Source organism: Pan troglodytes, chromosome 13 (genome assembly GCF_028858775.2).
Source record: "Pan troglodytes isolate AG18354 chromosome 13, NHGRI_mPanTro3-v2.0_pri, whole genome shotgun sequence".
Lineage (NCBI taxonomy): Eukaryota > Metazoa > Chordata > Mammalia > Primates > Hominidae > Pan > Pan troglodytes.
The window spans coordinates 68,793,934-69,281,520 of record NC_072411.2 but is presented as its reverse complement, the minus strand read 5'-3'; the positions used below and the strand labels follow the sequence as shown (position 1 = coordinate 69,281,520).

The following is a 487,587-nucleotide window of genomic DNA, read 5'->3' as shown; positions in this document are numbered from 1 at the left end:
ATCCATTTTCTTGGATTTCCTACATTCATAAGCATTAACTGTACTGAGTTATTTCACTTTATGTTTTGAATGTCTCTTCCTTGTCTGAGAGCTTTACACAAAAGATACCATAATTTATCTATTGTTTTCTTAATCATTCTTCCAGTGCATTCAAATGGTCCCATAAATGCTTGTGGAATGGCTGTTGACTGGGTGATGCCATAGTATTTATTTGTCAGCCTTTCTATCCATTTTCCATCCATTTTATTTTCTATAAATCGGTACTACGTCGAGGAAAATGACCACACTGTAGATATTCTACGTTATCTTCCCTCTGCCACTTCATTTGCATACAAATATATAAAGTTTTAAAATTTCTCATAATATCTTTTGGGAAAAACATCCACAGTAAATGTCAGGTAGCTTAAATTAGACTTTTAAAGGACTCCATCATTATTGAGGTTAAATCATTTTTAGACAATATTTACCAAAAAATGTTTCATGTCTTCTATTAAAGTTAATTTCTAGAGGGTTGAGGCTTAGTACTCTTCAGCACTTCTCATATGTTCTCATGGCTCTTATTTTGAATATAAATATTGTATCTGCTGCCTATTTCTGATCTCCATTACATTTGATTTTTTTAACGTAAGATTTCGTATTATCATTAATACCTTCAGAATTCAAAACTTTTACGTTAGATTTAGAAATCACTCTCAGTTCTCAGTAACATTTCCAGGAAGAAAAAAATGTATTGCACTTCTCTTTTACTTTAACTTCTGTGATTATCTTTCTGTAAGTTCTTTTTCTTAGCAATGAAAAAATTTTCCATTTCCCAATTGGATAGTAACCAGTAGTCAGTAACTATCAAAACACAGCAGAGAAAGTATTGTTTTTCTATTTTTCAGTTTCTTGAAAAATTAATATGTCTTTAGAAATTATTCTAGAGATGTTTATAGAAAATTGTTAGCTTGGGAGAAAATATTCCCGATGCGTAAAATGGTTGTGCATTAGGGAGTGGGTGGTAAGTTTGCATTTGTCAGTTTTATTGTAATTTGAGAAAACCATTGTCCCAATCCAAAGAATGTGTTGCTGTGAGAAAACTATTGTCCCAATCCAAAGAATGTGTTGCCCAGAGCCCCAAATCTGTTGCAAGGATTGATTGTGTGGAAGCTGCAAAAAAGACAATTCAGCACAATTTTATGGGAAATAGAACATTTTTACAAGATTCATTGGAAGGTCCAGTCTTGAATAAATAATGCAAAACCCCTTACATGCTATGCTCTGCCATCACACAGCCTCCTGTGGAACAGCTTTTGGTCAATCATGGATCCATCTTCATTCCTTTATAACATAATTTTGTTTATGGAAATATTAATTTTTACAACACAAATTATATATTACATAGTTCTGTGACGTAAATCCCAAGAAAAGATTATGGGAAGTTGTTACATAACATTAATAGCCATGTATTTTTTTAAAAACCCTAAAGATTAAACATGGTTACTACCAGTTATGGGCTGAATTGTGTTCCCCGCAAATTCATATGGTGAAATCCTAAGCCACAGCATCTCAGAATTCAGCTCTTTAAGGAGATAGGGTCTTTCAAGAAGTAATTAAAGTAAAATGAGGTCATGAGGCTGGGCCCTACTCCAATATGAGTTGGAACATTATAAGAAATTGGAACATAGACACATATAGAGGAAGGCCATGGAAGACACAGAAAGAAGATGACTATCTACAAGCCAAGTAGAGAGGCCTCAGAAGAAACCAAGCTGGCCAACACCTTGATATCAGATTTTTCCGACTTGCAGAATTGTGAGAAAATAAATTTCTGTTTGGTCACTCAGTCTGTGGTACTTACTTATGACAGCTTTAGAAAAATAATACACTGACTGCAATAATAAGAAAACTTCACTGAATTTTTGATTTGTGTGTTTAGCTACATTTTAGATCCTAAAGCTTGCTATTTAACTGGAAGATTTTGTTATAATTAGAGTGAAACCATTACTAAATAAAATTGTATTTGCATATTTGAATTTGTAAACTCCTACATGTCATTCAAGAAAGGTGATGCAGCCAATAATCATAATACAATGCCTCTTTCTGATTAAAAATTTTAAAAAAATGTTTTCTTGAAAGAAAATGTGTTACATATACACAATGGAGTACTATTTAGCCATATAAAAGCATGATATCCAGTCATTTGCAACAACATGGATGGAACTGGAGGTCATTATGTTAAGTAAAATAAGCCAGGCACAGAAAGAAAAACATCACATGTTCTCACTTATTTGTGGGATCTAAAAATCAAACAATTGAACTCATTGACATAGAGAGTAGAAGATAGTTACCAGAGGCTGGGAAGGGTAGTAGCAGGAAGGGGGGATGGTTAATGGGTATGAAAAATTAGAAAAAATGAATAAGACCTACTATTTGATAGTACAACAGGGTGACTATAGTCAATAATAACTTAACTGTACATTTTAAAATAATTTAAGGAGTATAATTGGATTATTTGAAACTCAATGGATAAATACTTGAGGGGATGGATACGCCATTTTTTGTGATGTATTTATTTCGCATTGCATGCCTGTATCAAAACATTTCATGTACTGCATACATATATACATACCTACTATATACCTAAAAATTTTTTTTAAAAAAAGATGAGGGCACAAAATTGCTTGTTGATTAAATGAAAAATCAGAACAATCATTATTTTCATTGTTTTCCCTGGTGTGCACAGCAGCTACTTTTAATCTTAAATTTTACCATAATTGAAGAGGGGACTAGGCTACCAAGATTAAGTAGGAAGAGTCCAACAAGAGGACCTTTGTAAAGCAAGAGTCACATACTTTAAAAGGATCACTGACACTAAGAAACTATACAGTAATACTATGTCATGAGTTTTCACGAATTATTTCTTTCTGCATGAAAACTATTGTGTTATCTTACTATAAATGATTATAGAAATAATGCTGTGTCATTCAGAATATTTGAAGGGTAAAGTGCAGTAATTCAGTTTAAACAAAAAATTTACTTCTGTAGCTCTGGCCATTTTCTTGCTAGACTTTCATAGTATTTCATTTAATCGGGTAAAAGTATGTGTTATGAACTGAACTGTGTTCCCACAAAGCTCATATGTTGAAGCCCTAAACCCCAATATGACTATATTTGGAAATACATCCATTAAAAAGGCAAGTACGGTTAAATGAAGTCCAATGAGTGGTTCCTAGTCCAAAAGGACTGGTACTCTTATAAGAAGAGAAAGAGACACTAGGAGTGTGAGTGCACAGCGGGAAGACTATGTGTGGACCTCAACAAGGTGACTATTGGCAAGCCAAGGAGAGAGGCCTCAGGAGAAACCAAGCCTACCTTCAACTTGACCCTGTACTTCCACCTTTCTGAACTGTGAGAAAATATATTTTTGTTGTTTAAGCTACCCAGTCTGTGATATTTAATTATGGAAGCCCTAGGGAACTAATGCAATGTAGGTCTTAGATATCTATTAAGAACATACTAGCAAGAGGGAATTTGTTAGTCTTTCTGAAAAGAAATAGTTTCCAACATTGCATTTTGGTTTTATATTTATAGAATGTCAATAGTTTGTGTTTATGTAGGAGAATATGGGATAAGTCCTGTTTCATATATGTACACTACAAATTTATGCAAAGCCACTTATTTATGTTCATTTTTTTTCAGAATCATAACATTTATTTGAGGAAGAACAAAGGCAGTAGAAAATTTAGAAGCCAAATTTTAGAGGAATATGTTTTCATAACAGAAAAACTTAATATTCATCAAATATGATAAGAAGAAAACCTGACAAACTGTAGTGATATGATTGTTATACTTATCAATTACACAGAGCAAGCAATACAAATGCAATGTGAATAATTTATTTAAGTAATGTCTAAAACCTTTCTAGTTAATTTCTGAGTATGGACTTCACATTATTCTGGAGGAAAATCAACATTTTTTGTCAAATGTTTATAGACACATTCTATGATAATTTAATATAGGTAATTATTTCAAGAACAATAACCCTCATATCTTTAAAATGTAGAGTAAAAGAGAAAATGAAAATGTTACACTTTCTAATAATACTGTGCCTTCAGTTTAGTATTTTATTTTTTCCAGCATTATTTTAGTGTGGGTGGTAAATACTTGCCTCAAGACAAATACTTCCCAAGTCATAAGGAGTATATGTACTTAGAATGACAGTATATATCAAAAAAAGTTTCAGAAGTATTTTGGTTTGCACCTCAGGTGATTCAATTTTATTTCAGAGGAAATTACAGAGAAGTTATAATAATTGTGACAAGTATCAGCAGTATAAAAATCACACCCATGATGTTTTACAGGAAAACAGAACAATATGCTGAAGTGCCATTTGAATGGAAAACATATCCATAGTGTTTCATCTCTTCATTCCAGTTAAAACAAAAGTAGATGTAAATAAATTGTGAAAAAAATGACAAGGTGTAATACAAGAAATATCCCATTGAGATAGACACGAGATTTCTGAACATCATGTTTACATCAAGTTCCTCAAAAGGGTATCCAAATTCATAAAATCTTATTTCAGAACATCAATATCTCTCAGTGCCTAAGTGTGGACTGTCAGTGGCCAGAGATATTTTACTCAGTGTCACTGTAGCACCTGTTTCTTTTAATCTGCTCTTCCACCGTGAGTTGTTCTGACTGCACCTCCACTCTGGGAAACAAAGGCTTAGCTGTACATTCATGGCTCAGAGCATCAAAACCTGTGTTTTCATTATTGCGGGCAGCTTCTGTTGTTTCACCATGCCAATGTTTAACATCCTTTCCAAATTCCCTTAAATCCAAGCATGGCATATTTTTAATTTGATCTACAGAATCTATTAAATCACAATTGAAAATGTTCTCATTTTTCTTGGAAAATGCAGTGATTTTCACGGTGTTAGAAAAGAAAAAGTGTAAATTTTTGCTCTTTGAATGGCTTCCTTTAATGTTTAAGAGATTTGTATCAGGAGAGATGATTGAACTTCCCCCCTTTACCATAAGGCCTCTGCTGAGGCTTGGTTTTGGAGCAGGCTGCACAGGACTGCCAGCAGCTGCTCTGTCAGTCTGTTTCTTCAGAGCCATTGCTAGTACATTCCTCGAATAAGTCTTTTCAGATTCAAATATACCAAGTAACTCTGAGATTCTAGATGTATTTTCTAACTTCTCAATTTCATATTCATTTGCAGTGTCATTTGCTTCACTCGACAAGGGTAATAGATCAGGAAATTCTAAAATAGATGTCTTCTGCCTGCAATTATTCAGATATGAGACTGCTACATAATTGTTATTATTATTCTTATTCAAATTTTCTTTATGATTTTCTGGCATCATCTCATCATCAGTGTTAGTAACCTGTAAAACTTCTGCACCATTAGTTTGGTTAGTTTTTTCATTTTTCTCCTTTTCAGCACTCTGCACAACCACATCATTGTTGTCATTAAGATCCATAGCACTTTTCCTGTTACTCTTTGTGTCTTCAGCTTCACTCAGCCTATCTTGCACATTCTTCCTTCCTTCCTTCTTTTCATCTTTTCTTCCTTCATGCATTTTCATTTCTTTGATTCCTATAACATCCTCTTTCTGACAAACATGGGTGGACTGTAGATAAGGCTGCAAAAAAGGAAGGTGATCTTGTCTTTGTCCTTTATTTTCTGGAGTTCTAACATCTTCTAGCAGAGATTCACTTTTCAATTCAGGGGATAGCAGGGTTGTCATTTCAGGTGGCCATTTAGGTTTACTCATTTTGAGCTCTTCCTCAAAGGGTAAGGTTTTCTTAGGGATCTCCTTGGAAGGAGGCCAAATGACTTTTAATTTTCCCCTTTCCCCTAATTTTCTCAAATCATTCCTTTGCCCTTCACTGTTACCAGCATCTAAATGTTCATTATGATCTCCAGGTACAAGGGTGTTTTCTGCAGTACTTTTACACATATTTGGTTCTTCATTAGGAATAAAGTCCACTGATCTGCTTTGGTTTTTGCAGTTCCATCTATCTTTATGCTGCTTATGTCCAAAACCTTCATCATAATTTCCTTTGGATTTGAAAAGTTGTTTAAAGTGAGGTTTACAGTATATTTGTCCATGAAGTGATGCATAATTTCCCAAACTGCCAAAAAGAAAAAGAACACTTAGCAGTTCGTATTTACTGTAAGTTCATAGGGAATTGGGGATTAATTATTTCAATGAGTTACAGACTAGTAAACTTAAGTTACTAGCAATGGGAATGGCCCTATTAGTTGAACATTTCTGTTAGATAATATTACCACCAATACTTTATATGATGTATGTCTTGCAGTGTTTAGAATTTTATGATGTGTGTCAGGTATTGGCATAATAGGTATTATAGGGTAATGCACATATGGTTATAGATGGTGCAGAGTGATAGGACTGAACTTGTGCTAATTCAATGATTTATGTGAGGCGTTGTAATTTCCAATAAATCCTGAGTAGCAAACACATACAAATCAACAATATGAGCTTCTTTGTTAACTGGATTTTGAACGAGCTGGAAGGTGTGCCTAACAATTGCTTATGTGGCCTCTTTAAGGAGATTAACAAATTGAGTGATTTAAAATTAAAATGAACTCTAGTCAGAGGCAGGAGCATAGTTTTCGAAATATCTATGAATCTACACATAAAAACAGATACATCAACAAGATAGCAAAACTTAAAACCCATGGGGAACATTTACAACTAAATGAAGTGACAAGATAGCCCCCTCAACATCAAAATACAAAGAACTAAGGAGAAACCACCAACAGTCACAAGGCCAGCATGATGGTCTCATCTGTATTTGTGATAGCAGAGGGAGCAAGGAAGATGTCTGATGGACCTGAAAATACGAGACCACAAAATAACCAACTAATATTTCCTGGAAAGTATCACATGCCAATCAGAGAACAGCAGCTGAAACTTCGAGGAGATTTGTGATCTCCAATAGACAATGAGTGCAAGGTCCCTGTGGTAAGGAAGACTTGAAGAGGCTAGTGAGGTTGAACTCCTAAAACTGGGCTCCCCTTTTAAACAGAATCCCAAAGTGAGAAAAAATAGGAGAGTAGAATCAAGATTGAGCAGGATAATGATTACAGAAATGAAAGAGAAGGTTCTGAAAAATATGGAGAAGAGGAGCCAAGCCAGGGAATTCTGGAAATCAAGCTGCCTTATTTTCTTGATCAGCATATGAAAACTAAAAGAGGTAGCTCTGTGAAGTTAGAAAAACCATCCTGATTTTTATCCTTCTAAGGTTTGGGAAAACTAATTTTACATAAAAATGAGCAACAGAAATGTACCAAGGTAAATAATATATGAAGTTATTAAAAGAAAATAAAAGTGCAAAGGGCATTATAATATCCCTGTAGATAATGAAAACATGCCAGAAAAACATGCCCTAAAAATATATCAAAAATTTAACCTATGACTTCAAAATGAATTAAAAGACATTAAGAACATGATAAAAGACCTGAAAGAACATCATGAATCAGAATTTAAAATCTCATAAGTGAGGTGCCAGAAATCAGAAAAAATAGAAATAAAAGATAAAAATATCAGCAACAAAACTAAACTAAAAGAAATACAAGAGCAAATAAACACAATAAAAAGTGGCTTAAGAGAAACAGAAGAATGAAAACATAACTTTTTCAATAATCAGAAAGAAATAAATATGAAAAGAATTTGAGAGAAAGAGACAGATAATAAAAATAGGCAAAAAACATTCAAGGTATAGATAATAGGAATTCTTGAAGAAAAAAACTACATAATAAAACAGATTAAATATTAAATAGTTATAATTAAAACAAACTTTCTTGATACAAAAAAGTATGCAACAACATATAGAAAGAGCACACTGGGTAACTGACACTAGTGAAGAATGACCAATGCCAAGAACTAATCTAGTAAAATTGCTAGATTTTAAATAATAAAAAGCAAAAAAATTGTGGGTATATTTAAGAAAAAATATACATCTTATAAGGAAAATAAAATTAGTTCGTTATCAAGCTATTCCAACACTTTATGCCAGAAGAAAATAAAATAATGTATCAAAGAATACAATGAAAGTGTAAGCCAAAGATTTTAATTTCAGCAAAACTGACTTTTTGTTATAAAGGTCACAGACAAATTGTTATCAGCATGTAAGAATTCAGCGAATATTGTTTCCATGAAGAGTTTAGAAGAGTCTACTAGAAACCAAGCTTTAATATCAGAACAACTGCAGAAACATCAAGGTAAGCATTGGTGGTGGGCATTAATATCTTGCAACCTGAAAACTAAGATGAAATAAGGGCAAAGAGGGAGATAACACGGTATGTAGTGGCTATATGATCTGAAACTGAAGATGTGGTACAATAATTTATAAAATGGGGAGGGCAAATGTAATTTTTAAATGTTTTGATAATGAAATTAGTGGTGCTAATAGATGATACTTGCTATGGGAATGGAGAAAAGTATATAGCTTAAGAGGTATTTATGGGGCAGAAATTGCAGGACTTGGTGACGGCTTGAATGTAGGGAATGAAGGAAAGGAAGGAGCCAAAGATAACTCCATGCTTTGGTCACTGAGTTAATGTTAATGTCATTTACTGATACAGTAGCATAAAGACTGTACAGTTAAAGAAGGAATTTAGATAGAAGAAAATGGGGCATATTGAGTTTGCTGTACTTATGAGAAATCTAATTGGAGAAGTATATCAGTCATTGAGATATAAGCATCTGATGCACAGAGAGATTTGGCCTAGCAGTACAGACTTCAGAGTCATTACCACATAGATTATTTAAATCATGGGAGTGGATGTGATTCACTAGAAAGAAGAGAAACGTTGAGAAGAATAAATTCCCATAACATAATTGTGAGGACCTCTTACATCTTGGTAATGGACAGAGAGTCCCCTACACAGGTGCCTGAGAAGGAGCACACAAAGAGTAGGGGAAAAGCCATTATACTCTGTTGTTATGGAAACCAAGGGGAAAAAATGTTGCCATGAGGGTGTTCGACATTGTCAATTAAAGTCAGAAAAAATATAGTGTGAGAGATGCACATTAGATTTAGCCAAAAAAAAAAAAAAAACAATTTTAGCATCTCAGACTACAGTCACACCAAATGTCACATTCAGTTAAATGCATTTACTTCAAGAGTTTTGGAAAATGAATGCATTTTAACTGTGTGGATAGGGTGTTTCTGTTTGCTCCAGAGAAAAAACAGAGTTTTTCTCTTACCTGTCACTGATATTTTTCTAAATTTCAATTTCATTTTTAAAAACTTAGTCTAGCTCAAAGACAGGTAAATTCTAACCTACTCACCACTTGTTTTGGTATATGAAGTTTTATTGGAATACAGCCAAGCCCATTTATTTACAACCACACCCATTTGTTTAGTTATCTGTGGCTGCTCTTGCTCTCTAATAGAAATTGAGTAGTGACAGAAGCAGTATGGCCTGCAAAGCCAAAATTACTTATGATCTAGACCTTAACAGAAAATGTGTGCTACCTCCTGATCTGGAGTCTAGACTTTAGACTAACACACTAACTTAAAAATCTTGATTTGCAGAGTAACTCTTAATTTTACTCATCTGTGTGATTTTTGTGTTCAGACAAAAGGGATGCTTTTGGATTTGATTAGAAAAGTAAAATTCCTAAAGGAAAAAGGTCGCAGAAATACATCACAGAACATGAGCAAATCTCCCTGTGTGGTTGTGTTAACTGACGCAGCAACAAGATCTGGAAAAATGTGCATCCTCCTAGAGATATGAGGTTATACATAGAGTGCAGCTCCTGGAATATTTGTGGCAAAGACAATTAAACATTTTACCTTAGTTTACTGTTGCAATGGTGGCATCGGAAGCAGGACTTATGAAAATTCTGCTTGTCTGCCACTAGGCACTCCATTGGATAAACTGTCTTTTGACAAAGTATACATATTTCCTTGTCTTGGAGCAGCAGCTTCTAAAAATAAAAATTTACAAAGCCTTCTGTAGTGTTATCTTCAATCATATTGTAAAAACATAACAAAACAAAAACACATATTAACTGGCCATGCGGTTAAAGTAGAAAAGCTCTAAGACTACTGTCCTTATGATGTTTCTCTGGACAGAGACTAACCTATCATCAGGTTTAAGGGTTTGCTAGGATGGTCTACATTACTCTAGTGCTTCTACCATTTATAGATTGTACGAGTAGACATTTATGATTTAAAAAAACATACATGAGTAAAATATGTTCATTAGACATATAAGTACATTACAAACATATATATGTGCATATATGTGAGTATTTTTTTTATATATATATACATATAAAATACTCAGCAATGGGGAGCTCTGAGATAACTTATCATTGTAGATAATTGAGTTTTCCCTATATATAAAGGCTTGTACCTAAGCTGGTCAAAAGTTTTTACTTCTTAAAGCATTTTAGATAGATCTTTCTAAAATACATATGTTTTTTAAGCCAAGGACACTGTATTTGCTTCAATATTTTCTTGATGACTTAGAGTTGACTGTAAGATACCAACTCTTAATTGTAATGCAATGAGACTCCCGAACACAGTAAAATGCTCAGGGTCATTTGTCCTCAATCTAACTGGCTTTAGATTGTGGAGCTTTTTGGATTCTCGCATCTGCTTATATAGTTTTCCTACATCTTTTCTTGCTCCTCTAAAGCACCTATGCTCACTTCCTGTGGCTTTCCTGTAAATGTTAGCCTCTATGAATAATAGTGGTTCTATTACTAACCAGTGTTTGTATAGTGGTTTAAAACTAACACAGAACTTTCACTTCAGAATTGCTTTTTGTCCTCACAGCGATCCTGTGAGAATGACTAAGCTTTGGTATTAGTTATTTATAAGAGAAAATATGCTCAGGGTCCATTATACAAATAATTATATCTACTTTAGTGCCTAGATGGTCAATCTGGGCCACTGAGTGAACTCCTTTGCTTATTTGGTTCTAGTAGAGGACACATTTTTATGTTTATCACAAGTTTCTTTGTATGTTCTATGTGTTTTTGAGCTATCTTAACAGAAGCTGAGTATTTGAAATTAATTAGACAGCTTTGCTTAATTATGCCAGAAGCAAGCACATTAAGAACCATATTAACCTGATAAACTAGACACATATGTTGCAAATATGATGGAGGCATAATTATTAGTTTCAGCAGTTTTTATTTTTAAGCTTGCTATTTCTTTCAATCTGTCTAAAAGAATGGACTAAACTAATGATGCACATTAATTATATAAAATTCTTTTATCATGAAGCCTCATTAATTGCAAGAAATAGGGAAATGAGCTGTTCTTTGATGTTAACAATCATGTACTAAGTCCATATGATTTAAACCTCCCTCCTTCCAAATAAAATCAAAATTTTTAAATGTATTGTTTATGCTCATTTGTGAATGAGGTTGATTGAGCAGTGATTTAGTTTATTTTTTAGAAAAGTGAAAAAAATCAGTTAGAAAAAAATGTGGCATCAGAGAAAACTAACTCTATCCAACTCAGTAGCAATAGTTGAATATATAAAAGGTCTAATTCCACACCCACACTTTTGTCAGAGATACAGATCAATAAAAATACTAAAGCACACATGAAGAATGTAAATTGTGTCTCAGACTTCTATCAGTCTGTATTGAACTCAATGCAAATATCATTTAAACCTGGCAGTTAAAAATATGTCAATATTAGGCCAAGGGATATTATTTATTATTGTCTAGAATAATTGCATGAAATAAAATTATTGCTATACCTGTTGCTTTATCCAAAGCCTTATTTACCTTGACAAATATGTCCCAGTAATCTGTATAATAGTATTTGTTATTCTCACACAGTGCAGGTAAATCATACTCTATGCTTTTGTGAAAAGAATGTTGTAAAAGCAAGCATATAAAGAGTCTATAAGCATACATGAGAAGCTGTTAGTTTTAGGTTATATTGTTTGGTTGTTTCCACGCACTCTTTTTAACTGTACATCATTTTGGCTATGGAACACATGCCTTTAAATGGTTAATCTTCTTTAACACATTGCAAGCTCATTTACCACTTATAAATGCAGATTCCTCTTGGAAGGTGGTTCTCATCTCAGTTGCAGAAGCATCTGAGGTTGCATATCCCAGGCCTTTAAAAACTCTTCCACTCTCCTGCCACGTCTTTTGAAAATTTTTTCTTACTTCTTTAGGTGAATCAGAGATATCTAAAATATGTCCAGCAATGACATCCTCATAGGTTGGTGGGGCATGCTTGAAGTCACAGCCAGATTTGCCAGCTTCTGAGCTATGTGATGAAGAGGTTTTCATCTTCGACTCAACAATTTGACTCTCAAATGCATCCATGCCTGAGAAATGTTCACTTAGAGACCTGGTTTCAGAGCAGATCCTGGGCTGCTTAACAGGAATCTTTTCTTGCAGCTCTCTAGGATGTTTGCAAGAAAAGTCTGTAAAACTCGTGTTTCCTAAAGATGTTAATCCAAATTCCTCCTTACAAAATGTACGACTTTCTTGTTGTATGTTATGGTTTGTTTCTCCATTTGCATAAACTCTTCTCTTTGACTTTGCTTCAGAAACTGGGCCATGCTCAAATTCCCTGAACCATCTGTTTATTTCATTTTCATGGTCATTCACGAAATTTTCAGCCATTTGCACAGTTCGGTTGGCCGCTTCATATCTCTGTGTGTGCTCTGACAGGCGAGGAGGCCCTGCAACCTTGCGGATGATTTCAACTGCATCATAACTTTCAGTGTCGGGCACCATGTGATCAGTGGAATTTAGTCCATCTTTATGAACATAAGTAGCTCTCTTCTCCACTTTCCTGATTTCCACTTGAGCGTCCACAGATTCTCTGAAGGAACCACTAGCAGCATGATTTATATTTACTGGTATTGTGATTGTAGGTGGAGAGTCCCTACCACGAGTTTCTATCTTAATTTGACGACGAAGTGTTGCAGGAGACATGATGATTTCAGACCTCTTTTCTACAATTGGAACCGGGGTTGCTGCTGGACATGGGATGGCCCCTTTGGATAACTTTGCAGTGGTGTCTTTGAGTCTGACAAGTTGTTCAGAGCGACTCCTGGGTGGAGAAGGGGAAGTGTTTGCTCTGTGAATTTCAGATGTTTGCGACATGGGCCTTCTTGGTGGGGGTTCAACATAACTGTCCTTTTTAGGGGACTGAGAAAGCTCGTTCTTAGTAGGGTTTTCTGTTCGTCGGGCAGTAGATTCTATTGTGATAAAAGTTGGTGACGGTGGGCGTGTTTTTAAAGAGGGAGGAGGAATGTTGCTATCATCAAGTTTAATTTCCTGATGGGTTTTCACGTGACTACGAACAGTTGCTTCATGATGAGCTGCTACTTGGTGCTGTACTGTTTTCTCTTTGGCAATTTTATTTTCTTTCTGTTCACTATTTTTATTATTGCTGACATGAACATTAGATACTTTGGATGATGTTTCATCAAGACTAGTGGGTTTATTTCCCGGTTTTCCTGTTTTGGAGGACATCATGGCTGTCTGAATTATATTTTCATAGGACACAAGCATATCTTCCGCTTGAGTTTTAATATGTGTTATTTCTTCTTTTACTTTTTCTAAATTATTCTCCATGGCAATGTGAACTGCATATTCTCTCTTATCTTCACTTATCAGCCATCCTGGGATAGTATTTAATAGTGTCTGAAATGTTTTAAGGCCACTTTTATTTGGCTCTGCTTCAAACTGTTTTACTCTCGACAAAATCTGTTGCAGTTCTTCACGTTTTCTCAAGAATTCCACTATATTTAAGGCACCTTTTCCATCATCCCGCTGGGATTCTTTCACAGAGGAAAAGAAAGATTTGTTCTGTGTAATCTCTTGCTTTGAATCTTTAGTATTAGAGAAGACTGCTTTCTGTTGTATGCCCTTGACTTCGAGACATTTTTCTTCCTGCAGACTATTATATGGCTGGGGCAATTTTTTATGTTCAGCTTTACTTTCAGCGGTCTGTATTTGTGTTTGCTGAACATTCTGAGTCTGTGAATCAAGATGTGCATCGATAACCTTTTGCTTGACGACCTTTGGTGCTGATTTATTCTTCAGATGTTCGTGTTTTCTTTCAGTTATTAATCTCTCTTCTTTTCGACCAATCATTGATGGTCCCTGATTTTTTTCTTCACTTCCTGGAAGTTTCCCTCTGTCAGATCCGCTAAATTCTCTTTGCTTCCTGGGAACCATCTTGAGCTTATCTTCCTGGTTCTTCTGTATGGATTCTGTAGGCAATTGTATTGTCACTCTTTTCTCCTTCTTAGGTAACTGATAATGTCTTTCAGCCAGAGATTGCTTATGACTACATTCAGTGCTTGCTTCAGTTTTCTTGGTTTCCAGATATTGTTGTTTGGTAAAGGTTTGAACATCAATCTCAGACTGCTGTTTATGACTTTCATAGCTGTGGTCTGTTTCATTTAATGTATGATCTAGAGTTGGAAGTTTGATGGTTTTAACTTTGAAATTTGGGGAAATTGGTTTGCTTTGGGGCAAGTGCAACTGCTCCAAATACTTCTTCTGTTGTGTTTGTTGGGTACTACATTCTTGGTGACTTTGTTTAATTTCGCAAGCTGATTTGGATTGCATAATGTCCCTTGAGCTTTGTAAAACTTCCTTTTTCATCTTATCTTTGTCTTCTGAGGCTGCTAAAACATGGTGGAGCCTCTTGGCAGCGACTGTTTCTGGTGATGTTGTGGAGAGTTGGTTATCAGAACACACTCCTAGTATCCGAGCATTACTTTGAGAGCCTGGGCTGGGTTGAACCACGGTGCATTCTGAATCAATTCCAGATAGGGAAACCTCCTCATTGGTTTTTTGTAATGGCATTTCCTTTTCTACCTCTGTTATGTGTTGATTTTGGCTTTGAGTTTTAACAATGTTGTAGTAAGAACTCTCCTGTTTCTGTTTTTCAATTTCTTCTTTTTGTTGTCTATATTTTTCTTCAGCAATCATTAAAGGTGTCTTAAATTTTCTCATATAAGCTTTTGGATTTTGTTGTCCTGAACTCTCTGGAAATGAATGAGATTTTATAAGAGGCGCAATCTGTTTTTTCTTGGGTGCTGAAGTTCCTGGAACTGTGTGTGAGAGACAGTTTGCAGAGTCAATAGATAATTGTTTTCTTTCATCAAGACTCTTACTAATAACGTTCTGCTTTGTCTCCGTGTGTTCACTGCTGGTCATCACCATTACTTTTTTCTGATCCTTTGAGGTAGTAATTTTACATTCCATATCTGACAGGGAGGTTGCCAATTCAACTTTGGGGGAAAAATCGTTCTTATTATCTTTTATATGCTTGGGAAGTTTGGGTTTGGGCAATGTGGGAGGTGGCAACACACCCCTTTTTCCTGTTATGATTTTAGCCTGAGAATTCTGAGAGTTCGAGGCTTCTTTTTGGGAATATTGTTGCATGAAGTCTCCACTGTGCTTTTCCGGAGCAGAGGAGGAAAGGAGATGTGCTGGTTTTTGAGATGGAGTTGGAGGAGGAGGAGGCGGCAGAAACATCGATGAACTTTCTCTTTCAGATTTCTCATCTACTGGAGGTGGAGGAAGAGGGAGGCCTGGAAAACTTTCAAATTCAGCCTTTATCTTCTCTGTGGACAGTGAGGGAAGAAACCCATTTTTTTCAGGAAACATCGTCAAAGGAGGTGGAGGAGGAAGAGGAAATTCAATTTCAGATGATGCATTAGAAGGTGGTGGAGGAGGTGGAGATGGAGGTGGAAGGGGGCACTCACTTTCTTTTACATTATTCTCAGGGTTAAAGTTGATTGGATTCAAGGACCTTTCCATTGCCATTTTTAAGCCTGTGGAAGTATTTGTTTTCATTAGAAAGTCCTGGTTTTTCAAGTGAACATCAGTCTCCTGCTTTTTGTTGGTTGCCTTAAATGTATTGTGACTTTTTTCAGAGACTTTCATTTCTGTTACATTGGATGTGTCTTGCTCTACAGGCAAAAGCTGCCACATTGGTTGAAGGTTTATATTCTTTTTCTTTATATCCTTATTAGAATATTTTGTTTCTTGCTTTAACAAAGTTTGCTTCTGAAAGTCCCCTGAAAGGTCGTAAGTTCCTCCAACTGGCATGCTGACTGGATGCTGGGTGGGACTGGGCTTGGAGCTTTGTGTATCAGTTAATATTTTAATATTTTTGGTCTTTTTAGGACTCTTTATATGAAAACCCTCCATTTTCTGGTGGTCATTTCTCAGTTCATATGTCTGTTGCTTTCCAACGGTTTTACCAGCAGATTGGATGGAATTAAAGACATCATCCTTCTTCAGCTCTCTCACTGCCCTGTCTGATTCTTTAGTTGTTAGATTATTCTTAACTGACACAGTTGAAGTTAATTGTCTGCTCATATATTCATCTCTAAGATCCTGTTCTCCTGTGGTATCAGTCCAGACACCCGTTTTGTCTCCTGATTCCAAAACATTAGATTTATGGTGTGAATTAGATAGTCTTCTAAGGCTTTTCTCCAGAGCATCATTGTTTTGTTCACGATCTATGACAATCTTTACAGTGCCTTTGGGGGCTTTTGGAAGATTAACCTCAGTTCTTTCTTCTACTAAATTGCCATGGCAAGATTTCCCCATAGTTTGACTGAGAGTATCTGTTCCCCCTCGCCACTTGGCTGCTGGCTCAAATGGACCTGGCTTTGGCTGAAGAAGACTATTTTTGTTCCTCTGGACAGCAACCTGATGAATATCTGTTTTCTGCTCTCCCGAGGATCCTGCCATCACAGCTTTAGCATCTTTTTTAATTACACCTTCTTTATGTACCTCTTTGAAACTTCTTTGTGCTTCTTTCAAAGACCTTAGTGATGTTTCCAGGTCATCTTTGAGAAGCTCCTTTTTCAGAATTTCTGTCTTTGTATTTGTAGCTTTTTCAAGGCATTCAATAGCTTTTTCAATATCACCAGGGATGGCATCAGGCTGTTTAGATTCTTTCCATCGATGGCTTGATTCTTTAAGTGACTTGAGTGTGGCTAGCATGTTACCTTTTATAATTTCTTCTGTTTTCGTCACTGTTTTCTGATTTACAGCCTGGCTGAGGGAATTTAGGGTTGATGTCAAATCACCTTTTATAATCTCTTCTTTGGGTATCTTACCAAATGTACTCTGAGGCTCGGTCATAAAAACCTTAACTGTGTTATGCACATCTCCAGGGATGATGTCAGTTTCACTAACAGTACGTTCAACCAGAGACTGCCTTTTCTTCAGTAACAGTTTTGTACCTTCAACATCACCACCAATGATTTCTTTCTCTCCTTCTTGTTTCTTAGCTGTCAGTGTTTCATTTGACTCTGTGTGGAGTTGTCTCAGATAATCCAAAGCTCCAGCTTCTATGCAGGTTGTGAAAAACTGAACATTTCCTCTCTCAGAGGCATCAATTTTAGCCCTTTCAGATATTTTATTGTTTGATGTGGAAGACAATAAATTATGAATGGTACGTCTGACATCACCCCCTATTACTTCTTCACGCTCAATTGTGTCACCATCATTTTCATGAAGAAGACAATAGATAGTCATGTTAATATCTCCTTTTTCATCTTCCTGAATTAAGATGCCTTTCTTTACAGATCTTTCCTCAGAGAACAGGTTTTTTATTGCTTGTTGTACATCACCTTTCACTATCTCTTCTTTTTCAGCATGAAATTCAGTTGATCTGTTTAATAATTGAGTTTTAGTCAAATTAACGTTTCCCTTCTCTTCTTCACTAATCAAAATCTCTCTTTCAGTACAGTCCCTTTTGGAAAGTAGGTTCACCATTATATTTCTGAGATCAGCCCTGATAATTTCTTCTTTCTGTATCTCAGGAGATGCTTGGTTCATTAGCTTGTATTTTGCCATTCGAACATCCCCTACTTCATCAGCTTCAATGATGATTCCAGGAGCCTGGATAACTTTTTGAGAGTAGAGATCTTCTAAGGTTTCTTTAATGCTCTTGCCAATAATTTCTATCTTTTCTATTCTAGTTTCATTAAATTCATGAAGTGGTGTTGTTTCAAAGAGCCATGTAGTTGTTTTGACATCAGAAGGAGGGATTTCTTCCTTGGTCATTTTTGTGATACCTTTATGTGCTTCCATAATAGAATCGAAAGTTCGATTTTCAAAAAGCCACACAGCCTGCTTAACATCACCTTTCTGCACATCTTCCTGAGTGACTGTCTTGATATTTTCATATTCTAACCCTTCTCCTCTCAGTTCATCCATAGTGTGGGTTTCAAATAGCCAAGTAGATGTTTTAACATTGCCCTTTTGTATTTCATTGACACTTACTGTTCGTATATAGTTATTCTTATCAAAATTTTCAGACTCAAAGAATTGTCTACTTGTCTTTACATTGCCACCTTGTATATGGTCAATACTGGGCATAATATTATGTGATTCTTCAGAAATCTGATCCAGTGGCTGAGTTTCAAATCTGTATCTGACAGAACTAACATCTCCCTTCTGAATGTCTTCTTGTGTGACAGATTTAATAACATACACAGTTTCTGATTTATTAATAGAATCTAATGGCTTTGTTTCAAAAAGCCACCTTGTTCCTCGCACATCTCCATGAATTACCTCTTCTTTTTTAACTGTGGTCACTTCATGATAGGACCCTTCTCGGTCTTGAATTGCATAGAGTGGCTGGGTTTCAAAGAGCATTCTGTAGCTTTTTACATCACCCTGTATTGCTTCTTCAGTAATTGTTTTCTTGGTGCTGATATAGTCAGATTCTTCTTTAATCTCATCTAAAGAAAAAGTCTCAAAAATAAAGCACCCCTTTCTTACATCCCCACCTTGTATGTCTGTCACCGTCTTAACACATTCGTCACCTTCTTGGCTTTCTTTTATCTTATCAATTGGTTGGTTTTCAAAAAGCCACCTACAATTTAAAACATTGCCTTTCTGAATATCTTCAGTTTTTAAGGTTTTGATCTTTTTCAAAACTTCCTCTGAACTAGAACTTATAGAATCTAAGGACTGATTTTCAAATTTATACCTCATGCTGGAAACATCTCCAGCTTGTATATCCATTTCAACAGGCTTGATTTCCTTCACTTCTTCTCCTTGTATGCTGTCCAAATTTTCTGTCTCAAAGAGAAAACATGCTGTACGAACATCCCCACCTTGGATCTCCTCCTGTTTTACAGTTTGCAATTTGACTGCTGTTTCAGAGTCATCTTTTATGGTATCAAGTGGCTGAGTTTCAAAGAGCCAAGTACAAGTTTTGACATCTCCCTTATGAATTTCTTCACTGCTGGTCATTAACGAAACTTTTTCATAAAGAGACTCCATTGGCTGGGTCTCAAAAAGCCATTTACAGGTTTTGACATCCCCTTTAACAATATCTCTAGTTTGTTCAGTTTTACTTTCTGTTTCTTCCACATCACTAAAATATTTAATTGAATCAAGAGGTTGGGTTTCAAACAACCATTTGGCAGATTTCACATTTCCAGTCTGTATTTCTTGAGCAGATATTCCTCTAATTATTTGAAATTTATGAATGCTTTCATCAAACTGGTCAATGGGCCTTGTTTCAAAAAGCCACCTACAGCTTCTTACATCACCTCTTACGATTTCTTCTTGCTGGACTGTCTTTACTTGATGGTATTTTCCAAGGGGATCTTGAATGGCATACAGTGGTGTTGTCTCGAAGAGAGATTTATTTAACTCTACAGCACCTCTTGTAACTCCTTCCACCTCTATTTTATGTGATGCATCAAATTTAATTAAATTGTTTGATTCAAAGATATGTGTGTAATTCTTCACATCTCCTCTGTCAACTTCTTCAAGTTTCACTGTTCGTGTGTACTCCTTTTTATCTTTTCTAATGTCTTCCAGAGGTTGGGTTTCAAAAATCCATTTTTGATGCCTAACATCCCCTTTTTCTTCTTCAGAGGCAGTGATTTTTTGAAGCTTTCCTATATCAGGACTGTCTTTTAATGCTTCAATTGGAAGTGTTTCAAATAGATGCTTAGTAGTTTGTACATCACCACCTATTATCTCCTCACGTTGTAGAGGATCTGCATCAGGAACTTCTTTTAGAATGTCTAATGGCTGTGTTTCAAACATCCAACACTTTCTGGAGACATCTGTACCTATTATTTTTTCCTTTTCGATGATGACCTCTTCTGACTCTTTGATTTTCTCCAAAGGTTGGGTTTCAAATAACCACTTTGCCTTACTCACCCCACCTTTGACATTTTCTTCCATGGATATTCCTCGGACAACTTTAATTTCTGTGATATCTTTGTTAATTGTGTCCAACGGCTGTGTTTCAAACATCCACCGTGCTGTTCTTACATCTCCCTTTTCAACGTCTTCTCTGTGAACAGTTTTAATTTCCAGCATTTGGCCCGAACCATCTCTAATAACATATAATGGTTGAGTTTCGAAACATTTTATACTTCTTTTAACATTTCCCTTAATTTCTTTGAGCTCAGACCTAAGCTGCAGTAAATGAACCTCATCCACTGAATGAAGCTGTCCAAGTTGATCTAGATGTTGAGTTTCAAACATGTATCTCACAGTCTTGACATCCCCCCCAGTTATGTCCTTACTGATAGTTACCGCTGATTCTTCTTGACTTTGATGCATTTTATTCATTGAGTCCAATGGCCTTGTTTCAAACATCCACCGAGCTGTGCAGACATCTCCTCTGGCTAGCTCAGGAATTTTCTCTGCATTTTCTACAGTGTCAGAAGAATGAGCCCCGAGTGTGTCGATGGGTTGGGTTTCAAACATCCATGTGGTATATTTCACATCGCCACCAGCAATGATTTCTTGATCAGCAATGCCCCTGGAAATATCACCTTCATCAGGAGAGCCATTGTTGATGGAATCCAATGGTTGATTCTCAAAGATCCATCTAATGGACTGCACCTCTCCCTTCAGAATTTCATCCCATTCCAAGTATTCTCTTTCTGAGTTCAGATCTTTTTGAGAACTGTCATTTGTGTTTTCAAAAACATACCGGGCTTGTTGCACATCTGCTGAGACTGAACTCCCTGAGTTCATTTGACTAGAAACAATCTCAGAAACTTCACTGATATAATCTTTTTCTAAGTTTTTTCTTAACTCAGGATGGATGTGTTTATATAAACGATTTAATTCATACAAATTTCTTTGCTTGGAATATACATCTTTGGGGACTGGCAGTCTTCTAGGAGGACTGGGCAGTTCAGGGGACTGGGAAAATGCTGTCACATCTACTGAAGTTTGAAGTACGTCAGGTGGGGGAGGAGGAAATTCTTCTGTCATTCCTGAAGAAGTAGCATTAATTTGTGCCAGAGTTGAGGAAGTGACACTGTGATCACTATGTCTTGTAGTTGATGTTTCCTTCCTCTGGCTGGTTGAAACGCAAGAAGTGGAAGAGGTACTCACAACTGATGATGGCTTGAAAGTCTCTTCATATTCACTTTCAGTCTTTAGGGGAGAGAAAATCAAATCTTATAAAGGTGAGTGTAGTGGCAGAGGCTTCCTAGGCACTGCCCTTCATTGGTCTGTAACCTGGACCCTCCTATGATATCTCCATTGGGAACAATATGTGATATACTCATTTAAAGACCAACTTAGGAATAATAGTCAATATTTGTCACTATCTCTCCTATAATCCATTTTTACTTGTAAAGTTATATTTGCTATTCAATGCAACAAGGACTCAATATTTTAAAATTTACACATAATCGTGATTCTTTTTCCCTTAATGTGGTATGCAGAGTAATCTAGAGGGAAACAGTAAAAGTCTTAAAGTACTTTTGAGGGTTGTTTCATTTTCCTTGGAATTTAAAACAGAACAGAGTAAGCATCTGGCATTTAAAATTGATTTAATTACTTTAATGTTAATTATTAGACTTTAGAACATATATAATTTTTTCTTCCCTTATTTTCTGCTAGTGAGAAAAGTTTTTACTCTACCTCCTTTTGCATGCAGGTCAATATTCTCCTTATAGAACTGAATAAATGCCAGTTCAGAATTTTTTTTGTTGAAAAGCCACCTCAAGTATTCAATAATTTGAAAATGTTACATATTTAAGCTTGGTCTTACACTTAATATGTTTCTGTGTAAAGAAATGACTTTACCTTAATCTGCTTGGCTGGGGTTGTCATCTCTTTGTCAGAATAAAGGATCTTTTCCTGGGCAGACTTTTCAAACTGCTCTTTTAACAACTTAGTCGAAACCTTTGGAATCTCTTCATCCTCAGGTGTATCAATGACTACAAACAGAAAAACACACCAGGGATACTATGTAATTACTAAAAATTCTGTTTAAGAAGAAATTATGGCTGGGCATGGTGGCTCATGCCTGTAATCCCAATACTTTGGGAGACTGAGGTGCGAAGATTACTTGAGCCCAAGGGTGTGAGACCAGCCTGGGCAACATAGCCAGACCCTGTCTCTACAGAAATTAAAAAAGATAAAATTATAATGCTATGGGAAACTTCTCACAGTGTACATTAAGTAAAAAGATTCAAGGTACAAGCATGCATATGGCATTATTTCATTATGTAATTTAGGAATATAGGAAGAACTATAGTAAGACAATACAGGAAGAAAAATGTTGGTTATCTCTGGATTTTCCAAATTTTCTACAAGTATGTTCTACTTTTATGCTCAGGAAAAAATAATAAAATGTATAAAACAAGAAAAGGAAGAAAAATGTTGGTTATCTCTGGATTTTCCAAATTTTCTGTGAGTATGTTCTACTTTTATGCTCAGGAAAAAATAATAAAATGTATAAAACAAGAAAAGGAATTTCAGAAGACCTACTTCCTTAAGCAACAAAACCAAAATAAAGGTATAGTCATGTAATCAAGTAAAGTTTTGGTCACAGTTGGCTTAAATGTTTTTTTTTAGCTCTTCAGGGTAGCAAAACCCATTCCATTTTTATAGACAAGACAAACTATGTCCAGTCTTGTGCAAACTTGCAGAAATTTGGCTGTAGTCTAATCTTATATCCACAGGTTGGAGAGCTAGACTTAATAGTACTTAAATCTGTTATTAAAATTAATTCAGTCTAGATAACAACTCTATTCTCAGGGAGCTTGATAAACGTCAAGTTTTAATGCAGGTCCCTGAGGCAAGAAGGAATTCAGAGGTGGTTAGCTTTAGGGTTTAGAATGGATATATCATAGGACTGATGGCCAATAAACTATTTTAGAAACTTATTGCACCTATGACCACAGGCAAAATCTAATTATTTGTAGAAATACTACTCAGCTCTCCCTGGAACCATGAGTCATAGTCACTAAAGTTACTCAGAGGGGAAGACTGTGCTTTGGAAGTCATCCATTCAAAATCAAACACATCAATAGGAGAAAGGAGTATTGGAACCAATAATATCAGACTGTTACCTGTTTCTTGAACATATTGATGAAATTGAGATGCTTGGTTTACTTCCTCGGTGTGCTTTTCAAGATGAGAGACCTGTATTTAAAGATAATTTGAAAATAAATTGTTTTTAAGAAGTCAATTATTTTAGTACTACAAATAATACTCTTCATTTTACAGTGATTTTCACCCAAGACTTTAGTGTACATTGAGAGATGCTAATTAAGCTGCTATCATTTATTTTAATACATAGATTCGCTTATAAAAGAATATATTTGAATTGACGTCCGAAGAGGAATCATACTTTTATAGGGTGCCTATTTTACATTCATTTATTTATTTATTGAGAAGGAGTCTTGCACTGTCACCCGGGCTGGAGTGCAATGGCGTGAACTCGGCTCACTGCAACCTCCGCCTCCCGGGTTCACGTGATTCTCCTGCCTCAGCCTCCCGAGTAGCTGGGATTACAGGCACATACCAGCACACCTGGCTAAGTTTTTTTGTATTTTTAGTAGAGACAGGGTTTCACTATGTTGGCCACACTGCTCTCGAACACCTGACCTCATGATCTGCCTGCCACGGCCTCCCAAAGTGTTGGGATTACAGGTGTAAGCCACCGCGCCTGGCCCTATTTTACTTTTGAAAGAATTCCAACTTGAAAGTGGAGAAAGAAACACTGATAGGTATTGATACTAGATACATGAGTGACAATAAATGCAAACGCTTACAATGAAGTCATAATTTCCATACAGTCCTGGAAACTGTTTGAAAGTACTGCCTTTCTAAATAGTTACCATTTCTGTTCCATGAATATCAATTTTCTGTACTTTGGACCCTTCTTGTTCATTTCTTGCCATTTCCCGGCTGATTCTTGAAGTGCCAACCTGGCTGCTATGAATTGCCTCCTGAAAGCAAACAGACAGACAGACAATGCCTTCAGAAAAGTAAAAATTTTAACTTTTTTTATTTGTGCAATTTCAGTGACAATTTCTGGAAAAAAAAATGAGATTCTTTAGTATATTAGTTTTCTTGGCTGCTATAACAAATTACCACAAGTTTAGTGGCTTAAAATGGCATAATCTTAGGATCTTATACTTCTATAGGTCAGAAGCCCTGAATGAGTCTTCCTGGGTGGTGGCAGGTATCAGATAGTATGCATTCTGTTCTGCAGGCTGGAGGGGACAATCCATTCCCTTGCCTTTTGCAGCTTCTAGAGGCTGCCCACTTTCCTGGGCTAACAGCCCTTGCCTCTATCAGACTGAGAACTTCTCACACTGCCATCTAACTGACACTGTCTTCCACTTTTAAGGACCCTTATGATTACATTGGACGAACCCAGATAAGCAAATATTATCTCATTGTCATAAAATCATCTAATTAGCAGCCTTAATTCCATCTGCAACTTAATTCTCCTTTGCCATGTAATTTAATGTATTCACAAATTCTGGGGATTGGGACATAGTTATATCTGGAGACCGTTATTCTGCCTGCTACCCTTAGCAAGCAAAAATGTTAATGATGTATTACCCAGTATGAGAAAGATGAGCCTGAAAAAATATATATGTATTTTTTGTTGTTTACAAGCCACATTTTTATGTTACAAAAAGACATACTAGTCTTCAAATTGGCCATCCAGTACGATGACATATCCAGAGTTCAGTTGAAGAATATAACCATTAAATGTAACCAATATAAATTATTATGCTAGTTTATTTCTCCCTATCTTCACATGTGGAACTACTCTTAATTTTGGTTAAGTTAGAACAGTTGAACCTGAATGAATTGCAGACTTGGAGCTCCTATTAATTTCGATGATCCAGTCCTGCTTTTACTACAGAATATGATTCTGACACAAGTATATGATTGATTGATTGGTTGATTGATATGATGAAGCAGTTAGCATACTGCTAAAAATCTTAACATCCAAAAATAAGGATACAGACAGATGACTCTTTACAATAACATGTTTTTGAATGTGCCTGAAGGTGGGACTTCACTTTTATCTTGATATCCAAATGAATAATAAATACTATTTTTGAGATTTGACTTTTAAAAATTTGTCTTAGTATAGAATAGTCAAGTGAGCATGGGTATATTATCATTATTAATTAAAATAATATACTAAAACGTTTTTTGCAGTAAGTTAAAAAACTTTATACTATCAAATCCCAATATCTTAAACTAATAATTAGTATAAAATTAATGCCAGTAGATGTATGAGACTTTTTCCCTCAAGGGTATTTGGTGTACGGGGTTTAAAATCTCATCAACCAAGGAGCAGTTAGTCATGTAGTTAGAGATGTTATAGTAAAATCTGATCTTATGCTTTTCTAGGAAGGAGAATTAAGAAAAAAAAGTTGAGGCCTTCCTAGAAGTCCTACAAAAGACCAAAGACAAAATATGGACTTACGCTTTTAAATGTAGATTGTACCTCATTAAATTGAAGACCACTGTAATTTTTTTTCCAAGCAGAATGCTTCCTAGGCATAGTTAATAATCCACATATTTCAAGTGATATTTGATAACATGTTTAACACACAGTTTGTGCTAAGGAAAAGTTCACATAATGAATAAGTGAGGAATGCATACATGAATAAGATAGCAAACTTTCATTTATACATTAATTCTATTCAAACACCTACTTGCGAGGAATGTTCTCAAAACTAAGGATAGAACAATGAAAAAAGTGCTTTAGTTTCTTGAGAAGGAGCATAGAAAATAAATAATCCATATTCATTCCTTCAAGTTCAAAGAATCAGAATTCCATATAACAAGGTGCCTTGCATAATCAAGTTTTATTTGAGGCTACCAATAGCATTATGCTACAGAGAGCAATAACAATCATTGACAACTGCAGATATAAAAAAAAATGCATGGGCACTAATGACAGCTCTTTACATCTGTGACAAGTCTCTCCATCTATTAGGCATATAGTGGGAATATTCTATGGCTTTCTTATGCACACACTGAGAAATAGGAAGTACCAATTAAACAGTGAAGTAGCAAAGGAGAATGTGCACCTGATCAGAACCAAGGTCCCTATGAGGGGCACCGTGATCATTTCTATAGAATCATGTCTCCGCCTAGAGGCCTACATGCCCGCTGAGGCCTGGGGATGTGCTTTATTTGGCCCACACAGTGATTTTAAAGTTTCAAATTAGGTAACATCTACAAAAATAAAAAATTCTTTCTGCTTTTAAAAACTCTGAAGACATGGTAACACTGTGTTCATATTCTAACATGGCAGAGTCTGGCTTTTAGTTGGGAGTATACCTTTTAGTTGGCCACCATCACTATCACTTGCTAATATTGAAGAGCAAGATGACATTTAAAAAAAAAACAACAAAACTCGTCTGGTACCCATGGAAATTTGAGTTTCAGATACCTGCCACCAATCTGAAAGAGTAGAGTTAGTGACATAAATCTCTGTGTTGAGAAAAATGCAAAATATTTGGAATAGAAAAACTGTAAATAAATGTAATTTTGACACATATTTTAAAAGTTATTTTCTGGGACAAACACTTTGTAGTTAATGTGTATCTACTTGAGTAAAAACAATCTATGCCTATCATCTGTAAATATGTTTTCTTGTAGGAGATGACACAAAATAAACAGTACAAATGTACATAAATTTTGTTTAAAGTCGTAAGTTTCTACTTCAGCATTTATGTGCTATTTCCAAATAGAACTGTAATTGCCATACTAGTTTGGTATGTTAGCATCAATGCATCAATTTTACTGCCCTCTAGTTACTGTAACTTACATAAAATATTCCTTAAAATATCCCAAGCTTTTGTTTCTACCATTTACTGTTTCATATTTTGCAACTAGTTTAGTTTGGATTTAAAATCTGACTTTCTAATTGTTGGTGTCTATAGAGTCTAGGGTTAGGTAGAAAGCTGGAACATCGTAATGCTCAGGCAGAAATCAAATTAAATAAAATGTTATAAACAACTCTGGTCGGGTCACCATGCATAAATTCACACCAATAATTCATAAAATTGGTTGCTGAAAATTAAATTTAAATATAGACCAGTCTGCAAGAGACAAATGTTATTTTGTTCACAGGTCAATTAACCAGTAGTCAGGAATGGGAGATTAGTCCTAACTCTTTCCTTTACTAGGTATGTTATAATCTTGGGAAAAATCATGAAGTCACACTTAAACTCATGTCTTTCATCTCATGAGGCATTAAAGGAAAGAAAAAGAGATGATGTATATGCTCTAACTTTGAAATCTAAAAAAGAAAATGCAGTACAACAGCAAGACAATATTATGGTGTTTGCATAGCTCACATCAGTCTGATGTCAGCTTATATATTAACCAACTATATCATAAAAATCTATTGTTGATATGCACATCTTCTAAGGAGATTTCTCCTGCACAGGAAGCAGTTCGTATCCTGCCTATTCAACTTTTCATTCTTATATCATTATAGGGAAAGACATTGTAAATTTCCCAATAAAATTGCAAACTCATTCTAGTGCAATGAGTAAGGAAAAAGGACAGGCTTTAAAGAAACTTTTTTTTTTATGGCGACTCACTATTATTGTGACTCTTGGAAGTATATCCAATAGAAAAACCTATGGGGAAAGACTGGCAGAATAGTAGAGGGTAACTGTCTCACTAGAGTGGAAAAAACAGAAGTTCATGTTCAATGCCAGTAATACAGCATTTTTACTAATCTCATTTTTAATAAAACTAGAAAAAGTTATGATATATTAATGTTATTTACATCTTTTTCAAACAGACATAAACAATACCAAAAACAGGCTGTTCATGTGAGCAAAAATGTCAGTGGATTCAAGCTTTGAAAGAATAATCAGTTCATTTTTTCGTTTAAGTGATGAGCATAACAATTTGTGGGTGACCATTGTGATTGTCTGGATTTAGATATATTAAAATTCAAACATTGAATTTTTTCCTTTTGCCCTGAGGTTTCTCTTTTTACTTTTATTAATTTTCTCTTAAAAATTACAATATGCAACTTGACATCTCTAAGGTGTGAGCTTTATGTAAAGGCTTTTCCACATTCATTATACCCTCTTAAAGACTTAGCTCAAAAATTACTTTCTTTTTGAAACCTTTCCTGACTTCTACACAGGGTGCACTATTCTTGCCTTTTCTATTCCTGTGATATTAGCACACATCTGTATTATCTACCTATCACATTTCATAGTCATCATTTGCTAATACGATCCTCTCCTTTAACTGAACTCTGTCTATCACATGCATCCTCAAATCCCAATGATTAGCTTCCAGGCACACAGTAGATAGCCAATAAAATGTCAAGGAGTAAAATACATGGGTAAATACAGTAGTCACTTTTTTTTAGTAGTGTGAACATTTTATAATTTTTAATCTGCTTTCAAAATTGAGATTCCAAATTCTTCCACATAAACCTATGATTTTTTTTGTTGTTGTCATTTTGGTTGGTCATCCCTTTCACACTAGCAATAATATATCAATCACTTTACAAAGTGCACTCAGAAAGAGGAGTCTCTTCACAGACGTTCATAGATGTGATCAGAACATCTATGGAAAAATATGTGCAGTTCTGTGATGCTGTAAAGGGTAGCTGACACCATCAGAGCAAGGAGAAGTCTGTACTAAGAAAGCAATAAATACACTAGAAGCCCAGATCCCACCATTATGCAATATATCCATGTAACAAACATGCACATGTACCCTCCTGAATCTAAAATAAAAAATCTGTGTACAAAGAGAGCAAACACATACACAGAGGTAAGGATTCTTTCAACATAGGAAAAGAAAAAGATATTCATGATGCTAAACAAACTCGTTTCTATGTTGTTTTGTGAATTGTTATTCACTGAGTTAATGGATTTGACATGTTGTCAAGGATCATATAGAAACTGTAGTGGGATGCATTGGGCAGAATTACTATGACATTGAATAACTATGTTGAGATATTTATGATGACACTGAAAGACAATTATTTATCCTCATTTTTATTTATAAAAATGGGAAAATAACATTAAGGGAAAAGAAGAGTTAAGGCAACTCCAAGTCCTAATTCTTTGTGTGACTCAATATACTCAGAAGTAAAGGCTCCAGTTTTACTTAATTCAATAGTAACTCTGCCTAAAGTTATGGGAGTATGCTAGTTGGATTATTAGCTCTTAAACTGATAATGTTAAAACATTCAAAACATTTTAATGTAGTGAGTTTTTTCTTTGAAAGCACTAAATTTTTAAACAAGAGTGACCTTGTAGAGCTTCACTCATGCATTTATTTATTCAAACAACAGTTATTGAACATTGGTTATCTCAACGGCATTGGGCTAGGCATTGTCAGTATTGTTTAATACATTTCTGTGATCATATCTCTATCTATGCAATATATGTAAATATATATATATAATTAATGATATAAAAAGGCTCAGTTAGCTTGAAATTCCCTTGAAACAAGAATGCCAAATATATACCAAAGCATGAATTATGCAGATTTATTGCATAAATTTCTGAGAGAAGTGTTATCATTCCATTAATTTTAACTCTTCTTTGACTCAAAACGATTATTCTTTGGTAATATTTAGCTAGAAAGAGCAAAGAATCATTTTTAATAAAGAAAATAATTGGCTTAAAAGTACAAAATTTTGCTGTCAAAAAAGGGAGGATTCTGAATAAGCAATGCTAGTTTTAGCTGCTAGAACTCTGACTGTCTCCTCCTGCTCTAAAAGTATTATTTATAGAGCTATATTCCAGAGGCCCAAAATGCTGAAGATTCATAAAAAGAACATATAAAAGATGCACTCTCAACTGAGTCGTCAAACATATTAGTCATATAAATAACAATATTTATTTGACAAACTAAAAATGCAGCTTACATAAAGACATTCAATTCACAATAAAGTGCATTTCAGAAGTTTTATGTAGATGTATATTAAAGATATATATGTATATAATATTTCAATCCAACATAGACACAAATAATCTTAAAACCAGAGACACTAGGATATAAATAAACATAAATGTCCAACAAAAGGCTGAAACTTAGAGTCTTACAGGAAAATGAAATTACAGACAAAAAGTTTACAAAAAAAAAATATTCTAAAGAAAAAGAAAAACAGAGGTAACATGTGTCCTATGCTAACTAATACCAACCAAAATCGAGAAACAGAACTCTACCTCTTGATTACCATCCCTTCCTCACCAATATCCAACTGATTTCTATGTCCTACCAATGCTATCTATTGCTATTTAAATGACCCTTGAGTCTGTGCCCTCTTTACCCTAGAACTTCAGGCCCATTTAAGTTCTCATATATTTAATCTGGACTAGTTCAGTAGTCTCCTAATTTATCTTCTTCCATCTCATCTTAACCTGCTTTGTATCAATCTTATACAGCCAGAATAATCTGTGTTAAAGACATACCTATTCATCTTACTCTCCTGTTTAAATTGCTTCAATGGCTCTTGATTGCCTTAGAAGAAAGTAGAAATTCTTTAACATGACATAAAATTTTGTTTATTATCTGGCCTTTGCCAAAATCTCCAGCTTTATGCCTCAATTATTCCTCACTACACTCACAAATATATCATGCTGTTTTACCTTTTACACAAATTGTCCCTTTGCCTAGAATGCATTCTATAGGCATGAAAAATTATTTCAAGTTTCAGCTGAAGCATTCTCCCTCATCAGATGTCTTTCTTGACCATCTTTCACCTGAACTAAATTTTATCACAACTTCCTGGGGTTCCAATGAGCCTCATTTATATTTTCTATCATAGAATTGGACACATTGCACTTGTAATATTTGTTCTCGATCTGTCTCTCTAATAGAGTGAGCTCCTTGAGTGCAAAATAATGTCATACACATAATTGAATCTTTCGTGCCTGACATATGGTGGGTGCCTAATGATTATCAGCTGCTTAGAAAAGTAAATAAATCTAAGGCCCAGCCTCTAGAGTCAGGCTTCCTGGGTTAGTATCACATTTGCTCACTTTTCTTGGAAAAGTTACTTAGATCTCTCATGCATCCATTTCTTGTTCAAAAAACCAAATAATAATACTGCCTATCTCAGAAGGTTGTTGTGAAGAAGAAATAAGTTAGTATATTTTTAAAAACCTGGCTCACAAGTGCTACAAATACCAAAGTGTTTGGTATCTTTACTTAACAAATATTTATTGCACACTTGTGTCAGACATTTTCCTAGTAATTCAGGATTTGGTAGTAAGCAAGGCCCTCCAAAAGACTGAGTAAAACTAGAGTTCAGCTACATCAGTGAATTTTACCAGAGAATTTCATTGTAGAATTAAGTCCAGAAACTAAAGAAGAAGCAAATCTCCCAATACGTACATCTTTTTTTCTCCACCAGAGAAGGTGTAGATTTAGGGGGTTACTCAAAGAGAGAAGGAAAAAGGAGCCTGTATGTATTGTGACACTTCCAAACCATTCTGGCTCCTGACACGTGGAAATATTCTGTAGAGATATAGCCAGAGAGCAGGTTTGTGATCACCTATCCAATTTATTTACACTTCATCTTTCATGAACTCATACCTAGTGAACAGTCAGTTTATAATGATTTAATCTATTACACAATTCTTTCCATGATTCTCCTTTGCCTAAAAGATACTGTTGTACGATTCCCATTTTGACAGTAAAAAACATTAAGATTTGTAGATAATTTATCTTTATATCAGTCACAGCTCCCAGTTTCAAGCATTGGAGTCTGATTGATTTAAACAGAAAAGGGAATTTATTGAAGAGGCATTGGGTGGCAGGGGTGGAGAGTGTATCTCAAGAAATCTCCAGGAAACTGGAGAATAAGACTAGGAGGGTTTGTATCCAGTAACAGTACAGAATATAGTTGCAGAGACATCTGGTAAACTTACTCTGGTTGCTGCCACCGGCCCCAGACACATTCACTGACAATGCTATCAATAGTGTGTACTGGATGTTGCTTCTGAAATACTTATAAATTTTTTGAAATTGGAGTAATCTCCTGCCACCAGCCATTACCAAAATTGATTATCTATGGTCCCTGCTTCTCATGTCACTAACCTCTTATGCAAAGCCTGAGATGGAGGTGATCAGTATAGTCTTCTTTGCACACCTGGATCCTAGACGTTAGGAAAGCTAGGAGAGTGAGTGTATGGTATTTGCAGTTTCTGTTAGTGGTGGCTGGTTCGGCCTCATTGAGTGGTAGAATAGAAAATGGTTTTGATGTAAAAAAAAAAGAAAACTGTCCATTAGCCTTCCTAAGAAATATTATTTATGAACACTGAGATCTTCTTAACCAAATGGAAACCAGTTAAAAGCACAAGAAAAGGGGTGCCACTCATTTTTGACAATACATAACATAGTAGAAAGCACTATCCAAATCTTACTAAAAAAACTGATTTGGGCTTATTTTTTGGTAACGTATGTTCCACGAGACGTTACAAGGACATGTAGGAAGACTTTGAGACAGTGCAGTTTTCCTGTTAAGGGTATCATAAAGAGTTGCTGTTATACTGAATTATACAGACCTCCCTCCCTCTTTCAGTGTCCCTCTGAGTTTTTATGGCCATCAGTCCTTTTCACCGGGAGAGATGACATTTTAAATCCTTATATAAAATCCAAATAAGAAGGAAGAAAATTAATAAAACAGATCTGGCTTGGATCTAAGCATTGCAAGGTTATCTGCACAAACATGGCATCACAGGGCAATTATTAATTATGACAAAAAATGATAACTTGTGTTTTCTTTAAAATAAGGAAAATGAGGAAAACTGAAAAGGTAATAATTTGTAATTGCACTAATGAATGTATCTACGAGCAACTAGGGGAGTTGGTTGTAAGAGATTGGCATGGTAGGACTGTTGGGTTATGGCCAAAATTCATTACTGGTTCAAGTAAGAAATCACGTAAATAAGTCTTAACTAAATTCAGTCTCAGTATCTTCGCTGGTAAACTGCTGGGACAGAGGCTGAGGGAGCACTGAAGGAGACAGGAAGGGCTACCTTTGATCAAGTGTTGTTAAGTCTCAGGAAAAGTAAAGTACAAGGCCCTTTACAGTTGAATAATGTCAAATTTCTTTAAGGCTCTTCCGTGCTAGCATTCTACATGTTGATTTCAAATGAATTTAACCAGTAAAAGTGGTTTAGGGAAGAATGCTATGCAAGTTTTTAAAATATCAAAGATATATCATGAATATAGTATACTAGCTAGAATCCCATCAACAAGATATTTTGAATTAATATTTTTAACACCTAAAGTCAATAAGTGATGCATTCAACATGCATTTGTGAGGTACTTAGCATATAGACTTGATGGTACTATTTCTTATTATCATAATCCCTTATGTAGAAATGAAAGGCCCACATTTTGAGGAAAGGAAGGAAAAGGAATTCAGGGAAGAAATGAAAACTTCTTTCTTGATCTCAAAAACAACAACAAAAAAGAAACTATGATGGTGGGGGTTATTTGTTTACAGTGTTAGAATGATGATACAAAGTGTTTATGGTAAAAGATTCACAAAATGAACCCCAGCCTAAAGTACTGACTTCACTGAAGTTCCAACAATCTCTCCCAATGTTTTTAAACACTGCTATACGTTGAATTGCTATTAGATTATTGTAATTTGTACTCTGAGGAAAAAGAATAAATTTCAAATGCTACAGAATGTTGTACCAATATCCCTAGAGGGCACTGATATTCACCCAAGGGTAAGCAAGTTTGACTGAGCTCTTGGCTCCCCATCTGGTATCCATCTAGTGGTACGTACATAAGGTGTACTGTCCTTCTCAAAGAGTGAGAAACGAAGTGGCCTCCACTCATTCCTGAAGAGGTGAACAGTTTCCTCCTTTCCATGCCTAAGTAGATACCCAGGAGCAAAGGAAAAAGAACAAGTCCAAGAAAAAGCTCCTAGCAGAAGATGTAATCTTATTCCTTATTCTGTGTTGTTAAGATCTGTGAAGAAGCTAGGCAAAAATGAAGTTACCGTAACATATGTCTACAACAGCATGGCTCTAGGAACAGAACTTCTTAATGTCTCTTACTTTTCTCAAGCCTTGTGTTCTTCCAGTTTTTTTAGCATGATAATTTGTTTGTAATTATGCAAATTAATAACTAAATGAACATCAAAAAGAATAGAGAAGCTTGACTCAATCCAATCATTTTCAAAGACTCACGAAGATGGGTTTATTTTGAGAAATACAGACCCAGAAGAAGCAGAAAGAGCTAATTATATCTTCTGTCAAGTATTAACAAAAAGCATCCATTTTCATAAAAGTAACTATGTGGAAAAAGCATTTTGCAGATTTCACTAAGTTCTACAAGCATAATGAGTCTATAACATTAATGATTTCTTTTGTTGTTCTATCTTTCCTTGATACTGACAAACTAGCAAAATCTAAGAAGTTAAAATTTTGGGGCTTGCCATTTCATTATAGCAATTTGAAAATAGAGTAAATTTAATTAGCATATTAGAATATATTGTCTAAACACTTGAGAATTCTATTTTATATAATTATACAAAAAGATCTGTTTTTATATTGTTAAGCTAATATGAGCCTTCAGATAGAAGGGGCAATAGCAAAATGTCTCTTCTATTTCAACTAGATGTACACTCCCTCTGATCAAAGAAAATATAAAATTCCATTATGTGAAAAGATCTGTATTTTACATCTTTATTAACATCAAATACTTTTTGAGATCACCTAATTAAATATGGAGGAAACTGTTGCTGTGACCTTTTGTCTTTGGGGGAAAGGGTCTAGGTGCTACTTCCTCAACAACTCAGGGCCTTGTGATGAGAACAGCAGCACTCCTTTTTCCCCAAAGCAACCCCAATTTATTTTACTTTAAAGGAGTGAAGGATGTATCTGTAAGCGTACATTTCTTTTCTAAATGAAATTGAAAATAGGTTCTATAGGAACAAATAGGTTTATAGAAACAGAAGGCCCATGATACTATTAAGAAGAAAAGTTGTGGTATTGTTACTTGAATAATTGGGGTAAATGCTGTTCCTACAAATCCTATTTTGGAAAATAAGTAAAATGAATCGTAGAAAGAAAAGAAACCAATGATGATTTTTTAAAAGCAATTGGATCTGTGCTTGCAACTCAGTCTTACTAATGGATATCTGCGCTGTCCACTGAGGCTCTGACTTCCTGAGAAAAACGGCCAGGGCACCCTCTACACGTTAATGTTTCTAACCACCTGCCAAGTCACCAGGAAGATTAGTGTACTTAGTTTTTTTTCAGCAAAGTAAAAGAACCCAGCTGAATGGACACACTGTACAGACTGCACCATTTCCCCAAGAAGGTGTTCTGCAAAAGACACAGGTAGAATGTCTGCCTGTGTCTTCACAGTGTGGATTGGGAATGAGTTTCCCTTTATGATGTTGTACTGGAATGGCCTACCATGTTCCCATAGGGGAGGGAGGAGTGAATCCCTCTACGCATTAGCAGTATAACTCATATACCAATAGGTTCTGCAGAAAGAAGCTGAAATGGCTTCTTACAAGTTGCAAAGGGACTGTGACTGAAACTTTATGATCATGCCTCAGCAGACAGCAACTACCAGCGGCCTCATTTGGGACTAGCAGAGGTTGAGAGTTATAGTGTGTGGCTATAATGTAATGTGATTCATGTTAGTAGAACACAGAAGACAGTCTGATTGTATTTTATGGGCACACCTTCAATCCCAGGAAAAGTCCACACAGTGGTTTAGTTATGTTAAGATCTAAAAGACTATAGGCAGTTTTACTACATTATTTAATAAGGTTTTTCACTTTATAATTAAGTAAAGCTCTGTCTTTCATGAAACAGTATTATTGGTACAGAAATATCAAAGATACAAACCCAAGACACGTTAGATGTATAGGTTGCATCACCCTATGAAAATAAATTTTTAATGAAAGATTGCAAAAAAAATTGTTAATGAAGTAAAGTTTCAGTCTTAATTATTGGTGTATCAATCTAATAAATTTAAAAAATTCCTTTATTTTTGTTCTGATTGTTTTGTTTACTTTTAATGTTTTAACATATTTTCCTTCAGTTAATTTATATCATTCTATCATTTATTTTATTAGAAATTTTTTTTTGAGACAGGGTCTCACTTTGTCTCCCAGGCTGGAGTGCAGTGGTGTGATCATGGCTTACTGTGGCTTTGAACACCTGGGCTCAAGTCATCCTTCCACCTCAGCCTCCTGAGTAGCTGGGACTACAAGCACAGCCACCATGCTTGGCTAATTAAAAAATATTTTTTCTTTTGTAGAGATGGGGTTTTGCTATGTTGCCCAGGCTGGTCTCTAACTCCTGGCCTCAAACGATCCTCCCACCTTGGCCTCCCACTTTGGCCTCCCAAAGTGCTGGGATTACAGGCTAGTTTATTTTTAATATTCTAATATGTCATATATATGCAGAAACTACTATTTCAATATAGTCTACCACCAGCAAAGGAATTACCTGGGATTAGAGTATCAGTAAATTGGTTGTTTGCCTGGCTAATATTTATTATTTTTACCATGATTTCTTTAAGCCTTTGCTTTCTCTGGATTCTTCACAGTCTCCTATTCTATTTTTTGACTGCAGTAGTTATCTCAAGAGAAATGTCAACATAAGAAGAAGGTCCCTGCTATCAGAGTGTGAACAGAATGACGTGTGCACGCAATAAGCCTCAGATCAGAAATCAAGAAGGGAGAGGTCAACCCTGGGATAGCAAATCCTGCCTTATGTTTGTACTGTCATAGTCATTGTTGTACATTAGAATCACCTAGAGAGCTATCAAATCCCCCTGCTCCTTGATCATTCTCCAGAACAATTAAATCAATTACCTGGGCTGCCCGGGGATTTCCAGTGTACAACCCAGCATAAAGAGGGCTTAAATGCTCAGAGTTCCCACTGGGATTCCATGCCCCAGCTGAACAAGGAGGATGATTTGATTCCAAATCTTTGTAGAGTCATGATAGGGGTAGGAGGTGATGTTTCGGAAGCTTGGAAAAGATGCCCTGCTTCAGGCCCAGAGAGATGTGGGAACCTACAGACAGAGGACTCATCGAAACTTGCTACCACTACATCCCTGTAGCATAACCCAGAGAAGCCTGGGTAGAGTGGGGAGTAGGGCTTTGTGAAGAGTGTGGGGTGCATTTTAGAGAGATCAGTATCATGCAGGCTTTTATGAGGGCAAGGGAAAAATGAATGGTTTGTTGGGGCTTGAAGAAAAGGCTTTTCTATCTTTCATCTTGAGAAATGCAAGTCCTCGTGTGGTTGCTTTGTGTTTTTGCTTTTGTTTTCCACACAGTTGGTCTAGGCAGTTCTAAATGCAGTTAATTTACTTCACAACTTGAGCAAGAATCTTCTTCACAGAATATAATTCTGTTGATTCAATTTCTACAAAAAAGAGCATGGGATCCTGCCACAATCTACAGAGCTATAGGGAAGGTGGATGTGGGTAGGAAGAGAAGAGACACAGATTGAGTAGTAGGAGAAAACCAGCTGCAAAATGGCAAGGAAGCAGTGCCATGGACACAGTTTTGAAAAGTGGTAATAAAATGGGCAATTATGAGCATGGCAAAGATAATTTTGAATGCAAGAGTAGTGAAAAAAAGTCAATTCCTGAAATATGTATCTCCAAACCCCCAGTGGGATCTGCGTTTGCATTTCCACTTCTTGCAGAATTGAAAGGAAAACTGAATTACTAGTATAGAGCAAAGCTGATTTGCTGTATGGCATAGTCAGGAACTGAGACGTCCCATTAATAGATAAATTCAGTCAACTGAATTCTGCATCAACCAGCTCGTGCAGATCTGGCTGTATGAATATTACTGATAATAACTGGTTGAGGGTATTTTGCTCTATTTAGCAAATTCTTGGTCTTCCAATTCTGCTTCAGCATTAAAAAGTTAATCTTATTGTGTTCTTTTCATCATCAAAGCCCACTCAGCCACAGGCACCAAGAAAGAGCTGTAGAGGATAAACAGATTAAAGGGCCTAGATTTGGAAGGAAAAATTCAGTGAAAGATTTGTTATGAGAATTTTAATTTTTACCAGAGTAAGACTGCTGAATCTAATCTGTCTATGAGCCTTATTTATATGCCTCTTGAGAACAATGTTTGTGCTGTTTTTGTTCTTTGTTTTCTTGAGATCAAGCTGAGACCCTGCTATGATCACTCAGCCTGTGGAAGGTTCATGAGTATTCGCTGGCCTATCTGCAGAAAGGTCTATGTGATTCCATTACCTGTGCCGAATAAAAAGCAACAGTTCTCTGGCAAATACGGGTCCTTATTTCTGAGCATGTTGATCAGACACTGGCTTTATTCTATTAAGACCGTTATAGAAATATACTGACCTTCATTGTTCCAACTGCACAAACCAGAAAATGTTACAAGGTAGATTTTTCCTCTACCTTTTCTTTCCCTTCCATACATCAACTAAAACGTGCTGAGAAACCACATACGCAACACTCACACTTGTAAGCATTGAAAAAAATCAACATCCCTTCAACTCTTCCTCTTTTTCTCTTCTTTTCAAACAGCATAGCTTTTCCTCTCCTACCTAATTCAATTTGTATATTAATTATATTGTTTTCCTCTCAGTAGTATCTTGCCACTATACTATAAATAAAGCAGTCTTCAAAAGCAATGCTATGCTATTTATTTGTTCCCACTTAAGAAAACAAATTTTTATTTATTGTGAGGCTCCAACGTACCTATATAGAGTGTTTGAAGCATATTTCTTTCTTGGTCCACCTTATCTTGTCATTTATTATAGTTGGGGTTAAACACTTTTTCTTCAAAAGAAGACTTGCTATTATAATTTTTAAAACACGCACTAGAGTTACTGATTACTCCACAATGACATATGCTCAAAACACGTACAGGTATGCTCATTTCAAGCTAATCTTTGGATAATGGAGCTCCTAAAACACTATTATCTCCCAGGGCTAAAGAACGGAAAAGAAAGCCAAGGTGTGAGGCACAGAACATGATAATCCTTCTTTGTCTTTTTACATATACATTTGTGAATCATACGCTATTTTGAGAATAATTGCCACTTGATTATGTCCCCTCTTGGCTTAAGGGTCAATATTTTTAATGATAATAGCTGGGGTTTATTAATCAATTAATATATGCTAGGCAATATACTAAAAGATTTATATGGACATTTTATTCGTAAAATGACCTGTTATTATTTTAGAAGAAATTAAATGGTGCTATGGTTTGAAGGTTTATCCCCTTCAAAATTCATGTTGAAATGTAATTGCCAGCCTGGGCACAGTGGCTCATGACTGCAATTCCAGCACTTTGGGAGGCCAAGTCGGTAGATCACTTGAGCTCAGGAGTTTGAGACCAGTCTGAGAAAAATGGCGAAACCCCATCTCTTAAAAACAAACAAAAACAAAAATCAGCTGGGCGTGGTGGCATATGCCTGTGGTCCCAACTACTCAGGAGGCTGAGATGCGAGTATTGCTTGAGCCTGGGAGGTGGGGGTTACAGTGAGCTGAGAGCGCACCACTGCACTACCACCTGGGCAACAGAGCAAGACCCTGTCTCAAAATATCAAAAAATGTATTTGCCTTTGTGATAGTATTGGGAGGTGAGAACTCTAAGAGGTAGTTAGTCATGAGGGCACCACCTCATGAGTGAACTAGTGTCATTATGATAGGAGTGAGAGTGAGTTCCCCCTTCTTGTTCTTGCTCCTTCAGACCCTCTCACTTTCTGCCACATTATGACATAGCAAGAAGGTCCTTAACGAGATGCCAGCACCTTGACATTGGACTGTTCATCCTCCAGGAATGAAAGCTGACAAATTTCTTTTTTATAACAAATTAACCAGTCTCTGGTATTCTGTCATAGCAGCACAAAGTGGATTAAAATAGATGGGTAACTCAGAGGATTATAACCCAGTCTCTCTGACTCTAGAGCCAGCAGCCCCAATTACTACTCCAGATTGCCTCATTTTGAGTGCTGGTACTTTAAGTTAGAAGAGTCACTTTAAAATAGTGCTCATAATTAAAAGACAATACAAGATACATTCTTGGTCACAACCTTGTATGTTGATAGAGATCTAGGTTAGGTTGGGGCTGTTAATAGCAATCTATGACCTTGAAGAATTACGTATGTGGTAGGGAGCTATAGGCAGGTTTAAAGCACTTAGATGAGAAATGCTTTGCAATGTGGACATTTAGCTGATAAAAATATATTTAGTTTGCTGGAAAATAATTATAGGTCACCTTTAAAGAGTCTAAAACACACAGTAGTCAGATTATATCTGTCACAAGCTGTCAAAAATGTTTTTTATTGACCTAACATTGTCTAGAGATTGTTCCAAATCCGCATAATCTTACAGAATCCTAGCATTTACATTTTAATTTTTGCAATAGCAGATATATGAGGAAAGATATATACTGTCACTCAGCGCATCAGAGTTAGTGGCAGGGCAAAGGTCAGGAATGCTTTTTCTTCTTGATATAGATTCAGTGCAGCAATTTCACATGAAAGCAAATACCTCAGCACTGGATTGCACTGATTACTTCCAAAATTTTTGGAGCTCCATCTGCTCTTTCCTACTTATGCTACTTAGGAAAAAAAAAGCAACTTGAGGAAAGAAGAAGCTTCTGGGGCTTCACAAAATAATACACAAAGAGCTCCTCAGTACTGCATAAATATGGAGGAAAGAAAAGGAAAAAGAAATTCACTTAAGAAGATGAAAGTCAAATCCTAAGTGTGAGAATGTGGCCACAAAGAAAGTCCTAGACTGCGAATAGGTACAATGTTTCTTTCTGGAAGGATGAGAATGTTTTAAAATTAGATTGTGGTGACCCTGCACAACTCTGTAAATATTCTAAACAATCATTGATCTGTATTCATAAAATGGGTGAAAGTTATGGTATGCAAATTATATCTTAACACAGCTGATAAATAAGGAAAAAGAAAAAAAAAGAGGAAGAAAGACCTAAAAATAACCACACAGAAACCATAGAGTGGGCAAGTGAAAATTAACTCAGGAGAGAGGCAATGGCAATTTTACATCAATAGCAAATGTATTCTAATATCTGTTCCAGCATATCTAGAGATACCCTTTTAAAGTTGAGTAGATGGATTATTTAGAATGTTTTTCCCAAATGGAGACTGTTACAGTGAGTGGATAAAAAGACACCCCTCTCAAGTTGTCCTTTTCATTCTAGCATTGAGGGCCTACTGATTTTCACTAGCATAAAACACTGAGAACTCAATCCTAAAACAAAAACAGGAGATACGCTGAGTGACTTATAATCCCTTAAAGAGGGTTGGGTTTAATTTATATCTACTGGAAGCATTAATGGTTGTTTTAAAAAACAAAATCGAAATGGGTAATGTTAAAAATGGCTAGTATTAACTGCAAAGGCAACCTAATAAATGTTCTCCAACCTATTCTTTGAAGAAGCTCAACCCTTCCCACCACCTAACTCTCTCCTTCAGAGACCCAGAGTGGCTCCTTTTCCTAATTTTCATAGGCATACTCTGCAGGCTAGCAGGAATATGGCTAACTGTTTAACAGGCAGAACTATAAAAGCATGGCAAGTCTAGAATACATACATGGGACATCATCCTAAGTTTAAAATGTCTGGCATAAATAAATGTTCTTATATTGTGCACCCCTTTTTTCTATTTCAGAACTGCCCTTCCATTAGATGTAAAACAGTCTAATCCATTAGCAAAAGAAGGGATCTTTAATCTCAGAGATAGATTAATTATCAAAATTTGTTTAGGCCAATTGCTGATCTCCCAGACAAACTGTTACCAAATAGTCAGCTAATTACCCTGAAACATCTGACTTCAATACATTAGGAAGCAAACAGACAGATTGGACTTTATTATTATACCTTATTAAGTTATTACTAATTGTGGCATTAAATATTGTCAGAAATCCAGAACAAATGTTCTTTCTTTTAACTCTAATTAAACTTGATTTCCAAATTAATATTAATTACTATATGTCAAAAAAATAAATATTTTTTGGCCAGGGGCAAATAGCAGGGAAATAAATCTCAAGGACTTTCAACAGCAAAGAGATTGAAAACACTATCAGAATTGACAACATCTTAGGTAAAGACAGAATTAACTACCTGTGTTTACCAGCAAACATCTTGTCCAAAATCCCTGCTGATAAAAGAAGTGATTTTTAGAATGCACTTAGATAGCATTAAAAGTTGGACTATCTAAGACATAGTTTTTCTACATTTTCCCTGCTATAGCCAAATTTGACATTTATCTCAATTTTCCAATAAGGATTACAAATTAAGGCCATTTAAAATAAGACACAAATAAGACACAAATGACTTTTTCCTTTTTTTTTTTTTTTTTTTTTTTTTTTGAGATGGAGTTTCGCTCTTGTTGCCCAGGCTGGAGTGCAATGGTGCCATCTCGGCTCACCGCAATCTTCACCTCCCGGGCTCAAGCTATTCTGCCTCAGCCTCCCAGTAGCTGGGATTACAGGCATACGCCACCACGCCTGGCTAATTTTATATTTTTAGTAGAGATGGGGTTTCTCCATGTTGGTCAAGCCGGTCTCGAATTCAGGTGATCTGCCCACCTCGGCCTCCCAAACTGCTGGGATTACAGGCATGAGCCACCGCACCTGGCCACAAATGACTTTTTCTTTTACTTTCCTACAGACTTCTGCATACGGTCTTCATTCAACAAATGGTGTTTACTAGTTTATTCTTACCTGTATTTCTTTTATATTGTATTTATATTGCCTTGCATTATGGCTTAGCTTTATTCAATCCTCATGGAATTATTGGATAATATTAACATTATCTAAAAGTAGATAATGAAACTGAAGTTTAGAGAAGTCACTACAGCTCCAGATACATGCAAATATTCAGAATTCTAGGGCATGATTTTTATTACTTTCATACACATTCGCAGAGCAGGGACTACATATATTATAATAATAAACTATATTTGCAAGGAGCATATAGTAGATATATATTTTTGTTTGATTTTGTTTTTACCCAGCATATATTCTTCATTGAAAACCATATGCTGAGAACTTCCATTTAGGGAAACAAGGTACAGAGGTCTAAGCCAATCAGCATCCTCTTGCTACAGCAATTAGATATGTAAGGAGCATGTATATTCCATTCAGAGCCAACAAGATGCTATAAGCCTTTTTCTTGGGACTTCTGGGAAAATGATTCTTACTTTCTCTGCACTCCTTTTGCTACAACCTGGGGGAAACTTGGATGAGAATGGGGCCAACCCAGTGGAAGTGATTCTGAGAGGTTAAGAAGAAGAAATCTGATAAAGGTGATACTTTGTTTACTGTTTGAACAGATGTTTGTGTGGAGCTTACAATGGACCAGGCAATGTGTTAAGCACTTCACAAATACTAAATCATTTATTCTTCTAAACAAATCCATGGGGTGGATACTGTCATACTATTGACTTTATAATTAGGGAAACTGAGAGACAAAGATGTTAAGAGACTTGTCTAATGTCAAACAGTTAATAAATAAAGGAGCAGGAATTTGAACCCAAATGACCTAGCTCCAAAATCTGCGATCTTAGCCACTTTGCTAGGACCATACTTTAAGCCCCTACATCAATGATAAGGTGATACATATTTGACAGTGTTATTGAAAGAAGGAAAAAAAAAGAAAGGAAGGAAGGAAGGATTTGTTGCATTTGCCAATTTTCCCGGTGTAAATATTCTCACTATGGCTGATTTCAAGCTGTTAGCAAGATGGTGTCTGGTTTCCAAAACTCCCCAAAATTTAATAATTGGAGAGTTGATACAAGCCAGCTCTGGTACTCCACTGGAGCTTACATCAAATCTCCCTTCCCCAAGACTATTTTTTGTAAACCTGTAATATTTCTTTTGGTTTAGGCCATTTTTGGGGGTTTTCTGTCTTTTGCAGTATTAAAGAGTCTTAACCAATATCAAGTTTCACAGATATGGAAATATTTTCACATAAATTGCTCTTTGTCACATTAAACCTCCATAGTAACCTAATGAGATAGGCAAATCACTCAACAGTTTTTCCATCCTACTCATCAGAAACTGAAGACTGAGGGGGTTATGAATTTGGTCTGTGCAGTACTGGTTACATAGTATGCCAGACCCAGTGTAAAATGAAAACGTAGAGTCCCTTGTTCAAAAGTTGTTGAGAATTTTAAAATGGAGACAGAAGAGTGTTAAACAAAGTGCCTGGAGTACAGGACCCTGTGCAACTGCACAGGTCACATATCCATGAAGGTGGCCCTGGGTCTGTGTAACCCTGAAAAGTAGCAGAGGTGGTGTGTAAACCCAGATCCACAAGCCCCATAGTCCATAGTCCCCACTGCTTCCCTTCAAAGTGAAGGATCTATAAATTCATTACTGATATTTCTATGTAGAATTTGTTATTTAAACTATTAATGATAGTAATATTTTGTATTGTTGACCAGTTTAAACACACACATCTACACTCAAAGACTCCTACATTGCAACAGTTATGTATTAGATCACAAGTACCTTAATCTTAATTTCTTATTTATATTAAGTTTCCTTTAGGTAATATTAAAAAGAAATCTTGCCATAAATTTATTGAGCTACCTATATTGTGCATTTTTAACTTTGCAACCAGAGCCAGAAAAAGGAAACAAATAATCTTTCACATATGAGATTTTTAATCATTGTACCTGATATGCCGCCTCACCCCCTGCCACACATAGCACGCAATTGCTTCATTTAAAAAAATTTAGGCAACTCTATACGTCCCGGGGATTAAAAAAAAATACATTGACTTCATTTCTCACTACAAAATTTAAGAAATACCTCAGTTGCCTCCTTCCTCATGGAAAACATGGGCCTAAGTACACCTGTTTACAGTGTAATTACTATTAACATTTTTCAAAGTCTGATGAGTTTTATTACTAAGATTCTCACATTCAAAAATCATTAAATCTCATGACAGTATTTTGTGATATATAATAATGAAATAATGAAATCAATGAAATGGGAAAAAATTTATATAAGATAACATTTGGAGGTCATATTATGTGGTTTTATGTAACATCTGGGCTCTACTATTCAATGAGGATTTTAAAGAAAACAGAAAGCTCCCCACCACAATAAACAGCTGAATAATGCTTCCAACTTAATCTATGCAAACAACCAGCAGCTAGTTTATTATGAATTATAACCTAGAAGCAGAGGCTCAGTATAAACATTGCTCTCAACAGTTCAATTTACCTGTTGTCTAACCTAGACTATTTAATTTTCATTTATGTCTGAAACATTAGAAGATGAGAGGTAGAATATTCCAGCACAGTCTCTAGAAATTTGGCAAAAATGCTTCAAGTAAGTAAATAAATACATATATATGCTTTAAAGATGATTTTCTAGAACATTTCAAAGCTACAGTGTTTGTTAATGAGTAATGAAAATAAATGTATCACTAAAGAAAGGAGATTTCTACATTGGCACCAAAATGAGAGCATTTCAACCATGCCTGATTTACCCATCACCTGCAGTAGTATTACCTGCTCAGATCTGTTCTGATGTTGATATTGGTATTGAGCAAAGGTATTGCGGGAAGAAGTAATTTCGTCCTCAAATTGTTTCTTCACCTTGGCCAAACCACCAGGCACTGTGCACATTTCTGATTCTTCCATCATCTAGGATGATTTAAGAAAAAGGAAAATTCAGCTTTACAGCTGTGCAGGATGGGATTCTGAAGCTATTTTAAAAATAGTTGACATTTATTGATAGACAGTATCTTAAAAAGATATTCACATACACCATTATTTCAGTATGTCTTTAACAAAAACCTTAATAAATATATTCTCTCTGGGTTGTTTTCTCATTTATCAGTCTTTTGATATAAAGTCAGAAGAATTTTCAAAGTATTGAGTTAATTCTTCTAATCTCAGATAAATTTTGATGTCTGCAGGTAAGACCTATTAGATTGCATGGTATTTCTCCTGTAATATACAGACTAGCGGGTATAAGAATAATGGACTCAATTTTAACCCTCAATAAAGTTGTCATTAAAATCCCAAACATCTATATAGGGAACACATTATTAAGAATAATTTTAAAATCATTTTTACTCCAAAAATTTAAAATTATTAAGGATGAACAAAATAGCCTCAGAATATTCCTTATGTAAAAATATTAATATGAATAATGAGACTACTTATGTGATTTTTGTAGGTATTAAATGACAGAATATGTCATTCTGTGAGAAATGGACACCTATTACCCACATTTTAAAATAAGGAAATTGAGACTTAGAGAAGTAAGACAGTTATTACGTTCTCACAGCTAGAACAGAAGTGCTGGCACTGGAATTTCAATCCACATCTGTCTGTCTTCATTACTGTCCTCAAAGAACAGGCAGAAAACCAGCAGCTACACTACTCCAGGATTAGCACACCCCAGGCATCAGCTCTGAGCACTGGCATGTCAGAATCAGGGGGCTTTAACATTAGAAGGGTTCTAGTCTATCACTGTCATTTCACAAATGAGAAAACTAATTTCGATAGGTATCATTGGAAGCAATTTGAAAAGCACCTGAGTACTCCTGTGAGACCTATGCCCCTTCGGGAAGTGCAGAAGTAGCTCAGGCGCATTGGTTTTGATGATTCAGCACACTCCAGAGCCCAGCAGGCACTCAAGCCCAGATGGGATAACTCTCAAGGAAACAGGCCCCATGCCAGCCTTCCCTCCTCCAGGAAGATTCTAGGTCTGCTCGCAACTGGAAGACTTGGCAACACTTCAAATCAGAGCAGGTCTCCTGAGGTCTGACCCAGTCCTGACATAACCCTCAAAGCCTTAAGACCTCGAAAGTAACTGGGGACCCAGGAGCTGAGAGGTTTCTATACCATGGACTGGGGACTTTGGGGGTCCTGGATCTTTAACCAAATAAGTAGTTTTTCAAATAGATATTAAAAATGTAGTGCCTATCTTGGGGTTTGGGTTTCCCATACTCCAGAATATTATAGACTAATATTAGGATTATCTAAATTACTAGCAAATACTCAAGTTGTTGCTTTACTAAGTTAATAACGTTTCCTCATTTATGTGGACTATCAAATATTTCAGAATATGTGTGGTGGCCCTTTGAGAAGAGATGACTGTGCTCTTCTATGAACTAGATATATATTGTATCAAATTCTGCAACAAACTTTAAATGCAAATCTTAATCAATTACTTCTAGTTGATGTATGTTAAGGTCAGAAAAATGTACAGCACCCCTTTTGAAATTTAAGATACAGTGAAAAAGGGGAAGGGTGAATTAAGGCCACAATATTTATTTTACCCCTTTTGCCATTTAATTTATATAAGTGGCTTTCCTGGATAAATTATATATAGATAATCTATAAGTATTAAATTATAGACATTAAGGTAATTATTAAGAAGAACCTTGCTGTTTCAAACAACTATTCTGATGTCCCAATCATGTGCAAATTAATCTGGCAAGCCTTAGTATTATGCTTATGACCGGATGCTCTCCTGGTAAATGCATTTTCACAAAAAGATCAATTCTTATACTGGACAGGTTGCCTCTCATCTATAAAATGGATTAAAAAACAGATATACCAGCCTGGTGTGGTGTCTCATGCCTGTAATCCTAGCACTTTGGGAGGTCAGGGTGGGTGGATCACAAGGTCAGGAGTTCGAGACCAGCCTGGCCAACATGGGGAAACCCCATCTCTACTAAAAAAATACAAAAATTAGCCGGGCATGGTGGCACATGCCTGTAATTCCAGCTATTTGGGAGGCTGAGGCAGGAGATTTGCCTGAACTGAGGAGGCAGAGGTTGCAGTGAGCCGAGATTGTGCCACTGCACTCCAGCCTGAGCAGCAGAGCAAGACTCCGTCTCAAAAAAAAACAAAACAAAACAGATATACCCATTACTTTCCTGCGCTTTAGAAACAGACTACATTACACATGCAAAAATTCATACAGTTGATTTTTTTTTTTTTTTTTGAGATGGAGTCTCACTCAGCCGTCCAGGCTGGAGTGCAGCAGCACGATCCCGGCTCACTGCAACCACTGTTTCCTGGGTTCAAGTGATTCTCCCGTCTCAGCCTCCTGAGTAGCTGGGATTACTGGCACCCGCCATCATGCTTGGCTATCTTCCTTCCTTCCTTCCTTCTTTCCTTCCTTCCTTCCTTCCTTCCTTCCTTCCTTCCTTCCTTCCTCCCTCCCTCCCTCCCTCCCTCTCTTTCTCTCTCTTTCCTTCCTTCCTTCTCTTCTTTCTTTCTTTCTCTCTTTCTTTCTTTCTCTTTCTTTCCTTCCTTCCTTCCTTCCTTCCTTCCTTCCTTCCTTCCTTCCTTCCTTCCTTCCTTCTTTCCTTCCTTCCTTTCTTTCTATCTTTCTTTCTTTCTCTTTCTATTTTGTATTTTAGTAGACATGGGGTTTCACCGTGTTGGCCAGACTGGTCTTGAACTGCTGACCTCAGGTGATCCACCCGCCTCAGCCTCCCAAAGTGCTAGGATTACAGGCATGAGCCACCGCGGATTATTTTTAATAGTAGTACTAATATCATTCCTGCTACCCCTGGTACTATCATTACGCTACTGCAGCTGCTCATTCACCCAAGTGAGACAAATCTTCTGAAATATGGTTCAGTGGCGGTGCTAAGGTTTCCTTGTTCCACTCACGGGTAGATGAAAGTTTACACATGTGAGATGGCAGGACCTGCCCAAGAAGCAGTCTGTGGTCATAACCGGGAGTAATGCTTCCTTGCTCAGGTGGGGACTGTTCCTGTGACTTTACCTTATTTAGTGTCATGCTCTAAATATCCCAACTAATGAATGTTATCATTGACCCCATAACTGAAATTGCTTTGTGTTGAAACTTTTTATGTTTATTATTATTCTGTGTTTCTTATTATTTGGCTCAGCAATAAGGTTTGGAATCTAATGGGTGTGCTGATAATAATATGCTAATTTGAACACCTAACAGTTAAATCTAGGTAAATATATTACACAGTCCTCAAGTTCTTTTTACAAAAAAACTGTTCTTGGTTTATAGGGCATAACAGAAATAACATAATTTTGGGAGTTGGACAGACAGTGCTTCTAATTCCAGCCCTGACAATTAAAACCTTGGGCTACAGCTCTTGAACTTGGTTTTCTTTCTTATAAACTGGGCATAGAAATATTTTTCTCACAGATTTATTGTGAGTATTAAAAAAGGTAAAGGGAATAAAATTGCACAGACTTGAAAATGAATCTGGCATTTTAATTCATTGCTCAACAAGTATTACTTCTCCCTCTCTTTTAGGGGGCTTCTATAGACCACCACTGTTTCATGGGCATAACTTTCATTTAGATACAACCAAATGCCATCTGATTGACTCTAAGACAAGGAAAATATATTGTCTTTACATGTGTAAATATGATTGAGATATAGTAGATTCAGTTTGGGTCTGATTCTGTGACTTCCAGATTTTGCACTTAAAATTTTGGGTTAATTGTGGAGATACAGATTTAGTCACAGGCAGTTTCCATGATTTTTTTGGTGTGTGTGTGTGTGTGTGTGTGCAGTGGGGGTGGGGGGGTGGCTTGAACAAGCATTTCATGCACATGATTAAATAAACAATTATTTTGCTTTGGTTTAGATATTTACCAGGATTCTGCTGAGATAATATATGTGCTCTTCTTTCTCACAATATTTGCTTAGGGCCAAACCATATACTATAATATGTATTTTGGGGGCCAAAAATACTTTCTCATTTAGGGAAGAGGAAGAAGTTGAATTCAGTTAGAAGAGCACAAGAGTCAAGAGACTAGGAATCTAGCTTGGCCTCCTCACTACCTAATTTTATAATCTATAAGTAACTTTCTCTTGCTTTTCTTGTCTATAAAATTTGCAGGGAAGAGAATATTACTAAATTCTTTATATGTAGACATTTTGAGATTAGCCCTAAAGTTTTTGATTTTGTATTAAATAATGGGATCATTTAGTTTCCTTATGTGTCCAATGTAAACATTCCCTTTTTAAACACATCATAAATATATATCATGCCTTGATACCACTTTTTTAATGTGTATTCTCTTAGTACCTGGCAAGATCAATCTTCCTAAATCAAATATTGTTTACTAAATAACCAGTCTTTAGGCATTTTCAAAATCAACTGTTTCCTCGTGAATCATTTCTCTAATTTAGAACACGAATAAGTTCCTCAATGATCCAGCAGGGGGTGCCATCGAAGAAGACTGGCAGGAGGTACTATAGTGCCACTGTTTATTTTGGAAGTGATCTAGATACTTATTTCACTTCTGCACATTTATTCCAAATCTAAGCTGTGTCTAAAATGTATTTTAATGACTATGTGAAAACCTAAATGTCATCTAGAATTGCATTTTTTAAATGAGTTTGGCACAGTCAGCCTTGTCTCTAAATAATTTGTAAAGAAGCATGTTAAGTGTAGCTATTTTAATACACAACCTTTTTTGGCTTTTCTCTCTCTCTCTTTCTCTGTCTCTCTCTCTCATACACAACTAGGCTAATTTGGAGATTATAATTATAAAAGAACATTCTTATATTCCATTAAGTTGAAGGCCACAGAATACAGAACTCCAAAATTCTTTTGAATATGACTTTATAATGCATTGGCTCTAAAAACTGGTGGTCTTACTGAATCCTGCAGTTTCCTATAATCATAATTGGTTTAGCAGAGTGTCTACATTGCTAATCTCTCTCATTTTTATGTTGATTAAACCTTTCCTAATGGATTTAGTGCATACAGAGAAACGAGAAAAGCCAAAGAAATTATACTGCCAGTGAATTTCAATGAACCATATATGAGACCAAGGAGGGTGGCGTGCAAACCCACGTTATTAAAATTTGAAATTAATTCCCGACCTTCCTGAGGAGAATATCTACAGGTTAAGTGCTAATGATGATAATAATAACACATTTATACAGCGCCTTATGGCTTACACATGAATTATCTCTTTGATTCCTCACCAAGACTCTGTGTGGTAAATGATGATCCCCATTTTTCAGTCAAGGAAACTGAAGCTCAGAGAGAAGTTAAGATAGTAGTTCAGGGCTGGGCACAGTGGCTCATGCCTGTAATCCCAGCACCTTGGGAGGCTGATGCGGGCGGATCACGAGGTCAAGAGATCGATACCATCCTGACCAACATGGTGAAACCCTGTCTCTACTAAAAATACAAAAATTAGCAGAGCATGGTGGCATGCTCTGTAATCCCAGTTACTCGGGAGGCTGAGGCAAGAGAATCACTTGAACCCAGGAGGTGGAGGGTGCCGAGATCATGCCATTGCACTCCAGCCTGGATGACAGAGCAAGACTCCGTCTCAAAAAATAAATAAATAAATAAATAAATAAAAATAGTAGTTCAGATTCACACAAGTAATAAGTAGCACAGTTGAAACTTAAATTCAGATAGTCTGGATTTATTTCACACACTATTTTTGTACTCTTTCTACTTTAGCCCCCTGTCCAGTAGTATTCTTACATTTCAAATATAAAGAGGGAATTGGGACAGAGAGTAAGCACATTGCCTAGTGCAAAACCATTAGGAGCAGCTTACATTAGCAGAGAAGCTGGGGCAGTCACCCCTGGAAACAGCTGCCTGGTACCTCGCCATCCGCTCCTTCAGGGAGACCACTTCGTGGAGGTCTGACACACCCTCGCCCCGAGCAGCACTGTCTTCTGCAAATCCACTCTCAGGCTTATTAGGGCCAGCAGTCACTGAAAGCAAACGGAGCATGCTTAGATATGTGTGTTAAGCTTTAAGAAGAAAACAGCATCACCTTATAAATGGTGAAGCATTTAAAATACTTGATCTCGTAAAATGGACTGTAGCATTTCACAATATTTTCAATGTCTCATGGTCATCTCCTTCAAGCTTTCAAGCAAAGTTACAAAATGTGTGTATAACAGCATAAACTTAGGTAAACAGCAAAAATTTATCCCCCCCTACTCTTGCAATTATTGTGATGAGAAATACTTAGTAACAGATATATAATAACAATTAACATTCCTCAAGCACTATGTTTTGAATTTATGCTAAATTCTATGCGCATTTTCAAATTTACTTTTCTAACAATCTTGTAAGGTAGGTAATATAATTTTCTAAAAATTTATATAAGAAAATGAGAGTCACGCCTATTAAAAAACTTTCCAAGGGTCACACCTTTCATAAGCGGCAGATTTGAATATGGTTTGACAAAATCTTTAACAAGTCTAAGAGTTGCTCCTTTCTTCTCTCCTCATCCCTCAACCTTTAAGGAGATATGTCCAGCTAAAATATGCAAATATTGTGAATATTATAGGCTGTGGATTTTTTTTTTCTTTTCTTCTTAGGGGCATGTATTACATAAGAAAGAAGTAATAGTATCATTAGAAACAGCTTTGTCAGGCACCCATTTCAGAGAGCCTGATATTTACCCATGAAGCCATCTAGTTGGCAAAAAGGCAGGGTAGGAAGAATTACATATCTGGAAACAGTGTGAAAGACTGATTGCACAATCACAGAATAGCAGTTGTTAGAAACAGAATGATCTTAGAGATCATCGAACCTAACCCAATCTAATCAACTCTTTTTAGGCAGAAGAAAACGTATGCCTGAATGTTTCCTTATGTGAAAGGAACATAAGGACCCTCCATTGTTATGTGATTCTCCACAGCTATTTAGCTTACGTATGCCAGAACTGATCTCAAAACTAGTTTTTCTTATTTAATCTAGTGATCTTTGTTGTCATTCCTCTGCTTGATGGTTTACTATTCACTCTTAGATGGTTTTGATTCCAAAATCATTTCAAGGGCATGATATAGGTATGTATACATGTGCTTTTGTATATGAGTTTATGTATATGCATCACTCATTCATGCATCTCCTGCCTTCCCTCTTAGGGCTGGTAGTTTCTGGGGCTTACAGGGTAGGGCTCTTTGTAGTAGTTTCTTATTTGGGTTGTTATAATTTAATCACTATCAACCAAGGCCCAAATAACCTCTAGTAAAAGACAGCCAATCTGTTCCCTCTCTGCCCTGTTCTTCCTCTCTCCTCCCTCAACTCTGAGTCCCCATGTTGAACCATCTTATTGAATTGCTTGCTTTTTCTATTAGCATCTTCAAGATTTATGTACACAACAGCAGTTGAGAACAATTTCTGTGGCCTAGAAAAAATTAAAAATCATTTTCATTTTGACACCTTCCTAGAGTATTTGGTTTTCCATAGAGACTTCTTATTCAGTAAACGCTTTCATATATTGTAATTAAAATAGTAAAAATACTTAACATACTATCAAAAAGATACAAAGTATAAAGGAATAAGACATTGTATTATATGAATGCTGATTGTACAACGTTGATTATGTTTATGACAAATGCCAGCTATCTTTGAAATTCACCTGTCATCCAAAACCTCATAGCCATACAAAAGACTCCTCCACTTGATTCTGATAAAAAGAGATTCCCGCAAATCACTGAAAGACTTTCACATGCTGAGGAAAAGCTCTTTATTTTTCCCTGTGGATCATCTATCTGCACAGATGAATTCAGTGTACATTCAACTGTGCTGTTCTTACTTTGATGTGAATGAATGTCATATAGATTTTATTGAACATAACACTCTAAAGTTTTTCTACATTAAAATATAAATTTTATTTTGTGTGTTATCCATAAAAGATGCCATTCTTTTGGTAATCCTAATAGAAGTTCAGACTTTTTTTTGGTTAAAATTTACAAATAGTATTTAGCTTTCAAATATTTGATTTTTATCATTTTTTAATGACAAAATGCCCAATATTATTTGTCAAAAAAAATCAGTGGTCTGATTTGGATTCCATTGCTCATGGCCATCATAGAAAAGACTCTCAGCCAGGCGCGGTGGCTCACACCTGTAATCCCAGCACTTTGGGAGGCCGAGACGGGCAGATCACGAGGTCAGGAGATCCAGAACATCCTGGCTAACACGGTGAAACCCCGTCTCTACTAAAAAATACAAAAAATTAGCCAGGCATGGTGGCGGGCGCCTGTAGTCCCAGCTACTTGGGAGGCTGAGGCAGGAGAATGGCGTGAACCCGGAAGGCGGAGCTTGCAGTGAAGCCAAGATCGCGCCACCGCACTCCAGCCTGGGCGACAGAGTGAGACTCCGTCTCAGTCTCAAAAAAAAGGGAATGATAAAACCATTAAGCACGCAAGTCAGACAGGAAAGGAACAAACTAAAAGGCTAAAGTACTCTGTGAAAAGGAGGAAGGGAAAAATTAAATTTTCAAATGACTATTTCTGTTAGAAAGCATTATAAATATTAATATAACAAAATCATTTTGTTGCAAGTTTTTGTCTCTGAGGCTTAGAGGTAATTTATTGTGCAGACGAGTAATCCAAAATCCGAAGAAGTTCAGTGAATTCTCCCAAATCTTGAGTTAATGGTATAGCTGGGCTTAGAATTCATTGCACACTAAACATAGAAAGCATGCATTTATTCACACATAAGAAAATAATTTATAATCTATTCAAAATATTCATTCTTTGTGTAATAAAATACATCCCACAAAGCAGAAAAAACATAGAGAGGCACTTTGAAAGAAAATAAAACACTAAAAAATACAATCTATTACCATGGCTATTAGATAAAAAGGATAAGAATGTCTTTTTTAAGGGTTTTGAGGTTCTTAGAAAAAATATTTACATTTTAATTTCAATATAATATACAAAGTCATATACTATAGATAGATCCAACTTATGCCCATTTCTACATTCTTAAATCATGAGAAATTGTGTGACTAGAGATCTTTTTTCTCAAGCCCCAAACATATGCTTTTCTTCTGCAGTTTTTAAAAACAAACTAAATCTATTAATAAAATTTGACCAGGTTACAGAAATTCATTATGCCTTCCTGAATTTTACTTTCTATGGAGAGTACATGTTTAAAACATTTAAAAAACACACATTGGTACAATATTTATAAGGCAGAACACTCTTCCTTTCTTGACCAATTATTCACAGGTCTGCATTCTGTAACAGAGAGGATTGAATAGCAACCCCTCTGTGTTTCCTTGAAGTTGGTAAGATGTCAGAGACAGAAAACAGTGAGGAATAGTCAACGTAATATACATTCTAGAATTTTCTCCTAATTTTACAATTTATATAATCAGATAAAGAATTCTTATGGATATGCACAGATTAATATATAGAAATATTTCAAAAGGATCATTGATAGATCTGTTATGAACCATCCTAAACTAGCTGTACAAGAAATTTCAAATTTGGAATTCAGTGATTTATAAAAATGATATGCTCTTACAACATTAAGAAGTGAAAAACCTATCCTCATTTCCTATTAAGCAATCATCCAAAAATCTGAAATAAGTTATAAATATGATCCTAAAATTTTCATAGAGTTACAATTTGGAAATAAAGGTCAATGGCTTGATACATAGAGCTAGGGTCAATGTGTTGCTCAAAAATACTGTCAGATCCTGAAAAAAAACTATGCAGAAGACACCTACTGTGTCTGGGTTCACAATCTTATTTTGTGATTGTCACAATCTTATTTGACACAATCTTTGTCACAATCTTATTTCTAAAGCCAGATTGCATCTCATCACATTTTCTAAATGTAAATATTTCCTATTACTTTCAAAATATGAGAGATAGATTCTTAAATTGTAGTTGTGGACAGTCTTATGGAAAGGATGACTGTGTAACAATACAATTGACAATACTGGATGAGAGATACATTAATACTAGGTGCTTTAAAAGTGGCTTAAACATTGCTTAAATTTGTGTGAGTCATCTCATTTCTTTTCCCTTCTCCCTTCCCATTGTGGACAATGCAAAAGTCTGCAGAACAAAATGGAAAGCACTTTGAACTCCTTATTTCTTTCAGAGACTACTTGATAGTGTCCAGGTTGTGAGGCTGATATGAGCCACGTCTGATTTTTAGCAGAGACTTGGCCCATATGAAATCAGAAGACAAGACATTTGTCAAAGACGAGAAAAGAACTAAAGATATTCAAGCATTTTGAAAATTAAAATACACATTGAAAGCAGTAAATAGGATAATATATGGTACAGAAAAGAAAATAAATAGCATATTAGCAGCAATATGAAATATGGTGAAGATGGAAAACAGAGGAAAATCCATACTACAGGCATTTCAGTGTGAGGATGGGGAAGTAGATAGAAGAAATAAGTTATACTAGAAGAAAAAAATTTGCCAAAAATGAAATTTGGGCATAGATTGAAAATATTTACCACAATCCAGGAATAAAGTTAATTTAAACATACCAACACATTGGCAAATCCTGGTGAACATTTTAAGTTCATGGAAAAAGAAAAATTCTGCAGTTATCCAGATACATGAAGAGTATCTGTAGTAAAGAAACAAAATTCAGATATCCTTAGATATATCCTTTACAACGCCGAACACTAAAGGGAATTAGAGAACCAATTACTGGTTACTGAAATTTTAGTATTGTGAACCAGAGTCTACATGGGTCCAAGTTGATAACCATGTGAGAGGGCAACAAAAAGTCAAACACAGACCATGTAATAACAAAGGCAGCCCAAAGGAAAATGAAGGCCCTCAAAATATAATACCTAAACAATAAGGTAGACATAAAAATGGTTGTATTTATTTATTTATAACTAAAAGTATTAGTCATAGAAATAATCAGAGGTCAAACTTCACATCGAAGGATGAAAACAAGTAATCTAATGGTGTACCATGTGCAATAAATAGATGCAAAGCAAACCCTACAATTTAAAAAATATATTGGACAATAAATTATCAGGCAAATATAAATGAAGAAAAGTCATCATTACTATGCTACTTTCATGCAAAGTATCCTTAAAAACAAATTATTCATATATTAAATGAGATAGAAGACCATTCCATAGCTAAAAGATACCATCCCACTATGAAGCTGGAATAACTGTTGACCACTACATGCTAATTAGCACAGCACAGCAACAGTAAAAGGCCATTAATAACAAGGAAAAGGAAACCTTTATGGGAAAATAACAGCTGCGGGTGACTTTAACATATCTTTCCACATCTTGCCAGATGAAAGTTCAAAAATAAATGATTTTGAATTATATAATTACTTATATAATTAATAAGGTTTGTATAATTAATCATATAATTGATAAGGTTTATTTATATTCATTCTCACTAAACAAATATTGGTTATCTACAAAAAGCATAAGATACATTCACTATCTTTCAGGGCTTTCAGTATAGGAGAGACAGGGTGTTATAGCCAATGTGTAATAGGTTTGTAGCAGTTGAGTTGGGAGCCTATAGTGGGGACATAATCCACCTGGGTATGTTAGTGAGGCAGGTGTCAGGAAAGGCATCCTGAAAATCGAACATCTGTACTGAATCCTGAAAGAGCTGGCCATGTGAATATGTGCTAGAGAGAAAGATGCAGAAAGGGGATGAAACTGAAGCACTATCAACAAATTGTGCTGGGAAAATTGGGTAAAGATTTTTAGGAAAACATTAAGAAATCCCCACCTCACAGCATATTGCAAATGAAATACCAGATGGCTAAAGAGTTAAATATTTTTAAAAATTATGAATCTTTGGAGAAATAGAAGTAGTTCATAAAATGGTTTCAACTGGACTTTATAAACATAAAAATTCAAAGTAAAAAAAATTTACGTGAGAAAATAAAAATTGGAAAATGATAATTATAATAAATACGTGTGTTTGTTTTCAATAAACACTGATGGGCCAGAAAAAAATGTTAATATTGAATAATGGATAAAGAACTTCAAAGAATGATTTACAAGTGAAAACTTCATAGCAAATATGTATAAAGTGCTTTCTATGTGTCAGAATATGAATCCATTTAATATTCTCAATCATACCAGGAGATAGAGGCTATTTTATTTTTTATATCTATTTTACAGATAAGGAAACAGAGACAGGTTCTAAAACCTGCACCAGTTCAGACCGCGGGTGAGTTTCAGAGCTGAGAAGGGAAGCTCAGCAATCTGGCCCCAGGCTCTGTGACAACTCCAATTCTGATGCTACCTATTAAGAAGGACAGTTGTTCAACAACAAACAAAATCACTACGCTCAGTAAACAAATGAAGGAAAAGTCAAACAACAAAGAGATGCCTTTTTCTGTTATGAACTGACTCATACTGCATATACAATAAAAATATCCATAATATTCCCAGATGGTTAGTCCAGTGTATTTTTGTGACACAAAATAAATTCTAAGGTTAACAACAATTTAAACTGTTGAGCAGAGAAACCAGAATTTATTATTTTTTCTTTGAAATTTGCTAAAATCAATGTAAGAAGGCTTCATTTAATGCCACCTAAGAACCAGGTGAAGTGTGCTGGTGAGTCCCATGGAAGCCTGCAAAGCTGAAGCAATCATAGATACCAGCTTCAGGAAGGCAAGCACACTTCAGGTGACACATCAATAGCCATGCTGCTTTATTCTGGATGCATTATAAAGAAGTCAACTGTTTAGTTCTTGAAAAAAAAAATTGATTTAGAACTACATTGGGAGAATGATAAACTAAATTCTGTCAAACTTAAATACATGATCTATAATCCAGCTTGGATTTGTGTGCGGGATATCATACCAATACACATATCATAGGCTCAGAGCCATTAGCATGAATAAAGTTTTCTATAATTCTCAATATTTGCAAATCCCTCAGCTAATAATAAAATTCATCTCTTTTAAGCATTCAGAATGCTACTGCCAAGTAAAATTTGTAATCAATTTGAGTTTTATATATTCTTATCCTCATTTGAATATTATAAAACCAAGAAATAGATGGAGAATAAAATGAAAGCAAGTGTACAGCACAGTCCTGCATTAATTCAGAGTTCTTAAAAAACATGGAGAAGAAGGGCGAGGGAATAAAAATGAGTGGAAGTAAGCACAAAAACCATCTTGTAGCTTTTTTTTCCAGCAAATGAACACAGAGACTCAGATTCCATTTCTCAAACTAACCTCCCTGTGATCCTATTCCCCCAAAATGCATTGTGTTATTGTATGTGTACTTGTTACCTTCCCCAAAATCCATCCATTTATCTGATTATTTGGGCTTTATACATTAACAAAAGAAGATCTCTCATGGTAATAAAAAGGATTCGTTCTTGCTTTCTTACTAAGTCTGTCCTAGCTAGTATTCTCCTGGTTCACCAGATACTGGAAGAGATTCTTTAAATCCAGTTGCCTGTTAGAGGAAGAAGACAAGATTTAGCATTGTAGTAGACAGAACATCGGTCCCCCAAAGATGTTCACATCCTAATCCCCAGGACCTATGAATATGTGACCTTACATGGCAAAAGGGATTTTGCAGATATAATAAAGTTAAGGATTTTGAGATGGGAAGATTATCCTAGGTTATCCAAGTGGGTTCAATGTAATCACAAGGGTCCTTGTAAGTGAAAGAGGGAGTCAGGAGCATTGAGACAGGAGATGCAATGACTGAAATGGGAGAGAAAAGAGATTGAATATTCTACACTGCTGGCTTTGAAGATGGGAATAAGGTCCACAAATCAAGGAATACAGGCAGCTTCTGGAACCTGGGAAGGGCAAAGAAGCAGATTCTCCCCTGGAGCTTCTGGAGGAAGCTTGGCACAGCCAACACCTTACTTTTTTCCCAGTGAAACCCACTTTGGACTTCAGACCTCCAGAACTGTAAGATAATAGATGAGTGCTATTGGAATCTGTTGCATTTTTTGGTAATTTCTTGCAGCAGCAACAGGAAACTGATACAAGCATTCACTGTACACATACATGTGTCTGTCCAAGTCACAAATTGCTACATATTGGATACTTTTAAAGGCATATTTCAGTTCCAGCTCCCTAAATTGCACAGACACGTAAATACACAAACCACTATGTGATGGAGCCATCTCTGAAATTACTCTTTATGACCCAAAAAAGAAATATCCGCCTACCTGATAAGACTCTTAAGTGTCCATTTAGATTCAAATCTCTCCGAATAATAGGACTGTTATTTCTACCTGCTGTCACTTCTTTTTCTATAGACATGTCCTGTGTCTTTTGCAGCTCCTATCATCTCATAGGAAGTACTTCTGGTACTAGAGCAGTTATGAATTAAGAAAATTTAATCAGAAGTTAGGTAATCATTAGTATAAAAATATTGCTAGTTTGGGCATATATGAAAATCTAATCATACTGCTCTTAAACATTTTTAAATTAATCGGTTAGCTTAGAGATTTGGCCAGTTAAAAAAATCAATAATTGAATAAAATGACTTAAATTTCATTGAAATAGTCTAATAAATTAGAATCATTAAAAATGCCTGTAGAGTGTGCATATTTTTACAGCATAAGTCTCTTGTTGGACATTTCTCTAGTACAATCAGACTTATATTACATTATAATAATGATAGCTATCAGTTAATGAATATAATGTGTTAATTATTTTACATGTATTATCCCATTAATTCTCATAACAACCATATATGATGGGTGGTTTATTCCCATTTTAGTGATGAGGAAGTTAATAATATCAGAAGATATTAAAACTCAGAAGATAATATCATATAGCGAGTAGCTGAACCCGGAGTTGATTTCAAGTATTTCTGCATACAACTTTCAACTCTACACAGTCTCTTACGTAAATATATTTTCATTAAAATATAACATTTTTATTTCAAGGTAATTTTTTAATTAAGGGTATGAAACTCTTTTCTGCTTCCTAAAATATATGCACATAAATCCTTTCTAGACATTGACTTCAGCATAATCTAAGGATAAATCAAAGGGAAATAAATAAGCTGAATTTCTACAGCTATCAGTGGCTGTTTTTCATTATTACAAGCTTGAGTTTAGAATTAGAAATCAAAGCAAATTCCTCAGCTATATTGCTTTGGTCACCATAGAGATCAAACTTAAGAAGGGGTTAGGGTTAGGTCCAATTGAACAGAGAAGGGAATAAACTTGACTGTAAGGAAGGGAAAATGCAAAGCAGGGGCCACTGGTCTCATTTGCAAGTGATCTACTGTGCTCCAGGGGATGGGAGGTGGTGTCGCACTTTCATCCAAATGTCCCCTTGTCTCAATCCGCATCACAGGTATATACTGAAGGTATATGGTACTGTTCCTGCCCTTCCTTCCCCTTCCTTCCTTCTTTCCTTCCTTCCTTCCTTCCTTCCTTCCTTCCTTCCTTCCTTCCTTCTTTCCTTCCTTCCTTCCTTCCTTCCCTCCCTCCCTCCTTCCTTCTTTCCTTTCTCTTTCTTTCTTTCTTTCTTTCTTTCTTTCTTTCTTTCTTTCTTTCTTTCTCTTTCTTTCTTTCTTTCTTTCTTTCTTTCTTTCTTTCTTTCTCTTTCTTTCTTTCTTTCTTTCTTTCTTTCTTTCTTTCTTTCTTTCTTTCTTTGTCTCTCTCTCTCTCTCCCTCCCTCCCTCCCTCCCTCTCTCTCTCTCTCTTTTTTGACAAAGCCTCACTCTGTCGTCTAGGTTGGAGTGCAGTGGCGTGATCTCGGCTCACTGCAGCCTCTGCAACCCGGGTTCAAGCAATTCTCCTGCCTCAGCCTCCCTAGTAGCTGGGATTATGGGCACCCGCCACCACGCCTGGCTAATTTTTGTAGTTTTAGTAGAGACAGAGTTTCACCATGTTGGCCAGGCTGGTCTCAAACTCCTGGCCTCAAGTAATCCAGCTGCCTTGGCCTCCCCATGTGCTGGGGTTGCAGGCGTGAGCCACCACACCCGGCAGGTATATGGTACATTTTCCTCTTAGGGCTTTAGTCCTGCATTCTATAAACATCTACTTCCCAGCTACTGTCGGCCAGGCATGGTTGTCAGAGCTGGAGACAAATCAATCACCATTATAGTCAGTCATGCTCCATTTGAAGAGAAAAAAAAAGAATAACACTAGAAAGATTCTCAAGAAATACAGTATCGATCTGACCTTATTTCTAAAAAGATAAATATAGCAGGTTTTATGAATGTATATGACATGTAAAGTGTTCGTTTATCTGTGGTTTTGGCACTAGGCCGTGAACCACCAATTTTTCACCAACAAGCAACATGAAAGTCCACTGGAAATGTAAAGTTCATGAAAATCACTCTAGCACGTCACACTGTAGAGACAGATCTGCTCTTTCCACCCCGCCCCCTTAATGGTTCCTCATGTTTTTTTCCTGCTCTATGTTTTTTAGGTAAAATCATGAAATCGTCATTCAAAGTTACTCACTTAAAAAATTTCCTATGGGACCTTTGAGAATTGGGCTTGGCACAGTGAACGCTGGCCGTGACCTCGACCAGCCCAGGTGATTACTAGGCCAGTCTTTAAGTCCCTGCTGCTTTGTGGCAACCTACCAAAGGTAAAGAGAAGGAAACTGTATCCTTCATTGATGATTCATTCTACCGTTACTGTGCTTAGTACCCATGTGTTGAAAAACTCTACATTGTGAGGAAAACCCCTAAATATATTGTTATGTTTGGTTAGTTTGAATACGCATCTCCTTTCTATTTAATTTCATTACTCATTCTATTTAAACTAGTTGCTATCCTATTCTTTCTAAAGTCTCTGTTTTAGAAAATCCAAAAATTTCATATCATTCTACATAATTCTGTTTCTTACAGAATTGCTACCTCTTTGACATAACTTTTCTGCTGACCCTAATTTTCTAATGTATCCCTTTTTCATTCCTACCGCTTCATTTGTGCTTTTCCTTTTCCCGAACTTCTTTGTGATTCTCAGCTTTCCAGATCCTCCTTTATGTGTGGTTTAGTTATAAGGGTCTGTGCCCTTGTGGGGAGAATGTCATCTTCTTTCTGGTTGTCTAAGCTGGAATGAAAACTTGAGAAACAGCAAGCAAATGTGCTCACCCCTCAGCCATGGAGAGACGGTAGACAGGCTCAGTCTATGATTAATAGCAAGTGTGCGTGCCTCTGAGGGACTGGTTAAAATATCCACTAGTGCCCCTAAAACAATTATGGCCTCCAGAATACACAGAAAGTGATTTAACTCTGGGTCAAAGCAGTGCATTGGTAGATGGGGATGACCTGTGCATACTAGCTTAAAATCTTTTTCCTCAAATGGTCAACCTTTTCTTTCATAGGCTTTGTAAAATTCCATATGAAGCTGGGTCATGTGTAGTGAACTGTTTTGTTTAATTCCAAGTATGCTGTTGGCATTCAACAGAGCAAAAAATACGCCAAGGTAATGTAATGGAGATTAAGCTTTAATAATTTGTGGCTTTGAAAAGTATCTTCCTGGCAGGCTTATCTTTAAGTTGTTTGAATGCACACAGAGGTAGGAATGTTAATCATTTACTGATTACTACCTTAAATCATTTTTGTGCTAAAAGCATTCTGTAGGAACTAGAGGTATCTCAGTGTGTTCTAGGAATTTCCTCTCTTCACCTTCATCCCAACTTTCATTCCTCTTTTAAGGTTAGCATCTGAAATTTATTTTGACAAAAGATATTACAAGAAAGCCCAGATCATCAAATCCAACTCTCACCAACTTATACATGACACCCTGGCAGCTTTTCTCCTACTGATCACACTTTTTGTTTGAATAATAAAATGTATTTAATTCAATCCAATCCAATTTTTGTCTTAGAAAAATCAATCCCTGAATTTACACAAACTGTTTTCAATGATCTCAAGTCTTTGTTTAAAATGCTTTCTCTGCCTAAGTCCACGAACAGCAGCATACTTCGATATTTTTTCTTTTGAACTTAATGACTGATAGAATTGATCAAAGAAAGGAAGCCACACTCATTCAACACACTTTCTTTACTGAACATTATTTGGGAAAATGAAGCAATCAAGAAGGAAAGTGAAAATGCTGAAATAATGCAGCATGGCTTGGTGAATAACCTACTCTCCTGGAAGTAAATTCACTCTTTCAGAGCAGTGATGTACTTTGAAAAATAGTATCTCAAACCTTGAAAACTTTCAGAACAATGTGGCCTTTAATTATTTCATCTTCAGTAGGAACATAACATTTCTACTTAACTGGCTAATGTTAAAAAGAAATGTTAAGAATCAATGTAGGACACCATTATTCTTACCAAAGTTTTATGTTTTTCTAATGGGCTTTAAGTGAAAAGGTAATTGGCCTCTTGTTCATATATTTGTACTTTCACAACTGCATTTTGATTCCTCTCTTTCATAATTTTAAGGGACACTGAATAATGTTGTATACATTTTAAATAGGTTTTTAAAAAATTTAGAACAGGAATGTTTACATATTAAAACTATAATAATTTTAATGTATCAAAACTCTGATGCAATCGGATGCTGGGTTACTCTCCTCTGTAACCAGTAACATGACCCAAATGCCCTTTGCCTATAAATGCAGCACGTAATTTCAAAAGAAAGAGATGATGTCAGTTTCCTAATGATATGCTGGTACTAGGAACAGTCCAAAGAGTGGAAGTAATTTAATAGTCTTCCTTGCTTATGATACACATGGAGTGTATAATTAGTCAGTATCGTCATCCCTTAATTTATTTACAGTTATTTATCTTTAAAAATTTGACATAGGCATTTGTTTCTTTTCCCTCAGATTCAAAACCTAATGCTATAAATGTACCATACATGGAAGAACGCATTTATGCTGTTTATTTTACTCCTGTTTTTAAAGGGCAAACTTATTTTTATTAAATGTTATTCAAATTGAAACCTGATTTTTCCCGTGCACATTAAGGCAGATACATCAGTGATGAATTTAACAACAAAGAATTTAACACTTGCAAACAGAAGTCTTCCTACACCAGTGGTATTTAAACTCAAGTGAAGTAGAAGATAAGGGGAGGAAATTTGGGACGGGATGTAAAAAGCAATTGGGTTTCTTTGTAAAATTCCATATGAAACTAGGCTTTCACAGTGTTAAAGAAGCTGTGAATATGGAAGGCTGGTCACCACACAGTGGCCAGAAATGCTCGTTTCAGGCTCCTTACACGCAAGGGTGGGAAAAATAGAAAATATTTTCAAAAATAATATGCTTGTATGTTCCCTAATAGTGAGTGGCAGAGACTTCCCTAATATTTTTGCAGAACTGGTTACTAAATTTCTGTTTTTATCTAGAACTAAAATTTCTAGATCACCGAGAAGTAAACTGATAGTTGAGATTAAAATAGTCAACTTCACAAGTATTTAATGTTTAACATATTGACATATAAACAGTGGGTGCCCATTAAGCATTTGTTGAATGAATTTGTCTTGAAATAATATTGCAAAAGTTAATGCCTGTCTTTTCATGGTTCTCATTGGCAGATTTTGTTACTTTCTCTCTCCTACTTTTTTTGAAGTGTAGAAAACAAGTTTTAAATTCTGCAATAGAAGTTATTAAGCAACATTGAGAAGTTATGTGAAAGTTGGAATTACAGCTTCCAGGAAGGAGAAAAAATAAATGTCTTGCATGTATACCTGTGACTCTCCCACAACGAAATTCAGCTCTTCACCCAAAAGTCTCAGCAGGGCACCACATGAGCAGGTGAAAATTAGAACTGTGCAAAAATGTTTGCTTGGAAAGTGAAACCAGTCAATTTTGGGCTTTCTGCCTAATGTAACTTCTGCCAAAATTTCTCATTATTATATAGCTGCACAAAGCAATTAGAAACGTTATGGCTAAAAAATTCCAAATACATTCATGTCTCCATCGTATTTCAGTCCAGAAGAAAATAACTAGCCTCCCAAGCCCAGTGAGCTAAGTACAGACAGGCATGAAAACACCCACCCAACTCCACACGCATACCTACGCACAACCAACCCACCCCCGGCCACATTTTTCTTTGGAGGACCATTTAATCAGAAGCAGTATCCTCCTAGTTTTGTGGGATCTGGGAAGAAGACCTCAGTAGGTTTTCAGGATGTCCCAGTGTACTCTTGAGTTGGAAGCCTGCCAAGGAAAGCAGATGTGGCACAAAGCCCTAGGTCCCATTCACCAGCAGTGCAGGGCCTCAGGAAATGTCACAAACCTCGCTAATCCTGACACTAGGTTGCCATTACAGAAAGCCTCACAGAAGGAGGAACACAAAATGCTGATGCTTTGCAGCTCTCTCTGTGTCGTTCTTTAAAGTGTCAAACCTGAGCATAGATTTGGTAAGTGACTAGACACACAAATAACACTCATCTATTTTGGCCAGTCTACACACACACACACACACACACAAAATTCTTGACACCCAACCATGTATAGACTCCAGGGCTCCATCCCCAGTCTTCCTTTTTTTGTCTTACGACACACTCCATCAGATCTCAGCTTCATCCGTATTACACTCAATGCACATCTCTAGTAACTATTTAATCTCTAATCGTATGTTGCCCAAACTTTTAAAATGTAACATGGCTTAAAAATATTACCCACAAACTTATTTCCAGTCTTAAATTTTCCAGTTGTATATTATCATAGAGAACATTTGGGATTGTCAGGAAAAATGACAAATGTATAATAATAAAGAGACAGTTAAAGGTGAATAAATGATGTTGAGTATTAGCTTATGTGCAGAACTATGAATCTCTCTCTCTTTACACACACACACACACACACACACACACACACACACACACACACACACAGCAGCCTGGGAATGGGAGCAAAAGTAGCACATTATGGGAAAATGTTGAATTGGTTTTCAGTTTGATGGATTTAGCCAGAATTGGGGGCAGAGTGATACGGGGGTCAATGGAAGCTCTGCAGGGCCCAGGCTGAGTGGGCATTAGGTCTGACGTCCTCCCATTAAGCTCTCAAACCTACTCCTGCAGCCCAGAGTCAGATGCTTTCAACACATCTGAATTGTTTCTGGCCTTTGTTTTGAAATGCATACCCTCATCCATTGCAGGCTCCAACCTTTCTTGTCCCTATACCCACTGATTTCTGATCTTGTGATTTTCCTGGTGCATTGCGCCATTTCACTGGCTTGTGATTTTTTTGCTTCCTCTTCAACTATTGGGTTCTCTTTGCCCTCTCTCCTTTAGATTCCCATGATAAACGGTCTGGTCTTCACAGACCCATCTTCCAGTGCCTCGCTCCTGAGTGAGAGTTCTTCCATCTTTTCACAGATGCTGTGAGTGGATTCAAGACATGGAGAGATTAAGTAAATAAAGTTGGAAGGGGCTGCTGTGCAGGACATGCTAAGAATGTGGAGACTATGCTGAAGATCAAGCTCAGTTTCAGTTGAAAAGGAGTGGAAGAAATGTGAGAAAGAAAACTGTGATCAGAGAGAATATATTGAGAGTCTAAGAACCAGGTCAAATTACTGACAAGGTTTAAAATGTGGCTGTGAGTAGCCTTGTCAGGAAAGAGACTGGAGTCATTAGGGTTGAGATGTTTGAAGAATTCAGTTTTTTGAAGTAATATGATGTTGACATCACCAAGGATAACAGAAAGTGTATTTGTTTCAAGTGTCAGAACAATTATAACAAGAAGGGGGTACTTAGTTGCTTTCTACAACTCCAGCAGAGGAGAGTAATTTAATTTGAGCTGAAGAGTGCATCTGTGAAAGATAAGGGTGTTTTTAACAACACAACAACCTATTAAATCACGTAGACCAGTTTCTCTCTTAAACGGTTTTTAGTGTGTTGCAGTTTTCAATGTTCAGCATATAGGGTCACATGTTATTTTACATTCTTATCTTGCTCCCTGGAATATACTGATAATAGTTATTATGTTACATTATACTCATATAGTAAATAATAATAGTAGTAATATTAATAACAAAAGCTTATACAGCACTTACTATGTGCCAGGGACTGATGCTTTAGAACTTTATAAAGATAAATTCGTTTAATCTTTGAAATGAGACTATGAGATAGATACTACTAGTATCTCTGATGTCAGATGAGGAAATGAGGCACAGAGTTGGTAATTTGCCCAAGGTCAATCAGTAGGTAAGTGTAAGAGATGGAATTCAAACTAGGCAGTCTGGTTCCAAAGTCTGCGTTCAACCAGTTAGAGTTAACCTGACAGTATTTTCTAATTTCCTGTAAAGTGTTACGTGGAGTTCATTTGGAACCTCTTCTGGCTCTAGGAGATGATATTTCTGTGATTCTGGTAAACTGAGAACACTTCATACATTTCAAGGCTGGTTATAATGCTGGGGTTACAGAAAATAGTTCAGATGTCTTTAATAGAAATGAAATAAAAAAGAAGGAAGGGGAAAGGGAGAAAGAGAAAAACAGCACATTATTTGTGAAATTTTTCTAATTTTAAGGATTGATCAAAATGTAAAGATGGGCCAGGTGTGGTGGCTCACTCCTGTAATCCCAGCACTTTGGGAGGCTGAGGCAGGTGGATAACCTGAGGTGAGGAGTTTGAGACTAGCCTGCCCGACATGGTGAAACCTCGTCTCTACTAAAAATACAAAAATTAAATGGTATTGTGGTGCATGCCTGTAATCCCAGCTACTAGGGAGGCTGAAGCAGGAGAATCACTTGAACCCAGGAGATGGAGGTTGCAGTGAGCCGAGATCATGCCATTGCACTCCAGCCTGGGCAACAGAGTGAGACTCCATCTCAAAAAAAAAAAAAAGAAAAAAAAAAAGAAAAGGGAAAGATGGTATCAACAATGAAAATTTATATATCAACCCCTGAAACTCCTTTTATATATCCACCCCTGGAAGAATAAGCCTATAGGAAACTTGTGCTATTATTATTATAATTTAGTTTGACACTTCCTCAATACGAATAATTACAAGATACTGTGTCAGTATCGCACTGAATTTTTTTTTTTTTTGAAACAGAGTCTCATACTGTGTCACCCAGGCTGGAGTGCAGTGGCATGATCTTGGCTCACTGCAACCTCCACCTCCCCAGTTCAAGTGATTCTCCTGCCTCAGCCACCCGAGTAGCTGGGATTACAGGCACGCACCACCACACCTGGCTAATTTTTGTATTTTTAGTAGAGATGGGGTTTCCCCATGTTAGCCAGGCTGGTGTTGAACTCCTAGCCTCAAGTGATTCACCTCCCTCAGCCTCCCAAAGTGCTGGGATTTCAGGTGTTAGGCACCATGCCCAGCCTCTCTACTCAAGGTTAACGAAGAGTAAAAAGAGATGTGATTATGGGTGATATTGTGGTTATTGGTTGTTATTTGAGGGCTATTCATCATTCTTTGAACATCTAAATGGACTTTGAGAATATGGAAGAAATGGAGAACAATATAAAAGCATAGGCAGTACTATGCTTTACAGGAAAGAATATATATGTATACACATACACATTCACATACATACACATTGGTGTATATATGAGGATAACTGAAAGAAATGGCAATAAGATAACATAAGGACAAAGTCAAGAAGCTGTGACTGGTTGGATTGAAATTGTGAAGTAAATGAAAGAGGTGCAAATTGAAGTTTGAGGCAACTTATTGCTTCTATTTAAAGGGTGGAGTATTAGGAACTATAACTAGTAATTTAGAGTTGACAACTGCTATAGCTGAACTAGATCTTTTGAGAAACCAAAGGGTGTGACTTAAATGCAAACTCATGCCTTCCAAATTTCATTTCCCTGAAATTTTGCAGAGTAAAAGTTGAGGCTGTTGTCCAGATCTGGATGATGAAGGGATGATGAATCTTGAAATTATTTCCATTCCAGAATGAGTCAGTGACTGAAAGCGGGCATGCACTAGTACAGTTCCATTCCTAAAAATAAATGTTTTTGAGTCCTCCAGGACTCAGAGGACTAGCATATTTTCTACTAGTGAAGTCAAGTCTCTAATGAAGTTCTGTGCTCTCTCTGAGCAAACTGAGATGCTACAGAGGAAAACTGGAGGGGATCAAGCTGTTGATTGCTGCCAGTTGCTTTTCCTCAGTGCCTCCCTTGTCCTATTTCCTGAGTTCCAGTTGGAAACTGCTGCTGGACCCCACACTGGTAGCTGACTTCTACCCTATGCAGTGCCCAGGAAAATAGCTCTGGATGCCGCAGAAGCAGAGGTGGTGGATTTTTAATCAATCTTGTCACTGGAATTGACAGAATTTTAATAACATGAACATGCTTATTTCATTCTGTCCTTTTCCAAGAATATACCAATTTGATAATATGACCCTTGAGTCCAGATTAAAAAACTCCAACTTGCAAGACACAAACCAAAGAGTAATCTTTAGCTTTACAAAAAGATAGTTCACTCTTTCCCAGGAGCACTCAGTTCTATTGTTGTTTACAAACTGCTAATTGTTTGTCACAATGGCTTACTAGTTAGATAACATAAAGGTGACTTATTAGGGCAGTGCTGACTCAAAGCAAACAAACACAAAATCAACGACAGAGATATTGATAAATTACCCATGAAGTTACAAAGCAATTAAATGGGGGGAAATGTGACTCTACTTATCAAAATTTAATGTTCATTGTTTTCAAAAACCCAGTAACTTTATAATGTGAGATCTATTTACAATTGATTTCAACGCAATTAAGTTCCTATAAATTAAAAATAATATAACATAGTATAGTATTGCTATTCAAAAATTATTTGATATTCAGTCCACATTAAACTTGAAATGGAAAACACCGAGAAAATGTTTTGAAACTATATTGCCAGACTGTGCTTTTAAAATTAATGCTAATATGTGCTTTTTAAAAAAGCTTTTCTATGTTGATAACTACCAAATTAACTCATTTACAAATATACATGCAGACATATTCAGATTTTAGGGGAAGATGCATTGGATCTTTGAATAACAGAGAAACTTCCAACAATAAACTCTTTCGGTATTACATTTATTTTAAGTGATACGTATGCCGGGAGCAATTTGGCAATTACTTACTTTTGAACAGTCAGACCTATCTAAGGCATTAGGTTCACCAGGCAACAAGGATATAATCTGCATACTATTCAAAAAATGTAAAAGACAAAGATCTACTTGAAGGCCTGCCAAAAAAAGAGTAGTGAAAAGTGATGTGTCCAGTGATGAGAGTGGGGTTTTGGGGCAGAATCTCAGCTAACGAAGATGAACAAATTTACGTGCTTTGTAAAATTTAAAAATAAGCCAGTCATCATCTTTCAAGTTTTAACAGAATATGCAGACAGGTCTCCTTTTCCACAATTTGTCCTAATTTCAAGAGAAACATGAAATGCAAAATGAAAAGCCACAAAAAGCTATTGCAAGAAAAACAAGGCCTTTCTAGATATACTTGGAAATGTATCCGGAGTCATGGGGGTGGGCTGGGGTTGGGTTGATGTCTTTTGGCACAAAGATTTGCAAAATGATATAAATGACATGAAGTACAGAAACAAATCAAGAGAGTTAGTTTCTAGTTCTCTGTGCTTAAACCTTGTATGAGTTACTAGCTAGTCTTCCCGTGCCTCAGTTTTCTTAATCTAGAATTTGAAGGCATTAAATGAACTAGTCACTGAGGTCTTTGTGTTAGCAATGTCTTTTCTTTTCTTTCTTTCTTTTTTTTTTTGAGACAGGGTCTCATGCTGTCACCCGGGCTGGAGTGCATTGGCACGATCATGGTTTATCGCAGCCTCAACCTCCTAGATTCAGGTGATCCTTCTACCTCAGCCTCCCAAGTAGCTGAGACTGCAGGCATGCATGTCACCATGCTCAGCTAATTTTTTGTATTTTTTGTCGAGATGGGGTTGGTCTTGAACTCCTGGGCTCAAGAGATCTGCCTGCCTCAGCCTTCCAAAGTGCTGGGGTTACAGGCGTGAGCCACCATGGCCAATAAATTTCTTTTATCTTTGGAACATTTGAAAAAGTAAAACTATTCTACCAAGAATGTGGATTACCTACTGTGCTGCTCACTGGCAGGTTATTTTTATGCCATTATTTATGCTACAAAGCCCCAAGAGTCACTAAATATGGCCACATCATCATTGTTGTGAAAAACTCATACACGTAATTGATTGCATTTGCTGATTCTCAACTTTTTCAAGAAACCAAAACCTGCTCTTTTCATTGCCTAATTATCATTTTTTTTTGTGCTCTTACTGATTATATTACACAAATGGAAAAATAGTTTAGTTAAATTTGTAAGAGGTGGATTCCAATGACTAGGAAAATAAATAGTAAGAAATTTTTACTCTGGAATTCACAGGTATCATGTCAAAGGAGAAGACCATATTGTGGACATAATAATATATGTTATAATAAGAAATACATATTTGGTCTTAGTCCCCAGTCCCTGGCATAGAAACCCTGGAGTCTCCCGAGAATGACTTTTTTATGCTAATGGAATGACTCTTGGCAGTCAGGAGTCGGGGGTAGGGGTGGGGAGTAGCTTCAGGATAGGGGCTGGTTGCCAGAAAAAACAATAAGTGACTAGAGGGTTAGAACACTCAACCCCATGTTTGACCTCTGAAAAGAACAGAGAGGTGGAGATTGAGTTCAATCAGCAATGGTCAATGATTTAGTCACTCATGCCTTATGTAATGAAGCTGCCATAACAACTCCTAAAGGACAGGGTTTGGTGAGCTACCAGACTGGTGAACACATCCAAGTGCTGGGGATGGCTTGTTAGAAGAAAGCAAGGAAGCTGTGTGCTTCTGCCCTTTAATGCCATACCTTGCCCTATGCATCTCTTCCATCTGTCTGTTCCTGAACAGTAGCCTCTATAATATACCAGTAATAACAAATAGAACACTTTTCTGAGTTCTGTGAGCCATTCTAGCCAATCATCTGAGGAGGGAGTTGTGGGGACCCCTTAATCATTAGTCAGGTTGGCAGAAAGATTGGTGGCCTGGGCACTCCATTAGTGGCTGTCTTCTGAAGTGGGCAGCCTCATGGGACTGAGCCTTCAACCTGTGGAGTCTTTGCCGAGTCCTGGACCTAGTGTCAGAACTGAATTGTACTGTAGGACAGCCAGTTGGTGTCAGAGAGTTGGAGAATTGGTTGGTGTTGGAAAAGACACAACACTTAATATCAGAATTAGTGTCAGAAAACAGATAATACAACATGCCACACAGTCATATAAACAACATGCACCTATATGGAATAAATCAGTGTTCTAAAAATGTCATTAATTAATTAGAAAAGGTGAAGTAACCGTTCTGTGAGGGATGAACCTGTGATGTGAATGAGCAAGTGTTTGTTTCAGAAACAGGAAGAAACACATTACAATTTAATTAAATTTCAAAGTGTAACTTCAATGCTTTCAGAAGAGGAGGTGGGAAACAAATAAAAAAGACAATATAATGTCAATTAAGTTCTGTCTTCACAGATCGTTCAATCAAAAATCTTGGAATTACACTGCTGGGCACTTATTAAGTGTCTGCCCTGTTCTATAAATTAATAAATCTAGACATGACTCCTGGCTATCAAACAAGTCTTACAAAAATGGTCTCTTTTAATACCCAGAGTTGTGTGTATGTGTGTGTGAGAGAGAGAGCACAAGAGAGAGAAAGAGAGAGACAGAAATATATCAGTTCCCAGTATTGAAGTTACCAGGAGTGTCCAACTCCACATTGCCTAATCATAAGTAGTATTTTACCAAGTAAGTAAAAAGAATACTAAGGTGGAGAAGTTTTTCAAACGTGGTAAAGGTAAAGGGAGAGGCTGGAACTGATAGAATAGTGGGACGCTATCAACTGTGAACAACAGTACATTATCAATTAACCTTGTGGGCTTTTAACCTCAAATTAAAGCTGAAGAAAGGCAACACTCTCCTCTTCCTCTGTAATCACAGAAGAAATGATGCCCGAACTGACATTTTTCCATGAACATTTTCCCAAGTAAAGCCTCTGAGATCATTAAAGAATGTCTCATTTTATTTTTCAGGTGGTTGAGGGAAGCTGTATCTTAAAGATGCCCAACACCAGATGAAAGCAAAAACATTTAGTCCAAACTCCAGACTGCATTTTTCCCAAACAGCTGGCACTTTGCCATAGTGCAGGCATCGGAAATGCGGACTGACTTTTAGAAATGGATCTAGTTGTTAGTTTACATGTTGCTAGCAAGAAGAAAAAATACTCAAAGATTAGGCAGAGGAGCAGAGAAATACTTAAGCATAGAATTCAGTTTTCTCATTTCTGACCCAATAGTTTTGCCACTCAATAATTTTATCTTCTAAAACTCAAAACAGGTGCTCTTTCATATTAAAATTCATGGCTCTGAATGTCGCCAAGGTAAATATTTTGCCTGTCCTTTGGTGCACTGCACATAAAATTTTAAAATAATTCAAACAAACTACAGCTTGTCAGTGACCAAACAGAGCACTGGTAAAAATAAAATATCTTTTGGTTCAGCACCAGCTGGCTAAATTTAAACCCTGTATTATGTAATCTTAAAGTGTCCTTGCTTTTAGTTGGTGTCTTAAGAGATTCTGTTATCACGTCTCTTCCAAATCACTTCAGTCTCTAACATCTAAACATTTAAGGCCCGACAGGACCAAATTAAGGTGTTCACAGGCAATCGAAGACAGAAGAAAAATCCATTTGAAACAGTATATAGGGCATGATATCTTTAAAGTAAAATCTCAGTCTTCTCTGTTTAAGGTTGTAGTTACTATAATTAGGACTGGCAGATCCAACTGGCAGTGCTTTTCTTAATTCTGCAAAACATGTAAGAACCTGATTCTTTAATCTTATTCCAGTAATACTCCCAGAGGAGATGAGACTCTGGCTGGAGCAAGAACTACAAAAGCAAAGTAAGGCTGAAAAAGAATAATTTTCATGCATTTCTTTGAGCAAGCTGTAACAGTTGAAAATGTTGTAAACTCTTCCTTTCCCTCAACAAATTCCAAGAAATACAATTTATAGTTTTAAATATATTCATTACATTTCTGCTCATAAATGACAAACAAATTTTTTTCTCTGCTTTCCCTCTTATTTGTAAGTTGAAGTATAATTTTAACTCATGACTGTTTATCAAATTTGGCTCATTATTCTTCAATATTAAATATGAAAAATGCTATTCTGCAAAGATACTAACATATGAAGCTCTAAATTTTATCCTATTAAATCAAGGCTAAATATTATCATAGAAGCAAAATCCAACTGGATATTTTCTTTTACAATGATTACAATTTGACCTATGGTCTTCATTGACCTTAAGTAACCAGTGAGAACATTTTACAATCCAGGAAGCAGACATATAGTCAATGACTATATTACACTTACCTTTTATGATATTTAGGTTTAACCCCAAGTTTGTGGAAATATCATATATCTTTATAGTTCTTCACAGACTAGCTTCCTCCCTTGTTTCATGTACAGCCAATTTCCCAGTCCCCTGAAAGCAATGGGTGCAGTGGAGGCCCGCTCCACTGAAGGGTCTATCAAGCAAGTAGATGGGACGGCTGAATTTATTTTAGCAGAGCGTCTAAAGGATGCAACTTGGCACCTATTTTTAGGAACTGAGCTCTGTATAGGTGGGGCCTGAGTCAACCACTCTTTTAAGAAGAGTGTCTCTGAGGCCACTCTGCCTCATAGTGCCCTCAGTAATGTATGCATGGCTCTAACACATGTGCAATCAATCAAACTCCCTTCCATAGCCACGACCACCAGCCAACTCTGAATTTCTGTATAAAGTCTACAAATGAACCAGTGCCGATGAGGAAAAGGATGGATTAAAGTTCCGGAATTACTTGCATTTGTTTTAATACTTTCAATCTTTTAAGAGTCAAGAATATGAAAATAAAGCAGGTGGAAAAAGTTTCCATTTATTCTGGTGCAATAATTAACATGAATTCTTGGGAAGAGGAGACATTGCTTTTCTTTGACAAAATGTTCTTAGATATGTAAAACATTAGTTTGTTTTTTAAGGCTTCACATATAAAGCAAAACACTACTCTAGTGTTGGCTTAAGTAAAGGCTGTGCTGGTTTAGTTAAAAAAAAAAAAAAAACAAGGAAGAATGGTGGAAAGGAATTCTAGAGAGAATAGAGAGCACCCTTGCTGTGTGAGTCCTGCTCATTAATATTGGCTTTAAATCATTCAGCATGAGGAAGAGCAAGCAGGGAAAAGGAGTCACCTCACGTGCTCCTGAAAGAATCATATTAAATGTCCTTTGCTGCCAGGACTTACCAAACACATGCTGCCAATCTGACCCAGAACCCAATGAGCATTGCCATTTAGCTCAAAAATGACAACATCTCATACATTCTCAGTAAATAGAAAATAACCAGCTTCCTTTATCTTTCCTCCCTTCTGTGATTTTCCTAATGTGGTGTGGCCTAACGACAAACTCAAATAAAGAAAGGAAATTGCCCTTTGGCTTAAAGAAACACCTGACCTATATACTCTATTTCATATAAAATGCCTATTTGTAAGCTGTTTACTATAATACTTACTAATAAAATCAGTAGGTATATTACATTTTTCCATATACAATATTGGTTTCTGTTAAAAGTAGGTCAAGGAGTGATATTCCAGCATAATAACTCTAAGAACAACTTTCTGAAATAGTGTTCTATATACTCCACAAGAGTGTTCAGGGCCAGGAGCCAGTATAGACTAATTATTTAGAGTTGTGCTTCTGAGTATGATAGCTATTAAGCACATGTAGACATTTAAATTTTAATTGATCAAAATTAGGTAAAATTAAAAATTCAGTTCTTCAGCTACATTTCAAGTAAATCAGTCTCCACATGTGGATAGTAGCTATGTATTAGTGCAGATATAAAACATTTCCAACATTGCAGAAAGGTCTATTGGACAATACTGATTTAAATCACAGGATTTCAACATAGCTTTGACAGTAATATACTCTGTGACCTGGGCAAGTCTCATAAGTTGTCTAAGCTTCACTTTATTCATCTGTGACTAAATGGGACTAAGCTGACCAACCTTCCATTGGTGTTATGAAGATGAAATGAGATAATATAGATAAATTAATTATTATACTTACATTGTTATTACTCCAACATAACATTTACATAGAAAATAATTATTACTTTAGTTTGCTATATGCAAAAGAAAATGGTACTGGATCTGAAATCACAATAGTTCAATTTAAATTATGAGGAGATAGATCCTACAATGTAAACATAGTCAATTTTATTCTTATATTTGCATATAGTTGCTAATGATGCTTATGGTGATTTTACTCTTTTTAAAGGTTGTTAATTACTCAAAGATCTGACTTCTAGCTTCCCCACCTTCTCTCCTTATTAAAAACTCACTGCTTACTCTTTCCATTTTATTGATATGTTTCTTTAAGTTTCACTCATGATAACTTTTCTTCAAACTTGCTGTGTTTGATTTTTCAGGAAAAAAGTGTATTTGATAAAAATACATATACATTAAATATTATTTTTTCACTTTTTTCTCATAATAAATTTTCTAATGTATATATTAGTACAAAAACCCAATGATTATACATTAAGATCAACAAAAAATGGTCAGGAAAAGAAACCTTGGTGGAACACTGTATAATAATTGGTAATAATTAAGAGCAATAAATGTTAAATCTACAGGAGCACACATAAATTAACTGACCTAAGTTCAAGCAAAAATGTTCAGTCATAAAATTAATTAGTGATCACGTAATTTGGTTCATTCATTTTAGTCATGAAGACAATGAAAACATCAGGACCTAGATTCTGACCATTCATTATTACAGTGGTTTTAGACACTAAATTTCATTCTTCATTTAATAACAGTTTAATCAATTATTATGAAACTACTATGAAAGCAAGATAGATGAATGATGGGTAGATGGATGGATGGGTGATAGACAGATAGACAGATATAAAGGCAGAAAGATTCATAAGGTGATCCCTTGTATCACAAAACTTAGTACATTCAAATTGAAAATTTTACTCCCTATCTAATCTGATATAGATAGTGCCTAGATACCTCTACCTATTACAACCTCTATTGTACTTGACTGAAACTTACTTAAGTTCTTCTAGTGGGATGATGCTAGTAATTAGCATCAGGCCAATGCTGTCATGGAAGACAATTAGAAAGCGACATCAATTGCAGAGATAATGTATGTAAGGCATCAGAGATAGCCAAACCAATGAGACCCAGAAGCAGTACAATTCAAGAAAGACGAGAACTTTACAAATATAAGTTGAGGATTTGAGGCTGTTCTTGGGGGTCTTTGTCAATTTTGGATGCAGGTGGAGCCTGAGAATCTGGGCTTGGTCTAAGGAGAACACTGCTGCTGGAAACAGAAAAACAGCAGAACCTTTGGCAATTCCATGGGACTGGAGCGACAAAACTGGAGAAGCGAGGGATCTCAAATTCTATTTTCTGTCTAAGATGTTTCCTAAATTCCAAAATTTCACAGGATAGCAGGATACAATCGTAAGGCCAAACAAAGCCCAAGAAAAGTGAAGTGGAATAGTCTACATTTTCATGCTACTTAACAAACAAGTATCTCTGAGGAGGGCTGGTAACAGTTGAAAGCCTTCAAATAACAGGGAGACTGACTCTAAAATAATGTGCAACAACTGCTTGTCTTTAGAAATGGCTTGATAATCTGGGTTTAGCTGGAGGCTGAGAAATCTGTCTTGGCCCTAGCAGATGGGAGACAGATGAACCAGCAAAGGTTTTGGCATTTCATCAGGCTTGGAGTGATAAAATTGGTGCCTTGAGTATATTCAAACACAGCCAATCTCCCCCTCAAAGCATTTGCCAAATTCGGAAGCTTCACATGGTGTGAGGCTAAATAGCCAAGCTGAAAAACCTCAGAAAATAGAGCAGGGATTCCTGCAGACTCCATGTTGAGGAGGAAAGGATCTCACAGATTCTCAAAATAAATAAATGAATAAATAAATTAAGGCGGTCACTCCCTCTCTGCTCTCCATTCTATCTGCTCAGCAGAGGAAAGATTTAATATCTCTGATGAAGGTCACAATCTGCAGCTTTGTTTTTGAATACACCCTGCTTACCTTTCAATTATAAAAGTACTAAGCATGCAAAGAGACAGAATATTGTCATTGATACTAAAAAAAAAACTTTTCAAGGAAGCAGGTGTTGTAGATACTTAAAATAGCAGATAAGGACTTTAAAATAATCACAATTGATATATTTAAGAAAATATAAGAAATAACACACAAAACATATGAAAAGATAGAGAATTTCATGAGAAAATTAAAATGACAAAATCACAATGAAATAGATATTCAAAATTTGAGAAATACAATACCAGAAATTAAGAAAACAATGGTAGATTTAACAGCAGATTGCAGATAGCAAAATACAAAACTTTTAATCTGGAAGACAAATGGATAAACAATAGAAAGCTTGGGTATGGATATTTTTTATTAAATATCAGTAAGTACTCACTAGATTTTCAGCAGCAGTATGATATTATTGAATCATATAACTACACTCCATTAAAACCTTTGTTGCATTTGTCCTTGACAAGCTACATCTACATTCTCTCATGTTTGTTCATTTTGTGCTAAGTGAAAGAAAACAGTGCCACCCCATTACTACAGCTTGCTTTTGCCTTCTAGTATAGTTGCTTTCTTCACAACTTGCAATCTATGTCTTATCCTAGTCTACAATGAAAGATATTTAGCAGAACAGAGCCCCTAACATAGACAAAGCCCTTCTACTGCTAAAGACTTCCCTCTTAGGTTAAGTTGATATACGACGTTAGGTCCACTTAGGAATCCATTATTTGTAGGTGTTCTTGATAACCTGAAATAAAATTGATCTGGTTAGGGTACTTCAAAATTCTACCTGCTTCTTTTCTAGGCTATGAGACATTTTGAATTCACTCTCTTTTCTATTTTTGCTGGTGCTACCATTTGTTAGGTGAAGACTATTCTCTTTGACATAAAAGACCAACATTGATTTGGCTCATGTTTATTTTCTTGTTCATTAATTAATATAAAAACTTTCCAATAAAAGTAGTAAATATTTTTTTCTTTCTTTAATTTTCCTTTAAGAGAACCATTTACATTTTATAAAGAAATTGTGCCAGCAATTTAATTAGGTGATTTACCTTTATTATTTTCTTTTATTCTGTCAGCAACCCCAAGATATTAGTGTTTTCACCATTTTATAGAAAGAAACTGAGGATGAGTGAAGTTAAATAACTTCTCCAAGGACAAAAGTTAATAATCAGCAAAAGTGGGAATTGAATTCATTTCTGCTGACTCTACATGTTTGGATTATTTGGGATATTATTTATCCTGACCTTAATCTAAAAGTTCTATCCAAGCACTATGTTGGGTGATATGTTTTGAGAGGGATCAACTCTTCCCCATAATAAATTCTTAGTGTAGGCCTGCAATAGGTAGGCCTACCTCGCAAGTAGGCAGGCCTGCAAGGCCCTGTCTGTGCATGGTAGCAAAGTGAACTATAAGGGGAGGTATGGGAACTTTAATGCTGGGACAACTGTAGTTCAGTCATCTGATATGTAATTCTGACCCAATGGGGCCCATCTAAGGTTTTTAGAATTAAAGAGCAAACATATAAATATGAAAGTTTCATATTATTAGCTAGCACACACAAAACACTAGCCCACCAATTAGGATTTGGCAATCTGCTTTGACCCTTGCAGGTAGCATGACCCATTGACCCATTCAGGTGTCATGTAAGCATAATTAGGGTATTAGTAATTGAATTGCAGTTAAATTTAATCAAGTATAATTTACACTTGTCCAAGTTTAATTCCATTAAAATTATATCATGGTATTAATAAAGTATGAATAAGGTCTTTGGGCATATGACTCATATTTAAATCATATCTCATAGTGTTAAGTAGAGTGACCATGATAAATTTATCATGCACGCCAGGGGGCTTTTGGGAGTGAAGAAAGCACCATTAATAACTATGCCAACATAATGGCATAAGCTGGGATGGTCCAGGGGAAACAGGGATGCATAAACACCTGACCAATGAGCCAAATGTGGACCATCTTGACTCACCACTGGAGCACACACTGAGTAGTATTTCTAATTATCTGGCTCCCAATATAAAAAATAAAAGTAAAAGTGTTCTTTACTAGTTACGTCAGTGTTTAAAGGATCACCTCTGTCCTATAAATATAATTTTGATTAGACATATCCCTTACAATAAAGACAGGAATGAATGAAAGAACTATAGAGAATCAATGATATTTGTTCCAGAGGAAAAAAAGGTAAGGTATAATAAAGAAGCTTCCTTGTTAAAAAAATGGTGCAGGTCTAGATGTTCTTGATAGGCTTCTTGACAACCTTCAATTAAAATAATTTAAAAAACAAAAAATAACATTAATTACTAATAATGAGAGAGAGTAAGAATTTGAAGAAAAACAAGAATTTGAAGAAGACAAAGAGGAAGAGGGGTTGGAGAAGATATGCTGAAATTCGTACAGAATTTCCAATTGTGGTTATCTTTGTGAGCAACAAACATGAATCACAATTTTGGATGACATACTGCATAGGACAAACTCTGAGTCAGAGAAGAACAAATAGTTTCCCCAGATAATAGAGAGAGGCTTGGACTCACTCCACCGTCTAATTTTGCTTTGACCAAAACTAGGTGGGCTCACCAATTCCGTGTAAACATCTTCTGGACCAGCCCAAGCCACAGCCCTGCCTCTGCTACACCCCTACCCCATCATTATATACCTATGCACACACCATGTCTCTCAAGAGAAAAGGAAAAGATAGGGATGTGTTGTTAGGTTTTTAAGGGAACAATGCTTTAGAGAAGGGATGGTGGAACTCTGTAATATTTCATGGTTTGTACCATACAAATGGAAGTTTACACATTGTATCTGAAAACACAAGTTAGGATTGTAAGGTATAGGATAGAAGTCATAATTCTATTCAGCAACTTTGCACAGTATCAGTAATTCAAGATTTTAGATATAATTCAGAAGGAAAAGAAAAATCGATGGGAGAAATTACAGGATCCAAGTATTTAGTGATGGCAAAATAAGAAAAATGTACTCATCTTATTGAAAGGAAATGGCGGACCTCAGTCAATGAAGACCCAATGCAAGTGAAGTAAGTGGACAAGGTAGAATAAAGAGGCACTGCTCAACAATGGTAAGGGACAGTGACTGGATGAGGCACAGAACTGATCAAGTTTATTAGTTTATTCCAAAATACCTGAAAAAGTCACAAAGATACAAGCTACATTCTTGATGTGCTCAAAAAGATTCAGGGAGAGAAGCTTCTATGAAAGTGGATTAGCTGTTATTAAGGAGACAATAAAATGAAATAAAATAATGAAAACAGTGAAGACTAAAATTGACTGCAAAAAATGCAAAATTCAACAGAAAAATTAAAATGGCACTTGATACAGAAAAGAGCATATATAAAAATGAAATTCAATCAATGTAATGGGGAAAATTTTGAGAAATTTTTCCATAACACAGGAGCAAAATCAAAGAGATGAAAATGAAGACCTAGATAAGGATTAATATGAAGGAAGAGGTATGATCAAAGAAACATAACTGTTTCAGAGGAGGAAAGAGCAAAATAGCACATAAATAAATATTAAATTTAAAAGGAAAGAAAAAGTTTTTGAGGTGAAGTAAGATCTGAGATGACAAAACCAAAGGCTCAAGACATCTGGATATGCCCTTATAAATTTTTGAATTTTAAAGATTAAAAAGTAATGAATAAAGAAAAAAGACAACTGATCTCAGAGTTCTTCAGTAAGATATGCACTATGAAACAGTGGAATATTAAGTGAAAGGCGTTTCAAGTTTGTTTGTTTTTGTAATGGACATAGATTTGAATAGATAACTCTATTTATAGACAACTTTCTGTTATTTATGTATGAAGAATATAGAGGCATATTTTAGAATACATAAAAAATTTCTGATGAGGTGCATTGGTCCATGCCTGTAATCCAGTACTTTGGGTGTGTGGGGCGAAAGGATGACCTGAGCCCAGGAGTTTGAGAAGAGCCTAGACAACATAGGGAGATCCTGTCTCCACAAAAACACACACACACAAAAATTTAGGCCAGTGCAGTGGCACACGCCTATAGTCCCAGCTACTTTAGAGGCTGAGGTAAGAGGATCTCTTGAGCTCTGAAGTCAAGGCTGCAGTGAGTAGTGATCATGCCACTGCACTCCAGCTTGGGCAACAGAGCAAGACCCTGTCTCAAAAAAAAAATTATCAGATAAAGAAAATGATTAGGCTGGGCGCGGTGGCTCACGCCTGTAATCCCAGCACTTTGGGAGGCCAAGGTGGGCAGACCATGAGGTCAGGAGTTCGAGAGCAGCCTGGCTAATACGGTGAAACCCTGTCACTACTAAAGGTACAAAAAATTAGCCAGGTGTGGTGGTGCACCCCTGTAATCCCAGCTACTCGGGAGGCTGAGGCAGAAGAATCGTTTGAACCCGGGAGGTGGAGGTTGCAGTGAGCCGAGATGGCGCCATTGCACCCCGTCCTGGGCGACAGGGAGAGACTTTGTCTCAAAAAAAGAAAAAAAACAAGAAAAAAAAGAAAATGATTAATGTGTCCTCACTGGGGAAGCGACTAAAATATATCTACAAGCTCACAAAAGAAGATTCCAAGTTAAGAGTAAAGAACGGGAAGCTTATTGTATAAAAAGACATTATTTGCATTAAAACCAAACAAATATGGTAATTGCAGTTATAAAATTGGATGTAAAATTAAAATATTCTTTGAAAAATATATATAAAAAGAACACAGCTTTAGTATATATAACATTATTATATTATGTTAATAATGTAATGATTCAAGGATCTAGTCTTAGATTAAAATATATCCTGTGTCATTTACTATCGAGAGTGGAGAAAAGCAGGAGAAATAAAATTTAGTTGAATATTTTGGAGATTGATGATTTATTCAGTCATTCAGTCATACATTCTTTCATTGAGAAAGTTTTCAAATGTTTATTGAACACCTCTGTGTGAAGTGCTGTGCTAGATATGATGTTTACAGATAAACAAAACATCCATGGGCCCTAGTAACACACAAATAGATATGTATAAAACAGGATAAGTTTATGAAGGAGAAGAAATCAGTAGTGTGATGAAAAAAAGTAAAAAGTTTAATTTGAGTGGTCCAGAAAAACACCTTAAGGTGATCATCAAATTTTAAATTTCATCAGGAGAATAAATACAAAAAGAAAAAAAAAAGTGAAGTAAAAAATCTTATGAACAAATATGGCTCACTAGCCTATACAAAAATTACTATTTACAAAGATGTGTTAATTAAATGCTGTGAAATTAGCAGAAAAATGAGCATTATTTTTTAGTGGAATAAAAATAACCATCCTGAATCAAACAATAGTGTTTAGTAAAGGTAACAAAATGGAAGAAATTTGTCAAACAGCCTTTGGAAACCCAACTAAGTAACTAGAAATAAATTATTTTAAAAGCTCACATTATACTTTATTTCAAAATATATTCCAAGCTAATTAAATACTTCAGTTTAAATGCAATTAGTAAGTATAAGAAACAGAAATGTGTTTTTCATAGTTATATGTTGAGTCAACATTTCATACAGCACAAGAAATTATGCATAAAACATCTTCTCTAAAAAAGCACCCAGTCCTTTTTAATATAGGTAACTGATTGCTGTTAAGTTTTTCATGTATCCTGAAATGTTCTCTGTATACAAGCACATATATGTGTTCATATTTGAATAAAACACATGTACAAATGACATGTATATATATGAAACAATACTTTTCACTTTTCTACAAATGGGAGAATTATATACCCAGTGCTCCACATTTGCTTTTTTTTTTGTTTGTTTTTACTGAATAATGTTGCAAATCAATTTGTGTTAGCATAAGAAAATCTTATTAATCTTAACGGTCATTGTATGGACATACCATATTCCATTTAGTTAGTCTCCTATTTGTGGTTGTTTAGGTTGCTTCCAGAATTCTTCTATTAGAAAAAAATGATGCAATCAATAATCTCAAACATGTGTGTGCTTGACATATTAAGGGCTACATGCCTCTAATACATATGAGAGATACTGACAAATGCCCTCTAAAGGGCTAAATTACAGTTATTGCCAATTTAATCTTCTACCACTGGTATATGAGAGTACTGTCAAACAGTTGGATATTTGCATATCTGATAGATAAGTGTAGTGTTTCATTATTTAAATTTATATGAATATATTAATTTGGAGTGAGGCAAAGCAACACATGAATATTTAACTGACTTTAAAAATATAAACTTATCTTTCTCATAAGGGCAAAAACCTAAACAATCTAAATGCCTACAAATTGAGAATTTGTTAAGCAAATTAATATACACTATAGAATGATTATAAGCAGACTTTTTTAATAAAATGTTTTTGAAGAATACTTAATAACATGGAAAAGTGTTCACATTAGACGTCAATGCAACTTCAGATTTCCCTTAGGATGCAGGAAATTGCAACAGAAAACATTCTTAAAATAACAATGAGCTGAATACTCTACATTCATACATATAAATATAGAATTATAGTATTGTTGTAAGTCCATCTGAAAACCAAGGTTATAGGAGAAACCTAATGAATTGAAATGAAAAAGAAATGATAAGCTCTATCTATGAGATTAGAGACAATTATTGTTTTCATCTTTAGCACATCACTGGGAGGAGGAAGCTACCATAGATGCAGATAAAACAAAAACAGCTGAGCTATTAATTATTCTTAAAAGTAGATTTGGGCTAGTGTGACATTTAAAAATCCTTTTAAGTCCCAGGCACAAAGAAGATCTACGCCTGCCCACCAACTGTCTCCCATAGAAGTTCACTTAGCTGCAATGAGATCTACTGGTGGAAGGATTGAAGAGAGAAACCTCACAATCAGCCTGGTCCCTTATTCTGAGTGCAAGACAGTGACCATGTACAAATGAATTAGGGACAGAGGAGCAGACAGACACATCCCTCCCCAACACAGGTGACTGGGTTCTCTGGAAGTCTGAAAGGAGTGCAGGGGAGCTAAGACAAACCATTCAGAAACTCAACTACCAGGACTTGCTAAACAATGATTCTAATTCCACTCACTAATGTAAATCCTCTGGTGAACTAAATATAACAAAGACAATCATAGAACTGATACATAGCTAATCTGTAGACTTAATTGACTTACCCCACACTAACAACCTTACAAAATAAATATGCCCTTTACTGAGAGGGCATAATATTTATTTCAGCTTGTTCTGTTCTTTACACAAGATGTCCAGTACTCAATTAAAAAATCATGAAGCCCCAAAGGAAGCAAGAACACGTGACCTACAATAAAAGAAAACACAGTCAATAGAGCTGGAGGCAAAGATGGCTTAGATGTTAAAATTATTCAATAGAAACTTTAGAATAGAGAGGGGACTGGCAAGACGGTTGAATGGGAACAGCTCCAGTCTGCAGCTCCAGCGAGATCAATGCAGAAGGTGGGTGATATCTGCATTTCCAACTGGGGTACTCATCTCATCTCATTGGGACTGGTTAGACAGTGGGTGCAGCCCACGGAGGGCGAGCAGAAGAAGGGTGGGGCATTGCCTCACGTGGGAAATGTAAGGGGTCAAGAACTCCCTCCCCTAGCCAAGAGAAGGCCCTTCGTTTCAAGCACAAAACTGGGCAGCTGTTTGGGCAGACACTGAGCTAGCTGCAGGAGTTTTATTTTCATACTCCAGTTGGCATCTGGAATGCCAACGAGACAGAACCGTTCACTCCCCTGGAAAGGGGGCTGAAGCCAGGGAGCCAAGTGGTCTAGCTCAGCAGATCCCACCCTCACGGAACCCAGCAAACTAAGATCCACTGGCTTGAAATTCTCGCTGCCAGCACAGCACTCTGAAGTCGACCTAGGGTGCTCAAACTTGGTAAGGGGAGGGACGTCCACCATTACTGAGGCTTGAGTAGGTGGTTTTTCCCTCACAGAGTAAACAAAGCCGCTGGGTACCACAGCTAGGCAAAGCTGCTGTAGCCAGACTGCCTCTCTAGATTCCTCCTCTTGGGGCAGGGCATCCCTGAAAGAAAGGCAGCAGCCCCAGTCAGGGGCTTATAGATAAAATCCCCAACTCCCTGGGACAGAGCACCTGGGGGAAGGGGCAGCTGTGGGAGCAGCTTCAGCAGACTTAAACATTCCTGACTGCTGGCTCTGAAGAGAGTAGTGCATCTCCAAGGACAGCGTTCAAGCTCTGCTAAGGGACATGACTGCCTCCTCAAGTGGTTCCCTGAACCCCCTGCCTCCTGACTGGGAGACACCTCCCAGCAGGAGTCAACAGACACCTCATACAGGATAGCTCCAGCTGGCATGTGGCAGGTGCCCCTCTGGGATGAAGCTTCCAGAGGAAGGAACAGGCAGCAATCTTTGCTGTTCTGCAGCCTCCACTGGTGATACCTAGGCAAACAGGGACTGGAGTGGACCTCCAGCAAACTCCAGCACACCTGCAGCAGAGAGGCCTGACTGTTAGAAGGAAAACTAACAAACAGAAAGGAATAGCATTAACATCAACAAAAAGGACATCCACTACATAATGGTAAAGGGATCAATTCAACAAGAAGAGCTAACTATCCTAAATATATATGCACCCAATACAGGAGCACCCAGATTCATAAAGTAAGTTCTAAAGTAAGTTCTCCCACACAATAATAGTGGGAGAATTTAGCACCCCACTGTCAATAGTAGACAGATCAACAAGACAGAAAGTTAACAAGGATATTCAGGACTTGAACTCAGCTCTGGACCAAGCAGACCTAATAGACATCTACAGAATCTCCACCCCAAATCAACAGTGTATACATTCTCAGCACCACATCATCCTTATTCTAAAATTGACCACATAATGGGAAGTAAAACACTCCTCAGCAAATACAAAAGAATGGAAATCATAATAAACAGTCAGACCACAGTGCAATCAAATTAGAACTCAAGATTAAAAAACTCACTCAAAACCACACAACTACATGGAAACTGAACAACTTGCTCCTGAATGACTACTGGGTATATAATAAAATTAAGGCAGAAATAAATAAGCTCTTTGAAACCAGTGAGAACAAAGACACAATATACCAGAATCTCTGTGACACAGATAAAACAGTGTTTAGAGGGAGGTTTATAGCACTAAAAATTGACACCCTAACATCACAATTAAAAGAACTAGAGAAGCGAGAGCAAACAAATTCAAAAGCTAGCAGAAGACAAGAAATAACTAAGATCAGAGCAGAACTGAAGGAGACAGAGACACGAAAAACCCTTCAAAAATCAATGAATCCAGCAGCTTGTTTTTTGAAAAGATTAACAAAATAGATAGATTGCTAGCCAGACTAATAAAGAAGAAAAGAGAGAAGAATCAAATAGACACAATAAAAAACGATAAAGGGGAGCTCACCACTGATCCCACAGCAATACAAGCTACCATCAGAGAATATTATAAATATCTCTCAGCAAATAAAATAAAAATCTGATGAAATGGATAAATTGCTGGACATATACACCCTCCCAAGACTAAACCAGGAAGAAGTTGAATCCCTGAATAGACCAATAACAGGCTCTGAAATTGAGGCAGTAATTAATAGCCTACCAACCAAAGCAAGCCCAGGACCAGACAGATTCACAGCCGAGTTCTACCAGAAGTACAAACAGGAGCTGGTACCATTCCTTCTGAAACTATTCCAAACAATAGAAAAAGAGGGACTCCTCCCTAACTCACTTTATGAGGCCAGAATTATCCTGATACCGAAACCTGGCAGAGAAACAACAAAAAAAGAAAACTTCAGGCCCATATCCCTGATGAACATCGACACGAAAATCCTCGATAAAATACTGGCAAACCGAATCCAGCAGCACATCAGAAAGCTTATCCACCATGATCAAGTTGGCTTCATCCCTGGGATGCAAGGCCGGTTCAACATACGGTTGACACAGCCAAACCATATCAAATGGCAAACAGGCATATGAAAAAGTGCTCACCATCACTGATCATCAGAGAAATGCAAATCAGAACTGTAATGAGATATCATGTCACCCAATCCAAAAGCCAGGCATTAATAAAGGCTGGTGAGGTTGTGGAGAAAAGAGAACCCTAGTACACTGTAAGTAAATATGTAAATTAGTATATTTACTATGGAGAACAGTTTGGGGTTCCTCAAAAAACTAAAAATAGAGCTACCATACTATCCAACAATCCCACTGCTGGGTATATTTCCTCAAAAAAGGGAAATCAATGTATTGAAGAGATATCTGCACTCTCATGTTTATTGCAGCCCTCTTCACAATAGCCAAGATTTGGAAGCAACCTAAATGTCCATCAACAGATAAATGGATAAAGAAAATGTGGTGCTTATACACAATGGAGTAGTATTCAGCCATGAAAATTAATGAGATTCTGTCATTTACAACAACATGGATGAAAATGGAGGTCACTATGTGAAGTGAAATAAGCCAGGTACAGAAAGACAAACTCTGCATGTTCTCACTTGTTTGTGGGATCTAAAAACCAAAGCACTGAACTCATGGACATAGATGGTAAAAGGATGGTTATCAGAGGCTGAGAAGCATAGTGTGGTGTTGTCGGGGAGGGAAGTGAAGATGGTTAATGGGTCCAAAAAAAGTTAGAAAGAATTAATAGGAACTATTTGATAACACAACAGGGGGACTATAGTCAATAATAATTTAATTGTACATTTAAAAATAAAATAGCATAATTGGGTTGTTTGTAACACAAAGGATAAATGCTTGAGGGAATGGATACACTGTTGAGGGAAGTCAGGGACCCAGGATGGAGGGGCTGGCTGAAGCCATGGCAGAAGAACATAAATTGTGAAGATTTCATGGACATTTATTAGTTCCCCAAATTAATACTTCTATAATTTCTTACGCCTGTCTTTACTGCAATCTCTGAACATAAATTGTGAAGATTTCATGGACATTTATCACTTCCCCAATCAATACTCTTGTGATTTCCTATACCTGTCTTTACTTTAATCTCTTAATCCCGTCATCTTCGTAAGCTGAGGATGAATGTCACCTCAGGACCCTGTGATGATTGCATTAACTGCACAAATTGTTTAAACAATATGAAATCTGGGCACCTTGAAAAAAGAACAGGATAACAGTGATGTTCAGGGAATAAGGGAAATGACCATTAGGTCTGAATGCCTGAGAGCTGGGTGGAACAGAGTGATATTTCTCTTCTTTCAAAAGCAAATAGGAGAAATATTGCTGAATTCTTTTCCTCAGCAAGGAAGAGCCCTGAGAAAGAGAATGTGTTCCTAGGGGTAGGCCTCTAAAATGGCCGTTCTGGGGACGTCTGTCTTTTATGGTTGTAGATAAGGGATGAAATAAGCCCCGGTCTCCCATAGTGCTCCCAGGCTTATTAGGACGAGGAAATTCCTGCCTAATAAATTTTGGTCAGACTGCTTGTCTGCTCTCAAACCCTGTCTCCTGATAAGAGGTTATCAATGACAATGCGTGCCTGAAACTTCATTAGCAATTTTAATTTTGCCCCAGTCCTGTGATCTTGCCCTGCCTCCATTTGCCTTGTGATATTTTATTACCTTGTGAAGCATGTGATCTCTGTGACCCACACCCTATTTGTACACTCCCTCCCCTTTTGAAAATCACTAATAAAAACGTGCTGGTTTTGAGGCTTGGGGGGCATCGTGGAAGCTGCCGACATGTGATGTCTCCCCTGGACACCCAGCTTTAAAATCTCTCTCATTTGTAATCTTTCCCTTTATTTCTCAGACCAGCCAACACTTAGGGAAAATAGAAAAGGACTCACATTGAATTATCGGGGGCAGGTTCCCCTGATCATACATAATTTTCCATGATGTGATTACTACGCATCGCATGCCTGTACCAAAATATTTCATGTACCCCGTAAATATATACACCTATTTTATGCCCACAACAATTAAAAATAAAAAGTACATTTAAAACATGTGTCATGAAGACACTAAGAATGGGAAAACTAATGTGGCTATATTGATGTCAGAAAAAGTAGACTTTGAGGTTAAGAGTGTGTAGGATATAAAATGGGGCATGCCACAGTGATTAAAAAGGACCAATTTATGAAGAAGACATAGGATTCTTAAATCCATATATACCTAATAACAAAACTCCTAAACACTTGAATTAAAAAACTCAGAACTAAGGAGGAAATAAATTCACAATCATAGTTGGGAGCTTTAACATCTCTTTCCATACTTGACAGAATAAGTAGACTAATATTGGTGAATATGTAGAAAACTTGAAAACACTATCATCTGTTTGACTTAGTTGACATGTATAAAACACCAGCCTAATAACAGAATGCATATTCTTCTCAAGTGAACATAAAATAATTATTATTAAAAAACCATCTATATATATAGCAAACTAGTAATTCCTACACAGTATGTTCCTTGAGCACAATTACATTAAATTAGAAATCAGTAACAATAAGATACCTAAAAGTGTTCTAAATATTTCTAAATAAAACAACCCATTTTAAAGTACCCCATGAGTAGAAGAATAAATCAGAAAAACAATTAAAATAAAATTTTAAGTGAATGATAATGCTAAAAACATGTTAAAATTGTAGAATGCAGTTGTAGCAGTAACTAGCCAGACATTTTTAGCACTAAATGCATTTATTAAAATGAAGAAAGAGGGCGGGTGCAGTGGCTCACGCCTGTAATCCCACCACTTTCGGAGCCTGAGGTGGACAGATCACCTGAGGTCAGAAGTTCGAGACCAGCCTGGCCAACATGGCAAAACTCCTTCTCTACTAAAAATACAAAAATTAGCTGGGTGTGGTGGTGTGCACTTTAATCCCAGCTACTCAGGAGGCTGAGGCAGGAGAATCACTTGAACCCTGGAGGCAGAGGGTGCAGTGAGCTGAGATTGGGCCACTGCACTCCAGCCTGGGCAACAGAGAAAGACTCTGTCTCAAAAAAAAAGAAAAAAAAAAAAAAGAAGAAAGGCAAAAAGAGAAGTTTTACCTTAGCAGCTGAAAAAAGAAGAGTAAAATAAAGTGAAAGCAAGTTGAAGAATGGAAATAGGAAAAATAGGATTAGAAATCCTATAATAGAAACGTACCATAAAGATAAAGCAAAACTAGTTGCTTTATTAATTAATAAAATTGCTAATATCTAGCAAGATTGCTTAAAATAGAGGAGAAAATAGAAATTATTCAGTAGTACGATTGAAATATTGAACGTCACTAGAGATATTGCAGATTTTAAAAGGAAAAATAAGAAAGCATTGATAATCAATTTTTTGTCAGTAAATAGAAAACTCAGATGATGTGAATCAATTCTTTGAAAAGATACCACTTATCACAAGCAACACAAGAAATAAAATATACAAATAGCTCTATATTCAGTAAATGAATTGTAATTTTAATTTAAATTATCTCCCCACTGAAAAATATCCAAGTATATATGACTTCATTGGCAAATTATATCAAAGACGTAATAAAGAAATAATACCAATATTTCCTAAAATTTTTTCAGAAAAATAGAGGAAAGAAACACTTCCTGACATATTTTTCTGAAGCCTACCTAACCCTTATACTAACATCAGGTAAGGGAATTAAAAGAAAGAAAAGTTAAAGACCAATATTTCTCCTGAGCATAAACTCAAAAATCTCAACATATTAGAAACTTAAATATAGCAATATAACAAAGAGATCATTTAAAAATTTTTTAAAAAGTTCTTTATCATTGCAATAACTGAAGAAACACACTCGGCAGCATTCAATACTCACTTATGATTAAAACTCTCAACAAAGACTAATATGAAACTCAACAAAGAGCAGGTACAAAATTCCTTACAGCTAATGTCACACAATAAAATGAATGCTTTTTCTATATTAAGAATGAGATGATGATGTCTACTCTCACCTCTTCCACTTAGTATCATATTAGAGTGCCTTACAAGTATAATAGGGCAAGAAAAATAAATATAAGACAAAATGATCAGCAAGGAAGAAGTACAGCTCTCATTATTCCATCATAACCATATATTCAACAATGTCCAAAAATTACTATAACTAATAAAACCACAAACACAGCTATACACCCAGTAGATATGGCAAGCTCACAAGGTATACAATATACCCAAATTAATACTGTTTCTAAATACTAGCTGCAAACAATCAGAAAATAAAATTAAAGAAACTTTACCGCTTTAAAGCATTTAAAAGGAGACTTCCAGTTTCTGGTCCAGCATGTAAGAAGCTTGGAGGTTACCCCTCACTCAGTCTTAAGAAGTCAAAAGCTGAACTAATTGAAAAATCAACTCTTCTTAGATCTATCAGAAAAGTGAGGTCACAGGGCAAACTGCTGTCAAGATTGGAGATACTAATAGATAAATACACAGAACCAAAACTTACCAGCGCAGAAACTCTAAACAGTAATGTCTACAAGAACCAGTGCTGGAGAAGGCAACAGTGAACTGTACTTGAGGAGTTATTGGAGGTTCAGTGTGGACTACTCTGAGACTTAAAAACCCCAGGGCCACCCAGTCATAGGAGAGCCCCTACATTTTTGTAAGTTTTGCCTTCAGGAGCACTACCTGGTCTTCACAACAAATAAATTAAAAAGTCACCTCACGTTTTTGGTGTCAGAGAGGGGAAAAAGAATCATTTTCAAATAAACTAGAGAATTATGTTCTGAACAGAGTTTGCCGTCAAGGAGAAACTATTTAACCAGAGCCTAATCATAGGACTATAAAAGCCTTCCTCTCCCCCAACAACTTACCACTATACTACTAAAGGTTCATTTACAGCAGTTCCTTTTACCTAGTATATCATGTCTGACTATGAATAAAAGGCAAACAATATAATTTGAAGAGACAAACTCAAAGTCAGACTCAGATATGGCAGGGACGTTAGAATTATCAGACTAGAAATTTAAAATAACTGTGATTAATATGCTAAGGGCCCTAATGGATAAAGAAGAGCACATGCAAGATCAGATGGGTAATGCACTTTGGGAGGCTGAGGCAGGCGGATCACGAGGTCAGGAGATCGAGATCATCCTGGCTAACAGGGTGAAACCCCATCTCTACTAAAAATACAAAAAATTAGCCCGGCGTGGTGGTGGGCACCTGTAGTCCCAGCCACTTGGGAGGCTGAGGCAGGAGAATGGTGTGAACCCGGGAGGCGGAGCTTGCAGTGAGCAGAGATCACGCCACTGCACTCCAGCCTGGGCGACAGAGCCAGACTCCGTCTCAAAAAACAAAAACAAAAACAAAAACAAACAAACAAAAAATAAGAAAGAACCAAAAAGGAATGCTAGAGATGCAAAACACTATAACAGAATTGAAGAATGTTTTTGATGGACTTATTAATAGACCGAATACAGCTGAGGAAAGTACCTCTCAGTTGAGAATATCTCAATAGACATGTCCCAAATTAAAAAACAAACAAAACAAAACAAAATCAAACAAAAAACCAGGACAGAATATCCCAGAACCATGAGACAACTTACAAAAAAAAATGTAATGGGACTCTCAGAAGGAGAAGATAGAGAGAAAGAAACAGAAAAAATATTTGAAACAATGACTGAGAATTTCCCGCAAAGTAATGTTAGACACCAAACCACAAACCCAGAAAGCGCAGAGAACACTGAACAAGATAAATGTCAGAAAGTCTACATGTAGTCATATTATTTTTAAACTACAGAAAATCAAGATTAAAGAAAAAATCCTGAAAGAAGCTGCAATTAAAAACAGAAACAGACAAGCTCACCTAATGAATAGCATAGATAAGAATTATATTTGACTTGTCATCAGAAACCCTGCAAGCAAGAAGAGAGTGAAGTGAAATATACAAGTGTTGAGAGGAAAATACCACCAACTAGAATTATGTATCCTGTCCTTCAAAAGTCAGGAGGAAATACTTTCTCTGATTTTAAAAAAATGAGGAAATTTGTTGCCAGTAGAATTGTGTTGGAAGAAATATTAAAGTAAGTCATTTAGAAAGAAGAAAAATGATATAGGTCAGAAAGGTGGATCTACATAAGAAAGAATAAGCATCTAAGAAGGAATGAATGAAGATTAAATAAAAATCTTTATTTTTCTTATTCTTAATTGATCTAACATAATTATTCAAAATAATAATAGCAATAATGTATTTGATTATATATGCTTATGTATGTGCTATATGTTTATGTATGTTTATATGTAAGTGAAATGAATGACAGCAATGATACAAGGGACAGGAGGGAGGAATTAGGATTATTATGTATTATAAGGTACTTGCACTACCCATACTACCCATGAAGTGGTACAGAGCTGTTAGAAAGTGGATTTGGATTAGTTGTAAGTATATATTGCAAATTTGAGAACAACAACTAAAAAAAGTTTAAAAAAAGTACAACATGCTAAGACTGGAGAGAAAATAAAATCACACTAAATGCTCAATTAATATCACAAAAAGCATAAAAAGAATGGTGGAAGACAAAAACAACAGGAGCAACTGATATAAAAAGTAACAAATATGAAAAATATTAATCTAACTATATTAGTAATCACTTTGAATGTCAGTGGTCTAAATATACCAATTAAATACAGAGATTGTCAGAGTAGATAACAAAATAAGACCTGACTATATGTTATCTACAAGAAACCCACTTTAAATACAAAGAGATATATAGAATAAAAGTAAATGGATAAAGAAAGGTATACCATGTTAACATTAATTAAAAGAAAGCAGGAATAGCTATATTATTTTCAAATGGAGCAAACTTGAGAGCAAGGAAATTTATAAGGGGTAAAAGGGGTATTGCATATTGACAAAGGATGCAGTTGTTCAATACAACAATATTTAATGTGTATATACTTAAAAATAGAGCATCAAACTATGAGAGACACAAACTGATAAAAGTGCAAGGAGAAATAGATACATGTATTTTTATGGTTGGAAACTTCAACAATCCTGTAACAAATGGACAGATCCAGCAGGCAGAAAATCAGTAAGAACATAGTTGAATCCAACAACACCATTGATATAATTTGGATGTTTGTCCCTCCCAAATCTCATGTTGAGATGTAATCCCCAGTGTTGGTGTTGAGGCCTTGTGGGAGGTGTTTGGATCATCGGGGCAGATCCCTCATGAATGGCTTAGTGACATGCCCTTGGTGATGAGTGAGTTCTTGCTGTGAGTTCACATGAGATCTGATTGTTTAAAAGAGTGCCACACCTCCCTGCTTTGCTCTCTCTTGCCACGTGACTTGCCTGATCCCTCTTTGCCTTCTGCCATGATTGTAAGTGCCCTGAGCCCTCACCAGAAGCAGGTGCAAGCCCAAATAACCACTTTTCTTTATAAATTATCCAGGGTCAGGAACTTCTTCATAGCAATGCAAAAACAGATGAACACAACCATCAATCAACTGTATATAATGGATATCTATAGAGTACTTTATGCAAAAATAGCACAATACACATTCTTTTCAAGTTCACATGGAACACTCAGTAAGACAGAACATATTCTAGGCCATAAAATACACATTTCTAAATTTAAAAGAATAGAAATTATGCAATGTCTGTCCTTAGACTACAATGGAATTAAGTTAGAAGTTAATAACAGAATGAAATGAGAAAATTCCCAAAAATATGGATATTAAACAACATACTGCAAGAAAGTGTGACATGCATCAAAGAAAAAAAACCTCAAGATATTTAAAATATTTTGAGCTAAATGAAAATAGAAATACAACTTATCAAAATTTGTAGCCAACTGATTTTAGACAAACAAGCATAGGCAATACAATGGAGAGTGACTTTTCAACAAATGGTATTGGAACAAGTGGACATCCATATACAAAAATTAAACTAGACATAAACCTAACATGTTTTATAAAAAAAATTCTAATGGATCACAGACCTAAATGTAAAGTGCAAAACTACAAAACTCCTAGAAGGTAAGATAATACAAAATCTAAATGACCTAGGGTTTGGTGACGACTTTTTAGATACAACATCAATGACATAATCCATGAAATAACAAATAAGCTGGAATTCATTAAAATTAGAAATTTCTGCTCCATGAAAGACAGCATCAAGAGAATAAAAAGGCAAGCCATGGCCTGGGAGAAAATAATTTGCAAAAGACTTATCTGATAAGGGACTGTTATCCAAAATATACAAAGAATGCCTACAACTCAACAATAAGAAAACAACCCAATTAAACAACAGGCCAAACATTTTAATGGACACCTCACCAAAAAGGACATGCAGATAGCAAATAAGCACTTGAAAAGAGGCTCCACATCATCGTCAAAGAACTTCAAGTTAAAACAACAATGAGAGACCACTATACACCTAGTAGAATCGTCCACTTCCAGCAACAGACAACATCAAATGCTGGTGGAGATGTGGATCAACAGGAACTGTCATTCATTGCTGGTGGAAATGCAAAATTGTACAGCCACTTTGGAAGGCTGCTTAGTGGTTTCTTATAAAACTAAACACACTTTTATCATATGATTGAGCCATCACGATCCTTGGTATTTACCCAAAAGAGTTAAAAACTAATGTCTACGTAAATACCTACATATAGATGTTCATAGCAGGTTTACATATCATTGCCAAAACTTGAAAGCAACCAAAATGTTCTTCAGTAGGTGAATGGACAAAAAGCTGTGGTATATCCAGACAATGAAATATTATTCAATGTAAAAGAAAATGAGCTATCAATGCATGAAAATACATGGGGGAAACCTAAATGCATATTACTAAATGAAAGAAGCTAGTCGGAAAAAGCTACCTTTTGTACGATTCCAACTATATGACATTCTAGAAAAGGCAAAGCTATGGAGACAATAAAAACATCAGTAGTTGACAGGGGTTATTGGGAGGAGGGGAGGAAGGAAGGATAAACAGGCAGGATATAAAGAATTTTTAGGGCAGTGTTGCCCTAATTGTGGATATTGTTTTATGTTTGTCCAAACACATAAAATGTTCAACACTCTAACTCTATTAGGGTTTACAAACAGTATCTATGGACTTAGGTAACAAATGTACCACTATGGTGGGAAATATTGATAACGGGGAAGCTATGAATGGGAGGGGTAAGTGGTGTATGGCAAATCTCCATACCTTCTGCTTAATTTTTCTGTGAACCTAAAATTGATTAAAAATAATGTCTATTAAAAATATAAAAGGATAATATACTGGAGATGAATATAATAAAATGTGTGCATGAACTCTACACTGAAAACTATGAAATATTCATGGAGTAAATTCGAGGTATCTCCAATAAAAGAGAAGATACACCATGTTAAAATATTGGAGGACTTAATGTTGCTATGATATCAATTCTCCTCAAATTGATCATAATATTACAATAACAACTCTGGTAAGATTTCTTGTTTTCCTAAAAAATTCACAAGTTAATTAATTCTAAAGGAATATGGAAAACAATATATTCTTTTGGCACTGTAGCCAAGAGGACTTTGGAAAAGGAGATCACATTTGGAAGACATACCCTAAATGGCTTTAATGTTTACTATAAAGCTATAGTAACCAAGACAATGTGATACTGGTGAAAGAATAAAACATAGGTCAATAAAACAGAATACAGTGTATTATGTTGAAATTATTTTGACAACAGCACCAAAGCAATTCTTTAAGAAAAAGTCCTTTCAAAAAATGGTACTGGAACAACTGGTCATCCACATGGAAATAAAAGAACCTTGACTTTAACATTACACTATACATACAAATGAATTCAACATAGATCATAGATTTACATGTAAAACCTAAAACTGTAACACTTCAAGAGGAAAGCACAGAAATATCTTTGCAATTCTAGAGTAGAAAGAGGTTCAGAGATCACAGAAAGCCTTAACCATAAAAGACAACGTGATAAATTAGATTTGATAAAAATTAACAACTTCTGCTCATTAAACAAGACTAATAAAAATAAACGGGCAAATCTTAGACTAGAAAGAAATATTTTCAATGCATAAACTGACAAAGGATTTTTATGCCTTTGATATGTAAAGAACACCTACAACAAGATAATAAAAAGACAAGCATCCAATTAAAAAATGGGCAAGTAGTTGAATAGACACTTCTTAAGAGAGATAAATATGCCCAAAAACACATGAAAAATGTTCAATATCATCAGTCATCAGGAAAATGCTAATTAAAACTACAAGGGAATACAACTCATATCCCATTGAATGGCTGAAATTAAAACAAGGATGGTCACAAATTGTGGGGAAGACACAGAAAAACTGAAATTCTCACACATTGCTGATTAGAGTGTAAAATGGTCAAAACACTATGGAAAACAGTTTGATGGTTTCTTAAAAATTTAATTAATGACTTAACACATGTCCACTCCCAGGTATTCATCCACTAAAGTGAAACTATATGTCCACAATTAGACTGTGCAAGATGGTTTACAGCAATTGTAGTCTTAATAGCCCCAAACTAGATATAGCCTAGCTGTCCATAAAGAAGATAATGAATATATCAATTGCAATTGTTCACATAATGGAAAACTAATCATCAATAAGAAAGGGGAGAAAAACCTTTGATATAAACAACATTTATCAACATGGATGAATTGCAAAAATATGCTGAGTACAAGGAGAAGAAAGCAAAAGAGTACAGATTGTATGATTGAATTTTAGAAAGTTCTAGAATAAGCAAAACTATGATATGTGGTTACAATCAGATTGTGGTTACTTCTGGACTTCTGCACTGGGAGTGACTGACTGGGATGGCAACAAGGGAGCACTCTGTGGTGATGAACGTGGTTGGATGTCAACACAGATGGGAATGTATACTTAAGAGTTGTGTATTTTATTCTGTGTAAATTATACCTCAATAAAAATATATGAAAATATCAATACATTTGAAAAGCAGAATATTAAACTGGTTGATATGGTTTGGCTGTGTCCCCACCCAAATCTCATTTTAAATTCTTATATGTTGTGGGAGGTACCCAGTGGGAGATAATTGAATCATGTGGGCAGGCCTTTCCCATGCTGTTCTTGTGATAGTGAATAAGTCTCATGAGATCTGATGGTTTCAAAAAGGGGAGTTTCCCTGCACAAGCTCTCTTCTCTTGCCTCTCACTGTGTGATATGTGTCTTCTACCTTCTGCCATGATTGTGAGGCTTCCCCAGCCATGTGGAACTGTCAGTCCATTAAACTTCTTTCTTATGTAAATTGCCCAGTCTCAGGTATGTCTTTATCAGCAACGTGAGAACAGACTAATACAGCAAATTGGTACCAGTAGAGTGGGGTGCTGTTGTAGACACCTGAAAGTGTGGAAGCAACTTTGGAACTGGGTAACAGGCAGACGTTGGAACAGTTTGGAGGGTTCAGAAGAAGACAGGAAAATGTGAGAAAGTTTGGGACTCCCTAGAGACTTGTTGAATGGCTTTGACCGAAATGCTGATAATGATACAGAGAATGAAATTCAGGCTGAGGTGGTCTCAGATGTAGATGAGAAACTTGTTGGGAACTGCAGCAAAGGTGATTCTTGTTATCTTTTAACAGAGAGACTGGAGCATTTTGCCCGGCCCTAGAGATCTGTGGAACTTTGAACTTGAGAGAGATGATTTAGGTTATCTAGTGGAAGAAATTTCTAAGCAGCAAACCATTCAAGAGGTGACTTGGGTGCTGTTACAGGCATTCCGTTTTATAAGGGAAGCAGAGCATAAGAGTTTGGAAAATTTGCATCCTGACAATGCAATAGAAAAGAAAACCCCATTTTCTGAGAAGAAATTCAAGCTGGCAGCAGAAATTTTCATAAGTAATGAGGAGCTAAATGTTAATCTGCAAACAATGGGGAAAATGTCTCCAAGACATGTCAGAGGTCTTCAAGGCAGCCCTTCCCTCTACAGGCCCAGAGGTGCAGGAGGAAAAAGTGGTTTCTTGGGGCTGGGCCAGGGTCCCCTTGCTGTGTGTGGCCTAGGGGCTTGGTGCCCTATGTCCCAGCTACTCCAGCTGTGGCTGGAAGGGGCCAACAGAGAGCCTGGGCCATGGCTTCAGAGGGTGCAAGTCCCAAGCCTTAGCAGCTTCCATGTGGTTTTGAGCCTGCCAGTGCACAGAAATCAAAAATTGGGGTTTGGGAACCTTTGCCTAGATTTCAGAGGATGTATGGAAACACCTGGATATCCAGGCAGAAGTTTGCTGCAGGGGCAGGGCTCTCATGCGGAACCTTTGCTAGGGCAGTGCAGAAGGGAAATGTGGGATCAGAGCACCCACACAGAGCCCCTACTGGGGTACCACCTAGTGGAGTTGTGAGAAGAAGGCCACCATCTTCCAGACTCGAGAATGGTATATCCACTGACAGCTTGCATTGTCTGCCTAGAAAACCCACAGACACTCAACACCAGCCTGTGAAAGCAGCTTGGAGGGAGGCTGTACCCTGCAAAGCTGCAGATGAGGAGTTGCCCAAAACCAAGGGAACCCACCTCTTGCTCCAGCATGACCTGGAGGTGAGACAGGGAGTCAAACGAGATCATTTTGGAGCTTTAAGACTTGACTGCCCTGCTGGATTTTGGACTTGCCTGGGGCCTATAGCCCCTTTGTTTTGGCCAATTTCTCTTATTTGGAATGGTGTTATTTACCCAATACCTGTACTCCCATTGTATCTAGGAAGTAACTAACTTGCTTTCGATTTTACAGGCTCACAGGCGGAAGGAACTTGCCTTGTCTCAGATGAGACTTTGGATTGTGGACTTTCGAGTTAATGCTGAAATAGTTAAGACTTTGGGGGACTGTTGGGAAGGCATTGGTTTTGAAATGTGAGGACATGAGATTTGGGTGGGGCCAGGGATGGAATGATATGGTTTGTCTGCATCCCCAACCAAATCTCATCTTGAATTCTCATGTGTTGTGGAAGGGACCCAGTGGGAGGCAATTGAATCATGGGGGCAAGTCTTTCCAATGCTGTTCTCATGATAGTGAATAAGTCTCACGAGATCTGATGGTTTTAAAAAGGGGAGGAGTTTCCCTGCACAAGCTCTCTTCTCTTGTCTGTTGCCATGTGAGATGTGCCTTTCACCCTTTGTCATGATTTTGAGGCTTCCCCCACCACGTGGGACTGTAAGTTTTACACTGTTTCTTTTGTAAATTGCCCAGTCTCGGGTATGTCTTTATTAGCAGTATGAAAGCAGACTAATAAACTGGTTAAACAGTACAATGCCAGTTTTCAACAATGTATATTTCTATATGCTTGTGTGCATGTACATCCATAGAATAAAAAATGAGGAGGAAACACCCATGTTTCTCTCTGGGTAGAATTATCAGTGCTTTAAAACTTTTCTTTAAGCTTTTCTCTATTTTCCAGTAGAAAATCACATATTAGATTTATAATGAGAACAACAAAACAAAGCTCATTAAAAAATTTTTTATGAGGAGACACATAGTTATTTCTTATCAGACAGTATCCATTTAGTAGTAGATGAACTTTTCAGGGCCAGGCATTTTCAATATCTTATTTTTTTTTTTTTTTGCCTATATATATGAATAAGAAATAGCTTGTTTGCACAATTACTTATTTTAATAATCTCCTACCAAGCCTGCACATGTAATTCTACTGTTTTCTAGCATTGCATATGTTGGAAAAGTACTCTGACTGCAGCTTAACTATTCTTGCTTTGTATATGACTGATTTTCTTCCCTGAATGCACATAGCCTTTTTTATTCTTCGGATATTTAAGATTTCTTAATGAAAGATATAACTAAATAATATATGATAATAAAACAATAACCTAGAAATGAGCATTGTGTCATATATGTACCAGTTACGTCCTAAGCATATTGAAAAGCATCATCCAATATAATCTGCATAAGAAATATAGGGGGTAATATATGAGTAAGTTCCTTTTATTGTTTTTTTATTTTAATGAAGAAATATAGATACAGGCATGTTAAATATTTTTCCCAACATATTTTGCCCAATGTCTCATGGTCAGAAAAGGGACCCAAACAGCCTGGTGCCAAATTCAGTGCTTTCAATGACCAGATTATAAGTTTTACGCCTCACAATAATGGGCAAATAATTTATTCTTAAATCATTAAAAAATTACATAAAAATATTTTAATTGACTTTATCCATGATAAAAGAATAAAAAATGTATCCTTGTAGTATAGTTGTGACAAATAAAGGATATACTGCATCTAAATGTTATTGATAAGCCAACATACCAATTATCATTCTATTCCTCTTAGCTTCAAAGCCACTCTCTGTGGCTGTATTTGTCATAATAGAATATTTCTCCCTTGCTAGCCAGCAAAATGATTAGCTTGATGGCGGAGGACTCCAGAGAGAACCTGGAGGAGAAACAGTTCTTGGTTTCTGTGTACCATCTCTCCTGACAGCCTTCTGCAGTGCACTGCGGCCAGCAGCATGTGGTATCTCTCCATGGTTCCTCCCCAGGTATACCGAGGAAGAGATTCTCAGTTTTCCAGTGCAGCCCCTCGATGAACATTTCCACCATTCGGTGGGCCATGGTGGTGCCCTCCCCACTGAGGCCTGAATCCTAGCCTTGGAGGAAGGGGCCTGTTTCCAGATTCATTTCTTTCTTGGGTACTCTTTCCCCTCCTAACCCCCGAGGTAGTGTCTGCTTCTTATATCTGCTATTTCTGTATTCCTTAGAGTTTTCTTTGTCCCTTTGTAGCCAATCGTCTATTGCTCCAATCTCCATTTATAGTTAATAATTATTTTAAATATACTTTCCCTGTTCAAATAACTGTGTGGTTCCTGTCTACAGATTGGAATCTTACTGATAAAACTATCAAGCACAATAAAATCTAAATGGTTATTTTCATGGTTAAATGTCATATGTATGTATTTGAAATTGTTATTGAACATCTCAATCTTAAAATTTACAAGTTTCAATAATTTCATTTGCTAGGAATAACAACATGCATCTCAAATAATAAGCCAGAGGCAACACCATGTTTGTAAAAATGCTTTATGTACTGTGAAAGCACAGTAGAAATGTAAGTTACATGGTAAACTCTGTGAAGATGGAGCCATTTCTATCCCACCATTCCTGGGAGGCCAGTGCCTCACACAGGAGCTTGGTTCTCTGAGGAGCTTGATAAATGTTGGTTTGATTAACTGATGCATAAACACACCTACATTACCTCTTTTGTATTTAAGTCCATGTGAATTAAATTTCAAAATATTGCATAAAAAAATCTAGTGTTTTCAAATTTGCAAAACGTAAATATTATATGATAAAAATACACTGAACATCTTTCAACTGCATCCCTAAATTTTCTAGACTCTTACCTCGAACACATTTATAGTTGTAAATGAGAAATAATAGAAAATATGTACAAAACCATATAGTCTCAGAAACTAAAACTTTGGTATGATATTCAAATTAGCTATTTTCAGTTGGATTTTGTAAGGATATGTACTCTTTGTAACCTGAGAAGACACATATAATTTACTTCAATTCTTTTGTTATCTTTAAGTGCAAAATGTAAGTTCTGATGGCAAACTCTGTTTATGTTACAGCACAACTAGAACACTGTTTTAAAGCACTTTTAAAGTGGATAAATAACTTCATATTTAATGCCTTTTATTTTCAGTGGAGAAGAGGAACAGCTGTCATAGACTTTTTTTTCACTCTTAATACTCTCTCCTATAATATTTTCTCCAAAATTTCTAGATAGTTATCCAGCTAAAATGTGTTGCTATGGCCAAGATGAAGCTATAAAATCTTTTCTTCTTGTATCAATGCATGGGCTTGTATACTCATGCACTTTTTTCCTCCTATTGCAACATTTTTCATAATGATTTCCAGCAGCATTGTCAAGGAATTTCACTGTTTTCTTTGTAAGTGCATAAAATTGATAACACCCCACAAGCTGCTTTGATTGTAGGGGGAAAGGAAGGCAAGCATTCTGGATTCCTCATACTTTTGCTAAAAGTAATGAAAAAGCACTTATTTTTAGTGAACTTCGTGTGTGTGAGTGTGGTGTGTACATCTATTTGGTGGTTCTAGAATAAATGGAGACAAAGGGTAGCCTCCAAGCTATTATACATGCATACTTATACAATGTAAATGAACACGCTTCTCCCCTTTGGTTCATATAAATAAAGAACAACATCTGTATAAAGTGGATATTAACTTTGAGATCTAGGAACATCCCTAGAACATACTAGGATCAAATGTTATCCCAAGCAAGAATAGTGAATTCTGTCAAAAGCACTTTGTTTTATGAAATATGGAATAAATAGATTGATTAGTAAATAAATAAATGAATGCTTGAATGAATGAATTCCTGAAAATTGAGAGGATGTGAGGGACAAATCAGCAGTGTAGAACTAAGAACATTGAGCTCTCTCATGACAAACACTTCTTTCAAGAACATCATTTGAATGTCATAAACTGTGTTGAGTGTCTATTGACAATGCCTGTTCCCATGATTTTAGTGCACTCAATGCATTTTGTTGTGGTAAATTTAAAAAGCATAGTAAATATTTCTAAGCAACATTTCATTACTTTGTAGTGGGAATTGGAAAAATGTATGAGGATGATTTAAGATGGGTATTTTTAGATTGAATTGAAAAAAAATTGAAAGAAACAAATCAAAGTTCAATGGGGCTTGGAAGAGGGAAACCCAGAAGAGGCAACTGAACTATCCTTGAAGTTTGACTGAGAAGTGTCTATTTCCTCATCCATTTTTTTAACTGACTAAAAAGTCATTCATATTTTGCTTCAATTATCATTTCAGGTTGATAGGTCAGCTTCTCATACTCTTCAAGCCTTGATCATTTAAAAAAAATTATTCTGTCAACAAGTCATAAAAATATGGATATGGCAAACTGTATTTGATACAATGTTTTGCAGAGCTTATCATTTAAATTTATGCCTGCGAAGCATAATCCATATCCAATCACTTTTTGTCAAAATGGGAAATCATATATTCACTCAAATGGTAATCATTGAATATCTACTAGGCACTGAGTGTGCAAGTACAATTTGTCTTGCATCTGATAATTTGAAAAACTTGGAAACATCATAGAGAAATACTTTAAAATAATTCACTTTAATTATAGATATATCTTACAGAAGTGTTCTAAGAATGCACTTTCCCTAGCTGGCAAACTAAACCTGAGTTTTAAATTGCTGTTAAAACTAGTTTCATTTTGAGTGTTATGCAGTGTGATCAGTTATTTTCATGCAGTATTGCAGGTAATGCCCACAACATGCCTAAGCAGTTGCTATCATTAACTTTACTATTTTAGCTTAGGATTGACTTGGCAATGCGGGCTCTTTTTTGGTTCCATATGAACTTTAAAGTAGTTTTTTCCAATTCTGTGAAGAAAGTCATTGGTAGCTTGATGGGGATGGCGTTGAATCTATAAATTACCTTGGGCAGTATGGCCATTTTCACGATATTGATTCTTCCTACCCATGAGCATGGAATGTTCTTCCATTTCTTTGTATCCTCTTTTATTTCATTGAGCAGTGGTTTGTAGTTCTCCTTGAAGAGGTCCTTCACGTCCCTTGTAAGTTGGATTCCTATGTATTTTATTCTCTTTGAAGCAATTGTGAATGGGAGTTCACTCATGATTTGGCTCTCTGTTTGTCTGTTATTGGTGTATAAGAATGCTTGTGATTTTTGTACATTGATTTTGTGTCCTGAGACTTTGCTGAAGTTGCTTATCAGCTTAAGGAGATTTTGGGCTGAGACAATGGGGTTTTCTAGATATACAATCATGTCATCTGCAAACAGGGACAATTTGACTTCCTCTTTTCCTAACTGAATACCCTTTATTTCCTTCTCCTGCCTAATTGCCCTGGCCAGACCTTCCAACACTATGTTGAATAGGAGTGGTAAGAGAGGGCATCCCTGTCTTGTGCCAGTTTTCAAAGGGAATGCTTCCAGTTTTTGCCCATTCAGTATGATATTGGCTGTGGGTTTGTCATAGATAGCTCTTATTATTTTGAGATACGTCCAATCAATACCTAATTTATTGAGTGTTTTTAACATGAAGGGCTGTTGAATTTTGTCAAAGGCCTTTTATGCATCTATTGAGATAATCATGTGGTTTTTGTCTTTGGTTCTGTTTATATGCTGGATTACATTTACTTATTTGCATATATTGAACCAGCCTTGCATCCCAGGGATGAAGCCCACTTGATCATGGTGGATAAGCTTTTTGATGTGCTGCTGGATTCGGTTTGCCAGTATTTTATTGAGGATTTTTGCATCAATGTTCATCAAGGATATTGGTCTAAAATTCTCCTTTTTGGTTGTGTCTCTGCCCAGCTTTGGTATCAGGATGATGCTGGCCTCATAAAATGAGTTAGGGAGGATTCTCTCTTTTTCTATTGATTGGAATAGTTTCAGAAGGAATGGTACCAGTTCCTCCTTGTACCTCTGGTAGAATTCAGCTGTGAATCCATCTGGTCCTGGACTCTTTTTGGTTGGTAAGCTATTGATTATTGCCACAATTTCAGAGCCTGTTATTGGTCTATTCAGAGATTCAACTTCTTCCTGGTTTAGTCTTGGGAGGGTGTATGTGTCGAGGAATTTATCCATTTCTTCTAGATTTTCTAGTTTATTTGTGTAGAGGTGTTTGTAGTATTCTCTGATGGTAGTTTGTATTTCTGTGGGATCGGTGGTGATATCCCCTTTATCATTTTTTCTTGCATCTATTTGATTCTTCTCTCTTTTCTTCTTTATTAGTCTTGCTAGCTGTCTATCAATTTTGTTGATCCTTTCAAAAAACCAGCTCCTGGATTCATTAATTTTTTGAAGGGTTTTTTGTGTCTCTGTTTCCTTCAGTTCTGCTCTGATTTTAGTTATTTCCTGCCTTCTGCCAGCTTTTGAATGTGTTGGCTCTTGCTTTTCTAGTTCTTTTAATTGTGATGTTAGGGTGTCAATTTAAATAGGTGCTAGGAAAACTGGCTAGCCATATGTAGAAAGCTGAAACTGGATCCCTTCCTTACACCTTATACAAAAATTAATTCAGATGGATTAAAGACTTAAATGTTAGACCTAAAACCATAAAAACCCTAGAAGAAAACCTAGGCATTACCATTCAGGACATAGGCATGGGCAAGGACTTCATGTCTAAAACACCAAAAGCAATGACAACAAAAGCCAAAATTGACAAATGGGATCTAATTAAACTAAAGAGCTTCTTCACAGCAAAAGAAACTACCTTCAGAGTGAACAGGCAACCTACAAAATGGAAGAAAATTTTCACAACCTACTCACCTGACAAAGGGCTAATATCCAGAATCTAGAATGAACTCAAACAAATTTACAAGAAAAAAACAAACAACCCCATCAAAAAGTGGGCAAAGGATATGAACAGACACTTCTCAAAAGAAGACATTTATGCAGCCAAAAAACACATGAAAAAATGCTCACCATCACTGGCCATCAGAGAAATGCAAATCAAAACCACAATGAGATACCATCTCACACCAGTTAGAATGGCAATCATTAAAAAGTCAGGAAACAACAGGTGCTGGAGAGGATGTGCATAAATAGGAACACTTTTACACTGTTGGTGGGACTGTAAACTAGTTCAACCATTGTGGAAGTCAGTGTGGCGATTCCTCAGGGATCTAGAACTAGAAATACCATTTGACCCAGTCATCCCATTACTGGGTATATACCCAAAGGACTATAAATCATGCTGCTATAAAGACACATGCACACGTATGTTTATTGCGGCACTATTCACAATAGCAAAGACTTGGAACCAACCCAAATGTCCAACAATGATAGACTGGATTAAGAAAATGTGGCACATATACACCATGGAATACTATGCAGCCATAAAAAATGATGAGTTCATGTCTTTTGTAGGGACATGAATGAAATTGGAAATCATCATTCTCAGTAAACTATCGCAAGAACAAAAAACCAAACACCGCACATTCTCACTCATAGGTGGGAATTGAACAATGAGAACACATGGACACAGGAAGGGGAACATCACACTCTGGGGACTGTTGTGGGGTGGGGGGAGGTGGGAGGGATAGCTTTAGGAGATATACCTAATGCTAAATGATGAGTTAATGGGTGCAGCACACCAGCATGGCACATGTATACATATGTAACTAACCTGCACATTGTGCACATGTACCCTAAAACTTAAAGTATAATAATAATGAAATAAAAAAATAAAAAAAATTGTAAGTTCAGAAACTTAAAAAAAAACTTTACTATTTTAAGGAGTGAAACACTGAAGCTTAAAGTGGTTAAGTAACTTTTTCAATGTTGCATAACTTGTACATGCTCAATACAGGATTTAATTTTGGGTTTGCCTATCACCACAATTCGTGCTCAACTATAGTATCATATTGAGTCTCTATATGAAAGTGCATACTCCCCTACACTCACAAATTAAAACTATGTTTAATGATTCTTAGTATTTTTCTTGGTTGTGGTAAAATTAATCAATTAATTGAATCATTCAACAAATATTTTGAAATACACTCCACAGAGGGCACATATGGGTATGTAGTTATGAATAAGGCAAACAAATAAATCATAATACAGAGTGAAACATGCCAAAATAATCATGTAGATACACGCAGAGGTTGCCTGCGAAATAGGGGGAAAGTTTGCATTTGGGGGAGCAGCCAAAGAGGAAAATGTGGGGTCATTTTATCTGTGACTTTAATACCAGTGGTACAGAACCACCCACCTTTTAAAAAAGACACCTAAGAATTTTCTATTTTGTAGAATCTTGAGCTTCTCACAGTGATTCCTTGGAGTGGTGGAGTTGGGGGGTTAAAAGTGGAGAACAATTCTCAATGGGCTTCTGTTCCCTTATTGTAATGACTGCTCACCTGTCTAGCATTGAGGTTTTTGTTATACTGTTTTTCTGGTCCTGATTAATTATTATTTGGTCTATCTTCTTGTTCTTCAAGTCTGGGTTATATTGGGTAAAAAAGCCATCAAATCTATTGTCTTGAGGAAATAAGAGGTAGTAAATATTTTTTTCTTTCTACCTATCCCAGGTTCACGCCTGGGACCCCTGCAACAAAAGACATATTAACACGAGTAAAGCATACAAGTGGATTTAATATAAGTTTTATGTGACACAGGGGACTTTATAAGGAAATGAGGACTCAAAGAATTGTTGAACATGAGTGCTTTTATGCTTGGTTTGAGGAGAATGGAAAATTGTAGAGAACTGATAGCACAAAGACATGAGTTGAGTGTAGTAAACTGGGGGCGGGGGGCAGCAAAATCTGTTCTAGATTCCTCTCTGTGTCCCTGTGTCTTTGGAGACTCCAAAGGATGCTGTTCTCCTTTTGGTATGGGGAGGATACATCTCAAGTGGAGTTTTCATGACCTACTTCAGAACAGAAGGTCAGAAAATACTTGCTGCATGTGCTGTTTCTCAAATTCCTTCAGCTTAAAATATTCAATATGCTGGGGTGTCATATGTTAGGGTAGCATGTCCTGAATCCACCTGAAACACAAGTACACAGTTGGGACATTTCTCTCACAGAGAGAACTGCCAGTCACATGTAACTTACTTCTAGAATTATTGAAGTTGAGTCACAAATTTGGCAATAGAAAAAATGAATTGATATTACTTCTGCAATCACTTGACACCCTACTAACACATAAACAGCTCAGAAAACATCTTGCCAGGCTCAAGAGCTAATTCCTTTGAAATCTAGTAGTAAATTGAATTTTTAAAAAATACTTTGAAATGGTTCCTTTGTCCCTAGTAGTCCCATAGCAACAACCATGAACCTAGTTTTTCTCCTTCAGTCCCACATTATGGTTTACCTACTTATTGTCTGCATTCTTAGCCAGAAAGTAAGCCCTATATGGGCAGAAACCACATTTTTGAAGCAAGCGTTTTCATTTCGTTTTAAACTGAAGCTTGCACTAAGAACTCTGCATTTTAACAATCATACTAAGAGGATGATTTGAGAAACTCTGGGTCAGACCATAAAAGTTGGGAATTCATAGAGGATGTTTTATGCATGGTTGCATTGTCAGTGCCAATGCCATACATATAATTGGTGTTAACATCCTCCCTTAGAGTTAAGATGACTATGCTCCTTAGAGAATGTTTTCTTATCATCTTTATTTTTTGTGTTTTTGAAAACAGATCTGGGGGTAAAAGTTCAGTTTTGTTACATGGATATGTTGTGTAGTGGTGATGTCCAGACTTTCAGTTAGCCTTTTTGTGCCTCAGAATTTATTTCCTATTATTTCTTATTCTATTCTATGGCCTGGCCTCAATAGGAATTCAGCCCATGAATTAATACTTAATAAAAGCCTTCTGTATGCCATTAACAACTTCCGACATCACTTAAGATACCTGAACTGCATCCTATAAGCCTGATGGAATGCAAACAATTCAGGCAAAATCTGTGGTAACTGGGACCCAATACAGATTGCTTAGTAGCAATATGAACAAACATTGAATTAATTCCTTTGCAAACCTGTAGAAGAATCTAGACTTTGCTCTTCAGATGGTGAAATGTGCTACATTGAGCTAAATCTCAAAACAGGATTTTTGAAGTTGTAGGATTTTATGTGAACCTTTCCGTAAATACTCTATTCACTAATATTTTTAAACTTGCAAGTCTCTTGCAAATTTCCACTAAATTAAAAAGAAATTGAGATAACAGTAATTTCTAAAATACATGGAATTAAATAGCCAACAAAAGGCTAGTTTCACTGCCCAAATCACTGTATTTTAATATGATAGTTTATATTGCAATACAAAATTTAAACCTAACTTTTTACAGCTTAACAATTCTTAAGCATATAGGTGTGCTAATCATAGTACTATAAATAATTTAATATATTTAATCAAAAAGTTGCCCAATTTCTTAGGGGTTTTCCCCTATTTTAGACAATAATACAAGTAATACACTAACAATGATTTCTTCCTATAAAATGTTAAATAAAACACAACAACATATCAATACATCTCAGACACTTCCTATGTCATACCAACCTTACTATCTCATTCTTCTCAATTTTACCTTATATTTAGGTAATGGATGAATCATGATTTATTCAATCATTCGCTTATGTAATTGGCATTTAAACTGTATCCATTTTTTTCTAATAAAACCAATACTGCCATAAATATCCTCCATCATTGATAATTGTACTCATGTATAGTATTTCTTTTGATTAAAGAGATAAATATTGATGTTGAACTGTTGGTTGACCTTTTAAATTTTAATTAACCCTGTTAAAATGTCTCCTCATGTGATCATACAATTTTTATACTACCATCAACAACATACGAGAGGGTCTCTTTCTTTATACACTCCACAACTACAAATGGTTACACAAATTTTTTGGCCATTCTGATGGGAAAAGTTATGTTTAATTATCATGTTAATTTTTATTTCCTCAATTATTAGTAGTGCTACCGATTTTTTTTTAAGAAATGAACAATTTTGTCTTATTATTTATTTCTTTATGTCATTATTTTAGATCCAGGGGGTACCGGTGCAGTTTTGTTACATGAGTATATTGTATAATGCTGAGATTGAGCTTCTGTTTAACCCATCACTCAAATAGTGAATATAGTACCCCACGTTTTCATATAATTATTATCCATTTCTAGTTTTTTTGTTGTTTGTATACTTTGCCTAATTTTAAATTTGGTTGTCTCTTTCTTGGCAGATGCCTCCTACATATCCTGGATATTAATATGTTGTTGGTTATATGCACTGTAAATATTTTATTTCTGTTTTTTTAGTAATTTAACATTAGCTAATATATTATTGCAACAGAACAAAGTTTAAATATTTTTATGATATTGAATCTTATATTTTCTTTCTCTTTTTCATTTCAAGTGTTTCTTATAAATTCCTTTCTTATTCTGAAGTCATAAATATTTCCTATATTTTTTCCAATATTTCTTGTAGTTTTGAGTTGGGGATTTTTATACTTAGCTTTTAAACCATTTGGAATAAATTGTGTATATAATGAAAGACAAGATCGAATTTTTCTTCTAATGACAGACTATTGCCTAAGTACTAATTCACCGACTAGTCTATCCATTTCCAACTGACCTGAATTGCCACATATGTCATAAACTAAATGCCCAGAGTATGCAGAGTTCACTTTCAAATTCGTCATTGATGTTTACATGGGCATAATTCTTCCTTCCTACACTTGTTGATTTTTATATAGTCTTGTTTCTTATGTTTATTGTGATTTTTGATTGTGAGCTCATTCTCACTGGAACTTTATCTATGGGACTTTTTTGAGACCCCAGTTGAAAGCATGTGCTTCCAGAAAGCATTTATATTTTGCTTCCGCTATCTGCATAGTGAATTAAGTATAAATTAAGTTACAGGTTTGAACCTTTCAGGATCTCACAAATATGTGAATTTGGGTCTCAAACTTGAATTAGGTTGGGGTGAGAGTCCCTAATTCTTGAGTTAGGAATTCATGGGAGATAAAATTATTTTCCATCCACTCAGACCAGATTGAAGTAAGCATATTTTTAGTTTAGCCTTTCACTCCTATGTGTACAGTCCATTGTGGTATTCAGCTTCCTAAGGCATCAGTGATCTAGCTTCCCATCCTAGATGAGCCCAGGGCCTAGTATCCTGAATCAATTGCATGCTTTCATCTATTTGATTTTTCAAAGTCCTACCATCCTAGATTAGTATGGGAACTAACAGTTTCTGGGCTTGCTTACCTCCCTAAAATTGTACTTTCACTTTGTTCCCAGTCTCAGTGGATTTCCTTTACTTTCTTAAAAGATTATTCTTTATTTTTATTGTTACGTGGTATTTTTTTCCATTTAAGTCTATTTCCTTTCTGAGAATAAAATAGCCATATTGACTTTCTTTTGGTTAATATTTCAATATTTTACAAGTGTCTATTTTGTGTTGTACATGCCTAACTTTTTCTAAAATTCCAACCTGACAATCTTGTCTTTCCACTGAAGAGTTGGGGCATTTACATTTATGAAGACTACCAAAATACTTAGAATTATTTCAGCTATATAACTTTGCAGTTTTTGATACTCTAATTACTCTATGCCTTTCTTTACCTCTTTCCTTCCCTCCCTCCCTTCCTTCTTTCCTCTCCCTCCCTCCTTCCATCCCTGCCTTCCTGCTTGCTTTCTTTTTTCTTTTTCTTTTTCTTTCTTTCTTTCTCTTTCTTTCTTTCTCTCTTTCTTTCTTTTTCTTTCTTTCTTTTCTTCTTTCTTTCCTTTTCCACTTTTGTCACCCACACTGGAGTACAATGGTGCGATCTCGGCTCACTGCAACCTCTGCCTCCCGAGTTCAAGCGATTCTCCTGCCTCAGCTTCCCATGTAGCTGGGATTACAGCTGCATGCCACCACACCCAGCAAATATTTGTATTTTTATTAGAGATGGGGTTTTGCCATGTTGGCTAGGCTGGTCTCGAACTCCTGACTTCAGGTGATCCACCTGCCTCGACCTCCCAAAGTGCTGAGGTTACAGTCGTGAGCCACCGTGCCCAGCCTCTTTTCCTTCTTTCTTTTGAAGTGTTCAGGGCTTCTATTTTTTGTCTAGTAGTTTAAAAATTTATCACTCTATTTGTATTTTTTAATTTTTTACTCCTAAAACTTTAATGTAAATACTTAAACTGATGAAGGTGTAAGGCTGATCCTTTAATTTTTGCTCTTGAAGAATACTTGAGAATGGTTTGATTGATCATCTGCTTTCTGCATTATGTTATTATTATTTGATATTTTAGTTCCAATTTGTTTTAAATCCGTGTGTCCAGCCTTAGGTCACTTATTCACTAGACCTCACAGAACTCAGAAGAGCTGTTATTCTCACCACTACAGTTTATTACAGCAAATGCATACAGATTAATCAGCAAATGACAAACAAGGCATAGGGCAGAGTCTGAGAGAAACAAGACACAAACTTCTAATTGTTCTCTCCCAGGAAAGTTCTATAAACGGTCCTACTTTAATTCTCTCACCAACAATGTGAGACAAAATGAATGAAGTATTACCAACCAGGGAAGCTCATTCTAGCCTTGTCGTCCACAACTTTTGCTGGAGGTTGTTCACACAAATATGGAGCATCTATGTAGCTGACCTTAGTTACTCATTCTCCATTTGCTCTCCCAGAGACCAAACTGATACAGCATGGTCCAAGGCCCCCATCATAAATCACATTGTCGGCATAAACAATCTGACCTGGGTAAGTGCCCCAGGTACACAAAGACTCTTATCAGGCCTGATATTCCAGAGCTTGGAGGTTGTTTCCCAGGAGCTGGTTCAAAGACCAGTCTTTTCTTTGGAGATACAGGGTTTGCACATCCCAAGCCTGCTAAGTTAACCCTTTCCTCCATACTGCCTACATTATTACTATTTTATATAGGCAGTTGGTTTGTTCAGATTTACCCATATACTCAGCAATTTCACTGGCCAATATTTTTTCTTCTATCTCAAATTACTTTTTCTGTGATATTGTTTATTTCTGCTTAAGCATATTTCTAACAATTTCCTTTAATGAAGGTTTATTAATAGAAACCTCTTTGTTTTGGTTTGTTTTAACATGTGTGTATTTTGTCCTCATTCTTAAATTAAAATTTAGTTGGATATAAAATTGGAAGTCAAAAATTATTTATCTCATTATATTAAAAATATAGCTTCACACTTCCAGATTTTATTTTTACTATTGAGCAGTTGGTTATCAGTTGTCAATTTTCAAACTTAAATTCTCTTCTCTCTTTTAATTCTACATTTCTCTTTTCCTGTAATTCTGTCGTATTATGTACTTTCACTATCTTTTGTCTAGAGGTATAGACCCTTTTTATTTACTATGATTCGCCTTCATTGTGCATGCTGCATCTGACAGCAGTTAGGTTTAAAGGACCTAACTGGTCCTTTAAAATTCAGTTCTATAAAGTGTTTAGTCATGTGTCTTTGAATATTTCCTTTCTTCCATTCTTTTACTTTGGGATTTCAAGTAAATATATATTAGACTGTTTATTGTGTCCTTCCTACCTTTTAATCTTTCTTTCATATTTGCATAAATTTATTACTCTGCTTTATATTCTATTCTCTATAATTTCTTTCTTTCTTTCTTTCTTTCTTTCTTTCTTTCTTTCTTTCTTTCTTTCTTTCTTTCTTTTTTGAGACAGAGTCTTGTTCTGTTGCTGAGGCTAGAGTACAGTGGCAGAATCTCAGCTCACTGCAACCTCCGCCTCTTGGATTCAAGCAATTCTCCTGCCTCAGCATTCCAAGTAGCTGGGACTACAGGCATGTGCCACCATGCCTGGCTAATTTTTGTATTTTTTAGTAGAGATGGGGTTTCACCATGTTGGCCAGGCTGGTCTTGAACTCCTGACCTCAAGTGATCCACCTGCCTCAGCCTCCCAAAATGCTGGGATTACAGGCATGAGCCACTATGCCCAGTTCTCTATAATTAAATTCTTTGAATTTATCTTCTAGATCATTAATTCTCTCTTCAGCAATATACAATTAGTTGTATAACATATCTGCTGTGTTAAAAAAAAAAACTTAATATTTTGGAAATTGTCTTCGCTTCTTTCCCAAATCTGACTGGCTCTTGGTTTTTATAATATGTTGCTTCAATCTTTTATTTTTCATGATACACTTTTAAAAAATATTTTAATCCAGCTCAATATCTTTTGAATTCATTTACTGTTTAATTCTGTGTTTGCATTTTCTATTGACTCTCTTTCATGGTGAATTATTTTCCTGTGTGTTTGCAAATTTTGGACTTTGTGTTAATGGTCCACCGTTACTGATTGTGGTCCTTCACAGTGGCAATTTGAGAGGTGTGAAAGTGATTTGACTTATTCCTGTCATGTACTCTGCAGCATAAAGAATCTACAACAGCCTTAAGTTAATTTCTCAGTTTGGGGCTCCCTGAATATTTCTGGCAGTATATTTTGTGTGTAATTCTGCATACATGCAGTCTCATGGAAGACTTTTTGCTCTGCTTCCTTCTAGCATCCTGAGTTGCCAGTAAAAAGTTTGACTCCAATTTGACATTTGACATTCATTTCTTTTTTGGAAACATGCTCTTTTCCCACATCTGGACATTTCTGGGATTTCATATTAATAAAGGATCAATGAAAAATATTATGATATAATCTCACTGCATGTGTTGCTACCTAATTCATTGGAACACTGTGGTCCATTTAATTTGAAGGCTCCTACTGTATATTCTTTCAGCTCTGAAAAGTAAATTTTTTCCCAATGACTTCTTTAATAATTCCCCTTCCTCTTTTCTTTCAATTCTGCTAATTGCACTCTTTCATGAAATCAACAATTATTTCCCCTTCCATTTGGTGGGGAAAATTTTTGGACTTCCATTTTAATTAGTGCTTAATTAGCTTACAAAAAGATGGGCATTTACAGGAGTGGGAATTGTAGATAACAAGAGTATAGAAATGAAGGGCTATAGTGGATTTAATGTTTAACACATGTAGTATATAGAATATTATTGCATATAGTGTTATTCATTATTTTTCCATTGGGAAATATAATTATTTTAAAAATTATAGATAGAATAAATCATTCTTTGGCACGGCATAAGCAAAAAACACCAGAAATGAGCAAAGACAAGGTTATCTTTTGATGCAGTACAAGGATAGCGATTCAAATATCCACAGCAAACCATCAAGAAAAATAGTTTCCAACTTCCAATGCAGCAGTTATTTAAACTCACCAGAATTCTTAACTTGCTTAATTAAAAAGTATGACCATCTGAACTTCCACTCAAAGTTTTTAATCTGAATTATTCTATGCGAAATCTAGGGACATTAAAGTTTCTTAATAGCTTCCCACGTACAATATAACTATGAAGCAATTGGCTTCATATTCTGATGCCATATCCCAAAAGGCAATATGTCATTATTAGGGATGAAGAGTGAAGATATTTAAGCAATGAGTCAGAAGTATTGTGAAGTGATGACATAAAAAGATTTGGAGGTGATATATCAAGTTCTTCCCTGAAGTGTATGGAAAGCAATGGTCTTATCACGTCACTAGAGAATGATTACATATCTCATAATAAGTCAGAAACTATCTAGAATGTTAAGTGCTGAAATATTAAACAAAACAATTAACAGAGTGAGTTTCCTATTGTGTTTGGCAAAATCTGATTTTTTTTTTAAAGATGATCTTCAAAAAATAGAACGACTGGCTGTTTGTCTTAGCCAGTACAAAGTTATGTGGTATTCTTCAAGAATTCCTGAGACCCTCTGGCTAGGACTACGTGTACTCTTATGAGTCCTCATATACTATTTCATCAGTTAGGAAGTTGTAAATAAAGAATCATAACAGTGACATGCAGAATTTATTCATAGAACATTATTTTAGCCCTATCTCCATATTTATGGCTGTAGAAAAAGAGCCAAAAATAGAAACACGTGGCTCTTTGTAAATGTAACTTCTCAAAGAGAAAAGTTTATGTGTTATTATTATCTGTGTTTTCACATGTATTAGTTAAGTTATTCTTATATTGCATTATGGATATTATATATTTTAAAGGGCATGTGAAACTACATTAAAAAGAAATAAGAAGTTAGGTTTAAAAGTTAAAAATTTATAATTAAATTTTATTTCATATAGTGAAGTATTTCTAATATTAAATGTCTATAATGAATAATGTAGAGACAATAGACATTTTAAATAAAAGTATTTGGCTTAACTCTTGAAAATAAAAATACATTAAAAACTTCAAATATTTTGAAAATTGAATTTTAAAGAGTAACATTGCTAATTAGCTAATTTATGTAGTGGCTTTTTTTGTATTCCCCATGTCTGAAATATCTAGAAATATACAGGGTTTCTCTAGAATATTGTGGTTTTTTCTTACGATGGTGAAAAATCCCCAAATATTTCACTCCTTTAATTGGCGAAAATTGTTAAAATATGTCAACAAGCATATTTCTGAAAGTAGAAAAACCAAGTTTTTCCTTTTCATGCAAACCTGTCTTCCTAACCTGGCAGCTGAGTCTAATTAACCTCAGCTGGAATTGTTTCACTCATAGCTTACAATCTAGCACCCACTCTGGCCCCAGGTCAAGGGGCTATAAAGACATTAATTGAAATGAGCTGTTAAGCATCAAACATATGGAACTGTCCCTATTTTCTTCCAAATTGCTTACTTTCTGTATCCCTTCATGGTTTTGCAGGATCTACTTGGAATTTCCACCCTTTCTCCTATCCCTCCTTCTCACACATGCGTTCTTTCTCCTCTTGGTCAACTCCCAGTCATGCTTCAAAAACACTTTAAAAAATCAGCATTTCTATGAAGCATCTGTGGGCCCACGGACATAAGTAGTTGCTTCCTGTATCTTTTACTGTAGCACTGTTCATCTCCTAGTGTTGACATCTGTTTATGAACCTGCCACCTTTCTTAAACTATAAGCTACTCAGGGGCAGGGGCTGTGTCTTCACATACCTGTAGCCCCAGTGCCAAGCACAGGGGCAGGTCCATAGTACCTGTTCAGTAAATATTTGCTGAATTTATGGATTTTACTACTGCTCCCATTCTGTGTTCGCCTCTGATACCAAAAAGAATTCATGAGTAACTGAATTCTAGCTACTTCTCAAAAGCTTCATAAAACGGCTTTATTTTTCCCACTTCTCTTCCTGCCTTTGTTCCTCCATTCCTCTCTCCATCTTTTTCTCTCTCCCTTCATCCTTCCCTCTCTCCCTTCCTCTTTCCTTTCCTTCTTTCCATTTTTTCAAAATCACTGCCCCAGAACACTGAGTTTCTTTTAGCCATGCCCTAATCCTTAGTGACTGGGCTTTTTATTCTTAAACTCAGTCTTGCTAGGATTGTATCACCAATACCTGTCATCAAACTTCTCTGGCATAGCACCGTCTGCACTTGTGAACTTCTAACGTCTTTATTTTGGAACATTCACAGTCACATGAGCCATGCCAACCTGAATAGATACATGGAGTCATGAACTCAGTTTAAGAAGTGGGATTCTTGTGTTTCAGCTTTGTACTGACATTCTAATTTCAAACCCATTAGGTAACACAAATCCCATGTACCTTTCTTTCTCTCTCTTTTTTTTTATTTTTTATTTTTTGTGATGGAGCCTTGCTCTGTCATGAGGCTGGAGTGCAGTGGCATGATCTCAGCTCTCACTGCAACCTCCACCTCCCGGGTTCAAGCCATTTTCCTGCCTCAGCCTCCCGAGTAGCTGGGGCGACAGGTGCATGCCACTACGCCCAGCTAATTTTTGTATTTTTAGTAGAGACAGGGTTTCACCATGTTGGCCAGGCTGGTCTCAAACTCCTGACTTCATGATCTGCCCACCTCGGCCTCCCAAAGTTTTGGGATTATAAGCATGAGCCATCGTGCCCGGCCTGTACCTTTCTTATAATAACTAATTCCTGGTTTGGCTCTCATGTGTGGGCTCCAAGCCTTCAGTCAGCCCTGTGGTTCTACCTGAACTTTTTGCCCTCTGCTCTCCTTTCTTGGCCTATTCCCTGTAGAACAGAATAGAACAATATCAGAAATCCACAAGGTGCAGACTGATAAACTAGGGTAGGAGTGATTCCACACACTTCCCATTGGTGACAGTGGCAAGATATGAGGATTTTACTGCGGTATGTTTCCTCTATCTTCAAGTGACTGCAGAAAATCAGCAATATAGTTGCTCCAACTAGGGGGCCTGGGATCATTCAGAGAATATTCTGCCTCAAACCTTAGGAGATACATTTGCCTTTAACAAAATATAACTATGTATATTTTCTTTTCTATATTTTATTTTTGAGACAGGGTCTTGCTCTGTCACCCAGGCTGGAGTGCAGTGGCATGATCTTAGCTAACTGTAACCTTGAACTCCAGGACTCAAGGGATCCTCCTGCTTTAGCCTCCCTGGTAGCTGGGTCTACAGTTATGTGCCGCAAGCCCAGCTAATTTTTTATTTTTTGTAGAGATGGAGTGTTGCTATGTTGCCCAAGCTGGTCTTGAACTCTTGACCTCAAGCAATCCTCCTTCCTTGGCCTCCCAAAGCACTGAGAATATTTACTTATTCAAGTCTTAGTTTAAATGTCATCTTCCCGTGTGGCTGATTCTCACCATCCTAATTAAAATTAGGAATTTCCATCATGCACCATTCCCTCTATCCTGGCCTATGTTTTCTATAGCACTTGCTGTCTTCTGATATATCATTTACTTCTTCATTATTTTTTCATCCAATGTATGATCTCCTGTTAGAAAATATGCTCCATGGGCAGGATTTTTTCTTTTTCTTTTTGTCTTTCATTCATTGATGTCTCCAAGCACCTAGAATAGTACCTGCCACAAATAGGCACTCAATACATATTTGTTTGATGAATGAACAGATGAATGGGCAAATGAAAACAGCACATCAAAAATATTTGGTAGAAATATGTACACATTTCTGACATTCTACAATCAGAATATTAAAAATAATATTTAGTTTTTTCCAATTTCAGGGTAGTAAAGTGAATGAATGATTTTTTTAAAGGTATACTTAAATTTGTTGTTATCTTTCTTCAATGGCCTCATGTTTTAAAATTAAATATGACCATGTGCAAGCTCAAAATGAGTTCCTGGGATTTTGGAAATTTTCCAGCATTCCAAGGTGCTGATTTATAGTTACCACGTGAACGACCTCATGAATAGACCTTTCATTACATATTCCTCAGAATAGCAAACTCCCAGCTGCCCCTTCTTACTGGGCCATGACTTAACTCTGGAATGTGTTTTGACTCACTGACTGTAATAGTGACTAAAAGGAACATGTGGGAGTCATCAAAAATCTGCAGGTGGACCTGACTTTAAGAAAGAGAAACACTTAATTGGGTAAGCAGATCAATTAGAGATGATCACTGATATAAAAAAATGGATTCTTTATTTTACAAAGGCCATCACCATAAAATTGTTTTAGATGGTGATCCACTGACAATATTTTTCCTAATGAAATGTCTCCTATATGAACTAAAATAACATTATTTGGGGCATGAAATAAGGTACAGTAGGTAGGGAAGCAAGTCCGGAAGCAGAAGCCAGTGCTGGGAGTCCTGGGTCCACTATCGTGTATCCAGAGACCAGTTTTAAAAGCCTGTCCTCTGAGTCTCGTTAGAGGGGACAGTGCAGGCAGAGCAAAACAAATGGTGTCGATGGTGTTAGCTGGAACTACTCTGTGACTAAATGTCTGATTTACTCAAAAGTTTCCAAAGAAGCCCTGTTTTATTGAAGAAATGGTGCTGTTAATTTTAAAGTAGCCTGTTGCACCATTTCATTTAACTTTGTTAATCTTAGGTATTTAGACAAAGGTTTGCTTCTGACCTGAGGGGATTCATATTTCCAAGACAATTAAGCTCTAGAAAAGATGTTACGGAAAAAAGAATGCAAAGCCTCACAGTAGTATTTCTGTTTCTATGATAAAACTATTGCTTTATCAGCACACTGAAAAGGGAACACAGTTGAAATTATATTTTTCTTAATTTTATCACTAGAAAATACTAAAGAGAGGAGATCATCCCTAGTTCTCGAAGACAAGTTTTTAATATGTGAATTATTGCTATTTGCCTTTTATCTATTTTGCCGACATGAATTCTCTTTCTTCTTATCCACATACATTTTAATAAAGGTAAATTGGCAGGTAGAGGATCACTTAAAATGAATAATTAGCATCTGGATCAACTCTTATGAAAACGATAGACAGCTCATTGGACGAATGTCAGCTTCCAATATCATGACGATTTACATGTACATTACTTAAAATTCAATGAAATTAGCAATTATGTTGGTCAGTTGCACTAGCTACTTTTTAATTGCATAATAGCTACATGTGGCTAGTGGTTGCCATATTGGACCGCACAGATATAGGACATTTCTATTATCATTATCACAGAAGTTTCTATTGGACGTCATTACTCTAAAATGTCTGATTTTAAACAAAAAATAAGATATGTAAATGACAATCACACAAATACATATACATACTGCAGTATTTTAGAAACATTAATGACTGGAAGGATCCCCTCACGTAAAGAGCAGTAGAAAACTGAAAGAACAGAAGTCTCAGTTTGTTTTGTAAAACCCGTCAGAGGAGATGAACGGCCATTATAAGAATAAAGAATGAATTTAGTTTTAATGGAGCACAATAAAAAGAGAAATACAGCAGGTAATTTCCAAGGTTTATTGCAAAAGCCTTGAAAAAGTGACTTTGAATATATATTTTATCTTTTGACATTTTACATGTTGATGACTTAGAAGATTAAAATTAAAATTATGAGTTAGAGAATAAAAGTGAAGGGCAGGCAATTGTCATATTAAAAAAATCCAAGTCATATAAATTTGATGAACATGACCCATTCAATTCTGATATTTGAAGCATTCCTTGATCTAGAGTTTTTCAGCAGGAAGAGTAGATTTTTCAATTCTACGTACATGTAGATCAAACACCAGTACCTAAGACTTCCAGTATTCACTTTCTAACTTACTGGTCTTAAAATATCTAAAAGAAATTCAACAAATCATATATATATGCACATATACGTACGTATACGTGCATATATATATACGTATGTATATATATGTATACATATATATTTTTTGAGACAGAGTCTCGCACTGTTGCCCAGCCTGGAGTGCAGTGGCGCCATCTCGGCTCACTGAAGCCTCCACCTTCCAGGTTCAAGCGATTCTCCTGCCTCAGCCTCCCGAGTAGCTGAGCTTACAGGCACCCACTATCATGCCCAGCTAATTTTTGTATTTTTAGTAGAGATGGGGTTTCACCATGTTGGTCGGGGCTGGTCTCAAACTCCTGACCCTAGGTGATTCGCCCGCCTTGGCCTCCCAAAATGCTGGGATTACAGGCATGAGTCACCGTGCCCAGCCCAACGAATCAGATTTTTATATTAGTATAATACAATTAATCAAATCATTTACACTGATTGATTTGTTTTCTTTCATATCCCATCTATTATCAAATTACCCAAATTTGTCAAATTATGGATTTGCTATGCTTGACATTTAATGACATATGGTCTAAGTCTTCCTAGAATCATTTTAACAACTGTTAGAGTGTATCTCCAAGAAAATGTGAATGGAATGCACCAACAGGCACACGGGAGCACTATGGTTTATTTGGCACCAATACATAAGTGAGGAAAAGGAGCAAATAAAATAGACGTGGTGAGAGCAATTGTCCACAAACTGGGAACCTGGGAGTGTATCATCAGGCATAAAAAGAGAGGCTGGGGAAAATCATAGCACCTTTCTATGCTGTTCTGGTCCTGCCATTGAGGATATTGGAGTGGAACTAAACTGACAGGCATTGCTAGTCCTCAGTCCTGGAATGGAGTTATCAATTCACACTGTTTACTAAATTTTAAATATGCAGGATATTAGGTAGCTGCACTTAAATTATCTATTATAAGTGTAATTTTAAAAATCTACTGTTTTTCTTATTACTATAAATAAATACTGCCTCAATATGAAACTCTTATGGCTAGTTAAGATGTTTAATGTATAAGGCTGTCACAGTCACTCATATAATTGTATAAACTCTGAAATCTTTCAGTTATTCACACTTTATTTAGAAACATGTGTTTATCTTTTTGGAATAAAATAAATCTTTACAGCAAAACAGCAATATCAAAATGCTCTTTGTTTGTAGGTTTTGTCCAGTTTAACTTGCATGCTGTCCAGGTTAACTAAATTAAGTATTAAAATAGTTTATTCTTGTCCCAACAGAGATAGAAATTTGGGGCCCCATGAAAGAACGAAAAGGATCCCATAATGAAAGAATTTTGTTTCTTTTAAATGTATTGCTATGTAGGAATTAGAGTTCTTGTGCAATATACAGATAAAATGAAATTAAAATTGCTATGTTCATCCACCTTGCAAATGCAATTTTCCCACCTTGTGTTTGGAGGTTTACTTCTTGTTATTGTCAATGTACCTGGAAATGTGTATTTGAGGTTACTTTTAAATTTCAGTCATATCTTGACAGTAAATAGTGGTTACACTCCAGAATACTTTTTCTAAGCTTTTAACATAAAGAAGCCTTTGAAAACCTTTGCATGGAAATCAAAGAAAACACAGATGAGGAGAAGTAAGATGTGATGAGTGGAGTTAATTATCTCATGTAACTTCGATCAGTTTGCCAAACTCATTTTTGCCTCCCTATGCTAAGCTCTCCACAGGTAAGCATCATCAGAATATAAATCATTCCTTAAAGCTTCTTTTTCCTTGGCCTCTGCTAATCTAATTCTTTTGCATTCAGCCAAGTGCACATAAAGTTTAATCACAGGCCAGAAATATGTGGAGTAAATTCCTCAAGACTGATACTAATCATATTAGGATATTAATTGGGCATACCAAAATGAATTGAAAGTGAAAAAGAGATTGAAATCTCAATTTACATGTATTTAGAAATCCATGCCCAGTCCATCATTAGCAAACTCCCCTTGACTGTTCCTACACCTGCCTCCCACTCCAAATTACATCCTTAAACCAAACGGAATCAGAATGGGCTGAACCATATGTAAATTCCCCTGAAGATCAGTCTGTTCTGTCACAGTGTACAGCTTCTCAAACTTTAATGTGCACATGAAACATTTGAGGATCCTGTTACAATGCAGATTCTGATTTAGTAGAACTGATGTGAGGCCGAAGGTTCTGCATTTCTAATAAGCCTCCAGGTGATGCTGACGTGCTGATTCGCAAACAGCACTTTCAATAACAAAGTTTTAAAGCAGAGTACCATTTGCTTTCCCAAACTGTGAACTGTAATATTCCAAAGACTTTCCACATTGCTCACATGGACTGGTGACTTGACAGTTTGCTACAAATATTCCAAACGATATCTTAAAATTTGTACTAATTATGATCTTTAACAAACACCACAAATACTACAATAGACATTATTTGGCTAAAGAGGAAAAATCCAGAATGTGCCTAATCAGAAATGATAAATAAGATCTGTATTTTCCAATAAATTATTTATATTTTTCATGTCTGTCATTGTTGAAAATAATATTAATAGTGTGATTTCTAACATACAAGCTATTAACTTTTTAATGATATTTGTGAAGCATTAATCAAATTTATGAGGTTCTGTCTAAAATGTAACACTCTTCTGTCACTTTGTATTCCAAATTCATTATGCAAGTTTAGTTTAATTGTCTGAAAAGGAGATGCTTAAGGCATCTTATTTATTTTTTTATTTTGCTACTGATAGTTACTCCTAGTTTATTCTTTTGTTACCCACAGACAGAAAGACAAGTATGTTTTCCTTTTATTTTCACAAAAGGAAAAGTCAGATTATGGTCAAGTGCATTGTTTCAAACCTCTAATACTGAAAATGCTTGTTGTACTGGTTTATAGTCAATTAAAATATATTCTATTTAGTTTTAAAAATCTAATTAAAATATAATAAGGATAGAAGCATTTATAAACACCTCTATTTTTCCTAAATAGTATTTCCTAAACTATATGCAGTCATTATTTTCCTTACTAATTTTTAAACAAACCCCTCATATATTTTATTTATTAACCACTCATGTTGTACAAGGTATGATGTCAAGAAAGCATATCAAAATGTTATGCTAACCTTCAAAGATGTGGCTGTGACCACTTTCAGGTGACATCTTGTCAAAAGATGTTTTCTCGCCTTTCTTGTCTGAATCTTTCACAGAATCCTCCAGCTGGCTCCCAGGGTGACTCTTAAAAGCTGGCGAGCACAAACTTCGCTCAATTTCCACTTCCTGTTATAAGACATTAAAGGGTTGTATGTTAAAAGCTATCAGTAGGAAACAGATGTGTTTTTTAGGGGGGTTAGAAGGCAGGAATGAAAGAGGGAAGGATTTCTGTCATGAGGGATGTTTTCAGTATGCTTCGGGTAAAATTTTGATAACTTTGCCAAGAACTGCAAACATATATCTGAACACTTAGTTTACTTTTCTGCCACTGGTTCCACTTCTGAATTAGCCTTCCTTTCATGTGTGTGTGTTTTTTTCTCTCATAAAAGAGAGAGAGTGGAAATAAGGGTCACAATACAACATAATATATGTTAATGGATGCAACTTTCTAGGCCTGAGAAATGTTGATGAGGGACTTTCAAAAAATAGCAATGTAAAAACATTATATGCTGAAGACAGAAGGAAATGAGTTTAATGTCATGTTCACCCTGTAATGATAACCTTAGCAATTATAGAGTTCCCAAATTACAAGCCCATTCAGCCAGCATACAGTGAGTACAGTTTTTCGATTCATAAAGATTATGAAATTACTTCTTCAGATAGTAATTTAAAGGTGAAGAGATAAAAGATTCCCAAAGAAAGGAAATATAAAGGATATTTCCAACATAGAAAGTCTAGCATTCCTTATTGTATAGGCCAATAAGGAATATACAGATTCCTTATTGTATAGGCCAAGTAATGTAATCAAATAAAACAAACCAGCCAAGTAGACTAAATATTTTGAACAAAAACATTGCAAAAAGTAAGTAAATGACTCAAGACAGTTCAAGAAGCAAAAGTCTAGTTTTAAATATGTCAAGTAATATGTTGAAAATGTTTTCAACAGCTACACATAAGTTAAAGATTTTCATACAGGAGGTCACACAGTAGTCTTCCCTGTAACTGTAGTTTTGGTTTCTGCAGTTTTATTTACCTGCGGTCCACAATATGAAATGAAAAATTCCAGAAATAAACCATTCATAAATTTTAAGTTGCATGCTGATCTGAGGATCACTCCATCTGCCCAGGATGTGAATCATCAGTTTGTTTGTCCATACTACCCACCGTGATTCACTTAGAAGCCATCTTGGTTATCAGATGGACTATCGTAGTATTGCAGTGCTTGTGGTCAAATCACTCTTATTTAACTTTTATTACAGCATAGTGTTTTAGTTAGTCTATTTTATTATGAGTTATTGTTATGAATCTCTTACTGTGCTGAATTTAAAAGTTAAACTTTATTATAGGTATACATATATTTAGGAAAAGACAGAGTATATGTAGGGTTCGGTACTATATGTGGTTTTAGGCATCCACTAAGGGCCTTGTAACATGACCCCCATGGATAAGAAGGCACTATTGTATTTCTCTAAGCAGCCATTCAGATGATGATGTCAGTAATTGTTTTTCACTTTTGTTACCTCTTAAGTACACAGACATGAGTGAGTCAAGTTTGAGAGACAGCTAAAAGCTTCGAAACATTCTTAGAGTAGATACATTTTCTATGTCTTTGCTATGGTTAGAAAAGAAAAGCTTTTCAATTTATATATAATATATACACACACGTAAATATATATATACATATATCACATGTACATAACAAGTATATATGAAGATATATACACACACGTAAATATATATATGCATCTATCACATGTACATAACTATATGTGAAGATATATATTCACATAAATATATAATATACATATACACATGAATATACATGAGTATATATTCATATATATGAATATATTCACTATGTATATGTGTGTACATACATTTATTACAAATGTGTGTATATACACATATATATAAAATCACTAGAAATATTGGTATCTGGTAATCATATCATCTTTGGATACTCCCAAAATATATGATGTATGCTGTCTTCATTAGAGTGAACTTTAACTGAAGCTAAAAACAATTGCAGGAGAAAAATAGAGAAAAAGAACTTGTCATTTTTTTCAGGGCATTCCCTTTAACATGTGTTTCCAACTATTACAAAAAATCCATATGTTCATAACTTGTAGTGAGGTATCGTGCTGTTGAGACACAGTGTCAGACATGCCATGACATGTGGCACGAGTATAACATCCTTATCTCAGTTCATTCTGGTGTCCTCTCCACTGTCCTGGAAGGTGACTGCTATGACATGAACGCAGTATGTTTGCTTGTTTTGTTTCAGCAATTTAATCCAACTGCTAGCATTGGCAAAAACAAGATGAGATAAATAGAAAGTGCAGATGCCTACAAAGTTGTGATTTTTGTTAGGAAAATTTATGTTTTGGTAAAAGGTGGAATACTGAACATGGTCCATGGACTCAGACTGATGATATTAAGGAATAATTTCTGTTTCATATACCTACGTGGAAATGTGATTTGATTAAATTTCAGCTGGTGATGACATTAACTTATACTATATGGGTATTCTCATTTTGGAATTCACAAGTATCAAGAGTGCATCTTGTATGGAGGCAGTAAGGAACAATCTACATGTGAATGTAGTGGACTTATTTTCAAGCCCTAGTCATCACATCAAAGTCATTCTGAGGCAAGCTCTTCAGGTCCTGGCAAGGGGTAAGGAGGCAGCTGTGTAGAGATGTAAAAGAGCTTCTTGGATGAGGCTGAATTGAGCTGTCTCCAATCAAAGCAGTGATCTGCTTTAATCTCTCGTAATCTGTTTTATACACTGTGCTTCCACAAAAGATTTACTTTGAGTAAAAATCTACAAGCTTAAACAAATGTGTACAATACCACTTTAGAAGGAACAAATGCAGCATTTCACAATAAGAAAGTTGGATTCAAGCCCTCCCTTGGCTACTAATAAGCTTTGTGGCCTTAAGTCACTTGCCATTTCTAGGACTAAGTTTTCTCAAATGTTCTTGGAAGAGATTTAGTCATTGAACACCTAATGTTCAACAACCAACTACTGGTGGTATAATTTTATTTAAAATAAAATAAAGAAATGTTTTTCACCTTTTGTGGCTTCCAGTCTAGAGAAGGAGGCAAATAGTAACGAAGCCCAGGAGTCAGTATTAAACATGCAACTCTAATGCTGAGTGTCTTAATGGGGGAATTAACTCAGTGAGAGAGAGCCCTGTATAGGGCTCTCCTGGGGAAACGACCTTCAGCTGATATTTGAAGAATGAATGGGGCTTAACTACGTGAAGAGCTTTCCAGGTGAAGACAATACGTGCAAATGTCCTGGACTGGGAGGGAGGACAGAGGATAGAGTAGGTGGGAGCAGGGAGGCTGAAAGGAAACACGTGGTGCTGGATGGCCTGCAGAGGCAGGCCGGGAGCAGATCACAAAGGCCTGCAGCACCATATTTGCTTTGTCTTAGCTCAATGGGAAGTTACTGAATGTTTTTAAGTGTGTGTGTGTGTGTGTGTGTGTGTGTGTGTATACACATGCACACATGACATAATCAGGTCTGCCATGTGAAAAGCGCAGTCTAACTCCAGAACAGGATTTCTAAATCTTGTCACTGTTAATATTTTGAACCAGATAATTATTTGTTATTAGAGCCTTATTCTGTGCAGGTAGGATGTTTGGCAGCCTTCCTGGTCTCTACCCACTAGATGCCAGGAGCATTTGTCCCTAGCTCTGGAGTCATAACTATTAAAAGTGTGTTCGCACATTGCAAAATCTCATGTGGGGAGCAAAGTCATTGCTGGTAAAAAGCCACTACTCCAGACTGGGTTAGAGTAGAAGGTTACAATACATGTGGAAAGAGCAGTTAGTATAGCAGTACTGCAGGCAATTGATGATGATCTTAAAGAAAGAATGATGATGGAGATGGCCAGAAGTGAACCAAGTTGAAAGCCATTTAGGAGATACAACTTTCAAAGCTTGGTCATGGATTGAATCGGAAGTTTGAGAAAGATAGAGAGAGGAGGGGAGAGAGAGAATGAGAGAGAGAGGGAGTGAGAATGGGAGAGAATTTAATTTTTCTCTATGGCATGCACAACAAAATGGATTGTGAAGCTATTAAATGATGTCAAAATATCAGATAAAAGCTGGTTTGAGGGAGATGATAGATCGTGAGTTGGGTAGCAAGATGTCCAAAAGGCAGTTGGATGTGTAGCCCTGGAGCTTAGAGGAGAGGTCCAAACTGAACAACTAATTTAAGTCATCTGCCTTCCGTGGTAATTGAAACAACAGGCTTGAATGAACTTGCTTAGGGGGAGAGTATATAAAGTGTGATGGAGAGTGAGTCCAGAACCAAGCCTTGAAATAATGCCAACATTAAATGGATGGCAGAGGAGAAAAATCAGAAGGAAAGAACATCTTTGACAATATTGAACTTGTATTGAAAGTATTAATTTGAAGAGGACTTAAATATATCTTTTGAGTTGAGCAACATGGATGTCAACAGTTGAGCAAAATTGCTTCCTTGGAAGTACAAAGGTTGGAAGGCAATTTGAAGTGGGTGAGAGAGTGACTGGGAGATGGTGAATGGAGCTCACTTACTGAACATTTCAATGTTAATGTGGATGGGAGGAATAGAGCAGTAACTTGAGAGAGATGTGTTTTGTTTGTTTTAAAGGAAGAGTTTTGCATATGTTGAAAAGCTAACTCAAATGATTTAATGAGATAGAGGTGCTGACTATATAGAAGAGAGCAAGAACAATCAGTGAAGGAAAATTCCTGAGAAGGGCAAGAGGATGGAACCCAAAGCATGGATAGAAATATAGCCCGAAGGTAGCATAACAGAAAGCGTTCCTGTTCTCACTGAGGGGAAGGAGGGTCAAATTAATGTAGATATAAGTGATTTGCAAGCTTGGTAGCTTGAAGATAAGAACCCAGGCAGAAGTTGTCTATTTTCTCTGTTATCATGCAAAGTCTAATGAACATAGGGGTATCTGAAGAGAATGAAGAAAGTTTACCTTAATTGATGGGGGGAATGGAGGAAGAGAGATGACTAAACATGACTGTGGCAGTGCAGCACTGGGGGCCCATTTGAAGTTGATAATATTAACTCTGCAGGGCTACCAATAGGGCCTGTTAAGTTACATAGTTACTTACTAAGTCAGAAAACTCTCCATAGTTCTAGTTTGGGCAATGAGAAAGTATGTAGCTGACTTCAGCCAGGGAGCGGTTTTGTGAGGAAAAATATAAATAAAATTTCTATTGAAGAGTGGGGTTAGGGCAGGCAGAGACCAGGTACAGGAAATTTAGGTCGCCACCAAGAGATCTAAGAGAGCGATTGAAATGATACACTGTGCAATGTAAGTTGGATTAAAAGGAAAGAAAGAAAAGAAAGGGTAAACTGGAAGACAGATAAAGGGTCAGCAGACTGGAGATCTTGGTGAAACTAAAGAACCCTTTTAGTGTGAATACTTGGCAAAGCAAATTGGAAAGAGTGGTGACTGGGGCCACTGAGATGTTTGCTTTAGTTTGTAGGGAGTAGGGTAACTTGTTAGGATCCAGCTGTGACCAAAAAATGAAAGCTAGGGTAGGGGGAAAGTTATTAAATAGGAGGAAACCTAGGAACTCAGAGGCCATGATGGTGTCCCAGGAAAATGGAAGGACTTGAAGGCAGAGAAAAGCTGTAAGTTGTGTATCAATGTCCTTGTAAACGAGGGAAACCATTGAATTTAATAAATAACAGTCATGATGGTTGGTGGTTGGTGGGGAAGGTGCAGCTGACTGAATGAGTCTCAGATGAGCAGGGTTTTTTTTAAAGAAAAAGTAGGAGAGGAGTGATTAGGAAGAATGGTCTCCAGGTACATGGAGACAATTCAGGGACACTGGTGATTTCAGGGGAGGGCCATGTTTCTGTTAAAGCAAGAAGGTGACAGAAGTATTTGGAGAAGAGGTGGAGGGTAGAGAAGTCATTGCTGATTATGGAGAGGCAGTTCCAGAGGTACTGGTGGAGTCTCTGGCTTAAATAATATGTAAATAAGTAAAATCTCTCAGTGAGGTCTATTATCTTTACTAGTTTTATGACTCTTCAAAACGAGGAAAGCAATTGAAAATAAGGGAAACAAACTTGAAAGAGAGCAAGATAATTTTTCTTTTCTTTTCTTTTCTTTTTTTTTTGAGACTGAGTTTTTCACTCTTGATCAGGCTGGAGTGCAATGGCGCGATCTCAGCTCACCACAATCTCTGCCTCCCAGGTTCAAGTGATTCTCCTGCCTCAGCTTCCTGAGTAGCTGGGATTACAGGCATGCGCCACCACGCCTGCCTAATTTTATATTTTCAGTAGAGACAGGGTTTCTCCATGTTGTTCAGGCTGTTCTCGAACTCCCAACCTCAGGTGATCCACTTGCCTCGGCCTCCCAAAGCGCTGGGATTACAGGATAATTTTTCTTTCTTACTTATATATATTTTATTGCTTTAACATATGTATAATTATAATCTTAGAAGATAAAATATTTTTTAAGATGTGAGAATGAAAAATGCCAAGTCTTTAATACAACCCAATGTCTATTTCACAAGAGACATGGAGCTGTAGAGTCCCCTAAAATAATAAGAACATCTTACCACGCATTTGAAAAGAAAGCAGGTTGCCCTACTGCTTTATATATTTTCCTCTCAGTGTGGATCCGTGAGTGAAGAGGTCCCCAGGAAAATATAAAATGATAAAAAGAAAATATTTAGATTTGTCTACATTTAAAATGCTGAGCTAGCTCGTGTACACTCCCAGACTCAGTGGGTTCTTACCTTTAGAGAAATAAAAATATTAATAGAAGCATAAAGAAGTTTTACACAGACATAAAGAGAAGAACAAAAATAAAGGAAAATTACCAAAATATAAAAGACCAGAGAAGAAACCTTGTATGAATTGTGCTGTGTTACTGTCCCATCTGGTCTTTGAACTTTTATTTTTCTTTTTTTTCAGAAGTCCTTTCCTAGAAGACTGTACCTTCTCCCACTGTGTATTAAAAATATTTCTTCCCTCATGACCTAACTCAGTGCAGTCTCCTCCAGGAAGCCCCTTCAATCATTGTATTCTATACTCATCTTTCATTCATTCAAAATATTTTTGAATAATTAATCTATCTCAAGAAATGTTTTAGGCACCATAACTACAAAAATGATTAAGATGCAAGTTGGGTCCTCAAGAAGCTCATAGTGTAATGGCAGGGAAAGATACATCAAGTGAGTATTGTAACAAAAAAGAGTGTGATAATAAAGAAATGTAGGTGTCCTGGACACACAGACGGAGGATTCTGGGGAGATGTGGTCAGAGAAAGCTTCCTGAATTTGATTCTGTAGGTAACAAGAACTCTTGCAAGTGAATTAAGTGGGGGTGGCGGGATTAGATTTGTACTTTAGATACATATATATCTGTCAGCTGTGTGAAAAACAGATCATACAGTTGCCTCTCAATATCCAAGGGGGGATTGGCTCCAGGACCGCCCCGGATACCAAAACCCATACACGTTCAAGTCTCATAGTGAGCCCTGTGGAATGTGTAGATATGAAGTCAGCTTTCCATATTCACGGGTTTCCCAGCTCGCCAACACTATATTTCCCGTGCATGTTTTGTTGCAGATACGGAACCTGTGAATATGGAGGGTTGACTACTTATTGAAAAAATCCTGCATGTAAGTGGACGCACACGGTTCAGACCTGTGTTGCGCAAGGGTCAACTGCAATGGAATAAGACGGTAACATCTTCTGTAGTAAATGTAGTAAGGAATTTATTAAAATTTCCAATTGAGAGATAGAAAAAGCCTACATTAGGATAGTGAGAAGGGGACTAGAGGGAAGAGAATCCATTACAAATATTTAGGCGTCAAAGTAGTAGTTTTAAGGATAAAAGTAGTGAGGGAGTGCAAGAATTCCAGCATAATTTCTAGATATTCTAATTGAGATGGCTTTATGAAATTGATAAAACGGGGTGAATGTCTTCCCCAAATGAATGTGTGCCTCAGAGAAGTGAAAACTGATCGTGGGCTTCCTTCCAGACTGACCACAAAGAATGAGCTGATCTAGAAGAAAACTGGGGGAATCCAGCACACGCCATGCCCTCAGTTTTGGGGCAGCACTCTTCTGGATGAACCCCCAGGGGGACCCCAACAAGTATATACGTCTCTGTACCTCCCTATGTTAATTTCATGCATAAAAGTGAAACTGAACTTTTCCATGAAAATATTGATACAGAACAACAGGGTTCTCTGGCTTTAAAAATGATGCTGGAGTTTCATTCTTGAGGGCCAGGAAGTGAATTAAGTTTTTGACATGTTGAGTTTGAGCTTCCCCTGAAGACATCCAGGTGAATATGTCCAGCAGGCAGCGAGATATCTGAAATTCAAAGAAGTCACTGCTGGAGTGAAAGATTTAGGGCTCAGCAGCAATAAGGTGTTAGTCTCAACAGTAAGACTCAATTATTATTGAATTAGAACATTCAGAATAAGTATAGATAGCTGTGAAGCAAACCTCTCAGGCATTTGGGGGACAAACAAAGATTATCTGGTGAAGGCAGTAGAGGAGAAACAGTCAGAAGTTCAGCCACCATCAGTCCACATGGAGCATTTCTGTAAGCTGGAAAAAGGTGCCTCCTCAAAACACTTTTCTCTATCTGTCAGAAGGTTGTCACAATGTACTGATTTCATTAGACCAGATCATGTTACTGCCATCTGCTGGAAAATCGTCATGATAGATGCACAACTCTACCTTATGTTTCATGTGCATCCCCTTCCCTTAGATGTGTGCCCTTGAGATGCTTTAAACCTGCACAACTATTTGTGGCTGACACAGGAAGTCAGGGAAGAGTGCAAAGTCATGAACACCAAGGAAGTAGGGCATTTCAAATGCAGCAGGGAGTTTAAGAAAAAAATGCAATAAAAATATCTCCAATATGCCCAAATTTGGGCAATTAGGAGGTAGCCTAGGTGAAAACCATTCTTATAGAAGGGAGTTGGCTTAGGAAAGACTAATAATGAAGAGAAAGAGGTGGCAATGTAAATTCCTATCCTAAAAAATTTGAATAGTAATAATAATAACAACAGCAATAATAGGTAAGAGGTATTGAACGCTCATTACATATCAGGCATGGTGTTAAGCACTTTAGTTGTATTATACTCATGGAATTTTCATTTCAACCCTATGGGAAGGTGCTATTCTCATTTTATGATGCTGACAGTGAGGCTCACAGCAGGACATGTGATCAAAGGCACAGGCACAGGAGATGAGGGTGTAGGTGTGGATATGTAGATGGATGGGAGTTGGGGGAAGATCACTGCTGTCAGCCCCCATGGTTTTTCCCATCTCCAAAGAAAGCAAATGACAAGATATTGGAGGAGAGGCAGAGGGCAGTTTTCCCAGAAGATCTAATTTGGAGCCACAGTTTAATGTGGAGCTCTTCCATTTAATAGAAGTTACTTTGGCTACCTCATAACATCCTTAGCCTTAGGCTTTTCATCAGAAAAATAAGGACAAACCATGCCTCCCCACCAATTTTTACAGTACTTTCATAGGACAGTTTCCTCATCTGTATGCTCACGTGCAATGTACCTTCCACTCCTCCATCAAGAAGTGAGGCTATTTCTCCTCCATGAATCAACATTCATCTCGTGGGAACTTTTCTGAGGGAGCACAGCAGAAATGGCACTTGACCAACCTTTCCAGTCTTGGCTTAGCCCTTCACTGGCATGGCAGGTTTTGCTTCCTGCCTCTTGGAAGCCAGCTACCATGTTAGAAGTGTGATTATATCTGAGACTACCGTGGCCTCAAAAAACAAGGAGGACAGAGAAAGAGAGAGTGAGAGTGAGAGAGAGAGAGAGCGCGCGCACAAGGAGCACAAGCTACCTAGATATGCGAGTGAAGAAAGAAGCCTTGCAGCTTCTGCCAGAGTGTCCTGTCTCTCAGGACTCTCATTTTTGGGAGGCTCCCTCTCAGAAGCCATCACCACGCACTGAGAAGCTCACATCACTTGGAGAGATCATTTGTAGGTGCTCCATTCTGTGGCCCCAACTGATGTCCCAGGCAACAGAAGCATCAACTGCCTGGAGGATATTGGATGTTCAGTCCTATCATGGATGTTCAGTCCTGTAACTTCATATAACTATAACCCTGGCCCACGTTAGATGAAAACATCTGAGATATTCCAAGTAAGGCTCTCCAGCAGAGTTAAGTCAACCCATAGAACCATGAGTGATTAAAACAAACTGCATTAAGTAACCAAATTTTGGAGGTAGTTTGTTATGCAACAATAAAGAACCAGAAAATATTTTACTCACCATATCTCCTATTGTTCAGCTTCTTTGACTCTAACTTTCCTACTCAGAAATACGAAAAATGAGGAAATGTAGTCCTTAAAGAAATCATAAAGGCCAACATTCCTTGAATATTACTTTGTGCCAAGTGCTCTGCTCTAAATACATCCTTTTTATTAAACAGATTTAACAATACTAATGAGGTAGCTACCTCTATTTTACAGTGAAGAAACTAATGTTAGAGAGCTTAAGTAACTTGCCCAAGGCCACACACTTAAGACAGTGGTGGACTATTTCAGTCTGATGCTAAGCTGATATTTTTAACTTCTGCATCATCCTGTTTCCCTACTGTAATTTATTTATCAATTCCAGAAACTGAAATAATGTAGGCTAGAATGGCATGAGAGGTAAAATACCAACTCCTTTACAGCTACGTATCCTATTCTTCTCTAAAACTCTTGTAGCATTGTGCCTTTTACATGGCAGGTACTTGATAAATGATGAGCTGACTCTTAAAAGTCTCCTGACATTTTATATTGACATAGTATCCAGGAACAGCAGCAAGAAGAATAGACAAATACAATAACTAGATAGAGAAATTATAATGATTGTCACAACATCATCACATTCTACTGCACACATCACTTTAGAAGGGTCAAGAGAAACAATGTGGCTTGCCCCCTCATTTAACAAGGCTTGATGAAGTATTGAGAAGTTAGGTTTAGCAGCTGAGTTAACTGGGCTTCCTGGTTTCCCAGTGACTTTTCAGTAACTTGGCACTTAGAACCTTTCACTTTTAGACTGGTGGCTCCTGTGGGTTCCACCAGTCTGATCTGGGCCATCCTTCTGGCTATTCCCAAAGGGACAGCAGCATTTAATGAATGCATTTTCTGCTTCTCCACCAGTGTTTACACATTTGTCTAAAGAAACCTCCTCTGAATGCCCCGCTTTGCCACCATTTTCTATAGAAATTCCAACTGCTTTCACATGGGGTCGAAGTGACACCTGGTTTAGGAAGCTTTCCCCAAATGCCCCAGCTAAGAACAATCACTCCATGTCAGAGCTCCTCTAGCATTTACACCTTTTCCATTCTGCTTCGTACTCTAGTCACTTTTGACACATCTTGTTTCCCCCACTGCACTGTCAGCTCATTAAGACCATGCTTTATCCACCTTTGTAGCCACACTGAGTCTAACATACTGCTTTCTTTGAACATTGCAGGTACTTACTAAATGTTTGTCAAATGGATTTGAATATTTTGTGAATTTTATATTCACATAAAGGATTCAGAAGAAAGCGCAACTGAGAAATGTCCAAATATGGTGAAGACACTTCTTCTAGAGTGAAAGACATAAAGAAAATAGGCTAACTCCTCTGGGGAGAGGAGGAAAAACGTAATTTATATCTCTATGTATAATGAACTAAAACTTTATTGCCAAAACTTTAAAAATGTTTGTTTAGATGGAACTCAGCATCTAAACTTTTCTAAAAACCCATGATACGTGAGAGAAACAAAATCAGTCCTAAAATTACGGTCTGTAAGCAAGGAGACTTTTTTTTCTAGAATACTATGAAACAATTTTTTTAATGGATCATCTGTTCTCATGATATTTCTATTAGTCCTTCCAGAATGGGTTTACATATTAAATAACAAAGCAGAAGCTACCATTTCCAGGGAAGAGAATGCATCAAATTATTTATGATTTTATCAATCCTGATTAACTGCACAGCCACAAAATCAACACCATCCTTTTCACTCCTATAGGCGCTTGATGCCTGAGTTCTACATTTCCTGTTTTATTCCTGTGCACTCAGCACATCTATCCACTTTAGTGAATTGATTTCATTGAATACTGTTATGGGTTGAATTGTGTATCCCTAAAATTCTAATCCCCAGTACCTGAGAATATACTTGTATTTGGAGACAGGGCCCTTAAAGAGATAATTCAGTTAAAATGAGGCCATTAGGATGGCCAGTCTGACTAGTTTCCTCATAAAAAGAAAGCAGTCTGACTGGTCTTCCTTATCAGAAGAAATTTGGACCCATAAAGAGACAGGAGGGGTGCATGTTCATAGAGGAATGAGCATGTGAAGAGGCAGCAAGAGGGAGGCCATCTGCAAGCCACGGAGAGAGGCCTGGAATAGCTTCTTCCCTTATGGCTCTCAGAGAAAACAAACCCTGCAAGCAACTTGATCTTGACTTCTAACCTCTAAAACTGCAAAACAAAACAAAACAAAACAAAACAAAGTTTTTTTCTCTTCCCTGGTTTAAGCTACTCAATCTGTGGCATTTTGTTACGGCACCCCTAGCAAACCAGTACTCTACATTTATCCTTACAGGCATAAGATTATAACTGGGCATTTATATATCTATTAAAGTAAGTTTCTTCGTAGCTTTAAAAATAGCTAGTTGTGTGTCTACAGCCAGACAAAGAACTTCTTAATAACGGTCACTGACTCTGCACCACCCCCAATGGATGAATTAAACAGAACAACTGTCAAAATAGTTGTGTACTCATAGTTTTGAATGCAGATTTGCCTCACTATGTTTACTCTCAGTGAGTGGAAAGCTCACATGTGGTACAAGGTGTGCAGACCTTAGATCCTGAGACAAGCCACAGGCAAACATTTTCACAGCTATTTTATAATCCCCAATCAAAATGAGATACATTCTTGAAATGCTGAATTTTTCAGATATGTTCCTTCCACAATTCTGCCTGCATTCCAGTCAATTTTATTAACAGCTGACAGATTTTTAGGTTCTCAGGTGAAACAAATGCAAGCCCTATCTGGCCCTTGACAAGCAAGCACAAATTAAGGCACACAGTCCCATGGAAGTCCCTGGCATGAAGACCCAAATAAAAAAACTGTAAATGCAAACTAGGAATGGAAAACACATGCAGTGAGACATGTTCTCAAAATAAAAGACAGTCACTTGAATTTCTGTAGATTGTTCAATGTGATGTACCTATTGATCCATACTGTATTATCAATTTGATAGATGTGTTATGAATTTGATAACAGAATATTTTCTCAAAAAGGGGCCTTTTGCTCACAAGTACACTAAGTAGGCAGCCATGTGCCTGCAGTCTTCAGAAATGCTCAGTTAAGGGACCTTGGGTCTTTCAGAAGGAAGATCAGCTTCCTGTGCTGATACTATCTAGAGACAGTATCCTGTCAGAGAGGCCAGATTGCCTGGACATCCAAGTGAACACTGCTACACATTTTTCATTCTGGTGCTGGAAACGACGTCACCATTCACCATGGGTAGGGCTTCAACATTTCTGATGCCTGTTATTTCTCTGCAGAATAAGCCTTTTCATCCTTGCTTCTCCTAGAATGTGCAAATGAATAGAAAACAATTTGGCATATATGCACCTTTTGGGTGAAAAATCTTGTACTGTGCTCTCATTTTATAGCTGGAAGTAAATAGGCACAGAAAAGCTACAATTCTAGTCCTGGTTCTTACCCCATTTTTGGTTGGGTCCAATATTAAAACTCGTATGTCCAACATTTTAAAGAAAGATTCTTGCCTATGTGCATGTGTACAATTATTTAATATTCTCTGAAGAAAGACTCTTCAGGGAGGGGAAGAGCTGATTCAGGGATTGTGGGCATGTTACCTAATTTCTTTAGATTAACTGATCTCATTTAGAAGCTAGGCATGTACATGATTATTTTGGTATTTGCTACCGTCCTAACAGAAAGAATGCTGTGAAATTGAAAATGGTATGTTTCATAGTTCACTGAGGTTCTCCCATGTGCAAAAATACAACATGCTGCTATTTGAGCTTTGAGAGGCAGAGTATATCATTATGTCTCTTTGCTTCTCACCTCTTTAGAGGTCATGTTCATATGACTTGCTGTGTGCCTAAGAAAACCTGTGGAATTTTACGCTGAAGGAGTACTGAACATAAATTCCCCATGAGATGCAGATTTTAATGCTGTGTAACCTTATTTTCATTCTGGCTTCACATTTAGGCAGTTAGTTTTCCATATAAAGCAGAAATACTGCCTTCTTTCCCTTCTCAGTCAAGAATAAAATTCTGCAACTTGCCGCAGTCACTCTCATTTTCTTAAATAGGGGCCTAAAGTATTTTATGATTATCTTTATTAGTTGGAGACTATATTCACTCTTAAAAGAATTCTAATGAAAAGAAAACTTCTATTAAAATATTTTAACTAGTTTCAATTGACCACATTACTGGCAATGGAAAAATCTCTAATGGCTAAACTTTTTAAAGCTAATCTGCTTTAACATATTTTAAAACTGATGTGCCATTTAAGATTTAGGTGTTAGCATGCAAAGTGTTTTCTTTCTCCGTTTTTACATCCATTTTTTATTTCATTTTCTTTGACCTTTTGAAAATGAAATAACCCTATGATATCCTCTAGAGTTGCATGAATGAGCTAAAAATGAATTACTGTATTCGAACGATCATACTAAAATGTGCAAAAGAATAAAGAGAAAAATATGTATATTTGTGTGAATAGTGATTTAATAATGCTTAGATGGAATGGCTTCTGTCTATTTCAGGAGCATAAAGTTCTGGTTAGATAGAATATCCACATAGTTATGTTGAGTTGCAATGACAAGGTGGAAAATGGTTGGAAGATATAAGACCTATGTTTATATCCCACCTTCAAACACTTCCCAGCTTAGCGAACACAACATAGTTATTTCATCTCTGTAGGCTTCCATTTCTTCATCTGTAAAATCACAATAATATTGCTCACTTTTGAGTGAATATGAAATACCACATTTTGTAGAGTAGACATTCAATACATGGTAGCTACCCCAAAGATATTTCAACATGTAATTGTAATGATCAATGAAATCATAAGACAGGAATGGTTTTCTACATTCAAAGAGAGACTTCAGAGATTTCTCGAGTAGTGTATTTGATTTCTGGTTGGGAACTCTCTTTTATATACAAAATTAAATATTTGGGCAAAATATGAACCTAATAGGGTCTGAATATTTATATTCACGAGCTAATTATGTCATGCTGAGATTTTGTTAAGATAAGAGCCTGAGATACATGATCTCATGAAGCTTCTGGCTGTCCACGCTTTATAGAAGACAGAGCCTTCTAATTATCCAAAAAAGATGAGTCTTTATCTTCTTTCATCTCTCATGAGCTATGGGAACTTGGATATAGCATATACTCCCTGTAACTCTTTTCCTTGACCACAGATAGGAGGTAATGATAATTCAGACATAATATAGTGATCATTCGAATAATTATTTAAAACAATACCCTTACAATACCTTAAATGCCTTGGAGACTGTGCTATCATTCAAAGCTAGGATTGTGAATCACAAGGTGGAAATATGGAGATTTGTGAAGACACTGCATGCTATAATACAGTTATTTGCTCTTTCTAGATGATATACCACTGAGTGCCATGGAGGAACAGATGCCAAAGAAAGCTTACTCAAGTCCTTTCCTCCTTGGCGACTATGCTGTCTGCTGGAAATAGTGCAGAGCTCTAGGAAGCCAGATACAGCCTCCAAGAGACAAAGTTCATGGAATGGCAGTAAAGAAGTGCAGAAAGGGCCTTGTATTTTCTAAAGCTTTCCCTGAGAGAATCCTCGTTTCTGCACTACTGGACTACAGCTGGTCAAAAAGCATCAATGGAAACCAGCCCCACTGTGACTGAGGTAAAATCATTTAAAGGCTTGGTGCAAAGTGGAAGTACTAGCACTGTATGATTTCTCTTTTAGAAACTCATTTTATAAATCCCCAAGAACAACACAACAGCTATTTTTAATATAGTAGCACAGAAGGGAAGCCTCTAAGTGGATTATCCATATAACATCTTTATGATGCTGAAAGGGAGAAGGAGTGCTCTTATAGGCCAATTAGATCAGCACTTTGCATGCATGACAGACTGATGTTTAACATTTGCAGCAATGAGGGAGAAAAGCAGAAACAAAATCTTCCTATAAATAAACTGCTGAACTTTAGCATGTACCATATTAAGAATTTTACAATCTTCTTAATTCTGAAACTGTGTGCTTTGAATTGTAATTATCTCTGTAGTCTTTAGAGCAATTGTGGGCATCATGCATAATCTATTTGTTTATTTAACAAACATTGGGCACCTATCAAATGCCAGAAACTTTGTCAACTACTGAAATTTGACAAAGAAGCACAATCAAGAGCTTGTCCTTCAAGCACTCAGAGTCTGGTACAATCACTTATAGGCTAGTTCAAGTGCAATGGTTCTCAGAGGCTGGTGAGCCATGAGATTGTATTTAAGTGTTGAACTTGCAAATAAGTCACATATTTGCTCTGTTTCATGGAGATCCCTATAGTATTTTACCTTTGCTCCCTCATTAATTAATGAGTTAAATAAAATCTTTGACTTTACATTTGTATTTGTCTGAGAGATACTGTATCCTTTAAAAAATTATATTTCAAATAATTTTATAATTCTTCTAAGTTTCTGGAGTCTCCTCAAAACACCTTCCAAGATGCCAATGTTTATCTAATATGAAAAAGAAGGGGAAAAAATCTAGTTTCCTTCCGTGAGCTTCCTATTTTTCTTCTTTTCATAAACTCTTGAAATAATCATCTACTACCACTGTCTCCACTTCATTACTTCTCACTTGCTCTTCAACCCATCCCAATCCACTTTTTGCCTCCACTGAATCTCTGACATTGATCTTGCCACGGGGACAATCTCACCAACACCCTCCTTGCTGCTTAAATCAATGAACATATCTCAGTTTCCAACTCATTTAACACTCTAGGCTCTTCTTCCTCTTGAATTTATCTCCTTTCCTGGGCTTCTATGACACTGCACTCTCCTGCTTTTCCTCCTGTCTCTCTGGCAATTATTTAGCTTTCTTCTTATTTCTTGGTCTTAGTCCTTTTTCAGTATGGATACATAATTTGTGGGTTATCTCACCTTAATGACTTCCATCTATACATTCATAACCTCTGTCTTTGTTTGTTTGTGGTGTCGTAATAGGCTATCTGAAACTAGGTAATTTATAAAGATCAGAAATTTATTTACCACAGTTCTGAATGCCGGGGAGTCCAAGATCAAGGTGCTAGCAGGTGCATTATCTGATGATGGTCTGGTCTCTGTCCAATATGGTGTCTTGAATGCTGCATCCTCCAGAGGGAAGGGAGGAATGCTGTGTACTTGAACGGTAAAAGGCGCAAGGGCAAAAAGGAAGTAATCTTCTTCCATCAAGCTATTTTATTTTATTTTATTTTATTTTTTCGAGACAGAGTCTTGCTGTGTCGCCCAGGCTGGAGTGCGGTGGCCCGATCTTGGCTCACTGCAACCTCCAGCTCCCTGGTTCAAGCAATTCCCCTGCCTCAGCCTCTGGAGCAGCTGGGATTACAGGCGTATGCCACCACGCCTGGCTAATTTTTTTGTATTTTTAGTAGAGATCGGGTTTCACCCTGTTGGCCAGACTGGTCTCAAACTCCTGACCTCAGGCAACCTGCCCATCACAGCCTCGCAAAGTGCAGGGATTACAGGCGTGAGCCACTGCACCCAGCCCATCAAGCCCTTTTATAATTAATTGATTCATAAAGGTGGTGGCCTTATGACCTAAACACCTCTCAAAAGGCCACACCTCTCAAGACTATTGCATTGGGGATTAAATTTCAACATTAATTTTTGGTGGGGAAAAACGTAGAAACTTCCAAATATGTATGCCAAAGCTAGACATTGATTTCTAAATTTTATGTATACATGGAATAGCATGTCAAGTGGGGTTTTTCTGTTGTCTCAGAATTTTGGTCAGATCTCAAAGCTGAGAACAAAGGGTATAAGAGACAACTTACTGGAAAGTAAAGTGCCAGGTCATTTATTGCAAAACTTAATAAAGAGTAACGCAAAAAATAATTTCCAAATGTTAGCTCATGACAAACCTAGAGTAAAATGGGAAAAAAATTCAACATCTTAATGATAAAATTTTAAAAGGCAGAAATTCCTTGGAGAGGTTTGCTGGTGTACTGTATTGCAAACCCACATTCATGAGGATGAGCTAGATGTTTCTCTCATCATCTCAAGCTGTATGAGAAAGTCTACAGTAGAATCAGCTCAGCTGGGTGTAGATTAGACTGCAGAAGTCCCCAGTCACATGTGATGTTAAGGCACCAGAACAAAGTTTAGTGAGATTTTTTGGAGAAGCTGACATTATCTCCTTCGATTTGCAAGACACAGGGAACTGGTGACTGAGGCTTGCTTGAAGAAATCTGAAAACAAGAGGTTTTACAGTCACTCCCTGATGGGAAAATGTGAATGGATGATTTTTTTTCTTGTAGACTAAACAAAGGTTGCGTTTGAGTCACCTTTAATAAGTTGATTAAGAGAAAAAAGAAGCTGATACATTGTGTGTGTGTGCACTGTATGTATATGGTGGGGAGTGGGGAGGTGGAGCAGAGGAGTCAAAAGGGACCAGCTAGAGATTTTAATGCCAATACTAGGGAATGAGGAAGTAGGACATGTCCAAGAAACAGGCAAAATTACTCCACAAAACAAAGCATTTAGTTATCTGCCATTTCCAAAGATCACTAACATCAGATTACAATTCTATTAACCAAGTAATAAATTTTATGCCTCTTACTATTGTTCAGTTCTTCTCAATTCCAACCCAAATCATATCAAGAGGCATTTTCTAACTCTACATATTTCACAGCCCAGGATGGGAACAGATAGAACTATTATTATTTTGGTAAGGTAATCATATATTTTTGTTGTATATGAAACCATATTTCTCATAAGCAAAGGACACTTATCCATTTTCTTAGATTAATACTCATAAGCCTTCTATAAAACATGCTTACTTATAGCTATGGTACAGTGAATCTTCACAGTTATTTGGCTGTTCTCTAGTACATCTAACTCTTCTGCTGACAGAAATCAAATTGTACTCCCTCTGGGAGGATAGTATTTTTTTCTAAACTATATATGTCACTTACCTTTTTAAATGTAATTACATAATTTAGTTAAACATTACATTAACTAATACAAGATGAAAGACAGAACAAACATAAAAAATAACAAAATTCAAACATAAAGTCTAACATATCAATAATCACACAAAATGTAAATGATCTAATCACACCAATGAAAAGAGTATGGGAATGTGGAAAAGTTGACAACATAACTGGATGCTATTTACTTTGACTGACTGCAAACATAATAACATAGGTAGGTTGAAAGAATAAGTCGAAAAAAGACACAGAATATAAACTTTGATCAAAAGAAAGTAGGAGTACCTATATTAATATCAGATGAAATAGACTTTAGATCATATAAATTTACCAGAGACAGAAAGGAACATTGCCAATTATAAAAATGGTTAATTGATCAAAAGGCATTTCAATCCTAATTCTGTATGTATGAATCAACAGAGCTACAAAATATGTAAAGCAACAACTGATAGAACTGAATAGAGAAATAGACAAACTCACAATTATACTTCAAGATTTTTAACACCTCTCTCTCAACATTTAATAGAATAAGTTGATTGAAATCTATTAATGATATAGAAAAAATCATCAGTACCATAAATCAACAGTACTTAATTAATATTTATAGAACATCTCACCCAAGAAAGGCAAAATAAACATTCTTTTCAAGTGTCCTTGGAATGTATACCAAGATAGACCATATTCTAGGCCATAAAACAAACCTCAACAAATTTAAAATAATTAAAATCAATCATGGTGTGTTTTTCTGACCAAAGTGGAATCAATCTAGAGATCAAAAACAGAAAGATAATGTGAAAATCATCAAACTCTTGGAAACTAAACAATACACTTCTAAACAATCCATGGATCAAAAAGGAAGTCTCAAAGAAAATTTTAAAAAGTATATTGAACATCTGCTAGAACTTCCAACCCAGTAGTTCTGCTTCTGTCTGAACTCTGTGGGCAGGCACAGCCCTGTGTTTCCCCAGAAGCACATGGAAATCAGATTAGGGCCAACCTGGCAAGGATGCAGCTTGACTGCCAACTGTGGTCCCTACCTGAGGAAACCCCATGGTCAGCAGCATCCAAAAAAAGCTATGTGAGAACAGAGACAATAATCATAAGAGGCCCCTCCAAGACCCATGAGTAGACTAGAATTGAAGCCAGTCAACTGAATTCACTTTATACTGTAATCAAACGCCCAACAGCATCAAAGAAGAAAAAAGCCAAACAATTCATCCAAAGGACGGCAACTTCAAAGATTGAAGGAATATCAGCCCACACAAATGAGAAAGAAAGCACAAGGACTCTGGCAGTTCAAAAAGCCAGAGTGCCTTCTTTCCTCTAAATGAATGCATTAGTTCCCCAGCAAGCGTTCTTAAATGGGTTGAAATGACAGAAATAGAATTCAGAATATGGATAGGAATAAAAATCATTGAGATTCAGAAGGACATTCATCAAAACCTAATCCAAGGTAGCTAAGAATCACAGCAAAATGATACAGGAGCTGATAGGCAAAATAGCAATTATACAAAAGAACCAAACGGATCTGATAGAGCTGAAAAACACACTATAAGAATTGCAAAACCACAATGAGATACCATCTCACACCAGTTATAATGGCAATCTTTAAAAAGTCAGGAAACAACAGGTGCTGGAGAGGATGTGGAGAAATAGGAACACTTGTACACTGTTGGTGGGACTGTAAACTAGTTCAACCATTGTGGAAGTCAGTGTGGCGATTCCTCAGGGATCTAGAACTAGAAATACCATTTGACCCAGCCATCCCATAACTGGGTATATACCCAAAGGACTATAAATCATGCTGCTATAAAGACACATGCACACGCATGTTTATTGTGGCACTATTCACAATAGCCAAGACTTGGAACCAACCCAAATGTCCAACAATGATAGACTGGATTAAGAAAATGTGGCACATATACACCATGGAATATTATGCAGCCATAAAAAAGGATGAGTTCATGTCCTTTGTAGGGACATGGATGAAACTGGAAATCATCATTCTCAGTAAACTATCGCAAGGACAAAAAACCAAACACTGCATGTTCTCACTCATAGATGGGAATTGAACAATGAGAACACATGGACACAGGAAGGGGAACATCCCACTCTGGGGACTGTTGTGGGGTGGGGGGAAGGGGGAGGGATAGCATTAGGAGATATACCTAATGCTAGATGACGAGTTAATGGGTGCAGCTCACCAGCATGGCACATGTATACATATGTAACTAACCTGCACATTGTGCACATGTACCCTAAAACTTAAAGCATAATAATAATAAAAAAAAGAATTGCATAATGGAACCACAAATAGTAACAGCAGAATAGACCAATCTGAGGAAAGAATCTCAGAGCTTGAAAACTGGCTTTCTGAAATAACTCAAGTCAGACAAAAATAAATAAAAAAGAATAAACAAAACCTCAGAGAAATATGAGATTATGTAAAGAGACCACATCTATGACGCATTGGCATCTCTGAAAGAGAAAGAAAGAAAACAAGCAACTTGCAAAACATATCTCAGGATATTAACAATGAAAACTTCCCCAAGCTTACTAGAGAGGTCAACATTCAAATCCAGGAAATGCAGAAACCCCCTGCAAGCTGTTGCAGAAGAAAACCATTCCCCAGGCACTTAATCATGATATTCTTCAAGATTGAAATGAAAGATAAAATGTTAAAGGCAGCTAGAAAGAAGAGGCAGATAACCTACAAAGGGAAACAAATCAGGCTAAAAGCGGAAACCTTACAAGCCAGACGAATTTGGGGGCCTATATTCAGCATTCTTAAAGAAAAAAAATTCCAATCAAGAATTCATACCCAGCCAAACGAAGCTTCATAAGTGAAGGAGAAATAAGATCCTTTTCAGATAAGCAAATGCTGTTGGGAATTTCTTAGCACCAGAACTGCCTAATAAGAGGTCCTGAAAGAATCACTAACTATGGAAAGGAAAGACTGTTACCAGACACTACAAAAACACACTTACGTACACAGATCAGTGATACTATAAAATAACCACACAAACAAGTCTGCATAATAACCAGCTAACAACATGACAGGATCAAATCACACATGTCAATACTAACCTTAAATGTAAACAGTTTAAATGCCCCAATTAGAAAGCACAGAGTGGAAAGATGGATAAAGAAGCAGGGCCAGATGGTATGCTATCTTCAAGAGACCCACTCACATGCAATGACATCCATAGGCTCAAAATAAAGGGATGGAGAAAAATCTACCAAGCAAATGGAAAACAAAAAAAGCAGGGGTTACAATCCTAATTTCAGAAAAACCAGATTGAACCAACAGAGATCAAGAAAGATAAATTAGGGCATTATATAATGGTAGAGAGTTCAATTCAACAAGAAGAACTCACTGTCTTAAATAGATGTGTATGCAACACAGGAGCACTCAGATTCATAAAGCAAGTTCTTAGAGACCTATAAGAGATTTAGATTCCCACCCAATTATAGGGAGAGACTTTAACACCCCACTGACAATATTGGACAAATCATCAAGGCGGAAAATTAACAAAGATACTCAGGACTTGAACTCAGCATTTGACCAAATGAATGTACTAGATATTTATAGAACTCTCTACATTACAGAACTCTCCACATAAAAACAACAGAATATACATTCTTCTCATCACCACATGGCACATACTCCAAAATCAACCACACAATTGGACATAAAACAATGCTCAGCAAATTAAAAAAAAGAACCAAAATCATACCAACCAAACTCTTGGACCACAGCACATTAAAAACAGAAATCAAGGGCCAGGCATGGTGGTTCATGCCTGTAACCTCATCACTTTGGGAGACTGAGGCAGGCAGATCAATTGAGGCCAGGAGTTTGAGATCAGCTTCGGCAACATGATGATGAAACCCCGTGTCTACTAAAAATACAAAAATTAGCTGGGTGTGGTGGCACACACCTGTAGTCCCAGCTACTCAGGAGGCTGAGGTACGAGAATCACTTGAACCCAGGAGGTGAAGGTTGCAGTAAGCCAAGGTTGTGCCACTGCACTCCAGCCTGGGCAACAGAGTGAAACTCTGTTTCAAATATACATATATAAAAAATCTCTCTCTCTATATATACATAAAAATATATATAGAGAGAGATTTATATAGAGATTTATATATATTATATATAAATATATCTCTATATAAATATCTAGATATAAATATCTAGTATATATATATAGAGAGAGAGACAGAGGAAGAAAAATAAATATTAATAAAATAACTCAAAACTGTAATATTACATGGAAATTAAACAAACTGCTCCTGAATGCTCCAGAATGACTTTTGGGTAAATAATAAAATTAAGGCAGAAATCAAGATATTCATTAGAAACTGACAAGAACAAAGATATAATATACCAGACTCTCTGGGACACAACTAAGAAAGTGTTAAGAGGGAAGTTTATAACATTAATGCCCACATTAAAAAGTTAGAAATATCTCAAATTAACCAAACATTACAAGGAGAAGAACTAGAGAAGCAAGCGCAAACCAAACCCAAGGCTATCAGAAGACAAGAAATAACCAAAATCAGAGCTGAAATGAATGAAACTGAGACACAAAAAACTATATCAAAGATAAATGAATCCAGAAGTTGGTTTTTTGAAAAAATTAATCAGATAGATAAAACACTAGTTGGATTAGTAAAGCAAAAAAGAGAGAAGGTCTAAATAAACACAATTAGAAATAACAAAGGCAGTGTTATCACTGACCCCACAGAAGTACAAAAAACCATCAAAGACTACTACTATGAACACCTCTGTGAACACAAACTAGAAAATCCAGGAGAAATGGATGAATTCCTGGACATATACAATTGCCCAAGGCTGAACCAGGAAGAAAGTGAGAGACCAATAATGAGTTCCAACATTGAAGTAGTAGTAAAAAGCCTACCAACCAGAAAAGCCCAGGACCAGATGGATTTATACCTGAATTCTACCAGATGTATAAAAAACAGCTGGCACCATTCCTGCTGAAATTATTCCAAAAAATTGAGGAGAGATTCCTCCCAAACTCCTTCTATGAGACGAGCAGCATCATGATACCAAAAGCTGGCAGAGAAATAAGAAAAAAAGAAAACGTTCAGCCAGTAACCTTGATGAACATAGATGTAAAAGTCAGCAAAATACTAGCAAACTGAATCCAGCAGCATATTAAAAAGCTAATCCAACATGATCAAACAGAGTTTATAACTGGTAGATAAGGTTGGTTCAACACATGCAAATCCATAAATGTGATTCAGCACACCAACAAAACTAAAAACAGAAACCATAGGATTATCTCAATAGATGCAGAAAAGACTTTTGATAAAATTCAACATCCCTTCATGTTAAAAACCCTCTATAAACTTGGCATGAAAGAATCATACTTCAAAATAATAAGAGCCATCTATGACAAACCTATGGCCCACATTACACTGAAGGGGTAAAAGCTAGAAGCATTCTCTTGAAAACCAGCATAAGGTAAGGATGCCCTCTCTTACCACTCCTATTCATAATAGTATTGGAAGGCCTGGCCATAACAATCAGGCAAGAGAAAGAAATAAAAGGCATCCAAATAGGAAGAGACAAAGTCAAATTATTCCTCTTTGCAGTGGACGTAATTCGGTATGTAAAAAACCCCATAGTCTGGATCCAAAAGCTCCTTGATCTGATAAACAAATTTAGTAAAATTTCATCAGGATACAAAATCAACGCACAAAAATCACTAGCACTCCTATACACCAACAACATCCAAGCCTAGAGCCAAATCAGGAATGCAATCCTATTCACAGTTTCCACAAGAAGAAGAAAATACTGAGGAATACAGCTAACCAGGGTGATGAAATTTCTTCATAATGATAATTTTAAAATACTGCTCAAAGAAACCAGAAATGATACAAATAAATGGAAAAATATTTCATGCTTGTGGACAGGAAGAATAATATCATTAAAATAGCTATACTGCCCAAAGCAATGTACAGATTCAGTGATATTCCTATCAAACTGCCAAACACATTCTTCACAGAATCATGAAAAGCTATTTTAAAATACATATGGAATAAAAAAAAGTCCAAGTAGCCAAGACAATCCAAAGCAAAAAGAACAAAGCTGGAGGCATCACATTACCAGACTTCAAACTATATTAGAGGGCTACTGTAACCAAGGCAGCATGTTACTGGTACAAAAACAGACAGACACATAGACTAATGGAACAGAATAGAGAGTACAGAAATAAGGTTGCACACCTACAACCATCTGATCTTTGACAAAGCTGACAAAAACAAGCAATGAAGAAAGGATTCCCCATTCAATAAATTGTGTTGGGATAACTGGCTAGCCAAACACAGAAGAATGAAACTGGACCCTTACCTTATACTACATACAAAAATCAACTCCAGATGGATTAAAGACTTTAATGTAAAACTTAAAACTATGAAAACTCTGGGAGATAAGCCTGGAAATACCATTGTGGGCATACGATTTGGCAAGATTTCATGATGAAGATTCCAAAGCAATTGCAAGGAAAAAAATTAACAAATAGGATCTAATTAAATAAAAGAATTTCTGCATAACAAAAGAAACTATCAACAGAGTAAACAGACAACTTACGGAATAGGAGAAAATATTTACAAACTATGCATCCAACAAAGGTCTAATATGCAGAATCTACAAGGAACTTAAACAAATTTACAAGTAAAAATCAAACAACCCCTGAAGAAGTGGGCAAAGGACATGAACAGACATGTCTCAAAAGAAGACATAGATGTGGCCAACAAGCACATGAAAAAAAGCTCAACATCACTAATCATTAGAGCCATGCAAATTAAAACCACAAAGAGATACCATCTCATACCAGTAAGAATGGCTATTACTAAAAAGAAAAAAATAACAGATGCTGACGAGGTAGTGGAGAAAAGGGAATGCTTACACACTGCTGGTGGGATTGTAAATTAGCTCAACCACTGTAGAAAGCAATGGCTTTCCCAGCAATCCCATTATTAGGTATATACCCAAAGGAATATAAATTGTTCTACCACAAAGACACATGCATATATATGTTCATTGCAGCACCATTCACAACAGCAAAGACATGGAATCAACATAAACGCCCATGAACGTTAGACTGGTTAAAGAAAATGTGGTTGGCCAGGGCACAGTGGCTCATGCCTGTAATCCCAGGACTTTGGGAGGCCAAGGTGGGCAGATCACCTGAGGTCAGGAGTTCAAGACCAGCTTGGCCAACATGGAGAAACTCTGTCTCTACTAAAAATACAAAAATTAGCTGGGCATGGTGGCACATGCCTGTAGTCCCAGCTACGTGGGAGGCTGAGGCAGGAGGATCACTTGAACCCTGGAGGCAGAGGTTGCAGTGAGCTGAGATTGTATCACTGCACTCCAGCTTGGGTGACAAGAGTGAGACTCCATGGAAGGAGAAGGAGAAGGAGAAGAAAATGTGGTGCAAATACATCATGGAATACTATGCAGCCATGAATAATATTAAGATTATTTTTATTTAATATTTTTAAGATTAATCTTAAACATAGATAGAGTTGGAGGACATCATCCTAAGCAAACTAACACAGGATCAGAAAACCAAATACTGCATGTTCTCACTTATAAGTGAGTAGTAAACAATGAGAACACATGGCTACTGGGAGTAGAAAAACAGACAGTGGGGCCTACTTGAGGGTAGAGGGTGGGAGGAAGGACAGTATCAGAAAAAGTACCTATTGGGTACCAAGTTTGTTACCCATGTAATAAAGTTATCTGTACACCAAACCCCCTTGACACAGAGTTTACCTTTTTAACAAACTTATGCATGTACCTCTGAACCTAAAATAAAAGATTAAAAAAGGACCTAAGACTTATTCAAACCAAAACAAACACAGAAACCAAAAAAAAAAAAAAAAAACCCTCCCAAGAAACACGTAATCACACATCACACTATAGATTTTGGATTTTTAAAGAGTATACATTTAAAGAGTGTACATTTTAAAGAGTGTACATTTACTCAAATGTAAGTATAGTGTTGGATAAGCAGTGTTCTGTTGGCTAAGCAGAACATCTATTCTTAAGTTTTATCTTTTCCTCTGATCTTTGTAAACGATTTACCATTCCACTTTATTTGAAAAGGATTTAAATTTAAAACTATTAATAAACATCCAAAAATCTTTAAAAAATACATTCAACTGAAAGAACAAACAATAAAAATGAGAAATATGAAAATTTCTGAAATAACAGCAAAAGCGGTCTCAAGATGGAAGTTTACAACATTAAATGCTTATGTTAGAAAAGAGAAAAAGTCTCATATCAATAACTTATGGTCCTATTTTAAGATCCTAGGAAAAACAAGAGCATAATAAATCCAGCACAAATGGAAGGACTGTAATAATAAAGACAGGACAAGACATTAAGAAATTAAAACAGATTAACAATGAAACAAAAAAGCTAGTTCATTGTAAAGATCAATAAAATTGACAAAACTCTAGCAGGGTAAAGAAAAAAGAGAGATGACACAAAATTACTAAGAACGGGAATGAAAGAGATACTATTAATACATAACTTGTGGATATTGAAAGAATAAGAAAGGAATATGATGAACAATTTTCTATACACATTATTACAGCTTAGATAAAAGAAACTAATTCCTTAAAATGCACTAAATGTCAAAATGTATTCAATATGAAATAGTTTGTATAACTCCATAAGTATTAAGAAAATCACATTTATAATTTTAAAATTCCAAAAAAGAAATATACAAACTAATTCACTGAAATGCACTAAATATCAAAACTCATTCAATAGGAAATAATTTGTATAACTTCATAATTATTAAGGAAATCACATTTATAATCTAAATATTCCAAAAAAGAAACATACAAACAAATTTTTTACTAGAGAATTCTACCAACTCTTTAAATAAAAATTAGAACAAATTTTACAGAATAAGTTTCAGAAAATAGGAGAGGAGGTAATACTTAAATCATTTTATGAAGCTAGTATTCCATTGATACCAAAATCAGACAAAAACAGTACCAAAACAAATCAACAAAACAAACAAAACAAAATAAAATCCAAAGACCAAAAACTATAGACCAATATACCTCATATAGATATAAAAATTCTTAACAAAATATAAAGAAATATAATTTTTAATATACAAAATAGGTATATACTATAACCGATTAAGACTTATTATAGAGAAGCAAGGCTGGTTCAATATTATAAAACTGATCAGTGAAATTCATCATATTAATACATAAAAGAAGAAAAATTATAGGATCATACGATTTGCTGCAGAAAATTGTCAAGAAAATTCAGCACTAATCCGTGATTAAAATTATTTGAAGAGTAGAATTGAGGAAGACTTCCACAATTTGACAAAAGCATCTCTGAAAAACCTACGGGTAACATTATGCTTACTGGTGAAGGCTGAATGCTTTTCCCTTAAGATTGTGAACAAAGCAAGGATGTTCATTCTTACCTGTCTTATCCAATATTGGAATAACTTTCAGTATTGGAAGTTATGGCCAATGCAATAAGGCAAGAAATGGAAACAAAAACATAAATATTGAAAAGGTGAAATAAAACTGTGCCTATTTGCAGATGACTTGGTTGCAAAAGAATAAAACTCTTCCAATTTGCAGCTGACACGGAAAATTTCAAATAACCTATAAAAAACATTCTAAAACTAAAGAATGAGTTTGGGAAGGTCACACAATATATATAAATTATAAATATAAAATTATTGTATTTCTTTATACTAACAATAAACATGTGAATATTGAAATTAATAATACAATATCATTTATTATTATTATTTTAAAAACAAAATACACGTAAATATAAAAAAGTTTAGGACTTCTATGCTAAAACTACAGAACACTGATTAATTCAATGAAGATCTAAAATGGAGAGAAATACTGTGTTCGGGGATTAACTCAACAAAGTAAAGATGCCAATTCTAGTTAAATTAATATATAGATACGACAAATTCCTATAAAAGAGCAAGACTTTTTGTAGATAAAGACAACACTTTTATAGAATTCATATGGAAAGCAAAGAAAGTACATAGCTAAGACTTTTTTTGTAAAAAATAAAGTAATTGGGAGGAATTTTAAGATTTTAAGATTTATTTTAAGAATTTTTATATAGCTATAGTAATCAAGACTGCAGGGGAATTAGCAGATAGACATATATTATAGATTAATGAAAGAGTATATGTATATAGAACCCGGAAAAAGGTCACATAAATATGCCTAACTGATTTTTGAAAAAGGTACAAAAAGCAGTTCAATGAAGAAGGGATCGACTTTTAACCTTTTCAGTAATTGCTGAAACAACTGGATATCAATAGGCAAAAACAAACAAACTCTAGTTAAACTTCCCTAAAAATTAACTAAGAATTGATCACAGACTTAAATGTAACATGTAAAAATATAAAACTTTTAGGAATAAACATATAAGAATCCTTCAGAATCCAGGGTGAGGAGAAGAGTTCTTAGCCTTGACTTCAAAATCATGACCCATAAAATGAACATTGATACTTTTGACTCCATCAATATTAAAAACTTTTAGTCAGGTAAATACCTTAATAAGATGACAAAAAGAGGAGCAGCAAAGTGGAGAAAATATTTGCAAATCACATATATGTCAAGTGACTAGTATCTGGAACGTACAAATAACTCTCAAAACTCAATAGCAAAATCAAAACAAAAACAATCCAAGCAGAAAGTGGGCAAAAGTCTTAAGAGGCATTTAACCTCAGAGAATATATACAGATGGTAATGACTACATGAAAAGATGTTCAACGTCATTAGCTATGAGGGAAATGCAAACTAAAACCTAATCAGATATTACAATACACTTATCAGAATGGCTAAAATACAAAGAATGGTAACAATAATAAATGCTCCAAGGGTGTGGAAAAACTGGATCACTTATGTATTGTAATGTAAAATGGTACATGTACTGCGGAAAACAGTTTGGGGGTGTTTTAAAAAGCTGAAGCTGAAACTACCATACACTCCCCCTAACTGCACTTTTGGACATTCATTTCAGAAAAATTAAAATTCATATTCATACAAGAACCTGTGTATGAATATTCACATTCATAGTAGCTTTATTTGTAATAGGCAAAGATTACAACTAACGCACATACTCTTCAAGGAGTGAATAAACAATCTGGTATGTCTATATCATGGAATACTATACAGCAATAAAAATGAACAAACTATTTGTACATATACTCAACCACTTAGATGGATCCCAAGCCGAATGAAGAAAGCCAATTCTAAAAGGTTATATATTTATAATTCCATTTACAGAACATTCTTAAAATAACAAAATTATGGAAAAGGAGAACAGATCAACATTAGTCAAGGTAAAAAAGGTGGTGGTGCTGGAACAGAAGTGGTTGTGACTAGGAAATGGAACAGGAAGGATCTATGTGGTGATGGAAACATGTATCTTGACTGTATCAATGCGAATACTGGGGTTGTAACATTGTATTGTAGTTCTTCAAGATGTTACCATTGAGGGAAATTGAGTAAAGGGTGCATGGGATCTCCTTTATTTCTTACAATTCTGTGTGGATCTACAATTATCTAAAAATAAAGAGTTTGAATAAAAAACTCACTTACTAATTCATTTGATAATTATTAATCACCAGTGGGTTTTGCTATTCAATATATAAATCCAACTCTTAATTCATATATCAAATTAGCCGAAATGCAATTTTGCTTATGAACTTGCTTTTACTTTTAGTAAACGTTTATATTGGATGATTCGATCATCTGCACTGGTGACTCAAATAAGCTAAAAGATATGCGCAGAATGAGGATAGTTGAATGTTACTATAAACAGATATTGTGAATAATCAGGAAAGTAAACTGAAAGAAGCTTTGGTGATAAAATTCCCATCATGACTATGGTTATGGGTCAACTGATTTGGTTCATACATGTCTAACACTCCTAATGATGGCAAAAGGAAAAGATCAAACACAACTATTTCATGTGGGAAGAAATAAAATAAGCAACAGTAAAATAAAGCTATGAAAACACAATATTTAACTAGATTTTACTTATTTCACAAGTACTGCTATTAAGAAGTTACAATCTTGTAATAAAAAGTTAATATTCCTAAGAAACAAAGAAATGCCACTAAGTTCATACCATAAAGTACAAGCATTCAGTTCAGGCCATTATTTTATTTTAGATAAAAATTTAAATACCTCAGTTATCTGATGTGTTAGAAGTGGAAAATTAAAATATGTGGTGTATGTGATGTAAATTGAGAATATTCTGCAACAATAATGGTTATTTTGGGGGATGGGATAAAATTGCTATGATGGGTTGGTGGAAGTACTAAGGGGGACTTATAATTTTTATTCTATATGCATCAGTATTTTTGAACTTTTTATCAGTATGCGCTTCTTTTGTCCATGCTTATTTTAAAAAGAACAAGATGGAAAAATCAAAATGAAACACAAAAAGTAATTGCAAAAAATATGATCATTCCAACCAAGTAAAAATACTAAAATCCTTCATGAGAAAAACCAAGAGAGTAGAAGACAATAATTTCTTCTTAAGGAGAATTAATCATAGAAGAACATTACCTCATATCATACTGGTGTGCTAGAGCTTAGTTTTTGTTCTCATACAAAACCTGAGTGAATACTTTGCAAGAAAAATTCTAAAGAAGCCTTAGCAATAATTATAGTGTGCAAGACCTCACTAGGAGTGACTGCTGACTCCTATTTCCAACAGAGGAAGTACAGATTAGAGCAGAAAAACAAATCACTGGTGCTGGTAATAATGCAGTAACTTAATAGAGTCTAGTGATAAGGGTAGCTACATTTAACATTGGCTGCAGTTTCACCTTGATATTTTACTTTTTTTTTTTCTGTAAAGAGAAGCCATTAGCATGAGTTTTTACAAATCTGGGCAAAGACATACCAGCTAGCGTTTGATTCCATTTAGCAAAAGTGTTTTCTGACAATCAGATTTCTGTATTTCCTTAGGTATAACTACTTTATGAAAGGTTACTGTAGAACCAAAGTATAAAGACAAATCTGTTTTCCCACTCTGTAATAACATCTGGTCAAATAACCACTTTCCTGTAGCCTAGAGCATTGCCGCAGATTGGTTAAGTCTGTTTGCTGAGTTTGGGCAACATAAATTCCTGGAACAATGGTGACTCTCTAAATCTCAAGGTTTGTAGGGAAAGCTGTTTTGAGCAAGAAAGAAACAAAGAGGTTACTGTGCACATTCAGAAAAAGCCAAACCCAAAGAGCAGCAACAAGAGCAACAACAATAAAACTAAAGCAAGTTTTTTTCTCTGACAGGCCTTTATGCACTTCAGATATCACAGCTAACTGTTTTCAGTTTGGAAAAGAAGAAAGCCAATTCTCCAAGAACTGTGCCAAAATAGAGGAAACAATTTGTTCTTTTTAAGTAATAATAATAAGAAATAATCTGGTAGATTACAGTAGGTAAAATCCAAAAGTTTCTATATTCTCCCCTCAACCCTCTCCCCTCCCTTCCCTCCTTCCTTTCTTTCTTCCTTCCTTTCCTTTTTTGAGACAGGATCTTGCTCCATAGCCCAGGCTGGAGTGTAGTGGCGCGATCTGAGCTGACTGTAGTCTCAACCTCCCAGGCTCAAGTGATCCTCCCATCTCAGCTTTCCAAGTAGCTGGGACTACAGGCATGAGCCACCATGCCCAGCTATTTTTTTCTTATTTGAAGTTTCTATTCTTTTTATTTACAACAATTCGTCTTTTGTCTGACAAGTCAGTTATAGTAAAATTGTATTTTTATAAAACTGCCCAAGTGACAAAGACCTAAATCTCAAAGGGAAAAAATCATTCATTTAGAAACAAAAATGGCTGCTACCAACAAGTCTGCTATACCATGTAGGGAGACAGGAAGTTGGGGGAATAAATATGACACTATAAACTGATAAATCCATGTGCAAATGCAGGCATGTGTGCAATGAAAATTGAATTGATGGTCCCTACGGCTGTTTGATCTTTCTGAAGACAGATCTTTTATGAAGATTAAATGAGAGCATATATTACACTTTTTATTCTATCTAAAAACAATGGTATAGTTACCATTTTAAATGGTACATTTACAGTGAGACTTCATAGCAATATATATTACATCTAGGGTAAGATATAGTGTCCTTTTCTCCCAGAGGGTGTTTTAACTGTAACTATAATTCTTTGTCTTGAAACTAATTGCCCGTCTATAAGGTTTACTTGTATGTCAAGTTGCTTATATGCATGCTGACATGCATATTTTTGCGGTTATTTTTGACAGAAAGTGGCTGGCACATGGCCATGTTAAGAGATATAAAGATGGCCAGTGAGAAAGGATAAGGGGTGAAAGCCATAATCTCAAAGGACTTCTTGTGCAGGTTTTGCTTTAGGACTTTGATTATTTCATGCTTGCATCTACCCTTTGAAATGCGCCTCCTGGTCTCTGATTCTAACAATGCTGTTTCTACAATCTCTAGTTTGTTCCCTATGAATTCATGTTCCAGCTAATTCAAATCAAGCAGCCATCACCAATCTTCAAACAAGCTGTCTAGGGCAACCACTTACCTTCCTACACTGGCAATTAAACCCTTCAGTTGAGACCACTAATTTGCACTTGAGAAACCTAGAATTTATCTTGCTCAAATGAGTTCTCATTTTTAGGTTTCAGGAATGTTGACACCACCTCCTCTATCACTTCTCTACTCCTCACCCCTTTCCTCGACAATAACTGAAGTTTAAGAGGTGCCACATTATGGAAGCTTAATAAATCATTCTTGGATGAATGAATGAATGCAAATATCCTATATATTAATATTTTGAGAATTACTGAATTGTGTCACTGCAACTTTTTTGATTGAAATTACCTTAAGAATATCATAAACATTTCAAATGTTGCAAAACAATATATAAATTAAAAGTAAGTCTTCCTTCTAAGACAACTCAGAAACTATTCTCTTATATAATTTGCAGTCATAGCCAAAGCATATAAAAGTATATATGTACATATTCAGCCATAAAAAGACATGAAACAATGGCATTTGCAGCAACCTGGATGGAATTGGAGACCATTATGCGAAGTGAAGTAACTCAGGAATGGAAAACTAAACATTGTGTGTTCTCACTCATAACTGGGAGCTAAGCTATGAGGATACAAAGACATAAGAATGATACAATGGACATCGGAGACTTGGGAGAAATGGTGGGAAGTGCGTGAGGGATGAAAGGCTACAAATTGGGTACAGTGTATACTGTTCGGGTGATGGGTGCACCAAAATCTCACAAATCACCGCTAAAGCACTGACTCATGCAACCAAACACCACCTGTTGCCCCAAAACCTATGGAAGTAAAAAATTATGTATGTACATATTCAAACTCTTTTACCATTTTTTATCCAGGAGATTATATTCTATACATAGTTTTATACCTTAATTTTTATTTAACAATAAATCTTACAAATTGCTTATATCATCACATATAATGAATGAGCACCTTACTCATTCTTTTCTACAACTGGATAGTATTTTAATGATGAAATGTGTCATAGTACTTGAATTACACTTTTAGAATTAGAATACAGGGAGAAAATGAGTAAGGTAATTCTCAGGCTTACAAAATTACAAACTCTCAATGTTCAAAAGATTTTTTTTATTGTTGTTTTCAAGTGACCTTGAGAATCTGGATAAAAGATACCAGAAAAAAAGAATAAAAAAGAACAACACTAAAAGCAAAAGAAAGTCGGACAAAAAGATTCTTTTTATATCTAAATCTCTAGAAAATAAACTTCTGCTTTATTTTTTCCAAAACTTATTCTTCTGGCAAGTAATGAGATGTGTTAAAATATGACTTCATCTAGAGATTGGGAGCAGGGAATTACTAATGATGGAAGAAGAAGGGAGAGGCAGAGGTTGAAGGTCACAGTGACACACACAGACCTAACAAGAGGAAGCAGTTTGATTTCATGTCAACCAGCATTTCACGAGCAATTACTCAGGCAAGATGCTTACTTGCTTTTAATCTAGAAAGACAAATGACAATTCTACGCAACATATGCTTAGTCCCAGGTGAGTAATTATAGACTGTAATTGTTAAAGGAGTGTGCTGAAAATATTAACACTTTAGGTAGCTTCCTTCTTAGGCCAAGGGGAAATACTAGTTAGCTTTTAGTGGTCTGCTTCTGTCAAGGAGGATTTGGTGGTGCTAGATAGGAGAATATCTCTTTAGGATAATAATCCTAGACAGGCTAGTATATCACATATGCCTTAGCAATCTCTAAGCAATAGTTACATTATTTATTATTCATATAAATCCTGAGTGTTAGTGATGTATGCACCTTGACAAAATGAAAGATTTGAAAGAATTCTAAAGAAGTAAACCTTTTCAAAGAATATTTTACTAATCAACCATTCTAGACATAACCAGAAGTCTACACACAGTACTTCATAAATTATATATTTTTAAATTCTAGTATCATATATGATTTTGTAATTTTTAAAAAAAAATTTTTTTTAGACTATGGTATAGTGGGAGAGCATGGTTTGGGATGTAAGATAAACTTGCTTCATATCTCAATTCTATCATTCAGTGGTTAAACCATTTCTGTGAAATTTCGTTTGTCTTCAGTTTTTCTCAGTGTCGTTGTGAGGAATAAATGAGGTAATTTGGATGAGAGTTTTGTTTGAGTTAAAAAAATAACAGGTTCCCAGGCAAGATGGCTGAATAGGAACGGCTCCGGTCTGCAGCTCCCAGAGAGATCAATGCAGAAGGTGGGTGATCTCTGCATTTTCAACTGAGGTACCTGGTTCATTTCATTGGGACTGGTTAGACAGTGGGTGCAGCCCACGGAGGGCGAGCAGAAGCAGGGTAAGGTGTTATCTCACCCAGGAAGCACAAGGGGTCAGGGAACTCCCTCTCATAGCCAAGGGAAGCCATGAGGGACCCTGCCGTGAGGGATGGTGCTATCCAGCCCAGATACTATGCTTTTCCCACGGTCTGTGCAACCCACAGACCAGGAGATTCCCTCGGGTGCCTACACCACAAGGGCCCTGGGTTTCAAGCACAAAATTGGGCAGCTGTTTGGGCAGACACCGAGCTAGCTGTGGTTTTTTTTCATACCCCAGTGGTGCCTGGAATGCCAGCGAGACAGAACTGTTCACTCTCCTGGAAAGGGGGCTGAAGCCAGGGAGCCAGGTGGTCTTGCTCAGTTGATCCCACCACCACAGAGCCCAGCAAGTTAAGATGCACTGTCTTGAAATTCTCGCTGCCAGCATAGCAGTCTGAAGTTGACCTGGGATGCTCGAGCTTGGTGGGTGGAGGGGTGTCTGCCATTATTGAGGCTTGAGTAGGCAGTTTTCCCCTCACAGAGTAAACAAAGCCACTGGGAAGTTTGAACTGGGTGGGGCCTACTGCAACTAGGCAAAGCTACTGTAGCCAGACTGCCTCTCTAGATTCCTCCTTTCTGGGCAGGGCATCTCAGAAAGAAAGGCAGCAACCCCAGTCAGGAGCTTATAGATAAAACTCCCATCTCCCTGGAACAGAGCACCTGGGAGAAGGGGCGGCTGTGGACACAGCTTCAGCAAACTTAAACGTTCCTTCCTGCTGGCTCTGAAGAGAGCAGCAGATCTCCCAGCATAGTGCTTTAGCTCTGCTAAGAAACAGACTGGGAGACACCTCCTAGCAGGGGTCGACAGACACCTCATACAGGAGAGCTCTGGCTGGCATCTGGTGGGTGCCTCTCTGGGATGTAGCTTCCAGAGGAAGGAACAGGCAGCATTCTTTGCTATTCTGCAGCCTCCACTGGTGATACCCAGCCAAAGAGGGTCTGGAGTGGACCCACAGCAAACTCCAGCAGATCTGCAGAAGAGCGGCCTGACTGTTAGAAGGAAAACTAACAAACAGAAAGCAATAGCATCACCACCAACAAAAAGAATGACTACACAAAACCTCCATCTGAAGGTCACCAACAGCAAAGAGCAAAGGTACATAAATCCATGAAGATGAGGAAAAGCCCATGCAAAAAGGCTGAAAATTCCAAAACCAGAATGCCTCTTCTCCTCCAAAGGATCACAATTCCTCACCAGCAAGGGAACAAAACCTGATGGAGAATGAGTTTGATGAATTGACAGAAGTAGGCTTCAGAAGGTGGGTAATAACAAACTCCTCTAAGGTAAAGGAGCATGTTCTAACCCAATGCAAGGAAGCTAACACCTTGATAAAAGGTTAGAGGAAATGCTGACTAGAATAACCAGTTTAGAGAAGAGCATAAATGAGCTGATGGAGCTGAAAAACACAGAACGAGAACTTCATGAAGCATACACAAGAATCAATAGCTGAATTGATCAAGTGGAGGAAACGATATCAGAGATTGAAGATCAACTTAATGAAATAAAGCATGAAGACAAGACTAGAGAAAAAAGAATAAAAAGGAACAAACAAAGCATCCAAGAAATTATGGGAATATGTGAAAAGACTGAACTACATTTGATTGGTGTACTTGAAAGTGATGGGAAGAATGGAACCAGTTGGAAAACACACTTCAGGATATTATCCACGAGAACCTCCCCAACCTAGCAAGACAGGCCAACATTCAAATTCAGAAAATCCAGAGAACACCACAAAGATACTCCTCAAGAAGAGCAACCCCAAGACACATAATCATCAGATTCATGAAGGTTGAAATGAAGGAAAAAATGTTAAGGGCAGCCAGAGAAAGAGGTTGGGTTACCCACAAAGGGAAGCCCATCAGGCTAACTGCAGATCTCTCTGCAGAAATGCTACAAGCCAGAAGAGAGTGGGGGCCAATATTCAACATTATTAAAGAAAATAATTTTCAACCCAGAATTTCATATCCAGCCAAACTAAGCTTCATAAATGAAGGAGAAACAAAATCCTTTACAGTCAAGCAAATACTGAGGGATTTTGTCATACCAGGCCTTATAAGAGCTCCTGAAGGAAGCAACAAATATGGAAAGGAAAAACTGGTACCAACCATAGCAAAAACAAACCAAATGTAAAGACCACTGACACTATGAAGAAACTGCATCAACTAATGGGCAAAATAACCAGCTAGCATCATAATGACAGGATTAAATTCACACATAACAATATCGAAGTTAAGTGTAAATGGGTTAAATGCCCCAGTTAAAAGATGCAGACTAGCAAATTGGATAAAGAGTCAACACCCATTGGTGTGCTGTATTCAGGAGACCCATCTCATGTGCGAAGACACACATAGGCTCAAAAAAAGGGATGGAGGAAGATTCACCAAGCAAATGAAAAACAACAACAAAAAAAGCAGGGGTTGCAATCCTAGTCTCTGATAAAACAGACTTTAAACCAACAAAAATCAAAAAAGACAAAGAAGGCCATTACATAATGGTAAAGGGATCAATGGAACAAGAAGAGCTAACTATCCCAAATACATATGCACCTAATACAGGAGCACCCAGATTTATAAAGCAAGTTCTTAGAGACTACAAAGAGACTTAGCCTCCCACTCAATAACAGTGGGAGACTTTAACACCCCACTGTCAATATTAGACAGATCAAAGAGACAGAAAATTAACAAGGCTATTCAGGACTTGAACTCAGCTCTGGACCTAGTGAAGCTAATTGACATATACAGAACTCTCCACCCAAAATCAACAGAATATACATTATTCTCGGCACCACATCACACTTATTCTGTAATTGACCACATAATTGGAAGTAAAACACTCCTCAGCAAATGCAAAAGAATGGAAATCATAACAAACAGCCTTTCAGACCACAGTGCAATCAAATGAGAACTCAAGATTAAGAAACTCACTCAAAACCACACAACTACATGGAAACTCAACAACCTGCTCCTGAGTGACTACTGCGTAAATAAAAAAATTAAGGCAGAAACAAATAAGTTATTTGAAATCAATGATAACAAAGACACAATGTACCAGAATCCCTGGGACAAAGCTAAAGCAGTATTTAGAGGGAAATTTATATAAATGCCCACAGGAGAAAGTAGGAAAGATCTAAAATTGACATTCTAACATCAAAATTAAAAGAACTAGAGAAGCAAGAGCAACCAAATTCAAAAGCTAGCAGAAGACAAGAAATAACTAAGATCAAAACAGAAGTGAAGGAGATAGAGACATGAAAAACCCTTCAAAAAGTCAATGAATTCATGAGCTGGTTTTTTGAAAAGATTGGCAAAATAGATAGACCACTAACCAGACTAATAAAGAATAAAAGAGGGAAGAATCAAATAGACACAATAAAAAATCATAAAGGGGAGATCACCACTGATCCCACAGAAATACAAACTACCATCAGAGAATACTAGAAACATCTCTATGCAAATAAACTAAAAAATCTAGAAGAAATGGATAAATTCCTCGACACATACACCTTCCCAAGATTAAACCAAGAGGAAGTCAAATCCCTGAATAGACCAATAACAAGTTCTGAAATTGAGGCAGCAATTAATAGCCTAGCAACCAATAAAAGCCCAGGACTAGATAGATTCACAGCCAAATTATACCAGAGGTACAAAGAGGAGCTGGCACCATTCCTTCTGAAACCATTCCCAATAATAAAAAAGAGAGGGACTTCCAGTGAAATCCAGTCTCTACTAAAAATACAAAAAATTAGCTGGGTGTGGTGGTGGGCGCCTGTAGTCCCAGCTACTTGGGAGGCAGAGGCAGAAGAATGGCATGAACCTGGGAGGCACAGCTTGCGGTGAGCCAAGATCACGCCACTACACTCCAGCCTGGGCAACAGAGCGAGACTCCTTCTCAAAAAAAAAAAAAAAAAAGAGTGACGCCTCCTAAATCATTTTTATGAGGCCAGCATCATCCTGAAAGAAAAACCTGGCAAAGACACAACAAAAAAGGAAATTTCAGGCCAATATGCTGGTGAACATCAATGTGAAAATCCTCAATAAGATAGTGGCAAACCGAATCCAGCAGCACTTTAAAAATCTTATCCACCATGATTAAGTTGGCTTCATCCATGGGATGCAAGGCTTGTTCAACATATGCAAATCAATAAACATAATCCATCACATAAACAGAACCAAAGACGAAAACCACATGATTATCTCAATAGATGCAGAAAAGACTTTAAATACAGTTCAACACCCCTTCATGCAAAAAACTCTCAATAAACTAGGTATTGATGAAATGTATCTCAAAATAATAAGAGCTATTTAGGACAAACCCACAGCCAATGTCATACTGAATGGGCAAAAGCTGGAAGCATTCCCTTTGAAAACCGGCACAAGAAAAGCATGCCCTCTCTCACCACTCCTATTCAATATAATATTGGAAGTTATGGCCAGGGCAATCAGGTAAGAGAAAGAAATAAAGGTTATTCAAATAGGAGGAGAGGAAATCAAATTATCTCTGTTTGCAGATGACATGATTTTATATTTAGAAAACCCCATCATCTCAGCCCAAAACTCCTTAAACTGATAAGCAGCTTCAGCAAAGTCTCAGGATACAAAATCAATGTGCAAAAATCCAAGCATTCCTATACATCAATAATAGACAAACAAAGCCAAATCATGAGTAAATTCCCATTCACAATTGCTACAAAGAGAATAAAAAACCTAGGAATAAACTTACAAGGGATGTGAAGGACCTCTTCTAGGGGAATTACAAATCATCACTCAAAGAAATAAGAGAGGACAGAAACAAATGGAAAAACATTCCATAGTCATGGATAGGAAGAAACAATATAGTGAAAATGGCCATACTGCCCAAAGTAATTTGTAGATTCAATGCTATCCCCATCAAGCTACAATTGAGTTCCTTCACAGAATTAGAAAAAACTACTTTAAAGTTCATATGGAACCAAAAAAGAGCCCGCATTGCCAAGACAATCCTAAGCAAAAAGAATAAAGCTGGAGGCATAACGTTACCTGACTTCAAACTATACTACAAGGCCACAGTAACCAAAACAGCATGGTACTGGTACCAAAACAGATATGCAGACCAATGGAACAGAACAGAGGCCTCAGAAAAAACACCACATATCTACAACCGTCTGATCTTTGACAAACCTGACAAAAACAAGCAATAGGGAAAGGATTCCCTAATTTAATAAATGGTGTTGGGAAAACTGGCTAGCCATATGCAGAAAACTGAAACTAGACCCCTTCCTTACACCTTATACAAAAATTAACTCAAGATGGATTAAAGACTTAAATGTAAGACCTAAATCCATAAAAACCCTAGAAGAAAACCTAGGCAATACCATTCAGGTCCTAGGGATGGGCAAAGACTTCATGACTGAAACACCAAAAGCAACTGCAACAAAAGTCAAAATTGACAAATGGGATCTAATTAAACTAAAGAGCTTCTGCACAGCAAAAGAAACTATCATCAGTGAACAGACAACCTACAGAATGGGAGAAAATTTTTGCAATCTATTCACCTGACAAAGGGCTAATATCCAGAATCTACAAGGAACTTAAACAAATTTACAAGAAAAAACCAAACAACCCTATCAAGTAGTGAGCATAGTATATGAACAGACACTTTTCGAAAGAAGACATTTATGTGGCCAACACATATATGAAAAAAAGCTCATCATCACTGATCATTAGAGAAATGCAAATTAAAATCACAATGAGATACCATCTCATGCCAGTTAGAATGGTGATCATTAAAATGTTAGGAAACAACAGATGCTGGAGAGGATGTGGAGAAATAGGAATGCTTTTACATGGTTGGTGGGAGTGTAAATTAGTTGAACCACTGGGGAAGACAGAGTGGTGATTCCTCAAGGATCTAGAACCAGAAATACCATTTGGCCCAGCAATCCCATTACTGGGTATATACCCAAAGGATTATAAATCATTCTACTATGAAGACACTTGCACACATATGTTTATTGCGGTCCTATTCACAATAGCAAAGACTTGGAACCAACCCAAATGCCCATCAATGTTAGACAGGATAAAGAAAATGTGGCACATATACACCATGGAATACCATGCAGCCATAAAAAAGAATGAGTTCATTTCTTTGCAGGGACATGGATCAAGGTGGAAAGCATCATTCTCAGTAAACTAACACAGGAACAGAAAACCAAACACCACATGTTCTCACTCCTAAGTGGGAGTTGAACAATGAGAACATGTGGGCACAGGGAGGGGAACATCATACACTGGGGCCTGTTGGGGAGTTGGGGGCAAAGGGAGGGAGAGCATTAGGAGAAATACCTAATGTAGATGAAGGGTTGATGGGTGCAGCAAACCACCAGGGCACATACATACCTATGTAATAAACTTGCATGTTCTGCACATGTATCCCAGAACTTAAAGTATAATAAAAACAAAAACAAAACACAAACTTATGTACATCTGTAAAAAAATATATATAATCAAACATACACTTGATAATTATACTAATCAATTATTTAATATTAATATTCTTAATATCTACTTAATATTATAGACCTCAGTTATGTTCTATCATTATATTGATTAATAGCATTGATTACTCATCTGTTATGTGTAACATCAAAAATATATTTGACATTATTTCTAAAACTTTGAATTGAAACTTTTGGCACAAGTTAAACTTGGCATAGTAGACAGTAAGAAAACTAATTTCGCTTTCACACCTATTTCCACGAATATGGTTTACTTCAACATCTGTACACTCATGGTATTAGAACATATTAATAAATAATTTAATCCTGGTTACAATTTTAGGTACCACATATAAGCAGATGTTATTGACATAATTTGTCCCTGCAGTCTTTTAATATTTCAGTTAGAGTCACTATTCTTCAGTAGTGGGCTGTCTTTTTCTCGATCAGTATCTGGCATGTAATTTGCTTAAATCACTCTCTACAACTCACAAATAATCATCAGTTTTGACCACTATGTATCTTTCTTAGAGCCCATCTCTGAATAAAACATGATGAAGTCATGGCTTTCGTAGCTTTGATTTACACATGTAATCCATAAATGATGTAGCTAAGAAGCCAAGAAAGTTTTAAAAAATGATTGGCAAGAATCATTATAGTGTTCAAGAAATGATGCCCGGTTGGAAATGGGTATGTTTTTTATTTTCAACATTGAAACTGAATTCAGCATGCAGTCCAAAGACAGATCACAGTTAACTATAGTGCCACCCAGAAAAAATACTTTTATCCTGAAAAGTGTATTAGTTGGTGGGATGGCTTTTATAAACTATTTTGTTTGCAGTGTTGCTATTGTGTAGCTCTGTGTAATGAAGATCAGGGTGTGCCAGAGACATAGAAGTTCATTGGTAAAGACTTTCTTCCTCAAGCATGAAAATACCACTTGCAGATGGAAAAATTAAGAAGCCTTTGCAATTGTTAATGAGAGCCATAAATAAAAACGAATATGGCAAAATGTGGGATATAAATAATGTGGTACTCTAAGGCAAAGTATTTATAAAGTGAGCAAAATAATTGTCATATATAGAATGGGCTATGACAAAGATGAACTAATTCGGAATTTACTTCCAGGAATCCAGACTAGGTAACTTGGTTCAAAATCCCCCAGCCAACATGATTTTAAAAGCTTGACAAGAGTTTTAAAAGTTACTTAAGGCATTAGAAAGTTTTAAAAGTTGTGCTGAACTCTTGGTTCCCTTCTTCACCTGGATCTTGGCCCAACAAGTCAACACAATCACATTTGGTGTTGCTTTTATCCTCAAGCTCGCTGCTGATATCATCAAAAGTCACAATATCCTAGACTTTGGGATTGGACCCTGAAGTGCTACAAACTAAAGGAAGGGTGACCTGACAATTGACCAGCCCTGAAAAGGAAGGAGAACCATCTTCAAATGATCTCAATCCCTGATTGGGTTATGAAAATCTGAGATGTTTAATACCTATAGCAGCCTTCCATCTTGAAGTAGAAAACATTATTAATTATAGTTCTGTAATTATGTAATGTCCAATACTAGTCAGAAATAACCAGGAACACGAAGCTATAGGGCCGCAAGATCAAGAGAGTAACAGACCATAGAAGCCATAAAAAACTTAGAGTTTTCAGATACAGAATTCAAACTATGATTCAACATGTTCAAGAAAATAAGAAGACAAGGCTAATAATTTCAGGAAAGAACTTGAAATATTTATAAAAGAGCCAATGGAAAGTATAGAGGGAGAAAAAGGCAGTCCCTATAATTAAGTATTTAACATGATGGTTTAAATGAGATTAGACATAGTTGAAGAGGAAGTTAGTGAATGATAAGTCAGAAATACATACAAATAAATACAGATAAAAACCAGGATGCAAAATATGGATAAGTGCATAAGGGACATAGAGGACACTGTGAACAGGGCTATTATAATTGGAGTCTCAGAAGTGGCAGGGGAGAAAGAATAAGACAAAAGCAAATTTCACAGAAGAATTAAGTTTCCCAAAACCGATAAAGACATCAGGTCACAGGTGCAAACATCCTATGAAGCCAAGAATGATAAACATAAGGAAGATGACACTTGGGAACAGAAAAATGACTAAAAGTCAATGACAAAGAAGTAACATTCCAGCTCACATTCAAAGAAGTAACAATAAGAAGACTGACAGTTAACTTCTCATTAGAAACCATGTTAGAAAACCAACAATAGAATGCTCTAGGGATTACATTTTATTTTCTTTCTGTATATTGAAGATATCATTCTTTATCTGGCAAGATATTGTTGTGCTTTGAATATGGTCTGTGTGTCCTCACCAAAGCTCATGTTAAAATTTCATCCCCAGTAGGGTGGTGTTGGCAGGTGGAGCCTAGTGGATGGTGTTTGGGTTATGGGGGCAGATGCCTCATGAATAGCTTGGTGCTTGAGTCAGTGAGTGAGTTCTTGGTCATGAGAGATCACATTGGTTCTTGCAGGAATGGATTGGTTCCCCTTGAGTGTGGGTTGTTATAAAGCCAGGACACCCCTAAGGTTTCTTTCTCTTTGTGTGTGTTCACTTTCCCTTTGACCTTCTCCACCATGTTGTAATGCAGTGCCGAAGCCCAGAGCCATGCTCCTAGGCTTCTCAGCCTGCAAAACGTGAGCTAAATAAATCTCTTTTAAACATAAATCACCTAGCCTCAAGTATTCTTTCATAGAAACACAAAATGGACTGAGACAAATATCTTACCAACTTGCAAGTAAAATAAAAATATTTTCAAACAAATAAAAACAGAATGCATGTATCACCATCAGACACAGATAAAACAAAAGACCATAAAGTGTTTTTCAGGTGGATGGCAAATGATCCCTGACAGAAGTTTGGAGATGCAGAAAGCAATATTTGAAGAGACTGCTTAAAATAAAAATAATAATGTCTTATGGGACATAAATATAAAGAGAATCTACATTACTCAATCACATATCAGTTGTGAGTGGGGTATATGGAGTTAAAGTATCCTAAAATCTTTGCATTGTCTGAAAGAGGTAAAACTAATTTATATTATTAATACATTTTGGGAGAATGCATGTTTTAATCTGGCCAGCTGTTATTAAAGTGTGGTTCTCAAGTCTAAGGGACCCCCAAGATGCCTTCAGTAAGTTCATAAAGACACAATTATTTTAATTATAGCAATAAGAAATAATTTTCCCTCTTCACTGAGTTGGCATTTGATCTGATTTATAGAATACATGAAAAGTTGAACTTTTAATCTCTTAGCACAAATCAAGGCAATGATCCTAAACAGTACTAGTTTTAACTCTACTTTTCTATGCCAGATGTCTGCAATTCTTTTTTCTCGTAAGGTCCAGATAGGAAATGTTTTAGGTTTTGCAGGCCATAAAGCCTCTGTCTCTACTACCAAACTGCATTTGAAGAGCAAAAACGTTTTAGATAATACGTAAACAAATGGGCATAGCTGTGTTTCGATAGAACTTTATCTTAAAAAAATGTAGCTGTGGGCTAACTCTGACTGGTAAGTCAAAAGTTTGCTAACCCCTGTTCTGTGTCACGTAATGCAGCAAAAACAAGTAATACACACACATATGTTTACTTAAGTAACACACATGCACATTTACTTAATACACCCCCCCACACACATTTACTTAAGTAATACACACACACACATATGCATTAAGAACATCCTTGCTGAAAGCAGTAGAAATTATGGATTTTATTAAATCTTGACCCTCATGCGCACAACATTTTGATATTCCTTGTGACATAATGGGAAGTAAGCATAAGGCATTTTGCCTGGCTGCTGAAGTGTGATGACTGTCTTGAGGCAATGCACTTATATGATTGTATCAGTTGTGAGCTGAGCTAATTGCTTTTTCATGGAACAACATTGCTACTTGAAAGAACAATTAACTGATGAACTATGGTTATTCAGATTTGAAATTAGGTAGAGTAGCCAATGAGACACGGAAAAAAACTCTAATAATGAGTTTTAGAAAAAGTTGTCTTTGCTATTGGAAAAGTGATACCCTAATAGTTGCTTTTCTTCCTCTGGACATTGTCCTCTCTACATGTGATGCTGGAACTGTGACAACCATCTCTTAAGGCGGAATGTAGCTTACCTGAGGATGAAGCTGACATCATCCTAAGTAGTACACTGCTGGTGTACTAAGTTGACAGGATTGTGGCAGCAGGGTAACTATTCCATTATTATCAGGTCATTAATTTGTCCATTTATTTACCAAACATTTGTTGAGTGCTAATTACATGCCAGGTACAGGGGAAAATGGCAGAGTTCCTCACCTCCTGGAGGTTACATTCTAGTAGGGAAGACAGAGAATGAAATTGTACTTAGATTCATAAGAATTCAGAGTGCTATGAAAATGTGATCTAAATTGGGGCATAGTGAATGCTTTTCCGAGAAAATGTGAAGTATAAGCTAAACATGAAAGATGAATAAGAGTTATCTGGGATAAAGTATAGGGAAGAGTTTGCAGAAAGGAAAATGTGTTTGAAGTTGAGAAAGCAAGGAGCATGTGCTAGGGATTTGGGGGAATTGAGGAAGGCCAGTATGCCTGGGGCACAACGGACAAGGAATGGCAGATGGAGAGGCTGGAAAAGCCAATGGCCCTGTGATTGTAGAATGTTATGGCCAAATTAAGATTTTTGAACTTTATCCTAGAAGATATGCAAGTGTACTGAGGTTTCAAATCTGGGGCTTGATATGTTCATATTGGCATTTTTGAAAGATCATCCTGGCTGTAATGCGGAGAATAGGTTGTACTAAAACTGAGTTAGAAGCCAAGACCTTGGTGAAGTGTCACATAGCTCTCCAGGAGAGAGATTAAGTGGCTTTAAGTGGGTCAGTGGCAGTGGTGTGGAAACATGTGGAAATGTCACCTAGTCAGAAATGCAGGGAATGGAGAATGTGAGGCTCAAGTGGAGTCCTGAAGAGCGCCTAAGAGGTGGCTAGGATAAAAGATAATGAAAAATTACTGACAAACTTCCTGCTTTAGGGGATGGTGCAGGGAAAGGAGCATACATAAAATGCTGCAGACCAAGTCCCAGATGAAAATTTCTGAACTTTTCATCATAATTTATAATTTTTGATACTTTAAAACATCCATGATTTTGCTCAACTATACTTCCTATTCTTTCCAAAGGAAATATTTTAAGATAGCTGTTGCCAGAAATTAATAGTGGCCACTGAAATATTTTCATATGACCAATGGCTTACAAACTTATCATCTTTTATGTAATTAAATTTAATTCATGAAAATACATGGGGGGAAGGAGCCAAGATGGCCAAATAGGAACAGCTCCGGTCTACAGCTCCCAGCGTGAGAGACGCAGAAGAAGTGTGATTTCTGCATTTCCATCTGAGGTACCGGGTTCATCTCACTAGGGAGTGCCAGACAGTGGGCGCAGGTCAGTGGGTGCGCGCACCGTGCGCGACCCGAAGCAGGGCGAGGCATTGCCTCACTTGGGAAGCGCAAGGGGTCAGGGAGTTCCCTTTCCGAGTCAAAGAAAGGGGTGACAGACGCACCTGGAAAATCGGGTCACTGCCACCCAAATAAAAAGCTGCGCTTTTCCGACCAGCTTAAAAAACGGCACACCACGAGATTATATCCCACACCTGGCTCGGAGGGTCCTACGCCCATGGAGTCTCGCTGATTGCTAGCATAGCAGTCTGAGATCAAACTGCAAGGCGGCAGCGAGGCAGGGGGAGGGGCGCCCGCCATTGCCCAGGCTTGCTTAGGTAAACAAAGCAGCCGGGAAGCTCGAACTGGGTGGAGCCCACCACAGCTCAAGGAGGCCTGCCTGCCTCTGTAGGCTCCACCTGTGGGGCAGGGCACAGACAAACAAAAAGACAGCAGTAACCTCTGCAGACTTAAATGTCCCTGTCTGACAGCTTTGAAGAGAGCAGTGGTTCTCTCAGCACGCAGCTGGAGATCTGAGAAGGGGCAGACTGCCTCCTCAAGTGGGTCCCTGACCCCTGACCTCCGAGCAGCCTAACTGGGAGGCATCCCCCAGGAGGGGCACACTGACACCTCACACGGCAGGGTATTCCAACAGACCTGCAGCTGAGGGTCCTGTCTGTTAGAAGGAAAACTAACAAACAGAAAGGACATCCACACCAAAAACCCATCTGTACATCACCATCATCAAAGACCAAAAGTAGATAAAACCACAAAGATGGGGAAAAAACAGAACAGAAAAACTGGAAACTCTAAAAAGCAGAGCACCTCTCCTCCTCCAAAGGAACCCAGTTCCTCACCAGCAACAGAACAAAGCTGGATGGAGAATGACTTTGGCCAGCTGAGAGAAGAAGGCTTCAGACGATCAAATTACTCTGAGCTATGGGAGGACATTCAGACCAAAGGCAAAGAAGTTGAAAACTTTGAAAAAAATTTAGACGAATGTATAACTAGAATAACCAATACAGAGAAGTGCTTAAAGGAGCTGATGGAGCTGAAAACCAAGGCTTGAGAACTACATGAAGAATGCAGAAGCCTCAGGAGCCGATGCGATCAACTGGAAGAAAGGGTATCAGCAATGGAAGATGAAATGAATGAAATGAAGCGAGAAGGGAAGTTTAGAGAAAAAAGAATAAACAGAAATGAGCAAAGCCTCCAAGAAATATGGGACTATGTGCAAAGACCAAATCTACGTCTGATTGGTGTACCTGAAAGTGATGAGGAGAATGGAACCAAGTTGGAAAACACTCTGCAGGATATTATCCAGGAGAGCTTCCCCAATCCAGCAAGGCAGGCCAACGTTCAGATTCAGGAAATACAGAGAATGCCACAAAGATACTCCTCGAGAAGAGCAACTCCAAGACACATAATTGTCAGATTCACCAAAGTAGAAATGAAGGAAAAAATGTTAAGGGCAGCCAGAGAGAAAGGTCGGGTTACCCTCAAAGGGAAGCCCATCAGACTAACAGCGGATCTCTTGGCAGAAACCCTACAAGCCAGAAGAGAGTGGGGGCCAATATCCAACATTCTTAAAGAAAAGAATTTTCAACCCAGAATTTCATATACAGCCAAACTAAGCTTCATAAGTGCAGGAGAAATAAAATACTTTACAGACAAGCAAATGCTGAGAGATTTTGTCACCACCAGGCCAACCCTAAAAGAGCTCCTGAAGGAAGTGCTAAACATGGAAAGGAACAACCGGTACCAGCCGCTGCAAAATCATGCCAAAATGTAAAGACCATCGAGACTAGGAAGAAACTGCATCAACTAACGAGCAAAATAACCAGCTAACATCATAATGACAGGATCAAATTCGCACATAACAATATTAACTTTAAATGTAAATGGACTAAATGCTCCAATTAAAAGACACAGACTGGCAAATTGGATAAAGAGTCAAGACCCTTCAGTGTGCTGTATTCAGTAAACCCATCTCACATGCAGAGACACACATAGGCTCAAAATAAAAGGATGGAGGAAGATCTACCAAGCAAATGGAAAACAAAAAAAGGCAGGGGTTGCAATCCTAGTCTCTGATAAAACAGACTTTAAACCAACAAAGATCAAAAGAGACAAAGAAGGCCATTACATAATGGTAAAGGGATCAATTCAACAAGAAGAGCTAACTATCCTAAATATATATGCACCCAATACACGAGCACCCAGATTCATAAAGCAAGTCCTGAGTGACCTACAAAGAGACTTAGACTCCCGCATATTAATAATGGGAGACTTTAACACCCCACTGTCAACATTAGACAGATCAACGAGGCAGAAAGTCAACAAGGATACCCAGAAACTGAACTCAACTCTGCACCAAGCAGACCTAATAGACATCTACAGAACTCTCCACCCAAAATCAACAGAATATACATTTTTTTCAGCACCACACCACACCTATTCCAAAATTGACCACATACTTGGAAGTAAAGCTCTCCTCAGCAAATGTAAAAGAACAGAGATTATAACAAACTGTCTCTCAGACCACAGTGCAATCAAACTAGAACCCAGGATTAAGAAACTCACTCAAAACCGCTCAACTACATGGAAACTGAACAACCTGCTCATGAATGACTACTGGGTACATAACGAAATGAAGGCAGAAATAAAGATGTTCTTTGAAACCAACGAGAACAAAGACACAACATACCAGAATCTCTGGGACACATTCAAAGCAGTGTGTAGAGGGAAATTTATAGCACTAAATGCCCACAAGAGAAAGCAGGAAAGATCCAAAATCACAATTAAAAGAACTAGAAAAGCAAGAGCAAACACATTCAAAAGCTAGCAGAAGGCAAGAAATAACTAAAATCAGAGAAGAACTGAAGGAAATAGAGACACAAAAAAACCCTTCAAAAAATTAATGAATCCAGGAGCTGGTTTTTTGAAAGGATCAACAAAAGTGATAGACCGCTAGCAAGACTAATAAAGAAAAAAAGAGAGAAGAATCAAATAGACACAATAAAAAATGATAAAGGGGATATCACCACCGATCCCACAGAAATACAAACTACCATCAGAGAATACTACAAACACCTCTACGCAAATAAACTAGAAAATCTAGCAGAAATGGATAAATTCCTCAACACATACACTCTCCCAAGACTAAACCAGGAAGAAGTTGAATCTCTGAATAGACCAATAACAGGATCTGAAATTGTGGCAATAATCAATAGCTTACCTACCAAAAAGAGTCCAGGACCAGACGGATTCACAGCCGAATTCTACCAGAGGTACAAGGAGGAACTGGTACCATTCCTTCTGAAACTATTCCAATCAATAGAAAAAGAGGGAATCCTCCCTAACTCATTTTATGAGGCCAGCATCATTCTGATACCAAAGCCGGGCAGAGACACAACCAAAAAAGAGAATTTTAGACCAATATCCTTGATGAACATTGATGCAAAAATCCTCCATAAAATACTGGCAAAACGAATCCAGCAGCACATCAAAAAGCTTATCCACCATGATCAAGTGCGCTTCATCCCTGGCATGCAAGGCTGGTTCAATATATGCAAATCAATAAATGCAATCCAGCATATAAACAGAGCCAAAGACAAAAACCACATTATTATCTCAATAGATGCAGAAAAGCCCTTTGACAAAATTCAACAACACTTCATGCTGAAAACTCTCAATAAATTAGGTATTGATGGGATGTATTTCAAAATAATAAGAGCTATCTATGACAAACCCACAGCCAATATCATACTGAATGGGCAAAAACTGGAAGCATTCCCTTTGAAAACTGGCACAAGACAGGGATGCCCTCTCTCACCACTCCTATTCAACATAGTGTTGGAAGTTCTGGCCAGGGAAATTAGGCAGGAGAAGGAAATAAAGGGTATTCAATTAGGAAAAGAGGAAGTCAAATTGCTCCTGTTTGCAGATGACATGATTGTATATCTAGAAAACCCCATTGTCTCAGCCCAAAATCCCCTTAAGCTGATAAGCAACTTCATCAAAGTCTCAGGATACAAAATCAATGTACAAAAATCACAAGCATTCTTATACACCAACAACAGACAGAGAGCCAAATCATGAGTGAACTACCATTCACAATTGCTTCAAAGAGAATAAAATACCTAGGAATCCAACTTACAAGGGATGTGAAGGACCTCTTCAAGGAGAACTACAAACCACTGCTCAAGGAAATAAAAGAGGATACAAAGAAATGGAAGAACATTCCATGGCCATGGGTAGGAAGAATCAATATCATGAAAATGGCCATACTGCCCAAGGTAATTTACAGATTCAATGCCATCCCCATCAAGCTACCAATGACTTTCTTCACAGAATTGGAAAAAACTACTTTAAAGTTCATATGGAACCAAAAAAGAGCCTGCATCGCCAAGTCAATCCTAAGCCAAAAGAACAAAGCTGGAGGCATCACACTACCTGACTTCAAACTATACTACAAGGCTACAGTAACCAAAACAGCATGGTACTGGTACCAAAACAGAGATATAGATCAATGGAACAGAACAGAGCCCTCAGAAATAATGCCGCATATCTACAACTATCTGATCTTTGACAAACCTGAGAAAAACAAGCAATGGGGAAAGGATTCCCTATTTAATAAATGGTGCTGGGAAAACTGGCTAGCCATATGTAGAAAGCTGAAACTGGATCCCTTCCTTACACCTTACACAAAAATCAATTCAAGATGGATTAAAGACTTAAATGTTAGACCTAAAACCATAAAAACCCTAGAAGAAAACCTAGGCATTACCATTCAGGACATAGGCATGGGCAAGGACTTCATGTCTAAAACACCAAAAGCAATGGCAACAAAAACCAAAATTGACAAATGGGATCTAATTAAACTAAAGAGCTTCTGCACAGCAAAAGAAACTACCATCAGAGTGAACAGGCAACCTACAAAATGGGAGAAAATTTTCACAACCTACTCATCTGACAAAGGGCTAATATCCAGAATCTACAATGAACTCAAACAGATTTACAAGAAAAAAACAAACAACCCCATCAAAAAGTGGGCAAAGGACATGAACAGACACTTCTCAAAAGAAGACATTTATGCAGCCAAAAAACACATGAAAAAATGCTCATCACTGGCCATCAGAGAAATGCAAATCAAAACCACAATGAGATGCCATCTCACACCAGTTAGAATGGCAATCATTAAAAAGTCAGGAAACAACAGGTGCTGGAGAGGATGTGGAGAAATAGGAACACTTTTACACTGTTGGTGGGACTGTAAACTAGTTCAACCATTGTGGAAGTCAGTGTGGCGATTCCTCAGGGATCTAGAACTAGAAATACCATTTGACCCAGCCATCCCATTACTGGGTATATACCCAAAGAACTCCAAATCATGCTGCTATAAAGACACATGCACACGTATGTTTATTGCGGCATTATTCACAATAGCAAAGACTTGGAACCAACCCAAATGTCCAACAATGATAGACTGGATTAAGAAAATGTGGCACATATACACCATGCAATACTATGCAGCCATAAAAAAGGATGAGTTCATGTCTTTTGTAGGGACATGGATGAAATTGGAAAGCATCATTCTCAGTAAACTATCGCAAGAACAAAAAACCAAACACCGCATATTCTCACTCACAGGTGGGAATTGAACAATGAGATCACATGGACACAGGAAGGGGAATATCACACTCTGGGGACTGTGGTGGGGTGGAGGGACGGGGGAGGGATAGCATTGGGAGATATACCTAATGCTAGATGACGAGTTGCTGGGTGCAGCGCACCAGCATGGCACATGTATACATATGTAACTAACCTGCACATTGTGCACATGTACCCTAAAACTTAAAGTATAATTAAAAAAAAAAAAGAAAATACATGGTTAAGTGGATATAACTGTATGATTCTACTACTTCTTGCCTTCTATGCTTTCTCATGTAAGGTACCACAATTGGTTGAAACAAGAATCATTTATTAAGAGCTCTCTGACATGCTAAGATATCCCTTGAATATTTTTAAGAAATTCAAAGGAAATCATACATCAAAGCCAATTACACCTTTTTGTGTGCTAATTTCTGTTAACTCCTGAATAGCTTTAGTTTAACTGTAAGTTAAAGGATCTATATTTAAATACTTTCTGACTTCTGGACCAGTAATTAAAGATCTCTTATTTTATTCATCTTAGATAAATAATAACAAATAGCACTTGAATTCTCAGAAACTGAAAACACTTTATTGTGAGAATAGTTTTTAATTAATCTGACTATTTTACAAATAGAAGACAATTTCTTAATGAAAGTAATCAGGTAATATGTATTCCTTTTCTATTTTTCATTTTAAAAAAATTTTTAGAGGCAGTTTTACTCTGCCACCCAGGCTGGAGTACAGTGGTGCAATCACTGCTGAATGTAGCCTCGAACTCCTGGATTCAGGTAATCCTCTCACCTCTGCTTCCTGAGTAGCTCAGACAACAGGCCCAGCTAAGTTTTTTAATTTTTATTTTTTGCAGACATGAGGGTCTTGCTGTGTTGCCCAGGCTGGTCTCAAAATCCCAGCCTCAAGTGATTCTCCTGCCTTTACCTCCCAAAGTGCTGGGATTATAGGCATGAGACACTGTGCCTGCCCTTGTATTTCAATTCCTTTCCATTGGAAGGAATGAAGATCTCTGGTTTCTCTCTGAAGCTTTAACAGTATTAAGCGATCCAAGTTATATATAGTTATTTTATTTAGAAATTTAAATATTACCCCTTGCATAAATTTAAAAAGTTGACTTTAAAGCAAATCTTACATTATTTCTTTAATAAATTACCTCATTTAAAAATAATAATTATATGGAACATTGTATACTCAGATCAGAAATTTGTTACATATTGTTGTCTCAAAACTTGCAAAATTTTTACATCTAATATTTTAGAAATTATAAAATATTTTCTCAATGCAACCTTAAACATGATTTGTTAAAACTTTAAATAAATCAACGTTAAATAAAAAATCGCACCCATTGGAATGGCTACATTTCTCACCATAAATTATTCTTTCTTATAGGGAAACGTTCCATTGGAATTCTAACTTAGAGAAAGATATTTTATTCTAGTACTCCAAAGCATAAACTAATATTCATACAGTAAACAGAATCCTGAGTTAATCCATTTAATAAAAATATATTTTTGTTTTTCAACCTTTCAAATGAGACTGAGATGTTTCCACCTTCCTTCCTTCCATCTCTTTGCTTTGCTTAATCTCCTAGGGATGAGAGGAATTGAATATACTTCATGCCCATCTTTACAATACTAAGGCTCCTTTTCTTCTGAGTTCTACCTTATTATGTATGTTATCCCATTAGATTCTGACCCTTTGGTGGCTCTGGCATTAGTGTTTGCTTTCTGTCCCTGAAGGTGCATCACAGTATCAATTAGTCTAGCAGTATCCTCATGTTTTCTCCAGGACAGTGCAATTTAAGCATCCTGTTTTATCTCTCTGGGATTTTTGTCTTCTCTGAGAATTTATTCTAAGATTTCTCATTATCTGGTCAATTCTTAGAATGTTTTGTGAAATAACTTTTCCTTTTTTACCCCACATCTTTCCTTCAGAAATTGGTCAAATTAACCAACATCACCATTATAGCAAACAACACAATAGCTAAATACCACTTTTCGCCATTTATTTTCAATGCTACAACTTTTGCCCAAGCTTCCATTATATCTTGCCTGGATTATTGCAATAGTCTCCTAACTGGCCTCTTTTTTTTTGGACACCAACAGTCTGTTTTATTTTATTTTATTTTATGTTTGGATAAATGCCCACTTTTACAAGTCAGATCTCAAATTAAAAATCTAACATCACAACTAGTGGAAAAACAACAATAACAAAAAATAAACCCAAAAAAACAAAAAACCAAAATGAAAACAAAAAAAAGAGCAAACTAATCCCAAAGCTAGCAGAAGAAAAGATATAACCCAAATCAGAGCAGAATGGAATGAAATTGAGACTCAAAAATCCTATGAAGAATCAACAAAACCAAAAGTTGGTTTTTAGAAGGATAAGCAACATAGATAGACCACTAGCTAGATTAACAGAGCAAAAAAGAGAAAATCCAAAGATGTACAATCAGAGACGGCAAAGGTGACATTACAACTGATCCACTAGAAATAAAAAAGATCCTCAGAGAGTACTATGAATGCCTCTATGCACATAAACTAGGAAGTTGAGAGGAAATGGATAAATCCCTGGAAACATACAGCCTCCATGACTGAGTCAGGAAGAAATTGAAACCCTGAACAGATCAATCTTAAGTTCTAAAACTGAGTCAGTAATAATAAAATAAAACACACCAACCAATAAAAGGCCCCAATCAAAGGAATTCACAGCCGAATTCTACCAGACGTACAAAGAAGAACTGGTACCAATTCTACTTGAACTATTCTAAAAAATTGAGCGGGGGGATTCCTCCCTAACTCATTTTTTGAAGCCAGTATCACTCTGATACCAAAATATGGTAAACACACAATGTAAAAGAAAAACACATGCCAACATTCCCCAACAAAATATTAGTAAACCAAATCCAGCAGCACATCAAAAAGTTAATTCACTACAATCACGTAGGCTTCATTTCTTGGATGCAAGTTTAGTTCAACATATGCAAATCAATACGTGTGATTCATCACAAAAAAGAATTAGAAACAAAAACCGTACGTTTATCTCAATAGATGTGGGAAAAGCATTCAATAAAATCCAACATCCTTTCATGATAAAAACCCTCAGGAAACTACGCATTGAAAAGAAATACCTCAAAATAATCAGAGCCATGTATGACAAACCCACAGCCAACATAATACTGAATAGGCAAAAGCTGGAGGCAGTCCCCTTGAGAACTGGAACAAGACAAGGATTCCTACTGTTACCACTCCTATTCAATATATTGTTGGTGCAAAAGTCATTGTGATTTTTGCCATTCCTTTTTTTTTTTTTTTTTTGAGACGGAGTCTCACTGTGTCGCCCAGGCTGGAGTGCAGTGGCGCGATCTCGGCTCACTGCAAGCTCCAACCTCCAGGGTTCATGCCATTCTCCTGCCTCAGCCTCCCAAGTAGCTGGGACCGCAGGCGCCCGCCACCACGCCCCTGCTAATTTTTTGTAATTTTAGTAGAGACAGGGTTTCACCATGTTAGCCAGGATGGTCTTGATCTCCTGACCTCGTGTTCTGCCCACCTCGGCTTCCCAAAGTGCTGGGATTACAGGCGTGAGCCACCACTCCCGGCCAGTTTTTGCCATTAAAGGCAAAAACCGCAATTACTTTTGCACCAACCTAATAGTACTGGAAGTCCCATCCAGAGCAAGCAGGCAAGAGAAAGAAATAAAAGGCATACAAATAGGAAAAGGAAAAATCCAACTATCTCTCTTCATTGACAATATGATTCTAAATTAGAAAACCCTAAAGACTGAAAAGTGTCCTTGAACTGATAAGCTTCAGTGAAGTTTCAGGATACAGTATCAATGTACAAAAATCTGCAGCATTTCTATACACCAAAAAAAAATTCAAGCTGAGAGCTAAATCAAGAATGCAATCCCATTTACAATAGCTACACACACAAATAAAATACCTAGGAATACATCTAACTGAGGAGGTGAAAGATCTCTAGAAGAACTATAAAATATTGCTGAAAGAAATTATAGATGACATAGACAAATGAAAAAACATTCCATGCTCATGGATTGGAAGAATCAACATTATTGAAATGGCCACACTGCCCAAAGCAATCTACAGATTCAATGCTATTTCTATAAAACTACTAATGTCATTTTTCAAAGAAATAGAAACAAACTATTCTAAAATTCATATGCAATCAAAAACAAAAGCCCAAATAGCCGAAGCAATCCTAAGCAAAAAGAAAAAAGCCAGAGGCATCATATTACCCAACTTCGAACTATACTATACACCAATAGTCTATTTTCAACAGCACAGTCAAGTATCCTATAAAACCCTAAAACTGGTTATGTTTCTTCTCTGCTCCAAATCTTTCACACCTTCCCTTGTCACTCTGGGTAAAAGCCAAACCCTTAACATGGCCCATAGGTCTTTTCTCTGACACCTGAGACATAATCCTGCCTTCAGGCCTTAGCACTTGCTGTTCTGTGTGGCAGAACCATACTTTCCCCAAGTGTCCATACTTACTTCTTTAAGACTTTCAGCTCTTTACTCAGATGTTTCAGTGACCTTCCTGGGTTATGCTCTTTAAAACTGCCATCTTCCACCCATCTCTGCAGTTCCTATGCCCTTCCATTCATTTTCTTTCTTTATAGAATTTATGAAATTCTATTCATTCATTCTTCCACTTGAAAATCAGCTGTGAAATGGAGGGAATTTTGCCTTTTTTTTTTTAACTGCTCCATCTTCAGTGCTTAAACTAACGGCTGCCACATAACAGGTTCTTAAAAATTATTTGTTGAATAAATGACTCGATATAGGCACCAAGAAAGACTTACAATTAGGGTAATATCAGATAAGTACATACTTCCATTAAAATGATTGTAATACTAGCTTTAAAATGTAATCTGACAAAGCTCACCTGAATACCCATTCATGTCACCAAAATTTTCCTTCAGTGAATAATAATCTTTTTCTCCCCAAATAATCTATGAAAACAAAATGAAAATAAATACATTGCCAGGCGTGGTGGCTCACGCCTGTAATCCCAGCACTTTGGGAGGCTGAGGTGGGCTGATTGCTTTGAGCTCAGGAGTTTGTGAGCAGCCTGGGCAACATAGCGAGACCCCATCTCTACAAAAACAAACAAACAAACAAAAAAACACACAAAAATGAGCCAAGTAGGGGGGCATGTGCCTGTAACCTGAGGTATTCGGGTGGCTGAGTCAGGAGAATCGCTTGAACCTGGTGGCAGAGTTTGCAGTGAGCCGAGATTGCCCCACTGCACTCCGACCTAAGAGACCGAGTGAGACCCTGTCTCAAAACCCCCCCAAAACCAAATAAATAAATACATAAATAACTAACCATAGTAGCTGCTACCTTAACATGAAAATACACTTTCTTAACATCCCTTTTCCCTGCAAAAGTAGATAATCAATGCTTATGAACACAGGGGATCTTTCACTTCAAAAATAATTTTCACAATTTGAACATACAATCAATTCACATAGACCAGTCAGTCTGAAGTCTAACAAATGACTGCCAAAAAGCAAAGAAAGAATGTCTCTAAAGCTTATAACTGTAATTAAGGAAGAATATATGGACCTCCTTCATCTTTAATAAAATCTCTTCCCTCTCCACTTTGCATTTATTTTTCTGTGTATCAGCTGTCTATTATTTCTTGAATCATTTTGCAAGTTCATTTTCTTATCCTCTATGAGTTTTCTCTTACAAATAATAGACAATATTTTCTGAAAGTTCAGTATGTGTTTTATGACAATTTACTCACCTCCCTCCATGGTGTTGTTTTACCTTCAACAGTAAGTGAAAGATTTTCAGCTTGATGTATTAGCATTGAAATAAAAGATTGAGTATAGTCTAAGACAGAAATTGCCTGGATGCCATATAAATTGCTTCTATATTTCTTTGGAAATGCTATCTTAACTTTTATTTATCATTTGAACACCTAACAATTTAAGATCATTTACATTTTAGAAAAAAATAGAAGCTAGAGAAGTGAAACACTTTTTTTTCATAATCAGTAAACATCTGTTGCCCACTCTCATGACACCATCCTCTGCATATTATGAAGTTTGTACTCCAGGAACCCATTTTCCTCTGAAGAAAACTCCTGTAAAAAACTGCCTATTCTGCAAACTGAGTGCTCATTAGGTCTTGTTGAAAGACAAGTCTTGGCTTGGAGGGGTGGCTCACGCTTGTAATTCCATCACTTTGGGAGGCCGAGGTGAACGGATCACTTGAGGCCAGAAGTTCGAGACAAGCCTGGCCAACATGGCGAAACCCGCCTGGCCAACATGGCGAAACCCCATCAATACTAAAAATACAAAAAAAAAAAAAAAAAATTAGCTGGGCATGGTGGCAGGTGCCTGTAATCCCAGTTACTCAGTAGGCTGAGGCAAGAGAATCGCTTGAAACTGGGAGGCAGAGGTTGCAGTGAGCGGAGATCACGCCATTGCCCTCCAGCCTGGGTGACAAGAGCGAAACTAAAAAAGACAAGTATTACTAAAAGAGACAATAGAATTCTTAAATCTCTTATAAATATTGGTCCTGGCTATAAATAATAATGCTTTAAAAAGAATGGACAGAAGAAATAAAATCCAAAGAGACAAAGAAGCAAAACCTTTAGCAATCTAATAAAATTGGCTATTGCTGAGAAATGATGACAATACCTTGATCAAGCAGCTGTGAAACTCTTAGAAATGACGTGCCTTGATGTGAGCAAAGTGTTCCAGAAGTGAGGAAAAAGGGCTGAATTGTAAAGAGCAAATGGCGACCCCATTTTCCTTTGATATGGTTTTCCCAGGGTAAAAGTTCTACTAAATAGGCAATAGCCTTTTATGCCACATTTCTAAATAACACTTCCTCTCTCCCTCTCTTCTTCGCCTCCCTCTATCTCTCCGTGTCATGCTTTTTCCCTGCCTTTTTGCTTTTTCCTTCTTTTTGAAAAAACAAAACAAAACAAAACAAAAAACCAAAAATGTAATACCACTAGAGACCAGGCAGTGTTCTAGGTGCTAGGGATACAAAAATGATTAATGAGATTTATGTTGAGTAAATCCATACATACACATCCAAATAAACTATAGATGCTAAAGCTCAGAACAAGCTTGAAGATAATTCTCATTGAATTTCCATATTACAGCTGATGATTTTGAGCCTTATTTAAATGTCCAAGATCACTTATTGAATTAAATGGTGAAAATGTGGTACTGGAAACTAGGACTTCTGGCCAGGCATGGTGGCTCACACCTGTAATCTCAGCACTTTGAGAGGCCAGGGCAGGTGGATGATCTGAGCTCAGGAGTTTGAGACCAGCTTGGGCAACATGGCAAAACCCTGTCTCTATTGCCTGAGTGTGGTGGCTGGTGCCTGTAGTCCCAGCTACTTGGGAGGCTGAAGTGGGACGATCACTTGAGCCTGGGAGGTGGAAGTTGCAGTGAGCCGGGATTCTGTTACTGCACGCCAGCCTGGGAAACAGTGAGAGCCTGTCCCATACAAACACACACACACACACACACACACACACACACACACACACACACACACACAGAAAGAAACCAGGACTTCTGATGCTCGGTCCAACGCATTGTCTCCTAAACCATGCTGACTTTCAATAATATGTTCCATTGTTTTAAAAAACATGCATGAATGCAATAAATAATTTGTGATTATTTTAAAAATGGAATGACTTTTTCCATAAAATAATGAGCTAATAATATTTTGTATTGAAAATAACTTTGTTATTCATTCCTGAATATTACAGATAAGAGGATTCTGGTTTTCAAGTATTTTAAAAAGTCAGTGAAATGACTAGGCATGGAAAAGTAAAATGATTGAATCAATGTGTGAAGACAGACACAATAATAATTAGCATTAATTGAATATATGTATATATATATATAGAGAGAGAGAGTGCATATTTATCCTTAAACCTTGAAACATTGTAAGTATTGCTAAGTCAGATTTATGAATAAGGAAACTGAGACTGAGAAATATCAGTGACTTGCCACAAAGTTCATCTTTCTAGAGAATGATGAAACCAGTGTGGAAATTCAGATTTACATGACTCTAAAGTTTTTTCTCCCATACTACTTAATACTATCTCAAATTTATGCAATGGGTATAATAGTGTCTCATGGAGTATCAAAGAAATATTCCTGAGAAGAGAGAATGATGTTGTTAACTAAATGGCTACATGCAAGCTTGAAGTGAAGAAAATATTTTAAAAATTCTAAGCTGAACTATGCAATTAAAAACTTAAGACTTGCTTTGACAATCAAAGATGAGGTTCCAAATCTCAGACATTTACTGTTTCAGCTTTTATGTTTTTTCCTGCTTAGCATGAAAGACATTATTTAGTTTCGGAAATATAAAAGAGAAAACTGGCCCCTCTAGTTAGGGCCCCATATACATCAAAGTATTTCATATTTGTGAGAAATGGGATATTTCGACTGATACATACAAAGGAAATCCTTTCTAAATTTAATTTATCTATTTGTTCCTTATTCAAGCCTCTAATTACACCAGTAGGTTTAGACAGGTAGACATTTGCTAGAAAGGAAGGACTGAATCTTAATGAGAAACTAAATAATGAATATAATGACACTGGTATCTGGTTGTCAGGACTTCAAAGCTCAAGACAAAGGCTGAAGTAAAGTTAAGTGACAGACCCACTGAAATAGATTGAACAGACGAGTACCAAGAAGTGTACCATAGGATTTTCTTACAAAACAGAAACAACGATGCTATATGAATAAAAGTTTATTTAACAGTATTTTTACTATTTAAAAAAGTACAAAACAAGTCATTGTTATTTATATTACAAAGAAACTTTCCTTAAACTTAAAAAACTGATGTCTTCTTTAGGACTTGTAAATATTGCTTTACCAAGTAATTACTTGCTAGAGAAATTATAGGATAGAAAAAACTTAAGGATTAAAAGTCGAGTATGAAAGATAATTAAAGATGATCCAGAGAAAAAGATAAATCATTTTTGAAATAATAATTCAAATCTGTAAAGCTCACATCAATGATCATTTGAAATGTGTTTAAAATAAAATGTTGTAACAGCCTTTAATTCATTTTCAATGAATATTTAATAATTAACATATAATAATTGTTTTAGCTCACTAAACCTATCATGGTTGTATCATAGTTGTTTCAAAATTTTACTTTTATCGTTTTCTTTTTGGTTAATCAGTAGGATAAACTGGAATATGCAGAATGTTTCAAAGAAGTTGTGTTTAAAGTTATACTGTGAAATGTTTTATACACTTTAGGCAAAATATGCGGCCTTCTGTATGGTTTGATTTTGGAGGCTAGGGAATGGTCTCTTCAGTCCTGCAAATGTTTCCTGTCAGCTTTGTATGTTAGCAAAATCTAATGTAAACTTAAACATTTTTATATAAACAATAAAGTTCCCATAGTAAATACTGATTGGAAAGGTGACTCAATAGCCAGGTTCATGTACAAGTCATTGTTGAATATTTCTCTAAGGGAAGCTTTTGATTTGAGAGAACATAGAGTTCAAATGAAGTATTTATTGAGTGCCTGACACACTGCTGGGGTTGAGGATATAGATGTATATATAATTACTCTATATGTGTTGAATAATATGATACAGATCTTGCCATATAAGGGAAGTGTAATCATTGCTATGACAAAGAAAATCAGAACACCAGCGGATCAAGGGGTTTGACCTAGTATATAGAGTGGAGAAGGCCACATTATTACATGAAGAAAAAGTCCAGTCAGTCAGGCAGAAGGTGGAGAAAGGACAATCCAGTCAAGAATTACATAGCTATTATACTAACTTGATATGGTTAAAATTTTTGCTTGGTATTATACATATAGAGAATAAATCACTGTTTTCTATATATACCCTCCCATAAAATATTCCATATAGAAAACAATTTCCAGAGAGGCAAAATGTTACTTTCTGTATACAGGACAGCATGTATGTATGTTTGTATTCACACATACACAGACACAATCATACCACACACACACTCTATTACATAAACATACATATAACTTCATATGGCATATGCTTATATTATATATTTTAAAATATTTACTCCATTGTGCTGCTGTATTAAATGATCATTATTTTTAACAATGTGCTTTATGTTTGGCATACCAGAGTCTGCTGCTAAGTTCCTGCTAATTATTTCTGAGTACAGTGTCTCATAGATATTTATGAGCAAGGTTATCTCCCCACCTGTAGGGTGATGCTAGCTGCTGGGTGTTTCCCCTCTACGGTCTTGATTCCTCCATCTGTGGACCTTATGTCCTCTGAGAATGGCAAATGGTTCATCTTCTCATGAGAGCCACCACTGTTACCAGAGCCTGGCAACAGCCGTGTGCTGCATTCTCAAGAGCTGCCCTGGCACAGAAGGTCTGCCGGCTTCCAGAAGAAGTAGGGTCCATAATACTTTCCCCGTTTTCATAGTTCTCGTGTTTTGGTTTGCTGCCATACATAGTTTAATAGCTATTAAAATTTTTACTAACAAACAGGAAGAGGTGAGGAAGTGGCCAAGGAGTTAAATCTGTGTGACAGACCCCACCCTATATTCTGAATTGCCTTTACGTTCAGAAAAATAAAGGCATTCACATGAGACCGACCTTCTCCTACGAGTTTGCTCCCATAAGGTAAGTTTAGTTTTCAAGGAAAATAGGCATCTGACCGCAGTCCTTCCCAGGTGTCTTGGCAGGCTTGTTCCGGCGTGTCGGAACCATAATAGTATATACATCTTAGGCTTTTCTTATATTTGTAACTCATATTACTTTTTAATAATGCATTTTTTGGTGTAGATGTTTGCAGGAAAATGTTTTAACTTTGTTAATTCATTAACTTTTCTGTGTAAAACGCTGCCATTCACATCAGTTTTATAGTCAAGACTAATTTATATTCTGTTTAACCAACCCAGTTTAAAACTTTAAGTCACATATGTTCACACTATATTATTTCAATTTGACTCTGACTCCTACCCTAGGAAGTAATTTTGTTGACTTTCCAAGTCTTAGGAGAGTGCTAATAACCCTTAATATTATGTGTACGGGCTTTGGGATTGAGATAAATTTTGGTAAAACTGTTGTCCTGACACTTGCTAGAGGTTTGCTGTTGGGAAAACTACTTAATCTTAGCCTGAGTTATAAAATGTCAATGATAATAGTATGTAAATGATATTGCTGTGAATTTTAAATGAAATATAATGTGGACAAATGCTTAGTATAACGATGTCAACAGATAAACTCTCAAGAAGCAATAGTTGTTATTATTATACGTTGTTTCCTTAAGGTTTTTTCCTTCTAAGTTAACAAAAGGGTGTCAAGATGAATTTGTTCCTTAAAAAAAATGCCAAAGTCATGGTATGGATAAAACAACCTTCCTTGAGCCTGGTATGCTCCAAGTCAAATCTTGAAAAAGTCTTATGGCCAACTTTCCACCAACAGACATATTGTCTGCCTCTATAACAAAAACTCATAAGAGAAAAGAACAAATAAAAATGAAAAGAAAGTCTATTTTTATTGTCTGATAAGAAACAGCCATTTGAGCTACTATGGCCATTTTAAATAACAATGTATCTCAATGTTAAATTCCAAACTATTTTCAGATGTTAAATTTACAGTACATGAAAAATAAAGATTTCAATTTCACTAGCCTGTTCAGCATATAGATACAGGATTTTCTGTTTATCTGGTTCCATGTGGCTGACCTGAAGTTCAGTGAGCTCAGAATTTGATGCTGTCACTAAGAAAAAACTTAACTAATAAAATACTTATCTGGAACTGGACATTGTTAGGTTAGGAAGTCATAGAAAGAGAGGACAAAGATTGCCAAAAATACTAAATAAAGGCTATTGAATGAAGATCAAATATTTATCGGCTTCTTGGTATACGTTAAGCCCTCACCTAAGAGACATTGGAGGGATCCAAATACAAGCAAGACTTGGGCCCTAACTTCAAGGAGCACATGACTATGGATAAGAGTTAAGTAGATTTTACTTCTACAAGCAGAAGTTCAGAGAGGTAGAATGAAGGAATTCCAGCAAGAACCTTGAGAGAGTGTTTGGAGCATTCAGCAAGTTGGGACTGGGTCACTGAGGACAGTTCGGGCATGTAGGTAGTTGAGACATGATTGGAATGTAGGCTGAGGTCAGATTGTGCAAGGTTAAGTGTATGATTTTTAAAAAAATATTAAACCATTTTTTCAAAAGTCTGCGTTCAGTGGGATAGGGTAACTCATGGAAGAGCAGCACTCCTCAGACAAACTAAGAAAGCCAAGTGAAATATAGAAATCATCTGTTTGAAGGAAGTGGAGCATTATACAAGTAATGAAAAATAAAAGTAGAAAGGCTAAGATGACAAAAATGAAATAAACCCAGAGAGGTTAGCTGGCTTTTGTGTGCTTATCCCAGGGGTATATGACAATTCTGCGCATGGGCAAGAAACAGAATCTAGGTTAAAGCTTAGTGAGAATCCTTGTGTTTCTGTGGTAGAAGAGGGTCGGGGTCGGGGCAGCAGGGGCTTGGGTGACTTCGTGCACACAGTCAGTTTCCTTCTCAATTTTTCCAAACACTGGAGCTGCATGGGTGGAAGACTAAAAATCTGAACACAAAGCTTCTGGAAAGCAAAGTGGAAATTCTGGAATTCTGATAAGACAAAGATTAGAGTGTGGGACACACTAGAGGGAGGGATCAGCAGATTATGCTATATTTGTGATGAAAAATGCTGGAGTGTCATGCTTAAAGCAGAGCTAGAGCCTTATAGGGGTTCAACTCAGCACAGTCCCTGCTTATATTAAGGTGACCAACCACCACTGCACATGGCCCTCAGTACACATGGGTTCTGCATTAGTGAATTCAACCATCTGCAGATCAAAAATATTCAGAAAAAGAAGCTCCACAGTGTTCCAAAAAGCAAAACTTGAAAATCTGAAGCAAAACTTCAGTAGTACACTGAATCCATGCAAATGAAGTAATGTGTAGGCACTGTATTAGGTATTATAACTAATCTAGAGGTGATTTAAAGTATACAGAAGGATGTACATAGGTTATATGCAAAGACTACACCATTTTATATAAAGGACTTGAGCACCCACGAACATTAGTATTCATGGTATCCATGGATACTGAGGGACAACTATAACTGCCAACTAGAAGGAAGGGCAAATCCTCTATAATAGAAGATAAGACTCTCTAGGCAGGGGTGTCCAATCTTTTGGCTTCCCTAGGCCACATTGGAAGAAGAATTGTCTTGGACCACACATAAAATACACTAAAGCTAATGATAGCTGATGAGCTAAAAAAAAATTGCAAGACACATCTTATAACATTTAAAGAAAGTTTATGATTTGTGCTGGGCCACATTCAAAGCTGTCCTGGGCTGCATGCGACCCCTGGGCCATGGGTTGGACAAGCTTGCTCTAGAGCAAGGCTTGAAAAACTATGGCCTTTGAGCCAAATGAGCCATGACCTGCTTTTATACAATACTCAAGCTAAAACATTCTTTACATGTTAAAAGTTAGTTTAAAAAAGGAAAAAAAAAAAAAAGCAAAGAAAAATATGAGAAAAGGACTATGTGGCCTACAAAGCCTAAGGTATTTACTATCTGGTGAATTCACAAAATAAGATTTTCTGACCCTGTTCTAGAGCTTTTACAATTATTTGTGCACACTGTTTGTTATTCAATTAAAAAATGAAACAAAACTTATTCTTGTAAAAGAAAGGGCTACATGACTGAAAATCAGGAGGTAAAACAAACAATTGTAACAGATATACAGGTGATTCAGATATTGGTGTTGGCTGAGGAAGGTTTTAAAATCACTTCATTTAATATGTTCAAGAATTAGAGAAAAAGCTGGAAACATAGAAGGAAAAATAGAGTTGTGTGTGTTTGTTTGTTTTTTTGTTTGTTTTCCACAGAAAAGAATCAAACGGAATTCTAGAGAAGAATATCTGTATTAAGAAATTTTCAGGTAATTTAATACATATTATGGCAACATTTGTGAAATGTAATACAAGACATTAGAAAATATGCAAATTCAATTGCAAATAAAAAAGGTGGAAAATGTAGAAAAGTGTTTAAGACATACAGAGCAGAACTAAAAAAGACCAATATAACTTAAATTGGAGTTCCAGGGGGAGTTCCTTGTGAAAGGAGCAAAGCTCTGGAAGCAAAAAGAGAATTTTGGAGATGTACAGAAAGACTTTCCAAGTCTTTGGCTGAGTTATAATCTGCACATGAATATGGAAAACTGAAAACTACATAAGGCCTGAGAAATTTCCTGAAAAGGAATAGGAAAAACACTCCAAGACTTTGAAAAAATTATTATAATGTCTTCATAGTTTCAAGACATTTACAGGCATACCTTGGTTTATTGCACTTTGCTCTAGCGCACTTCACAGATAGTGCATTTTTCACAGATTGAAGGTTTGAGGCAACCCTGCATCGAGCTAGTATCAGCTCCATTTTCCTAAGAGCATGTGGTCACTTTGGATCTCTGTGTCTGCATTTTTTAGCAATAGATACTCTTAAATTAAGATATGTTTTTTTCTGGCATAATTGCATAAAAATAGCTGACAGTATGTTATAAAGGTAACTTTTATATGAACTGAGAAACCATCAAATTATGTGAGTTGCAACATTCACTTTATTGCAGTGGTCTTGAATTGAACCTGCAATATCTCAGAGGTACGCCTGTATTATAAATATATCTTAATTTTGTAGGTGGCAGAGGAAAGCCATGAGCACAAGAAAGAGAGTAATGGGAGAAAAAATAGAAAATTCTAGAGATAAAACTACAACATATGACATGAAAAATACACTGGTTGGGACTGACAGCAAATTAAATATTGCATAATAAAAATATTAGTGAACTTGAAGACATAGCAATGGAAAATATTGAAAATAAATTATGGAGAGGCTATAAAAATACCAAAATAAATAAACAGACCATCAAGTAACTGGGTACTGTCAATTAGTCATAGATATATGTAATTGAAGTCTCGGGAAAGGAATAGAAAGGAGGGAGGCAGAACACATATTTGAAGAACCAATGGCTAAAAGTATCTAAATTTTCAAAAACTATAAACTCGCAGATTCAAGAAGCTCAATGACCTCTGACAAAATAAAAATAATAAAACTACCCCAAAGTATATCTTAATCAAATGGTTGAAGACCAGCAATAAAGAAAAAATAAGCCAAAGGAAAAAAGATGTGTTATCTACAGAGGGCAAATACAAGAATTATCACAGATTTCTTACCATAAACAATGCATATGACTAGCTTATTTTACTTGGCATAATGTACTCCAGGTTCAGCCATGCTGTCAAATATAACAGGGCTACCTTTGCTTTTAATGCTAAATCATATTCCATAAAGTGTATATGCCACATTTTCTTTATCCATTTATCCATTGATGGATATTTAGGTTGTTTCCATATCTTACTTTTGTGAATAATGATGCAATAAACATGGGAGTTTATTACACATGGCAGATATTCCTTTGACATCCTGATTTCAATAATTTTGGATATGTACGTAGAAGTGGGGTTGCTAGTTAATATGGTAACTCTACATTCACTTTTTTGAGTAACTGCTATTCTGTTTTTCATAACAGCTGCACCAGTTTTCATTTCCACCAGCAGTGTACAGGGCTTTCAGTTTCTATACATCCTTGCAAACATTTATCTTTTGTTTTTTGATAATAGGCATTCCAGCAGGTATGAGATAATATTTCATCGTTGTTTTGATGTGCATTTTCCTGATAGTGATGCTGAGCACCTTTTTGTACACCCATTGGCTATTTGAAAGTCTTCTTTAGAGAAATGTCTGTGATCCCACTTACAATATATGAGGTATCTAAAATAGTCAAACATATAGAAGCAGCAACTAGAATGGTGGTTGAGAGCAACGAGGAGAAGGGAAAAATGAGGTGTTATTCAATGTGTATAAGGTTTCAGAAAATCCACATACTAAATTATAGAGATCAGCTGTACAACATAGTGTCTATACTTTACAATACTGTCTTGTGCACTTAAAGATTTATTAAGAGGGTAAATCTCATGTTAAGAGTTCTACACACACACACACACACATACACACCCCCTAACACTTCTGGAAGTGAGGGATATGTTTATTAATGATGGTGATGGTTTCATGGTTTCCAAACTCATCAAATTGCATACATTAAGTGTGTAAGTGTGTACTGCTTTTTAAGTTTCAATAAAGCTATTTTTTAAAGAAACTATGCATGTGAGAAGTAATGGAGAGGTGTCAGTAATGTGCTGAAAGAAAACAATCAAACCTGTTGGCCCTAAATCCTTTAACCAGTGAAAATACCTTTCAAAAATAAGAAGAAATAAAAGCTGATAAAATGTACCACCTGGGAACATGCATGACAAAAATTGCTACAGAAAGTTCTTTAGGCAGAAGAAAAGAGCTGATGGAAATTTGGATCTCATAAAGAAATAAAATGAGCCCGAAATTATGACAATGTGGAGGAACACAAAAACACTTTTTCAATTGAAAACCTTTTTAAAGGATATTTTACATGATAATGGATTTAGCAATAACTTCTTGGATATGACACCAAGAACACAAGCAATAGCAGCAACAATGAAAATAGATAAGTTTGACTACACTGGAATAAAAAAAAGTTTGTGTTTCAAAGGATACAGTCAACTGACTGAAAAGCCATCACCTAGAATGGGAGAAAATATTTACAAATCATGTTTCTGATAAGGGGTTAATATCCAGTATATATAAAGAACTCCTAAAACTCAAAACAACATCAACAAAACACTACACAACCCAATTTAAAAAAAATGGGCAAAGGAGTCGAATAGACATTTCTTTAAATAAGTATACAAATGGCCAATGAACCATGGAAAAATGTTTAATATCACTATTTATTAAGAAAATAAAAATTTAAAAACACAGTTAGATAGTACCTCACACCCATTAGATTGGCTACTGTCAAAATAAAAGAAAATAACAAGTATTGACAAGGATTTGGAGAAGTTGGAACTTTTGTGCAGTGTTGGTAAAAGTGTAAAATAGTGCAGCCTCTATGGAACACAGTATATCAGTTCCTCAAAACTGTAAATGTAGAATTACCACATGATTCAGCAATTCCACTTCTGGGTATATACTCCCCAAATTAAAAGTAGGCTCTTGAACATATTTCTGTACAGCCATATTCATAGCAGCATTATTCACAATAGCCAAAAGGTAGAAGCAATCCAAGCATCCACTGATAAATGAATGGATCAACAAAATGCGGTATATACCTATAGTGGAAGATTATTCAGCCTTAAAAAAGGAAAAACTTCTGACATGCTACAATATGAATGAACCTGGGAGAAAATTGTACTAAGTGAATTAGGTCAGTAAGAAAAAGACAAATGCTGTGTGACCTCACTTCTATAAGGTACCTAGGACAATCAAATTCATAGGAAGTAGATTGGTGGTTGTCAAGAGGCACAAGGAGAATGGAAAGGGGAGTTGGTGTTTAATGGGTATAGAAATTTCATTTGAAAAATGAGAAAAGTTCTGGAGATTGGTTGCAAAGCAGTGTGAATACCCTTAACTCTACTGAACTGTACACTTAAAAGATAGCTAAGATGGCACATTTTATGTTATATGTATTTTACCACAGTTAAAAATAAAATTAAAAGATAATTTATAGTTTAAAGCATGTATTTGAGATATAGATGATAGGCAGAAATCATTTGCATGACAACAATCACATAAAGAAAGGATTAAATAAATAGAAGTATGCGCTATAAGATTCTTATGCGGCATATAATATGGATTACTATTTGAAAGCAAAGTGTAGGTTAAAGATGTATATTGTAAATCTCAGAGCAACCACTATACAATTAAACAAAGAGGAATAGCTAATAAACCAACAGTAGAACTAAAATTGGATCATTAAAAATTAAGTATGAGGTGATGGGTATGTTTGATTGTGGTAATCATTTCAAAATGCATATGAATATTAATATATTACATTGTAGATCATAAATATATAAAATTTTACTTTGTTAATTATATCTTAAAGCTGGGAGAAAAATACAACAGACTTTATAAAACTAGTTGTAACATAAAAGGTATCTTAAATATTTGATTAACTTTAACAAAGAAACAAAGAAACAGAGCAAGCAGGAAAAATTGAAAGTAATTGTAATCATTGATAGTACACTAAATGTAGATATTGTACTAATATAGATATTTAGACTGTGTGAATATTCTACTTAAAAGTAAAAAGTCAGATTGAATTAAAAAAGCAAAACACAACTATATATTGTTTATATATTGTTTAAAAAAGAAACCCACTTAAAATATAAAGACACCAAGATTTAATGTGTAATGATAGAAAAATGTAAACCTAGAAAATACAAATAAAAAGAAATTAAAGTACCTATATTAATATGAGACAATGTCAATTTTAAAACAAAGTATTACTAAGGGTAAAGTGAAACATTATATAATGAAAAGGTGTCAATTTATCAAAAGATAAAATGATCTTAAATGTGTATATACCTGATAACAGAGCTTCAAAATACGTGAAGTGAAAACTTGCAACACTACAAGGAAAAATAAGCAAATTACATCCCATGCAAACAGAAATAATCCTGCAATTGTAGCTGGGAATTTCAACACTTCTCATTAATTGATAGAATAAGTACAAAGAAAACCAATAGGATATAAAGGACTTGGATAATAATATTAACCCACTTACTAAATTGATATTTACAGTGCATTCCTTTCGAAACCAGAAGAATACACCTTCTTTTCAAATGTACACAAAACTTTCTGCAAAATAAACCATATTCTGGGTCATAAAACAAGTCTCAATAACTATAAAATGATTGAATTTATACAAAGTATATTGTCTGAACACAAAAACGTTATTCTAGAAATCAATTACAAAAAGATTTCTGGGAAACGCTCACATGAAAAAGCAATTTCTGGTTAAAGGAGAACCCAAGAAAAAATAGAAAATATTTTGAAGACCAAAAATAAAAATAATAGTTTAAGATTGTAGCTAAAGCAGTTTTTAGAGGGAAATTTAAAGCAATAAAGGCTTACATTAGAGAATAAGAATAGTCTCAAATCAACGTTTGAAATGTTTGCCTACAAACTAGAAAAACAAATATAAAATTAATCTCAAAATAAGAAAAATAAAAAAATGCAGATAAGAACAGAAATTAATAAAATGAAAAAGAAAATACGATAGGAAAAAAATCAATCAACCCAAAAGTTGGTTTTTTGAAAAGATCAGTGAAATTAATACTACACTTCTGGTCAGACTGATCAAGAGAAAAAAAAGAGAAGACCAATTTTGAATATCATAATGAAAGAGAAGTATCATTCCTTTAGGCACAAATTCAAGTTAGATGTAATGTCACCAGATACCAAAACTCACCCAAGAGAAAAAAATAACTGTAATAACCTTACATCTATTAAAGGTATAGACATCGTAGTAAAAACTTTTCCACAAAGAAGACTCAAGGCCCAGATATCTTCCTTGGTGAATTCCATTAAAGATTACAGTTAGAAATAATATCAACTTTATGTAGTTTTACCCAGAAACAGAAGAGGGGAGAATAATTCCCAAATCATTTTATAATATCTGTATTACCTGTTGTCAAAACCAGACAACAAAATAACAGGAATACTGTAGTATAATAGCCCCAGGGAACAGAGGAAACAAACACAACTTTTAAACAAAATTTTAGCACATCAACTGAGGAAAGTATAAAAAGTGCAATACATCATGACTGAAATCAGTCGCAGACGCTAAATGAATTTAATAGAGTGGTGTACTGTTAAATGTTTAGCAATGAGGTCCAGTGGGGTATAGCAAGAAGAAAAACTAATTTGCAACATTTGCCAGTTTCCCTGGTGTAGGTATTCCCACCGTGGCAGAATTCTATCCAGCTATCGTTGTTCAGGTCTCTGAACGCAGAGTTGGAAAAGATGCACACAATTGACATACCACAGGCTTAACGTTTAAAAGTCAATTCAAGTAATCCATCAGATTGCCAGACTATAAGATAAAAATAAATAATCCTCCCAATAGAGGCAGGAAGGGTGCCAGGATGGCCAAGCGATCCAGGGTGCTGGACTTAATAGATGCCAAAAAATCATTTGAACATATTCAATATATGTTTATCAAAAAACTGAGTGTATTAGTTTTGTAGGACTGCCATAAAAAATGATTACAGACTTGGAAGTCTAAAAACAACAGAAATTTATTTGTTCACAGTTTTGGACACTAGAAATACAAAAACAAGTTGTCATCAGGCTCATACTTTCTCTGTAAGCTCGAAGGGAAACTCTTCCTTGCCTTTTCCTAGCTTTCGGTGGTTGCCGGCAATCCTTCACATTACTTGGGTTATAGATGCATCACCACACTCTCTGCTTCCACCTTCAAATGGCTTTCTCTGTGTTTGTCTATGTGTCTCCTTTCTTCTTATAAAGATACCAGTAATTTTGTAATAAGGTCTACTCTAATCCAGTATGACTCATCTTTGCTTGATGAGAACTGTAAAGACCATATTTTCAAATAAAGTCATATCCACGGATACTGGGGATTAGAATTTAAACATATCTTTTTAGAAGACACAATTCAATCTACGACATTAAGCAACCTAGGGTAAATGGCATCTACAAAAACTTACCACTAATGGTAAAAGATCAAATGCTTTCTCTCTAAGATGCGGAAAAAAAGGCAAATATTTCTGGTCCCACCACTTTTATTCAATATTATACTGGAGATCTAAATGTAAGCAATAAGGCAAAGCAAAGAAATAAAAGAAATATAGGTTGAAAAACAAGAATAAAATTGTGTTGATCTATAGGTAACATGATTGTTCATGTAGAAATTCTTAAGTAATCTACAAAATAGCTACTAGAGCTAATTTATGAGTTTAGTATGATCACAGATGACAAGACAGGTATCCAAAAGTCAATTGTATTTTTGTATCCTTGCAACAAACAATTGGAAATTGAAATGAATAATTGCCTCTTCTATTATATAAAGTGAGAAATAATTGGGGATAAATGTAGCAATATACATTCAATACTGTATGCTTTAATACTATAAAATATTGCTCTGATAAATGAGAAAATAAATGGAGAGAGATATATAAGCATAAATAGGAAGGTTCAACGTAGTTCAGATGTAAATTCTCAAAGTGATCTGAAAATTCAATGCAATCTCATGAAAATCTTTTCAAGTTTTCTATAGGAATTCAAAAAGTAATTCTAACAAATATATGAAAATGGGAATAATGTAGAAACCAAGGCAAAATTGAAAAAGCAGAATCAATTTTGAAAAAGAATGACTTACCCTATCTGAATTCAAGAATTATCATAACTCTCTAGTAATTGACAGTATTATATTGGCATGGAGATAAATATAAATCAATGCACCAAAACAAATTACAGTAATGGATCCACACATATATGATCAATAAATTCCAGTAATGGATCCAAACATAGATGATCAATAGATTTTTGAAAAGTTCCATGGAAATTAGTTGGGAAATTTCAATAAATGATACTGAGTCAATTGGATATTTATACTCAAAAGAATGAACCTCAGTTATTATTTCACACTATATATACAAAAAACCCCTCAAAATTAATCATAAACATAGGAAATAAAAAGATAAAACTTCTAATAGAAAACAGGGGAAAAATACTTGCCCTTTTTTTAGGCTTGTCAGTTGGCAGGAGAGTTACAGGAAAAATTCTCTTTGGTTGTGGAATGAAGAGGCATGTAAATACTCCTCCCACCAAATAGCTATCCTAAGAAGGGGGTAATAGAGATTTTAGTGTTTTCCCTAATAGATGTAAGTTGCTTTTGCTTCTTTTTTCTTTATACCCTATCTCATGTAACTATTTCATACATAAAGGGTTACATAAATTTCTGGTCCTTTTTTTCCCCCGTTATCATTTTGAAAACTTATTTTATAACAAGAAATCTGAAATTTTAGTGATTTATAAAACAAGCATATATTTTCTAAAGTTCTGGAATTTGGGCAGAATTTGGTGGGATCTTTTTGTTTCAACTTCCTGTGACATTAGCTAGGATCACTCATTCAGGTACATTCAGCTGGCAGCTCAGCCAGGATGATCTAAGATGTCCACCAGTTCTCCAGGGCTTCTCTCCATGTGTTCTCTTATCATTCAGTACTTAAAACCAGAGCTTACAAGGCAGCAGGACCCTAACAGAAGCATTCATGTGGATACACCTCACTGTGTAAGCTGTTGTAAAGCCTCTGCTAGCATCATGCTTGCTGATGTCGCATTGACCAAGGCAAGGCACACCGCCAAGACCAGATTTAGTGTCGGAGGGGATGATACAAGGTATTCATGCCTGGAGATGTGTGACATTGGAAGTCTCCAATGTAACAATCTGAGACACAGTAAGAGCCCTAAGTATGTAGCTTTCTTTTGTCAGAATGCCACTGCTGCTTATTGCTCACTATGTTTGGGTTCTCTGGAGTTGGGAGGAAAGACATTCTCTGACAATTTCCCCATAAGTTGATTTTGCGAATACTATTTGATTTCTCTTGGATTCTAGTTCTTATGGAATGGTTGTTCTTTTGCAGAGATATCTTCCAAGCCTCTTTTAAGAACAGGTTTTATTTTATTTTATTTTATTTTATTTTTTTCCACATGTTAATCTAACCCTATTTAAAGTTAAATCCAGCCAGGCGTGGTGGTTCACCCCATAATCCCAGCACTTCAGTGAGATGGGCGGATCACCCGAGGTCAGGAGTTCGAGACCAGCCTGCCCAACATGGCGAAACCCCATCTCTACTAAAAATAAAAAATAAAAAAATAAAAAATTAGCCACGCATGGTGGTAGAAACCTATAATCCCAGCTACTCGGGAGACTGAGGCAGGAGAATGGCTTGAAGGTAGTCGGAGGTTGCAGTGAGCCGAGATCACACCACTGCACTCCAGCTTGGGCGACAGAGCAGGACTCCGTCTCAAAAGAAAAAAAAAAAAAAAAAGAAAAAAAAAAGTTAAATCCTCTAGCCAATGCTTACCAACTTTAAAAATCACAATTATTTTCTTTTTTGTGATGAATTTACTGTTACTATTTTTTTCTAAATATTCTTTCCATCTTTTTCTGAGATTTGTGGTTGAAATAAGGTAAATGTAAGTAAGCTCAGCCAAACATAAGTTGCTATAATGAGGAGATAAATTACTCTAGTTGGGTTCTATCTTTTAATTCTTCCTATTAGAACTAACAACTTCCCCTATTTTTAAAATTCCCACAAGTCACACCTGTTGATATTTATGCCTTTCTGTATTTCTCATCTTGATTCCAGACGTGACCACCTGCTTGCCTTCGTCAATGGGGTATTAGCAACCATTATTCTAACAGAAGCATATTACATGTTTTCATACTGGGACTTGTGCTCTTGCAATGCTCCTTCTTGAAATCAAGCAGCCATGCTATAAAGTGGCCCAGGCTATTCTGCTGGAGGGAGGTAACATGGAGAGGCACCAGTGGTGAGATACCAACTGAGAGGAAGGACTTGTCAAGGAAATCTGCCAGAATCCCAGTGAAATTCAGACACAGGAGTGACCCTAGCCAAGACCAAGTGGACCAGAAGATCTCGCCAGTCAAACCACAAAATCATAAGAAACTACAAATTATGGTTTTAACCTGCTAAGTTTTGGAGAGTTTTGTTATGCAACAATAAATAACTAAAACATGCACAAAGAGGCCAGTCACCTTGGCTCATGCCTGTAATCCCAGCACTGCAGGAAGCTGAGGTGGGTGGATCACCCGGGAGTTCAAGACCCGCCTGGGGAACATGGCGAAACCCCGTCTAAAAAACCAACAATAAACAAACAAACAAAACACACACAAAAATTAGCCAAACATGGTGGTGCCTTTCTGTAGTCCCAGCTACTCAGGAGGCAGAGATGGGAGGATCACTTGAGCCTGGGAGGTGGAGGTTGCAGTGAGCCACGATCATGCCACTACACTCCAGCCTGGGCAACAGAGCAAGACTCTGTGTCAAAAAATAAAATAAAGTAAGATAAAATAAAATAAAATAAAATAATTATAAAATAAAATAAAACATGCATAACGGGAAGCCCTACCCTCAGACAAACTAGACTACTCAAACTTCTTAGAAGTTCTTTTTCTTTTTGTCTCTTCTGTGATTTACTCATGTTTTTACTTCCATCTGAAGTGTAAAAGCCCCTCTGCCTATTGAAATCTTATACCTCCTTCAAGTTATTGAGACATTAAATATTGAGCAAAGCGATAAAGGTATCCTGTATTTCTAATATGTTTTGGCTTATATTTCTTTACTTCTGACCAAGCAGAAAATTCCTTCAGGATTTATGGTTGTCTCTATTTTCATTAACCAGTCAGAGCTACAACACTGTATTTATTATTTTAAGCCCAAGTGATTGTAAACTGTCGACATGCCAAGAAAATGGCTATTGTAGATGATTGAAACTGTTTCAGGAGTCCATTTTCTTCTTCAGCTGCCTAAGCCTTACAATAAGTCAAAAATGGACCCAGTGATAATAATTTTAGCAACTGTTTATCGAATGCTTGCTATCCTGTGTTAAGGTGCATATGTAACCCAAGTGTTTCCGGACCTCAGCATTCTATGTCTGCCAAAGATGGTTATTATCTAGAAGTCACAATGTTATTCTTCTCCTATCCTGGTTCCACTTTTTTATACTTCTGCTCACAAATTCACTTGGTGAAACAAATCTCCTAGTGTGATTTCCTCCCATGAAAAATGCCAATCTACACTAGGAATGTGGTTTCCTGGTGATCCGAAAACTTAGGACTCTTTGGTTTGGAATGTCAGAGTGTTGCTGAGAAAAATAGTTTCTTGCCTAATTCATTCCCATGCTTTATTATCTGGGTCCTGAAACATGCCGGCTTGTACAGAGATTTTCATAGATGACGATGATGATGATGATGATTGTGTTGATGATGGTAATAGATAATAAATATTTAGTGATCCTTGGACCATGCACTTTACTTTTTATCCACAGTTTTCATTAAATATACCAAGCCAACTCTGTGAGGTAAAACTACTATCATCACTAGTTCACATATGGAAACAGAAAGAAAAGTTAAACTGCCCAAGAGTAAACAAGTTTTCAATGTCATCGATTTTTGTTTATCACTCCCAAAGAAGCACAGGAGGCACTTTCAACCTATCCCCAATTCCACCTTCCTTATTATATAACCAAAGCTCCCCGCTTTACAAGAGAATATAATATGGAGGGAAGATATGGATATGGAGGGAAGGAGGATATGGAGGAGATATCTGCATTAAGAATATTTGTTTCTAAGCTCAGACAAAAAATGACTCATCATACCTGTATTATCTTCCTATTCTAAACAAATAAAAATATGTATGATTATATTGTTAGCAATTTTCTTATTTTATAACCAAGGAAACTAACACTCAGCAATGTTAAACAACCTGTCCAAGCTCACAAAAGTATCATGTGATTATGAGTGGAGTAATTAGGAGTGGAGACTGAGCTCATAATCAGTCTGTAATAATAACTTCTGGAGGACCTAAAGAAGTGAAATACAGAGAACACTGAGTTTGCATAAACTGGGAACTTCTAATATTTATTTAGAAGGAAACTTTACATCTCGTGCAATCAATTTAAACAGAGAGACTTACAGTATCTAAAGGTGTATGTGGAGACTTTCAATATATAGAAAGATAACCTGCAGAAATGAATGATTAACCACGTAAATCAACCAGCAGAAATGTATCTGTAAAAAAGTAATTTCGCATTTATGTTCCAACATTGATTTTATAACTTCAGGCTTTCAGAGGAAATGAGAAAAATGCCCTCTTTTATTTTCCCCCCAGTTACTTTTAAGTCCCTGCCCAGAAATAAATGCTGTCCTCATTTTCTTCAGTAAATGCCATCTTAGCTGTCACTTACTTTTCATATTAAAATATTTCTATTCCAGGTAATGTTTGTGCTGTAAGAGGAACTGGCCTACTTTTTATTGTATATATCTTTAACAAATCTTAACTTTTCGAAATAAAAATTAGTGAAGAAAGAAATAAGATGAAAAAGAAGGTATTTACTGAACCCGATGTATTTATGAAGAAAGGCAGATGGGTACATTCCATAATTATAAAATTAGGTTTTGTTTGAATTTGCAAATGTTTGCTATGTTAATGCATTTTATATAACATTGAATCCTAGGGCATATAGTCCAGGGGAAAAGAGAAAATTTTATGCTATCCCTCTACAAAATGCATAAATGGAGAGCAAAAAGATGAACACAGTTTAGTCTGAGATTAAGCTATATTTTTATTATCAATTAACTACTTTTTTGGAGTTTGTTTTTACTTCAAATATACCTTCTTATTCTAATACATTTACTTCATATACTAGGCTCATACTGCAAATCTTTTTATTTAGTTGGGTTTCTTAATATTAGGTAAACTATGCATATTCAGAGATGAGAATACACCACTATTTCGTGTTTTTAGCCAGGAGGATGTTGTGGCCATTGACAAGAATGGCCTACACATCTGATAATCTCCAGCAAGTAAGATGTAAATTCTCCCACATTTATACCTATAGCAGAGGATTTGCAGTTTATAATTTTATTAAATGAAATGACCCATATAATATCCTTGATGAAAAGCATCTTCTTATAAGGAATTGCCTTCTTCATTAAAATAAACATGTAAAGGCTTCACTGTTTTACCCCTAGTAGGAAAATCACTACATAGAGAGAAGCAGTTGGGCTGAGTTACTCCATCTCATTTACTCTTGATTCGTGATTTTTCTACCTTCAGCTACTCTCCACTAACTTTTTTCCCCTACAGTTCTCATGTGAGCATGGACACAGAGCCTTTTTTTCTTTGTGGTCTTTAGCACGGTGAAGAGAAAGGAGTTTTCAAAGGTTTTACAAAATACTAAGGTATGATAAAAAAAGACATGAGCATACAAACTATCTGAGGCTTAAATAGGTTTCGGATTCTACCACAACTAGTTTACTTCAAGACCACAGATGCATGAGTGAGTCTAGCTGAGTTCAAACAGCAGAAGAACCCTATAGCTAGCTTTGATCAAAATTCTAACCCATAGAATAGTGAGCTAAACAAATGGTTGTTATTTTAAGAACTAAGTTTTGGAGTGGCTTGTTATGCAACAAAAACTAAGTCATGGAACATGGTTCATAATAATCTATTTTAATTGGGAAAGATACATTCAAATATCAGTATTACCTTTCAGCTTCTGTGAGTACATGAATATGAGAGAGAGAGAATTTTCAAATGGCTTTAGGATACTGTGTGCCTGTCTTCCCAATTAAGCTTAACTCTAGTATGGCAAAGTAAATCAACACTTGACTAGAAACTGGCCCTGTTTCCTTTTCCTTTTTTTTTGCGACTGAGTCTCACTCTGTTGCCCAGGCTGGAGTGCAGTGGTGCGATTTCAGCTCACTGCAACCTCAGCCTCCCAGGCTCAGATGATTCTCCTGCCTCAGGCTGCAGAGCAGCTGGGATTACAGGCGTACACCAACACGCCCAGCTAATTTTTGTATTTTTAGCAGAGATGGGGTTTCACCATGTTGGCCAGGCTTGTCTGAAACTCCTGACCTCAAGTGATCCACTGGCCTCGGTCTCCCAAAGTGCTGGGATTACAGGCGTGAGCCACCTCACCCAGCCTCTGTTTCCTTTTGACCTCAGAACACATGAACCACTAGTGGGTCAGTTTCATTATCTAATAGTTGTTTTGATAAAGTGTTCAGCAAAGATGCTTTCTATCAAGGAACAGAATGCCAATAATCAAAATCTTCACAGCATCTATTATTGTTTGTGTGAAAAAAACTATGTTGAAAATAGAGATACAGTAAGGATAGTTCAATGTGCATTTTGCATTTTTAAGTTGAAATTGTGATTAAAAAATATGCTTGTGCATTTTGAAGTTTGTCAATACAAAACATTTTGCTGGCTATCTAATCAAATATTAAGAGGTTTCACCATGATAGAATTTTAGTCTCTCAACTTTAACTGTGTTAAAGTTCCCCAATATGTTAAAATTTCCTAATGTGTTTAGAAACATTTCCAAAGAAAAATATAACACAGTTCTTGAACCATAATACAGATCATTTCACTGAAGTACAATTTCAGGGAACTCTTCAAAATGTCACAATTTTTTTGCATCTTCTTACTCAGCTTACTCCTTGCCAAGAACATTTGATTCTCTCAAATTTTTAATTATCATGAAACTGTCTTGAGCAATGCAATTTTGCTGACTGATATTTGGAGAACTAAGAGCAATGTAAGATGTCAAAGGGCAATAATTGGAAGTTACAAATTAAATGTTTAATGATCCTATTATCATACAGAATTACTTTGACTAAAACATGACAAATTATTAAAATTGGTATGAAGTACCACTACATAATGAAATAAGGAAGAATTTTGGGTACAAAACTTTTTTACTACATTGCATATAAAAATAAGGTAATTATATCTACGGACAGAATTTGCACTTAGTTTTCTGACACAGAGAAGTCATCATCCCATTTTCATTAGACATTTATGTCATAATCAGCTCCGTGCAAGATGCTGGCATACAGAGATTAATAAAAACAACCCATTGCACCCTGTCCTTATAAGGATTAGATTTTTTAAAAAACATATCAAGAAGGGAAGAAACAATGTCAAATGATGGATTGAAAGACAAGAGAACATTATATTTTTTCAAAGAAGAACTAAGCTATATATTGAATACACAACGTATATCTACCAATAAACACATATGTAAACATAGGCATGCAAGAAAATATTCATTAAAGTTTTAAATATTTCAATATGTCCATGTCCCATTTAAGATATGGATTTGTCTAAATTATAGCTGTAGAGTAGGAGACATAATAAACATTTGGAAACTTCAAAAGATAATTATATGGGCATTAACATGATAATATTAACAAAATCATAACTGATGGAGACGGGAGGTACAGACATGAGGGAGGCAGAATGCCATCAGGGTAGAAACATCATGAGCAGCCTCTGTGTCTGAGTCATGCATTAACTATCCTGCTTGAACTGGGTGTTCCACATAGAATCTCAGTGTTTAAATACATAGGCCAAGGCATTACCAACAGAAAGTGTGGTTTTATTTTTGGATGTCTACAACTACATATAACTCAATAAGCTTGAATTTAACAGAGACATTTTATATCAGTTCTTTTAAGAAGACTAAGTCCCTCAAATACTTTTTCATCGCTGGTAATCAGGTCATCTAGGTATCAGACTAGAAACAATGATTTTGTCTTTTGGGCCTCACAAAAACAATGATCTTAGTGTTTCCACTATCGATTATTTTTAAATGGCTTTTGGATCAGGGTTTACTTTGTTTTATACTTGTGTATGTGCCTTCTCTGCAGCAGTACAAATTTATTATAATCTATCTGGACCTGCTATCCTTAAGTAAATAAATCATCATTTTACAAATTTAAAAGTACTGTTATGTAGATCGATGGAAGAAAATTTGGAGTATTTTAGTATCAAAAGTTATCCTGTGGGTTAACTGATTCAAGTTAATCCTCTTTGATATTTGAATAGGACCTGATGTTGGGTAAACCACTTACATAACACAGTGTATGAATGGTATAATAGCTGTCTTCATTTTGCACCCACCATGTCTACTATGCTATCAGGGCAACGCATTAAGTAAATGAAACACGAAAGAGGAGATTTTAATTGGATTAGATAGAATTTAGGTACCATCTTTCCCCTATTTAAAAAATTGCCAAGATTAAATTTCTACATAATAACAATAATTTAATATAAAATGACCTCTAAATATTAGTAATATTGGGCTTGCATTTTCCTAGTTATGTAAAAAAAGAATAAGAACATTTAGTCTCCAAGGCTGTTTTGGGGATGAACTGTACTGTAACTTACATTGTACTGTAATTTATTTTTTCCCTACCAGAAACTAATGTCCTTGTGGATAGGGTCTTGCTTATCTTTTTTTCTGAAGTGACTTTATATCCTTAGCTTGTAGTAGTCACTCTAGTTTTCATTTCTTAGCAATAAAATAACCCAAAAATATGCTTAAACGCTTGAAATGAAAAGAAAGTTAATCAAATTAATGAGATTTCCTTATAGTAAGAAGGTGCTATAGGAACTTTTCAAGAAATGGATTTTAACTTGAAAGTTCAGTTTCATATTTAATGTCACCATTTGCTTCTTAAAGGCAAATTTACAGTTACAGAAATACTGTATAACTTACTGAATCATTCGGAGGGTTATCACTAAAAATTTCTTCAAATGTGCTTGACAAAATTTCCCCAAATAGAATATCTTTGTCTGTATATATTTTTAAAATGTTTTATTATAAGATACTTAGACCAAAAAGGTAAATATAGATCATAATATGACATACCCATTTACTACACTAATTTATCTACATGTTAACATTTTACATATTGTCTTAAGGTTTCCTTTCAAAATGAATGAATTTCAAAAACATTGAGTGAAAGAAGCAAGTTGTAGGAGAGAATGTAGAGTATAATGCATTATCATAATTCTTATTACATTACCTATGTCACAATCATTACGCATATCATTATATCAAAATTATACATAAATATTTAAAACTACAATAAAATAATTTATCATTTTAATTGCTTTAGCTATCCATTTATTTGTTGAACAGTATTATTTAAGTTACTTTTATATGTACCATGCACAATGCAAAATGCATAATCTGTGTTATCTATTATCAAAGAATTTACCATGAGTTAGAGGTGACACACTATAAATGGTAAGGCAATTTAGAAGAATAGCTGCACAAAGACACAAACAAGTGTCTTACATGTTCTAAGATGTGACTGATTGTCTCTGTCTAGTGTGAAGACACTACAGATGGCTTCGTGAAATTCTCACAGTAGCGGGTAGAAGAAACGATATTTGGATTGGGATTTAAAGGAGTGCTAGGGGAAGATGAAGGGAAATGAACAGCATGGAATATGGCTACAAAAGGGGTGAGCACTAGATGTTTTCCATGAACAGACAGTAGTGCAGTTTTGTTCATGGATAGGGGGCATAAGAGCAATTTTGAGAATTTAGTCGGGGTAAAAGCTTTGTGTATGTATTAGGGAGGTTTGAATTCCAGGTAAACTATTTAAAGGCGTTATGATTAGCAATGTGAAGTCACTTTAGTAGGCGCTATGCATCTTCATTGAGCTTCTTCCTCTCTGCCCACCATCGCAGCAAGGGCAATTATTAAAAAAAAAAAAATGTGCCAGCAGTGCTCAATATTCATAGTGTTAGTCCTGTTCCACTTACATCTGATTGTTGCTGTTTTTCCCATTTTCTGTTTCCTCCTCTGCTTATCCCTTCTCGTTCTATTGATAACTTTCTTTTACCTGATCCTACCTTTGGTTCAATTCTCCCAGCTTTCCCCCTTTTATTTCCCTCACTCTGGGGTGAAATTATCTATAGGGTGTGATCCTAGGACTTCTCTTCCCTTAGACTGCCATCCCTTGCCGTGCCATCAGGTCCTATGTATCTCCCATTCTAACAATTCTATGCCAAAATAGCCCTGATTTCCCAGGAATGCAATCCAATTTTCATACTCTGGGCTTGCGTATCACTTGGCTTTCATTCGGATAATGCAATGGATAAGCAATAGTGCTAACTGTATTTAATCACTTAAAATCCTTGAGTGTATTAATTAGCACCTCTGTGTTCAAAGATTTCATATCATTTAAATCCGATATAACCAAAGTAGTCTGGAGACATTAGTGAATTTAGATTAAATTACTGTTAAAATCTCACCTAAATTATTGGATTATTCAGAGCTATATGTAACAGCTGAAAGGTAACGGCTTCTTTAAAACAGCAGGCCAGGTTTGTGGCAGTTACACTGTCAGTAGACATCTTAAGAACTATAAGAAAGCAAAAGAATCAAGTAAATTGGCAACTGGCTTTCAAAGTGAATAGTATACTGTTCCACATGGATAAGACAGATGCTGTTAAAATTTCAAGTGTTGAAGTGGAAGAAAACTTCCATATAATCATAATGTATGACAACTCAGTGAGCATTCAAAACTCATTCCTGAGATAGTTTTTCCCAGATCAAAGCCTGAGGGAATGAGATATCTTAAATTCTTTATCTTGTAAATAGCAGCCGTAGCTAAAGCAAAACTAAAACTAAAACAACGATATTTGTTAGGGGCCCCCAGAAGGGAACTTTCTACCATGTAGTTTTCATTACTACTTTTACTTTATTTCACACTATCATTTTTCATTTGTTTTCTCATTGCAGTTCTCTCTTCCTTTAGAATGAGTTGGTACTTTGAAAGAATTAGCACTTCCAAACAAGATTTCCAGTAAAAATACCAGATAAAAAGACAAAAGTTAATTCAAACATTTTGCTTTTCTTCATCGTGGATGTGAAAAGGTAGTTTCTGTGCTGAGAATTTTCAATAGATGGACAAAAAGGTTATAAGCGCAGGACCCATGAAAATATTTCAATAGATTCTGAACTGAGGAAACAGTAAGTTAATGTATGCTTTTCTTAATTGTTTTTTTTTTTTCTGGAGAATGTCTCCATTATTTGTAAATATAGATCTGTGAAACAAACAGATAAACAAAAGCCACCAAGAAATACAAACTATTCTATTCTGTTTTGTTAAGACCTTATTTTTATAACACATAAATGAAGGATAGCTAATGTTTTTCATCAGCTATATATAGTATTGGCTTTCAACTGCTAGTAAACTAAATATAGACAAAATTTTAAAATAAAAGCAAATTTAAAAATCAAAGGGCATGCCACTTGCTGGCCTTAATGGTAGGGCTTGCACCAGACCAAAGCAGACACTGAGAACAAGTAATGAACCCTGATTTAAAAAAAAAAAAAAGGCTTTTTGAACACTTCCTAGAGCTTCCACAAGCCAGAAGCAGAGAAGAAGAATGCCAGAGAGAAAGACACAGAGAGAAAAAGAACTCTGAAGTAAGCTCCAAAATTTGTATACTACTTTTCCCCTCCAGGCATTTGCCTACTCTTAGGTAGGGAGAGAAGCCAAGAAGCTGGAAAGTGGGAGGAGCTAAAAGGCTGAAAGACTAGTAGGGCTTTCATCAATTTTACAGTGCTGGGCAGGAAAGAAATGAAATCCAGAAACACCAGATCAGCCAGAATTTCACACCAAGATTCTAGGAAAAAGAAGATAAACAGAAATGAGACTAGCACCTTTTTCAGTTTTTGCATCATGGATTTTTCTTATTCTCAAGCTTTTGCTAGAAAGAAAAGTCTAAGAAGGTACTTAGAAAGGACTCAAAAAAGGCAAAGTTTGCTAAGGTCTTACAGTGCTGAGGAGACAATAATTAGATTTCAGGATCCACCAAGAAAGAGAAAATTGAAATCCCCTCATAACAAGTTTATTCAATGATCTGATTTAGGCAATTTGCTGTCTTCTGTGTCCTAAAGGATAAGGTGAATCTTCTTTGAATGAACATAGCATTATCCAGAAACTATGATTTCTCTAATAGAATGTCCAACATTAAATAAAATATAGAAGGTATACCAAGCAAAAGGACCAAGAGAAGGGGAAAAAAAGAGAAAATAAAAATAGAAAGAAAAGTGACCTTGATATTGGATTATTAGAATCATCAGATTGCAATTTAAAGTAACTATTTTAATTGAAAATTCAAAAGAGAGCTGTGATCTCTGTAATCAAAGGGAAATTCAAGAACAGAACCACACATAAACTGAATTTAAGAACCAACTAAGAGATTGTATAGTATTGAAGAGAGTTTTGCAGAACAAGTTTTGCAGAACAACTGAAAAATAGATCAGTATAAAACAATCTGAATGAAGTAGAGAATAAAAATAATGCATATGCAGAAGAATGGAATATGTATAAGAGATATATTGACCACAGTAGATGCATCTATTACTTGTATAACTGATGCCCACTGTTACAGACTGAATGATTCTGTCTTTCCAAAATTTATATGTTAAAACCTAATTCTCAATGTGATGGTATTTGGAAGTAGTTAGTTAATGTCTTTCAGAAATTTTGGCATGGATAGCTGTAATATTAAGTAGTATTGTAGTTCTGACTCTATCATTGTGGTAAAATAATATTGAGGTGAGTTTGGTTTGGTTATCTAGGATTAAGAAAGTTTAATTAACCTTCAAATCTATTAAACAAAAGAGTGCTTTTAATCATGATGAATTTTTAAGTTTATACATATGAACCCCTCCAAATTCACTTTGTTCCACTGCCTTTGTTACTGTGCTTTGAAGGAGTAATTATATTCACAATAGTTCAAAGCTATCTTGGCATAGCCATAAAGAAATCAAAATAAATGCCTGGCAAATAAGAACTGACATGAGCCCTAAACAGGTGATAGAGATAGTCTGCAAATTGCTACTGTCAGCCCTGTCTTGTACTAAATATTATTGTCTAATAGGACAGATCTCATATTTTTAAAAAAAGTTTCATTACTTAGGAACTTTTTATCCTCCATATTTCTGAATAATTTTATTGGCCCTCAAAATTGTATCTGAAAATTTTATTTAGGTCGCATTAAATTTATAAATTAGTTGGCAGATAATTGACATTTGTGCCTTTCCAGAGCTGAAAATATGTCTCCATTTTTTCAGATTATCTTTTCATCCTTTATTAGGATTTTAAAGTTTTTCCCACAGAAATCTTGTGTAATGCTATCTCAGTGAAGCTAATTATGCCTAACAGATGCTTTACAGATTTCTCTTCATAATGTGAACATCTTTTAAATCACATATTTGTTATTGTTTATAGCTATCATAAAGAAATGTTACTAATTTTTGTAAGTTGATACTGTATGTAAAAATTTTCTTGAACTTTTAAATTAGTTGTATTACTTTATTTGTTGATTCTCTGAAATTATCAGATTTTTTTCATTTCCTTTCCAAATCTTACACTTCTGATTTACTTCCCTTTTCCCATAAGACCATTGACCTAAAACTCTAATACTATGTTAACAGTAGTTGAGGCAGTGGGTGTCCTTATTTTGTTTGTAATCTTAGACGAATTTCATTTAATATTTATCATTAAGTAGAGTATTTGCCTTAATGTTGGAGAGTAGTGTTTTTAACATTTACGAAATTTCTTTTTTTTCCTTTCAACTTTTATTTCATGTTCGAGGGGTAAATAGGCAGGTTTGTTACATGAATATATTCCACGTTGCTGGTGTTTGGTGTACAAATGATTTTGTCACCCAGGTAGTGAGCTCAGCACTAACAGGTAGTTTTTGGATCATCACCCTCCTTTCACCTTCCACTCTCAATTAGCCTCCAGTGTCTACTGTTTCCCTCTTTGTGTCCATGTGTACTCCATGTTCAGCTGCCACTTTGAAATGGGAACATGCAGTATTTGGTTTGCTGTTCCCATGTCAAGTCATTTAGGAAAATGGCCTTAAGTTGCATCCAAGTTGCTGTAAAGGACATTATTTCATTCCTTTTTTATGGCTGCACAGTATTCCATGGTGTATATGTACTACATTTTCTTTATGCAGTCCACCACTGATGGGCATCTAGGTTGATTTCATGTCCTTGCTATTGTGAATAGTGCTGTGATGAGCATATGCGTACATGTGTCTCTGTAGTAGAATAATGTATATTCCTTTAGGTATACATCCAACATCCCTTCATATTAAAAATTCTCCACACCTTAGGCATCAAAGTGGCATACCTAAAAATAATAACAGCCATCTATGACAAATGCACAGTCAACATCATAGTGAATGGGCAATACCTTGAGAACTGGGGCCTGTTGAAATACTAGAAAATCCCATAGTCTCTGCCCAAAGGCTCCTAGAACTGATAAACAACTTCAGCAAACTTTCAGGATACAAAATCAATGTACAAAAATTAGTAGTATTTCTGTACACCAATAATGTCCAAGCTGAGAGCTACATCAAGAAGGTAATTCCATGCATAATAGCCACCAAAAGAATAAAATACCTAGGAATACAGGTAACCAGGGAGGTGAAATATCTCTACAACAAACACTGCCCAAGAAATCAGAGATGACATATTCCTTTGGGTATGTACCCAACATCCCTTCATGTCAAAAACTCTCCACAAACTATGCATCAAAGTAACATACTTCAAAATAATAACAGCTATCTATGACAAACCCACAGTCAACATCATACTGAATGGGCAACGGCTGGGATTTCTGTAATGGGATTGTTGGGTTGAATGATAATTCTGTTTAAAGTTCTTTGAGAAATGTCCAAACTGCTTTCCACCTTTCCATAGTGGTTGAACTAATTTACCTTCCTACCAGCAGTGTATAAGTCTTCCATTTTCTCCTTGCCAACATGTATTTTGTGACTTTTTAATTATAGCCATTCTTACTGGTGTGGGATGGTATCTCATTGTGGTTTTGATTTGCATTTCTCTAATGATTAATGGTGTTGAGCAGTTTTTCATATGCTTGTTAGCCACATGTATGTTTTCTTTTAAAAACTGTTCATGTCCTTTGCCCATTTTTTACTGTTTTTGTTTGTGCTTTGAGTTCCTTATAGATTTCGAATATTAGGCCTTTGTTGGATGCATAGGTGGCAAATATTTTCTCCCATTCAATAGGTTGTCTGTTTACTCCGTCATGATAGTTTCTTTTGCTGTGCAGAACTCTTTAGTTTAATTAGTCCCATTTGTCAGTTTTTGTTTTTGTTGCAATTGCTTTTGGAGTCTTTGTCATAAAATGTTTGCTTAGGCCAATATCCAGAATGATATTTTCTAGGGTTTCTTCTAAGATTTTTTATAGTTTTAGGTTTTATGTTTAAGTCTTTAAGTCATCTTGAGTTAATTTTTCTGTATGGTGAAAGGAGGAGGTCTAGTTTCAATCTTTTGCATATGGCTAGCCAACTATCCCAGCACCATTTATTGATTAGGAGATCCTTTTCTTCCCTTTGCTTACTTTTGTCAACTTTGTCCACGATCACGTGGTTGTAGGTGTGCAGCTATATTTCTAGCTTATCTAACATGTTCCATTGGTCCACCTGTTTTTTTCTTTTTTTTCCAATAGTATGCTGTTTTTGTTACTGTAGCCATTCAGTATAGTTTGAAATGAGGAATTGTGATGCCTCTGGCTTTTTTTTTTTTCTTAGAATTTCTTTAGGCGTTTGGGTTCTTTTTTGATTCCATATGAGTTTTGTAATAGGCTTTTCTAATTCTGTGAAAAATGACATTGGTGGTTTGATAGGAATAGCATCGAATCTGTACATCACTTTGGGCTGTATGGCTATTTTGATGATATTGATTCTTCCAGTCAATGAGCATGGAATATTTTTCCACTTGTTTGTGTAATCTCTGATTTCTTTGAGCAATGGTCATTGTAGAGATCTTTCACCTCCCTGGTTAGCTATATTCTATTCTTTTTGTGGTTACTGTAAATAGAATTGCATTCTTGATATAGCTCTCAGCTTGGAGATTAGTGGTGCACAGAAATGCTACTAATTTTTGTACATTGATTTTGTATCCTGAAAGTTTACTGAAGTTTATCAGTTCTAAGAGCCTTTGGGCTGAGACTATTGGATTTTTCTGGACATAGAATCATATCATCTGTGATGAGAGACAGTTTGACTGCCTCTCCTCCTATTTGGATGCCTTTTATCTATTTCTCTTGCCTGATTGCTCTAGTGAGGACTGCCAATGCTATGTTGAATAGGAGCGGTGAGGGTGGGTATCCTTGTTTTGCCCCACTTCTCAAGGGGAATGCTTCCATTTATTACCCATTCAGTAGGATGTTGACTGTTGGTTTGTATAGATGGCTCTTATTATTCTGAGGTAAGTTACTTTGATGTCTAGTTTGTGGAGAGTTCTTAACATGAAGTGATGTTGAATTTTATCAAAAGCTTTTTCTGCATCTATTGAGATGATCATGTGGTTTTGCTTTTAATTCTGTTTGTGTGATGAATCACATTTATAGATTTTGTATGTTGAATCAGCTTGGCATCCCAGGGATAAAGACTACTTGATAGTGGTGGATCAGCTTTTCGATGTGTGCTGTTGAATTTAATTTGCTAGTATTTTGTTGAGGATTTTTGCATCTATGTTCATCAGGAATACTGGCCTGACGTTTTCTATTTTTTCTTATCTCTCTTCCTGTTTTTTATATCAGAATGATGATAGCATCAGAGAGTGAGGATAATTTTGTTATCTTCACTCTACAATGATGATGACGTTTGGAATAATATTCAGTATCATAATACTGAATATTAACAGTATAAACATAATCAAGGAACCCTTCCTTGATTATTTGAAATAATTTCAGTAAACTTGGTACCAGTTCTTCTTTATATATCTGGTAGAATTTGGCTGTGAATCCATCTGATCCAGGGATTTTTTTGGTAAGTTTCTTTCATTAACGATTCCGTTTCAGAACACATTATTGGTCTGTTCAGGCATTCACTTTCTTCCTAGTTCAATCTTGGGAGGCTGTATGTTTCCAAGACTTTATCTATTTCTTCTAGGTTTTCTAGTTTATGTGCTAGAAGTGTTCATAATTGTCTGTGAGGGTTTTTTGTAGTTCTGTGGGGTTGCTGGTAATGTCACCTTTGTCATTTATGATTGTGTTTATTTGAATCATCTCTGTTTTTTCTTTATTAGTCTAGCTACTAGGCTATCAATCTTATTTACTCTTTCAAGGAACCAAATTTTGGTTTCATTGATCTTTTGTATGAACGTGTATCTTTTTTTGTGTTCTCAATTTTATTCACTTCAGCTCTGATTTTGGTTATTTCTTTCCTCCTGTTACCTTTGAGTTGGTTTGCTCTTGTTTTCCTAGTTCTTCTATGTGTGACTTCAGGTTTTTAATTTGAGATCTTTTTAACTTTTTGATGTAGGCATTTAGCACTATAAACTTTCCTCTTGACACTGCTTTAGCTGTATCTGAGAAATTCTGGTACATTATACCTTTGTTTTCATAGGTTTCAAGGGATTTCTTGATTTCTGCCTTCATTTCATACCTTACCTAGACATCATTCAGAAGCAGGTTGTTTAACTTCCATGTAATTGTCTGATTTTGAGAAATTTTCTTGGTATCGATTTCTATGTTTATTGCACTGTGTTCAGAGAATGTGGGTCATAAGATTTTGGTTGTTTTGAATTTGTTGAGAATTGCTTTATGGCCAAGCAAGTGGTCAGTGAAGAATGTATATTCTGTTGTTGTTGGATGGAATATTCTGTAGATGTCTGATAGGTCTATTTGGTCAAGTGTCAAGCTTAGGTACTGAACGTCTTTGTTAGTTTTCTGCCTTAATAATCTGCCTAATGCTGTCAGTGGGGGGTCTTCAAATATCCAACTATTATTGTATGTTTATCTAACTCTCTTCATAGGTCTTTACAAACTTGTTTTACAAATCTGGGTGCTCCGGTGTTGGGTGCACATATATTTAGGACAGTTAAGTCTTCTTGTTGAATTGAACCCTTCATTATTATATAATGCCCTTCTTTGTCCTTTATGACCATTGTTGGTTTAAAGTCTGTTTTCTCTGAGATAAGAATGGCAACCCCTGTTCATTTTTTTGTTTGTTTGTTCATTTCATTTTCTATTTTCTTGATAGATCTTTCTCCATCCCTTTACTTTGAGCCTACGTGTGTCATTGCATTTGATATGGGTCTTTTTAAGGCAACATACAGGTGAATCTTGCTTCTTTATTCATCTTGTCACTCTGTGCCTTTTAAGCTGGGCATTGAGTCCATTTATGTTCAAGGATAGTGTCAGTATGTGAGGATTTGATCCTGTCATTATGTTTTTTAGCTGCTTGTTATATAGACTTGATTATAAAGTTGCTTAATAGTGTCAGTAGGTATGTACTTAAGTGTGTTTTTGTGGTGAGAGGTAATGGTCCTTGGTTTCCATGTTTAGCACACCCTTAAGGAACTGTTGTAAGGCAGGTCTGGTCGTAATGAATTCCCTTAGCACTGTTTGTCTGTAAAGGATTTTATTTCTCCTTTGCTTATGAAACTTAGTTTGGCTGGATATGAAATTCTTAGTTAGAATTTCTTTTCTTTAAAGATGCTGAAGATAGACCCTCAATCTCTTCTGGCTTGTAAAGTTTCTGCTGAAAGTTCCACTGTTAGCCTGATAGGGTTCCCTTTATATGTGACATGCCCCTTCCCTCTCTAGCTTCTAGCTGCCTTTTACATTGTTTCTTTTGTATTGACTTTGGAGAACCTGATGACCATGTGCCTTTGTGATGGTATCTCATACGTTTCTTTGAATTTCCTGAATTTGCATGTCACCCTCTCTAATGTGGTTGGGGAAATTTTTGTGGACAATATTCTTAAATATATTTTCCAAGTTGCACATGTGCCCTCTCTCTCTCTCTCTGTCTCTGTCTTTCTGAGATTCCAAAGAATCATAGGTTTGGTCTCTTTACATCATTCCTCATTTCTTGGAAATTTTGTTCATTTTTTAAAAGTTATTTTTTCTTTATTTTTGTCTGACTGAGTAGAATTAAAGGACTGATCTTTAAGCTCTGAGGTTCTTTCTTCAGCATGGTCTATTCTATGCTGTTAATACTTCTGATTGTATTATGAAATTCTTGTAATTGCTTTTTCAACTCTAGAAGGTCAGTTCACTTCTTAAAATGGCTATTTTATCTTTCAGCTCTTGTATCATTTTATTAGATTCCTTAGGTTTCATGGATTGGGTTTCAACTCTCTCCTGAATCTTGATGAGCTTCATTGTCATCCAGATTCTGGATTCTATGTCTGTCATTTCAGCCATTTCAATCTGGTTAAGAACCATTGCTGGGGAGCTAGTGTGGCCACTTGGAGATAAGAAGATACTCTAGGTTTTACAATTTCCAGGGTTCTTGAACTGGTTCTTTCTCATATATGTGAGCTGATGTTCCTTTAATGTTTGAAGTTACTGTCTGCATGATTTCAGGGGGCCAAGGCTTAGCTCAGCGCTCCTAGCCTGCATGCTCTAACCCTGGAGGGCTGGGCCCAGGTTTATGGGTTTTTTTCTCTGGTTCCTTGAGGTTAAACTCTTACTGCAGTGGAGGGGCTGAGAGTTCCTGATCTGCTGGCAACAACACTGTGATGGAGGATGCTGGCAAATGCACTTTGTTGGGGCGGCAGCAGGGCAACGGGCTGTCCCATCCATGTGTGGGCGTGGACAGGTGGTGGCAATGGAGTCTGTGCATGCCCCTCACAATTTGGCAGGGGGAGGCTGCAGGTTGGTGCACGTTAGTGGAGGATGGTTGTGGGCAGGTAGGTGCTGGTGGGGGCCCATCCTGCAAAAGCTATCTGGCTATTTACCTAGGGTCTGCAGGTAAAAGAGCTATGGTGGTAGCACTTGCTGCTGGCCATAGCCAGACAGGGACCCTGGTAGAGGGGTGCTAAGATCAGCCTGGCCTTGTTCCACTGGTAAGATAGCCCTGCCCTGACCAACAAAGGCTAAAACCCCCTAGAGAAGCATGGTAAGCCTTTGGGATGTGTTCCCATGGCTGTGCTCCATTGCAACCATTCCCTGGCCAAACCACCTGGACTCTTTGCAGGCTGGATTTCTGTCTCTGCCAACACTCTGGGCAGTTTTTCCTGCCAGCTCAAATGTCCCTGGGCATTGTGGGGTCTCCTGCAGCTGGTGTTCCTAAGATTTGTGGTGAGAGTGGGCCACTTCCTGCCTATTTCACTCACCCCTTCCCCAGGATCTACTTGGGGTAAGGAATGAGTCCTTGTGCTCAGCAATCCCAGGCAGAGTTCCTAGTTTCAGAGTTCCTAGTTTCCTTCCCTTTTAGCCTGGGGTGTGCATTCTCCTTCTGTTTACACTCAATGCCTTCTTTCTGAAGATGTGTTTGAAATGTGCTGGTCTTCTTGATGGTCTTGTCTCATGGTGGGGGAAGCTCTTCCTGGCTGTATCTAGTTGGCCATCTTGGCTCCCTCAAATATTCCTGTCTATTTTGCTAAACTTTTGAAATTAAATGGCTGTTGAACATTACAAAATGCTTCTAATATTATCGAAAGAATCATGATAATCTCCTTTCAGTTTATTTTGTTGCAATACATAGCAATCCATATTATAGAACAAACCGTATTTTGTATTTTTCATTCACTTACTGATAGACAATTGTTTCTGACATGACTATTACAAAAAGTGCTGCAGTTAGCATGTATGTATATTGATTTTTTGGCTCATTAGTTTCTAATTCATATTTACCTATATGTAAAATTATTGTGAAATTATTTGGTTAAAAGTTATAAATCTTCTCAATTTGAATACGTTACCAAACTGCCTTTCAATATGTTTGTTACAGTTTAAAATCAGCATATGTGCAAACTTATAAATTCCAATATATTATAAATATTTTTCCTTTCTTACCAACAGAGGAAAAGGGCACAAATAGTGTGACATTGTATAAGACCTGCCAAAGTCTACTCTTGTCTATCAGCCTTGACTTTCACCACTTCAACTCCTATTTCCCACATTCTCTCCATACCACATTGTGTGTGTGTGTGAGATTGTGTATGTGTTTGTGTGTGTGTACTCATTCATACTGCTCTATCTTCTGCTTCAACCACTTAGCTACAAGAATGACTTCCTCTAGACAGACATGATTGTTCCTTTCTCTGTAACTTACTCTTGACCTGCCTCAAAATTGTTTCCTTGATCTTGTTTTCTCTTAACTCTGCATTCTTAGGTTCTCCATCTTTTTAATGTGTGTGTTCACAGCAATGCCTAGCAGAGTGTCTGGCATGTAACAAATACTGTTGAATAAATGAGTGAGTAATTGAATAAATGAATAGATTAATAAAGGAAAATTAGCAGGCTTTATAAAGAAGAAAAATTGAATTACTGAGAAAAACTTTTTTTTTCACAATTTAACAGTAAGGTTGTTTCTTGCTACAGTTAAACTCATTGTGGTTCTTTAGAGTTGTCCTTATTTTATGACAAGTACATGTTCTACAGAGTGAAGGTGTCTATGTGTATGTATATATCTTCTAAATTGGATTTTTGTTAAGATCAAATCAAATAATACACCAAATCGTTCTTGGGAAAGCAGTAAATAGAATTGGTTCAAAGAATTAACATTCTTATGCTGAAAAAAATGTAGAAAAACAGTTTGGTGTGGTCAGCTGTTTTGCTTGTCAGTTATGAATAGAAATTTGATCACACAAATTAGTAGATTTTTTTTGTTTTTTAATGATTTGACTAAAATAGTTTATTAAGTGGCCCCCCATGAACTTATTCTGTGTCTACAAACAACTGTAAACACAATCTCAAGCCCTAATCATTTCTTTAATCTTCTGAATTTCACAGCCAGAGTAGTCAAAGTTAAGACATTTATATGTATGAGGATCATGCCACTAACAGTTATCTTTAAATCACTGAGATTACATTTCAGGACATTAGTATAAATATGGATAGGACTCTCTATTTAAAAATCAAAGAATAAATACTTATATTTATTATTTTAGGTTTACTATTTGTATAAGAGAAGATACAAGAAAAGCAACATGGGGAATTTTCTAATTATTATATGTTATATCACTACTGGAAAAAAAAATCCCAGAACTAAGCTTTCTCTGGATAGAATTTCTGGGTCAAGAGTTTAACGTCAATAGGTAGGATAATGTTTGATTCCATACTTCATGGATTGTAATAGTTATTTAATATATTACAATATTTATGTATATTAAAGAGGACGAAATACAGATAAAGCATATACTAAAAATTTTGTATTTAAATTTAAACCAAATGTACTTTATTGGTTTTCATGGCCTCTTTTAGCTTCATTTACAATTGGAGAAACTAATAGGTTGGTGCAAAAGTAATATATAAATTAGAAAGTAACTTACATATAATCCCAAGTCAAGAAATTTGTTTTAAAAATAGCAACTTTGAACTATGCATATAACAAAACAGTAAATTAAAATTTTTTATTCAAAAATGCACATAACTCGAAAGAAAAATATTCAAAGATTATGTAGCTGACACCAATTATTTTAGATTTATTCAATAAAGACATTACTATTGAAAATACTTCTATATGAAAATTGAAACAGTTTAGCAAATTGTTTTTTCCTAATGCTGCAACTTTAGCTTTCATTTAGTACTATTCGAATTTAACTTTTCTTGCCTTTTTTCTGACATAAGATAAAGCTCACTGAAGGAAAATCTAGAATATAAAAAAATTATTATTAAAAAGAAATTATCAATAATCTCAACATTTCAATATTAAAATGCCTAATATTTTAGTATAATTGCAGGTTTAGCCTATTGTAGTTGCTACTGATTTTCCTATATTTTCATAGAGTTAAGATAATTCTTTACATAGACTCTTGTATTCTGATTATTTATTATGTTTTTAATGTTTTCCTGTGTCCCTGTTTTATTTATTTATTTATTTTAGTACAAAGCTTTGATTTTATCTGTTTGATTTATTAAAAATATACCCTAGCCTGAGGGTCTCAGGGTGTACATCCAAAATACTTCAATTAGATTCAAATCAGCAGCAAAAAATTTCCTGCTAAGAAGTTGAAATATCTTAAAACACACACACACACACACACCCCCCACATGAAAAAACCTCAAGCCAAAAACCCACTCAATATGAAATGCAGCAAAACTACAGAGATAGGCTTGGTGCCATTTCTTCAAGAATAGCAAGCTGACAGGTTGGTGACCCAGGAATGAGAGAGAGTTGCTAAACAGGACTGGCCTTATGTGAGTTGAATATTTGTTCTGTGAACTTGTAATTTAAATCTTTTAAGACTTGTTCTGTGGCCTAACACATGGTCCATCCTTGAGAATGATCCATGTGTTGAGGAGAAGAATGTGTACTCTGCAGCCATTGTATGAAATTTTCTGTAAATATCTATAAGCTGCGTTTGGTCTATAGTGCAGATTAAGTCTGATGTTTCTTTGTTGGTTTTCTGTCTGGGAGATGTGTCCAATGCTGAAAGTGGAGTGCTGAAGTCTCCAGCTATTATTGAATTGGGGTCTTGTATTAGTCTGTTTTCACATTTCTGATAAAGACATACCTGAGACTGGGAAGAAAAAAAGAGGTTTAACTGGACTTACTGTTCCACATGGCTAGGGAGGCCTCAGAATCATGGCGGAGGGTGAAAGGCACTTCTTACATGGTGGCAGCAAGAGAGAATGAGGAAGAAGCAAAAGTGGAAACCCCTGATAAACCCATCAGATCTCATAAGACTTATTCACTATCATGAGAATATCACTGGAAAGACCAGCCCCCATGATTCAATTACCTACCCCTGGGGCCCTTCCACAACATGCAGGAATTCTGGGAGATACAATTCAAGTTGAGATTTGGGTGGGGACACAGCCAAACCATATCATTCCATCCCTGGCCCCTCCAAATCTCATGTCCTCACATTTCAAAACCAATCATGCTTTCCCAACACTCCCCTGAAGTCTTAACTCATTTCAGCATTAACCCAAAAGTCTTCAGTCCAAAGTTTTATCTGAGAGAAGGCAAGTCCCTTCTGCCTATGAGCCTGTAAAATCAAAGCAAGCTAGTTACTCCCTAGATACAATGGGGGTACAGGTATTGGGTAAATACAGCCATTCCAAATGGGAGAAATTGGCCAAAAGAAAAGGGGGTTACAGGGCCCATGCAAGTCCAAAATCCAGTGAGGCAGTCAAATTTTAAAGCTCCAAAATGATCTCCTTTGACTCCAGGTCTCACATTCAGGTCATGCTGATGCAAGAGGTGGATTCCCATGGTCTTGGGGAGCTCTATCCCTGTGCTTTTGCAGGGTACAGCCTCCCTACTGGCTGCTTTCATGGGCTGCTATTGAATGACTGCAGCTTTTCCAGGCACACAGTGCAAGCTGTCAGTGGATCTAACATTCTGGGGTCTGCAGGACAGTGTCCCTCTTCTCACAGCTCTACTAAGCAGTGCCTCAGTAGGGACTCTGTATGGGGGCTCCAACCTCATATTTCCCTTCCACACCGCCCTAGCAGAGGTTCTCCATGAGGGCACTGCCTCTGCAGCAAACTTTTGCCTGAGCATCCAGGTGCTTCCATACATCTTCTGAAATCTAGGCAGAGGTTGCCAAAACTCAAATCTTGACTTCTGTGTACCCAAGGGGTCAACACTACGTAGAAGCTGCCAAGCTTGGGGCTTCCACCCTCTGAAGCCACAGCCCAAGCTGTATGTTGGGCCCTTTCAGCCATGGCTGGAGCAGCTGGGACAGAGGGCATCAAGTCCCTAGGCCGCACAAAGCATAGGGGCCATGGGTTAAACCCATGAAACCACTTTTTCTTCCTGGGCCTCCAGATCTGTGATGGGAGAGGCCACCATGAAGGTCCCAGACATGGCCTGGAGACATTTTCTCCATGGTCTTGGGGATTAACATTAGGCCCTTTGCTACTTATGCAAATTTCTGCAGCTGGCTTGAATTTCTCCACAGAAAATGGGTTTTTCTTTTCTATCACATTGTCAGGCTGCCCACGTTCCGACCTTTTATGCTCTGCTTCCCTTATAAAACTTAATGCCTTTAACAGTACCCAAGTCACCTCTTGAATGCTTTGCTGCTTAGAAATTTCTTCTGCCAGATACCCTAAATCATCTCTCTCAAGTTCAAAGTTTCACAAATCCCTAAGGCAGGGGCAAAATGCCTCCAGTCTCTTTGCCAAAACATAACAAGAGTCACCTTTCCTCCAGTTCCCAACAAGTTCTTTATCTCCATCTGAGACCAATTCAGCCTGGACCTTTTTGTCCATATTGCTATCAGCATTTTCAACAAAGGCATTCAACAAGTCTCTAGGAAGTTCCAAACTTTCCCACATTTTCCTGTCGTCCTCTGAGCCTTCCAAAATGTTCCAACTTCTGCCTGTTTCCCAGGTCCAAAGTCGCTTCCACATTTTTGGGTATCTACAGCAAGCACCCCAGTCCTGGTACCAATTTACTGTATTAATCCATGTTCATGCTGCTGATCAAGACATACTGGAGACTGGGAAGAAAAAAGAGGTTTAATTGGACTTACAGTTCCACATGGCTGGGGAGGCCTCAGAATCATGGCGGAGGGCAAAAGACACTTCTTTCATGGTGGTGGCAAGAGAGAATGAGGAAGAAGCAAAAGCGGAAACCCCTGATAAACCCATCGGATCTCATGAGACTTATTCACTATCACAAGAATAGCACGGGAAAGACTGGCTCCTATGATTGAATTTCCTCCACGTGGGGCCCTCCCGCAACATGTGGGAATTCTAGGAACTACAATTCAAGTTGAGATTTGGGTGGGGACACAGCCAAACCATATCAGGTCAATCTCTTTACCACAAATAATATTTGCTTTATTATCTGGGTGATCCAGCATTGGGTGCATAAATATTTAAAATTGTTATATACTCTTGCTGAATTGACTCCTTTATCAGTATGTAATGCCCTTGTTTGTCTCTTCTAACAGTTTTTGTCTTGAAATCTATTTTGTATAAGTATAGCTGCTCCTGCTCTTTATTGGTTTCTGTTGGCATGGGATATCATTTTCCATCCCTTTATTTTCAGTCTATGTGTATCTTTATAGGTGAAGTATGTTTCTTGAAGGCAACAAATCACTGGGTATTTTTTTTCTTTTTTTCTGTTCAGCCACTCTTTATCTTTTGATTGGAGTGTTTAGTCCATCTATATTCATGTAATTATTAATAAGTAAGGACTTACTACTGCCATTTTGTGATTTCTTTTGTTATTCTGTGTAGTTCCCTTCTTTCCTTCTTTCCTGTCTTCCTTTTTGAAAAGGTAATTTTTTCTGGTGGTATGTTTTAATATCTTGATTTTTATTTTTTTGTGTATCTGTTGTAAGTTTTTTTATTTAATGTTACCATGCAGCTTGCAAATAACATCTTATAACCCATTTTTAAAAAACTGATGACAACACTGATTGCAAAAACAAGCTAATGAACAAACAAGCCAAGAGAAAACTATTAATTCCCCTACACTTTAACTTCATCCCCATTCTTTTTAACTTTTTATGCTTTCTATTTATACCTTATTATATTGTTTATGTCTTGAAACATTGTTGTAGTTATTATTTCTGACAGTTTCCTCTTGTATTCTTTCAACTCAAGATATAAGTAGTTTATATAACACAATTACACTGTTATAATATTCTGTGTTTGTCTGTGTACTTGCTATTACCAGTGTGTTTTCAACCTTCAGCTAATTTCTTTTTGCCCATTAACATCCTTTTCTTTCAGATTGAAGAATTTCCTTTAGCATTTCCTGTAGGACTGGTCTAGTATTGATGAAATACCTCAGCTTTTGTTTGTCTGAGAAAATCTATTTTTCTTTCATGTTTGAATGATATTTTCCCAGGGCATACTATTATAAGGTATTTTTTCCTTCATTATCTTATATATGTCATGCCACTCTCTCTTGGCCTGTAAGGTTTCCACTGAGAAGTCTGCTGCCAGATGTATTGGAGCTCCTTTGTGTGTTATTTGTTTTGTTTTGTTTTTTTCTCTTGTTGTACTTAAGATCCTGTTGTTATACTAGACTTTGGAAGTTTGATTATTAAATGCCATGGAGTAGGCTTATTTGGGTAAAATCTGCTTGTTCTATAACCTTCTTGTACTTGAATATTGATATATTTCTCCAGATTTGGAAAGTTCTGTTTTTATTGCATTGAATAAACTTTTAAAAAAATTATTATACTTTAAGTTCTGGGATACACGTGCAGAACATGCATGTTTATTTCACAGGTATACACGTGCCATGGTGGTTTGTTGCACCCATTAACCCGTCATCTACATTAGGTATTTCTCCTAATGCTACCCTTCCCCTAAACCCCCAAACCCTGACAGGCCCAGTGTGTGATGTCCCCCTCCATGTGTCTATGTGTTCTCATTGTTCAACTCCCACTTATGAGTGAGAATATGCAGTGTTTGGTTTTCTGTTCCTGTGTTAGTTTGCTGAGAATGATGCTTTCCAGCTTCATCCATGTCCCTGCAAAGAAAATGAACTCATCCTTTTTTATAGGATAGTATTCCATGGTGTATATGTATCACAATTTCTTTATCCAGTCTAACATTGATGGGCATTTGGGTTGGTTCCAGGTCTTTGCTACAGTGAATAGTGCTGCAGTAAACACATGTGTGCATGTGTCTTTATGGTAGAATGATTTATAATCATTTGGGTATATATCCAGTATTGGGATTGCTGGGTCAAATGGTATTACTGGTTCTAGATCCTTGAGGAGTTGCCACACTGTCTTCTACAATGGTTGAACTAATTTGCATTCCAACCCACAGTGTAAAAGCATTCCTGTTTCTCCACATCTTCTCCAGCATCTGTTGTTTTCTGACTTTTTAATGATTGCCATTCTAACTGATGTGAGATGGTATCTCATTGGGGTTTTGATTTGCATTTCTCTAATATCAGTGATGATGAGCTTTTTTTCATATTTTTTTGGCTGCATAAATGTCTTAATTTGAGAAGTGTCTATTCATATCATTTGCCCACAATTTGATGGGGTTGTTTTTTTCTTGTAAATTTGTTTAAGTTCCTTGTAGATTCTGGATATTAGCCCTTTGTCAGATGGATACATTGCAAAAATGTTCTCCCATTCTGCAGGTTGACTGTTCACTCTGATGATAGGTTCTTTTGCTGTGCAGAAGCTCTTTAGTTTAATTACATCCAATATGTCAATTTTGGCTTTTTCTGCAGTTGCTTTTGGTGTTTTAGTCATGAAGTCTTTGCCTATGCTTATGTCCTGAATGGCATTGCCTAGGTTTTCTTCTAGGGCTTTTATGGTTTTAGGTCTTATGTTTAAGTCTTTAATCCATCTTAACTTTTGTGTAAGGTGTAAGGAAGGGGTCCAGTTTCTGTTTTCTGCATATGGCTAGCCAGTTTTCCCAACACCATTTATTAAATAGGGAATCCCTTCCCCATTGCTTGTTTTTGTCAGGTTTATCAAAGATCAGATGGTTGTAGATGTGTGGTGTCATTTCTGAGGTCTTTCTTCTGTTCCATTTGTCTATATATCTGTTTTGGTACCAGTACCACACTGTTTTGGTTACTGTAGATTTGTAGTATAGTTTGAAGTCAGGTAGCATGATGCTTCCAGCTTTGTTCTTATTGCTTAGGATTGCCTTGGCTATATGGGTTCTTTTTTGTTTCCATATGAAATTTAAAGTAGTTTTTTCCAATTTGGTGAAAAAAGTCAATGGCAGCTTGATGGGGGTAGCACTGAATCTATAAATTACTTTGGGCAGTATGGCCATTTTCACGATATTGATTGTTCCTATCTATGAGCATGGAATTTTTTCCCATTTGTTTGTGTCCTCTCTTATTTCATTGAGCAGTGGTTTCTAGTTCTCCTGGAAGAGGTCCTTCACATCCCTTTTAAGTTATACTCCTAGGTATTTTATTATCTTTATAGCAATTGTGAATGGGAGTTCACTCATGATTTGGCTCTGTTTGTCTGTTATTGGTGTAAAGGAATGCTTGTGATTTCTGCACATTGATTTTGCATCCTGAAACTTTGCTGAAAATGCTTATCAGCTTAAGGAGTTTTTGTGCTGGGGCCATGGGGTTTTCTAAATATACGGTTGTCATCTGCAAACAGAGACAAATTCAACATTCTTAAAGAAAAGAATTTTCAACCCAGAATTTCATATCCAGTGAAACTAAGCTTCATAAGTGAAGGAGAAATAAAATCCTTTAAAGACAAGCAAATGCCAAGAGATTTTGTCACAACTAGGCCTGCCTTAAAAGAGCTCCTGAAGGAAGCACTAAATATGGAAAGGAAAAACCGGTATCCCACCACTGCAAAAACGTGCCATATTGTAAAGACCATCGACACTATGAAGAAACTGCATCAACTAATGGGAAAAATAACCAGCTAGCATCATAATGACAGAATCAAATTCACACATAACAGTATTAACCTTAACTGTAAATGGGCTAAATGCCCCAATCAAAAGTCAAAGACTGGCAAATTGGATAGAGTCAAGACCCATTGGTGTGCTGTATTCAGGAGATCCATCTCACATGCAAAGACACACATTGTCTCAAAATAAAGGGATGGAAGAAGATTTACCAAGCAAGTGGAAAGAAAAAAAAAAAAAAGCAAGGCTTGCAATCCTAATCTCTGATAAAACAGACTTGAAACCAACAAAGATCAAGAAACACAAAGAAGGCCATTATGTAACGGTAAAGGGATCAATGCAATAAGAAGAGCTAACACTCCAAAATATATATGCACCCAATACAGGAGCACCCAGATTCATAAAGCAAGTTCTTAGAGACCTAAGAAGAGACTTAGACTACCACACAATATTAGTGGGAGACTTTAACACCCCACTGTTGATATTAGACAGATCACCATATTCAGGACGTGAACTCAGCTCCACACCAAGCGGACCCAATAGATATCTGCAGAACTCTTTACCCGAAATCAACAGAATATATATTCTTCTCAGCACCACATCGCACTTATTCTAAAATGGATCACATAATTCAAAGTAAAACACTCCTCAGCAAATGCAAAAGAATGGAAATCCTAACAGTCTCTCAGACCACAGTGCAATCAAATTAGAACTCAGGATTAAGAAACTCACTCAAAACTGCACAACCACATGGAAACTGAACAACCTGCTCCTGAATGACTACTGAGTATATAACAAAATTAAGGCAGAAATAAATACGTTATTTGAACCCAATGAGAACAAAGACACAATGTACCAGAATATCTACGGCCCAGATAAAGCAGTGTTTAGAGGGAAATTTATAGTACTAAATGCCCACAGGAGAAAGCGGGAAAGATCTAAAATCAATACCCTAACATCACAATCAAAAGTACTAGAGAAGCAAGAGCAAACAAATTCAAAAGTTGGTGGAAGACAAGAAATAACTAAGATCAGAGCAGAACTGAATGAGATAGAGACATGAAAAATCCTTCAAAAAAATCAATGAATCCAGCAGCTTGTTTTTTGAAAAATTAACAAAATAGATAGACTGCTAGCCAGACTAATAAAGAATAAAAGAGGGAAGAATCAAATAGACATAATAAAAAATGATAAAGGCGAGATCACCACTGATCCCACCAAAATACAATCTACCATCAGAGAATACTATAAACACCTCTATGCAAATAAACTAGAAAAATCTAGAAGAAAAGGATAAATTCCTGGACACATACACACTCCCAAGACTAGGAAAAAAACCAGGAAGAAGTCCAATCCCTGAATTGATGAATAACAAGTCCTGAAATTGAGGCAGTAATTAATAGCCTACCAACCAAAAAATGCCCAGGACCAGACAGATTCACAGCCGAATTCTACCAGACGTAGAAAGAGGAGCTGTATCATTCCTTCTGAAACTATTCCAAACAATAGAAAAAGACGGACTCCTCCCTAACTCATTTTATGAGGCCAGCATCATCCTGATACCAAAACCTGGTAGAGACACAACAACAAAAGAAAATTTCAAGCCAAAATACCTGATGAACGTCGATGCAAAAATTCTCAATAAAATACTGGCAAACTGAATCCAGCAGCACATCAAGAAGCTTATCCACCACGATCAAGTCAGCTTCATCCCTGGGATGCAATGCTGGTTCAACATATGAAAATCTATAAACGTATTCCATCACATAAACAGAACCAATGGCAAAAACCACATGCTCTATCTCAATAGATGCAGAAAAGGCGTTCGATAAAATTTAACACCACTTCATGCTAAAAACTCTCAATAAGCTAGGTATTGAGGGAACGTATCTGAAAATAATAAGAGCTATTTATGACAAACTCACAGCCAATATCATACTGAAAGGACAAAAGCTGGCATTCCCTTTGAAAACTGGCACAAGACAAGGATGCCCTCTCTCACCACACCTGTTCAACATAGTATTGGAATTTCTGGCCAGGGCAATCAGGCAACAGAAAGAAATAAAGCATGTTCAAATAGGAAGAGAGGAAGTCAAGTTGTTCTTGAACAAACTTTCTACTCCAGTCTTTCTCTCTACTTCCTCTTTAAGACCATTAACTCATAGGCTTGCCCTTTTGAGACTATTTTCTAGTTCTTGTGGGTGTGTTTCATTGTTTTTCATTCTTTTTTTCTTTTATCTCCTCTGACTGTGTATTTTCAAATAGCCTATCTTTAAGCTCATTAATTCTTCTGCTTGATCAATTCTGCTGTTGAGAGACTCTGAGGTATTTTTCAGTATGTCAATTAAAATTTTCAGCTTCAGAATGTCCACTTGACTTGCAAAAATTATTTCACTTTTAAAAATTTATCTTATGGGATTCTGAATTCCTTCTCAGTGTTACCTTGAATTTTCTTGCAGGTCCTCAAAACAGCTACTTTGAATTCTTTGTCTGAAAGGTCAAATATCTCTGTCATTCTTGATTTCATCACTGGTGCCTTATTTAGCTCATTTGGTGATGTCATGTTTTCCTGGATGTTCTTGATGCTTCTGTAGGCTCACCTGTGTCTAGACATTGAAGAGTTAGGTATTTATTGTAGTCTTTGAGGTGTGGACTTTTTTGTACCTGTCTGTCTTGGGAAGGCTTCCCAAATATTTAAATGGAATTGAGCATTTTGATCTAAGTTTTTGTCACTGCATTTCTGCATTAAGGGGCAACCCAGGCCCAGTAACACTGTGACTCTTACAGAATCATAGAGATATTGCCTTGGTGGCCTTGGGTAAGATCTGAGAGAATTCCTTGGATTACCAGGTGGACACTTTTGCTCTCTTCTCTTAGTTTCTGCTCAACAAATGGAGTCTCTCAGTATGTCCTGAGCTGCCTGAATCAGGGGTAGGCATGCCATGTCACTAACATTTTAGTGATTATAACCATACATACTATCTTGAGGTTTAATTTTTTTGTACAAAATTTTGGTTAATAGTCATATGATTATTGTGAGAAATAAAAGAAATTTTGCAAATAAATTGCTTAATACAATGCCTGGCTTAAATATTTTCTTATGTTAGATATTTGTAAGTTTGAAGGAAAAGTTTAATATTTTAAATAAGATTACTTGGAATAGTTTTTGATCATAATGTTAAATATGCTTATAGGAGTAGAGTTAATGTAAGGAAGAATAAAACATTTTTCAAACATCAAATGGCCTTCCAGAGAAGTTGTATCCATTTGTTTTCCTGCCTGCAGTGTGTGATGCCTCTTCTCACTGTACATTTATTGACATTGACTATTTTCTTTAAAATATTTGCTAGGCAAATTTGTCATTTCACCAAAGAGATCCTGAAGTTTTAACTTGCAATTATTTGACTACTAATGAAATTTGAATTCTTTTCCCTATTTAGTAGTAATTGTTTCTTCTCTATTTAAGATTTACCTGTTTATAGGGTCTGGAGTGGACCTCTAGCAAACTCCAAAAGACCTGCAGCTGAGGGTCCTGTCTGTTACAAGAAAAACTATCAAACACAAAGGACATCCACACCAAAAACCCATCTGTACATCACCATCATCAAAGACCAAAAGTAGATAAAACCACAAAGATGGGGAAAAAACAGAGCAGAAAAACTGGAAACCCTAAAAAGCAGAGTACCTCTCCTCCTCCAAAGGAATGCAGCTCCTCACCAGCAATGGAACAAAGCTGGATGGAGAATGACTTTGATGAGTTGAGAGAAGAAGGCTTCAGACAATCAAACTACTCCGAGCTACAGGAAGAAATTCAAACCAATGGCAAAGAAGTTAGAAACTTTTTGAAAAAAAATTAGATGAATGGATAACTACAATAGCCAATGCAGAGAAGTCCTTAAAGGAGCTGATGGAGCTGAAAGCCAAGGCTTGAGAACTATGTGAAGAATGTAGAAGCCTCCGGAGCTGATGTGATAAACTGGAAGAAAGGGTATCAGTGATGGAAGGCAAAATAAATGAAATGAAGGGAGAAGGGGAGTTTAGAGAAAAAAGAATAAAAAGAAATGAAAAAAGCCTCCAAGAAATATGGGACTATGTGAAAAGACCAAATCTACGTCTGATTGGTGTACCTGAAAGTGATGGACAGAATGAAACCAAGTTGGAAAACACTCTGCAGGATATTATCCAGGAGAACTTCCCCAATATAGAAAGGCAGGCCAACATTCACATTCAGGAAATATAGAGAACGCCACAAAGATACTCCTCAAGAAGAGCAACTCCAAGACACATAATTGTCAGATTCACCAAAGTTGAAATGAAGGAAAAAATGTTAAGGGCAGCCAGAAAGAAAGGTTGGGTTACCCACAAAGGGAAGCCCGTCAGAATAACAGCAGATCTTGGCAGAAACTCTACAAGCCAGAAGAGTGGGGGCCAACATTCAACATTCTTAAAGAAAAGAATATTCAACCCAGAAGAGAGTGGGGGCCAAAATCCAACATTCTTAAAGAAAAGAATTTTCAACCCAGAATTTCATATCCACCCAAACTAAGCTTCATACGTGAAGGAGAAATAAAATATTTTACAGACAAGCAAATGCTGAGAGATTTTCTCACTACCAGGCCTACCCTAAAAGAGCTCCTGAAGGAAGCGCTAAACATGGAAAGGAACAACCGGTACCAGCCACTGCAAAAACATGCCAAATTGTAAAGACCATCTAGGCTAGGAAGAAACTGCATCAACTAATAAGCAAAATAACCAGCTAACATCAAAATGACAGGATCAAATTCACACATAACAATATTAACTTTAAATGTCAATGGGCTAAATGCTCCAATTAAAAGACACAGACTGGCAAATTGGATAAAGAGTCAAGACCCTTCAGTGTGCTGTATTCAGGAAGCCCATCTCATGTGCAGAGACACACATAGGCTCAAAATAAAGGGATGGAGGAAGATCTACCAAGCGAATGGAAAACAAAAAAAGGCAGGGGTTGCAATCCTAGTCTCGGATAAAACAGACTTCAAACCAACAAAGATCAAAAGAGACAAAGAAGGCCATTACATAATGGTAAAGGGATCAATTCAAAAAGAAGAGCTAACTATCCTAAATATATATGCACCCAATACAGGAGCACCCAGATTCATAAAGCAAGTCCTGAGTGACCTACAAAGAGACTTAGACTCCCACACGATAATAATGGGAGGCTTTAACACCCCACTCTCAACATTAGACAGATCAATGAGACAGAAAGTTAACAAGGATACCCAGGAATTGAACTCAGCTCTGCACCAAGCAGACCTAATAGACATCTATAGAACCCTCTACCCCAAATCAACAGAATATACATTTTTTTCAGCACCACACCACACCTATTCCAAAATTGACCACATAGTTGGAAGTAAAGCTCTCCTCAGCACATGTAAAAGAACAGAAATTATAACAAACTGTCTCTCAGACCACAGTGCAATCAAACTAGAACTCAGGATTAAGAAACTCACTCAAAACCGCTCAACTACATGGAGACTGAACAACCTGCTCCTGAATGACTACTGGGTACATAACGAAATGAAGGCAGACATAAAGATGTTCTTTGAAACCAATCAGAACAAAGACACAACATACCAGAATCTCTGGGACACATTCAAAGCAGTGTGCAGAGGGAAATTTATAGCATTAAATGCCCACAAGAGAAAGCAGGAAAGATCCAAAATTGACACCCCAACATCACAATTAAAAGAACTAGAAAAGCAAGAGCAAACACATTCAAAAGCTAGCAGAAGGCAAGACATAACTAAAATCAGAGCAGAACTGAAGGAAATGGAGACACAAAAAACCCTTCAAAAAATTAATGAATCCAGGAGCTGGTTTTTTGAAAAGATCAACAAAATTGATAGACCACTAGCAAGATTAATAAAGAAAAAAAGAGAGAAGAATCAAATAGACACAATAAAAAATGATAGAGGGGATATCACCACCAATCCCACAGAAATACAAACTACCAACAGAGAATACTACAAATACCTCTACACAAATAAACTAGAAAATCTAGAAGAAATGGATAAATTCCTCAACACATACACCCTCCCAACACTAAACCAGGAAGAAGTTGAATCTCTGAATAGACCAATAACAGGATCTGAAATCGTGGCAATGATCAATAGCTTACCAATCAAAAACAGTCCAGGAACATATGGATTCACAGCCGAATTCTACCAGAGGTACAAGGAGGAACTGGTATCATTCCTTCTGAAACTATTCCAATCAATAGAAAAAGAGGGAATCCTCCCTAACTCATGTTATGAGGCCAGCATCATCCTGATACCAATGCCTGGCAGAGACACAACAGAAAAAGAGAATTTTAGACCAATATCCTTGATGAACATTGATGCAAAAATCCTCAATAAAATACTGGCAAACCGAATCCAGCAGCACATCAAAAAGCTTATCCACCATGATCAAGTGGGCTTCATTCCTGGGATGCAAGGCTGGTTCAACATATGCAAATCAATAAATGTAATCCAGTATATAAACAGAACCAAAGAGCAAAACCACATGATTATCTCAATAGATGCAGAAAAGGCCTTTGACAAAATTCAACAACACTTCATGCTAAAAACTCTCAATAAATTAGGTATTGATGGGACGTATCTCAAAATAATAAGAGCTATCTATGACAAACCCACAGCCAATATCATACTGAATGGGCAAAAACTGGAAGCATTGCCTTTGAAAACTGGCACAAGACAGGGATGCCCTCTCTCACCACTCCTATTCAACATAGTGTTGGAAGGTCTGGCCAGGGCAGTTAGGCAGGAGAAGGAAATAAAGGGTATTCTATTAGGAAAAGAGGAAGTCAAATTGTCCCTGTTTGCAGATGACATGATTGTATATCTAGAAAACTCCATCGTCTCAGCCCAAAATCTCCTTAAGCTGATAAGCAACTTCAGCAAAGTCTCAGGATACAAAATCAACGTACAAAAATCACAAGCATTCTTATACACCAATAACAGACAAACAGAGAGCCAAATTATGAGTGAACTCCCATTCACAATTGCTTCAAAGAGAATAAAATACTTAGGAATCCAACTTAAAAGGGACGTTAGGGACCTCTTGAAGAACTACAAACCACTGCTCAATGAAATAAAGGAGGATACAAACAAATGGAAGAACATTCCATGCTCATGGGTAGGAAGAATCAATATCATGAAAATGGCCATACTGCACAAGGTAATTTATAGATTCAATGCCATCCCCATCAAACCACCAATGACTTTCTTCACAGAATTGGAAAAAACTACTTTAAAGTTCATATGGAACCAAAAAAGAGCCCGCATAGCCAAGTCAATCCTAAGCCAAAAGAACAAAGCTAGAGGCATCACGCTACCTGACTTCAAATTATACTATAAGTCTACAGTAACCAAAACAGCATGGTACAGGTACCAAAACAGAGATATAGATTAATGGAACAGAACAGAGACCTCAGAAATAATGCCACATATCTACAACCATCTGATCTTTGACAAACCTGAGACAAACAAGCAATGGGGAAAGGATTCCCTATTTAATAAATGGTGCTGGGAAAACTGGCTGGCCATAAGTAGATAGCTGAAACCAGATCCCTTCCTTACACCTTACACAAAAATTAATTCAAGATGGATTAAAGACTTACATGTTTGACCTAAAACCATAAAAACCCTAGAAGGAAACCTAGGCATTACCATTCAGGACATAGGCATGGGCAAGGACTTCATGTCTAAAACACCAAAAGCAATGGCAACAAAAGCCAAAATTGACAAATGGGATCTAATTAAACTAAAGAGCTTCTGCACAGCAAAAGAAACTACCATTAGAGTGAACAGGCAACCTACAAAATGGGAGAAAATTTTCGCAAACTACTCATCTGACAAAGGGCTAATATCCAGAATCTACAATGAACTCAAACAAATTTACAAGAAAAAACAAACAACCCCATCAAAAAGTGGGCAAAGGATATGAACAGACACTTCTCACAAGAGGACATTTATGCAGCCAACAGACACATGAAAAAATGCTCATCATCACTGGCCATCAGAGAAATGCAAATCAAAACCACAATGAGATACCATCTCACACCAGTTAGAATGGCAATCATTAAAAAGTCAGGAAACAACAGGTGCTGGAGAGGATGTGGAGAAATTGGAACACTTTTACACTGTTGGTGGGACTGTAAACTGGTTCAACCATTGTGGAAGTCAGTGTGGCGATTCCTCAGGGATCTAGAACTAGAAATACCATTTGACCCAGCCATCCCATTACTGGGTATATACCCTAAGGATTATAAATCATGCTGCTATAAAGACACATGCACACGTATGTTTATTGTGGCACTATTCACAATAGCAAAAACTTGGAACCAACCCAAATGTCCAACAATGGTAGACTGGATTAAGAGAATGTGGCACATATACACCATGGAATAGTATGCAGCCATAAAAAATGATGAGTTCATGTCCTTTGTAGGGACATGGATGAAGCTGGAAACCATCATTCTCAGCAAACTATCGCAAGGACAAAACACCAAACACCGCTTGTTCTCACTCATAGGTGAGAATTGAACAATGAGAACACATGGACACAAGAAGGGGAACATCACACTGCAGGGCATGTTGTGGGATAGGGGGAGGGGGGAGGGATAGCATTAGGAGATATACCTAATGTTAAATGATGAGTTAATGGGTGCAGCACACCAACATGCCACATGTATACATATGTAACGAACTTGCACATTGTGCACATGTACCCTAAACCTTAAAGTACAATAATAATAAAATAAAATAAAAGATTTACCTGTTTATAACTTTTTCATATGCATGTCTTTGGAGAATTAACTGATCCTTGAGTGGTGGGATTGTGTTGTGATTAATAACCTATGACTCTGGCCAATACATGTTATTGTTTTAACATTTTCAAGTCTCATTTTTTGTATTTATAAGAATGAATAGGTCTGGTAGCCAAGATGGCTGGATAGGAACAGCTCCGGTCTACAGCTCCCAGCATGAGTGACGCAGAAGACAGGTGATTTCTGCATTTCCATCTGAGGTACTGGGTTCATCTCACTAGGGAGTGCCAGGCAGTGGGCGCAGGACAGTGGGTGCAGCGCACTGTGTGCGAGCCGAAGCAGGGCGAGGCATTGCCTCCCACGGGAAGTGCAAGGGGTCAGGGAGTTCCCTTTCCTAGTCAAAGAAAGGGGTCCCAGAAGGCACCTGGAAAATCGGGTCACTCCCACCCTAATACTGTGCTTTTCCGACGGGCTTAAAAAACGGCACACCAGGAGATTATATCCCGCACGTGGCTTGGAGGGCCCTAAGTCCATGGAGTCTCACTGATTGCTAGCACAGCAGTCTGAGATCAAACTGCAAGGTGGCAGCGAGGCTGGGGAGGGGCGCCCGCGATTGCCCAGGCTTGCTTAGGTAAACAACGCAGCTGGGAACCTCGAACTGGCTGGAGCTCACCATGGCTCAAGGAGGCCTGCCTGCCTCTGTAGTCTCCACCTCTGGGGGCAGGGCACAGACAAACAAAAAGACAGCAGTAACCTCTGCAGACTTAAATGTCCCTGTCTGACAGCTTTGAAGAGAGCAGTGGTTCTCCCAGCACGCACCTGGAGATCTGAGAACAAGCAGACTGCCTCTTCAAGTGGGTTCCTGACCCCTGACTGCCAAGCAGCCTAAATGGGAGGCACCACCCAGTAGGGGCAGACTGACACCTCACATGGCCAGGTACTCCTCTGAGACAAAACTTCCAGAGGAACAATCAGACAGCAGCATTTGCGATTCACAAAAATCCGCTGTTCTGCGGCCACCGCTGCTGATACCCAGGCAAACAGGGTCTGGTGTGGACCTCTAGCAAACTCCAAGAGACCTGCAGCTGAGGGTCCTGTCTGTTAAAAGGAAAACTAACCAACAGAAAGGACATCCACACCAAAACCCATCTGTACATACCATCATCAAAGACGAAAAGTAGATAAAACCACAAAGATGGGGAAAAAACAGAGCAGAAAAACTGGAAACTCTAAAAAGCAGAGCACTTCTCCTCCTCCAAAGGAATGCAGTTCCTTACCAACAGCCGAACAAAGCTGCATGGAGAATGACTTTGACGAGTTGAGAGAAGAAGGCTTCAGACGATCAAACTACTCGGAGCTACAGGAGGAAATTCAAACCAAAGACAAAAAAGTTAAAAACTTTGAAAAAAATTTAGACAAATGTGTAACTAGAATAACCAATACAGAGAAGTGCTTAAAGGAGCTGATGGAGCTGAAAGCCAAGGCTCGAGAACTAAGTGAAGAATGCAGAAGCCTCAGGAGCCGATGCGATCAACTGGAAGAAAGGGTATCAGCAATGGAAGATGAAATGAATGAAATGAAGCAAGAAGGGAAGTTTAGAGAAAAAAGAATAAAAAGAAACGAACAAAGCCTCCAAGAAATATGGGACTGTGTGAAAAGACCAAATCTACGTCTGATTGGTGTACCTGAAAGTGACGGGGAGAATGGAACCAAGTTGGAAAACACTCTGCAGGATATTATCCAGGAGAACTTCCCCAATCTAGAAAGGCAGGCCAACATTCACATTCAGGAAATACAGAGAAAGCCACAAAGATACTCCTCGAGAAGAGCAACTCCAAGACACATAATTGTCAGATTCACCAAAGTTGAAATGAAGGAAAAAATGTTAAGGGCAGCCAGAGGGAAAGGTCGGGTTACCCACAAAGGGAAGCCCATCAGAATAACAGCGGATCTCTCGGCAGAAACTTTACATGCCAGAAGAGAGTGGGGGCCAATATTCAACATTCTTAAAGAAAAGAATTTTCAACCCAGAATTTCATATCCACCCAAACTAAGCTTCATACGTGAAGGAGAAATAAAACACTTTACAGACAAGCAAATGCTGAGAGATTTTGTCACCACCACGCCTGCCCTAAAAGAGCTCCTGAAGGAAGCACTAAACATAGAAAGGAACAATCGGTACCAGCCACTGCAAAAACATGCCAAATTGTAAAGACCATCTAGGCTAGGAAGAAACTGCATCAACTAACGAGCAAAATAACCAGCTAACATCATAATGACAGGATCAAATTCTCACATAACAATATTAACTTTAAATGTAAATGGACTAAATGCTCCAATTAAAAGACACAGACTGGCAAATTGGATAAAGAGTCAAGACCCTTCAGTGTGCTGTGTTCAGGAAGCCCATCTCATGTGCAGAGACACACAAAGGCTCAAAATAAAGGGATGGAGGAAGATCTACCAAGTGAATGGAAAACAAAAAGGCAGGGGTTGCAATCCTAGTCTCTGATGAAACAGACTTCAAACCAACAAAGATCAAAAGAGACAAAGAAGGCCATTACATAATGGTAAAGGGATCAATTCAACAAGAAGAGCTAACTATCCTAAATATATATGCACCCAATACAGGAGCACCCAGATTCATAAAGCAAGTCCTGAGTGACCTACAAAGAGACTTAGACTCCCACACGATAATAATGGGAGACTTTAACACCCCACTCTCAACATTAGACAGATCAACGAGACAGAAAGTTAACAAGGATACCCAGGAATTGAACTCAGCTCTGCACCAAGCAGACCTAATAGACATCTATAGAACCCTCTACCCCAAATCAACAGAATATACATTTTTTTCAGCACCACACCACACCTATTCCAAAATTGACCACATAGTTGGAAGTAAAGCTCTCCTCAGCACATGTAAAAGAACAGAAATTATAACAAACTGTCTCTCAGACCACAGTGCAATCAAACTAGAACTCAGGATTAAGAAACTCACTCAAAACCGCTCAACTACATGGAGACTGAACAACCTGCTCCTGAATAACTACTGGGTACATAATGAAATGAAGGCAGACATAAAGATGTTCTTTGAAACCAACGAGAACAAAGACACAACATACCAGAATCTCTGGGACACATTCAAAGCAGTGTGCAGAGGGAAATTTATAGCACTAAATGCCCACAAGAGAAAGCAGGAAAGATCCAAAATTGACACCCTAACATCACAATTAAAAGAACTAGAAAAGCAAGAGCAAACACATTCAAAAGTTAGCAGAAGATAAGAAATAACTAAAATCAGAGCGGAACTGAAGGAAATAGAGACACAAAATCCCTTCAAAAAATTAATTAATCAAGGAGTTGGTTTTTTGAAGGGATCAACAAAATTGATAGACCGCTAGCAAGACTAATAAAGAAGAAAAGAGAGAAGAATCAAATAGACGCAAGAAAAAATGATAAAGGGGATATCACCACCAATCCCACAGAAATACAAACTACCATCAGAGAATACTACAAACACCTCTATGCAAATAAACTAGAAAATCTAGGAGAAATGGATAAATTCCTCGACACATACACCCTCCCAACACTAAACCAGGAAGAAGTTGAATCTCTGAATAGATCAATAACAGGATCTGAAATTGTGGCAATAATCAATAGCTTACCAATCAAAGAGTCCAAGACCAGATGGATTCACAGCCGAATTCTACCAGAGATACAAGGAGGAACTGGTACCATTCCTTCTGAAACTATTCCAATCAATAGAAAAAGAGGGAATCCCCCCTAACTCATGTTATGAGGCCAGCATCATCCTGATACCAAAGCCTGGCAGAGACACAACCAAAAAAGAGGATTTTAGACCAATATCCTTTATGAACATTGATGCAAATATCCTCAATAAAATACTGGCAAACCAAATCCAGCAGCACATCAAAAAGCTTATCCACCATGATCAAGTGGGCTTCATCCCTAGGATACAAGGCTGGTTCAATATACGCAAATCAGTAAATGTAATCCAGCATATAAACAGAACCAAAGACAAAAACCACATGATTATCTCAATAGATGCGGAAAAGGCCTTTGGTAAAATTCAACACTTCATGCTAAAAACTCTCCATAAAATAGGTATTGATGGGATGTATCTCAAAATAATAAGAGCTATCTATGACAAACCCACAGCCAATATCATACTGAATGGGCAAAAACTGGAAGCATTCCCTTTGAAAACTGGCACAAGACAGGGATGCCCTCTCTCACCACTCCTATTCAACATAGTGTTGGAAGGTCTGGCCAGGGCAATTAGGCAGGAGAAGGAAATAAAGGGTATTCAATTAGGAAAAGAGGAAGTCAAATTGTCCCTGTTTGCAGATGATATGATTGTATATCTAGAAAACCCCATTGTCTCAGCCCAAAATCTCCTTAAGCTGATAAGCAACTTCAGCAAAGTCTCAGGATACAAAATCAATGTACAAAAATCAAAGCATTCTTATACACCTATAACAGAAAAACAGAGAGCCAAATCATGAGTGAACTACCATTCACAATTGCTTCAAAGAGAATAAAATAGTTAGGAATCCAACTTACAAGGGACGTGAAGGACCTCTTGAAGGAGACCTACAAACCACTGCTCAATGAAATAAAGGAGGATACAAACAAATGGAAGAACATTCCATGCTCATGGGTAGGAAGAATCAATATCATGAAAATGGCCATACCGCACAAGGTAATTTACAGATTCAATGCCATCCACATCAAGCTACCAATGACTTTCTTTGCAGAATTGGAAAAAACTAATTTAAAGTTCATATGGAACCAAAAAAGAGCCCGCATCACCAAGTCAATCCTAAGTCAAAAGAACAAAGCTGGAGGCATCACGCTACCTGACTTCAAACTATACTACAAGGCTACAGTAACCAAAACAGCATGGTACTGGTACCAAAACAGAGATATAGGTCAATGGAACAGAACAGAGACCTCAGAAATAACGCCGCATATCTACAACTATCTGATCTTTGACAAACCTGAGAAAAACAAGAAATGGTGAAAGATTCCCTATTTAATAAATGGTGCTGGGAAAACTGGCTGGCCATATGTAGAAAACTGAAACTGGATCCTTCCTTACACCTTATACAAAAATTAATTCAAAATGGATTAAAGACTTTAGTGTTAGACCTAAAACCATAAAAACCCTAGAAGAAAACCTAGGCATTACCATTCAGGACATAGGCGTGGGCAAGGACTTCATGTCTAAAACACCAAAAGCAATGGCAACAAAAGACAAAATTGACAAATGGGATCTAATTAAACTAAAGAGCTTCTGCACAGCAAAAGGAACTACCATCAAAGTGAACAGGCAACCTACAAAATGGGAGAAAATTTTCACAACCTACTCATCTGACAAAGGGCTAATATCCAGAATCTACAATGAACTCAAACAAATTTACAAGAAAAAAACAAACAACCCCATCAAAAAGTGGGTGAAGGACATGAACAGACACTTCTCAAAAGAAGACATTTATGCAGCCAAAAAACACATGAAAAAACACTAACCTTCGATGGCCATCAGAGAAATGCAAATCAAAACCACAATGAGATACCATCTCACACCAGTTAGAATGGCAATCATTAAAAAGTCAGGAAACAACAGGTGCTGGAGGGGATGTGGAGAAATAGGAATACTTTTACACTGTTGGTGGGACTGTAAACTAGTTCAACCATTGTGGAAGTCCGTGTGGCGATTCCTCAGGGATCTAGAACTAGAAATACCATTTGTCCCAGCCATCCCATTACTGGTTATATACCCAAAGGACTATAAATCATGCTGCTATAAAGACACATGCACACGTATGTTTATTGTGGCACTATTCAGAATAGCAAAGACTTGGAACCAACCCAAATGTCCGACAATAATGGACTGAATTAAGAAAATGTGGCACATATACACCATGGAATAGAATACTATGCAGCCATAAGAGAGGATGAGCTCATGTCCTTTGCAGGGACATGGATGAAATTGGAAATCATCATTCTCAGTAAACTACCGCAAGGACAAAAAACCGAACACCACATGTTCTCACTCATAGGTGGGAATTGAACAATGAGAACACATGGACACAGGAAGGGGAACATCACACTCTGGGGCCTGTTGTGGGGTGGGGGGAGGGGGGAGGGATAGCATTAGGAGATATACCTAATGCTAAATGACGAGTTAATGGGTGCAGCACAGCAGCATGGCACATGTATACATAGGTAACTAACCTGCACGTTGTGCACATGTACCCTAAAACTTAAAGTATAATAATAATAAAATTAAAAAAATGAATACATAACATTATGCAATTGATATGTTCTGAGAAAATTAAATATGTTAATACTTAAAATAATATCCAACAACATTTAGAAAATCATTGTGTCTTTAGCATGTATTGCATAAATGACTCTCAATTTACCTGCTTTTTACTTTTTTATGATTTTGAATTACTCATTCTACATAAAAATATCTGGTGTTTCACAGGTATAGACGTTGTCTTAGGAATCCAAAATATTGCTCCCCATACAATTTCATACATTACAATGTATAGTTTGTAAAGATATTCTTCCTTAACTTGTTTTAGGAGGAAAAAAAGGAGATATATTAAAACTGTGACTGTGGGATTTTAGAGCTGCTTTGAACAGTTCTTCACGCATTCCAAACTACTGTAGCCATCATTAACATATTACATGAAATTAAATTCACATTTTATGTTTACCTCATATTTTAATCTTTACTTTTGTAGGGTTAATAACTTTCAAAATTGAAGGGTATTAATATGGTGAAATACAGAAAATAAATCTGAATACAATGAAGATAGTTGATACTAATTTGTACAGATTTATTCATATAAGAAGTAATCAAATTATTTTTATAATGGCAATTTTAAAAAAATTTTTATTTTTGAGACAGGCTGTCTCTCTGTCACCCAGGCTGGAGTACAGTGACACAATCACGGCTCACCACAGCCTCAATCTTTTGGGCTCATGAGATCCTCCCACCTCCACCTCCTGAGTAGCTGGGACTACAGTTGTGCCCCATCACACTGGCCTAATTTTTTATTTTTTGTAGAGACTAGGTCTTGAACTCCTGGGCTCAAATCATCCTCCCGCCTCAGCCTCCCAAAGTGCTGGGATTCCAGACATCAGCCACTGCAGATAGCTGTAAATCTCTTAAAGAAGAATTTCCAACAAACATTAAAAATCACCCATATTTTTAAAAAAGGTAATTGACCTTGAAAGTAGTATACCAAAAGTAAGAGCTTTAATAAAAGTTCAATATTACTAAAAATAGTTTTTGCATGTGTAGTGCTATAATTAAAATAATATACTGTTTTGGGAGCAGACATATCAGGAAACAACTAATAAATAGTTGTATCACCATACAATTTTTCTGCCAAATTATATTTGTTTGTACAAGTTATTGACAAAGGAACTACACTTCAAATAGAGCAATAAAGAATAACTTCCAACTATCTTTGCAGTGGGACGATTTATTCAAACAAAATCTTATAAGTAATCACACTATAAAACACATCTGAAAGCACAGCTTTTCTAGAAGGATAGGTGCCAAAATGATTATATATCAGAATCAACTAAGAAGTTTTAGAAGCATACAAATTAGAGCTCATCACAATTAAAAATAATAATCCTCCCAATTTATTCTAACATGCAGCCAGGGATGAGAACCAAGGCTCTAGAAGAATTAGATGTAGAACTAGACAGCCATTTATGTGGAACTCCCCTGCCAACGTAAAGATCCAAGAAATAAATTTCGAAGACCACTGGAATAGCAGATTATTTCAATTAACAATTAATAAATTATATTTCAAAATAAGTAAGACTTTAATAACAGTAAATTAAGGTGTACAAATAATTAAAAAGTTACTCCTTTGATCAGAGGAGGGAATGATCACATTAAGTATCAGATGGGGATGTAACAAATAATTATAAAATAAGAAAGTCATCTGATATAGAAAAATTTCTTTCATTTAAGACATTTAGAAAGAGATAAAATAAATCATCAGCCAGCAAATTAACCATCTGTGTTTGTCCAGTATAGATATTTGAAACTATGCATTTCAGAACATACTTGATCCCTATCCTGAAGAAATCATAGTCAAAAAAGAATTGTCTGGGTAGAACATACACACACACAAACAATTTATACAGCTGTAATGAGTACTGATCATACGAATAGAAGAGTCTGATATTGAGACATATATACAGTTTATATAATACATGATGTTTTATAGCATATGCAATACATTGTATATACTACATAAGTTCATTTTTCAAAGATTAAGTAATGATCTGTGGTGTTTGTTGATGGTGGAAGAATATGGACTTAGAATAATAGGCTTTTTCATCTGCTAATTAGTCATTATTTGTTTCACTATTATTTGAATGTTTAATAGTATATAAACATATTATTTGTTACTATTTAAGTAACTACAAAATTCATTCATAAACTTTGGCCTGAAAGATCCCGATAGATGAGATAAAAGTGAAGATTTTAGTATTATTTTTTAGGATCACTTACATGTTCTTTAATCCTGGTTTCTCTTTTCATTTTGAATTTTGGCCATAAACAACCATCATGAAAATATTTGGATTGAAACAAATGTTCTAATTTAGATTGAAACAAGTTGATTAGTGTACAGTTTTGATTATGGTCTTCATTATGCTTGAAAGAATGAGTGACATTAACATCCATCTCCTAAAAGCGAATAGTGCATTTGTGAGCCATACTATAACCTTGCTGGAAATCAGAAAATAAAAATATAAGCTTTTAAAGAATCATCTTGCTACAATTAGAAGCACTTAGACTGGCAGTACAAATCACTGCTATAAAATGTATATAAGTTTTAATGCAGTCATTAAAATGTGACAATTTTACAGATGGGGTAAGTGTAACAACTTGAGGAATTTATAACCCTCGAAGAGTGTATCTCTTTTACTGATATTTTTGCTAAATATCTTATTTATAAAAATGCAAGGTTATGAAAATATGTTTTAAATTAATCTTGATTTAATCAATGAGAAAATCTTTTTACCACATTGCCACTTCTCAGTAAAACAATGAATGCAAACACTGCAAATCTGACTTGAATTTCAAGACTGAAGGTCTTAACCCTGGCTAGCTAATTGAGAGTGTTTGACATTTACTTTATTGCCTTGTTCTTTTTCACTGTGATTTTCTTCTTTAGTAAAGACAAAATTCTTGACAACCACAGTGCCACAGAGATTAGATTTGTAGCAAAGAGGTCAAGCCCTTCTATATTCATATTTCTCCCAGAATTTCACCCTTCTAAATAATCTTATCCATGCCTTACTCTCCGTAGTAACTTACCTGCTAAGCTTTCTTATTCATGGTATTGTTATTGGGGTCGCTATTCTTTGAAATCAGAGTGTACATCTTGTTTTTAGTTTAAAGTACAACTGTTTTTCTTTTTGTATAATTGACTCTTAGATTTTTATAACAGCAGGGACTGAACGAGACCTTGAGAGTTCATCTACCCCTTAAATCACTTTGAAGTCTTAAATCTCCTAACAATCCCAGGAAGTAGAAAATATTTCATATTCACAGAGAAATTTCAGAGTTTCCTTGGCACTTTATTTTCATCTCTGTGTTGTATAGATTTCTCAGCATCTAACCTAACTAGACCTCCTTTGGTCTCTTGTGCATGCAGTTATTCACTCAGCAAACTCTTGCTCAGCAATAACTATATCCTTATAACTGTGGCAGGCAGAAATAATTCAAAGATTAAAAAAGAAAAAAAAAAACCCTGCCTTCCAGGTGCTCACATCAAAGATGAAAGGAAACAGACATTTTTTGTACACTGTGATCCTGGGGGACAGATTAAAGTTTTGCATGCTCTATGGATACTGAGAAAGGGAAGGCAAGTGGGAGGTGATGTGTATTCAGTGGAAATGTACACTAAGCTAAATTTTAAATTACGTAAATGTCAGTAAGTGGTAGGAAATGGTTCTTCAGGTTTCTGCTGTCTAAGAAAAGACATCACTCAGATTTGCGTCAAGGAGCAGAATGGACTGACAGCCCTGGCAACCACGGCCTGATGCCAAAAATGAGTAAAATGCCCTGGGGGTACTTATTTGGGTCCATTCTTGTGGGATGTGGGACTCTTCTATGTCTGTGGCTTATGCCTGAATTCTCAGATTTTACTGCTGAGAATCTTCCCTCCAGGTGGTCTTCTTGTCCCCTTTCTTTTCTTGGATGTCAGGTTTCTTATCATGGACTAAATAGTGTGTCTCTCTGTTTGTTCTTTATCCCCCTTTATTCTTTACATTTGTTTTTCCCAGAATGCCTTTTTCATAACCAATCCTGTTTTGATGTCTGCTTCTCAAGAACCTGAACTAACACAAATAGTATTAAGAGTGGTGCAAGGAAAATAGGGTCTGAGGACTATCTCACTTCCTACCCCTGGCAAAGGTAGAGGACCAGTGCCAGAAATTTCATTAAGGTGACCTGGGAAAATGCTATGGTACTGGGGAACTTCCACATGGGTGTAAAGATTCAGAAATTTAAAAAATACAGGGGCAACAATGCCTAGAAAGCTGTGGGGTTGGCTGGTTATTGCTATGTTGAATGAACTTCTTGTAGAGAGATGATGAGAAATTGAGGAATGTTATTAAGCAGTAAAAGGCTAGGTATTAGAGCCAGAGGTTCTCTTGGAAGCTTACAAAGAGGGTTTTGTCTCCTGCGGCGGAAGAGTAGACCCAGCTAAGGTAATAACTCATCATTAGTGTTTACATTCATTGAACTCAAGAGATGTCCAAATGCACAGTAGAAAGGTCTTTTCTGTTAAGGTCATGGCTCTGGTTGGGAAAACTGGGGACTCTAAAATATGGGCTGGGACATCTGGATTAATGTTCCTGAAGATGTTGGTACTGGAGAACTTCTTTAACTGTCAGAGCTTGCAGGGGTGGCTCTCCTTTTCCTAGTAAGATGGCATATCATCATTAGCATCTGGCACGTGAATTTAATCAGAGGTTTCTATGTGCTTTTTATCCCCAATAAGACTTCTACGAGTCGAGGAACCAAGAGGTGGAAGCAGGAATGGCCTCACTTAACATGACTCACAATGATGGAGTCCTTTGTGCCTTTCCTACTCATAACTCCTAGCTCTTTGGCATTGGAGAACTTGATTTCCAGCAAGTTTCCCATTGAACTACAAAAATATGGATGCTACAAAAGCACAATGGACTCTGAATTTAAAGACCATCAGGTGAGAAGAAAAACTGTCTTGGCAAGGGTAACTGACTGATGAGTGTGAGGAGAAAGGGCTTTTTTTTTTACACAGTGTTGACAGAGAGGAATACATGGTGAACCCATGTGATCTACTTGGACCTTCTTTGTTCAGACTCTCAGAAATAAAAATTTTTAGTTATGCAACCACATAAATCACCAAGACTTGCTCAAGTGATAGTAATTGAAGGTTAGAGGAAATTACAATAGATTGTAGAGGAAGTGGGAGATTAGTACCAGTTGTAGTCATGAGAACAACTTCAGGAATGGGAGCTGTAGTTTGTCTGACTCACCTCCTACTTCCAGATTCTTTTCATGAAGGTCCACAGAAACAATGGAGAAACTAATCCCTGAATTATTTGGTGAAGGAGACCTGTGCAGTGTAAGGCGTGAACTATGGCAGCTGTGAGAGTGCATGCTCAGATCTCCCACTGTGAAGAGTATAGTTGACTGACACCCAGACCAAGCTGCTACCCTGCAGGATCCATCACCATGTTTACATTAAGGCCATACTTCACCTGTCTTACTTCAAGCCAGTGAAAAAGCATGATATAAGAACTAAGTTCTTTTTTCTCATTTCTTCCCTAAGTCACTAAACTACTTTAATGGTGACTTTGTCTTAATAACTCTCCATCAGCTTGGTAAAAATTTGCTTGAACTGTGATGCAGGATGAAAATCTTCATACTCCATCCTCCTTCCTTACCTCTTTCCTTCCTCTGGGTTCAAATCTGAGTACTCTCCCTGCTACAGCTCCTGCTTCCTCCCTTTTATTTTTCATAGGCATTTCCTCCAATAAGTATCTTTTCGTTTGATTCTACCTTAGCAGCTGCTTCCCAGAGGACCTAAACTAACATAGGAACCAAGGAAGTAAAAGCACAGACTGTTTGAATAAGTCAATCTTTTGTGTTATATTGAGTACCAGTGTCTATGCAGAAGTTCATGAATTGTAAAGAGATGCAGCACAATTTGTGGGATGTGGCTGAATTATGAAGTTTTATTTTGCTTTGTCTTGCCCCTGAGGAGTTATGTCTTTGTTCAGGAGACTGAGGAGGCATCAAAGGAGACTTCTGTGTAAGATTTGTATTTTAGAAGGACCACTCTTTCAACTTTGTCAAGAAAGAAACATTGGTGAATTAGCTTTAGGACAGAGAATAGTCTTTACCTAATGAAACTGACTTTTAGGATGAAGAGAAATGGATAATTTAAGAGATATGCAATAATCAACAGAGACTGTTATTGTATCGATTGCAGAATATGAGGAGGAGGAAGGAGAAAAAGGAGGGGAAGATGAAGGAGAAAAAAGAGGAGGAAGAGCAGGTTGAGGAGGAGGAGGGAATTGACAAGGATAAATCTGAATTTATTTGAACAAAGAATATTGCTTTACATGAATACGTGAACTTGGAGGCTTGGAAGGAGAGAATAAAAGGACACCAGATATAATGAATTTGTGAACATGGGGAAAATGCAAGTCATGTTATGGAAGAGAGAGCTGGATATATGGGTTGAAAGTCAGGGTAGAGAGAGTTGGTAGAGACAAAGATATGGTAACTTAATTTATATAAAATATAAATTCTATATAATATTATAAGTGATCTAGGAGTGGTCCTGATTACCTAGGGAGGACATACAGAGAGACAGAAGACGACAACTTAGGAAAGGAACAAATTATACCAACATCTCTACTTAAAAATTTTTACAAATGGGCATCTGCCTTCTCCAGGGTGCTTAACCTTCCCTGTACCCTCTCTTTAAAGTTTCTCTTTCTGGCTCTCCATTTCTTGTTGATATATTTACATAGCCCTCAACAAGAAACACAATCTTATTAGAGCAATATAAATTAGTGCTTAAAGAGTAGGATTTGGAGTGGTAATATTGCAATTCTAGTTTTGCAACTTGGGTGACTTTAAGAAACTTATTTAAGCTATCAAACTCAATTCCTTCATCTGTAAAATAGGCATGAAAGGAAACCTACATCCCATAGAATGATAATGAGTTTAATATGATAGATAGATAGATAGATAGATAGATAGATAGATAGATAGATAAAAGATAGATAATCAACATTGTGTTTGGGATAGGTACTTAGTAGATATTAACTATTACTTTTATGATACAAAGAAAAGGCTGACTTTAGAATATTGAAGACACCTCAAAGTAGGGAAGATGACATTTTTTACTGGTTTATGTTGACTAGCAGTAATATGAACTTTTAAATTTTCTACAAATATTTTAACGCTATGTTTAATAAATTGCCATAGTATCAATTATAAGAAAAAGAGAAAAAATATTCAAATTTAAATCTATGTTAAATTTAGTGTATGTGGTGATGCCAGGTGGGCTGTTTATGACCAACTTGCCTGTGGTGAAAGGTGAGTCTTGGGAAAGAACTCATTTTTGCAGAAATAGGAGCCAGGCATATTGTTCTTGAACCACTACAAATGTTTTAGTTTGCAAAGGAGACTCGTGGATGTGTAAAATTATGGTTGATTGCATGACCTGCACAAGGAGGTGAGATTAGAGGCAATAAAATATAACGTATTACCGTAGTGTTAAAAAGCACGAGGTTTAGAGGGATACACAAATCCCAGCCCCATTACTTATTAGCCATGTAACCTTAAGCAAGTGATTTAACCTTCACAAACCTCAGTTTTCTTAACTGTAAAATAGAACTTAACATTTGGCACAGGAAATGGCACGCAATAAATAGCTAATGAATGTTAGCTATCATTGCTACTGCTACATCATTCATTCTGCTCAACATTTCATAAGCCCTTTAATTTTGAAGACATTTCACAGCTTTAACTCTGAGGAATTAACTTTTATAATGTATTTCCTTTTTTTTCACTATCTGATGTCCTATTGGGTTGCTCTATGTTTCATCTTTGCTTTTATATTCTCCACTTCTTTGTATTTTTGTTCTTTGCTCTGAAAGATTTCTTCAAATTTTATCCCACAGTCATTTTACAGATTTTTAAAACACAATCATTTCAAATTTCTAACAACTTTCCCTTTCTATAATTTTTCCTTTATATCGAATTGTATTCTTTTGTGGAAGCAATATCTTCTTGATTTTCTCTGTTGTTATACCTCAATCTTTTTATATCTATTGTTGAGCTTGCTAGTTATTGTCATATTTCCTGAAACATCTTCTTCTTCTCAGTTTAGGCTTTCTGTTTGTTTATTCTGGCCTTTTATTTTTGTTTATAGGTGTTCTCTGTGTGTCTAGTAATTTTTGAGTGTCCCTTTTAATTTGTTTTTCCTAATGTGCATTGGCCTGCTTTCTGTTTCCTTAAATGGGAAGTCTGACTGGACTAGCAGTGAACAAGAAACGGTAAACCAATAAAAAGAGGGGGAAAAGAGCATAATTATTTCTGTGCAAATAGCAATAACATATAATTACCAAAAATTGTTACTGCTAGATTAATCATGAGCAAGATTAATTATGATAGTGATCAAATGCTGAATATCCAGAACAATTTGCATTCAGTTTGTTCCACAAATCTCTTTAAGTCCTCACTCCCCTGTAAAGAAACAGATACTAGATACTGAGCTGATATATCAGAGTGTTGTAGGATGAGAACGAGGAAGAAGAATCTAATTACTCGATGCATTCTCAAAAGAAAAACCTTGGACCTACATGAAAAGATTGCATGTACATTCATAAATTCAAAGCTAAAATAAAATATTTAAGATATCCTTATATCATTTCTGGGATTTCTGTCTATAAGTTACTTTTTGATCCATTGCCCAAATAAATCCTAAGGCTATTACATTAGAAATGTGTTTTTAAACAGTAAAAAATATGTCCCTTGACAAATAGAAAATCTAATGTTATAATTAGTACATTCATTTATATTTCACATATATATAGTCTTTATATTATATTAGGACTTCTATATATATTCTCCATGCATTTAGCATACACTTTCTAATATGAGGAAGAACCTTGCTAACCAGAAGGATCATTATCACTTGGGATCTTATTAAAAATGCAGTATCTCAGCTTCTCCCAGAACTAATGAGTCAGAATCTGCAGCTGATTCTTATGTTTGTTTAAGACCGCATCAGTATATAAGAAAGAGGATCAACTTGAAAGTTACTATTTTTCATTCTAGAATTGTTTTTTTCGTATACGTTTTACATTAAAAATAATATGCCATAACTTTAGAAGCATTATTGTAATATATTCAGAAAGAAACAGCACAGGGAAGAACATCAAGTAGCATTTGATATCATATATTTGCATGAAAGTCCTTGTACAGGTGAACAGAAATACATTGATAAACTGATTAAAATAAAGGCAAAGAGAAAATAACTGACATGAGTCATATTGGGAATGACCAAACTATATCAGAGCTACAATATAGTTTGGGTACACAATTTAACTGGTCAGTTAGTTGTCACATGATTCAATGCAAAAGGAGGATGGTTGATGAATTTTTAATTTAATTTATGTCCTAATGTCAATTTTACCACCAAGAAGGAAGAACATGTGATAAAAAATTTCACTACTACATCCTAATTTTTACTATCATGAAAGAACCTATTGATGAATTGGAAATAACAAAACGCTGTAGAATTACAGCTAGCTATTTTGGAGTCTATGATATTGAAGGAAATTAAGGCATAGCCAGACTGAAAGGCTAGATTATGGGAAGTTAGATTTCAAAACATAGGAAGAATGTTGTGTATCATCTCTTAGTCTGAATCTCTAAAAGAAAAGCACTAAAAGGAGAGGCATATGATTTCAATGAAGAAAGAAGGAATCTGTGGCTAAAATAACCATTGATGCTGACCAGGACATTTTACAAGGACATGGAAAAATAGAGATGAGAATACATAAAGAAAGGTGAATATATGGCCTACTATGTCATAATGATGGGAAACTTTAAATCTAGAAAGACAGGCTCTTAAGTGTAGATGATTATGTGTACCACATGGTGTAATGTTAACAGCTATCAGAAAGAAGCTGGATTATTCAACTTTTACTTTGTTTATTTCTTTTTAGGTGTATTATAATCATTTGCTTACAACAGTTTCCTTTACAAAATTTAGGACAGAAATCTAGTCTGATTCATTCTGATATTACTAGAGCATAGTAGAAAGTAGAATCTTATTAAACTTCTGTTGATTTGATTAAAAGGGCACATAACGAAGTGAAGGCAGAAATAAAGATGTTCTTTGAAACCAACGAGAACAAAGACACAACATACCAGAATCTCTGGGACACATTCAAAGCAGTGTGTAGAGGAAAATTTATAGCACTAAATGCCCACAAGAAAAAGCAGGAAAGATCCAAAATTGACACCCTAACATCACAATTAAAAGAACTAGAAAAGCAAGAGCAAACACATGCAAAAACTAGCAGAAGGCAAGAAATAACTAAAATCAGAGCAGAACTGAAGGAAATAGAGACACAAAAAACCCTTCAAAAAATTAATGAATCCAGGAGCTGGTTTTTTGAAAAGATCAACAAAATTGATACACCGCTAGCAAGACTAATAAAGAAGAAAAGAGAGAAGAATCAAATAGACACAATAAAATATGATAAAGGGGATATCACCACCGATCTCACAGAAATACAAACCACCATCAGAGAATACTACAAACACCTCTACACAAATAAACTAGAAAATCTAGAAGAAATGGATAAATTCCTCGACACATACACCCTCCCAACACTAAACCAGGAAGAAGTTGAATCTCTGAATAGACCAATAACAGGCTCTGAAATTGTGGCAATAATCAATAGCTTACCAACCAAAAAGAGTCCAGGACCAGATGGATTCACAGCCGAATTCTACCAGAGGTACAAGGAGGAACTGGTACCATTCCTTCTGAAACTATTCCAATCAATAGAAAAAGAGGGAATCCTCCCTAACTCATGTTATGAGGCCAGCATCATCCTGATACCAAAGCCTGGCAGAGACACAACCAAAACAGAGCATTTTAGACCAATATCCTCGATGAACATTGATGCAAAAATCCTCAACAAAAGACTGGCAAACCAAATCCAGCAGCACATCAAAAAGCTTATCCACCATGATCAAGTGGGCTTCATCCCTGGGATGCAAGGCTGGTTCAATATACACATATCAAGAAATGTAATCCAGCATATAAACAGAACCAAAGACAAAAACCACATGATTATCTCAATAGATGCAGAAAAGGCCTTTGATAAAATTCAACAACACTTCATGCTAAAAACTCTCCATAAAATAGGTATTGATGGGATTTATCTCAAAATAATAAGAGCTATCTATGACAAACCCACAGCCAATATCATACTGAATGGGCAAAAACTGGAAGCATTCCCTTTGAAAACTGGCACAAGACAGGGATGCCCTCTCTCACCACTCCTATTCAACATAGTGTTGGAAGGTCTGGCCAGGGCAATTAGGCAGGAGAAGGAAATAAAGGGTATTCAATTAGGAAAAGAGGAAGTCAAATTGTCCCTGTTTGCAGATGACATGATTGTATATCTAGAAAACCCCATTGTGTCAGCCCAAAATCTCCTTAAGCTGATAAGCAACTTCAGCAAACTCTCAGGATACAAAAATCAATGTACAAAAATCACAAGCATTCTTATACACCAACAACAGACAAACAGAGAGCCAAATCATGAGTGAACTCTCATTCACAATTGCTTCAAAGAGAATAAAATACCTAGGAATCCAACTTACAAGGGATGTGAAGGACCTCTTGAAGGAGAACTACAAACCACTGCTCAATGAAATAAAAGAGGATACAAAGAAATGGAAGAACATTCCATGGCCATGGGTAGGAAGAATCAATATCGTGAAAATGGCCATACTGCCCAAGGTAATTTATAGATTCAATGCCATCCCCATCAAGCTACCAATGACTTTCTTCACAGAATTGGAAAAAACTACTTTAAAGGTCATATGGAACCAAAAAGGAGCCCATATTGCCAAGTCAATCCTAAGCCAAAAGAACAAAGCTGGAGGCATCACGCTACCTGACTTCAAACCATACTACAAGGCTACAGTAACCAAAACAGCATGGTACTGGTACCAAAACAGAGATACAGATCAATGGAACAGAACAGAGCCCTCAGAAATAACGCCACATATCTACAACTATCTGATCTTTGACAAACCTGAGAAAAACAAGCAATGGGGAAAGGATTCCCTATTTAATAAATGGTGCTGGGAAAACTGGCTAGCCATATGTAGAAATCTGAAACCGGATCCCTTCCTTACACCTTATACAAAAATTAATTCAAGATGGATTAAAGACTTAAACGTTAGACCTAAAAGCATAAAAACCCTAGAAGAAAACCTAGGCATTACCATTCAGGACATAGGCATGGGCAAGGACTTCATGTCTAAAACACCAAAAGCAATGACAACAAAAGACAAAATTGACAAATTGGATCTAATTAAACTAAAGAGCTTCTGCATAGCAAAAGAAACTACTATCAGAGTGAACAGGCAACCTACAAAATGGGAGAAAATTTTCGCAACCTACTCATCTGACAAAGGGCTAATATCCAGAATCTAGAATGAACTCAAACAAATTTACAAGAAAAAAAACAAACAACCCCATCAAAAGGTTTGGGCAAAGGACACGAACAGACACTTCTCAAAAGAAGACATTTATGCAGCCAAAAAACACATGAAAAAATGCTCACCATCACTGGCTATCAGAGAAGTGCAAATCAAAACCACAATGAGATACCATCTCACACCAGTTAGAATGGTGATCATTAAAAAGTCAAGAAACAACAGGTGCTGGAGAGGATGTGGATAAACAGGAACACTTTTACACTGTTGGTGGGACTGTAAACTCGTTCAACCATTGTGGAAGTCAGTGTGGCGATTCCTCAGGGATCTAGAACTAGAAATACCATTTGACCCAGCCATCCCATTACTGGTTATATACCCAAAGGACTGCAAATTATGCTGCTATAAAGACACATGCACACGCATGTTTATTACGGCACTATTCACAATAGCAAAGACTTGAAACCAACCCAAATGTCCAACAATGATAGACCGGATTAAGAAAATGTGGCACATATACACCATGGAATACTATGCAGCCATAAAAAATGATGAGTTCATGTCCTTTGTAGGGACATGGATGAAATTGGAAAGCATCATTCTCAGTAAAATATCGCCAAGAACAAAAAACCAAACACTGCATATTCTCACTCATAGGTGGGAATTGAACAATGAGAACACATGGACACAGGAAGGGGAACATCACACTCTGGGGACTGTTGTGGGGTTGGGGGAGGGGGGAGGGATAGCTTTAGGAGATATACCTAATGCTAAATGACGAGTTAATGGGTGCAGCACACCAGCATGGCACATGTATACATATGTAACTAATCTGCACATTGTGCACATGTACCCTAAAACTTAAAGTGTAATAATAAAAAAATAAAATAATAAATAAATAAATAAATATTGGTATTAGGAAGTTGCAGCAGTGGCTAATATAAAAGAAATTAATCTCTTAAAATATTTACATTGAAAAATATTATTGTGATTATTAGATATTTGAAAAATTGAATAAAATTCTAAATTAGGTGAAAAGTATGTTGTGTTAAACTCAGAAAGGAGACATTATACAATGTACTCATCTTCGTTGAATGTATCCAAAGTGACTAAGAAAATATGAAATATAAAATTTTTAATTTCCATTTTTCTTTGTATTTTTGAATGGATATTACATTAACACAGCTAAAAAGTTGGGATGCACAAAGGTCCATAATTATGTACTTATTTAGTTTCAGGTTTGTGATTATTTTTTAAAGTAGTTTATGTTTTCACAGTTGTATATGTCAACAATGTATTGTCTATTTTTCCTTATTTCTGTGATGTAAGTAAAAATTCATATATTTTTTAAAAAAACAAAATCTTCAAACCACTGTTGCCTCCAATTTCAATATTCCACTTTATTCCCTTCCATAGCTACCCTCTGTTATTAATTCTTTAAGTAACCTCATGTAACATGAGTAAACAGTATATAAAATGGGGGAGCGGAAAGACCATTTTATTATGACAGAATTTTATGGCTTCATAAAACTTCATCACATTATACCTTCTTTATTACAGTTCTAGTCAACACACTTTAGAGTAATGTGAAACATAATCAGAAGAGAGAGACCAGCTTAGTATTCTCATATAAAAACCAGTTGAAGAAACTGATAATACTTTCCAGTAAAAATAAGACAGAGAGAAGAATGACAGATCTCTCTTAGCAGAAAAAAAAATTTTGTTTTGTTTGATCTCTGAAGACAGAGCTTGGGTCTATAAATAAAAGATATATGTTGACAAATTAGAGTTAATCATAAAGCAGAAAATTCTGACCACATGTCCTATAGTGAAATGAGATAAAAGTAAATTCAATCCAAGGATGACTCCTGGCTTCATGGAGCCTGCAGCTTTTGCAATTTGGACATCCCCTTTAAGAAGACAAACAGAAATACATAACTGGAATACAAAAGTAGGCACAAAGTGAATACTTAAAATGAGAAAATATTCAACAAAGCATACATTTTCAAAAGATGTCAAATACCACAAATATTATAAAATCCAAATAATAACCTAATTATTTTAATTAAAGTGCCCACCAGACTTGTGTAATACTTCCCCTTCCACATTTTAAAAATGTACACACTTTGATCATGTCTTTTTTGGATAATAATTTTGTTATATCTTCTATTAGATTCTGAAAAGATAATTCAATATTTTCTCTGCCCAGCTTCATTAATGTGTGTGTGTGTGTGTGTGTGTGTGAGAGAGAGAGAGAGAGAGTGTGTACATGTGGGTAAGATATATGTATATTAAAAATTTATAATAGATTTTGTTTAAGACATGTACCACATATTACTGCTCCATTCCCCCCAGTACATACAACTTACCTAACTATCACTATCCCACACCAGGGTGATACATTTGCTGCAATCAATGAATCTACTTTGGTACATATTATTACCCAAATTCCATAAGTATAATTTGAAAACTTATAAATTATTACTGATTAACGTTACTGGTAATGTCATTTTTTCTGAGATATCCTAAATTAATGACTACAGTTTATAATCTAATTTCAGCTCTAACATTTTGTTATATACACAGAATAATTTTTAGTGATTTAAAAAATGTATTGTGGAACCCTAACTTTTAAAATATTTTGTTCTTTTCCACCTCTATAGTTTATATGATATCCCATCATTGGTGACTGTAACCCCAATTCAAACATTTTCATGTAGAAAAATATGACCCAGGCTCAAGTGTGGTTTTCAGATATGTTTAATTTGTTTTAAAAATGAGTCTTTTGTACGTAATTAGGTACTTCTTTTAGAGACATAGAAATTATTGCAATGTCTGCGAAGAATCAAAAGATTTGCAAGTAAGAGAAAAAAGATGTACTTTGTGCAGTGAAACATTGTTGCTATTATAACACTGTACCAGGTGCTTTTCCTTTAGTATAGTATATCTGAGGGTTTTAATTCTGCAATCCATTGAAGTCTTCTTCATTGTTACTATAGATTTTCATTACTTTTCTAGATTACTTTAGTGAAAGGTGAATAGGTTTAAAGTTAGTATTAAAGAATAGGAAAGATGAGGCCTTGAGAAGGATAAGAAAGGTTTACAGACTTAAATCTTTAGGATTGCCAGAATATTACTCAAAGAAGAAAAAATATTATAATCAGAAGAAAATTTATTGGTGTGCTGGGATTTTAACAATGTTTTCAATTCACCCTAAGGATTTTTTATTCCGCTACTGACAGGAAAACTATGTGCCTGTTGCTGGGATGCTTGGTCTACTTTGCTCCCCAAGGATTTTACATGTTCTTCTCTGGCTATAAATAACCTGGTGCCATTTCCTGCCTCAGAAAGAACTGTCTTGCCCATCAGGCAGCTGAACACCCCCATATCATGGGGGTAATATCATGCAGTGCAGCTTAGAAACAGAAATCACACAAACACATTCAATTTCCAGAGAAGAATATTTCTCATCGTGAATAGGCAACAACGGTCTTGAAAAAAAAAAAAGATAATGCCACAGTTCTTTGTATACAAGGTTTTACTTTTCCCACCCAAGTAGTAGCAGACTTTTCTCCCCACCTTTTTGTCAAAGACTTTGGATCCTCTACACATTACATTCCCCCCGCCCCACCATTGAACTGTGGGCTCCTTTGCCATCTACAAAGTCTTCTATAACTCCTAGGGGGGATAAAAAATCCTTGGTAGCTTCAAACATCATTTACAGTCATTTCATATCCAAGTATCTTACCCAAAGCTCCTCAAAATGTCTTGTAACTCCTGCTTCAGCCTCATTTTCATCCATTTATTCTCAAAAATAACATTGAAAATCTAAAACTTGCCAGGCACCATGGTAGATTCTGGAATAAGGTAATCGGTAAAATCAACGTAGTACCTAGCCGCATGAATTTGACATTCTAAAAGTAAATGATCTTAAATAACTTATCACATAAAGACTTCCAAAGTTACGATTGTGCCAAGAGTTATGATTCTGATTTGGCGCAGTGCTGCTGTCCGCATGCACACTCTGATTCTGATCCAGAAGGTTGTCAAGAATTTTTAAGCCCTTTGTAATTTTGGCTCAGCAAACAGCCAGTTGTGTAATTTTTTTTTTAATCAATAAAGAGATTCTACATGCTATATTTAAAACTTGGCCAGTACTTTCCAGATGTTCATTATTTGTCTTTTGTTTCAAATAGTTTAAGATCATCCTGCTCCATGCTAACCTCTGGGTAAATTGATAACAGTTACATAACTTCTTCTAATGTGTAATCCCCATAACTAGAAGTTATTTATGAGGTAATGCATTCTAAAGCCTTCTCTATTTTACCTTGAATAATCTCCAAATCTTTATAATTGTTTTAAAGTTTTTCAGTTATTCTAAATAATTCTCAGTTGTTTTAAATAATTCTCAACATTTTCAGCACCCACTGACTCACTGGGTGACTTTAATTAATCCCTTTACATCTTAGTTTCTTCATCTGTACATGTTGGACTTGAACTACAGTGTTGTCTAGAAGGTTCCCTCCAGCTGGTACAGCCCATGATTCACCATCTGCAGTGACTTCATTGGCAAACAAACAAAACAGATAAAAGATGTCCTAGGCTAATATAGTCTCTAAAGAATATGACAAAATATATTCTTGTTTCTTCTGAAGAGTAAGTGGGAAGAGTATGTGTACTTAGGATGGAAAGTGATTCACTTCCTTATTATGTGCAGTGGGAGTCTCAGAAAAATTGGAAAAACTACGAAATTTGTTTTAACTTGTTATTTGCAAATGCATCATGCCAGAGGTATGATAACCCCCATCATGGAACTTTTTATTTTACATTATATTAGTTACTTTCTTTTTTGAATTTATTATTTCTTGCCAATAGTGGCCTGATCTGTCTGCTACAAAAAAATCCCATCAATGGCAAGTAATAACGAAGGTCACTTCAATTCACCTGAAACATATTGTTACATTGCACCATGCCAGTTAAAATTGAAAATTTTATAAGGAAACAATGTTAGGACTTTCAACAGAGGCCTTGTATCTGTGAGAATCTATCTACACTGTTTTAGATGGGTGGATTGGCCTTAGTTTCTGTATTTCATCATTTTTGGTCTTTGATTACTGATTTGACTGTGGACATTGAATCATGCACTAACTAGATTTCAAATTGATGCCCTAGATTCTGCTAACCCACAATCTCACCTTGTCCATGACCTGAATTCTGTTTCTGCTATACATTTGTACTTGAAATAGCTTCCGGTCCTCTAATGCCTTTGTCTTGTCCTCCTTTTTTTTTACTTGATTAACTCACAGTTCAGAGGCCTTACGTTGCTACAAAGCCGAGATATGACATCTTCTTTCTTTTACAAATTGTCATGTGTTCCTATTCAATGTATGGTCTGGTACCTTCTGATTCTAAAGTTCTTAGCTGCATTTTAGTGGCATTAAATGTTTTAGTTGCATTTACACATTAAACTAATCAATAGAATGTGTGGCAAATAGTTTTTAATAAAAACTGCTTTATTGGCTTGCTTTGAAGTCAAATGGTTCTGCCATTTAATATTGTGATGAACCTCGGGAAAGTACAAAATTCCTTTTGGTCTCAGATTTCATATCTATGTTATCTCCCAGGGTTATAAGAGAATTATGAGATCATATGCATACATGCAGCTAAAATATGACTGGCACATAATGGGCACTTAATAAATAATCATGGCTGTTGCCTTCTTATATTGCTGATAATATTCTCATAGACAAAAAGGCATTTGAGTTTTCATTATAATATTCTAGAAATAAAAATATTCCATGGACTTTCTTTCTCTTTCTTATATAATCTTTGAAATTGAGGAATTTAACAACTTTATTAAAATGAAATGACAATGAAATTATTTCCTGCCTTAACTAGAAATATTTTAACCCGATAATTTAAAATCTTCCAATAATTTATGTTGTTATCCTAATAATTAAATGTTTTACAATTATTTTGCAATATATTTCATAGCAGTATTCCAGATGGATAAAGATGTTATCAGAAACACAGTTTATTAAGAAAAGCCAAAATACGTGATTAAGTAGATTCTTGTATTTTCATTTTCATTTGCAGCATCAGCTGGAGTTATCGGTATGAATACAAATTTCATTATATCATTTACCACCTGAAATCCTCCAGCAGCTTTCCATTGCTTCGAGAATAAAGTATAACATTTAAAATCTCTTTAAAGTCTTCTTTCTACCATTCTGTGTCACTTTCTTTAGGAGCAAATTCTCCAATTACTCAAAAATGTTTTCACTCATAATAAATACCCCAACCATACTGAGTTACATGCTGTTCCCTAAATCTTTCATACTTCTTCTAACTTGCATAAATTTGCACTCTGATTTGTGTGTCTGGGCTATCACTCACCACCTCTCTCCACACACAGATACTTGATGATAAAATGTATTGAAACATTAATAATCAGCTCAAATATCTTCTCTTCTTTGAAGGTTTCTAACCCCCCAACTGTTTTTAGTGTTCTCTATTCTTCCCAGTATTCCCTTTGCACTTTTCAGGCATCTTTTTCAGAATTTATTTAATTAATCCTATGCTAATTAGGTTTTTATATTTCTATCTCCTAATGTAATGGTAAAAATTCTTCAAGGGAAGGGTTCTCATTTTTTATCTTTTTTTTTCTACCTATGCCAGTCCTACACAAGTGTTTGTGGACCAAATAAATAGGGATTTTCTGTATATAAGTTTCACCTGCAATTAATGAGCATTACATATGTTTTTGATTGTCACATTATATCTCTACTTCCTTCTCTCTGTAATGTAGAAATGTTTTATTCTCTCTTGGTATTTCTACTTCAAAACTGTGTATTTTATAAATTGTTCAATAAGAGAAACATAAGAAATGATGGTTCTGAGTAATATGCAAATATGCTAGTGACTTTTCTTTTTCAAATTTCATAAACTATAGGGTTAATAAGCCATGAGCATCTGACAATCCAAGCATCAAATAGGAAGCATAACATGTCCTGAAATACATTAGTACCATATTTGAATATTTAAAGAACGGTTTACCAAAGATAACATTATCATCTTCTTTTCACTCACACAATGCCATTAATTTTTCTTTTATTCAACAAGTATTCATTGAAAATTACTATGTTTAAGACATTAAACTGGATGTTCTGAAAAATATTTATTACTTTCAAAGAATTTAACTTCTATAAGGTGAGATAAGACATCCTTATAAATAAGCCAGACATTGATAAATGAATAAAGTAATAACAAAATACAAGTTCAAAATAAGGAAAGATAATTCTCTTTTAGAAATGGAGAAGAAAACTTGAGTTGTACCTTAAGACATTAACAATGTCTGGCCATGTGATGATGGAAAATTACCAACCTTTCAACTTTTCAGTATTTGTCCTCTTCCTATTCTTGGTGAAGCAAAGAGTATAGATATTAAATATCCACCATAATCATGTTAGACACTTAAATTACAATAAAAACATTATGACTGACATCCTGATGACAATGACTATTTGAGTATGACATTGAACCACAGCCAGATTGATTTGCCTACATGATTAATTTGTAAAACTAGATTTTTTAAACAGATTTATCCAGGGCATGACTGGCTCTGCCCTCTGGTTGGGGTTATTCATTATTTCAATCTGGATGCTTTAGGTAATAAATCTGATTTTAAAATTGCAGGAAAATAATATTGTTGTATAGTTATACAATTATATTTTGGCCACATTTAACTTGAAACAAGCCATGTAAACTTTGAAACTTTCAGTTTAGAATTATTTGTATAGCTCTCTAAGAAATCATGTAATTTTGTAAAGAATTAAAATGCTGCTTTAGTGAACAGCATGGTAATATTTTCCAAATAATTATTTCAAGTGAAAGTGAAATATTTTAAATAAGTTTTCAGAATTAAAGAGTAATTTGTCCTATGTTTGTTGAAATAAAAAGCTAAATGAGGAAAATAAAAATGTCAAAGTGCTACACAACATTTTTGAAGCATCGGAAAGAATGGTTCACTTATCTCTTAATTGTTTATGATTCTTTAACTATAGTTACATTTAGAGAATTATAAAGTCACAGGAAGAAGATATTATTGCAAACATAATAAATCAAAGCCAAGTAAGTAGAGAGATATCTGAAAAATCAAAAGATATGTTTTTGTACTAGGGGCACTTACAAAATCCTAAGTTTTACAGGATGTATTTCATTTCAATTTAACAGTTAACTAATAATGCAGGTTATTTACAATAGGAAAACTTCATAAGAATTTCATTGATTGATAGTAATGATTAGGTGACCACTGACTGATGGCGTTATTTCTAGTACCATATTTTTTCTGGTTTCATAGTTTATTTTACACTAATATGTTCAGAGCTTAAGATTTACTGTGTATAGAAAATAGTAAGAAAACATTTTGAAACTATTGTTTATTATAGATATCATTTGAGGTGAAACAAGCTATCTGCTTATTCAATATGATCCCTAGCATTTAACCTAAGTCAGAATCTGAATCAGCAAATTTCCTTTTATTGTGGCCTTTCAGAAAATACCCAGAAAGATGAGGTGCATGTGCATGTGTTCTTGGGGGAGGTAGGCTATTATGTAGGTGGATGGGATGCAGACACAGCTATTGATGATACTTTTAGTGCTTGGTGTTAGAGTTATTTATCCAATAGGCATAGGAAGCACCTGTTTAGGGTATCGGCAACATTAAATCATCCACCCCACTAATATATTTTCAAAAGAACTTAGTATATAATTGTTAAGAAAATATTAAACTAATCATTATAGAAAACGATCAAAATTTCTCCATACTTATTTTTTAAGAAATGGAGGCTGAAGTGAAGGGGCTATTTACAGGCACAATAATAATACACTATAACCTCGAACTCCTGGTCTCAAGCTATCCTACTGCCTCAGCCTCCCAAGTAGCTGGTACTACAGGTCTGCACCACTGCACCTGGTCAGACTTTCTTATATCCATTGTATTCTTTACTATTTCCATTATTTGAATAAGATATGGGAAGGAAATTTTAATTTTTTGAGGGCTAGACTATCAAAGACATTACGATTGTATCAAAAGTGCACAGTAATGTCCCAATGTCCAAATTTGAAACAATTGGAATATCGATCCTGAAAATAACTGTGAATGATTGAAACATAAAATGTTTACCTCTGGGTAAACAAGGAGTAGATGCAGGAATAGGTCCTTTATAACCAACTTTTCAAACCTAATGAATTCATGGATCTGGACATCCATGGCCACAAACATAACAAAAGAAACATGTTTTTTTTCTTGGAAGAATCCATACCACTTCTAAAGCCATCTTGATCATAAAACAAAAACAAAAAACAAAAAAACCCCAAAACAAAAACCAATCAAACTTGACCAAATTAACCCTAGATCTAATTACTAATTTAAAAGACATTCAGAGATCAGAGAAACATAGTGATGCAATTAGAAAAAGTAACAATTAAGGAAACTCTACAGGAAAATTCTCCAGGTTTCTTCAACAAATAAAAACAAGCAAAAAAGAAATTAAAAGTATCTTATGAAACCCATGAAACAATCACTATGTGTGGGCCTTTTTGGATCTTCAATCAAGAGGAAACTATCATAATTTCATTTTTCTGAGAAAGACAACATAAAGTAGCTAAGGCACAAGAGCAATACGTTCAATTTCATCAGTGATATGTTCTCTAATATTCCCTAGCAAATATTATTTTTACATTTTCCTAACTGAAACACTTTCATATTTATGACAGAAAACCCAGTGGGCAATTTGTTTTACACTATTATCAGGGTTGGGTTTTTTGCAATCACACATTTCAAATGGAAATTTATTTTGCAACATAGTTGCCTACTTTATGCCAAATATCTTTTTAAAATTAATGTAAAATCTTTTTTACCTCTACTTGAGTTCTCTACAGGATAAATATTTTTTTCTTATAATAATTTTCTTCTAGCTACAAGGAAAGAAAGAATTTTGAAAAGAGCCCTAAATTCTGAGAAAATATTCCCCTTTCTATACAAAATTACACCAGAATGACTTGAAATGCTCTTGAATTTTTAGTTCTCTATGTCAGGAAGAAAAAATGGTGTTGACAAGTTAATTATCTCTTGCTTAAGTTTGTCAGATGCTCTATGTTTCCCTGTAAGACTGTAGATTTGAAATTAAATCATTTATTTTAAGCGAGAATTAAAATGGGTGAATGACTGACATTCTAAGACATGGTGTAAAATAGAAACAGAACTGGCCCTTGAATGAATTGTAAAAGGGTATAAAAATGTATACTGACTTGACCATTCAACATTAAATTTCTCAGTCAAGTTTAAGAACATGGATGTACGTTGCATGTACATTGCCAATGGTTTCTTTGTTATTTGGCACAAAGAAAAGAAACCAGTACTGAAACAGCAGTACCTGGGCTACTGCTCTTTTTTCTTTTTCCTTTTAAAAATATTTTCTTTACTTCCAAAATTAGAAAAGTAATACATATTCAAGCGGAAATAAGCAACAGAGAAAAATAAACAGAATAAAATAACATCTACTAGTTGTTTTACTCAGACTGCCATGGTTTGAGATATATTTTCAAGTTTTTCATATTTCACAAGATATGTGCATATACTAAATGGTATCAAAATAAAGCTATTTCTTAAACTGCTCTTTCTTGGCATATAAATATATTAAGCATCCTTCAACCTTCAATCCCTCAACCTAAGCAAATATTTTTATGTATTTATTTTATTTATCTTCCACTTAAAAATAAATATATGATTTTAAATACAGAATAGATGGATATTTTCTCAAAAATTCACTAAAAGCCAAAAGACAATTTTAAAATCAATTTTGAATTTAAGAAATGTAGATATTTTAAATTCATTTTCTAGGATTTAATTACCTTAATATTTTAAGTTTTCAGTTGTTAAAGATAAACAGAGGTACATCAAAATTGTAATGAGTTTCTTTAAGCATTCAGCAATTCACCAATCAGGCAGCATGAGACCTCAGGTGGTTCAGGGATCCACCAAGGGGGCACCAGGAGAAAACTTTTATAAGGCATGTGAAGAAGCAAGACAAAGAAAATATTTGATTGGTTAAAGTGGAAAGTCACTAGTTAAAGGTTAGTTGGCAGTTTCTGATTGGTTAAACTTAATCTTTCTTTTCATAGGTTATGACCATTCACTCTGAGTTGAGTTTTGGTTTTCATTTTGTTTAGTTTTTTTGAGATGGAGTCTCGCTCTTTCACCCAGGCTGGAGTGCAGGGGCGCTATCACGGCTCACTGCAAGCTCCGTCCCCTGGGTTCACGCCATTCTCCTACCTCAGCCTCCCGAGTAGCTGGGACTACAGGCACCTGCCACCACCCCCAGCTAATTTTTTGTATTTTTAGTAGAGACAGGGTTTCGCTGTGTTAGCCAGGATGGTCTCGATCTCCTGACCTTGCGATCCACCTGCCTCAGCCTCCCAGAGTGCTGGGATTACAGGTATGAGCCACTGCTCCTGGCCGAGTTTTGGTTTTCTTACATAGGAACTTAACATCTTGGAGTCATCTTAACCTAATGGTTTGTCAATTAATTTTTTTAAAATTTAATTTTGTTTTATTTTAAATTCTGGGATACATGTGCAGTACATGCAGGTTTGCTACTTAGGTAAACGTGTGCTATGGCGATTTGCATGCGTATGTTCATTGCAGCACTATTCACAATAGCAAAGACATGGAATCAATGCAAAATCATTTTTAAACATAATGAAATCTAGAGGATAGAGTTGAGAATCACATGCATTTTATGTGTATTCTGAAGAAATTATAAGGAGTGTAAATTTACTTAGAAATTTCATAATATCTCTCTCTACTTCTTAAATTGTAACTCTATGTGATGTATAGAGATCAACATCTAAACCAAAATGGCGCTCAGTAAGCATTAGTCAACTGAACTTCTTCTTTTTTTTTTTGAGATGGAGTCTCGCTCTTTCACCAGGCTGGAGTGGAGTGGCGCACAATCTTGGCTCACTGCAAGCTCCGCCTCCTGGGTTCAAGTGATTCTCCTGCTTCAGCCTCCGGAGTAGCTGGGACTACGGGTGCCCGCCACCATGCCCGGCTAATCGTTGTATTTTTAGTGGAGATGGGGTTTCGCCATGTTGGCCAGGATGGTCTTGAGCTCTTGACCTCGTGATCTACCTGCCTCGGCCTCCCAAAGTGCTGAGATTACAGGCGTGAGCCACTGTGCCAGGCCCCCAAGTCAACTGAACTTCTTAGCAAAATTCATTTTATGAAAAGTCAAAGCATGCATTTTCTACAAAATTCACCTTAAATAAGGTCATTTTTGTGTAATTTACATTTATTGAGGAGATAAAGACTGGAAAAAAAATATTAAATGGAACCTATTCTCTATGTGAATGATATACACTGAATCAGATTTTCTTAGCAACTAACCTACCTCCTCATTTAAACATTTTTTTTGTGTAGCTGTTTTAGGTTATGCGAGTTATTAATTTGATCTTAAAGTATAATTTGGGACTTGAAAAATACAGAATTATAAGCTGAGGATTTTTGTGTAAACAAGAAATAAAAATGCCTATAAGGTTCATGACAGTCTAAAGAGTTATGAAACAAATAGGGTTAAGAATGTAGTAAAGAATAAAAGGTAGGTTGGAGAAAGATTAATAAAAAATCCTGTGAAAATGAGATTTCATATTTTTGAAATATATCAGTGCTAAATGTGTTCTGTACCAAAATGAAGGTATGATCATACCAAATGTAGGTATGACCTTACATTTAGGTCCAGTAGACGTCCTCTTTCATAGTATAAGCAACGCAAAGCAAACTTATTCATTTTTCTGTCATATCTAGGACTGTTCATTTTAGGTATATTTTGATTTAACTTCTCTTTATTAAGGTGTAAATGTTATCTAGCAAAGACAAATCTTATTCTTTCCTTTAAGTAACTTAATCAGTCTTTTGGGAATGAGAGCAGGTTAGGTTAATTTCGAAACAGAGATGGGATCTGGACAGAAGTGAAGATTGAGTGAGTTCCTAAATTTGAGAGGTGAGTTTATGTGTGTGTGTTGTGCACTGGAGTGGTCGTAAGAAGGGGTGCTCAACCCAGCCCAGCAATGCATCATCTTGGTTCAGGCCGACTACAATTTTATTGTATTACACTAGATATATAGAATTCTGAAACATACTGAAAAAATGCCAACTAGACATTTTATTTATTATTTATTTTTATTTTTTGGGAAAAAGTCTTGCTCTGTTGCCCAGACTGTAGTGCAGTGGCATGATTTCGGCTCACTGAAACTCTGCCTCCTGGGGTCAAGCAATTCTCCTGCTTCAGCCTCCTGAGTAGCTGAGATTACAGGCGTGCATCACCACGCCTAATTTTTGCACTTTTATTAGAGATGGGTTTTCACCATGTTGGCCAGGCTGGTCTCAAACTCCTGGCCTCAAGTGATCTGCCTGCCTCGGCCACCCAAAGTGCTGAGATTACAGGCATGAGCCACTGTGCCCAGCCCAACTAGACATTTTAGAATTTTACTTATGTTGGCAAATAACTTTGCCAACTTACAGATAAGTTTGCAAGTTTGTACTCTGGGCTTGTTTTACGTTTCACCAAATTTGAATCCTCTTTCTATTTACTAGTTCACTCACTCACTCACTCATTCACTTCTCTGTCAAATAATTACTGTGTATCTACTATGTACCAGGAACTCTCCTAAGACTAAAAATAAGAAAAGAAAAAGATTCAACCCTTGCCCTCAAGGAGCCTACAACTTGGAGTGGGATCCTGAGACATTAAGTAGTCGTTTATAAAACAGTGATTGGTACCTTGGTCATGCTATTCAAGACTCATATAAATGGAGGGGCAGAAGAAAAAGAGGAGAGGAGCTGTCAAGTAGAGTTAATTTAGGTGCTGAATCTTGAAAAGTAAAGGATGATTCAAATGAGGCTGGTGAAAGCTGAGGAAAGTAGGCCTCAGGACAGTGCAAGTATAGGCTCTGCGATAAGAAGTGGCATTTGATGACTTGGAATGAGGGCTAACACAATTCTCTTCAAGGAAACAGCCAAGGGCAAGAAATCTTCCTATAATCTCCACCTACTACAAATTTCATAACAGCTTAAAAGGTCAGTAATGCTCTACACCTGCTAAGAAATTTGTGTTTGAAAATTACTTTCACAACAAAAGTGTTATATAGCAATTGTTTTTATTGCTTCTTTTATCCCCATATTGTAGGAGACGGAGAAATTTAATAGTCTACCTTTAATTTTATAGTAGACACAGAAGGGACATTTTCTCAATCTCTTTAAAGTTAATTGCAATAGAACAAATATTATCAAGAACCTTGTAGATGATGTGACAAATTTTGCAGAAAAAGGTTCTTACTGCTTCTGCATCTTTAAAATTGCCTCAAAACTGATCATCAGCCCTAACTGATCCTGGCCAAGAATTCTCCGTGGAACCTTCAGTAATTTAGAGAGGGAGTACTTGTGGTAAAGTACCACTTAAAGCATCACTTAGAGAAAAGAGGTCACTAACGTTTTTGCCTTAAAGATGAAATTCAGTAGGGCTCAGCCACGCAACAAAGCATATATCCAAATGCCAGATGGCTATTTCTACATTGTACATACACTAGCAATTTCTTAGAACCCAACAATAAATAGTGCTTTTGCTAAAATAAAGAGGTCAGGCCAGGCGTGGCTGCTCACACCTGTAATCCCAGCACTTTGGGAGGCCGAGGTGGGGGGATCACGAGGTCAAGAAATTGAGACCACCCTGGCCAACATGGTGAAACCTGGTCTCTACTAAAAATACAAAAATTAGCTGGGCGAGGTGGTGCGCACCTGTAGTCCCAGCTTCTCTGGAGGCTGAGGCAGGAGAATCACTTGAACCTGGGAGGCAGAGGTTGCAGTGAGCTGAGATGGAGACTCGGTCAAAAAAAAAAAAAGAAGTCAAAGCCCACATTTTTCTCATTTCTACTTTTTATTGTATAATATTTATAGGTTTAAAAATGTGTAAATGTAGTACACAATTCCTGTAAACCCTTAAACTAGTTTCCCCTAATGACAGCATCATTTACATAACCATAGTACAGTTACTGAAATGAGGAAATTAACACTGACATAATACTATTAACTCGCCTTTAGATCTTACTCAAATTTTTAAAGTTTTCCCATTAATTTTTTTTTCTGGCCCAGGATCAAATTCAGAATTCCACATTGCACTCAGTTGTCATGCCTCCTGTGTCTCGACTAATCTGAAAGTTCCTCAGTCTTTTATCGTGTTTCAGGCCTTGATACTTTTAAAGAATACTGGCAGGCAGTTAGTAGAATGTCCCTTAGCTTGGGTTTGTCTGTGGTTTTCTTCTTAATACATTGAGTTTACAGGTATTTGGCAATAATACAACAGAGGTAATGTTAGATGCTTTCAAGTGCATTAGAGTAGGGGGTGCTTGATATCTACATGTCTTATTACTGCTCATGCAAAGTTGGGTTTTCTTCTTTGAAATTAAGGCGTATCTGTGGGAAGATACTTTGAGACTATGCAAATGTCCTATTTGTCATCTATGTTAAATACATCAGTGTCTCTTTTCTGCCCCAATTGCTCTGGAGTTTGCTTCGTGGTTATTTTATATTTCCATTGTGCATTCTATAGAAATTACTTGGAATTGTACTTTATGGAAGAATGCATGCCTTCCTATTTGTTATGCATTCAATTTCTTATTCATGTTAATATCTATCATGCATGGATACTTACCTTATTCTATTGGCTACAACCTGTTACTATTGTTACTTAAATTGTTGTTTAAATTGTCCCATACTAGAACATTGAGAACTCCTTCAAGTAGACCCCTGAGTCCTTTATATATCCATGATTTTTTGAGCACTTCCAAACCATCTGGCACATTCAAATCTTTTAAGCATGTTAAACTCTGATTCCTTTAACTGAAAAATGAGTTTTAGAAAACAAGATCTGGATGCTACTCAAATGCCAATTTTTAAAATCTTTTATGGAATAAAGATTTATTATTTCTAAGTTCATTATGTTATTCATCTGGTAAGGTTTTTATTTTCTAATGCTATGAATGACTGGACAGTGAAAATATTATTATTTATAATGTTTTCATTTATATTTACCCCAAATGTCTCAACTGTTTGCAATGGAGTTTGGCAATCCAAGACTTCCATGCAGACATGTCCAATAGCCTGGATGCTGTTGTCTTGTTCTCCCTATTACAGGATAGACGATTATCCTGTTATTGCCTTCTCCAAGTCTTTTCATTAAGATCAGTCTATTTTGGGGCTTTATTTCTTAGTTTACTCTATATCTAGTCCCAGCCCTTATGTAGGCAATGTCTTCATGCTGCCTTCTCACTACTCAGAACTGACAAAGGTGACTCAGGTAGTCTTCCATTCCCTTGCAGGGCCCATGTTAAAATTTTTTCTTCTCCTCATCCCATCTAAAACTTCTGAATCCTCAGTATTGCTGACATGAGCTAGATGTTAAGAGGAAAGCAATGGATTTAAACATGTTTATACTAGATTAAATGTCATCTACCCTCCATTTAGATTTCCAGGTTTTATTTGATGTCTAAATGAGACAGACTATTAATTCAGTGACTTCTATGCCTGATAATAAAGTGAAATAAATTATATAAGAAAGTATTTTGGATAATATATTTCTTGGAAAAAACCCAAAATGCATAAAACTAAGCCGAGACAATTCTACTTCTTCCTCAATATGTGCAAACAAAGAAGGTCAGAATCTTAGGACAACATATTTATGCTGTGCATCCTCTGGTACAACCTCATTTATCTAAACGTTTGTTTTATGACAGCATTTCACAGCACAAAAAAGTTAAATTAATTCAATAGAAAGATCCCTGATAAACATTTAACAGGATCATTTCTCATGACCAGTGTTATACATTCACATTCAGTATTTCATAAACTGCCCTTTTATTGATTAGTTGCAAAATAAGCAGTTCCCTGATATTTAAAAAATATTTGGTGACACAGACATCTCGAGAGAAAGCAGATGCTAAAGGCAGATAATAACTGGTTTGGTGCCCTTTATACTAGGATGTGTTCTTCACTTTTGACATATACCTAACTATCATAGCTATGTGGCTAGCAACACAATGAATGTCACGCAATGTGTAAATATTCTACATTGCAAGTTTCAGTTGAAGTGACCATTGATATTTTATACAATGTTGAAGGAACTCAAAACACTTTGTAAAAATCCTCTCTCCAGTGGCTACATTACATCAGTTACATAGAGATTTTGAGATGTTAATTATGATGAGTCTCACTCTATATTGAAGAGGATCTGAGGACACTGGGAAAATATCTTCAGAATCCTAGGGTCTATTAGAATGTTCCACTACTATGCTATGGAAAGAATTCCAAAGCCATCCTCTAACCATTCCAGAATGTACCACAAAAGAACCTAGTCAGTTTAAATGTATGAAGTGGCGCCCTTATTTCCAAACCTCCTCTGTCAGAGGTAGAGAATACCAATGCAGCTAGGCGGTCTTGCAAAGCACGGTACTCTCTCTGGTACAACCTGGTGCAACCATTTCCTTCTGCTGTTATAGGAAATATGGGTTATGGCTTCCTAGTTCCATCAGTATGCTTCTCTCAATTTAGACCACTGCTCTGACAATTTACAGCCTGCTCTGCCAGCCTTGGATTTGTATCTTTTCTTCCCAGACGAGGAGATCACCTGATTTTAGGAATATGATACTTCCCTCTTTGGGAGAATGACCCCTAAGAGTGTTATTATGGGGTTTTTTTTCAGAGCTGGGTGATCAGAAATTCCTAACATCACTTCACACCCAGACCAACACTAAGAATAATTGTTAGAAAAGATTTTTAGGCCGGGCGCGGTGGCTCATGCCTGTAATCCCAGCACTCTGGGGGGCTGAGGTGGGCAGATCACAAGTCTGGAGATCAAGACCATCCTGGCTAATACGGTGAAACCCTGTCTCTACTAAAAATACCAAAAATTAGCTGGGCATGGTGGCAGGTGCCTGTAGTCCTAGCTACTCGGGAGGTTGAGTCAAGAGAATTGCTTGAACCCAGGAGGCGGAGGTTGCAGTGAGCGAACATCGTGCCACTGCACTCCAGCCTGGGCGACAGAGACTCTGTCTCCAGAAAAAAAAAAAAAAAAAGAAAAGAAAAGATTTTTAGATAAAGATATTGTAGTAATTATGGACATAAAAGGTATTAATCCTAAATAAAACACTTTGACAATGTTAGTAAGTAAAAATCAATGGCATGTTTGAGCAGATGCACATGATTGCAAGTTATTTTAACTGTATAGATTACTTTTTATTTTCTTATCTCTCTCTCCAACCTGTCTGTTAGCTAGGGTCACTAAGCTGTACTTGCAATTGCTTTAACTGCTATTCTAATTGATTTCCATTTTTAATGATGACAAAGGGGAAAAAAAGAATTGTAGTATGTGTTTAGCATGACCCCAACCACTGTTTTTATTATGGACTAAATTTTGTGCAGGATGTTGTGGAAACAAAGAATGATGTGACACATCTGGCAATAAGAGTTCCAAAGACTACATGACACATAAGCAAATAGCTATACTCAATGAAATAAGCAGTGAATCAGAATAAGTAAGACTATATGTAAACACTTGATTTGTGGGTAAAGGTAAGGCCACAGTAGTTGGAACTGATTTGAAAAAAGTAAAATTCAAATTGAGTCTTATAAAGCCAAAAGCTCACCAGCCTGTAAACACATGAGTGCCCTGGCATCTGCCTAATTCTCTAACCTCAATATCAGAACTCCACTTTAAGTGACAGAAGCCCAGCTCTGATATTTCATGAAACAATTTTATTCAAATACTTTGCATTCATTTTTGATATCAGTGTTTTCATAATCATTAGAACCACATTTTGCTTCATTTAACAAGAGTTCCCTAATATATCATCCTTAGTACCTTCCGAATTCTTATAGATACAGCACTTCTAAAACATGTTTCTGATGCTCAGGTATTCATTCAAAAACCTTAAGATGATATCTTAAATAAAAATATACTTTTTCCTGCAGATATTTATTTGTGATCTTTATATTTTGTCTTATAATATTATTTTATAGTAATCTTTAAAAGACTTATTTTTAAATACCCAAAAATTAAAATTAAGAACATATCTTCAGAAAACTTTGATTCATTTTTTAACTGATTTTATCACGTGACTTCTGTAAGCCTCCTAAGCCTCCAAAACTAGTATTGATTGAAGTTATTTTAGGCTACTGTGTCTTCTTCAAAGGAAACATTTTGTTTAAATAAACCAGATAATCCCACAAAATATGAGACACCTTGTAGAAAACTGAAATATGAGAGTAAAATTGCTCTTTTCGAAGACTTGGTAGAATAATTTCCCTGTCATTTAGTGACAAGAAACCAATTGATAAATTGTCCTCTTGCAGTCTTCTAGTGGAGCTGTAAGTCATATTACAGTATAATAATGAATGAATGGGAATTGTAAGAGTTGAGATGGCCATTTTGAACAAACTTTAATAAGGTTAGCTATGCAGCAAAGTGGAGAAACTGGGTGGGACATGAGAGAAATAAGAGGTTTTAAGGGCTGTGTTTCTTTGCTTTCTTTGGTGAGAGACATGACAATATTTAAATACTGGTTGAAGGAACTAGTAAAGAAGGAGAGTTTCAAGAAAACCAATAGGGACTTCCTCATTTGTTCATGTGGCATAATTAGCACCAGACTGTCATTGTGGCATACATGATTAAAAGCATGTACAAAATATATAACAATAAATCATAGTCATTCTACATTTGGCAAAACATTGAACTATTTGTAAAAAGAGAACTCATGAGATGAGTCCCATGTCTCCCCTGGCTCTTTGTCTTGGGACAATTACCAAACTTCTCCATAGAAAAGACAGAATTTAGAGTGTGATCCTTGTCAAATTTAGAAAGGTTGGTACACACTTTGGCCTTCCACAAAGCATGAAGTCAAGACTACAAAAACTCAAAGAGATCAGCCATCAATTGACTAACTGCTAGAATAAAAATGAACACTTTTCAGAAGAAGAAAACAGAATTAAGTGTCTATAGCATACCAACAAAAATGTCTAATTACATAGTAATCTAGATATACAAAGTAATAGTCAATAGAAACAGTCCCAGAGATGACCTGGATGTTGGATTTAAAAGGCCAAAAATCTAAAGCAACTATTAAAACTATAATTAAAATTTTAATGTGAAATAAATCTTAATGAATGACAAGAAACAAAAACTAGGGAAAGAAATATAATCTATCAAAACAATCACATGTAAATTTTTGAATGAAAAATTATAATAAATGATATAAAATTTCTCCAGGTAGAATTAAAATTATATTGGAAATGTCAGAGAAAAGGTTAGTAAACTTAAAGATAGATCAATAGGATTATACAATACAGATGAAAAAACCTTTTTAAAAACCAACCCTGGATTATAGCCAAGTAGCTCATATTGAATCAAACTTCCCCCAGATAAAAAGCATAGCTCTGGAAAAATACAAATATGAAACAATAGCAACAGCAAAAGCCACCTAACTGAAGGCACCAGAAAGTGAATCAAAATAGCCAAGAATCATACAGCCAGCACTAGTATATTGGCATTTGGTAGACGGGGATGGTTCTGGGCATGTTTCACAATTTAACAGCATTTAGTAAGAGGGAGAGTCATAATCTGTGTCATGCAGGGACAATAAAACTCTAATAGAAAAATCTACCATGTTGTTGGCTTGAAGAATTATAGGATAGCCAGTAGAAATGGAGATGATACAGATGTTGGAATTTGTGTGCATGGATTTTAAAGTAGTTTATGTACAGGAACAAAAAGAAAATGTGCTTTTAAATAGCAAAGGATGAGGGAATGACAGAAAAGAAACAGTGGAAAAGAACAAAATAGAAATTATAGAACCAAAACATTTATTATCTAAATTAGAAGTAAACTCACGGAGGGGCTGAGAGCAAAATAGACATAAGGGAGGAAAAAGCCACTGAGCTGGAAAACAGATGATTGAGAATTTTTAAATCCGAAGAACAGAATTAAAAATTAATAAAAAAACATGAGAGAGGTCTAGTCTTCCCTGGGACTATATCAAAAGTGGTAAAATACATATGTCTTCTAGAAGTTGAAAAAAAGGGACAGAAAATAATATTTGAAGAAATTGGTACCAAAAATTTAAAAATTGGAAGAAAAATAAAATTTTACAGAATCAAGAAGTTCAGTAAATATTAACCCAGACTGTTTTTTTAAAAAACTGTACCTAAACATATTACAATTTGCTGAAAACCAAAGATAAATTAAAAACTTGATGCATTTAGAAAAAATTGACAAATTGCATAAGGAAGAACAATTGAAGTTATGAATATCTCTTTATCAGAAATAATGGAGATTTAAAAAGAGTGAAAAAGAACCTTTAAAATATCGAAAGAAAAAGAAAAAGATATCCAAAATTCTATGTTCATTGAAAATATCCTTCAAGAAAAATGTTAAAGACATTTTCAAGTAAAAGAAAACTAGGACAATGTGATGTGATGCCCAGCAGATCTACACTGAAAATGCTAAAGAAAGTTGTTAAAGCTGAGTTAAAAGAAACTATGAGTTAAACGAGTTAATGGATACTTTGAACTTTAGGAAAGAAAGAAGAGTATGAGAAAACACAAATATGTTTTCATCTTATTTAAAGTATATCTAAGTGTTTGTACTATGTTGAGTAGCATCCCTTCAAAATTGATGTCCACTCAGAATCTCAGAATGTGACCTTATTTGGAAATAGGGTCTTCGTATATGTCCTCACTTTAAGATAACTTCATACTGAACTGTGGTGACCCCTAATCCATCACGACTGATGTCCTTATAAGAAGAAGAGAAGGAACTGGGTGCGGTGGCTCATGCCTGTAAGCCCAGCACTTTGGGAGGCCGAGGCGGGCAGATTGCCTGAGCTCAGGAGTTCGCGACCAGCCTGGGCAACACGGTGAAAAAAAATTAGCCAGGCATGGCAGTGTGCGCCTGTAGTCCCAGCTACTCTGGAGGCCGAGGCAGGAGAATTGCTTGAACCCGGGAGGCGGAGGTTGTAGTGAGCTGAGATCATGCCACTGCACTCCAACCTAGGAGACAGAGAAAGACTCCATCTTAAAAAAAAAAAAAAAAAAAAGAAGAAGAAGAGGAGAGGACACACAGATGTACAGACACATAGAGGAGACAGGCACTCAGAGGAAATACACCATGTGAAGACAGGTAGATTGAAATGATGTGTCTGTAAAACAAGGATTACTAGCAACCACTAGAAGCTAGGAAGAGAAAAAGAAGGATTCTTTTCTAAAGTCTTAGAAAGAGCATAGCCCTGATAACACCTTGATTCAGACTTGTAGCCTCCAGAACTGAGAAAAACGTCTATTGTTTTAAGACCCCCAGGTTATGATGTTTGTTATGGAAGCCCCAATAAATTAATACACTAATTAAAGCAAATAGTTCTACACTACAAGATTTAAAATATACATAAATATAACATATACTGCAAATACAAGTATTCAAATTGGAGGGCAGTAAACATACTAATACTCTTGTTAAGAGTATATATTTTACATGAAATTGTATAATATTAACCATACGTGGGTTGTGAAAAAGTTAAGGATGTACTGTGAGATCACTAGAGAGAGTGCTAAACATTTGAAAAAATATATGAACAAAAAGCCAATAAGTAAATTAAAATGTTATTCTAAAAATTTTCAATTAATCCTAAAGAAGGCAGAAAAGGAAAAAGAAAAAAAATGAGACAAATAGAAAACCAATAATCAAATGCTGGTTGTTATTCCAGTCATACCAATAACTACATTAGTATTACAAACATCAATACTATATTAGTGACTGGGCATGGTGGCTCATGCCTGTAATCCCAGAATTTTGGGAGGCTGAGGTGGGTGGATAACCTGAGGTCAGGAGTTTGAGACCAGCCTGGCCAACATGGTGAAACCCCATCTCTACTAAAAGTACAAAAAATTAGCCAGACGTGGTGGCGGGTGCCTGTAATTCCAGCTATTTGGGAGGCTGAAGTAGGAGAATTGCTTGAACTCAGGAGGCACAGGTTGCAGTGAGCTGAGATTGTGCCATTGCACTCCAGCCTGGGCAACAAAAGTGAAACTCCATCTCCAAAACAAAAAAAAATACTATATTAGTAACTGCATTAAAATTTATAACTACAATAAATGTTAATGGATTAGATTATCCAATTAAAAGACAGAGATGGTCAGAATGGATTTAAAAAGCATGACCCAACTACTCTGTCTATAAGAAACAAGGTTTAAAATATCAACAAAACTTATTTATAAAAACTCTTAGAGTAATCAAGAAAAAAAGAAAGTTATAAGTTACCAATACTAGGTTCAAAAGTGAGTTTCTTTATTGAAAAAGAAGCTATGTATATTAAAAATATATGTGGAAATTCAATAAAAACTCTAAGGCATTCGTAGCAGAAAAAATGGCTAAATTTCTTGAAATACACAAATTGCCAAGCTTATTGAGAAGAAATAGGTAACTTGAACAATATTATATGTATTAAAAAAATTGAATTTGTAATTAAGCACCTTACTACAAGGAAAATTCCAGTCTTTCTTGAAAAAATTTTAGGATTACATAATCTGAATTTGAACCAACTCTTCCAGAGATAGAAGAGAAAGAAAAAATTCCTAATTCACTTTTTAGGCCAACATTATCCTAATAACAAACCAAGAAAAGATTTTGCAGGAAAACCATTTGCCAATATGCTTTGCAAACATAGTTGTGAACATGCTTAAAATATTGGCAATTTAAATTAATCAATATATAAAAAGGCAAATGCGTCATGACCAGGTATAATTTATCTTTAAAATGCAAGGTTTGCTTAAGACTAAAAAAGCTGTCAATACAATTCATCAGATTAATAACATATAGAAGATAAATTACATTATCTCAATGAATGCAGAAAAACATTTGACCAAATTTTAATACTATTCATGGTAAAAACAGCCATTGCAGAAACAAAGAATAAAAAAGAACTTCTTTAGTCTGATAAATAGTATCTCTAAAAAAAAAATCCCTACTCTTAGCATCTTACTTAATGGTGATATATTGAATGCTTTCTCCTAAGATTTGGGACCAGGCAAGAATGCCTACTTTTACCAGGCCAGTAACAATTATACTTGAGGCCTTAGCTACTGAAGCAAAAAAAAAAAAAAAAAAAGAAAAGAAAAGAAAAGAAAAGGAAACACAGCCAGTTTCTAGTCAAGTGTTGATTTACTTTACCATACTAGAGTTAACCTTAATTGGGAAGACAGACACACAGTATCCTAGAGCCAATTGAAAATTCTCTCTCTCTCATATTCAGGTACTCATAGAAGCTCAAAGATAATACTGATATTTGAATGTATCTTTCCCAATTAAAATAGATTATTATGAACCATGTTCCATGAAAAAAGGCATAAAGATTAACTGTACAAAATAAAAACTGACAGTAGGTGACAAAATTTGTCATGTAGAAATTCCCATGATATCAACAAAACAAGTCCTAGAGTAATACACTAATTTAGCAAGGTCATGGGATAGAAGAATAATATGGAAAAGCTTTTATTCTTTTTTTTAAAGATGATATCTCATTTATTTAGTTGCCCAGGCTGGAATGCAGTGGCATGATCTCAGATCACTGCAGTCTCAGGGATCTGCCTACTTTAGCCACCTGAGTAGCTGGGACTACAGGTGTTTGCCAACACACCTGGCTAGTTTTTAATTTTTTGTAGAGACAGGGTCTCACTGTGTTGCCCAGGCTGGTCTCAAACTTCTGGGCTCAAGTGATCCTTGCCTTGGCCTCCCAAGGTGCTGGGATTACAGGCGTGAGCCACCATGTCTGGCTAGAAAAATTATTTTTTATGTACAAACAGGAAATAAGTGAAAAATAAACATTATGAAGCAATTTCTTTCACAAAAGAATAAAGCATTTGTAAATATATTCAACAAATATGTGCAAGACTTCACACAAACTGCTACCCATTGCTGAAAGTTAAAAATAAATAATAGAAAGATATACTATGTTCATGGTTTGGAAGTCTCAATATTATTAAGTTGTCAATTCTCTCCAAACTAATCTATTAATTTTATGCAACCCTAGCCTCAGTCTCCCCAAGCTCTTCTAAAATTATAAGCTACTTCTAAAATTATATGTGAATTCTATGGAATTGTAATATTCAAACCAATCTTGAAAAAAAAGAATAAAAATGTCTGAGGCTTTATAATGCCTGATTGATTACTTATTGTAGATCTATAATAAAAATAGACAGTGGTAGTGACATGAATATTAAAAAATAGATTAATGAAACAGAATAGAGTGCAAATAAACAAATACACACTTTCAGGTCACTTAATTTCAACAAAAGTGCCAATGCAACATGATGAGATAAAGAATATTTTTGAGCAATAATATTGGAAAAACAGAAAATCTGTATAGAAAGAAATGAATTTTGACTACTTTCATGAACACATAAACACAATCACACACATGCAAACATACACACATTAATTAGACTTGAATTATAAATTTAAATGGAAAATTTATACTTGTAAATTTGTATTAAAAAGAGGAAATATCTTTATGACTTAGACATAGAGAAAGCTTTCTTATACAGAATATGTAAGTTTAAAGCTAGTAATAGTTTGAGGCTAATTTTGCCCCATTCTTGAGGCAATGCATTTCTGAGTATATTACTTGATACCCTATGAATTATGAAAATTGCTATCTTCTGTACCAGGTCCTGGTAATTTTCTGCAGGCAGTAAGCTGGAAAAACCGCAAGGTTTACTTCACTTATTCCCCTCTCCATCTTTGTGATTACTTCCCTTTGTTGTCTGAACTCTAATGCCTCAGAATCATTTTTTTATACCTTTTCCCAGTTTTTGTTGTTTGCAGTAGAAATTTAAATCTCTTCATTGTTACTCTTTTTAGTTTAGATTCAATGGAAAAAAATACTAAAAAATAAAGTGTGCTGAAGGGTGGATAGAGGGTTGGAGAGATATATGATAATACAAATACAGTAAAATGTTAACAGTACAATTGATATGATAGATATTTAACGGTTCACTATAAATATCTTCCAAATTTTTTATTGAAGATTTTCATTTAAAAATGTTGGGGAAAATATAAGCAGTCTCCCTAGGAGATAATGTCAAGTAGTCCAAAGGATTTGTAATTGAAATAAACTAGAAAATGCTGACTGCGAGAATGGGTTAGAAAAAATATTGAAGAACTAATAATTGAAAATTTTCTAAATTTGAAAAACATTGACAAGAAACTTTATTTCAAGCTCAGCAAAGTTCAAGCACGACAAATGCTTGCACATGTACACACTGACAGCTAAGTACATCATAGCCAAACTTTTTAAAAAAGGATTTTGCAAAAATCTTGAAAGTAGCAAGAGGAAAAAAAAATACCAACAGAGCAAACACACATTGCTTTCAGGAAAACAATCATATGAGCAATGGTTGATTACTGGGGCAAGAGGAAAATAAAAATACATCTTTAAAATGCTGAAAAATACAATCAATCAACAAGTTGTAGCTTTCTAGAATAAACCTGAAAAATGCATCCGAAGACAAAATATTTTTAGGTAAATGAACATCGAGATAATTCATTGCCATAGACTTTCACGTCAAGAATTGCTAACAATGTTACATGAGGGAAATGATAGCATATGGAAACTTAAATCTTGGGGGAAATGGAGAGCCCCAGAAATGGTATATAGTGGGTATGTATAGATTATCCTTTTTTTGTCCTTGAGTTCCTTACAACGGAAATGGCTAGTTTTTTTGTTTTTGTTTTTTTAAGAATAACACTGTAAGACAGGGGCTGTGACATATGCAGAATCAAAAAGTAAGACAAAGATAGCACAAAGGATGGGTGTTCACATATGAAGTTATACTGTTGTAAGGCTCTTACGTTTGTGAAGTGGGAAATTGGGAGTGTCAGGTATTAAGTAGGGAATGATATAATATTAATTCCAAGTAGACTGAAATAATTTGAAGTTGCATTTTGTGACTACTCCAGTAAACATTAAAAACATTAAAAAGAACTACAGCTAAAAAGCTATTAGAAGAAAAAGTGGAATAATAGAAAACATTTATTATACTCCCCCAAAGAATTAAAAAAGTAGCAAAGCAAGAAACAAGACAGATAGAACACATTTAAGCTGATAACACAGAATGGGAGAGTGGAAGAAATGCCACAGCTAGAGAAGTTGGTCTTAGATAAAAGAATAGACTTGCCTTCACACATGGGGGAGAGAGGAAACCAGATAACAAGGAGATATGAACAATGATAGCATCAGGATATTGATTTGGCTTATGTAACAGAAAAGACCTCACCATTGCAGATCTGGGCCTGGCAGGACTAGGGGTACCTGGATATTTAGATAGAAAGCTTATCTTCCAGTTCTCATATTCCAAATTACTGAGGAATAATATCAAAGATTATCTATCTGGGACAGTCAAGGCTTTGTCTACAATAGTGAAAGGATAGTTTTTAGTATACATTAAAATGCACGGATATGGGTATTAGTGTACAATTAACTTTTTTTTTTTTTTTTGAGACGGTGTCTCGCTCTGTCGCCCAGGCCGGAGTACAGTAGCACGATCTCTGCTCACTGCAAGCTCCGCCTCCTGGGTTCACGCCATTCTCTTCTCCTGCCTCAGCCTTCCGAGTAGCCGGGACTACAGGTGCCCGCCACCATGCCCGGCTAATTTTTTTGCATTTTTAGTAGAGACGGGGTTTCACCGTGTTAGCCAGGATGGTCTCGATCTCCTGACCTCGTGATCCGCCCGCCTTGGCCTCCCAAAGTGCTGGGATTACAGGCGTGAGCCACCGCGCCCGGCCACAATGAACAGTTTTAAATATTTATACCTATGTAGCCACTAATTAGAATGTAGGACATTCATATAACTCCAGAAAATCCACTGTTGACCCCTTACAATTTGTGTTTGTCCCCCAAGTACACCAAAAGTTCTAATTTCTTTTCTTTTCTTTCTTTCTTTTTTTTTTTTTGAAGGAGTCTCGCTCTATCGCCAGGCTGGAGGTCACAGAACATAGTCTATTAGATTTCAATTTTGAGATTTATTTAGATTTATATTATGACCCACTATATGGTATATCTTAGAGAATATACTATATGCACTTGAAAAAATGATTATTCCGTACTTGTTTGAAGTATTGTTCCACAAATGTCAATTAGGTTATGTTGTTCAGCAGTGTTGTTTAATCTTTTTGATTCTTGACTGATTTTTTATCTAGTTTTTCTGCCAATTTTTGAAAGAAAGCTGTTAAAATCATCAACTGTTGTAGATCTATTTATCCATTTAATTCTGTCAGTCTCTACTCCATGTATTTTAAAGTTCTTTTATTAGGTAAATATGTATTTATAATTTTTGTGTCTTATTTATGTGTTGACATTTTGATCAATACAAAATTTTTGATCAGGATGAAATTATACTTTTGATGTCTGGAAACATTTCTTGTCTTGAAGTCTATTTTGTCTTGTATTAGTATAGTTATACTAGCTTTCTTGTGTTCTAATATTTGCATAGTGAATCCTTTCAATGCTTTTATTTTCAATATATGTTGTTTATTTAAAAATAGGATTCATTTAGACAACTCATAGTTGGGGCTTGCTTTTTACATTTATCTATACTGACTCTCAGCCTTTAAATATTTAGTCCATTTACATATGACATTCTTCTCATTGATATGCTTGGATTTAGGTATATTTTACTTGCAATATTTTTATATTTGTTCTATCTGTTCTTCTCTTCTCTTGTTACTCCTATACTGATTCATTTTTATATAATTAACTTTAGGTAGTATGTTTTAACTCCTTTTAACTTTACCTCCTTATCACTTTTCATTTAGAAGCATTGCTACTGTTTGCAATATTTATCATTACCATAGTCTACTTAGAGTTATTATATATCTTCAGGGAAATTTTAAGAAGCTTGGGCAGTATAATTCCATATATCAGATATATATATGTATATATGTGTATGTGTATAGATAGATGTATATATGTGTGTATATATATAACTTTTAAACCCCACAATACACAATTTTAGTTTTTGCTTAGTTTATCTTTTAAAGATATACGAGGAAAAAATAGTAGTGTTCTATATTTATCCACATATTATCATTTCTAGTGCTCTTTATTCCTTTCTCTAGAGCATTGTTTCTACTCGGTGTCATTTTTCTTCATACTGAAGGATTTCCTTCATTATTTTTTGCAGTGTGGATCTGCCACAAACCCTTCCTCTGAAACTCCAAGCCAATGATATTGAAGCTCTTTGCCTCTTTCCAAACAACTCGTGCTGCAGACTGGGGAGTGACCCCAGAATAAAAGCCACAGAAACACAGATCACAATCAGCACATGTTCTTTTTTAAGTTGAAACCTATCACCCAGTGTTTGCCTACAGTTGTTTGTTCCAATGGTTCTTTATGTAGTTGTCTTTTGTAACTTATCCCAAGTTCATAAATTTTATGTGACATTGATTTGTCTACTAAGAGGCACTCTGCCATTGCTGAGACTAGACCCCTTAATGAATTTTAAAATTCATTTTATAACATTGTGTGACTTCTCTATGATAAACAAACATTAGCAATAAATATATCCACAACTTAATGGAAAATTAACGGAATCATCTATCTATATGTAGAAATACATTTTCAAGAATATTTATTAAGAAATGAATATATGTCTTTATGCTTTGGGCTAAGGTTCTTCTTCAACGACATAAATGACTTAATGCAGTACTTGCCAAATGTTAATGAAATGTTACTAGAATGCAAATTCTAATTCAGTAGGTTCAGGTGGGGGACTGAGATTCTGAAGTGCTTTGAAGTGTCCATGTGATGCTGACATTACTGGTTGTTGAAACACACTTTGGTAAGAACCTGCAGTACAGAGAGGCATTGCATGGATTTTGGATCTGATAGTCAGATTGACCTGAGTTTGATACCCTGGTCTGTGACTCTGTAGCTGTGCAGCTTTGGGCCAATGTATTAACTATGTTTGTTTCAGTACACTCATCTGTGAAAAAGGAATAGTTACACCTACATGGAAATAACTAGTACTACACTTATATCTAAAATGTTTGTAGGGTACTTGGAACAAAAAGCGAAGTTAAAAGATAATGACAGAAGCTCTTACTAGTTGGACAAGAAATCCTATAATGTTTTCTAGGCAATGACGTAAATGACAAAATATGTTTTTGAAATTTTCTGATAACAAAACATCAAATTTTCACATAAGCAGTTATTTCTGACTTAATATTTCTTCCTTAAAATCCTATATTTTTTATTAAATCCATTATCATTCTCCCTATTTTGAAAAAAATTCACTTGCCAGACTATAGAAACACTTATGAAAAGGAGTGAATGGCTGATGAAATGCAAGTGGTATGAAATGAAGCAACGATTCAAGCCAGATTTACTCAGCTATTTAATTAATTTGCTAGAAAATGTAAGTTAAAACAAAAAATGTGTAAAATATTTTGGAGGCATGAAATGTGCTTTCACAGTTCATATCATGTCAGACAAGTGATGATAAATTTAGAAAGCATTACTAAAATATCTGGAACACAAAATAATTGATTACAAAAATTGCCATTCTTCTTTTGCCAGACTACTTTTTGGATTTAGCCTTCCCATTTATCACTAGCTATACCTGGAATCTGAATGATAATAGAATGGAATAAAGATTAAAACAGCCCCCTGGAGACAACTATTCCTATGCATTCTACTCCCAATAAGGGTGCCAGAATTGTATGTGAAAACCTCTTCTGACTGTATAAATTCCTTATGCAGTCTGTCATCAAATAACTGCTTTACTATTTAAATAAAGTTACCAGAGCCTCCATTTTACTACAATCTGTGTTTGTTCTTAATAAAACTTTATGGCTGGAGTTTGCAGAATATGAACTGTGCTTTAGTAACTAATCAGTGCCTCCCCAGGGTCCATTTTTCCTCTTCCTTCCTTAAAGAATATTTTTTCTCATCAGAGCTGGGAAGGTAATCCAGCAACAGAGAGGTATAGTTCCTGTTTAGCTCAAACTAATAAATAGCTAGTAGCTGCTTTCCTTTTGACATAATTGAGCTGCTAATTATTCATACACTTATGAAGATATTCCTATCTGATATGCCATTACATACCAAAGTAAGTGTTGTGTTTGTCAGTTCTGGCTACAATAAAACCCTGGGTGGCTAAACAATAAACATTTCTCATAGTTCTCGATGGTAGAAATCCAAGATCAAGGTGCAGGAATGTTCAGTGTCTGTGAGGGTCACTCTTCCTGGTTTGCAGAAGGCTGCCTCCTTGCTGTATGTATTCTCACATGCAGAGAGTGAGAGGGCTCTGTTCTCTTCTTTTTCCTATAAAGGCACTAGTCCCATTATGGGGCGGGAGGTGGGGGCTCATCTAAATCTAATCACCTCCGAATGGTTCTACCTCTAAATATCCTCATTTTGGGGATTAGGACCTCAACATAGGAGTTTGGTGTGAACACAAACATTCAGTCCATAGCAAATGTCCTTTATATTTACATTCATTCACGTATTTTTCTGTTGGTCGTATCTAAAAGTGACATGAAAATGTTAAGGTAATCATGGGCACTACTTTATACAAAATCAATGCCCTTCACCAAAGCTGGTAACTACTCTTGCAAACTGTGATTTTCATGTTGTTCAAATATCCCCACCTCAGATATGAATAATTAAAAATTATTTTCCTATGAAAAGCTAAGTTACCTACAAAATATTTTTCATTAAATATTCTGACATACTCCTGTCAGTCTTGTAGATCAATGTCTGATTTTGTAGAGTGACTTTGAAAAACCACTGTAAAATATCCACCTTGAAAAAAGTCATGATATCAGTAAAATGTCTGACATTCAAAAAAGAACTAATTATACCTAGCAAATAATTTTTTTTTCATTTATGAGCTCATAACTCACAAGCTTGTGGAAGAGAGTAGATGAGTAGGGAGTCCAAAATATCAGAAGTAATTAATTCATGTTGTGCTCTAATGAATCAAAATATTTGGGTTTTAAAATTCTCCCCAAGTTAATATCACATAGGCCCAATAAGTTACTTAAATTTTCATACTTTTTTTTTCCTTTCTTCAAAGTATCTCCTGAAAAATTGGAACTTTTTGATGAATTTTCATTTATTCAACAAACATTGAGTGAGCCACAATGAATAAGGCACTGTATTAGGTTGTGAAAGCAATTAGCAAAATCATCCATAGTTCCTGCCCTGATGTAGCATATGTTCTAGGGGAAGAAAGAGAATAATTAAATTTTTAATTAATTTAAACTTACTTAAAGTAAAAATTACAATTGCATTAAATGCTAAGAGATGAGTTTTACTCTTAAGAGAGCATCTAATGTGGAAAAAAATAATCTCAATAGACTTACTTCTCTTAATGTGTACCTAATATTTCCTTGTTCATTGATGCTATTGAATTTTTTAGATAGCCATCATGTACCAACATTTATATTAAATTATCGATCTTCCTTCTAAAAATCAAGATAATATCTAGCCATATATTGAGTTCTCATATGTATTGGCTTCTATTTCTACCTTTGTACATTTCATTCATTTATTTATGTTGTTTTCATTATTAAGACCTTTTAATATTTTAATATATGATAGTATATTTATTTGAAAATATCAACTTCAGAATTGGTTTTACAAGATATCAAAGGAAAATATTGTTGATATTTTTATGTGAATCACTATAAATTTATGTTAACTTAGGAGAACTGAAATCTTCCCTAGGCTAAATATTTCTACCTAAGATCATGATATACCTTTTCATTTGTCTGTGTTTTCTATGAATCCTCAAGGTACCTATCGATTCACTAAGAATACAACCATTGTGTTCTTCTTGAAGTTAAAGAAAATCTAGAAACGAGAATAGTTCATGATATTATTTGAAAAGACGTGACAAGAGAATCAGATACTCTGTCCATTCTGCTGCATTATTTCTGTGTCAATTGCTGGTTATGACACAAAGACACTTAAAAGGGAATAGTGCAACAACAAAACTCATTCAACTGGGAAAAGCAAAATAAAAAAACAAAACTATAAGAAATCTTGCCAAAAACTCATGTAATTTAAGAAATACTTCACAATCAGGTAAATTATAATGATTTTCAATGCTTAGGCAAGAAGGAAGAATAAAAGAAATACTATGTTAAAACCCATTCCTAAAGGGTAAGTCAAATCATTTTAGACTATTCATGTCTCCCTCAACCAGACCTTTTCATATCCTAAAGATAGTTATCAGAAAGTAAGGGTAAAAATACTAAGCTGAAGGATATAGAGCAAGCAAAACATTTTAAGTAAAATGTAGATGCTCTTCAAAATAAATATTTCTAATAAATTATCTTTACAGGGCTCCAATAAGATTCTGGTTCATGTTGTCCATAAACATTTCACATTATGTGGGCAGATTGGTTCCCTTTCATTCACCCAGACCTGAAAGCGAAAAGCAAAAATGATCCGAATGCTAATGGTTCATGAAACTGAGCTACAGATTTTTTTTTTTTTATTTTAGTTTGCTCTGCTTTTAAGTTGCTGTCCTAAATGTGTACAAATGTTTCTTAGAAGAGGTTTTAAGGATACGGGGGGAGTTGCTGCTTATTCAAACAATTTTAATGAAGGACTAACCTTTTACATTTAACATTTGTTCCCTTCATTTGCTTTCTGGCATCAGTTTATACTTTTTTTTTTTTTCCCTCCCAAAGGAAAGGGCATAATGAACATACATGAGATTATTTAAATGAATGGTTTTAATGAGTTCTTTGAATAGATCCTCTAAAAAGCAAGCATGAAATTGCTTTCCCAGTTGGGATGCTTTAAAATATTTTTAGAAAAGTCATATATGAAGCCTTAAAATTCTAACCACTTTTAAAGGAACAATGATTGAAAGGGAGTTTTTTTTTTTATTGTAATATCGTTTATTCTCACTCATACTGCAGAAGACATTAAAAAACCCAGCAGGATTTTGGAATTATTTTAATAGATTATCATGTTTCATATTAATAAGTAGTTATTTATCAAATTTAAAGGCTGCAGCTCTTATACACTACTTTCATAAATGGAAATCTGGAACTTCACTAACTGGTGAATATTGACTAGACGTGAATAAATTCACTTTGTATAGTAAACATTGTTGCTGTCTCCTGATCCTTTGAACATCTATTCAAAGTGTCATAGTCTTGAGGTTAGGTAGAATTGACCTCATCCTCTTGCCACTGTGACTGTTTTGGAAGTTGGCATAGACTTCATTAGTTCTCTTCAGAATGCTGTTCAAGACTTATATTCAATATTTTTTTCACTCCCTGGATGTGAATGAAGAAACATGTAGATTTAGAAACTTCTGGAAAGCAATATTTTCCCATGAGGAGAAAGTGACTACACGGAGCAAGGTAGAGCTGTAGGATTTGCAGGGAAGAGGGGCCAGAGCCTTGATAAAACTCTTCTTGACACAAACATTGGCCTCAGGCTTTTCTGTTTTGTGAAGAAGTAAACTTATTTATTATTTAAGCTCCTTTGGAAATAAGAACATGGTGTACAAGAGAGATACAAACCGCCTTTGGCAGATATTATTGTCCTATCATTTAGAACCGTTTATCTAAAATATTCAGATAGTTCGGACCCTCAAAACTCACATTTGAAAAATTAAGCCACCTTATTAGATGTAACTAAAGGTTGGGTGCTTATCAGTCTTGTAAATGTTATTGTTACAGCATCATTGTGTTTTGTTTCTGTCAGTCAAGACTTATATTCGTACATGCTATTGTACTAGCTTCTGTTAAAAAATAGAAAAAAAAATCAATTTTTTTACCTTTAAAGGTTAACAATTTAGCATGATTTATATATACTCTTGAAAAAAGAGAAGATCTAATATAAAAGAACATTGTGCCAAAATGGAGCAGGTTCTGGATATTTCCTCATATGTAAAAAGACTTTGCAACAAATAAGCAGTAAGTTTCCTTCCAGCTTTAATGGCCTAAGATTCTATGGCAAATGAAGCATCAGGGATTTGAAGGCACAAAGTGGTTGAGAAATCTGTCACATGGAGAGCATCAGGGAATGTCGAATTCTTTAGTTCTTCATAAATCCATTTACTGTTTCTGTATTTTAAATTTTTAAAGGACAGATTCTGTTTCTGTTCTCCATATGGGTTTTCAGAAAATACTCTGATGATATTTAAATTTTTCATGATCAGACATTATTCAGTAAGTGCCTTTTTGTATAGATAAAAGAAAACCAATTCTACTTAAGCAATTTTAGAAACTTGGAATCTAAAAGATTCAGAACTGGAAAGACCTCCTCATGATGTGGGCCCTTCTATCATGCCCTCCCTGTCATCACTGAACCTCTTTGGAATTCCTTTGTTGTTGAAGAACTCATTAGCTTCTAAGAAGCTCATTCCATCTTCATACAATTCTAATGGCTGATACCTTCTTCTATATGTTTAGCTAGCATATCCTTCTTGAAATTCTAGAAATTCATCTAACACGTGCAACTGTAACTAAATATATTCTTTTAAAGAAATCTGCAGTGCCCAATCATCAGATTACCCTTATTTCTGTCAGATTTTCTTAAAACATAAACTTGTTTATATAGAAGTTTTATGGCTTATGATTGAACAAGGATTTCACCAGTATAGCTCTCTTAAGAGATTGGCTAAATGTAGAGTGGAATTATAAGATGGAGGAAAATAAAAAAAATTAAAAGTAGCAAAGGTGGGGAACTAGAACAATCACTGTCATCTTTAGAATAATGTAAATAAAATTTCTTTCCACTCCATATTATATAGTTAGATGGGCCATGATTGAAATAGTAAAACTACTGACATTCAATGTTTTACTGATTATAGTCAATCTCCTGGTAAGTTTATGTAATGTGGTTATAGGTAGAAAATCACATATTTATACAAGGTTATGTGGAGCATAAGACCTCTGTCCTCTTTGCATAGAATAGGTAGGTCTCGCTTTGCCATACATTTCTTTACATCAGCTTTCTGATCATGTGGTGCCCAACATCCTAGAGAAAATGGTAAAAGTATTGCTCCAGTACTTCTCCAGAGGACCCAAGACAACTTTGTGCTGACAAACAGAATCAATATCTATTTACATATGGTTTAGCAATGTCATTTGTGCCTTGCGAGCTTCCATGGAGTAAGTGGCTCAATAAGATTGCTTTAAACTTATTTAATATAATTTTAGAAAATTTAGCTTCCCAAGGAGCTTGAGAAGGAGGAGACTTCAAATCTCTTGAAAGCAATGGGTTTTTCCTTCACCTAGGGATATTTTGACTTTTAACAGTGAGTCTATCTTCTGCTAAAACTTGCTATAGGGATTCAGCAAACGTTTTATTTTATTTATTTGTAGTGTTTTCTTTACTATGGTGGTAAAATGAGTTTGTTTTTTCTTCCCACTACTCTCATTATCAGGATTCTGACAACTATGAAGGGTAAGCCAATGGAGAATGACATTTTGTCATAGAACTCAAAGCAGGAAGGAAGAATACATATGCACAGTAATACACAGACTAGATGCAGTGCTTCTCAAATATGGGGTGCCTACAAATCTCCTGAGGATGTTGTTCCAAAAGCAAAATCAGGTTCAGTAGATCTTAAATGGGCCTGAAATTCCAACAGGGTTCTAAGTGATGTTGATGTTGCTTGTCCAAGCACTACATTTTGAATAGCAAGGTGCTAAGATATATGCCACTTAGACTCTATGCAAGCTGTAGTTTGACTTTTGTTTTGCAAATGATCTGATTATCTGTAATTTACCCTGCCATCAGAACACTAGGAGAGCTTTTGCTTTCTTCTATTATCCATGTCATGATTCAAAGGTCCACATTTGTCTCTTTATAGCAATAGAATTAGATGGAGCAAATAAAAAACAATGGCCCTCTTAAGAGATTGGCTAAAAGTAGAGTGGAACTAGAAGATGGAGGAGAATAAGAAATATAGAAGTAGCAAAAGTGGGGTGGGAGAAGGAAAGGAAAGTAAAAAGGATATTTATGTATGTTTGGCAGAGGTCCCTGAGGAGCATCACAACTTTTGCTGTCTATATAAACACATAAAACAAATATGTATACTAAAACATATATAAACGTAAACGATAAAAACATAAGACAAATATAGATATATGTAAAAAATTTTAGCTCACATTTTCAAATTTAGGTATATCTGGTTGGCTATTTGTATTTATAAGTTATATGAACAGAAATTAATTATCATTAGTGATTTGGTTTTCAAATAAGTAATTTAAGAAATTTTTCAAGTTTTCTAGATCAAATTATTACGTGAAAAATATATTGAGAATGCAAATTAAGTTTTTAAAAAAGTGTTAATATTGACAACTATTTAGCCTGAATCAAGAATTCAGCCTAAATTTTTGTTTTTATTTTTCACTTAAAGTGTAGACATTTTTATGGAGGTTTATATAAAATTACAGCTGTAAGAAAATATGGGATTTTATTTAAAAGCCTCAAAGTGTCATTGACTCAAGTTATTAACAGATAAACACAATTTATTTATTTGTACTTTAAAAATAAACATGTGCAAATAAATTTTTATTTTATCTATTTTATGTAACAGTTTACAACTTTTAATTTGATAAAAAGAGACTTCTGAGTAAAAAAAAAAAAAATCAAACTTAGAGGCCAGGCATGGTGTCTCACATCTGTAATCCCAGCACTTTGGGAGGCCAGCAAGGTGGGAGGATGGCTTGAGCCCAGGAGTTTGAGACCAACTCAAGATAGGGAGACTTTGTCTCTATAAATAATAAAAGATTAGCCTGGCATAGTGGTGCATGCTTGTGTTCCCAGCTACTTGGGAAGCTGAGGTGGAAGGATTGCTTGAGTCTAGATGGTCAAGGCTGCAGTGAGCCATGATTAAGCCATTGCACTCCAGCCTCAGCAACAGAGAGAGACCCTGTCTCAAAACAAATAAACAAACAAACAACAAACACAAAGAAACAAATTTAGAAAACTACCTCTGTATAAGAAGACAATTGAGTATCTGTTATTAAGTCTCTAAAAAGGTGACTCTATCATATTCTCTGTCCTTCCAGGCTCATTCATGATCACCTATAAATATTTAGTACATGTGGGACTGAATTCCACAGTCATTGAGATATTTTTGTTCTTTAAGCATTTCCTTCTAAAATGTAAGTGCATACTGGAGGAAAACGTCACACTAGAAAGTAAGGACTGATTCAAAGGACTTGCTAAGAGTCAGGACAATAGAAATCCAGCCCTGAATAATGTTGGGAGCTGAGTTCTGGCAGAGAATAGTGACACTGGTAAGTCAGGTCAGAAGGTGTGTTAGTGATTCCTCAAATATTACTGACTCTTCATGTTCTAATCACATATTAGAACTGCCCCTTATTATTGGGCCACATGACTAATTTGTTCACTGAATTGCAAGTTAAGTGACATGCATCACTTTTGCATTGCAGCACTTAATTAATTGCTTATATAGTAGTCTCCCTCTTGCTTTCTCCCTGTGGTGGGCAACTGATGATGTTCAAAGTGCTTATTCCTCTGACATACCATGTCTCTTAAAGACGATGATCAGCAGAGCCTCTAAGCTGACCTGTGATGAATATATAGTATGAGGACAAACAGAAAAACAAACCTTTGGGTTACAAGCACTAACTGAGACTATCCTAAATGATTTAGATAGGCAAGCTGTAGATCAGAAAGGGCAACTAGAAGAAAGAAGAGGTATATTGAGTGGGACCATGAAGGCTGCCTAAGATAAACTTAAATTACTTAAAAATATTGTTCAGTTTCCAACATTTCTGAAATGTATATGGAGGCTAAATTTATATACAAATACAACAAAATTCGAGGTAACCAAAGATTCACATTGCCCAGTTGGTTTATGAAGATGGACATATGTGTATTAGGCTGGTAGTCCCAGAGACGCAGGTGGAAGGATGATAAAAGGAGGATCAAGAGCAACTTATTCTTAACTGACTTGTCAATGCATTTCGGTAGATAAGCAAGTTTCACTCCTTGTCCAAAATCATTTAGAGCCTCCTATTTGTGGTAATGAAACTAAAAATATTTTAAGGTGATAGTATTAATATCAGATATTCACATTTAAGCTTACAGCACTGACATTTCTTAAAAAAATATAGAGCTAGATGACCCTAATCTTATGACAAACAGGTTTTCAACCTCTTACCTTTTACTGATTGTAACATCCTCCTGCATTATGAGAAAACACAATTTGCCTATACATTAAAGCAATGACAATATGATTAATACAATTAAATATTTGAAAGTATTATCAATATAATTTTAAATGATGTCAATCTGAACCAGCTGCTGGAATGAAAATTCAAGTTCCAATTAATTTTATCCATATACTCATAATCAATGTATCTATAGAATCAAATTACAATGTCCAGTTCAATGACTATTCCTACCCTAACCTACTTATTGTCCTCAGAATCATTTTTTACTTTCCCTCTTTTAATTCCCACATTCACTTCATCCCCAAGTCCTTTAAGATCTACTCTAACAATATATCCTGTCTCCCACCACCTGTTTCTGCTCTTCCTCCTTTAACTTTAGAACACACCATGTCTTCACCTGGACAGTTGTAATTATCTCCGAACACTGTCTGATGCTTCTATTTTCCCAAGGTAGCCAGAATCATCACAAACTTCCTCTACTTAAAAGCCCTCAAAGGCTTTCCATCGATTTAAAAATAATATAACAAATTCTTGCAGTAAATTTCAAGATGTTACATGTTGTCACTCCTGCTTACCTCTCTGACTTCATTCCCATGCTATGAGTGCTCTTCTTTGCTCTGCTTCAGCTATGCTGGTCTTCTTTCTGAGAGGTTCCTGAATCCATCTCACATCTGCCTTTGTCTTTGCCATAACTTATCCCTCTAATCCCTGTATGTGGATTTCTCTTACCTAAAATCTGTACATTGGTGACATTGCAACCTCTGCTCAAATATCTTTTCTTAGATATAACATGACTGACCATTCCTTACGAAAGAGTCTCTCCTCCTCCACATTTTTATTCTTCATTTACACTTTCATTTATTGCCTTCATTAACACTTGTTGCTATCTGAAATTACCCTAGTTATTTACTTGTTTTAGTCCACCTTTCTCTGAATGTGTAACTCTGAGAATGGTCGACTTGTCATCTCTGAATCTCCAACAGCTAGAATGAATGAATGAATGAACGAATGAATGAATGAATAAATGAGAGGATGAATAAAGGGACTGCTAAATAAAATATAAGTAGTCATATATGTATCCACTGCTATTTTGGAGCTATATTGTTTATAAATTATTCAACAAATTTTATTGATGATTTTTGTTTTTTTACATTTTTATTTTTTAGAATTTATAAATTGTTTTAATAATTTTTAATTGACAAAGTTGTACATATTCATGAGATGCATTGCAATATTTCAATATATATAATGAATAGTGATCAGATCAAGGTAATTAGTATATTGTAATCTCAGACATTTATCATTTTTTGTGTTGGGAACATTCAATATCCTCCTCCTAGCTATTTGAAACTATATATTATTGTTAACCATAGTCATCCCACAGTGCTACAGAACACTAAAACTTATTCCTTCTATCTTACAATGGTTGGCATTTTATTAGGGCACTAAAATGTAAGAAAAAAACTGGTTTAAATCTGTTCTGGTACAGAAATTTGGGGGCAGAGGATATTGTAATTTACAACCTTTTCTAGAAAGTAACTAATATTCCTGATAAAATGCTTGAGCAATTTTAAATGGAATTTAATGAGATTAAGAACCTCTATTTGGAAAATCAGAATTACCCTCCTGCCATTACTGACATTGGATTATCTCCATGATAAATTAATAAACTTCAACAAGGCATTATTTTGTTGTATCATTTATTTCTTTATCTCTTCCAAAAACTTGTTCAGTTGCTTTTTCCTACTTTTTCTTTTTTGCTTATGAAGCAAGTCTGAAATAAATGTGAATATATGCTTGCAATAAATTGCTTTAATAATTTGCTGTTATAGATGTATGAGGCATTTTTTCTGCCTCTCCAAATAATTTAGAGTCCCTATAAACAAATCAATCTTGATGTAAATTTGTCTTTAGTGTATCCAATGACAATACAATATTACCCTCCTGTAAGCTGCTGTATGGGCCATTCACTGCATCATATGCACGGTTTTTGTGGTTCTGCTTATACAGTTTCTTAGACTTAGATGGAGTTTTTATCTCTTGCATACTCAGAACATTAGTCTTACAGGCATAGCTCAAGATCTGACTATTCCAAAGAAATAGTTGATTATCAGCAAAGACTGTTTAGATGACCTTTGGATATGTGTGGATATTTTTACTTTTTAAGCTGTTACAAGATTGTGGGTGGTCAGGTGCCCAGGATTCTAAACATAGTATTATGTTGCCCATGATGCTATTAATAATACCATCTTCACTGAGAAATGGACCAACAAAATATCTCTGCCTCCCTTAAACTTTTATGGCCACTCATTGTCTCTTTTTCACCTTCCGATCTTCATTCAGGTACATAACACAATTCTTCTATTTTACTGAATTTTTCCTTAATTCCCAGAGGTATGCTTAATTCATCCTTAGCTTCTTTACAAGACAAATATTCAATATTTTTAAAGTAGCTTATTATATGGATTTTAATGTGTTCCATAACCACATTTACATTTGTTAACAAATCCAAAAAAAAAAGTAAAGTTGAAAGTATATATTTTACACATTTCAGATAAATTAGAATTCCACTCCATGCGAGGAAGGTAAAAAATATAATTTTAAATTGATAGGGATTAAAAATCTGGTCAATCTGTAGACAGAGAAATTTCTAGGCAGACACACTGTCCTTTTTCAGCCCTGTATTTTTTAGACAGTAAATTTCTCATATCTATTCCTGACAAAATAAGGCAAAGGGAAACATATTTGATCAAGATTATTGTTATAACTATTGTCACACATAGCACTTTCCATTTCATTTCCTTATATTGCAAATAGAATACAAAATAAGTAAACAAATATATTAGCTGTTTGAAGTCTAATTCAGCTGTCAGATTTGAAGTTATTCTTTTTTTTACTTTTTTAAAAGTAACATAATACAAATTCAGCATTAAGAACAATTTAAAGCAACCTCATGGCCCTGAAATGTACTGAACATCAATTCTGAAATCTCCAAGAAATGTTCTGAGGCTTCAATTTGATGACATTCTGCTGAATTTAGATGAGGCATGCTTAAATACTCTCTGTCATAGCTCTTTTGATGGTGGACAGGTCACTTTCTGTCCAAGGGAAGAAAAAACTCTAAAAGACAATACAAAACGATTCAATCATCCTTGTTAATGGCTGTGCTCTCTTCACCCAGAAGTGAGGGGTAATTCTGCTCTCTGCGAAAAATTCTCCTAGCTGCAAGTTTGCCAGTAAATCTGTGGTATACAGCCCAGAGCCCAGAGAGGGGGGCTGTGGAGTGGCAATTTACATTAGCAATACTCTTCATATTCATGTTATGCTAATTAAGCAAGTACAGCAATCTGATGCAATGATGATACTTAAACTGAGCTCTCTAATGGCAACAATGTGCCTCAAAGGGCACAAGCCAGTGTACTGCCAATGAGTTTAATACACGCCTGGACAAGTAAAAGGTCAGGATGGTTACAAGGTGCCAATAAGTGCTTCAAAGTAGGAGGCCTGGAATAAGCCCAATTCTAGTCTCTTTAATAAAATCCTTATAAAGAGTTCCTGAGCTGACTTTCATTATCAAGTATTTTGCAAATATTCATTATGCTCATGTTTACTTCCATTGAGATAAATGGTATTCATCCAAATTTTCTGGCTTATAGCTGTGAACAACCTACCAAAGTATGCTATGATCCCATACTAAGTTTACCCCTTATAATACACATTGCTTTAAAATCGGGGATAATTTAGATAATTGAAGTGAACTCCTGAGAAATTTGTCCTTTCAAGAGTGGTGTAGAGACCAAAAACTAAGGCAGCTCATTCCTTTCCAAGAGTCTTTGCATTTATGAAAACATTCAGTAATATGATCACCAAAGCAGAGGGTTGCAAAAAGGAGATCAAACCTGATCTTGGTGGGAGACTCATTTCTTATTTTTGAAACAGTCACATGCCCTTTTTATAAGTACAACTGTTCTAACAAATATTTGACCTTTTCTCTCTTCTCTCTGTCTCTTTTAATTGTTCTGCTACTTACTCTTTGGGCTTTCAACAGGAAGGATATTGTTAATGGCATTTTCTTTTCCATTTATTTTTTTATTTTCCTTCATCATTCAACTAACATATCCCCTCTCCACCAAGTTTTCAATCCTCCAAGGTTGTGATATTCTTGGTTAAAAAGCAACCTCACTTTTAGCCCAGTGTGTTCACAATGAATATATATTCTGCAGAACAAAATGGAGTTTATTGTTAATAACATCATTTTTAAAATAGTAAGTTTAGCTATGGTGAAATATTCTTAAATTACAGCCCATGTGACAAGAAACTGGCAGGGTAAAAATAGATGAAGTGCTATTATAATTGTGATTTAACATTATTTTTAATTTACTCAATTATGCTTTCCTATTTTCCAAAACCTCAGCTACCATTCATCTCCATTTCCTTAAAGTGATTGTGCTGATCAGTTCCACTAGGTCAGCTTTGTGTTTAATAGACCTGGTTTGGAATCACAAAGACAGTCACTGTGATTGTATCGTCTCAAATAGAAGATGTTTAACCTCTGAAACTCGTTTTCTTCAGTGCAATAATTTGTGGTCAAAGTCTCAAAAGTACAATGAGGGTATTAAAGTCTAACTCCAAAGAATGAACAAGAGGAAAATAAGCCCTGCTATGCTGAGATTTCAGAGTGGTCAGAAGAATTTCTATATTCAAAAGAATATGTAATCATCATAAATGTAGCCTTTAATAAAGTCTGCCGGGATTCCTTCATAATGGTTGCCTATATACTGTTTTCTTTGCTTTTTGGTTTCCCATCCAGAATGAGGGAAACACTTCATAGCTTTTCCTTCCCCCTGCATTTCTAACATCAGACACATACTGTAAGTACACGGCTTCTGAGAAGCAATTAGAGTTAATGGGATTAAAAATCTAATCACACAACTGCTCTTGGCTTGTATCTGCAGAACTGCATAGTAAAGCCTCACAATCCAAATGCACAAAAATGAGTTATTGCACTTGTCCATGGAAGGTCTCTGTAGCCCTTATTTTATCTGGCTTTCTCCAGGGGCAGCTTTTCAGGGTTTGATCAGAGAAAATGGCTGAGATTTATTTCTTACAACAGGGACATTTGCACTTTCTTGCTTTTAAACTGCTTTTGATATATGTTAAAGACGACAGCAAGAAAAGAAACAGGGGTACAACCAGGACAAGAATACATTAAAAAATACATTCTCTCGAGTACATAGTGATGGCAATCACCACAGAGATGCTCTGCTTTCTTCCAGGAATGTTCCTACTTTAAGCAGTTGAGAGAAACAGAGATGCTTCGGGCAAAGCATTATGGGATGTGGAGTAGTCACTGGAAAAGGCAGAGGGGTCTGTGCTAGAGTTTTCCTGGCCTTCTGTGACAAAGAAGAGGTTGGAATAGACGTTCTCGAAAATCCCCTTTGCCATTGAAATTCCATGAATACATAATGCTGAATGAAAGGCTGATTATTTATTTATGATGTAGATTATTCAAATTGTAAGATACTAGGATAAGATTTTTATTGCAGGAAAAAGACATGGCAAGAAACAACTCACCACAGTAAGAAGACTGACTCTTGATGTTCTTTAGCCCAGTAAAATAAAAATTAATAATAATAACAAGAAGCACAACATTTACTGAGTTATTTCAACTCCCTGGCATCTTTTTAAGAATTTTCTGTGTATTATCCTCACAACCCTATGAGGCAGGCATTTTATTTTATTTTATTTTATTTGCACAGAGAGAAACTAAAGCAGAAAATAATTTTGCAATTCATCCAGCTTCACACACTGAAGTGCCAAGACCAAGATTGGAATGTGGGTACTAGGGCTCCAAACCCCAGCTATATTTACAAGCAAGAATACTTACTGAAGATCACCAGTCCATGTTGTTCATATGAGGAAAACTCTCAAATGCCCTAAATGCCCTTCACAAACACTTAAAAGTCTATAAGCAAAGAAAAATGAAAGCTGCCCTCAGCTTCTCTCTCTATTAGATTTACTTGCTCTCCCTCTGCAATTGAGTCATCTGAAACACTGCTGCATAAATATCTAATTTACTCTATTTTCCAAGCATTTTAATTGCCATCCCCCACAACTGTTGGGCATGCGCCTAGCCCCTCACCCACAGTCAATGGGTCTTGTTTGTCAGTGCATTCCTGGGAAATGTTCAGGCAGCAAGCTAAAATTCAGCATCATCTTAATTTAAGAAAATCATAGTTAGCAAAGTCTGTCACATTTCAAGGGCAAATATAAACCACTCTTAGATTCCAAGATCACCAATCATGTTGGATTCTCAAGCTTTTTCCTCTTCATTAGTTTGCAATTATACTCAACTATCATCAACACTCAGGAAGTAGCTAGCAATCACACTGAGAGAAGGATGTAAGATACCACAGGAAGTTCCTAACAAAGTTTCAAAAGGAAATCGACTGTATACAATGCAGAATATTTTTACAGTGCAGTCATGTCTTACACAGAGTTAGGTTATAAAGTCAATGATTAACGTGAAAATCAATGACATAAAAAGTACGCCTGAAGTGAACCTAAATCACTCATATGGGTCTATCTGCATGGTTTGTTTTAAACAAATCTCTCCTGATAGGGTGTATATGCTTAATGCTTCCTCTTTGTGGGAACAGGCCACAATTTCTTCTGCTGAGCATAGGATGCAACACTTTGCTTGCATTTAGGGAGTATAATTGCTTTAAAAAGTTCCATTTACCCATTCCTGGACAACTGCATAGCACTAAATTTATGTGTAAAAAATGTTTATTTGATGTAGCATCTAATACATTCATAAAAAATAGAGATAATTATTAGTATTAAGCCCTTATGTTAGTCCATTTATTAAATCACAAATGTAAATAATTTTTATTTCCCTAGGAAAAAATAGTACAAAATGAAATTATCCAAGTTCTCCTAAATAAAAAATAAATAAAACTGGAATAAAATAATTATTTTAAATCTTAAATGCTAATGCCTGAAGAAAATTATTTTAATCAAAAAAGTAAGAAAAGTTAGATATAAATCTTGGAGAGTGGCATTTCCTACATTTTTTCCCTTGTACAATTTAATTTTAATAAGGAATGATTCTTCCAACTGACCATTTTGAGATCATAAAATATTAATATCCTTTGACTAGTGACTAAGAAAAATCTCCAGATAAAGAGAAAAATCAACAACAAATGGGGCACAACATGGAAACAAAATGAAAATGAATTCTATCAATAACAACTACCTTTGATATAACATTATACAGTATTCCAGGACAATGGTTTTAAAGAGGGTGTAACATTATATAAAATGCTTATGATATAATAAAGCAAAATTTCAAAGTAATTAATGCAGTATGTATGGTTAGTTATTCAATATCCATTCTAACCTTCCTTATCTTAACATAACTTCAAACTGATTCAAAATTAAACATTTGCTAGACTGCTGTGAAACTAGGGTTGGTCTTGTGACACATTTCCCTCATTGAGATATAAATGAAAGCCAATGGGAGGATCTTCCAGGGAAGCACTTTTTAAAGGGACAGAATCTTTGGGTGTTTATTCTGCCCTTTGCCTTTCCCCTTCTTCTTGCCTAATACTAGTCTCTCAAGGACCAGCCATCTTGAAACCATGAGAGGATGTATGAGAATCAAAGCTACGTGGTTAAGATGATCAACTGAAATGAAGACTATGGGACCTGACAACTAGCAACCCTGGACTTTTTTTATATGAAGAAAAATAAACAAGTAATTATTTAAACCACTGTCTTTCTCAGGATCTGTTGGGTTTGAATGCAATCTACAATGAATATAAGAATTTACATGGAACAATGACCACAAAATACTCATATGCATGCGCAGTCACATGCACACACAGACAATACAGGTAGTCCTTGCTTTGAACAGTCTCATTATGAACAGATTTTAATTACCACAACTTAGTTAAATGACACCAGGTCCTCCTAAGATATAGTTCAAATTTTAGTTAACAAAGGATATTAGCAATGAGTTATCTCATTAAGTGAAAACTTCACTGCTAGCTATTTAGTCCACAAATCACTACACACAAAAAAAATGCTCATCATAATCAATGACCAATCACATCACTTAATTCAAAATCTGTCAGTGATTGATCGACGCACGCTTGTTATTCCTTTCACACACAAACAGCAAAGCATATAGTTGTGTCGCTTTCTCTCTCCCAGAGATAAACCCCTATGATATTTTTCAGAAGATCATGGAAAAATAGAATTGACCAAGAAAGATGAAAAGAGATAATGAAATAAATGAAAAGAGATAATGCTGGCAGTAAAATTTCAGTCAAACCTAATGAGATTACTGAAAAAATAGCTGAGCATGAGAATATTGACACTGCAGCCATTTGAGAGACTCCAGATATGTAGCCAGTGAAACTTAGTGAAGACAAATTTATTGACATAAGAGAGGAAAGTGGTTGTGATGAAAAGGATGAAGATGTTCCAAAGAACTGATGCTAGCCAAAAAGAAAAAAAAAAAGCAAACTAAACAGAAAAACCCACTTCACATTAAATGAATGCACAGAGGTATTTCAAAATATTCAAAGCACAAAGTATGAAATTCTTGAAGCTGATTCAAGCTTAGAAAGGAGAATGACATTTTACGAGGGTATAGAAAAGATGATTACTCTATATCATAAGTTGTATGGATTTTAAAACGGCAACTATTCAAACTACGCTTGATAATTTTTAAATATATAAGTTTAGTGAGATATATTTTATATAACATATAATGTACTTATTTCAAGTGTATGGGTCAAGGCTTTTTGTAGTAAATTATCAAGTTGTACAATCATTGCCATTTGGAGTTTTAAGAACATTTCCCTCACCCCCCTCAAACCTTCATATTTATTTACTGTTAATCCTCTTGCCCCTCATACTCACAACCTCTTCCCTAAACAACTAACAGTCTTCTTTCTGTCTCTATAGATCTGCCTTTTCTGGACATTTTATGTAAATGGAATTATACAATATGTGGTCTCTTGTGTTTCCCTTTTTTCACTTAGCATATGGTTTTGAGGTTCATTCACATCATAGCACGAGTCAGTAATTTATTCTTTCTTATGGCTGAATAGTTTTCCGTTGAATAGACATACTGCATTTTGTCTATCCGTTTTCTAATTGATAGACATTTAATTTGTTTCCCATTTTTGTCTCTTATGAAAAATGCTATGAATAATATTTCCATATTTTGATATGTTTTACAAAGAAACACTTAATTATTTTATTTTATAAGTTCCGGGGTACATGTACAGGATGTGCAGGTTTGTTACACAGGTAAATGTGTGCCATGATGGTTTGCCACACCTATCAACCCATCACCTAGGTATTAAGCCCAGCATGCATTAACTCTCTTTCCTAATGCTCTCCCCTCCCTACCCTCCTGCAACAGGCCCCAGTGTGTGTTGTTCCCCTCCCTGTGTCCCTGTGTTCTCATTGTTCAACTCCCACTTATAAGTGAGAACATGCAGTGTTTAGGTTTTTGTTCCTCCATTAGTTTGCTGAAGATAATGGCTTCCAGCTTCATGTCCCTGCAAAGGACATGATTTTGTTCCTTTTCATCACTGCGTAGTATTCTATGGTGTATATGTACTACATTTTCTTTATCCAGTCTATCACTGATGGGCATTTGGGTTAATTCCATGTCTTTGCTATTGTGAATAATGCTGCAGTGAACATATGCATGCATGTGTCTTTATAACAGAACGATTTATGTTCCTTTGGGTATATACCCAGTAGTGGGATTGCTGGGTCCAATGGTATTTCTGGTTCTTAATCTTTGAGGAATCACCATCCTTTCTTCCACAATGGTTGAACGAATTTACATTCCCACCAACAGTGTAAAAGGGTTCCTATTCCTCCACAACCTCACCAGCATCTGTTGTTTCTTGACGTTTTAATAATTGCCATTCTGACTGGCGTGAGATGGTATCTCATTGTGGTTTTGGTTTGCATTTCTCTAATGATTGAAATAATTTAATTCTTAATATTTCTAATGATTTAGTTTACTAAATACATGTTTTATTATTTTTAAATTTCCACATGTATTTATAGTTGATAGTAGCAGTTCTTAATATTTTGACAAAAATTGTACATCATGGAACATTCATAAATTTTCCATTGATTATTAAGATTGTTTTGCATGGTTTAGCTTACATGGTCATTTTTGTGGTCCCTCACTACTTACTGCCCATTCACACACACACCCAGTAGGGTTATACAAAAATATGTCAGTTCCTTGGAGTGATGGGTTTAATACTTTATTACTTTTATAATCAAAAAATAAAATGTAACAATAAAATATGTGGGGAAAATTCCTATTTCTTTATATCTCAACTTAGAAAAATAATTCATAATACTTTTATACATAGCATGATTAAAATCATGTTTTTTCTTTTAAAAATGAAGACTGTATAAGGGAGGCAATGACTGGCTATGCAAGAATTAGAACAGAGGAAGGAAGGAAAGAAGGAAGGAAGACAGATGTTAGAGAGACTAAATAATATCATTAAGAATGTCTACAGTAGAATAAAGCTGTTGTGGAAAAATGGTATTTTAAGGAAATGATGCTGCACCAGAGGTAGTAGCTCATCCTCAGAGCCTATATTGGTTTCATAACTGATGGAACATTCTACTTCCTATTCAAAGGCAAGTCCAGACTAACTAATCCAGAGCATGGCCATTTTGATCTGTTGTTGCTACTTCATTTAATCAAATCAAAAAATTCAGACTTCTAGATTCATACTGAAATGGAATTGAACTATTTCTCTTGAAGACACATGTATTAGTCTGTTCTCATGCTGCTTATGAAGACATACCGGACACTCATGGTGGAAGGCAGAGGAGGAGCAAAGGGACGACTTACATGGCAGCAGGCAAGGGCGTGTGCAGGGAAACTTCCTTTTATAAAGCCACCAGATCTTGTGAGACTTATCACTATAAGGAGAACAGCATGAAAAAGACCCATTCCTATGATTCAATTACCTTTCACCAGGTCCCTCCCACCACACGAGGGAATTATGGGAGCTACAATTCAAGAGGAGATTTGGGTGGGGAAACAGCCAAACCATATCAACACAATAGTGGTATCCTGGGCTCTACAAGAGACAGTTACAACGTACACTGCACATTTGCACTTTGGAGAGCATGCAACATATGTTACATTTGCATGATAGGGGAACATTGCCAGGTATGCTAGGGACACCATAACTAGCCCCAGAACCAGTAGGCTATTTTAAGAAACAAAAAAGTTAGTTCCTTTAAAATCATGTTTCATTTCTTGACATATCTCTCTCTGCAATAATAATTTTGTATATGAAATGCCTAAGCAATTTTTAAATTGAATTTGATATTGTCCACATCTGCACCATATAATTGAGAGAGTCATGATGAAACAGAAGCTTTTCTTCATCATTTGTTTTCCATCAATCTACACTGGCCATGAAGATAGTTGAGAATATAAAATTACAGTCCTTCTTTATTTCATTTGTTGAAACACTGCTATTGTGTAAAATTCAAGCTTTATTTGAAATGAGACTTTTAGAACCAATGAAGTCTGAAAAAAAAAAACAGAGTAAAGATAAGCATAAATTGTTCTTTTCCATTTTTAAATAAGTTGAACCAATGAAAGTTGTTATAGTAAGAAACTACACCTTTGGAAGACTAATAATTTATTATTTCAGGATTCGTGTGGGATTATTAATATTAATCACCACAGATAATTAGAATTCATGGTGATAAAAACCTACTCTCTGGATGTAGAGAAGTGTGAAATTTGTATAATTCTAGACATGTTTGTCCTAATTGCAAAATTCTCAGAAGAATGGATTTTCTCATGTCTCTGCAGGGCGTTTCTTAAATTTATTACCTTATGAAGTTAAATACTGGCATATAAAGACCTCAGCAGTTCAGATATTACCTAAATTAAAATGTGATATGATTTGAATTTTATTCATTTTAAATTCAGTGAACATTTACAGTTTAAAAGGCATTTGGTAAAGAATTTAATAGTATAAAAAGATTAGGGATTGCAAGAAGCTCAGCTCATCCACCGGATGAATGTAGCTGGGTGAGTGACCCTGGGTGACACACATGCCAGCAAAGCTTAAAATCATGAAAAGTGACAAATCATTATATGAAGCCATAAAATTTGGGGTGGGTTGTTACACAGTAGCAGAAAACTGATAAGCGTGCTTATACATTTGAAGCTTCCTTTATTGACTCATTTAATTCACACACTTCAATGGGGCAGGTAATGTTATTATCCTCCTGTTATAGATGAAGCAACTGAAGCACACAAGGGCTAAATGGCCTATGCAAAGCCACACCGCTGAGTGGTAGAGCATAAAAGTTCGAAGGACGATTACATCCTGCCTCTCATAGGAGACGCAGAGGCTCAGGGAAGTCAAGTAGCAGGCAATAGGATAGGATCTCAAGTCTGTGCTCTCCAAACCATGTGCTCACTAGGAGCATGAAAAGTGTTTCAGTGTAGCTGTAGCTTAGAATTCATGGGTAAAGATTGCAGAAGATGGGAGTAGAAAGCTAGGTTGGGGCTAGATTGTGAAATGTCCATATGACATACTTTGACCTCTGGTCCAGTGATTTCTGAACCTTGGTCAGTAATGAAATTTTGACCAATTTTGACCATGACAAAAGAAAATCAAAAAAAGTATTCAATGCATGACACATACAGATTGCCAACTTTTTTTTCTAACTTGGAAGGAATCTCTTTTCATTTACAAGAATGTTCTTTCTAAATTTTTTTTTTCACTCTTTTGCCCAGCTTGCTGTGCAGTGGCGCAATCTCAGCTCACTGCAACCTCCGCCTTAAAATGCTTAAAAGTGTGTGGAACCTCCTCTCCCCTGTCCCAACTCTCTCTCTCCCTTTATCTCTCTGTTTCTCCTGCTCTTGCCATGTGACATGCTTGTTCCCTCTTTGCCTTCCACCATGACTGGAAGCTTCCTAAGCCTCCCCAGAAGCTGATGCTGCCATGCTTCCTGTACAGCCTGCAGAACGATGAGCCAATTCAACTTCTTTTCTTATAAACTACCCAGTCAAGTTATTTATTTATAGCAGTGCAAGAATGGCCTAACATACAAGCTTAACTAATTATGACATTATGAATGCTTAAATGTTTGCATATTTATGTTTAAAACTGTGCAGTAATAATAACTCGCAATTCTTGGTTACCTTCCATTCTCCACTCCTTCGTTTTTATATCCCTGTTTGTTTATGCCTCTTTGGAGACTGTTGGGACCAAAATGCTAGATATTTTGTCTCCTTTATTTGGTCCCAAATACTCTCCATGTTTAGCCTCTTCCTTAGCATCCCTCGTTATAGGAAGAGTGATACTGAGTGTCTATTCTGTGCTGTGAATGTATATAATAACTGCTTATTTAATGATCAAATGATTGAACAACTTCTTAACGAGGGAACTTTGTACTGTCTATCTATTTGAATAATCAGTGATATCCTTGGCCTTGAAAATGATTGGACTGGCTTCACCATAACAACAAGAAGAGATCACATTATTGCTCAAAAAAATGCCTTAGAAAATCATTCTAAACTAAACAAACAAAAACAATGAGAGCAACAAGCTCTTATTTTAGCTCTCAGTTTTAATTTATGAAATTCAGTGAAGGGTAGTAATTTAGAGAAATTGCTTGTAGTGTAAAACATGCCTTTTCCATCTTCAAATCAGTTGAAAAAATATTTTAATACAATTTAGATTTTATTCTACAATAGCTCCCTATAATTATGCTTCCGCTAATTAAGGCTTTTATAGTTTGGGTTTAATTCTGCATTCCAACCTATTTTCTATCAATTTTTTTTTATCTGTGAGCTGCCAAAAGTAACAACTCTACTCTAATTTTTCCTTGTATAAAAGTCAGTAACTACTCCCAAGACCTCACCACAATTAAATACACGAACGGAAAGGCAGATATAATAATGGGAAGCAAATTAGTTTTTGCCTCAGTGACAACAAGTACTTGAGATTCTATGAAGATTCTTCAAATAGCAAAACAACCAGGGAGGGCACTTCAGTTGCTGCATAAACAAATACTACACGCAGATATTCTAATCAAGAACATTGCCAAATGCTACCTTTAGCATTTGCTTTGCATTTCTAATTTAAATTATTCAGTGTAGAGTAATATCTTAGAATTTTAAGGGACTGCTAGCCATCACATTTATAAAACTATCTGTATGTAATTAACTACACTAGTACTATTTATACTGATGACATATCCTTTTATATCCAAATGTTCAGTCTGTTGTCTGTTGTTCAGTTTCTGCTCATTAAAAGGCAGCATTTTAGAAAAGGTAGGTAAAATTGTAAAAAGGGAAAAAAAGAATATATTTGAGAATGAGTTATCTTGACTTTTAAATCACACATTTCAGGTGAAGTAATTTTATAGTTTTAAGGTCAATAAAAATCTATAGAAATATAGATATAAACACAATGTATGACACATTTTATATTAAGTTCAAGGAACTTTATGTTAATGCATTGGTTCTGGAAGCAATCTTATACAATCCTTGACTGATGATCTGGTCCTAGAATCATGAATATGCTCATCCAATTTGTAGTAATATTAAATTAATCACAGTTGGTGATAGATTGTCTGACATGAACACAACTGCATATAAATTTGACCAACTGGAAACATGGTTCATAAAAAGAGCATTGAGCAAGGTGCTATTCACACGGAGAAATAAAACTAAGGCAATGAATGTACATCTAGAAACAAGTGAGAAAGAAAAGGCAAAACCCCTCAAGGTGAAAATTGCTGTAGCCCCACCTTGTAGCTGCAACAAAATGGACCAAAATGAAGTCAACCTCGAATTATCAACTTTGACTGGTTATTTGCCATGTGCAAGCCTCCATTAACTACTATAACACTTCATAAGGTAAACTCCATCATTATTGTTGCATTTTAAGAATTAGGAAATTAAAGCACAGAGAGCTAAGTAAGTTGTTTAAGGACACAGAACTAATGGGGGAAAGAGGTCTTATTTGAACCAAAGCAGTTTGCTCCAGGGCCAATACTCTTGAATCGCTATACTGTGTAAAATAATAATTTCAAAATTGGAAATATAGCAAAATGATAATTCTCGATTTATCAATGTGATGCTGGATCAGTTGCTTATGAACCTCATGAGCCTATTTGACTCTCATTTACTCTCTTGGAGTACATAATGCTGCTTTATTAACAAAGGCCTGGGTGTTTTACAGGCCTGTACTGTTACAGGTTAACATTTAGAGAGAAAAAAAACACCCTGATGAGATGTGATTTGTGGGGTGGAGTACTGGTAGGAAAAATAATTTCAAAATCTATTATTTTATTCTCTAGTAGGAAAATAACTAGTTTTATATATAATTTGGCAGTCTTATTTTGGTATTTCTTTTCTGACCAACTGTACAAAACCGTGTTTTTCAAATGTTCTTGGAATCAGCTCTCTTGTCTTTCTGTTGGTTCCCTAATTAATTAAATGAATATTTGACATGTGGCCACTAACCATTTTTATGATTTTAAAGGCTTTTTGCAACTTTCTATTGGAAGATTAGAATATGGAAAGCTGGAAATACAGAGGCATCATGATGTAGTAGTAAAGTTGTACAGATATTAGAGTTAGACAAAACTTAGAGCAAATACAGACACAGGCAACTGCTTAACCCCTCTGAACCTTAGTACCATTGTCTGTGAAATGAGGGTAATAATTCTTAGCCCACAAAGATTATTGAAATGATTATAAAATACAAAATTTCTGAGGTACATAAAGTGGGTTTGACGTATCTTCTCCAAGGGTCTTTGTTTCTTCTCATTTTTTCAACCTAAGATAGTCAGATAACTGTATAACGTCCAGCTACCACATAGTAGACTTTTTAAAATAGATTTTTTTTTAGAGAGAAGTTTTAGGTTCAAAGAAAAATTGAAAGGAAGAGATTTCCCATAATGTCCTGCCTCCACGCATACACAGCCCTGCTCATTATCAACATCCTGCCCCAGAGGGGATACACTTGTTATAATAGATGAACCCACATTAACATATCATAATCACACAAAGTCCATGGTTTACAATAGGGTTCACTCGATGTTGTACATTCTATTGGATCAGACATGTGTATAATGACATGAATCCACCGTTATACTATCATACCAAGTATATTTTACTGCCCCTAAAAATTCCCTGTGCCACTTCTATTCATCCTCTTCTCACCCAGCTCCCAGAAACCGCTGATCTCTTTACTATCCCCATAATTTTGCTCTTTCCAGAATGTCACACAATTGAAATCAGACTGGCTTCTTTCACTTAATGATATGTCTTTCATAGTTTGATAGCCCATTTCTTTTTTAGTGCTGAGTAATATTCCATCATCTAGATGTACCAGTTTATCCATTCACTTACTGAAGTTACATATTTACTGCCTCCAAGTTTTGGCAAATATGAATAAAGTTTTTATAAACATCTCTGTCCAGATTGCTGTGTGGACCTAAGCTTTCAGCATCTTTGGGTAAATACCAAGGAGCCCAAGTCCTAGATCATATGCTAAGATTATGTTTAGTTTTGTAAGAAACCACCAAACTGCCTTCCAAAGTGGTTGTTCCATTTCATGTTCCCACCAGCAACAAATGAAAGGTCCTATTTCTCACCGTAGAATTTTGAACACCACACTAAAATGTGTGTGTGGCAAGGGGTGGATTTGCAAAAGCTAAAAATAACAAAATGAACACAAATGTCAAAACTAAATAATATGGGAAAATATTAAAAGAAAATGTCTTTTTATTTCTTTCTGAAAATAAGATTCTGCTTTCAGGCTTATGAAGAATACCAAGGAAGTAGAACTGCCGTATTCTGCATTTGAGGGAATACTTGAATGAGTTCATACCAAAGAATTTTCTCCCAAAGTGCTCCCTAAAGAATTGATTTCCACCCACTGTGTGTCAAACACTGTTTTAGACTTTCATGAAAATAAATGGCTTCTTCCCATGGAAGATTCAAAAATGCTACCCATGTATCCCAGGTTAAGAACTCCTGTTGTAAAGGTACTATAAAAAATGATGCAGTATTCATTGTTCAAAGTCAAAAGTGTTTTAAATGCCACCCTTTTTTTGAAAACATAATGCAGTATTGCAGTTGATATTTTACTTTAGAAATTTCAAACTTTTATTTATATCTATGTTTACTGATAGATTCTATTTTCAGAAAAAATTGTGAAAATTTGAAATAAAACAATGGAAACAAAGCATTTATCATACTTTTCAGTGTTATCAGATACAATGTGGGGGCTATGCCTTTCATTGTTTTTGAACTATTTCACATATCTGTAAGTTTTAGATAATTGATAGCAATGAAAATGATATTTGCCCATAGAGATCCAAATTGTATTCAGTGGAATCTGATTGTTATCCCTTGGATATTAAGCCAGTTTTACATCTATTTGTAAATTAATTTACATACTTTTAATTTGACTATTAATATTAAATTCTTTTTTGAACTGATTGTAACATCTTACTGATCCTCTGAATTAATGAGTAGATAAAATATTTTATCTGTATTTCTTTAATGTTTATATGAGAATCACAATTTTTACCCTTCTGAGGAAATCCTGTCTATCTATCTATCATCTATCATTCTCCATGAATACTTATGAGTGTCTATATTTATTAAAAAACCTCTTCAAATCTTTGAGTAAAATGATGCATATACCATGTCACTTTTCTAATTCTCGATATCACTGGTACATATCTGGTTGTTTCTATAACCCTGCTAAGAAGCAGTAATCTAAATTAGAATAAAAGCCATCCAGGGCTACGCACAACAACTCAAACAATCAGAGTAACAAAATAAATCATTGAAATAAAAGGAAAAGTAGATTCTCCTTGTCTGGGTGAGATATAAAAAAGGACAAGCAAATGGATAGTTTGCGCAGTTAGTGGCCTAAGGACACAGTGCTCTTATGACAGAACTTATATCCAACAACTGAAGAAGAATTCATCATTTTCAACATTAGGTTTTACTTAAACAGTGCAGACTATATATGATTCTAAATTTACTCATATAATCAGGATACTCTTCTTTTAGCTCATGGCCTTTCATTTTAAAAACATGACTATTTTAATAACTCTAGAAATCATAATTGTCATTGTTATATTCTGTGAGCAAACACAGGATGAAGAGCTTCTCATCTGTGAGAGTTTTGACAGAAACCATAGAAAAGATAACCAAAGTTTAAATTGCTCCATTTGTTTTGCAATGATGTGGACCAAGGTGGCAAATGAACTCACTGAATGGTGGCATTATTCAGTTTTTGTCTGATTCTAATCCCTTTGGATACTTTGGTTCTCCCACTGTTATCTTAGCAGACAGGAGTTCGAGACCAGCCTGATCAACATGGAGAAACCCCATCTCTACCAAAAAACAAAAAAAACAAAATTAGCCGGGTGTGGTGGCACATGCCTGTAATCCCAGCTACTTGGGAGGCTGAGGCAGGAGAATCGCTTGAACCCAGGAGTTGGAGGTTACAGTGAGCTGAGGTCACACTATTGCACTCCAGCCTGGGCAACAAGAGTGAAACTCCATCTCAAAAAAAAAAAAAAAAAAAAAAAGATTTATCTTAGTAAAGCAGTGCCATTTAAGGTTTTCCATAGGCTCTAGAGTCTCATACTTTTGAGGAACTTAGTCCTCTTATACCAAATCTATTAAAAGTACCTATATATGAATTGAGTTGGGTTACCGCTGTCTTTCCGATACGTTACTTTTATAAAAATTTAATTAGATATTTACTTTTTTTGATTTTTAAGGTTTTTTTGAGCCAATTTACTTTTTACAGCTCTCATAACTTTTTATGGGCTATGAAAATCTTGTAGATCCTAAATCACATTCCCAGAATAAGTAATTGTTAAAATGTCCTACAACGGATTTGGAGATTCCTGTAAGACATACAGTCCTACTTTTATGCTTTAACATTCACTATAAAAAAAACAGAGCAAAACCTATCCATTGCATGTATAGGAGACTACAGAGGAATGTGTAGCTATTTGCTTTTGTCTGCCCAGAAGACTTTCTCATACTCCTTACTTTGGTAACCTACTATATTCCAAATCTTGGAAGTGGGCAGATGACCCTGGTCTAGACAATATTCTACCACTTGAGGTCAGTATCCTGAGCCTAATGGAGGATGGGTTCTGAGCTAGACTGAGAGGCCTGGTAAGGAGGAGAGAATGTGATCAACAAACCAAGAGAAGCAAACACAAGCAGAGTTGACAAGATAAACCAAAAGAGTCCTGCTGTCAATATTTAGGTTGTACTTCCTACAGGGCTTTCTGGAAGATACCTCAGGAACCAGCAGCATTTGAATCACTTTTGCCTGAAGATTCAGTACATGATCTCTATAGCCAATCTGCAATCAAACCCCAGCTCTGTCAATAGATGTGGCCCCATTTATTTTACTTAATGTCTTTATGGTTTGATTTCTTCAACACTAAAAATGGAATAATGATGATTTTAGTAATAACACCTAGGTCATAGAGATTTTGTGAAGATAAAATGAGTTAAAACATAAAAAGCACTTAGAAACATGCCTAGCATATATTGAATTATGTACCTAAATGTTAATATTATTATTGATCCCAGTTACATGAACACATGAATTCTGTTTTTCTTAAGTTAGATTGAGTTTTGATCTTATAATTTGAAACTGATTATTAAAGGCACCTCTTGGGCTCTCATCTCCTATGACATGAATATTAACTTCCAATATTTCTCCCAAGAGGGATCTATTTCTGAGAAGAAATGTAACATAGTAACTATTCCAGATTTCACAATGCCTATGGTACTGGCAGCTGTTATCACTGGCTAAGACATGAAGCACATATTTTTAGATTCCCAGGTTTTCATCACAAGTTGACTTCTATGAGGCAACTTACGAACAGGAGGCAGAATTATTTCCTTTGGAGATATGACCAAATACATAACAAACCATAATTGCTTCTTTTCTCTTAGGAAAAATGAATGGACTAATGACAGTTTTCTAAAAATACACGTTTTAAATAATCATTAACAGTATACATTAATTTGAAGAAAAAATACAAACAGATTACATTCAATGAACTGGAAAAACCTTGTAAAGAAAATCAAAGACAAACATCTGGCTTAGAAAGTTAGTAAGTTCCAGGCTATCCTTCATTGTACCAATTATTCACCTTTCTGTTGGGAAACAATTCAGAGGGTCAAAGAGAACAGGCTGCCAGCATCCATATTTCACTTTTCATTATTTGCTATTTTGCTCAATTATACGCATCAAGATATTTATGTGTGAGGATGCCTGCTAAGGAGAATTTTTGGAGTAGAAATAATTGAAGCAGACATGAAATCAAACCCACTATGGAACAAGAGTCTGTACTCTAGAGGAAAATCAACTTGACAAAAAAGCCTAGGCTAAAAATTACATCTATGATCCAGCCCTTCTCTTGGGGGAACAACTGGTGAAAAAGTGAAAAGGAAGAGACTCGATGAAAGATTTTCAAAAAATTTAATTTGAATTGCTTCCATACAGGGCATATATCATTCTTATTGGCCTGGCTAAGGCCAATCATATGCCCACCACTGGCCAGTCAGTGTGACGTGAGACAATCATGCTCTTTTTGCCCTGACTTCAGTCCCATGCCCCTCTGCAGAGGTGGAGTGGAATTCCATGCACACTAACATGAATTGAAGTAGAAAGGCATTGTTTGCCACATGAAGTCAAATGTATATGAAGACGAGTGGTGATATGATGAACAAAACCTCTAAATGCCAACTACTTTCATACCTTGCTGGATCTTCTGAAGACAGTGATATTTTAAAGTGGAAACAAAAGAATCCTCTGCTCAGAACAAGGAGAAAGCAAAGAGAGAGCAGAGCCATTTCATGATAGTCCCCAAAAAGTGTTTCACCTTTCAATGCTTTGGCTATCTTGTAAATGTTTATGTTTAGAATTATATTTAAAATTAAAAATGGATTATATATTATCTATTTTTTTGCTTTAAAATAAATGAAGACAAAATAGTACAAATATTTCTATTATATTATTAGGCCTATGATAATGATTCATAGTTGGTACCTTTTTCTTACTTTTCTTACATGAATCCTAAAGAGAAAATGTTTTTATTGTGAATAACAAAAGAAACAAAGTTTCCCATAGAAAAATTTCAATGGAGGTATTAATTGTCCTATCTGATAGGCATTTGTTTGTATTTAATGGTATTAAATTTAAATTTAATGAAAGCGGGATTTAATTTTATTCATCTCTCCTGGAATATAACTCCTGATGATTCATGTATATTTTGATGTTTTCATTACTAACAACAAGAGATGCTGTTTGAGAAATTCAATTTAATTTATAATATTTTGATGTTGTTAATTTTTTTTAACACTTATGCCAGCAATTTGGTTGATGCTGTAGAGTTTAAAATTCAAAACAGTCTCTCTTCAAGGCTTTTATTTTGTATTTAAAAAAAACCTCACACTGATATTTCTTTTCTAATACAAGTATGTGAAAAACAGAAATTTATGACGAAAATACCATATTTTAAAAGCAATGATTTTAACATTTTCTGCCTACTCTTGGTAATTGTTTATCAGTACAAACTTATGAAATATGGATAATAACAATGGTCTTTAAATAATACGTAAAATTTGATGCTGTGGTTTGATTGCACAATATTTTTTATGGAAGGAGCATAATGTACAGTCTTGGACTTGGTGGCTAATTTGAAGTCTGGCACTGCCACTAACACTTGTGTGCTTGGACTGCCCGCAGTTGCAAATGACCTCATTTTGCCTATATATGACATGGAACAAATAACATTAGGCAATGTATTTTGGGCCTATTGAAGTTTTTCATGAAAATAAAGAGAGGTAATACCTATGAAAGCATGTGGGCTACACAAAATTAAGACAATATTATTACGATGTCTTTGCTTGACTCCAAGGCTAAACTTATTCTAAGATTTCAAAATGCCCACAGGGTCAATATTTTTTGAAGCCTGAACTGAGTCAGGGTAGTTACATGTAGAACAGAGGGATGTGGCATGGTTTTCGTGCCTCCATGGGCCTATGGCAACATTAGAAACTTTGCCAGGGCATAGGTGCTTGTGACAGTTTTGTGGGCATATTGGTCACTTCATGTACTGGACATAGATACAGAAAGGTGAGGATGGTAGTGCTTACTACTGACTATTGAGTAGAATGAATATATTATTCTGGAAAATGGCGGAATAACTGGAAGGAACTTGAGAGGTTAGAATTTTCACAGAGAAAATGGAGAGCAGAACCAGATAAATATGTTATATTGCTGTTTCTTTATTGTAACTTTATCAGTTAGCTTGTGCCATATAATTGGTATCTCCTATTAAAGATTTGTATGAAAATGTAAAAATATTTGTCAGAATTCTCTGCTCAAAGTAAGATACAAAACTGTCTTCAAGTAATTTAACACATTTTCAATATTTCTTCTTTTTATAGAACAGTTGTTCTGTCGATCATTTCTTTTTCAAATATTTTATAGTTGGATAGAAGAAACATATGTAGAAAATTCTGAAAAAAATCATCATTAAGGAATAATATAGAGAAATCATTAAAATATTCTAATATTCAACACTTAGACATAAAATTATTAACATTTAAGAATGATAGGCTGGCGGGGGCGGTTCCAAGATGGCCAAATAGGAACAGCTCCAGTCTACAGCTCCCAGTGTGAGTGATGCAGAAGATGGGTGATTTCTGTATTTCCAACTGAGGTACTGCGTTCATCTCACTGGGGCTTGTCGGACAGTGGGTGCAGGACAGTGGATATAGCCCACTGAGCGTGAGCCGAAGAAGGGCGAGGCATCGCCTCACCTGGGAAGTGCAAGGGGTCAGGGAATTTCCTTTCCTAGCCAAGGGAAGCTGTGACAGATGGCACCTGGAAAATCAGGTCACTCCCAGCCTAATACTGTGCTTTTCCGATGGTCTTAGCAAATGGCACACCAGGAGATTATATCCCACGCATGGCTTGGACAGTCCCACGGTCATGAAGCCTCACTCGTTGCTAGCACAGCAATCTGAGATTGAACTGCAAGGCGGCAGTGAGGCTGGGGGAGGGGTGCCCGCCATTGATGAGGCTTGAGTAGGTAAACAAAGTGGCCAGGAAGCTCGAACTGAGTGGAGCCCACCACAGCTCAAGGAGGCCTGCCTGCCTCCGTAGACTCCACCTCTGGGGGCAAGGCATAGCCGAGCAAAAGGCAGCAGAAACCTCTGCAGACTTAAATGTCTCTGTCTGAGAGCTTTGAAGAGAGTAGTGGTTCTCCCAGCACGAAGCTGGAGATCTGAGATCGGACAGACTGCCTCCTCAAGTGGGTCCCTGACCCCCGAGTAGCCTAACAGGGAGGCACCCCCAAGTAGGGGCAGACTGACACCCCACATGGCCAGGTACCCCTCTGAGATGAAGCTTCTAGAGGAATGATCAGACAGCAACATTTGCTGTTCAGCAATATTCACTGTTCTGCAGCCTCCACTTCTGATACACAGGCAAACAGGGTCTGAAGTGGACCTCCAGCAAACTCCAACAGACCTGCAGCTGAGGGTCCTGACTGTTAGAAGGAAAACTAACAAACAGAAAGGATATCCACACCAAAACCCCATCTGTATGTCACCATCATCAAAGACCAAAGGTAGATAAAACCACAAAGATGGGGAAAAAACAGCAGAAAAGCTGAAAATTCTAAAAATCACAGTGACTCTCCACCTCCAAAGGAACACAGCTCCTCGCCAGCAACAGAACAAAGCTGGACGGAGAATGACTTTGACGAGTTGAAAGAAGAAGGCTTCAGACGATCAAACTTCTCCAAGCTAAAGGAGGAAGTTCAAACCCATCGCAAAGAGGCTAAAAACCTTGAAAAAAGATTAGATGAATGGCTAACTAGAATAACCAGTGAAGAGAAGTCATTAACTGACATGATAGAGCTGAAAACCATGGCATGAGAACTACGTGATGAATGCACAAGCTTAAGTAGCTGATTCAATCAACTGGAAGAAAGGGTATCAGTGATTGAAGATCAAATGAAGGAAATGAACTGAGAAGAGAAGTTTAGAGAAAAAAGAATAAAAAGAAACAAACAAAGCCTCCAAGAAATATGGGATTAGGTGAAAGAAAAAATCTACGTCTGATTGGTGTACCTGAAAGTGACAGGGAGAATGGAACCAAGTTGGAAAACACTCTGCAGGATATTATCCAGGAGAAATTCCCCAACCTAGAAAGGCAGACCAACATTCAAATTCAGGAAATACAGAGAACACCACAAAGATTCTCCTCGAGAAAAGCAACTCCAAGACACATAATTGTCAGATTCACTGAGGTGGAAATGAAGGAAAAAATGTTAAGGGCAGGCAGAGAGAAAGGTCGGGTTACCCACAAAGGGAAGTCTATCAGACTAACAGCAGATGTCTCAGCAGAAACTCTACAAGCCAGAAGAGAGTGGGGGCCAATATTCAACATTCTTAAAGGAAAGAATTTTCTTTGGTTTTTTGTTTTGTTTTGTTTTGTTTTTGTGACGGAGTCTTGCTCTTTCGCCCAGGCCAGAGTGCAGTGGTGTGATCTCGGCTCACTGCAAGCTCCGCCTCCTGGGTTCACGCCATTCTCCTGCCTCAGCCTCCCGAGTAGCTGGGACTACAGGAGCCCGCCACCACGCCCGGCTAATTTTTTGTATTTTCAGTAGAGATGGGGTTTCACTGTGTTAGCCAGGATGGTCTTGATCTCCTGACCTTGTGATCCGCCCGCCTCAGCTTCCCAAAGTGCTGGGATTACAGGCGTGAGTCACCACGCCCGGCCCAAGAAAAGAATTTTCAACCCAGAATTTCATATCCAGCCAAACTAAGCTTCATAAGTGAAGGAGAAATAAAATACTTTACAGACAAGCAAATGCTGAGAGATTTTGTCACCACCAGGCCTGCCCTAAAAGAGCTCCTGAAGACAGCACTAAAGATGGAAAGGAAGAACCAGTACCAGCCACTGCAAAAACATGCCAAATTGTAAAGACCATCGATGCTAGGAAGAAACTGCATCAACTAATGAGCAAAATAACCAGCTAACATTATAATGACAGGATCAAATTCACACATAACAATATTAACCTTAAATTGAAATGGGCTAAATGCTCCAATTGAAAGACATAGACTGGCAAATTGGATAAAGAGTCAAGACTCATCAGTGTGCTGTATTCAGGAGACCCACCTCATGTGCAGAGACACACATAGGCTCAAAATAAAGGGATGGAGGAAGATCTACGAAGCAAATGGAAAACATAAAAAGGCAGGGGTTGCAATCCTAGTCTTGGATAAAACAGACTTTAAATCAACAAAGATCAAAAGAGACAAAAGAGGCCATTACATAATGGTAAAGGGATCAATTCAACAAGAGCTAACTATCCTAAATATATATGCACCCAATACAGGAGCACCCAGATTCATAAAGCAATTCCTTAGAGACCTACAAAGAGACTTAGACTCCCACACAATAATAATGGGAGTCTTTAAAACCCCACTGTCAACATTAGACAGATCAATGAGACAGAAAGTTAACAAGGATATCCAGGAATTAAACTCAGCTCTGCATCAAGCAGACCTAATAGACATCTACAGAACTTTCTACCCCAAATCAACAGAATATACATTCTTCTCAGCACCATACCACACTTATTCCAAAATTGACCACATAGTTGGAAGTAAAGCACTCTTCAGCGAATGTAAAAGAACAGAAATTATAATCAACTGTCTCTCAGACCACAGTGCAATCAAACTAGAGCTCAGGATTAAGAAACTCACTCAAAACCACTCAACTACATGGAAACTGAACAACCTGCTCCTGAGTGACTACTGGGTACATAACGAAATGAAGGCAGAAATAAAGGTGTTCTTTGAAACCAACAAGAACAAAGACACAACAAACCAGAATTTCTGGGACTCAGGTAAAGCAGTGTGTAGAGGGAAATTTACAGCACTAAATGCCCACAAGAGAAAGCAGGAAAGATCAAAAATTGACACCCTAACATCACAATTAAAAGAACTAGAAAAGTAAGAGCAAACACATTCAAAAGCTAGCAGAAGGCAAGAAATAACTAAGATCGGAGCAGAACTGAAGGAGACAGAGACACAAAAAACCCTTCAAAAAATCAATGAATACAGGAGCTGGTTTTTTGAAAAGTTCAACAAAATTGATAGACCACTAGCAAGCTAATAAACAAGAAAAGAGAGAAGATTCAAATAGATGCAATAAAAAATGATAAAGGGGATATCACCACCGATCCCACAGAAATACAAACTACCATCAGAGAATACTATAAACACCTCTATACAAATAAACTAGAAAATCTAGAAGAAATGGATAAATTCCTCGACACATACACCCTCCCAAGACTAAACCAGGAAGAAGTTGAATCTCTGAATAGACCAATAACAGGCTCTGAAATTGAGGCAATAATTAATAGCTTACCAATCAAAAAATGTCCATGACCAGATGGATTCACAGCCAAATTCTACCAGAGGTACAAGGAGGAACTGGTACCATTCCTTCTGAAACTATTCCAATCAATAGAAAAAGAGGGAATCCTCCCTAACTCATTTTATGAGGCCAGCATCATCCTGATACAAAAGTCTGACAGAGACACAACAAAAAAAGAGAATTTTAGACCAATATCCCTGAGGAACATCGATGCAAAAATCCTCAAAAAAATACTGGCAAACCAAATCCAGCAGCACATCAAAAACCTTATCCACCATGACCAAGTCAGCTTCATCCCTGGGATGCAAGGCTGGTGCAAGGTTCAACATACACAAATAAATAAATGTAATCCAGCATATAAACAGAACCAAAGACCAAAACCACATGATTATCTCAATAGATGCAGAAAAGGCCTTTGACAAAATTCAGTAGCCCTTCATGCTAAAAATCTCAATAAATTAGGTTTTGATGGACGTATCTCAAAATAATAAGAGCTATTTATGACAAACCCACAGCCAATATCATATGGAATGGGAAAAAACTGGAAGCATTCCCTTTGAAACTGGCACAGGATAGGGATGCCCTCTCTCACCACTCCTATTCAGCATAGTTGGAAGTTCTGGCCAGGGCAATCAGGCAGGAGAAAGAAATAAAACAGGACACAAACAAATGGAAGAACATTCCATGCTCATGGATAGGAACAATCAATATCTTGAAAATGGCCATACTCCCCAAGGTAATTTATAGATTTAAGGCCATCCTCATTAAGCTACCAATAACTTTCTTCACAGAATTGGAAAAAACTACTTTAAAGTTCATATGGAACCAAAAAGGAGCCAACATTGCCAAGACAATCCTAAGCCAAAAGAACAAGGCTGGAGGCATCATGCTACCTGACTTCAAACTATACTACAAGCCTACAGTAACCAAAACAGCATGGTACTGGTACCAAAACAGAGATATAGACCAATGGAACAGAACAGAGCCCTCAGAAGTAATACCACACATCTACAACAATCTGATCTTTGACAAACCTGACAAAAACAAGAAATGGGGAAAGGATTCCCTATTTAATAAATGGTGCTGGGAAAACTGGCTAGCCATATGTAGAAATCTGAAACTGGATCCCTTCCTTACACCTTATACAAAAATTAATTCAAGATGGATTGATGACTTAAATTTTAGACCTAAAGCCATGAAAACCCTAGAAGAAAACCCAGGCAATACCATTCAGGACATAGGCATGGGCAAGGACTTCATGTCTAAAACACCAAAAGCAGTAGCAACAAAAGCCAAAATTGACAAATGGGATCTAATTAAACTAAAGAGCTTCTGCACAGTAAAATAAACTACCATCAGAGTGAACAGGCAACCTACAGAATGGGAGAAAATTTTTGCAATCTACTCATCTGACAAATGGCTAATATCCAGAATCTACAAAGAACTCAAACAAATTTACAAGAAAAAAACAAACAACCCCATCAAAAAGTGGGCGAAGGATATGAACAGACACTTCTCAAAAGAAGACATTTATGCAGGCAACAGACACATGAAAAAATGCTCATCATCACTGGCCATCAGAGAAATGCAAATAAAACCACAATGAGACAACCATCTCACACCAGTTAGAATGGCAATCATTAAAAAGTCAGGAAACAACAGGTGCTGGAGAGGATGTGGAGAAATAGGAACACTTTTACACTGTTGGTGGGACTGTAAACTGGTTCAACCATTTGGAAGACAGTATGGCGATTCCTCAAGGATCTAGAACTAGAAATACCAGTTGACCCAGCCATCCCATTACTGGGTATATACCCAAATGATTACAAATCATGCTGCTCTAAAGACACATGCTCATGTATGTTTACTGTGGCACTATTCACAACAGCAAAGACTTTTAACCAACCCTAATGTCCATCAATGATATACTGGATTAATAAAATGTGGCACATATACACCATGGAATACTATGCAGCCACAAAAAAGGATGAGTTCATGTCCTTTGTAGGGACATGGATGAAGCTGGAAACCATCATTCTCAGCAAACTATCACAGGCACAAAAAACCAAACACTGCATGTTCTCAGTCATAGGTGGGAATTGAAGAATGAGAACACATGGACACAGGAAGGGGAACATCACACACCAGGGCCTATCATGGAGTGGGGAGGGGGGTAGCAATAGCATTAGGAGATATACCTAATGTAAATGATGAGTTAATGGGTGCAGCATACCAACATGGCACATGCATACATATGTAACAAACGTGCACGTTGTGCACATGTACCCTAGAACTTAAAGTATAAAAAAACAAAAACAAAAACAAATATAAGACTACTTTTTCCAGTCCATCCATCCCTCTTTCTAGCTATCTGTACTTCTATCTCAAATTTATCTACTGGCCTATTAGTCTCTTTTATATGGTTAAAAATATTTTTAGATATGGTTTTAAATATTGCATTTTTATAACATTAGATATTCATCATTTTCCCACATCACAGACTTGTTCCCTATATAGAATAGTTGCTGCTACCATCTATTAGACATTTCTTAACATACCATAATAAATTTCAAAGACTTCATTAGCACAATCACAGTTTCAGGATCATCAATGTACCCAATTATAATAGAATCCCTCTGAAAGTATTTAATAAATGCTGACTGTTGAAGTATCTACACACACATTGTGCTTTTTTTTTTCTGAGGAGTCGCCCTCTGTCGCCCAGGCTGGAGAGCACTCGCACAATCTCAGCTCACTGCAACCTCCACCTCCCGGGTTCAAGCCATTCTCCTCACATAGCTTCCCGACTAGCTGAGACTACAAGTGTGTGCCACTACAACTAGTTAATTATTTTTCTTTAAAAAAATTTTTTTTTTTATTTTTAGTAGAGACAGTGCTTCACCGTGCTGGCCAGGCTGGTCTCCTGACCTCAAGTGATTCGCCCACATCGGCCTCCCAAGGAGTTGGGTTTACAGGTGTGAGCCACCACACCCAGCCTGATCGTACATTTTTGAGAGGAAAGTGGCAGAGGTGTGTCCATAGGTGGCAAAGCTAGAGGATCTTATAGAGGACTAAATTAATGTTTATGTTTTATTTGTATGTTCCTTGTGTACATTTTATGTTCATAGGTAACAAATTGCCACAAAATTAGCAGCTTAAAGCAACACACATTTATTACCTCACAGTTTCTATAGGTCAGAAGCCTGGGCATAGCTTAACCATGTTCTCTGCCTCAGGGTCTCAATAGGCTGCACTTGGGGTGTCAGCTATGAGTGCATTCTTATCAGAGGCTCACTAGGGAAAAGAGCCATGTCCAAAGTTCCCTTAGGTTTTTGGTGAGATTCCCTTTCTTGCAGCTGAAGGATTGAAGGTTTCAGTTTATTGTTGGAGGTCAACCTCAGCTTTTTGAAGCTGCTCCCTTCAGTTCCTTGCTACATGGGCTTCTCCAGTGTGGCACATAATTATGGTAGCTTGCTTCTTCAAAGCAAGCAAGAGAGAGAGACCCTAGGTTTTTTTTGTTTTTTTGTTTTTTGTTTTTTTTGCTGTTGATTTTTTCCTAAACAAACTGGACTTTTATGCACTATAACATAAGCAATGGAATGATGTCATTCACTTTTACTATGTTCTATTGGTTAGAAGAAGGCCCCACCCTTACTCAATGGCTTGAATACTAGAAGGTAGGAAATATTGGAGGTCACTTTAAGGTCTATCCTCACACTCCTGTAATTCTCAAATCTTCCTCAACTAACCTGCATTTTGTTTCTGATTTTTTTTTAACGTGTGTCCTTCCATTTTTAACAAATGGGCTTACATCTTCAAAACAACACTGGAATAGTCAACAACAAGAAATAGCAAATATCAGAGAATAAATTATATATTAGATTTCTACATTAAAAATATAAAATAGTATTAGGAAAACCTTAAAAGACCCAAATATCACACTATCTTCATTATTGTAGCTTTGTAATAAATATTAAAATCTGGTTAACTTCCTCAACCCTAGTTCTTCTTCAGGATTGTCTTGGCTATATTTATTCCTTCCTGTTTGCATTTAACTTTATAGAATTGTTTTGTTAATCTACACACACACACACAAACATGCACCTTCTGGAATTTTAATTGGAATGAATTAAACTTACATATCAATTTTTTTTTTTTTTTTGAGAGGAGTCTCACTCTGTCGCCCAGGCTGGAGTGCAGTGGCACGATCTCGGCTAGAGACATTTTATGTTAAAGAATTAAAAGATTTAATATTTTGAGATGTAAATTCCTCTTAAATTGATATATAAGTTGGCCGGGCATGGTGGCTCATGCCTATAATCCCAGCACTTTGGGAGGCCGAGACAGGTGGATCACGAGGTCAGGAGATTGAGATCATCCTGGCTAACACAGCAAAACCCCATCTCCACTAAAAATACATAAAATTAGCCAGGCATGGTGGTGGGCCCCTGTAGTCCCAGCTACTCGGGAGGCTGAGGCAGAAGAATGGTGTGAACCCGGGAGGTGGAGCTTGCAATGATCCGAGATCACGCCATTGCACTCCAGCCTGGGCGACAGAGCAAGTCTCTGTCTCAAAAAAAAAAAAAAAAAATTGATATGTAAGTTTAATTCATTCCAATTAAAATTCCAGAAGGTGCATGTTTGTGTGTGTGTGTGTGTGTGTGTAGATTAACAAAATAATTTTATAAAGTTAAATGCAAACAGGAAGGAATAAATACAGCCAAGACAATCCTGAAGAAGAACTAGGGTTGAGGAAGTTCACCAGATTTTAATATTTATTACAAAGCTACAATAATGAAGATAGTGTGAAATTGGTTTCCAAATGGACAAACAGACCAAACGAATAGAATAGTTGGTTCAAAAATAGATCCAGATATAGAGGTAAACTTATTTTTGACAAACATGTCATGGCAATGCAGTGTATGTCAGGGGCTGTGGTTGGTCTTTTCAAGCGGTGGTGTTGCAGCAAATAGATACTACACATATGGAAACAAAATCTGGATCCCTACCTCACACCAGACACACAAAAAGTTTGAATTGGACTACCAGAACTAAATGTGAAAAATAGTAAAGATTCTAAAAGAAAATATAGAAATATTATTATAATACTGGAGTAAGCAAGTATTTCTTACACAGAACATTATAGTAACATTTATAAATTAGACTTATTAAAACAAAACACTTCTGATGAGCAAAAAATATATTAAGAGAGCATATGGGCTGGATGCAATGGCTCATACCTGTAATCCAAGCACTTTCGTTCAGCTGAGGTGGGAGGATTGCTTGAGCCCAAGATTTCAAGACCAGCCTGGGCAATATAGTAAGACCTTGTCTTTACAAAATAAACAAATAGAAAGGTGTGGTGGCTTCCATCTGTAGCCCCAGCTACTTGGGGGACTGAGGAGGGAGGACTGCTTGAGCCCTGGAAGTTAAGACTGCAGTGAGCTGTGATTGAGTCACTGCACTCCAGTTTGGGAGACAGAGGAAGACACTGTCTCAATTAAAAAAAAAAAAAAGAGAGAGAGAGTTTGTATACACGTAAGTCACAAACAGGAAGATGATAATCTGGGAAATGACTCATATCTAGCATCTATATACCCAACAAATCCAGAAAAATACAAAAACCAATTTAATATGATGGACAAAAGATTTGAACAAGTGATACATAAAAGAAGATATCCATATGTGCGATAAACATTGACAAAGTGGTTAACGTCATTAGTTACTAAGGAAATGAAATTAAAACCAAAATAAGAATATTACACATCCACTAGGATGGCTAAAATTAAAAATACACATATAAATAATGTCAGAGACATTAACTAGACTTTCACCCACTGATGATGGAAATGTAAATTAGTTCAATCACTTTGGAGAACTGCTTGTATTAATCAGTTAAAGCTAAACATAAGCAAGGAATTGTGTCAGTAATTATACTTCTATCCAAGAGAAATAATGCATATGTCCACAAAAGTTCATGTGTAAAAATATTCATAGCAGTTTTATTCAAAAATTGAATAAAGTAGTAAAACAATGAAAACAACTCAAATACACACCCACAAAAGAATGGTTAAGCAAATTATTATATACTCATACAATGGCAAACTACTCAGCAATAAAAGCATACAAACTACTTTTATACACAGCAACATGGAAAAGCTCCTCCAAAATATGTTAAGTGTAAAAACAGACACAAAATAATATATTTAATATACTGTATGACTCAAATAAAGTTTAAAAGTGGTGCTGGAAATCTAATCTGTTATGATAGAAGAGTAGTTGTTACCTATGGGTAAGGTGCTATTGGCTGGAAGGAGCTTGAGGGAAGGTCTTGAGACAAAATTTTGCTCTAAGAGATGCTCATATGGGTCAATTGACATATAAATATGTAAAATCCAACTGAGCTGCACACATGAAATGTGTACATCTCACTGTATGCAAATTAACCACTTCAAAATAAGAGGCACATCTGGAGCAAAATCTTAAACATTCATGTCTGTTTCCAGGTCTCACTGCATTACAATTGCAAGTACGAGGGCCTTTGTTTAGTCTTCATATTATAATATAATCTATCGACCTACATTAATCTTATTTCTCTCTTTGTTCCAAAATCTTCTTTTTCAGTCTCCAGCTATTTTCTGAATTTTAGTTCTCTTCATTGAGCTCATGACAGGTCCTGCAATTTGCCTTTTTCTCCCTGACAAAGAAATATTGCATTGTATCTGATGCTGGCTGTGTCCTACTGCCCAAACCCACTTGGGATTCTGGAATTAGCAATCATATTTGTACATAAAAACTAAGGAAATTGAGGTCCAAGAGCATAGGCAACTGATAACAAAGTAACACAGCTAACTACTCTCAAAACACACAATTCATTCAAATTTACGTCTTTTTTCAGTGGGAATGTTCTGAAATAATACAACTCTGTTTATAAAGTCTAGAGTGGAAGAAAAGAGAAAATAGCAGGAAAAAAGCAGAATTTCAACTGCAATTATTTGCGCTCCTCATTTTAGAGATACAGAAACTAACATTTAGGAGTTAAAATGAATTACCAAAATAATCAGATAATTATATTAGTGTCAATCAGGAAATTTTTTTATATTTCAAATTCAAAACCGATCAATCCAACATAAAACAATACATGCAAAATTACTGTCATACAATCAAGTTTCTACATCTCAAATTTCAATAGAGGCATATTCAACAATTTATTGAGCACCTATTATGAGTCTTCCATGAGTCTATTGAAATATATGTTAAACAGAAACCCATGATGTCTTCAATTGACTTCCATTCTCACTAGTAGATATAATAGGATACTATCAACAACAATCAAGAAGAAAATGTTCCTTTGTCATTAACATGCTGTTTCAGAAAAGTTGCCTATTAACAGGGAGGAGGGGAATCTGGGCCAGCTCATTAGCTTCAAGTCTGGTGGTAAATCATATGTTTGATGTTGTGGCCAGATCACAGTGACGTCTGACATTTATCCCATGAGAAAACATGGGGTGCTACTATGCATCACATTAAAAATAAATGGAAGTGCCTTATGTTAAACATAATCTAGATCTCACTTATATTGCCAATGTCTCACCCAGATCTAGAACATTTCCATGGGCAACATATTAAAGAATGGGACAAGAGCTCTGAAACTATACTCAAAAGAATTTGGAGCTGACAGACGACCCAGGTCAGTGATTCTGAATCCTAGCTATACATTGTCATTTAGAAACTGTTAAATTACAGTAACTCTCTGTATCCCAACCTCTAACTATTCTGATTTAATCTGATCTTAGGTGAAGATGAGGTATCTACATATATTTTTAAGCATTCCTGTGCCAGGACTGAGAATCATTTATTCCTGCCAAAAGCGTGAATGCAGATTTCTTAAATAACTGATGAAGTCATCTTACGAAGCCAAAAGTAAAAAGGGCAGAGGAAACAAACAAGCACATCTCCAAGTATATCCAATTCTTCATATCTTTTCCAGAAAGTAGCAAGAACAGCATAAGAAATTAAAGAACAAAACAGAGTTTTGAAGGTAAGTTTTGATAAAATACTATCAAATATGGAATAAGGAAAAAAAGTACTGGCCCTTTAAGAAATAAGTGGCCATAAATATTCCCCATTAATACTGCAACAATATTATAATCACTATAGTCCGATAACTACTATAATATACCACTATAAAGATCCACTCACAATACTACAACTTTTGGTACAGACACCTGTCAACCTAAAAGGAGAAACAAGTAGAGGCTAATTAAGGCTTTCTACTAGAGTTCTTCAGAGGTATCTTGGAAGGACAAATTTAAATCCCTGAAATCTTTGCTTTTCAGAATTCTTATCAATGTGACTGAAGGTGGGGATTTTTAGGACAGTAGGTAAATAGGGAAGCATCTCCAACACACTATATTATTAAGGACCATAGCCCTCATTTCTCAAGGTGATATGTTCAAGTGGAAAACATATCTGGTCTAAGCTCAGGGTTATTAAAGATCAGTGGTGCTGAATTTTAGCATGCATTAGAATCATCTGGAGGGCTTGTTCAAACACAGATTGCTCACCCTTCCCCAGAGTTCCCAATTCAGCGGGTCTTGGTGGAAGCCCCAAATTTGTATTTCTAAAAAATTCACAGGTGAGGCTGAGGCTGCTGGTTGGGGATCAATCTTTGAGTATCAGCGATAGAAAGTATTTACAAAGATTATATAGTAATCTCCAGTGTTTGAGAAGTGAGGCAAACTTTATTCATTCTTTGTTACACTGAATGGTGGCAGTTCTAAGGAACTGTAGTAAGATAATGAAGTATCCCAAGAATTATTCCCCCTGGAGTCCTCTGCTACATGCTGACAGTCCAAAGCACAGCCTTCCTGTGCCTATCACCCTGATAGGCAGTGGGGACACCAAGGTGAGTTTTGACAGTCTTTCCCCATGAGAGTAGTGGAAGGGAATCAGACATACATACAAATATTTTCAGTATGAACATTGGAATATGCATTTATTTAAAGACAGCCAGTTGCAGTGTGATTTGGGTTAATTATGCTGCTTGAAACATTGATTAAATCACAAAAGATAAGAAATTAAGATAAGAAATTAAAATTATGCTATAAACTAAAAAGCAATATACATCTGATGTCCTCTTTGATCACAGTGCCCAGAATGCAGCTAGCAACTGCAAATATAATCTCCTGGAATGCATCATCAGTCATCAGTAATTTAAGGAGGCTTGAAGAATTTGTAAAGTGAAAAAGTTAATGCAAACTTGGAAGCTGAATTAAATGGTTCAATGAAAACTTTATAAGCCCTTTATACTAAGTGTTAACAGCCTAATATTGGGACCTCCTTATGTGGTATAACCCAAATTCTTGGCCCTCTCTAAGCTTTTTCAGAGTTCAGTGGTTCTCACTGGCTTATAACACATGACTGTGGCTCCCCATAAACCCATCTGTCAGTTTTATGCCACCTTCTCTCCACGGTTTTGCATTCTGTCTTCTCTCTTCTTCCCAACTCACCTTGGTCTTAGGAATAGCCAACTTATCTTTAACTATGCTTATTTTACATAATCTGCCCTACAGCAACACACTTCAGGGCTTTTCTGCCATAGGCAAAAGGATTATCTTCTCTGTAAAATGACGGAATTCTTTGAGCTGGTTCTTCTAGCCTTGGACATTGATCTACTGAAGGCAGAGAGAAAAAAAAATTTACATATTTTCAACAGTTCCATTTTTGAATGTTAGAAGCTGGATATTGTTTAGCCTTTCTTTAACATTCTTTAACATTTCTAATTTCCCCTCCAGCTAGATGAATGCTATGGGCCAACTAAAGAAAAGATAACATATGGGAAAAAATAAAAGCATATTCATGGCTTTGAAACATAATCTTTATTGCATTATTGTGGTAGACATAATGAGCCTCCATCCCCCCACACACACATCCCCACCAAGGATGCTCATGTCCTATTCCTTGGAACTTATGACTATGTGGCCACACATGGCAAAGGGAAATCAAGGATGCAGATGGAATTAAGGTTGCTAATCAGGTGACTCTACAATAAAGGGTTTAGCTGAGATGATCTTGGTTGTCCCACTGTAATAAACAAAGATATTAAAAATGGAAGAGGGAAGTAGAAGTGGGGGTCAGAGTCATGTTATGTGAGAAGAACTCAACACATTATTGCTGGCTTTGAAGATGGAAGAAGGGGGCTGTGGGCCAGAGAATTTAGGTGGCCTCTAAAGGTTGGCAAACATGAAGAAAAAGAATCTCCCTTAGAGAATTTTAACAGTCTTACAGCCTCCAGAAAAAAATGCAGACTTGCCAACACTTTGATTTTATTTCAGTGAGATTCATGTAGGACTTTGGACCTCCAGGAAGCGTAAGATAATAAATTTGTATTGTTTAAGCCGCTAGGTTTGATTTATTTTGTTACAGCAGCAATAGGAAACAATTACCATCATTTAAGTTGGAAGTTGGCCTGATAAACCTAAGGTGGTGCTCATTTTACTCTTCCGTTCCCATTGTCTTTCCCTGGTATTTTGACTTTGTCTATTTCTTTAATTGCTAATTGTAAGCCCTAGAATGAAAATCTATACCAGTAAACTGGAACACAGAGAAAAACTAAAATACTAGCTAGTTTTCCTACTTGAAAATAGCCCCAGAAAAATAATATTATATAGGAAAGCATTTCAAACTAATGTTGAGCATGAGTGTTTTAAAAGTATATTCTCAGCTCAATGAGCCATGCTCATCTTTGCCTCCCATTCCCAGGAATAACTGAGAGTTGACTATTTAAAATAAGCAAAGTTCTCAGGGTCTTGAGCTATTGCTGACTGTATTATGACTGATGCACTGTACCTGCTGGGTCAGTGGACAGCTGCTGGTTTATTTATTTGTAGATTCTGGGGCTGCATTCTAAGCATGAAAAACATTGTTCGGGGCTGATGTTTCCTCTGCTCTCTAGTCTGTTCACTGTGTAAGTTCTTAAACAATGAAATTGTATTTCTTTGTAGGAAGTAATCATTCAAGAACACTCATGTCAGGGAACAATTCTGCACCAAGCATGAACAGAAAGTGATGCCACCTGAAAATGTGACTCAAATCTGTCAAATAGGACACTAGTGTTAATGTCAATCTGGGAGATCAAGAATAACCACTAAGCGGATTGGGTTATGTAAGGCAGATTGATCTGGATATTTGTTATAAAGGCAGAGATTATTGAGGATGACCTCTTGTTTCTTTTGAATGACACAATAAAAGAAGCATAAGTTACAAAGGATTCTTTTTAATGGCAACAGTGAAATGATAGGTGGCTGGAAATTGTAATGGTCACTATTTTAAATCAAGACCAGTAGCTATCTACATTTTAGGTGGAAATGGAGGTATAGAATATTGTTTTGGTCATATTTCAATAATGATAGATTGATTACAGTTGGTACAATAATGAAGGAGGGTAGGTAGGACAGGAAAACATTTTTAAAAGAAATGTGAGAGGAGTTGTTTCAACATGAAATGAGTAAATATACAACTCCGAACATAGTCGGATAAGAAAGAATAGTATAGAAAACCAAATAACCTCAAGCAAGATTCTTCTAAATCCTATATACCTGATTGTCAAAGGTGCAGGGTTGATACAAAACTGATTTTTTTCTTTTTGAGATAGGTCTCACTCTGTCACTGAGGCTGCAGTACAGTAGCACCATTGTAGCTTACTATAGCCTCAAACTCCTGGGCTCAAGCAATCTTACAGCCTCAACCTCTCAAGTAGATGGGACTACAAGCACACCCTACTATGACTGGCTATTTTTTAAATTTTTATTTTGTAGAGATGGGGTCTTCCTGTTTTGCCCAAGCTGGACTAGAACTCCTGGCCTCAAGTGATCCTCCTGCCTAGGCCTCCCGAAGTGCTTAGGTTGGGATTAGAGGGGTAAGCCACCACACTCTGCCAAAAAAGGATTTATTTATTGAACAAATATTCATTGCACACTTGCCCCTGTGCCTATCACCCTGATTAGGAGTGGGAACACTAAGATAAATTGTGATATAGTCTTTCCCTATGAGAATAGTTGGAGGAGAGAAATTTTATATACATACTTATATGTGTATATATATATATACACACACACACACACATACACACACACACACAAATATTTTCAGAATGAACATTGGAATATGCATTTATTTAAAGATAGCCATTTGCAGTAAGTGAGTTGAGCCGATTATGCTGTTTGAAGCAACTATTATATCGTAATAGATGAGAAATTAAACTTATGCTATAAACTAAAAAGCAACACAAACCTGGTGTCATCTTTTATCTCAATTCCTGGAACATACCTAGCACTAGAAATATAATATCTCTGAATGCATCAGTCATTCAGTAATTACAGGGGCTTGAAGAATTTATGATCTGATAATGTGAAATGCAAACTTAGAAACTGAATTAAATAGCTCAATGAAAACTTTATATGCCTTTTATACTAAGAGCTAAATGACTAATATTAGACCTCCCTAAGATGTTTCACTGAACAATACTGATTGTAGGTTGACAGCTGTCTAACTGCATAGTTGACATGATTTTTGATAAATATAGCTACTACCTATTATTTGTGAATGCATAGCCTGAAATACTTTTAACACAGAGAAAAACACATGTTGGTAGGGCAGGCCTACCACAAGGTATTCAGGGGTAAGAAAGAGGAGAAAAAAGCTTACCCTCTGAAAACTGTAGCAATTCTTAATAATAAAAAGGATTCATTTTCTGGTTAAGAGACAAAATACAAACTCTTTTCTTGCTTTTGCGTTAAAGAAATTAACATTTAAATGGTAGTTCTATGGAACCCTTAATAATTTCTGAATTTAAATGGTTCATTTAAATTTAACAGCGTTCTTATTCTCCCATTACTCTTAAACTTGGCAACATAAATCACAATTAAGGTGAAAGAGGGCTGTGAGACTCAACATGTCATAGAACTAAGTGCTGAGAGACAGTTTGGAGGAAAAGGTATGTTCTGTTATTTGCCATCCTATAAAATATGGTTCTAGGAGGCAGAAGTACTTAAGAAACCTCTTCTCATTCAATTCTAGTCTCCAACCTGTTTGTAATGACAGAAGAGATCATTGTCATGGGAGGAAGAGACTGTGCAAGCATAACTATCAGTTCAAAAAAAAGAATAAATATACATATATTTGTGATAAGTTATAAAGAAAAAAATTCAAAAAAATTAGCAGTTATAAAAGAAAAAAAATGATACACTTGTTATCAGTTTATGCAAACAAAGCTGATCCATGTCCTCGGTTTGAAGCCTAACCAGAAAAGGCAAAACCTCAAAAGGGACACATTATCTCAGTATTACAGAGTGCTAACAATTCTGAAGAGTATGAATTGCACTCAAGAAAGACAGCAAAGCATGCCTGATGGAACCCACACTTGTTAAATCCTCAGACTTCCTGACCCAGGTATTTCTTTCAACACTTAGAAGAAAACCAGTCAATGTTTTCTGTCTCTGTTATAGTTGCAGGAACTCCCAAGTGGATCTCCTAATGTATTCCTGATGAGCCCACACACAAAGATTTCTGAAACATCTCCAAAGGAAGATACTCAACTATATCCACTGACCTACCCAGTTCAGACTCCTTAATTAGTGTCCACCTTATTTTTTTTCAGGGCATATCTGTCTTTGCTTAGTCTGAACCTGCTGAGCCATATCATGTCCTTGTCACATATAAGCTTGGCCCTGACTCTTCTTAAATCACTCAGGAGTATTCCAACCTCACCTCCTACTGCTAAGCTGTGTCTGAGCCCTCAAGGTTAGACATAGCCTGTCATTTTCCATAGTGACAAATGGAAGATATCCTGTGTTGCTTTAAAGGCCAAAACTTTACTGGAAATGTAGATGCTCCCAGGAGACACATTTTACTCAACATGAAGATTAACCTTCAGTGAAAGAGAGCAAACTGACAGTAGAAAAAAACTGCTTTGCAAAAGTGTGAACTCCTTGAAACTGCAAGTATTTAAGGGGAAGTTCGGTTACCATCTGTCTGGGATGTAACATGGTTTCCAAACTTTGGAGGGAGTTTGATTTTATCATATCTGAAGGCAGTTCTCTTCTTTAAGATTCTTATCTTTCTACTTCAGTCACTTTAATGGTCATATCTTTATGGAAACTGGATAGTCTCTTGTTTTTAATGGCTATCTATTTTGGAAATAAATTTGCTTGTTAAAAGTATCATTTCATACTAGGAGGACTTACTAGTAATGTCCATACTGAAATTGGAATAATTTTTTTGGAGTAATTTATAGTTTTGAATTTCTACATTTGGTAAAGCATCACTCAGTAGAGAATAATGAATGGAAAATATCTCATTAGATATATTCTATTCAGGCTCTTTTGAGCAATATACCAAATAATTCCAGTGAGAACTCGAGGCAAAACACATTGCTATGGCGATGTTTATAGTACAGTCATTGTAACTTTACAGTTACTTTTACCATTCAAACATTGAAAGCTATTTAGTACAGATTTATTTTTGCTTATACAGCATCTGTACTCTAGCTACCACTCCTAAGTTATTATTAATAGCATCACAAGAAAAGAGGATTTGTGCTTCTTAGTAGTTCATTCTTCCTTTATTTCTCACTCTCTTTGAGATGATAGGAATGCCACTTACACTATTTTTTTTTAAATTTTAGTAGAAAAGCAACTCAGATGCTGAATACCCTTGAGGATCAAACCTTGTTTTTATCCAGTGATGAAGAATAATAAAGAAGATAGGATAATTCAGCATGTCTATGAAAGTTTCACCCTGAGTACTAGAAATCATTACACTAAGTAAAATCTGCAATATGCTATCACCCCTGGTTACTTTTCTTTTAAAAAAAAAAAAAGGAAGGAAAGAAAAGAAGAAAGAAAATAACTGGATTTCTAGTTTGCTTACTTTTTTTTTTTTTTTTTTTGAGATGGAGTCTCGCTCTGTTGCCCAGGCTGGAGTACAGTGGTGTGATCTCGGCTTGCTGCAGGATTTCTAGCTTGCTTACTTTTAATGTTGTGTGTATATATGTATGTGTATGCAGCAGTATATATTATTTGTTCTGAATTCTGAGTCTGCTGAGTTTATTATCTCTTATGTTATGTGGGTCAAATATTACGCAAAAGAAGAATCTGGACATTATAGCACAAGCCATTTTGCTAGCCAAAAAAAAATCTTTTAACTTCATAAGTAGCTCGTACATAAAGGACCTCAATACCGGAGAGTCACTATATGCTCATTGTTGTACCTTTGAGGCACTGCTGCAAAAAAGATGCATATTTTATATTTTATGGCTGAAACACTTCATAATTTTAAAAGAAATGGGCTATCATTGATTATTATGTAACATTTTCTATAGTAGGACAAACAGGTCAAACAACAACAAATCTCAGCACATTACAGAGGGCAGTGGCCTGTGGCCTGAGTGTAGATGTGCAGTTCGTGAGGTAGCTTCTACCCGGAGGGTCAATGCAACACGGGAGGAAAGGTGCTTCTGAAGCTAGCTGCATATTCCAGCCGTGGTCTAAGAATGCACTAAGGAAACTGGAATCAAGAAGACAGTTTGTCCTTTGGAAGGCTAACAGACATAGCTTGTTACCAAAATAGTATCCAGTCTCAGACTTTCAAAAAATATCCAGTCTCAGACTTTCAAAAAAGGCCAATGAAAGAAGCATTAATCCCTTCATATCTGTTTCTTGCACATTTTCACCCATGTCATCTGTAAGGCATATAGAGTGGTAAGACAGGTGTGCAAGCCAGAGGAGCTGGCACAAGCCTCTGAAAAGATCACTCACCCTGCACTGACCATATGCAAGGGACAATCAACATCAAGTTATCAAAGATCTGCTGTCAGATGAGCAGGAGTACAGCTCTAGGCAGAGTGGGCTGAAGTATTAGGTGACCTTGAAGCCCAGCACAAATAATGCAATGCTAATGCACATAACCTAAGAGTAGACACTGAAAGGAGCCAGCTCATTTCAACAAGCGTTTTCCATTCATCCATTCCTGAAGTGCTGAAAGATTATATACCCTATGCTTAGCACTCTGTTAAAAACCAGGAGGGAAAGAAAAAAATGAAATGTGATTTCTCCTTTATAATTCAAGTGGATATTCAAGCTGGGTGATGAAATAATTTATCATCCAGAGACACTTTGGAGAATGAAAGGGGTATTTTTAATAATTATGATGGAGCGATGTATGTAAACTAGGGATGTTCCCAGCAGAGGGACAAATGATTGCCATGTAGATGAGATAGAAGTCATCCATGCTTAAGTAATCATTTGAAATGGAATTTGAAATACTGAGAACACCAAATGATAGCAAGGATATGAAGCCATAAGAACTCTCATTTGTTCCTGGGGGGAATGAAAAAGAGTACAACGACTTTGGACAACAGTTTGGCAATTTCTTACAAACTAAACATACTCTTACCATACAATTCAGCAATCACACTTGGGTATATACTCAAGTGAGTTGAAGCAGTCAACAGTGGTTGATTTGACATGGAGAGAAAGCATGCTATTTAATTTTTTTTCTTTCAGGGATTGGGGTGAAAGCAGAGATGCATGTGGTGCAACTTGAGCCCAAAGAAAGACATTCAGAGATATTTGAAAGAAAAGAAAGAGAAAAAGAGGGATTTTTAAAGAAAAAATAAACTTCTTGTTAGTGTAAAAATTATTTTGCATAAAGTTACTTGTTTATTAGATTAGACCAATTTAGCTATTCTAAACTCTGTTAGCAAAATAGGCAAAATACAAAAACTAGCTTACTCCAAGAGTAAGGCCTCTGGACTCCACCTGACTGGGTTAGATTTCTTTTTCAACCACCAACTGACAGTGGGAACTAAGACAAAAACAGTTCACCCAGCCTATATTTTCTCATTTGTATATGGTGATGTTTACATAGTTTAACTCACAGGTTAGTCATGACAATTAAAAGAGAAAACGTTAGTAAAGTGTTTAGTACATTCCTGGAACACAGTGAATGTTCAATAATTTTTCTTATATGATTCAAAACATTTATATTTCTTGCCATATTTTATCAAAAGTAAAACAACTTTAGTATTTTATGTACCTGTAAGAAAAGGGGAAAATCCTGACAAATTATGAAATGGCACTGACTATGAGAAGCATATCAGTTTCAAAGATGTTAACACATGAAAACATGTGTATCTTAGAATAAGAGTATATGGTAGTTTGGGGGACACTCAATGTTTAAGAATTGCTTTGATTTCTGGCACTGTCCAGGATCCATTTATATCAGAAACACAGCTGTGAGATTCTGTTTGAAACAGACATCATAAATTCAGAGATCATCTAGAGAGCAGTATTTTAATATTGTGGCTTCTGGACTGAGATCAACTTGAATTCCAATCCCTGCTCTATTACTTACCAATGGTGTACTCTTGGGCAAATTAACTTCTCCACATCGTAGCTGTTAAATGGGAATAATTATAGTTCTTGCCTTCTATGATGATTGTGACTATTAAATGAGGGCAGTGCTCATGAGGCCTTCAGCTCAGTACCTGGTAGATACGCAGTGTTCAGTCATTACCACTTGCTAGCTATTAGTGGTAGCACAGTGCCTCTTCCTCTAGTCACCTGAGGGCAGACGAATGTTAGCATGAGGCGAGGCATTCAACGGTAAACTCAAAAATTTGTGGGCCCTATAAAAAAGGCTACAGCTATAAACTAAAGGGCAGACCTGAAACATATGTTGGTGAAAACAAAATTGCTGGTGCTGGATAAATAAGTATTTTTTGAGACATTTGTGCATATGACCTGCAACCTCTTGATTTTATCTTTAAATGTGAAATTTTAAATGATATATGTGCAGTAGGTATGTGTGTCTGTGTGTGCTTCCATGTACACATTGCATATATATTAAAAAGAAAGAAAATTTCTCTGTGGAGCTCCTGGTTTTTGTTTATATTTCTTGTTTTTATTTCTTGTTTTTATAACTTGAAATTTCTTTTCAATGAGAACTTCAAATGAACATATTTCAAGACATGAGGAAAAAATTGCTTCTAACATTGAAAATAAAGGTAAAATGGAAAAAGGATTAGATTTTAAGTCATAAAATCATTGTGATCAGAAATGGAAATATTTTTATATTGTTGTATCATTAATAACAAAGAAATCTGACATCTAATCGACATTGAAATCAGAACATGTTGATTAATTTAAATGTATGTTCCTGACAGTGTTCCACAAATGGGGCAAAAAGAGCCCTGCCTGCATTACATTGCATTACCATGCCTTAGAGTAATTTGTCTCATGTCATCCAATAAATGACTTACATTCGCATAAAACAAGTTAGTACACTATTAAGTACCATAAATCATCATATTTGGTAGTTGGTGTAGATGAGAAACATTAATGGAGCTTGAATTTGTTTAAGGTGTTTGGAAGTTATAACATTCACTCACCACTACACATTAAACATAAAGAAATATCTTTCCACGTAGGAAAATGTGTTAACCATTTGTTTCCCATACATAATACAGTGAGTATTATGTACCATGTATTATGAAATACGTAATACACTGTATTATGTATCATAAACAAGGGCACGGTTAGGTAACTGCAGTTTGCTTGATCTCCAGGAAGAGAGTGGATGGATGGCTGTACCTGTTGTTTACAGCCACCTCCACTCCAAACTGTCAGTACCTGCCCTGCACATTATGTTAAGTATTTTGAATTTCAGAGTTGACAAAAGATTACATACTTCTAAGTTCAGAGAAAGGACTTAGTCAGAGGAATAAAAAGGGGCAACTCCATTAAAGAAAGCTTTGCTATATCAACCCTGAGACCGGTTTAGATGAGGGAGACCAGACAGGGGAACACATGGAATTAAGAAAGTTGGTCCTCAGAGGATCATTTCCCCGCAAAAGGAATAAATGTTCCCTAATCTTAATACCTTATTTAACCATAGTACAATTTTAAAAGCAGGAAATAATTAAACCTTATTTGACTTTTACCACCTTTCCCATTGATGTCCTCTTTTCTGGCCCAGGATTTGGTGGAAGTTTCCACATTCCATTTAGTTTTCATGCCACTTTAGTTTTTTCCGACCTATGGTAATTTCTCAGTCTTTCCAAAGATAAATATGTTTTAAAAGATAAATAAGATAAATATGTTCATTCAATATTTCTATTCACTGGCTGAATTAATTTAACAAATACCATAAGTGAATATTTTTTCCCTTCCCTGTCATCCTATGACTGATTTTCATACTCTATCATTTTCTTTTCGAGAATCTTCTCACAAGCAGAATAAACTAAAGGGAGAAATAAAGAAAACATTACCTTTAGAAGGATGACTAAATAGGGAAAATTTTGGTCTTTAACTGGGGCCTTTGGATCCACCAAGGGCCATGGAGACGACACTTCAAAGACAGTCTCTAAGTCTAATCACGGAAAGTCCACCAGCAAACCAAAGCTCATCCTGCAAGAAGTTAACACAGGAATATTTTCCACAACATTCCTGGTGGATAAACTTCCATTTACTGTGGAAAACCTGGAAGAAATTACCTCACCTAAGTGATCACACAGTATCACCAGTAATCAGACTTATTGATTTACTGTATTTCCAGATATGATGTACTGTGAAGGGCAAAACAGCATCACTCCTGTGGTATTCCTGCCAAAAATCTGTAACCATGAAAAAACATCAGATAAGCTCATGTAGGAAGGCATCTTCTACAATTATTCTGCCTGTGAGATTTTTGAAAAGAACCTGATAGAGTATGAAAATCAGTCATAGGAGGACAGGGAAAGGAAAAAAATAATCACTTATGGTATTTGTTAAATTAATTCAACCAATGACTAGAAATGTTGAATAAACATCTGAGAAAGATAGGCTGGGTAAAAGAATCGGGCTCCTAACAGGGGCAGTAGAGCTAGTATCAATATTCTTATAACACAAGGGCAAAAACCCTCACTAGTCTACTGAGTAAAATGTCAAAGAATGCCAATCCATGAGCTGACAGCAGTTTTCCCAGTGGAAGGCAAGTCAATATTGCTTAACATCCTTGTATGGTTACTGGCCCCATGTTTTTTAACAGTGTCATATTGTGACTGCACATATCACTACCACAAACAAATGGGAAGAAATGGCAGTTTCCTCTGAAAGTCTTAAAGGCCATGCAAATATGTTTAGTTGGGAGTTTTGCCAGCTATTTCTTTTTCTAACTAAAATAAAACACTGGACAGGAAGCAGTAAAATAGCAAACATGTAAGTGGGTGAAAAGAACACTAACATTATTTTTAAAAACAAATTACACCACAAAGAAAAAGCTGCATAAAATGAAATAAAACATTATGGCCCATCCTCGCGGTATTCTTGAGGTCCTCTCTCCGTCTACAGTTTTAATAAAGCTTTGAAAACTATAATTTAACAAACTGCAGCTCTTTGTCTCATCATCTCAAAATGGGATTGCTCTTCTCAGTGGGACCTCTGCAGGCTGCAAGACGAAGGTGTTGTCAGATGTATAAAATCTTCTTTGCCCAAAGCTTCTTTCCACTTTTAGAAACCATAGAGTGTTAGTCTCTTCTTTTATAGATGAGAAAACAGAAGTCCACTGAGATAAAATATTTTCTCTGAAGGACATATAGTGGGTTACAGAGATAACAGAGGAATGAAAATAGAAGGAATATTCATGTAGTGCTACCTTGGTGCTACTTTTTATATTTCATTAGGTGCTGCCTCTTAAATGCCTCTTCTCCTTCAGGTGTTGCATTATTTGTCTTCAGAAAAATTAGGTGGTGTATTAATCTCCTTATTTTACAGATATGAAAACTAAGGATTAATGAGTTAAAATAAGTCATTTGAGTTTATACAATGAGAAAGTTGCTGAGCCAAGGTTTCCAGCTGAACTTTTGTCATCAAATGTTAAGTTCTCGTATGCTATGCTGAAAAGAAAATTATTATTCTGTATAATACATTCTCTAACCAAAAATGATCACTTTTATCAAACTGTACATTTCAACTCTATAAAAAACTATTTGCCATTTTTACAGGCAAAGGAGAAATATTTTATTTCTTCAAAGATATCTAAAACTCTTCCTATGAGAATAATCCTTATTTTTTATTTTTCTCTATAGTAATATTAACCTGCATTTTAATTTTTCTATATATTTTTGAGAGTTTGGTAGACATATATTTTTCAGTAATCATTTTCAAGATTCTAATTACTTCTGTCCTGTTAAATGCTTTTACAGAAATACATCATGCTTGACAGAAAGTTACCTCAGAAACACTGATGAGAGGGGAGGGTGGGGAATGGGGAGTCAGAATGCGCTGACAGAGGTAACTGCCTGAGAAGAAGTACTGCTTGCTGCTCTGAGATTAGAGATAAATTAATCCCCTGGTCCCACATGTCTGGGTTTAAGGAGCAAAGATAAATTCTAGCATCTAATGAAATGATTTTATGTAGTGGAAGCCAAAATGTAAGCCATGCTTTTGAATGCCTAATATTATGCAGAACTAAAAAGTAGAGGACAGATTGGTCATTAAATGAAAAACCAGAGGCTGTGATTAGTGGAGTGAATGACACTCACATATGCTGAAAACTGTAGCATCTTTAATTATTTATGTCCTATTTAATCATTGATGCACATGTAGGTTCATGGTCCCTTAGCATTTTTCTTCATGGTTTTCTCCATGCCTCTGATTATGCAATAGATTAAATCAATGCATTCCAAGGAAGCACAACTTGTATATGGTGATGGTGCTTCCTATTTTTGATAAAGTTCAGCTCATGTTTGAATAGTCTTTGTCAAAAGTCTGGGGCCTAAATAAATGATAGAAACAGTATTTATTGAGAATTAGGTAAACTCAACCTGATTATATCAGTGAGTGTGGTTTGGGGGAAGATCATAAGTGTGCATTGAAAACACAGGAAATCATTAAGTAATCTACTGTAACAATCAGATGCTTTACCATTTGGAGTCTAAAAGACATGAATAGAATAATTAGATTGATAGATTAATTAATAGAAAAGTCAACCCCCTTATTAATGGTGAGAACATACAGGAGGCTGAAAGGATTCTTTAGGGAGGCTTTTTAGTGGCCTCATTCTCTAATCCCTATGGACAGCAACTGGAAGCTTCAAAGAAGAAGGATGAACTTTCACCTTCCTGTTCTGTTCCAAATTAACTTAAACACTGCATCTATTCTAAACTGGGCAACCAGAGTTAAGTTCATTTTATTTAAAAACTGTATACATTCTTCACATAATCTATATCACCCAACAGCAGAAAATATGAATTGAAGCAAGTGTATCCCACGTGCTTTTTGTGTTCATAGGTTCCTTTATAATATATATATTTTTTTTTTCTGAGATGGAGTCTTGCTCTGTCGCCCAGGCTGGAGTGCAGTGGCAGATCTTGGCTCACTGCAAGCTCCGTCTCCCAGATTCATGCCATTCTCCTGCCTCAGCCTCCCGAGTAGCTGGGACCACAGGCGCCCACCACCACACCTGGCTAATTTTTTTTTTGTATTTTTAGTCTAGACGTGGTTGCACCGTGTTAGCCAGGATGGTCACGATCTCCTGACCTCATGATCCACCTGCCTCGGCCTCCCAAAGTGCTGGGATTACAGGTGTGAGCCACCGCTCCCGGACTAATATGTCTTTTTTAAAACAAACAAACAAACAAACAAACAAATAAACTTCTTCTTCTGATTAATTCAATCTTTAAGGTGACTATGTGCTGAAGATCAAGACAGATGAATTAAAACTAAGACATTATGATTTACTGGAGTTTCTTGATTACATAATATTATATGCATTCATACTACTAACTACAAATAGAAAAAAAATCAAAGACCTGACTTTGAAATATGGAAATATGCTTGTCAGGGAAGAACAGAGAAAAACTCCACAATCATATATTACCCAACCATTTTTAAACAATGTTTAAAAGACCTATAATGTAACTGTATTAGTTTCCTATTGCTTCCATAGCAAATTGCCATAAACACTGTGGCTTAAAACAGCACACGTTTAGTCCAGGTGTGGTGGCTCACGCCTGTAATCCCAGCGCTTTGGGAGGCTGAGGCAGGTGGATCACTCGAGGTCAGGAGATCAAGATCATCCTGGCTAACACGGTGAAATCCCATCTCTACTAAAAATACAAAATTTAGCCAGGCAAGGTGGCGGGCACCTGTAGTCCCAGCTACTCGGGAGGCTGAGGCAGGAGAATGGCGTAAACCTGGGAGGCAGAGCTTGCAGTGAGCCTAGATGGAACTGCTGCACTCCAGCATGGGCGACAGAGCAAGACTCCATCTCAAAAAACAAAACAAAACAAAAAAAATACGGCACACATTTATTATCTTAGAGTTCCAGAAGTCAAATTCAGAAATAAACTTCACAGGTTAAACTCCAGGTGTCCAAAGCCCTTGGGGAGCATCCATTTCCTTGCGTTTTCCAGTTCCTATGGGCTGCCTCAATTTTCTGGGTCATGGCCCTGCATCATGTCAGCCTTTGCTTCTTTCATCGTAACTCCTCTGACTCTCTCAATCTGACATCCTGTGTTCCTCTGATAAAGACTCAGTTTTTATCTGGGATAATTCATGAAAATCTTTGCATTTCAAGATTATTAATCACATTTGTAACGTCCCTTTTGACATGTTGGATAACATACTTGTATGTTCTGGGGATTGGAATGTAAATATCTTTGGGAGGCCTTTGTTATTCTGCCTATCAAAATAACTATCACCAGAGTAGTCACTTACTTGAATCTAAGTGAAGAATAAGTCATGAGTTTCATCCACAGATACTTGTCAACTTGGATCCTTCTACTGTTTATGGTTAATTCATGATACATTAAATGATCCTGATTTTTGCATGTATTTAGTTAAACTTACCTGTGGGAGAGTGTTTGCAAAATGGCTGCAATTATTCTTCTCCTAGTATCTATTTCCCTTTGCAAATGCAAATTTGCATTTCCTTCTGTCAAGAGGTGGAGTCTATGTCAGTACACTTTTAATCTGGCTTGCTTTGTGGCTACTTTGATCAATAGAACATGGAGAAGTAATGTGCAAATTATGAATATAGCCCTCCACAGGCCTCATGTGTTCCTACTTTCTCTCTTAAAACTTCTATGACCTGGGGCGGTTCCAATATGGCTGAATAGGAACAGCTCCAGTCTACAGCTCCCAGCGTGAGCGACACACAAGATGGGTGATTTCTGCATTTCCAACTGAGCAAATGGCACCCCAGGAGATTATATCCCATGCCTGGCTCAGAGGGTCCCACGCCCACGGAGCCTCACTCATTGCTAGCATGGCAGTCTGAGATTGATCTGCAAGGCAGCAGCAAGGCTGGGAGAGGGGTGCCCACCATTGCTGAGGCTTGAGTAGGTAAACAAAGTGGCCAGGAAGCTCAAACTGGGTGAAGCCCACCGCAGCTCAAGGAGGCCTGCCTGCCTCTGTAGACTCCACCTCTGGGGGGCAAGGCATAGCTGAACAAAAGGCAGCAGAAACTTCTGCAGACTTAAACATCCCTGTCTGACAGCTTTGAAGTGAGTAGTGGTTCTCTCAGCATGGAGTTTGAGATCTGAGAACGGACAGACTACCTCCTCAAGTGGGTCCCTGACCCCTGAGTAGCCTGACTGGGAGGCATCCTCCAGTAGGGGCAGATTGACACCTCACACGGCTGGGTAACCCTCTGAGACGAACCTTCTGGAGGAACAATCAGGCAGCAACATTTGCTGTTCAGCAATATTCACTGTTCTGCAGCCTCTGCTGCTGATACCCAGGGAAACAGGGTCTCGAGTAGACCTCCAGCAAACTCCAACAGACCTGCAGCTGAAGGTCCTGACTGTTAGAAGGAAAACTAACAAACAGAAAGGACATCCACACCAAATCCCCATCTGTATGTCACCATCATCAAAGACCAAAGGTAGATAAAACCACAAAGATGGGGAAAAATCAGAGCAGAAAAGCTGATAATTCTAAAACTCAGAGCACCTCTCCCCCTCCAAAGGAATGCAGCTCCTCGCCAGCAACAGAACAAAGCTGGATGGAGAATGAATTTGACGAGTTGAGAGAAGAAGGCTTCAGACGATCAAACTTCTCCAAGCTAAAGGAGGAAGTTCGAACCCATTGCAAAGAAGATAAAAACCTTGAAAAAAGATTAGACTAATGGCTAACTAGAATAACCAAAGTAGAGAAGTCATTAAATGACCTGATGGAGCTGAAAAACATGGCACAAGAACTATGTGACGAATGCACAAGCTTCAGTAGCCAATTCGATCAACTGGAAGAAAGGGTATCATTGATTGAAGAACAAATGAATGAAATGAAGCGAGAAGAGAAGTTTAGAGAAAAAAGAGTAAAAAGAAATGAACAAAGCCTCCAAGAAATATGGGACTATGTGAAAAGACCAAATCTATGTCTGATTGGTGTGCCTGAAAGTGACGGGGAGAATGGAACCAAGTTGGAAAACACTCTGCAGGATATTATCCAGGAGAACTTCCCCAATCTAGCAAGGCAGGCCAATATTCAAATTCAGGAAATAAAGAGAATGCCACAAAGATACTCCTCGAGAAGAGCAACTCCAAGACACATAATTGTCAGATTCACCAAAGTCGAAATGAAGGAAAAAATGTTAAGGGCAGCCAGAGAGGAAGGTCGGGTTACTCACAAAGTGAAGCCCATCAGACTAACAGCGGATCTCTCGGCAGAAACTCTACAAGCCACAAGACAGTGGAGGCCAAATCAACATTCTTAAAGAGAAGTATTTTCAACCCAGAATTTCATATCCACCCAAACTAAGCTTCATAAGTGAAGGAGAAATAAAATACTTTACAGACAAGCAAATGCTGAGAGATTTTGTCACCACCAGGCCTGCCCTAAAAGAGCTCCTGAAGGAAGCACTAAACATGGAAAGGAACAACTGGTACCAGCCACAGCAAAAACATGACAAATTATTAAGACCATCAATACTAGGAAGAAACCGCATCAACTAATGAGCAAAATAACCAGCTAACATCATAATGACAGGATCAAATTCACACATAACAATATTAACCTTAAATTTAAATGGGCTAAATGCTCCAATTAAAAGACACAGACTGGCAAATTGGATGAAGAGTCAAGACCCATCAGGCTGCTGTATTGAGGAAACCCATCTCATGGGCACAGACACACATAGGCTCAAAATAAAGGGATGGAGGAAGATCTTCCAAGCAAATGGAAAACAAAAAAAGGCAGGGGTTGCAATCCTAGTCTCTGATAAAACAGACTTTAAACCAACAAAGCTCAAAAGAGACAAGGCCATTACATAATGGTAAAGGGATCAATTCAACAAGAAGAGCTAACTACTCTAAATATATATGCATCCAATACAGGAGCACCTAGATTCATAAAGCAAGTCCTGAGAGACCTACAAAGAGACTTAGACTCCCACACAATAATAATGGGAGACTTTAAAACCCCACTGTCAACATTAGACAGATCAATGAGACAGAAAGTTAACAAGGATATCCAGGAATTGAACTCAGCTCTGTAACAAGCGGACCTAATAGACATCTACAGAACTCTCCACCCCAAATCAACAGAATATACATTTTTCTCAGCACCACATCACACCTATTCCAAAATTGACCACATAGTTGGAAGTAAAGCACTCCTTAGCAAATGTAAAAGAACAGAAATTATAACCAACTGTCTCTCAGACCACAGTGCAATCAAACTAGAGCTCAGGATTAAGAAACTCACTCAAAACTGCTCGACTACATGGAAACTGAAAAACCTGCTCCTCAATGACTACTGGGTATATAACGAAATGAAGGAAGAAATAAAGATGTTCTTTGAAACCAATGAGAACAAATACACAACATATCAGAATCTCTGGGACACATTCAAAGCAGTGTGTAGAGGGAAATTTACAGCACTAAATGCCCACAAGAGAAAGCAGGAAAGATCTAAAGTTGACACCCTAACATCACAATTGAAAGAACTAGAGAAGGAAGAGCAAACATTCAAAAGCTAGCAGAAGGCAAGAAATAACTAAGATCAGAGCAGAACTGAAGGAGATAGAGACACAAAAAACCCTTCAAAAAATCAATGAATCCAGGAGCTGGTTTTTTGAAAGGATCAACAAAATTGATAGACCACCAGCAAGACTAATAAAGAAGAAAAGAGAGAAGGCTCAAATAGATGCCATAAAAAATGATAAAGGGAATATCACCACCAATCCCACAGAAATACAAAATACCATGAGAGAATACTATAAACACCTCTATGCAAATAAACTAGAAAATCTAGAAGAAATAGATAAATTCCTCAACACATACACCCTCCCAAGACTAAACCAGGAAGAAGTTGAATCCCTGAATAGACTAATAACTGGCTGTGAAATTGAGGCAATAATTAATAGCCTACCAACCAAAAAAAAGTCCAGGACCAGACTGATTCACAGCTGAATTCTACCAGAGGTACAAGGAGAAGCTGGTACCATTCCTTCTGAAACTATTCCAATCAATAGAAAAAGAGGGAATCCTCCCTAACTCATTTTATGAGGCCAGCATCATCGTGATACCAAAGTCTGACAGAGACACAACAACAAAAGAGAATTTTAGACCAATATCTCTGATGAACATTGATGCATAAATCCTCAATAAAATACTGGCAAACCGAATCCAGCAGCACATCAAAAAGCTTATCCACCATGATCAAGTGGGCTTCATCCCTGGGATGCAAGGCTGGTTCAACATACACAAATCAATAAACATAATCCAGCATACAAACAGAACCAAAGATAAAAACCACATGATTATCTGAACAGACGCAGAAAAGGCCTTTGACAAAATTCAACAGCACTTCATGCTAAATCAATAAACTAGGTATTGATGGGATGTATCTCAAAATAATAAGAGCTATTTATGACAAACCCACAGCCAATATCATACTAAATGGGCAAAAACTGGAAGCATTCCCTTTGGAAACTGGCACAAGAGAGGGATGCCCTCTCTCACCACTCCTACTCAACATAGTGTTGGAAGTTCTGTCTAGGGCAATAAGGCAAGAGAAAGAAATTAAGGGTATTCAATTAGGAAAAGAGGAAGTCAAATTATCCCTGCTTGCAGATGACCTGATTGTATATCTAGAAAACCCCATTGTCTCAGCCCAAAATCTCCTTAAACTGATAAGCAACTTCAGCAAAGTCTCAGGATACAAAATCAATGTGCAAAAATCACAAGCATTCTTATACACCAATAACAGACAAACAGAGAGCCAAATCACGAGTGAACTCCCATTCACAATTGCTTCAAAGAGAATAAAATACCTAGGAATCCAACTTACAAGGGATGTGAAGGACGTCTTCAAGGAGAACTACAAATCACTGTTCAACGAAATAAAAGAGGACACAAACAAATGGAAGAACATTCCATGCTCATGGGTAGGAAGAATCAATATCATGAAAATGGCCAGACTGCACAAGGTAATTTATAGATTCAATGCCATCCCCATCAAGCTACCATTGACTTTCTTCACAGAATTGGAAAAAACTACTTTAAAGTTCATATGGAACCAAAAAAGGGCCCACATTGCCAAGACAATCCTAAGCGAAAAGAACAAAGTTGGAGGCATCACGCTACCTGACTTCAAACTATACTACAAGACTATAGTAACCAAAACAGCATGGTACTGGTACCAAAACAGAGATATAGACCAATGGAACAGAACAGAGCCCTCAGAAATAATAGCACACATCTACAACCATCCAATCTTTGACAAACCTGACAAAAACAAGAAATGGCGAAAGGATTCCCTATTTAATAAATGGTGCTAGGAAAACTAGCCAGTCATATGTAGAAATCTGAAACTGGATCCCTTCCTTACACCTTATATGAAAAATTAATTCAAGATGGATTAAAGAGTTAAATGTCAGACCTAAAGCCATAAAAACCCTAGAAGAAAGCCTAGGCAATACCATTCAGGACATAGTCATGGGCAAGGACTTCATGTCTAAAACACCAAAAGCAGTGGCAACAAAAGCCAAAACTGACAAATGGGATCTAATTAAACTAAAGAGCTTCTGCACAGCAAAAGAAACTACCATCAGAGTGAAGAGGCAACCTAAAGAATGGGAGAAAATTTTTGCAATCTACTCATCTGACAAAGGGCTAATATCCAGAATCTACAATGAACTCAAACAAACTTACAAGAAAAAAACAAACAACCCCGTCAAAAAGTGGGCGAAGGATATGAACAGGCACTTCTCAAACGAAGACATTTATGCAGCCCACAGACACATGAAAAAATGCTCATCATCACTGGCCATCAGAGAAATGCAAATCAAAACCACAATGAGATACCATCTCACACCAGTTAGAATGGTGATCATTAAAATGTCAGGAAAGAACAGGTGCTGGAGAGGACGTAGAGAAATAGGAACACTTTTACCCTGTTGGTGGGACTGTAAACTAGTTCAACCACTGTGGAAGACAGTATGGCGATTCCTCAAGGATCTAGAAGTAGACATACCATTTAACCCAGCCATCCCATTATTGGGTATATACCCAAAGGATTATAAATCATGCTGCTATAAAGACATATGCACACATATGTTTATTGCAGCACTATTCACAATAGCAAAGACTTGGAACCAATGCAAATGTCCATCAATGATAGACTGGATTAAGTAAATGTGGCACATATACACCATGGAATACTATGCAGCCATAAAAAAGGATGAGTTCATGTCCTTTGTAGGGACACGGATGAAGCTGGAAACCATCATTCTCAGCAAACTATCGCAAAGACAAAAAACCAAACACTGCATGTTCTCACTCATAGGCGGGAATTGAACAACGAGAACACTTGGACACAGGAAGGGGAACATCACACACTGGGGCCTGTCGTGGGGTGGGGGGAGGGGGGAGGGATAGCCTTAGGAGATATACCTAATGTAAACGACGAGTTAATGGGTGCAGCACACCAACACAGCACATGTATACATATGTAACAAACCTGCACGTTGTGCACATGTACCCTAGAACTTACAGTATTAAAAAAAAAAAAACTTCTATGACCTGTCCATACATCTGGGTAACCTACCTGAGGAGGAGAGATGCAGAGTTGAGTTGTCCCAGCTCTGTTGTCATCCTAGAATAGCCAGATTCCCGCTGACTTTGCAGCTGACCATAGACACATGAGTGACATCAGACAAGATCAGATGAACTGCCAAGCTCATCAGAGACTTCTAAACAATTGTAAAGCCACTAGTGTTCTAACCCCACTAATTTTGGGGTGGTTTGTTACACAGCAAATGCTATTGACAAATTACATAATAACAAGGTATTTCTTAGTTTTACAAATGGATGTGACATTCTCTCAAAGATCTGTAATTTTGCAACAAATTTTTGTAAATTCTTAAAAACTCTTAAAATTATGTTCTACGTCGTTTATTTGAGAGGATGTTTACATGAATTTGTATCTTTGGATTATAGTCTGCCTCATAAGCATGAAAATATTCAGTTTAAATCTTCATTCTAAGTTGTTTTAACAGGATGTTTTAGAAATGACAATAGGTTGTGTTCATTTTGGAAAATTATAAAATGAAAAAATTATTTTAAGAATTTCTCACTGATTTTCTATTGTAATTATGTTAGAATAAATTGTTTTAACAAAGACTCTGAAATAGTGAATGTTTTAGGTATTGATATCTCTTTTTAATGACCTTGCACACTTATAGAAAATAATGTTTGTTTGCTTATTAATGGGGTCTCACTCTGTCACCCAGGATGGAATGCAGTGGTGCAATCATAGCAACCCCTTGCTCATGGGATCAAGGGATCCTCCTGACTCAGACTCCCAAGCCAGCTAGTTTTTAAATATTTGTAGAGACAGGGTTTTGCTATGTTGCTTGGGCTGTTCTGGAACCCCTGGCAACAAGTGATTCTCCTGCCTCAGGTCTCCCAAAGTGCTGGGAAAACAGGTGTGAGCCACTGTGCCTGGCCTTTTGAGAAAAATATTAAGAGTCTTGTAGATCCCTTTTCCTAGTAATAAATGTTTGTCTGACCAAACTCTCCTTAAACAGACACATTATAATGAATATGTACATTTCCCCTTTGTTTGCTGAAAAATATTTAGATTAAAAACTGTGTACATACACATATACACATACATTATAATGTCTATTGTAATGTACATCTACTTACAAGTAAATATACATACACATACACATATTATATAAAAATACATTAAAATGTATAGTTATATATGCATGTATGTATACATAATGTATGTGTGTATGTGTATGTATGTCTATTTACTTGTAAACAGATGTACATATACACGATATTCCATACCTTTAAAAATTCTACAAGCTCTCAATTTACTGCAATTATTTTACAAATTTTATAAACTAAGTGCCTACTACTGAAGGGTTCCCTTCCATAGCAACATTAAAATGTAGTTTATTGTTCCTTATGGTTGAGATGATTTACTAGTTACAAAAGATTTTCCTTATTTGAAATTATTTTCTGTCCTTGCTTTAAGTTTAATAAATATTGAATACCTTTTTCCGCATCCCCAATATCTCAGTAGTCTCCAAAAACATAAATGTCAGAGTTATAAGGTAGCCAGAATTTTTTAGATGATTTATGCAAATAAATATTATATCATGACTTTATAATGAAGCACTACATAATATAAAGTGGTCACATGAGAAAGAAAAAAGCATCTATAAAAACTAATAATTAAGTTATATGTAATCAATATGCTATGGGGTGAAATATATAATTTTAAATTTGGTTGAACTAGAATTCTTTTTACATGCCTAATAATATAACAAAATACTTCACTTGGAGAAAACAAGTTAATTCCTCATTGACTTCTCTTTGTTCTTTTTCTCCTCGTCCCATTTGTTGTAGAATTTATATAGAAAATAAGTTTGCAAACATTCCTAACACTTTTTTTGTGAACTGATTCTAAAAATTATGTGTCTTCTATGGATAAGAAATTTTAAATCCATCAACCTTGTTTCATACATTTATGGAAATACCATGTTATGACATAGAACCTTAGAATATTTAAAACAGTATGTTACATATAGTAAACTAATCTCATTTTTACAAGGCAAATGGTGGTTTTAACATATCTGGTTCTTTTCATAATTATTTTTATAGTTACTAGATGGCAAACCACCTATCATGCTGAATATTAGTAATCTCACATTTAAATCAGAAACACATTAATGTATTATTATCTTACTGTTGTATATAAGCAGTTGCATCTCATCCAGATGAGAGTAGATTACATTACATCATTTATATAGACGACTTTTTCTACCTTTGGTCATTTCTTTTGTCAGTTATCTTGGGTAAATATTCAAAATTATTACGGTAAAGTCAACAGAGATTGAATGGAAATTATTTTCTGTGGCTTTACTTTTCTTAATTTACAAAGATAAAAAATAAATGACATTGTAACTATCTTTGTTGTGTACCCCAATCCCTAAACATTCATCTAAAAGATATAAAAGTATAAATAAAAAGGATTGCACCTGTGAAATAGAAAAAGAAAATCTTCAAATCAGGGATCAGCAAATGGTTGCATGTTTTCAGAGATTCTCTAGTCTCTACATAACCTCATAAATATAACTTCATATCTCTTATTATCATTAAACAAATTAGAGTTACTTGATTTTCAAGAAGGATATCTTACTACATATTTCCCAATAAGACAACTGGAAGCAAGAATTAGTAAAATAATTGATTTTCAAAAATTTTCTATTTCTGTGATGCCTTCTATGAAGGCTAATTATCCATTAACAAGAATACGACTGTGTACCTTTCTGATAAAACTGTCATTAGGTGAAAACCAAATAAAACAAAAAAAAATCAAACAAACAAAAAACGTGGACTTTGCTTTCTAAAGGAAAACCTGAGATCATGTATTAATTCTTTGCAAAATTCAACTATAATTTCTATTATGTACAGGCCCTAATGAGTGTAATAAATTCAAGTAATTCCAGTTGAAATAGTAATTGCTTTTAATTACTGCAAAAGTATAAATGTGGTCTTAGTTAATAAAGTTGCTAATCCTGTTTCCTAAATTTGGCTAAATGTCCTCTTTAGCTAATAGACATATTTTATATGTGACATTATAGTATACCGTAATCACTGAGGAATGATCATCACCTACCACAAAATATTCCAGACTCTACCCTTAGTGTTTAAAATATGTTACCTATAATCTTCATAAGATCCATGTAAAGTAGCAGATTAAGACATTTGTATTTCTAAGGTTAAGTGTCATTCAGCTAGAGAAGTTAATGGCAGGCTTTAGGATTAAAACCTAGATCACTGTGGTTCCAAAGCCTTCATTTATTCCATGTCAGCATCATTACTGATAAATCCTCATAGAGCTTTGGCTAAAAGCAACACCATTTGTTAAATGTTTGAGGCACAAAGAGTGGTTAGAAATTGTTCCTGCCTCTAAGGAATTTACAACGTAGTTGTAGAAATAAGGCACATACATACAGAAACATCAACATAAGAGGGCATATCAATATTGTTTTTATGGAAGAAAAAGGAAGTCAAGTCCACATTGAAGCAGACCTTAGAGAAAATTAATAGGAGAGGATGTCACATTTCACACTGCATTACATATCGGCTTCAGGACATCTGTCTAGAATACTGGCGGGGGGAAAGATTACATGCTTAGTAATAAATGGTAGGCTAGGCAAGGAAGTCATATGTAAACATAGACTCTCAATCAATGGCTCCTTACCTTTCCACCGTACTCAGCTGGTTTGTTTCCACTCTTAGGAGCCTCAAACACACTCCTCAGCTCATCAAGGGCAATGGAAAAGCGCTCAATCCTGCGCCGACTGCTCAGGGAATCCTCCTTCAGCACTTCTGGCTGACCATATTCCCTGGTGTTGTTACTCTTGTCCACAGAATCCTTCTCTTCCGGCTTCGAACTCCACATCTCTTCCCCTGTACTGTAGGGCAGACTTGTGGGATCCAAAGATTGAGGTGCTGATACTACCTCTCCTTCAGGCTCAAGCAATTTGCTTTCCTGAGGCTGGAAAATTGTACAATGGCTGTCCCTGGGATGACACTCACTTCTCTGATAATCACAAGATTCCCATTTCTGCCTCAGGAGGTTGAGGGAGCCCTTCTGCATTGGGAACATGGATGGGTCCAGGTTGTCCTGCAATATCAAAAATCCTTTTATCAATGATACATTCAGGAGTCTGAGTCATTTTCAGACTCAAAATACTCTAGGAGCACCAGCTCTTGGGGTTTGGGTCTTAGTAAAGAAATCCAGCTTTCTTATACAATTCCACACAATTTCTGGCTCTTCACTTCACCCCACAAAGTTATGTAAGTTAAATTAGAATTACACAGGTTATGGAGAGGTGTGGTTTGTATAGCCATGGCAGTTTGAATATAAAGAAACAAAAGTGAAGAACACATGATTTTCTTCCATTTTCCTTTTATTGAAAATCAGCCCACAGTTATTTAAAATATAAAATTTGAACAGTGTTACTTCATTGTTTAGTATATTCTAAGAAAAGGGCAACTTAAAAAGCCTAACAAGAAAGCAAAATGGTTCATTTCCTGCCTGTAACAGTTCAAAATTTCCTTTGGAATTATTGGTTTCTGTTAAAGTCTTACTTCAGAAGTAGTAAACAAATAGCTAATAGTTATTAAGTTTTTGTTGTCAGGCAAAACACTTTGATAATGACTTTACATGTATACCTCATTTTAATCTTAACATTATCACAAAGAGTTAGTTGCTACTATTATTACTATTTTGCAGGTAAGAAAATTAAATAGTAATTTGCCCAGGATTCTGAGTGACAAAGCCTGGATTTGAAATACATCTGTGGAACTCCAGGATCTGCCCTCTTAACAAGTGGAGTTTATCTTTTGTACTTTGAGTTTTCAATTCTCATCTCATTGTGAGACTGATTGGAATTTCACCTTGTTTTAGAGAGTTTTGTGGTACGATAAGGAAGAAAAAAAATGGCAAAGTGTACTCTTACCAGAAACACAAACACACACACACACACACACACACACACATCATGGGCAGCAAGAATTATATGCTAGCACTAATTTTTGCCACAGAAATAGCTACTTCCTGTTCTAACCCAAAATAAATTTTGTTTTTGAAGGATCAGGCATTTTCCTGGAAAAGTATCAGCGCAGTGGGTCTGGTAAACAATACATCAGATGAAGGCTTAGAAAGTGTCTCAGAAGGTCACCTAACACAATAGCTCCAGATTTCTTTGACTACCAGCCACATTATGAATAATATCTTATGCACGGGGACTCAATGCACACATTAGATTAATAAATGTATATATACAAGAAACAAACTTTGTGTTCATTAAACAATAGTTTCCCTAATTATGTGAACTGCCTGGTGATATTTTCTACTCCGAACTCCTTCACTTTTAAAGATAATGTGTGCTGCCCACTAAATTGATGTAATGATGTACTAATGGTTCATGGACTGCTGGATAGCTCCATACTTACAGCAGAAGTTCAGTCCCAGGTTGGGTTTTACTAACTGTGTGACCTTGAAAAATCTTCACTGGTAAAATATACATCATGGCTTTATTTTGAGAAATAAATTTGATGATGCGTATAAAACTTCTAGTGTGTATTCAACACCCCAATAACTGTTAAATCCACTCCCAGCTCTATCTCTGGCTAAAACATCATTTCAATCACTCAAATATTGATACTATACCTCAGCGTCCTAGATGCGAGTGCTTGGAAGACGAAAGGGGGGTATTTTAAGACACAAAGCCATAGACTGAACAGTCAGGAAAATTTGGCCTTAATAATATTGCCAACTGGTAAGTTTGAATTAGTCACTTATTATAAAAAATCTCAATAAAACAGTAGATCAAAGAAGACCTGAATACCTGTTTGGAAAACTGATCAGCATATGTTGAGAATTTAAACAACATATGCTGTTAATGTCTGTGTCTCATATGTGGACGACAGAAAAGACCACATTAACATGGGAATGGTTGAGACGCTGTCACAGCTGGTAGGAGTGACCTCATGAGGTTATTTAATGAAAGAATTGTTTTGGAGCCAACCACACATAGTTGGAAAGGGAAAGCTGAGAGGCAGAAAAACTGGCAAGTTGAGGAGGAAAGCCATTTTCTCCTGTAGAAAAGGAAATCCTAATAATTGAAACTGATTTGGAACATCTGTTTCTGGATCAAGTTGGAATAGACATACTTCTTTCTCTCAATTTCTCCTACTAAATACAGCTAAAACCCCTAGAAATTGGACACATGAAATAAACATGAGGACTTTGAAAAGCAGAGAGAAGGCGAACTGCCTAGGAACCTTGGGACCTGAGGAACAATAAGGCGGTGAATTCCCAGGGATTTCTTTTTGCTTCCTATATAAAGAACTGGTGGTGGGAAGAACCAGTAACTCAGAAAGTCCTAGAGGGGAAGAAAATGAAATTTCCCCAGGAAAACCTGCTTTCTCTAGCCAAATAAGCTGAAAAGTGTCAGCCTAGAAAGACAGGACACTTCTAGGCCACAAGTACCATACTCCAGGCAAACAACATGAAAAACCGCAACTAAACCCTTACTCCCATCAGCAAAGGCTGAGTGGTGAGTGTAAGCTTCTGGCTTTTTGCCCTTTGCTGTCTCTCTCTCCAACTACTTTCATATTAGAGAAGACCAAGTGTGGGGCCAGGATTTTTGTTCCCACTTGATGGTGACGGGGCTCCTCTAGATGTCAGTGGAAGCCATGTGAAGATCCTGTACTTCTACCCCACCTAGCGGTATCAAGATCTTCTCCTCTTCCCTTTGTGTGTCAGAGGACAGAGCTGGTAACTAGAACTTTCTTCATCATCCACTGGTATTGAGGGCTTCCTTCTGGCAATGATGTCAGTGAAGGCTACAAGGAGAGCAATAAAGAGGGGCCTCCCAACTTTCCAGCCAGCAGGGGTGATGGCATTGGAGGAATAATGGGGAGCCCAGTATCCCACCTTCACAAAGCAGTCATTGAACACCCTTCTTCAGGGAGTCAAAGGTCAGAAATACATAAGTAATATGCAGAGTTTCACAACATAAATGACAAAATATCCAAGATACACTTGAAAATCATTCCTATCAAGAGCCACCAAAGACCTAAACCAAAGCAGAAAACAATCAACAGACACCAACACTGTCATGATACAGGTGTTGCAATTATCTCACAAGAATTTTTAAGTAGCCATTACAAAATTGCATTAGTGAAGAATCACAAACATGCTTAAAAAAAAAGTGAAAAAGTGGAAAGCCTTAGCAAACAAATAGAAGACGCAAAGAAGAAACAAATTAAAATTCTAGAATTGAGATAGAAATAACCAACATTTAAAAACTCATTGAATGGACTTAGCAAAATGAAAAGGGCAAAAGCAAAGGATCAGTGAATTTGAAGATACAACGATAGAAAGTATCAAACCTGAACAAAACAGAGAATATAAAGTGAAAAAAGAATAGAAACTAAGAGACAAGTTGGACTATAAAAAAGATCTAAAATTCATGTCATTGGATTTCCAGAAAAAGAGAAAGACAGTGGGGCTTAAAAAATAGTCCAAAAAATTCATGGATAAATTTTTTCCAAATTTGGCAAAAGATAACCACCAACACACATCATAATCTAATTTCAGGAAACAAAATTTAAAAAAAAATCCCGGTAGTCGCTACTCCCAGTTTTATTCCAATTGTAGAAGGTGTGAAACAAAGACAATAGTACCAGCATTCACATTGCGCGGTGGCATAGGATGGTAACGCACTGTGCTGCAAAATTCACCATTACCAATAAGCAACATACCTGTGTCAGTTTTCAATCTATTGCCTCTCAGTTCCAAAAAGCAGTAAGAAAGAAGTGACACCTTGCTTATACAGAAAGAACAATCTGAATGACAGCAAATTTCTCATCAGAAACCATGAAGACCAGAAGGCAAGAGCACAATATTTTTGAAGTGTTAAAAGAAACTAACTGCCAACTCCAAATTCTTTGTCTAACAAAATGATCTTTCAATAACGAAGAAAAAATAAACACATTCTCAGACAAAGGAAAACTAAGAATAATTTGTTGCTGGTAAACCTATCCTAAAAAATTGGCTAACGGGTATTCTTGAATGACAAAGGAAATGATGAAAGAAGGAATCTTGAAATATCAGGAAGGAAGAAAGAATAGAAAGAGGAAAATCATGAAGAAATAATAGTATACATTCTATTCTTTCTCCTTTTGTATTTTCTAAATTATGATTGAAGGTTGAAGCTAGGGGTATAATGTCTGATATTCTCAATATGTGTGGAGAAGTTAACCAACACAATTATATTATAAACTAGGTAGGGAAAAGGGACAAAGGAGGTAAAGTTTCTATACTTCATTCAAACTGTAAAATGCTAATACCAATAGACTGTGATAAGCTTTATGTGTATAACATGTATTTAGGGGAACTACTAAAAATCCGTCATACTTGAGATGTGTTACAAAACACTATAGCTAAATCAAAATGTGTTCTAAGAAATATTTAAGTAACTCATAGAAAGACATGAAAAATGAAAGAGAGAAACACACAACAGAGGGAACGGAGAAGACAAACTTAAATTTCAGACTTGAGCCCCATAATTTCAAATATTACATAAAATGTAAATGGCCAAAGCATAAAAATGAAAAGACAGAGATTGTGGAGTGGATTAAAAACATTATTCAGCTATCCATGTAAGGGTGCTATTCTAAGTGAAAAAAGCCAATCTCAAAAGGTCACATACGATAAAGTACCATTTCAATAACATTCTTGAAATGACAAAATTACAAATGTGCAGAACAGATTAGTGGTTCTCAGGGATTGTGAATGGATGGGACGTGTTGGGGTGGGCTTCACTATAAAGGGGTAACACAGGGAGATCTGTGTGGTAGTAGGAAAGTTCTGTGTCTTCATTGTTGTGGTGGTTACAGGAATCTGCACAGGTGATAAGTGGCACAGTACTATTAGTGTATATGGCGTCAATTTCAATTTCCTGATTTTTATAATGTACTGTAGTTATGTAAGATGGAATTACTGAAGGAAACTAGATAAATCATACAAAAGATCTCTCTGTACTATCTTTGCAATGTCCAATGAATCTATAATTATTTCAAAATAAAATGTTAAAAACTAAATGGATAAAAAAGTGATTAGGTAGTCACTACTCCAAGTTTTACTCCAATTGTAGGAGAAGGTGGGAAACAGACAGTAGTACCAGCATTCACACTGTGCAGTGGCATAGGAAGGCAATGCATTGTGTTGCAAGATCCACTATTATGAATCAGCAACATACCTGTGTGAGTTTTTAATCTACGACCTTTCAGTTCCAATGCACCCTTCAACATATGTTCCTTGATAAATAGCTGAATCCCTTTAAGCACTTCTCATTTAATGTGAGCACAATGTTTAGCTTTCTCAGCAAACACTGGAGGGACATTGCAAGAGGAAGAGTCTTCCTGAAATTTCCTACCTGGGCTGGGTATCAGCAGTCATGAGCATGAGAACACTGTGGAGCCTGTTCAACTACAGCCATAGAATGATCTTATAGCCTGGGCCAGGAAATAACTTCTCTACAGCTCTTTTCTCATGGAAACAAACCATACAGCTGCCTGTGGTCTGGAGGGTCACATAGGGAGCAGTTTTTGATTCTATAAGCCCCTGAGTATCCTGCATGCCACCTGCATGTGTCCTAAGAGATAAATTCAGATCTGCTTCTCTCTCTGCAAGCCCCTGCATAGCCCATGTGCTTTGAAAGTCTATTGCCTAGAGAGGTGTTTCAACCCCCACTGCATGGCCTTGCCACCAGCTGCTATCTGCTTGGCCTGCCTCTGAAAGGTGGTCTATTGCTAGTCTGGAAACTCTGGGTCAGCTCTAGCCTGGCTAAACCAAAAAGCTTCCTGCTCTCCCGTGGGCTGAACCACACCTTCTCCATGAAAGTCTGGATCCTTTGCCAGTTTGTCTTTCCTTGGTGGCTCTCCCTCAGCCTGAGGCTAGTGAATTGACTTTCTTTGTAGCTAATACCTATTCTTCTATCATAGTTGTTAATTCTTTATATTAACTTATTTTGTTTAACTTACGTGTGGCTTCTTTTTCCTGATTGGACCCCGACTGCTACAATACTTTTGCATAATGAGACGTCTGCTCTCTAATTCCAACAGTAGGTCACGGTGATACGTTTTCAGTATTGTTGATGGTGATGCATGCCACCATTCCCTCTATTACCAACAGTTTTGTCATGGGACATGAGATTACAGAAACCCTTCTTCCCATATTCCCTGATCAGGGAATGATAGCAACAGGGCAGTAGGCACACTTCCATAGGGCCATTGAATGCTAGTCTTGCAGAATGTTTTTCAGAAACAGTGCAGAAAGAATTACATGGAAAAATAAGTTTAAGAAGCCTAATAGATATCCGATTCTGGGAGAATTACAACATGCACACCCTTATTAAATGCTTTGAAAAGTCTTTCAGAAAGAAAGAAGTACAAGGACAGTAGTGTGTTGCTTAATGTTCTGAGCAATGTATTGTTTGTCAATTTCATCATTGTGAGAAGATCACAGAGTATACTTACACAAACCTAGAGGGTGTAGCTTAAGGGTATAGCTTACTACACGTCTAGCCAATATGGTATAGCCTTTGCTCCTAGGCTAAAAGCTGTACTGAATGCTGCAGGCAGTATAACACAATAGTAAGTATTTGTGTATCTAAACATAGAAAAGGCACAGTAAAAATATAGTATAAAAGATAAAATGCATTATACCTGTATGGGGAACTTATCATTAATGGAGCTTGCAGGACTAGAAGTTGCTCTGGGTGAGTCAGTGAGTAAATGTGAAGGCCTAGGAAATTACTGTACACTCCTGCTGTAGACTTTATAAACATTATATATACATAGGTGACATTAAATTTATAAAAGAGATTTTTCTTTCTTCAATAACAAATTAACCTTAACTTACTATAGCTTTGTTACTTTATAAACTTTTTAATTTTTAAAACTTTTTGACTCTTTCTTAATAACACTTAGCTTAAAATCCTAAACACATTGTACAACTGTAGAAAATTTTTTCTTTATATCTTTATTTTATAAACTTTTTCTTTTTTTTTTACTTTTTAAAAATTTTTATTAAAAACTAAGACATATACATTATTGGCCTAGGCCTATACAGGGTCAGGATCATCAATATCACTGTCTTTCACCTCCGATATCACTATCTTGTCCCACTGGAAGGTTTTCAGGGGCATGAACATGAAACGGAGCTGTCATCTCCACTGATAATAATGCCTTCTTCTGGAACACCCACTGAAGACCCTGCCTGAGGCTGTTTTGCAGTCAATCTTTTACATATATCTTTTATATTTTTAGAAAAAGTATGCTCTGAAATAACAATTATAAAAACATGGTATAGTAAATACTGGGCAATAGGGATTTTTTTCCTCCGTTATATTCTTAGGGGACCACCACCGTATATGCAGTCTGCCATTAACTGAAATGTTGTTATGTGGCATATAACTGTAGTTCAAAGTTGTCCTTAACTTATTTGTCCAGGGAATCTTTTAGCATAAATTGCTCATAACATCCACAGGTGCAGTCTTCCATTAAAGACATTTTGATAAATGTAGAAATAAAGCAAAATCCACTAATTATAAAAGGCAAGCCTCTGTTTTCTTCTTAGTATATCCAGGTAGTAGTCATGACTTTGGCAAGTTTTTAAAAAGTATTTGTTAATCACTATTATATTTAACAAGTAATTTTTTGGTATTTGTATTCTATTAAAAATTAGCTGGCATCTCTTAAAGACCACATAACAAGCTGCAACATTTGCATATAAAATGAGAAGTCTTTCCCAGCATTCAGAGAATTGCATGCTAAGTCAGAATCTGGGTATGAATGAACAGAGCGTAACGCCTGTGTGTGTTAAAACACAGTTCCAAAACTCATTTAATTTTAAAAAGATTCAGCTGAAATGAATATCCAAAGGGACTACGTAGGTGGCAGGCAGTGACCCTGCAGCAAACGTTGCCAACAGGACACGGCATCCCCTTCTTTCTAATTGAGGAAAGCAAACTTTGATTTACATATAATTTACTTCTGTTCATGGATCCAGAGACCTGTTGTTGGGTATGGTGGGACCCACCTACCACCTTATTTATCCACCTGGGGGAGCAATCCTCAAAAACAACTTGAGATCAGGTGGTTGTCTTTGCTAAGTTAAGCACCAGTATGTGGAGTTATTGAGACTGAGATGTAGCAAGGTAGACTGAGGTAGGATGAAACAAAAAATTGCAAATTGCCATGGAAGCCACAGGATTAACCAATGACCTGAAATGAAGCATCAGGGCATAATACAACCAATGTGGACATTTTAATAAAAATGTTTTGCAGTGTCACATATGGCACGTAAAATGTTTTGCTTCTAATTAAAGTAGTAAACTCTGCATTTTTCCTTGTTAGGAGTTGGCTTGGGTAGTTCGTAGATTTTCAACCATGATTCCCCTCCTTCATCCTCTCTCCAGGATTTAATCACTGTGTCCTTTTAGTCTCTTGCATTTCTTATTTTCTCTCCTGCCACAGGACCTTTGCAAATGCTGTCCTTCTGCGTAAGTACTCTTCTCTCTCCTGTTCTGCTGGTATCCGTTATTTATCCTTCTGTTCTCAGCATAAGGCATGACTACCTCAGGGAAGCATTCCTGACTTACCAAAGGTGATATAGCTCACTATTTTAGCACCCTCAAAATATGTTCTTCTTTGTTCACATTGTCAAAACTACAATTACACATTTGTTTGTGTAGCTATTTTATTAATGTCTGTTTCCTAACTTGAAAATTCTATGTTGGCAAGGTGCATCCCAGTTTTTGTTCAGTAGTTTATCCTTCGCTTCTAACACATTGCCTGGCACAAAATTGGGGCTCAATTAACATTATTAGAATGAAAGGCACAATGCTGAAAAAAGTAGGTTTTCACTATAACCCATCATATGTATAAACATATTTTTTCTTCTCATATTAGAATTAATACTTGGAGCAATAGTTCCCCTGGGATTCACCCCAACTCAGTAGATATTAAGAGCAATTCAATTAGTGCATTTTTAATATGTACCTGAGGTGATTTTAAGGAAGGTGGCCTGAAATCTATAGTTTAAGAAACACTAATAAAGAGAATAATAGCTTACATGGACTTAAGAAAGGAAATCTGCCAAGATTTAGTACATACATGGAGCTGACATTCACGTTGGGATTCTAAAGAGTTTATTTCACGTTCCTGCCAGGTGATCTGCTATCTTGTATAAAAGAGTGTCAGGTCTTCAGAGAGAGAATTTGTAAGTAAGGGAAGGAAAGAAACCCTTGGTCAAAGCTAAGTTGTCCATGTATTAAAGACTGCATGTTTACAAAAGTGTTCTAATATTTTTTGATCTCTGTCATTGTAAGAATTATCTCCTGCCTCTATTATTGTAACTTTGAGTTTATGTCTAATTATAATGATAATGTTAGGTTTGTGGCCCATTGCATTAAACAAAAAGAATGATCACAATTTTGCCTGTCAAGCATACCAATCCACTCAGAGAAAAATTATGTTTGACTAAGTCTTGGGGAGAAGAAAAATTACCAAATGCTTCCCTGTTCCACTGAAAATCCCTAAAGTTAATTTTAAACAAGCTTTGTAAATAGTCTCATATGGTTGATTTACTAAGATTTCTTGGTCATGACTCTTGTTTCTTGTATTTGAGGACATGTTTTTGTACATTACTAACAACATTTCAAGTTTAAAGCATAGTTATGTATCAATTTGAAACACATGTTCAAATCTAAGAAATCTATGATTATTACAGAATGATAGTGAATGAAGAGTTTTAAGCATGGCAAGATTGACAACGGCACTGACACTTTTGATCTCTATTTATAAAAAGGAAAATGTGCCCAGAAATAATAATTTAATAGAAGAATATTCTTTAATATATGCAAATGTGCCTTGCAAGGTTTCAATAGTCATTACAGATAGTAAAAAAGGAAATGCTTCAAAGTGAGGGAGATGTTTTACTAAATGATGGTCTGGCCACACAATGAAATGATGTAGCCATGTGAAATGGTAAATATAAAGACAATGCAGAACCAATGAAATCAGTATATGATATAAAATTGGGTAAAGAGATACGCAGAAAGGAATGTATTGCATGACTTCAAAATATATGCATATGTTCAAGAACTGAAAGTATTTTTTTAAATGCAAATAATTTTTTTGGTGTATTGGGATTGAGGCAGTTGGCTTTTCTACATTTTTGAAGAGAAAATAAATGCCATCTTTATCAGCATTGGTTTAAACTGTTTTCTTCCTTCCACAGAAGGAAAAAGCCTTTTAAAACAATTATGGATTTTTCTGGAATATTTTTAAATTTCCTACCAATTACTCTAATATTTATAGCATCAAATTCCAATATTCTCACTTTTCACTACCAGAGAATGACCACTGAAGGTAATTTAAACCCAAGAGTCAGTTTACTGCAGTCATTCTGTTTTAAATTACAGCACACGCAAACCCTCTCTAGAACCAGCATGCGATCCCTCTCTTTTCCCTCTGGTGGTCTTTTGTGTGTGTGTGTGTGTGTGTGTGTGTGTGTGTGTGTGTGTGTGTGTGTATACATATATACATGTGTATACACACATATATATACACATATATACATATATACACATAAATATATATATATACACACATACATATATATATAAAACATATATTATAACATATCATAGAAGTTATATATATATATATCTTCTATGAAATGATCTCTGAGGCTGACTGCAAGTGATGTCATTTTTCATTGCTCCAAAATTGTAGCATTCTATGTCAAGTAACCCATCAAAGGTTATTTCAGAAAAGAACACAAACTTCAGCTCTGGGAACCTAAGAAGCCTCAACATATTTGCTGTGGGGACCTGGATGGAAGGCCTTTTACTGAAATTCACAGGAAGCCTCTCCTCAGATGCAGGCAGGTGAAGCTCTGCAGGAGAGTGTTTAACCTTGTTTTACTCTATGCAATAATTTTTAAAGTTGGCTTTGAAATTCTGAAAACACAGCAGGCTGCAAAGGGTCTGGATTGCATGCCAGAGCTGTTTCATAGAATAATTTCAGTCACAAAGCAATTGACTTTTTTCATGAAAGATCAACACATGTCTCTTTTCATTCCCATTGTTTCTGTGATTTCTACCTGCTCTGTTTCCCAACACCCACCATACTCCGGCCCAGCGTGCTTTGGAGATCACAGCATTTTCTGAGGCCCTTTAAACATGACTTTAAATATTTTTTCAGGTATAATTCAACAAGTACAATAGCAACTAGAATTCTAAAATATTTTTGTTAATCAGAATGAAGGCTGTGCCAATTTGAGAATAAAAAACATCAGAATGGAATAAAAAGGTATTGTTGGATAGAAATTTTTCTAGTGGGTTTCTCATCTTTGGAAACTACAACATGTGTCTGCAGGGGGAAAATATTTTGCAATATAATTCTAGCATCCTTCAAAATAGTAGTTAATGATCCCAATAAGATGACAGAACAGACTAAGATTGTGAGGCATATCAGCATCGGCAAGCTGAAGGTTCAAACTACAAAACAAAAGGTTTCCAAGAACCTGCCAAATTTATGTTGTCACTAAGCCAGATTCTCTGCCAAGGAAATCCTCAGTCTTGCAACTGTAGAAAGCAAGTTAAGGTGAGGTAAATATGTCAAACTAGCACCTTCTGACAAGGGTAAGAATCCCAAGGATTATGTTTATAATGCTAATATTAGTGTAATTTAACTTATTTTCATGCTTTGGTTACATTTTCTGTTACCAAGCTTTCAGAATTTTTGTTGTGATTAAGAAAGATTATCAGACAACAATTTTTTTTTCAGAGAAAAAAAATCAAAAGACAACAACTGAAAGTGTTTTTCCAAATAAAGCAAGTAATTGATCTTTTCTGGGAGGGAAATTTTAATTAGTTTTGGCAGATAGTTGCTCAATATCTATCTGATAAGAAAGTGAAAGAAATTAGTTAAGAGATTCAAAGAAATGGCATTTTCAATATTAAGGAAAAAACTTAACTAAAGCTTTATTATTATATATTGTCAATTACATTAACTTTTCCAGCTATGCTAGGTTTACCAGAACAATTAATTTTTCTGCCAAAAATGTAGCTAACATAGTACATTACTTAATTTCCCACTAATAGGATGCATGCATAATTCATATATGTAAAAAAGAGATAGGAAAAATGCATTTGTTTATTTTTCTTTCTTTTATCTCCACATTCACATTTATTAAGTGAACCAGCTAAGGCACCTTGCTAAGACAAGTTATTAGAAGAATTTATGAAGTTGTATATTTGCAATAAGCTTACTTACCGCCATGTCCTTTTCTGTCAAATTTCTGTCCTGTGATTCAGCTACCACAGTCACGTATCCATTAAAGGAAAACACAAATTTAACAGTTCTTTAACTTACTGATCTCATCTAACTAATGAACATCAAGCATGATGGACATACGTCGCCAGATAGCAGCTACAAGACACCAAATCTCTCATAGCCAGCTCTGGGAGCTGCATTATTTAGTAAGTCATGGAAGAGAGAAGTGCACCCTCAACCATAACCCCTGTTTGTGCTAGGTACTCAGCTTACAAGTTTACTCGTTAAAGGCTGATTGAAGCAGCTTTTGTTTCCAAATTCTATAGAAAAATAAACTCATCCTTAGTAAAAGGACCCATCTCAGAGTCCCAGAAAACTCTCTGGAGGATATGGGTAATTAGTATTTAACAAAACAAGAAATTTGTTAAATATTTCATGGATTATCCCAAGCAGGCTGAGTACCAGACAATACCTGTTATTTAGGACAAAGCTGATGATCTGTCATATCAGCTTCTGCTATACCCACATACAGAATACATCTGTAATAAAAGAAGCATGCAAAATTTGCTCTCGTGAAATTTCAAATATGAATATCAGTGTGAATAATAAAAATAAAAACAAAGTTTTAGAGTTTACTATTGAGAGCTGTCAAAAATTATAAAACATAAATCCAGACTTCAGGGATTTACAGTCTGTTCAGATGCTCTGGTTCTCACCTTTTCTGTGCACCAACATCACCTGAGATGTCCTTAGCACTGCAGATTGTTAAGGGCCCACTCGGGGAGTTTCAGCTAGTTTCAAGGTCTGGAATTTGAACTGGGAACTGGCCTTCTTAGAAAGCACCAAGAGGTGATTCTGATGCCCGAAGTCTATGAACCCACAGTTAAAAAATAAAACTTAGGGGCCAGGCACGGTGGCTCATGCCTGTAATCCCAGCAGTTTGGGAGGCTGAGGTGGGAGGATCATGAGATCAGAAGATCGAGACCATCCTGGCTAACACGGTGAAACCCCATCTCTACTAAAAAACAAAAAATTAGCCAGCATGGTGGCACGTGCCTGTAATCCCAGCTACTCGGGAGGCTGAGGCAGGAGAATCGCTTGAACCTGGGAGGTGGAGGTTGCAGTGAGCCGAGATCACACCACTATGCTCCAGTCTGGGTGACAGAGCAAGACTCTGTCTCAAATAAAATAAAATAAAATAAAACTAAAAAGTAAATAAAACTTAGCTACATCAACAGAAATATTAATGAACTGGAGAAGACACAACACCATTCATTAATTCAATACCTGCTTGAGGATTGCTTGCTATGGAGAAGGTGCTGTGCTAAGTACTCATGAAGCCTTCATAAAACAACATATACAAACAGAAAATCACAAATGTTGACAAGGGTGTGTAGAAATTTGAACCCCTGTGCATTGCTGTAGGCAATGTAAATGATGCAGCTTTCCTGAAGACACTATGGTGGTTTCTTAAGAAATGCAACATACAACTACCTTATGACCCAGCAATTCTATGTATCGATATGTAGCTAAAAGCTTTGAAAGTAGAAACTCAAACAAATACTAGCACAGCAATGTCCACAGCAACATTATTCACAATAGCAAAAATTGGAAACAACCCAAATGCCCCTGTATAGCAAATGGATAAACAAAACGTGGTGTATATATACAATGGAATATTTAGTCTTAAAAAGAGGAAATTTTGGCATATAATGCAATGTGGATGAAACTTAAAGATATTATATTAACTGAAGTCAGTTACAAATAATAAAATATTATGTGATCCCACTACTACATAGTACATAGAATAGTCAAATTCATGAAGACAGAATGTCAAATAGTGGTTACTGGGGACTGAGAGGAGAGAGAAATGGGGAATTATTTTTTTATTAATGAGTACATAGTTCTCAGTTTGGGATGCTGAAAGAGTTCTGGAGATGGATTGTGGTGATGACTGTACACCAGTGTGAAAGTACTTAATGTCCCTGAGTGGTACACAGACGCTCCTCAATTTATGAGACTCTGTACTAATAAACCCATTGTAAATTGAAAATATCATAAATTAAAAATGCATTTAATATGCCTCACCCACAGATCATTACAGTTTAGCCTAGCCCACCTTAAACGTGTTCGGTATACTTACATTAGCCTACAGAAGGCAAAATCAGCTAAGCCTATCTTAAAATGCAGTGTAGAATACATCATGTAATTTATTGAATACTCTACTGAAAGTGTAACACAGAATGGTTGTATGGGTACAAATTCAAAATTTGAAGTACAGTTTCTACTAAATGCATGTCACTTTTACACCATCATAAAGTGAAAAGTCATTCAATCAAACCAGTAAGTTGGGGAAAGTGTATACTTAAATATGTTTAAAATTGTAAATTCCATGTTATTTATATTTTACCACAAGAAAACAACTGACAAAAACATGTCATTAAAAATCATGAAAACGGTGATCAGGACGTGTAGAACGTACACTGGTAAATGTCTGTTATGATAAAATAAAATAGGCTTCCTAATGAAGATAATTTTTGTGCATGTTGAATGCAAAGGGATCCAACCTCTGGTGCCTCTCCTCTCCATCCTCCAACACACACAAATTAAAGGGAAATTGCAAGTTGGCAATTTGTTATATAACACAAATATCAGCTCATCTGAGACATGACAGTAGATAGAATCAGATATTGCTAAAATTTTCTCAGTAATGAGAAAACTATTTATAAGATTTTTTCTTTGAGCAATGAACAACAATAACAACAAAAATAAAATTAAAATTACATCCTTATTCAATAAATACATGACATTGAGACTGAGAGGGGTGCAGTTGGATGATGTGAAAATATGGATGTGCAGCTTATAGTGTAGCAGCAAAAACTACAGAAGCAGGGCTTACCACACCAAGACTGTTGTTGAAGATTTTCTATTTAGCACCATATGGCCTTGAGCTTTGGTTTCCCTTAGGATAAAATGGGACTCGTAATGCCTTTCCTGACCTGAAATTAGAGGGAATACATGCAACTTTGAAAAAGTGTTGCAAAATATCAGAATAATTTATTTATGCAGTACTAGAAATGGTTCAATAGAGACTTGTGGGTTTTTTTTTCTTTTGAAATACACTAATTGAACACTATGGTAATACTAATTAAAACATATTTAAAATTTTCCTGTAAGGTTGTAAATTCATTTTAAATTTACAAAATTGAATTAATTTTAAATATTTAATGCAGACAAATTATCTATTAAGGGTAGATTTGATTTTCAGAAATAGAGTTAGCCTAAGACCATTAAAATGGAATAAAATGGTTCATTTTATGCTCTTTGAAAACTCCCAGAAATGCTCAGATGAGGGCCAGCTGTCCAGAGTGGCAAACGTGTTCTTGATATTAAGGTCAGTTCCCTTGTTCTCTCAGGGTCTTAGTTTCTTTACACATATATAAATCAGGTGGTCATTTATGGTGTTTCAGTTTAAAATAGTTTGGGTATAGGGGCTCATGCCTATAATCCCAGTGCTTTGGGAGGTCAAGGCAGGAGGACTGCTTGAGGCCAGGTTTTCCAGACAAGCCTGGGCAGCACAGCAAGACCCCATCTCTACAAAAAATTAAAAAAAAAATAGCTGAACATGGTATTGTGTACCTGTAGTCCCAGTTACATGGGAGGGAGAGACAGGAAAAACCCTTGAGTCCAGGAGTTTGAGGCTGCAGTGAGCTATTATCCTGCCACTGCACTCCAGACTGGGGACAGGGTGAGACTGTCTCTGATATGGTTTGGCTCTGTGTCCCCAGTCAAATCTCATCTCACATTGTAATTCCCATGTGTCAGGGAGGGACCTGGTGGGAGGTGATTGGATCACTGGGGTGGCTTCCTTCATGCTGTTCTCCTGACAGTGAGTGAGTTCTCATGAGATCTGGTGGTTTTAGAGTGGCAGTTCCCCCCGTGCTCTTGCTCTCGCCTGCCACCATGTAAGATGTGCCTTGTTTCCCCTTTACCTTCTGCCATGATTGTAAGTTTCCTTAGGCCTCCCAGCCATGTGTAATTGTGCATCAATTACCTCTTTCTTTATAAATTTCCCAGTCTCAAGTATTCTTTACAGCAGTGTAAAAGTGGACTAATACAGTTTTTTAAAAAAGAAAAAAACATATATATGTCCCAGTTTATTCTCTAAGTGTAATGGCAATAGTAGAAAGTATGAAACAGTCTGGCTTTTCTAAAACTTCCACTTCTTTACCTTTACATGTTCAGGACCCCTGGCCTGAGGGGTGACGTCAAACATTCTGGGTCCTATTTTGGGACACTGATTTGGATAATGAAGACTGACAATCTACAATCCCTGGTGGATGTCACAAAGCTGCTCAGGATAAGGCACTGTTGTAGTCTCTTGGGGAAATGATACATTAGGTTAGATCCAGGTGGTGCTGCTGCAGTCACCAGAGCTGCAATGCCTAAAGGAGGGAGAATGGGAGGCCACAAAAGCCAGGCCAGGAAGTAAAGCAGCCCTTAGGAGGTCGACACACAGCTCCAGGCTGAGAAGCAGAAGGCCATGGAAGAAGAATAACAAGGAGAAGAAGGTGGAGATGGGGCTTACCCCAAAAAGGGGAAGAAATCTAGACTTTTGAGAGAATGAAAATGAAGAAAATGACTACCAGCAAAAGCACAAAGGCATGGAAGGACTCATCAACATCAAGAACCCCAAGCAGGTAGGATAGACAACCAGAAAGGTCAAACAAGTGGATCTGGACAGGCTAAAGGAGCTTTTAAAGAGAAAATGCACTAGCAGGGAAGACAGAGCAAGCCAAGGTGGGCCTTGCCTGGCTGGTGATCATCTGGAAACAGTGGGAGAAGGCTGCCAGGAAGAAGGAAGTGGAGAGGAGAGCAAAATATGGTGCCACATTGTTGGGAAAATGAACATGGTTGCTCCCCTTGAATAAATAAACGCCACCTGCAGGAGGAGAGGCCAGGGACCTGGGCCAGAACCTCTGCTGTGTCTCACCTACCCTGTGCCCTGGCTCCGCTGCAGCAGCCCTTCAAGGCCAGAAGCCCCATGGCCTGGGACATCCTCTTCATCTTGGCACAGAAATTGTTTAGGGAGGTGTCTGGGGGCGAGTGGGGAGAGAGTGGAGGAGGGACAGCTGTCATCTCTGAGACAGAAAGATGCAGGAAAGCATTTCATATGTAACAATTTGAATGTTTTTTGCTGTTTTTAGAATTCAGAACCCTTGTTGGAGTGCCTGAGAAGTGGGGTAAGACGAGCTTCCATTTGTCTGCTAGATCGCATGTTAGTGGGCGGTTGTGCCAGGAGGCAGCTGCTGAGGGGTTTGCAACAACCACCCTGGTCTATGTGCCTGAATGCTCATTCAGAATGGGGCTGTCAGCTGCAGGCTCATGCCCTTGGGTCCCTGAGGGTCATGGCTTTGTCCCTGGCGAGTCCTCTCTGACCTGACTCAATGGAACGAAGGAAGAAGGAAGAAAGCAGAATTACCCAGATGCTTTCTTTGGGTGATGCTGTTTTTGTTAAATTTCTTCCCCAGAAGTCCCTATCTTTCAGTGTCCAAAAATATAATATATAGCCAAACTTACGTGTTTTGAGTCTGAGAGATTAACTATTTTTTCCCTGGGCACATTGCTGCCCCAGATTAAATTGTTTCTTAGTTAGAAAAACAAATGAATAACTAGAGATTCTAGCAGCAGTGTCTGTCACTAAGCGCTAGCCTGAATTTGTTGATGATGCTGTGATTCTATGCTAATTTAATGTATATTACTTAAAGGAAATAGGGAGAGAGAGGCAAAATAGTGTCCTGTCAGAAACTATCAAAGAGAAGCATGTATGTGTAGAAAAAATTATGAAAGAAGTGGTTTTTCTTAGGAAAATCTTACCTTTTTTCTACATGTCCCAGTCCCTACCAGATGTTCCCTTTTGTCTGCCTAGAGACCTGCCAGATTTCTCCAAATAATCCTGACTTCCTGGATACACTCACATAGAAACAGGTTGGGTTCTAGAAGAATTTGTCTGCTCCGTGTTCCATCAGAATCAGATTATCTCATTATTTTGGAACAAGTTAATCTGCTGCAGATGAATTAATGAATGCTGCTGAGTTAGCTATTATCATTTTTTTCCTACATATTCTTAAAGGTATGTTTTAACCCAAAGACCCATAGTGACCAATGGCTCACTCTATGGCTGAGCTACACTTTAATTATCACTGTGCCTCAGGTTCCATACATATAAAAATAAACCTAATATTTAATTCAAAGTCATTTGTGAGGGGTTGGGACACCTGAGAATTTTGGATAATGATCATGAACATAGAGTCCAGATTCAAACCAAATGGCTTCAAATTCCTACTCAAACACTAGTATATGACATTAGAAGCATTATTTAATATATCCAAACATTAGTTTCCTCACTTGAAAATGGGGATGATAATAGTATGTTCTAACTATACTGTTCTGAGATGAACAAAATAAATGAAATCACGTTCATAAAGAACTTAGGATAGTGCTTGGTATGAAGCAAGTGATCAGCGGATGTCAGCTTTTATTAGCAGTATTTAAGTATAGTTATTTGCACCCAAAAAGTGCTTAGCGATATCAGTTATCATCTTCTACAAATTATAGGAGACCACAGCTTCTGAGATAATTTTATTGTATTTTACATATAGTAAGCTATATACTATTTCAAATAAGTGAAGTCTTTCTCTTCACAGACTATAATTGCAGAGTCTAATGTGATTCTTATTTGGTCATCTAATAGCTCTTTGTTCCAAACTGGGGTTTTTATATATAAGGGGTTCAGTGATATACTACTAAAGACAATGGTGATTTTTTTGCATAAAGGAATTCAATAGCAGAAATGCATTTTAATATAAATAAAATTATATTAAAATAAATTTATTTTAAATTAAATTTATTTATATTAAAATAAAATTAAATCTTACATCTTTAATCAATGAATTTTCATACATAAAAATGACCATAAATTATATAAATAACTGCAGTGCTTAGCCAGTATTCAAACTGTAGGTTTCAGAAATCTTGTTTGAAAGCTTAAAATATAGGGCAGTTATGATATGGTATTTGGAGACAATACAGGGTGTGATATAAAGGTTCGACTACAAGGCTAATGTTATAAACTGGTCACATTTTGAACTGCAAATTCTGGTGACTTAATTATTTTTCCAAGAGTTTGCCAAAGTCAGTAAAGAACAATTAGCTCAACATCTATGAACTTAAAAAGGACTTAGACACTCTGCTATATTAAAAAGACTAAATGCAGTACTTATCTTGGTGTGTTTCTTGTTTCTACTCTGGGAAGATTAAAAAAAAGATAACTTTAGAAATTACAGACCTGTCATCATCAGTATTTAGTTGAAAACTTACTGAAACATATCATCAAAAAATCAATTTTCAAGCACCTAGAAAATCATGAGTTACTGGGTAAAATCTCCTTGGCACTGTGAAAAATAAATCCTGTCAAATCAACTGAATTTCCTTCCATGACAGAGTGACAAAAACAGTAGACACAGAGAACTGGATAGACAAAATATATCCTGACCAAAGTCAGGCAAATTCCACATAACACAGAGAGAAAATACAGTTTGGGTGACATTTTGTCTTTATTAAGTACTCCTATTGAATAACTATGCTGAACATATCTGGAAGTGATACTCAGCTGGAATATTGAACATGTAAGGTGACTGCTTAGATATAAAGATGAGAGCATTCAAGACCAAGTTGTAGCAGGGCTGATTCTCACTATTTTAAACAAAATATTATCGGTAATTTTGAGAAACCAAGTAAGAATCAGCATCATTTTGCTACTTCTGTTTTTTTAAAAAAGCAAGATCCCCAACAGAAAAGGATGTGTAGAACCGTAATGCCCACATAATGTTGCGATGGGACTACTGTTGGCACATTTGGGGTTTGGAGGCCCAGGAGAGTGAAGATGAATGGCATGAAACCAGGCATGCCTTTGAGTCAATGCTTCTGACCAGTGAGGGATCCATTTTTACTTCTGAGTCAAAATGTTTTTCCCACAAGAAAAGTTTAATGTATCCCTCTCATCTCCAAAGACTCATTTAACAAAATGACTCGTTTAACAAAATGAAAACAGCATGGACAAATAAGAGAGTGACATTTTTAAGAAACATTGGTATAGTTCCTAAGCAGAAAACCAGAAATCTGTGTGTGCATTAAAATAATAAACCACTTAGTAAAAATAATAATTGATTTTAAAGTGAATTTTGAGGAATCTCTTTAGCAGATATTCAAAGTATTTGGAAATAATGATAAATAACCTGATTTCAGTACATTATCATCCCATCCTAGAAGCTTGTAACAGTGGGAGACAGATGAAGATAGTGAGATTTCAAAGAAAGGGTAGTAGACACTATATCAGCAATAAAGTATTTCCCTAGACAAGAGCTTGAAAATAATTTTCATCTCATGTGCCAACTCTAATTTTTAGTTGCCACCTGAATAGGCTTGAGAAGTTGCACTAGGCCCACTCTAAAGAATAAAGAAGTGCACCAACCATTCAATTTGATGGGGGTGAGATATTTTGCCCATTCCCATGAAAGACAGCAAGTTTATACTGGAGCCTAACTATAGTATTTATATTTGACTACATAATAAATCCATAGCAAGTAGTTGTTCTTGAATATTTGTTTATTCATTCTCAGCTAGGCTTTGGTATCTTTATTAGGACTTAAATTAAAGACTTTCTCCAGGTGTTGTTATACATATCTGATCTGGGTAAACCTACCTGGTTGCTGAAGTTCAGATTCTAATGCACTGAATGTCAACCAGGACCTTTTAGGGAATTGTGTCTTAACAACACTTATTTCTGTTGGGCTGTGCTAAATCATCTAGTCTCAACAATTATTAGATGCTTAGACTTCTCCTACAATACACGTGTGAATGGGCCCTCCAGACTGGGTTGGCACATTATTGTAAGAGACTCACTTTTATTTATTAATTCATCAACTTGACGCACATGAGATCCAAAATCAGCTGGGAAAAAAGTCACTAGTTATTGAATTAAATCCCATGCAGTCTTTTATTCCCCAGGACCTTATATTTTGGTGTGAGATTCCAGTGAATTAATTTCTGACTATAATTCATTGTTGAAAGGCTTGGCAGAGGAGTTGTGGAAGTCCAAAGCAAGGGTTTTGAATAAGCTGTCATTTGAAAAATTATATTTCTTGCATTAAACCCAAAATATCTCTGTAATTTTCCCTTTGAGCCTGTTCTAAGCCTTGAGGCCATATAAAACAAGTCTAATCCTTCTTCCACATGAACAAACAATCTTTAAATATTTGAATAAAATTCTAATGGGTCTCTTAAATTTTCTTTTTCTATTCAAGCAAACCATCCACAAATGTACCCTAATATAAATGCTTTTAATTCTTCTAGTCATCATAGTTCTAACCTGTTCACCATCAACAACCAGAATTAGTCATGTATTCTCTCAGCACTTTATAAATTGCTTATTTCTATTCCTTTAATAGACTGAGAAATGTTAAAAGACAGTTAATATTTTGATTCATTTGTGATCTCTTGCATATTTTACATGGGGCCAAAATCAATTGACTTTAACTGAACATAAGGGAAAAGATTTTTTAAAAATTTGGAAAATAAACATTTGATACCAGATTGTTTGGGAGTATACAGCAATTGCAGTGGCAAGTACAGATTCTTAGGAAAATAAGATATATTGAAGTCCTATTGAAGTCTTTATTGCTAATGCCATGTTTTTATTAGGATTGCTTTCTAACTAACTGTTAAGTAGATTGCAATAGCCCAGAGTGATATTCTGAATATTTAACAACTAGTATCAGATGGACATAATCCTAGTATTAAAGCAGCGTCCTGGAAGCATTGACTATATCTTGGGAAAGTTTCGGAGTCACAAGGAGGACCAGAGGTCATTTACAAAGAATTTCAAAATTATTTTTGATATTTTAAAAATCAGTAAGGCAATCATGGTGACTAGTGGCTGAGTAACAGCCTTTGAAACAGAATTTTAGCATTAGTGATTTTAATGGAAGCCCTGAATCAAAATCTCACATTGTCCAGGTCATAAAGGGAAAATGACCTGTTCAAGTTCACAGGATTAGTGACAGAGATAGTATTCAAAATGGCTAAGAATGCCTTAATATTTTCTGCAGCTTGACTATACAGACTTCTTACTATTGACCCCTGACTCCCTTAGAATATCTACTTTAGAAAACTTTCTATTGTAAATTTTTTGACTCTCTGAATCTTCTCCCAGCTTCTTGCCAGTTTTATAACCCAGAAAAGTTTTCTCAAGGACCTACCCCGATGCAGTCATTACACACTGCAGGCTTGTGTCAAAACATCACATGTATCCCATAAATAACATACAACTATTATGTAGTCATATTAAAATATTTTTTTAAAAAATCAAGAAAGATAGCATTCCCATCTCCCAGTCTCTATGGGAAGGTAAGAGCCCAACTTCAGTAAGTGTCAATTAGTAAACACAGATGGCCTAGTCACACTGACCACCTCCCCACTAATGTCCTCCAGTACTTTTCCACCAGTTCACCCCAGTATAAAACTCTACCAACTTTTGTTTCAGCAGAGATGCTTTCAATCTCTCTTCCCTAAAGTGATGTCTTAAATAAATCCTTTCTTGCCTGTTCAACTTGTTGAGTGCAATTTTTCTCTGATAGAACCCCCTACATCTTCAAACTCTTGAGCTTTTTTTTTTTTTTTTTTACAGAGTCTCATTCTGTCACTTAGGCTAGAGTGCAGTGGCGTGGCCTCAGCTCACTAAAACCTCTGCCTTCCAGGTTCAAGCAATTCTTATGCCTCAGCCTCCCCTGTAGCTGGGTTTACAGGTGCCTGCCACCAGGCCCAGCTAATTTTTGTATTTTTAGTAGAGATGGGGCTTCACCATGTTGGCTAGGCTGGTCTCAAACTCCTGATCTCAAGTGATCCACCCACCTCGGTCTCCCAAAGTGCTGGGATTACAGGCGTGAGCCACCACACCCGGCTGAAAATCTTGAACTTTTTCTATGATACCATATTTCTTCCTGTTGGTAACTGGAGCTACTCCATAAAGGACAGGGGAAAGAAAGAAAGTCATCACTTTCTTTGCCCATTAAAATATAAATCATATGTCCCCAAAATCCATTTATAAATTGTAGAGTTTCTATTTCAAACTTCAGTGTGCCTAAGAATTTCTCAGGATGTTTTTGAAAATGTAGATTTCCAAGTTCCATTATCAGAGATTCTGATTCAGTAACTGTTGTGGACCAAATTGTGTGCCCTAGAATCCATAGGTTGAAGCCCTACCCCTCAATATGACTGTTCTTGGAAAGAGTGCCTTTAAGGAGATAACTGAGAATAAATGAGGTCATCAAAATCAGGCCCTAATTCAACAGGAATGGTTTCTTTGTAAGAACGGGAAGAGACACCGGAAGTGCATGCACACAGAGGAAAGGCCATGTGAGGACACAGCAAGAAGGCAACCACTGAAAGCCAGGAAGAGAGACCTTATTAAAAACTGATCCAAGCTGACACTTTGATCTCAGACTTAAGCCTTCAGAATTGTGAGAAAATAAATTTCTGTTATTTAAGACAACCAGTTTGTGGTATTTTCTTACGGCAGCCTAGGCAGTCTAAGACAAATTCTCACAACAATTTTTTCAAGGAAACATATTATCTTCCCATTTTTCAAATGAGAACACTGAGTTTCAGAGAAAATTACTGACTTCCAATTAGAACACAAATTAACATATGACAGACAAGAATAGAACACAATTCTATTGGTCCTGATTGCAAAGCCATGAAGACAGTTTGGTGAGGAACTCTTAAATTATATTGTATTAATTTTAGACAGATCCATGAATGTGAAAGGTCAAAAACATATATTTTAAATGGCTTATTTGTAGGGTCATGTTTTTATTTGAATCTTTTAATGAATAACATAAATTAAAATTTTTTCTTAAAAATAGCTTTGCCTAAATACAATAAATCTATTTAGTATATTTTCTAGGTATTCCAGCATCCTTATAGTTTTGAGCAATACTTAGTTTTTTAAACTTTATTGATATTTTCTTGTCTTTTAAACCAGACATCAAAGAGAAAAATATTTTTTAAAATCTCTTTTCATTCTCATGTGTATTGAAAAAGTTGTTATAAGGCTTAAAAAATACATACAGTTGAATCCAACTGATGCTGTAGGTTGAGCAAAGCAAGGATCCTATTTTCTTCTAATTTTAGAAGTTAAAAGATTTTTGGAAACTCTCCGGCTATGCTTAACTACTCTTTTTATTTTTGTAGGTTCATTAGAGATTTTAATTTTTTTCCTAACCAATATACTTAATTAGAAAGTCATTATCTGATAAATATCCTTATTGTGTTGTACAAAGTTTTGGGGTTTGGGCATTTAAAATCAAATTATAAATGGCTCCATATCTTAGTAGGGGGAAGAATATTGAGAGTATACATGACACTTTGATGTTTGTTTATTAAAAATTCTAGAGGATAGTCAAGTACATGTCTAAGATTCTGACAAGAACATTTTTTGGAGCTGGGATATCTTCAGTTTCACTTCAGAATGTAACCACAGTATTTATAAAAAGAATGTAACCACAGTATTTATAAAATGTAACCACAATATTTTATAAATTTATAAATAAGTGCATTAACATATAGTTCCAATGTAAATTTTATAAATTTTATAAAATACTGTGGCTACATTCAGAAGTGATACAGAAGATAGTTACCAAAACTCACAATTGTTGCACCTAACACAGTTGGCATATGTGTAAATACAGGCCTCAAGAAAAAAATGAAAGTTGTATATGAAGAGCAAAAAAACTCCCTCCCCAAGTTGCAACCAAGGAGGGTGTTCTTGGCATCTTAGGCATATCTAAAATAGAGTGACATCTTATTTTACTAATGATCTCCCCTCTTTTTATGTCTCATTCTCTTAAAAAAAAGATAAGCTTATTGAAAGAGCAATGTAGCTGATTGTCCATAATTATTTGCTTGCATTTTCTCTTTACCCTTCCATAACTTGAATTCCAGCCTTGCTATGTCACTGAATTGCCTCTCACAAATTCAAGCTAACCTCTGTTTTATAGTATTCTATAAACAATTTGTAATTCTTGTCTTATCGAAGCTCATAGTCCTTACATTTTTGTGCTGCTCTTAGAACCACATGAACTGTTTTGTGATGCAGCCTAATTGCTTTTATTTTAAAAATAATTTTGAAGAATGATTTGTAAATTTTCAGGCATTTGAATCACTCATACTAATTTCTAAGTAATGCAAAGTGTCTATGCTTAAAATAAATGCATTAACATATAGTCCTGATGTAAAGAGCAGAATGTTCTCTACTGATTCACCTGTGAATTCTTTGCATTGAAAGGGTTAACATCTATTTGGCATAGTTTCAGGAATAGATCAGTATTCCCCAACAGTTTTTGATAATTTTTTATTAATATAATACTGTATATTCTCACTTTGAAAAACCTGCTGTTGGTTGGTTGTGGAGGAAGGTACAGTGACTTGCCAAAAATATTTTATAGAATAACTATTAGGCATTCTTCCAGTCTATGTATGTATTGGATTAATCCCATCAATAAATACATTCTTAATGTGAGAAAATGAAATTTTAAAAATATGGTAAGAGGGATTAAGCTCCTTCTACCCACAAATCTCTCAAATTCACCCAAAATTCTCTCTCACCTTCTCTATATACCTCATATTTACTTATAAAATTCCTACACTTTGTAATTGTTCCAGCATATAGAGCAAACTTCAGTAGGAATTTATATGACTCAATCCTATTTTCTGGGGAACATATTCTGTGCCTAGAGGCTCTCCTTGTCTGTGGTAAGTTTATTATAAACCTTGAACTTTCCAAGGTTCTGGCTTCAAAGGACATACGGTTGTGCCTTTTCAAGGTAAAATTGTAGAGCTGAGGGGCAGTATGCTTATCTGAAACTGATCTTAAACTAAACGTATCAATGAAAGAATGATAAAAGAAAACAGATAATCTAAATTATAATGTGTTCTATTTTCCAAAAAAAAATAACATTTTTGAAGATTTTTCCTCCTTTGTTAATAGCCATTTAAGTTACCCAATTCCAACTTACTTTATGTCATAACTTGCCAATTCATTAAGCTTCCCTAAATTTATGGCCATCTGTTGTTCTATTTTTGCTGAAGCAGAACACAAAAAATGCATTCAACTTCACGGTGATTTGTTTTGCACCTTACTCGACTGGCAGTTTCACAATTAAAATAACACTTGTATTTTAGTAAATGGAATGATAGTCAATGGAGCTTCACTCTGTCTTCTGTTGACTCCAGATCTGAACTCAACCTTAGTAGAGTTGCCTGACTTGACCAATTATGGAGTCTTGATTGAGGAAGTTGGAAACGCCACTTTTTTATCCCATTAAGTAGAAAGGAAAAGAGAAAAATGGAAAACAAAGAAAAAGAAAAAGGGACAATAGAAAGAAGAAATGAAGAAACTGGGTTTTTTCCTGTGGTCTGCCTGAATTCTAAAATTAAGATCAGCAGGTGACTTGTTCCAAACAAAATGCAAAGATACTGGGAGAAGCAACACAGTATTAACAGTAATCTCTGACTAAAAGTTTGCATACAGGGATCTAAGCAAAATGCATAAGCTTTGGGCTCCCAAGGCATAAATGATAAGGTTAAGATTACCAAAGACCAACATTTTAGCTCACAATTTTGACTGAGTCAGGCTAAAATTTATTAGCAACGCAGTTAATTTAAAGACCCTGCCTGAAGAAGGAAATACTTCATACCAGCAGATGTGGAGTTCTTAAAACTAGGAAGTCTGAAAGCATTTGTGACCTAAATGGAGGGAATCATAAAAATAAAACATATATGATTTCTTAGCGTAAGAAATCTGATGTACATCTAGGCTGTCAGACTGAAGTAGAAATCATACAGCAGAAAATTTCTCTACTATAAGATATATTCCCCAAGCTGTTCTTCATTTTTAGTTATTCCTCTCACCTTCTACATCAACTTTTAAACCTCTGTTTGTACCTTTGGTCTCTCTCTCTAAGACAGCTTATCTGTTGTCTGGGCTTCAATCATGCAGACAGATCCATGCGTAGCCTTAATTTATTAGGCTTATTTCAGATATCTGTTTCTACTGGACCTTTACATGTGGAATGTCAAATGAATTCATGGTTCATCTGGTCTTCCCAACAACTGTAGCTTAAAAATTTTTTTTAAATCTTTATACTCAGTTATTTAATTCAAGAGTAGAAGTTGTCATCATGATAATTCCAACTTTGGAGAATTCCTTTCAGCAATTACTTTCTCCTTTTATGTTACTTCTACTATTATCTAAATCCTTATCAAGCCAAACATGGATTCACCCTGCTGCTTATCAAGACTTCAATGTTCATTTTCTTTCTCTTTCTGCTACCAGGAAAATATGTCCTAGAACACTCTTTGGCCAGTTAACTTTCCATGCAAAAACTACTAATTCTCCCCATGACTCACAGCATAAAACCCAGGCATTTAAAACTATGAAAAGTCTAGAGTACTGGTACTCAAACCCCTTCCACCCCACATAACTAATCAAATCTTGTTCTAAGTCTTCAGGGAGTGAATCCTCTATACCAGGAAGGTAGGTGTTTTAGCATTGCTGCTAGAACAAATGTAGTGGCTTAAAACAAAAGAAATTTATTATTTTACAGTTTGGAGGCCAGATGTACAAATGAGTCTTAGGGAGCCAAGAGCAAGGGGTTAGCAGGGCCATTCCCCTTCTAGAGGCTGTTAAGAAGAATCTGTTTCCTCTCCTTTCCCAGCTTCTAAAACTGCATTCCTTGTATTCCTTGGCTCAGGGCACCTTCCTTCAAGGCCAGAAGCACAACATTTTCAAATTGTTCTCTGCTCCATCCTCTCTCTGCCTTGTCCTCTCTGGTAAAGTCTCCTTCTGTCTCTCTCTTATAAGACATTTGTGCTTGCATGTAGGGCTTCTGAGATAATCCAGGAATATCTCCCCATCTCAAGATTCTTGATCACTTCAGCAAAGTCCCATATAATGTAACATTCACAGATTCTGGGAATTAGAACATGGATATTTTTAGGGACTATTATTCAGCCTAACACAGCAGGTAATAGTTTCTGTACTGTTCTCAAACAAACTTTCATGTGTGTTGTACAGGTTCCCCCTGTGCCACCCTTATCCAAACCTTAAAAAAGCTTTCTTCTTACCAATTACTAGTACTATTCATTTTGGGGTAAAAAATCATACAATGTTTTATTTACAAATACTAAATAGCACCTAGACTCTTCAAATCAATGTATTAGGAGCTGTGTGGCATTAGAGATGTGGCCTACTCTTCCCAAGCAAAAGTTTACTGAAGAAAATAAACATGCATTGAATAAATACCAAAAAGGGAAGACATTATTTATAGTGTTTATTTATTATGTTATAGTCAAAATCTCCACTTACCTTCATTATTTTTTCCTTCAACCCTCTCTACCCAGGCTGTTTTCCCCAACATTCCACCAAAACTGCTCTTAACAAGGACCACAATTGACATCTATGTTATATGGCCATTTTGTGTTTTTATTTTACTTGATTTTTTACAACAGGATTCAAGAATGTTCTGTTTCTATCTGTACTATTTCTGTATTAGAGTTTTCCAGAAATACAGAAGCAGTAGGATATACACTTATCTATCTATCCAGCCATTCATCTAGAAAAGGGAAAAAGAGAGAGAAAGAGAATTCCTTCTTCCTTGGAGGTCTAGAAGTCTTGAACTGAGTGGACAAGGCTCACTCAAATTATGGAGAATAATCTGCTTCACTCAAAGTCTACTGATTTAAATGTTAAACATACATAAAATATACCCTTACAGCAACTTCTAGACTGGTGTTTGACCAAAACCTGGGTATGAGGACCTAGTCAAGTCAACACAACAGTAACCTCATAGTCTCATTCTCTTGCTTTCTTAAACACCATACTTGCCTAATGTTCCTATTTTTTCAGTTCCCATTCAGATGCTTTCCTAAATCTTCCTGTATAGCTATTTCTGCTTTAAGTTTTTGCAGGCTGTAGCTCAGGTATAGACCTGGTATTATTTTATTTATTTTTTATCAGTACTCTCATGCTGTGAAAGCAAAAAGACACACTGAAGATTTAAAATAAAACTCTGTTTTTACTAGAAACAATATCTGGACGCCCAGGGACTGCTGCTTTTGGGCAGGATATACTAACTCACAGAAGGCCAATTTCTGTAACAATTAGACCAGATATTTGATTTTAAAAAATCACAAATATATGTAAAAAATATAAAGACTGGATAGGCAACCATTCCAGGGAGACGAGAGCCTTCCCCAGGTGAGCTGACAATCACAAGTTGTTTCCTGGTTGTTGTTTTTTGTCTGTCAATTCTGGCTGAGGACATAGATTAACCCATGCTCCTGTACCGGAGCAAAAGGGAGCCAGGACAATTTTAACAATAATGTGGGGCTGGGGTTAAAAACTAGAAAGTTGAGGGGCCTCCCACATGGCCACTCTTCTCCGTGGGAATTTGCTGGGTTCTGGGAGTAGGTGAGAAGCTAGAGATTTAGGTCAATAGTGTCTAAATCTCAGAGTGAAATGTAGTTTCCTGGTATGTAGGAAGTAAAGATCTCCCACAGGAAATGGAGTTCTTAAGCTCACAGTCGGCTTTCCTCTTTGGACATTTACTGGATTTTGAAATTGCATGAAACTAGAATTTAGAGATCTGGGACAGAAACTCTTGAAGGCAGTACTTGATCTCTCAGTCTTTCAGAGTTGAGGAGGCAGTTGAGAGAGATTTAAAATACCCTATCACAACTCCAGTCTAGTTTATATTTGGATTAGGATGGTTAGCCCATTATCTTAATATGACTAACAGAGGTGAGGCAGTTACATACTGTAAGTTATAAAGCAAACAAACAAGAAATGGAGATTCCACATGATTATCTTTTACAGAGTTAATGGGATGGTTGTATTCCTTGGCTGTGCCCCTGTCTCCATACCCAAAGCCAGCAGTAGCAACCTCAAATTAATCTCTCTCTCTCATTGTTACCTCCCTTTAGTTGTCATATCTCCTTCTCTGACTCTGACCTTCCTGAGTCTATTTTATTACAGTCCTGCATTTACATTGGGTGCACTTGGATATTCCAAGATAATCTACTCAATTCAATATCCTTAACCACCTGTTTCTTGTGCCATGTAAGTTAACATAGTGATAGGTTTGGGGACTAAAACATTAACACCTTTGTCTAGTCATCATGTTTACCACAACTATAAACAGCGATAAAAAAAATCAATTTGGCAAGCTTCATCTTTAACTCACATTTTTGCCATTTGCATTTAGTGCAAGTATTGGGTCTTGAATAAATTACTTTACATTTAATCTATTATTGCTCTGCTTTTCCTATTTTTTTCTCCCCTCTTGCTTTTTATGTTTTTTTTCGTTGTTATTTTCTTATTTCATTTGTCATCTATCATACCAGGGCTTATACATTTTAAAATTTAAATTCCATTTAATTTATTCCTGGGATTTTACTATGCACATTGAACTTTCCACCACTAAAACTGTTTCTAGACACTTTATTTTAGAAAACATGTATCTGTTAAGCTTTGTGGCTTTGTGTGTTCTCAACTTTGCAATTACATCTATTATTTCTTCAAACATTCTTAATATATAAATGGCTGTTGCTTACTTTTGCTTACTCGTGCACATATTGCCTTCTTATGTATTCAGTATTCTGTGTTTGTTGTCATTTCATCTTAATTGTAGTAGCCTTGTGACCCTAAAATTTGGGAAACTTTCCTCCAGAAAAAGTACATGCTTCTCTTGCTGAAGCAGGTTGGACCAATTCAGGGATCCATGGGGTTTTTTTAGTTTAGAATGAAAGGTAAAATAATGACTCGATAAAATCAACATAAGTATATAAGACTCCACAGAAACTTATTTTATTCAAATATATTTATATTTTCTTTATGAACTCATTGATGTTAATATCTTCAATATGTTTTAAGCAGTTGCAGTTTTATTATGTTGGGTAATGTCCATATTTTCAAAATATTGGCCAACAGTAGCCTCTTTAATAGGATTCCTATGTCCCCTTGACATAATGCTATCAATTGTTTAAAGCATACTTTCTTTTGGCCACTTTACAATATCCTACCCAGACCTACCTTGCATCTTCATTTACCCAATCATGACATTTCCATTGCTCACAGCACCTTGAGTTCTTCTGAGAATAGTTTGTATTAGAAATCATAATGTAAGAGCTGAGGTTACATATTAGGTTTATGTTTGTTGGGGTCACTGAGTTCCTAGGTCATTTCAGTGTACAAAGTTTCAAAATAAACACCTAGTTTTTAAAAAAAAATGTATGCTTCCTATTAATATTTCCACTTACTTCTAACACTGTGGTGTTTATATTTAATTTTCATTGATTCAGTAATTATTCTACTGTTTACTTATAGTGAAAACATTTCTAACAAAATGAATACATATTGTTTGTATAATAATCCAAAAATAATGATAAAATGATGTTAATATTAAAAATAAAACTACTAAAAATTTAATTAATAAAAATAAAACTACTGAATTTAGTTCAGTGTTTCCTGTATAGATATTTCTGCTTCTAGTATGCATTATAATAGGTATATATACTCAATTTACTTTGGTTTTAAAGTCACTTATAACTCATTCGGTGTCACTACGGAAGTATTTATTGGATGTATGATTTGTTGCAGTTTATTTCAAATTCAAGGTGTTACCATTCCAACAGATGACAGTTCTATACTCTTAGAAAGTGTCATTTTTAGGTGTTGATATTTAGATTGTGATGGGGAGTGATAGAAATCACCTCTATTGGCCTACTTTATGAGATGTGGCAAGAAAAAAAAATCGCAATTTAATCTCCAAAGCCCTGTACAAGTGTTTTATTTAGCCACCATCTGGTCTATCCGCCATGGTTACATGCTTGGTTATGGGCATAAGATTCATATGTATGAATTCAGGCTGGGCAAAACAATTGTCCTCTATATTCAGTTTAAAACAACATTAAAATCTACATGTTTTCACATATACAATTAAATTTTTACTTTGCAAAATCTGTTTTGATATTTATCTTTCTCACTTTAATAACCTTAAATCTCATTTTCTTTTTATAAGACATAATATTCCCTTACAGCCTTAATATATCTTGCTGTGCACTATTATGCCAAGGCTAGCAAATTTATACATTTAATTCCCAGATAGTATTATCATTTAGTATCTTTCAATTCTTTATTTTATTCCAGGGTGATTTTGAGGAAGATATCTAGTACCTTGAAATGCTATATTAGTAAGTCACTCTACATACAAAAATGATTTTTGAAAATTTGCCTGAGATCCTATTTTGCATTTCATGATTCTGCAAATACATAACTAGAACCCCTTTGAATTATAGCTAGTCTAATGAAAAATTTCAATATATCTATTACTAAAATGTTGTACAAATTTAATCTAAAAGTCAATTGAAATATTAGATAAATAAAAACAGAACGTATCAAGAAGAAAGTAATTAAATTATTAAAGCACTGTTGCAAAAATATATATGACTTATACCTTGAAACTGTCCTAGATATTTCAAATACAATTTTTATACAATAAGAAAAATTTAGATTATCCCTTTCATTAAAACTCATTCATAGAAAACACTAGATTTTATAATTGTTACATGCTGATAGTCACATTTTCTCTTTTGTGTTTTATCTTATATTTATATAAATGTTTAGCTATTGATTTTGGTACACAAATGAAAAATTAGTCAGAAAAAAGAGTGCATGACACAAATTAATAATTCTGTGTGTAGTAACTGCATTTATCATTATGCGAAAATAATCATAAAATTATTTTTTAAATTAAACATTACATTTCTGTTTCATTATATATTTTACCTCTTCTTAAGACTTTACTCAAAGTTGCCTTTTTAAATCTCTAAAACAAACTTGACATATTTCAAAAAAATAGAAAAACATTAAAATTATCAAATACTTTTTTAAATACCTCTAACCTTAGGCAATTATTTATTTCCTGCTTATGTTCTATCATGAAGACAAAGTTGAATTTCTTTATAAGCTTGACACTATTTAGAAAAATAATTATTATTGGCTTTAAAATAGATAATTTTTGGAACTTTTAGTTGCATATATAGATAAGTTCATGGAGTCATTCTGTCCTTCTAGTTAGAAATATACACTCTGGCAAATTATTTAACTACAAGTTTTTTTACCTTTTACAATAAAATCATTGTGTTTACAATCAAGTATTTAATGTTTTTGTTTGTTTGCAGGTCTCCTTCCAAATAATAATTCTTGATACCCTAAGATATCTTAACACATTTGAAAATTCAATAAATGTGTAAAATGTGTTTTATGAACCATAGCACCCAAACTTCTTTTTAAGGAAGCAGATCCTTTTTCTTTAAAACAAAGATTATCTCACATATAAAAGCAGAGTTGCTTACACATACACAAATTGAAATCTTAGTGTCAACACAATATCTCTTGCTAGACTAGGTTCTTAATTTAAAGTACATGTCCTCTGCTTCCTTGTCTTATGCAGTCTAGGCTTACTCTGAGTAGAGAATTACTCCATTTTGATCAATTTTCAATTACTTGACTGTCTTGCCTTTAACAGCTAAATGCTCTCCTGGGTGTTCTGAGACAGCTTATCACAAAGCTCAAGGCCTCTCATGATGATGCCTCAAAGCCTCAGCCTTATTTTAAGGCTGTCTGAGGGGTTCCTGGCAATCCCAGAGGCAAAAATTCCAGAAGAGTGTGGAGACCTGATGCATATGTGGACTTAGGTAACTCCAGGAGCAGAGAAAGAGGAAGAACTCAGCCACCTGTAAGATTATTATCTCCTGATGAGGAGAGGCCAATGCATGGTTTCAGAAGCTCCTGCTCTGATATGACAGTGATGAATGAATAATCAGGAAAGTTTTTTACACATTAGACTGCTACTTCTCCAGTTTTATTTCATCATGCCTTATGTAGTTTTGTAATTTCGTTGGAGTATATGGGTGGTAAAATTCATTTTCCCACACACCCCATTACTCCAGCTGGTTAGAGTGGGTTTCTTCCAGATTTCAGCATCTCTTAGATATTTCAGGATATCATGGTCCCTGAAATGTCAAGAGGAAACTACAATTTTGAATCATCTCTGTTATATCAATACAAAACTTTGCAGATTTGGAACCATACTACCTACTACTTTATAAGTGGGAATATAATGCTGCTTCTGTTCCTGGAATAAGGAAGTACCTATGGTAGGTGGATCTGGATTTGAAACAAAAACAGGGCACCTGATACTTTCAGGGCATCTTATAGAAAAGATTAAAAACTGCAGAAGTGTGATGTAGAAGCTAAACAGTGATTCAGTAATGATTCCTAACTAAAACAACAAGGTTTTTTTTAACTGAAACAGTTTAGGGTTATAACCTACAACATCAGTCCTAGACAATGGTGGAGAGGCAAAAAAAAGAATCGAAAGAAAAATTTTAAGGATTTACCCACAACTGTCCTCATCTTGTTGACTCATTCCACCGTTTTTTGTGTTCTACGTGCAGTCAATACTACATTGTAGAAAATAAAACCATAGATTCAGAATTTAAAATGAGACTTTGTCATTATTTTTAAAAATCTTATGCAGAAAGAAAGAAGTTGAATGTGTTAATTATCTATTGTTGCCTAGCAATTATTACCACAAACTTAGAAGCTTAAAATAACACACATTTATTATCTCACAGTTTCGGGGATACAGTTTAGCAAAATTCCCTGTGTTCAGATCTCACAAAGCTGCAGTCAGTCAGGGCTAATGGTGCTAAGCATTGTGCTAGATACCAGAGATGAAAAAGCCAAATATAAATCAATTACTCCATGGATTATATAATATGGCAGAAAAGTATCACTTATGGAAAGGTGATTTCAATATAATGTCATTTAGGGCATACAGAAACAGGGATTTGGTGACTGATCAGAAGTGTAGGAAAATTAAGGGAACCAGTCAAGAAGGATACCCGGTGTGTTAGTCTAACTGTGTTGCTATAAAGGAATATCTGAGGCTGGGTAATTTATAAAGAAAAGAGGTTTATTTGGTTCACAGTTCTGCAGGCTGTACAAACATGGCACCAGCATCTTCTCAGCTTCTGGTAAGGCCTCAGGAAGCTGACAGTCATGGCAAAGGAGGAGTCAGCATATCACATGGCAAGAGAAGGAACAAAAGAAAGGGGAGATGGTGCCAGGCTCTTTTAAACAACCAGCACTTGCGTGAAGTGATAGAGTGAGAACTCATTCATTACTGAAGGATAGCACCAAGCCATTCAAGAGGGATCCACTCCCATGACCCAAACACGTCCCACCAGGCCCTACCTCCAACAATGGGTATCACATTTCAACATGAAATTTGGAGGGGACAGACATTCAAACTGTATCACCAGGGTTTTGACTTAAGCAATTTTTTGGCTTACTTCTGTGTTGAATATACAGAAGTAAAAACAACAATGTGCTTATAAATATACTGTCTTAGGATAAGGTAATTACATTTTATTAATATCCATGTAGTTTGTTTTATATTATACATTTACATGTAAATAAATATGGACCAGCATCATAAATATCTCTACTAGAGAAATATCTTGTTTCCTGTTGTTTATCCTTCATTAGCAATGTCATTCCCCTGACATGGCTGATTGAGCCAAGAGAAGCTATCCAACCCCAGAGGAACTAATCCATAAACTAATCTGAATTAATCAGATTCCCTTTTGAGAATTTGAACTAAGATATGCAGAAACTTAATAAGTTGCTAGCTGAGGTAATAGAAGATCATTAGAGTAAAAGTCCATGAACTCCTGCAGCTGAACTCCCTAGAGCTCTGTTGTTTTCCAGGCTTACTGACATTTAGTTGTTCTGTATTTCTTTAAAATTTAAAAATATACATTTTTAAAATAATAAATCCTTTCATCTTTGGCTGAGTAGATTTTTATTGCCTGCAAACAATTTTTCCCGCCTAAACTATGTTGAAGACTATTAACGTCTTTTGAGAATCAAAGAACAATTCTTAGATTCCACTCCAGTATCATGGGATGAGTTGTATCTACTAGAATTTAAAAGCAGAAAAGTGATGTAGATTAAGAAGCTATACTTGCTATATCTGACTTCTTTTTTATGGGTCTTTTGTTTATCACTTAATGTATATCCTAGTATTTTCATTAACAACACATACACGTACACACACATGCATGTGCATGCGCGTACACACACATACACACACCTCTTGGTTTTCCCATCATATTACAAAATCCTAAAGGACTAGAGTACAAGTTCTTTTGTAGTCTCAGTGCACCTAGCATAGGCACTTAATTAATAATTGTTGGCTTTTTAACATTTTTATTTTTTCATATCATATTCCTAGAGATAAATGTGGACTATTAAACCTAGAAGAAAACCAAATCTTATCTTAGAACATAAAGCAAGTACCATTATTATAATCAGCTATCACTCAAGAAGGTATGTGATTGAATTATGACCATGGTATTTCAAATTATTATGGGGGTCATTGAAGAGGTCAAGAATATCTATTTTTTAGTCTGCGGTTTCCTCAGGGGTTATACAAAAATTAAGGTGATTTTTCTCTACCAAGTGTGATGTTTCTGTCACTTGAACTATACAGAAACTTAGTTTTAGGGAATTCCCTAGAAAAGCCAGTAAATTACTGTGTACACCATGTCTTTATAACTTAGCATCGAATTAAGATAATAAAACCTAGAAATTCATGATTTAGAAAATCATATAAGTATTGATCCAAAATTCATTTTTTTCTACAGAGCATATTTATTATTTTATTTAGAAAATATTTATCAGTACAGTCTAGCTACCAGGCACTGTGCTGGGAATGGGTCTACTGTGGGAAATAAAATGCAAAACCTGACTTCAAAGAGTTTACAATCCACTGTAAATTTATGCATACATTTATAATAAATTTAAAATAAAAAATACAAAACAATCTATTGTGCAGAGTTTAGAAATATTTTTAATTACTTATGCCAATTCACAGATTTCATTTCTTCTGGAAATTTTATAATGAAGTATGGTGTCCCAGAACAAGCAAGTCCCCACTCCCCTCTAAAAATACATGTGTTTTCTTGATTTCTGTACTTATGCTAACAATTAAGAAGCCATTTGACTTAAACATAATATTTGAAAATGCGAGTATTCTGTAGAAGGTTTAAATCCGTGGATAACTAATTTCATGATTTAGCATTTGATTACTTTCTCAGTAGTGAAACTCACTTCACCAAGGGAAAAGTGCAGAAAGGATGCATGAAAAGTCTTTTAGGAGTATGTGAGACTGGATAATACAGTTTTCAATGTGCTACCTCACCAAGTAATTTTGTCCAGCTAAAGAGCAAGAAAGAGAGCTTGGCCTATTAAACAATTGACTCATTAGAAGAACAGAAAAGAGTTACCCTAGAAAATCATCTTTGGCATGCAAGTATTACCAGAAACAAAATTAACCAGTAAATGTTGCTAAGTTCTAACAGAGCATCTAGTATCAAAAGTTCTCTAAACATCATATTTTTTCCCAGTTTTGCATTCTTTGAGGTCACAGTCATCACTCTGTTTAAAAGTTAGTTTTCAGTTTATATTCAAATATTAAAATGTAGGTACTAAATCTATTACAATCACTGTCCTCCCCATTATTCATGATATCAAGTGCTTTGAGAAGCTTTTAAAATCTCTGAATATTAGGTCAGCTCTCTGGCAGTTTACTTCTGGGACAGATGAACGTGTAGCCTCTTTTTTCCATCTGAACCATCTTCTAAAACGGCAGTTCCCACCTTTTTGACACCAGGGACAGATTTTGCGGAAGACAATTTTTCCACGAGTCGGGTGGGGGTGGGAGGATGGTTTTGGTATGAAACTGCTCCACCTCAGATGATAGGGTGTTAGTTACAGTCTCATAAGGAGCATACAACCTAGATCCCTTGCATGTGCAGTTCACAATAGGGCTCACACTCCTATAAGAATCTAATGCCCCGCTGATCTGACAGGAGGCGGAGCTCAGGCGGTAATGTGAGTGATGGGCAGTGGCTGTAAATAACGATGAAGCTTTGCTAGGTCTCCTGCCGCTCTCCTGCTGTGTGGCCAGTTCCTAACAAGCCATGGACTGGTACCGGTCTGTGGACCAGGCTTTCGGGACCCCTGTTCCAAAGGATATATTGACACTACGACTTATGCTTTCAGCCCTGCCTAAGTCCTTCAATCTTACCTGTTTCTTTCATGCAAAATATTCCTTTCATATAAAACACGTTTTCCTTAATTAGCTGAATCATCTAAATTACACCTGCTAATCTGATCCACTTCACCTAGCTTTACAAAGGAATAGCACCTCATTTACTTTCTTCAGTTTCACATAAAAAAAGAGTTCCTGATTTTAGATAGGTCTGGTTATTCATAAACAATGAATCTGTGTCCAGAAAGTTTCTTTTTACAGTGCCAGATATGAAAGAGATTTTCCTGCCTGTTTTTTCATTCGATAAAACGATTTTTGTAAGACAACTGAAACATATCGTTCAGAACATATCCTGGAGTTAAAAATGACAAATTTGAAAACCCTAGCTAAATGTCACCCATGCAAAGTGTTTTACATATTTTTTAGTTCAGTTACATATTTTTTAGTGCATTACACTGGCCAAAAGGGTAAATTATTTCTAAAGAAACAAAGATAATTGTGAATCTGTATTCAAAAAGTATTAATATTCTAAGAAGTGTCTTAGCTCTTAGTGAAACCCAGAACATGAAAACAACAATATATGAAACAGCTTATTTTATTAGCATGTTTTTTCCTTTTTACTGAATACCAGGAATTGGCATAATTTCACACCAGAAGAACTAACGTCATAAAATCATCCTGTAGGCATAAACATAATGTATTCCCAGGATCATTGCTCTTTTTTCTAATCTTGCTCACATGAGCTGGCAAGCTTGGGTTTGCCTTTTCTCCTTCACAAGAAAAAGAAAATTGTGTTTTTCTATGTCTCCAAATAATTTTCACTGTTTATAATAATTTATGGAAGTGCTGTATCATTCTTTTCCAAATTCTGAATTCATAAAGAAGCATCATACTCCAAATAATTACCAAAGCCACATACAGTTCATAAATATACTTTCTGACTGCCAGTTTAGTTTGTAGTTTGGCTGCTTAAAAATGCCTGCCATTTAGTCTTAGGCTTAAAACCAAGATAGAAAAAAACAAAGACTATACTTTTCAGTCTGTCTTATACTCCTACTGGCTTGTCTGTTCTCATTTTATAGTGGACACTTCTACTTTAATTAGTTGAATCATCTAAACTACAGTGGCTCTCCTGACAACCCTTATGAATGATCAACTTTCAATTACTTATTTTGCTTATTTAATATACTATGCACACTGATTCCTGCTGTTTTTCTCTTTACCTTAATCCAATGTCAGTCTTTATTTTCCTTTAACGTTCACATTGTCTTCTTGTATCAGGTCACAATGATAAATGTGTGCAATTCATCCCAAGTACAGAGACCGTGTTGGTGTAGTTGTTCAAACACTATACTGGGAATCATAAATGAATTTGGTAATTAACTAAATCACTTTTGCTCCTTGGTTATTTCCTAAGGTATAGCATAGGAAGGTAGGTAAGACCAAATTACAAAACTTGTGAGCTTTAGGACAAATTTTATCCATAGAATTGAATGTGTGCTGTACATATTTTTTCTTGATGCTTATTTTCATTCCTTAAAATAGCAAACTTTTTCTTCAAGTCATCATAGAACCCAATCTGCTCTATTCTCTTATTTCAAGTTCAGTTCACATATTGATAGCCTTCCTGGCCCCTGTAGGTATCTGTTTGCAACTCTCTGAGCTAGAAGAGGTCTAAGGTTCCACAGAGCCACAGGAAAGTAATAAACTTAAGGATTTCTATTTTACAGTACGTTCAATTCCATCACTGATTTGTTATTAAACATTAAACTATGAAACTGAGACATTAGGACATTAAATGTGGACAAACAATATAAGTCCCATTAGCCTATAAGGGAAGCAATGAATGATCTCATTTAATTTGTGGAAAGTTGAGTAGCAGAAACTCTGCAAATGAAATTAAGCGCTATGCCTCATTGAATGAGCTTAGAGCTCTCCAAGGGGAGATCTGAGTTCCAGTATACAGCAAATAACAGACAGTGCTTTCAATTTAGCTGTAATTTTGAAATGGTTAGCTGGCAAAAGATGTTGAGAAGGAGGATGTAAATGATCTAACTCTGCAGGAAGCCAAGGAGCGGCCACGTCAATGAAGCTCTCAAGGATCAAACTGAAATGAAAATATACTACATTTTTATTTTTATTTTCCATTAACTGAGTAATTTCCAATTTCTGTCCCCCGCATATCTCTTCCAAAGAAACTAGATTTATATTTTGTACGATTCTTAATCAGACCTTTCCTCTCAACAGGTTCAATGATCACTTTTAAAAACTATTTTCATTATTATTTGACATTTTCTGCTCTAACATCACTTTGACACATTTCTGTGTTAAATTTCTGTGAATCAGAAAATTGGGGACAGACTGAATTGTAATCCACTTTCACTCAGCTTGCTTTCAAAATCTGTCTGAAAATATTTGCCAGTAAAGGGAAGGCTGTGATGCAGGGATTGAAAATGGGGCAAAGCAAAGGTGGCTGATGGCTCTCCAGGTGAAATCAACACTAACCTGCATCCTTGCTTCAGCATAATCTCCCTCTGCCTGCAGCAACCGTGATAGAGCTTGCATTTAACAATTCTATTTTATATAGGCCTTTTCTAGAAGAGTCATTTTCAATTTTTTTCAAATTATTTTCTAAATCTCATAATTAAAACATGACAACTGTTTAAACCCTACAGCAAGAGAAATTTTCTGTCATTTCTCTAAAAGTTGTGAGTGCACTTACAGACGTATAACTGACCCTGGGGAAAATATTTTCCCCCATTTTTCTATAAATTGAGAATCCTAAAGGGATGTCATTATCAAAATAACAACAACAAAACTTTGTGGGCTGTCTTAAATCTACAGAGAGAGAATTGTTGGAAAAGGGATAAATGTATATACCTTTCATGGAATTTTTTTTCTTTTTTCTTTTTTTTTGAGATGGAGTCTCACTCTGTCGCCCAGGCTGGAGTGCAGTGGCACGATCTCTGCTCACTGCAACTTCCACCTTCTGGGTTCAAGTGATTTTCCTGCCTCAGCCTCCCGAGTAGCTGGGATGACAGGCATGTGCCACCACGCCCGGCTAATCTTCTGTATTTTTAGTAGAGATGGGGTTTCACCGTGTTAGCCAGGATGGTCTCGATCTCCTGACCTTGTAATCCACCCGTCTTGGCCTCCCAAAATGCTGGGATTATAGGTGTGAGCCACCGCGCCTGGCCATCTTTACATTAAGAGAGAGCCTTGCTGCCTTTGGATATACTCACAACTGCTTTGGAATCATGCATCACTTTTCCACGTTAGGATGCCAATGCTCCATATTTGTACATAGGTGACACTTGACCAGTGTCTCAGGGAGTGTGTGTGTCTCAGAATCAACCAGGTCTTCATGTTCAATAGTTTAGCCCAGTTTCACTTCATTGCTATATAATAATTCATTTACAATGGTGAAAGTTGTATAAGATTCAATAATTTTGGAATCTCCTTCTACAATAAGTGAAGCAGAAGTCACCCCAAAATGTGCAGACACACACATGTGCATACACACAAATGTCACACTCCTATTCAGCATGAGAAAATATAAACTACAATTACCTAGAAATTAAACATTTATAAAGTTTAGATTGATTACAATAACATCCAATATTTTTACATCTAAATGTCAGATACTAAGAGTAGACAACAGCTATGTTTTTAAGATGTAAATAGATACTCAATATTTACTATTGGCCAGTAATTAGCACACTTTCTTTCCTAGTCATCACAGTGTCCACTTAAATAAATATTATTATCTCTGTTTTATAAACAAGAGAATTGAGGCCAGAGGTATTTAAGTAACTTAGCCAAAAATCATAAAGGTAGTAAGTGCCAAACTTGAAAATTATTATTTTAACATGATTTAATGAAGTAGTGAATTTTAAAGTACATTTTATGGGGCTAAGTTTTGCCTAACCACATTACCCTCTCAGAGAGGTTAGCACCCCTTATTATTCACCCTATTCAAATTCTGTACTTTAATGGCTCATCACAATTGTAATTAAATAATTAATTTTTATTGTCTCCCTTTCTTTCTGGATTATAAATTTCATGAGGGTAGAATTGTTCACATCTTGCTGCTGCTGCATTCGGCTTTTAGAATGGTGATCGGCATAGAGGAAGTACTGTATATATTTGTTAAAAGAAATAATTAAATGATTACACAGCAAGTCTCTAATAGGTTGGTGGATTTCCCAGGATGTATCACTAGCATATTACATTATGCTAGTTCACAACTGTGGAAATGCTGGATAAAATGATGTACTGTGACCAGTTTATGAGTACGCTGTTTAGTTATCACTAACATTTCACATGTATTTCTTTGGAAATGATGACAGTTGTTATTTACTGCTAAGGGGTGGCAGAACACAGATGTATGTCTTTAATTAGCACATTGTCATAGAAAAGAGTATCTTTGTATCTTTCAAGCATGAATAACCAAATGCTATGTGATGTTATGATAATATAATAATTATATTAGATAAATATTTTACATTTATGTCTATGCTGTGCCTGAAACTGTGCTCAACATATCTCATTTAATTATCACATCAAATGCAGTACTATGACAGGCCGTATGGATTTCTCTGTTTTGTAAATAGAGACATTAAGTATAGAGAGGATATAAACAGGATGTTTAAAGATAAGCTATTCTTTAAACAAGTTGTCTGTCACTAGAGAAAGGCTCCTAGCTGGTATATTGTGCCATTATTAAATAAAATGAATTTTTACCATGTGTTTGATTCCACAAATTATTTCTCATTGCTAATGTCTAAAGGAATGGAGTTCTTTACAAAAGAGAAAATTAATACAAATAAAGTTGCAAGGATAAAAATTTTCCTCTTGCCTTACAGTAAGAGACTGGACATATCCTGATATATTTTGTATCTTTCCAAAAAGGTAATGTGAATTATTGCAATAAATAACTTAGATATTTTATCTTGTTTGACCTCTAAAACTTGCTGATATTCAATAAGGAATTAAACTGAGAAATGATGCTTCAGAAAAAAACAAAACAAACAAAAAACCTTCTCAGCAACTACCTCAACTTCCCTTATTTTTAACATCTTGAATTTGTGTAGTATATTTGTTACAATAGAAGAATCAATATTGATGCATTATGATTAACTAAGGAGTGAACATTGGAGTTCACTCTCCGTGCTGTACATTCTCTTGGCAAGTGTGTAATGACGTGTATCCACCATTATAGTATCATACAGAGTAAGTTTTATTGCCCTAAAATGTTTGGTGTTCCTCTTAGTCATCCTTTTTTAATGCTTTCTTAAAAGAAAAATTGACAGATAAATATTACAAATGGAAAGATGACACCATTTCTGTGGGGGAGAAACAAGAGGTGAGCAGGAAGATGGCAGAGGTCAGGGAGGAGTGCGAGTTCCAGGAGCTGTCCCTCATTGACAGTACATATAATTGTGAAGCTCTTTCTGCCTTTTCAGAAGAGATTGGAAAATTGAGGGTTAAGTTACTGAGCATTACGTACGCTGCACTGATTCGGCAAAACTCATGCATAGAATTTGTTACTCCTCCTAGGAAATACACTCTCAGGCAAACTGGAACCCAGGGATCATTTTGAAATGAATAATTAGCATTTTAAAAGGCTAGTTTCACCAGAGTGCACTGCTGGAATATAATAATATTTCACAAAGAAATAAATTATCTAAATGGTATTGTTCTAGAATGGAGAGCACCAGAGTCTGCATTTAACAACCTGAAATTCTATCCTAGGACATTTTCATAGATCAGAATATGAGTAGATAGAATCAGATTTGAATGTATGAATTATGAGTTCACGGGATGTTTTGAGAGGTGCTAGGAAAACTTCTGTCCCCTTAAATATCTCTCTCCCTGGCTTGTCACACTGCTCTCCTATGATCTGAGAGATTAATGGCTTTGAATTAATTTGTAGATGTTTGGAATTAATATATGTGTCTTTTTATGTGCACTTTAGTATCATTCAGTTTGTTCTATTGTTTCTTAGTTGAGGCACTGACAGAATAGGAGATTGAATAGGAGGGAGGAAGGCATGAAACAATGTAATCTCAGAGCATTGGGAAGTCTAAGATGTTCAGGTCTGTGGAAAAAACTTAATGGCAACCAGAGGACAGTATAAGGGCACTTGGTACTCAGGGTTCAGGTAAATAGGGTTTCCAGTGGTAGAAAAGAAAGCCAAAGGGAAATTGAGAAGGCAATAGACCACACCCTGTGTTTGTCAGAGGACTGCAAAGGACCAACACTAGGCACAAGACTCAACTAAATTCAGTTTTAATCTGCTGAGAAGAAAGGCACAAATTGGTAGCATGAGTACGTTGGTCAAAAACATTCCAATGTGTGCCCTCATTATCATCCATCTCTCTTTCTACTCCAACACTGTCTCCAACCAAATGTGTCACATATTTCTAGGAAATTGGAAATCAGCAGCAGGGGCTGACAGAGCAGAATATAACTAAGGGGTATTTGAGGCTGATGCTGACTATGTCCTGCTGACACCCCTCAAATCTTTCAAGCTGCTTGACAATTGTCAGTAACATCATCTGTGCCTGAGGGCTCTTATCATTCTCTGCTGAAACTGAAAATATCAAGAAATTAATCCTCCTCTCCCTCCTTCTTAGCATTCCCCAAACAATGACTCCTGGCTTCTTGAATTGTGTTAAATTTGAGGCACATGTTTGGCACATTTCCAGAATTTTCTCTTGGGTTTTAGTTCCAGTTGCCCACTGTGATATGTGGCTCCATAGGAACCCTTTATCCACTGCCTTCCCTTCCTAGGATCACCTCCACACTCCCAGCCAGAGTTGCTGCATTTCCCAAACAGGCCATGGTTTACTCCAATCCATGTCTCCAATTCTGTCCTTAGGACAGAAGTCAAACAATGTACAAGAAAGAAGTTATGATATTACTGATGTCTGGGTATAATTATGGATAATGTTTTTGAGGGGGTTAAAATCCAGTAATTTGAAACAGCTCTTTTAAGAAACATGGACGCTGAGGCTAATTTCAGAGGGAGATATTATAGACATTATACTAGGTTTAGTAGCATGCTATTTTCTTACATTCTAATTTCATTAATGGCCAGCTATGATTTTCATCCATTCAATTTGTAACCTTTGTCTTGCTAGGTTTCGACAATCAGGGGATAAATCACAACATGACATTAACAGTCAAAACATTTCTTTTGATTATGCCTAGATTATCAGACAGACTTCCAAAACTCCCTTTGAAAATCCCTACACCAAAACAAAAATATGAGGGAGGAGGTGACTTCATTGTTTTAGCAGACGCCTGATGGTACCATAGTCTCCACAGAAAAATCTGAATTGTAGTGAGTACAGCTTATAGTTCATATGAGACTCTTGCCTGCTAAATATACTCCTTTCATTGTTATCTCTATTTTAGGACATAGAACCACTAGCCACCAAGTTTCTCAAGTCAATAATCTTCTTAATTATGTTTGATTTATTCTTATCCTTAGTCTCTCAATTTTTATTATGGCATACAATAGGATGTTTGATATTTTGATATTTTGTGGCCAGATCAAGCTATTTAATGTATGCATTACCTCAAACACATTATTTTTTGTGGTGAGAACATTTAAAGTGTACTCTCTTAGGAATTTCCAAGTTCACAATATATTGTTATTAACTATACTCACCAAGATGTACAATCTGTCACTTGAAATTATTCCTCCTAACTGAAATTTTGTGTTCTTTGACCAACATCTCCCACTCTGCAACCTCTGGTAACTACCATTTTACTCTTTGTTTCCATTAGTTCTACTTTTTTTGACTCTACATATAAGTGGGATCAAATGGTATTTGTCTTTCTGTGCCTGGGTTAGTTAACTTGACATTCTTTAGGATCATTCATGCTATTGCAACTAACAGGACTGTCTTGTTTTTTTAAGGCTAATTGTATTTCACTGTGTGTGTGTGTGTGTGTGTGTATTATATTATATAAATATGTACTGCATTTTTACACGGTGTTTTCTTTACCCATTTATTCATTTATGAACACTTAGATTGACTCTATATCTTAGCTATTGTGAATAGTGCTGCAGCAAACATAGGAATGCAGATATCCTTACAACATACTGATTTTATATCCTTTGGATATATACTAAATACTAGGATTGCTAGATCATATGGTAGTTACATTTTTAATTGTTTGAGGAACCTTAAGTCCATTTTCCATAATGGCTGTATTTTTTGTGTGTGTTCCAATAAAACTTCCTTTTCTATTTATTTTATTTTTTTAATTTTATGATTATTATACTTTAAGTTTTAGGGTACATGTGCACATTGTGCAGGTTAGTTACATATGTACACATGTGCCATACTGGTGTGCTGCACGCATTAACTCATCACTTAGCATTAGGTATATCTCCTAATGCTATCCCTCCCCCCTCCCCCCACCCCACAACAGTCCCCAGAGTGTGATGTTCCCCTTCCTGTGTCCATGTGTCCTCATTGTTCACTTCCCACCTATGAGTGAGAATATGCGGTGTTTGGTTTTTTGTCCTTGCGATAGTTTACTGAGAATGATGATTTCCAATTTCATCCATGTCCCTAAAAAGGACATGAACTCATCACTTTTTATGGCTGCATAGTATTCCATGGTGTATATGTGCCACATTTTCTTAATCCAGTCTATCATTGTTGGACATTTGGGTTGGTTCCAAGTCTTTGCTATTGTGAATAGTGCTGCAATAAACATGCGTGTGAATGTCTCTTTATAGCAGCATGATTTATAGTCCTTTGGGAATTAATGGGATGGCTGGGTCAAATGGTATTTCTGGTTCTAGATCCCTGAGGAATCGCCACACTGACTTCCACAATGGTTGAACTAGTTTACAGTCCCACCAACCATGTAAAAGTGTTCCTTTTTCTCCACATCCTCTCCAGCACCTGTTGTTTCCTGACTTTTAATGATTGCCATTCTAACTGGTGTGAGATGGTATCTCATTGTGGTTTTGATTTGCATTCCTCTGATGGCCAGTGATGGTGAGAATTTTTTCATGTGTTTTTTGGCTGCATAAATTTCTTCTTTTGAGAAGTGTCTGTTCATGTCCTTCACCCACTTTTTGATGTGGTTGTTTTTTTCTTGTAAATTTGTTTGAGTTCATTGTAGATTCTGGATATTAGCCCTTTGTCAGATGAGTAGGTTGCGAAAATTTTCTCCCATTTTGTAGGTTGCCTGTTCACTGTGATGGTAGTTTCTTTTGCTGTGCAGAAGCTCTTTAGTTTAATTAGATCCCATTTGTCAATTTTGGCTTTTGTTGCCATTGCTTTTGGTGTTTTAGACATGAAGTCCTTGCCCATGCCTATGTCCTGAATGGTAATGCCTAGGTTTTCTTCTAGGGTTTTTATGGTTTTAGGTCTAACGTTTAAGTCTTTAATCCATCTTGAATTAATTTTTGTATAAGGTGTAAGGAAGGGATCCAGTTTCAGATTTCTACATATGGCTAGCCAGTTTTCCCAGCACCATTTATTAAATAGGGAATCCTTTCCCCATTGCTTGTTTTTGTCAGGTTTGTCAAAGATCAGATAGTTGTAGATATACGGCATTATTTCTGAGGGCTCTGTTTTGTTCCATTGATCTATATCTCTGTTTTGGTACCAGTACCATGCTATTTTGGTTACTGTAGCCTTGTAGTATAGTTTGAAGTCAGGTAGCATGATGCCTCCAGCTTTGTTCTTTTGGCTTAGGATTGACTTGGCAATGCGGGCTCTTTTTTGGTTCCATATGAACTTTAAAGTAGTTTTTTCCAATTCTGTGAAGAAAGTCATTGGTAGCTTGATGGGGATGGCATTGAATCTATAAATTACCTTGGGCAGTATGGCCATTTTCATGATATTGATTCTTCCTACCCATGGCCATGGAATGTTCTTCCATTTGTTTGTATCCTCTTTTATTTCATTGAGCAGTGGTTTCTAGTTCTCCTTGAAGAGGTCCTTCACGTCCCTTTAAGTTGGATTCCTAGGTATTTTATTCTCTTTGAAGCAATTGTGAATGGGAGTTCACTCATGATTTGGCTCTCTGTTTTTCTGTTATTGGTGTATAAGAATGCTTGTGATTTTTGTACATTGATTTTATATCCTGAGAGTTTGCTGAAGTTGCTTATCAGCTTAAGGAGATTTTGGGCTGAGACGATGGAATTTTCTAGATATACAATCATGTCATCTGCAAACAGGGACAATTTGACTTCCTCTTTTCTTAATTGAATACCTTTTATTTCCTTCTTCTGCCTAATTGCCCTGGCCAGAACTTCCAACACTATGTTGAATAGGAGTGGTGAGAGAGGGCATCCCTGTCTTGTGCCAGTTTTCAAAGGGAATGCTTCCAGTTTTTGCCCATTCAGTACGATATTGGCTGTGGGTTTGTCATAGATAGCTCTTATTATTTTGAGATATGTCACATCAATACCTAATTTATTGAGAGTTTTCAGCATGAAGGGTTGTTGAATTTTGTCAAAGGCCTTTTCTGCATCTATTGAGATAATCATGTGGTTTTTGTCTTTGGTTCTGTTTATATGCTGGATTACATTTATTGATTTGCGTATATTGAACCAGCCTTGCATCCCAGGGATGAAGCCCACTTGATCATGGTGGATAAGCTTTTTGATGTGCTGCTGGATTCAGTTTGCCAGTATTTTATTGAGGATTTTTGCATCAATGTTCATCAAGGATATTGGTCTAAAATCCTCTTTTTTGGTTGTGTCTCTGCCCAGCTTTGGTATCAGGATGATGCTGGCCTCATAAAATGAGTTAGGGAGGATTCCCTCTTTTTCTATTGATTGGAATAGTTTCAGAAGGAATGGTACCATTTCCTTCTTCTACCTCTGACAGAATTCGGCTGTGAATCCATCTGGTCCTGGACTCTTTTAATTGGTAAGCTATTGATTATTGCCACAATTTCAGAGCCTGTTATTGGTCCATTCAGAGATTCAACTTCTTCCTGGTTTAGTGTTGGGAGGGTGTATGTGTCGAGGAATTTATCCATTTCTTCTAGATTTTCTAGTTTATTTGCGTAGAGGTGTTTGTAGTATTCTCTGATGGTACTTTGTATTTCTGTGGGATTGGTGGTGATATCCCCTTTATCATCTTTTCTTGCGTCTATTTGATTCTTCTCTCTTTTCTTCTTTAATAGTCTTGCTAGCGGTATATCAATTTTGTTGATCCTTTCAAAAAACCAGCTCCTGGATTCATTAATTTTTTGAAGGGCTTTTTGTGTCTCTATTTCCTTCAGTTCTGCTCTGATTTTAGTTATTTCTTGCCTTCTGCTAGCTTTTGAATGTGTTTGCTCTTACTTTTCTAGTTCTTTTAATTGTGATGTTAGAGGGTCAATTTTGGACCTTTCCTGCTTTCTCTTGTGGGCGTTTAGTGCTATAAATTTCCCTCTACACACTGCTTTGAATGTGTCCCAGAGATTCTGGTATGTTGTGTCTTTGTTCTCGTTGGTTTCAAAGAACATCTTTATGTCTGACTTCATTTCGTTATGTACCCAGTAGTCATTCAGGAGCAGGTTGTTCAGTTTCCATGTAGTTGAGTGGTTTTGAGTGAGTTTCTTAATCCTGAGTTCTAGTTTGATTGCACTGTGGTCTGTAAGACAGTTTGTTTTAATTTCTGTTCTTTTACATTTGCTGAGGAGAGCTCTACATCTAACTGTGCGGTCAATTTTGGAATAGGTGTGGTGCTGAAAAAAATGTATATTCTGTTGATTTGGGGTGGAGATTTCTGTAGATGTATATTAGGTCTGCTTGGTGCAGACCTGAGTTCAATTCCTGGGTATCCTTGTTAACTTTCTGTCTCATTGATCTGTCTAATGTTGACAATGGGGTGTTAAAGTCTCCCATTATTATTGTGTGGGAGTCTAAGTCTCTTTGTAGGTCACTCAGGACTTGCTTTATGAATCTGGGTGCTCCTGTATTGGGTGCATATATATTTAGGATAGTTAGCTCTTCTTGTTGAATTGATCCCTTTACCATAATGTAATGACCTTCTTTGTCTCTTTTGACCTTTGTTGGTTTAAAGTCTGTTTTATCAGAGACTAGGATTGCAACCCCTGCCTTTTTTTGCTTTCCATTTGCTTGGTAGATCTTCCTCCATCCTTTTATTTTGAGCCTATGTGTGTCTCTGCACGTGAGATGGGTTTACTGAATACAGCACACTGAAGGGTCTTGACTCTTTATCCAATTTTCCAGTCTGTGTCTTTTAATTGGAGCATTTAGTCCATTTACATTTAAAGTTAATATCGTTATGTGTGAATTTGATCCTGTCATTATGATGTTAGCTGGTCATTTTGCTCGTTAGTTGATGCGGTTTCTTCCTAGTATCGATGGTCTTTACAATTTGGCATGATTTTGCAGTGGCTGGTACCAGTTGTTCCTTTCCATGTTTAGTGCTTCCTTCAGGAGCTCTTTTAGGGCAGGCCTGGTGGTGACAAAATCTCTCAGCATTTGCTTGTCTGTAAAGTATTTTATTTCTCCTTCACTTATGAAGCTTAGTTTGGCTGGAGATGAAATTCTGGGTTGAAAATTCTTTTCTTTAAGTATGTTGAATATTGGCCCCCACTCTCTTCTGGCTTGTAGAGTTTCTGCTGAGAGATCCGCTGTTAGTCTGATGGGCTTCCCTTTGTGGGTAACCCGACCTTTCTCTCTGGCTGCCCTTAACATTTTTTCCTTCATTTCAACTTTGGTGAATCTGACAATTATGTGTCTTGGAGTTGCTCTTCTTGAGGAGTATCTTTGTGGCGTTCTCTGTATTTCCTGAATCTGAATGTTGGCCTGTCTTGCTAGATTGGGGAAGTTATCCTGGATAATACACTGCAGAGTGTTTTTCAACTTGGTTGCATTCTCCCCGTCACTTTCAGGTACACCAGTCAGACATAGATTTGGTCTTTTCACATAGTCCCATATTTCTTGGAGGCTTTGTTCCTTTCTTTTTATTCGTTTTTCTCTAAACTTCCCTTCTCGCTTCATTTCATTCATTTCATCTTCCATTGCTGATACCCTTTCTTCCAGTTGATCACATCAGCTCCTGAGGCTTCTGCATTCTTCATGTAGTTCTCGAGCCTTGGCTTTCAGCTCCATCAACTCCTTTAAGCACTTCTCTGTATTGGTTATTCTAGTTATACATTTGTCTAAATTTTTTTCAAAGTTTTTAACTTCTTTGCCTTTGGTTTGAATTTCCTCCTGTAGCTCGGAGTAGTTTGATCGTCTGAAGCCTTCTTCCCTCATCTCGTCAAAGTCATTTTCCATCCAGCTTTGTTCCATTGCTGGTGAGGAACTGCGCTCCTTTGGAGGAGGAGAAGCGCTCTGCTTTTTAGAGTTTCCAGTTTATCTGCTCTGTTTTTTCCCCATCTTTGTGGTTTTATCTACTTTTGGTCTTTGATGATGGTGATGTACGGATGGGTTTTTGGTGTGGATGTCCTTTCTGTTTGTTAGTTTTCCTTCTAACAGACAGGACCCTCAGCTGCAGGTCTGTTGGAGTTTGCTAGAGGTCCACTCCAGACCTTGTTTGCCTGGGTATCAGCAGCAGTGGCTGCAGAACAGCAGATTTTCGTGAACCGCATATGCTGCTGTCTGATCGTTCCTTTGGAAGTTTTGTTTCAGAGGAGTACCCGGCCGTGTGAGGTGTCAGTCTGCCCCTTCTGGGAGATGCCTCCCAGTTAGGCTGCTCAGGGGTCAGGGGTCAGCGACCCACTTGAGGAGGCAGTCTGCCCGTTCTCAGATCTCCAGCTGCGTACTGGGAGAACCACTGCTCTCTTCAAAGCTGTCAGACAGGGACATTTAAGTCTGCAGAGGTTACTGCTGTCTTTTTGTTTGTCTGTGCCCTGTTCCCAGAGGTGCAGCCTACAGAGGCAGGCAGGCCTCCTTGAGCTGTGGTGGGCTCCACCCAGTTCGAGCTTCCTGGCTGCTTTGTTTACCTATGCAAGCCTGGGCAATGGTGGGCGCCCCTCCCCCAGCCTCACTGCCGCCTTGCAGTTTGATCTCAGACTGCTGTGCTAGCAATCAGCGAGACTCCATGGGCAGAGGACCCTCCGAGCCATGTGCGGGATATAATCTCCTGGTGCGCCGTTTTTTAAGCCTGTCGGAAAAGCACAGTATTAGTGTGGGAGTGACCCAATTTTCCAGGTGCCGTCTGTCACCCCTTTCTTTGACTAGGAAAGGGAACTCCCTGACCTCTTGCGCTTCCCGAGTGAGGCAATGCCTCGTCCTGCTTTGGCTTGCACATGGTGCGCTGCACCCACTGTCCTGCGCCCACTGTCTGGCACTCCCTAGTGAGATGAACCCGGTACCTCAGATGGAAATGCAGAAATCACCCATCTTCTGCGTTGCTCATGCTGGGAGCTGTACACCGGAGCTGTTCCTATTCCCCATAATGGCTGTATTAACTTGTATTCCCACCAGCAATATTCGAGGGTTCCATTTTCTCCCCATTCTCACCAACATTTATCTTTCATCTTGTTGATAAAAGCCATTCTAACTGGTGTGAGCTGACATTTCACTGTGGTTTTAATTTGAATTCTCCTGATGATTAGTGATGTTTAACTCTTTTCTATATAGCTGCTGGCCATTCATATTCCTTCTTTTGAGAAACGTCTATTCAGTTCCTTTGTTCACTTTTAAATCAGGATATTTGTCTTCTTACTTTTAAGTTGTTTGAGTTTCTTATACGTTTTGGACATTGACACCTATCTGCTATATGGTTTGCAAATATATTCTCCTACTCCACAGGTTGTCTCTTTACTGTGTTGATTGTTCCCTTTGCCAAAGCATTTTAATTTGATATAATCTCATTTGTCTATTTTTTTGCTTTTGTTGACTGTGTGCTTTTGGGATGATATCCAAAAAATCACTTGCACAGGCAAATGTTATAAAGTTTTTTCCATTTTTCTAGTTTTTTTTTTTTTTTTTAGCATTTTCAGGTCTTACATTTAAATGTTTAATCCATTTTGAATTGATTTTTGTAGATGGTGAGAAATGAGATTTTTTTTTCATTCTTCTGTATACGGATATATAGTTTTCCCCTCACCGTTTTTGAAGAAGCTGTTCTTTCACCATTGTGTGTTTTTGGCTTTCTTTTTTATTAATTTTTACTTCTTATTGTCAATTGCTAAGTTATAGTTGTGTATTATATATATGTATTACAAAGTAATGTTATGATTTATAAATACTATGTGGAATAATAAAATCAATTTAATTTGAAATTAGAACATTTGAAATTGACTTCCTTTGAAATTTTTAACTCAGCAATACATTATTATTACCATATTCACCATGCTGTGCAATATATAGAAAGAAAAAAATCATATTCCTCTTGAATGAAGGCTTTACACTCTTTAACCATCATCTCCAAACCCATCAGCCTCTGGGTAGCCACCAGTCCACTCTGCTGCTTTGAATATAATTGTTTTTAGATTTCCATATATAAGTGAGAATATGCTCTATTTGTCCTCCTGTGTCTGGCTTATTTCACATAGAGTAATGTTGTCCAGTTCCATCCATGTTGCTGCAAAGAACAAAATTGTTTTCTTTGAAAAATCTGAACAGTGGTCCACTGTGTACATGCATGACATTTTTATTATCCATTCATCTGTCGATGGACATTTAGATTTTTCCACCTCCTGGCTATTGTGAGTAGTGCTGCAGTAGACATGAGAGTGCAGGCATCTCTTTGACAAACTGATTTCAAATCATTTAGGTGAAGATACAGAAGTGAGATTGGTGAATCATATGGTAATTCTATATTTAGTTTTTTGAGGAATCTTCATACTGCATGCTACAAAGGCTATAATAATTTATATTCTCACCAACAGTGTGTAAGGATTCTGTTTTCTCCAAATCCTCACCAATACTTGTAATATTTTGTCTTTTTGATATTAGCCACTCTGACATGTGTGAGGTAATATCTCATTGTATTTTTAAGTAACATTTCTCTGATAATTAGTGATATTGAACATATTTTTCACGTATCTGTTGGCCATCTGTATGTCTTCATTTGAGAAATGTCTATTAAAATCATTGAACCATTTTTAAATCAGATTATCTTTCTATAGAGGTGTTTGAGTTCCTCATACAGTCATGCATCACTTAACAATGAGGATAGATTCTGAAAACTGCATTGTTAGGCAACTTTGTTGTTTTGTGAACATCATAGAAGGTACTTACTCAAACCTAGATGTTACAGCCTACTACACACCTAAGCTATATGATATAGCCTATTGTTCCTAGACTACAAATATTTACAGCACATTACTATACTGATTACAGTAGATGATATGGTTTGGCTGTGTCCCTACCCAAATGTCATCTTGAATTGTAACTCCCACAATTCCCACGTGTCCTGAGAGGAACTAGTGGGAGGTAATTGAATCATGTGGGTGGGTGTGGGGGTCTTTCCCATGCTGTTCTCCTGATAGTGAAGAAGTCTCATGAGATCTGATGGTTTTAAAAATGGGAATTTCCCTCCACAAGCTCTCTCTTTGACTGCCACCATCCATGTAAGACATGACTTGCTCATCCTTGTCTTCCACCATGATTGTGAGGCCTCCCCAGCCATGTGGAACTGTAAGTCCACTAAACCTCTTTCTCTTCCCAGTCTCAGGTATGTCTTTATCAGCAGCATGAAAACGGACTAATACAGTAGAAAATTGTCACACAATGTTAAGTATTTGTGTATCTAAACATATCTAAACATTTAAAAGATACAGTAAAAATAGGGTACACTCTTATGGGACCACTGTCCTATATGCAGTTTGTCATTGATTGAAATGTATTATGTGGCACATGATTGTATATGTTAGATATTAACCCCATATTGGACATATGGCTTGCAAAAATTTTCTCCTAATCCATAAGTAGTCTCTTCACTCTGTTACTTGATATTTTGTTGTGTAGAAGCATTGACATCTTTCTAAAAAATCAATTGATTGTAAATGTGTGGATTTATTTCTGGCTCTCTATTCTGTTCCATTGGTTTATGTCTTTTTTAATGCCAGCTCCATGTTATTTTAATTTCTATAGTTTTGTAGTATGTTTTACAGTCAGGTAGTGTGATGCCTTTAGCTTTGTTCTTTTTGTTCAAGACTGCTTTAGCTACTTAGGATCTATTGTGGTTCCATACAAATTTTAGATTGTTTTTCTATTTCTATGAGAATTGTCAGTGGAATTTTGATAGGAATTGCACTGAATTTTTAGATCACTTTGGGTAGTATACACATTTTAATAATATTAATTCTTCCATTTCATAAACACAGGATATTTTTCTACTTATTTGCGTGTTCTTCAATGTCTTTCATCAATGTTTTATAGTTTTCAGTGTACAGGTCTTTCATCTCTTTGATTAAATTTATTTCTAAGTATTTTAATTTATTTTTTGTAATGAATGAAAATGGGATTGTTTTCTGATTTCTTTAGTGGATAGTTTGTTGTTAGTGTACAGACGTGCTACTAATTTTTGTAAATTGATTTGGTTTGCTGAAACTTTACTGAATTTGTTTCTTAATTCTAAGAGTCTTTTGATAAATTCCTTAGCATTTTCTATATATAAGATAATGAGTTCTCTTTTTTCTTATTGGTTTCAGTAAATGTTTACTGATTTTGTTTATATTGTCAAAAAACCCAAACCTTAGTTTCATTGATGTTTTCTGTAGTATTTTCTAGATAAAATATTTGGGAATAAATTTAATCAAGGAAGTAAAAAAACTGTACACTGTAAACTATAAAACAATAGATCAATAAATAAATCTATTTCATTTAGTTCTGTCCTGATCTTTATTATTTTCTATCTTCTCATAACTTAGGGTTTATTTTTTTCTGCTTTTTTTTCTAAATCCTTGAGGTGTCAAGTAAGATTGTTGTTTGGGGACCTTTCTTCTTTTTCAATGAAGGTATTTATTACTTCAAATTGCCCTTTTACAACTGCTTTTGCTGCATTGCATACATTTCAATGTTGTGTTTCCATTTTAGTTTGTCTTAAATAATTTTTAATGTCTGTTTGAATTTTTTCTTTACTTCATTGATTGTTTAGGAGTATGTTGTTTAATTTTCACAGATTTGTTAATTTTCCTAAATTCCCTCATTATTAATTTCTAGTTTTGTACTGCTGTGGTCAGAAGAGATATTTGATATTATTTCAATCTTCTTAAATTTGTTAAGAGTTGTTTTGTAGCCTAACATAAGATCTATATACTGGAGAAGTTTCGATGTATGATTGAGAAAAATGTATATTTTCCTGCTGTTGAATGAAATGTTCTGTGTATGTTTTTCAGGTCCATTTGCTGTAAATTTATAGTTCATACTCAAAGTGCTCCTATTGATATTCTGTCTGGATGATCTGTTCATTGATGAAAGTGGGATATTGAGGTCCTATATTATTATTGTATTATAATCTATCTTTATTTTCAAATCTATAGATATTTGCTTTATATATTTAATTGCTCTGATATTTGGTGCATATAAATTTACAATTATTATGTTTTCTTAATGAATTGATCCCCTTATCATTATAAATTATCCTCTTTGTCTGTCATTTTACAGTTTTTCATTTACAGTCTACTTTAAATATAGCTCTCCCTACTCTCATTTGGTTTCAGTTTGTATTGAATATCTTTCTGATGTTTTCACTTTTAATCATGTGGATTCATAGGGGTAAAGTAAGTTTCTTGTAGGCAGCATATAATTGGGTCTTTAAAAAACCACTTATCCTTTCAGTCACTGATTTTTTATTGAAGAATTTAATCCACTTACATTCAAAGTAATTATTGATAGGCTAAAACTTAATCCCAACATTCTGTTCATTGTTCTCTAAAATATCTTATTGTTATAACAAGCTATTTTGAGCTGATAACAACTTAAATTTTATCACATTTTTAAAAACAATTTTTTTCCACAATCTTCCCACAGTTTGTATTTTTAATGTCACAGTTTACATCTCTGTACATTGTATATCTCCACATCCTCTCCAGCATCTGTTGTTTCCTGACCTTTTAATGATGTTTATTCTAACTGGCATGATATGGTATCTCATTGTGGTTTTGATTTGCATTTCTCTAATGATCAGTGATGATGAGCTTTTTTTCATATGTTTGTTGGCCACATAAATGTTTTCTTTTGAAAAGTGTCTATTTATATCCTTTGCCCACTTTTTGATGGGGTTGTTTTTTTCTTGTAAATTTGTTTAAGTTCTTTGTAGATTCTGGATATTAGCCCTTTGTCACATGGATAGACTGCAAACACTTTCTCCCATTCTGTAGGTTGCCTGTTCACTCTGATGATAGTTTCTTTTGCTGTGCAGAAGCTCTTTAGTTTAATTAGAATGCATTTGTCAATTTTGGCTTTTGTTGCCATTGGTTTTGGTGTTTTAGCCATGAATTCTTTGCCCACGCCTATGTCCTGAATGGTATTGCCTAGGTTTTCTTCTAGGGTTTTTATAGTTTTAGGTCTCACATTTAAATCTTTAATCTATCTTGAGTTAATGTTTGTATAAGGTGTAAGGAAGGGGTCCAGTTTCAGATTTCTGCATATGGCTACCCAGTTTTCCCAAAACCATTTATTAAATAGGGGAATCCTTTCCCCATTGCTTGTTTTTGTCAGATTTGTCAAAGATCAGATGGTTGTAGATGTGTAGTGTTATTTCTGAGGCCTCTGTTCTGTTCCATTCTGTTCCATTGGTCTACATGTGTATTTTGGTACCGGTACCATGCTGTTTTGGTTACTGTAGCCTTGCAGTATAGTTTAAAGTCAGGAAGCGTGATGCATCCAATTTTGTTCTTTTTGCTTAGGATTTTCTTGGCTATTCGGGCTCTTTTTTGGTTCCATATGAAATTTAAAGTAGTTTTTTCTAATTCTGTGAAGGAAGTCAATGGTAGCTTGATGGGGATAACATTGAATCTCTAAATTACTTGGGGCAGTATGGCTATTTTCATAATAATGATTCTTTCTATCCATGAGCATGAAATGTTTTTGCATTTGTTTGCATCCTCTCTTATTTCCTTGAGCAGTAGTTTGTAGTTCTTCTTGAAGAGGTCCTTCACATCCCTTGTAAGTTGTATTCCTAGGTATTTTATTTTCTTTGTAGCAATTGTGAATGGGAGTTCACTCATGATTTGACTCTCTGTTTGTCTATTATTGGTGTATAGGAATGCTTGTGATTTTTGCACGTTGATTTTGTATCCTGAGACTTTGCTGAAGTTGCTTATCAGCTTCATGTTATCTGCAAACAGGGATAATTTGACTTTCTTTCTTCCTATTTGAATACCCTTTATTTCTTTCTCTTGCCTGATTGCCCTGGCCATAACTTCCAATACTATGTTGAATAGGAATGGTGAGAGAGAGCATCCTTCTCTTGTGCCGGTTTTCAAAGGGAATGCTTCCAGCTTTTGCCCATTCAGTATGATATTGGCTGTGGGTTTGTCATAAATAGCTCTTATTATTTTGTGATCGGATTTGCAGCTGAATTCTACCAGAGGTACAAGAGGAGCTGGTACTATTCCTTCTGAAACTATTTTAAACAATAGAAAAAGAGGGAGTCCTCCCTCATTTCATGAAGCCAGCATCATCCTGATACCAAAACCTGGCAGAGACACAACAAAAAAAGGAAATCTTAGGCCAATATCCCTATGAACATTGATGTGAAAATTCTCAGTAAACTACTGGCAAAGTGAATCCAGCAGCACATCAAAAAGCTTATCCACCATGATCATGTCAGTTGCATACCTGGGATGCAAGGCTGGTTCAGCATATGCAAATCAATAAATGTAATCCATCACATAAACAGAACCAATGACAAAAACCACATGATTATCTCAATAGATGCAGAAAAGGCCTTCGATAAAATTCAATACCCCTTCATGCTAAAAACAATAAACTACGTATTGATGGAACATATCTTTTGATGCTATCACATAAATTCTGAAAGCTTTCTTCATTCTTTTGTTCTCACTGACTTTATATTATAAAATAACCTGTCTTTGAGCTCATAGATCGTTTCTTCTGTTTGAGCAGCTCTGTTATTGGTGGTTTCTATTGGATTTTTCATTTCATCCTTTTATTATTCAGCTCCAGAATTTCCATTGGATTTTTTTTTTCATAATTTGAATCTCTCAGTTACATTTCTCATTGTAGTCATTTATCATTTTTTTCTGGTTTCATTGAATTGTTTCGCTGTATTTTATTCAAGTTCTCCGAGCTTCCTTAAAACAATTATTTCAAATCCTTTGTCATGCAGTTTATATATCATTTTTTCAGAGTCAGTTACTGAGAAATTATAGTGTTCTTTTGGTTTCATGTCTCCTTGGTTTTTTATGTTTCTTGTTGCCCTATATTGATATTTGATGGAGCTGCAAACTTTTTCACTTTCTGAGCTACTTTTGTGGCAGAAAGCCCTTCCGCTATTGGAAGTGGGAGATGTGAGGATGCTTGCTTAGCAGGATGAAGTGGTTTAATATCAGTGAGTATGCAGCTGTGTAGTCTTTGTGCAATTCTATCAGCTGAGGTCAGTGTTGACAAATATTTCTAGTATTCTTAGTGGTCAATGTTTTGGATGTCTTCAGTGGTAGCAAGGGTTGTTAGGGTTTCCAGAAGCAATGACTCCTAAAGTTCTCTCAATATCTTTTTCTCCCACCAGAGCTGTGACTGAGGAAATCCCTCCTGGCATTTGGTCTGGCTCGTGGACCCATTTACAGTTACTTACACTACAGTGTGAAATAGCTCACTATGGTGATGACTCCTGTGTCTGAGATGTGGGCCTGCCCAGGATAACCATGGAGCTTTGGTTGAAAGTGTAAGCACTCACAAGGCATTATGGCTCCAGGGTCAGGGCATGCATTGGGTTGGAAAAGATAGAAGTTCCTTTCCTGAAGCAGTTCAACACTAGCCACTTCCTGAGTGGGGGAGAGGTGTGCAGCCATTTATACCTCTCTGGAGTTCCTTGGTGGGTGTGGTTTTTAGTTACCTCGGTGGCAAAACATGCTGGTGTCCTCTGTGGAGTAGGCTGCTGGAAGCCAAGGTGGTTCCCACTGCATAGCTGATACTGATATCCTCCACCTTGCTTCTTTGCCCCTAGTCATATTCTGGTATCTCAGATATGACAGTCTCAGCAGTAATCTTTTCCAAGTAGGTTTTCTTAATTTTTTTCTTTTTTTGCTCCACTGTACAGCTACAGATTTTAATGGGCCTTCAAACGCTCTCTGGGCCATTTTGGGTTGTGGACAGCTATTTGTATGGCTTTTTGTGTGGGAATGGAGGGTACCCTCTCCTATTCTATCATCTTTGTGTCATCACCTTTTTTGGTCACCCAGATTGACTAATCAACAAGTCTTATCATATTAACTCCTAATTGTTTGTTGGTTCTGTCCATTTATTTCCAAACCATAGCAATATCTTAGTTGAAATCACCATTTTTTCACTTTGAAATTGTCATACTATCTTAAGAGTGATATGTTTCCCAATAAGATCTACTCTTATTTTCTATGCTCCACAATGCAGCCTAAGAGAATTTTCTAAGGCATAATTCTGACTTGCTTGCTTAAAATGACCAATTATTCCCATTACTCAAATCACCAACTTTTGGTATGCTGGACAGGGTTTTTTATTACTTGGCACCTGAATACTTCTTTAGTCTCATCTTACTTCAGACCCCATTCAGATTCCACATTCAAGAAATACTCGAGATCTTTTAAGTTGTTTATGGCTTTGCCTATTTTGCAGGTGTTCTTGGAGAAAGAACTTATAGAATTACAGGTATCAACAGAAATAAATTCTGTAATTTCCTTTCCCATTCCCATGTAATATCTACCACGGGTCTTTTATGATATTTATTCTCTCTGATCTATTCAAGAAAACTTCATCTCTCCTCCTTACCATCACCATAATCAATACATCTCTCTGTTATAGACTTTAATAATAGGAGTCTTCCTTTTAGACTACATATTCCTTGAGGGAAAGGACAAGGGACTATGAACCTTGAGATGTTCAGGGAACCAGACAATGTTTAGCAGAAGTAGGACCTCAATAAAATAGTTGTCAAATTGATAAATAAGCATGGATTGTATCTTTTTTCTTCTTTTGTTTTGTTTTTTGGTTTCTTTCCAAATCATTAATGATAAATTTCTATTCCATCTCTCCTGGTTTTACATGCTCAGATTCTCATGCTTATTCCAAATAGATTTTGGAGAAAATTACTTTGAAAACTAATCTGTAATCTGTTTGAAGAAAAAAGAAGGATAGGAAGAAAAGAGAAAATGAGAAGCAAAATATTTTCTGGACTTATATTCTTGTTTACATTTCTACGGAGAAATTGAGCTCACAGAAAGAGCAGCAATATCGTAGCCCTTCTCCCTCAGATTTATTATCTTGCTCTGTCTCTCCTCTTCTAGAGCCATATTTATTTTATGCATATGTGGTCTCTTGATCTTTTCCTTTCACCTTTCCTCACATTTCCAAGAGCTCCATCAGTCTCCAATATTTTTTATACCTTGGAGAATCCACACATATTGTGGAAACATTTTTTCTTACTCTTCAGTTTTCACTGATATTGCTTTATGTTAAAATATATATACTTTCCAGGAAATGAAAGATATAAATATGGGCTCATAAACTGGATTCTAAAATGATTATATTATTAGTAGAAAAGATACCAGTAAACATTTTCACTCCCTGGATTTTATATTCTACTTGAATAAATAATAAACTGAAAAGAAAATAGCACCGAAGATTTCTTAATCATGATTTTTGATACATAGTTCACGTTTCTGTTCCCTATCTTCCAGATCATTATAGCCCTGATTAAGAGCATCTTGAATCTGTTGGAGATAACTGATGCTGGAGCCAAGCAGACAAAGACAGAGTTGTTCCTAAAGAAAGCCAAAACTATCCAAATCCCATCTAATACAGATGAAACCAACCAGTTTGTTACTTGCATTAGGACTGGGGAGAGGAATTACTTGATGAGTTTTGAAGGTTCAAAATCAGAAGTGTATGCTGATGACTAACTGAATGATAAACACTTTTATTAATTAAGGGACAGAACTCAAAATCACTGCCAAAATTTAAGTTTTTTGAAGCAGTTACAGAGAATCAGGATGCACAGCTGAGAAATTAAAATTAATATGGTTAAGGACAAAAACAACTGTTATCAAGTTATTTGCAATTTAGTACAATTGTCTGGAAAGGTGTTTGGTGTCTGCAGCTGCCTTGAGCATATCAATTGTGACATTATATGTGGATAAAATATTCATGATTAAAGGCAAGAGATAAGAAAAACAGAGATTTACATTCCGTCATTCTTTATTACACTTTGGGCCTCGATCATTTGTTAGCAAACAGTACAAAAATATAGCCAGGTCTGGAAGAAAAGGTCTGTGACAGACAATAATAAAATATAGATGCGTTTACTTTCCAGTCTTTTTAGAGTAGATCTTTTAACAATCTGAGAAACAAAATGCCAAGGTCTTACTTGGTAGAACAATAGTATACCGAGCTCTTTCTTGGAGTCCCTATTCAAAGTGACCTCAGCCCAATAATGTCACCCAGTTCCCACAGTTGGAGAGGAAAGCTTTAATAATTTTAAATCCTCTCAGGATATTCTGGAACCTTTCATGAGGTCTTTAAAAGTTTTCTTTCTTGTGACCGCTACATAGAAAGACACCAAGCATTATCATTTAAGTGCTGATGTCTGTTTAAATAAAGAATGCCACTTCATGTGGTGTCTGAAGCTAGAAACACATGGAGACATTAAGAAAATGGCTATCAAGTAGAATTGCATTTCCTAAAATGACATACATTTGTTGCTTGGCAAATATTAGATAATAAAGATTTTTGAAGAAAGTTAAAGTCGTTGAATTTGTGAAGAAATGAATTTCATAAAACCTGTGAGCTAATTTCATGTACCATTTGGACAATGAGACAAAGGGGAGTTGGTAGAATTATAAAAATAAGAGACAAGTATAGGATTAGAATGAACTCATACTAGTATGCCAGCAAGGGAATTAGCAGAGTAGAAATGCAATTTCATAGGATTTGTAGAAAAGATTTACCATTAACAATCTAAGATCTGTTGTAGGAAGAACTTGATCTTTCGCATGATGGCAAGAGCTGCTATGGAAGTAAAGTAAATTTATGGAGTCTTAATTTAGAAATAAAAGAGGAAAAAGCAGGTTCACACACAAAAAATACAGAAAATACTATAGCCAAAGATTGGTTTCAAAAGTTGTTAACTCATCTCAGACAATAGCATGTAATTGGACATAACCTGGGCTGTGTGTGCTGACCTCAGATCAGTCACTACTGAACCTTGGACAAGTCTCTTTACTTCTCTGCATCTCAGCATTCATATTTGCAAAAGGAAGAGGTTGTATTACATGATTGTTGAAATTCTTTCTTGTTCTGTGATTCTGTAAAATGCTGCTACTAAAGGATCTAATAAGAAATTTCACTTTATATATCAAATTGTCCCTAATCTTATACAGATAAACAAAATAAGCCATGGCATAGGTAATATAATAGAGACAACATTCTATCACTATACTTTTCAGTCTTACCCCTGAGGCTGCATATAATCTAAGTTAGAATGTAGTTGAAAAGTAACAGTCTACACTTCATTGCAGCAGCCTACATAGGCTGTATATTTGTTGACAGGGTAATCTTATTTCTATTTGGAATGAGAAAATTTGACAGTCATAAAATAAATCTATTAGAAGATCAAGGAAAGGCTGAGTAGATTATTACCCTAAATATGGCTTAGAAGTTGGCCATTATGGTGCTATTTATAGCAGAATGTTGATGTATGCCTTAAAACATTTCTGAAAGGATATATTCCAAATGTTTTTCTTTGGTGACAGAGGGCAGGAAAGAAAATATGGGTGTTTTCACCATTTTAATGATGTTAACTATTTGAATTTTTAAAATTAGTGGAGATATTTCTATAGTCCCTCATAAATAACATAAAGATGCACATTTAAGAGATCAGTTGTGGCCCTAGTGAGTAGCCGTTAACTTGTGAGTATTGTGAAGGTCATTTTCCGTTGGACCAAGAGGTGCAAACACAAAAGGAAAAGGAACCAACCCCTACCTCACTCCAAGTCCATACTTTTGGTTACTTTTTGGAAAAATCCCTGACTATGGAGAGTTAGTTAAATCTAACCTTTACCGATTCAGTCCCTGACTCTTCAAGATGAAGAGGATAAGATTGGGGCAAGCCGTGACTTCCTGTAAGGCAACTAACTTTTAAGGTCAAGACTATGTTGATGGTACTCCTAGATGTTATGTATTCCAACTCTGCAGATTGATTTACTAATAGGACCTTGTAAAATGTCTCTGTCACAACCTGGTAAATTGTGCAGTTTCAAGAAGTAACATTCATCATGACCAAATGACACTGATAGGATATAATTACCTATTATATATTTTTTTCAAATCTTCCATTTCTTCCAGTAAGCCAGTGTAGGAGATCCACCCCCAAAACATGGAATCTAATATAAAAGGAACCAGTTCACATCCGTTTTGGCTGTCTAGGGAAAAACAAATTCGCTGGCTTCACTAACTCTCTGCAACAGTAAAATTAAGGATGACAGGCGCTATGGGATAAAAGAGAATTTGGGGGTAGTTTTACCTTTGATTATTCAATTTCTAAATATATGATGCCAAAAACGATGATGAGGGAAAGTAGCGCAACAAACTGTGTTCAAAAGCATCGGGTGCTTCAACGGAAAATAGAAACAATCGTGTAGTGAAATGAGGAATTATACACCTGTAAAAGTCCCCAAGCCTCATTAGCATCATTTATCAAAATAAAACATGATAGCTTCAGTTTGCAAAGAAAAATCGAGTGCTGCTTAGGTGCTTTGTTCTATTTCTTTCCCCTCTTGAAAAATATTAGGCTATTTGCAAACAATGGTTCTTTTTGTTAATGCCAAACTGCACAAATCCGCGTTCCTAGATAAAATGTTTCATGGTGAGTGGCAAACATTTTCTGATTTAGTATGACAGGGAACACAAACTAACAGCACGTTATGCAGACAGCAGCAAAAATCTAGTCACTATGGGAGGCAGCCAAGGGTACCTATTTCCTGTTTTTACTCCTTTTCCTTAAGTTGTCTGATGCAAAAGGGCCAATTACCCAGGTGCTTTATGCAAGCTATGTAAATGCCCCAACTGGATGGTCCAGTTATCTGAGGGATTTCTGAATCCACAGCTGGCTAGATTTAGACAAAGAAACTGTGGAATCATCAGGTCTTACAGACTAAAAACAAACAAACAAACAAACAGAACACAATTATATGCAAACAAATACCTTGCCTCTAATTAATTTCAAGTACCTCTGTTTAGTGGGTTACTGAGTCATAAAACAAAACACAGAATTTGCAAAAATTGTAACCATGATATAAATGATGTGATCTTATAAGTGTTTTCTCACAGGGGATTCAGGTAGATTTTCCTCTTTAATTCAACCTGTTTCAGATAACAGGACTTGCATTGTATCCCTCAGGGCATGTATCCACTAAGGCAGAGATCTCATTACAGCATCACAAAATGTTTTGATATCCAATTCCTTCTCCATTTTTTTAAGTTCTCTGGACTACCTTAAATACACCTGCTCTATCACTTGGCTTTGGGTTTCACTGGGGCCAGGGTAATTCCAAGAGTCACTTGATGCGTTCTTCTGTGCCTTTTGCTCTGTCCTAACCTTAACCCTCCCTGTCCCCTGCTCAGGCTGCAGGCAGCCATGTCAGACAGACTTTTGTTTTTCTGGTATTCTTTCTTGTTTCCCTGTCCTTTATTGTCCCCTCCTGTAAGTCTCTTCTCTCATTCCTTTTTGGCTGCCTCAATTTTAGAGTATCCTTTACCTCTTTTTCCCAATGTCTTTCGAGAACAAATTCTGCTTTTTCATATCATTACTGATTGTATTCTTTCTTTACTATCTGTCAAAGATGATAAATTTCCCCTGCAGTTCTGACCATATCAAAAAGCAATTTTAAATATTAATCCGTTGATCTGTTTATCTTTTCATTTAAGAAAAGCCCTAAGAATTTCAAGTTTGATAATTATAATAAGTCAGCTTCAAAATAGGGGTGGGCTTTGCATTATGGGAGGTTACTTTGTGGGTACAATGTATGTTGCTCCAGTGATGGATGCACCGAAGGCCCTAACATCACCACAACAAAGTATATCAATGTAGCAAAATTGCACTTGGACCTCATGAATATATACAAATTTTTAAAATATGCATGGTTAGGCATAAAAGATTGAGAGAAAACAGAAAGCCACTGAATACTTAGGCAGCCAATGTCTTTTTGGTTTTAGGTGCAATTTGTAGGGCCAAATGATATTTGACTTAAGTGATTTGGGGATTTAAAAAAAAAAAAAACCTTTAATCTTTGTTTGGCAAGTTTGTTTCTGACCTATCTGCCAAACAATCAATCTAATAGCTACCTACTTCTAAAAACACTGTGTAAAAGATTCTGCCTGAACATGAGGTTCTAATTCATTCCCTTTCCCTCCAGAAATATACTTATTCACATTTTCTTCATTGGGTATACATTTTCTTCTGGGAATGTAAAATTGCATTAAGTCCTCCATCACTCAATACCCTCATGAGTGAGCAAGGAAACTTCATTTATTGCATTTTCCTCCATCTTTGGTCTGACAGTTGATTGGTTAAACTTTTCATGTGCTTGATCATGTTTAATCATCCCATGCTCTATAAAAGAAATGCCATTATCCACATTTTTACAAAGTGAAGGAGCTGAAATTGAGAGAGGTAAAATTGTTTGCTGAAGATCACAGCAGTAGTATGTGATAGAAGGGTCCTGTTATATTTATTAGTTTATTTATGACTAATAAATATTAACCTGAATTAAAGTTTCATTTTCTACAGACTGAGATAAGTGTTAACAATATGTATTATTAGATTTGAGGAGTATGACCATTATGCAAAAACCTTGTCTAATTCTGCTCTCTTTTTTCGTCTACGCCAACCAGGGAATAGTATATTTTTATTCTTCTCTTTTACCAGTCTCTTAATTTATATGGATTCAATCATTTATGAGATGTATGCGAAGATAGTTTGGGAGTCTTATCTTGTTTAAGGACCAATATTATGAAAAATACCTATTAACTAATGGTCAAAAAGACAGATTGGATTAAATTTTATCTACAGACAAAATAGCTAAACAGTTTTTTAGAATTATTTCTTTATTTAAATAATATGGAATTCTGAATTGAAGTTTCTGCCCCCATTTCATAGAAATGTGTAGTTTTTATTGTTTAGCTGATTCTGAAGCCACAACAATTGAACTAAGAGTTAGTGCAATGCAAGTTAGAAAAAAAAAAAAAGGCAAAGTGAGAGGCAATGAAAATTACTATCATTACATTATGTTCAGTTAAGTGAGGTAATTTAGTTGAAGGTATATACATCTACAAATCAAAATCCTTTTGGTGACCATAGACTTGCAAATGTTTTGATAGTTCTAAAACTTGCAGATATTTTTGTATAGATCACTATGACATAGACTCATTTATCTGAAGCAATTTCAGTCTTTTACTCATAGACAAATTAAAAAATAATGTAACTAATTTGGGCAATCGATATTATATTGTCTGTTGTAGAAATGGGAAGACCTATAGAGGCAGCCAACTATTTCTCTTTCTGTGTTTATATCATGTTTTTCCACAGAATAGCTGAACATTTCCCATAATTTTTAAAAATATTTAAAATGCTGTTTTGTAAAGACTATAAATATTATATCAATAATTGCAGCAAAATAATAATTTTTTTCATAGAAGTTTGAAAAAATGCATATTGGATTTGAATTCTTAAAGTAGATATGGTGGAAAATTCAAGAAGCAAAACTCATATTTCCCTTTTTACACAGGCAAGTGGTATTTTTTACATTGTATTAGAAAATCTGAAATTTGTTTAAAATGTAATTAAAATGTATAACATTCTTTTATCAAAAATATAATGCTCTGAGAAGAATATTAAGTAGTAGTTTGATTTTTCAAGCATTTTTAAATAAATGGGACATATAGCTGTGGGAAAACAATGGATAATTTTATAAGATATAATAACTCCTCACACAACTCTTCATTACATTCATCAGAAAGAGAAACTATTAAAAATTTTAATATGGGGTCTATTAGACATTTCAGGCACATAAAACTTCTTTGAATTATGCTTATTTTTCAAAAATATCATATTAAATTTACCTGAGTTTTTAGGAAACAATATAATATGGACATTTTATATGTACAAACAAAAATAAATATTTTTTAAGTTACTTTGACATTTTGGATGTACGGCTGAATGAATAAATAATATATTTTACACTTGTCTTTGCTATATTTTTTAAAGCTGTATTAATTTTTAACTAGCCACTTTACTCAATCCTTTTTTGTTTTCATAATCAGGCAATTCTTTTGGATTTTCAGATGGAGAGATATACAATTAGGATAAGTACCAACTTTTCTACTTTTGTATATTTAAATCATTTTTCTCTGATATTAAAGTAACTAATATTTATAGAGTGATGCTAATTTTCATGAGATAGCTTGCATTCTTATGTTGTCCTGATTTTAATAAGAATAATCTAGATTTTCAACTACTAACTATGGAATTGATATCTGTTCAAGGTGGTCTCTTGTCTTATCCCTAATTCTCACCCTTACCCTTTTTTTTAATTCTTCTCTCAAACTTTAATTATATCAGAATTTTTCTATCTGATATTTGCAAGAGTTTCTTCTCTGTTGTAAAATTAGAAATAAATCTTAAATGACATCGTTAAAAATGTTTTTAATTTAAAATGTTTTTATAAAACGTTTAAGTCATTTGTTTGCAGTTCACATTCATCTGTGATAGAACAGCTCCATTTGGATCTTCTCTTTCTCTAACTGCATAGTGGATTCTTCTCGACACCTTTCTACCTCATATGAGCCCTGTTTCTTTCAATGTGCCATGCTCTTTTCTCCAAAGAAACAACTTTGTAAATGTGGATAGGTTCCCAGACTGGCTGTCAGCATTCTAATTTACCAGTGATCAATGATTTAACTAAACTAGATTACTAATGCTGTGATTTCAAGTATTTAGCTAGAATTCATAAAGTTAAGGCTAGACAGATGCCAGCTGTTCTTCTGGCATAGATAGGTGTTGGCAATGTAGAGAGCCATTATTTCCTTTATTTCTTAGATCGCAACATGATGTAAAATTAACTATGTCTTCTAGCCAGTCGCCATAGCTGTTGCTGCCCAGCCTGCCAGGCAGGCCCATCTCATTCCTGGCCCCATGGGTCTGAAGGCTTTTCTAATGCTTTTAGCAGCCTGACATGCCATGGAATCTGTCTATTTACCTCTGTTTCCCATTGATACTATCCTCATCCTTGCCAACATCAACTCTAGACATCTGCTATTGCATTTCTACTCTTGACCTCTAATATCCATCTATTCAGCTTAGAGCAGCCAGAGCATATCAATAAAACATAAATCAGATCATAGCACTTTCATTTCTAAAACTACACGTGATTTTTACTTGCACACAGGATAAAATGTACCATTTTAAAGATAATCTACAAGGTTCTTCCCAGTTGATCTACCTCACTGTTACTCACAATACAAATGCCTCACTGAACTTTTGTTTCTGAAAAGTTTGCAAGCCTTTTCCTGACTCAGTGGCTTTGGACCTGTAGTTCTCTTTACCTGTAAACCTCTTCTCCCAAAACATTTCGTGGACAATTACATCCCCAAATCTCAGTTTCAATGACCCTTCCTCCAATAAGCCCTCCCTGATACGTTACTCTAAATTTCTATACCCTATTATAGCATCTCATAGCATACAATTATTTTCTTTTCTATTACATATAATAATTGATAATTATATAATGGCATATTACTAATGGTTTTTGTCTATAAGCTCATATGTGCTTGGGTTTTTTCCTCTGTATTTGCAGGATTCATACATAGAAGTTATGGCATTAAACATATAATATTATCAAAATTAATTAAGAGATGAGTAAATTAATAGATAGATGAAATAGACAAGTATGCTTCACCAGCACCTAGACAGATCATTCTATTGAATTTACATACCAAATTTTATTTATTTGAAAGCTATTTATCAAGATCTATGCCTGAGAATTCTGTATAGTCATCATCCAAAACGAGTGAGCTCTATCCTGAAACACTTTACACCTACTTATTTCCCCATTCTCCTCACTGCTCATTATCCTAAACCAAGTCCCAAGAGATACCTATTCTTAGTTTCCTTCTTTGTACTCAGTCATATTCCAGTCATGGTTGACACATCCACCAGTCTTCTAAGTTTATGTCCTATTCAATGTCTCAAACTTGCCTTTACCACTGTCCACCAAAGATCCAGATCCAGGGATTCATACTCAACACTGAGTCTTGTCACCCATCTATATTTTGCTTACACTGTATCATATTAATAATCTAGGTTTATCTTTCTCCAGCATTTTTTCATGTCCTTTTCTAGATGCCTTATTATACATAGAAGTTAAAGAAAGCATTTGATATTTTTTGTGTTGATAAATTTTTGTGTATGTAATATGGAGTTTTGAAAAGGAAATACACATTTTGTCCAGGCTTTCCACCTATAAAAATTGTGGGAGCTATGCCATTTTGGAGCAGTGACCAGTCTTTTATTTTCAAAATGTTCTACTTCAGTGATCCAATCAGAATCTCCTAATGGCATCCTAAGACCCTTATATAGGAGACTAATGTGCATAAGAGGAACAAAATATGAAAAATTGCATTTCACCTGTTCTTCATAAAAATTAATAATAATTAAATACAGCAAATAAGTAGGGTTTGGAAGGAAGGCTGTGCATTTTTAACATTATTCAAATTGTTTTTATCCTCCAAACAGATCTTTTATCTTTGAAATTGACAACAGCCCCTGGGATGGGGCATATAATCTAGATTTGAGTTAGTCAGACACAAAGCCAGACAAAGTCATCCATCTTGCTTAAAAATCCCTGAGTCCTTTCTTTCTTTTGAATCTACTTCAAGGAAGGAAATGTTATATTTAAATTTAAACAAATGTTGCAAATCATCTTATTTGAGGATAAAGGTGGCTCATTTGTCCAGACAGTTGGCACAGGAAAAGAAAGGAGAACACAAGTTCTTCTGAGATTATAATAATTTCACCTATATTAAATACTTCCTTAAATAGATATGATGACATACTGTAAATTTATTTCAGTAAATTATTTCTTTCTTTAGAGGCTCACCCAAATGAACACTTATAACTTTCTTTAGTGCCTGTGTATTTTCTCAAGAAGCTATGATTTCAGCAGTTTATTCTTGCAATTTTCTCATAGGCTTTCAATAGTGTATATATATATACACACACACAATTTCTATATACATATATATACACACACCTACATGCATCATACATATATAATATTAAAATACATCATGCATAAACATTTCTGGAAGAAGTTCTTTTCTTTTATTCTTCCTTTTTTAGCTTTCTGCAATATTTGAAAAATTACATGAATATGTTTATGAATTTACATTCCTTTTAGAAAAATTAAAAATAAGATCTACCTTAAAATCTAGAATTATAGTAGACTTACAGAAATGAATTGAACCTCTGTGTTCATGACAATGAAATTGTAAGTCTGAAGGTAACGTGTATGTATAGATCATTTTCTTGAATTATGCCTTTGAATTACGTACACTCTGAGGCCTGTAGCAGGACAGGTCTCTTAGCTGGTAACTGAAACTAGCAGGCCACATAGCCTATCCATTTTAGGATGATTCCGTTGTTCTGTATTTGATGCCGGACATCCAATGAACTCTTTTGAAGTGATAAGTCTTTATCAGTAAGAAATAGTCCCCAAGAGAAATTGACTAATACGGAAAGCAAAAAGGTCTAAAGCAGTGACTGTTCTAAGCCAGAAAATGAAAATCTGTCAGAAAGCTAAGAAAAGTGTGGCTTAAATATATTAACTAATAAATGTAACCAATTAAGTGGCAGAGACAGGCTGTGAACCTTAACAGTCCGGCTTTCACCATTTATTCTTTCCTGTAGGAAATATGGAAAAAGATTAGGGATAAAATCTTTCACCAATGGCTCCAGGCAGGAAGAATAAAAGGTTTACTCAAAATGGAAATTATAGTTGACTTTTAAAAATAAAGGTGTGGCCGGGCACGGTGACTCACACCTGTAATCCCAGCACTTTGGGAGGCCGAGGTGGGCGGATCACCTGAGGTCAGTAGTTGGAGACAAGCCTGGCCAACATGGTAAAACCCTGACTCTACCAAAAATACAAAAATTATCTGGGCATGGTAGCATGCACCTGTAATCCCAGTTACTCAGGAGGCTGAGGCAGGAGAATTGCTTGAACCTGGGAGATGGAGGTTGCAGTGAGCCGAGATTGTGCCACTGCACTCCAGCCTGGGTGACAGAGCAAGACTCTGTCTCAAAAACAAATAAATAAAATAAAATAAAATAAAGTTGTATAAAGATAAAAGGTGATTTAACTGAATATTGATTCACATAATTATTTTTCAATAAGAAACAGGGAAAAGGGCAATTGAATTTTTTTTAAATGATTGTAATTATGGTAAGAAAAGTTTTCCCTTTTTTTCTTTCTTTCTCTCTTTTTTTTTTTTTTGATATTCTCAGTCTGTCACCCAGATTGGAGTACAGTGGCATGATCTTGGCTCACTGCCACCTCTGCCTCCTGAGCTCAAATGATCCACCAGCCTCAGCATCCTGACTACAGGCATGCATCACCACGCCCGGCTAATGTTTATATTTTTAGTAGATACGGGGTCTATGTTGCCCAGGGTGGTCTTGAACTCCTGGGCTCAAGTGATCCACCCACGTAGGCCTTGCAAAGTGTTGGGATTACAGGCATGAGCCATAGAACCCAGCCAAGAATGAGTTTTCTGCGTTGAAGTTACAGATTAGATTACTTATTATTGATCACTGATTATTGCAGAAATATTTCCTCTCAAGCTGAACAAGACTATGGAAGAGAAGATTTATGAGTTAGGTGATGTATACAGTACAGATGAAGAAGGCTTATAATGGAAGAAAATGTCTTTATAAACATAGATTTCCAAAGAGTAATAAACTTCAAAGATTAGTGAACAGGAGCTGACTGACCTTTCCACTTCATGGCAATGCTACACAATCAATGAGTAAGCCAGGATGGCTCTACTGGTTCAAAAACCTTGGAGAATGAAGAGGCAAGGATAAAACCTTCTGACTTATATGTTAATTATCTCATAAAAAAGATTGGGTCATGGGACCACTCTTTACAGGGCTGCAGAACTTTGTACCAATAATGAAGAAATGACTTATTTCCCAGAAACTTAAATCATTATGAAGAATATCCTCAACCTTGAATAAAGTTTACTTTTTGTGCAGGTGAATATTAATTTTATATCTTCCTTTAATATTATCATATCCCTCATCTTCTCAGTAAGGGTGTTGTAACCTATTTCACAGTATATGAGATATATTGAATATCCACCTCCACCAGGAAAATCAGGATGAGGATCTCAACATTACTGTCAGCTTATGCTGGAGACAGTAAAATTTTGGGGACTGTGTAATGAATACTAACATGAGAATAAAGGTTAAAAAGTCAGAAATGGTAAATACTTTCACAAAAGTGCTAAAGAAAGAGAAAGTGTATGTCTTCAGGCAACTTCCACAGAAAAAGCAAAGCTTGTCATACTTCACAGAATACAGGTGACTAAATTTATGTAGAAAGGCTCATGGAAGAGATTTGAAGCAATAATATAGTTCACATGTATTGATTTATATTTGTGTATCAGTCAGATATCAGCTAGAATGATAGAAGTTATTCTGTCTTTTGAGCAGAAATTGTGTTAATAACTTTTAATTGAAGTATAATATATATTCATACAGTATACATATTGTAACTGTACAGCTCAATGGATTTTCTTAATGTGAACACACTTATCTTGCAGCACCCAGATTAAAAAATTGAACGGTATCAGAACCTGAAAAGCCCATATCACACCCCATTTCTGTCATCTCTCCATCCAAAGATATGAATACAAGACTTAGAGAATAGCTGGAAAGGTTAAAAACAAAATTTATTGAGGCCACTGCCAGCCTTTGGGGAATCAGTAAATATAGAAATCAGAAGGATGCCACCATAAATGATCCCAGCTTCTTGCAGATGTTGGGGTGTCTCAGAAAGAAAACTGGCTTACTATTTGCCTTTGCCTAATCCCCTGACAACAATTGCAACAGGTAATAGATTCTTTTCTGTCTTTCAACTATTGTGCCACTGACTCTTGCTAGGGGCCATTTCTTTAAGAGAATCTTAGAAATGTAATAATAGGCTTAGATATGAGCTGTCCAGAAATGTAACATTTATAAAAATCCTGGGGGCAACAGAAAAGCTTAGAAAGGTAGGGATGATACTGGGCATCAGTCTGGTCTAGTCTGGTCCATGCTTAACTTCCTGACTTCTTTATACACTCTTATGCGCGTATCTAAATTGTCAAAACAACATGGTGCAACTGTTCATCACACAAATAGAGATCCACAGAAATGGAAATGAATAAAAAATTGCCTTAAGTAACCCCATCCATTTTTGAGTGATGCTTACGTCTTTACTTGATCAGTCACAATATGTAACTTAAAGATCAGTATAACACCTTGTATAAACTATTAATGGAGAAACAGAGAGGGAGAGGGAAAGCAGAAAAATTGTGTGTGTGTGTGTGCGTGTGTGTGTGTGTGTGTATGTATGTAGATAGATGAATGGATGACAGATGATAGATATATTTAGCTACTGCGTTCTTGGGTAATGGAAAATACCCAGGGCCATTACTCAGTGCCATAAATACCTTGCAAATGGCTTTTTTTCTGCCATGACTCATTCTGTTTCTTCCCCTCAGTATGAATGCCACTATTAATGGTTCTTCACTTGTTGGGTGAACAAGATCTTCATTCACAAAGGTCTGAGCAAGGAATTAGGGGTGCCTGAAAGCATCCTTTGGGTTCTAGACATATACTTTTTCTTGTTCCTGCTGTGGAGCAGAAATCATAATTCCCCTTAATGGTTGGGATCCATCATCCCAGATAGTACAGTAGTCTCTTCTTTGTCTATTGGTTCAGGATGAGAAGGCACTTCATGTGGCCTGATGGAAGCCTCAATTTCCAATTTGATTTGGTGATAGTTGTGTCCCTCAGTAAAAGCACAACTCCCTTGAAAACTACTATTCACAACGAACTTGAGCCGAAAGATGCATAGATGAGAATCACAAGTTATACAGGTCACTTCCAGTTCCACCCTTGTTTCCAGGACACATATCTTCTTCTGGCCATGGGACAAAGTGTTCAGATTTTTTTAAGGATATAAACTAAAACTTGTAGGTCACAATACAAGGCATGAAGGCTTTGTCTTCACCCAGCTTTGTCACTATTCTATCTGTCCAGTTGCTTCGCATGTTGGATCCATGGTAAGATCAGTGATCTCACCAGCGTGAGCATGTTATCTCACTTATTTTGCTTTCTAGTTGTTTCTAACAAAGTTCCAATCAAAATCATAGAAGATCATTTCAAAGAAATTGAAAACTTGATTCTAAAACATACACGGACATGCAAAAAATCTAAAATATCTAAACAATTTTAAAAGAGAACAAATTTGTATTTCAAGGTTTGCTGTAAAACTAAAGGAATAAAAATAGTGCATCTTTGACAAAAAGACATATAGATAAATTTTAAGAGAATTTAGAAATAGCCTCATGTTTATATGGTAAATTAATTTTTGACAAAGGTACCAAAGTAATTTGATGGGGAAAGGACAGCAATTTCAATAAAAATTACTAGGACAACTAGATAGTCACATAAAAATGAAATTCTATACTTATCTATTACTACAAACAAAAACTAAATGAAGGTAGATAATAGATCTAAACATAAGGACTTCTAAAGTTATATAAGAAAACGTAAAATGTCTTTGCATCTTTAGAGTAAGTAAAATTTATTTCATAGACACAAAGCAAAATCCATACAAATTGATCAAATTAGGATCATAAAAATTAAAACTTTTGTTGTCCAAAAGACAACATTATTAAAATGAGGGGGAAACCCATAGATTGGAAAACAAATACTTGCAATGAATATACCTGTCAAAAAACCTCTATCCAAAATATATAAAGAACTCTTACAACTGAAGACTAACCATCCAATTTCTTAAACAGGCAAAGGACTTAAATAGGCACTTTCACAAAAGGATATGTAAGAATGGCCAATAAGATGCTTAACATCATTAGGAAAATGTGAATTGAAAATGAAATATGATTTAACACCTATTAGAACAGCTAATATTAAACATACTGACAAAAACACCTATTGGTGAGTATTCGGAACAACTAGCCCTCTCATATCCTGTACGTGGAAGTGTAAAAATGATACTGTTATTCCTGAAAAAGTTTTGGCAGTTTCTTGCAAAATCAAACATGCTCTTAACTTTGACATAGCAATGCCAAATTTATGCATTGCTCAAGAGGAACAAAAACATATGTCTACAAAATGCACAAAAATGTTTATTGCAATTTTTTTGTAAGAGCCAGTAACTGGAAATGACTTACATTTCTGACAATTAGAGAATGAATAAACAAATTGTGGAATGGAATAAAATGGAATGGAATCCTACTCAGCAATATAAAGTAATAAACTACTGACACATTTAACAACATGAATGTATCCCAAGAATTACATTATGAATAAATAAAAAAGGAGGAAGCAAAAGATTACATGCTGTATGCTTCCATATATATGAAAATCCAGGAAAGACAAATATAATATATATTTGTAGAAAGTAGAGCAGTGTTTGCCTGGAGCTAGAGAGGTTAGGGTAGGGATTAAGAAAGGACATTAAGGACTCTTTTGGGAGTGATGGTACTCATCCATATGTTAACTGTAGTCATAGTTATAAAGGTGTATGCATTTGTCTAAACTCATTAAATTGTACTTTTAAAGTGTGTATATTTTATTATAAACAAAGTAAAACAATATAGTTTTTTTTTAAGTTGCTTCTTGATCAAAAGCAATATTTGAGTTGCGGTGCATACATAGCAGGCAGGATTCAACATGATAGTGGATAAATCATTCAGTAAGCCTATAAATATGGTACGTGTATAAGCATTGTGAGAAGGAAAGGTACATCTATATCCAGAATAAGTATCCAATAGGTTGAGGGGAAAGGGGGGTGAGCAGGAAGATTCAGAACTACACATGGTCCTGTAAGAATTGAATTCATAGTGTTATTTAAGAAAGAATCTGTCATTTATAAATGTGTCCTATACATTTCATCTTACTCATTGTCAGAATTTCGTGAGGTTTTTACTGAGGGTCCACAAAAATATTAGAAAGAACTTTCTCAATTGTAAACTGATTTAATCCTACTCAGCAGAACACATCTTCATCATTATCATATGTAAAGTAGATCTGATTACACAAAGAGTGCAGCAACATTTGTTATCATCACCATTTCAAATTGACAGATTCAGGTAAGCTCTAAGTGAATGTTAATGATGAAAAGAATTGATTGCCATATAGTGTGTAATTTTAGTAAAAACTTATTTTAATTGCTGTATAAATGCATTTAATCTTATCCACAGAAATTATTGAAGGCACAACATGTTACTTAAAATTTTCAATTATATTTTATGTAATATTACAAGGTAAGTATGCTAAAATTGCACTTATTGATTTGAGAATTCACAATCTCTTGGTATATATCTCTTTTGAATAAATGAGTAGCCTATTGTACTTTGTCATCGAGTCTTATTGCAGTGAAAAATTTTAACTCAACAACATTACTTTTTGCACTCACAGCTTGAGATGAATATATGGAAACTGATTTTGTATTCAGCCACTTATAATTCTCACTGACATAGCAATAAAATGTGTTTTGTTTTATTTCTTCATTAAGCAAAACCTTTTCTGCTAAAGCATCATATGAAGTTCAACTACTTTATGAACCATATTTGGTACTACAAATGTTATTTTAATGGAGAAATATAATAACAAAGAAGCTTAAAACAGAGTTAAAAAGATTATATATAATATGCCCAAATTACATTACTAGATTCAGGCCAGAAAATAATTTTTCAAACCAAGAATAATGTCTATCAAACAATGTAGAATATAAAATATTACAGTTTTAGAGAATTTCATAAGTGCGCTATTCCACCCTCTCAGAAAAATTGAGGACCAGACGAGTTAAATAACATGTAAAAGTTTGTGTGGTCCCCACAATTGAAGCCTTGATTTAATCTAATGCCAGATTTCTTCTCACAATTTACATCTAAATATATTAGAAATGAGGAGTAAATACAAAATAAATACATAAAATTCTGCCAACACTCATAATTCTAGGTATAAACATTTCTCTTCCATGCGTCTTCTGCAATACTAAGCGGCTTTTTCTGGACTTTTATTTGTTCTAAGTTTCACATTTATTCATCTTTTTATTGTGGACTACTCCAGGAATCCTATTTTTTAATAAAAGACTTCTTTTTTTTGAGATGGAGTCTCACTCTGTTGCCATGGCTAGAGTGTCTGTTGCCCAGACTGGAGTACAGTGACACGATCTCAGCTCACTGCAACCTCTGCCTCCCGGGTTCAAGTGATTTTGCTGCCTCGGCCTCCCGAGTAGCTGGGATTACAGGCGTCTGCCACCGTGACCGGCTAATTTTTGTACTTTTTAGTAGAGATGGGGTTTTGCTATGTTGACCAGGCTGGTCTTGAACTCATGACCTAAGGTGATCCACCCATCTTGGCCTCCCAAAGTGCTGGGATTACAGGTGTGAGCCACTGCACTTGGCCGACTTTATTTTTTAGAACAGATTTAGATTTACAGAAAAAATTAAAAGGGTAGTACAGTTTAGATTTACAAAAAACAATTGAGAATATAGTTTTCATATACCTTCACACTTAGTTTCCCCTATTATGAACATTTTTACATTAGTATGACACATTTCTTATAATTAATGAACCAATACTGATATATTTTTATTAAATAAGTCTATGGTTTATTCAAATTTCCTTAATTTTTACGTAACATCCTTTTTCTATTACAAGATATCATTCAGGATCCCTCATTACGTTTAGCCATCAGGTTTCCTTGGGCTTTCTTAGCTTTGATGTTTCTCAAACTTTTTTGTTTTTGATTATGTTGATGTCCGTTTTGAGGTGTACTCATCATGTGTTTTGTAGAATGACCCCCAATTTGGGTTTTGTCTGATGTTTTTCTTGTGATTAGACTGGAGTTATGGGTTTTTGCAAAGAAAATCACAGAGGTAAAATGACACTTTCATCATATCTTATCAAGGGTACATGCTATCAATATGATTTATGACTGCTGGTCTTGACCTTGGTCACCTGGTTGAGGGAGTGCTTTCAGAATTCTCTGCTATAAAGTTACTTTATTCATCCCCTTTATATATTGTGCTCGCTGGAAGGAAGTCCCTATACACAGCCTTCACCTAATGAGTAGTGATATGTTCTCCCTCCTTTAAGGCAGAGTATCTACATAAATTATTTGGAATTCTTTGGCATAGGATTTTTGTTTTTCTCCCACTTTGTAATTTATTTGATAATTTATTTATGTAAGCATGGACTCATGGATATTTATTTTAAATCTTGGGTTATAATTCATCACTTTTCTGTTGCTCTAATGGGTCCAGCTCTGACTACTGGGAGTGATTTCCATTGGCTCGTGTGCCTCTTTGCCACACTCTCATCAAGGAGGGTTTTTCAGGTTTTGGTTTTTTTCTTTAGCACGACTTTACTTTCTGGCACTACAAGAGGCCCAGGTTTATCTTGTCATCTCAACTCCAGTCCTAGAATCAGCCAGTTCACCAAGGAGCCCTGGTTCCTTTTCTTGGAGAATGATATTAGAAAGCAAGACCTAGGTGCCAATTGATCCTGGAAGCATACTTCAATTCAGGGTTTCAGTGTCCTTTGTCCTGCTCCAGTAAAATTTATGAGGCAGCACAAATATATTATCAAAGATAGTCATTAGTAATTTGTTGGTAATGTGTTACTTGCCATCGTATTTCTTTTAGAAGCTGTGTATTATATGTATCAAAATGAATATTGTGAATCCTCAGTGATTTGCTCCATTTGTTTTGACTTTTTAATAATCCTTTGTTGAGTTGAGTTACTCAAAATCTCCCTTCACTTCCAGACCCCAGAGAGTTGATAAACGGAATGTGCAAAAATGTCAAATAGCCTCTTCCCTGAGTTTAGGCCCTTGTGCACTTTACTGGATTAAAGCTGCTCACTAGTTTTTTAGCTTCTGTTTTTTAAGGAAATATTCTAGAATATTTTCACTTGGAAAGTACATTTCCAGACTTTGTAAAATTGATGCTCATCAAAGAGATTTTAAGAAAGAACAAATGAGTTCCTAGGAGAAAAAAAGGAGGTTGGGGAAATAGCACTATAGTTGTGTATTTTTGGAGAGGTTGGCATCATTCCAAAATTATAACAGTATAGCTTTTTCTTCCCAGCTCTCAGCTACGAAATATCTCTCTATAGTGCTAGATTATGGATTTTCTCCAAAGATATTTCATACTCAGAGAATAAAAATAATAAAAACAATCTCTTAAGAGGATTTACTATTGACTTTCACAATACTAGACCTACAAATATTTTCATTTTTCCTCTAAAAAGGTATTCAATGTTAAAATATTTGTTCTTCCTTCATATTTATTGAAATTATTTGTTGATAATCTATTCAATGTTATCCTAGCCTTTTATGCCTTTTTACATGCTAATGCTGTTCATTAAAGCTTAAATCAAAAGGGAAGATGGTTGTACAAGAACAGTTTCAATGTGGATACATCAATTTTGTTCTTTTAAGCTGAAGGCTTGTGAGGAGAACACAAAACTAAAAGTTTATTTTTAATTTAAGTAATTTATGATTGACAGTTTTATTTTCAGATGTTATTTTCCGGATGCCAATTTAAATACTATAGGTTATTTAAATATAGCAAAATACTAATTTCATTTTCATAGACTTTAATTCCTAAAAAGGGATAATATTCATAGGATTATTACTTATATAATTCTATGTATGCATATATAAATATGTATATGTCTAATTACTACATATATTAGTAGAAAATATATACATGCATTCCAAATTGAACTTTTTCTTTCTAAGCCATAGGCCCAAAATACAGTTGATATTGTATTTTTTTACATATTCTAGTGGTGTCCCAGGCTGTAGTTACTTAATAGAATAAATTAATTTTTTCAGATATTTTTTCAAAATGAATTCTGAAATATAAATGTACCCCAGTTTGACCTAGTTAACATTTACTTGTTTGTTTTTGGGCAGTACCTGAACAATAATTTACCTTAGTATCCTCGTTCCGATAGCAGAGCATTGATCAACGTGATGTTTGCATCCCTTACATATAGCACTAACTAGTCATGTTTGATACTTTGATTCTATTCTTTCTCTGAACATAAACAACGAATAGGAAAAATGCTTCTGTAGTAAATAATCCCTCCATGTCTTTTCTCAGGTTACTTGGATTACTTTAATTATTTTTATGCATTATTTTAATTGTGTTTTCTTCACAAATGGGCACAAACAGTCATGCCCAAGAATAAGAATCAACATAAAAAGTATGCTTTTAAATGAAAGGTTTAAATTTTTCCCTCAGTGCATGCAATAGCTTTTGAAACAACAGTCATTTTTACCAGGAAAAATGATTGTATTCTTTGCCTAATTTGATTCCATTCATGTATTTTGGGAATAGGGTTCCTTAATATTTTAGAAGCAATCAATAGCAGATGATACCTCTTAGCTACTCTACTGAAGACAGCCAACTTTATTTTCATTTTATTCAGAGTCAATGTTCTATGTAACTCTAAATAATTTATGATGAGCCATTTGGGATGAGAGGAAGCCATGTTTTGAAAAATGAGGTCTACATAAAATTAATTAGAAATGATTATTCATGTATGTCTCTGGACATACATAAAGGCCCTAGATTTACTTAGAGGTACCACTGAGAAGAAAACAAGAACAAAGTGCTCCCTTTGTAGGAAAATTTCTAAGCAGATTTTTCAAACTAAGGGTCAGAGTTGCAAGTACACTAGCATCTGTGTTGCTTGTGGATGCATTCTCCAATCTAAATGGTAATTTTTAAAATCAGAATAGAAAAAGGCTATTTAGTACATTCTGACTGTGATGACTAAAACCTACCATGGTGCTTGGAACATAATAAACACTAAAAAACATTTTCATTGAGTGAATGAATAAATATGAAATGGATGAATAATTGAATCACTCCGTTTACCCTCCTTGGTTAGACATTGCTTTGTAATGTTACCAGTCTTTTAGATGGAAAAGACAGATTATTATCTATATGAAACTCATAATTCATTACTGGGATTACTATTTTATTTGGTAGTAATTGTGTTTTTAACTACATTGGCAAAATGCTTTTAACTTCCTCAAGGCAAGGTATTAGATAGTCATACACCTTAATTATGAAACAATCTTTCAGCAAAACAATTAGTAATTATTCTTAGAGTTTCCCTGTGCTCCTTTCTATAAAACTCCCTCTAGAATTTTCTTTCTACATTCTATAAACCAAGTTATGGAAATGATGTATGCCAGAGAAAGTTAGAAGAAGTCTGCTTTTTCCAAGTAACCTGTGGATTGTGTAGCCCGCTGACCTAGTTGTCACAAGTATTTCTTTATTTTCATCTCAAACTAACCATGGTAAAAAAAAAAATACTCATCAAGATTCCCATAATGTTATGATCTAACATAATCCTGTTACATTTGTCAAAACTAAGAAATCAACATTAGTACAATACTATTACCTAAACTAGGGACTTGCTTGGGTTTCACCAATTTTTCCATTAATGTTGTTTTTCTCTTCCAGGATCCAATTTCAGAATACCAGATTAAATTTTGTCATTTATGGCAGACAGATAACATAGAGGAGACTGTGGTGTCATAATATCCTTCGATCTGTTATGGTTTCTCAGTCTTGCCTGGTTTTTAAAACCTTGACAGTTCCAAAGAGCACTGGTCATTTTGTGGAATGTCCTTAAATTTAGATGTGTGTGATATTTTCTTATGATTAGATTGGGTAATTACTTGGGGGAAGAATATTATAGGGGGAAAGGGCACTTCTCATTGCATCAGAGGGTATCTGATACCATTGTTTCTTTCCACTAGTGATGTTAAACTTAAGAGCTTGGTTAAGTTGGTATCCACCAGGTTTCCCCCACTATACAACTTGCTATTGTTTATTTTTCCCTTGTCATACTCTCTTCTTTGGAAATGAATCACTCCAAGAGAGGAAAATTAATTTTCTTTACTTGGATGGGGTATATACTTGTATTATTTGGAATGCTTCTGCAAGAAAGGTTTTGTCTCTTCTCCCCATTTATTTATTTATTTATTTACTCCTCTATCTCACTATGCACTTATCAATATTTATTTTATTCCTTAGGTAATTTTAATAGCATTGTTATTTATTCTCTTAAGTACTTCCTTAACTTCTGCCAATACAATTATGCTCCAGACTCATCTGCTATTCTCCCTGCTCCAATCTTAGAATCAGCCATCCCTCCCAGGGGCTCTGTTTCCTTTTATTGAAGAATGGTATTTAGAAAACAAGAACCAGGTGCTGGGTGCGCTTATTGCTACTGGGTATCACTGATTCTAGGCCAAGAGAATTGGAAAAAAAAGTGAGAAACTTTTAGGAAAACATACAAAATTCATGTTAGTAAAAATTACAAATTCATAACAGTAATAATCAGCATAGGAGCAGAGCTTATATTTTGCAGGGTGTTAATTTTTGTGTCTTATTGCTTTATGGATTTACTTTTCACCTAATATACAAATTATATTCAAATTTTCAGACTTGACATCTATACTGAGATTCAGACTCAATTATGCAGCTATTTTCTAATAAAAACCTCTTTTTATGGTCCCTATCTACCTCAAAATTGAACTGATAAAAACAACTCATTTTGTAACAATATCCCTACTGTCTTCACTAAACATAATTCAAGAAAGAAATCTAAAGTTTAATTCTTCCCATACATATATATGTATATATATATATGTTTGTGTATATATATATGTGTATATATATACATATATTCCCATACATATATATGTATATATACACATATATATGTGTGTATATATGTATATATATGTATACACACACACTAAATTCTGCAGTGACCTCCTAAATATTTTTAATGTGTTTATATTTTCCCATTCTTGTACCTACTGCCCTAGTCCATAACTGTCCCATCTTCTGGAGTGACTATTGCAATAATGCTTCCAGTTCACTTCCGTACTACCAACTAGCCTCCCTTCATCTAGATTTGAATCTTTAAATCCCCTCTTCACATAGTGGCTAGAGTGATCAACAGAAGCCAAAGGTTTAACCTTGATATTCCTCTGCTATACTTCTTTCATGGACTTCCCCTCACAGTCAGTATTGAACATAAAAGTTTGACAAAAAAGTAATTTTATTACTGAGCCCTGTTTATTTCTCCAGTCCCATTCCTCCATACTCTGCCTTATTGCTTATATTTTGGCAGTATAAGTTTTCTTTTTTCTAAATGCATCATGTGATTTATGCTTACATACATTGATTAATGCAGGAACATCCTTCCCATCTGTCTTCACCTGGACAATGCTCACTCAGACTTGGGCTTAATTCCAACCTATTTCCTCCCAGAAGCCTTCTTCAAGTCCCTAGATTGGGTAAATATTCTTTATGTTGGGCTAATGCTCAGATTGTGTTTCTATCTTAGCAATTACCATATTTTATTAAAATATTCTGTTTGGGGTCTGCTTCCTCTGCCAGATTGTGCACTCCTTTAGGGAAGAGAATCTGTTCTTATTCTTTATTCATATAACCTTAGTGTGTGGCACAGGCCTTGCCCATTGTGGGCATTCAGCAAGTGTTGACACCATTATGGAAAGGGAAAATGAGATTTCAAATCCACTTTCTGACCCCTAAAGTATACTATTACTATTATGTCATTTTATCTGCTATCATTAAGGTTATCACTCAGTGATTTTTTTTACACGATAGAAAATTATTATTGAAATAATTACTGGAGTCATATAATGTTTTACTGCTTGACATACTTCTTGTTTTCCATCTGTTTATAAGCAGCAGTCACCCATTCTGTCCAGTAGGATAATTATACCTGAGGCATTTATGAATATAAAAAGAGATGAAGGTTTGAGTCATGCTATTTTCAAACTGTATTACTTTGACCAGATTTCTTATTCATTTTTATAGTTGATGGAATTGAAGATCACTCCTATCAAATGAAGTAAATAACATGAAAGTCTCATAAAAATGATAAATTTTTCATTAGTAAAGTAAGTCATTACCATTCATATTATTAGTACTCTATTACTCATTCAGTGATATTGAATAATGGTATATTTCAGTTTAGATGTAAAGATGCCTGTCAAAGTAATTATTTTCTCAAGAAAATAAATACTATGCAAATGGCTCTTTCTGGAGAAAACTACCTACCCACACTTCGAGGGAAGTGCTGTGAGAATCTCAAGTTTATATTTTATTTTTGTTTTTGGAGGTTTTTTTTGTGTGTGATTTACAGATTCTTTGAGGAGATTCTGTACTGTTGACCCCTTATATTTCCAATAAGTTATGTTTTACAACTTTTTAGAGATCCCAAATGCTTTAACTGCACTTAATCAATTGAAATGATCAGAGGAATAATGATAGTGTCTTCTATCATACTTGAATACATTAATCCAAATAAACGTGATTAATGTATTCAAATACAATAGGAGGCACTGTGTCATTGTGTATGTATTGAAATGTATTGAACACCTCAAGCATTATGAGGAAAACTTTAGGTTGTCACTAATTTTAAGCTTAAATTAACCTTTAAGAAATTTATATTATTCCCCTTTTATAGATGTAAGAACTAAGGTTTAGAAAGGTTAGGTAATTTGATTAAAGTCATATAGATAGTATGTAGTGGTGAAGCCAGGATTTGAATCTGTCTTCAGAGTCCATGTTCTCAAATCACTGTGTTTATGTGCTCTGTTGGACATTAGGGATCTGTTGTGTTTCTTCACTGTGGGGAGGGGTGAGGGTGGGGACTGCATTCCAGAATACCTATTAAAGTTTAAACTACTTCTTTATGGGTAGGTTCCTAATGTTTTGTTGACACCAATACTAAAACATGTGTTTGTTTTGCATGTGATTATTCTGATACCGTGAAATTACTTGAACACCCTATTTTTATTTCTTCACAACTTTAATGTCCAGCTCCACTTCAAACCTAGGTGATCATAAATATCAAACTCTCCTAAGTTGCACCCAGCTGGAAAATATGTACTTATACGAAAGATAACATTATATAACAGTATTGTATTCCCACAGTTATGTTTCCCATGTGACTATAAATTTAAGCCCTATACCATACTAGAATTATATTACCGGAAAAAATGTCTCCCTTAGAAGTTTCTACACAGTGTCCTTGATTTATTGACAACTTCATAAAAAGAGAATGCATGTCCTGAACAATTTGGTGAGTTAAACATTAATTCACAACTGAACCATGAAGAAAGTCTGTATTAAGAAATTGTGATCACATAATTATCAATAGAGTCTAACTCAACCTAAGACAGAAACTGAAATAATTTCTGGGCTTAGAAAATTTTCCAATGAACTATTTAGAAATTGGAATATGCAGATATTGTAGATCCACAGGAGAAATTCATAGGGAGAGGACAATAGAAAAATAAAATTAAAAAGTGCATTTAAAGAACATTCTTCATAGTTACTACTGCACAAACAAATGCATTTTAAACACTGGATTAAATTATTGCATTAATCTACATAAAGTACATGTAAATTCCATCTTTTATGATCATTCATTGGTTCATTTTTCCAAATGATAACTAATCACCTCTTAAAAAAATTGCTTGTATATTACTAATATCAACGTTCTGTTACAAAGGTAGAAAAATAATAAAAACATAAATATCTTCCATGAGGTTAGGTGAGAATTGCAGGTTGGCAAGTTGGTGTCTATTCTGACTTTTTAAAAACCAAATTTTCAAAATGGTAAAATTCATTAATTCTATTTACAGAAAGTGGAATGGTGTTTATGTTTATTTAGCTGAATGTAGCCTCACAGACAATTGTTAGCACATTCTCTTTGAGAGTTAGCCTATTAATGGTTTCTGGATAATAGATAAATTCTAAAATAACATTTTAAACATATCTGAACCCAGAAGAAGCCAAAGCTGAACCTGGTCCCAGATTGGCAAGGGTGGCGATTTTTGTGGTGGCCCAGGGAGGGTAAACAACATAGTTCTATCTATATAGCTCAGAGCAACTTTGTCACTGGGTAGACAGCCAATCAAGCTAATTCCCCTAATTAGACATTAATTCAAATTTCATCGTATCATTGGACTAATTGTATCACTAATTTGCAAAAATGAAAGAAAACATAGACAAAAGGCACTAACGCAATTCTATAGACCGGCTTCATACTTTATTAAGTTTCTTTTTTCTGTGGCTGGGGGCGGTGATGGAGTCTCGCTCTGTGGCCCAGCCTTGAGTGCAGTAGCACGATCTTGGCTCACTGTAACCTCTGTCTCCAAGGTTCAAGCGATTCTCCTGTCTCAGCCTCCTCAGTAGCTGGGATTATAGGCACAGGCAACCACGCCTGGTTAATTTTTTGTATTTTTAGTAGTGATGGGTTTTCACCATGTTGGCCAGGCTGGTCTTGAACTCCAGACCTCAAGTGGTCTGCCTACCATGGCCTCCCAAGGTGTTGGGATTACAGACATGAGCCACTGTGCCTGGCCAGTTTCTTCTCTTTTCTTAAGAAGTTCTTCTGAGGTATAAGCTTGAGTATATACAAGGCAGTGTCCTGGAAAGCATGATAGGAGTCAACAGGCCAGGATTCTACTCATTCTTAACTAGCTTTCTGGCCGTGGGCAAACCACTACACCCCTTTGAGTCTTAGTTTATTTACTTATGAAAAAGGAGGCTTAGATGATATCTAGGGTCTCTTCTAACTCTAACATTTTATAAGCCTGTACAGATAGTCTCTAACTTTCAGTGGTTTGACTTCTGATTTTCCCACTTTACAATGCTGCAAAAGCAATAGGCAGAAGCCATACTTCAAATTTTTAATTTGTATCCATACAACCATTCTGTTTTTCACTTTTGGTACAGTATTTAGTAATTATATGATATATTCAACACTTTATTATAAAATAGGTGGCTGGGCACTGTGGCTCATGCCTGTAATCCCAGCACTTTGGGAGGCCGAGGCAGGCGGATCACGATGTGAAGAGATTGAGACCATCCTGGGCAAGATGGTGAAACCCTGTCTCTACTAAAAATACAAAAATTAGCTAGGCATGGTGGCATGCACCTGTAGTCCCAGCTAGTCAGGAGGCTGAGGCAGGAGAATCACTTGAACCCAGGAGGCAGAGGTTGCAGTGAGTGGAGATCATGCCGCTGCACTCCAGCCTGGTGACAGAGACTCCTTCTCAAAAAACTAAATTTTTAAAAAAAAATAATAAATAAAATAGGCTTTGTGTTAGATGATTTTGTGCAACTGTAGGCTTATGTAAGTAAGTATTTTGAGCACTTTTAAAGTAGGCTAGGCTAAGCTATCATGTTTTGTAAGTTAGGTGTATCAAATGTATTTTCAACTTACAATATTTTCAATTTTCCCTGGGTTTATGGGGATGTAATACCATCAAAAGTGGAGAGGCATCTGTATTACAATTTCTTTATTTGTTGGATGTTTTCAGGTATTATGTCACTTATAGTTTAGAATTTATACCCAATATTATAGCAACATCTTCATTAAATAAGATGTCATATATATATATAAGTAAATTAAGATTAAATCAGCATAAACATTAAATGGCAGAGATAAAATATCAGAATTCATCCAAATTCCAAAGGACATATGGTAGGAAGAGCATAGTACACAACTCTTCTCTCTTCCTGTGTGTGTAGAAAAGCCAAACCACTTTTCTCTATACTGTCACTCAATATAGACTACATCTATGACTAAATGTGTGGCTTTTTCCCCACACTGACCATACCTCCAACACCAGCTGTATGTCCTACAATTTAATTCAATTCTGACAAGATCTGGCATTAGCACAAATACCATAGATTAGGGGTTCAGTCCCAAAGGCTTCTCCCAACCTCCACTTCAGAAACCAGTACAAGTCCAGATTATCACCTGTGCTTATGACTGATGGGCTTGAAGTCAGAGGTTCCCACCTCCCTCTCCTTGGATTCAGTTATTTGCAAGAATGTCTCAAAAAATCAGGAAAACTATTTATTTATTAGATTACCAGGTTATTATAATATTAAACAATTTAGGAACAGCTAGAAGGAAGAAATGCCTAGGGCAGCGTAGGTGGGGAGAGGTGAAGATGCCATTCCCTCTCTGAATATGCCACCCTTTCAGTACCTCCACGTATTCAACAGCCTGGAAGCTCTCTGAGCCTCTTTCTTTTTAAGTTTTGATGGGATAGAGGCTTAATCACATAGGCATAATTGATTAAATAATTGGTCGTTGGTGCTTAACTCAACCTTCAGCCCGTCTCCTCCCAGAATGTTGGAGTGAGGGTGAGGCTGAAAGTTTCAATGCCTGAATCACATGACTGGTCACCTTAGGAACCAGCCCCCATAAGGAGGCTATCCAGGATCCCCCAGGTACCAGCCATCTCATTAGCATACAAAAATACAGGTTATCACCTGGGAGTTCCTAAGGGTTTGAAAAGCTGTATGCCAGGAAATAAAACGGGACAAAATATATAGTTCTTGTTATGTCACATTATGTCTGACAAGCGAACAAATATGCCCAGTTTCTAGGAAAACACATACAGGTCCCCTATGAAGAAAAATGTACTGAGTTCAAGGCCACGTAAGTATAAGAAATATGATTCATTTTATCAGTGAAAGTTAAGGAGCTCCTTTTATTGAGAGTAAATAATTTGCAACTTATGAGTTGCCCAGTATCAGAAGACACAGCTGAATAGGGCAGAAAACTATCACTCTAGAATGTCTTAGATACACTCTCCTAAAACCAGTGGGATGGGCTAGATAATGTCTTGACAAAATGGATGAGTTGGCTGTCTTTGTCCTATAACTGTGTGTAAGGTTCCTGAGAATTGACAGATATATAACTTCAATTTTCTTCATTCTATTAGCTGTTGCTATGATGCCAGCTCTATGAAACTCATCATAAACATTTCTGTATCTTCTTGTGTTTGTATTTCTAGAATGTAGCTCTTGGAATACCAAATACTATAGTTGATTGCTTCATGGATTTTTGTATGTACTTGAAGACTTCTGAGATGAAAACTTCATGGGAAATTTTAAACAGAAATTAAGTCCAATGTTCAAAACCACTGCATAGCACTAGTAAGAAATAAATCATAGTCCAAGACAATAGAGAGGAAATTTCCATTCAAAGGAAGGCTCTGTTTGATGGGGGAAGAAAACAACCACAAATATGATTTTTTTTGGTCTGACTTGTTCAATGGTTTTCACCTGGCAATATATGTTAGGATCTAGTTTACCTTAGATTATGTTAACAAAAGACTATAAGATCCATGAAGGGAGAAAAAAGGAAGACTTTATTTTCAAAGGGAGAAACAATTCGCAGATTGGGTATAGCAGCTTCTAGGGAGAACCAAATGTGCATGGTCCGAAGAGAAGGGAGGGAGAAGATGGTTTATGTGTTTACGTACATATTAAGCAGGGCTGGGGAAAAGCTATGCATATTTATGAGGGAAGCCGGGCACATGTGCAGTGGGTAAACATATATTTAACATACATTCTGTGTTTACTTTCAGGGTTGGGTTTTGGCATTAAAATGAGGTGGATTTGGGCTCTTTCTGTCAAGAGGTGAACTATAGGGCACGAAGACAGTTTGTGTGCAGTCTTTATAAGCTGGCTGAAACTGGCTTGAGGTCTATGACTAGTTATCAATAAAGAATATTTATAAGACTGGCCTTCTGTCTAATCAGAGTTGTGGTAGGACTGCAAAGTGGGGGTGGTTTGGTAGGCTGGTGTTAGGTGGTCTATTGGGGTCAGTTGGGAAATTTTCTAGGTATAGTTGTTTTGGCAATATTTTTCAGGAGTTGGTTTCTGCTTAATTCCAGGAAAGAAACATTATCGCAATTAATAACAGTGATACATGACTAATCTCTCATTTGGCAGGCTGTGAGATTCTGTTTTTGGTGTGTTTCATTTTGGTTATGGGGGTTGGGATATATTTCAGTACATATTATCTTTTCTTTTATGGTTAATTTTCTTATTATTCTCATCATTAGATTTAAGAAATATGAGAGTAAGTCAGAATCAACTGAGAGGAAGGAGAGTTAGGAAAGAACGACAGGAGATAGACACAGTGACCTATGTAACTTGGGAGAATACAGATAAAATCAGGTGGCAGGAGTGTGGTGCTAGATCCACACCATCAGCTCCCTGGTTCTCAGATTTGCAGACTTGCACTGGAACCACACCAGCTCTCCAGGGTCTCCAGCTTGCTAACTGCAGATCTTGGGACTTCTCAGCCTCCATAACCACGTGGGCCAATTCCTTATAATTAATACCCTCTCCCCCGCATCTATCTGTCTACAAATACACACACACACACACACACATACACGCACATTCTATTTTTATTTCTTTGGACAACTCTTACCAATATATGGGGTGTTGAGTTAACCAAAGTATATGGCCATTTTAGGTAATTATGTGCTAATTTTAAGAAAGATAACAGTCATAAAGGACTTTTGGAAATATAGTAATCTTATAAAATATTTTATGATCTTTCCATTTCTTTAGTATTACCTAAATTATTTAAATTTTCAAAATGCTACACTTTAATCACTTTTTGAGACATGTTGACTTTTTAGTTAATTGAATTATTAGTATTTCTGCTAAATGAATATAAATATTTCATGTTCATTTTTACATAAAGCTTCCATGGATGCTTAGAATGTGAAAATTTGTGAAAGTGGTTAAATAATTTTTGTTATGAGTTTTGATAATCAGGCACAAATTTTGAATACTATTCAGAAAATGAACGGGAGGAACCTAGAACATTCTAAGACGTAGCAGTATAGTATTTGCATACACAGTCAGTCCTCAGAAAATTAGAAGTTGATGAAATAAAAATTTTATTTAGAAAGAATTAATTATAAAATTGTTCCACAAAACCTCCAGAAGTATAGCAAGTAATATTAAATATAGCCATATAATCAACCATCAGATTTAACAAAAGAAAACATTTGCTATGTTTGCTTCAGAAGCATTCTTAATAGATATTTAAAGAATAGTTTTAGATTTACAAAAATTAAAATTGGGAAGATAGAACAGAGTCTCTATATACCCCACACCTAGTTTTCCCTATTATGAACATTTTCGGTTAGCATGATATGATAGGTTACAGTTAATAAACTAATATTGATATATTATTATTATCTGAAGTCCATAGCTTAATAAAGTTGCTGTACTTTTTCTTAATGTACTTCTTCTGCTCCAGAATCCCATCCAGGACACTGCATTGCATATAGTTGTCATATCTCTTCAGGATCCTTTGGCTGTAACCGTTTCTCTAATTTTTCCTTAATTTTGATGACCTTGACAGTTTTGAGGAGTACTAGTCAGGTATATGGCAGCATGTTACCCTATTGGAATTTATCTGATATTTTTCATGATAAGACTGGGGTTACGGGTTTTGGGAAGGAAGATCTTGGAAACAAAGTGCCATTCTCATCACATCATATCAAGAGTACATGGTATCAACAGGATTTCCGACTGTTGATACTGACCTTGATCATTTGGCCCAGTTTGTGTTTGTCAGAATTTTCCACTGTACAGTTACCCTCCTTGCCCTGCTTTCTACATCATAGTCTTTGGAAGAAAGTCACTATGTACAGCCCACACTTAAGGATTAGGAAGTTATGTTTTCCCTTCTTGAGGGCTGAGTATACTCCCTGTTTACTTAGTCATTTTATGAGTTCGTAGATATTTATTTTATACTTTAGGTAACAATTCAAAACTGCTTTATTTATTTTGTTACTCTGTGAGGTTTTGTTTTTGTTTTAGGTTTATTTTCTTAATTTCTGGCACCACAAGATGCTCCTGGCTCATCTTGTATGATTCCTGTTCCAGTCCTAGAGTCAGCCATTTGCCAAGGAGTTTCTAAACACTATTTCATCTGGTATTAATAGTGCTATTCTCAGGGTTTTCTCTTTCTTTTTGCAAAGGTATGAGGTTTTGTTGATACCATAAAAATTGTCTATCTTTAAAGTTTTTCCTTTTCTGGGATATTAGGTTTAGATATATCTTATAAAAAGAACACTTACGTAAATTTGTATTGTTTTATCTAATTCTAGAATGCCTCTAGTTTATTGGGTAAAAATAATCAACTCATATTACATCATTTATTTATATGCCTGCACTTATTTCTTTCTACATAAAGATCAACATAGTTTTAATATTTGAACTTTGATCACCTGCCCACCTTCTATATTGTATTGCCATATTTAAATTTTACTTTATAAATCACGTACATTTATAATTATTGTTTTATAGTAAAGCATTACATAGATTTCCCCAAGTTTACTGACTCATCTGCTCATTATTGATTTATTTTTCCTGAGACTGAGTCTCACTCTGTTGCCCAGGTTGGAGTGCAGTGGCATGATCTCAGCTCACTGAAACCTCCACCTCCCTAGTTCAAGCTATTCTCCTGCCTAAGCTTCCCAAGTGGCTGTGACTACAGATGCCTGCTACCACACCTGGCTAATTTTTGTATTTTTAGTAGAGACGAGATTTCACCATGTTGGCCAGGCTGGTCTTGAACTTTTGACCTCAGGTGACCACCCACCTCGGCCTCCCAAAGGGCTGCGATTACAGGTGTGAGCCATAGTGCCTGGCCTCATAGACTTTTATACTTTTCCACTTCCTTCTGGGTTCAGTTTTCTTCTTATTGAAGCATATCTTCAAATCATCTAATTTTTATGCCTCTGTGGTTGTATTTGTATATTTGGAGTAGGGGTTGGGTAGTAGCTATAGGTTGAAAACTTTATGATGTAAAATTATTGTATAAGATTTATGATAGTGATCATACAGTCTGCTTATTTAATTATACTCTTGAATGAGAATTCAACTTGGTCTAAAATTTGAAATTGATAGTTTAATGCCTCAGCAAAGTGATGAGATGAAAATATGCTATTTGGTCATCTGACCTATGTTATTATTTTGGAAAAGCCTCATGTAAGGCCAATAATTAATTAATTTGTAGGAAGCATGTTTTAAAAATTGAGATACTTCTTAATACTTTCTCTCTTTTTTTTGGTGATCTGCAGTTTTCTAACATTGGATGTAGTTGCAAATTTATTTTTATTCATTCCAGTTGTCACTCAGTAATCTTCTTCAGTATAAAGATATGTGTCTTTCTCCAATTCCAGAATATTCTCAGTCACTATCTCTTTGTTTCTACCCCATTCTTTTTATTCTTACATCTGGAATGTCTATTTTTAAAAGGGAACCCCTTTCCAATTTATTTCATATCCTTTATCCTCAACACTTGTTCCGTTGTTTTATCTCTTTAAATATATCTTCAATTTCATTGATTCTTCAGCTGCGTTCAATCCATTTATTGAGCCTGCATTTTAATATATATATTATTTTATTTAGAGGTCTACTTTTTTCAGTCTTCTTTTCCCATATTTTGCTTTTGTTATTTTCTCCTATTTTTGTGTCTGTGATGAGTTTAAACATAATTAACTCTATTTTACTTTTTTATGTTGTTTCTAATTTGTGACTTCTTAATTCTTTTCTTTTTTTCTAGTAACTCTCATGAATTTCAATTTCCCTATATGCTTAGTAATATTTTTGTTGTGTGTCATCACATTAAAAATCCATTTATGGTTTTTGTGTGTTTATACACAAGTAAGTGATGTTACATTTTGCTACTACTACTTTCTCAGTAGTTTCAACACTACTTCGCTTTGGGGATGCCTGTGCCACATAGTTAAAGTGAATTCAGATCTATATTTGCAAGTGGTGTAGGCGTGGCATTTTTATTCCTCAGAGGACACTTGGTAATACCCCTTGGAATTTCAGTGAGAGACAAGCTTCCCTGCTCTTTCCCTGGGCCAGTATGAGATGATGTTTTTCTTATCTTTCCAGAGAGGATTGTCATCTCAGAGGTAGATGACAAAGGTATCAATTTCCACACCCCAACATGTGAGGATCCCAAAGCCCCGTCTCTCCATAGAGTGTATAATGTACATGCACATGTGTGTGTGCCTTTTTCTGACCATTTGTCTCTGAGTTCTCTTTCCATTTCTGTTTATTGATACAGTTCCATTTTCTTTTTTTTAATGCTCATAGTATTATTTTATTCTCTCTAGCATTTCTATATGATTATAGCATTGCAAAAGGCTGTATTAGGTGAGTCTACTGCATTCCTGGAACCCAAGGATGCACCTTTATTATAAAATTAAGATACAGCAATAATAGATGTAGAATGAAGAGAAAACAATAATGGTTAGGGTGTGTTTAAGTTAAAGGGAACAGCCAACAGTGATTGAGGTCAGAGAACATACTGAAGAACACAATAAGTTAACTGGTGAAACAAGATATTCAGTCAGGACTTAAATGATTCAATGAAACTTAAGCATCAGGAGAATTAGAGGGAAATAGAAGAGTAAGATTGCAACAATAAGGCTTGGGTGACTCAAATAATGATTGCTTCTTGCCTAAAGAATTTTCACCATTTTCTTGAGATTAATTACACATTACCAAGCGTGGCTAGCCTGATAATTTCAGAAGTGGGAGCAAGAATCCTTATTACCTGGCTGGAATCCCAGGGAGGATGAATGTAAATACTTGTAAAAAATATTTGTAAGTTTCTTTGAAAAATTACAAAAATGTTAATAAGTAATGAACTTCAATTTTTTTTATTGGCACTTGCTAAACCCAAGGAACTGACAAGTGGACCTGGCTTTCCTTTATTCCCATTTAATCTCTTGATAGGAAGAACTCTATCCTCAAATATTTACCTCTCTCTAAGGTCTCAACAATGGAAGCTATCTAGAGAGATGCTATACCTTATTATTCTCCTCTAGTGGATATAGTCACAGCTTCCTAGTCTGTGTCTCTACATATCTGGTACCAGGTATACTTTCAACCTTGAATACCTTCTTTATTATGGTTGATAGCAGCAGTATAAATGATACTGAATCATAGAGTCAGAAGGAAGTAATGAGAAAAAGGCTAGAAATGTAATTAGGGTGAGATTGTACTATATGTTTTATGTCATACTATGAAGCTTATACTTTATATGTTAGGTGAAAGAGTTAAAGGAGATTGGGGGTTACATGGCAATTTTGTGTAGTGCCTTACCTCTTGTTGCTAGGGAGAGTCAATCTGGGAAGAACAACACTGGGCAGAGAGAGAGAGATCAGTTAAAAAGTAATTGCAGTTTTATCCAGACACATGATGACCGAAGTCTGAAGTAGAACCATAATATTAGAGGTGAATAGAAGTGAATACATTGTAGATACTCAGGAGATAAGATTTGCAAGTCTTGATGATGGATTAGGTAGAGTACATGTGGGAGAGGATAGAGTAATAGATGCCTCCAGGATTTGCTTCTTAATTGTCTGGCTGGGTAATGGTGCCATAAATTGTAAAGCAAATAAAGAAGGAGGAATAGCTTTGGTGAAAAATTATAAGAAATGGAATTTGTATAGTTAGAGTTTGCTTTTCCTGTGAGAGATCCAGGTGAAAATGGAAGTAGCGCAAGTGTCTATTTACATCTGAATCCAAGGATAGAGAACTGATGAAAGATAAAATTTGGGAATATATGAGCACTTAAATTATATTTAATGAAGGATGAGACCATCCACAGGAAACAAGCAATGTTTCCCACGAATATTGGGAATTGTATGACTACCATACAATTGATTTGCGTGATATCAGCATCAAGATTGAAAAGCACAGAGATGGACAGAACTCCTCATTATCAGGGAGTCCACAAGATTATGGCTCATCTGCATCCGACAAACATAATTTGGGTTGAACTGGCAATAATTTCTTGTCTTTTAAAAAATATTGTTACACTAGTGATTACTGCCTCGACAATAACAACCACAAATCCCATTCAAGCTGTTGTTTGTGAAACCAGCGTAAGCTGGGAAGGAAAGATAAAGCAAACACACACACACCCACACATAAATAAGTCTTGAATGTGAAATAGTGAGCTCATTGGAAAGATGCAAGCGGGCTGAATAAATATTCACCATGTTACCAGAGAGTGAATAAGAATTTTTTAAAATAATAATCAAAAACCTTTCTATATTTTATCTTTATCTTAGTACATATCATTCTGCTAAAGAAATAACTAGACATGATTCTTATTTTTCAAAGGGGTAGTATTGCTAATATGGACTTCATAGAGGACTTATACTAGTTTTACATATATGCAAGATGTTTACTTGTACAACAGGTGGAAAATGTGTAACTTTGCTAGAGGCAAATTTGAAATTCTCCCCTTTTGAAAGACACAGGTGCCTGACAGCGTATTGCCAATTCTTTAGAAACAGTCAGAGGAGTGTGAGAAAAATAAAACTACTGAGGTGAAAAAAAAATGTATGAGAATTACATGGAGCTGCCAACAAGCTTTACATTTTCAGCTTAGCAAACAACTGGATTATTGACTCAGGTTAGCAGAAATGAAAAACATATTTGAAGACTCACATCAGGAAGATAAATATGTTATATCCATCTGCCAGGCAAGCAGTGTTTTCTTGTGGAATACAGGAGCATCTTGAGATAGAAAGTTGGGCTTATTCAAAGGCACGTAATCCAACTGCAGTGGTTTAATGCAAAGGAAAAATATTTGAGAAAACTATGTGGCAAATCTCACTATAAAAGTTTTATAGGCCACTATTTGAATCTCATATTGAAGAGGTTTAATATTTTAATTTTAAATAAATTAGAAAAAAACACCAACTAGGCAAGGTGCAGTGGCTCACACCTGTAATCCCATCACTTTGGGAGGCCAAGGCAGTTGGATAACCTGAGGTCAGGAGTTCAAGACCAGCCTGGCCAACATGGCAAAACCCTATGTCTACTAAAAATACAAAAATTAGCTGGGCATGATGGCGCATGCCTGTAATCCCAGATACTGGGGGCGCTGAAGGAGGAGAATCGCTGGAACTGGGGAGGCAGAGGCTGCAGTAAGCAGAGATCATGCCACTGCATTCCAGCCTGGGCAACAGAGCGAGGCTCTACCTCAAAAAAAAAAAAAAAAAAAAAAAAAAAAAGAAGAAGAAAGAAGAAAGAAGAAGAAGATAGCAAAAACAACAACAACAAACTTTAACAATACCTATTGTAGTGGACTGACTTTAAGAAGGCATGCATTGTCCCACCTCCTTATAATCACACCTTGTGTCATTCCCTCCTTTTGTATCTGAGCAAGACCTGCAACTTGCTTCTAACCAAAAGAATGCGACAAATATAATGAGATGTATATGGTTATGTGTGCACAGATGCTGAAGAGTAGGATACTCATCCTGCCAGAGTCTCTCTCTCCATTACTGGATTTGAAAAAGCAAGCTGCCATGAATTACATAACTGCAAGGAAACAAATTCTGTCAGCAACTACTACAGAAAACTTAGAAGCAGATTCTTTCCTGGTTGAGTCTCCAGATGAGAACTCATCCCTGGCCAACACCTTGATTGCAGCCTTACAGAAGATACCACTAAGCTATGCCTGGGCTCCTGGACATGTGAACTCTATGATAATAAGTATGTGTTATTTTAAGCTACTAGGTTTGTGATAATTTCTTTTTGCAATAGATAACAAATAAAACCATTTATATTATACTATTTATTTGTTTTCTCAATCAAGACGTACTCAGCCACTATGTTGTGTGCTGGATATAGTGCTAAACCAAGGTTTGTAGCCTAAGGAATCAGACATTCATTATATTGTACAACAACATAGAAGAAATGCAGGGTACTTTTGGAACCTCAGAAGGCTTTATGAAAGAAATAATATCAAATACGAAACTTGAAATAAAAATAAAAATTTTTTAAAAAATGATACTTCTACTTCTGCCTGAGATGGAGTAACAGGAACTGGATTTATCCTCCTACCTGAAACACTTAAAAACTGGGAAAATGTGTTATGAAGGGTTTTCAGACTATGGACATCAGGCAGTGCAAGGCAGCAGTCCCTCAGAGGGGAACAGATGAAGTAAACCCCATGATGGCCACAGCTCACTTCCTGGAGAGTTTCCAGGGAGCAGGAGCCCAGCTGGAGGGCAGTGTCTCCCTGAGTCCAGGGGTTGGAGCTGGGTGTCCAGGAGGCCATGGTGGCTAAAGGAGAGCTGGACAGCACTCAGTGTTTGACAAAATCAATTTATAAAAAGAGATGATGCGAAGCTGATTGTATTTTACTCTACAAAGGTTTGTACTCACTTCATTGAAGAGTCATCATATAGTAAGGGCCTGGCTGAATAGCCTGAGGCTCTTCCTTCCAACCTGATATTTGGCAGCACTGGGAGAGTTGAATGACATATGCAGGTGCTATCATGGACTAAGGCCAAGCAAATAATTGGTTTGATACATACTCTTATGTGTGTTTTAAAACTAGAGATATTGATGTGTTACAATATGTAGAATATTTCTGTAGGAAACATGAGAAGGTGGTATGTTAGTTGTCTCTGGGGAACAGGCCTGACAACCTGGGATAAACTGGAAGGGCGATTATTTTTACTGTATGCTTTTTCTACTGTCAAAATATTGTGTGATGTGTATGCACCTCTTTTCAAATACAAATCTAGCTAAAATTTTTGAAAAAATATAATTTGTTTAGATGAAAGAAGGAGTATTTCAGAAAGAGAGAACTCATGCAATGATCAAGATGAAAATGAAGAGAGACCAGCCTGGCATTTAGATGCGTGTGTGTGTGTGTATTCAGTAAAGGTGGGAGGTGGCCAAAGATAAAGATGAAAAGAGAAATAGGGGCCCAATTATGCAGGTTCATTCTTGTAGGTCATTTTAGAGAGCTTAGACTGAGTCCTCATAAACTGCTGTTTTCCTTTTGGTGTACGTATCATATGGTATTTTGTCTTTACTTATTAATTTTTGGGGTCATTTTGTCTTTTTAATTACTTTTTTGGAACAGTTTTTTTTTTAATCATTGTGGCTTCAGTTCCATCCTCCAACTTTCTAACATGAAGTAAGGACTGTCATAGTTGGTTGGTGTAAATGACAAAGGTAGCATCACCGAACTTGCCTCTAATATCAGAGTTGTTGTGTAGAATCATGCAAGCTGCAAAATGCACAGCTCCAGATAATTTCTGTCACATAGAGCAATGCTTCTCAGGCACCAGTGTGCATAAAAAATACCTGAGAATCTTTCTAAACAGCAGGTTCTGATTTAGTAAGTCTGGGAAGGGCCTGAGAATCTGAATTTCTAACAAGCTCCCAAGTGATGCAGATGCTGCTTGTTGGAAGACTGCAGTTGGAATAGCAGGGAAGTAAACAAAAATGTGACTAGAGTTCCCTGGAGAAGGTTAGTAGATGGCTCAATGTGAGAGCAGCTAGGGCATTATGAAATTGAGACATTTCAGGTGTGGCCATAGCAATGTGATAAGATGCACTCAATTATGCTTAAAGATTTTAAAAATGTGAAGGGATGCTTTTGTGCCCTTTGGAATAAAAATCGTTTTAGTGCACCCAATTCTAGTCTCTTAGATTACATATTATAATTAAAAACAGAAGGTAGTGCTTTGTGAGCACTCAGTATTACATATCAGCACTGGACCACTACAAGCTCTAAAATCCCAGGGAGAACACTACAATGGGAAAATGGAGTTGTGGTTTAATTTGTGGATATATAAAAAGAGAAAATTATCCCTGGCACTGAAGGAGGAAAATGTATCTGGAGTATTCCTTCCTATACAAATTAAGGTCCTGTGCTCTTCTGTCTGCCCCGCCTCACTCCTGCCCCTGGCGGCCTGGGCTCTGGCTTCTAGCCCCCACAACTACCAGAGAGCCCCACACTGCTGAAATCACTTTCCTTTCTCCAGGCTCAGTTTTCCATTATTTCATGGCTTTATTCTCTATTAAGGCAATCTTGATTAATGAAACCAAAATAAAAACATCTTTGAAAAAAATTATTGTGTTACTCTGGTCATAGCTTGGTTTCTTCAGGAAGCAGCTTCTAATGTGAAATTTGCAGGCAGAAGTTTATTGGGAAGTACTATTAAGATCAACAGCTGTGGGAATGTGAAGGAAACAAAACTGGGCCCAGGCAAAGGTTAGGCTGGGATGCAGCCACAGCAAGGCTTCAGCCGATACTACAAGTTGCTCTGGAGCTGGGATGGTCCTGAAGAGTTGTCTCAAACTGGGGCAATGGGGCAAGACTGTTTTACTCCCACATAAAACAGCTATTAGAAGCATACTGCTGCTGAGAAGGGGACATGTTATCAGATGACGCAGCTCTTTTTCAGCTAAGGGCAAACAACAGGAGAGAATACTAGGCTGCCAGCTGTTAGCTGTCAACATTGCCAGCAGCTGGGGGAATAAATCCTTTAATCTTGAAGGATGGGTTATATAAACTGCACAATGGAGTATCTATATGACCCCTTCCATAAATAATTTATGTTTTTGGAGCCTCAAATGCCTTAACATAGTAATGCAAAAAAGCAAATAATGGAACCATATCAGTCTGTGGTAAAGTGGCTTCGGGTAAAAAAGTCCCTCATATCATTTAGATCAGCGCTTTTGAACCTACCTTAGTGAAGTACCAGGTTTGTTAATTTTTCTTTTTATTACTTCAAACCTGTCATCCTGTCATGAACAGATAAATGTTTTTATCACATATGACCAGTACACACAGCTTGCATCACAAATGTTGAAAAACACCTGAAATATATTATACTCTACTCAATGAGATAAGTTCATTGGTCAAGAGCTTACATAATATAGAAATGTCAAATAACTATAAGCATGTGTTAAAAAAAAAGTTTATTCTCAATTTCTGTGCTGGTATCAAGAGTGGTTACAGTTTGCTTATGGGCACTAGGTTTGTCTGCTATTCACACCACAGTTTGTAAAGCCCTGATTCAACTGGTCACTTGATTCGTGTCTTTACAGAAATTAAACAATCTTATAAACAACAACAGCAATAAAAACTACAGCAATAACCCATCAATTACCACTCTGCTTAGGAAAATAGATACCTAGGGTTTTTCTCTTCTCTTACCTTGTTTTTAACACTCAAGTGAGTGGAAGTTCCCTGCTCTATGTCCAGACTATTCCTAGGTCATTTAGATTTCAATCTCTATAAGAAAAGGACATTTGTCAGTTAATGCCCCTGTTTCATGTGGGTTATGTGCTGTTAGCTGCTTTTTAAATTTTATATCCCTCTTCACACTTACGGGCCAGTTTTAGACCCACGCTGAACTGCTTCTGAATTGAACATCATCAGAAAAGGGCTGTTTTCAAAGACTACTCCTGCTGAATTTGAGTTAGCTGCCTGTCACTTTAAAGTTTAAGCAGCTACAGGTTCAAAGGATGTAAAAAAATAACTAGACAGGAACTTTGTGTGTGTAGTGAAGCTCCTTTTAAGTCTTCGGAACACCACACGTGCTTTGACAAGCCACTTGAACTTAAGCTGTGCTGCAATATTGTTCTTACTTGCATGGCAGCAGCTGCCCATTGAAGGTAGAATATATTATAGGCTGCAGCTTTTTATTTTAACATTAGATCCCCAAATAATATGGCTTTTGTTGAGGTTCTTCATTTGCCTCTTATCCACAAACAGAAAGAACATAATAAGGAAATCACTGGAGAAAATTCTGTTTCTTCTTTCACTCATTACCACTACTCCCAATCAGAGCCTCTGCAATGATTAAATGACAGTGAAAACCATCTGAGTTGGGGAACAAGATTTCTGGAAATTCAAGGCTCTATTCTAGACCATGGGAAATGGCTCTGATGGAAAATTAGTAATATTTCTACCCTAATACCAAATCAGGAGCCTCTAAACTAGAGAGGAGTACTTTTTGGGCTGTGCTACCTCTATAGGATGGTTAAATATATTTCTACATCATAAAGTAATAATTTCTGTTGTGGTTTCTTAACACATTTCAATGGAGTATAATTTGATTCTGAAAAAGCAAGGGATACTACAAAGCAACTAATTAACTTCATCTCAAAGCATCATCATCATCAACAACACCATTTTAACAACAGTTAGTTTCATGAGATTTTACCATGTGTCAGTTACTATAAATTAAACTCATCTAATCTTTATTAATAAACCTATGATGTAGATAGATATAGGTACAATTACCATATATATCCTAAACATAAATATACCCAACCTATTAGAAAGAATAACATTGTTACTAAGAACTTTATTGATTTCCCATCAAAAACCCAATACCTAGGCAATTAAGCTATTCAGCATTAAAACAAGAATTACCTTGTCTTGAGGGAACTTGAGAGAATGAGGACTGTCTTTTTTTTTTTTTTTTTTTTAAGACAGAGTTTCGCTCTTGTTGCCCAGGCTGGAGTGCAATGGCGCGATCTCAGGTCACCGCAGTCTCCAACTCCCAGGTTGAAGCGATTCTCCTGCCTCAGCCTCCCGAGTAGCTGGGATTACAGGCATGCACCACCACCCCAGCTAATTTTGTATTTTTAGTAGAGATGGGGTTTCTCCATGTTGGTCAGGCTGGTCTTGAACTCCCGACCTCAGGTGATCCGCCTGCCTCGGCCTCCCAAAGTGCTGGGATTACAGGTGTGAGCCACCGTGCCCGGCCAGAGGAATGTGTTTTAAGCCCACACTTCAGTGTAATATCTACTGATGGCATTTCCTTTGAGCTGCAGGACCAGCTAGGACCATACAATAATGCATGATAAATTTGTTTAAATCATGCATATATAGTCATATGCTTTCTAAGGCAAAATATCATTAAGCTGCTTGTTGTCAGCTTTTCACTAACTTTCAGGTATGATTGTAAATATTTAGCAAACTATTGTTTTATAAATATATTTTCTGAATTTTATTAAAGAAAACTTTACACTTCTAGAATATATTACCATCCAATGGAAATTACTGATATAGGTTTGCTCATTCTCAGTCTAGATTAAGGTAAAGAATACCCTTTTTATTATTTGAAGCACAAAAAGAGAATATATCTGAAGCACAAAACAGAGAATATAATGGCTTTTTTAACTTCTGCATTAATGCTTTCATAACCTATAAATCTATATTTAAATATAGATCTATCTATCTATCCATCCATCCATCCAACCATCCATCCATCCATCCATCCTTCTGAAACTGACCCAGAAGTGTGAAGGGGGCCCTGGACCCTGCCCCCTAAGTGAAGCATGAAGTGAGGTTGAAAAAGCCAGAAAACAGCTACAAGTTGTTTTTACAAGTAGAGGCGAGGAAGGAGAATATGGGAATATGGTCTGGAGGCAGGGAACCTAAGGACTAAAGAACTAAATCAAACAGAAAAACCCCAACTTTCTAAGCCCAAGTAAATAACTTTGTAACTTCAGCTATGGCAGGAAACATCCTCTTCATCTGCCTAGGGTGTATGCCAAATCAATGGGAAACCTCTACAGGATATTTAAACCCCAGAAAATTCTGTAACCAGCGCTCTTGAGCCGTTTGCTTGAGCACGTTCCCATTCTATGGAGCGTACTTTTCTTTCAATAAATCTGCGGGGTTTTTTTAACTATTTTGTTTGTGCCTTTTGACCAATTCTTTGTTCAAAATGCTACGAAGCAGGACACGCTCCACCGGTAACAGAGGGTCTAGGGTGGCCTCTCATTGTCTTCCACACCTCTGGCAGGAATGATTCTTGTGTAACCCACTCACATGTAATGAAATAGGAAAGAGTTTCAGGACCTAAAGGGATCTCATAGATGTGCTTCCACTTGGAGCAACAGTGGTTCTGCAACTAAACTTATAAAAAGGCTTCAGGTTTAAGAGTGATTCAAACCAGAGCACCATCCACTAGCAAATAATTGAGGCTGTATCAGTGCACTGAATTTTTTTAATAGAGAAATACGGTTATAGAGGGTAGAATAAAAATCAAATTAGTTATATATTTACTTCAGAGATTGCACCTAACACTCCCACTCGTACTTAGAATTGTGCACCAGAAATGCAGTAAAAGCAGCAGTGATTTTCAGACCGAAAACCATCTTTTGGAATGGATTCATTTGACTATGTTGGTAGATATGTCAACATGTGTTCTCATGCCTGAATCAATTCACTGATTTAATTATAATTAAGTCATTCAATGGTCATTCAGACAGTAGATGTTTTAATGATCTCTGGGCTAGCCAACAATATTAAAAGTAGTCTGAAAAATATGAGAGCTAAGAAAATAGTTCTGTAGTATCGTTATTTATTTTTAGGTGCTAAATTATAGGGTATATCTTTAAGGCACAAGAGGAGAACAGATAAAGAAGAGGGATTGTGGACCTAATGACACATTTATTGAGGAATTAGTATTTGGATTTGTCCTTAGAAACATGGTATTATTAAATAAGGATAAAGAGAGAGAGGGATGAGAATACTGAACAAGTTATATGACTTACCCAATGTCAAACGTATACTGTTGAGGCCAGAATCTAAACATGTCTTCTGATTTTAAAATCTATGATCTACCCAGTGTTTCATGAATTTTTAATTATAAAAGCAATATACAAGTTGTGTATCTTCTAGTTGAAAAATATGACAAACGAAGTTAACTGAAGTCTGGGCATCTTATGTTAATCCACTTATCAGCTTTTAGACAACTTTTATTAAACATTTACATAGTTATATGTATGTATTTGTATGTACACACAGAGAGAGATTCATTTGAAAGTAACTGCGTATAAGTTATTCTTAAAACATAACTAATAAAAGCAAGATTCATAGGAGTACACAGAGCATGGTTGTTTTAATCTAAAATTATTCATACAAATGCAACCCACATGTCTGTATTTACATAAACATATTTTGGCAAATATACAAAAAAAAAGAGCCTGATGGCAGCCATTATCTTTGGAAAGAGAAACGTAATCATAGGGACAGAAAGACAGATTTTCAATGTTATATTCCTGCGCTATTTGATTTTGTTGGCATGTTTATATATTGCTTTTATAAATAAAAATCTAGGTTAAAATTAAATACTAACATTTATACAAGAACAAAAATATACAAAAGTATGTAGATTATAAAAGTCACATGACACATTTAAAAGTTTTGGTGAAAATTATTTTAAGTTGCTTTGCTATGGAACTTGCAAATGATCTAGTCCAGGGCCTGAAGCAATACACTTTCTCATCTTGTTTAATTCCTCCTTCTCTGGGAACATTTGCCACATGGCTGTGACTGATGATAATGTGACTTCCAGACTTTTAGGAAGGAATGATTTCCATTTGCTTTCTCTTATGGAGTTTGTGGAGAGCTACAGAGTGCAGAGTGAAGGGGAAACATTCTGTTTGATGGAGTTAGTAATAATAAATTGTCATCCCATAAAAGGAATCCAGCAAATATTTCTTTAAAGCAGCTTATCTAATAACTTATAAACTAGTAGGAAGCAACTTGTTGCCTCAACTTATTGCTACCCTTCAATCTGGTGACAATAGTTCTGACAGTTAAAGACAGGCTTTCCTCACCAGCCAAGAGAATTTAAAAAATTGTTCATTGATTTCTTCTATTCTTCTTCTAGTACAGCTGTAGTCATTTTCTGTCTACAGAAGGCTTTAAAGCCCTGACTATCCTCTTCATATATTATCATCTACAGAAAATTGAATGCACAATGGCATTTGTATGAATTTCCAGTTTATAAATATTACTGTGCTTTCAAGTATTTTTTTATCTTCTCCCTCCGCCATAATATTGGGCAAAGTGAATATGCTTTTTGAGACTGGAGCAAGTGATAAATTTACAGGACTGATTTTTTCTCTGAAGTTGAGATATGTTTTATTTAAATCAAACTCAAGGAGAGAGATTAAGAAGTCAAAAATGGGTGGGGAACAGTGGCTCATGCCTGTAATCCCAGCACTTTGGGAGGCTGGGGCCGGCAGATCACCTGAGGTCAGGAGTTCGAGACCAGCCTGACCAATATGGAGAAACCCCGTTTCTACTAAAAAAAAAAAAAAAAAAAAATCCAAAATTAGCTGGGCATGGTGGCACATGCCTGTAATCCCAGCTACTCGGGAGGCTGAGGCAGGAGAATTGCTTGAAACCGGGAGGCAGAGGTTGCGGTGAGCCGAGATCATTGCAGTGAGCCGAGATCATGCCATTGCACTTCAGCCTGGGTGACAAGAGCAAAATTCTGTCTCAAGAAAAAAAAAAAAAGTCAAAAATGCGAAATTTGACCTGAATGATAAAAATTATTTTTAATAAATTTTATTTGGACTGATGTAGGAGAATAGCAAAAACTATTTGGAAGGATGACTCATTTTCCCAATTTTTATTTAAAAAACCAGTACTGACCAAAGATTTGTAGACATTTATCTACTTGGTCTTAATTAGAAAACATTGGAGTAAAAAATGTATGTTATCTACATATTTTGTCATTTCTGATATGAGCAAATATAAGAAAGTTATTCCCCTGCTTCTATTGGTTGAAATAATTAACACTGTACAGGGGGACCAGAGTAACTTATTCTATTACATATACTCAGCATCATTCTATTCTTCAGATTTTAGTAGTTCTGCAAACTTTGTATTTGTCAGGTATACAAATGGAAGAGAGTTAAAAGCATTTCTGAATGCTATAAGATTGAATGACTTACACAGTAAAAAAATGACCAATTGTCCTTAGTGAGTTGTCCAAAGTTGCATGAGAAGAGAAAAACATAGTAATTCTGAAAAATGAAAGTAATGGAAAAGTGTAGGCAGTAAAGTTCATTTACCAGTAATGCTACCTCACTGAGCAGTCAACTAGGTGTGCTTTGAATAAAAGTCATCAGTTCCTCTTCTACTATTTGCAGTGTTTTGGTTTGTTTGCTTGTTAATCAAGGACACATCACAATTTATAAAACATGAATATGGTAGCTTTTCTGTTTTATAGCAAGGATTATTTTGAAGAACAATTGAACACAAAATATTTACTATATTCTAAACAATGCTGATTACTTAAGATTATCCATCAGATTGATGTTTTAAGTGGAAGGATTATATTGAAACTGTGTCAAGTGCATAAGTGTCAAAAGTAACACAAACCCATTGAAAATCTTCCCAGAGAACAGGAAGAAGCCTAAAGTTGGGTCAATCCAACTCTAGTAAACATGCATGCATTTTTGTACCCACTGCAGTTACTTAGATAATACATAGAGAAAACCCATATTTCAAAGAGTGGCATTATGTCTTTCTGATTTTTTTGTAACATAAGCTAAAGAAGATTTGAGCAATTTTTATTATTTTGGGATCCTCACATAACTCAAAAGTGGTAAAATCATTTTCACTCAAACTTTTAAAAGAAAGAAAACGCCCTTTTCACAGAGGCCAGCCATACAAATATTTTGCTCAAAAGCACGTTTTTCCTTATTGTAATGAACAGTGCAGGATGGAAGCAACACCTTCAGACTGGTCACAACTTCTTGCTGCTATAGTTTGGATAAATATGTACAACTTTCTTACTTTTTTGAGAATATATATATATATACACACACACATATATACATATATATACATGTACATATATATACGTGTGTGTGTATATATACATACATATATATATATATATATATGAATATGATGCAGGCCTTAGTCATTTAGAAAAAGAGCCAGTGCAAGTGAGTGAACTTGTATATCAGGCAGTTGTTTGAAATTCAAAATAATAGTAGTAGCTACTAACCCTATAAGATTATTAGGAATTTACTTTTTATTTCTTTAAAAAATGTACATGTAGCTGCTGACTGATGACAAATAGCAAATACCATAATCTCTTTGCATTAGAATACAAAGATGGCTTGTTGTCACCAGTTTAATACAATCTCCCATCTACAATGTGGAAATGACAAGGAAGGGTCTAGATAACTGGTCTATTACCTTCGTTATATAACAATAAAATTCCCACCCTAAGGGTAATGTGTTTTGTTCATTACCACTCAGAGGCAGACAATGGTAAACCTAGGCTGAGAGTGCAGATTTTTCTCATCATTACACCATTACTCTTTCCACTTGAATCAGTTAGGGTAATGCTAGGAGTAGTTTTAAGAAGACTTGAAAATGTAAAGGCACAAATACAATAGAAGTGCACTTGTGTTCTTGCAAAAGACTAGTTCATGTACCTTGTTAGTGGGAGGTCTCTGTTTAACAAAATTATTCTGGTGGCTAGGCTGCCTGAAGCTCTGTGGCTTTTCAATACGTGGCTTAAAAGTTGCCTTGGGGGTCATCTTCTTCCCAGCTGGTGGTTGTCCACAAAGGGGGCATAGTATGGAGAAATGTATAAGAGAGCATTTTTGGGGGACACACCCAGAAATGACCATTGTTACTTTTTGTAACATTCCCTTGACTAGCACCTAGTTCATTGAAAATAAGAGAGGCTCTAGAATGTAGTCTATTTGCCCAAGAGAAAGAGAAAACAAATTTTGGTACATATCTAGTAGTCTTTTCTTCATGGTACTTATATCTGCATGGATAACATAGTAAAAGGCACCCTACATCCCAGTCCTAGGTTCTGTTAAGTCAATGAGATACTTGGGTAAATACATTTGCATTAATATCTAGTATCCATAGATACTACTACTACTTTAGATACTACTAGATCTAGTATCCCTAGACACTTCTACTTGGGTAAATATATTTTCATTAATATCTAGAATCCCTAGATACTATATACTACTTTACTACCTTATGGTATGTGGCCCTAATCTTCTAGAGGGCCTAAGTAAAAGCCATGCAGCATCCCAGCCCAGAAATCTGTAAGTCAAGAGATACTTGGATAGCTCCTTCAGGGTTATCTTTCCCAACTGCTAAGTCATTGCTGGTATCATGAAAAGTGGCTTCTCCATGTCCAGTCCTAATGCAGGAGCTCACATGTCGATTCTGTCCTGACTTGTATGTTCATCTCTGCTTTAAGATTAACACACAAGTACTAGGGGAAATAAGGTGATATAGCCACTTTAAGAAAAATGAATCAACTATTTTATTTAGAGCAAAGTGTCTATCTATCTATATGCTGTGCACACATTTTTACAAATGTGAAATCAAACACTGGATAGTTGTTTGACATAAAATTACAGGGGCATTTAATTTAAAGTTCAAATATAAAATCTTGCCCATGAATAAATGTTTTGAAAATGTCTATTTACATAAATAAAATGAATGAACTTTTTAGTAGTTATCTAGTAGAATATATACTTAGAAAATTTACATATTTTCTTATATCTCATGTCTCTTCACTGCATTCAGAAACTAGACTACTTCTTTTGTTTAGTGAAAGGATATGACAGCAAAAAATAAAGGCTTTTAAATTTTTAAATTCTAGAACTTAACAAAATATTTGTTTGTAGTAGTTTCTGATGGTTGTTTTTATTTCTGTGGGGTCAGTAGTAACATCTCTTCATCATTTCTAATTGTGTTTATGTGGATCTTTTCTCTTTTTTTTTAGTCTAGTTAGTGGCCTATTTTATTAATTTTTTCAAGAATCCAATTCCTGGATTAATTGATCTTTTGAATGGTTTTATTTGTGACTTGATTTCCTTCAGTTCATCCCTGATTTTTGCTATTTTTTGTTTTCTGCTAACTTTGGGGTTGATTTTTTTCTTGCTTCTCTAATTCTTTCCATTGTGAAGTTAGGTTGTTAATTTGCAGTCATTCTAGCTTTTTGATGTGGGCATTTAGTGCTATCAATTTCCCTCTTAACATTGTCTTAGCTATGTCCCAGAGATTCTGGTATGTTCTATCTTTGTTCCCGTTATTTTCAAAGAAATTTTTCTTTTCTGCCTTACCATGAAATACTATGCAGCCATAACAATGAGATCATGTCTTTTGTGGGAACACGGATGGACCTAAAGACTATTATCCTTAGCAAACTAACACAGAAAACCAAATACTGCATGTTCTCACTTATAAGTAGGAGCTAAATCATAACAATTTATGAATGCAAAGAAGGAAACAACAGAGACTGGGGTCTACTTGAGGGGGGAAGGTGGGAAGAGGGACGGAAGCAGAAAAGATAACTATTGGGTACTGGGCTTAATACCTGGGTGATGAAATACTATGTACAACAAATCCCCATGACATACGTTCACCTATGTATGTTTGTTACATGTTTGTATAACATATCTTCACGTGTACCCCCAAACCTAACATAGAAGTTAAAAAACTAACAAAACTTATGTCCACATAAAAAGTTGTGTACAAATATTTATGGAAGCATTGTTATTAATAACCAAAAAGTGAAAATAGCCCAAATATCTATCAATGAATACCAGATAAAGAAAGTATGGTATATTCATAAAATGGAATATTATTCGGTCTTAAAAAGAAATAAAGTGCTGATAGGTGCCAAAACATGCATTAATAATAATAACATTCTCAATGAGAAAAACCAAACACAAAAAGACACTCATTGTATTATTATATTTGTATGAAATTACCAGAATAGACAAATAGGAAAAAAAGTGAAATAGTAGTTGCCAATGGCTAAAGGATTAGAGAAAGAGATGTGACTGCTGAATGCGTGTGCAGTTTCTTTTTAAAGTGAAAAAATTGTTCTGCTACTTGGTAGTGGTAATGGTTGCCAAGTAGTGATGATTGTTGTACCAAGATTGTGAATACACAAAGACACACTAAATTTAACAATTTAAATGGTTAATATATTAATACTCAATTTTATGTTTTATTATTTTTATCTCAATAAAAACAATTTAAAAACAACAAAAACCAAAGAAAGTTGGATATCTTTTTCTTAATGGTATCTAGGTTTTTTATGTACTCCAGATGAGTTCTAAGTCAGATGTATATATTGTGACTATGATTTCCATATATGTATTATTGCTTACCTTTTTACAAAAATGTTACCTTTTGATGAACAAATTTATCAATATTTTCTTTTATGATTAGTCCTCTTTTTATCCTGTTTAAAATTTTTTTTGTTCAAGTTAATAACAATATTCTCTTATTATTATTTTTTTTTTTCTGGGATGGAGTCTCGCTCTGTCGCCCAGACTGGAGTGCAGTGGCATGATCTTGGCTCACTGCAGCCTCTGCCTCCCGGGTTCGAGCAATTCTCCTGCCTCAGCCTCCTGAGTAGCTGTGACTAGGGTCAAGGTTTGTTTTTTTCTACATATATATTCACTTGATCTTCCATATTGGAAAGATTATTTCGTCCACAATGAATTGAAATAATGAATTTATATGTGGCTGTGTATGTAGAAGTCCTTTCTAAATTCTCTTTTGTTTCTTTCTGCTTGTATCAATACTAAGCCTTTTTAATTACTGCAGTTTTATAGTTAGTTTCCTATCTAGTAGGAGTAAGTATTCTAACTATCTTCTCCTTTTTCTTGGCCTCTTTCTCTTCCTTTTCCTTTCTCCTCCTTTTCCTCTTTCTTCTCCTCTTCTTTTCTCTGGCTTAGTGATTCCATGTAAACTTTCATATAATATTCTATAATATTGCAGGATAATTTATATTTCTATTTATATTTCATGTAAAATTCCACATAAGTTTTAGAAGAAATTTGCCAATTTCAACAACAACAACGACCCTGTGATTTTGACTGAAATTACATTATCTCCTGAAACTTTAAAATCTGGTATGTTTTGTCTTAAGAGGGAGATCAGCTGTTTATTTTAGGAAGGGCCTTCTTATGGAACTTTGTCTCTTAAGCACCATGAAATGAGAGACATGGATCTACCTTTTAGCAGCTATCAGCATAGCCCCCTTGCTCCTGTATGCAGCCTCAAAACTCAGCAAATTCACCATGGGGAAACTGGGCTCTGACTCTTGAACATGTCAAGTTCCTTATCTGTTATGCCAGCCAACTCAACCTCAGAATCTCATGCATGGTTCTCTCTTTTCTTCCACAGAGTCTCTCTGAGTAAGTCAGGCACAAACTTTGGTCTATACTGAGAAGTGGCAAATACCCATAGAGAAGAAAATGACCAGCAACATCAGCTCATTCCAGAAAGGCCTTCTTTCAGAATTGAAGTCCATTATTGCTTCTATGGCTCTTATATATTTAAAACATTATGTTTATAACATATCTAGCCCTTTCTGCTTTTCAGCAGGAACACTGGTTTGATGAAATCTACTCATTCTACTCAAAAAATGGAAGGGCATTTTTATATGGATTCTCACAGAAAAGATGCTATCTTGGAGAAGATCCCAACTCTATCCTCATTGCCCATCCCAATAGACATAGCATTATGTAAGCAAAAGACTGGGAAAGAAGGCACCTTACATTGATCTATAACAAATTTATTCTCTCTAAGTAAGATAGGTATTTGAGATAGAAATTAAGTCGAGTTACAGAAAAGAACAAAGTTATATTTCTTGTTAACCTGACATTTTTGAACCAGTATAGGTACTCAAGACTTTACATTTGGGGATCAATTTGAGTCATATTTTAAAAGAAAAACTTTGCAAATATTTCAAAGAAAACATTTCTGCCTTACAACAAAGTTGACCTCAGATAGTGTCCTCAGAGTTTGAGATCGATGGGTAAATTCATGGTATCAGCTACCAGATTTGTATATATTTTTATACTTTATGGATCTGATGATGGTTTTATCACTCTAGAGACAAACATAGCAAAACTCAGTGAGCTACTAAGTATGCACCAGGAAAAACAAAATGAAATAATAAAATCAGGTGAAAATAAGTGAGGTAAAATATATTTGAGGCTCATCTCTGGGTAAGAAACAGACCAACACGTTTTGAACAATTAATTCTTCTTAAGTGTAGCTTCAACATTTCTTATGCAGATTTATCTGGAGCGCAGAAGTCTGACTTACGAAAAGTCTACCTTGGAAGACAACATACCAAGGGGGATTTTATAGGCCTAACTCACAGAAAGATGTTTGATAAATATTGGAGGGCCTAGTAGACTTAAGGTATTATTCTATGAACTGTAAAAAACGAGAAAAGATGTAACTGGCTTATAGTTTAGGTGAGGAGATAAGAGGAACATCCATGAGAAGCAAATCTAAATATAACAACAACACAAAGCAGTACATGATATTGATAATTGTGGTGCTGTTTTTGGAACTATCTGATTATAAGCAGATGCCTCTTCTCCACATTAGCTTTCATCTAAAGGAAATCATAGCTATCATCGGATTCTTTGTTCTGGTTATTCCTTGATAGGTTATCAAGATAAACATCCACATAGGCTCAGAAAATGTGGACCTTTCTTATGTATTAGCTTTGTCAAGTGTCAAGGGCAAAACAAAAAACAAACAAAATACAAGCAAAGAAAGAAAAAGAAAACATGCTGTGACCTGAGATGCAGCCGAAAGGTCCTACTGAACTCTGGAGATGACTTCCAGAGGCCAACTTAACAATGTCCCTTTTATTCTTCTTATGCCATAGAAGCAGCAGTACTGTAAAGTGATAAACCTTGTGGTGGACAAAATCTACTATGGCTCCCAGTGGTCTCTGCCTCCAGGTATTCATGCCTTTGTCTTTTCACTTTGAAATCCGGCCATCTAAGCCTGGGCTTTTTATTGTGGAAAGTTTTTAAAATTACTAATTTAATCTCTTTATTGTTATATCACAAGTCTATTCAGGTAATCGATTTCTTGTTGAAGCAGTGGTTTGTGTCTTTCTAGAAATGTGCTCATTTCTTCTAATTTATCTAATGTTTTGGCACACAAATGTTCATAGTATTCCTTAATCATTCCTTTTTGTAAGGTCAGTAATCATGTCCCCCTTTTATTTCTGATCCTAGGAATTGAGTCTTCTTTTTTTCTTGATTAATCTTACTAAAGGTTTGTCAAATTTCCTAATCATTTCCAAGAACTAGAATCAGTTTCATTCATATTTCTTTTATGTTTTTTCTACTCTGTATTTCATTAATTTCCTTTCTGATATTTATTATTTTTCTTTATTTGCTTTGGGTATAATCTGTTCTTTTTTCCCATTTTCTCAAGGTGGAAGGATAGGCTATTGACCTGGGAACTTTTAATTTTTAATATGGGCATTTACAACTGTAAATTTCCCTCCAGGCTGTGTTTTACTGCATCCTATAAGTTTTTGGTGTGTTGTATCATCTTCATTTCCAAGCATCTCAAGAATTTCCTCTGTTTCCTTTCCATCTCTACTTTGATGCATTGGTCATTTAGGAATGCGTTGTCTAATTTTCACATTTGTAATAATTTTTCTGAAATTTCTATTACTGGTTTTTAATTTCATGCTATTGTGACCAGAGAACAAAGCTTGTATTATTTCTACCCATTTAAATTTATTGAGATTTGATTTATGGCCCAGCAAATGTTGTATGCTAGATAATATTCCATGAGCACTTGAGAAGAATGCATATTCTGCAGTTGCTGGGTTTTTCTATTCATTATTGAAGTGAGATATTGAAGACTCTATTGTTGAATTGTTTTATTTCTCTTTCTGTCAGTTTTTGTGTATTCATTTTTGTATTTTATTGTTAGATGCATATACGGTTGTTTATTTTTTATATCTTCCTGCTGGATTGCTCTTTTTGTTATTAGAATGTGTTTCCCCTTATCTCTATTAACATTTTTTATTTTAAGTCTATTTCATCTTATGTTAGTATAGTTATTCCAGCATTCTTGTCACTACTGTTCATGCAATTTATCTTTTCCCATCAGTTTACTTTCAATCTCTCTGTATCTTTGAATCTAAAGTATATCTCCTGTAGATGGCATGCAGTTGGATATTGTATTGTTTTCCAATCTGACAATGTCTACTTTTTTATTTAATTCATACACACTTAATGTTATTATTGATATAACTGAATTTACATCTGCCATTTTACTTTTAACTTTACAGAGCACTTGTCCTTTTTCTTCCTCTATTACTTCTTCACAGGTTTGCTTTAAGGGAGTGTTTTGTATAGCAGCTTTTTAACTTTTTAGAGGATTTCTTTTCACTGTATCTTTTCAGCTATTAGTAATTGCTCTAAGATTTACTATATACATTGAACATATTAGAAGCAGCTTCAGTTTTACTAATTCAATTCCAGTGAGATATAGAAATGTTATTCTATTCCTTTTTTCTTCTATTGTGGAGGGATTATTGGTATAAATAAATCTATAATTGTTATAATTCTAACTACAGTGTGATAATCATTACATAATTTAATGTCTTAATGGTGCATTACATAATTTAATGTCTTAAAGGAGAGTGAGTATATATTTATATTTTTTGTTATATTAACCTTCTTACATGTCATTCTGTTGATCTTCATTTGTTCTTATGGAGTGTTGGGATTCACTCAGGATGGTGGCAGAAATATTAAAAGAAAATATTAGGGAAAGTTATAAGAAACAGTCACAAACATTTTGGAAGGCTGAAAGGTTACATAGCCTGTAATAATTGAACAGGCTGAAGGCAGCAGGTTCTTACCTTAGAGCATTAGGTCATAGGGTAAATACTAGGGACAACAGAGGCTTCCCCAGTTAAGTCTGTTTACCCTACCTCCATTAACTAACCTTTGAGCCAGATGGCCTCTGGGGGGTGGGGGGCAGGGGTGAGGGGTTGAGTGGGGGAGGTCAACCAGGGAAATTGCCCCCTAATGGTATTTACTTTAAACCTTGGTACCTGAACTTGAATCATTCATAGAACTACTCTCTTAACCATGTTAATTATCCTCAAGTCTGTTTACTCGAAGCTTCTGTTGTTAATTGTATACTAAATAAATGCCTGGAGTGCGAGTTGCTCAGGGCCAACCACAGTGAAAAACCTCTCTTGCTGTACAGTTGGCGGACACAGCAGGACTGGCAAAACAGAGTATCTGTGTGTCAGTGTACGTTTTACTCATCTGTCGTTTGGGTCAGGATCTGAGGGCAGACCCCTGCAGCTAATGTCCTCTTACGAGTAGCAATACCTCAAAGGAGTTTGGAGTCATATTCTCTATTAGGAGTCATTTCCTTTGCCTAATACAGCATTGCTCTTACCTACCTCCTTTGTACTATTGTTGGTAAATATATTACGTTTCTATGTTATAGGTCTAGTAATTCTCTCTCCCTTTCTCTCTTTCTCCCTGTCTCTTAATCTATAGTTGTCTATCTATAGTGCCTATATATACTATATACATAGTATGTGTGTGTAAAGACAGTGTTATACAATTACTTTTAAAAACAGTTGAGAAGAAAAGAAAAAAATATGCATTTATAGGATCTTACCAGCACTCTTTGTTTTTTCATCTGCATATTAACTAATTTCTGAGGTTATCTCCTTTTAAAAAGCCTGAAGAATTTCCTTCAGTATTTCCTGTAAAGTGAGTCTGCAAGCTATAGACTGTCTCAGTTATTGTTTTTCTGGGATGGTCTTTATTTCATTTTCATTTTTGAAAGATAGCTTTGTTAGCTATAGGGTGCTTGGTTGACACATTTGTTCCTTGAGAACTTTAAATAGATTAGCCCACTGCATTCTGGCTTTCTTTGCTTCAGCTAAAAGTTAGCCCTTAATTTTAACAGTGTTCCCTTGCAAGTAGCGAGGTATTTCTCTCTTGCTGTATTTGAGATTTTCTCCTTGACTTTGACTTTCAGCATTTTTACTATGGCATGTCTATTTTTGGATCTCTTTGAGTTTATTCTACTTGAAGTCATTGAGTTTCCTGGCTGTGTATATAAATGTTTTTCAATAAATTTGGTTCTTAACCATTTCTTCTAATTTTTTTCTTTCTCTCTTTCCTCCTTTTACTCGCATTACATGTATGTTGTACACCTAATGGTATCCCACATTTCTCTATTGCTCTTTTCATTTTTCTTCATTCTTCTCATAGGCTCTTCTTTACATGCCTAATCTCTATCAACCATTCTTCAAATTTGCAATTTTTCTTCTGCTGTTCAAAATTACTGTTGTACCCATTAGTGAATTTTTAATTTTGGTTATTGTACTTTTTAACCCCAGTGTTTGCATTTGATTCTTTCTTAGAATGTCTGTCTCTCTTTATTGATATGCTATATTTGAAATGACATGGTCATCATACTTTATTTCTTAATCACTGTTTCCTTTAGTTCTCTGAACATATTTATAATGGCTACTTTGAAGTCTTTTTCTGTTAATCCAACATCTGTTTGCTGTCATGGATAGTTCCTGTTGCTTGCTTTTTCTCTAGAGTCAAAATATCCTGTTTCTTTACATGCCTTCTAAATTTTTGGTTGGAAACTGGACATGTTAGATAACATATTGTAGAAGTCTGGATACTGGTTCTTCCCTCCAAGTCTTGCTATTGTTATTTACTTGTATACTTACTTAGTGACTGTGTGGATTATTTTAGTTGAGTCTATTTTCCCTAACCAGTGTGAAGGTGAATCCTCTGATGTTGCTTCTCAGGGAGTGCAGCCTGTGTTAATTCACAGTTACTCTGGGATGAAAATAGTTTTTGCAGAGCTCTCTTTGACTCTCTCAGTACCCTGATCACAAACAATTTTTAAACCCCCACTGATTGCCCACAGATTGTTGGATTTTTTTTTTAAAAAACGTCCTGGGGCATAATTTGCTTCACAGATTTAGCCAATGCAATTCAGACTTTGGAAGGGTTACTTCCCCAGGATAGTGTTTGAGACCCCTAGTGTGTGCTTCCTAATTGTCTCCTTCCCTGTTACTGGGGAACTAGCTGGCCTACGGTTTAGCTTATATCTTCCTCCCAATGGTCTTTCACCATAACTTCCACTGTTTTTGAGACTGCCCTTACACTTGAACTTCTCCACACACTGTTGCAAAAGAAGTCAGTTCCATTAGGGAGAAATGTAGAGCTCTCAGTTTTGCTTCTTCCTCCAGGCAAAATCTCTGAGCCTATATTCTTGTGCTGGGGAAGAAGACAATGCTATATTTCTGAGTTACCCCTACTTTAGAAGCTGAGCAGTTGGTAAATGAAGGGAGCCCCAGGTCTCTTCAGCTTGTTTCTCTTAGCATTGAACCCCACCCGTGAACCACAGCCAAGGTGATTTGGGCCCCATATTCTCAGCAATGCCATGCCTAAGATACAGCCTCTGTCCTCTGAGTGGGAGCTGAGTGGAAGCTGAGTAGAAGAAGAGAGCCCTCACGTCTCATCTGCATTCACCTAGAACTTAGCTTCAGCAACAGGTGGCTTCGCTAGGATGACAAATGCTGATGTCCTGTACCTCCTCAGAACATAGCACTCTAACTGATAGCTCGCAGGAGAGAGGGCCCTTTGTGCCCACCAGAGTGATGGCTGAGCTGAAGGGGTAAGCATTGGTTCAAATACCGTGGGCTCTCACCGTTTTTATTGAGTTTTAGTAGATTTTCTTGAATAAATATTTCTTTATTTGCTTTATGCCTGTAAGGTCATTTCCAGAAATTTTTTTTTTTCCTTTGTAAAATATTTCATTGACTGAAAACCAGAAAATGAAACCTCCCAAAGCAGAAATTTTGCAGATAATAATTAGGAGAATGCAGGTTGTAGCATCAGATTGTGTAAGTTTGAATTATTGTTCCATTATTAGTTGAACATTCTTGGGCAGTTCTTTTTTTTTTTTTTTTTTTTTTTTGTAGCTGACACCAATTATTTTAGATTTATTCAATAAAGACATTACTATTGAAAATACTTCTATACGAAAATTGAAACAGTTTAGCAAATTGTTTTTTCCTAATGCTGCAACTTTAGCTTTCATTTAGTACTGTTCGAATTTAACTTTTCTTGCCTTTTTTCTTTTTTTCTTTTTTTTTTTTTAATTTTTATTTTTTTATTATACTTTAAGTTTTAGGGTACATGTGCACATTGTGCAGGTTAGTTACATATGTATACATGTGCCATGCTGGTGCGCTGCACCCACTAACTCGTCATCTAGCATTAGGTATATCTCCCAATGCTATCCCTCCCCACTCTCCCCTCCCCACCACAGTCCCCATAGTGTGATGTTCCCCTTCCTGTGTCCATGTGATCTCGTTGTTCAATTCCCACCTATGAGTGAGAATATGCGGTGTTTGGTTTTTTGTTCTTGCGATAGTTTACTGAGAATGATGGTTTCCAGTTTCATCCATGTCCCTACAGAGGACATGAACTCATGATTTTTTACGGCTGCATAGTATTCCATGGTGTATATGTGCCACATTTTCTTAATCCAGTCTATCATTGTTGGACATTTGGGTTGGTTCCAAGTCTTTGCTATTGTGAATAATGCCGCAATAAACATATGTGTGCATGTGTCTTTATAGCAGCATGATTTATAGTCATTTGGGTATATACCCAGTAATGGGATGGCTGGGTCAAACGGTATTTCTGGTTCTAGATCCCTGAGGAATCGCCACACTGACTTCCACAATGGTTGAACTAGTTTACAGTCCCACCAACAGTGTAAAAGTGTTCCTATTTCTCCACATCCTCTCCAGCACCTGTTGTTTCCTGACTTTTGAATGATTGCCATTCTAACTGGTGTGAGATGATATCTCATAGTGGTTTTGATTTGCATTTCTCTGATGGCCAGTGATGATGAGCATTTTTTTATGTGTTTTTTGGCTGCATAAATGTCTTCTTTTGAGAAATGTCTGTTCATGTCCCTCGCCCACTTTTTGATGGGGTTGTTTGTTTTTTTCTTGTAAATTTGTTTGAGTTCATTGTAGATTCTGGATATTAGCCCTTTGTCAGATGAGTAGGTTGCGAAAATTTTCTCCCATGCTGTAGGTTGCCTGTTCACTCTGATGGTAGTTTCTTTTGCTGTGCAGAAGCTCTTTAGTTTAATTAGATCCCATTTGTCAATTTTGTCTTTTGTTGCCATTGCTTTTGGTGTTTTGGACATGAAGTCCTTGCCCACGCCTATGTCCTGAATGGTAATGCCTAGGTTTTCTTCTAGGGTTTTTATGGTTTTAGGTCTAACGTTTAAATCTTTAATCCATCTTGAATTGATTTTTGTATAAGGTGTAAGGAAGGGATCCAGTTGAATGGTTGTTTTTGTTTTATTTTCCAGATAATTTGTAGCAGTTGCACTGGGGAACAGGCCCATGGAGCTCCTGATTTTTCATGCTGGAAGTGGAACACTGCACGTCCTCTATTTTTAACACTTATGTTTTTGGAGCTTTGATTAATTTGGGCAGAGAAAATATATTACACAGGTCATTTCTTTACTTACCACAAGCAAAGGAATAAAAGAGTCAATATTCTCAATAAAATGGAGATTTATTTTTTTCATTTTCTGGTAGCAGCAGTTTCATACACACACACACACACACACACACACTCTCTCTCTCTCTCTCTCTCTCTCACTCACTTTGCATTTCTCTTCCTGCTTCTAGCTCAGGACACAGTGGATAGACCAACAGGGATGAGAGAGCTAGGGAGAACTAACACTCTATGTTTCCTCCTTTTTTTTTTTTTTACTATTTTTACTACTTTCCTATTTTTGTTACAATGTTTTAGTAATGAAACCGAATTTCTCTGAAATATTATACTTTATACATCAGGAATATAGAAACATGCTGTTATTTTCCATTTTTAATTACACTTCTAAAAGATTGTTATTTTAAATCCTACTGTAAATCTCCTTTTTAAACACCTGCTTATTCACAGTGAGGAAGGAGTAGGAAGAAAAAGAGAATAGGAATTTTGGTTCAAATATATTCTATTTAATTTCAGGCATTCAAGAATGTGCTTCAAGCAAGAGTATTGCCTCTGCTACTTGAGGTCATGAAGTAATGAAATCGAGAGATAGCATAAACTCTTTGTTAATTAAACTGACTTGTGTTTTTCATATGAAACTCAAGACTACACACATAGGCATAAAATTTACCCAAGATAGGTATTCCTGTTCTACTCAAATAATATATTCTCTTGTATGAGCTATTTTTTTAAACTAGTAAAGATTTGGGGTATGCTTTTATAAATCAGAATTTGACATTGTGTAATTTACTACCCTCTTGCCATAGAATATCCAGAAGTATTTATTTAATGTCAATTCTAGTACCTATCCAAAACGTTTTAAATCATTATCTTTAGAGGCTGGGAAATAATGAAGCATTTAGAACAAACCCTCTGGGTGATTTCAATGTACACTAATATTTTGAGAGCCACTTTCTCTATACTTCGTTTATGTGAAGGGTTCATTGATATGCTTTGCTGAAGGAGATGTCATAGAAGGAATGTTGGGATGGGCATCAGAAAGGGGTTGCACTGTCACTCAGGAGCTATGATGGCTGAGCCACTTGTTCTTTCTGAGCATTGGTATCTTCATTTATAAAATGTGAACAATATTTCAGTGCATCTCTGAGAGCTACTGTGAATATTTAAGGAGACAGATCAATTCATCAAAACCACTTTGCAAAATGGGACACCCTTCACAAACATAGGGAACTTTAAATAAATATTTTATTTTGCTTATTTCAACAGGTGACTCAGGAGCTAGAAAATGTACATACATCAAAATATGTCCAGAGCTTACATTCTGATGGGCACCTCATACAAATTTAGTGAGTCAGAATAAATTATGGGTGACTTGCAATGACTGATATTGAGGATACTGATCATATTCCTGAATCACAGCACCTGCATTTAGTCCGTCCCCAAAGAATAGAATGATTGTCACAGCCAGCAATATTTATCAAAGTGACATCAAAGTCATAATATATGGATCTACTCTTCACCTCCTGAAATTTACAGACTTTGATTAAGTCATGTGATAATATATGCAGGACATTCTGGAACTACTGTATATCAAAAGGACAAGTCTGCTGATGGCATCACCTTGAAACATCTGCAAGTTGCCAAATTCAAGAAAGTATGTATCTGGAAATGATATCAAGGACATACTGTTAATGGGGGAATCACCTATCTGCGAAAAGTCTTCCACCTCTCTATTAAAATTCTGTTGCTTTTAGAGGCCACTGATTATTTTTACTCAAAGAGAAATGAACATTTCCATTAGCTAGAGTTTTTCTTGTATGGTGCCTGACTAAAGCCTATGTTAAGGACTACCAATCTAGAAATGTACAGGGAAAGCTACCAACATGGCCACAACTGGGAGGGAGGGGAAAGGCTGATATAAATGCTTAATAGGACAAGTGTCAAGTTTCAGGCAACCAGAATCTTGCTTTTTTGGCTGAGGTTTCTTAATGTCTCACATGATCACATGGATGTATGCACAACATTTAAAATTGCAAAATTCTAGCTTAAAAGAGGCTGTTGAGATAATCGTAATATCTTCGGGATTATCATCTAGGATAAATAAACAGAGAGTGATGTTTGCTGAACAGAGAGACATTTGGATTCACATACTAGAAAATCACAGACTGCTCTTCTATGACCTCTGACTCACCCTGTCATTTTCTGAATGAAGAAAGAAACTGAGACCCAGAAAAATTATGCTTTTTAGTAACAAAGCCCAGATTACAACCCAGTTCTACTAATGTATTCAATTTTGGTTTGATTTATAATCAAAGCTACGAATATTTTAAAATGCCTGAAATAACTTATAGATTTTTAAACCCAAAAATGCAAGGCAGAAGATTTATACATTTTATTTTAAAGCGTCTCAATTTATGACTTCATTCTTAGCTATTTTGGCAGAATCCTAAAGTTTTTGAATGCTTGATTTACATTACTAATTTATCCTTTATTTTTTCTTAACCATGCTTCTTATCAGGACATGCTATATTTTATATCTGTTAGTACATTTCCTTTCAATAAGTATGTATCTGTGTAACTATGAAGACCCTCAAACTATTTTCTGATAAATCTAGGGCCTGGTGGCCAATAGCTAAAATTTATATGAAGCCTGCTTCTCTCTAAAATGTTAACCAGTAAAATTATTTTTTCAATACCATGATGCTTAATGGATTATTAACCAACTAAATTGTAAGATTATATTAAAATGATTTCTTGGACACAACAACGATTCCAGATGGCTGGTGTATTTAACAGGCAATATGGGAAAATGCAGTAGGTGAGGATGGTTGCCTCAAAAAATATTAAACAACTTTTAAAGCTTTTGACATACTGGCAATACTTCTAAAACATTGCAAAATGCTTTTATATGTTAAATACCACTGGCAAATGGGTAAAACTAATAAGCATATGTTCTCATCTTTAAATAGGGGACACAATGCACATAAATTGAAGGCTCTAAATAAGTTACAAATTGATAACCAGATGTTGTAAGGATAGACAAAAATAAACTCTCAAAAAGTTAACAGCCAGTTTGTTAAGGACACAGTCACCTTCTGCTCTGCTAATAGTTTTATCATAAATGGATACCATAGAAAACAGATATTGCAGAGAAAAAAAGCCATAGGCTACTGTAAGGAAATTAACAAAGGAAAGAAAAGGAGACAATTTAAGAATTTATTCTCAACGACTTCAGTCTACATATTAGATACCAAAATATCTTCATTTCAAAAAACACTTAATCATAATTAATGTTTACCCCTTACTAATATTTACATTTAGAATACATGTGCCTTTTAAAAATTATATTTCATCATTTCATGGCTCTCTCTAGCATAGACACTGCAAACTCAAAAGAGACTAGGTCCTAAAGGTAAGCACCGTTGTTGCCCTATGATTAAATAAGGTATGAATATTTCATTTTTTGTGCTTAACTACAGGTTTACTTTCAGTAACTATAACAGTAAGTACACAATGAGTCATTGTTAACTAGCCTTTTAAAATAACTGTATTTTAGTTTCCACTACTTAATTAATTGGTCTAAAATGCTACAGAACTGGTGGTTACAAGCAGGTCTGTTGCAGAAAAGGAAAATTAGTATCAATAACAATGACAAGAACTCAAGTCATGCTCTACCATCTTTAAAATTAATTAAATTATGTTGACCACCAGCATACTGTTTCAGCAAAAAAAAAAAAAAAAAAAAAAAAAGCATACTTCAAGTGAAGAATTGATAGAAATGAGTAATGAAATGAAAGGAAGAAAGCAAAAGGAAGTGTTGACTGTGTTGAGTGTCAAGTGTCAGTAGAAATGTTGGGCCCTAGTTTGGCATTCAAGAATAAGTAATCTAGAGAAAAGCTGTGTCTGTAAATTAATTTTGTAAAACATCTGCTCAGAATGATAGCTAAATCGTGAGGGTGAATAGACAACTAATGGTAAACATGTACAAATAAAAGAAGACCAAAGCTCTAACCTTGTCTGAGCTTACAGAATTTGACCTAGAGTAGGAGGCCTCAAAGAAGATGAAAGAATGTACCATTAACAGACAAGAAAATTATAAGGAGAATGCTGTTTTATTAAAGCCATGAAATTGCTTAATTTTAGGAAGACCTAAGGATGCAAACAGGATCCACCATACAAGTTCCAAGAAGATGACATAGAAATTCCCAAAGATTGCATCTAGTTCAAGTAAAATTCCATCAATTGACTCCTAAATGGTTTACATATTTAGAGCAATTTTAATGGAATCAGGGAAACAAAATTCAGATTTCAAGGTTTATTTAGAGATCAGGGGGCTGGACAATGGTTTATATCAGAGAGCATCATCTTTGTCAATGACTTTCAAAATATTCTCAACATATACAAAGTCACAAATATTTGTGACTGTAGAATTGGTTATTCCAGATACAATTACAGCTATCCTTATATTCTCATAAAGTTCTTATCCTTACAGAAAAGTGTAAAAAAAGCTATTAATCACTAATACATTCCCAAAACTTGCTTTGAGCTCAACGTTAACTTGGAACAGCCAGTGAAGACATTAAAAAGTGAGCTACAGCCATAGCACCAAAGTCAACCATGATAATCAGAAAAATGCAAAGTGATATCTTTCCAGACAAGAGGGCCCTGCCTCTTCTCTATATACATGGTGATTCATATACAGTTTAAAAGAGAGGTACTTTAGTAAGTACTAACTAAAAGAAAGTTTTGTGGGGTAATATGAATAAGACAACAATAGTATTTAGGCCAGAAAATTAATAAAGAGGGAACCAACCCAACAAGAACATATAATATTTATGAAATTGCATGCACTAACGTATTTCCTGGAAAGAGATAGACCATATATTGACAGAATAACAAAGAGAAAACAAAATCACACTCATAGTCAACAAATATACCAAGTTTCTATGAGAAACTGATGGTTGTAAATTAATAAATGTAAAATGTTACATATCCATATTTATAGAGTCTTATACCCTAAAAAGTGAGTATTTATATATTTTTAAAACATATGATACTAAATCTCAAAATAAATCTTAAAAGAACTAAGAATTTTGTCATGTTGAGCCCTGTTATGCCATTTTGTGGTCATAACGGAATATAATTCCCTTGCAGCTATATGCATTTATGTGACTGAGTTCCCCCCGCAAAATGGAATGGAAATTGTAAGTACAACTCTGGCATCCCTTGTTACAAGTAAAATACTTGCCTTGGACTTGCTTTCCTATTTTCCATAAGCTGGAATTCAGAAAACTAGCAACCAGCTTATAACTGCAAACAAAGAGAATAGAACAACTAAGATGCAAGGAGCCTGGTTACCAGACATCCTTGTAGAGCAGAGCTGTCCCACTGACCTAGACCAGCCAGATTGTCATATGAAAGAAATACACTTCTATCCTATTTAAGCCACTCTACTTTGTTACAGGAACTTAGAATTGATGCTAAAAATATTTTTCAAAGGATTTAAAATCCCTGGGAAGATGTAGATCTTTTCCAGTTAATGCAGACATGTCTACATAGGAATCCAATCACTTTGGTATTATAAAACACCCCACGCTCAATAATACAGGTACTGTGTTTTCCGCAAGTTGATGTCAGGATCTAAATCCTTTTATCTATACTACATTGTTCTCTATTTTCAACTCTCCTACAACTCAAATGTTTAATGAGAAAACTGCTGTCTTAAACAAAGACTAACATTTTGCATATCATAAAAATTACGTGTATATACAATAAAACGGCCAAAGGGATAAAAGATTCTAAAGAACATTTAGATTAATAGACATTTTGATGCATTTCTATCTTACATAGATTAAGTTAAAGAGTTTTCTTCTAAGTGGAAATATAATAGACTGCAACTTCGGTGTATAAAAAGTATTTTTAAGTTGAACACACAGATGAGCTGAAATGTGTTGATTTTTGAGTGGTAACTATGTGCTGGGCATTGTGTTGTAGGGAGGCACTTTGCATTAAGTGTCTGCATATGGAAAATACCTGTCAAGTATTAGCTGAATTGAATTTGCATAATTTCATTTTGTCTTTTAAAAATTTTGCAAGGAAGTTACTGTTAAGTGTATTTTTCATATGATGAAATTCTGACTGAGAAGGGTTAAGTCATTGGCTAGAGATCAAAGACTTGAAGTATCTGTTGGGAAACTTGAACAGTATCTCTCTAATGACTGGGCAAGAAATTGAGTAACCTCAGTAACCTCTAAAAACAGAAAGAATTGTTGAATCAACAAAATTTTTTCCAGTGTCAAGATATGACATAAACTATTCATTCGTTCAGATACTGAGACATAAGATATGCCATCTATGAGAAACTTTAAGAAAGCTTGAGTGTAATTTTTGACTTTGTTGGTGACTAGCTATGTGACCTGAGAACAATTCTATATGCTCCAGTTTTTTAAATATGTAAAAAAGTAATATTAATTTTTAGTGGCTTTAAATAAAATATAGGCAATCACCAAGACCAAATAAAAAAGAAAGAGAAAATCTGAACAGACTAATAATGACTAAAGAGAATGAATAGAGTAATAAAAAATTTTTCACCAGATGGCTTCACAGGACAATTCTACCAAATATTTAAAGAAGAATTAACAACAATCCTTCTCAAATTCTTCCAAAAAACTTGAGAGGAAATATTTCCAAACTGCATCTATGAGGTCAGCATTTGCCTAATGTCAAAGTCAAACACAGACACTGCAAGAAAAGAAAATTACAAGTCAATATCCT

General features: G+C 35.9%; 1 protein-coding gene across 3 annotated transcripts; it reads right to left on the bottom strand.

Moving 5' to 3' along the window:
- Positions 1 to 4,230: 4,230 nt before the first annotated feature.
- On the bottom strand, positions 4,231 to 377,124 carry XIRP2 (xin actin binding repeat containing 2). Of its 3 annotated transcripts, XM_054679927.2 has the most exons (12): positions 377,017 to 377,124; positions 374,039 to 374,138; positions 358,478 to 358,903; positions 126,490 to 126,643; positions 51,821 to 51,981; positions 45,789 to 45,923; positions 24,120 to 24,230; positions 23,349 to 23,421; positions 22,078 to 22,211; positions 12,042 to 21,420; positions 9,824 to 9,957; positions 4,231 to 6,127 (listed from the first exon to the last, which is right to left on the bottom strand). In XM_054679927.2, the coding sequence occupies exons 3-11, from the start codon at positions 358,883 to 358,885 to the stop codon at positions 9,863 to 9,865; spliced, it is 10,650 nt and encodes a 3,549-aa protein (XP_054535902.1). In that variant the 5' UTR covers positions 358,886 to 358,903; positions 374,039 to 374,138; positions 377,017 to 377,124; the 3' UTR covers positions 4,231 to 6,127; positions 9,824 to 9,862. The 3 variants fall into 3 exon arrangements, with proteins under 3 accessions (XP_054535902.1, XP_063646613.1, XP_003309338.2); XM_063790543.1 differs by lacking the exons at positions 12,042 to 21,420; positions 374,039 to 374,138; positions 377,017 to 377,124 and having other exon boundaries at positions 358,478 to 358,898; XM_003309290.6 differs by lacking the exons at positions 126,490 to 126,643; positions 358,478 to 358,903; positions 374,039 to 374,138; positions 377,017 to 377,124 and adding an exon at positions 75,261 to 75,437.
- Positions 377,125 to 487,587: the final 110,463 nt, after the last annotated feature.

Bases quoted from the DNA above. Each gene is read 5' to 3' on its own strand.
- XIRP2 (XM_054679927.2), bottom strand. From the start codon at position 358,885: ATGTTCCCAATGCAGAAGGGCTCCCTCAACCTCCTGAGGCAGAAATGG. The intron at 51,982-126,489 runs GTTAGCATAACA...GTTTGCTTTCAG, and splicing joins TCACAGCCACATCTTTGAAG to TGACTGCTGGCCCTAATAAG. The intron at 9,958-12,041 runs GTAAATGAGCTT...TTTTATTTTTAG, and splicing joins GGAATCTGCATTTATAAGTG to AAGCTGCTGCTCCAAGACAA.